The sequence below is a fragment of the Dipteris shenzhenensis genome, chromosome 14, assembly GCF_047967505.1.
Source record: "Dipteris shenzhenensis isolate YYH24624 ecotype China chromosome 14, Dip_SZ_1.0, whole genome shotgun sequence".
Taxonomy (NCBI): Eukaryota; Viridiplantae; Streptophyta; class Polypodiopsida; order Gleicheniales; family Dipteridaceae; genus Dipteris; species Dipteris shenzhenensis.
Window position 1 is genome coordinate 43535287 of NC_141609.1, and position 576716 is coordinate 44112002.

The 576716-nt window shown below is 45.6% G+C and overlaps 3 protein-coding genes across 3 annotated transcripts; 1 reads left to right on the plus strand and 2 right to left on the minus strand.

The window, feature by feature from the left end:
* The first annotated feature begins 52113 nt into the window (after positions 1 to 52113).
* Positions 52114 to 485775, plus strand: LOC147894679 (callose synthase 9-like). The gene is made up of 47 exons (XM_087384939.1): positions 52114 to 52224; positions 62999 to 63103; positions 63202 to 63291; positions 148991 to 149088; positions 149188 to 149299; positions 165356 to 165481; positions 194490 to 194566; positions 194750 to 194846; positions 202413 to 202529; positions 202654 to 202753; positions 202877 to 203000; positions 233536 to 233725; positions 233825 to 233877; positions 234191 to 234251; positions 234437 to 234518; positions 234833 to 234882; positions 235007 to 235093; positions 239946 to 240025; positions 240119 to 240143; positions 263183 to 263271; positions 264048 to 264129; positions 264237 to 264400; positions 264523 to 264643; positions 284263 to 284354; positions 312726 to 312795; positions 375166 to 375326; positions 375408 to 375517; positions 384167 to 384310; positions 384438 to 384503; positions 384616 to 384775; positions 384864 to 384972; positions 385075 to 385194; positions 398168 to 398283; positions 398398 to 398481; positions 398598 to 398710; positions 398797 to 398849; positions 429497 to 429673; positions 429779 to 429826; positions 429938 to 430096; positions 430301 to 430414; positions 430533 to 430621; positions 430780 to 430935; positions 431022 to 431124; positions 456589 to 456708; positions 479843 to 479893; positions 480012 to 480194; positions 485201 to 485775. Exons 1-47 carry the CDS (start codon positions 52114 to 52116, stop codon positions 485438 to 485440), a joined length of 5079 nt encoding a protein of 1692 aa, XP_087241065.1. The 3' UTR covers positions 485441 to 485775.
* An 83489-nt stretch (positions 485776 to 569264) lies between these two features.
* LOC147894680 (cytochrome P450 72A14-like) lies at positions 569265 to 570515 on the minus strand. The gene is made up of 3 exons (XM_087384941.1): positions 570467 to 570515; positions 569992 to 570373; positions 569265 to 569783 (listed from the first exon to the last, which is right to left on the minus strand). The coding sequence occupies exons 2-3, from the start codon at positions 570322 to 570324 to the stop codon at positions 569346 to 569348; spliced, it is 771 nt and encodes a 256-aa protein (XP_087241067.1). The 5' UTR covers positions 570325 to 570373; positions 570467 to 570515; the 3' UTR covers positions 569265 to 569345.
* LOC147894681 (cytochrome P450 72A14-like) lies at positions 570497 to 571458 on the minus strand. The gene is made up of 3 exons (XM_087385356.1): positions 571122 to 571458; positions 570808 to 571034; positions 570497 to 570673 (listed from the first exon to the last, which is right to left on the minus strand). The coding sequence occupies exons 1-3, from the start codon at positions 571456 to 571458 to the stop codon at positions 570497 to 570499; spliced, it is 741 nt and encodes a 246-aa protein (XP_087241482.1).
* Between the last annotated feature and the right edge of the window lie 5258 nt (positions 571459 to 576716).

Consider the following 576716-nt stretch of genomic DNA (forward strand, 5'->3'; position numbering starts at 1 on the left):
ACTCCATGAGAGACATGCAGGGTATCTCATCAGGTGACAAGATGCTAGACAGCTTGAGTGTGGGATCGAGGAAAGGTTTGAAAACCACCCGAATGATCGAGGAAGATGAAGCAGGGCGTGGAAGATCACAAGCTGTACTTTGTGGGGCCAAATCACCGCCACCAGTACTATGACCATTGTGCCCACTGGATGCCTTGGATGGTGTTTTGATTGTACCTGTGGGGGGCAGATAGTCAGAGCCTCCATGATCTGAATCAGAGGAACTCAAAAAAGGGGATAGCTCCTCATCTGATATGATAGTGATCCTGTTGGAGGGAGGTGAATCTACAGTTGCTCAAGGTCGTTTGGAAGTGCTCTGTGGTGTAGACCCGGCACCCATCTCATCAGTGGTGCATTTGCCAAGTGATGCCATGGAGGATGGTCCTGATCCTATTTTGTGGCCTGCCCGAGCCTGATGGAAGTCAACGAATAGAGTATCGCGGGGTAATATGGGTTTGTACTTGTGGCGAGGGGCATGGGTAGGCATGAACGATGGCGTCATATGGAGAGGAAAAGAGTGCGGAGGGGGTGTCGATGTCGAGGTCTAGAGAGGCAAGGAGGGAGGAGGAGGTGTTGATGTTGAGGTTAATAAGAGAGGAGCCCAGAATCTGCTACGAGAGAATTCCTTAGCAAAGCCACCAATGCAGGCCCATGCGTCGTATGGAGAGGAAAAGAGTGAGGAGGGGGTGTTGGTGGAGAGGTAGAGGAAGAGGACGGATGTAGAGTGATAGGGAGGGAGGGGTGACGAGGGGGGGGGAGGGGGGCAGGAACAAGGAGGGGAGAGGGGGTGACGCAGAGGGTGTAGGGAGGAGAAGGGGGGGAGAGTTGCGCAGGAGAGGGGGACGTAGGCAGGTAGAGGGAGAGAGGAGAGAGGGGGTTGCGCTGGAGAGGGGGGAGGCAGGTAGATGGAGAGGGGGGAGGGGCTGCGCAGGATAGAGGGGGAGGGGCAGGGTGGCAGGTAGAGGGAGAGGGGGGGGGGCCTGTTGCGCAAGAGAGGGGGGAGGCAGGTAGAGGGAGAGGGGGGAGGGGCAGGGTGGCAGGTAGAGGGAGAGAGGTGGGGGGGCTGTGCGCAGGAGAGGGCAAGTAGAGGGAGAGTGGGGAGGGGCTGCACAGGAGAAGGGGGGAGGGGCAGGGTGGCGGGTAGAGGGAGAGAGGGGGGGGGCTGTTGCGCAAGAGAGGGGGGGAGGCAGGTAGAGGGAGAGGGGGGAGAGGCAGGGTGGCGGGTAGAGGGAGAGAGGTGGGGGGGCTGTGCACAGGAGGGGGGGGAGGGCAGGTAGAGGGAGAGGGGGGAGGGGCAGGGTGGCGGGTAGAGGGAGAGAGGGGGGGGGGCTGTTGCGCAGGAGAGGTGGGAGGGCAGGTAGAGGGAGAGGGGGGAGGGGCTGCGCACGAGAGGGGCAGGGTGGCGGGTAGAGGGAGAGAGGGGGGGGGGGCTGTTGCCCAGGAGAGGGAGCTGTGTGGAGAGGGAGAGAGCTGGTTGCCAAGGAGGAAGGAGAGAGCTGGTTGCCAAGGAGAGGAGAGCTGGGAGGAGGATAGTTGGCTGCCAAACTAGCATGCTTTTGAGTGTGCTATGTAAGGGGTGGAGAGAACCGATGGAGGGGAGAGAGAGCCAAAAAGCAAATCCACCAAACTTAACCTTATTTACCAAAAATAGCATATCCACTAAATTTAGCATATTCGTCAAATTTACCATATTTGCCAAATTTAGCATATTCGCCACATTTAGCTAAGTGCCAAAAATAGGTTGGACGTGCATCGCCAGGATGATGGAAGATGGAAGATAAAGAGATGAGTGTGACAAAGGGTGGAGAGAGAAAGTATTGGTAGGAGAGAGGGGGGGGAGTGTCATAGGGTGGAGAGGAAGGTGTTTGTAAGAGAGAGGTAGGGAGTTGGACAAAGGGTGGAAAGAGAAGGGGTTTGTAAGAGGGAGGTGGGAGGTGGATAGAGGGTGGAAAGAGAAGGGTTTGTAAGAGAGAGGTAAGGGGTTGGACAGAGGGTGGAAAGAGAAGGGTTTTGTAAGAGGGAGGTGAGAGATGGACAGAAGGTGAAAAGAGAAGGGATTTGTAAGAGAGAGGTAGGGGGTTGGACAGAGGGTGGAAAGAGAAGGCTTTTGTAAGAGGGAGGTGGGAGGTGGACAGAAGGTGGAAAGAGAAGGGGTTTGTAAGAGAGAGATAGGGGGTTGGACAGAGGGTGGAAAGAGAAGGGATTTGTAAGAGAGAGGTAGAAGTTGGACAGAGGGTGGAAAGAGAAGGCTTTTGTAAGAGGGAGGTGGGAGGTGGACAGAAGGTGAAAAGAGAAGGGGTTTGTAAGAGAGAGGTAGGAACGGAGGGTGGAAAGAGAAGAGTTTTGTAAGAGAGAGGTAGAAGTTGGACAGAGGGTGGAAAGAGGTGTTTGTAAGAGAGAGATAGGGAGTTGGACAGAGGGTGGAAAGAGAAGGTTTTTGTAAGAGGGAGGTGGGGAGTTGGACATAGGGTGGAAAGAGAAGGTTTTTATAAGAGGGAGGTGGGGAGTTGGACAGAGGATGGAAAGAGAAGGGTTTTGTAAGAGAGAGGTAGAAGTTGGACAGAGGGTGGAAAGAGAAGGTGTTTGTAAGAGAGAGGTAGGGAGTTGGGCAGAGGGTGGAAAGAGGAGGGTTTTGTAAGAGAGAGGTAGGGAGTTGGACAGAGGGTGGAAAGAGGAGGGTTTTGTAAGAGAGAGGTGGGGAGTTGGACATAGGGTGGAAAGAGAAGGTTTTTATAAGAGGGAGGTGGGGAGTTGGACAGAGGGTGGAAAGAGAAGGTTTTTGTAAGAGGGAGGTGGGAGGTGGACAGAGGGTGGAAAGAGAAGGTGTTTGTAAGAGAGAGGTAGGGAGTTGGACAGAGGGTGGAAAGAGAAGGTTTTTGTAAGAGGGACGTGGGGAGTTGGACATAGGGTGGAAAGAGAAGGTTTTTGTAAGAGGAAGGTGGGGAGTTGGACAGAGGGTGGAAAGAGAAGGGTTTTGTAAGAGAGAGGTAGAAGTTGGACAGAGGGTGAAAAGAGAAGGTGTTTGTAAGAGAGAGGTAGGGAGTTGGACAGAGGATGGAAAGAGAAGGGTTTTGTAAGAGAGAGGTAGAAGTTGGACAGAGGGTGGAAAGAGAAGGTTTTTGTAAGAGGGAGATGGGGAGTTGGACAAAGGGTGGAAAGAGAAGGTTTTTGTAAGAGGGAGGTGGGAGATGGATAGAGGGTGGAAAGAGAAGGGGTTTGTAAGAGAGAGGTAGGGGGTTGGACAGAGGGTGGAAAGAGAAGGGTTTTGTAAGAGAGAGGTAGAAGTTGGACAGAGGATGGAAAGAGAAGGGGTTTGTAAGAGAGAGGTAGAAGGTTGGACAGAGGGTGGAAAGAGAAGGGTTTTGTAAGAGAGAGGTAGAAGTTGGACAGAGGGTGGAAAGAGAAGGGGTTTGTAAGAGAGAGGTAGAAGTTGAAGAGAAGGTAGAAAGAGAAGGAGTTTGTAAAACAGGATGAAAAGGGTAGGCCGTAGTTAGAGAGAGAAAGTGACACGGAGTGAAAAAAGGAGGTTGCATTTAAAGGGTGGTCATTTAGAGAGAGAAAGTGGCACAGGATGAAAAAAAGATCACACTTAGAGAGAGAAAGTGGCTCGGGGTGAAAAATGGAGGGCTCACTTAGAGAGAGAAGGTGACACTCGGGTGGAAAGAGAAGGATCCATGTAGAGAGAGAAAGTGGCACCAAGGGGAGAGAGGAGGAGCCATGTAGAGAGAGAAAGTGGCACCACAGGCAGAGAGGACCCTTGTAGAAAGAGAAAGTGGCCCTCAGAGGGAGAAGATGTCACCAGAAAGGAGAAGGTAAGAGTGTATATGGAAGGACTAGGAGGGTGTTTCCTCATTGATCATGGTACCTCTTGATGTGTGACCCATTCACTGGTGCAGGTAGGAGTCTGTCTTCCAAAGTGGCCAAGTAGACTCCGCCACTTGGGATAAGCTTGGCAATGAAAAATGGATCTGTCCAACCACTTACAAACTTAGGTTTGTGTTTGAGAAACTTACTGAAATACAAGAGTATTAAATCTCCAACTTTGAAATTTCTTTTTCTAAGGTTCCGGTCATGCCAAGCTTTTTGTCGTTTCTACCACACTTCTTGAGTGAAAACTACTTCACGTCGATGCTCTGCTAGTGCTTCCAAATCCCACAAGCGTTCCATTGTGCAGGCTTCAAAGTTGTCATTTTTTTCTAGAAGAATCCTGTGGGTGTCAAGATGAAATTCATAAGGCATAACGGCCTCCAGTACATAAACCAGCTCGAAGGGTGAATACCCAGTACTCGCCTTGTAAGCAGTTCGATAGGCAAATAAAGCAGCTGGAAGTATGTCGTCCCAATCGGCCAAAGAACTTAGGCAAAGTCGATGCACGATCCCGCACATTGTGCGATTTGAGCTCTCAGCTAGACCATTGGCACGTGGGTAATAGGGAGATGAAAATTTGTGAACTATTTGTAGCAGGTGAACTAGTGCAGCAATGGTGTCATTTAGGAAGTGAGACCCTCTATCACTCATCAACTCAACAGGACAACCAAACCGAGAGATGATCTGGTCATATAGAAATGTGCCTACTACCTGGGCTGTCCAGTTCTTGACTGCCTTGGCTTCGACCCATTTGGTTCCATAGTCGGTGGCAAGCAGAGCATACTTGTTCCTTCGGCGTGTTGCAGGAGAGATGGGTCCAATGAAATCCAATCCCCAGCGATAGAAGGGAGGCATCGGAGTGAATGGTTTGAGAGGGAGATACTCACGCCTTATAGGCTTGGGGTGATGCAGTCTCCCAGCCCTCACCACAATGTCGAATTCAAACTCTTGAAAAAGAAGAATCCATCTGCTTATCCGGCCATCAAGAGTAGGCTTATTCAATAAATACTTAAGAGCTTGATGATCAGTGATGATCACAAACTTGTTGCCCAAGAGGTAGTGACGATACTTGGTCATGGCATAAACCATGCCGAGGCCCTCCCTTTCTGTGGTACTGTAATTGCGTTCTGCTCCATTGAGTTGTCGACTCGCAAAGTAGATCGGCAAATCAATCTTGGTATCCTGGTTAGGTTGAGCCAGTATAACACCTATTGCCCACCCACTAGCATCCGCATGGACATGAAAAATTACATCCCAATCGGGCTGCTTGAGGATGGGGGCCTTCACGAGGTGATGCTTCAAATCATCAAAGGCTAGCTGTTGTGGGGTGGCCCAAACAAAAGATCGGTCTTGATGTAGGATTTCTGTCAGTGCAATGGCAATGTCGACATAGAAATGTATGAACCTTTGGTAATATCCTACATGCCCTAAGAAGGACTTTACCTCTTTGGGTGTACGAGGGATGGGCAATGAGATGATCACCTCTACCTTTGCGGGGTCCGTGGTCATGCCCTCAGCAGAAACAATATGACCAAGGAGAACCCCTCGGAGGGCGAGAAAGAAACATTTGTCAAAGTTCAAACACAAGCGCACTTCTCTGCACTTATCAAAGACCCATCTCAACTTATGTAGATGATCATTTTGTATGGCCGAATCAAGATGGGAGGCCGATTTACCATTAAAAACAGAGAAGTCGTCTAGAAATACCTCAAGAAACTTGCCGATATTCTCTTGGAAGAGTTTGGTTACAAGTCGTTGAAAGGTTGCCGGGGCATTACATAGTCCAAAGGGCATCATTCGGTAGGCGTATGTTCCCCATTGAGTGACAAAGGTAGTCTTGGGTTGATCCTGTTCTTTCAGTCGGATTTGGTTGTACCCGCTATATCCATCCATGAATGAGTATAAAGCATGTCCTGCCACTGTCTCCAACACTCTATCTGTGAAGGGAAGGGGGAACCTATCACGTCATGTTGCAGCATTCAAACTCCGATAGTCAACACATATTCTAAGTTTGCCGGTCTCTCTTTTGGGTACAATGACAATTCCGCTGACCCAATCGGAGTAATCCACTGGGTAGATTAATCATGCTTGCTCCATTTTCTATATATCTGTTTGGACTGCCTTGCCGTAGTTGGGATTCATGCGGTATGGACCTTTAATCACAGGGTTTGCATCCGGATATAAGTCAATGCGATGCTCCATGAAATCAGCGGGCACCCCCTTCAGATCCTTGTAGGACCAAGCAAAGTCATCCACAAATTCTTTAAAAAGGTCGGTGACTGCAGCTAGAAGATAGTTATGTTCCCAGACCCAAGTGGCTAACTTCAAATGCCTGGGTTGGTCCTCACTTCCAATGTTGAGATACCGCCAGTTCCGTGCCTCATCAACAGGGGCAATGCATTGGGATGTTGAGGTACTTGGTTCACCCATTCTTAGTCCTGTATGTGCTGGAGTATCTTCAAGGGGAAAGTCCCCCTCCACTTCTCTCAACCAAGATGGGGGGTAAGTAACTGGGGGGTTCTCAGGCATTGACTAAGATGTAGAACCAGTAGATGTTGCAGATGTTGTATGCCTTCGATGCCTCGGTGACTGTTTCAGCATGCCCCGGTAAGGTAAGCCTTCCACCTCATAAGTGGTTTCCGAAAGGTCTGGAATTGAGGGGTGGTCGGCTTCTGATAAGAAAAGGTCAAGCAAAGTGAGATCGGCCATGTCCTCACCTCTGTATATGGTATGCACCCTGGGTCCCCCCAAGACCTCAAGCTGTTGGTGGTGATTCTCCTCAAGTTCAGCAATGTCTATGTCACTTTCTTCTAAATCACTATCACTATCAGTCTCATCTTCATTAGTGTTACTGTCTTTTGTATGACCATCATTGCACTCAGCAGTACCATGGTTGTACACCGTAGTACCATGGTTGTACACCGTAATACCATGATTGTACTTTGGAGTACCATTGGTGGGTTGTGCAATACCAGACTCGTCTACAGTAGATCCTTCATTGTATCCTATAGTATTGTCAGCATCATTTTGACCAATGTCCTCCATGTCGGCCACTGGACGATCCTCAATATTTACTGCAGTACCATCATTGTCCTCAGTACGATCAGTGGTGTCCACTGTAGTACCCTAGTGACCATTCTCTTATACATGTGTGGACTATTGCAAAGTCCAAAGGGCATCCTTTCATATTCTAGTTCAGCTAGATCCTGTGGTTCTGGGTGGATTTCTGATACTGCAAGTAGGTGTTCTTCTTGTTCTTCTTGTTTGCATAGTTCCACCATGTTGACGGCTAAGGAGCCCAGGGCTCCCATCCAATCCAAAATGACAGCTTCCTCGTCTTCTTGATCAGCCCGATCCAACAAGTAGGTCAAACTTTCAAATCCTTCTAGGGTTGTCTCCTCATTGATATCTAGGTCACCACCCCTGGGCCAGTCCCCATAGGCCCAATGCTCCTCTTCGGCTCCGGCTTGTTCTTCAAAATCCTCCTCTCCTAGTTCTATTGGTATGTGCCTTGCTTGCCGTGTGACCATATCTATTTTGAGGGATGTGGATCCCAAGGGCAATCGAACTTCATCAGTTGACCAATCCTGAATGGCCTTTGAAGACCGCAACCATCGCCTACCAAGAAGTAGAGGGTAAGTTTGTTCATTTTCGGTCATATCAAGGACAACAAAATTGGAGAGAAGTTACTCCGCCAATCTTCATGTGAACACCTTTGACTGCACCCATTGGTTTTACTCTGCGTTAATCAGCCATGCGTACTTGAAAGTGAACATCACTTGTCAACTTCAACCCTAGTTTTTGGAGTGTACCTTTCGGCATAATGTTCACAGCCGCCCCACCATCAAGGAAGACGTCCTTCAACTCCACTCCATGGATCTCCACGGTGAGCTTGGGACTTTGTTCACAAGTGAGGGTAGCGTAGGCAGAGAAGTGGTCCGATGTAGACCCATGCTGAGCCGGTAATGTCTCTGGTGTTGGCTCACTTGGAGTTAATCCCTTGTGTCGACCTCCTGGGAGGCGATTAAGAAATGTAATAGTCTGATGCTTGATTTGGGGGGACAATAGACAAAGTTGTCGTAGAGTGAGGTTGGGTTTGAAACTCATAAGATCTTCAAACAGGGAGTAGTGGTGGACACTAGCATTAGCCTTCTGCAACCTCATCCTCCTAGCCTCTGATTGAGAATCGAAGCTTACACGATGATGTGGATGTAGGTCTGAACTATGAGTCATTGTCTCCATGTTGGTAAACTGAAAGGAAAGCATGGAGTGAACACAAACTCAAAATTCTTGCTTATGGAATGAAGAAAGATGAGGTCCTTAAATAGACACCTCTTACATGATTACTGACATCACTGATGACCTCTGAGCTCCACAATCATCTCCTCAATCTGCTCCTAGATTCTCTCAATCATCCTATGTGGCTTCTACCACCACCTAACAGTGCTTATGGGCACCAAAGTGTGTGCCTCTAGCACACACACATAGAAACCAAGGTGTGCCTGGGGCATACACCTTGAGATATCCCAACATACCCCCCCCTCAAGGGAATGCCTCAGGATATGTCAAGGATACAGCTAGCACAAGGTGTCACATGCCATCTCATGGTGGTCATGGATCTATCAATGGCTAGGATCTCAAGCTAGCAAGGGTTCCCATGGGTGTAAGGTAAACAAAAGGGATACAAAAGACCTTCCAATGGTTATCTCCTCTGCATGTACATGCACACAATGTCTGCAGGAGGTACCATGGAGCAAAAACACATACACATGGCCTACATCATATGGTGACCAGAGGTGTTTACAAAACACAATAGTTTATTTCATTCATTTTGGAGGACTATCCAGGCTGAGTACCTTGACTTAACATAAAAAAGAGAGATCTGGAGCATATATGGAGATGATTCAAAAAGCATAATCTTCATGGGATGCCTCATCTTGTGGAGGCACATCAACTGAAGGTAGATTGGCATTTTCTGTCTTTGAAGTTGCTTCCTTTTTTGCTCTACAAAACTTTTCATGATGATTGTTTTTGCCACAGTGTTTGCATTGATTGATCTTGAAGCAGTCTTTTGAGAGGTGATTAGTCTTCCCACAATGATTGCAAGGTGAAAACTTGCCCTTCTGGATTTTTATGGCATAGGCTGTGTCATTGCCTTTCCTGAGTTCCATGTGCCTTTCTTCTTCTTGAAGAGCAGAGATAAGACCTTCAAGATTAGGATTAGGAAGATTTTTCAAAGTGGTAACAACATGATCATAATCTTCAGGCAGACTCTTGAGCAACACTGCCATAGCATCATCTGTAGTGATAGGAGAGTTGATAGAAGCAAGTTGAGTCATGAGACTCCACATGTAATTGACATGGGCAGCCAAAGGAGTGCCACTAACCATCTTCAATTCAAAGAAAGCAATCTTAAGTGATAATTTTGAGATGTGAGAGCTAGCACCAAAAATAATGTCAAGCTTCTGCCAAGCTTCTGAAGGAGACTCTAAGTCAGAGATGTGATGAATATAGTCATCTCCTAAAGCAAGAGCAATGATGCCATATGCTTTCTCCTCTCTAGCAGGATCTCTTGCTGGGTGTGTCAAAGCTGAGGATTCTCCAGCATTGGAGGCTGTTGAAGAAGAAGTTGAAGCCGGTTTGACAAGCCCCCAGAGGTTTTCCCTCATTAGTGCAAACTTGACCTTCATCTACCATGTGTGGAAGCCCTTACCATTGAACTTGTCCATATTCAATATGGTAGCCATGAGAGGGTCTAACCCAAGAATTGGGCAGTGTCTTCTCTCTTACAAGGCTAGAAAAACAACTGAAAAGCTTCAAAGTATAAGCATTTAATGTAGCAAAGACTTGTGATCAAATTTCATACTACAAATCAATGATGCTTTCACTTGCATGCTTCACAGAGTTAGCTAAAAGAAATCTTTCCAAGCAAATCCAGGTGTAGCAACTTAAAGAAAAGCTGTAGCCACAGTTGTACTGATGCTATTTAACACTTTAAAACATTAGAAATGCTAAAGTAGCATCTAATGTAGCATCACACTCACAACCTTGTCAAAACTGTCCAAAACAGAGGCCTGAACTTGGAGGGCTTGTATCTCACTCTCCAAAGCAAAGAAAAAGAAGCTTTCTGAAGCAAAAGAAAGCTCATATACCAGAGAAGATCTAGCACAGAGGTTGGGCGAAATGGCGCGCGATATTGTTGGCTGGAGCGTCATCAAAGTCGACTGGTTTTTGCTTGATTTTTCCTTGAATATGCAGCCATTGCTGCTCAGATTTCAACACAAGATAGCCCAAGGTATGGAGAAGCTTCCCCTAAAAGGAATTAGAGAGAGATGGAGCAGACATAGAGAAATCGCAGAAGACAGGTTCGCCGATTTTCGTGGAATGGCGACTAGTAGCAACGATGATTCCTCAATTGCTTGCAGGTGGAAGTTCGCCCCTTCAAGAGGTGTCTCCAGCAGAAAGGGCTTGGAGAATGGCAGAGAAATGGAGGAGAGCAAGCTTTAGCAAGATTTGGGAAGAAGGGGAAGAAATGGTGAAGATGAAGAAGAAGAAGATGATGTGGCACAAATGGGCTCAAGGAGGATCAAAGGGCTGTGATACCATGTTGGTAAACTGAAAGGAAAGCCTGGAGTGAACACAAACTCAGAATTCTTGCTTATGGAATGAAGAAAGATGAGGTCCTTAAGTAGGCACCTCTTACATGATCACTGACATCACTGATGACCTCTGAGCTCCACAATCATCTCCTCAATCTGCTCCTAGATTCTCTCAATCATCCTATGTGGCTTCTACCACTACCTAACAGTGCTTATGGGCACCTAACTGTGCCTCTAGCACACACACATAGAAAGCAAGGTGTGCCTGGGGCATACACCTTGAGATATCCCAACACTCCAGTGGTTTCTCTTCCATCACTCCTTTCCCTTTTTCCTGGGTAGGACTAGGTCTTGTCCCCATAGCCCTTTCTCTGTTGAGTGCTGTTGGGGACAAAGTGGGAGGACCTACTCGTGCCTCATTATCCCGGTGCTGTATGAGGGTTGTCACCTCTGTTGCAAACCTCACAGTTCTGGACTTGCGGGATGGAAACTGAGGTGTGCTACCTTCATCTTCAGAACTTGTTTGAAGATCTCTCGTGACACCCTTTACCACCTCCTGATACCTCAAAGGCATAGAGTGATCACCCAAGGATGAGGCACTTCCAGAGTTAGTGGTTGACCTTAATGGCTGTGTGCTCTTCGAGTTTGTTTCTGAATCACTATTAGAAGCCAGCATGGGTGGTCTATTCCTGGGCGTACTGTGTACCTTGGAGGGGGAGAATGACCTCGGTGGGGGAACACTTGTCGAACTCATTGGTGCTGAGGTCTCTAGTGCTGACTCTAAGTCGCCCTTACATTTGTCACCTTTTGTACGTGACCGTGTCACAGCGCCCAACACTGCACCAATCAAATGGGGACTGTTGCCCTCCCCCGCCACTACTACATCAACCATATTCACTTGGGATGCGGGTTCCACTCTTCCATTGGGACAATCTTTGGTGTAGTGGTCGTTTGTGTTGCACTGTGTACAAGAGGGTCTCCCGAACAGCTATGTACAATCATCTTGGTAGTGGCCGTACTAGCCACATCTGTAACACATGATGGGTCTTCTAAAGTTTGTACCTCTGCTTGCACCTCCACGTCCACCTCGGAAACCACCCCTTCAACCGCGTTGATAAGAGGGTCCATAGCCACCTCTTGACATAGGTGGTTGGTACGGTGCATAGTATGGCTGAGGATAGAAATAAGGGGAACCAATTGAATTGGGGACAGGAGCTTGGAGCAAAGGGGGGGTCAGAAGCAATGGAGGCGGCATGATAGGAGGAGGAGGTGGCTCAGATGCTCGTACAAGAGGGGGAGCAAGAGATACTTCTGCTGGGCCATAAGTTATGGGTACCGTTCTGTTGACTGCAGCAACTAGAGGTTCCCCCGAGGTATACTCTGGAAGAAGCTTCCTTAATCCTTTGAGGTACCTACACTCAGAGGCATCATGTCCATGGATCTCACAAAATGTACAAAATGAGGTAGAAGTAGGTACCTTTCGCTTGGAGGGGCACTCCCAGTAACCATGGTTAGAACCCTTGCATTCTGTGCACCAAAGGCCACTTTGAATTTGGGCCTCAAAGGATGATTGGCCATCCACATTTATTCTATCTTTCAGGCCTTCTTTGATTTCTTCTAACTCCTTCTTGAGTTGTTGCCATGTGGATGATCCCTCCTCTCTTGGGAGTTGGGTGGTCGTAGTCGTTGATGAGGCAAAGCTTAGCTGTGACCGTTCCATCTTGACAGCTTCTTTTAGGAAGTCTTGAAGTGAGGCATGTTCATGGAGTTTCTCAACCAACCTTATAGCAATGGTAGGGGGTAATGCTTTCAAAAACCATCCCTTCATGACAGCATCATTAGGTGGCACAGACATCTTTGCCGCCAAGACCCTCATCCTTGTGTACATCTCAAAGATGCTTTCTTCAGGCTTCATGGTGTCAGTGGATAACTCTTGGACAATCATGTGTTCGAATTTTTCCAACTTGAAAGTGCGTAAGAATTCCACCCTTAGGTCTGTGCACGTCTGGAAGTGATCTGGAGGAAATTGACTGTACCATACATCCGCGGCATCCTCCAATGACGAGGGAAAGATGTGAAGGAACGCATGCTCATTCTCCACACCTTTAGCTCTACATGCTGTGAGGAACTTCCTCACATGAGCTTCCGCATCCTCATGGAGGTAGCCTTTGAACTTTCGAGTCTTCACGTGGACCTTGTTGAGTAGCTCAAGAAGTCTAGCTCCGTCTGGAGGACTGAGACGGCCATTCCCACCCAAGAGGTTGGAGAAGATACAAGAGTTGGAGGGAGTCCCGATGGGGCTGTAATGAGTGTTGGTGCTCCCAAGGAGGAGACCACCCCGACAACTTCTCCTGTGGAGGACCACAATGGGGAAGTCACTACTGATGTAGTCATAGAGGAAGTGTACCCAGATGGTAGCGCATAAGTGGGGGGTCTCGGTGTTGCAGAGGGAAAGGGTGAGAACATGAAAGATGTGGGGATGAAAGAGTATGGGAGAGCATTTGGGAAAGAGAGGGACGGAGTTGAAGTCATGGATGAGTAGGCAGAAGGGAAGGAAGGAGGTGGTGGAAAAGGCAACACCGGTGTGGATGGAAAGGGAGATGAAACCATCATGGCTGGTAAAGGCATGGCCAGAGCAAAAGTACCCCCCCCAATGGGATAGATGTAGAAGAAGGATTAGCTAGGAGCTCGGAGCTATGCATAACAGATGAGGTAGCAGCTTGTCCACAAGAGGTCGAGGTGGGAGCAGATGGAGTCACCACTCCGATAGAAGAGGTGGTTGATGAAGACATCGTTACAGGAGGAGGAGAGGGGCTGCCTTGACCTTGATGAGTCCCTAAGGAGCCCTCGTCCTTAGTACCCTCTTCTTTCACCTGTTCTCCGCTTTGCACTTCTTCTTCTCCGGAGTCTGGATCTGACCACCAGGGTTCTTGTTGATCCAAGTCAATCAGAGTGTCGATGAAGTTACTTGCTCTGGCTACTGCTCCAATGGGCTCACTTTGTGCTCAAGTTAAGGACTTCGCAAACTTACGTCGCACGTAATGCTTCTTGTACCTAGTTTGGTCTACCGGAAGTCTTTTATCCACTCTCCTCAAGTACCTCCTAGTTCTCTCACTAGCTCCTTCAAATGTTTCAAAACTACTCGGCATAAGACCTCTCTCTAGGACCCTAGATCCCCACTTCACTCGTGCTACTCAACACCAGTAGTGTCCCACCGTGATCGCCATAAACTGTTTGAGGGGAGGGGTTCCTATCCTTCCGGAGGTGTTACCGGAGATCAAAGGCCACTGGCGTGAGAAGCATGAGTGTTGCAATGCTCTAATGCAATGGATCACGCAGAGTGCACCGTGCAGTGGTGTGCGAGTGTCGTATGCTATACTGTAGTGAATGACGACGTACGAGTGCACTATGCTAAATGACAATCACCTGCGAACTCCACAACATAAGCAGAATAAGAAAATCTCGTCCTACACTGGTGAACAATCCCCATATCGGGAAGAGACAAGAGAAATGAGAAAGTGACCAAGTTGGCCAAAGTACATATCACTGGACTAGTGTCTCCAGGTCACAAGTCGCAAGTCACAAGAATACAGAGGTCTATCCATATAGTAGATAGAGGGTACACACAAGTCTCTCCACACTCTCTCCTTAGCGAGCTCGTAGCTCTAGCCTCTATCTCTCCTCACACTCTCCTTTCTTTCGCTCGAGTGCTGAATGCTGAATGCCCTCCCCTCTCCTCTCCCCTCTCCACCTTCTCCTTCATCCTCATCCCCCGCCTTGGAGGGCTACTTCTTTGCTGAGAATCCCCCCCTTTCTTCCCATTGGTCATCCTCTTATCTCCTTAGCTGTTGAGGATAGCCGATGCGCTGCTTACTCTCTTGATGGCTACAGCGACTTCTTGACTCCCTGACTCGCCAGCCTCTTGTAGTTAGGATGGTGTAAATTCTCCATGTGCAGGTGAGTTGGATCACCGCACCACTGCACCACTGTATCATTGAACCACTGTGTAAATGTAAGTACTCCTGACTGCTCCATGTGCTAAGCTCACTCTTTATGTGCGCAGCTCTTGATGAGATCACTTTGGACATGATACTCCTGGTTGACTTGTGGTTGACATGTGTCGATACATGGTTGCCTCGGATAGTACTCCTGGATGAACCCGTGTGATCGCGTGGCTGACTTGTGTTGACACATGGTCAACATGTGGTCAACAGATGTCGTCATGTGGTCAACGCCTGTCGACAGGTGGTCGTCATGTGGTAAGGTAGCACATGAGAATGTGGAGCTACTGAGGCTGTTTGGAAAGACCCCTACATGCTCCCTCAAATGTCTACAAGGTGTGTATAATATGTAGCCAAATATTGGCCAATGTGTATATAGGATGGACTTGAGAACCATCCAAGGCCTCTATGCATAATATGCCACACAAATATGCTTTGCTAGAATATCCCATGAAGTGTCCACAAAGGCATGTACTGGTCTATAAGGAAAGCTAAGGGGATGGAAGGTGTTGAGAGAAGGAGAGGGTGAGAGGGAGAGGCTGAGAAGGGGAGAGGGTAGAGTCTGAGAGAGGAGAGGCTGTGAGGAGGGACTGAGAGGGAAGGGTTGGCTGGGCCAGCACTGTTGGAGACTAGCTGCAAGTTTTGGAGCTTTTGAAGACTCAATGTTCAATCTGAAGGAGGCACAATCTTGGAGCTGAACGTTGCTGCAATTTGAAGATGAAATTGAAAATGTTGAGGGTGCAAAGGTTGGAGTAGGTTTTGTTCTTGGAGCTGAGGTTTGCAGCTTTCCTGACCTTGGAGCTTGAGGATCAAATAGACAGAACTGAAGCAGAGTACTTTTTTTTCTTTTTTTTCAAAAAGATTACTTCATTAAGTGTGAATGAAAACCGCAAGAGCAAGCTCTAATGTGGGAGTACATCATGCCATGCATGAGAAAATAACCGGCTCAAAAAGAGCTAACACAAATCCAAGGTGGAGATTGAAAATACCAACCTCAACCCTGAAGGAGACTCAGAGAAGAAAAGGATATCCTCTCCAAACTCTGAAAAAAGTATATCTCCTGGATGTAGCTACTCTGGAGGATCTCTGCATGCTTGCGCAGATGGCCATCAATGTGTGTATAGTATCAGTCCATATACTGACCATAGACTGGGAAGGGTGAACCTGGGAACCCTTTATCACCTCTGTACATCTAGCCCTCCAAATATGCCAAGCTGCCATGCTAGCCAAAATCTCCCGTGATGTGTCTATCAAGGCATGAGCAGCTTTGAAAGGAGTGAAGGGAACATCCTGGAGAGAACATGACTCCACATAGTGTAGTTGTATAATGAAGGCTGAGTCTAAGTCATGTCCCTTAAAAAACACCCGAGGGCCAGTAAGAGATAACCATGCCACTGATCCCCGAGTCATGAAGAAGGGTGCTCTATGAAATATGCTAAATATCTTAGCAACACCCTTCTAGATCGTCCTCGCCTGTCTGCACTCCCAAAGGCAATGTTGAACTGATTCAACTGCTGCGTGGCATCGAGGACAAGTAGGGTCAGTCCCGATTCTGGACCTCCACAAGTTCACCGCAATCCCTCCATGAATATAAATCCAAAAGAAGAGAGTGGGCTCTCTATTCTTGAGGAATTTCTAGAGCCTGCTCCAAAAAAAATTCTGCACCTCTGCATAAATTTGAAAACTATCCCAATGAGGAGCTCTAGAGGGCCTCCAACCTCTACTGCTAAGCTGAAATCTTCTGGCATTTCTGATTGTGGGATGCTCTTCTCTCGGTGCCCTTCGTCAATCCATTCCCACTCCCCTGGGTCCCACTGCAAGAACCTAATGGGGGAACCACCATATAACCAAAGTCTCCAAGACCCAAGTGCCAGGAGAACAGGGTCAGGATCAAGATACCACTGTGAGTCCCCTGCCCCACTCCATGTAACCTACAAAATCGTAACAGGCTGGAAGGAAATCTCCAAAAGAATATCATCTGAAGATCTGAGAAGTCTGCCTCCCAACGGAACATCAAAGACAAGGGTCTCTGTTTGAGGGGAGGGGTTCCTATCCTTCCGGAGGTGTTACCGGAGGCCAAAGGCCACTGGTGTGAGAAGCATGAGTTGTGCAATGCTCTAATGCAATGGATCGTGCAGAGCGCACCGTGCAGTAGTGTGCGAGTGTCGTATGCTATACTGCAGTGAACGACGACGTAAGAGTGCACTATGCTAAGTGACAATCACCGGTGAACTCCACAACATAAGCAAAATAAGAGAATCCTACACTGGTGAACAATCCCCATATCCGGAAGAGACAAGAGAGATGAGAAAGTGACCGAATTGGCCAATGTACATATCACTGGACGTGTCCCCAGGTCACAAGTCGCAAGTCACAAGAATACACAAGTCGCAAATCACCAGAATACACAGGTCTATCCCCATAGTAGACAAAGGGTACACACAAATCTCTCACATTCGCTCCTTGGCGAGCTCATAGCTCTAGCCTCTATCTCTCCTCACTCTCCTCCCTTTCGCTCCCGTGCCGAATGCCGAATGCTGAATGCCGCCCCTTTCTCTCTCCCTTCTCCTTCATCTTCATCCCCCGCCTTGGAGGGTCCCTTCTTCGCTGAGAATTCCCCCTCTTTCTTCCCATTGGTCATCCTCTTATCTCCTTAGCTGTTGAGGATAGCCGTTGCGCCGCTGGCTCTCTTGATGGCTTCAGCGACTTCCTGACTCCCTGACTTGCCAGCCTGATGGTATAAATTCTCCATGTGCAGGTGAGCTGGTTCACCGCACCTCTTGATGGCTTCGGCGACTTTCTGACTCCCTGACTCGCCAGCCCGATGGTGTAAATTCTCCATGTGCAGGTGAGTTGGTTCACCGCACCACTGCACCACTGTATCACTGAACCACTGTGTAATATAAATACTCCTGACTGCTCCATGTGCTAAGCTCACTCTCCGTGTGCGCAGCTCTTGATGACCTGTGGTTGACCTGTGTCGACCTGTGGTTGACAGCCTCGGACTGTACTCCTGGATGAACCCGTGTGATCGCGTGGCTAACTTGTGTTGACACATGGTCAACATGTGGTCAACAGATGTCGTCATGTGGTCAACGCCTGTCGACAGGTGGTTGTGTGATAAGGTAACAGTTTCCCCCGCCACTATCATTCACCGTCCCGGTGAATAGAAAGGTTGGACGAATCCGTCAAAGAAAAATAAAGATGAACTTTCAAACCATGGATATGGTGATGGAGTGGGAAAAGGAAAGAGTACAGACCATGTGGTTGGCCATGGGAGTAATCCAAGATTTGTATTAAGTGGAGATGTGAAAAATAAACTGCTGTATTACAAGGGACAGCATAGAAAATTGCAGAAAAAACTGAGTACAAGTTGAGGTAAAACACTGATATTTACAGTGAGGGCCAAACAGCTTGGCAAAATCTAACAGTGCAAAAAAAAAAAAACCCAAACACCAACAGCCATGTATCAACTCTTCTATGAGATTACAGAGGGTGGTAAAGCTGCAGCCTGTTCCTCTGCCTTCTCCTCGTCCGCCTTCGTATTTGCCTCTGTGGCTTTTTGCGCATCCCTTTGCTCTAGCTCAGTCATAGGTATCTGTGGATGGGGTGCTTCCTCCTCACACTCAAGCGTGTCCATCACATTTCTCAGATTGTCATACTTGTCTTTATATCACCGGTAGTAATGATCCTTTTGCTCTTGCAAGGTGGACTGGGAAGTCTGGAGGGTGGCCAACTGCATCCGAAGAGCTGTGAATTCTTCCTCCATGGATGCACGCTTCGTTTCCAATTCAGCCACTCTGGATTCTGATTTTTCTTTGGCAATCTCAAAGGAAGACAAAGACTCTTTTAACTTGATAATCTCCTGGTGAAATCTGGTCACCTCCGTGACATGCTGGCTGTGCAAAGTTGCCAGAGCTGCAGCATGTTGGCTGCGTAAAGATGTCATTGCTGCTTCCCATTCCTGCCTGTGATTATGGTGGCGATCCTCAAGGGCAGCCTTCTGAATATTCCAAGCGATGTCACGCTCATGTATTGCTGAGTCCTTCTCTTTCTGCCACCTTTCCTCCTGTTGTCGAAGTGTCACGCTAGTGGCGCGCTGCTGGGCTGCCTGAGCTCTCTCGAATTCTAACTTTAAATGTTGCTGTTGAGAGAGGAGCTTATGAGCATAACCTGTGGAATTGAAGACCGCTGTCCCAAGCTGCGTGAAGGTGTCATCCATGATACGCTGAGCAAGATGCAGGGACCTTTTCATCCACGCATACCTGTCGCTGTAATTCATCCTGTCCGCCAAATTAATGACGTCCCCCAATTCCTCAAACATGTCAGGAAGAGCTCCCTCTTCCTCGGTTGACAGGTTTCCTGTAGGTGCCAATTTGTCCAAGTGCACAAAACATGTCGGGGCCCTGGAGATCTTTTTGTTCTGTGCGAGGCAGTCCTGCAAGGGAATGGTGAAGATTTGAGTGAGATCCTCCTCTTCCCCACATACTGGTGAGCGTTTTTTGTGAAGGACAGATAGTAGTTGGCTGTAATCTTCATTCTGTTTTTCCACCAGGGAAATATTTGAAAGAGGTGGGCCCGATGAAGCAGCTATGTAAGCTGTGAACATATCATTCTCATGAAGGGGTGGGCAATCCACAGATTTGGGCAGAATCCCTCCCTCAAATACCTCCTCTGAGGCTGAAGTGGCCGATGGAGCATCTCCGCGAGAGGGGCTCCCACTCCCGTCTCTAGTCCTGTCTCTGCCTGGGGAGGCTGAAATGTGAAGTACACCCTGGGATGACATCTCCTGAGAAAGCCCATGGGAGTGGGAGTCGGGTCCCAGGCGAAGGTTCAGGTCCAATACCTGGTCCAAAACATGGTCAGAGGTCGCCTGAACTGTGGTGATGACTGCATCGGTGAAAGTGGTAGGGGGTGAAGACGAAACAGCTGCAGTCCTGCGTAACAATACACCTGTCGAGGAAGTCTCGGGTACAACAGTCGTCGTCACGGGTACAACAGGAGGTGTACCTGGTGCAATTCCTGGAGAAGCCCGGACAAGTGTGACTGATGGAGAGGCAAGTCCTGGCACGGGCACGACTGATGGAGATACAAGACATGTCACTGGTGGCAACCCTGTGGCACCGATAACAGAATATACTGAAGAAGCTCCACTAGAAGTGACAGTAAACGATGTGGAAAAGGGGGTGATAGAAGGGGAGAGAGATGATGAAGGGAGGCGACCTGTGACAATGGAAGGAGGGTTGGCCTTCCACTGATGAAGTAAGAAGGTGAGGTGGGGCCCACAAGTACAGGTATATGTGCCCCGACGCTTGCGAACTGTGTTACGAAAGGCAGAGTAGAAGAGTGAGGCAAAATCATAGGGAGTGACCGAGAGAATGGAGTCTAAGGCAGAATGGATCGCCTTGGTGATGAAGAAGTGACCTGGGGCAGAGTAGAAGTGTGTGAACAAATACCTCGCTAGAAGCGCCTCTCGGCTGTTACCCTCGAGAACTTTCTTGCACTCATGTCCTCTGCGATGAGTTTTACAGGTAGACAAGAAGGACAGGAATGTGGGTGAGCCGGTGTGAGGTGGCAAAAAGGGAAGTGTGGGAAGACGGAGATATGTGGATACGAGACTAGGAGTGAACATGTGACGGAAGTTCAAGAATCCGAATGTGTCTGTTGCAAAGTCATAAGACTGTGAATGAACGCAGTACACATTCGGACATCCACCGGGGGAAGTGTGACATCATCAAACTCCACGAGAGACATGCGGGCTATCTCATCAGGTGACAAGATGCTAGACAGCTTGAGTGTGGGATCAAGGAAAGGTTTGAAAACCACCCGAATGATCGAGGAGGATGAAGCTGGGGGTGGAAGATCACAAGCCGTACTTTGTGGGGCCAAATCACCGTCACCGTTACTGTGACCACTGTGCCCACTGGATGCCTTGGATGGTGTTTTGATTGTACCTGTGGGGGGCAGATAGTCAGAGCCTCCATGATCTGAATCAGAGGAACTCGAAAAGGGGGATAGCTCCTCATCCGATATGATAGTGATCCTGTCAGAGGGAGGTGAATCTGCAACTGCTCGAGGTCGTTTCGAAGTGCTTTGTGGTGTAGACCCGGCACCCAGGTCATCAGTGGTGCGCTTGCCAAGTGATGCCATGGAAGATGGGCCCGATCCTGTCGTGTGGCCTGCTCGAGCCCGATGGAAGTCAACGAATAAAGTATCGGGGGGTAATCTGGGTTTGAACTTGTGGCGAGAGGCACGGATAGGCATGAACGATGGCGTCCTACGAAGAGGAAATGAGTACAGAGGGGGTGTCGATGTCGAGGTCTGGAGAGGCAAGGAAGAAGGAGGAGGTGTAAAAGAGTACGGAGGGGGTGTCGATGTCGAGGTCTGGAGAGGCAAGGAGGAAGGAGGAGGTGTTGAGGTCGAGGTTAAGCCCGGAATGCTACGAGAGAATACTTTAGCAGATCCACCAGTGCAGGCCCAGGGTTCGATGGAGAGGAAAAGAGTGAGGAAGGGGTGTCGGTGGAGAGGGAGAGTAAAAGGACGGATGTAGACTAGGGGGGAGGAGGGGGGCTGGAGCTAGGAGGGGAGAAGGGGAGATGCAGAGGGTGTAGGGAGGAGAAGGGGGGAGAGCTGCGCAGGAGAGGGGGACGTAGGCTGTGCGCAGGAGAAGGGGGGAAGGGCAGGTAGAGGGAGAGGAGGGAGGTGCTGCACAGGAAGGAGGGGGAGAAGCAGGGTGGTGAGGATAGAAAGAGAGGGGGGCTGTTGCGCAGGGGGGGAGGGGGCAGGTAGAGGGAGAGGAGGGAGGTGCTGCGCAGGAAGGAGGGGGAGAAGCAGGGTGAGGAGAGGAAAAGAGGGGGGGGCTGTTTCGCAGGAGGGGAGAGGAGGGGTGGTGAGGAGAGGAAGAGAGGGGGAGCTGTTTCGCAGGAGGGGAGAGCAGGGGTGGTGAGGGGAGGAAGAGAGGGGGGGCTGTTTCGCAGGAAGGGAGAGGAGGGGTGGTGAGGAGAGGAAGAGAGGGGGAGCTGTTTTGCAGGAGGGGTGGTGAGGAGAGGAAGAGAGAGGGGGGGGGGCTGTTGCGCAGGAGGGGAGAGAAGCGGTGGTGAGGAGAGGAAGAGAGGGGGAGCTGGAGCTATTGCGCAGGAGGGGAGGGGGCAGGTAGAGGGAGAGGAGGGAGGTGCTGCGCAGGAAGGAGGGGGAGAAGCAGGGTGGTGAGGAGAGGAAGAGAGGGGGGCTGGAGCTGTTGCGCAGGAGGGGAGGGGGCAGGTAGAGGGAGAGGAGGGGGGTGCTGCGCAGGGAGGAGGGGGAGAAGCAGGGTGGTGAGGAGAGGAAGAGAGGGGGGCTGGAGCTGTTGCGCAAGGAGGGGAGGGGGCAGGTAGAGGGAGAGGAGGGGGGTGCTGCGCAGGGAGGAGGGGGAGAAGCAGGGTGGTGAGGAGAGGAAGAGAGGGGGGCTGGAGCTGTTGCGCAGGAGGGGAGGGGGCAGGTAGAGGGAGAGGAGGGAGGAGAGGGAGCTGCGTGGAGAGGGAGCGAGCTGGTTGCCAAGGAGAGGAGAGTTGGGAGGAGGATAGTTGGCCACCCAACTAGGGCGCTTGTGAATGTGGTATATAAAGGGTGGAGAAACCAATGGAGGGGAGAGAAAGCCAGAAAGCAAATCCGCCAAACTTAACCTTATCCACCAAAAATAGTATATCCACTAAGTTTAGCATATTCGTCAAATTTAGCTTATTGCCAAATTTAGCATATCTGCCACATTTAGCTAAGTGCCAAAAATAGGTTGGACGTGCATCAGGATGATGGAAGATGGAAGAAAAAGAGATGAGTGTGACAAAGGTGGAAAGAGAAGACATTTGTAAGAGGGAGGTAGGGGTTTGGTCATAGGGTGGAAAGAGAAGGTGTTTGTAAGAGGGAGATGGAGAGTTGGTCACAGGGTGGAAAGAGAAGGTGTTTGTAAGAGAGAGATAGGACTTGGACAGAGGGTGGAAAGAGAAGAGTTTTGTAAGAGAGGTAGAATTTGGACAGAGGGTAGAAAGAGAAGGGTTTTGTAAGAGAGAGGTAGGGGGTTTGACATAGGGTAGAAAGAGAAGGTTTTTGTAAGAGAGAGGTAGGAGTTGGACATAGGGTGGAAAGAGAAGGTTTTTGTAAGAGAGAGGTAGGAGCTGGACATAGGGTGGAAAGAGAAGGTTTCTGTAAGAGAGAGGTAGGAGTTGGACATAGGGTGGAAAGAGAAGGTTTTTGTAAGAGAGAGGTAGTTGGACATAGGGTGGAAAGAGAAGGTTTTTGTAAGAGAGAGGTAGGAGCTGGACATAGGGTGGAAAGAGAAGGTTTTTGTAAGAGAGAGGTAGGAGCTGGACATAGGGTGGAAAGGGAAGGTTTTTGTAAGAGAGAGGTAGGAGTTGGACATAGGGTGGAAAGAGAAGGTTTCTGTAAGAGAGAGGTAGCAGTTGGACATAGGGTGGAAAGAGAAGGTTTCTGTAAGAGAGAGGTAGGAGTTGGACATAGGGTGGAAAGAGAAGGTTTTTGTAAGAGAGAGGTAGGAGCTGGACATAAGGTGGAAAGGGAAGGTTTTTGTAAGAGAGAGGTAGGAGTTGGACAGAGGGTGGAAAGAGGTGTTTGTAAGAGAGAGGTAGAAGTTGGACATAGGGTGGAAAGAGAAGGTTTTTGTAAGAGAGAGGTAGAAGTTGGACATAGGGTGGAAAGAGAAGGTTTTTGTAAGAGAGAGGTAGAAGTTAGACAGAGGGTGGAAAGAGAAGGTTTTTGTAAGAGAGAGGTAGAAGTTGGACAGAGGGTGGAAAGAGAAGGTTTTTTGTAAGAGAGAGGTAGGGAGTTGGACAGAGGGTGGAAAGAGAAGGTGTTTGTAAGAGAGAGGTAGAAGTTGGACAGAGGGTGGAAAGAGAAGGTGTTTGTAAGAGAGAGGTAGGAGTTGGACAGAGGGTGGAAAGAGAAGGGTTTTGTAGGAGAGAGGTAGGAGTTGGAGAGAAGGTAGAAGGAGAAGGAGTTTGTAAAACAGGATGAAAAGGGGAGGCCGTAGTTAGAGAGAGAAAGTAACACAGAGTGAAAAAGGAAGGCCACATTTTAAGGGTGGTCATTTAGAGAGAGATAGTGGTACGGGATGAAGAAAGGTGGTCACACTTAGAGAGAGAAAGTGGCTCGGGGTGAAAAATGGAGGGCTCACTTAGAGAGAGAAAGTGGCTCGGGGTAAAAAATGGAGGGCTCACTTAGAGAGAGAAAGTGACTCGGGGTGAAAAATGGAGGGCTCACTTAGAGAGAGAAAGTGGCTCGGGGTGAAAAATGGAGGGCTCACTTAGAGAGAGAAAGTGACACTCGGGTGGAAAGAGAAGGACCCATTTAGAGAGAAAAATTTGGCGCCAAGGGGAGAGAGGAGGAGCCATGTAGAGAGAGAAAGTGACACTAGGGGCAGAGAAGAGGACCCTTGTAGAAAGAGAAAGTGGCCCTCACTCAGAGGGAGAAGATGTCACCAGGAAGGAGAAGGACTAGGAGGGTGTTTTCTCATTGATCATGGTACCTCTTGATGCGTGACCCATTCACCGGTGCAGGTAGGAATCTGCCTTCCAAAGTGGCCAAGTAGACTCCACCACTTGGGATAAGCTTGGCAATGAAAAATGGACCTGTCCAACCACTCACAAACTTAGGTTTGTGTTTGAGAAACTTACTGGAATACAAGAGTACTAAATCTCCGACTTTGAAATTTCTTTTTCTGAGGTTCCGGTCATGCCAAGCTTTTTGTCGCTTCTGCCAAACTTCTTGAGCGAAAACTGCTTCACGTCGATGCTCTGCCAGTGCTTCCAAATCCCACAAGCGTTCCATTGTGCAGGCTTCGAAGTTGTCATTTTTGGCTGGAGAATCCTGTGAGTGTCAAGATGAAACTCATAAGGCATAACGGCCTCCAGTCCATAGACCAGCTCGAAGGGTGAATACCCAGTACTCGCCTTGTAAGCCGTTCGATAGGCGAATAAAGCAGTTGGAAGTACGTCGTCCCAATCGGCTAGAGAGTTTAGGCAAAGTCGATGCACGATCCCGCACATTGTGCGATTTGAGCTCTCAGCTAGACCATTGGCACGTGGGTAATAAGGAGATGAAAATTTGTGAACTATTTGAAGCAGGTGAACTAGTGCAGCAATGGTGTCATTTAGGAAGTGAGACCCTCTATCACTTATCAACTCAACAGGACAACCAAACCGAGAGATGATCTGGTCATATAGAAATGTGGCTACTACCTGGGCTGTACAGTTCTTGACTGCCTTGGCTTCGACCCATTTGGTTCCATAGTCGGTGGCAAGCAGAGCATACTTGTTCCTTCGGCGTGTGGCAGGAGAGATGGGTCCAATGAAATCCAATCCCCAGCGATAGAAGGGAGGCACCGGAGTGAATGGTTTGAGAGGGAGCTACTCACGCCTCGTAGGCTTGGGGCCCGCTCGTTGACATGAATCACATCTGGTCACATGAACATGGCAGTCGCGGAAGAGCTTGGGCCACCAGAACCCTGCTCGCAGGATCTTACGAGCAGTAGCATCTGAGGCCATATGCCCTCCACCTATGCCAGCATGTGCCTCTTTAAGAATGGATTGTGTCTCGTGTGGAAGCACACACCGTCTCAAGATCTGATCCTTCCCAAGCTTGTACAATTGACCTGCAATCAACTTAAAAGGAGCAGCTTGAAGGATCCGTTTGCGTTTCTCTGTTGGAGTTAATCCTGGAGGAAAGCCACCTGTAGACAAGAGGTGTACTATGTTGGCATACCATGGTGGGAAGCAGTCCACCGCAAATAGGCATTCATCAGGTAGTGCTGTTATCCCGAACAAGCCTGCATCGGGTAAGTCATCGGTGATACTACTGGCTGGTTCCCCGGAATGTAACCTGGACAAGTGGTCTGCAGGTTGATGCAGTCTCCCAGCCCTCACCACAATGTCGAATTCAAATTCTTGAAAGAGAAGAATCCATCTGCTTATCCGGCCACCAAGAGTAGGCTTATTCAATAAATACTTAAGAGCTTGATGATCAGTGATGATCACAAACTTGTTGCCCAAGAGGTAGTGACGATACTTGGTCATGGCATAAACCATGCCGAGGCCCTCCCTTTCTGTGGTACTGTAATTGCGTTCTGCTCCATTGAGTTGTCGACTCGCGAAGTAGATGGGCAAATCAATCTTAGTATCCTGGTTAGGTTGAGCCAGTATAGCACCTACTGCCCACCCACTAGCATCCACATGGACATGAAAAATTACGTCCCAATCGGGCTGCCAGAGGATGGGGGCCTTCACGAGGCGATGCTTGAGATCATCAAAGGCTAGTTGTTGTGGGGTGGCCCAGACAAACGATCGGTCTTGATGTAGGAGTTTTGTCAGTGCAATAGCAATGTCGGCATAGAAACGTATGAACCTTCGGTAATATCCTACATGCCCTAAGAAGGACTTCACCTCTTTGGGTGTACGAGGGATGGGCAATGAGATGATCACCTCTACCTTTGCGGGATCCGTGGTCATGCCCTCAGCAGAAACAATATGACCAAGGAGAACACCTCGGAGTGCGAGAAAGAAACATTTGTCAGGGTTCAAACACAGGCGCACTTCCCTGCACTTATCAAAGACTCATCTCAACTTATGTAGATGATCATTTTGTATGGCCGGATCAAGATGGGAGGCCGATTTACCATTAAAAACAGAGAAGTCATCTAGAAATACCTCAAGAAACTTGCCGATATTCTCTTGAAAGAGTTTGGTTACAAGTCGTTGAAAGGTTGCCGGGGCATTACATAATCCAAAGGGCATCATTCGGTAGGCGTATGTTCCCCATTGAGTGACAAAGGTAGTCTTGGGCTGATCCTGTTCTTTCACTCGAACTTGGTTGTACCCGCTATATCCATCCATGAATGAGTATAAAGCATGTCCTGCCACTGTCTCCAACACTCTATCTGTGAAGGGAAGGGGGAACCTATCACGTCGTGTTGCAGCATTCAAACTCCGATAGTCAACACATATTCTAAGTTTGCCGGTCTCTCTTTTGGGTACAATGACAATTTCACTGACCCAATCGGAGTAATCCACTGGGTAGATTAATCCTGCTTGCTCCATTTTCTGTATATCTGTTTGGACTGCCTTGCCGTAGTTGGGATTCATGCGGTATGGACCTTTAATCACAGGGTCTGCATCGGGATATAAGTCGATGCTATGCTCCATGAAATCAGCGGGCACCCCCTTCAGATCCTTGTAGGACCAAGCAAAGACATCCACAAATTCTTTAAAAAGGTCGGTGACTGCAGCTAGAAGATAGTCATGTTCCCAGACCCAAGTGGCTAACTTCAAATGCCTGGGTTGGTCCTCACTTCCAATGTTGAGATACCGCCAGTTCCGTGCCTCATCAACAGGGGCAATGCATTGGGATGTTGAGGTACTTGGTTCACCCATTCCTAGTCTTGTATGTGCTGGAGTATCTTCAAGGGGAAAGTCCCCCTCCACTTCTCTCAACCAAGATGAGGGGTAAGTAACTGGGGAGTTCTCAGGCATTGACTGAGATGTAGAATCAGTAGATGTTGCAGATGTTGTGTGCCTTCGATGCCTCGGTGACTGTTTCAGCATGCCCCGGTAAGGTAAGCCTTCCACCTCATAAGTGGTTTCCGGAAGGTCTTGAATTGAGGGGTGGTCGGCTTCTGATAAGAAAAGGTCAAGCAAAGTGAGATCGACCATGTCCTCATCTCTGTATCCGGTATGCACCCTGGGTCCGCCCAAGACCTCAAGCTGTTGGTGGTGATTCTCCTCAAGTTCAGCAATGTCTATGTCACTTTCTTCTAAATCACTATCATCATCAGTCTCGTCTTCATTAGTGTTCCTGTTTTCTCTATCACCATCATTGCACTTAGCAGTACCATGGTTGTGCACCGTAATACCATGATTGTACTCTGAAGTACCATTGGTGGGTTGTGCCCTACTAGCCTCGTCCCTAGTAGATCCTTCATTGTATCCTATAGTATTGTCAGCATCATTTTGACCAATGTCCTCCATGTCGGCCACTGGACGATCCTCAATGTTTACTGCACTACCATCATTGTCCTCAGTACGATCTGTGGTGTCCACTGTAGTACCCCTAGTGACCATTCTCTTATACATGTGTGGACTATTGCAAAGTCCAAAGGGCATCCTTTCGTAAACTAGTTCAGCCAGACCCTGTCGTTCTGGGTGGATTTCTGACACTGCAAGTAGGTGTTCTTCTTGATCTTCTTGTTGGCATAGTTCCACCATGTTGACCGCTAATGAGCCCAGGGCTCCCATCCAATCCAAAATGACAGCCTCCTCGTCTTCTTGATCAGCCCGATCCAACAAGTAGGTCAAACTTTCAAATCCTTCTAGGGTTGTCTCCTCATTGATACCTTGGTCACCACCCGTGGGCCAGTCCCCACAGGCCCAATGCTCCTCTTCGACTCCGGCTTGTTCTTCAAAATCCTCCTCTCCTAGTTCTATTGGTATGTGCCTTGCCTGCCCTGTGACCATATCTATTTCGAGGGATGTCGATCCCAGGGGCAATCGAACTTCATCAGTTGACCAATCCTGAATGGCTTTTGAAGACCGCAACCATGGCCGACCAAGAAGTAGAGGGTAAGTTTGTTCATTTTCGGTCATATCAAGGACAACAAAATTGGAGAGAAAAGTTACTCCGCCAATCTTCATGTGAACACCTTTGACTGCACCCATTTACTCTGCGTTGATCAGCCATGCGTACCTGAAAGTGAACATCACTTGTCAACTTCAACCCTAGTTTTTGGAGTGTACCTTTTGGCATAATGTTCACAGCCGCCCCACCATCGAGGAAGACGTCCTTCAGCTCCACGCCATGGATCTCCACGGTGAGCTTGGGACTTTGTTCACAAGTGAGGGCAGCGTAGGCAGAGAAGTGGTCCGGTGTAGACCCATGCTGAGCCGGTAATGTCTCTGGTGGTGGCCCACTCGGAGTAGATCCCTTGTGTCGACCTCCTGGGAGGCGATTCAGAAACGTAATAGTCTGATGCTTGATTTGGGGGGACAATAGGCAAAGTTGTCGTAGAGTGAGGTTGGGTTTGAAACTCATAAGATCTTCAAACAAGGAGTAGTGGTGGACACTAGCATTAGCCTTTTGCAACTTCATCCTCCTAGCCTCTGGCCGAGGGTCGAAGCTTACACGAGGATGTGGATGTAGGTCTGAACTGTGAGTCATTGTCTCCAGTGGTTTCTCTTCCATTACTCCTTTCCCTTTTTCCTGGGCAGAACTAGATCTTGTCCCCATAGCCTCTTCTCTGTTGAGTGCTGTTGAGGACAAAGTGGGAGGACCTACTCGTGCCTCCTTATCCCGGTACTGTCCGAGGGTTGTCACTTCTGTTGCAAACCTCACAGTTCTGGACTTGCGGGATGGAAGGTGACGTGTGCTACCTTCATCTTCAGAACTTGTTTGAAGATCTCTCGTGACACCCTTTACTACCTCCTGATACCTCAAAGGCATAGAGTGATCCCCCGAGGAAGAGGCACTCCCAGAGTTAGTGGTTGACCTTAATGGTTGTGGGCCCTTCGAGTTTGTTTCTGAATCACTATCAGAAGCCAGCATGGGTGGTCTATTCCTGGGCGTACTGTGTACCTTGGAGGAGGAGAATGACCTCGGTGGGGGAACACTTGTCGAACTCATTGGTGCTGAGGTCTCCGGTGCTGACTCTGAGTCACCCTTACATTTGTCACCTTTTGTATGTGACCGTGTCACAGCGCCCAACACTGCGCCAATCAAATGGGGATTGTTGCCCTCCCCCGCCACTACTACATCAACCATATTCACTTGGGATGCGGGTTCCACTCTTCTATTGGGACAATCTCTGGTGTAGTGGTCATTTGTGTTGCACTGTGTACAAGAGGGTCCCCCGAACGGCTGTGTACAATCATCTTGGTAGTGGCCGTACTCGCCACATCTGTAACACATGATGGGTCTTCTAAAGTTTGTACCCCTGCCTGCACCTCCGCGTCCACCTCTGAAACCACCCCTTCGACCGCGTTGATAAGAGGGTCCATAGCCACCTCCTGACATAGGTGGTTGGTACGGGGCATAGTATGGTTGAGGATAGAAATAAGGGGAACCAATTGAATTGGGGGCAGGAGCTTGGAGCAAAGGGGGAGTCGGAAGCAATGGAGGTGGCATGACAGGAGGAGGAGGTGGCTCAGATGCTCGTGCAAGAGGGGGAGCAGGAGATACTTCTGCTGGTCCAGAAGTTATGGGTACCGTTCTGTTGACTGCAGCAATCAGAGGTTCCCCCGAGGTATACTCTGGAAGAAGCTTCCTTAATCCTTTAAGGTACCTACACTCAGAGGCATCATGTCCATGGATCTCACAAAATGTACAAAATGAGGTAGAAGTAGGTACCTTTCGCTTGGAGGGGCACTCCCAGTAACCATGGTTAGAACCCTTGCATTCGGTGCACCAAAGGCCACTTCGAATTTGGGCCTCAAAGGACGATTGGCCATCCACCTTTATTCTATCTTTCAGGCCTTCTTTGATTTCTTCTAACTCCTTCTTGAGTTGCTGCCATGCGGATGATCCCTCCTCTCTTGGGAGTTGGGTGGTCGTATTCGTTGATGAGGCAAAGCTTAACTGTGACCGTTCCATCTTGACAGCTTCTTTTAGGAAGTCTTGAAGTGAGGCATGTTCAGGGAGTTTATCCACCAACCTTATAGCAATGGAAGGGGGTAATGCTTTCAAAAACCATCCCTTCATAACAGCATCATTAGGTGGCACAGACATCTTTGCCGCCAAGACCCTCATCCTTGTGTACATCTCAGAGATGCTTTCTCCAGGCTTCATGGTGTCAGTGGACAACTCTTGGACAATCATGTGTTCGAATTTTTCCAACTTGAAAGTGCGTAAGAATTCCTCCCTTAGGTCTGTCCACGTCTGGAAGTGGTCCGGAGGAAACTGACTGTACCATACATCCGCTGCATCCTCCAATGACGAAGGAAAGATGTGAAGGAACGCATGCTCATTCTCCACACCTTTAGCTTTACATGCTGTGAGGAACTTCCTCACATGAGCTTCCGCATCCTCATGGAGGTGGCCTTTGAACTTTTGAGTCTTCACGTGGACCTTGTTGAGTAGCTCAAGAAGTCTAGCTCTGTCTGGGGGACTGAGAACGGCCATCCCCACCCGAGAGGTTGGAGAAGATGCAAGAGTTGGAGGGAGTCCTGATGGGGCGGTAATGAGTGTTGGTGTTCCCAAGGAGGAGACCACCCCGACAACTCCTCCTGTGGAGGACCACAATGGGGAAGTCACTACTGATGTAGTCATAGAGGGAGTGTACCCAGATGGTAGCGCGTAAGTGGGGGGTCTCGGTGTTGCAGAGGGAAAGGGTGAGAACATGGAAGATGTGGGGGTGAAAGAGGATGGGGGAGCATTTGGGAAAGAAAGGGACGGAGCTGAAGTCATGGATGAGTAGGCAGAAGGGAAGGAAGGAGGTGGTGGAAAAGGCAACACCGGTGTGGATGGAAAGGGAGATGAAACCATCGTGGCAGGTAAAGGCATGGCCGGAGCAAAAGTACCCCCCAATGGAATAGATGTAGAAGAAGGATTAGCTAGGAGCCCGGAGCTATGCATAACAGATGAGGTCGCAGCTTGTCCACAAGAGGTTGAGGCAGGAGCAGATGGAGTCACCACTCCGGTAGAAGAGGTGGTTGATGAAGACATCGTTGCAGGAAGAGAAGAGGGGCTTCCTTGACCTTGATGAGTCCCTGAGGAGCCCTCGTCCTTAGTACCCTCTTCTTTCACCTGTTCTCCGCTTTGCACTTCTTCTTCTCCGGAGTCCGGATCTGACCACCAGGGTCCCTGTTGGTCCAAGTCAATGAGAGTGTCGATGAAGTTACTTGCTCTGGCTACTGCTCCAGTGGGCTCACTTTGTGCTCGAGTTGAGGGCTTCGCAAACTTACGTCGCACGTAATGCTTCTTGTACCTAGTTTGGTCTGCCGGAAGTCTTTTCTCCACTCTCCTCAAGTACCTCCTAGTTCTTTCACTAGCTCCTTCAAAGGTTTCAGATTTACTCGGCATAAGACCTCTCTCTAGGACCCTAGATCACGACTTCTCTCGTGCTACTCAATACCAGCAGTGTCCCACCGTGATCGCCATAAACTGTTTGAGGGGAGGGGTTCCTATCCTTCCGGAGGTGTTATCGGAGGCCAAAGGCCACTGGTGTGAGAAGCATGAGTTGTGCAATGCTCTAATGCAATGGATCGTGCAGAGCGCACCGTGCAGTAGTGTGCCAGTGTCGTATGCTATACTGCAGTGAACGACGACGTAAGAGTGCACTATGCTAAGTGACAATCACCGGTGAACTCCACAACATAAGCAAAATAAGAGAATCCTACACTGGTGAACAATCCCCATATCCGGAAGAGACAAGAGAGATGAGAAAGTGACCGAATTGGCCAATGTACATATCACTGGACGTGTCCCCAGGTCACAAGTCGCAAGTCACAAGAATACACAAGTCGCAAATCACCAGAATACACAGGTCTATCCCCATAGTAGACAAAGGGTACACAAATCTCTCACATTCGCTCCTTGGCGAGCTCGTAGCTCTAGCCTCTATCTCTCCTCACTCTCCTCCCTTTCGCTCCCGTGCCGAATGCCGAATGCTGAATGCCGCCCCTTTCTCTCTCCCTTCTCCTTCATCTTCATCCCCCGCCTTGGAGGGTCCCTTCTTCGCTGAGAATTCCCCCTCTTTCTTCCCATTGGTCATCCTCTTATCTCCTTAGCTGTTGAGGATAGCCGTTGCGCCGCTGGCTCTCTTGATGGCTTCAGCGACTTCCTGACTCCCTGACTTGCCAGCCTGATGGTATAAATTCTCCATGTGCAGGTGAGCTGGTTCACCGCACCTCTTGATGGCTTCAGCGACTTTCTGACTCCCTGACTCGCCAGCCCGATGGTGTAAATTCTCCATGTGCAGGTGAGTTGGTTCACCGCACCACTGCACCACTGTATCACTGAACCACTGTGTAATATAAATACTCCTGACTGCTCCATGTGCTAAGCTCACTCTCCGTGTGCGCAGCTCTTGATGACCTGTGGTTGACCTGTGTCGACCTGTGGTTGACAGCCTCGGACAGTACTCCTGGATGAACCCGTGTGATCGCGTGGCTAACTTGTGTTGACACATGGTCAACATGTGGTCAACAGATGTCGTCATGTGGTCAACGCCTGTCGACAGGTGGTCGTGTGATAAGGTAACAGTCTCCTCATGTGCATCCCGCAAGACAATAACCTATAAAGGAATACCCATCCCATGAAAGCTCCCAACCAAGTGGACTCTGTGATCGGCATGTCATGTGCATCTATCCACTCTGCTAGTATGGCTGCGTCTATCTGTTGCATGATGACTGCAATTCCTCTGAGGTGGCCAACTGATAAGAGTCTTTGATCCTCTAGAAGCTTCCTAAAAGCCTTCCAGACACCTATTGTGGAAGTAGGTCCCCTCTCCCATCTAGACCACTACATATAATGTGACACTCCTAGTGATCTGCCATGCTCATCCAATATAGAGTCATTCCACATTACTGGCTGCCTATCTATTTCTTCACGAGAGGAGGTTGGAACTCTCTGAAGAGTGCCTCTGAAGCTGCCCCAAGCTTTTAGAATGGTGTTGGGAATTGTGTGATAAAGGGTTTGTCCTATGATCATGTGTGTGTGTGTGTAACACACTTACTGCTATGATGTGTCTAGGCTATGACGTAAGTGATGATGTAATGCAAAGGCCTCTACATGGGGAGATGCCTTTGATTTAGGAGTCCCTATGATGTAGGGAATGATTTCCTTTGATGTTGGAGAGGTGCCTATGATCTAGGCCACCCTCCCTCCCATTCTATAAAAGAGAGGACTTCCTCTCAAATCAATGGAACATTTTGCCCTTGGTTCCCACACTCTTCTCCATGATGTCCATCTTCTCTCCCACTCCCCAACATATGGTATCAGAGCCTCCTTCAGCCCCTAGCCCATTCTAGCTTCAATATGCCACCTCAATATCTTCTTCTCCACCCTCCATCTTCTTCTTCATTTCTGCTCTCTTTCTCATTAGATTTTGCTTAGCTTTGTTCTCTGCCCTCACCTAACCATTTCTAGATCCCTCTAAACTGAAGTTTCCTTAGGACACACCTCTAACTCCAAGCCTTTCCAGAGATTTTGCCTCTATCGCCCATGCCAACACTTTCCTTTTTGTTCAGAAAGATTGACCATCTGTAAGAGATTAGACACTACCTTATAAAGGTAAGACCCTCTCAATGGCCACCTTTAAGATAGATAAGTTGAATGGCCAAGGTTTTCACACTTGGCAAATAAAAATCAAATTTGTGCTTATGAAGAGAATTTGTGGGACTTGGTTAATCCAAAGAATCAATCATCTTAAGAAGAAGAATCCACCATAACCAAAGGTAAAGGAAAGGCAAGTGACTCTTCTTCAACTACACCTGCAGATGATAAAAGGCTAGAGAAGGCCTATGCACTCATGCTTCAGGATTATAAGACGATTTTTGGCATCATATTTCTGATTTGGGATCCCTCTCTGAGGCCTGGCATAATAAGTTAGATGTGTTATTTGGTGCTAGTTCTCATACTTCTAAGTTGAATTTGAAAATTAAGTTCTTTGAACGTAAGATGGATGGAGACACTATTGCAGCTCATGTTAATACTTTGAGGAGTCTTATGACACAATTGGCCTCAATTAACTCTTCAACTATTGAAGATGATGCTATGGTTATGCTCTTGAAGAGTATGCCTCAAGACTATGATTATGTTGTGACTATCTTGAAGAATCTTCCCCAATCCACACTAGAGGGCATCATCAGTGCTCTACAAGAGGAAGAGAGAAAGAAGACTTCAAGAAATGGTGAAGAGCACACACAAGCACTTGCAGTGAAGTTTACATCAAAGAGCAAGTACAAGGCATGCAAACATTGTGGAAAGACCAATTATCTTTAAAAAGATTGCTACAAGATCAAGCCTTGCACTTATTGTGGTAAGAACAATCATTCAAAGAAGTTTTGCAATGAGAAGAAGAAGAAAAGCATGTTAAATCTGGTTGAAGAGAGAACTCCATCAACAAATTAAGTCACAAACTTTGTGGTAGAAGAAAATACAAACTTGATCTTTTGAGTTTTTTAAATCATCACTTGGTTAATTTTGAGGTTCTCTGCCTGGAGTAGTACTCCAAAAAGAATGTACCTTTGGTCACCATATGATATAGGTCATGTGATATGTATTTGCCTCCATGGTACCTCTTGCAGGCATGAGAAACTAGGTCCACAAAAAGGCCTAAGATTAATCCTTGTACATGGAAGGGAGATAACCATTTAAGGGGGTCTATCCCATTTTCCTTGACCCTTGGGCACCTTTGCTAGCATGAGATCCTAGCCATAGATTCATCCTTGACCACCATGAGATGGCTTGTGAAACTATGTGCCTAGATGAATCCATGACATAGTAAGAGGCAAACCCTTAAGGGGGGTATGTTGGGAATCGTGTGATCAAGGGTTTGTCCTATGATCATGTGTGTGTGTGTGTGTAATACACTTAGTGCTATGATGTGTCTAGGCTATGACATAAGTGATGTTGTAATGCAAAGGCCCCCACATGGGGAGGTGCCTTTGATTGAGGAGTCCCTATGATGTAGGAAATTATTTCCTTTGATGTAGGAGAGGTACCTATGATCTAGGCCACCCTCTCTCCCATTCTATAAATGAGAGGACTTCCTCTCAAATCAATGGAACGTTTTGCTCTTTGGTTCGGACACTCTTCTCCATGATGTCCATCTTCTCTCCCACTTCCCAAAAAATGGTAGCCATGAGAGGGGAAGAGGAAGATCTAACATGGGTTGAAGTAAAGATCCATCACGAGCTGTCCATCCAATCTCTCCCATGAGATGGTGTACAAGACTGCTGAATGTTGTGTAAGAAAAACTCTTTCCAAGGCTCCTGTCCAGGCATCAATCCTCTCACTATAAACTTGCAGAGCAAGGCCATACAATGCAAGTTCGGATCAATAATATTGATTCCTCCTTCCCCTGTGGGGAGAATGAGGGTCTCCCAGGCCACCCTAGCTACAACATCTAAGGTGCCATCTAACCCACTCCATAGGAAGTTCCTGATAGGTCTTATGAGCTGAGAGATACAACCTCTAGATCTGCACCGACATGAGCAAACAAACCATGCAGTAGCCAATAATACCTGGTTCACAACCACTACTCTGGATGCAAGGTCAAGTCTGGCAGAGCTCAAAAAAATGAGTTTCCTCCTGATGCTCTTCAAGTCCCAAACGCCTTGCAAGGCTGAGGTAATGTGATCCCCAATCTGATCCCAAAATGAAATAAAAATGGAGAGGGTAAGTCCATCTGAGCCAGGGCACTTGCCCTTGTGAAGGACAGAGAGAGCAGTTCTGAACTCTATGTTGGTGAAGGGTGCATCAAGTGAGACTATCATATCTCCAGTCACCAACATAGGTAACTGCTGCCAAATAACAACTCCAGCATAATCTTTGGCTTGTGTGTTAGGATCTGATGTAAGAAGGGAGGCATATAAATCTATGGCTACCTGCAAGACGACATTTGGATGTGTTTGTAAAACTCCGTCTAAGTCAACAAGCTGTGAAACACTCTCTTTACTATGTCTAGGGCCAAGAATAGAGAAGAACTGCTTCTGAACCTTACCTCCCGTCTGAGTCTAAAATGACTCTCTGGCATGAAAGGCATACTCTGCTCTCTCATCTAACATTGACTGCTGGTGAGCCCTTGCTGCAGCAAGGCACTCGTGAATCCAAGTATCTATAGGCCTCTTCTGCTCTTCCCTCTGAAGAGCAGCCAACTGCTGGTGGATACCTATCTCTCGCGTGAGGATATCACCTCTCCTGATACGAGAAAATGAATGATAAAAGCCGCTAATATCTGAGAGGGCTGCAGCTAGATCTGATGGGCAAAGCTGCCCATAGTGCATGTGAGATACCCAAGTCCGCAACATTGCCTCTGTGAAGCTCTCCTCTGCATAGAAGGCACTGATACTGGCGGCTTCTCCCTTGAGGATCTGAAACCAACAAAATAACTGGAAAATCATCTGAAGTGGACACCCCAGGTGTAATGCATACTGTCCCACCTTTGTCCAGAGCCCAATCATCCAAAACAGAGTGCTTCAGCTTACCTGATTTTAAAACGTGATCAAGTAACAGAAGGAAATGAAGGAGAAAGGTGTGATGTGAGAGGTAGCTTAATGATGCATTGTCTAGGCTCTAAAACCCAGCAGGTAGGACATGATTTGGCGAAGGAAGAAGTTTGCAAGTTACAGCAGGCTGTCACTGGTTAGAGTATTGCGAGGCGAGGGAGCTAAGGGAAGGGGGGGGAGGGAGCTAAGGGAAGGGGGGGTGGGGGGGGCTGATAGGGGCTAGGGAGCAGGGCAAGAGGGAGAACGACAAGGAGCAGGTTGCCGGCCATGCAGGCAGCTCCACCTTTCTTTTGAGCCAAATGCACCATGGATTTGTTGCGCCTTCTAGTGGGAGATTAATTGGCACAAATCCAATAGATTTTGGATGAGTGATGGGGACTCTTTTGATGGGATTTAGAATTTGGTTTGTCTACTAGAGGTTTGTCTACTAGGTACTTGGGCTATTAGGTAGGTATTGGCATTGTAGAGATATATACAATGATATGCTGGTATAGGATAGACTAGGACTTAGTTTATTTTAGAGTTTTTGTGTGCTCTAGTACTTGGACTATATATATACCAAGTACTTGTACTTCATTTGGTTGAACATTTCAGTTGGAGTTCACTTGTGTTCACTTATTGTTCTCTTGTGTTCACAACTCTTCTCCATTCTTATTCCTACATGTGGTATCAGAGCTAGTCCTTCCAGCCATGTCACTTGCTTCCCCGTTCTTCCGCGTGCTATTGTTTCACTTCTATCGCGGAGAAGAAGTTACTTCTTGCTGGTTGACTTCTCTTTTGGCTGTCGTGATCTCCCACGAGCTTCGCGTGATCTCGAGCTTTAATTTTATTGCAAAATTTTTGCCAGGAAGCACTCCTCAGCTGGGTGACTTTGTTTTGCGTCACGTGCACATTTTTGAAAGGCAAGTTTGGATATTAGAAGTTGTGTAGCTGCATCGGGCAACTCAGAGGAGTTTTGACTTCATACTCATCCTTCATTATATACGACGACACTCTATGAAGTCATGCTCTCTCTAGGATGTTCCCCTCACACCTTTAAGAGCTGCTCATGCCTCGGTAGACACATCTTGGGAGATTCTGGCTGGCATTGCAGCTTGGCATAATTGGAGGGCCAGATGTACGGAGGCGATGGAGGATTCATAGGTTCATCCTTCCCAGTCTATGGCCAATACATGGACTGATACTATACACACACTAATGGCCATCTTGGTGAGCATATAGGGATCCTCCAGAGCAGCTACAGCTAGGAGAGAGGATTTTTTCAGAGTTTGCAAAGGATCTCCGTTCTTCTCTAAGTCTTCCTCAGGATTGAGGTGGCATTTTCAGCCTCCACCTTGGATTTTTATTAACTCCTTTTGAGCTGTTTTTCCCTCATGCATGACATGATGTACTCCCACAGGTCTTGCGGCTTTCATTCATACTTAATGAAGTGATCTATTTGAAAAAAAAAACATACATTGCAGAGTGCCAGAGAAGGATTGCCAATGAGAAAAAGAGCGAAAGCACAAGTAGTAATTATGTGGCACCAGCTGAAAATGCCAATGCTTCACCATCTCATGTAGACTTTGCACAAGAGGGAAAGGATTATGTGTTTACTGCATTTTAGGATAGCTTTGGTGCTAGGGGGGATTTAGTTGCACATGATGCTTCTCTTGCTTCATCTGGGGATTCTTCATTTGCTGCCATAGATACTTGGTATCTAGATAGTGATGCATCGAAGCACATGACTCACAAGAAAGAGTGGTTTGAAGAAATCAAACATGTTTGTGGGGTAGATAGGTTACTTGTGCTAATGATGCAACTCAAGACATCATAGGAGTGGGAGATGTTCCCATCCTTCTAGATTCAGGAAAGAAAAAGTGTATCCGTAATGTCTGGTATGTTCTTGGCTTGGGGAAAAATCTTGTTTTCAGTTCCATCCATGGCATGCTTGTGGAATTCGAGGATGATCAATGCAGGATCAAGGATCCAAAGAAAGGGTATGAGATAGTGGCTACAGGTTCTTATGAGGCCAGCATGGGTCTTTACAAGCATGATGCTCAGCCCTATAATCAGCATGCTATGGCTGTATCTTCTGTTGCTCAAGGTGATTTATGGCATGCCATGTATTACGCAAAAACTTGTTTACTCCTAGCTTGTTACGTCGAATCACGGGTGCAGGCACATTAAATCACCTCCCAGCCGATCTCGGTGGTCGTAAGTTCTCTTTTGATCTCAAATTGTTACGCTGAAGCTTTTTCTTACTTGATTTCCACCAAGCCCCAAGATTCCCTAGATGGATCTAGTATGCCACATGTCTTCATTTTAGGGTCCCTTCTTAATGCATCATTTACCCCTCTCTTGGGATATCATTAAAACCATTTGCCCCTTGGCACATTTCATGCATTTAGGTCCCTTAGCCTTGGATCCACCTAGTCTAGTGCCATGTCACCCTCACCAAGGACCTTGACCTTGATTCCTTTTTAATCATTTACATGAAGCCCAAACAAATATAATACAAACATTGATCCTTTAAAGGAAAATGTCGACTGACCCTTTCGAGGTCATGCTACCTCGACTTGAGTGTAACATTCCTTCCCTCTTTAGGCATCAGCGTCCTCGATGATAAAGTTTGGGAATACTCTCCATAACTGGTATACGGATTCCCAAGTAGCTTCTGATAGAGGTAGCCCATGCCATGCAACCAACACCGTGGCTATCTTCCGATTGCGTACTTGCATTGTTCCTCGGTCCAAGATTCCTGTTGGTTTGCATCTTGCATTATCCTCTATCTCCTGAAACAAAACAACACCCTCGATTAGTGAGTCACCTATATGCAAAAATTTCTTTAAACGAGAAACATGAAACACTGGGTGCACCTTACAATCCTGTGGCAATTCTAATTTATAGGCTACCTTGCCTATTCTTTTTAGAATTAACCGTGGCCCACAATATCAAGGTGATAACTTAGCACACTCTCCTGCAGTCAAAGACTTAGAGTGCAAAGGAACTCTGAGAAAAACTTTTTCTCCTTCCTTAAATTCTCTAGCGGATCGGTTTTCATCTGCATACGCCTTAGCTCTATCCATAGCTTGGCGGATGTTAGCTCTCGCAAGTGCTAGCATCTCCCACATCTGAACCACAAAGTTCACGGCACAAGGCACTTTCTGAGGTACTCCAACTATAGTTGGATTCGTTGGTCTATAACCATAGTTCAGTGCAAACGGACTGAACCCTGTAGAGGAATGTTTTCTATCATTGTAGGCAAACTCTAACAAAGGCAATCACTTGTCCCATGTATGTTGCCTCAATGACACATATGCTCTAAGCATATCCTCTAAAATTTGGTTGATTCTTTTTGTCTGACCATCCATTTTTGGATGATCCCCACTACTCATTCCCAACTCAGTCCTTAGTGTCTCAAACACCACAGTCCAAAAATGACTGGTAAATTTGACATCTCTGTCTGACACTATGGATTTGGGTAATCCATGCAAACGAAATATATGTCTAATAAAAAAATTCGCCACTTGCGGGGCACTAACAGACTCTCTAGTTGGAATGAAGTGAGCCATCTTGGTAAGACGATCAACCACCACAAGGATAGAATCATATCCACCTTGTGTCATAGGCAAACCTACAATAAAGTCCATGGAAATGCTCTCCCACCTACCTAGTGGTATCTCCAAGGGCTGTAAAAGTCCAGGTGGCTTCACCCATTCTACCTTACTTACTTGACACGAAAAACAACATGTCACATATTCATGAATATGCTTTTTCATCTTTAGCCAAAACAAATCTCGCTTCACGAGGTCATATGTCTTCTCGACTTCTGGATGTTCCGCACATGGGCTATCATGGCATTGTTAAATGACTCTCTGCTTGAGATCATTCTGATTAGGTACTACTACCTTGCCATTTCTTTTCAGCATACCATTTCTTTTCTGGATGCCAGGTCATCTTTCTTCCTGGATTTTAACACATGAGCCTTAGGCCAAAGGCTCTGGACGAACTCATCCACCTTTTGAGGGAGAAAGCTTCTTGCTTTCAAAGGCTACTGGCCTTCCCTCTTGGAGGAGAACTACTCCTACTGCAATGCCACTTGCATCGGTTTCAAGGAAAAACGGTTTCTGGGGATCAACTAATTTTAACACCAGTCCTGAGACCACAGCTTGTTTTATGGTGTTAAAACATTCCTGTTGATTATGTCCCCATATAAAAGGTACTTTATCTGAGGTCAGGTGAGTCAATGGCGATACTATTTCGGAATATCCTTTGATATGCCTTTGATAAAATTGGACAAATCCCAAGAATGATCGGAAAGCGGTCAGACTCTGAGGGATTGGCCAAGTCAATATCGTAGCCACTTTCTTTGGATCCATTTCTACCCCCTCAGGAGTAATTATGAATCCTAAATATTCAAGTCTTACCATACACAGTATAGTTTTCTTTTTATTTACATAAAGATTGGCTTTCCTCAAAGTACTGAACACTATTCTTAAGTGTTCATGATGCTCAGTAATACTTTTATTGAATACCAAAATATCGTCCATAAAGTGTACTACAAACTTTCCGATATACGGACGTAGTAAATCGTTCATAAGCATGACGAATGTAGCTGGAGCATTGGTAAGTCCAAAGGGCATTACCAAAAACTCATAATGTCCAAACCTGCTTCTAAAAGCGGTTTTATGCACATCCTCGGCTCTAATACGGATCTGATGGTAGCCACATTTAAGATCTATCTTACTGAAAATTACGGCTCCATGTAATGCATTTAGCAAATCATCGATCGAGCCATCGGATACCTATGCTTAATAGTGATATTATTCAATGCTCTATAATCTATACAGAGGCGAAAAGTATCATCTTTCTTCTTCTTTAATATCACTGGCGAAGCAAAAGGTGAGAAACTTGGTTGAATCTGTCCCAACTTGAGGTTTTCTTCCAGTTGTCTTCGCACCTCCACCTCTTCAGTAAAACTCAACCTATAGGGAGGTCTATTTACAGATTCTGCCCCTGGGATTAGTTCAATCTTATGCTGAACATTCCGCTCTGGAGGTAACCCATAAGGTAGTTGATCGCTAAAACAATCAGAGAACTCCTTTGCTATTTGATCAGCCAGCTTAGCCATCTCTCCATTTTGAGCAACATCAGTGCTAGTCAAAGAATCATCAATCGGCTCTACCGATGCTGTGCAAAGAAACAAAAACTCTTCTTGAGCTTTTCGAATTTCCATCACGGAAACCAACGGTCCGTGAGGTATATCTTTTTCACCTCGTAAGACATACAGCACATCATTCATCTTGAATTGATAAATGTGCTTTTTCCAATCTATGGCTGGATTCTTCCTAGAATGCCAAGCCTTACCCAGGGCTATGTCTGCATGAGCAAGCTTAGTCATTTCAAAATCAAGCTTCTCAGCATAGTCCTGAATTCGAAGCTCCAAGTGGGTAACCCTTTGGTCCCATAGCACAATTGAACTTCCATCTGCCATTCTAACTGTATATGCATAGTCAGATGGGCTAGTCGTTAGTTTTAGCCTCTTTACAAGCTTGGAGTTAATTACATTGTGCGTTGACGCTAAGTCAAACAACACAATGACATCATGATTAGCTACTTGCCCTTTCATCTTAATTAACTCCGTATCATTAAAGGCTATATACCCCGTTGCTACAGGCTTTGACAGGATATTATCAAGTGCACTAGTTACTAACTTAGCAACAGGCACACATAACAAAAAAGGCACTGACCTTTGAGAAGATCCCACTAGCTGAATCTGCATCTGTTCTGCTCTGGGACTTCCCTCCATTTCCACGTCGCATTCTGAGACCACCATCTCAGTCATCTGACCATCCTTGTTTCGTGGACAATCTTTCCACTTATGAGGCTGAAGGCATCCAAAACACAAGCCTTCTCTCCTCGCTTTTTCCCTTTGCTCTGGGTTCAAAGAAGACTTTGAACAAGCCTGGGCTGCCATTGGTGTTACTTTGATTTTCATTCCAATGGTGGTACTTGATTTAGGAGTCAACTGGTTTCGCCTGCTTGGCTTGACCACTAGGTTGTGAAAGATGGTACAGTTTAGAAGTATAAAGCCTATTTAGTTGCCAAGGGATATGCACAAGAAGAGGGGATATATTATGAGGAGAGTTTTGCTCCGGTGGCCAAGATGACTACCATTTGCTTTGTCATGCGTTTTATGGTTGGTCTGTGTACCAGATGAATGTCAAGACCGCCTTCTTCAATGGGGATCTTAAAGGGGAGGTCTATGTGCATCAGCCCCAAGGTTTTGTTGTTTAGGGACAAGAACACAAGGTATGCAAGCTCATGAAAACCTTGATGGAAGCAAGTGCCACGTGCATAGTATCATAAGACACATCAATTCTTGCTGTTCCAGGGCTCCAAATTTATATGTTTTGCAGCAAAAATCAGATTTGGTCATGCTTGAGCTTTATGTCGATGATATCATACTCACTCGCAGTAATTTGCAGCAAATTGCAGCAGTGCATGACCTCTTACAATACTGTTTTGACATTGAATTTTGGCAAAACCCAAGAGGGAATTTCTCTGTCTCAGACAAAATATTTTTTTGCAAAAAGAGACTTCTATTAAGTATGAAGGAAAAACCGTTAGAGCAAGCTCCATACGGGATACATCATGCAATGCACGAAAAGCTCAAGAGCCAAAAAGAAAGGATTGAGGCTGATAGTGCCATCTCAATCCGGTAGAAACCTCCGAGGAAAAGGGAGAATCTCTCCAAACTCGATGAAATATAGTCCTTCTAGAAGAGGCTGGGGCCCTGCATGCTAGCCCATATGGCTAACAAAGTGTGAACCGTGTCAGACCAAATACCCGTGAACACCTGTAATGGGTGTATCTGGGTGCCATCCAAGGCCTCAGTACATCTGGCTCTCCAAATGTGCCAAGAGGAAATGCTAAGCCAAAATCTCCCAAGAGGTGTCCACTGAAACATGAAAAGCTTTGAAGGGAGTAAGTGGTACATCCTGTAGAGAGCAGGGCTCTATCACCTGCCGGCGGACCGAGAGTGCCCAAGAAGAAGGCTCACCCTCATAAAACACCTGGGGCCCGGTAAGAGATAACCATGCGACCGAGCCCCAAGTCATGAAGAAAGGGGAAGTGTGAAAGATGATAAGTATCCGAGCAACCCCTTTCCAAACAGTCCTCGCCTGACTGCAGTCCCAAAGGCAATGTCGCACTGACTCCTCTGCAAAATGGCATCGAGGACAAGTGGGATCAGCCCCAAATCGTGATCTCCACAGGTTCACTGCAATCCCTCCATGAATAGAAAGCCAAAAGAAAAGAGTGATCTTTCTCTTTCTGAGGGATTTCCAGAGCCTCCTCCAAAAATTTCTACGCAAGTCTGCGGTGATGAAGAAGCTTTCCCAATGGGGGGCTCTGGAGGGAATCCAACTCCTACTGTTCAGCTGAAACCTCCTGGCATTACCAACCGTGAAACGAAAGAAGGGAATCCCCCTCTCTCGGTGCCCATGATCTATCCATTCCCACTCTCCTGGGTCCCACTGCAAGCACCTGATAGGTGCACCTCCATATAACCACAACCTCCAGGATCCCAAGGCCTTGAGCAAAGGGTTGGGGTCTAAGTACCACTGCAAGCCCGCTCCAAGGTCCACAAAACTAGCAATCCTGACAGGCTGAAAGGCAACCTCAAGAAGAATGCCATCCTTGGATGTAGAAAGTAAACCTCCATCCCCAACATCAAAGACCAGTGCATCTTCCCCGAGACCTCGGAGAGCGATCACCTGTAAAGGAACTGATGTCCTCGAAAAAGCCCCCATCCAAGTGGTGGAAGTAATAGGGAGCTCAACTGTCCATTCCACCGGGATGGCTGCATCTATCTGCTGAATCCTGCGTGCTACCCCTCTGAGGTGACTCACGGACTGCAGTCTTTGATCCACAGGTAGCCTGATAAAAGATTTCCAAGTGCCTACTGTGTAGGCGGGGCCTCTCTCCCATTTAGACCACTGCATGTAATGAGAAGTGCCTAGTGGTCTGGCATGCTCGTCAAGAATACTATCATTCCAAATGATTGGCTGCCTATCAATCTCTTCGACGGTAGAAGGTGGAATCCTTCGAAGAGTGTTTTTGAAGCTCCCCCAAGCCTTCAGGATGGCAGTCATAAGAGGAGAGGCAGGAGATCTGAGAGTGACTGATGTGAAAATCCATCGAGGGCTGTCCACCCAATCATCTCCCAAGGTTGGTGTGCAAGCTTGAATGCGTCCAAAAAAGAAATCCTTCCAAGGTTCCTACCCAAGCGTGAGTCCCCTCACCACCACCTTACAAAGCAATGCCCTGCACTGCAAGTCCGGGTCAACGACATTAAGGCCCCCTTCACATGTAGGGAGAATAATAGTCTCCCAGGCCACCCTTGCTGCAACATCTGCTGTGCCATCAAGTCCGCTCCATAAAAAATTCCTGACTGGTCTGATGAGCTGAGTGATGCAATCCTTAGACCGGCACTAGCAAGAACACACGAACCAGGAGGTGGCCAAGAGAACCTGGTTCACTACCACAACTCTAGATGCAAGGTCGAGTTTGGCAGAGCTCCAGAATAGGAGCTTTTTCCTTATACTTTCTAGTACTGGGGCAAACTGCTGTGTTGGAGAGATGTCCAATCCTACTTGGCATCCCAAATACTTGATACGAACACCCCTCTGAATCCAAGAAAAACCAATGTCAACTCCCCAGCCTGGAGTGTCCTCATCATTGATCCAAAAGCCAAAGGATTTATGCCAATTAATGTGTGCCCCTGCAGCTGAGCAAAAAATATCCAAGGCTGTCTGGAAAGAATCAAGTGACTGCAAGGAGGCCTGAATAAAAATGACAATGTCATCAGCCAACTCACAGTCAAAAAGCTCCTGCTCCTGTCTCAAGGTAGTCTCAGCCCAAGAAGCTCAGCCTGAGATCTAAGGAAGATACTCATAGCTTCTGCCACAAAAAGAAAGAGGAAGGGGGCTAAAGGGCATCCTTGACGAACTGATCTGGAAATTTGAAACCTGTCACCCCTTACCCCTCCAATCAAAACCTGGCTGTGGGCTGATCTGTAAAGGGAGGCCACCCCTCTGACCCAAGCATCTAAAAATCCAAACCATAGAAGAGTGCCCTCAAGAAAACCCCAATCTACTCTGTCATAGGCTTTCTCGAAGTCCAAGAGTAAAATTGCTAGCCTCTGTCCACTCTGCATTGCCCACTCTGTGGCTTCCCAAAAGGATAAGATATTATAAAAAATGCTCCTGCCATGTACAAAGCCTGTCTGAGTATCATGGATGAGATTTGGAAGAAGGGGCTGTAGTCGGATGCTGATCGCCTTGGCAAGGATTTTGTAAAGAGTGCTAGGTCTCCAATGGGATACAAAATTCCTGTTGCCACCTTTTGGGATAAGGTGAATGAGTCCCTCGGTCAGTGAGTCAGGCATCTCACCCGAGGCCCAAATGCCTTGCAGGGCTGAAATAATATGATCACCTATCATATCCCAAAAGGCTATAAAAAAAGAGGGAGTAAGACCATCAGAACCAGGGCATTTGCCCTTATGAAGGGCAAAAAGAGCAGTCTTGAATTCCGTGTTGGTAAAGCGTGCATCTAGTGAGCATAACATCTCTGGGGTGACCAACACAGGTAAACTCTGCCAAACTTCATCTCTAGCCACCTCTCTGGCCTGTGAGTTCGGATCTGCAGAAAGAAGGGAGGTATAAAAATCTGTCGCTAAATGCACGATGGTTTCCGGATGGGACTGCAAAACGCCGTCAGAGTCAATAAGCTGCCTGACACTCTCTCTTCTATGTCTGGGGCCCAAGTGTAGAGAAAAAGTGTTTATTGACTCTCCCTCCCATCTGTATCCAAAAGGACTCCCGTGCATGGAAGGCATACTCTGCTCTCTGATCAAGCAAGGTCAGCAAGTGAGCCCTTGCCGCAGCAAGGCGCTCCTGTATCCAAGCATCTGAAGGTCGTTTCTGCTCCTCCCTCTGAAGGGCTGCCAACTGCCGGCGGATACCGATCTCTCGCCTGAGTACCTCACCTCGCCGAGCACTAGCAACTGAGTCATAGAAGTCGTTGATAATGTCAAGTGCTGTGGCCACATGTGAAGGACCGGCCACCCCCCCCTACATATGAGAAACCGAGATCTCCAACACTGCCTTTGTGAGAGTCTCATCCGTGTATTAGGCGTCTGGGATCTTGACACTGTGAGACCGTCCTCTCAGATGAGGCTCTGAAATGGACAAAATTACCGGAAAATGGTCTGAAGTGGAAACACCGGATGCAATGCAAACTGTCCCCCCTCTATCAAGAGCCCAGTCACCCACATAGAATCTGTCAATCCAAGCATGGATAGGCATCTGCACCCTATGGTTTGACCATGAAAACAAAAGTGACTGAGACTGAACAAGAAATGCATCATCTGACCAAACATCTCTGCCACTGAACCTGAACAAAAAGGCATCCCAGGCTGCTCTCTCAAGGGAGTGGATACCACCTTCTCTGCCCCCTTTCTTATCAGAAGGTGCCTCAACCATGTTGAAGTCACCTCCAATAATCCATGAATCCGCAATGTCAGCCCACGAGAGCAACTCTTTCCAAAACAAAACACGGTCCCCTCTGTTGTTTGGAGCATAAAGGTTGAGGAAACCAACCTTACGTCCGCCAATCAGAAGTAAAACCCACTGGGCCCTGGAGGGGGTTATGGTACCGTATCCAATGACCAGAGGGAGAATAGAGTCTAAAACTGAAATGCATGTACCTCCTCTGGTTCCCAAGGCAGGAAGCCAAAAAGTCCGGCCTGAGAGCAGCTTACATGACTTGGAGCAATCTCTGATATTCAGTTTGTGTTCCTGAAGAAAAAGAATGTCTAGGGAACCACCTGAAACACCTGGATGGAGTTGATTTCTGATCAGCCGTCTGCGACGGCGATGAGGGATGCCGCCCAATCCCTGTATATTCCAACTGGCTATCCTCATCGGCGGGAGGAAGTGGGTTGGAATACCTTACCCGACCTGGTGGCGGAAACAGAAGCCTCTACCGAAGCAGACCTCTTGCCATACACACGAGGTCCGAGGGGATGAAAGTCCACAGGTGAGAGAGAGAAGGATCTCTCAACAGGGAAGCCGATAACTAGCTCTCCAAAAGTAGAGGGTACAAAATCATCATCTAGGAGGCTAGAGAGGTCCTCCAAAGTGGAAAAAGAGTTCCGTTGAGCCAATCCTGGGGAGGGGGTATGAAGGATTCCTACCGAAGCAGGAAGAGAATGTAAAACCCCCTTCCCTCTGTCCAAAGAGGGAGGCACCAGTACTGGATCCTGATCAAAAAGTGGTGCAGACGAGGTACCAACAACCTGCGCTGCTGAGGAAGGTACAGCCTGATCCAAGGGTGGAGTCGAACAAGGCTCCTGAATAGTAGTCTCCTCCTGAGGCTCCAAGGGGGTAGCCTCCAAAGAGGTGGAGGAGTGAACTAGAGTAGAGGGCCTAGCGGCGACCGGAGCCCACCGTGGGCCAGAGGTGGAGCGGGGTGCCGAAGTGACTCGAGTAGCCCTAGGAGAGGGGGGAGCCCATGTCTGAGGCCATGTCTGTGGAGCGATATGTCCTGCTCCAACTCTCTATCGTAAGCTAGTACGAGCTGGTTGCTTTGTGGGCCTCTTTTTCTTCTTTGGGCAATCTCTGGCGAAGTGTCCCAAGGATCTGCAAATCTTGCACTGGTCCTGCCAACCTGCAACCTCAAATCTCTGGCGGAAGAAAGACCCATCGGGTCGCTGTAGCATGATGTGGTCATCTCAAATATTGGGGTCCTGGACAATAACCCTAACCCTAGGAACCCCGTCCATCCTGACCGCCTTAGCAGCCGAAGAGGGCTCGCCAGGGAGAGGGGGGATCTCTGCCACCACACCAAACCTCTCGCCAATAACTGAAAGAAGCCGGTGATAAACTGAGGGAAGACCAGGGAACCTGATGAAAACAGAAACTCCCTGCTTGTCCTCTTCAACTAGGTCAAATTCCAGTTGGAAAGGAAACAAAAAGATCCTCCTATAGCCTAGAAGTAGAAACCCGGCCTATAGCAGGTCTCTCGTGACGTCCAGGGAATCTAGGCACACCTGAAAGAAACCCCGTCCCAACAAACGAACATCCTTGAGGTGGGGGGCGAGGTCCTGAGGAAGCGCCGACAGCATCCAATCTCTAGCTTGTGACTTGGAGGGGTGTGAGCCATGAATGCGTGCGAAGAGAATCGTGGAACACTCATGTTCGAAATCCTTTTGCAACTGCTATAGCTCGTCTTTTGAAAAAGTGACACTTCTCGCAGCCGGCGTGAGCGGAGACGGATTGACTGAATGGGAACCCATTCATCAATTGAGGTGTGTTGGCCAATTCAAACACAAAAAAAAAAAACTCCGTCCACTTTCCTGAATCCCAGGAGACCCCTATAGGAGAATAGGGGTAATCCAGAAGAAGGAGAGGGTGAAGAAGAAGGGAGGAGGGAAGAGGAGGGGAGGATAGGGGAGAGGAGGAGTGGAGGAGAGGGGGAGAAGAGGAGTAGAGGAGAGGGGAGGGAGAGGGGAGGAGAAGCAGCAGCAGGCTGCAGCGGGGGGGGGAGCAGCAGCAGGTGCGGGGGGGGAGAAGCAGGCTGCAGCGCAGGGCAGCAGCAGGCACGGGGGGGGGGGGGGAGGCTGCAGCGCAGGGGGGGGAGGCTGCAGCGCGGGGGAAGGCGTAGTGCGGGGGAGAGGGCAGGTAGGAGGGGGCAGCGAGGAGGGAAGGGAGGGGGCAGCGAGGAGGGAGCAGGAGGAGCAGCATGAGGGAAGGGAGGGGGCAGCAGGAGGGAAGGGAGGGAGCAGGAGGAGCAACAGGGAGCGGGGAGAGAGGCAGCAGGAGGGAAGGGAGAGGAGCAGCAGCAGGAGGGAAGGGAGGGGGCAGCGAGGAGGGGAGCAGGAGGAGCAGCAGGGAGCGGGGGAGCAGCAGTGAGTGGGGAGAGCAGCAGGGAGCGAGGAGAGCAGTGAGGAGGGGAGCAGGAGGAGCGGGGAGCAGCAGCAGTGGCGGAACCGTAAGCCTCTGTAGATTTTTCTCAGACAAAATATTCGAAGGGGTTGTTGCAGAAATTTAAGATGGAGAACTTAATCCTATGGCCACTCCATTGGAAAAGGGAATCAATCTAAGTAAGTCATATTTTAGTAGACATATTCATCATCCTCATCTACCTCCTGAGAGAAGGATAGATTTTGGAGATGAGCAGTGAGAGCCAAAGTTGTTGTCATAGCGTCATCTTCTTCTTCTTCACTAGTGGCAGTTGTCGCTAAGCTAGCATGCTCCTTGGATTGTTGTTTGGCAAGCTTTTGAAAACAACGGTCCTCTGTATGGCCAAGCTTCTTATAATACGTACATTTGAAAGGATTGAATGGCTTCTTATCCTTGGACTATAATGCCTGCTCCTCATGGACATCCTTGTACCTTCATTCATGACCAAGAAGCATTGCAATCATTTCATCAAAGTACATATCCCGTGCTACACGAAGCACTGGTATGATATCATGATACTGATGATTATCTTCGATGCTGAAAAGGAGGACAGCCACCTGATCATCTTTCCCAACAAGGGCCTTCAAAGCAGCAACTCGGATGATGAGGGATTCCATATGATTCAAATGAGTATTAATAGAATCTTTATGCTTCATATGGAGCTTAAATAATTTTAGTCTGAGAAATACTTTGGAATTGATAATTTTGTTGCCAAATAAGCGCTCTAGCTTGTCCCACAATTCGTGTGTAGTGTCATTAAAATCCAAGTGATGAATAACATCATCACACAATCCCAAACCAATGATAGAAATACCTTTTTTTCATTGAGAGTTTCCCACGCTAGAATTTTCTTTTCATCAGATTCAGGTTTCTTGTCTTTGCCACTAACCACCTACCACACACCTTCCTTCATAAGCAAAAGCCTCAGCTTGGTTTGCCAAGTTGTAAAGTTCTTACTAGAAAACTTTTCAATGACAATTTTTGCTTTGGAATACTCCATGTCTGCTTCAAATGTTGCAGCAATACGGGCTGAAGTGCAAGCTCGGAGCAAAGGCTAGAATAGTATGGGCTGTAGCAGCAGCTCAACTTGCAATCGGGGTAGAAAATCTCCAGGAAAAGGCATCGGACCAGATGGAATAGCATAGGCAGCAGCTCATGTTGCAGTTGGGGCAGATGTTGGGGCAGATGGCGGCATTCTTAAGGCATGAATAGGAGCAACAACAACACTCTTAAAGTAGGTCGTTTCTTCACAAAATGGCTCCAAATTGTTAGGAAATGAAGTCAAGTTGAGTCAGTTTTAGTATGTTCTAGTGAGTTCTAGTGTGAGTTCTAGTCTAGTGTGTCTATGAATGCCATGTGTCACATTGGGAGTTATCCCATATGCATTGGTATTCATATGTGTGTGTGTGTTCTATATAAGAGTCGTACTTGTTACTTGTCACATCAATCAAGTATCAAGCCTACAAGCTCTTTGTTCTGCTTGTGAGTACTTTCATTTTTATTTTTTTTTTCTCCAAGAAAAAGACTTCTATTACCTGATGATCAGACTTTTATTTATGAGGAGTGGTGGTTTGGAAGTCCACTAGGAAAGGAGAGGAGCATGTGTCTAAACTTGGTAACAAGGAGGAATGGAACTTGACCAAGAGTTTGGAGAGGAGAGCTTAATTTGAAAAGATAGCGGGAGAATCTTGTGTTTCAAGTAACGATTCTTGGATGGACAAAGGAAGCTTAGCATTAAATATCGGCTTCTTCTAGATAGGGTGAGGCTAGAAACAAAGAGTAAGACTCATTTTATAGTTCCTTGCATTCCATGACGCACTAGACTCTCTTGTGTGATCTTGGATGGAAAAAGGAAGCTTAGCGTTAAAGAGTGGCTTCTTCTAGAGAGGGTGAAGCTCAAAGAAAAGAGTAAGACTCATTGTATAGTTTCTTGCATTCCATGGTGCACTAGACTCTCTCGTGTGAATCTTGTCATGCTCATCTTCACTCTAGCCATGTTAGGAGGGATCAAGTTCTAGCCCATATGGTTAATTGCATGGGTTCAAGGCCCCACCTCTCACAAGACACAAAATCCTTTTTATTGAATTTATTCCTTTGGTTAAATAGCAACTTAATGTAAATTCTTTCTATACAAATTGTAGATCCTTGAATGTCATTAACATTCTTTTTAATCCATGATACGTCAGTGATTACTTCCAAGAGAAGAATAGTAAAACCAATAATCTACATCCATTAACATATTCCTTGATTCCTCTTGGATTATAAATTCAAGAGTAGTATGGAACCTATTTGGGACTGAATTTTTGCATGTGAAACAGATTTCTTGGGCTTTAGTGTGCTCCAAACTGCTAGTCACTCTGCCTCTTTTATGCTTTCATTGCAGTTCAAGAAGGAGATGGAGCGGGATACTACACGGTTAGAAGAATTTAAGTTTTATAACAAGGCTTACAACATTATTCCATTGAAGGAAGCTCGTATTTCTCATGTCAGTACCACATTTCCTGAGGTATGAATACAGAGTACAACTTGTGGTGCTCCATTTTCCCCTTGTCCCTCCCCGTCCCTGTCCCCCTCCCCTTCCCCGTCCCCCTCCCCCTCCCCTACCTCCCCCTTTCTCTTTCCCCTTCCCTTGAAAGTGAACCCTTTTGTTAATAATTGTATATGTATACTCAAAACTCATAAAAGTGTCTGCGAATTCTTAACTTCAGCTAGCTTAGCAGATGAGATGTGAAAGAATTGTTCTCGAGTCACTATTGTGTCATAGTGATTGTAAGTGTTTTGCAATCCTTGTTTGGTTTGAAACATCTCACATCTTTGTGAAATTCTTGCACATTCGACAAATGAAATACCTACTTCTGAAAGCCATAAAGTGCTGGGACAAAGCCCTCTATATACCCACAAATTCCTCCTCCAAGGCCTAGGAGTTACAAATTAGCTGAAAGATACACTACTATTCATTCCTCCCTACTACGAAAGATAGTTTTCCAACACATTGATTTGTAAGGTCATCATTCATTACCCCTTTAGAACTCTTGAACAGATCAATGCTATAAAATGATGATATCGTCTAGGTGGTTTTTGATTCTCTTGAGGCCACCATGAGTATAGTGCTTAGGACTAGCTCCTTGGCGCTTGGTTCCAAGGGGATTTTCCTTACACCCTTCACGTTGGGATTGACCTTGAAGAGGAGGATGTACTGCCCTCCACTGGTTCCTATTAGAGTTGGTGCTCCTGGCCTTTTACAACCTACTAATCAAGAGGGTCTTTCTCTTCCCATGACCTAGCTTTGGTAGTGGCTATTGATATCCTAGTTTGGGTAGCGAACAATGTTGCATCTGACCCAATCTAGGTCACGGTTGGTGGTGCTTCTAACCCAATCTTAGGGAAGGCCAGGGCCATGGCCTCTTGTCTAGCAGACCCCCTTTCACTTCAATTCTTCATGGCTCCTGCCTCCTCATCTCTTTTGTAGGCAGGGATCTTATAGACTCTAGCACCGTGCTTGGTGCAGAGGAGCATTTTCTCCCCTTTGGATAATTTTGCAGAGATATAATTCATGCCCTCAAACCTTTGGTGACGTGGTTATTGCTTGTCCTATTGACAGATTGCCCGTCCACAAGAGTGGGGATGCTTTCCTTTGTGGATTTTCTCCTCTCTACTACTCTAGGAGATCTTGTACACATGAGGGAGGTTGTTCCGCCACTAGCTTGGGTAAGGTTTTGTCGCCTATTTCCTTCTGCCGATGAGGATTGTTACTTGGATCCAACATTCAAGACCTTGGTGGTGTGCCTTTTCCCTACCAAAGGTAGCTGATTTGAATTGACTTCATGCAAGTGTTATTGGGGGACTTCTTGACATTATTTTTATTCAAAATCTTGATGCTAGAGATTATGCAAAGTCAAGTAAACTACTATCTAATCATGCTTTTTTGTCTCCGGCTTTGGGCACTAGGGAAGGAACTACATTTTAGTTTTAGATTCTTCTCTTTTCCTAGTGGTTGGACACGGTATCATTAGATCACAGTGGGTCCTTTTGATTGGGGGTGTAAGGTAGCTCTTCTCAACCTTTGTGGCCCCAATAATAGAGGGGATTCATGTCCTTTTTCTGGACAAAACTTCTCTGTTGGGCACCCATTGTAGACTCATGGATAATTGGAGGCGACTTCAAGATGGTGGAGTTGCCCTTAGATAAATGGGGGGAAGAGAAGGTTGGCATTCATTCACTGGAGAGAGCAGGTTGGGATGCCTTCCTTTCTTTAGTTCAATAGTAGAGATGCTGTTGGAATATGAAGCCAAAGTGAGTCTAAAATGAGTGTTCTAGGTAGTCTACGTGTGGTTTTATAGTCTAGTGAGTCCTAGACATGCCACGTGTCATATTGGGAGATATCCCATAGACATTGTGACTTTCTAGAGTCTAGTGGCACACTATATAGTGTTGTACTTGTCTATTGTCTAATATATCAGTCAACATCAAGATCTTTGGTATCATGTGAGTACTTGTCCATTGCTTTCATTTTCTTTCCATTTTATTTCCATTATGCTTGTTATTTTAGCTTTCCATTCCTAGTGTTAGCTTGCTTACCACTATGATCTTTCATGTGGTATCAAAGTCATGTTCCTAGCCCTACTCTCTCTTTCCCTTTCCCTTCCAAGAGGTTGAGGTGAGGGAGGCCAATGAAGCTATTCTACCTCCTCCTCCTTGGAAGGCTGCCCTCTTCTCTCCTTTGTTGAGCTCTCTTCTCCACGCCATGATGTGCTACCTCTCTTCTCCTTCCTTCAGCTACATCTTTCTGTGACCTGCGGACGATGTGACGCTTCTATCCGGATCTAGAAGCAGAATCATGGCTTTGTTTCTTCAGCAAAGTTGTAGAGAACCTTGAGTATTACAAATTTTGTTTTTGCATTATTGCAATCCGAGTTTTTACAGCCCTTGCAAAAAGTGATGAAATTTGTTCTTGTGCGTGAATTTTGTTTTGGAGCTCAATGATTTGACAACCCAAGCATGATGCAACCAGGTCAACGTGGAGCTGTCCATCCTCTTCATGGTTGACCTGACATTCTCTTGAAGTTGCTGCCGGCAAGATGGTGCCCGTATTCTGCGCATCATTCTCTTGAAGCTACTGTCCTTCTACTTCTATCTCCCATGAAGAAGTTCTATGCTGCCTCTGTCTTCTCTACCTGTCACTTGATGTGAGCTCTTGACATTACATTGTGGTGACTCCTTCACGTGACTACTCCAAACTTTGGTGAAGACATCCTGAGCTAAATGTGAGTTCTTCGATACTACTGCGACACACTCCACTACAGTGATCTCTTTGATTAGTGCATTACATCAAGCTTGATATAGACCACTCTACATCAACAAGTGACTTCTTCAACATTGCTTATTCGATTGGTGTCTAAAGTACTTCGCATTTATTGACTTTCCGATTGGTCATGGTACCTGAGGCTTCTACTTCTACATTGGTAACTCTCCTTCCGACATTTTCAGAGTCATCATGTGATTACTCCATGTAGCTACCCCATGGACTTCGCCGATACATATTTTGGGGCATTTCTACCTAGCGCTTCATCGACTCACAGGGATGTGCACACATGTGCCTTAGCTACTTGGAGGACATCTCTTACTTCTAAGAGATCTATTTTTATTATTACTATATGTTTGATGTTATTTTGGGGTTCTCTGCCCTGGGTAGTCTTCCTAAAATGATATGTATTAAGAATTTTTGGTTTTCATTGAGTCTAAAGGTCCTCTGCCTTGGATAATCCTCCTAAAAAGATGTATTGGTTTTGCTATTTTTAGGTGTATGGCTTGCTAACATGTCATGACATGAAGCCAAGAGGGGATGTACTGTGGGAGCCATACGTATTGGCTTTGATAGGTCTCGTTAGTAGGCGTGGCCGAGTTTCAAGATGTTGGTATATTCCTAGACCTATGAGCTGGTCATGTAGCCATACTATAACGTGAGCCTCTGAGCATGTTGAGTCTCAAGCCATGAGACTGCTTGGATCAACCTCTGAACACGCTCAGACTTTAGCCTCTGAATTACATAGGGTGCCCAATTTGATGACCGTCATTGTCATGTTTTGTTCTTGGTTCCATTCCAATAGTCCCTCACCTTAGACCGTCATTGTCATGTTCTGTTCTTGGTTCCATTCCAGTAGTCTCTCACCTTGCCTTCATGGGGGGTGTTGGAATATGAAGCCAAAGTGAGTTTAAAATGAGTGTTCTAAGTGTGGTTTTATAGTCTAGAGAGTCCTAGACATGCCACGTGTCATATTGGGAGATATCCCATAGACATTGTGACTTTCTAGAGTCTAGTGGCACACTATATAGTGTTGTACTTGTCTATTGTCTATCACATCAGCTTGCTTCTCTCCCTACCACTATGATCTTTTAGATGCTTGGAAGGATAATTCATTTTACACTTTGCCTCATCTGCTCCTATTCTTTGGTTGAATAGGAGACTATAGATGCCCATCCATGCATGGATAGAAAATTTTATGTTGATGATTGGGCATTAGATAGAGGTGGCTCGGTATGCATTGCGCCAGGGGTTTCCACCTTGGATCACTTTCCAGTGGGTTATGATAAATTTTTAGAGCCTCATTTGAGATGCCACTCTAGAAGAATGAAGATTCCAGAGGCCGCCCATGCAGAGGAGGCCCTCAGAGAGGATGTTTTGCAAATTTGGATGTCTCATTTGTAGGGTAGAGTGCCATCTCCTTCATATGTGGCAATAGCCCTCTCTACTATAAGTGATTTTATCATACCATTGCTAGTACCAGAAGACATGGAGACATGTCTTTGATGGCAATTAGCAGCTCTACAAAGAGGAGCAAAACCAAAATATAGATGCTTGGATTCAAGAACTCTTGCTATAGCAAGGACTCATCAATAGGTTTATTAGATCAAAGAGCAAAGTATGCCATTCATGCATGGGAGTCCTTTTAGATTCAAATGGGAGGAAGATTCAATAAACAGTTTGTCTCTACTCTTAGCCCAAGACATGGTAGAGAAACTCTTTCTCTTCTTATTGACTCTGATGGGATTTTATAGTTAGATATTGATGCCATCTTACACATAGCAACTAACTTTTATGACTCCCTTATGTCAGTAACTATTGACAAGCCTACCAGAGATGATGCCGGATTCAAAGCTTGGTAGGGTGGTATTCTAATTTTTTTTTTTGCAAAAAAAGTACTTATATTAAGTATGAAAGAAAACCGCAAGAGCAAGCTCAATGCGGAAGTACATCATTCCATGCATGAGAAAACCAAAAATCAAAAAGAGCTAGCAAATAACCTGGGTTGAGGCTGAAAATGCCACCTCAACCTCGAACCAAAAGCTAAGAAGAAAGGTGATCTAAAAAATATATCCCTCCTAGCATAGGCTTCTCTCAATGATCCCTGCATGCTCGCCTAAATGGCCGGCCATCAAAGTATGTATAGTATCAGTCCAATACTAGACAATGTCTAACAAGGGTGAACCAGGGATCCATCCAATGCCTTTGTACATCTGGCTCTCCAAATATGCTAAGCTGCAATACTAGCCAAAATCTCCCATGAGGTGTCTACAGAAGCATGTGCAGCTCTGAAAGGAGTGAATGAAACATCCCGTAGAGAACATGACTCTACTACGTGTCGTTGAACACAAGAAGCCCCATCTGAGTCATGTCCTCAGAAGAAGACCTGAGGCCCCATAAGAGATAGCCAAACAAGTGAGCCCTAGGTCATGGAGAAGGGTGATCTATGAAGTGCATAAAATCCCAGCAACACCCTTCCAAATGCCTTCTAGATCATCCTCGCCTATCTGCACTCCCAAAGGCAATGCTAAACTAACTCAACTACATAATGGCATTGAGAACATGTAGCATCAATCCCGAACCTGGATCTCTACAGGTTCACTGCAATCCCTCCATGAATAGAAATCCAAAAGAATCGAGTGATTTTTATATTTTTGAGGGATTTCCAGAGTCTCCTCCAAAAGTTTTTCAGCACTCTATAGAATTCTGAAAGCTGCCCCAATTAAGAGATCTAGAGGGCGTGCAATCTCTAAAACCAAGCTAAAATCTCCTAGCATTTCTAACTGTGTAACGAAAGAAGGGGATGCTCTTCTCTTGGTGCCCTTCATCAATCCAATCCCACTCCCCAAGGTCCCACTGCAAATATCTAATGGGACACCTCCATAGAGCCAAAGTCTCCATGAACCCAGGGCCAGAAGAAGCGGGTCAGGATCTAGGTACCGTTGTGAATTTGTACCATGCTCCATAGAGCCTGCAATCCTGACTGCCGGCTGGAAGGCAACCTCTAGAAGGATATCATTAGAAGATATGTGTAGACCCCTTCCGACTAAACATCAAATACAAGGGCATCCTCATGTGGATCCCGCAAAGTAATAACTTGAAAAGGAATACCTATCCTCATAAAAGCACCCAACCAAGTGGAACCCGTAATAGGCATATCATCGGTATCCATCCATTCCACTGGTATGGCTGCATCAATCTGTTGACCCTCCCTGCACTCCCTCTAAGATGACTAACTGATAAAACTCTATGCTCCTTTGGAAGCTTTTTGAAAGCTTTCCAAGACCTCACAGTCGAGGTAAGGCCCCTCTCCCATGTGGACTACTGCATATAATGCGACATGCCTAGTGGTCTGACATGCTCATCAAGTGTGCTTTCATTCCACATGACGGGCTGCCTATCAATTTCTTTGTGAGAGGAGAGGGAAAATCTCCGAAGTGTGCCTCCGAAGCTGTCCCAAGCTTTCAGAATGATTGAGCAAGAAGGATATCTAAGATGGGCTGAAGCAAAAGTCCATCTAGTGTTGTCCATGCAGCCTTCTCACGAGGTGGGTGTACAGGATTGTATGCTGCATATAAAAAAAGCCTTCCATGGCTCCTGTCCAGGCATCAATCCTCTCACCACCGTCTTGCAGAGCAAATCTTTGCACTGCAAGTTTGGGTCAATGATATTGAGACCCCTTCCCATGTGTGGAGAATCAGGGTCTCCCGAGCCACCTTGACTATGACAATTGTGGTGCCATCTAGTTGAAAGATCATAGTGGTAGGGAGAGAAGCAAGCTAACACTAGGAACGGAAAGGAAAGATAACAAGCATAATGGAAATGAAATGGAAAGGAAACGAAAGGAATGAAAAAGTCTCACATGGTACCAAAGAGCTTGATGTTGACTGATGTAAATGACTCAAGACAAGTACAACACTATATAGTGTGACACTAGACTCTAGAAAGCCATAGTGTATATGGGATAACTCCCAATATGACACGTGGCATGTCTAGGACCCACTAGACTCTAAAACACCCCCTAGACACCTAGTACACTCATTTTTGACTCACTTTGGCTTCATATTCCAACACCCCCCCATGAAGGCAAGGTGAGAGAATAGAGGAGAGAAGCCACACCCATGACAACATCCAACTATTAGCCTATGCAATCTCAGAGGCAAGTGTGCATGACTCAGAGGCTAGTGAGCATGGTACAACAGACTCAGAGGCTCATCTAGCATGGCTCAAAGGCCCAACATGCATGGATGCAAAAGACTAAGAGCATGGCTTAAAGGCTGGAGAGCATGGCATAACAGGCTCAGAGGCTCTACCAAGCATGGTGGCTCAGAGGCTCAACAATGAAGAACTCATCAATGGAAGGACTCCTTCCAATACATCCCCCCATGGCTTCATAACATGAAGTGGTAGGAAGCCACACAAATAAACAGGAAAACTAATACATCTTTTTTTTAAGAGGACTATCCAAGGCAGAGAACCTTGACTGACTCAACACATATAATTTATTGCATTCATTTTTGGGGGACTACCCAGGACAGAGTACCCTATGACTCACACATAAGGAATATAGAAAATATATATTCATTTTATGCATAGCAAGGGCAGAGAACCCGTATAAGTCCAAAGTAGCTGCTTGCTCAAGAGTGTGCACATCCCCCCGTATCGATGAAGTGTCGATGAATGGCATGAGGGGAATGCCCAAAAGATATCTCGATGTCGGCCATGGGAGCAGCTACATGGAGCAATCAGCCCATGACTCTCAAAGTGACAGAGTGAGAGTCACCAAATGTCGGAGAAGAATCTCAAGTTTGAGCAATTAGGCCCAAGAGGGGTGAAATTCCCAAATGAATGTACCAAATGGTGATGAAATTACACGAATTTGGCAAATTCCCCAAAAGATTTACATAGCAGAAGCTTCAATTATGCCAAAGGAAGGCACAAAATAGAAAAGCCCTTAATTTTACGGTTAGGGTTGCTGCAAAATTAGGGTTTGCAGAAAATTGGAACTTTCTAAAATTTCCTAGAGCATAGTAATAGAGACACCCCTCTGAATCCAAGTGAAACCAATATCAGCTCCCTAGTCCAGAGTGTCGTCTTGCTGATCCAAAAGCCATTGGATTTGTGCCAGTTTATATGCGTCCTTGTTGCTGCTGCCATGTAAAACAAATCCAAGGCTGTCCTGAAAGACGTGAGCGTCTGTGGCGTCTCATCCAAAAAAACAGCCCTATCATCTGCCATCTCACTATCCAATAGCTCATCTTCCTATCTCAATGGAATTTTTAGCCCAACAATATCAGCTTGAGATCTAATGTAGATACTCATAGTTTTAGCCACAAACAAAAAAGAAAGGGGACTAAAGGGCATCGCTAGCGGACTTATATAGAAATCCAAAACCAGTTTCGCCTAATTTCTCCAATAAGTACCTGGTTGTGGGCTGATTTATAAAGAGCGGAGATCCCTCTAATCCAAGCATCTCTAAATCCAAAATGAAGAAGGGTTCCCTCTAGAAATCCCCAATCTACCCTGTCATAGGCTTTCTCAAAGTCCAGGAGTAGAATGGCCAACCTTTGGCCACTGTGCATGGCCCACTGAGAAGCCTACCAAAATGAGAAGATGTTATCAAAGATGCTTCTACCATGTACAAAGCTCGTCTATCAATCACGAATGAGATCGGTAAGCATGGGCTACAAACGTAGGCTGGTTGCTTTTGCCAAAATCTTATACAAAGTGGCCAATAGAGTGATGGGTCTCCACTAAGACACTAAGTTCTTGCAATCCCCTGTTGGAATAAGATGAATGAGGCCAGCAGGTGATAGAGTCCTGCTCTCTTCAGGATGTATCACTTACTCCCTTCAGAGCTTCTCATGCTTCAATGAACACCTCTTGGGAGATTTTGGCTAGCATTTCCTCTTGGCACATTTGGAGATCCAGATGTACAGAGGCCTTGGATGGCACCCAGATACACCCATCACAGGTATTCACAGGTATTTGGACTAACACGGTTCACACTTTGATAGCCATATGGGCTAGCATGCAAGACCCTTCATGAGCAGCCTCTTCTAGAAGGACTATATTTCTTGGAGTTTGGAGGGGTTCTCCCTTTTCTCGGAGGTTTCTACCGGATTGAGATGGCACTATCAGCCTCAATCCTTTCTTTTTGGCTCTTGAGCTTTTCGTGCATTGCATGATGTATCCCATATGAAGCTTTCTCTAACGGTTTTCTTTAATACTTAATAGAAGTCTTTTTTTGCAAAAAAAAAAGAATAAGATGAATGAGATCCCATTGATTATGAGAATTCCTCCCAACTCTGGGTGGTATTCAAGACTATTCTCGATCCATCTCTTCATCTCTCACCCGTCCTCTCTAGAGGGGAGATTGAGGCACTCGCCCTCACGGAGTTCGATGAGATTGATTTTCCTCCAGTGGACATTTCACTGTGTACATCTTTCATCTGGAGCTATGACATGGCATCTGACACCTTCGAGTTTATGGGTTCCCGACACATTCTCACCCCAACTCTGGTGTCCACTTATTTGCGTCTCCCCACACTTGCGATTCAGCCTGCTTATGGTGAGTCACCGCACCTGATATCCTTTCTCGTGGGTTGTAAGTGGCACAGGTGGGGAGAGGATTGCCAACAAGCAGTGGAGGGACAGAAAAGAGAGGAGGTACTAGCGAGGTATTTCTTTGCACGTTTATATTCAACACCTGACCATTTCTTTATCTTGAGGAGTATTCGCCTTGCATTGAATGTGCTCTTCACTGCGACTCCTTTTGACTTCACCTCTCTCATTCACTTCACATTTCGTGCCACTGTGCGAAAACGCCGCGGAAAGATACATGCACATGTGGACCACATCTCATTTTTTGGGCTGCCTACATAAAAGCTTTCCATGAAGGTTCGATCTAAATCTTCACAAAAAATCTCATACTTGAGATTCGAGTCGGCCTTTCCACCCTTGATCATCAAAAGGACAAGAGATCCTATACCACCCCCACCAATTAGGAGAATCGTATTTTTTTTTTTGATGACTAACAAAGTCCGCCATAGTTTCTATGATGGGGCATGCTCTTCTTGTGCTGCTATCTCCTTCTTACATTTTTGTGACTATTTTGTCTTTCTCCTCGTCTTTCGTGCTTTTTCTGACATCAATTAGGGATCGGTAGCTTGTGAAGACTTTGGTTCGTCCTTCTGACATCAATTAGGGATCAGTAGCTTTCAGGTCTGTAGATCCTTCTATGAGGGAGCAAATATTGACAGGGCCATTCTCATTCTTTGGGGATTGCCTCAGCTTATCACTCTAGATGCAATGCCACTTTCCTTACACAAAAACCAGGCCCCTCCATAGACCTGGCTTCTTAGGAAATCATTGTCGTATCACTGCTTGGAAGATTTGGATATCAAAATGCACAAAGGACCTTGATGGGACCCATACCTTTGCTTCTCAGCCAATCTGAGTGATCTGACCGTATATTGTACACACCCTTATGGCCACTTAAAGTAGAGTTAGGCTCGTCATGTGCAGCCGAGGCCAGGAAAGAGTCCTCATGAAAGAGTTGGGATCATAGTTTATTTTTCACTTACACTCGTGGTACTTCCATTTTTTAAATTTAGTTACAACAGATCCACCTTTTCTCTACATATTTTATGACCACTGTGAGCCGGGGGCAAAGGGCTCACTAAGGCCCTTGTTGAGTACTAAAATGCTATACTAGTACAAAATAGCAAAAAAAGTAGCAAAAAAGGCATGAGAGTGGCATGAAGATATCAAGTGCCCAGAGCTAGAGCCCCAAGTGCATGAACCGGCTCCACGTATCCAGGCTCCATGATGGCTCTCTGATGAGATGCAAAGAGCTCATGTATTTGCATGTGTCGGATGTCAATACTGGATCCTTTTCAGTGGTCAATACTGGATCCTTTTCAGAGTCTTAAAGGATTCAATCTATCAATCCTCTTAATAATGTATTCTACTTCAGGTAGGAGCTGCTATATCGGCACTGGAGTCTCCCCCCCTGCCAATGCATACCGAGTTACAAAATCCAGATGTCTTTGATACTCTTAACTATGTATTTGGATTCCAGGTATGTAGAAATTACTCTATGTCATTACTTTTTACTATTTTCTATTGTCCTCAGCACTTTGTGGAAATTGTTTGAATGGTTCGTACCTTGCATTGCAGCACGGCAATGTAATCAACCAACGGGAGAATCTAGTTCTTTTGCTTGCAAATGCCCAATCTCAAGTGGGATCGATCAAAGAGATTGAAAAGGTACTTAAAATTGTAGACAAATGACTCCAACATAATGAAAGGATGAACACTTTTTAAACTAGCTACAATTATATATTTTAATTTGGTTAATCTGATTGCTCCCTTGCATTCCATCCGAAACATGTTTTCCTCAATTTGTGGTGGATTTTTTGTGTAAAGAAGCTAAAAGAAGACTGGTGATACAATAATTAAAAATGTAATTTAGATATGCTTCACTCCACACAAGATGTTCCTTGTCAGGGTTCCAGCTCATTGCATGTAACTTGGTAGCAAGTTTTTTCCCCCATGAAATAGACTTCTATTCAGTATGAATGAAATGGCCAAGAGTGGCAAAGCACTCAAGCCACAAATATCTCATGCAGAGCATGAGAAACAAGTGGTCAAGAGCCACTGAAAATATCCAAGCACATGAAAATCCTGAAAGAAATCAGGACTGTGGCTGAAAGTGCCACACCATGCTAGTAAGAAACTCCAAGAAGAAAGGATTGACTCTCCACTCTTTGCAAAACATTGTCCTCTTGGCTGATGCAGACCTACTAAAAAGTCCCCTGCATCCTTGAAGTTTCCTGGCATTACTGACTAAGACAAAGAATGGAAGGTTCTTGGAGTGATTACCTGCATCAATCCAATCCTGTTACCTATAATTTATGGAAACATCCCCATAAAGCCATAGCCTCCAAATAACAAGAGGAACATCCTTTGGATAAGGATCAATATACCAGCCAGTAGCATAAAAATATATTACTTTGACCAGCTAAAGATGTGCATCCAAAATAAGGTCCTCATACAAAGAGCCAACCAATCTTCCCCTGGACTGCACTGTGGAGACCATGGTGTCTCCACCTCTATCCCACGTGAGGCCTATGACGTGCAATGGAGCACCTATTCCAGAGAAAGGCTCCATCTATTTGATAAGTCTATGCTTCCACCCATCTCCAATGGCCCATTCCAAAGGAACAGCTGCATCTACCTGAGCAATTATTCTACCACTGCCTCTGATATGACTAACAATTAAGGTTCTTTGTTCTTCAAGGAGGTCTTGAAATGCGTTCCAAGATCGCATTGAAGAAGCATGACCGCTCTCCTATTTGGACCAACACATATAACCCCATCTATCATTGTCATCCAAGATAGATTGATTCCGCATGATTGGCTTTGTGTCAATCTCATCCTGCATAATGGGGAGAAAGAGCCCCTACAATTGTGCCAAGTTCTCACAGTAGCAACCATAAGTGTTGAAGAACGCATCCTGTGATTTGTAGAAGTAAAGCTCCACCTAGTGCTGTCCAACCACACATCACCTAGGTAGGAATACAAGTCCCAATGCATTGTAAGAAGAAATCCTTCCATCGCTTGATCCTAGCAAAGAGTCTCCTAATACCAAGCTAGATAACCAAACTGAGTATCAAGATTAAGGATATTAATCCCTCTCTCTTGGGTTGAAAGAATCAATTTCTCCCAAGCAACTCTAGCTCCAGCATCTATGAACAATACGAGTCCGCACCGAAGAAAGTTCATGATAGGCCTCTTGAGCTATTAAATGCAGTCCTTGAGTGATGCCAACATGAGCAAACAAACCAGGCAATGAACAACAACCCTTACTGGACGACTAACACTCTAGAGGCAAGATCCAACTTGGCTGAACTTAGGCCTGATTTACCAGGATTATCAAGCATTTTGTTGAAATTTCTCTAACTCAGTGAAATAATAAATATTCTCCTAAGGATTGGCATCTATAGAAATAAGAAACATAGTAACCAAAACAGACAATCGGCTGAACTTCCTTGATTGGATTAGACGAAGGATTTCACGAGTTGTGGGCGTAATATTCTTTTCCACGGTCATAGGATTGCTACTGCTACTTTTTTTTCCAATGAAAATACTTCGATTAAGTATGAAAGAAACCCCAAGAGAAATGCTCACAATGGAATACATTATGCAAAGCATGAGAAACAAACACCCAAAGGGCAAACAATCACTCAAAAAAAAAAGCTAGGAAAACACCAAGGTTGAGGCTGAAATTGCAACCTCAACCCTAAAAAGTGGAGCCCCTCCTCTCCCTAAGGAAAGTAGTCCTCTTGGTAGAAGCTTTCCTAGGAAGAACCCTGCATGCTCAACCAAATGGCCATCAAGGTATGTACGGTATCTATATAATGCTGGCCAAAGTGTGTGAGGAGTGGATCGTAGCAAAACCTCTTTGCTATGAAGTGCCACAATGGATACTTGATGATACAAATCTTTTACATGCTCTAAATCGATACAGAACAAACACAATTGGAATTGTTGTGTTGAAAAACATAGAGATTTGTAAATCAGTCATAGTAGAGTGACTTTTGAACGTGTGTACTAAATTTTAGTGTTTGTTTTATCCGAAGAGTATGTTAAAACATGGTTTGAAATATCAATTATAAACTATTAAGCTATGCATCAGAGCCACAACAAGGGAGCATTTAAGATGAAGTGGGAACAGTTGTAATGACGTCAACTATCCATATAGGTTTGTCTTAGATAATCCCTATTGTCTTTTGTTGATCTACCCTTTGCTCTATCAGATCATTCATAAACACATTCACATCTGGGACTAGCACAAACTTGGAGATTGAATGGACATGTGGAGAGGGGAGCATCACTCTAACACTAGGAATAGAATGGAAAGCATAATGAAAATGGAAAGAAAGTACGAGTACAAGGCAATGATAACCAAAATACTCACATGTAGATAAAGCTTGATTTTGACTGATATAAAAGACTCAAGAAAAGTACAACACTATATAGTGTGACACTAGACTCTAGAAAACACACAATGTATATGGGATAAGTCCCATAGTGATATGTGGCACTCTAGGATAGAAAGTAGAATGGTGTCTACTAAAATACACTAGAAACACCACCTAGAGACCTAGTACACTCCAAATAACTCACACTTTGACTTCATATTCTAACATCCCCCCACGAAGGAAAGGTGAGAGAATAGAGGATAGAAGCCACATCCTATGATGGTGAGAGAATAGAGGAGAGAAACCACATTTGATGACCATGATGAAGTCACTCGGTGCTGTACACCCCTAGTAGCTCAAAGGCTCATGAAGCGTGGCTACTTGACCCAATGAATTTAGTCCAGGGAATGAACCAACATCCTGAAAACTTGGCCAGGCTTGATCGAGTGTACTCACCACTATCTATGGAAGGACTCCTTCCAATATATACTACAACCAATCGAAGAACTCCGTCCAATACACGTCCCCCCTGGCTTCATGACGGTAAATCAGGTAAGAAGCCACACACAACTCAAGAAGTGAAATAACATCAATTTAGGAGGACTATCCAAGGCTGAGTACCTTTATAGACTCAATGAAATAAAAACTCAATACATATCGTTTTAGGGGGACTACCTAGGGCAGAGGACCCCAAAATACATCAAGCTATAGCATAAATAAAAATCTCTGTGGAAGAGACATCCTCCGCATAGTTGTTGCACGCAAGTGTACACATTCTTCCTGATATATGGAAAGAATGCCCCCTGAAGATGTCGATGAATCCCATGGGAACAACTCGCGGAGCGATCACCGTATGACTCTCAACGTGTCGAAGTGAGAGTCACCCAAAAATCGATGTAGAGGCCGTAAGTACCACGAGCAATCGGAAAGTTGATCAATGCGAAGTACCTTAGGCAACAATAAGCAATGTTAGGGTGGAGGCTCAAATTTGAGCACTTATGCCCAAATGGGGCAAAATTCCCAAGTGAATGGGCAAAATAGCGATAAATTTACATGAATTTGGAAATTTCCAAATGATTTACATGCTAGGGGCTTCAATAGAGCTGAAGGGATACATAAATCAAAAAAGCCCTGCAAAATTAGGGCTTAGCAAAAAATTAGGGCTTTCCAGAAATCAAAATTTCTGGAAGGAGTGTCTGCCCACAGCTCTTAGGAACCTTCAGAGCACAAAATCCTCGATTATTTTATTTTATTTTTTTCAAAAAAGAGACTTCTATTAAGTAAGAAAGAAACCCGCTAGAGCAAGCTCTATGCGGAAATACACCATGCTAAGCATGTAATAAAAAACACCTCAGAGGAATGAGGTAGAAAGAAACCAAGGCTGAGGCTGAAAATGCCATCTCAACCTTGTAGAAGTCTCAACAAAGAAGGGAGAGTCTCTCCAATCTCTGAGAAAAGTAACTCTCCTAGAGGAGGCTGCTCGAGATGATCCCTGCATGGTCGCCCAAATGGCCATCAGAGTGTGTATCGTATCTGTCCAAGTACTGGCCAAGATCTGAGAAGGGTGAACCTGAGAACCCTCCAAAGCCTCAGTGCATCTGGCTCTCCAAATGTGCCATGTTGCAATGCTAGCTAGGATCTCCCATGGAGAGTCGACCGAGGAGTGAGCAGCATTGAAAAGAGTGGCCAGAACATCCTCTAGAGAGCACGACTCCACAAGGTGTCATCGGATGTGAAGAGCCCAAGAGGAATCAAGTCTCTCAAAAAATACCTGGGGCCCTGAAAGAGTAAGCCAAGCCACTGATCCCCAGGTCATATAGAAAGGTAGGCAAACAAAAGTGCTGAAAAGTCTTGCAATCCCCTTCCATATGATTCTCACCTGTCTGCAATCCCAAAGGCAGTGCTGAATTGTCTCCAAAGCAGAAAGGCAGCGAGGGCAAGAAGGGTCAGCTCCGAACCTGGATCTCCAATGGTTTACTGCTATCCCACCAGGAATAGAAAGCCAAAAGAAGAGAGTGATTTTTTTGTTCTGGTGGGATTTCCATAATCTCTGCCAAAAAAATTTCTGCAAGTCAGCAGGAGTCTGAAAGTTCTCCCAATGATGAGCTCTGGTGGGCCTCCAACCCCTACAGCTGAGCTGGAATTTCCTGGCATTACTGACCGTGTAACGAAAGAAGGGGATGCCCTTTTCTCGGTGCCCTTCATCTATCCATTCCCATTCCCCAGGGTCCCATTGCAAAAACTTAATTGGGACACCTCCATAGAGCCACAACCTCCATGAGCCAAGGGCAAGGAGAAGCGGGTCAGGATCCAAGTACCACAGTGAAAGAGAGGGCAAAAATAGGGCAAAAGAGAACCATCCCCAATTTTAATCCCAAAATAGGGCAAAAATTAAGAAAGGCAGCTTTTAGGGTTTTCGAGCTGTTCTGCACATTTTGGGGCAGAGGAGGAAGGGGTGCATCATGAATCAGAAGCTCCTAGGGAGAAGATATCCGGCATCATTGGCAGCACTTTCGGTAGCAGAGAATACAAGTTATGGGAGAGTCAAGAGCAAGTTTTGGCGAGGATTTCGAGGGCAGCAGCAGCAACAGTAGACAGCATCAGATGGCGCAGCAATCAAGTCTATAAGCAGCTACTGTTGGGAGCGCATTTCGAGGCTGCTTGGGCAGCGGAGCAGGCTGTACGGACAGTACGGCCAAAGCGTGTGGGCAGCCTGGTACGGCAATTAGCATGCCTGTTGTACAGCGCACCAGTCCGTACGGCTGATTTCCAGCTGATGCTGAGGCTAAAGGAGCAGCCGATGGTGAGGCATAGGTCTGGGCTAAAGGGGTAGCTGATGGCGAGGCATTCTGGGCTGATGGTCGATGTAGATCACCTCCTCCAAAAGCTCCAAACAATGGTGAGGCTAAGGGAGGGGAACTCTACCTTGGAGGAGAGGGTAGCTTCCATTTGCGGGCTTCTTTCATCCTCTAGGTAGAGCAAGAAGGGGAAGGTAGGAAGGGAGGCTCTGATACCACATGAAGGGACATGTGGAGAGGGGAGCATCACTCTAACACTAGGAATGGAATGGAAAGATGGAAAGCATAATGAAAATGGAAAGAAAGTACGAGTGCAAGGCAATGATAACCAAAATACTCACATGTAGATAAAGCTTGATGTTGACCGATATAGAAGACTCAAGACAAGTACAACACTATATAGTGTGACACTAGACTCTGGAAAACACACAATGTATATGGGATAAGTCCCATAGTGACATGTGGCACTCTAGGATATAAACTAGAATGGTGTCTACTAAAATACACTAGAAACACCACCTAGAGACCTAGTACACTCCAAATAATTCTCACTTTTTTTTTTTGCAAAAAGACACTTCTATTAAGTATTAAAGAAAACCGTTAGAGCAAGCTCCATACGGGATACACCATGCAATGCATGAAAAGCTCAAGAGCCAAAAAGAAAGGATTGGGGCTGATAGTGCCATCTCAATCCGGTAGAAACCCTCGAGAAAAAAGGAGTACCTCTCCAAACTCGAAGAAATACAGTCCTTCTAGAAGAGGCTGCCCGTGAAGGGCCCTACATGCTAGCCCATATGGCTATCAAAGTGTGAACCGTGTCAATCCAAATACCCGTAAACACCTGTGATGGGTGTATCTGGGTGCCATCCAAGTACATCTAGCTCTCCAAATGTGCAAAGAGGAAATACTAGCCAAAATCTCCCAAGAGGTGTCCACTGAAACATGAGAAGCTCTGAAGGGAGTAAGCGAGCAGGGCTCTATCACTTGCCGGCGGACCGAGAGTGCCCAAGAAGAAGGCTCACCCTCATAAAACACCTGGGGCCCAGTAAGGGATAACCATGCGACCGAGCCCCAAGTCATGAAGAAAGGGAAAGTATGAAAAATGCTGAGTATCCGAGCAACCCCTTTTCAAACAGTCCTCGCCTAACTGCAGTCCCAAAGGCAATGTCACACTGACTTCTCTGCAGAATGACAGCGATGGCAAGTGGGATCAGCCCCAAATCGTGATCTCCACAAGTTCACTGTGCAATCCCTCCATGAATAGAAAGCCAAAAGAAAAGAGTGATCTTTCTATTTCTGAGGGATTTCCAGAGCCTCCTCCAGAAATTCCTGCGCAAATCTGCAGTGATGAAGAAGCTGTCCCAATGGGGGGCTCTGGAGGGAATCCAACCCCTACTGCTCAGCTGAAATCTCCTGGCATTACCAACCGTGAAACGAAAGAAGGGAATCCCCCTCTCTCGGTGCCCATGATCTATCCACTCCCACTCTCTTGGGTCCCACTGCAAGCACCTGATAGGTGCACCTCCATATAATCACAATCTCCAGGATCCCAAGGCCAAGAGCAGAGGGTTGGGATCTAAGTACCACTACAAGCCCGCTCCATGGTCCACAAAACCAGCAATCCTAACAGGCTGAAAGGCAACCTGTAGAAGAATGTCATCTGTGGATCTAGAGAGTATACCTCCATTCCCAACGTCAAAGACCAGTGCATCTTCCCCGAGACCTCGAAGAGCGATCACCTGTAGAGGAACTGAGGTCCTCAAAAAAGCTCCCATCCAAGTGGTGGAAGTAATAGGCATCTCAACTGTCCATTCCACCGGGATGGCTGCATCTATCTGCTGAATCCTACGTGCTACCCCTCTAAGGTGACTCACGGACTGTAGTCTTTGATCTTTAGGTAGCTTGATAAATGCCTTCCAAGTGCCTACTGTGTAGGCGGGGCTTCTCTTCCATCTAGACCACTGCATGTAATGGGAAGTGCCCAGTGGTCTACCATGCTCATCAAGTATACTATCGTTCCAAATGATCGGCTTCCTATCAACCTCTTCGAGGGTAGAGGGCGGAAACTTTCGAAGAGTGTTCCTGAAGCTCCCCCAAGCTTTTAGGATGGTAGTCATGAGAGGAGAGGCAGGAGATCTGAGAGGGGCGGAAGTAAAAATCCAGGGAGGGCTGTCCACCCAATCATCTCCCAAGGTAGGTGTGCAAGCCTAAATGCATCCAAAAAAGAAATCCTTCCAAGGTTCTTGCCCAGGCATGAGTCCCCTCACTACCACCTTACAAAGCAATGCCATGCATGGCAAGTCCGGATCAATGATATTAAGGCCCCCTTCACATGTAGGGAGAATAATGGTCTCCCAGGCCACCCTCACTGCGACATCTGCCATGCCATCAAGTCCACTCCATAAAAAATTTCTGATTGGTCTAATGAGCTGAGTGATGCAATCCCTAGACCGGCATCAACAAGAACACACAAACCAGGCAATGGCCAAAAGAACCTGGTTCACTACCACAACTCTAGATGCAAGGTCGAGTTTGGCTAAGCTCCAAAAAAGGAGCTTTTTTCCTTATACTCTTCAGTACTGGGGTAAACTGCTATGCTGGAGAGATGCCCAATCCTACCTGGCATTCCAAATATCTAACAGGAACACCCCCTCTTAGTCCAGGAAAAGCCAACGTCAACTCTCCAGCTTGGAGGGTCCTCATCACTGATCCAAAAGCCAAAGGATTTATGCCAGGTAATGTGTGCCCCTGCAGCTGAGCAAAAGATATCCAAGGCTGTCTGGAAAGAATCAAGTGACTGCGAAGAGGCCCCAATAAAAATAGCAATGTCATCAGCCAACTCACAGTCAAGAAGCTCCTCCTCCTGTCTCAAGGGTAATCTTAGCCCACTGCTCCTGTCTCAAGGGTAATCTTAGCCCATATAGATCAGCCTGAGATCTAAGGAAGATGCTCATAGCTTCTGCCACAAAAAGAAAGAGGAAGGGGGCTGTTTGAGGGGAGGGGTTCCTATCCTTCCGGAGGTGTTACCGGAGGCCAAAGGCCACTGGCGTGAGAAGCATGAGTTTTGCAATGCTCTAATGCAATGGATCGTGCAGAGTGCACCGTGCAGTAGTGTGCGAGTGTCGTATGCTATACTGCAGTGAACGACGACATACGAGTGCACTCATACGAGTGCACTATGCTAAATGACAATCACCGGTGAACTCCACAACATAAGCAAAATAAGAAAATCCTACACTGGTGAACAATCCCCATATCCGGAAGAGACAAGAGAGATGCGAAAGTGACCGAGTTGGCCAATGTACATATCACTGGACGTGTCCCCAAGTCACAAATCGCAAGTCACAAGAATACACAAGTCGCAAATCACCAGAATACACAGGTCTATCCCCATAGTAGACAAAAGATACACACAAGTCTCTCCACATTCTCTCCTCGTAGCTCTAGCCTCTATCTCTCCTCACTCTCCTCTCTTTCCCCCCCTGTCGAATGCCGAATGCCTCCTTTTCTCTCTCCCTTCTCCTTCCTCATCCCCCGCCTTGGAGGGTCCCTTCTTTGCTGAGACTCCCCCCCTTTCTTCCCATTGGTCATCCTCTTATCGCCTTAGCTGTTGAGGATAGCCGTTGCACTGCTGGCTCTCTTGATGGCTTCGGCGACTTCCTGACTCCCTGACTCGCCAGCCTGATGGTATAAATTCTCCATGTGCAGGTGAGCTGGTTCACCGCACCTCTTGATGGCTTCGGCGACTTTCTGACTCCCTGACTCGCCAGCCCGATGGTGTAAATTCTCCATGTGCACGTGAGCTGGTTCACCGCACCACTGCACCACTGTATCACTGAACCACTGTGTAATATAAATACTCCTGACTGCTCCATGTGCTAAGCTCACTCTCCATGTGCGCAGCTCTTGATGAGATCACTTTGGACACGGTACTCCTGGTTGACCTGTGTCGACCTGTGGTTGACCTGTGTCGACCTGTGGTTAACATGTGTCGACCTGTGGTTGACAGCCTCGGACAGTACTCCTGGATGAACCCGTGTGATCGCGTGGCTAACTTGTGTTGACACATGGTCAACATGTGGTCAACAGATGTCGTCATGTGGTCAACGCATGTCGACAGGTGGTCGTGTGATAAGGTAACAGTTTCCCCCGCCACTATCATTCACCGTCCCGGTGAATAGAAAGGGAGGACGAATCCGTCAAAGAAAAATAAAAATGAACTTACAAACCATTGATATGGTGATGGAGTGGCAAAAGGAAAGAGTACAGACCATGTGGTTGGCCGTGGGAGTAATCCAAGATTTGTATTAAGTTGAAATGTGAAAAATAAACTGCTGTATTATAAGGGACAGCATGGAAAATTGCAGAAAAAACTGAGTACATCTTGAGGTAAAACACTGATATTTACAGCTTGGCAAAATCTAACAGTGGGGGCCAAACAGCTTGGCAAAATCTAACAGTGCAAAAAAAAAAAAAAAAACCCAAACACCAACAGCCATGTATCAACACTTCTATGAGATTACGGAGGGTGGTAAAGCTGCAGCCTGTTCCTCTGCCTTCTCCTCTTCCGCCTTCGTATTTGGCTCTGTGGCTTTTTGCGCATCCCTTTGCTCTGGCTCAGTCATAGGTATCTGTGGATGGGGTGCTTCCTCCTCACACTCAAGCGTGTCCATCACATTTCTCAGATTTTCATACTTGTCTTTATATCGGTGGTATCGCCGGTAGTAATGATCCTTTTGCTCTTGCAAGGTGGACTGGGAAGTCTGGAGGGTGGCCAACTGCATCCGAAGAGCTGTGAATTCTTCCTCCATGGATGAACGCTTCTTTTCCAATTCAGCCACTCTGGATTCTGATTTTTCTTTGGCAATCTGGGAGGAAGACAAAGACTCTTTTAACTTGGTAATCGCTTGGTGAAATCTGGTCACCTCCGTGACATGCTGGCTGTGCAAAGTTGCCAGAGCTGCAGCATGTTGGCTGCATAAAGATGTCATTGCTGCTTCCCATTCCTGCCTGTGATTATGGAGATGATCCTCAAGGGCAGCCTTCTGAATATTCCAAGCGATGTCACGCTCATGTATTGCTGAGTCCTTCTCTTTCTGCCACCTTTCCTCCTGTTGTCGAAGTGTCACGCTAGTGGCGCGCTGCTGGGCTGCCTGAGCTCTCTCGAATTCTAACTTTAAATGTTGCTGTTGAGAGAGGAGCTTATGAGCATAACCTGTGGAATTGAAGACCGCTGTCCCAAGCTGCGTGAAGGTGTCATCCATGATACGCTGAGCAAGATGCAGGGACCTTTTCATCCACGCATACCTGTCGCTGTAATTCATCCTGTCCGCCAAATTAATGACGTCCCCCAATTCCTCAAACATGTCAGGGAGAGCTCCCTCTTCCTCGGTTGACAGGTTTCCTGTAGGTGCCAATTTGTCCAAGTGCACAAAACATGTCGGGGCCCTGGAGATCTTTTTGTTCTATGCGAGGCAGTCCTGCAAGGGAATGGTGAAGATTTGAGTGAGATCCTCCTCTTCCCCACGTACTGGTGAGCGTTTTTTGTGAAGGACAGATAGTAGTTGCCTGTAATCTTCAGTCTGTTTTTCCACCAGGGAAATATTTGAAAGAGGTGGGCCCGATGAAGCAGCTATGTAAGCTGTGAACATATCATTCTCATGAAGGGGTGGGCAATCAACAGATTTGGGCAGAATTTATCCTTCAAATACCTCCTCTGATGCTGAAGTGGCCGATGGAGCATCTCCGCGAGAGGGGCTCCCACTCCCATCTCTAGTCCTGTCTCTGCCTGGGGAGGCCGAAATGTGAAGTACACCCTGGGATGACATCTCCTGAGAAAGCCTGTGGGAGTGGGAGTCGGGTCCCAGGCTAAGATTCAGGTCCAACACCTGGTCCAAAACATGGTCAGAGGTCGCCTGAACTGTGGTGATGACTGCATCGGTGAAAGTGGTAGGGAGTGAAGACGAAACAGCTGCAGTCTTGCGTAACAATACACCTGTCGAGGAAGTCCCGGGTACAACAACCGTCGTCACTGGTACAACAGGAGGTGTACCTGGTGCAATCCCTCCCATGGAAAGTCTGGAGATCGCTGGAGAAGCCTGGACAAGTGTGACTGATGGAGAGGCTGTAAAGAATAAGGGAGAGAGATAGGAGACTCAAGTTCAGCTTTCTTCACAACACACAAAAGAGAGAGGACACAAGGTTGGAGGGTGAAGCCTTTCTTCACTTTTGCACACAACAACAATACAATAGAAGAGGGAAATACCCTATATGTCAAAACCTAGAATACGTGGTTCATATGTGAACCCAAACCAAAAACATACGTGGTAGTCTAACTACACCACGAGTACAACTAACATAGGCGGTGACATAAATGATAGTCATCCAGGAGATATGTCGGGGATAGGGCTTGATATCTCAACACTCCCCCTCAAGCTCAAATCCATCTCACGTACACCAAGCAAGCTCCTAAATCTGCGAAGCTTCTCGGTACCCAATGCCTTCGTAAAGATATCAGCCACCTGCTCCTCAGTGCTGACATAGACAAGATCAATCTCACCAGCTAGAACCTTCTCTCTCACAAAGTGATAATGCACCTCAATGTGCTTCGTTCTAGCATGATAAACTGGGTTATTAGCAAGCATGATGCTGCTAATGTTGTCACAATGAATGACAACTGCTGCATGAACTGACTGTCCCATATCTGCAAGTAGCTTCCGTAACCAAGCTACCTCACATGCAGCCATTGCTGCACCCCTGTACTCAGCCTCTGTGCTCGACAAGGCAACTGTTGGCTGCTTCTTGCTGCTCCAACTGATGGCACCACTCCCAAGGGAAAACATAAAACCACTAGTAGATCTCCTGTCTGAGACACTACCAGCCCAGTCAGCATCTGTGTATCCATGTACCTGTAATGCACACCCAGCTTCATAAAACAGTCCATAATGCAATGTGGACTTCACATACCGCAGTATGCGCCTAGCCGCATCCAAATGTGGCTTCCTCGGTGCCTGCATAAACTGACTCACCAGCCCCACAGCATAGCTCAAATCTGGTCTGGTTATAGTCATGTAAATCAAGCTACCTACTATGCGCCTGTACATAGTAATATCTTCAAGAAGCTCACCTGTCTCTGCATTGAGCTTCACATTCTACTCCAATGGAACAGAAATAGGCTTACAGCCTGTCATCCCATATTTGGACAGCATGTCCAAACCGTATTGCCTTTGCAACAGCCATATCCCACTCGGGGATCTAATAACCTCAATGCCCAAGAAGTAACGCAGCTCTCCCAAATCCTTCATCTCAAATTTCTGCTTCAACAGCAGCTTCACTTCATTAATGTCTGCATCACTATCACCTGTAATAATCAAGTCATCAACATAGATGACTATAAGCACAATCCCTCTGTTTGTCCTTTTCACATAAAGTGAAAAATCTGAATTGGAAATCTGAAATCCAATAGTGACAAGATATTGCCCTATCTTGTCTGACCATGCCCTCGGCGCCTGTTTTAAGCCATACAAGGCTTTGCGCAACCTGCATACAAAATCGGGATGTGAATTATCCTCATAACCTTCCGGCTGCATCATATAAACCTCTTCCTGCAAATCACCATGCAAGAAGGCATTTTTCACATCCATCTGATGCAAAGACCATCCCTTTGCAGCAGCCATAGCAATTACTGCTCTCACGGTTGCCATCCTTGCAACTGGGCTGAAAGTTTCCTCATAGTCAATTCCATATGTCTGCGCAAAACCTTTGGCAACCAATCTTGCCTTGTACCTGCTAACAGACCCATCAGCATTGTGCTTTACTTTGTAAACCCACTTGCAGCCAATAGCCTTCTTATCATGAGGCAAAGGCATCAAATCCCAAGTGTGGTTTGCATCCAAGGCAGCCATCTCTTCATCCATAGCTGCTTCCCAATTTTTATGCCCTGCTGCATCCTCAAAACATGTGGGCTCTGGCTCCTCTAGAACCTTGACCATATAAGCATAGTGATGTGCTGTATACCCATCATATCTCAGCCTGTCAACTGGATACTTAATACGAGTGGACCTCCATACAGCTGGATCAGTTGCAGGAGTCTTTAAATCATGCCTGCTTTTCCTTGCACCAGGTGTAACAACAGAAGGAATCCCAAGTTCCTCATCAAGGCTCATTTCAGAGCCACTTGACTCTCCATCAACATGAGAGCTACCAGCAGACACATCAAACACTGGAGCATGGTCCACTTTTTCTTTTCCCTTATGTGATACCTGCACAACACTATCAGGGCTGCCATGTGACGATTCACTAGATCTCAATCTCCCTGTCCATGCATTAGATCCACTAGTAGAGGATTCTCTGGGTCCACTCAAGGCTTGAGATTGCTGCTCTGCATTTATTGCAGCATTCCCATTTCCTGCATCTGCATCTCCTACCATAACAGTTGGTGCATACCAGCTGCTCATTTCATCAAAAACAACATCTCTGCTCACTTGCATTTTGCGGGTGGAAGGGTTATAACAGCGATACCCTTTCTAGTGCTGAGCATATCCAATAAAGATGCATTTTTCTGCCTTTGGATCCAGCTTTGTTCTCTTCTCATCAGGAACATGATTATAAGCTATGCAACCAAATACCTTCAAGTGAGAAATATCTGGTTTTTGGCCTGTATACATTTCTTCAGGCATCATGCCATGGACAGCTGCAATGGGGGTTCTGTTCATAATATAAACAGCAGTTGCTACTGCTTCAGCCCAAAAATAATCAGGCATGTTTTTCTCATTTAGGATCGCCCGTCCTACTTCTGCAATATGCCTGTTCTTCCTTTCTGCAACCCCATTCTGCTGAGGGGTAGACCTGCATGAGTACTTCCTTTGAATTCCCTGTTCTTTCAGATATTCACAAAATTCTTCTGAAAAGTACTCTCCCCCTCCATCAGATCTTAGCACTTTAATATGCACACCTTTCTCTTTTTCAACCATGGCCTTAAAAGCCTTGAAATGGCTGAACACTTCACTTTTGTGCTTCATAAAATAAATCCACACCTTCCTAGTGTAGTCATCAATAAACGTCACATAATAATGGCATCCACCAATAGAAGCAGTTTTAGTTGTCCAAACATCTGAATGTATCACTTCCAAAGGTCTTCTGCTCACCTTAGCATTTTTGGGAAATGCATGTCTGGCCTGCTTACCCATTTGGCATGCTTCACATACCTTTTGCATTCCCTCAACTCTGAATTTAGGCAAACCTGCAACAATGTTTTTCGTTTGCATAGATTTCAGCCTTTGTATATTCACGTGCCCAATGCGCTTGTGCCATATCTCAATATCTGCAATGACACCTCTCCCATGCGCAAACATAGCAGCTTTCACCTCAGGCATATCAACATCCAAGGTGAACATTCTGCCATTTTTGTTGCCTTTCGCAACCAAGCGGCACTTATTTTTCAAGTCCTCAACAAAGCATCCATCAGGGTTAAATCTAACCTACAGACCTTGCTCAACCATCTGGCCAACTGAAACCAGGTTCTTAGTGATTTTTGGAACATGAAGTACATCTGCCAAGTACTTCGTTTTGCCATCCTGCATAGCCAATGGCACTTTACCAACCTGCGTAATTGGGTGCGCAGTATCATCACCTGTTTCAACATAACCTGGCTTATCCAAATTTCTGACATCATGAAACCACTCACCATGACTGGTCATGTGGTTAGAGGCACCCGAATCAACATACCAAACATCATTGCAAGCTGCAGCATCTCCTGACATGGAGTTAACCATATGCTGCATCACAAAAAGGTGCTCATTTCTGTCGTCACCATGCCCACTTGATGATGCATAGTTGCTTTGCTGCAACTTCCCACTTTTGATGTCATTCTGTTTTTTATAGCATGTATTCTCCTTGTGTCCAGGCTTTCCACAATAATAGCATTCTGTGCTGCTATTTACTTGCTGGTTCCTTTGCCATGAACCACGGCCTCTTTGGCTCCCCCTGCCTCTAGAACTACCACGTCCTCCTCCATAGGACTGGTTTTCCTGTTGTTGCTGTTGGTTCTGATTTCCTGCACGGCCACCAAAACGGCCTCTTCCTCTACCCCTGCCTCTACCTGTATTCGAGTAGAAAGCAGTCTCTTGAGAAGTTGAGGTGGCTGAACCACCATTCCTTTGCTCTTCACTCAGCAAGAGAGCAATAAGTTCCTGAAAATCAGGAAATGTTTCACGGACTCCAATGGATGTCCGAAACTGTGCATAATCTTTCCCAAGACCATTCAAGGTCACGGACACTAAGTCCTCATCATCAACAGGTGCTCCAATGGAGGCAAGAGAATCTGCAAGGCCTTTCACCTTCAAGGAATACTCATTTATATTCAGATTTTTCCTTTGCACATTGTGCAACTCTTGCTTTAGCTGCATCTTTCGTGCCTTGGTATTTGTGCTATACAGCTTCACCAATGTATCCCATGCCTCCTTAGGCGTCTCCACATCCTGTATATGCACAATCATAGAATCTGAAATGCTAACAGACAGCCAATACAAGCATTTTCTGCCTTTTTCATGCCATTCTTTATAGGCCTTCAATTCAGCAAGAGTGGGAGTAGCACCCAAAACTGGTTCTGTAGTTTCACCACTGATGTAATCCCAAACTCCCTTTCCCATGAGGAAGTTTGTCATCCTAAACTTCCATGCTTGGAAGTTGTTCTTGTCAAGCTTCTCACTGACAATGGTAGACAGATTCTCAGACATTTTACAAATCACGAATTGCAACAGCAACCTGTAAACACAGCAAATGCCTCACAAGGGCAAATAGCAAAACTTCTGCAAAAAGCCTCACAGGGGCAGATCTGCAACACTGACGAAAGTGGTATTTCACCACACAGTCACTTCCTAGTGACGATTTTGCATAAACAGGCAACAGGCATGAATCTGCAACTCCCAATATCTCTGCACACAGGCATAGGATGCAATTTCTGTGGCACCTTTCCACCGACTGGCCGCGCGCAGTGGTCGCACAGCAAAAACAGGGCCTTTTTCAGAGTGCCTGCGAAGGACTTCCGCCTTCAAAACGGGCCCCGAAACGGCCTCAAATCAAAAAAATAAAGTCACCAAGGGCTTTGCCCTTACCCGCAGCATATACTGCACTCTCGCCACACCGCGAAGGGCCTCTCAATCTGAAGCAGTGCACTCCTGCACTTCTGGCTGTACTACCTGCAGAGATTTGCTCCCAAACTCGAAATAGGAAAGCAACACTGGTCCTCTTACCAAGACACCACACTTGGCTTGCTTTCTTGAGCTCCTTACCACGAACAAGGCTCTGATACCATGTAAAGAATAAGGGAGAGAGATAGGAGACTCAAGTTCAGCTTTCTTCACAACACACAAAAGAGAGAGGACACAAGGTTGGAGGGTGAAGCCTTTCTTCACTTTTTGCACACAACCAGCTACAATAGAAGAGGGAAATACCCTATATGTCAAACCCTAGAATACGTGGTTCATATGTGAACCCAAACCAAAACATACGTGGTAGTCTAACTACACCACAAGTACAACTAACATAGGCGGTGACATAAATGATAGTCATCCAGGAGATATGTCGGGGATAGAGCTTGATATCTCAACAGAGGCAAGTCCTGGCACGGGCACGACTGATGGAGATACAAGACATGTCACTGATGGTAACCCTATGGCACCGGTAACAGAATATACTGAAGAAGCTCCGGTGCAGACTTCATGAGGTGGCGCTCGCCGAGGTGTCCTCCTGAGCGAAAGAGGAGAAGAGGCAGTCCCGAGGGAAGGAACACTGGAAGTGACAGTGAACGATGTGGAAGAGGGGGTGACAGGAGGGGAGAGAGATGATGAAGGGAGGCGACCTGTGACAATGGGAGGAGGGTTGGCCTTCCACTGATGAAGTAAGAAGGTGAGGTGGGGCCCACAAGTACAGGTATATGTGCCCCAACGCTTGCGAACTGTGTTACGAAAGGCAGAGTAGAAGAGTGAGGCGAAATCATAGGGAGTGACCGAGAGAATGGAGTCTAAGGCAGAATGGATCGCCTTGGTGATGAAGAAGTGGCCTGGGGCAGAGTAGAAGTGTGTGAACAAATACCTCGCTAGAAGCGCCTCTCGGCTGTTTCCCTCGAGAACTTTCTTGCACTCATGTCCTCTGCGATGAGTTTTACAGGTAGACAAGAAGGACAGGAATGTGGGTGAGCCGGTGTGAGGTGGCAAAAAGGGAAGTGTGGGAAGACGGAGATATGTGGATACGAGACTAGGAGTGAACATGTGACGGGAATTCAAGAATCCGAATGTGTCTGTTGCAAAGTCATAAGACTGAATGAACGCAGTACACATTTGGACGTCCACCTGGGGAAGTGTGACATCATCAAACTCCACGAGAGACATGCGGGCTATCTCATCAGGTGACAAGATGCGAGACAGCTTGAGTGTGGGATCGAGGAAAGGTTTGAAAACCACCCGAATGATCGAGGAGGATGAAGCTGGGGGTGGAAGATCACAAGCCGTACTTTGTGGGGCCAAATCACCGCCACCGTTATTGTGACCACTGTGCCCACTGGATGCCTTGGATGGTGTTTTGATTGTACCTGTGGGGGGCATATAGTCAGAGCCTCCATGATCTGAATCAGAGGAACTCGAAAAGGGGGATAGCTCCTCATCCGATATGATAGTGATCCTGTCGGAGGGAGGTGAATCTGCAGCTGCTCGAGGTCGTTTCGAAGTGCTCTGTGGTGTAGACCCGGCACCCAGGTCATCAGTGGTGCGTTTGCCAAGTGATGCCATGGAAGATGGTCCCGATCCTGTCGTATGGCCTGCTCGAGCCCGATGGAAGTCAACGAGTAAAGTATCGCGGGGTAATCTGGGTTTGTACTTGTGGCGAGAGGCACGGGTAGGCATGAACGATGGCGTCGTATGGAGAGGAAAAGAGTACGGAGGGGGTGTCGATGTCAAGGTCTGGAGAGGCAAGGAGGGAGGAGGAGGTGTTGATGTCGAGGTTAAGCCCGGAATCTGCTACGAGAGAATACTTTAGCAGAGCCACCAGTGCAGGCCCATGCTTCAATGGAGAGGAAAAGAGTGAGGAAGGGGTGTCGGTGCAGAGGGAGAGTAAAAGGACGGATGTAGACTAGGGGGGAGGAGGGGGGGCTTGAGCTAGGAGGGGAGGTGATGCAAAGGGTGTAGGGAGGAGAAGGGGGGAGAGTTGCGCCAGAGAGGGGGACGTAGGCAGATAGAGGGGGCTGCGCAGGAGAGAGGGGGAGGGGCAGGGTGGTGGGTAAAGGGAGAGCGGGGAGGGGCTGTTGCGCAAGAGAGGGGGAGGGGACTGTTGCGCAGGAGAGGGGGAGAGGGGAAAGGTGGTGGGTAAAGGGGAAGAGGGGGGGAAAGCCTGTTGCGCAGGAGAGGGGGAGGGGACTGTTGCGCAGGAGAGGGGGAGAGGGGAAGGGTGGTGGGTAAAGGGGGAGAGGGGGGGGGGCCTGTTGCGCAGGAGAGGGGGAGGGGGCTGTTGCGCAGGAGAGGGGGAGGGGACTGTTGCGCAGGAGAGGGGGAGAGGGCTGTAGCGCAGGAGAGGGGGAGGGGGCTGTAGCGCAGGAGAGGGGGAGAGGGCTGTGGCATAGGAGAGGGGGAGGGGGCTGTAGCACAGGATGTTGGGATATCTCAAGGTGTATGCCTCAGGCACACCTTATGTTTCTATGTGTGAGTGCTAGAGGCACAGTTAGGTGCCCACAAGCACAGTTAGGTGGTGGAAGAGCCACATAGGATGATTGAGAGAATCTAGGAGCAGATTGAGGAGATGATTGTGGAGCTCTGAGGTCATCAGTGATGTCAGTGAGCATGTATGAGGTGCCTACTTAAGGACCTCACTCTTCTTCATTCTACAACCAAGTAATGCAAGTATTCTGAGTTTGTGTCCACTCTTTGCTTTCCTTTCAGCTTTCCAACATGGTATCAGAGCCCTTTGATCCCCCTTGAGCCCATTTCTGCCACATCATCATCTTCTTCTTCCCCATCTTCCTCCTTCTTCCCAAAATCTTAGAGAGCTTGGTTCTCCGCCTACAAACGACCATTGCCCAAACCCTCTGAGCTAGAAACTCCTCTAGTATGGGCAAACTTCCACCTGCAAGCAATTGAAGAAAAAACGTCTGTGGTGGCTGCCATTCTCCAAACAGCGAATTTCTTCTGTTGCTCAATACTCCTTGCCTGCTCCGCCATTGCCTGAGCCCTCTTAGGAGTAGATGAACGACCTCAAGACGAAGATTTTGAGCCATTTTTCAGGTCATTTGGTTCACTAACGAGGGAGAAATCGTCAAAACTCAGTTTCAGCCTGTAGCAACTCTGCCGGGCAAAAGTGCGCACCATTTCGTCCAACCTCTGTGCTGGACCCTCTCTGGTATATGAGCTTTCTTTTGCTTCAGAAAGCCCTCTTTTCCTTGCTTTGAAGAGTGAGCTACAAGCCCTCCAAGTTCAGCTTTTCAGTTTTGACAGTTTTGGACAAGTTTTTGAAGATGATGCTACATAAAATGCTACTCTAGCATTTCTGGTTTTTTGAAGCTTTCAATAACTTCAGTACAAGTGTGGCTTCAGTTTTGTTTTGAATTGCTAGACCTGGTTTTGATTGGAAAGTATTCATTTTAGCCACTTCTATGAAGCATGTAAGTGAAAGCATCATTGTTTGAAATTTGGTCACAAGACTTTGCTACATTAAATGCTTATATTTTGAAGCATTTCAGTTGTTATTCTAAGCCCTGTAAGAGAGAAGACACTACCCAATACTTGGGTTAGACCCTCTCATGGCTTGCTTATGCAAAATATGTGAAAAGCCAAAACATAAAGCAATGTCTTGTTATGCTACAAAAGATGAAAATGCCAACCTGACTTCCTTGTTGAAGATTGCCAAAACAATGGTTGCTAAAAAGGAAGCAACTACAGAGATCTACCCTCTCATGGCACTTTTATTTGACTCCAAGTACAAGAAAAAGATGAAGGTCAGATACCTAAGATATGCTTCTCTACACAACTATGGAGATGACAAGATAATTGTTCTCTTGAAGGATATGACTTTCAGATCCACTTGTTATATCATAGTACCATCTTATAAGACACTAGACACTGCCCATGTGGTAAGACCTTGCCTTGACATGGATATTTTGCCTCCACAAGATGAGGCATCCCATGAAGATTATGCATTTTAAATCATCTCTATGTATGCTCCAGATCTCTCTTTTTATGTCAAGGTACTCAGCCTGGATAGTCCTCCAAAATGAATGAAATAAACTATTGTGTTTTGTGAACACCTCTGGTCACCTTATGATGTAGGCCATGTGTATGTTTTGCTCCATGGTACCTCCTGCAGACATTGTGTGCATGTACATGCAGGGGAGATAACCATTGGAAGGTCTTTTTTGTATCCCTTTTTGTTTACCTTACACCCAAGGGAACCCTTGCTAGCATGAGAACCTAGCCATAGATTAATCCTTGACCACCATGAGATGGCATGAGAAACTATGAGACTAGATGTATCCTTGAGTTTGGAAGAAGGGGCTGCAATCGGATGTTGATCGCCTTGGCAAGGATTTTGTATAGAGTGCCCAAAAGAGTGATGGGTCTCCAATGGGATACAAAATTCTTGTTGCCACCTTTCGGGATAAGGTGTATGAGTCCCTCAGTCAGTAATTCAATCATCTCATCCAAGTCCCAAATGCCCTTCACGGCTGAAGTAATATGATCACCTATCATATCCCAAAAGGCTGTAAAAAAAGATGGAGTAAGATCCCCAAGCCATGTCGATGTCATAAGAAAAGATCTGTTGACAGGGCTTTGGTGAAGATATCCACTACATTGTCCTCAGATGGACAATAGATGAGATCAATGAAGCCATTAGAAATACAATCCCATACATAATGATAATGATTTTCAATGTGTTTCATGCGAGCATGAAAGACAGGATTGTTGGCTATGGCAATGCAACTCTGGCTGTCACAACAGATAGAGTTTGCTTCGCCATCCTGTGCATGATGCAAGTCATGCAAAAGCTACCTTAACCACATTAACTCCGTAGCAGCTGAACTTGAAGCTTTATGCTCTGCTTCACTGGAGGAAAGAGAGACTCGCTCTTGCTTCTTATTGAGCCATGAGATACAGGCTGAACCCAATGAGAAGCAATAGCCAGAAGTGGACCGTCTGTCGTCAATGTCCCCTAACCAATCTGAGTCGGTGAAACCACTCAGCTCTAGATCACAATCTGAAGCATAATGCAAGCCAAGAGAGAGAGTGCCATGGACATATATGAGAACCCTCTTTGCTGCATTCCAATGTGTGATCGTGGGAAAATGCATGAACTGGCTCAAAAGCCTTGTGGCATAGGCAATATTAGGCCGTATGGAGGATAGATATATCAAACTGCCAACCAACTGCCTGTACAAAGTGCCATCAAACTTTACAGTAGTATCATGCTTACTCAGCTTGAGTCCCTTTTCCAATGGAGTAGCCACATGCTTACAGCTCTCCATTTTAAATTTCTGCAACAACCCCTTTGAATACTTTGTCTGTGACGTAGAAATCCCATCATGGGTCTGCCAAAACTCAATGCCAAGACAATAATGCAATAGGCCCAAATCCGTCATGTCAAAGTTGTGACATAAAGCGGACTGCACTGCTGTAATTTGCTGCAAATCACTGCGAGTGAGTATGATGTCATCCACATATAGTACCAACATGACCAATTCTGATTTTTGCTGCAGAACATATAGATTTGGCTCTCTATGAGTGTTTATGAAGCCCTGGACAGCAAAAACTGATGTATCTTCTGATACCATGCACGAGGTGCTTGCTTCAGCCCATATAGAACCTTCCTGAGCTTACATACCTTGTGCTCTTGTCCCTTCACCTCAAAACCTTGGGGCTGATTTACATAGACCTCCTCTTAAGATCTCCATTGAGGAAAGGGGTCTTGACATCCATCTGGTACACTGACCAACCATAAAATGTAGCAAGAGAGATGACTGAACGAATGGTGGTCATCTTGGCCACTGGAGCAAAAGTCTCCTCATACTATCCCCTCCTCTTATGCATACCCCTTGGCAACCGAACGGGCTTTGTATTTCTCAACTGTGCCATCTGAATGGTATTTCACCTTGTAAATCCATTTCGTGCCAACCACATTTTTTCCAATGGGCGCATCAACCAAGTCCCATGTGGCATTCTTCTCAATGGATTTAATCTCAGCTTCCATAGCTTTCTGCAATGCCGGATTATGCTGAGCATCCTTGAAGCTCGCTCATTTTCAGCTTCCATCATTGAGGTCATCAAAGTAAAATTGACCTTTTTTTAAATTTTTCTTAGTGTTGGCCTTGGTTTTCCGGCTGATCCTTAGTATCTTGAATGGTCAACCTTGCCCAATGTGGAATAGATTTCTTTGTTGTACCACTCGGGGCTGCATCAACATCTGTAGTGGCCTCACGACGTTGATAATGCCTCTAAACATGAGGCTGTCTATTCTCATTAATTGGCTGCAAATCTGAAACATTTGAGGGAGAGCCATCCTCAACATGTGGTGAGCCATCTGAACTATGAGAACTAGAAGGGGAAGCATCAAGAGACTCCATCTTATCATCCTCAAATTGGATGATGTCCGAAGAGATGTCATTGTATGGTGGCAAGTCTGCACCAGCGGGCTGCACACACTCATTCTCAGCAAAGAGAACATCTCTGCTAATTATTACCTTCCTGGTAGCGGGATTATAAAGCCTAAATCCCTTGCTTTTAGTGCTATGCCCCACGAAAATGCATTTGACACTTTTGTCATCAAGCTTTGTCCGATGTGCATCTGGAACCAAAGCATATGCCATTGAGCCAAAAACTTTGAAATGACTAACCATTGGCTTAAAGCCATACAAAGCCTCAAATGGAGTCACATTAACCAACGCTTTGGTAGAGCCTCTCTTCTAAATGTAAGTGGCTGTCACAACTGCTTCTCCCCAAAAAGCCTTAGAGACTCTCTTGGATTTCAGCATGCATCTTGTCATCTCCATGAGAGTACGATTCTTCCTCTCAGGGAGTAGATTTTGCTGTGGTGTGTAAGGGCATGTCAAGTGATGTTTAATCCCATGCTGCTTCAAAAATCCCTGGAATGCATGTGACATGTACTCTCCCCCTCTATCTTAGTTGAGTGTTCCAATTCTAGAATTGGTTTGGTTCTCAGCCATAGCTTTGAACTCCTGAAACCAATAGAACACCTCATATTTTTTCTTCATGAGAGAAAGCCATGTGAACCTGAAGAAGTCATCTATAAAGGTCACAAAGTACCTTGCTCCTCTATGTGTGGGAATAGTCATGGGGCCACATACATCACTGTGCACTATCCGCAACACTCTAGTTGCCTTGGCCCAATTCTTGCCTTGTTTCTTGCCTTGTTTACAGAATGGCAAGCCATGCAATTTGCCAAGTGCACACCCCTCACACACTTCATTTGCTGGTTGCTGCAATTTTGGCATTCCCTGAGTCATATTATTGTTGTACGAGTAGGACAATGCCCTGTGATGGACATGTCCAAACCTGGCATGCCATAAATCAGCCTGGGAAGTGTTTGCTACAGCCAATACCTTTTGATCATAAGTCAACATGGCTTGGGGATATGAGACATTCAAACAATGTCAAGGGGGGTTGTAAAATGACATTGTTTTCTTTTATACTCCCATAGGTTTCTATATCCACATGTGGATGAATTTGTGCAACCATGGTACTTTAGGTATTGCAGGTGCTTCTGAGATCCTTCCAGAGTATTTCAGCAATATCATTGAGGGGGTATTTGTAGAGATATATACAATGATATGATGGTGTAGGATACACTAGGACTTAGTCTATTTTAGAGTTTTTGTGTGCTCTAGTACTTGGACTATATTTACCAAGTACTTGTACTTCATTTGGTTGAACATTTCAGTTGAAGTTCACTTGTGTTCACTTATTGTTCTCTTGTGTTCACAAATCTTCTCCATTCTTGTTGTTACATGTTCTCCTTCCGCGGGTGAGGATTGGATAGATAGAAGTGCATGGAATTTTACCTGTGTGCATCTCATGATTCATTCCTTCCTCTTATGGCTGCCATCTTTAAAGCTTGGGCAGCTTCAAGGGTAATCTTTGGAGAGTCTCCCGTCTTCTCTAAAAGAGATTGATAGGCAGCCTGTCATGTGGAATAATAGCGTACTTGATGAGCAAAGCACACCTCTTGCTATTACACGATATATGCAATGGTCGTGATGGCAGAGAGGACCCAATTCCATTGTGCACACTTGGAAGGATTTCAAAAACCTTTTGGATGATCATAAGTTTTAGTTAGTAAGTCACCTCAAAGGGAGCGAGAGGAAAATTGAACCGATTGATGTAGCTTTACCCTTGGATTGGGTGGTTACAGATGACAAGCCACACCATCATCATTTGTGGATTATGGCATTTACCAGGGTCATAGGACTCCGATAAGGCTCAAATAGGGATACCTTGGTTTTTAATGTTCACTTTGGGGGCAGGCTGTCCAAGTCTAGGAATGAGGATATCCTTATGGAGGTGGTTGCCTTTGAAGATGCAAGACATGGAATGGAAAGGAGAGTGGAAAAGCATGACTAGGCAAACATAAAGAAATGAATGAATGCTATAAAGAAATGTACAACCAAAGAAAAGTACTTACATGACCAAGGATTGAGGCTTGATTAATTTGACATGAGAAAGTACAATGCCTTTATAGGGTAGGCACACACACACTCTAAGTGTCAAATGTATATGGGATAAGTCCCACAGTGACACGTGGCACTCTAGGATATAAAGTAGTATAGTACTACTCTAGAACTCAATAGAAACACACTAAAAGTCACTCAAATTGACTCCATTTCCTAACACCCTCCCATGAGGAAAGGTGAGGGACTACACGAATGAAACCAAAGTCATGATAATGACAGTCATGAAAACTGTGCATGCCGGTCTAGAACTAGACATGGCTCCCACACAATCTCAGAGGTGTTGAGATATCAAGCCCTATCCCCGACATATCTCCTGGATGACTATCATTTATGACATATAGGGTATTTCCCTCTTCTATTGTATTGTTGTTGTGTGCAAAAGTGAAGAAAGGCTTCACCCTACAACCTTGTGTCCTCTCTCTTTTGTGTGTTGTGAAGAAAGCTGAACTTGAGTCTCCTATCTCTCTCCCTCTTTCTTTACATGGTATCAGAGCCTTGTTCGTGGTAAGGAGCTCAAGAAAGCTAGCCAAGTTTGTGGTGTCCTGGTAAGAGGACCAGTGTAGCTTTCCTATTTCGAGTTTGGGAGCAAATCTCTGCAGGTAGCACAGCCAGAAGTGCAGGAGTGCACTGCTTCAGATTGAGAGGCCCTTCGCGGTGCGGCGAGAGCGCAGTATATGCTGCGGGAGAGGGCGAACCCCTCGGCGACTTTGTTTTTCTGATTTGAGGCCGTTTCGGGGCCCGTTTTGAAGGCGGAAGTCCTTCGCAGGCACTCAGAAAAAGGCCCTATTTTTGCTGTGCGACCACCGCGCGGCTAGTCGGTGGAAAGGTGCCATAGAAATTGCATCGTATGCCTATGTGCAGAGATATTGGGAGTTGCAGATTCATGCCTGTTGCCTGTTGATGCAAAATCGTCACGAGGAAGTGACTGTGTGGTGAAATACCACTTTCGTCAGTGTTGCAGATCTGCCCCTGTGAGGCTCTTTGCAGAAGTTTTGCTATTTGCCCTTCTGAGGCATTTGCTGTGTTTACAGGTTGCTGTTGCAATTCATGATTTGTAAAATGTCTGAGAATCTGTCTACCATTGTCAGTGAGAAGCTTGACAAGAACACAACTTCCAAGCATGGAAGTTCAGGATGACAAACTTCTTTATGGGAAAGGGAGTTTGGGATTACATCAGTGGTGAAACTGCAGAACCAGTTTTGGGTGCTGCTCCCACTCCTGCTGAATTGAAGGCCTTTAAAGAATGGCATGAAAAAGCCAGAAAATGCCTGTATTGGCTGTCCGTTAGCATTTCAGATTCTATGATTGTGCATATACAGGATCTAGAGACGCCTAAGGAGGCATGGGATACATTGGTGAAGCTGTATAGCACAAATACCAAAGCACGAAAGATGCAGCTGCAGGAGTTGCACAATGTGCAAAGGAAAAATCTGAATATAAATGAGTATTCCTTGAAGGTGAAAGGCCTTGCAGATTCTCTTGCCTCCATTGGAGCACCTGTTGATGATGAGGACTTAGTGTCCGTGACCTTGAATGGTCTTGGGAAAGATTATGCACAATTTCGGACATCCATTGGAGTCCGTGAAACATTTCTTGATTTTCAGGAACTTATTGCTCTCTTGCTGAAGGAATGGTGGTTCAGCCACCTCAACTTCTCAAGAGACTGCTTTCTACTCGAATACAGGTAGAGGCAGGGGTAGAGGAAGAGGCCGTTCTGGTGGCCGTGCACGAAATCAGAACCAACAGCAACAACAAGAAAACCAGTCCTATGGAGGAGGACGTGGTAGTTCTAGAGGCAGGGGGAGCCAAAGAGGCCGTGGTTCATGGCAAAGGAACCAGCAAGTAAATAGCAGCATAGAATGCTATTATTGTGGAAAGCCTGGACACAAGGAGAATACATGCTATAAAAAGCAGAATGACATCAAAAGTGGAAAGTTGCAGCAAAGCAACTATGCATCATCAAGTGGGCATGGTGATGACAGAAATGAGCACCTTTTTGTGATGCAGCATATGATTAACTCCATGTCAGGAGATGCTGCAGCTTGCAATGATGTTTGGTATGTTGATTCAGGTGCCTCTAACCACATGACCAGTCATGGTGAGTGGTTTCATGATGTCAGAAATTTGGATAAGCCAGGTTATGTTGAAACAGGTGATGATACTGCGCACCCAATTACGCAGGTTGGTAAAGTGCCATTGGCTATGCAGGATGGCAAAACAAAGTACTTGGTAGATGTACTTCATGTTCCAAAAATCACTAAGAACCTGGTTTCAGTTGGCCAGATGGTTGAGCAAGGTCTGCAGGTTAGATTTAATCCTGATGGATGCTTTGTTGAGGACTTGAAAAATAAATGCCGCTTGGTTGCGAAAGGCAACAAAAATGGAAGAATGTTCACCTTGGATGTTGATATGCCTGAGGTGAAAGCTGCTATGTTTGCGCATGGGAGAGGTGTCATTGCAGATATTGAGATATGGCACAAGCGCATTGGGCATGTGAATATACAAAGGCTGAAATCTATGCAAACGAAAAACATTGTTGCAGGTTTGCCTAAATTCAGAGTTGAGGGAATGCAAAAGGTATGTGAAGCATGCCAAATGGGTAAGCAGGCCAGACATGCATTTCCCAAAAATGCTAAGGTGAGCAGAAGACCTTTGGAAGTGATCCATTCAGATGTTTGGACAACCAAAGCTGCTTCTATTGGTGGATGCCATTATTATGTGACGTTTATTGATGACTACACTAGGAAGGTGTGGATTTATTTTATGAAGCACAAAAGTGAAGTGTTCAGCCATTTCAAGGCTTTTAAGGCCATGGTTGAAAAAGAGAAAGGTGTGCATATTAAAGTGCTAAGATCTGATGGTGGGGGAGAGTACTTTTCAGAAGAATTTTGTGAATATCTGAAAGAACAGGGAATTCAAAGGAAGTACTCATGCAGGTCTACCCCTCAGCAGAATGGGGTTGCAGAAAGGAAGAACAGGCATATTGCAGAAGTAGGACGGGCGATCCTAAATGAGAAAAACATGCCTGATTATTTTTGGGCTGAAGCAGTAGCAACTGCTGTTTATATTATGAACAGAACCCCCACTGCAGCTGTCCATGGCATGACGCCTGAAGAAATGTATACAGGCCAAAAACCAGATATTTCTCACTTGAAGGTATTTGGTTGCATAGCTTATGTTCATGTTCCTGATGAGAAGAGAACCAAGCTGGATCCAAAGGCAGAAAAATGCATCTTTATTGGATATGCTCAGCACCAGAAAGGGTATCGCTGTTATAACCCTTCCACTCGCAAAATGCAAGTGAGCAGAGATGTTGTTTTTGATGAAATGAGCAGCTGGTATGCACCAACTGTTATGGTAGGAGATGCAGATGCAGGAAATGGGAATGCTGCAATAAATGCAGAGCAGCAATCTCAAGCCTTGAGTGGACCCAGAGAGTCCTCTACTAGTGGATCTAATGCATGGACAGGGAGATTGAGATCTAGTGAATCGTCACATGGCAGTCCTGATAGTGTTGTGCAGGTATCACATAAGGGAAAAGAAAAAGTGGACCATGCTCCAGTGTTTGATGTGTCTGCTGGTAGCTCTCATGTTGATGGAGAGTCAAGTGGCTCTGAAATGAGCCTTGATGAGGAACTTGGGATTCCTTCTGTTGTTACACCTGGTGCAAGGAAAAGCAGGCATGATTTAAAGACTCCTGCAACTGATCCAGTTGTACGGAGGTCCACTCGTATTAAGTATCCAGTTGACAGGCTGAGATATGATGGGTATACAGCACATCACTATGCTTATATGGTCAAGGTTCTAGAGGAGCCAGAGCCCACATGTTTTGAGGATGCAGCAGGGCATAAAAATTGGGAAGCAGCTATGGATGAAGAGATGGCTGCCTTGGATGCAAACCACACTTGGGATTTGATGCCTTTGCCTCATGATAAGAAGGCTATTGGCTGCAAGTGGGTTTACAAAGTAAAGCACAATGCTGATGGGTCTGTTAGCAGGTACAAGGCAAGATTGGTTGCCAAAGGTTTTGCACAGACATATGGAATTGACTATGAGGAAACTTTCAGCCCAGTTGCAAGGATGGCAACTGTGAGAGCAGTAATTGCTATGGCTGCTGCAAAGGGATGGTCTTTGCATCAGATGGATGTGAAAAATGCCTTCTTGCATGGTGATTTGCAGGAAGAGGTTTATATGATGCAGCCAGAAGGTTATGAGGATAACTCACACCCCGATTTTGTATGCAGGTTGCGCAAAGCCTTGTATGGCTTAAAACAGGCGCCGAGGGCATGGTCAGACAAGATAGGGCAATATCTTGTCACTATTGGATTTCAGATTTTCAATTCAGATTTTTCACTTTATGTGAAAAGGACAAACAGAGGGATTGTGCTTATAGTCATCTATGTTGATGACTTGATTATTACAGGTGATAGTGATGCAGACATTAATGAAGTGAAGCTGCTGTTGAAGCAGAAATTTGAGATGAAGGATTTGGGAGAGCTGCGTTACTTCTTGGGCATTGAGGTTATTAGATCCCCGAGTGGGATATGGCTGTTGCAAAGGCAATACGGTTTGGACATGCTGTCCAAATATGGGATGACAGGCTGTAAGCCTATCTCTGTTCCATTGGAGCAGAATGTGAAGCTCAATGCAGAGTCAGGTGAGCTTCTTGAAGATATTACTATGTACAGGCGCATAGTAGGTAGCTTGATTTACATGACTATAACCAGACCAGATTTGAGCTATGTTGTGGGGCTGGTGAGTCAGTTTATGCAGGCACCGAGGAAGCCACATTTGGATGCGGCTAGGCGCATACTGCGGTATGTGAAGTCCACATTGCATTATGGACTGTTTTATGAAGCTGGGTGTGCATTACAGGTACATGGATACACAGATGCTGACTGGGCTGGTAGTGTCTCAGACAGGAGATCTACTAGTGGTTTTATGTTTTCCCTTGGGAGTGGTGCCATCAGTTGGAGCAGCAAGAAGCAGCCAACAGTTGCCTTGTCGAGCACAGAGGCTGAGTACAGGGGTGCAGCAATGGCTGCATGTGAGGTAGCTTGGTTACGGAAGCTACTTGCAGATATGGGACAGTCAGTTCATGCAGCAGTTGTCATTCATTGTGACAACATTAGCAGCATCATGCTTGCTAATAACCCAGTTTATCATGCTAGAACGAAGCACATTGAGGTGCATTATCACTTTGTGAGAGAGAAGGTTCTAGCTGGTGAGATTGATCTTGTCTATGTCAGCACTGAGGAGCAGGTGGCTGATATCTTTACGAAGGCATTGGGTACCGAGAAGCTTCGCAGATTTAGGAGCTTGCTTGGTGTACGTGAGATGGATTTGAGCTTGAGGGGGAGTGTTGAGATATCAAGCCCTATCCCCGACATATCTCCTGGATGACTATCATTTATGTCACCGCCTATGTTAGTTGTACTCGTGGTGTAGTTAGACTACCACGTATGTTTTTGGTTTGGGTTCACATATGAACCACGTATTCTAGGTTTTGACATATAGGGTATTTCCCTCTTCTATTGTATTGTTATTGTGTGCAAAAGTGAAGAAAGGCTTCACCCTCCAACCTTGTGTCCTCTCTCTTTTGTGTGTTGTGAAGAAAGCTGAACTTGAGTCTCCTATCTCTCTCCCTCTTTCTTTACAAGAGGCTAGTGAGCATAACATAGAAAGCTCATCTAGCATGGCTCAGAGGCTCATCATGCATGGATGCATGATCAACTCAGAGGTATGCACCAACAAATAGACCTATCAAAGCCAAAACATATGGCTCCCACAGTACATCCCCTCCTGGCTCCAAAGACTAATGAGGAACATGGAGCCACATACCAAAATAAGAAAATAAATACATCATTTTAGGAGGACTATCCAAGGCAGAGTACCTTTATTGACTCAACACACATGATTTATTGCATTCATTTTTTGGAAACACCCCCAGGGCAGAGTACCCAAACACATCATGCTCAGAAAGCAAATGAATCATCATCTCCATCATCCTTTAGATGTTGGAGACAGACATGTCAGATTTGAGCAGTGAGAGCATGATCCTGTGTCAAATCGTCATCTTCGTCTGCATCATCACTAGTGGTGGTGGATGCCACCCAACTGGCATGATCCTTCGATTGTTGTTGGGCAAGCTTCTGGTAGAACCTGTCCTCCATATGACCAAGCATATGTGCACTTGAACGGTTTGAATGTATTTCCTCGTGTTGGTGGAGGTGATGGCCTAGGTCTCCGTTTGCTGGTGGAGGCAAGAGCTTGTGTAGTATCCGATGAGTAGGATGGAGATTCTTTGTTGCGGCGATCGTTTTCAAGAAGAAGAGACACCATATTTTTGAAGGTAGTCGATGCAATTCGAGGGCATTCTCAAAGCGAGAGATCCCTTCCATACTCATCATGAGGACAGCCATTTTGTCCTCGTCATCTGAGAGACACTTCAAGTTGAAGAGTTGTTGAACTAAAGATTGAATTTTTGCTATATGTGCACTCAAGGTATCGCACTCTTCCATTTTCAACTTATAAAATTGTATTTTCAAAAAAACCTTGCAGTTGGTGATTTTGTTACCAATATATTCTCGAGACGTGCCCAAATCTCCTTGGCCGTTGACTTGAAGTCAATGTGATGAATCAAAGAATCATCTAGGCAAGGCCTGATGATTGCGATGGCTCTCGAGTTGTGTTGCTTCCAAATCTTGCATGTTGGAGACTCCGTGGATGTAGCAATATCTTCATCATCTTCAATGGCATCCCAAACATTCTCCTTCATGAGAAGGAGTTGGACCTTCATTTGCCATGTGGGAGATCCTTCCCCCATGAACTTGTCCACTAGCAAGGAACTTGCAGATCGTGAACCCATTATGAATATACAAGCTTGTAAATGGCGGGTAGCTCTATAGGACAGCTAGAAGAGCTCGAATGTTTGCTGCTATAGTACGGGCGACGGGAAGATGACAGTAGACGGAGTTGCTGCTGGTGTAATTGTGGGCAGAGAGGGGCAGAATGGCAAGCAGATCATACGGCAGAGAATGACGGGCAGAGGAGCAGCATGGTGGGCAGAGAAGTAGCAGGATGGCGGGCAGAATAGAGGGGAATGAGGCAGGCTGAGTAGAGGCAATGGAGCAGCATGAGCTTCAGTCATCACGAACTGAACAGTCACCTTCTTTGCTTGATGAAGGCATTGTTGGTGAGGCTCGGGTGGTGAAGGAGTTGAGCTCAAAGTGGAATAGAGAAAGCAGCCCTCCAAGGGGAATGAGGGAGAGAGGCTTCAATGTCCTCAACCTCTTACCTCAACCTCTTGGAAGTTAGCCTAGCTCTGATACCATATGAAGGTGCAAGACATGGAATGGAAAGGAAAGTAGAAAAGCATGACTAGGCAAACATAAAGAAATGAATGAATGCTAAAAAGAAATGTACAACTAAAGAAAAGTACTTACATGACCAAGAAAAGATCGAGGCTACATGGATTTGACATGAGAAAGTACAATGCCTTTATAGGATAGGCACACACAAGTGTCAAATGTATATGGGATAAGTCCCATAGTGACACGTGGCATTCTAGGATATAAAATAGTATAGTACTACTCTAGAACTCAATAGAAACACACTAAAAGTCACTCAAATTGACTCCATTTCCTAACAGCCTTTGTGCCCATCATGATTTTGGGTCATGTGGAGAAGTGTTTCTTGATCTCAGTTTGGTATCCAAACCCTAACTTGGATCACTTTCCCTTGGATTCATAGAGGATTCGGCTCTATGGAGGTGTCCCTATAAAGTATTTGTAGTGGGAACCCGGGGAGTGGAAGTGGACTGATGCAAGGATCCAAGAGAAGAGCCTTCTTGTCTTTCGGTTCACAGTTAGTAATGCCAAGAGGCTTCAACTTAACCTTAAGGGATTAAAACCCACCAGAGATTCGCAATTGGGAGAATTTTCAGATTTTTTTTGACTTGCAGAAATCATTTTGGAAGAGGATCTGGAAAATCCCTCAAGAATAGAAATATCACTCTTTTATTTTGGCTTTTTATTCATGGAAGGATTGTAGTGAACCAGTGGAGGTTCTCAAAAGACTAGCAATCCCCTTCCAAATAGAACTCGCATGTTTGCAATCCCATAGGCAATGGTGAATAAACTCATCAGCAGAATTCGCCCCACATATGGATACCTTTGTTCGTTCCCGCTTCTTCATGACCTCAGTTTTGATGGCCAGTCTCTCTCTTTTAGGACCTCAGGACTTCTATGAGAGATCTCTCAATTTGATGACATTTTGTAGAGTCATGCTCTCTGTATGATGCCCTCCACGTTCCTTATAGTCCTACACATGCATCAATGGATACTTTTTGGATTTTGGAGATCATTACAGCGTGGCATATTTGGAGATCCTTACCCTTACTAGGTCTATTGCCATTATCTACATTTTCTTGAGACTTGTCCCTTCCTACATGGATCATGCATTACTTATGTCAAAAATGAATTAAAGCTTATATGTAACTCTTCTCATTTTAGTATCATTCTAGTGGAAATTAGAAAACCCTATTCATGGTGCAACATCTCACCAATCCAAGACTATGTTGGAAGGTAAAATGAAGATCTTGGTGCAATACCAAGGTTCAAGCTATTTCCAAACATAGTTGTTCTCTAAACCCGAAAGAAAGTGCATGACAAAACTAGGTTCCAAAATAAACGATTAAACTTGATTTTTGAAAATGAACTGTGATAAGATTTCACTATTAAAAAAAGAAATGTGTGTGTGTGTGTGTGTGTGTGTGTGTGTGTGTGTGTGTGAGAGAGAGTCGTGAGAGAGCTCTAGCTATGGCGATTTCAGCCTTCCATCTGCGTCATGGCCTCTACAGCTGATCCCGCACCCTGCCATCCTACCGTATAGGTCCCCGTAGGCTTGCTGTTGCCTTTGGTCATACATCCAGAGCTTCTCCCCACCTCTACCTTGCTTTATTGCATGTGTCGTGGGTTTCTTTTCGCCTAGTCTTCAGCCTCCTGCAGCTCCTCGTTTTCTATGTGTGTGTCGTGGTGCGAATCACTGTATTCATCCGTACAGATTCCGTACATCTGTACGGTCGCCGTACAGATTCCATACGTTTGATCCCGTTCGCTTTCCGTACAGCTCCGTAGGTTTTGCCGTACAGTTTTCCTTTTCCTTGTCTTCTCTGTCGTATAGTTTTTTGTACAACTGTACGGACGCAGTCGGGTTTCTCCGTACAGTCCCTTCTCTGGTTTACCGTACAGCCTGTCAATCCTTCTCGTGCCCCGTCTGCTTCTCTCCATTTGATACCTGTTCAATCCTTTAGCCTCAATGGCAGAAACAAGCAAGTATTATGTCAAGAGAGCACTCTCTCCCGAACCTAAAAGAAAATCCAGGGAAACTTCGCCCCCCATAGCTTCTTCATATGAAGATGCTTCCTATGTGTTTGACATGTTGAATGAGGATTTTCAACAAAGTAGAAGAGAATGGATTCTACCTACTCCGGATCTCACTTACAAGATGAAGTTGCCTTCTCTTATGCATCCTTTGAAGAAGCTCTCTCAAACTGCAGTTATCATATTTTTTCCAGGCAAAATACCCTCGGCTAATGATGTGGGACAATGGGTGAATTCTCTCCTAGGTGGATGCTATGTAGAAGGAGTCTATTTTGCCTCCCGAGGATTTTATGAAGTTCATCTTTTGGATGCCTTGACAAAACAAAAGATGCTAGAAATGTCCCCTTTATTTTTTGGTCGTCAAATGGTGCACATCATGCCCTGGTCCCCTAATAAGGACTATCAAAATCTCATCAAGCATCATTGCCCTGTATGGGTTGAAGTGGTTGATTTTCCAGATTACATGAGAACAGAGCTTCCAGGCTTAGCCATGACATTAGGACAAGTGATCTGTCCCCCTCGTCCCACAGGTAATAAAAATCGTTTTTGCATCTTATGGGATACTGATAGACCAACCCCCTCTGCTATTGCAGTTGAGATTGAGGGTGTTAATTTGGGAAAGAAATATTTCACTTTAAAATGGGGCATTTTTGCTGGATCTTGTTTCTCTTGTCACAAGTTTGGGCACTTGGCTTCAAAATGTCCCTCTATCCTTCATCTGCCTCCTCCAGCGGCTATTCCTCTGCCATCTAATAAAGGCGGTTAGAAGACATATGTGGAAAAGACTGAAGCTAAAGGAGTAAAGCTTTCAGTTCATACAGGGAGCCAGGCCAATTCAGCTCAAAACAAGGATAAAGGAAAAAGCAAGTTAGTGGAAAATAATTCATCTTCTCATGAGGGATGGCAGACTGCAAAGAAGACGGTGCCTCTCAAACAAAGACCTCTCCAATCTCGTAATTGGGATGCTTCTGCTCCTTCTCCGGGTCAACCTTCTACCTCTTCGAGCAACCCCATTTCAAAGGCATGGGTTAATGCAGTCAAGAAGGGTTTTTCACTTTGTGAAGAAGATGTTCTAGTAAGGGAATTGGATTCTGAGGGTCAGCAAGACCCTGTGGCAATGGCAGAGGCTTGATGCCTCCCTTTCTTTTTTAGTACTGTTCATCTCTTGTACATATTTTCATGCGTGCTTCTCTTAAATGTATTTCTTATAATATACAAGGCCTCTGCAACCAGAATAAATGGAGGCTCCTATGGCATTATATAAATAAAACTCATCCAGATGTAGTGTGTCTGCAAAAGCATAATCAGCATTCTTTTGCTGGCCAGCATGGGTTCTTTTCAGGATATGATATATTTTATGCCAGATCTGAACAATTCTCTGGGCTGTGCATTTTCGCCAGACATGATCCGCAGCCCTTGATAGCATATAATGATCTTGGTGGCCGATGGATGATTATCCAATGTATAATCAATGGAGAGATTTTTGAAATAGGCTCCTTGTATGCCTCTCAAAATTCTGCTTCTAGAGCTCAAATGTGGGACTCCATAAAGCAATATCCTTGGTCTTCAAATGCTCTACTTTATGGTGACTTCAATAATTCTCCTAACTGGAAGGACAATACCACGCATAAATCCCATATGCTGCCCTCTGAAATCCAGCAATGGAAACAGATGACTTCATCACTTCAATTTGCAGATTTATGGACAGCAACTCACCCATCAGTTATGGGATTTACATATCATCATAATGCTTTTAGAGAATATTGGGCCAGGCTTGATAGATGTTATCTTATTCATGCTCAGCAATATGATGAATATACATGTCAAATGTGGACTGATTATTCTCAGCAACTATCTGATCACACTCCACTTTGCCTCTCCCTTTCATTTGGAATGCCTCTAGATGACATGCAGCTCTCTTCAGTCAGACATTTACAGGTCAATCAATTATATCTTTCTCATGAAAAATTCCAGCAAATGATCAGACTGGCTTGTAGGCCATTGTTATCCCATGCTCACGAGGATCTGGACTTTGCTTGGAACTCTTTTGTCTATCATATACAAAATGTCATTAAGGAATATGGAAGATGGTACATGGCAGAAACCAGACAACATATCCAGTGGGCAAAATCATTCAAGCAGTATTTGGTACAGATTAGCCATCAAAGGTCTCTATCTGCTTCTGAGCAGCATTTATTGTCTTGTGCTTCTTCCATAATTGATGCCAATGATAAACGCAAGCTTTCCAAATGGCAGACCAGGGCTAGAGTTAAACCTATGCTGGATAAGGGTTGTTCCTCGAAATCTTTCTTTCGGAATTTACATGCACATAGACAAAGTCAATCTATCATGAGGGTCAAGAAACCTGATGGTCTTTGGACCCAGACTTTATCTCAGCTAGAAAAACAATGTTTGGATCATTTCTAGCTACTTTTTTCTCAGCCATCTTCTTCTACACCTCAGGTTGTATTGGCTCGGAACAAATTTATTGAGCTTGTTTCTCCTATTGTTCCTTTGCAACAAGCTTCAATGCTGGAAATATCTTTTTCAGATATTGAATTGGATGAAGCCCTCAAGCATTTCGGTAAACATAAATCCCCTGGCTGGGATGCTTTGACAGTTGAATTTTTTGTAGCCTTTTGGGCTGAATTGAAGGGTCCAATTTTGAAGTTCATTAATGTAGCCTGGCAGCATCAACATCTTCCCTCAGCTTGGAAGCATGGTTTTTTTTTCCAAGAAAAAGACATCTATTAAGTAAGAAAAAAAACCCGCGAGAGCAAGCTCAAAGCGGAATACATCATGAAATCATGAGGATAAATAAAAAACCCCCTCAGAGTGAGGTGGAAAACAACCAAGGCTGAGGCTGAAAGTGCCACCTCAACCCTGTAGTAGTTTCAGAGAAGAAAGGAGAATCCTTCCATTCCCTGAAGAAAGAAGCCCTCCTAGCTGAGAATGCACGGGAGTCCCCCTGCATACCCGTCCATACGGCCATCAAAGTATGTACGATGTCTGTCCAGATACTAGCCAATGTGTGCGAGGGATGAACCTGAGTACCCTCCAAAGCCTCTGTGCATCTGGCTCTCCAGATATGCCAGGATGCTATGCTCGCTAGAATCTCCCAAGAAGTATCCACAGAGGCATGTACAGCTGTAAAAGGAAGGTGTGGTACCACATCCAACGAACAGGACTCAATCCGATGACGTCGAACCGAAATGGCCCGAGAGGAGTCAACTCCCTCATAGAAAACCTGAGGTCCTGTAAGAGAAAGCCAAGCCACCGAGCCCCATGTCATAAAAAGTGGGGAATGGGCAAAGTGACTGAAAATCCTGGCTACCCCCATCCAAATCATCCTCGCCTGTCTGCAATCCCATAAGCAATGCTGAATAGACTCCGAAGCAGAAAGGCATTGGGGGCATGTAGGGTCGGCTCTGAACCTGGACCTCCAAAGGTTCACTGCAATCCCTCCATGGATAGAAAGCCAAAAGAAGATAGTGATCTTTCTATTCCTGTGGGATTTCCAGAGCCTCCTCCACAAGCACCTCTGCTGATCCGCAGTAATACCAAAAGTCTCCCAATGAGGAACTCTGGAGGGTCTCCAACCTCTACTACTGAGCTGATATCTCCTGGCATTACTGACCGTGTAACAAAAGAAGGGGATGCTCTTCTCTCGACGCCCTGCGTCAATCCACTCCCACTCTCCGAGGTCCCACTGCAAATACCTGATGGGAACTCCCCCATAGAGCCAGAGCCTCCAAGACCTGGTGGAGAGTAGCCGGGGGTCTGGGTCTAGGAACCACTCTGAATCTGATCCCTGCATCAAAAGACCTACACCCCTGATAGGCTGAAAAGCAGACTCAAGCAAGATGTCCTCTGTGGACCTGAGCAATCTACCACCATCCTGGACACTAAAAACCAAAGCATCCTCCTGTGCATCTCGGAAGGCCAAAACTTGAAGCGGAACCCCGCCTCTCGAAAAAGTACCTACCCAAGTGGAGGAAGTGAGTGGCATATCATCTGTGTCTACCCAAACCTCTGGAAGGGCTCCCTCAATCTGCAAGATCCTCCCTGCACTCCCTCTGAGATGTCCTGTCAACCTTGATTTGGTCTCCTCTGGAAGCCTGCGGAAAGCTTTCCAAGACCCCATAGAAGAAGCAGGTCCCCTCTCCCACCTGGACCACTGCATGTAGAGTGACGCACCCAGTGGTCTGCCATGATCATCTAATATACTGTCATTCCACATGATGGGTTGCCTATCAATCTCTTCCCGAGAGGAAGGAGGAATCCTCCGAAGAGTGCTTCTGAAACTGGCCCAAGCTTTCAGAATGGCAACCATGAGAGGGGACGAAGGTGACCTGAGGTGTGCTGTGGTGAAGATACATCTAACACTACTCATCCAGTGTCCTCCTGAAGAAGGTGTGCACCTCTGTATGCTGCTGATAAGAAAGTCCTTCCACGGTTCCTGCCCTGGCATAAGTCCCCGCACCACCATCTTGCAAAGTAAAGCTCTGCACTGTAAATCTGGATCAATAATATTGAGACCCCCTTCCTATGTAGGGAGGATGAGGGTCTCCCAAGCCACCCTGGCTAAGGCATCTGCTGTGCCATCAAGCCCACTCCAGAGAAAGTTTCTGATCGGTCTTCTAAGCTGCATGATGCAGTCCCTAGAATGGCGCCAACATGAACAAACAAACCAGGCTGTGGCCAAGAGGACCTGGTTGACCACCACAACTCTAGAGGCAAGATCTAGCTTGGCTGAGCTCCAAAAAAGAAGCTTCCTTCTGATGCTCTCCAAAACGGGAGCAAACTGCTGCGTGGTAGAAATATCCAAGCCGACCTGGCAGCCCAAATACCTGATAGGCACACCCCTCTGAACCCAAGTGAATCCTATGTCAAGCCTCCAAATTGGAGTGTCCTCATCACTGATCCAAAAGCCATTGGATTTATGCCAATTTATCTGCGCCCCTGCCGCCAAGCAAAATAAATCCAATGCTGTCCTGAAAGAAGTGAGCGTCTGTGGAGTGGCATCCAAGTAAACTGCTGTGTCATCAGCCAACTCACTGTCAAGTAGCTCCTCTTCCCTTCTGATGGGAAGTCTCAGCCCAAAGATGTCAGCTTGAAATCTAACATAGATACTCATAGCTTTGGCCACGAACAAAAAAAGGAAAGGAGCAAGGGGGCATCCCTGACGGACTGATCTCGAAATCTGAAATCTCTCACCCCTTACCCCACCAATAAGTACCTGGCTGTGGGCTGATTTGTACAAAGAGGAAACACCTCTGATCCAAGCATCAATAAAGCCAAAGCGTAGAAGGGTGCCCTCCAAAAAACCCCAATCTACTCTGTCATAAGCTTTTTCAAAATCCAAAAGTAGAATGGCAAGATTCTAGCCACTCTGCATGGCCCACTCTGAAGCTTCCCAGAAAGAAAAAATGTTATAAAAAATGCTTCTGCCATGCACAAATCCCGTCTGAGTGTCATGAATGAGATCAGGGAGAAGTGGCTGCAATCGGAGGCTGATAGCCTTGGCCAGAATCTTGTAACAGGTCCCCAGAAGTGTGATAGGCCTCCACTGGGACACTAAATTTCTGCTACCTCCTTTTGGGATAAGGTGGATGAGACCCTCTGTAAGCGACCTAGGCATCTCGCCAGAGTCCCAAATGGCCTGCAAGGCTGAAGTAATATAGTCTCCAATCATATCCCAAAATGCAATGAAAAAAGATGGGGTGAGGCCATCTGAACCTGGGCACTTGCCCTTGTGAAGGGCTGAAAGTGCAGTCCTGAACTCTGTGTTGGTGAAAGGTGCGTCGAGTAGAACATGCATACCCGGATTCACCAACACAGGGATGCTCTGCCAAATAGCCTGTCTAACATCCTCTCTATCGTGTGTCCCAGGATCAGCAGTAAGAAGGGTGGCATAGAAATCTGAAGCTATGAATAAGACATCATCAGGCTCTGTCTGTAAAACCCCATGTGAGTCAATAAGCTGGGATACACTCTCTCTACTATGTCTAGGGCCAAGAGTAGAGAAAAAGTGTTTATTGACTCTACCACCCATCTGAATCCAGAAGGACTTCCGTGCATGAAAGGCATACTCTGCTCTCTGATCAAGCAATAACTGCAGATGGGCCCTTGCTGCAGCAAGGCACTCCTGAATCCAAGCATCTGAAGGCCGTTTCTGCTCTTCCCTCTCCAAAGCTGCCAACTGCTGGCAAACACCAATCTCACGTCTGAGAATATCTCGTCTCCTAGTACAAGCAACTGAGCGGTAGAAGTCGCTAATACCAGAAAGGGCAGCGGCTACATGTGATGGATATGGCTGCCCACCCTGAGCAAACCATATCGGCAGGGCTGCCTCTGTAAGGTCCTCCTCTGTGTAAAAGGCATCTGGAATCCTGATGCTGGCAGACCGGCCTCTCAAGTGAGGCTCTGAGATAGCCAGCACAACAGGGAAGTGGTCTGAAGTGGAAACCCCAGCAGCAATGCATACCGATCCACCTCTGTCTAGTGCCCAGTCATCTACATAGAATGTGTCAATGCGTGCATGAATAGGCATCTGTTGCCTCCTGTTCGACCAAGAGAACAGGAGGGACTGTGGCTGAATAAGAAAGGCATCATCACACCAAGTATCTTTGCCACAGAAATGAAAAAGGAAGGCATCCCAAGCTGCTCTCTCCAAAGAGTGAAGACCGCCTTCTCTACCCCCTTTTTTGTTTGACGGTAACTCGACCATGTTAAAGTCACCTCCAATCACCCATGAATCCACAATGGGGGCCCAGGAGAGCAAAGTCTTCCACATAAGGACACGTTCCCCTCTAATGTTGGAGGCATATAGGTTAAGGAAACCAACCTTACGCCCTCCAATCAAAAGAATAATCCACTGAGCTCTAGAGGGAATAATGACTCCGTGCCCAACAACTAAGGGGAGAACCAACTGCAAAACTGAAATAGAAGTGCCCCCTGGTGCCCAAGGCAGGCGACCAAAAAGTATGGCCAGAAAGCAACTTGCCTGACTTGGCACAATCTCTAGAATCCAGCTTGTGCTCTTGAATAAATAATATATCAATGGAACCCCCAGTAACACCTAGATGAAGCTGATCCCGAATCAGCTGTCTACGGCAACCGGGGAGGAGGTCGAAGCTTCAACGTCTCGGATTGTGCATGGTGAGACTGGAGGGACAGCTCGAGGTGAAGCAGAGTCCACTAAAGTACCCTCGTGAACTGAAGGAGGGATCTACACACGTACCGGAACCCACTGGAGAGCATCGCGTGTTCCTGAGGTAGGTGGGGGTCGAGGAGCAGGTGAAGGACCTGTACCACCCCCCTGTCGAGGCCGCGAGGAGCAGGTGATGTACCTGTACCACCACTAATCTGAGGAGGACCGCCATGCAAAGGTCGAGGAGCAGGTGCTGGACCTGTACCACCCCTCTGTCGAGGCCAAGGAGCAAGTGCTGGACCTATACCACCCCCCTGTCGAGGCCATGGGGCGGTAGCTGTAGCAGAGGGCTTCTTGGGCCTTTTCTTCTTTCTGGGGCAATCCCTGGCAAAGTGTCCAGAGGTCCTGCAAATCCTGCACTGGTCCTGTCTGCCTGAAATCTCTACTCTCTGGCGAAAAAAGGATGTTGAGAGTTCACGCTCAACATCATGTGATCATGTGTGCATAGCACCATCACGTGATCATATGTGCATAGCACTAACCTTATAGAGTGCTATAAAGGAAAGGGTTAGATCCCCTAACCCTAACCCTAAAAGGGTTTGTATATATTCTATTTTTTCAACTAATTCTAGTGTACAGTTAGTCATTTGTGGTGTGCTCTCTAGCTGTGCCCTCTCTCCTCATCTCCACTCTTCTCCTCTCCCCTCTTCATATTTTGTCATGGTATCAGAGCTCCCTTGTCTTCCGCTGAGACATTGAGTTTCTTGAGAGTGTGAGAGAGATTGTGAGATTGAGAGTTCTCTTGAGTGATTGTGAGATCCTTCCCTTCACTTCCGTTGTGAGAAATTTCCGTCCATTTGAGAGAAAATTCCGTCCATTTTCTTTAAGAGATTTCCATTCATTTCTTGAGATTTCCTTGTGAGGATTTCAATTCATTTTGTGAGACATTCTTATTGTGAAGAGGTTTGGTTGAGAGAGATTCACTCTGAGAGATTGTGTGAAAGAGAGAGAGGTTTTGAGATATCTGTGAGAAAGAGTTCTTAGACTCCCTCAACGACTGCATACCTGAGGCGCATCAACCCCTGCGTGCTCGCCAAGTCTCCAAGGCTCCGACCTTGACTACATGCCTACAACAAATAAGGCTCTCTATGCATAGCGTTCTCAGCGAGGGCTCATCCACGACAGCCTGCTTCTCCAAGCTTTGACCCGTCGGGTTCACGGGCTCACGGGCAACGCTTCAAAACTGCCCATGCAAGCCACCTCTCCAAGTATTGACATACAAAGCTGCACCTCCTCGACGACCTCTACAACAGCGACTTTGAAACACCGAGCTTGGCCATCTTCAAGCGATGCCATCAACGACTTCATCGACATCAGCTGTGATCCCTAGCTCCTGCCGGCCTCGACCCAACAAGCAATCCACGCCTTGCCTTCAATGGCTAACAACAGCCTCTTACGGCCATGCAAGCGGCTCAAAAAGATTGCCAGTCCGCATGACAAAGCCACAACGCCACGAAGCCTGATAAGGCAACCTCATCCCAAGCCCCAACGAACTATCTTAAGCGCCATACAGCCAGAAGCAAGCACCGCAGCAGCAACTGCGCCTAGGCCTCAACGACTAACGAAGGCCTACAGTCGACCTCCATCCGCAACGCCAATATAGTAGTGGCAGCCTCCCTCCACGGTCTCCACTGCTCCATCTACAAACACAAGCTTCAACGCTCAACAGCCCACAAGCAGGGCGACCTCCAACGAAAGCCTTCAGCAAGCCAACCGACGGCTTCAACGCCTCCAGCCCATCGACGGAAATCCGCAGGGAGACGGAATCTCCAAGATTTCGTCAAAATCTTTCGTAGATTCCGGTCCTCCAGAAATCGACACGTGGCGGATAACATATAACTACGGTTAGGTTCAGATAACCATGCTAGGTTGGTCTAGTAAAGTTTACTTGGGTTGGGTTTGGTTGGCCAAATTTGTGCCACGTGGCAACCTTATCCTACCCACGTGCCACGTCACCACATTATCTTGACACGTGTCAATCCTATCTGCCACGTCATCAGCCTATCCACATTGCCACGTCATCACTGCCACGTCAGCATTGCCACGTCATCTGCCACGTCATCTGCCACGTCATCAGGCCACGTCATCAGTGCCATGTCACCCTGCTGACATCATCTGTGCCACCTCAGCAGCACTGACCCTCTGCAGGCACAGTCCCTTGCCAGGCACACTCTGCACACACTGCATGTGCACATTCCTGCCACCTCAGCACAGAGCTTCACTGGCACACCTCTTGCTAAGCACAGTGCCACATCATCACTGCATGTGACTCACAGTCACACATCATCATTGAGCACCATTTGCACTCCTTTTGCCCCTCCACCTAGATCAAGTCATATCTCTTGATCCAGGAAGAATTTGAGGGTGCTCCAAAAAGGAAAGTCGCTCGATTTTTTGTGCTCTACGCGCTCGTTACATCACGCGCACATTTCGGCGCAAGTTACACTCACATTTGAGCCTCGCCGACAAAACCACTTCCTTCACGCACATTTGCCTCTACATCGACGCATCTGACCCAGCACTTAAAAAGAACAAAGGAAAAGGAATTATTTGCTGCTCTTTCATCGATCGACGGTTGGTTTAGATCTAGATCAGAGTAGACTAGATCGCCATAGAGGGGACGCTTTGAATTCCCCAAGTTGCCAATCTAAGCCATGCCCGAAATTCCCGACTAGTACCTACTCGGAGTCAGTCCATACGCTCACATCCGATTTCACATCATTACATTACCGGAAACCTTACGTTCATCAGTTCAGTGAGCAGACTTCAGAGTTCAGAGGCATTGCAGATTGATTCAGTGGGCAGATAGCACTTGATTTCACACACACATGCCACCATTGTAAAGCCTATTTGGCTATCTCACGGCATCGTGCACATCATTTTTCAGCCTTGTAAAGCCTCTTGGCTATTCCCGGCATCATTGCCACAAGCCTTGTAACACAGGTCAGATCTTATTTACTGCAGTTCTATCTTCACTGACGGTACAGAGATTTCACTTGGCATCTTCAGTGTATTTGCAGTTGATTCATACAGAGTTTTCCAGGACATTTTTTGAGTACATTGTTTGCACCATGTCGACTAGCAACCTCAATCTGGAGGCATCTGCTAAGTTAGACAACTCCAATTACGGTACATGGAAATACCGAATGGAGACCATTCTTGTGCTTCAGGACAAATGGGAGTATGTCGATGGATCTATACCTAGACCATTGGCCGATCCAGCCACCAGTAGCTCTACTCCATCTGTTGTCACAGCACCAGCAACGAGATCTACATCGGGATCTACATCGGGATCTACATCTACACAAACAGTTTCCGCACCAGTAGCAGATCCTGCCATTGCCCGAGCTCAAGCAGAATGGGATAAGAAAGACAAATATGCCTATCACCTGATCAAGCAGAATGTGCAAGATGTCATGCTAGGACAGCTCAACACAGTCAAGACATCAAAAGAAGCATGGGATATGTTCGCAGCTCTCTACGAGTCCAAGAACACATCCAGGATTCTCACCCTGAGAAACCAGATCAACCAGAGTTTCCGCAACAGCAGTGAAACCGGTCATGCTTATGTACTCCGCATCAAAGACTACAACAATCAACTTGCAGCAGCAGGAGAGACTATGAATCCCGCAGAAATGGTTCAAGTAATCCTGAATGGACTAGGAGAAGGATATGAGAATCTAGTCCAGAGTATTGCCATCCAACGGCAAATTCCAACACTAGAAGAACTTCAGTCAGTTCTACTTGGTGAAGAACTCAGGACTCAGGCCATTAGGTAGATCATATCAAAAAAGTGGTCATCATCAACAAAGTCAAAATCAGCATCAGCATCAGCAGCATCCTCAGCAACATCAAAATCAGCAAAGAGGAAATCATTCCAACCGAGGAAGATTCCAAGGACGAGGGAATGCATCCACCAATGTGTCAAACATTCAATGCAACTATTGTCACAAGTTTGGACACTATGAAAGAGATTGCCGCAAGAAGCAGTATGACCAAGGCGGTCAATCCGAGGGAATTCCCGAGGAAGAGGAAATCATCGTGGTGGACATTCTAGTCACGGTCATTTTGCAAATGAACATGGAAATGTGTTTCTTGCAAGTGAGGAATTGCATCAGACTGATACAATGCACCTAGACACTGATTTCAATCCCAAAGAGAATTTCAGCTATCAAGTCGACCAAGAGGAACAGGATCCTTGGTACATCGACAGTGGTGCATCATCTCATATGACAAATCATCAGGAATGGTTCACAGAAATGAAGCCATTAGAAGGTCAAAAGAATGTCATCTATACAGCAGACAATACACCGAATCCGGTTCAAGGGACAGGTGTTATCCCTATGAACAATTTCACTGGTACAAAAGGATTAGTCAAAGATGTGCTCTATGTTCCGAAGCTCAGTAAGAACCTTTTGTCAGTAGGTCAAATGACGGAACACAACTACAAAGTCATCTTCGACGGTGATGAATGCACTATCAGAGACAAATCCAAAAGAGGTCAGCTAGTAGCAAAAGGTGTCAAGGAAGGATGCTTATACAGGATGCTAGCTACAGTACCAGATAAGCATGCCATGTCAGCTCAAATGCAACAGATGCCACTATCCGCAAAATGGCACAAGAGATATGGTCATGTCAACTTCAAGTACTTGTTAGATCTCAGGAATCAAAATATGGCAATTGGGATTCCGAAGCTACAATTTCTTGGAAAAGTTTGTGAAGCATGCTGCTTCGGCAAACAAAAGCGAACCAACTTTGTCAGAAGTACCTCTCGTGCACGAGGTATTCTTGATTTGATTCATACAGATGTATGGGATTATGCCCAGACCCGCAGCATCAATGGTTCACTTTATTACTTGACCTTCATCGACGACTACAGCAGATATTGTTGGGTCTACTTTCTGAAAGAGAAATCTGAAGTGTTTGCCAGATTTCAAGAATTCAAAGCCATGGTAGAAAACCAAACAGGCAGAAAGATCAAGGTCATGAGATCAGACAGAGGAGGTGAATACATGTCTTCAGCCTTCATGAACTTTTGCAAAACTCACGGCATTCGAAGACAATTCACATGTGCAGATACTCCTCAGCAAAATGCAATAGCTGAAAGGAAGAATGGGACTTTAGCAGACAGTGCTAGAGCAATGCTTAGTGAAAAGCATCTTCCGAATCAGTATTGGGCAGAAGCAATAGCTACCGCTAACTACTTGCTTAATCGGCTTCCTACCAAACCGATACAAGGTATGACTCCTTATGAAGCATTCATTGGACACAAGCCACGCATTGGGCATCTCCGCATATTTGGTTGCATAGCATATGCCCACATACATGATGATCATCGCAGGAAATTGGATGCGAAGTCACGCAAATGCATCATGGTTGGCTACAGTGAAGAAAGTAAAGCATACAAATTGTATGACCCCATCAACCGCAAAGTCATTATCTCCAGAGATGTAATCTTCGATGAGGAATCAGAATGGAAAACCTCACCTACACAGGAGATAGAAGCATCGACTTCACAGTCATCTACAGAACAGGTTGATGAAGAAGAGCAAGAATTGCCAGCAACACCCCAAGCAGTGCCACAGCAGCTCAGACGGTCTACTAGGGAAAGCAGACCACCAGCCAGATTGACATATGCTCAGAAAGGCAAAGCAATTCAGGTGGAAACCACCAACTATGCTCTTATGACTACCATCATGGCTACAGAAGAGCCAGTGTACTTCGAAGACGCAGTAGATAAGCAAAAATGGCAAACTGCTATGAATGAAGAAATGGATGCTTTGTATAAAAATAACACTTGGGAATTATGCGACCTTCCACCAGGAAAGAAGGCCATAGCCAACAAATGGGTATACAAAGTGAAGTACAATCCAGATGGCAGTATTCAGAGATACAAAGCCAGATTAGTTGCAAAAGGATTTGCACAACAATATGGCCAAGATTATGATGAGACTTATGCTCCAGTAGCAAAGATGGATTCCATACGGTTCTTGATATCACTAGCGACACTCAGTAAATGGAATGTGTATCAGCTCGATGTCAAGAATGCATTTCTCAATGGTTATCTAGACGAGGAAGTCTACATGCAACAACCAGCCGGTTATGTTGAACCAGGAAAGGAGAACAAGGTTTGCCATCTCAAGAAAAGTCTCTACGGCTTAAAGCAAGCACCCAGAAGTTGGTACAGCAGAATTGACAAATATTTTGCTGATCTGGGATACATGAAGTCCAATGCAGATCATACTCTCTACTACAAAGTTCAAGGGGAAGATATTACTATTGCACTTTTGTACGTAGATGATCTGATTGTGACAGGAAGCAAGGATAGCTTCATCAGAAAGCTAAAACAAGACTTATCTGCAGAGTTCGACATGAAAGATCTTGGACTTATGCACTATTGTCTTGGAATTGAGTTCTGGAGAGATTCAGATAGCACATTCATGAGTCAGCTCAAATATGTTGACAGTCTCCTGAAGAAGTTTCATATGGCAGATTGCAAGATTGCAGCCACTCCCATGGAACAGAGTTTGAAACTTACTAAAGATTCAGAAAAGCCTACAATCAATGACAGATACTACAAGCAACTCATTGGATCTCTTATATATCTGACAATCACACGGCCAGATATTTGTTATGCAGTAAGCTCACTAGCACAGTTTATGGCAAATCCAAAACAGTCTCACTGGAATGCAGCCAAAAGAGTCTTGAGATACATCAGAGGTACAAGACAATTTGGGATAGAATACAGAGGGAGTCATCCACGGTTGCATGGATACTGTGACAGTGACTATGCTGGAGATCATGAGACCAGGAGATCGACACAGAGATATGCATTTTTCCTTGGTCAAGGTGCTATATCATGGTTGTCAAACAAACAGCCAACTATTTCTTTGTCTTCGACTGAAGCAGAATATAGAGCACTCACTACAGGTGCATGTGAGGCTATATGGCTCAGAAGACTATTGTCAGAAACAGATTACTTTGATGAGTCAAAGCCAACAACAATATACTGTGATAATCAATCGGCTCAAGCATTGGCCAAAAATCCAGTATATCACTCCAGAACAAAGCACATTGATGTCAGAGAGCACTTCATCAGAGAAAGAGTGTTACTTGGTGACATCACACTGCAGCATTGTGATAGCAAAGAAAATGTTGCAGATATCTTTACCAAACCACTCGGTAAAGAGCTATTCGAGAAACACCGACTAGCTCTTGGTTTGATGCAGAGGAAGGACATTCCCATTAAAGGGGTGTGATGGAATGTAATGCTCAGTCCTTCTTCGATTCCCCAGAATCATCATCTTGAGGGAAGGCCTACTTCATGATGTTGATCTTGAGGGAAGGTGTTGAGAGTTCACACTCAACATCATGTGATCATGTGTGCATAGCACCATCACGTGATTATATGTGCATAGCACTAACCTTATAGAGTGCTATAAAGGAAAGGGTTAGATCCCCTAACCCTAACCCTAAAAGGGTTTGTATATATTCTATTTTTTCAACTAATTCTAGTGTACAGTTAGTCATTTGTGGTGTGCTCTCTAGCTGTGCCCTCTCTCCTCATCTCCACTCTTCTCCTCTCCCCTCTTCATATTTTGTCAAAGGAACCATCTGGGCGCTGGATCATAACGTGATCCAACTTGAGGTTAGGGTCCTTGCAAAGGACCCTAACTCTAGGAACCCCATCAGCCTTGGTTGCCTCTGCTGCAGTCAATGGCAACCCAGGGAGGGGTGGTATCTCAGCAATTGCGCCAAAATGCTCCTCAATAACAGAAAGAAGTCGATAGTAAACCTGGGGAAGCCCGGGGAATCTGATGAAGAGCGAGAAGATTTTCTTATCTGCCTCCATTGGGTCGAAACCAATATGAAAGGCTTCAAAGAAGATCTTCTTGTGTCCCAGGTGTAAAAACTCGGCCTTGAGCACAGTGCTCGCAGCCTCTGGAGTGTCAAAAACAACCTAGAAAAAACCTCGTCCCAGAAGACGGACATCTAACAATCGTGGAGTGAGGTGTGGGGGGAGAGCCGCAAGCATCCAGTCTCTGGCTTGGTATCTGGAGGGGTGAGACCCGAAGATGCGTGCTAGCAACGTGGTAGAGCATTCAATCTCTACATCCTTCTTGAGCTGCTGCAACTCGTCTTTAGAAAAGGTAATAGTTGTCGCGGCCCGTGGAGGTGGAGTAGGATTGGCTGACGGAGTATCCATCGCCAATCGAGGTGAGGAGGCCGACTCTAACAAATTAAAGGCTCCTTCCGCTCCAAAAAGAGCTGCAGGAGAAAAGGGGGGTAGAAGAAAGGGAAAGGAGGCAAGGAGGGAGCAGGGGGAAGGGGAAAGAAGGGGAGGGTTGAAGGGGAGAGGCTGAGAGGCTGAAGGGGAAAGGGGCAGGCTGAGTGGGAGGGAGGGGGCAGGCTAGGAATAGGAAAGGGAGAGGAAGGAGAAGCTGGAAGGGGGCGGGCTGGGAGGGGGAGGGCTGAGAGGGAGAGGAGAGGAAGGAGAGGGAGAGGTAGAGGAAGGAGAGGGAGAGGAAGGAGAGGGAGGGGTAGGGAGGGGGCGAGGCAGGCTGAGAGGGGGAGGAGAGGGAGCGGGGAGTGAAGGGAAGGGGGAGGAGAGGGAGAGGAGGGGGCGGGCTGAGAGGCAGAGAGGGCACGGAGAGGCAGGGAGGGGGCGGGGGAGCAAGCAGGGAGGGGGCGGGGGAGCAGGGGGCAGGCTGAGAGGCAGGGAGGGGGGCGGGGGAGAAGCAGGCAGGGAGGGGGCGGAGAGGCAGGGAGGGGGCGGGGGGGCAAGGGGGCAGGCTGAGAGGCAAGGAGAAGGCGGAGAGGCAGAGAGGGGGCAGGGGAGCAGGCAGGGAGGGGGCAAAACAGCAGGGAGGGGGCGAGGGAGCAGGCAGGGGGAGGGGGCGGAACAGCAGGGAGGGGGCGAGGGAGCAGGCAGGGGGAGGGGGTGGAACAGCAGGGAGGGGGCGAGGGAGCAGGCAGAGGGAGGGGGCGGGGGAGCAGGCTGAGAGGAGAGAGGGAGGGACGGGCTGAGGGAGAGGGTGCAGCAAGGGAGCGGGGAGGAGCAGCAGCTTCCACCTTGACTACTTACAGAAATTTTTTGGAAGCATGGTTTGGTTAAGCTTGTGCCCAAAAAACCTTTATGTGAGACAATGGATGACTGGAGGCCCATCACTTTGATGCCGGTTATATACAAACTTATTGCTAAAATGTTAGTACATTGGATAAAGGATATCCTTCATGATGGACTTCATCCCAGGCAATATGGTTTTGTTCCAAGAAGGCAAATCCATGATGGATCATCTGGTCTATGCCATTGCTTCACATCCTTTGCTTCTTTATATGGACCATCTGGTCGATAGAGGACAGTTAGTGGGGCTTCAGATTTCTGGTTCATGACCTTTCATTGCTCAGGCTTATGCAGATGATTCATTCTTCATGCCAAAGAACAGTCCTTTGGAGCTTCGCCTATTGATGGATACCCTTTCAGATTTTGGGTTGGCAGCTGGTCTCAAAATTAATTTTCAGAAATCAAAACTCTTGCCTCTCAAGCATTGTGACTGGCATGCTATCCTGTGGCCCCACCAGATTATTTATCCGGAAAACATAGTAAGACATTTGGGCTATCCCATTGGCTGGAAAATCAGAAATAAGCAACAAATATCATGGGTGTTAAATAAAATTCAGGACAAATTAGAATATTGGAAGATCTCCACTTGGCCCCTGCATGTACGGCTTCGAATTGTTCAGTCCATTGTTCTAGCTTATGTCCAGTTCTACCTTCCTCTTTTACGTTGGTCATCTCGAGATCTCACTTTTTTTATGTCTCAAGCCATGGAGATTTTCTGGAAAACTAAGCTTCATAAAAAGGCTTTAAGGTTGCTCAAAATGGACTTGCTTTGCTCACCAAGAATGCATGGTGGTTTGAATATAATAAACATCAAATTTCATGTGTTGGCAAGAAAGATCACTATGCTCAAGACTTTTTTTCAACAAGAGCAGCCTTGGTCTATCATGTTGGCAATTTTGTGTGGTCAGATGCGCACAAATGCTTATGGACATTGGCTAGTTGATCCATCGGAAGTAGTACTTGGCAAATTTCAAGGTAAAATCCATGGTTATCCATTTTCTACTTCCTTGATTCAGGATTGGAAGCAAGTTCTCTCTCACATCAAATGGTCTCCCCATTCTGCTTCTATAGCTTCCTCACTCAGAATGGAAAGCATTCATTGGAGTGCTGTGTTTTCCTCTCCCCTTGCTGTACAACAACCAATCAGAGCTTACAATCTTATGAAGTTGGGCATCCGGTTCATTGATGAGGTGGTAGATACGCAAGGACATTTTCTCTCTTTTCCGGTCGCATGTCGACAATACAATCTTGGGATGCATCACAGAACTATTTGGAAAGCCATTGTTGATCTCTTACTCCCTTTGGTTCCGATTCCAACATTGAATGTAAGAGACAGGCTTCAAGATTGGCACCTTCAGTCTTCAAGTCCAGGAATATCCTCTCAGCCTTTGCATTTATTGACTTCTATATAGGCTTATCGATTGATATTACCTCCTCCTTGGATAGCTCATCATGCTAACTCTCTATGGCATCTGAATAAGTCATCAGCCTGGTGGAAAGGAAAATTGCAATTGATATGAAGTTGAAAATGCCATTGAAGCAGAGACTCTTTCTATGGAGATGCATAGTCGGTATTCTTCCAGTGGGAGTGAAATTGGCTCAAAGAAGGATTGCCTCACCTCTTTGTCCAAGATGTCATCATACTCCTGAGAGTATTCCGCATTTATTGTGGTTTTGTTCATATTCTAGAGACCTTCTAGACAAGAGCTCCTATTTCTTATCTCTCAGATTTCCTGCACACAGGTTCTACAGGTTTTTTTGGATGTATGACAAATTATCGGTTTCTTTGTCACAATATTCTCTTTTCTTTCAATGGATCAGATACTGGGCCTTATGGACCCTCTGGCTGCAACGAAATCATGCATATCTGAATTCTCCCCTTCAGCACCCTTATGAGTTCTTCCGAGCCTCATTGCGGCAGTCTTTATATGATGCCTTACATGAGGACGATTTGGATGTTTCTTGTATTCAGCTTTTCTTTTACTGCTTCTGATGGATAAGGCATTGGCTCTTTTCTCGAGCACTGCCCTGATGTAAATGAATGTTACATGATATAATTTTCTTGGTTTCACAAAAAAAAAAAAGTGTGTGTTAACTGTCACCTTCACAATTTGGGTGGGGGTATTAAAGAAGGGAATCCCCATATGTGATTCAAAAGAAGGGGAAAATGCTATGTCTTTCATGGATCATGAAGGAATGCAGCCCATGCAGGCAGAGGCTTTGCCTCTCTGATGTCTTGTTTTATTCTGATACTTTGCTGTATTTATCTCTCTCATGCTCCAAACACTTATTGCTTTACATACAATGTACAGAGCCTCTGCAATGTCTCCAAGTGGAGGCTTTTCTGGAATTATGTACATAAAATGCAGCCAGATATTGTTTGTTTGCAAGAACATAATCAACACTCCATGGTTGGTCATCATGATTATTTTGGCAGTTATAATATATATTATGCTGGTACCACTACCTACTCAGGTGTATGCATACTGGTTAGACATGAGCTGGAACCTCAGTTAGCCTTCAATGACAGCAGTGGCAAATGGATGGTCATACAATGTAATGTCAATGGTGATATTCTTGAGTTTGCATCAGTTTATGCTTCCCAGACATCTACCATGAGGGCTTCATTATGGGATTCTCTATGCAGATATCCATGGAGATCCAATGCATTCATATGTGGAGATTTTAATAATTCCCCTCTACCAAGAGATAACACCACTTCAAGATCTCATATGCTATCATTGGAAAGGCAGAAATGGGATAGCATGCTACTTTCTGTGCAAGCTGAAGATTTATGGCTGCTTCTCCAAGGGTCAGTGCCTGGATATACTTTTAATCATAATGCACTTACTACATACTGGGCAAGGCTTGACAGATGGTATTTGTTTTACCCACAACAATTTGCAGATTCTAGCCCTCATCTCCTTATAGATTTCTCATTGAGCTTGTCTGATCATGCCCCATTGTGGATGAATTTGCAGCTTGGCATGCCTCTGGATGATTTGCCACCCCTTTCCAATAGATTATTGCATGTTAATCAGGCTTATTTCCGACATCACTATTTCCAGCAAATGATCAGACTTGCAATACATCCCTTGCCTTTGCATGCCCAGGAGGACATGAATTATGCTTGGGACAGTTTTGTCTCTTGTATGCAGAATGTCATTAGCGAGTATGGCACCTGGCATATGACTGAATGGAGGAATGAGGTTAAATGGGCAAAAAGGACAGCACAACAATTGACTGAACTTTCTCATTCAAGGCCTCTCTCTAATTCAGAAAACGATTTCCTTTCACATGCTCAGATTAAATTGACTATTAATGATCAGAGGAAATTGCACAAATGGCAGATTAGGGCAAGAATGAAGCCCCTCATGGATAAGGGCTGCTCATCAAAAGCCTTTTTTGAGGGCTTGCATGCTACTCGAAAGAAAAACTCATGTCTAAGGGTAAGGAAGCTCGATGGCTCTTGGGTGCACTCTTTCTCTGATCTCCAAGATGATTGCCAAAATTACTTACAGAAATTGTTCTTCGCTCCTGGTTCCCCATCAAATCAAATGACTGATGCTAGGACTGAATTCCTCCAATATGTTTCTAGAATAGTGGAAATGGATGATGCTCTTATCTTGGAGAGACCTTTTACTGACACAGAACTTGATAATGCATTGTTCCACCTCAGCAAATACAAGTCCCCTGGCTGGGATGGCCTTACGGTGGAATTTTATATTTCTTTTTGGGATGATTTGAAAGAAGTCCTTTTGCAAATGATCAATGTTGCCTGGCAAGAAAATCAGTTGCCGCAGTCTTGGAAGCATGGCATAGTCAAACTTGTGCCCAAAAAACATCTGTGTGACCATATGTCAGATTGGAGGCCTATACTTTGATGCCTGTAGTTTACAAACTCATTGCCAAAATGATTGTGCATAGGCTTCACAGGATACTAGATGCGGGACTTCATCCTTATCAGTATGGGTTTGTGCCGCGAAGACAAATCCATGACAATATATCCAATGCCTTGACTGCAATTGAATATGCTAAGTATTCGCATCAAGATGTGCTCATATTGTAGGTAGATATTGCTAAGGCATTTGACACTGTTCAATGGGATTTTATCTCTCAAATCATGACAAAGTTGGGCTTTGGTCCCAAGATAGCAAATGCAGTTTACTGGCTTTATTCTGGCTCTACTTCTCAGTGCATTCTTGGGGGTCATCTATCTCGGTCATGGACATTGGGTAGATCAGTTAGACAGGGCTGCCCTCTTAGTGCTCTCTTCTATGCCATTGCGACCCATCCCCTTTTAATGTATCTTGATCATCTTACAAACATAGGACAGATGACTGATCTTAAAATCCCTGGGGCTGCATCTTTTTTGGCACAAGCATATGCTGATGATTCCTTCTTTATGCCACAAAATTCTCCCTGGGAAGTTCACATGCTTATGACCACTCTTTCATTGTATGGTTTGGCAGCGGGATTGCATGTCAATTTTGACAAATCCAAATTACTTCCTCTGAAACAATGTGACTGGCATTCTATTCTTTGGCCTGGTCAGGTGGTGCATTCCAAAGATGTAGTTAGGCACTTGGGATATCCTATAGGATGGCATATCACCAGGAAGCAACAGCTAAAATGGATCTTCCAAAGACTTCAACATAAACTGGAATACTGGAAGATTTCTACTTGGCCTCTTCATGTCAGGCTCAGAATAGTACAGTCCATTGTAATGTCCTATGTCCAGTTCTATTTGCCTTTGCTGCATTGGTCCTCCAGGGATATTTCAGCCTTTATGTCTCAAGCTATGGAGATGTTATGGAGGACAAAAACTACTGTGAAAGCATTGAGACTGATGAAGATGGAAATGGTGTGCTCTCCTAGGATGCATGGTGGACTGAATGTCCTCAATATAAGATATCATGTACTTGCAAGGAAGGCGACTATGCTCCATACTTTCTTCCGCCAACAACAACCATGGACCTGTATGATAGCATCCATGTGTGTCAACATGAGGACTTGTGCTTATGGTCATTGGACTACTGACCATTGGGAGGTTGTCATTGGGAGATTTATAGGGAAGATACCTGGCTGTTCTTTCTCTACTACTATGATACTTGACTGGAAACAAGTACTTTCTAAGATCAAATGGACTCTTGATAATTGCTCGGGGACAAACTCAATCAGGAAAGAAAGTATTCATTGGAGTGCCATCTTTGACATTCCTCTCGCTTTACAGGAACCTGTTCGGGCATGCAATCTCATGAAATTGGGAATTAGATACATACATGATGTGGTAGATGATCAGGGCTATGTCTTATCTATTCCTCAGGCCACTGCTTCCTATGCATTGGGAATGCACCATAGGTCTATATGGAAGAAAATTGCTGATTTGTTACATCCTTTTCTACCTGTTCCTCCTGTGGCTGACACAGACAGGCTTATGGATTGGCAATTGCAACCCTCTGCTACATGCACTCATCCTGTTCCTCTTCCTGCCTTGACCTCCATCAAAGCCTACAGGCTTCTTCAGCCTGCTCTCAGGATTCTATCTTATCAGGAAAATCAGATTTTATGTCAAGCGAAATATTATTTGCAATGCAATGACAAAAGGAAAATACCAAAATGGGAAACACGTGCAAGATAGAGAGCCTTTTTGAATAAAGGCTACTCCTCTAAAGCCTTTTTTAGAGAGTTGCATTACAGAAGGTCTTCTCAAAATATTTACAGGGCTTTATGTTGGAAAAGTTGACTTACCTTTGCAAGAGGTTATTACAGGAAGGGGAAAATTATTACAGCATGTCACTTCAATTGTCTCTCAGGCATAGGCCTTGGATTTGGAAGCTCCTTTCACTGAACAAGAGCTAAGTGATGCGTCAAATCATGTGGTAGATGGAAATCTCCTGGCTGGGATGGTCTCATGGTGGAATTTCACTTGGCTTTTTGGGATTAGTTGAAAATCCCTTTGCTGCAAATGATCAATACTGCTTGGCAAAATCAATGTATGCTGGATGCTCGGAAGAAAGGGTTGGTTAAACTTCTTCCCAAGAAGCACATTTGTGAGTCACTAGCTGATTGGAGGCCCATTACTTTGATGCCGGTGATATACAAGATAATCTTTTTTTTTTTTGTGGGAAGAAATCTTTTATTGCTGTAGAATAATTACATTCATAGTTACTTCAAAAAAACGAAGTAACTACTACTCAACTGAAGATCTCAGTATAAGCTGTATATACATCCTGATCAATCAAACGAGTCTGAAGACAATCATAAAATGATTGTTACAGAGATCGTTTGAAAAAAAGAAAAGATGAAAATAGTGGATCACCAAAGACTCTATGATTTCTGTCCATCCATAAAGTCCATAGCGTCCAATAGCGCACCCATACAAAAAATAAAATAATCACCAAAATGGTGGTTGATATACAAGATAATCACCAAAATGGTGGTTGATCGGATCAAGGAATATTTACATGATGGCTTGCATTCAGCTCAGTATGGCTTTATTCCACAACACCATATTACAGATAACATTGCAAATGCCTATGTTGGGATTGAGTATGCCAAGTATACAGAGAAGGATGTGCTTATCCTGTAGCTAGATATTGCGAAGGCATTTGACACCATTCAATGGGATTTTATAGCTCATACTATGCAAGCTTTGGGATTTGGTCTAAAATTGCAGCATGTTATCTTTTGGCTTTATCAGGGTAGCAAAGCAGCATGCCTTTTATCTGGAGACCTATCAAAGCCCTGGATACTTAGATTTTAAGTTCGGCAAGGTTTCCCTCTCAGTGCTATTTTGTATGCTATGGCCATATCCAATGCTTCAATATATTGATCATTTGGTGGCAACAAATACATTACATGGATTGGAAATCCCTAGAAGTCGCTCATTGGTTGCTCAGGCTTATGCAGATGATTCATTCTTCATGCCAAAAAACACTCCAAGGGATCTTTCTTCGCTAATGCGGGCTCTCTCTTTGTATGGACTGGCTGATGGCCTACTTATTAATTTTCAGAAATATTGTTTGTTGCCATGCATTCTAAGGATTGGCAAAGACTGCTCTGGCCGAGGGAAATTGTTCCACCAACTCATTTGATCCGTCATCTTGGATATCCTTTTAGGTTGGAGCATTACTCGCCGTCAATAGATTGACTGGGTTCTTGCTAAATTGAAGAAAAAATTGGAATATTGGAAGTTGGCTACTTAGCCAGTGCATGTCCGCCTTTGCATTATTCAGTCTATCTTGGTGGCTTATATTCAATTTTATCTGCCATTTATTTTCTTCACTACAAAGGATTTGTCTTCATTCATGTCCACCATTATGGAAATTTTCTGGCGGTCAAAGCATGGTAAGAAAAGCTTGCGGATTCTTCCAGGACAGCGATTGTGCTCGCCCAAATTGCATGGAGGGTTGAATATTCTTAATATACATGTGCACATTTTAGCTCACAAAGGAAAAATGATGCTTCAATTTCTTCAATATGATCAGCCTTGGGTGGCTTTGATGCGCTCTTTACTGGTTCACATCACCACTCCTGCATTTGTTTTTTGGCAACCCACGCAGTGGGATTTTCTTTTGGGCTGCATTGAAGGCAAAATCAAAGGCTGTCCTATGGTCTCTCAGATGTTTTTAGATTGGAAGCACATTCTTTCACACTTGGCATGGAATGGAAGAGAGTCATTACAGCGTAACTCTTTGCGAGTTGAGAGCATCCATCAATCACGGGTTTTTCCTACTCCCTTGGCTTTGCAGGAGCCTCTTAATAAGGGATTTCCATTGTTGCAGATGTTTTCAATGATGATGGTACTCTTTTATCCTTACCTTTGCGAGCTGAGAGCATACATTGGTCACGGGTTTTTCCTACTCCCTTGGCTTTGCAGGAGCCTCGACGCTCTTATTTTCTTAATATAAAAGGGATTTCCACTGTTGCAGATGTTTTCAATGATGATGATACTCTTTTATCCTTCCCTTTGGCTGCTGCAAAATATGGTTTGGGTATGCACTATCGTCCTGTATGGCAAGTCATTACTCGAATGGTGCAGCCATTTCGGCCAATACCGCTTTTAGAGCTTCAAGACAGGCTTCAGAATTGGACCTTTCTTCCTTTATACTCATCTGTTCGTCCTTTGAAGCTGTCTCATATAACAATATCTCCTTTATATAAAGTTTTGATATCGCCATCTTGGGTGGCAGACAGAGCCAATCAAATTTGGGCATTGCATCGTCCACTAAAATGGTGGAGAATAAGATTGAAGCAGATTTGGCACTCTAAGGTTCCATTACGCCAACAGGTTTTTTTATGGCATGTTCTGCTAGGGGTTATACCATCAAGACAGCTTTTATCTTGCACACATATTGCTCCTGCTATATGTCATCAGTGTTTCTCTCCGAGGAAATCTGTATCTCATATCTTTTGGCATTGCTCTAAGACACATAATTTCTTGGGTATCCTTCGGGACAGATTGAGATTGAGATTCTCTCAGTCTATTTTTGCAAGCATTTCTGGTTGTTTGGGATATATCCTAAACGGCCAGACTTTGACTTTTTCTTTACATGGGTTCGCTACTGGGCACTCTGAACTCTCTTGAAAGCTAGGAATCACAAAGTCTTTGGTGATCTAGTTTTTTCTACTTTTGCTTTCTTCTGTCATTCTTTGCAACAATCGCTCTTCGATTGTTTGCAAACTCAGTGCATATCAGGATGTATATTTCTCCTACATGGACATTTTCGCTCAATGTACTATTTCAGCTTACTAGTTTTTTCTGGATAGCTATCTTGTAATATGAAGCACTCCAAGATTTCACTAAAATTAAAAGAGTGTGTATGTGTGTGTGTGTGATATATAATTTTTAGAGATGTAGCAATAGTTGAGTTAGTATATGCATGGGATGTGGCAAAGGTCAAAGCACAATTGCAAAATTCTATACTTCTCCTTTTGAAGCATACCTCCAAGAGGAATACTCTTACAGGGTAAAAATGCTATAGATTAGAGTGAAATAGCTAAAAAACGAGTTATATGATGTGAGAACTATAATTTATCTCATATTAAAAGCATCTATCTCTGAACATGAGATTTTTGTTCAAACACAAACTAATGTGGACAATGTGGACAAGGAAGGTGGTAGTATCTTGGATACTATAGCACACCCACTACCTTATGCATAGGTATTGTTTCATAAGGTTGAAAAAGATAATAAGTTGTTCTATTTGGTACCTAAGATAAGTAGTAATCTTCAAGACGTAAAGATGAATGATTTAGCTACTGTTGCTAAAGTATTGTTGCAACTACTAATTAGAAACTAGATGAGCCATGTACTTTACAGGAGGAGTTGTAAGAGATTACAAAGATATGGTGCTGCAGGCATAAAGTCAACCCTATGGTTGACCAATAGTACGTGGGTACTATATATACCAAGTACTTGTATTGTTTCATTTGAACATTTCTATTGGAGCTTTCTTGTGTGTGCACTCTTGCTCACTTGTGTTCACAACCTGTCTCCACTTTGTTCCTACATTTGCTATTAGAGCGCTTCTGTCTCTAGAGCCCATTCCCGTGCTTGCTTCCAAACTCCCGCAAGCTTGGTGCTCTAGTGCGCGTTCCTAGTTCTCACATTCAGCTCTCCAGCTTTCGTTTGAGGTGGCTCCAACAGTCCAGCGGCTGTTTTTTTACCTTTTGAGGTCTGATTTTGATGTTTCTTGGAGTTTCTGAGCTGCCCGCATACAAACAAACCTGTCCCACACCATTTCAGGCAAGGGAAAAAAAATTCCCTGTTTTTTGTTCGTACAGTTGTACGGACGTCCGTACATACATACGGATCTGTCAGTACAGTTACATGACAGTGCTGAGAGTCCGTGCGACTTGTCGGAAGGTGATTTCGAGTAGTTTTCGGCTGTTTTTCGGCGTTTTTGCTCAAATTTGGACCCTTTTCAGCTCTAGCCTCTCCCGAGTGTGTTCCAGCAGCTCCAGGCGTCTCCATACTTCTCCAGGCTCTTCCCTACATGTGTATTGTATTCAGAAGTACTCCTGACAGCCTCATTCAGCTCCAAGCAGCTCAATTCAGCTCCTTTGTCATCTCCAGCTGCCCCCACAGTCAGTGGAATGTTTTGTAGGTGGTTCGGGCCAAGGTGAGCTTTGTATTTTGCTTCGGGACTGTTTTTGCAGCCCATACTCTTGCACTCTCAGGTGCATTTGCAGATACTCTGCATTATTGGGTGCATTTGGAGTTACTTTACAGTTGTGGATGCCTTTGATGTTACGCTCAAGTCGAGGTAACATGACCTCGGAAGGGTCAGTCGGCATTTTCCTTTAAAGGATCAATGTTTGTATTATATTTGTTTGGGCTTCATGTAAATGATCAAAAAAGAAATCAAGGTCAAGGTCCTTGGTGAGGGTGACATGGCACTAGACTAGGTGGATCTAAGGCTAAGGCACCTAAATGCATGAAATGTGCCAAGGGGCAAATGGTTTTAATGATATCCCAAGAGAGGGGTAAATGATGCATTAAGGAGGGACCCTAAAATGAAGACATATGGCATACTAGATCCATCTAGGGAATTTTGGGGCTCGGTGGAAACTAAGTAAGTACGAGCTTCAACGGAACGATTGTGAAGAAGAGAGAGCTTACTACTACCACCGAGATCGGCTGGGAGGTGATTTTTGTGTGCCTGTGCCTGTGATTTGATGTAAAGATAGGAGTAAACAGGTTTGCATTATCACATTTGGTATCAGAGTGGTCGTGATTGGGTTGGATTGAGGACTCATCAGCGTGACGATCTGAGGGAACAATTGGCGACGCGTTGGATCTTTGATCTAATTTTTTGTCAAGCCTTAGCGTGACTCCACCAAGAAGCTAATAGAGGAGCGGGGAATTGTCTTACGGAATCTGAGGAAAAGACGAAAACTGACGCACACGCTAGTACGGATGGTTACTGTCGGAATTCCGTGACAACGCATGGAGGGACTAGCTGTGCAACATTGTGGAAGATGAAAGTAGCGTAGCTGAGAACAATTATGGCTCTGGGTTGAGGTCACGATAGTATTCCGAAAGCGAGTTGGTGGTAGTGGTGCGTTGACGATTTTTGCCTTTTTGTGGGGGTGAGGGAGCCCGTAAGCGGTTCACGTATTCTGTCTGGTGACTCAATTGAGGTATGGTTGTGTTAGTCTGTCTACAAGGTTCGTGTGTTGCAATGGACGAATGGTTGTGTTAGCCTATAGAGATACGTGTATTTGCTGTGATCGAATATGAAGAAGCTTGGTCATATTTAGCCGTATCATTTCAATTGTGACATTTCGACTGTGTTCACGAAAGCCGATATGGTCAGCAATAGCCAAATCGACGTCACATACATGAATTCAATCAAGGAGTCCCACTGAGAATGATGGAGTGGTTTTTTGGGTCAAGTTAATCTCGTCATGCAGCAGAAATATGACCAGGGAGCTCTCTATGCCTTCTAAGTTTATTTGCCTCCGTGTTTAAGTTAATTCAGATTGCAGGATTCCCTAGCATAGGGAAAAGGGGGTTTGGTTATAGTGTGATATATGTCTAGTTAGCTTTAAATTTGGAAGTTGGACTTTGGAATTGTAAATACAGTTTCAAGCGGTGTTTTATTATTTATATTTAAAAAAAAAACACCCATCGACCTAAATGGAAGTAGAAGAAGAAGCTTCTAGGGTGGATCCCGTAGAGTCGGGAGGCCGGCTGACCCCGCAGGTGTCGCGCCCAGCAGATCATACACTATCTGGCAGAATTGCAATGTTAGAGAATGCCTTGCAACAGATTTTAGCGCAGCAGTTACAAGAAAATGTAGGGCAATCTGAGCTCAGGAAAATGGTACATAGTATGTCTGCTAGACCATCCCGTGAAGAGAAAGATAAATCTCCAATGGAACCGGAGTCCAGTGTTCATACGGTCGAGCCTAGGAGGGCTAAGGTGCCTAATATTGCCAATTATAGGCTAGAAAAGTATTATGGTCGGGTCGGATGTCTGACTGTAGTTCGATATTATTGAGACCTGGTTACACAAATGGGACGAGGCCTTCGCCACTTGTGAAATGAGAAATGATATGAAGAAAATCTGCGAGGCCACCCATATGTTTAATGAGGCAGTGGATAGGTGGTGGATAAAGCAGCAGAAAGATGGAGTGGCATCCACTACTTGGGAGGGGTTTAAAAAGGAATTTAGAAAACACTTCCTACCTCCTGACGAAGCATCCCGAGCTTGGGATCAGTATCGAAACCTTCATCAGAGAAATTTATCAGTGGCAGAATACACTGATAAGTTCAGAGAAAGTGTAATGAAGATTGATGAACCCTACCTCAGTCCATCCAAGTAAAAGATTTTATTGAATGATCGAATCAAGATGAAAGTTCGAGCTAAGTATGCGAACATGCTAGATGAAGCAATTGCCATAGCCCTGAAGTATGAGGATGCAAAAGGGAATAGACCAAGTGGGTTTGTGCAGGTTGGGACTCAGTATGGGTACCTGACGAAAACTGGGTTTAAGAAGAAGTGGATTAGCAAAGGGAGTGCCTCACAGCCTAGTGGTCAAGCCAAGCAGGCGAAACCAATCGAGACTCCAAAATCAAGTACCGCCATTGGAATGAAAAGAAAAGTAACACCAATTGGTCGAAGTCTTCTTTGAACCCAGAGCAAAGGGAAAAAGCAAGGAGAGAAGGCTTGTGTTTTCACGAAACAAGGATCGTCGGATGGCTGAGATGATGGTCTCAAAATGCGACGTGGAAATGGAGGAAAGTCCCAGAGCAAGATGCAGATTCAGCTAACGGGATCTTCTCAAAGTCAGTACCTGTTTTGTTATGTGTGTCTGTTGCTAAGTTAGTAACTAGTGCATCTGATAATATCCTGTCAAAGTCCGCAACAACGGGGTATACATCCTTTAATGATACGGAGTTAATTAAGATGAAAGGAAAAGTAATAATGATGTCATTGTGTTGTTTGACTCAGCATCAACGCATAATGTAATTAACTCCAAACTTGTAAAGAGGCTGAAACTAAAGACTAGCCCATCTGACTATGCATATACAGTCAGAATGGCAGATGGAAGTTCAACTGAAGTATGGGACCAAAGGGATACCTAGTTGGAGCTTCGAATTCAGGACTATGCTGAGAAGCTTGATTTTGAAATGACTAAGCTTGCTCATGCAGACATAGCCTTGGGTAAGGCTTGGCATTCTAGGAAGAATCCAGTCATAGATTGGAAAAAGCACATTTATCAATTCAAGATGAATGATGTGCTGTATGTCTTACGAGGTGAAAAAGATATACCTCAAGCACCGTTGGTTTCCGTAATGGAAATTCGAAAAGCTCAAGAAGAGTTTTTGTTTCTTTGTACAACATCGATAGAACCGATTGATGATTCTTTGGCTAGCACTGATGTTGCTCAAAATGGAGAGATGGCCAAGCTGGCTGATCAAATAGCAGAGGAGTTCTTTGATTGTTTTAGGGATGAGCTACCTTATGGGTTACCTTCAGAGCGGAATGTTCAGCATGAGATTGAACTAATCCCGGGGGCAGAACCTGTAAATAGACCTCCCTATAGGTTGAGTTTTACTGAAGAGGCGGAGGTGCGAAGACAACTGGAAGAATACCTCAAGTTGGGGCAGATTTAACCAAGTTTCTCACCTTTTGCTTTGCCAATGATATTAAAGAATAAAGATGATACTCTTCGCCTCTTTATAGATTACAGAGCATTGAATAATATATCTATGAAGCACAGGTATCCGATGGCTCAGATCGATGATTTGCTAGATGCATAACATGGGGCCGTAATTTTCAGTAAGATAGATCTTAAATGTAGCTACCATCAGATCCGTATTAGAGAGAGACGAGGATGTGCATAAAACCTCTTTTAGAAGCAGGTTTGGACATTATGAGTTTTTGGTAATGCCCTTTGGACTTACCAATGCTCCAACTACATTCGTCATGCTTATGACGATTTACTACATCCGTATATCGGAAAGTTTGTAGTGCACTTTATTGACGATATTCTGGTATTCAGTAAAAGTATTACTAAGCATCATGAACACTTAAGAATAGTGTTCAGTACTTTGAGGAAAGCCATTCTTTATGTAAATAAAAAGAAAACTATACTATGTATGGTAAGACTTGAATATTTAGGATTCATAATTACTCCTGAGGAGTTAGAAATGGATCCAAAGAAAGTGGTTGCGATTCTAACTTGGCCAATCCCTCAGAGTTTGACCGCTTTGCGATCATTCTTGGGATTTGTCCAATTTTATCGAAGGCATATCAAAGGATATTCCAAAATAGTATCGCCATTGAGTGATATGACCTCAGATAAAGTACCTTTTATATGGGGACATAATCAACAAGAAAGTTTAACACCATAAAACAAGCTGTGGTCTCAGGACCGCGGTGTTAAAAATAGTTGATCCCCAGAAACCATTTTTCCTTGAAACGGATGCAAGTGGCATTGTGGTAGGAGCAGTTCTCCTCCAAGAGGGAAGGCCAATAGCCTTTAAAAGCAAGAAGCTTTCTCCCTCTCAACGAAATTGGCCAATTCATGAATATGTGACACATTGTTTTTCGTGTCAGGTAGGTAAGGCGGAGCGGGTGAAGCCACCCGGACTTTTAGAACCCTTGGAAATACCACTAGGTAGGTGGGAGAGCATTTCCATGGACTTTATTGTAGGTCTGCCTACGACACAAGGTGGATATGATTCTATCCTTGTGGTGGTTGATCGTCTTACCAATATGGCTCACTTCATTCCAACTAGAGAGTCTGTTAGTGCCCCGCAAGTGGCGGATTTGTTTATTAGACATATATTTCGTTTGCATGGATTACCCAAATCCATAGTGTCAGACAGAGATGTCAAATTTACCGGTCATCTTTGGATTGCGGTGTTTGAGACACTAAGGGCTGAGTTGGGAATCAGTAGTGGGGATCATCCAGAAACAGATGGTCAGACGGAAAGAATCAACCAAATTTTAGAGGATATGCTTAGAGCATATGTGTCATTGAGGCAACATACATGGGACAAGTGGTTGCCATTGTTAGAGTTTGCCTACAATGATAGAAAAAATTCCTCTACAGGATTCAGTCCTTTTGAGCTGAACTATGGTTATAGACCAGCGAATCCAACTATAGTTGGAATACCTCAGAAAGTGCCTAGTGCCGCGAACTTTGTGGTTCAGATGCGGGAGATTCTAGCACTTCCGAGAGCTAACATCCGCCAAGCTATGGATAGAGCTAAGGCGTATGCGGATGAAAACCAATCCGCTAGAGAATTTAAGGAAGGAGAAAAAGTTTTTCTCAGAGTTCCTTCGCACTCTAAGTCTTTAACTGCAGGAGAGTGTGCTAAGTTATCACCTCGATATTGTGGGCCATGGTTAATTCTAAAAAGAATAGGCAAGGTAGCCTATAAATTAGAATTGCCACAGGGTTGTAAGGTGCACTCAGTGTTTCATGTTTCTCGTTTAAAGAAATTTTTGCATACAGGCGACTCACTAATCGAGGGTGTTGTTTTGTTTCAGGAGATAGAGGATAATGCAAGACGCAAACCAACAGGAATCTGGACCGAGGAACAATGCGTACGCAATCGAAAGATACCCACGGTGTTGGTTGCATGGCATGGTTGACCTCTATCAGAAGCTACCTTGGGAATCCGTATACCAATTACGGAGAGTGTTCCCAGACTTTATCATCGAGGACGCTGATGCCTAAAGAGGGGAGGAATGTTACGCTCAAGTCGAGGTAACATGACCTTGGAAGGGTCAGTCGGCATTTTCCTTTAAAGGATCTAAGTCTAAGGGACCTAAATGCATGAAATGTGCCAAGGGGCAAATGGTTTTAATGATATCCCAAGAGAGGGGTAAATGATGCATTAAGGAGGGACCCTAAAATGAAGACATATGGCATACTAGATCCATCTAGGGAATTTTGGGACTTGGTGGAAATTAAGTAAGAGCTTCAACGGAACGATTGTGAAGAAGAGAGAGCTTACTACTACCACCGAGATCCGCTGGGAGGTGATTTTTGTGTGCCTGTGCCCATGATTCGATGTAAAGATAGGAGTAAACAGGTTTGCATTATAACATTTGAGCTCCGATGGATGCATTTGAGCACTCGTGTGTGTGCTATTTCAATTTGGGTTGTGCATTTTCAGTTTGGGATTGCACTTCAGATTGCAGTAGAGTGCAGTGATTGGTTTATGCCATTTTTGCAGTGATTGCATTGTATAGTCAGTGGCATTTCAAAGCAGCTAGTCGTACTTTGCATTTGCAGCAAGTATTTGTTTGGGATTTGCAGGCACATTGCAGCCAGTTGCACTTTTGGGACTTGCAGTTTTTTTTTCAAGTACATTTACAGCTTGTGGGTATCCCATTTTGCATGACGTCGACTCTTTCCGACAATTTTGGCAATTTGTCCGAGGGTGACAAGCTGGATGGACCAAACTATGCCTTGTGGTCATTCATGCTTAAGAACATCTTGGTTGGCAAGGGCTTGTGGGATATTATTAGTGGGGATGAGGTGAGAATGAAGATCAAGGTCTAAACCATGGGTGAGATGTCTACCCACCCATAAATGCTCAACATGGCCTTTCGTACACATCAACATACCATTGCCCCACACAAAGGAGCACTCTCATTGGTACACCTCAAATCTCTCTCTAACCCCTTGAATTTAGGAAACACTAATTGGAGGCCCTTTTGAGACTCCATTTCTCCCCTAATGTTCGAATATTTTGTCTGCGACATAGAAATGCCCCCTTGGGTTTTGCCAAAATTCAATGCCAAGACAGTAGTGTAAAAGGCCCAAATCTGTCATGTCAAAGATCTGACACAAGATGGTGGACTGCAGTTCTGCAATTTGTTGCAAATTACTGCCAGTGAGTATGATGTCTTCTGATTTTTATTGCAGGACATATAAATTTGGCTCTGTATGAGTGTTGACAAAGCCCTGGGACAGCAAGAACTAATGTATCTTATGATACCATGCACGAGGCGCTTGCTTAAGCCCATACAAGGCTTTCTTGAGCTTGCATAACTTGTGCTCTTGTCCCTAAACAACAAAACCATGGGGCTGATGCACATAGAAATGGGCTTTGTGCTTCTCAACTGTACCATCTGTATGATACTTCATTTTGTAGATCCATTTGGTGCCAACCACATTCTTGCAAATGGGCGCATCAACCAAGTCCCATGTAGCATTCTTTTGAATGGATGTAATTTCAGCTTCCATGGCTTTCTGTCATGCTGGATTGCCCTGAGCATCCTCAAAGCACTGAGGCTCAGTTTCAGCTTCCACCACTTGGGTCATGAGAGAAAAATTCACCTACTTCTTAGCGTTCTAACTGCTGGCCTTTGCTCTTCCCAATATAGGCTGATCTCTTTAGCATCTACAAGTGTCAACCTAGGCCATCTAGGAACTGAATAACATCTGGAAGTACATTTGGAATAAGATCCTTTGCACGGTGTTGATAATGCTTCCAAATATTGGGCTGTCCCTCCCCATGAGGATGCTGCAAATCTCAAACATTCAAGGGGAAAGAACCCTCAACATGTGGCACCCCTAGTGGAGTCTGAGAGGTAGAGGGAACATCAACTGGACAACCCAAATCCGAATCATCCTCAAACTGAATGATGTCCAGAGTTGTATCATCATATGGAGGCAACTCTTCATTGATAGGCTACATGCTATCATGCTCTACAAAAAAAACATATCTGCTTATGATTACTTTCCTTGTGGCTGGATCATACAGTCTAAAGTCTTGGCTTTTAGTGCTATATCCCACAAAGATGCATTTAATGCTTTTATCATCGACCTTGGTTCAATTTTCAGCTGGTACCAAATCATATGCAACAGACCCAAACACTCTGAAGTGGTTCACCTAATGCCTCAAAAGGCATCCTGTCAGCCAATGCTTATGTAGGCAACGATTCTGAATATATGTGGCTGTAATAATTGCTTCACCCCAAAATGCCTTTGACATTGTCTTAACTTTCAGCATACACTGTGTCATCTTCATGAGAGTCCTGTTCTTCCTCTCTACAAATAGACTATGCTGAGGGGTGTATGGCACTGTTTTGTGATGCTTTATCCCATGCTCTTTCAAGTATCCCTCAAAATCATATGAAGTATACTCTCCCCCATTGTCAAAATCAAATGTTCCAATTCTAGAATTGGTTTGGTTCTCAGCCAATGCTTTGAACTCCTTAAACTAGTTGAACACTTCAGATTTTCTTTTCATGAGAAAGAGCCAAGTGAACCTAGAATAATCATCAATGAATGTGACAAAATACCGATGCCCTCCATGGGTTGTGACATTCATTGGTCCACAAACATCACTATGCACAATCTGCAAGACCCTTTGATCTCTTACTGAACCTGGACCATCCTTTTGGTGCAACTTTCCAAGAGCACAAGCTTTACACACCTCTTGAGTGGGCTGCTGTAATTTTGGCAATCCTTCAACTGTATTATGATTATGAAAATAAGTCAAAGCTTTGTGATGTGCATGACCAAACCTAGCATGCCATAAATTACCTGGAGGAGAAAAAGAGACAGCCATACCATGCTGATTATAGGGCTGAGACTTCACAAGTTATTGCCTTGCGGGATGCACATGAGGAGACCCTTGTCTTTGATGCTCAGTTGGGAGGCAGAGTTCTCAGATCTTCAAATGATATTCTTTTGGAGGTTACCTTCCAGCCTGTTAGGATTGCAAGTTACGTGGAGTGAGGCACAGACTCAAAGTGGTATCTTGATCCTAACCCTGCTCTCCTGGAACTTGGGTCTTGAAGACTCTGGTTGTATGATGGCTCCCCCACTAGGTTCTTGCAGTGGGACCTAGAGGAGTGGGAATGGATTGATGAAGGGCACCGCAAGAAGAGCATCCCCTTCTTTTGTTACACAGTCAGAAATGCCCAAAGATTTCACACCTTAGTAACAGAGATTGAAGGCTCTCCAGAGCTCCTCATTGGGATAGTTTTCAGATATCTACAAAGGTGCGGAAAAACTTTTGGAGGAGGCTCTAGAAATCCCTCAGGAATAGAAAGATCACTCTCTTCTTTTGGATTTCTATGCATGGAGGGATTGCAATGAACCTGTGGAGATTCGGGTTTGGGACTGACCCTACTTGTCCCTTGATGCTACACAGCAGTTGAGTCAGTTCAACACTGCCTCTGGGAATACAGACAGGCGAGGACTATCTAGAAGGGTGTTGCTAGGATATTTAGCATATTTCATAGAGCACCCTTCTTCATGACTTAGGGATCTGTAGCATGGTTATTGCTTACTAGCCCTCAGGTGTTTTTTGAGGGACATGACTCAGAATCAGCCTTCATTATATACGATGACACTCTGTGGAGTCATGTTCTCTCTAGGATGTTCACTTCACTCCCTTCAGAGATGCTCATGCCTCGGTAGACACATCATGGGAGATTCTGACTAGTATTGCAGCTTGGCATATTTGGAGGGCAAGATGTACGGAGGCAATGGAGGGTTCCTAGGCTCACCCTTCCCAGTTGATGGCCAGTATATGAACCGATACTATACACACACTGATGGCCATCTGGGCGAGGATACAGGGATCCTCCAGAGCAGCTACAACTAGGAGAGATACATTTTTCAGAGTTTGGAGAGGCATTACCTTGTAGTGGGCAGATTATATCTGTGCTCAGTGGAAGGAAATAAAGAACTTAGTATCCAAGCATGCCATACTAGCTTCTTCTCATGCGACAAGGAATCTGGAATGTGGCAAATGGAAAGGAAAAGAAGCCAAAGCCAGACGATAAAAGATTCTTCACAGTGAGAATCAAAATGATAAGGTCTTGGCTATCATTGGACGGCTTGCTGAGAACCTAATCCACCACATGGATCTTGACAAGACAGCAAGTGAAGTTTGGACTAAGCTGGAAAATCTTTTTGGATCATTAATCCAAACTTTTTCTTAAACAAAAACTTTTTAATTTGAAGATGAAGGAAGAAGATAGACTGAGTGAACACCTGAGAAATTTAGGATCTATCCTTCGACAATTAGATGCCTTGAAAGCCATAGTTGGAGAGGATCACCAGGTGGTAGTTTTGCTCTTCAGTATTGATGGTATCTCTAAATATAGTGAGATGCTAGCAGTACTAAGGGTTGGCCTTGATATGGCATACGATGATATGGTGGCTGTCCTTATCGATGAGGATCGCCGTATTATAGAGAAAGCTAGAGATTCACTAGAACTTGAGAAGGCATTCTTCTCAAAGATAGAGTAAGAAAGAAAGGTAAGCCATTGAAATGTACATGTACTACAACAAGCTCAAACACAAGGATAGATGCTTTAAGAAGATGGCTAAAGAACAATCGAAGGAGCATGCAAACCTAGTTGCACAAAAGATTGAGAAGATGAAGATGAAGATGAAGCTAGACCCTCTAATCAACCTAAAGACAAGGCCTTTACTGCATGTGTTTTTTATCTATCTCTACACGAGGAGACAGATGGTGATTGGGCTTTCTAGATTCAAGTATGTGTGTGTCTCAGGTACTCTAGCTTGGGTGGTCCCCTAGAAATGATGTAATAATTTGAGTGGTTTTTGTGTGCCTTTTTTTAAAATAAAAGGCTCCACCTTTCCATATACCCAATTATGAGATAGGGGGGGTTCTTTTTTATGCACTTCATCTTGATGGTTTTCCTATATCAGGATTGGCCGAGTCTCAAGGTGTTGGTGCATTTCCCTAGACCTATGAGCTGGTCATGCACTCATGTTTAGACGTGAGCCTCTAATCATGTTGAATCTTAAGCCATGAGAGTGCTTAGTTCAACCTCTGATCAGACTTTAGCCTCTGAGATTGCATGGAATTTACAGTCAAGATCTCACCATCATGTTTGTCTTTTGGAGCCACTCACTCTGGCTCCAAAGGGGAGTTTGTTGGATGTTGAGTCCTAGTGTGAGTGTAAGTGTCCTACACTTGTGTGAGCGGACCAAGTCCTAGATTAGATTTGATATTAGATAGTTGTGGGTGCTGCACAACTGACTGTCACAGGCTCCCTGGCTGCTCCCACTGCCCACCCTCTCCTCCTCCCTCCTTCCTCTAGCCCTCTTCCGCCTCCTCTCCCCGCCATATTCCACCTCCTTCCCTGCCTCCTCTCCTTGCCATCTCCCGTTTCCTTCCCCTGCTACCTCTCTGCCTCCTCTCCCTACCTCCACCACCTCTCTGCCTCCATCTCTTGCCTCCTCCCACCGCCACCTCCCCACCTCCTCCCCCGTCACCTCTCCGCCTCCATTTTGCCCCCCCTTCTCTGCCTCCCCTCCGCCTCCTCTCCTGCCACCTTCCCACCTCCATCCCACCCCTTCTCAGCCACCTTCCCCACATTCCTCTCCCTCGTCTCCTCCCCACCTTCTCTCTCCTCCTCCTCCCTCCCCGCCTCCCCCTTCTTGCCCCCCTCCCACACCATTTTTTCTTCCCCGCCTTATCCTCTCCTTCCCGTCCTTTGTCCCTGTGCCTCGCCTCTTGCTTCGTGGCCTCTGGGTGGCGACTCAAAGCTGCTTGCAAAGCCCCGTGTACCGGAGCAGCAACCTTCACCTTGTGCTACTTTAGTGAGCAGCCTGTGTTGCTCAAAGACCATTTGTGGGCAGGAAACAGGTTGGGCCCTTTTTTCCTTTTTCAAGGATCTCCTTGCAGCCTTCCAACCCTCTCAAAACTCCTCCATCCACCCTGGAGCCTTGGATGTGTTCGGGTTTGGGTCGTCGGGGCTTCTTCAAGGTGCCTCTTTCTTCAAGGACTCTCCCTAGCCTTTCTTGGAGGTGAGACATCTTCCCTTACCACCATCCAGGTGGCCTTTCTTTTTCTTTCCCCCTTCCTAGCAGTGGGAGTTTTTGTGCTTATTTGGAGAAAGAAAGTCTTGGTGGTGACCCTTGGTCTGGCCAGAGGGGCTATATGGCAGCACCCTCGAATCCCACAGCCATTAAGGTCATTCTTTCTCCATCCGATAAGAAATAGGTGTAGCGTATTGTTCAGTCCCTCTAAGAAAAGGCAGTCGCGGGTAGAATTGTGGGCCTCACACGCACAAGGAGATATGTGAGAGAGTGGATCCAGACGAGCTTGGCACTAGAGAGCAACCACATTTAGGAGGTCACCATCTAGGGAAGAGGCATCTTTCTCATCCAGTTGAGCTCCCCCGCCACCGCCTTGATACTTGTGGAGCAGTTCCCCATTCTCCTTGGCCTGCATGTGGTGTACCTCTTTCCTTGTTACCATGGCTTTACAATGGAGGATATGGACACAACACACCATGTTTCCCGATTCTTGGTGACGCTCCGCTTCTTGGGGCTCCCAAAGGAATACAGAGCCATCCTCCCCTCCATTGGTAGAGCATTTGGCATGGTACTAGAGTCCCCGCCAAATTCGGCAGCATTAGTGGTAGCAGACAACGGACTACCAAGGATCATACTGGTGGTTGAGAGCCTAGAGTCCCTCCCAGAGTTGATCCTCCTTGAGAACCTTGAGGGGATACACTTCATCAAAGTTTGGAGATTTCTAGGTTACTAGGCCATTGTCTTTGTTGTTGCAGACAAATGGGTCATTTAGCCAAAGACTACCCTCGTGGCTGAGGCCTCCCTCCCCACCCCCACAGGGCAGCCAGAGTCAGTAGGCCAGGGTCAGGCCAGGGTCTAGCACCCCCTCGGGCAGGAGCAATAGGAGTCTCAAACCCCCTGGGTGACACCTTCATAGGGAGAATGGACCCAGGTAAAAAAGAAGAAGAAATCAAGCAAACTAGCTTGAAAGCGTTGCATGCAACGGGCTGGACTCAGGGAGAGAGAGAAAGTAGCTTGAGAGACACCCGCGGAGGAGCAGATGCAGGAGCCCTTGGTTGGAGACCCCCCCCCCCCCCACGGGGTAGGGGCCATTGTTCAGCCAGGAGATTCTTTCGTAGTAGTGGAGGTCCAACGACTACAGTCACCCATGTGTCAGCAACAATGAGCCTCAGGAGTTTCCGACATTGCAATGGTGGAAGCTACGGAGGTTAGTCCGGCAACGGTTGAGGAGGAGGGGATCCACAGCACTGACGAGCCTGATCAGTAGGGTGGAATTGTGATTTTCCCTATTCCTCCCCGCCCCCCTCCCCCCTGGATCCCTTTCCCTCCCCTCTCCCTCCCCCTCCTCTAGAGCTCCCCCCACCCTCTCCTCCCCCCCTCGTTTACTATGGGTCATCCTCACCACCCGTCCCCCTCCCTCCGCCCCCCCCTCCTCCTCCATAGGCAGCTTCTTCAACCTCCCCCCCTCCTAACCCCCCCTTTGGACCTACCTTGACTCCCCTGCCTTTAGGCAAGGGTAAGACAACATCCCCTTCCACTTCCTTGTCTCAGCATCCTGTTCCCTCCCTCCATTCAGGGTGGGATCCAGAGGGAAGGGGCTCATACTCCCAGTTAGCGGCTCCCAAACTCCAGCCTGGGTGCCCTCTATCGTGGGACTTTTGGAGATTGTGGCCCTGGAACTACCTAGAGATTCCAGACTCTTACCCTTTTCCTCTAGAGGTGACGCTTATGATCTTCAAGCCCCAAAAAGGGGGTTTGATAAGCATAGTAGGCTCCCATACGCACCTAGTTTGGAGATTCCAATTCGTCGCCTCCACAGTGTTAGAGAAGTGGTCCCCAGTGGTATTTGATGCTATGTTGGGGGATCAGATTTCATGCATGATCGACGAATGGATGTGGCCACAGGGACTGGACCTTTGGCACACCCATGGTGCTGAAGTGAATTTTCAGGTGAACTTCACACAAGAGAGGACGATGTATGGTTTGGTAGTAGGGGTTATCGGATTGCTGCCTGAGGCAAAGATTGATCAAGCATACTACTAGTCACTCCAAAAGTGTGCTGATTTGTTCAGAGTGGAAATCTCCCTCATGATGAAGTGGGCATGGAAGATTGGCATAAAGCGATGTCCACCCTAGTATGCCACCGACGTACGGACATGGACTATTCGCCCTCCAAATCCCCTTCAAACTCAGTTTTTTTGGAACAGGAACCCACTCACAGGAGAGCCTTGTTTTCTGCTTTCCCATACTCATGAGCTGAGCCATAGTGAGTTGAAACTTGCACGGGCCCCACGATTGTGCTCGTAGTCAGCCGCAGTACCTGATCCTTAGGCAGGAGTTGCAGAGGGCAGTGGTAGGGTGAGAAGTGGACTTCCTTTTGATACAAGAGCACATGTTCTCAGCATCAGACATTAGACGGCGACACCGGCTTCTTTCAGGAAGAGGCCCGAAGCTGTGGTCCGCTGCCCTATGACAGAGCGGAGGGGTTTGCATCTCGGTCTCACAGGCGGTGGCCCCAGAGGTCTATGCTCACCTTGTCTATGATCAAGGTGAGCGTATCCCAAGACAGGAAGTTTGGATGGGAGTCAAGATGGGAGAGTCCAAGATTGGGGTCCTGAATGTGTATGCCCTAGCTTGCAGGCAACATCGTCCGGCCTTTTGGAGGAAGCTAACAGAGTGTTTTGCAAATGTTGACTCCTAGATTGTTGAAGACTTCAACAACCTGGAATTTGGGGAGGACAAGTAGGGTGGTGCCTCCTTCTCTGAGGTGCAAGCAGCAAAGCGGAGCACATGGGAGTAGTTCATCTTCACAATCAGTGTGGCAGAGAGTGGCAAGAGCCAAAGTTTAGTAGGATACTTGGCAGCCTCCTCGTCTCATTTGTTCAAAGGAGACATGATGGATTGCTTGTTTGAGAGGTTAGATTGATTCTATGTTGGGGGCTGGGCACTCCACAGAGGCGGCTCTGTAGGGATTCTAGCAAGTAACCTAGAGCAGCCCTGTCGGGGTCTTTCCCAAGAGGGGGTCCGCCTTCCAGAGGACCTCCTATAGGATGAGGATATTCCAGAACCCCTCCAGTAGGATGAGGAGAATCAACATGTTATGGCAGAGATTTGACAGCAGCTAGAGTTAGCACCTTGGGAGGGCTGGGCTTCGTGGGTGGTTGATGCGATTTAGAGGAGCATTGAGGAGCTGCAATCTCACGCCGTTAGACGAAGGAGGGCTATTCAGGAGTGCGAACGTGCACTGCGACGAGACCTCGCCTTCATAGAGAGGCTCAATGAGCAAGACCAAAGATCCCAGTGGCTTAGTGACAAATATGAGAGCGCAAGTCTTGAACTCTAGGACACAGAGGTTTAGCGGGCTGAGTTCTACCACTCCACCCGGGCCCGTTGGGTATAGCAGGGGGATAGGATGACTAAGTGGTTCTTTCATGCCACTGGACCTTGATTAACACACACGCAATTACAGTGATTATGGGATCCGTAGGGCATTATGCACACTGAACCACTGGAGGTTCTAGAGTTGACCACGGTTTTCTACAGCCAACTTTTTCAAGTGGAGAGGGTGACTCCAGCTATTTTGGAACCACGTCCCGACGGTAGTCTCGTAGGAGTTGTGTAGGAGTCTAGAGGAGCCTTTCACGGATGAGGAGCTCTGGAAAGTTCTCAAGGCCCTCCCGACCCAGAAGTGTCATGGCAGAGATGGCTTGACTCCTGCGTTGTTCCCTTCTAGGAGATCATTTCCACCCCTTTCCGCTTAACCTGCTAGGAGATCTTCGACACGAGCTCTCTTCCTCGGTCCCTAAGCAGGGGGTGGATTCATTTGATCTCAAAAGGGGGAGATAGGTCAGGCATTAGGCGATGGAGATCAATCACCCTGCTTGACAACGCATACAAGATCCTCGCTAAGATCTTGAGTTTGTGGTTGCATCCTCATCTCATCGAAATCATCCATGACATGCAGACCAGCTTTGTGCAGGAGCACAGCATCTTGGACAACATTTTCACATTCTGGGAGGCAGTGGATTCAGCCAATGAGGAGTCACAGCCTTTGGTCATCCTTCTCTTGGATTTTGAGAAGGCTTACAATAGGGTGGAGTGGTCTTTCTTGGAGGGCACTATGTAGAGGTTGGATTTCGCAGATAGATGGATTAGAGGATTTTTTGTGCTTTATGCGGGGAGCTCTAGTTAGATTCTTCCTCAGTGGACACACGGGTAAGGCTTTTCCTCTCTCTCGCTTGGTCCATTAGGGCTGTCCCCTAGCTCCCTTTCTTTTCCTTTTTGTGGCGGAGGTGTTAGGCTACTACTTGAGATCGCAAGTGGTAGGCCTCATAGGGTCGCGGCTCCCAATCAGACAGGAGGAGGAGCTGCTAGACTCAGAGTTTGTTGATGACACAATCTTGTACATAGAGGGGACCACAACGAGCTTGGAAAGAGTCAGGGGAGCCCTGGCTATCTATTGTGAGTCCTTGGGTGCACGGATCAACTTGAAAAATTTCTTTGGTATCTTCATAGGCTTTGAGGAGATAAAAGATATTCAAGAGTGGGAGAATGCCTTTGGCTTCCATTGGATACCACGGGACCAGAGACAGCGAGATACATTGGATGTCCGGTGGGTATTGATATTACAACAGAGATATAGATAACCCTGGTCCTAGAGATTGTTCAGCACAAGCTTCTCTATTGGAGCTCGGCCCAAATCTCCCCAATGGTCCGTGCCTTAGTGGCAAACCAAGTTCTTCTTGCCATGGCCTTGTACATTACCTCCTATTGGCGTTTTCACACAAAGAGTGCATCGGACAGCTCCGACAATTGGTTCATAAGTTTCTTTTAGAAGGATCGGACAACACAAGGAATACCAGAGCTCGGGTCGCTTGGCAGATGTTGTCATGCCATAGGCATTGTGAGGATTGGGTATCATTGATCCGGAGATGCAGAGCATAGCCCTCTTGGGCAAGCTGGTTGTGCACTTCCTCACCCCTGCTCTTACAGCAAGGGCTTCTCAAGAACATCCCACACACAGGGGGTAGTGGCAGAAATCACACAGATGGATCTTCTCAGGGCCCCCTTTATGGGGAAGGGTTCCCCCATGATGAGGAGCCTATATAGGGTCTGGCAGAGATTAAAAGGTGGCCTCATCCATGCTTAGCCCCATTGTAGGGAGGAGTTAAAGCAACAACCCGTCATGTGGCACTCAAAGATCAAAGATCAAGATGGACGTATGTTGGGATAGCGGACTCACATTACGTTGGGCACAATGGAAAAGAGGCCTAGCTTTTTCTCCTTTAGCCAATGGAGTATACTACCCTTGGAGGTAGAGGCAAGGCTTGGAGCCTTAGCGCATATGCGAGGGGTAGGGCAGCGGATGAGGGAGATTGACCTCGCCATCCCTAAGTCCTAATGGGAGGGACTCTGCACGTGGATGGTCAGCAGTTAATTGGGTAAATTTTCTCGGACTAGGGTTTGGTTCAAGATGATGATCCAGCGAGGCAGCAATCAGCCTGGTTTCTTCTACATAGGACTTGGAGGCTTGCTTCAGGCACTCACGGAGAGAGACCCAGAGATGGATGGGAGTCTAGATGGGATTCATTGGGAGATGATCAGAATTGTGGGCCGGTTGGGGAAGGAGTGGCACATTGATCCCCCTCAGTATTCTAGAGCAAGATGCTCTCAGATGGCGCCTTTGGCTTTGGGAAGGCAGGCCCCTAAGGGAGGTCTAGTGGGATCTAGGAGAGTGTTTTTGGACTTCTAGGGTCGACCTCACCGAGCGGGTGGACGAGGTGCTCTTCTTTTCTTATACCACCCGGGTTGGTAGGAGGCTCCAGATGGACACTTCGACGTGGACTTCTTGGAGGGAGAGGCATTGAGTGGCCTAGAGGGTGTCCTAGGATGTCCATTCTAGGTTTTGGACTCCCCTTTGGTCCAGCTTGTGGCCAAGGAAGATCTCCTACTTCTTATGGCTGGCCGCCCACGGAGGCTTTCCCATGGTTGGAGTAGATGCTGGTGGAGGGGCAGTGTCACTCTGCTACTTTGTTGGAGTTTAGGTTACAATTCCCCACTGCCTTTGGATCTGTCACAGCGCATTGAGGATTTGGATGGGAGCCCTCAAGATTTTGTCCCACATACAGAGTCTTCAGAGGGACTACACCTAGGGATGATGGCCTGGTTGATTGAGGGAGGTCACGCGTTCCAGATTGATGAGGTCTCCCTAGTGTACTGGATGCAGGGTCAGAGCATTCAGAGGATAAAGCTCCACAAGGTGGTTCCTCCGGATAGCACGGATCCTCATTCCCCTTCGGAGGATAGCGTGTGGGAGGTAGTAGCCAGTGTCACACGTGGCTGGGGGCTTTTTCGAGTACATGTATCCCTCTGCAGGTTATAGCTTTGCGGGATGCACATGAGGATACCCTTGTCTTTCAAGCTCATGCAGGAGGCAGACTCCACAAATCTTCAAAGGACATTCATTTGGAGGCTCCCTTTCAGCCTGTCAGGATTGCAAGATACATGGAGATGGGTAGAGACTCACAGTGGTATCTTGATCCAAGCCCCGTTCTCTTGGCTATTGGATCTCGGAGGCTTTGGTTGTATGGAGGTTCCCCTATTAGATCCTTGCAGTGGGATCCAGCGGAATGGGAGTGGATAGTTGCAGGGCACCGAGAGAAGAGCATCCCCTTCTTTCATTACACGGTCAGAAATGCCAGGAGATTCTAGCTCAGTTGTAGAGGCTGGAGGCCCTCTAGCGCTCCTCATTGGGATACTTTTCAGATTTCTACAGAGATGCAGAAAATCTTTTGGAGGAGACTTTGGAAATCCCTCAGGAATAGGAAAATCACGTTATTCATCCAGCTTACTATTCATGGAGGGATTGCATGATGTACTCCCGCACTTGAGCTTGCTCTGCGGTTTTTATTCATACTTAATGAAGTAATTTTCTTGGAAAAAGAAAATATATCATTTCTCTGATCTCGGTACACTGCAATGATTGCTTCGATTCAGTGACTGCTTCGATTGGTGCGCCATCTCGTCATCTCCTACAGTACATTTTCGCTCATTTTTTTGAGCCTCTTCTTGGCATTTGGTGACTCTCTGATCGGCACATTGAGAGTCATGATGTGATCTCCCTTGATAGCAGCTCCTATGGTCTTCATCGACACATCTTCCGAGGCATCCTCGACATGAGCATCTTTGACACATCATCGACAAGCAGGATGTGCACACTTTTGTGCGGCAGCTACTTCGGAAACATGGGTTCTCTGCCCTTGCTATGCATAAAATGAATGAAATATATCTTTACTACTTTCTTGTTTGAGTCAAGGGTACTCTACCCTAGGTTGTCCCCCAAAATGAATGCAAATAAATCATGTGTGTTAGAGTCAAAGGTTCTCTGCCTTGGATAGTTCTCCTAAAAAGATGTATTTTTTGGTGTGTGGCTCCATGTCTCTCATTAGCCCCTCGAGCCAGGAGAGGATGTATTGTGGGAGCCATGTATTGGCTTTGATAGGTTTAGAGGGGGATGTATTGTGGGAGCCATGTATTGGCTTTGATAGGTCTCGTTATCAGACCTGGCCGAGTTCTAGGATGTTGGTGTATTCCTAGACCTATGAGCTGGTCATGTAGCCATGCTATAACGTGAGTCTCAAGCCATGGGAGTGCTTGGATCAACCTCTGAACACGCTCAAACTTTAGCCTCTGAGTTACATAGGGTGCACAGTTTGATGACTGTCATTGTCATGTTCTCTATTCTTCGTTTCATTCCAATAGTCCCTCACCTTAGACCGTCATTGTCATGTTTTGTTCTTGGTTCCATTCCAATAGTCTCTCACCTTGCCTTCATGGGGGGGGGGGGGTTGAAGCCAAAGTGAGTAAAAAATGAGTGTACTAGGTGTCTAGTAGGTGTTTATAGTCTAGTGAATCCTATAGATGCCACGTGTCATATTGGGAGCTATCCCATATGCATAGGTGTTCATATGTGTGTGTGTCCTCTTATATAAGAGCTGTACTTGTCTAGTGTCAAATCAATCAAGTATCAAGCTACAAGCTCTTTGGTCTACGTGTGAGTACTTCCATTTTGGTTCATTGCTATAGTCATTTCATTTCCATTTCATTATGTCTCTCTTTGAGTATCACTTCCTCTCTCCCTAGTCTACTCTCTCTCTCTCTCTCTCTCTCTCTCTCTCTCTCTCTCTCTCCACCATGTTTCTTCAAGATTTTAATTCCACTTGACATCCCAAGTATCTAGATAGACCTTTTTGAACTCCAAAAAGGAGTTTCCTCAAGATACTCTCCAATATAGAAGCAAATTGTGTTTAGGAGAAACGCCAAATGCCACCTAGGATCCCAAATATCTAGATAGATCTCTTTGAACTAAAGTGAAGCCAAACTCTGAATCCTAAATAAAAAAGTCCTCACCACTGACCTAAAAGCTGTTGGATTTATGCCAATTAATGTGAGCTGCTGCTGCAAATATAAACAAATCCAAGGTTATCTTCAAAGTGAAGGCACATGGTAGAGAAGGAGATAGAGAGAGGATAGGCTAGGGAGAGAGATAATGATACTCAAAGAAAGAAATAATGAAATGACTAAGCAATGAACCTATGAAAGTACTCACATGTAAACCAAAGAGCTTGTAGCTTGCTACTTGATTGATTTGGCACTAGACAAGTACAACTCTTATATATGAATACCAATGCATATGGGATAGCTCCCAATGTGACATGTGGCATCCATAGGACACACTAGACTAGAACACACCAAACTGACTCAACTTGGCTTCATATTCTAACACCCCCCCATGAAGGCAAGGTGAGACACTACTGAAATGGAATCAAGGACAGAACATGACAATGACGGTATCTACTACTCTATGCAATGTTTGAACTAGACATGGCTCTCATGCTAACTCAGAGGATGAAGTATGAGCATGGTTCAAAGATCAGACTGAGCACTCACATGGCTTTACGTCCCAAACATGACTGAGAGGCTTATGTCTCAGCATGGATGCATGACCAATTGAGCCGTCCAAAAAACTAATGAGAGGAAAGGTGGGAAGGGAGGCTATGATACCACATGAAGGCACATGGTGAAGGAGAGAGAGAGGATAGGCTAGGGAGAGAGATAATGATACTCAAAGAAAGACATAATGAAATGGCAATGAATAAATGAAAGTACTCACATGTAGACCAAAGAGCTTGTAGCTTGATACTTGATTGATTTGACACTAGACTGAAGGTGCATGGTGGAGAAGAAGAGAGAGAGGGTAGGCTAGGGAGAGAGATAATGATACTCAAAGAAAGACATAATGAAATGGAAATGAAATGACTAAGCAATTAACAAATGAAAGTACTCACATGTAGGCCAAAGAGCTTGTAGCTTGATACTTGATTGATTTGACACCAGACAAGTACTGCTCTTATATAAGAGTATACACACACATCTGAACACCTATGCATATGGGATAACTCCCAATGTGACACGTGGCATCCATAGGACACACTAGACTAGAACTCACACTAGAACATACTAGAACACACCAAAATTTACTCAACTTGGCTTCATATTCTAACAACTCCCCATGAAGGCAAGGTGAGAGACTACTGGAATGGAACCAAGAACATGACAATGACCGTCATCGAACTGTGCAATGACAGTCTAGAACTAGACATGGCTCCCATGCTATCTCAGAGGCAATTGAGCATGGCTCAGAGGATAGTGAGCATGGTATATAGACTCAGAGGCTCAACTAACATGGCTCAAAGGCTCATCATGCATGGATGTGTGGCCAACTCAGAGGTCTAGGAGACTAATGTACCAACATCTTGGACCTTACATGCCAGGCCTGATAAATAGACCTATCAAAGCCAATATATGGCTCCCACAGTACATCTCCCTCTTGGCTCCAGGGACTAATCAGGGACATGGAGCCAAAAACCATAAATATAAAAACAATACATCATTTTAGGAGGACTATCCAAGACAGAGAACCTTATTGACTCAATACACATCATTTATTCCATTCATTTTTAGAAACAATCCAAGGCAGAGTACCCAAAATAGAACATGCTTAGAAAATATATGGATCATCATCTCCATCGTCCTATGGAGGGAAAGATAGATGTTGGCTTTCAACAGTAACCTCATCTTCATTGTCACTCGTGGCGGCTGCAACCCAACTGGCACAATCCTTAGTTTGTTGTTTGGCAAGCTTCTGGTAGCATTTGTCCTCCGTATGACCAAGCTTGTTAGAAAAGGTACACTTGAGAGGTTTGAATGGCTTTGACTTTCCATGTGCTGGTGTAGGCTTGGGTTTCCATCCTAGTAGAGGCAAGAGCCTCTGTAGTATCTGAAGAAGAGATTGAAGAACCTTTGTTCCGGCGATCTTTTTCAAGAAGAAGAGTCACCATATCATCAGAGGTAGTCGTGGCAAGCCTAAGTATTTCAAGAGTATGCTCAAAGCGAGTGACTCCTTCCTTACTCTTCATGATGAGGATAGCCATTTTGTCCTCGTCGTTTGGGAGACACTTCAAGCTCGAGAGTTGTTGCACAAGAGATTGCATTTTTGCTAAATGTGCACTTAAGGTATCACTATCCTCCATTTTCAAATTATAAAATTGCAACTTTCAGAAAACCTCGGAGTTTGTGATTTTGTTACCGAAAAGATTCTCAAGACGCGCCCATATCTCGATGGCTGTTGATTTGAAGTCGATGTGATGAATCAAAGTATCATCGAGGCAAAGGCCGATGATAGCAATAGCTTTTGAGTTGTGTTGCTTCCATGACCTGAGTTGTCGAGGATCCATTGTGGGAGCGTCATCCTCACTAGCATCCCATGCATTTTCTTTCATGAGGAGCAACTGGACTGTAGTTTGCCAAGTAGGGAATCCTTCACCCTTGAACTTCTCCATGAGCAATGACTTTGAAGAAAGATAACTCATTGCTCGAAAAATGACAACTTCAGTCTTTAGCACCTTAGGAGATGAAACTGAGGGCTGGAACTGAAGGCAGAAGATGCACAGGATAGAGATGTCATCATGAGAGATTTGGAGCAGCAATTTTTGGGCAAAATGAGGGCAGCTCAGCTCTCTTCAAGTAGGTCGTTTCTTCAAAAACGGGCTCCAAATGAGGGCGTTTTTAGGGTGACCAGTAGTAGAAACATCTCCACAACAGTAAGCAACTATTTTCTTCACAAAAACGCCCCTTAAACAACAACGACGAACTGTTTTTTAGCAAAAACGAGCTGTCCTTTTTCTCTACAAAGACGCCCACTAATATTAGCCCACAAGAATGGTGACCGAATTGCTCCTTTGTGGGAAGAAAACCAAGCTCCATAGCTTCCAAAGGTGAGGCTAAGGTAGGAGAAGAGAACAAGATGGGGAGAAAGGAGTAGAAGGGAGCTCAATCATGGAGAAGAGGATGGTTTCCATTTGCGGGCTTCCTTCATCCTCTAGATTGAGCATGGAGAAGGGAAAGGTAGGAAAGGAGGCTTTGATACCACATGAAGGTGCATGGTGGAGAGGGAGAGAGAAAGGGTAGGCTAGGGAGAGAGATAGTAATACTGAAGGAGAGACATAATGAAATGGAAATGAAATAGCAAGAGCAATGAACAAAATGAAAGTACTCACATGTAGACCAAAGAGCTTGTAGCCTTGATACTTTATTAATTTGACACTAGACAAGTACAGCTCTTATATAAGAGCACACACAAACATATGAACACCTATGCATATGGGATGACTCCCAATGTGACACGTGGCATCCATAGGATACACTAGACTAGAACTCACACTTGAACATACTAGAGCACACCAAACTAACTCAACTTGGCTTCATATTCTAACATAGACAAGTATAGCTCTTATATAGAACACACACACACATATGAACACCAATGCATATGGGATAACTCCCAATGTGACACGTGGCATCCATAGGACACACTAGACTAGAACACACCAAACTGACTCAACTTGGCTTCATATTCTAACACAAAGTAGTAAGGGTGAGGGGTTACATCTAAAAAAAAGAGCATTTCATCAACAAGCTCACTATCCAAGATCCTAAGGGGAGTCTCAAACCAAGGATGTTAGAGAGAGAGGGAGCAGGGAGGGGAAGAGAAGAGAGGGAGAGGGGAGAGGAAGAAGAGGGAGAGGGGAGGGAGAAAAGAGAGGGAAAGGCGAGCGGAAGGGATGATTGTCAACTATAATACAAAGACCACAGTATGAGGGGCAAACGAATTGACTAGACAATTCTTGCATAAATGGGATTAAAGGACGGTCTAGGGGAATTACTAGGCCCAAGCATTCATTAAATGGTGCAAATGAAATGCTATTGAGAGGGCTTTAGTGGAGGCAAGCATTGGGCTAGAAGGGAGGAGTATAGAGCTCTAAAAAGGAGGTTTGAACATGGAAAACCTCATAAAGTATCAGCTCATGTGGAGGATCCATGTCTGGGTGGTTAGCTGCACAGCCCTCATAGTAAAGCTGGTTTAAACCTTGATCATTTCGGTAAGGTGCCTGCTTCATATGGAAGTAACAAGGGAGATAAAATGTATCAAATCCGTCCCTTGATCTGAATTAAATTCTGACCTTGATAGGCTATCTTCCCTCTTTGTGTTTTTCTTCTGTCTTGCGTTTTTGTGAAGCTCCATAACAAATCATATATATATGGAGGCTAGCATACTTTGTAGACAAGAGCATTCTAGATTGTCCTATGGTCTTTTAGAACATACAAGCATCAAGAGGAAACAGGGTTTCATGTATATAGTGGTCCAAAGTATGATTATGAATTTTCTTTGTGCTTTCTTGTGCTTGAAATACTGTTTTTGTGACATAAGCTGAATTCTTTTTAGCATACAAGTATGTAATGACTTGGGATTCAAATAGTAAATTCCTAATACATCTATGATGGAAGCTGTAGTGTACATAATATACCTAATTATTCGATGATGTCTAGTGCAGAAATTAGAAGAAAAGCCAACCAATGAGGTATGCGATAAAATTTTGGACAACTACAGTAAGTGGTGCGAGTATATCAAGAAACCTTCCATATGTCAGCGGTGGGTATTGTTTTACAACATGTGGATGTTGTTTACTTTTTTAAAACTTTGTTTCATATATTTCGTTATGGACTTCGTGACATTTGTACAAACTTGCAGGGATGAGGTCAAAAGACAAAAGATACTTTTAGTATCTCTATATTTGTTGATTTGGGGTGAAGCGGGAAATGTTCGTTTTCTACCGGAGTGTATTTGCTACATATTTCATCATGTAATGTTTTTCCATCTTTCTTTTCCGGTCCTTCCAATATTAATGGCTGATACACCATCATTTAAGGTTTTTCCCGTAGACTCGATGATTTTTAATAGATTGAAATAGTATTAATGCCCAGCCTCTTAATTTAGCAATATTTATCTGTTATGTAGTGTCCATCTTTGTCATGCGTGAGTTTGAACTTTCCCTCTGGAAATCGGACAAGGCATTAGCTACTAGTTTGTTAGAACATGAAGTCAAGTTGAGTGTGTTCTACTAGGAGTTCTAATAGTATCTTTTGTGTGAGTGACATGTGTCATATTGGGAGCTATCCCATATACATTTGTGCACTCTAGTGTGTGTGCCTATCCTATAAAGGCTTGTACTTGTCACATGTCAAATCATTCAATCTAATCAAGCCTACAAGAACTTTGGTCTACATGTGAGTAATTTCTTTTGGTTCATGCTCTTTCATTATGTCTTTCATATTTTCTAGTTGTTTCCTTTGCTTCCATCCTCCATAGCTCTCTTCCCTTCCTACCCTACCTCCTCTCCCTACTCCACTATGTTTCTTCATGTGGTATCAAAGCCATCCTTCCTCCTCTCTTTCTTTCTTCCTCCATCCTTCCCTCTCCTAGTCCTTTCCCTCTTGCTCCCACAATATTTTTTGGTATCAGAGCAAAAACCCTAATTTTACTTCTACCAGTTTAGTGTAAAGGATTAGAACTTGACACTGATCCATATCAGTGGTAAGACCTTCCTAAAGCATAATCTCTCATCTTTGATGAGCTAATCCAACTTCCGTGACTCTCCACCTGCCATTTTGAGCGTCATGAAGTAATAGCCCTTGGTAGCTACTCCCATGGTTGACATCGACATATCTTTAGGGACATTCTTGCCATGAACTTCATTGACTAAGAGATGTGCACAATTGTGCAGGAAGCTACTTGGGGATCTTTTATGGGTTCTCTGCCCTTGCTATGTATAAAATGAATGAAATATTTTCTATTTTATATATGGAGTCAGTAAAGGTTCTCGGCCTTGGATAGTCCTCCTAAAATGATGTTTTTCTATCTATGGTGTGTGACTCCATGTCACCATGTTTTGGAGCCAGGAGGGGAATGAATTGTGGGAACCATGTATTGGCTTTGATAGGGTCTCTTTATCCGGCCTGGCCAACTTTCAAGATGGTGGTGCATTCCTAGACCTATGAGTTGGTCATGTAGCCATGCTAAGACATGAGCCTCTGAGTCATGTTGTGTCTCAAGCCATGAGAGTGCTTGGATCAACCTCTGAACATGCTCATACTTTAGCCTCTGAGTTACATGGGGTGCATAGATTAGTAGTCTGTCATTGTCATGTTCTGTTCTTGGTTCCATTTTAGTAGTCCCTCACCTTCCCTTCATGGGGGGGTTTTAGAACATGAAGTCAAGTTGAGTGTATTTTATTGTGTTCTACTAGGAGTTCTAGTAGTGTCTTTTGTGTGAGTGCCACGTGTCATATTGGGAGCCATCCCATATACATTTGTGCACTCTAGTGTGTGTGCCTATCCTATAAAGGCTTGTACTTGTCATGTGTCAAATCATTCAATCTAATCAAGACTACAAGCACTTTGATCTACATGTGAGTACTTTCTTTTGGTTCATGCTCTTTCATTATGTCTTTCATACTTTCTAGTTGTTTCCTTTGCTTCCATCCTCCATAGCTATCTTCCCTTCCTACTCCACTATGTTCCTTCATGGTTTGTGCCTCAAAATTTCACTACCAATGTTATGCTCAAGTCGAGGTAACATGACCTCGGAAGGGTCGGTCGACATTTTCCTTTAAAGGATCAATGTTTGTATTATATTTGTTTGGGCTTCATGTAAATGATCAAAAAGGAAGAAAGGTCAAGGTCCTTGGTGTGGGTGACATGGCACTAGACTAGGTGGATCTAAGGCGAAGGGACCTAAATGCATGAAATGTACCTAGGGGCAAATGTTTCAAAGATATCCCAAGAGGGGTAAATAATGCATTAAGGAAGGAACCTAAATTGAAGACATGTGGCATACTAGATCCATCTAGGGAATTTTGGGGCTCGTTCGGAATAAGCAAGCGGAAGCTTTCACGTAATCGGATTTTGATTTTTCTGAGAGCTTGCTACCACCGAGGTTGGATGGGAGGATAAAACAAGTGCCTGTGCCCGTGATTCAATGTAAAGCTAGAAGTAATTAGATTTGGATGTTTCATTTTGGTATCAGAGCCGCAGGTGGATCACGAGAAGGTATTTTGGTATCCCGGAGTCCAGTGTTCGTACGGTCGAGCATAGGAGGGCTAAGGTGCCTAATATTACCAATTATAGGCTAGAAAAGTATTCTGGTCGGACGTCTGACCATAGTTCCGATATCATTGACACCTAGTTACACAAATGAGACGAGGAATTCGCCATTTGTGAAATCAGGAATGATATGAAGAAAATCCACGAGGCCACCCATGTGTTTAATGAGGCAGCGGATAGGTGGTGGATAAAACAGTATCCACTACCTGGGAGGGGTTTAAAAAGGAATTTAGAAAACACTTCCTACCTCCTGACGAAGCATCTTGAGCTTGGGATCAGTATCGAAACCTTCGTCAGAGAAATTTATCAATGGCAGAATACACTGATAAGTTTAGAGAAAGTGTAATGAAGGTTGATGAACCCCTACCTCAGTCAATCCAAGTAAAAGATTTTATCTTTGGATTGAATGATCGGATAAAGATGGAAGTTCGGGCTAAGTATGCGAACACGCTAGATGAAGCAATTGCTATAGCCCTGAACTATGAGGATGCGAAAGGGAACAGACCAAGTGGGTTTGTGCAGGTTGGGACTCAATATGGATACCCGAAGAAAACTGGATTTAAGAAGAAGTGGATTAGCAAAGGGAGTGCCTCACAACCTAGTGGTCAAGCCAAGCAAGCGAAACCAATTGAGACTCCTAAATCAAGTACCACCATTGAAATGAAAAGAAAAGTAACACCAATGGCAGCCTGGGCTTGGTCGAAGTCTTCTTTGAACCCAGAGCAAAGGGAAAAAGCGAGGAGAGAAGGCTTGTGTTTTGGTTGCCTTCAGCCTCATCGGTGGAAAGATTGTCCCATAAAACAAAGATCGTCGGATGGCTAAGATGGTGGTCTCAAAATGCGACGTGGAAATGGAGGGAAGTCCCAGAGCAGAACAGATGCAGATTCAGCTAGCGGGATCTTCTCAAAGGTTAGTACCCATTTTGTTATGTGTGTCTGTTGCTAAGTTAGTAACTAGTGCACCTGATAATATCCTGTCAAAGCCCGCAACAACGGGGTATACAGCCTTTAATGATACGGAGTTAATTAAGATGAACGGGCAAGTAGCTAATCCTGATGTCATTGTGTTGTTTGACTCAGCGTCAATGCACAATGTAATTAGCTCCAAGCTTGTAAAGATGCTGAAATTAAAGACTAGCCCATCTGACTATGCATATACAGTCAGGATGGCAGATGGAAGTTCAACTGAAGTATGGAACCAAAGGGTTACCCATTTGGAGCTTCAAATTCAGGACTATGCTGAGAAGCTTGATTTTGAAATGACTAAGCTTGCTCATGCAGACATAGCCTTGGGTAAGGCTTGGCATTTTAGGAAGAATCCAGCCATAGATTGGAAAAAGCACATTTATCAATTCAAGATGAATGATGTGCTGTATGTCTTACGAGGTGAAGGGGATATACCTCAAGAACCGTTGGTTTCCGTTTTGGAAATTCGAAAAGCTTAAAAAGAGTTTTTGTTTCTTTGTATAGCATTGGTAGAGCCGATTGATGATTCTTCGGCTAGTAGCACTGATGTTGCTCAAAATGGAAAGATGGCCAAGCTGGCTGATCAAATAGAAGAGTTCTTTGATCGTTTTAGGGATGAGTTACCTTATGGGTTACCTCCAAAGTGAAATGTCCAGCATAAGATTGAACTAATTCCGGGGGCAGAACCTGTAAATAGATCTCCCTATAGGTTGAGTTTTACCGAAGAAGCGGAGGTACGAAGACAACTAGAAGAATACCTCAAGTTGGGGCAGATTCAACCAAGTTTCTCACCTTTTGCTTCGCCAGTGATATTAAAGAAGAAGAAAGATGATACTTTTCGTCTCTGTATAAATTACAGAGCATTGAATAATATCACTATTAAGCACAGGTATCCGATGGCTCGGATCGATGATTTGCTAGATGCATTACATGGGGCCGTAATTTTCAGTAAGATAGATCTTAAGTGTGGCTACCATCAGATCCGTATTAGAGCCAAGGATGTGCATAAAACCGCTTTTAGGAGCAGGTTTGGACATTATGAGTTTTTGGTAATGCCCTTTGGACTTACCAATGCTCCAGCTATATTCGTCATGCTTATGAACGATTTACTACGTCCGTATATCGGAAAGTTTGTAGTACACTTTATTGACGATATTCTGATATTCAGTAAAAGTATTACTGAGCATCGTGAACACTGAAAAATAGTGTTAAATACTTTGAGGAAAGCCAGTCTTTATAGAGATAAAAAGAAAAATATACTGTGTATGGTAAGACTTGAATACTTAGGATTCATAATTACTCCTGAGGCGGTAGAAATGGATCCAAAGAAAGTGGCTTCGATACTGACTTGGCTAATCCCTTAGAGTTTGACCGCTTTGCGATCATTCTTGGGATTTGTCCAATTTTATCGAAGGCATATCAAAGGATATTCTGAAATAGTATCGCCGTTGACTGATCTGACCTCAGATAAAGTACCTTTTATATGGGGACAGAATCAACAGGAAAGTTTTAACGCCGTGAAACAAGCTGTGGTCTCAGGACCGGTGTTAAAAATAGTTGATTCCCAGAAACCGTTTTTTCTTGAAACCGATGCAAGTGGCATTGCGGTAGAAGCAGTTCTCCTCCAAGAGGGAAGGCCAGTAGCCTTTGAAAGCAAGAAGCTTTCTCCCTCTCAATGAAATTGGCCAACTCATGAATTAGAGTTGTATGTTGTTGTCCATGCTCTAAAAACATGGAGACATTATTTGTATGGATCAGAGTTTTATGTTGATGTTGGTCATGATACTCTGAAACATTTTTGTAAACAACCTGACTTGAGAGGCCGCCAAGCTAGGTGGGCAGAACTCATGCAGGAGTTTAATTTGACAATCCGGTACCGAAGAGGGAAGGATAATAAAGTTGCTGATGCGTTGTCACGCATTATGCATAATATGAGTTTCACGGTATTAGAGAGTGCTCTAATGACCGAGATTAGAGAAACTCAAAAGGTGGACGAATTGGTCCAAAGCCTTTGGCCTAAGACTCATGTGTTCAAACCCAGGGAAAAGGATGACCTGGCATTCAGAAAAGGCCAAACTTATGCAAGATATGCCGTAAAGGATGGTATGCTAAAAAGAAATGGAAAGGTAGTAGTACCTAATCAGAATGATCTCAGGCAGAGAGTCATTCAACAATGCCATGATAGCCCATGTCCAGGAGTCAAAAAGACATATGATCTCGCGTAAAGGATGGTATGCTGAAAAGAAATGGAAAGGTAGTAGTACCTAATCAGAATGATCTCAGGCAGAGAGTCATTCAACAATGCCATGATAGCCCATGTGCGGGACATCCTGGAGTCAAAAAGACATATGATCTCGTGAAGCGAGATTTCTTTTGGCCAAAGATGAAAAAGCATATTCATGAATATGTGACACATTGTTTTTCATGTTAGGTAAGTAAGGCAGACCGGGTGAAGCCACCCAGACTTTTATAGCCCCTGGAGATACCACTAGGTAAGTGGGAGAGCATTTCCATGGACTTTATTGTAGGTCTGCCTACGACACAAGGTGGGTATGATTCTATCCTTGTGGTGGTTGATCGTCTTACCAAGATGGCTCACTTCATTTCAACTAGAGAGTCTGTTAGTGCCCCGCAAGTGGCGGATTTGTTTATTAGACATATATTTCGTTTGCATGGATTACCTAAATCCATAGTGTCAGACAGAGATGTCAAATTTACCGGTCATTTTTGGACTATGGTATTTGAGACACTAAGGACTGAGTTGGGAATGAGTAGTGGGGATCATCCAGAAACGGATGGTCAGACGGAAAGAATCAACCAAATTTTAGAGGATATGCTTAGAGCATATGTGTCATTGAGGCAACATACATGGGACAAGTGGTTGCCATTATTATAATTTGCCTATAATGATAGAAAACATTCCTCTACAGGTTCAGTCCGTTTGACCTGAACTATGGTTATAGGCGAGCGAATCCAACTATAGTTGGAATACCTCAGAAAGTGCCTAGTGCCGCGAACTTTGTGGTTCAGATGCGGGAGATGCTAGCACTTGTGAGAGCTAACATCCGCCAAGCTATGGATAGAGCTAAGGCGTATGCAGATGAAAATCGATCCGCTAGAGAATTTAAGGAAGGAGAAAATGTTTTTCTCAGAATTCCTTCGCACGTTTTGACTATAGGAGAGTGTGCTAAGTTATCACCTCGGTATTGTGGGCCATGGTTAATTCTAAAAAGAATAGGCAAGGTAGCCTATAAATTAGAATTGCCACAGGGTTGTAAGGTGCACCCAGTGTTTCATGTTTCTCGTTTAAAGAAATTTTCGCATATAGGCGACTCACTAATCGAGGGTGTTGTTTTGTTTCAGGAGATAGAGGATAATGCAAGACGCAAACCAACAGGAATCTTGGACCGAGGAACAATGTAAGTGCACAATCGGAAGATACCCATGGTGTTGGTTGCATGGCATGGTCTACCTCTATCAGAAGCTACCTGGGAATCCGTATACCAATTACGGAGAGTGTTCCCAAACTTTATCATCGAGGACGCTGATGTTGAAGAGGGAAGGAATGTTACGCTCAAGTCGAGGTAACATGACCTCGAAAGGGTCGGTCGACATTTTCCTTTAAAGGATCAATGTTTGTATTATATTTGTTTGGGCTTCATGTAAATGATCAAAAAGGAATAAAGGTCAAGGTCCTTGGTGTGGGTGACATGGCACTAGACTAGGTGGATCTAAGGCGAAGGGACCTAAATGCATGAAATGTGCCTAGGGGCAAATGTTTCCAAGATATCCCAAGAGAGGGGTAAATAATGCATTAAGGAAGGAACCTAAATTGAAGACATGTGGCATACTAGATCCATCTAGGGAATTTTTGGGCTCGTTGGGAATAAGCAAGCGGAAGCTTTCACGTAATCGGATTTTGATTTTTCTGAGAGCTTGCTACCACCGAGGTTGGATGGGAGGATAAAACAAGTGCTTGTGCCCGTGATTCAATGTAAAGCTAGAAGTAATCAGATTTGGATGTTTCAACCAAAGTGGATATATTCATGCATGCAAATTGAAACACAAATGAAGAAAACTCATTGAAGCAAGCCATCCAGGTAGTTTCGCCAGCGAAACCCCTTTGAAGCAAGTCTCCCAAGGTAGTTTCGCCCAACGAAACTACCTTGGACAACACTTTTAAAAGTGACATAACTTTCATATCCAATGTCCAAATATAGTCATTCAGCCACTCAAATTGATCGGAACACCCCATTTGAGCACATCTACGAAGTTATATTTTGGAAAATCTTGCATATATAGTATTAAATATTACATGTATTTTATGAGAGTGATATATAAGCCCAAGTTAATACTTATTTATAGTAATTTAAACTTCTTTAGAAACATGTCCATAAATATCTTGTTATTTATGCTATGAAAACACTAAAAAGATATTGCCATATGATATAAATGTGTTAATAAGTAATTATATATACATAGTATTATTACATTGAGAGTGATTATGAGGGATGTTTCTTAAAGGAATCAACACTTTTTTAAGGTAATAACAGGGGTACAAAGGGATGTCTCTAAATAAAAAAATTATGTTGTGTAAAAATGAATGAGTGACTAGTTTGTATATTTTTATGATAAAGGGATCTAGTTCTAGTGAAAATAAAAGTGTAAAAACCATGTTTCCTAAAGAAATACATTTTTTTTAATCTCTTGAAAAACACGCTCGAATAAACCTGCTCATAGGTCTTTGCTCGTAAAATTGACACATCCCACGTGGGATACCCAAATCTGCAAGGCTGTCTCTGTGAGATCTCTTGTATATAGAAAGGCATCCGGAATCCTGAGACTAGCACAAAATCCTCTCAAATGAGGCTTTGAAATCATCAATACCATGGGAAAGTGATCTTAAGTAGGTACCCCAGTGGAAATGCACAATGAACCACTTCTATCCAAAGCCTAGTCATCAATATAAAATCTATCATCCGTGCGTGAATAGGCATCTGTGGCCTCCTACAAATGACCACAAAAATAGGAGTGACTATGGCTGAGTGTGAAAGACATCATCAAACCATGCATCTTTGCCACTTAACCATAATAGAAGGAATCTAAGGCTGATCTCCCCAAGGATTGAATGGCACCCTCTCTATCCCCTTTCTTTTCTGAAGGCAAATCCACCATGTCAAAGTCACCTCTAGTAACCCATGAATTTGTAATGGTAGCCCAAGGGAGCAACTCTTTCCACATAAGGACACAATCTCCTCTATTATTGGGGGCATAAAAGGTTAACGAATCCAACCTTATGTGCCCCAATAAAAAGAAGGATTGTTAGAAAATGGAATCAAGTTGAGTCAGTTTTGGTGTGTTCTAGTGAGTCCTAGTGTGAGTTTTATAGTACTAGGTGTCTAGGAGTGCCATGTATCATATTGGGAGTTATCCCTTATACATTTGGTACTTACTGTGTGTATGCCTATCCTATAAATGCATTGTACTTGTCAATTGTCAAATCACTCAACTCATTCAAGTACAATATATTTTGGTCTACATGTGAGTACTTGTTCATTGCTTTCATTTCCTCTCCATTTTATTTCCATTTCTATATTTGCTATCTTTCCTTTCCATTCCTAGTGTTAGATTGTTTCTCTCTGTACCACTATGTTCCTTCATGTGGTATTAGAACCAGGTTCATAGCCTTGTCTCTCCTTCCCTTTCCAAGAGGTTGAGGTGAGGGAGGCCAATGAAGCTACCCGAGCCTCTTCCTCCTTGGAAGGCCCTCTTCTCTCTTGATCTCCTCTACTTCTACTCTTTAGCCTCGCTCGTGAGGTGTTCCTTGCTGCAGCGACCAGCAGAGAGTGGTTTTCCATCCCACCATTGCCACCATTAGCCTCCTCGTCACTATTGAAGCTGGCCATGCCAAAATTGTCACAAAAAGAAGGGTTACAGCCTTCATGACATCTCTGCAGGCCAAGCGGCATCAAATTTGAAGCCGAGCAAGAAGAGTTAAATGTAGATCTCATTGAGAGCTACTTTTTTTTTTTTCCAGCTTGTCAATCCAACATCTATATGGAAGGATATGAGTATTTGAAGATCTGTCTACCCAAACTGTCCTAATTTCACATTTTCAAATTTCTTTCCAATTTTTTTAGGGGATTTCGGGATTTTTTTCCTGAGCTGCACTTGGGGTTACAACTCTGCACATTTTAACTAGTTTTTTGCCAAACCCTAATTGTTTACAGAAACCATAATTTCTACAAAAACCCTAATTTCCAGAATTTAGGGCTTTTCTGACTTTTGTAGTCCTTAGGCATAATTGAAGCCTTTGGCATGTAAATTTTTGGGGGATTTCTCAAAATTCATGTAATTTTATTACTATTTTGTACATTCATTTGGACATTTTGCCTCCTTTGGGCGTAATTGCTTAAATTTGAGGCTCTACTCCGATCTTGGTGGCTCACATTGCGGCATTTTGAGAGTCATCATGTGGTTGATCCTTGTAGCTGCTCCCATGGCCGAGATCAACATATCATTTGGGGCATTCTCGCCATGATCTTCATTTACATACTTCATCGACTAGGGATGTGCACATTAGTGTAGGCAGCCACTTGGAGATGTTTTACGGATTCTCTTCCCTTGCTATGCATAAAATTAATGACATATTTCCTGTTTTTATATGTTTGAGTCAAGGGTACTCTGGCCTAGGTAGTCCCCCAAAATGATTACAATTATGGTTCTCTTGAGTCAATAAAGGTTCTCTGCCTTGGATAGTCCTCCTAAAATGATGTATTCATTTGTTTATTTTCTTGTATGTGGCTCCATGTCCCTCATTAGTCCCTAGAGCCAAGGGGGGATGTATTGAGGGAACCTACTCTATATTGGTCTTAGATGGGTCTATCTATCAGGCCTGGCATTTGAGTTCCAGGATGTTAATGCTCCGGTTTCCTAGACCTTTGAGTTGGTCATGCATCCATGCTAAGACATGAGCCTCTAAGTCATGTTTGGGATGTAAAGCCATGAGAGTGCTCAGTCCGACCTCTGAACATGCTCAGACTTTAGCCTCTGAGATTGCATGGGAGCCATGTCTAGTTCTGGCATTGCACAGTCCAATGACCATCATAGATCTTGTTCTGAGTTCCCTTCCAGTAGTCCCTCACCTTTCCTCCATGGGGGGGTGTTAGGAGATGGAGTCAAGTTGAGTCAATTTTGGTGTGTTCTAGTGAGTCCTAGTGTGAGTTTTATAGTACTATGTAGGAGTGCCACGTGTGATATTGGGAGTTATCCCATATACATTTGGTACTTAGTGTGTGTATGCCTATTCTATAAAATTTCAGTGGAAGGATTTTATAGGATAGGCATACACACACTAAGTACCAAATGTATATGGGATAATATAATCAATCAAAAATTTCACCCAAAAAAAAAGTGTATGTCTATCCTATAAAGACATTGTACTTGTCACTTGTCAAATCACCCAACTCATTCAAGTTACAAGCTACTTTGGTCTACATGTGAGTACTTGTTCATTGCTTTCATTTCCTTCCAATTTTATTTTCATTTCATTATGTTTTCTATCTTTCCTTTCCATTCCTAGTGTTAGCTTGCTTCTCTCCCTACTACTATGTTCCTTTAGGATCTACTAAACTTTAGAGGGGATGGTGACTTTTGTGTCCAACAACCAAGGGGATAAAAAAATTTGAAACTGAAATGCATGTACCTCTCCTAGTGCCATCTGCAGGTGACCAAAAAGTGTAACCTGAAAGCATCTTACCTGACTTGGCACAATCTCTGACATCCGATTTATTCATGAACAAAGAGAATTTCTTTGGGCTTTTGGATGCTTTCTCATTTGAAGGGATCTAAAGCATTTTCAAGTTTCACCTTTGGAGCATTGTCCTGAATTTGACAGTTTTTTGGAAAGCTCATGATGCATTTATGATATATTTGTGAAGTGAATATGCCTTCATCTTGTTGTTCTTCAAATGAAGCTCATGTGAAGAAAGACAAGTCCTGTAATGGTGAATATTTCATTAAGGTAAACACCAAGAAAAAGATATGTGCCTTTTGTGGAGTACCCAATCATACTATGGAGTATTGCCATCTAAAAAGGTTTTCTCTACAGCTGCTCTCCGAGAGACAATCCCAAGAAGAGGAGAGGAATGACTCCTAAGAGAATGAAGCATTTCATGTGAAAAAGAGCTGCATCAACAACAAAGAAAATCTTGGTGAAGGAAAGACTCCATCAACAAACGAAGAATCAAACTTTGTAGGAGAAGACAAGGACTATGCCTTTTGAGCACTTTGTCTTTTGAATTTTTGTTTATCATCACTTGGTCAAATTTTTAGGTTCTCGCCTAGAGTAGTGGTCAGAATGATCTCAGGCAGAGAGTCATTCGACAATGCCATGATAGCCCGTGTGCGGGACATCCAGGAGTCGAGAAGACATATGATCTCGTGAAGCGAGATTTCTTTTGGCCAAAGATGAAAAAGCATATTCATGAATATGTGACACGGTGTTTCTCGTGTCAGGTAAGTAAGGCCGAGCGGGTGAAGCCACCCGGACTTTTACAGCCCTTGGAAATACCACTAAGCAAGTGGGAGAGCATTTCCATGGATTTTATTGTAGGACTACCTACAACACAAGGAGGGTATAATTCTATCCTTGTGGTGGTTGATCGTCTAACCAAGATGGCTCACTTCATTCCGACTAGAGAGTCTATTAGTGCCCCGCAAGTAGCGGATTTGTTTATTAGACATATATTTCGTCTGCATGGATTGCCTAGATCCATAGTGTCAGACAGAGATGTCAGGTTTACCGGTCACTTTTGGTGGACAGCGGTATTTGAGACACTAAGGACTGAGTTGGGAATGAGTAGTGGGGATCATCCTGAGACGGATGGTCAGATGGAGAGAGTCAACCAGACTTTAGAGGATATGCTGAGGGCATATGTGTCATTGAGGCAACATACATGGGACAAGTGGTTGCCATTGTTGGAGTTTGCCTACAATGATAGGAAACATTCATCTACTGGGTTCAGTCCGTTTGAACTGAACTATGGTTATAGACCAGCTAATCCAACTATAGTTGGAGTACCTCAGAAAGTGCCTAGTGCCGCGAACTTTGTAGTTCAGATGCGGGAGATGCTAGCACTTGCGAGAGCTAATATCCGTCAGATAGAGCCAAGGTGTATGGGGATGAAAATCGGTCTATAAGAGTATTTGAAGAAGGAGAAAAAGTTTTTCTCAGAATTCCTTCGCACTCGAAGTCGTTGACTTCAGGAGAGTGTGCTAAGTTATCACCTCGATACTGTGGGCCGTGGTTAATTCTAAAGAGAATAGGCAGTGTAGCCTATAAATTAGAATTGCCACAGGGGTGTAAGGTGCACCCGGTTTTTCATGTTTCACGTTTAAAGAAATTTTTACATGCTGGTGACTCACTAATCGAAGGAGTGGTTTTGTTTCAGGAGATAGAGGATATTGCAAGGCGCAAACCAACAAGAATCCTGGACCGAGGAACAATGCAAATACGAAATCGAAAGATACCCACGGTGTTGGTTGCATGGCATGGTCAGCCTCTATCCGAAGCTACCTGGGAATCCGTATATCAGTTGCGAAGAGTGTTCCCAGACTTTATCATCGAGGACGCTGATGTCTGAAGAGGGAAGGAATGTTACGCTCTAGCCGAGGTAGCATGACCTCGGAAGAATCAGTCGACATTTCCCTTATAGGATCTATCTTTGTAATATATGTGTTTGCGCTTTATGTAAATGATCGGGAGGGATTAATGTCAAGGTCCTAGGTGAGGGTTGATAGCACCAAACTAGATAGATCTGAGACCAAGGGCCTAGTGCAAAGATTGTGCCTAGGGGCAAGGAATTAAATGCATCCCAAGAGAGGGGTGAAATGTTGCATTAGGAAGGCCCTATATGGATGACATGTGGCATCTAGATCTATCTAGGGATTTGGGGTCTGTCAAGGCTAGTGAGAGAAGATAAGGATTTAGTGTTACGTGATTTCGTAGACAGCTCTATCTCTCTTGCTTGGGAGTCTTGGCAGAATTGGCTGGGAGGAAAAGAAAGGTGCTACTCCCGTGATATCTGCAGTGAGAAAATCAAGAGATAGGTGACAAATAGTTGACACACTAGAGGGAGAATAGAATCTGAACTGAAATGAGAGTTCCTCCCTAGTTCCAAAAGTGTGACCCGACATTAGTTTGCCTAAGATCTTTTAATTAATTGTTTCTTTTTCCATTCACTTGCTTGCTATATGGCTCGTAAGCATGCCAAAGGTCACTGCATTTCATAATACACATCATCAAACATGATAGCGTGCCCTTTAGTCTATTTGTGTTTTGAAGCATTTTAGGCCACATTGCACTTGTTTGGGATATCCAATTCTGCTGATGTGTATCGCCAGAGGGGGGAAAACCGGTGGTCGGAAATTTTGCTACTCCCGCGAATTTTACATTTTCATACCTTGTGCCCATCAAATCTTGGAAGATTAAGTAGCTGCAACCTGCCTCGCCTTGCAAATGCCCTACAACCCGCACGCACCTCAACATGACCTTGCGCAGACTTTGGTTTGCCATTGTCTTCTTTCGGGTAAGTTGTCTTCTATTCTTTGCTTGCCTCACCAGCTAGGTTCTCTGAGTCTATTCCAGCTGCCTAAGTCGGCGATAAGGAGCACCGCTAATTTTGAGAGTTATGGTGCCATGAGCACAAGAATAGAGGAAAAATATAAGTAAAGGTATGAAAGCAAGAGCATACTACCTACCACATGGCAAGGAGGCATTATCCCACATGTGAAAAAGCAATGCAAGTATATATCGAGTCCTATAAAAGGGAGATCACCTTCATGCAATGCAAGCTCTCAAGCCTCTCTATGAGTATAAGTCTCAATCTTGTAATCTAATTGATGTTGAGACTATGCTTAATTAGTCTAGCTTCATTATTATTTTTGCATGTAGGATCCACCCACCTTAGATTGGTTTAGGCACTCCATAGATCCTGACGTACTCATTCCTTAACATGGTGTCAAATCGTCCCCTATCCTTATGAGCCTCTCATGTTGTAAGCTTAGTTTTAATTCATTTTTTGTTCATCAGATACAGTTGTCTTTCTGGCCTCTACACAGCTTGTTACACTCCACATAGCTTGTAGGATGCTTAGGTCCAGATCTTGGCTTTCATCCATAACTTCTCTATGATCATTTCATTGTGACTTTATTGTTGTAGACTTGAGCTAACTCTGTCAACTTCTCCTCATACACCTATTAGTGTGATTTAAATGAGGTCTTGTGTATTTTTTTTATTTTGGCAAGAAAAATACTTCTATTAAGTATGAGAGACTCTCCTTGGAAAACTCAAGGGAGAAAAGCATCATGTAGTCCTTAAATACATCTTGGAAGGCTATACCCTTGGGATTGGGTACTCCAAATTGATAGATACCATTCTCCTGCTACTTGCCTAGGAGCCTTCACAAGATTAGGAATCCCACTTCAAGTCACAGGATATTCACGTTTAAATAGGGATGCCTTGGTCTTTGATGTTCAATCTAGGGGGAGGTTGTTAAGATCCTCAAAGAATATACTTATGCGTTTTCCATTTCAGCCTATTGAGGTTGGAGGTCATGTGGAGAAAAGTTTCTTGTATACCCGATGGTATCTAGACTCTAATTCAAATCTCTTAGAGACTTTGGATTTCAGGAGGGGTCCCAATTTAGTCTTTGTAGTGGGATTGTGGGGAATGGGAATGGATTTTCGCAAGGCATTGAAAGAAGGGCCTCCCCTTCTTTTGGTACACGGTGAGTAATGCCAGGACATTTTACCTCAGTCTAATATGTTGAAGGCCCACCAGAGTACCTCAGTGGGAGAACTTTTATATTTTTGTTGACTTGCAAAAATACTTTTGGAAGCGACGCTGGAAATCCCTCAGGAATAGAAAGATCACTCTTTTCTTTTGGCTTTCTATACATGGAGGAATTGCAATGAACCAATGGAGTCCATCCAGCATTGCCTATGGAACTGTAGATAGGCACATATTATTTGGAAATGGATTGCTAAGCTAGTGAGAAACTTTACACACTTTCTTTCTATATGACTTGGGGATCGGTAGCTTGGCTTTCCCTTTATGGGCCTTAGGTGCTATGTGAGAGACATGACCTCTCTTGGTCTCTATTGATCTAATGACATGGAATTGAGCCATGTTCCTTGGATGATGTTCCGGTACTTCCACACACATCTACACATGCATTAGTCAATAAGTTATGGGAGATTCTTGAGAGCATATCATCTAGGCACATTTGGAGGTCTAGATGCACAAAGATCTTGGACGGCTCCCAGGTTCATCCCGCCCATACTTTGGCTAGCATCTGGACAGACACAGTACATACCTTGATGGCTATATAGGTGAGCATGCAGGGGTCTTTGCAGGCTGCCTCTACCAGGTCTGTATTTCTCAGGGAATGAAGTGGCTCCCCTTTCTTTTCTGAATCACCTACAAGGTTGAGATGGAATTTTCAGCCTCAACCTTGGTTGTTTCATCGCTCCATTTAGAAGTTTATTTTTTTCTCGTATGATTCTTGTGATACTTGCTTATGTATTCAGCAACAAGGCCCATAGGCATGAGCTTATGCTTATGATGAAATAATGAGTTTTTTGAAGTGAACCTGGCATACTATTCAGATTTTAGTACTATCAAGTTTCTAATCAGCTCCATATCTTTTAGTTTTTTATGAAGATCTTGTGCTTGTTTTGTTGAGATTTCTTAGTAATTCTTAATGATTTTGAATGTGTTTTACCGTGCAGATGGCAGAAGAATTCTGCAATATGGTGAGAGAAGGCTTAATACAACAAGCAAAAAGCTGTAAAGATGGAGATGGAGTATCCTTCTTGAAGATGATCATACAACCAGTGTACAATGCCATGGAAGTGGTAACTCATGATTCATTAAAATGGCTAATGATTGATATTTGTTGAATAGATCAATAAAGGTGCAAACATGAAAAGGTTTTGTGATTTCATCCCTAAAAATGCCCCCTACTATGATTTAACACATGCATATATCTTACTTTTCTGTAAACTATCCTTCTCTTACGCATGAAGTACAACGTTGGTTGCACAAAGATGTTAGAAAAGGAGCACATGAACCTAAGTCAACAAAACCAAAGAAAAAATCTTATGGTTTCACAAATATTATCTATGAGTATCAATAATGTTAGGAATCAATGCTTATATTGGAGAATTAATATATTGCATGGTAAGTTACATATGCCCTATGATTCTTGTTCGTTTAAACCTTGTGAAAAATGTATGTAATTGTTAGTACATCATGTATATATCCCTTGCTCTGGCATTTTAATGCACGCTTGTTTCATTGCATTGCCATCGGTCTCTATCACAATGTATCTAGGCCCACTAAAATTTTGTGGCTTAACATCTTTCTAGAGCTTGGCATGTGAAGATAACTTGCTTTTTGCTTTTTCCATAAAAATTATTTCTATTAAGTATCGAAAGTAGGATTATTTATTCAAGTGCCGCGTGCACTTTGTGCTCAAGATGCAAGCAATAATGAAGGAGGGAGCGAGCCATGAACAAAACCAAAAGCTGTATATTCATTCAATTCAACAAAACTCTACACCACACCCTTCAGGCTGCAAATTCTCATACATCCAAACCCCTACCACCTCCAATTCTCTAGACATTTCTCACGTACCTCTCCGTTTTAAGTAAATCCCTCTATCACATATAACCCCTCACCCTCCACGTGTTTTCCAAACAGCTACACCTTTGACCAAGTCTCAACTTACCTTTCACCCCTTACCTTAATGCCTACCGCTCTCACATCTACCATCCGCTCTAAATGTCCCATCTTGGATGACCAAACCACTCTCTAGGATCCCCTTGAACCTCTCTCAATGGCCTGCCCTCCCACAACTATAAGTACCATTGATAATACTCCTCTCTATACAAAAAGGTGTGGGATCTCTGGTCCACATCCCGAATGATGAGGGATTAATGGCATCTAGGACCCTAATAAGCCCTTGCCGCCATATCTCCATAATGGCTGCACTAAGCTCTACCATCCTAATTCTAGTCCCTTCCAAGTACGCTAGTGCTCTTATCCACTCCTAGGTTTGCTGGGGGAGCTAGCTGCAGTCCCCATAGATCTAGCAGGTCCACTATCCCACTATGCCTAGCTGATGTGTGTGGGCTGCCCCAACATACGACCCTTGTAATGTCACACTCTCATCAAGATCCTTATTAGTGGAAACACCTTTCCTATAAGAAGGTCCTTTGAAAAAAGCCACCAATGAGGCTATGGCCAAGGCCCCCTTGTGTGACTTGTATTTCTCAAAGCACCTTCTGGCAACAAGAGTTTCCAATGCTTAGAGCCTAAGGCAATATCCCTAACAATGGACTTATGTAGGAACAAAGTAGGGATGGATTGTGAACACAACCTGCCCTCTCCCTTCAGCCCCTCCCCCTCAGCCCTCCCCTCCCTCTCTCAGCCCCCCCCTCCTTCTCTCAGCCCTCCCCTCAGCCACTTCTCCGCCTCCCCCTTTGTGGGGGTTAAAGGTCACTGTGCCTTTACCCCGGTTATGTACAATACTCAAATGCATATATAAATGAATGAAAAAGAAGATTAGGGTGTTTTGCACCCGCCAAAACTTGTGTGGCTCTCTGTTTCTCTCTCTCCCTCTTCCATTCTTGCTTCCGTTGAGAGCACTGCCAACTGGTATCAGAGCCCGGGTGATCCAGTTGAGCGTGCGTGAATGCCTAGAAGCTCAGCAGCTCTGTGGGAGAAAGGAGAAGCTCTGTGGGAAGCTTTGTGGGTGACTTTACTTGCATCTAAGTGTGCAGAGACCTTGGAGGAATCTTTGGAAAGTCACTTTGGTTTTGCGAAGTGGTTTTGAGAGCCTGTTAAGTATTTTCAAAGAAAAAGTCGTTTTTTAAGCTTTTCCCTGTTCCGTTCGACGATAGAGACTCCGTATTGACTTGTAAAGGCAACTATTGCTTGCTTTTGGTGTCCACTTCACTTTAAGAGCTTGGAAACACCTTCATTCTTGAATCTGGGATCCTTTCATTGGATTTCTGACTCACTGTGTCAGTTCCTACGTTTTTCTGCGTGGGTGTTAGAACTCAAGTTTGGAGCAACCATTTGCAGATCTGTCAGTTCCGATGGACTCAAGAGGTCCTAAAACTTCTATGTTGCTCATCATTCGCACTCTGGTGGAGTTTACAAACAGTTTTGTTTCCAAAAACTTTTTTCAGTCCGTGTGTTGGACCCAGTGATTGAGACCACGGTTTTCAAAACCATTTGTCCCATTGCGTTCCGAACGCCCAAAAATCCTTACGTGTCAGTTCTTGCACGATTCGGTGGAGTATTTTCAGAGTTATAGATCTCTTTTGTATTCGATTTCGTCTCTCTGTTATGCATTTTTCATTCCAAGGTTTTGAAACCTTAGATTTATGCCACATGGCAGTGGATAAGTGTTGACTCCGTGGATTTTGGAGTTCCGGAAGAAAAGAGATATTTGCATATTTTCTTGTTGAGTCCGATTATGCAATGGTGCCCATGTTTTAAGGCATCTCAGGTTCTATTTTCAGTAGTGGTCTTTTCCGTGGGACCATGATTTCTTGAGCATACCTTATGCAGATCACTCTGGTTGCAGTTTGAGCCCATGTGCACTCATTTGTGGTGTGCATTGGGTTGCAGTGGATGATTTATAGGCCATTTGGATGCATTGCGATCCTTATTAGATGCGCTGATAGGCCCAGATTGCCTTGTGGGATGCTATTTTTATGGACGCTTTGCACATGGATGCTATTTTATGCTGAGGGACAGCTTTGACACATTGCAAGTGATGCACTGATAGTGTTATGCTCTCTTGGATGAGATGTTGGTAATGCATATGCCCATGGACGGTGTTTATGCTTGAGCCATTTGGCATTTATTGGCATTTTGGATTGCCATTGTAGTTGGCATTTTCTTTTGGGCGAGATTTGCTCATATGGATGCATAGTATATGCACATGAGCCAGATGCATCTTTTCATGCTTTGAGCTTTGAGTTTTGGTGATATTTTACTCTATTGTGGCATACACATTTGGGTACACCTAGTATTTTGTGTGATTCTCTCTTGCAGGCACTAGCATTTGGGATTTTGCTTTATTTGCATCATGGCATCCTCTTCCATGTCTGAAAAGGAGTTTTTAAACATTAAAAAGTTTGATGGGACAAACTTTTCTTTGTGGAAAGAACAGATAAGGGATGTGCTTATTCAAAAGAAGCAGATTAAACCCTTGGTAGGGATTGAAGCGAAGCCTGCAAATATGTTTGAGGATGATTGGAATGAGTTGGATGCATTAGCAAAGTCTATTGTTAGACTTCATCTTGCAGAGTCAGTTTATTTCACAGTAGTAAATAAGTAGACTACGGAAGATTTGTGAAAGAAACTGTGTACCACATATGAGAAGGAAACTGCCTCTAATAAAGTTTACCTCATGAAGAGGCTGTCTGAGCTGTAGATGAAGGAAGGGGTCTCCATTGCTTCTCACTTGAATGAATTCAATATTATTTGCAGCCAGCTTCAGACTCAAAAGATGAATTTTGATGCGGAGACTAAGGCAATATTTCTCTTATGTTCATTGCCTTCCTCATGGGATACCTTCCGTACAGCTGTCAGTAACTCTGCACCTGGTGGAGTACTGAAATTTGATGATGTTATGGGTAGCTTGTTGGCCGAGGAGATTAGACAGAAGTCTATGGACGGCAACAAGCAGGATGCAACCTTAAATGTGCAAAGGGGCAGATCACAATTCAGGGGGAAGTCCCAAGAAAGAGGGAAGTCTCGTAGCAAATCCAGGGCACAGAACATTGAGTATTACCACTGTGGCAAGAAGGGCCATATAAAAAAGGATTGCTACAAGCTGAAAAGAGAGCAAAATGATAAGAAAAAGAATGCAAATTGGGATGCAAATCAAAAGGAAGAGAGTTCAAGGGAGGACAAAGGAAAAGTGAAGATCGAGGAGATCAATGTAGTCACACATGATAGTGACAATGACGTTCTCTTCATGTCTAGTTTATCTGCAGAGTTGCTTACCACTTCAGATGATGCATATTCCCAGGATTGGATTTTGGATTCTGGTGCTTCATTCCATGTTACTCCCCATAGGGAATGGTTCCCCACTTATGACGGTGGAAAGACAGGTTGTGTGCATCTTGGAAATGACTATGCATGTGACATAGTGGGAGTGGGTGACATAAAGTTTTCTTTTGCAAATGGGTCTGCATTTATTTTGAAACATGTGAGACATGTGCCTAAGTTGACCAAGAGTCTTATTTCAGTGGGTCAGCTAGATGATGCTGGTTTTCACACCACTTTTGGCTTTCAGAGTTGAAAATTTCAGAACGGCTTTATGCTTTTGGCCAGGGGTGCCAAGTGTGGGACTTTGTATCCCTTACATGTATCAAGGGTGTTTGATCATGTTGTTGTAATAACCGAGCAGCCAAGCACTTCTTTGTGGCATTGCAGGTTGGGGCACATGAGCTAGAATGGAATGAAACTCTTATGCTGTTTGGGTTATGTACCGCATTTGAGTTTCTCTGATTTTGAATTTTGTGAGTACTGTCTCTATGGGAAGCAGACTAAATCAGCCCATAAAAGAAGGGGAAAGAAAGAGTTTGAAAAGCTTGATTTGGTGCATTCAGACGTATGTAGTCCCATGCCTACACGGTCATTAGGCCGGGCTGAATACTATGTGACATTCATTGATGATGCAACTAGGAAAGTGTGGGCTTATGCTATAGCTCGGAAGAGTAATGTGTTCCAGGTATTTTAGAAATGGCTGGCCTTGGTTGAGAATCAGTCAGGTAGAACGCTTAAATGCCTATGGACTGACAACGGTGGAGAGTATCTCTCTCATGACTTTCAGCATTTCTGTGATACACGTGGGATTAAGAGGGAGCTCACATCCCCTCGTACTCCAGAGCAAAATCCAGTTGCAGAAAAGATGAGTCATACCATTCAAGAAAGATTGCAATGCATGCTTTCCAATGCAATTCTTTATGGTAGTTTTTGGGCTGAGGCAATGAAGACTGTAGTGCATGCGACCAATACATCACCTAGTAAGAGTTTGGATGGTGGTATTCCTGAAGAGGCATGGAGTGGCAAGAAGTCCTCTTACTCTCATTTGCGTATATTTGGGTGTGAGGCATATGCACATGTTCCAAAAGAGCTTCGAAAGAAGCTAGATCCTAAGTCTAGGAAATGCATCTTTCTGGGTTATGGTGAAAGTGGAGAGATGGGCTATCGTCTCTTGGATCCAGAAGCAAACAAGATCATACGCAGCATGATGTAGTCTTCAATGAGAAGAAGATGCATAAGACACCCATGAGGGATGTTGAAATGAGGAGAATCACTTTCCAGGATGTGAATCCACTTGCATATGTTGATAGACAGCAAGCTGTCCATGCACCAAATGTGCAAGAAATGGTACCACCAAGTACTCCCACAGGTATACAATGAAGGGTAGATAATGGATCATCTATTGGTGGAAATGATGAGCCAAATGTGGCTGATATGCAGGTGGGACAGCAAGCTGAAATACCCTTGAGAAGATCATCTAGAGTGTCTAGACCGCCTGATAGGTTTGTTCCAGGGGTAGACTATGTGGTGCTTACTGATTGCAAGGAGCCTTCTTGCTACAGAGAGGCTATGATGCGCGAGGATCAACGCAAGTGGGAGTATGCTATGCAATCAGAGATGAGTTCATTTATGAAGAATAAGACTTGGGACTTCGTTTCTTTACCACATGGAAAGAAAGCATTGCCATGTAAATGGGTGTACAAGATGAAGGTCACAGGTGATGATGTGCCTAGGTACAAGGCCCGTTTGATCGCTAAAGGGTTCAAGTAAGAGAAGGGTGTGGACTTTGATGAGATATTCTCTCCGGTTGTGAAGATGACTACACTTAGATGCATGCTTAGACTAGTGGCATCAGAGGATATGGAGCTTATGCATATGGATGTCAAGACAGCTTTCTTGCATGTGGATTTACATGAGGAAATTTACATGGTGCAGCCGGAAGGCTTTGAAGAAAAGGAAAAAGAGCATTTAGTTTGCAAGCTGAAGAAGAGTCTCTATGGTCTTAAGCAAGCGCCTAGAGAATGGTATCAAAAGTTTGATGCTTTCATTCGGTCCCAGGGTTTTAGAAGGAGTGAAATTGATCACTGCCTCTACACTAAAAGGGCTAAGGATAATAGCCTGATAGTCCTGGCACTATATGTGGATGATATGCTATTGGCTAGCAAGAATACTTATGAGCTAGATGCATTAAAGGCCAAGTTGCATGAGGCCTTTGATATGAAGGATTTGGGACTTGCAGGTCATATTCTTGGTATGCGCATCACGCCTGATCGGAGTAGGAAACTCCTTTGGCTTTCACAGAAGGAGTATGTTACAAAAGTATTGCAACGTTTCAATATGGAGGGGGGGAAGGCAGTGAGTACTCCATCGCCTCCATATGTGAAACTGAGTCATACAGATAGTCCCAAATCAGATGAGGAAAGGGCCATGATGGCCAAGGTTCATTATGCATCAGCAGTTGAGAGTCTTATGTATGCTATGATAGCTACTAGACCAAACATTGCATTTGTAGTGGGAGTTGTTAGCCGGTATATGGCTAATCCAGGAAAGAGGCATTGGGAGGCAGTTAAGTGCATCATGAGGTACATGAAGGGTACCAAGGAGATGTGCATCTACTTTAGTAAAGGAGACATGCGTGTACTTGGATACACAGATTCAAACTATGCAGGGCATGTGGATAGTAGGAGATCCACTTCTGGTTATGTGTTCACCTTTGTAGGTGGTGCAGTCTCGTGGATGTCTCGCGCACAAAAGTGTGTTTCTTTGTCTACCACAGAGGTTGAGTATGTTGCAGCCACAAAGGGTTGCAAGGAGGCTATATGGCTTGATCGACTAGTGGGAGATTTGGGGATTCATACAAGTGTACCGACATTGCATAGTGATTCCATGAGTGCTATTCAGCTAGCACGGAATCTGGTCTTTCATGCAAAGACCAAACACATTGAGGTCAGGTACCATTTCATCAGGGAGGTACTTGAGGACAAGCACATAGAGCTTGTCAAGGTTCATATAGATGATAACCCTGCAGATATGCTGACGAAGAGTCTACCTAGTCAGCGGTTTGAGTATTGTCGTGTATTGATGGGCATTGGATAGTATGCTCACTGGTTGTTCTCCCTTAAAGGCACATTGTCCTTTAAGTGGGAGGTTGTGGGGGTTAAAGGTCACTGTGCCTTTACCCCGGTTATGTACAATACTCAAATGCATATATAAATGAATGAAAAAGAAGATTAGGGTGTTCTGCACTCACCAAAACTTGTGTGGCTCTCTGTTTCTCTCTCTCCCTCTTCCATTCTTGCTTCCGTTGAGAGCACTCTCACCCTTCCTCCCTTCCCCGCCTCCCCCTCCTGGCCTCTCCCTCCCCGCCTCCCCCTTCCCTGCCTCCACCTCTCCCTCCTCGCCTCCTCTCCCTCCTCGCCTCCTCCCTCCCCCCTACCCCCTCCCCGACTCCCCCTCCCGGCCTCTTCCTCCCCTCCTCCTCTCCCCCCTCTACCCACCTTTCTCCTCTCCCCTCCCCACCTCCTCGCCCCTCCCCCTCCCTCTTCTCACCTCCTCTCCCCCTACCCCCTCTCCTTCTCCTCTCTCCACCTACCCCCTCTCCACCTCCTCCCTCCCTGCCTCCTCTCCCTCTCGCCTCCCTCCTCTCTGTCTAATCCTTCCGGCTGTCTTCTCCTCCCCGGCAGCCCCTCAGCCTCCTTGTCCCTCCCTCCTCTCCGTCTTCTCCTCCCCGGCAGCCCCTCACCCTCCTTCTCCCTCCCTTCTCTCCGTCTCCTCCTCCCGGCGACCTTCTCCTTCCTGGCAGCCCTCCCTCTCTCCTCCTCCTCCTTCCTTCCCGGGCAGCTTAGTGTGGAAGGATCTAAAGGAGCATGGTGGAAAGAGGAAGAGAGAGAGGGTAGGCTAGGGAGAGAGGAAGTGATACTCAAAAGGAGACATAATGAAATGGAAATGAAATGACTAGAGCAATGAACGAAAATGAGAGTACTCGCATGTAGACCAAAGAGCTTGTAGCTTGATACTTGACTTTGACACTAGACAAGTACAACTCTTATATAAGATCACACACACACATATGAACACCTATGCATATGGGATAACTCCCAATATGACATGTGGTATCCATAGGACTCACAAGACTATAAAACACCCCCTAGACACCTACTACACTCTTTTTTTTTTGTGCAAAAAAGAGACTTCTATTAAGTAAGAAAGAAACTCGCTAGAGCAAGCTCTGTGCGGAAATACAATATGCTAAGCATGTAATAAAAAACACCTCAAAGGAATGAGGTAGAAAGAAACGAAGGCTTGCCAACTCAACCCTGTAGAAGTCTTAGCAAAGAAGAGAGATTCTCTCCGATCTCTGAGAAAAGTAACCGTCCTGGAGGAGGCTGCTCAAGATGATCCCTAGTACACTCATTTTTGACTCACTTTGGCTTCATATTCCAACACCCCCCCATGAAGGCAAGGTCAGAGACTACTAGAATGGAACCAAGAACAGAACATGATAGTGACGGTCATCAAAACTGTGCATGCCGGTCTAGAACTAGACATGGTTCTTACACAATCTCAGAGGCAAGTGAGCATGGCTCAGAGGCTAGTGAGCATAATAGAAAGCTCATCTAGCATGGCTCAGAGGCTCATCATGCATGGATGCATGACCAACTCAGAGGTCTAGGAGACCAATGCACCAATATCCTGGAACTCTCAAGCCAGGCCTGATAAACAAATAGACCTATCAAAGCCAATACATGGCTCCCACAGTACATCCCCCTCTTAACTCTAGGGACTAACTAGAAATAGGAGTCGCACACCATAAAAGAAATACATCATTTTCGGAGGACAATCCAAGGCAGAGGACCTTTATTAACTCTTCAAACATTCATTTTAGAGGGACTACTCAAGGCAGAGAACCTTTAACTCAAACATATAAAATGTATAAAAAATTTCATTCATTTTATGCATAGCAAGGGCAGAGAACCCATGAGCTCGAAGTAGCTACTGCACAAGATTGTGCACACCCTGATGCAAAGAGGTATGTCGGTGAAGAACCAGGCAAGAATGCCCTCGAATGATGTATCGATGAAGGTCATAGGAGCAGCTACTAAGGCAGGATTCTCAATGTGCCGATCGGAGAGTCACCAAATGTGCAGAAGAGGCTCAAAAAAATGAGCAAAAGTGTTCAAGCGAGCTGCCCAGTTGAAGATGCAAATCGTGGGCAGCTCAAATCAGATTCGTGAGCACTAACAAATCGGGAGCACCCACAAATCAGGAGCAAATTGAGGGCAGCTCAGCTCAGTGGCTCATGCATATTTGGAGAGGTAATGAGTAGCAGAGATGGCGCACCAATCGAAGCAATCACCGAAGTGTACCGAGATCAAAGTTTTTGACTCCCACGAGTCCACAGCCCTTGTTCTCAAAGCTAATCCCCTGGCTTTGGGTTCGAGGAGGATCTTTCTTTTGCCCTACACCTTGGGCTTTCATCCGGTTGAGGAGGACAGGCAGGTCACATCAATGTTCATTAGGTTTCCTGGTCTTCCTCAGGTCTACCATCGACTACTTGCCACATTCGGAGTGGTCACGGAGATCCCCTCCCTTCCTGGCATGCCTTCTTCCTCGGCAGAGGTAGTCAGTGCAGACGGGGTGCCTCGTGTTAGGGTCATTGTCTCTTACCCTAACATCTCAGATGACCACATTATGCTTCACCATCCAGACGGCTCTCTCTTTTGACAGAGAGTCGAGATTTCAAGTAGACAGGACCAGCGCAGGATTTGCAGGACCCTTGGGCACTTTGCTAGAGACTACCCAAGGAAGAGAAAAAGACCCAAGAAGTCTTCTGGTGCGGCTCCTTCACGTACTACCACGACTGCACCTCCCCAGCACCCTGTACCACGCACTCCCGGAACACCAAGAGCAACAAGGCGCCCTGCTTCGCGCACCCCAAGACCACTAGGGGCAATAAGGTGCCCAATGCCCGCAGCACACCCAGTACCACGATGGAGACCTATCAAAGCGGCTCCCCTACCTCAGGAGGAGACTTTTGATCCTGTTCAGACAGACGCCTTCCAGACTCCAGAGATGGATGTTGCTGCAGCCCCAGATACTACAGTTCCACATCATGAGGGGCCTTTAGATCCACCTGCCCCAGTCACTTTGGTCTCTGACCATGAGGGGACTACAAGTACTTCTTCCTCGCAGACTATTCCTGCTAGAGTCAGGACAACCGAGAAAGTGCAGGCGCAGATGAGGGCTCCTGATTCCTCTTCACCCCAGCCACAGGCCTCCTCAACCCCGAGCTCCAGTTCTGCTGATAGAGGCCTGGCAGGTTGTTCTCCTCCATCTTCCAGGAGTGCAGGTCTTCTTCGCACTCCTCGACCACACTTGCTTATTAGGAATTCTTTTTCGGCACTGGCAGATTTGGCGACTTTCATGAATGATGAGGAGATTGTGCCCTCCACCTTAGGGGTCCCGGTCATTGGGATTCCTTCTGACAGGGCCTCCCTTTCAGCAGGTGTGGGGATCCTTTCACTTGTTGAGTTTCCTGCCCTCAGCAGGAGTGCCTAGGGAAAGTTGGTCTCCTCTACTAGATCGGATAAGCCTTTCCATCCAGCATCCTCCTGTCGATGAGGATAGTCGGCTGGAACATACAAGGCCTAGGCGGAGTTCCACACCGTCGCCGTAGGCAGCTGATCCAGAACCAACTTCATCCAGGCGTCACTGGAGGTGCTATTGATATTCTTTTTATCCAGGAACACAAGCTGGATGCCAGTGATTGCTCTAAGTCTGGCAAAGTGCTTTCAGGACATACCTTATGGTCGCTTGCTATGGGCACAAGGGGAGGTACTTGCATTTTGGTCTCTCTTTCGATTCTCCCCTTGGTTGCTGGTCATGGTATTATCTCCCCTTCTAGAGCTCAATGGATCAATATTTTGATTGGAGGGCGTAAGATTGGTCTTCTCAATCTTTATGCTCCCAACAACAAAGGGGATCGGATCTCCTTTTGGAAGGAGTTATTCTCTTGGGCCCCCATTGCAGATTCTTGGATCATTGGTGGCGAGTTCAACATGGTTGAGTTGCCTTCAAACAAAAAGGGAGGCAGACAGGGTGGAATTCATTCTTTGGAGAGGGCAGCCTGGGATGCCTTCCTCTTTTAGTTCAGTGGCAGAGACACTTGGTTGGATGATGCCTTTCATATTATGCCACAGTCACTCCTCTACTCTTGGTCGAACAGAAGAATACACATGCCCATTCATGCACAGATTGACAGATTTTATGTAGACGATTGGGCACTTGATAGAGGAGGATCTGTATGCATTTCTACTGGGGTTTCCACCTCAGATCATTTTCCAGTGGTGTTGCAAATTCTTGAGCCTCATCGGAGGGGACGCTCTGCCAGTGTCAGGATTCCGGATGCTTTTTATGCAGAGGAGAGTCTCACGGAGGATATTTTACAAATTTGGGTTTCTCACATACAGGGTGGAGCTGTCCATCCATCTCAGGTAGCTGCAGCCTTATCCGGAAATAGTGACTATTATCATACAATCGCTGATTCTAGGAGACGTGAGATTGGTATACGCCAACAGTTAGCATCCCTTTAGAGGGAAGAGCAGAAGAGGCCCACAGATGCTTGGATTCAAGAGCACCTTGCTGTAGCAAGGGCTCATTTGCAGACATTGTTGGATTAGAGAGCAGTGTATGCCTTTCATGCACATGAATCCTTTTGGATTCAGATGGGTGGCAGGGTCAACAAACACTTTTTCTCTACTCATGGGCCCAGACATAGTAGAGATAGTGTTTCGCAACTTGTTGACTCAGACGGGGTGTTACAGTCAGAGATCCTGATGCTGTCATGCGTGTAGCTTCAGATTTTTTTGCATCCCTTCTTACTGCAGATCCAAGCACACAGGCCATTGATGATGCCAGAGAGGTTATTTGGTAGTGTATCCCTGTATTGGTGAAGGATGAGATGTATGTTTCTCTGGATGCACCTTTCACCAATGCAGAATTGAAGACTGCATTACTTGCCCTTCACAAGGGCAAGTGCCCAGGTTCAGATGGACTTAACCCCTCCTTTTTTATTACTTTTGGGAGCAGATTGGTGATCACATTACATCAGCCCTGTAGGGCGTGTGGGACTCTGGTGAGATGCCGGACTCACTTACAGATGGTCTCATTCATCTCATCCCAAAGGGGAGTAATAGGAATCTTGTGTCTCAATGGAGACCCATCACTCTTTTGGGCACTTTTTACAAGATTCTGGCGAAAGCCATCAATCTGCGGCTATAGGTTTTTCTTCTAGATTTGATTCATGACATGCAGATAGGGTTTGTGCATGGCAGAAGTATTTTTGATAATATTTTCTCATTTTGGGAGGCCTCAGAATGGGCCATGCAGAGCCGCCAAAGATTGGCCATTCTACTCTTGGACTTTGAGAAAACTTACGACAGAGTAGACTGGGATTTCTTAGAGGGTACTCTATCTCGCTTTGGTTTTTCAGATGCATGGATTAGAGGAGTATCCTCTCTCTACAAATCAGCCCATAGCCAGTTGCTCATTGGGGGGGTAAGAGGGGACAGGTTTCAGATTTCCAGATCCGTCCGCCAGGGATGTCCTCTTGCCCCGTTTCTTTTTCTGTTTGTGGCGGAAGCTATGAGTATCTACATTGGATCTCAAGCTGATATTTATGGGCTGAGGCTTCCTATCCGCCGGGAAGAAGAGCTCCTGGATAGTGAGTTGGCAGATGACACGGCTGTTTTTTTGGATGCCTCCCCCAGGACACTCACTTCCTTCTGGACAGCCTTGGATTTGTTTTGCACGGCTGCAGGTGCACACATTAATTGGCATAAATCCAGTGGTTTTTGGATTTGCAAGGATGACACCCCGGATTGGGGTAATGATATTGGCTTCACTTGGGTACAGAGGGGCTTCTCCGTCAGATATTTGGGCTGCCAGGTTGGGGTGGGCATCTCTCCCTCACAACAGTTTGCTCCGGTGTTGGAAAGCATCCGAAGAAAGCTCCTTTTCTGGAGCTCAGCCAAACTTGACTTGGCCTCTAGGTTGGTGGTGGTTAACCAGGCTCTTCTAGCCACAGCATGGTTTGTATGCTCTTGTTGGTGCCACTCTAGGGATTGTATCACTAAGCTTAAGAGGACTGTACAAAACTTTTTATGGAGTGGTCTAGATGGCACAACTGATGTTACAGCCAGGCTGGCTTGGGAGACCTTGATTCTTCCTACAAGAGAAGGGGGTTTGAATATCATCGATGCAGATCTATAGTGTAGAGCTTTACTCTGCAAGTTCGTTGTGAGAGGGCTTATGCCAGGACTAAGCAATAGTTTCCCTCAGAATCTTCATGTAAGACTTGCCGTAATTTCTTATCACAACTTGCATTTTGGAAACAAAAGAATCCCAGTCATCAATATGAACATGGCTGCGAGAAGACAGAGAGTGAGATGCTTCAGTTACCATGGCATTGAACACAGCATGTTGCAAGTAGCTATTGTTCACGATCAGATGGCGCCTTTGTGGCAATCTATCATCTGGCATATCATGAAAGGATAACCGCAACCATAGAGGTGCATGATCTGAATGCACAAAGACATAGTCAATCCACATTTTGCATGTGAAATCCCCATTTTGTTGCAGAGCTACACTATACCATCGATCCAGACGTGCTTGATAAGAAGAAAGAGCATTATGTTGGAATGTGTATCCAGGTGACAAAGGCTGCAATTCCTTCCAAAGGTCCACCAAATCCAGATGCATCAGTAATTGAGACCATGCATGCCTTTCAGATATTTCGGACCTGCATTGATTTAAGTCATTGTACATTAACATGACCAATGCGTTTATGCCAGATATCAATATCTGCAACTACACCGGTCCCATGTACAAACATTGTTGCACTCAATTCAGGCATGTCCGTTATTTTTCATATCCTTTTGCTATCGAGCGACCGTTATTTTTCATATCCTCAACAAAGCATCCATGAGGATTAAATCTGACCTGCAAGCCCTGCTCAACCATTTGACCAACAGAAACTAGGTTCTTGGTGATATTCGGGACATGAAATACATCAGACAAGCATTTCTTCTTCCCATCCTGCATAGACAAAGGAATTTTACCAATCTACACAATAGGATGTGCAGTATCATCACCAGTATCCACAAATCCTGGTCTTTCTATTTTCCTTGCATCCTGCATCCATTCTGCATGACCTGTCATGTGGTTTGACGCACCTGAGTCAACATACCACACATCATTGCTTTCTTCTACACTTGTCACAGAATTGGTTATGTGCTGCATCATAAACAGATGCTCATTTTTGTCATCACCCTGTCTACTAGAAGATGCATAATTCCCTTGCTGTGATCTTCCATTCATGATGTCATTCTGCTTTTTATAGCAGTCTTTAGCCATATGACCCATTTTACCACAGTAGTAGCATTCAACATTGCTGTTTGCATTTTGGCCTCTCTGCCATCCACCACGACCTCTTTGGCTCCCCCTGCCTCTAGAGTTACCACGTCCTCCTCCATAGGACTGGTTTTCTTGAGTTTGTTGCATATTCTGATTTATACCACGGCCTCCAGATCGGCCTGCTCTACGTCTGTCTCTACCTCTTCCAGCATTTGAGTAGAAGATAGTTTCTTTTGAAGTTCCTCCTGAAGAGGATGCACCACCATTTCTCTCTTCAGAAATTAGAAGAGCAAACAACTCCTCAAAATCAGAAAATTTTTCATGGACGGCAATGGATGTCCGGAACTGTGCATGATCCTTTCCTAGACCATTTAAGGTCACAGAAATTAAATCATCATCTTCCACTGGCGACCCAATGGAAGCAAGTGCATCTGCAATTTTCTTCACCTTCATGTGGTAGTCATTGATGCTCATATTTTCTCTCTGCACATTGTGTAACTCCTGCTTGAGCGGCATTTTCCTGGCTTGCGTATTTGTGCTCTACATTTTTGCCAAAGTATCCCATGCCTCCTTTGGCGTACTTGCATCCCGAATATACACAATCATAGAAACTGAAATACTGATAGACAGCCAGTACATAACTTTTATAGCTCTCTCATACCATCCTTTAAATGCATGCATTTCTTGTTGATTGGGAACATTAGGAATAACTGGTTCTTGTTCATTTCCTGTAATGAACTCCCAATAGCCTTTTCCCATAAGGAAATTCGTCATTCTAAACTTTCATGCTTGGAAGTTATTCTTGTCAAGCTTTTCAGTGACAATTTGTGAAAGAGAATCAGACGCCATTACAGAACACTGCAGAATATTATGTCACTGTAAAAAATAGAGCTTCTGCCTCACAAGGGTAAATTTGCAAAACTGACGAAAGTGGTATTTGACCACACAGTCACTTCCTAGTGACGATTTTGCATGAACAGGCAATAAGGATGATTTTGCAACTCCCAATATCTTTGCACACAGGCATACGATGCAATTTCTGCGGTAACTTTTCACCGATCTGCAGAGCAATGGTCGCACAGCAAAAACAGGGCCCTTTTTTTTTTTTTCAAGAAAGAGACTTCTATTAAGTAAGAGAAAAAACCCGCGAGAGCAAGCTCAAAGCGGAATACATCACGAAATCATGAGGATAAATAAAAAACCCCCTCAGAGTGAGGTGGAAAACAACTAAGGCTGAGGCTGAAAGTGCCACCTCAACCCTGTAGTAGTCTCAGAGAAGAAAGGAGAATCCTTCCATTCCCTAAAGAAAGAAGCCCTCCTAGCTGAGGCTGCACGGGAGTCTCCCTACATACCCGTCCATACGGCCATCAAAGTATGTACGGTGTCTATCCAGATAGTCTGTCCAGATACTAGCCAATGTGTGCGAGGGATGAACCTGAGTACCCTCCAAAGCCTCTGTGCATCTGGCTCTCTAGATATGCCAGGATGCTATGCTTGCTAGAATCTCCCAAGAAGTATCCACAGAGGCATGTACAGCTGTAAAAGGAAGGTATGGTACTATATCCCCAACGAACAGGACTCAGTCTGATGACGTCGAACTGAAATGGCCCGAGAGGAGTCAAATCTCTCATACAATACCTGAGGCCCTGTAAAAGAAAGCCAAGCCACTGAGCCCCATGTCATAAAGAATGGGGAGTGGGCAAAGTGACTGAAAATCCGTGCTACCCCCATCCAAATCATCCTTGCCTGTCTGCAATCCCATAAGCAATGCTGAATAGTCTCCAGAGCAGAGAGGCAGCGAATGCAAGTAGTGTCGGCTCCGAACCTGGACCTCCAAAGGTTCACTACAATCCCACCATGGATGGAGAGCCAAAAGAAGATAGTGATCTTTCTATTCCTGTGGGATTTCCAGAGTCTCCTCCAGAAGCACGTCTACAGATCCACAGTGATATCAAATGTCTCCCAATGAGGAACACTGAAAGGTCTCCAACTTCTACTACTGAGCTGAAATCTCCTGGCATTACTGACCGTGTAACGAAAGAAGGGGATGCTCTTCTCTCGATGCCTTGCGTCAATCCACTCCCCCTCTCCGGGGTCCCACTTCAAATACCTGATGGGAACTCCCCCATAGAGCCAGGCCTCCAAGACCCGGTGGAGAGTAGCAGGGGATTTGGGTCTAGGAACCACTCTGAATCTGATCCCTGCACCAAAAGACCTACAACCCTGATAGGCTGAAAAGCAGACTCAAGCAAGATGTCCTCTGTGGACCTGAGCAATTTGCCTCCATCTTGGACACTAAAAACTAAAGCATCCTCCTGTGCATCTCGAAAGGCCAAAACCTGAAGCGGAACACCGCCTCTCGTAAAAGTACCTGCCCAAGTGGAGGAAGTGAGTGGCATATCATCTGTGTCTACCCAAACCTCTGGAAGGGTTGCCTCAATCTGCAAGATCCTCCCTGCACTCCCTCTGAGATGTCCTGTCAACCTTGATTTGGTCTCCTCTGGAAGCCTGCGGAAAGCTTTCCAAGACCCCATAGATGATGCCGGTCCCCTCTCCGACCTGGACCACTGCATGTAGAGTGAGGCACCCAGTGGTCTGCCATGATCATCTAAAATATTGTCATTCCACATGATGGGTTGCCTATCAATCTCTTCACGAGAGGGAGGAGGAATCCTCTGAAGAGTGCTTCTAAAACTGGCCCAAGCTTTCAGAATGGCAACCATGAGAGCGGACGAAGGGAATCTGAGGTGTGCTGTGGTGAAGATCCACCTCACACTGCTCATCCAGTCTCCTCCTGAAGAAGGTGTGCACCTCTGTATGCTGCTAATAAAAGAAAGTCCTTCCATGGTTCCTGCCCTGGCATAAGTCCCCGCACCACCATCTTGCAAAGTAAAGCTCTGCACTGTAAATCTGGATCAATAATATTGAGACCCCCTTCCTGTGTAGGGAGGATGAGGGTCTCCCAAGCCACCTTGGCTAAGGCATCTGCTGTGCCATCAAGCTCACTCCAAAGAAAATTTCTGATCGGTCTTCTGAGCTGAATGATGCAGTCCCTAGAATGGCACCAGCATGAACAAACAAACCGGGCCGTGGCCAAGAGGACCTGGTTGACCACCACAACTCTAGAGGCAAGATCCAACTTGGTTGAGCTCCAAAAAAGAAGCTTCCTCCTGATGCTCTCCAAAACGGGAGCAAACTGCTGTGTGGAAGAAATATCCAAGCCGACCTGGCAGCCCAAATACCTGATAGGCACACCCCTCTGAACCCAAGTGAATCCTATGTCAAGCCCCCAAATTGGAGTGTCCTCATCACTGATCCAAAAGCCATTGGATTTATGCCAATTTGTCTGCGCCCCTGCCGCCAAGCAAAATAAATCCAATGCTGTCCTGAAAGAAGTGAGCGTCTGTGGAGTGGCATCCAAGTAAACTGTTGTGTCATCTGCCAACTCACTGTCAAGTCGCTCCTCTTCCCTTTTGATGGGAAGTCTCAGCCCAAAGATGTCAGCTTGAGATCTAACATAGATACTCATAGCTTCGGCCACGAACAAAAAAAGGAAAGGAGCAAGGGGGCATCCCTGACGGACTGATCTCGAAATCTGAAATCTCTCACCCCTTACCCCACCAATAAGTACCTCACTGTGGGCTGATCTGTACAAAGAGGAAACATCTCTGATCCAAGCATCAATAAACCCAAAGCGTAGAAGGGTGCCCTCCAAAAAACCCCAATCTATTCTGTCATAAACTTTCTCAAAATCCAAAAGTAGAATGGCTAGATTCTGGCCACTCTGCATGGCCCACTCTGAAGCTTCCCAAAAAGAGAAAATGTTATAAAAAATGCTTCTGCCATGCACAAATCCCGTCTGAGTGTCATGAATAAGATCAAGGAGAAGGGGCTGCAATCAGAGGCTGATTGCCTTGGCCAGAATCTTGTAACAAGTCCCCAGAAGTGTGGTAGGCCTCCATTGGGACACTAAATTTCTGCAACCTCCTTTCGGGATAAAGCGACCCAAGCATCTTGTCAGAGTCCCAAATGGCCTGCAAGGCTGAAGTAATGTAGTCTCTAGTCATATCCCAAAATGCAATGAAAAAAGACGGGGTGAGGCCATCCGAACCTGGGCACTTGCCCTTGTGAAGGGCTGAAAGTGCAGTCCTGAACTCTGTGTTGGTGAAAGGTGCATCGAGCAAAACATGCACACCTAGATTCACCAACACAGGGATGCTGTGCCAAATAGCCTGTCTAGCATCCTCTCTATCATGTGTCTCAGGATCAGCAGTAACAAGGGTGGCATAGAAATTTGAAGCTATGCGTAAGACATCATCAGGCTCTGTCTGTAAAACCCCATGTGAGTCAATAAGCTGGGATACACTCTCTCTACTATGTCTAGGGCCAAGAGTAGAGAAAAAGTGTTTATTGACTCTACCACCCATCTGAATCCAAAAGGACTCCCGTGCATGAAAGGCATACTCTGCTCTCTGATCAAGCAATATCTGCTGATGAGCCCTTGCTGCAGCAAGGCGCTCCTGAATCCAAGCATCTGAAGGCCGTTTCTGCTCTTTCCTCTGCAAAGCTGCCAACTGCTGGCGAAAGGCGCTCCTGAATCCAAGCATCTGAAGGCCGTTTCTGCTCTTTCCTCTGCAAAGCTGCCAACTGCTGGCAAACACCAATCTCACGTCTGAGAATATCTCGTCTCCTGGTACAAGCAACTGAGCGGTAGAAGTCGCTAATACCAGAAAGGGCAGCAGCTACATGTGATGGATATGGCTGCCTACCCTGGACATGAGAAACCTGTAAGGTCCTCCTCTGTGTAAAAGGCATCTGGAATTATGATGCTGGTAGACCGGCCTCTCAAGTGAGGCTCTGAGATAGCCAGCACAACAGGAAAGTGGTCAGAAGTGGAAACCCCAGCAGCAATGCATACCGATCCACCTCTGTCTAGTGCCCAATCATCTACATAGAATCTGTCAATGCGTGCATGAATAGGCATCTGCTGCCTCCTGTTCGACCAAGAGAACAGGAGGGACTGTGACTGAATAAGAAAGGCATCGTCCAACCAAGTATCTCTGCCACAGAAGTGAAAAAGAAAGGCATCCCAAGCTGCTCTCTCCAAAGAGGAAGTCCGCCTTCTCTACCCCCTTTTTTGTCTGACGGTAACTCAACCATGTTAAAGTCACCTCCAATCACCCATGAATCCGTAATGGGGGCCCAGGAGAGCAAATACTTCCACATAAGGACATGTTCCCCTCTAATGTTGGAGGCATACAAGTTAAGGAAACCAACCTTACGCCCTCCAATCAAAAGAATAATCCACTGAGCTCTAGAGGGAATAATGACTCCATGTCCAACAACTAAGGGGAGAACCGACTGCGAAATTGAAATAGAAGTGCCCCCCCCGGTGCCCAAGGCAGGCGACCAAAAAGTATGGCCAGAAAGCAACTTGCCTGACTTGGCACAATCTCTAGAATCCAGTTTGTGCTCTTGAATAAATAAGATATCAATGGAACCCCCAGTAACACTTGGATGAAGCTGACTGTCTATGGCGGCGATGTGGGACGCCACCTAGGCCCTATATGTTCCAACTAGTAATCCTCATCGACGGGAGGATGTAGAGTGGAACACCTTACCCGACCTAGTGGAGGAAAGAAACCCCTCAACAGGGGAAAACCTCCTGCTCGAGGAGGGAGAAATGGAACCAAGTGGTGGAAAATCAACAGGGGAAAGAACCCTGCCACCTGAAGAAGAAGCCCTGTCAACAGGAAACCCAATAACTGGCTCCCCAAAAGTAGCAGGCACAAACTCCTCCTCTGGAAAATCTGAACCATCTGCCAGGGCTGAAAATGAGTTCCTGTGAAGCAAGCCAGACATCGGAGTGCGAAGGATCCCTTCTAAGGGAAGAGGATCAATAGTGTAAACCATTCTCTTCCCCCTATCCAAGAAAGGAAGTGAAGACTGCTCTCTATCCTGTGTCTGCCCAGCCGCGGAGACCTCTACTGCCTCAAGAAGAGCGTTTGGCACCGCTGGTTCTAGGGAAGAAGCTGCAACCGGGGAGGACGTCGACGAAGCTTAAGTGTCTCGGACTATGCGAGGTGAGACTGGAGGGACAGCTCGAGGTGAAGCAGAGTCCACAAATGTACCCTTGTGAACTGAAGGAGGGATCTGCACACATGCTAGAACCCACTGGAGAGCGTCGCGTGCCCCTGAGGTATGTGGGGATCGAGGAGCAGGTGATGGATCTGTACCACCCCCCTGTCGAGGCTGAGGAGCAGGTGCTGTACCACCACCATCCTGAGGAGGACTGCCATGCAAAGGCCGAGGAGCAGTTGCTGAACCTGTACCACCCCTCTGTCGAGGCCGAGGAGTAAGTGCTGGACCTGTACCACCCCCCTGTCGAGGCCATGGGACGGTAGCTATACCAGAGGGCTTCTTGGGCCTTTTCTTCTTCCTGGGGCAATCCCTGGCAAAGTGTCCAATGGTCCTGCATATCTTGCACTAGTCCTGTCTGCCTGAAATCTCTCCTCTCTGGCGAAAAAAGGAACCATCCGAGCACTGGATCATAACATGGTCCATCTTGAGGTTAGGATCCTTGCAGAGGATCCTAACTCTAGGTACCCCATCAGCCTTGGTTGCCTCTGTTGCAGTCAATGGCAACCCAGGGAGGGATGGGATCTCAGCAACCACGCCAAAATGCTCCCCAATAACAGAAAGACGTCGATGGTAAACCTGGGGAAGCCCGGGAAATTTGATGAAGAGCAAAAAGATTTCCTTATCTGCCTCCACTGGGTCGAAACCAATATGAAAGGCTTCAAAGAAGATCTTCCTGTGTCCCAGGTGTAAAAACTCAGCTTTGAGCACAGTGCTCGCAGCCTTTGGAGTGTCAAAAACAACCTGAAAAAAACCTCGTCCCAGAAGACGAACATCTAACAATCGTGGAGTGAGGTCTGAGGGGAGAGCCGCAAGCATCTAGTCTTTGGCTTGGGATCTGGAGGGGTGAGACCCGAAGATGCGTGCTAGCAGCATGGTAGAGCATTCAGTCTCTACATCCTTCTTGAGCTGTTGCAACTCGTCTTTAGAAAAGGTAATAGTTTTCATGGCCGGTGGAGGTGGAGTAGGATTGGCTGACAGAGTATCCATCGCCAATCGAGGTGAGGAGGCCGACTCTGACAATTTGGAGGCTTCTTCCGCTCCAAAAAATGCTGTGGGAGATAGGGGGGAAGAAAACAACGAAAGGAGGTGAGGAGGGAGCGGGGGAAGGGGCGAGGAGGGGAGGGGTAGAGGGGAGAGGCTGAGAGGCTGAAGGGGAGGGGATAGGCTGAGAAAGAAAGAAAGAAAGAAAGTGTATTATTGTCCACTAGAGGCCAAAATGGGCCCATGGGACATCAAGAACTCTGCATACAAGATAGCACAAAATCAACGTGCCCCAAAGAAGAGGCATCGTCGAATATCATCTAAGTGCTACGCAATATAATGCAAGTGAAAGTACATAATGTCAAATCTGAGCCTAAATACAGAGTAAACTAGATGCAAGGAAACCGCCCCCGGGTAGCAAAATGGGGGGGATGAGCACAATATGCCAATGCAAAGATACAAGTCCAGGTGTCACGGAGTCTGAGAACCAAAATAATACTGGAAATCCTGTCCATCGACTCTGCCTCCTGCTATGAGAGTACAAATTTGGGCAAAGGAGAGGGAGGGAGGGGGCAGGCTAGGGAGAGGAAGGAGAGGCAGGAAGGGGGCGGGCTGAGGAGCAGGGAGGGGGCAGGCTGAGAGGAGAGGGAGAGGAGGGAGAGGAAAGGGAGGAAGGGGGCGGGAGCAGGCTGAGAGGGAGAGGAGAGGGAGAGGAAGGAAAGGGAGGGGTAGGGAGGGGCGAGCTGAGAGGAAGGGAGGGGTCGGCGCAGGCTGAGAGGAAGAGGAGAGGGAGAGGCGGAGAGGCAGGGAGGGGATGGCGCAGGCTGAGAGGGAGAGGAGAGGGAGAGGAAGGGGTGGGTTGAGAGGCAGGGAGGGGGCAGAGGCGCAGGCTGAGAGGGGGAGGAGAGGGAGTGGGCTGAGGGGAAGGGGGCGGGCTGAAGGGGGAGGAGGAGAAGGGAGGGAGGGGCTGAGGGAGGGGGAGGGGCTGAGGGCAAGGGAGAGAGGGAGGGACGGGCTGATGGAGAGGGTGCAACAAGGGAGCGGGGAGGAGCAGTAGCTAAGTTGCACCAAACAGGGCCTTTTTCTCAGTGCTTGCGGAGAACTTCCGCCTCCAAAACGGGCCCCGAAATGACCTGATCCCGCAGCATATATTGCCCTCTCGCCACATCGCGAAGGGCGTCTCAATCCGAGACAATGCACTCTTGCACTTTCTGACTGTGCTACCTGCAGAGATTTACTCCGAAACTCGAAAAAGGAAAGCAACACTGGTCCTCTTACCAGGACACCATGAACTTGGTTTGCTTTCTTGAGCTCCTTACCACGAACCAGGCTCTAATACCATGTGAAGATAGTGGGAGAGAAGGAAGGAGTCTCACTTGCACCTTTCTCACATACACAATGGGGAAATACACACAAAGGTGGAGGCTGAAAACAATTTTCCTATTCTTAGTTGTGAAAGCCAAAAGAACTCTAGTACAAAGAAATAGAAGAACCCTATATGTGGGTCTCAAACCAAACTCAGCTAACTAAGGTGGCATACTAATTGAGCCACGAACTAAAGTAGATAAGGATAGCTGTCATCCAGCTATTATTCATGAGCGGTGTACCAACCACATCTGCAGCTAACAAGTCGGTGATATAAATGCACAACGGTCACCCTGGCATATCACGAGTGGAGCTCGATATCTCAACATCCCTCATCCTCTAGATCGAGCATGGAGAAGGGAAAGGTAGGAAAGAAGGCTCTAATACCACATGCACATGGTGGAGAGGGAGAGTGATAATGATACTCAATTAAAGACATAATGGAATGGAAATGAAATAGCAAGAACAATGAACCAAAAGTACTAACGTGACCAAGAGGCTTGATACTTGGTTTATTTGACACTAGACAAGTACAACTCTTATATAGAGCACACACACACATATGAACACTAATGCATATGGGATAACTCCCGATGTGACACGTGGCCTCTATAGAACACACTAGACTAGAACTCACACTAGAACTCACTAGAACACACCAAAATGACTCATCTTGACTCCATTTCCTAATAGGGCCTAGGAAGACTTCCAAATGGCAGGAGTACCTTTGCAAGGCATTTCTTGTAGGCACCTTCTAAATTTTTATAAATTAAGGAAAATGCCGGTTGAATAGCCCTAGCCTTGGCTGTTGGCACTACTTCTTATATACCCTAGGTAGTAAGTAGTGAGTTGGGATCCTGAGAGGCAAGCTACATTACAGCAGCGAGCACCTTCTTGTTCCTCATAGATACTTGACCTATATTGTTTTTTCTCAAAGTTTCTATTAGAAGGTCTGTTTCTATGGAAAAAAACAAAGGATGCTATTCTACATACGATTATTACAACTGGCTTTAGCAATGCTCACTGTACATGAATTCTCTCACTTCTCTAGTTAGGGATAATCCATGGAACATTTGGCTATATGGTGGCTGTCCATTTCAACATCTACCATGGGCAATCAGAGTGGTGATGCATTGATGCTAGACAAGCATAGATTCAAAGCCTGCAATGGATACCTACTTAAGGAGAACATTAAGAGAGATTTGGTATCATTCCTAATGAAGACTTATGACTCTAGAGATGCTACTATAAGAGATAAATTTCCATGCTCTTTTGGCTCTTCCAAAATGGTGGACTCCTAGTCAACATTGAAGAGAGACCTTTGGTGTAGATCTTGAAGCTCAATAGCAGTTGAGTTTCTTCAGCATTGCATTTGCGGTTGTAGACATTACCTGGGGTTTTATCACCCGTCCCACATTGTCATGACAAGAGAAATGATTATTTAGTTAATTAATAGTCATTAGAACCTTATTATTGTTAGGCGCGCCAATTTGATGGTGCGGTTATATATTTGTATTTATGATCGATCAAGCGGTGTAAATAGTACCGCCAAAACTATGTAACATTGGCTAATGATTAGTAATAAAGATGTGCACACACGTGTCTAGGTCCTAGGGCCAATAGGAAAGGGAAAGGGTGCATTAGAGTGCATTGAATGGTAGGTGCATGGATCATAGGATAAGGGTAGTGTTATGGATAAATTTGACCAAAGTAAAAGGCATAAATATATGTGTGTGCTTGTATGTGTGGCAATAGTATAATAACATATGGTATGCATAAGGCCCAGGGTTGAGGTGGCAGGGCATGACCATGTGCCACCCTTCCACGTAAAAGGACCATAAGGTGTGTTGTACATAATCCATGGTAATAATAATATAAAATGATAAGGTGGCATGGGTCCTCCATGTACCGCCCCTCCACCTAGGTGGTCCCACGCCTGCATTTAGTGAGATATGGCCCAAGAACCATGGGAGAAGTAATATAAAATAGGTGGAGATGGATATTATATTAGATTATTCCCTCCATGCAAGATAGGTCCATGTCGGGGGGGGGTTGTAGAAAGTCCAAGATTGCAAGTTAAATAATGGGAAAGTAGGATGAGGTGGTAAGATTCCTTGTGTCAACCCTCCGCTTGTCCTCCTAAATGTTTGAATGTATTATAAAATTGGGAAGAGACCAAGGGAGTATCTTAGACTTGGGATATGGGAGTTAATTTAGGTTTAAAAATGAGGCAAAGAATTGTCGCACATAATTGAGAGTACGTAACCGCCTAACCCACATGGGAAACTCTTCCACACACACCATGCTTGTGGGAGGATGCATTTATCGGGAGAGACCCCCTCTCTTGGCTATAAAAGGAGGGGGCTATTCCTTGATGGGACAGGCTCATTCTTGTAAAGCCACCTAGCTAGTACTTTGATTTCTTCCCCCCATCCTTCCTTTCAAAGCGAGTGGAAGCACCGCCCCAACAAAGCCGCAAGCCACGAATGAGGGTGATCATTTGTAAGGAATACAAAGGTTATGGTCATCATGAAACTAAGTGTTGGGCATATTTGATACGAGTTTGCTTTTTCGGAAGATTATCAGAAAGGTCCTTAAGGACATTGCACAAAAGAAGGATTCCAAACCGCACACCCCTTGAAGAAATAGCATGGCGACTACAAGAACTAAAAGAAGTTGAAGGTGATGTGCAAGCTCTCCAACTGTTGACATTTGTCATGGGATTCTTGTTTGCCTTGATGAACAACCTCATGCAGCGCCGTGTCTCTAACCCTCGCTTGTAAAGATGGATGCAATATCATGAGGCTTGGTCCTTTTAAGATTATCTATGAGCTATTCTATGCTGAAGATTCTTCCCGTATAATATTTCACAATACACTAGTCACACCCTACCCTACCTATCTATGCTTTGTAGATGTATCTTCATCTGAGTTTCAGTTCAAGTTATCTCTTTCCATTGTTTGCTAATAGATAAGCCTCATTTCATCTCTCTCTTTTCCATCTTCTAAGCATGGCTGACATTCCCATGTTCTGTGGTCGGGTGGAAGAAAATCCAAATGAGTATCTTGTGGCCTTCAAGCGTCGTCGTGTTTCTCTTAACTTTCTTACTGAAGATAGATGGCTGTTGGTTCTTCCCACATTTCTAGAGGGTTTGGCTCAAGTGTGGTACGAGAAGCAGACCGAAGACGTTCGCCAAAGTTGACCGAGGTTGACAGCAGCTATGATCGAGTATTTCGGCAAAGAAGAGGAGCCGGAGAATGTATACCTACAGGTGGCAAACTTGAAGCAGTCAGAAGGTGAGACGGCGCGCCGATATGTGGATCGAGCAGCCATGCTCTTGGACCGTTTAATTGCCACGCATGAGGACAGTGCCGGATTTCGAGCTTGAATGACTCAACATGTACTGGGCTATCTCGTAGCAGGAGCAAGTGATGAATTCCGCCTTAAGCTTAAATGGGAGAATCCAGAAACCATGGTGCTAGCACATGAGATTACTCAAAAGTTTGATAAAGTTTAATTTGACCCCACTTCAAAGAAGACGATTGTCCCTCCGCAACCCCCTCAATTCTTGCAACAACAACCTGGAGGGTCCAACTCAAGGGCGTACCCCCACCCCCCATCAAGGATGTATCCACCGCCTCCACCTCAAATGTATGGTCCTCCCTTAGATGCTTACCCTCAACAAGGAGTATATTCTCAACCTCCACCTGGAAGATTTTCCCAGCCTCGCCCACGAGTCTCCCTCCTTCCTACTCCCTCGGCCCCTCCTACTAAAGAACCCGGAGTCAATGACCTAGCCAAGGCCCTGAATGATCTTTGGCTTGAGATGGTGGGCATCAGAAATCAAGCCAATCGCCCTCCAAGAGAACGTGCCAATGTTGTGTGCTACGAGTGCCACCAAAAGGGTCATTATCGCACGGAATGTCCCAATATTCCAAGGGTGAATCTTCTAAGTGAATCAGGCACCGAGGATTCTGACGTAGAGATCCTTGACCTCGAGAAAAGAAGTCGTACCATCTCGGATCCCTCTCCAAACCGTGAACCGAGCCGCCCCAGGAAGAAGGTGTCCTTCTCAGAGCCCTCAGATGCTGAGATGGTAGACCCACTAACAGAGAAGACTAAAAGATCTTGCAGGAGTAAGTGGTTGCTCTCGGATTTTTTCATTGGCTCGGAACAAGAGGACTATTCGGTCGTTCAGGACCTTTCTCATCGGTCTTTGAGCATCACGCGTAACCGCCTGCCCACATGAGAGACTCTTCCACACACACCATGCATGTGGGAGGATGCATTTATTGGGAGAGACCCCCTCTCTTGGATATAAAAGGAGGGGGCTATTCCTTGATGGAACACACTCATTCTTGTAAAGCCACCTAGCTAGTACTTTGATTTCTTCCCCCCATCCTTCCTTTCAAATAAAGCATGACCCTCTTTCCTTAATATCTCCATCTCTACATTCCTCGTCCCATCATGTACATGCTCCTCTTTTCCCTCTTCCTCTTCCCTTGTGCCATAGTCTCCCTCTTCATTCCCACCCCTCTTGATCCCTTTTCCCCACCCATGTTAATGCTTCTAGCCTCACGTTCTCTTTTTCTACATGGCCCTCAAGCGTCACCATGCCTAGCGTCTAGCCTCTTGTCTCGAATTCTTTTCTAGTTAATAGTAGGTGTAAATGGGAAGATGAAACTTGAGTGATCTCAAGGGACATTAATGAAAGGGTATCACCCGTTCATTGTGAATCTCACGTAGCATTCTCTCTACCACATTGCATTCATCTGCCATCTCTCTCCGACCTTGCATGTAGGTCGAAATAGAAACAAGTACTCTCACGAGGGCGCTCTTTCCCATTGGAGGGCCAATTGGCATTCAAATTCTGCATGCATTGCACACATTTGCATTCTCGAAAAGTCTGGTTTTTCACACACATAGTCAAGACCTAGGGTTGTGAGGGATCATATCTGAACAAGGCTATCTTGATCTAGAGAGGGATCACACTAGATACGATACCACTCTCTATGTCTAGGCCTTATTCTTATTTGTATATTTGGCCTGGGAGATTACTCATAGATGTACAGAGGTTATTGATGGGACTTGGACTTCCATTCAATCACTTTCTCACATACTGGTATGTCCAAGACAGAATCTTTCCTGAGAGAGTGGGACCTTGTTTTTGTTTCAAAACATAGACTGCCGCAAGGCCTTCTTCCACAAGGCCTTCTTGGCATTTCCACTCATAAGAGTTTATCTTGGAGTTTTGCATTTAGAAGTTTTCAGCCCAAAAAGGGAAGTGGAATTGTTCTGATGATTCTTGAATCACAAGTCGCAGTTTAAATAATAGACTTGAAATAGAATTTCCTTCTTTGGTCATAGCTCAAGTATTGTGTGATGACTATTGTGTATAGTTGAATCATATACAAATCTCTAAATTCAACATTAAAGAAGAATGAGTATATTAAAGACGCCCATGCATATCTTTGGATTCTTGCTGAATAACATGTATCAGGGTAAAATGACAGAATGCTCTATAAGCATGCAATAGCATGATTTGTGTGGTGACATATCCCAAGGAGGCAAGAACATCGTGGGTTTGTAAAACAGGCTAAGGACCATAGTGTTCCCTATTGTCACAAATGAAATATTCATCAATTAAGTCTCCAACATAATTCATCCTCTCACTTTCCATATGTTCAGATGTCCATGATTGAGAAGTGTAGCCCTCTATTGCAGTCTTGCTCTATCATGTAATAATGATTCTCCTTTAATGGATGTCCCATGAACTGGCATCTTTTCCTTTGATTGCATGTTTTCTGCCCGACTTTTCTATTCATGGCCGAGAGTTTTCCTAAGTTTACACATTAGTTATCCTGATTCCACTCGTTGTTTATTTTACACCAGGAGGCAAAGAAGAATAATGGGGGCAATGAGAGTCATTCAAAATGGAGAAACTATGATGACTTCAACGAGTTCTTCTGGTACTATCAAAAGTAGTGAATGAATATCTGCAGCATTGCACGCTTGAAGACTGAATATATATATATTATAATGCACAAGTCTATGGGAAGTTGATGGGTTTTATATTTGGAATTTATTGCATGCTTGAAGACTATTATAATGCACAATTGTATGGGAAGTTGATGGTTTATTGATTGATGTAGGTCGCCATCTTGTTTCAAGCTCCAATGGCCATGGAATTTGGAAGCAACTTTCTTTTCAAAATCAAACCATTCTGATGGGGCAAGAATTACTTTCATTGTATCCTCCTGTGTTCTTTGGTTTGTGTGACCTTAATAATTTTTTTTGAGTCAATAATTTCCTTGATTTTAGGCATTCAATTGTACATCTAGCATCCCTCTCAGGAAAATATACTTGCATCTCTGAAAATCAGGCATTCCGTGCCTACCTTGGTCAGGAGTGAGTGAAATTTGAGAGTCAAACTATTAAGGTTCCAAGTTTACCTATGACATGTCAAATTGAAAAATGCATGGGCAATAGAAGGACCAGATATTAGGCTTAGTTGTGAATTTCCAACAGACGAGAAATCATGTTAGTCTTTGTTATTGCTAGCCTTTATCATGATTGGTTTGGGACAGCATTATAGGCATTTATTGCAACAAATTATTTACGATTTCCAGCCTTTACCTCATCTTGAGATATGGCTCGTCTCAAAGACTGGGTACTCCACTCAAATGACTGTACTTGTCGATCATTGCCTTTGGCATATGTTACAGTTGCCTCTCTTTATAAGGTTTTGCAGCCTCCTTCATGTGTGTCAACCCATGCAAATTGGATTTAGTCTATGACACGTTCTCCTCATTGGTGGAGGAAACGGTTGAGGAAAATTTGGGATTGCAAACTTCTACTTCGTCAACAAGTTTTCCTTTGGAGAGTTCTCCTTTGGGTTCCTGTTGACTCTGTGCCAACATGAACTTATGAAGAAAGAGAAGGTGTTACAACTTTGTGATACAACTTTGTGTTACAACTTTGTGATACGACTTTGTGTTACATGCAGAGAGAGAAGCTCTCCAACTTGTATAAATACCCCATAATGGAATGAAGCCCACACTCTTTGGGGCATTGTGTTGAGTCTACTTTGGTATTCCAAGCATTTGTCTCAAGTGTCCATGCTTCCTTGCACTGCACGTCCAAAAGCATGTCCTAACCTTGCAACTCCTCCTCCCCTCTCCTCCAACCTTGCAACCCATCCTCTCCCTCTCCTCCTCCCTCCTCCTCCTCCTCCTCTCTCCTCCTCCTCCCTCCTCCTCCTTCCACCTCTCTCTTCTTTCCCCCATGCTCTTACACCTTCTTCCTCTCCCACTCCTATGCTCCCCTAAACCCTTTGTTCCTCAACCCTTAATCTCCATGATCTACGAGGGAGACGAGTTCTCCACCATGTACTCTACTCCGAACCTTGGATCCTCCTTCTAACCCTGGACTCCTTCTAAACCTTGGAACCTCCTTCTAAACCCTGGAACTCTTTTTGAACCCTGGAACCTCCTTCTAAACCCTGGAACTCTTTCTAAACCCTGGAACTCCTTCTAAACCTTGGAACCTCCTTCTAAACCTTGGAACTCTTTCCAAACCCTGGAACCTCCTTCTAAACCCTGGAACTCTTTCTAAACCCTGGAACTCTTTCTGAACCCTGAAACCTCCTTCTAACCCTTAAAACTCCTTCTAAACCCTACAACCCCCAATGAAGATGAGAGCCTTCATTACTTCAACAAAGATGGTTTACGTGCCTTTTACACATGCTTGCACTTTGTTTACTTACCACACTTAAGTCTACGTCTCTCACTGGAACACGACTCGAGGTCCTAAGCTACACATATACTACAACCGACAATCCCAATATATTTGTAGGTGACAAAAAGCCTCGGAACCCTGCAAACATAGAATACCCTGCTCTTCCTACGAAAGCAGTAGGAAAGAGCCAACATTTGGCGCTGTTGCCAGGGAGACTAGCGTCTCAAGTAAGAGCAAACATACGTAGGTATGTGTAAAACAAGACACTACTTCGAACTTTCACGGACATAACACTCAAGGGCAAGGAGAGTAAAATTTTTTTTCCCATTTCTAGCCAAACATATTAACCCCAAGCATCAACCTTGGGTTACTACTTTAAGAAATTTTCTTAATTTCTTAAATAGAAGCCACATGATATACAATCAGGCTAGGTAGTGGACACGGATGCGTAGAGCTTGCAATTTCGATCATTTTACCTTTTTGCAGAAAAGCAAACTGAGCTCTCCATAAAGAGTTATGGCTCGGGAAGAGTTTAGGGTTAAACCCTAAACTTAAAATCAAATCCTATAAAAACCTACTCCGCCACCTCATCCTTCATCTTTCACTTTTTGCCTCCATTCTCTTCTTCATTCCGAGCCCCACGCAAGACACTCCTCCCCTCTCCATCGACCACCCCCTTACTCCTATTCTCGCATTGTAAGTGACTTCGAGCCCTTCTCGAAGCGATAACCTAGCCTTCCACCCACCGTCCATTGTTCCACAACAATCCCATTACATCGAGAAAGACTTGGAGAGCGTTCAGGTGACCACTTCTCCCTCCTTTTCGATTTTCGTCCGTCAAGTTTTTGTGCTTTTTTTTTTCCCTTCCATCTCCACCACCACCTTCCCCTTCCATCTCCACCACCACCTTCCCCCTCCCCCACCACCACCACCTTCCCCCTCCCCCTCCACCACCACCTTCCCCCTTCCATCTCCACCACCACCTCCCCCCTCCATCTCCACCTCTCCCTCTCCCCCTCCATTTCCACCTCCACCTCCCCCTTCCCCCCCCCCCCCTTCATCTCCCCCTCCCCCTCCCCCTCCCCCTCCCCCCTCCATCTCCACCTCCCCCTCCCCCTCCCCCCTCCATCTCCACCTCCCCCTCCCCCTCGACCTCCCCCTCCCCCCTCCCCCTCCCCCTTCATCTCCACCTCCCCCCTCTCCCCTCCCCCTCCATTTGCACCTTCCCCTCCCCCCTCCCTCTCCATCTCCATCTCCACCACCTCCCCCTCCCCCTTTCCCCTCCCCGTCCCACCTCCACCATCCCCACCACCTCCCTTTCACTCTCTCTCTTTCTTTCTCTCTCTATCCCTCCCCCTTTCTCTCTCTTTCTCTCTCTCTCCCTCCCCCTTTCTCTCTCTATCTCTCTCTTTTCCTCCCCCTCCCTTTCTCTCTCTCATTTTCTCCCCATCCCCCTCTCTCTCTTTTCTCTCTCCTCTCTCCCCCTTTCCCCCCTCTCTCTCCTTTCTCTCTCCTCTCCCCCTTTTCCCCTCTCTCTCTCTTCTCTCTCTCCTCTTTTTTCCCCCCCTCTCTCTCTCCTCTCTCCCCCTCCCCCCCCCTCTTTCTCTCACTCTCTCCTCTCTCCCCCTCGTTCTCTCCCCCACCCCCTCTCTCTCTCACTCTCTCCTCTCTCCCCTCATTCTCTCCCCCCTTACCCCTGTCAACCCGACCCGCCCACCCCGCTCCCCTTCTCTCCTCTCTCCCCCCTTACCCCCTCCCCCTTACCCCCCCTCTCTGTAAACCCCCCCTCTGCAACCCACCCACCCCCCTCCCGCGGCGGCGCTCCGTAGAGCCGCCGCGCCCGCCCCGCGCACCCCCCAACCCCCCGCCCCCGCGCACCCCCCAATCCCCCGCCCCGCCAGCGGCGGCGCTCGCGCATCCAACCCCATCCCCCGACCGTCCCCGTCGCCCCGCCTCGCGGCCATCCCTCGACCGCCCCCGTCGCCCCACCCCGCCAGCCACCCCGCCCTACCAGCGGCCGAGCCCGCGCGCCCAACCCCATCCCCCCGGCCGTCCTCACCGCCTTGCCTCGCTGCCATCCCCCGCCGCCCCGCCCCGCCAGCCACCCCCCGCCCCCCGGTCGCCCCCTCTCCGCAGCGCCCCACCCCCTCCACACACCTCCGCACGCCCCCCCACCCCCTCCGCTCACCCGCTCCCCACCCCCTCTCCGCAGCGCCCCACCCCCTCAGCTCACCCGCCCCCCTCCCCCGTCCCCGCCCCGACCGCCCCCTCGCTCTTCGCCCCTCACCGCCGCCCCGCCCCGCTCGCCCCTGCCCCCTCCCCCTGTGCGCAAAACCCCCCCTGTGCAACCCCCCCTTGTGCGAAAAACCACGCCCCCCCCCCGGGCGCCGCCGTCGCGAAGTCCCCCACAGGAACCCAAAAAAAAAAAAACTAACCTAAAATTAATACTAGGGTTAGATTTAACCTTACTTAGGTTAGCATTAACTACAGTTAGGTTAGGTTAGTTAGGTTAGGCTAACTCGGTTAGTTAGTTAACCTCGGTTAGATTAGTCCACGTAGTAACTGACGTTAGGTTAGTTTAGTTAAACCCTCAGTTAGTTAGACTAGGTTCGATTAGGATTACCCTCAGTTAGGTTAGACTAACTCTTCAGTTAGTAACTAACTACAATTAGTTAAACCTCCCAGTTACAGTAACTGGGTGGATGGGTTAGTTTCAAACCCCTCAGTTGGACCTAAAGTCCATTCACACCACCATTAGGACCCCCCAAACGCAAATTTACCCCTACTTAACCCTTCGAAACTCATCCGTTTGGGACCCAAACTGAACCGTTTGAACCCAGATTTCACACACAGAAACACCACGTTACGGGGTATTTTTCCAGCCCATTGCACACCATTTCGGCATCCCTAGCACACGTTCATTCGCGCCCCCGTGTGGGCCTCATTTTGCATTAATTCACTCGTATTTTCACGCCGTGACCTCCGATTAACGATCCGTCTGCACCGGCACATTTCCCTACACACGTAGGACAATCTTAGGCACATTATTAACATGAGGGTCCCTACAGCAACTAACACCACTCTAACTCTCCTAACAACACCACATCCACACCCGCACTTGGGGTAGCGACACCCTTGGCAAATCACGCACAATCTGCATGCAGTTACGTTCCGGCCAACGACTTCGACTCCAACGCTCGCCCCATCCACATCTAACTCCACTACAACAACCGCCCCCGCCAATCCTCTACCCCGAATCCCCCCCTGAGATTCAACAACTCCCTTTAACTCCTCCACGCCCCAACATGCTGGACGCCGTCATGACCATGATGGGGATATCGAGCTCGATGCAGAGGGTGACAACTTCTTCAATCGACGAAAATCACAACAATCAAGGCCGACGCCCCTTGGGAAAACTGGAACTTCCCAAATATAATGGTAGGGGAGACCCAGCTCACTTCCTCCAGCATTTTAATGCCGCATGTCGAGCAGGTGGTGATCAATCCCATGAAACCAAGGTGGCTTGGTTTCCAATGGCCTTAACTGATGAGGCGTCAGAATGGTACCTCGACCTTCTTGTGGAAGAACGTGCCACATGGGACCTACGTCAAACTGAATTCAAACGTCGTTTTCAAACGGAGAGGCTACAAGATGATCCCGCTCTCCAACTCAGCAAGATCGAACAAGGCCGGAGGGAAGATGTACGCACATACCTGGGAAAGATGAAGAGATTGATCGCCAAATGTGACCCACGCCTAGATGCAAAGTACCTCACGGCATGGTTCATAGCAGGTCTAAGAAAGAAAATCCGCAAGGATATGAAAAAGATAAGTAGCTATGAAACATTCAGTGCTGCTCATGCGGCAGCCATTGACATCGAAGATGGCATGACAGATTCAGACACTAGCAGTGATGACGCCAGATCAAATACACGAGATAAGCGCTCGAAAAAAAGGTAAATCAGAGGACACTGCCGAAACATCCAATGAAGATCGCCTAGAGGCCATGACCTTGAAGCTGAAAGAAGATATGATGCAGGCCATGGATCAAAAACTCCACTTGTCTCAGCCGCCAACTCAAACATATCCACGGCGAGAAAATGTCTGGTGCCCACACTGCTTGGTAAATCATACAGCAAATGAATGCCCAGTCCTAAGAGCAAGGATCACTGCACAAGCAAATCCACCGCCACGGTTGTGGTGCCATATCTGTGTCGTCGGCGGCCATGATGAGAACAGTTGCATCTTCAACATGCGCAACAATCCGCCTCGACCACCACAATACCAAGCGGCACCCATGCCAGTATACAGGCAACCGGCACTTGCACAAGCACCCCCAGCTCCGAGGCTAAATCCTGTTCCCGTTCGGACACAAGTCCCACAACTACTCAGGAATCCGAATCCACGACCGTATCCAAGAGTGCCAAATCTAGCTCCTCAGGCAGTTCCCATACATCAATTACAAGCCGAGGAAGTAGACTCGCTATTTGAGTATGAAGCAGAGTACCCAGTGTACTATGTAGAAGGTGCGGAGGGTCTAATACCAGTCTATGCAAATCAAGTACGACCCAACACATATCGAGCACCAATCAAGTGTTACGGTTGTGGAGAAAATCATCGGATCGCAGAGTGCCCTCATCGTGGTAGCCCCGCTACTTTCCAACCACTCTGCAGAGATTGTGGCATAGGACATGCCTGTATGGATTGTCCCATGAAAAATAAGGTCCCAGAACAAACAGAGGTTAAGCCTGACGTCCCCATCGGCATCATTGGGGTGGACCATCAAAGTCTGGGTCCGGCAAGTCTAAGGTCACAACCTATCAATGTAATTACACGCCAACAGAAAGAGGCCATGAAGGATCCTATCATTCCAATCCAACCGAACCGACTTCTTCATGCCATGCTTTTAGCCTCTTCTGCCTTTCTTCTTGAGCAAAGATTGCCTCCCAACAATGATCCTCCAAGGATTCTAGATCCCGTAATCGCAAGTGTGCACGCCTCCAAGTCATCAATCATTTGTGAAATCACTTGAGTGGTATCCATGTGAAACTCATAGGGCATGACCGCTTCAAGGCCATACACCAACTTAAACAGGGAACACCTTGTACTAGCCTTGTAGGCAGTCCGATAAGCGAATAAAGCAGCTGGGAGTTCCTCATCCCAATATTTCAAACAATTAAGGCAAAGTTTAGTCACGGCTCCACCAAAAGTTTGGTTGCTGCTTTTTTTCAAGCCATTGCCACGTGGATAATAGGGAGTGGATGTCTTGTGAACCATTTGCATTTGGTAGTTTGTTCAGCTGGCGTCTTCCAAGTAACTTAGTAATGACATCATTGATGAAATGGAAACCTATTCCACTCATCAATTCCACTGAAAACACGAACCTAGATATAATCTGATCATATAAGAACTGGGCCACCATTTGGGTTGTGCAAGTGGAGGTTGCCTTGGCCTCCACCCAGTTTGTACCTACTCCGTGGCAGCTAAAACATACTTTTATTTCTAGTTCTTGTGGCCAGATTGATGGGCCCAACAAAATACAAACCCCAAAGATAGAAGGGGGTACTGGATGAAATGGATTAAGGGGAAGATACTCACGACTGGTGGGTTTAGGTGCTGCTCTTTGACACAAGTCACACCTTCGCACATGGGCATGCCAATCTTGGAACAACTTTGGCCACCATAACCTTGCACGCATGATTTCCCAAGCAGTGGCTTTAGGGACCATATAACCACCCCCCATGCCAACATGAACCTCTTCAAGGAGGGATGGAGTTTCGTGAAGAAGCATGCACCGCCTCAAAATATGGTATAGCTGCCCAGTAATCAATTTGAATGATTTGGTTAATAAATGGGAAGGGGACCTTCCAAGTTACAAAGAGAAGGGGAGCAATAGTTCTCATCAACAGAGCTCTACTTATATATTCCTGCTGTTAAGTCTTTTGTGCAATCTGCATCTTTGAACTATGTTGGTGCACACAAGCTTTGCATATGAGCGCTCGTCTAATATTCAAGTTTCTATCACTTTATGCATTTGTAAGTTAGAACTCTACTCATAGAATTGTGTGTAAATTCTCAGGTTTTGCAAGCAAGGAAACATTCGTTGGGGAAATCATCTTTTGTTGAACATCGCACTTTTCTCCACTTGTACCACAGCTTTCACCGACTATGGATTCTATTGGTAATGATGTTCCAGGTCTGGGAATGATCCTACAGCTATCTGAAAGTCAAATTATCCTACGGGCACTTTTATTTTGTCTATGTAGAATTGTAGATAGATCTCCTGTACTGATATTTATAAGAAATGGTTGAGCTTACAGGGCTTGACAATCATAGCGTTTTCAAGTAAACTAGATTTCCAGACACTAAAGATAATACTCAGCCTGGGTCCCACATACTTTGTCATGAAATTCATTGAATGTAAGTAATTGATGATATTAGTTGATAGCAGATCGCCTGTTATGAATATGTTCCATAATATTTCAGTTTTGGATTCAGTGTACTTCATATGGCAACAAACTTACCTTTTGTGGCAATACACAGCTGCCCTTGACACCATTCTGATGTTTGGAGCTTATAGGAGCTCTCGCAGTGCAGCAACTGCACGAATATTCGTGCACTTTTTCTTTTTTGGAGGATGTGCAGGAGCAATTACATACTTGTATTGGTAGGTTGCACAATCCTTTATATTGGGTTTGAACTACCTCATTTGCTGTTGTAATAGGAGGCTTTGAAAAGAAACAATATGATTATCACTTTTATCATGGGAAGGGAAATACACCAGGTAGGTTTGACATAGTGAACAGACTAATAAGACTTAAAGCATATCATTTTAGTTCCCTAGCAACCTAAAAGGTCTGTGGTCAAGAAGAGTTGATAGTTAGTAGAACAGTTTCAATTTATCTCAAGAGTGTGGATTTCATATTTTGGCATCTTGGTGGATAGTTATGCACCAGCATGTTGCCAGCAATTGGGCCACTTTTGGTAGTGACTCGTGAGCTTATTGTTTGAGGTGGGCTCTTGGATTGTTGGAGAAATCTTCAATGGAGGACAAGATTTGGAGTGACTTCCTTCCCTGATATTTCCTATCAGCGAGGGGCAGTTGGGAGTAGTTTTTCTTTCTTAGATGAGGCATGATCCCTTGCGCTCATAGGAATCTCCTCTACTCCTTCAACCAATATAGTCACAATTGTTGGCAGCCATGGAGGCTGCCACGTGTCCAAAGGTGATGCCGGGTGCGGGGGGGTCCCACTCCCCTCCCTGTCCCATAGCCGTGTCTAGCCCCTATCTCTCTCTCTCTCTACCAAAAAGCCCCGTCCCATAGCCACGTCTAGCCTCTCTCTCTCTCTATGTGGTCAAGTTGAAGTCTTGGTCCTATGCTTCTCTACCATCAATTGATACAAGGCTAAACCCCTCTGATCCATGCATATGAAAACCCAAAATGATGAAGGGTTCCCTCCAAAGAGTCCCAATCTACCCTGTCATATGCTTTTTCAAAGTCCAAGAGTAGAATGGCTATCTTTTTTCCACTCTGAAGCTTCCCAAAAAGAAAATATATTATTGAAAATGCTTATGCTATGAACAAATCCTGTTTGCGTCTCATGAATAAGATCTGGAAGTACGGGATGCAAACACAAGCTGATTTCTTTTGCTAGGATTTTATACCAAGTGCCCAATAAAGTTATAGGTCTCCACTATGACACTAAATTTCTGCACCCTCCTTTTGGGATTAAATGTATGAGACCCTCTGTAAGTGATTCAGGCATCTCACCCGAGTCCCAAACACCCTGCAACGGTGAGGTAATGTGATCCCCAATCATATCCCAAAAGGTCAGGAAGAAGAAGCTGTGGGTCCGTTTGAACCTGGGCACTTCCCCTTGTGAAGGGTAAGAAGCATAGACTTAAACTCTATATTGGTGAAAGGTGCATCAAGAGAAAGCCTCATATCCGGTTTCACCAACATAGGAATACACTGCCATGATGACTTGTTTGGCATCATCAATGGACTCGCTACCAAGATCTACTGAGAGAAGGAAGACATTAAAATCTGTAGCTATGCACATGACGGCATCTGGATCTGATAGTAAAACTCCATCTGAGTCAATGAGATGAGAAACACTCTCTCTACTATGTATGGGGCCATAGAAATGCATATTGACTCTACCTCCCATCTGGATCCATAAGGACTCTCATGCATGAAAGGTATACTCTGCTCTCTGATCTATCAAAATTTGCTGGTGAACCTTTTGCTGCAGCAAGGCGCTCCTGAATCCAAGCATCGTGTGGCCTCTTATGCTCTCTCCCTGCAAGGCTGCCAACTGTTGGCGAACACCAATCTCTCGTCTAAGAATCTCTTATCTCATGGTACTCGTCCATCTGAGGAAGGAGATACCATGTCAATAGGAACCCCAACCACTGTGTCACCAAAGGTGGAAGGCATAAAATCCTCCTCGAGAAAGTCCGTGACATCTGCAAGGGCTGCGAAAGAGTTCCTGTGAACCAAACCTATCATAGGGGTGCGAAGAATCCCTTTAGAGGGAAGCGGTTAGCAGTGTACACAACCCCTTTCCCTCTATCCAAGAGGGGAGATGAGGGAAGGAGTTGCTAAAAAATGGTATGGTGTTCTGGATGACAACCTCTTGATCTGGAGGGTGTGAAGGCCGCACACGAATCAGAATCCATCTAGGGACAGCAGGTGGAGGTACAAGGGAGCATTTTGCCGACGAAGAGCAGTCTGACGTGAAGGGGCTATAGCAACACCCTATCGAGGTCCAAGAGGTGGTGTTGGAATTGTACCAACACCCTGTCGAAGTCGAGGAGGGGGTGTTGAGACCGTACCACCCCCTGTCGAGGTCTAGGGGGAGTTGTTGTATTAGAAGGCTTTTTGGGCCTCTTCTTCTTTTTGGGACTTTCCCTGGCAAAATGCAATCTCCACTCTTTGTTAAAAGGAAGAACCATCCGGGCGCTAAGCATGACATTTTCATCAGATAAATTAGGGTCCAACAAAAGGACCCTAACTGTAGGAACCCCGTCAGAATTTCCCTCATTGTCGATAAGTTCAAGGGCGAAGGGTTCCCTACATGGCAAGCTAAGATGCAGCTGCTCCTCATGAAAGAAAATGTATGGGATGTGATTGAGGATGATTGCACCTACGCCACAATAACAGATCTTCAACAAATCAAGATATGGAAGCAACAAAACTCAAAGACCATTGCTCTTGTTGGTATTTTCCTCGACGACTCTTTGATTAATCATATCAACTTCAAATCAACGGCCAAGGAGATTTGGGCGCGTCTCGAGAATTGGTAATAAAATCACAAACTCCAAGGTTGTATTGAAGCTACAATTTTATAAGTTAAAATGGAGGATAATGATGCATTAAGTGCCCACTTGGCAAAAATGCAATCTCTTGTTTAACAACATTCCAGCCTGAAGTGTTCACCTGACGACGAGGAAAAAATGGCTGTTCTCATGAAGATGATGGAAGGAGTCTCTCATTTTGAGAACACTCTTGAAGTACTTGGACTTGCCTCGAAAACCTTTGATGAAATGGTGACCCTTCTTCTCGAAAAAGATCACCGGAACAAAGAATCTCCACTCTTTACATTAGGCACTGAAGAGGCTCTTGCTTCACAAGGGCCATATTGAAGCACATTGGGACGCAATAAAAGCAAAATAACAAGACCAGCATCATGTCAACTTGGTTGAAGGAGAGGACACCCAGAGGAGATTCCAGTCATCGACCAAGAACTATCTGCCCATGTCACCCTCATTGAGGATGACAACCCATATGTATTCTGATTTCTCTTATGCGATTCAATAAAGGTCCTTTGCCTTGAGTAGTCTCTCTAAAATGATGTATGCTTTTGTGGCTTTGAAGTAAATAAGGTTACTTTGCCCTGAGTAGTCCCCCAAAAATGATTGTATTGGGTATTTACTCTTATGGCTATGCGAGACTCCTACCTTGTTCAGAGTAAGGGGGGGATGACAAGGGTATCTTCATGTGCATCCTGACTAAACATCAAAGACAAGGTTATCCTCATGTGCATCCTGCAATGCAATAATCCATAATGGAATGCCCATCCCTGAAAACGCTCCCCACCAAGTAGACTCTGTGAGCGGCATGTCATCTGTGTCAATCCACTCTGGCGGAATGGCTTCCTGTATTGCTGTATCCTGAGTGCACTCCCTCTAAGGTGGCCAACTACTAGAAGTTTAATCCTTTGGAAGTCTCATAAAGGCCTGCCAAGCGCCTATAGTAGAAGCAGGTCCCCTCTCCCATCTAGACCACTGCATATAATGTGACACTCCAAGTGGCCTGCCATGGTCATCCAGAATCGAGTCATTCCACATGACTAGCTGCCTATGAATTTCTTCACGAGAGGTGGGTGGAACTCTGCGAAGTGTGTTTCTTAAGCAACCCCAAGCTTTTAGAATAGCAGCCATGAGAGGGGAAGGGGGGGATTTTGAGATGGGCTGAAGTAAAGATCCATCTATTGCTGTCCAACCAATCTCCTCCATGAGAAGGGGTACAAGACTGAATGCTGCGTGAGAAAAAATCCTTCCAGGGCTCCTGTCCAGGCATCAATCCACGTACTACAAACTTGCAGAGCAAGGCCATATATTGCAAGTTCGGGTAAATAATATTGAGACGTCATTCTCCTGTGGGGAGAATGAGGGTCTCCCAAGCCACCCTGGCTACAACATCTGAGGTGCCATCTAAACCGCTCCATAGGAAGTTCCTGATAGGTCTCATGAGCTGAGCGATACAACCTCTAGATCTGCACCAACACGAGCAAACAAACCAAGAAGTGGCCAATAATACCTGGTTCACAATCACAACTTTGGATGCAAGGTCAAGTCTTGCAAAACTCCAAAAGATGAGTTTCCTCTTGATACTCTCCAACATGGGAGCGAACTGCTGTGCCGGAGAGATGCCCACCCCAACCTGGCATCCCAGATACCTGATGGAGGCTCCCCTCTGAATCCAAGTGAACCCTATGTCCATTCCCCATACGGGAGTGTCCTCATCACTGATCCAAAAACCATTGGATTTGTTCCAATTAATGTGTACATTTGCCACAATACAAAACAAAATCCAATGCCATCCTGAATGAATTCAGTGTCTCTGGAGTGGCATTCAAAAAAACAGCCGTATCATCTGCCAACTCACTGTCTAAGAGCTCATCCTCCTGCCTCAGAGGAAGCTTGAGCCCTGCAATCCCAGCTTGAGGCAAGAGGAAAGAAGAATTGCTTGTTGACCCTACCTCTCGTATGAGTCCAAAATGATTATCTGGCATGAAAGGCATACTATGCTCTCTAATCTAAAAGGGACTGATTCTGGGCCCTTGCTGCAGCAAGGTGCTCCTGAATCCAAGCATCTGTAGGCCTCTTCTGCTCCTCCCTCTAGAGGACAGCCAACTACTGATGGTTACCTTTCTCACGCCTGAGGATCTCACCCCTCCTGATACAACCGGAACTAACGAAACAGCTATGGCCTCATAAAAGAAACAGACAGAATTCTACTCTCAGAAGCTCTCCCTCTCTCTCTCTCTCTGGAGATGCACTAGGGCCCAGGACAAATTGTCGGGCTGGGACCCCCCGAAGGTCTTTATTCATTTCAGAAAATCTATTACAGAAATTCAGCTTCAGCTTAGAGCTGTCTCGTAAGTCTCTCTCCCTTTCCAACGTGAAAAGAATTCTTCTTTTACAAGAGCTTCAAGCCCCATTCAAATTGGCAACATGCCACTTGTCTAAAATCTAGACTAAATTCTTTTACAAGCCTCTAAGGGCCATTCTGGAGTCTTCAAAGCTCTCGGTCACACGAACCGCTTCCTAGGTGCTTGTCAGGCTCCCATTTCGCTTAGGAAAAATAATCCTTCCTAGTACCTGCAACAATTAATTAAAGCGCACCACCATGGTACCCATTAATTGTTAGCGCTTTGCATGCAAATAACACACTGTGGACTAATCCTAGTCACGGTGGGCGTCCCCACTGAACACATGTGCACATCTAAACAAATATATATATATAAAAATAAATATATATATTTTCTCTGGTTGACCGGAGTCAACACTCTTGATTATAATTAAAGAGCTTCGACCCAAGGTCAAGGCGCCTTAATTATAGCCAAGTCTCTCCAACCGAGGTTGGCACATCTTGGTTAACCAGGGTTAACCCCTATTGGCGCATGCCAAGTCTTGTTGACCGAAGTCAACACTCTCTGACCGTAGTCAGGTTTACTTGACTAGAGTCAAGTATCTTTGACCGTAGTCAATCCTTTGACCATTAAAATAACTCTTTGACCGTAATTAACACATATAAAACTCTTTAATTATGATCAAATAAATGGTCAACTGTACTTTGACTTAGGATATTTACATTGTGGTGACATCCCCTCGGCTTCTATTCAGTTGACCTCAACTGAAAAGCTTCCTTGTAAACATCCAAAAGCTGTGGATGATCGGATAACATGTCTTCGTCCATCCACTTGGCATCTAATGCCGTATAATTCTTGAATTTTACAAGATACCTGTAAAATTCCTTACCCCGAGGGCCTTTACGTACAGTATGGTACACAATTTGCTCTGGCTGAAGGACTTCCTCCAGCTCATCCACTTCTGGTGGATCTTCAGATACTGGTTCTGTAGGCTCTGGTCCCTGGAATTTCTTTAGAAGACTCACATGGAATGCATTGTGAATCCTCCAATGCTCTGGCAATGCTAATCTGTATGCAACCTCATTTATTCTCTCTGTAACCCTGAAAGGGCCATGGTATCTGGGAGATAACTTTGCATACACTTTCTGTTTGCCTTTAAACTTGCGGAGCCTAGCTTTTTCAAACCTTAAAAGTATCCAGTCCCCTTCCTTGAGATCTAGCTGTCTCCTATGTTTATCTGCAGCCCTTTTATGTTTCTCTTGAGACCTTTCAATTGCTGTCCGGACTTGGCTGTAAGCTGTCTGGAGGTCTCTTACAAACTGATCAGCTGCAAATATTTCATCTTTAGTCCTCAATATAGGTGGCAAAATCACCTTCCCATATATGACTTCAAAAGGGGCTTTCCTTGTAGAGCTATGTACTGTATTATTGTAAGCAAACTCTACTAAGGGTAGGTACTTTTCCCAGTCTGAACTTTGGTCACCCACGTAGCATTTCAGCATATCCAAAATGGTAGAATTTGCTACTTCACTTTGACCATCTATTTGGGGATGGAAAGAAGAAGAAAAATTCAGATTCGTCCCCATGTTATCAAATAAAGCTCTCCAAAATAGACTGGTCATTCTGGGATCTCGATCACTAACAATGGACTTAGGCATACCATGATGTTTAAAAATTTGTGCCATGAACAGCTTAGCCATATGATCTGCCTTTATGGTTTTGCGAACCGGAATGAAATGAGCTTGCTTGCTGAATCTATCTATGATAGTCCAAATCCCATCATTCCCTGACTTTGATCTCGGCAAATCAAAAATAAAGTCCATTGTAATATTTTCCCATGGTGCCTGAGGCACGGGAAGAGGCATAAGTAGGCCAGGTGCCTTCTGTCTATCATATTTCATTTTCTGACACGTAAGGCATTCAGTAACAAACTGATGTATATCTTTCCGCATTCCTGGCCAAAAGAAATACCTCTCTAGTGCTAGAGTTGTTGCTGTAATTCCTCTGTGTCCAGCATAGGGAGGTGCATGGCATTCTTCCAAAATCTTTTTCCTCATCTCCTGGGTGATGCATAGGCAATCATCTTTCATTAAATACCCATCTTTCAGGGAATAGTGACTGGTAGATTGCCCTTCTTGCATTTGCTGTAAAATTTCACCAAAATCAGAATCATGAGCATATTGTTCCCTCATACCTTCCAGGTCCTGATGGTAAGCAATAGTCACATTATTGACCTGGGGTCTTCGGGACAAGGCATCTGCCACTCTGTTCCGAATTCCTGGGGTATGGACAATCTGAAAATGGTACATTGACAGCATGTTTGCCCATTTCATATGCTTCTCTGAAAGCTTGGTCTGAGTCAAAAAGTATTTCAGACTTTGGTGATCTGTTTTGACAGTAAAATCTGCACCCAAAAGATAATGTTTCCATGTATGGATGGCATGAATTACAGCCAATAACTCTTTCTCATAGATTCCTAAATAACTTTCCGCATCCCGAAGTCGTCTGCTTTCATAGGCTACTACATGACCATTCTGATGCAATGCAGCGCCAACACATTCTCCACAAGCATCACAATCCACATCAAAAGACTGATACAGATCCGGAACTACCAGAATAGGCTCTGTAGTCAACTTTTCCTTGAGTGTATTGAATGCTTTCTTCTGTGATAATCCCCATGTGAAAGCTGCATTTTTCTTAGTGAGGTCATGTAATGGAGCTGCGATATCAGCAAAATGTCTGATAAATCTTCTGTAGTAAGAACACAAGCCTAAAAAGCTTCGAACTTCATGCACAGTTTTCAGCTCTGGCCATTCCTGAATGGCACGGATCTTTGCTGGATCCATTTGTATCCCATTCTTGGATATTATATGCCCCAGATAGTGGATTTCTTCCAGGAAGAATTCACTTTTCTTGCTGTTGGCATAGAGCTGATGATTTCTCAGCTCTTGAAACACTATAGCAAGATGTTCTCTGTGGTCTTCCTCTGTCTTAGAAAAAACTAAGATATCATCAAAGAAAGTACCCGTAAAATGCCTGTACTCCCGGAAGATACGATCCATCATTCTATTGAATGTGGCTGGAGCATTTGTCAACCCAAAAGGCATCACTAAGTATTCATACAACCCGAATGTAGTGCGGAATGCTGTCTTGTGCACATCCTGAGGCTGTATCCTCACTTGGTGGTAGCCACTCTTTAAGTCTATCCTGCTGAAAACTGAAGCTCCATTTAACTGATCCAGGACATCATCAATGCGTGGAATAGGGAATCTATTCTTGATGGTCATTTTGTTCAGTGCGCGATAATCGACGCACATACGGAATGAACCATCTTTCTTCTGTACTAACAGTACAGGGGAACAAAAAGGAGACGAGCTGGGCTGAATCAAGCCTTTGGACAGCAAGTCCTGTACCTGAGCCATAATCTCTTCTCTCTGAGTCGCACTGACTCTATAAGGGGGTCTGTTTGGTGGCTCACTACCAGGCATTAACTCTATCTGATGATCTTCTGGTCTCTCTGGGGGTAACTCCCCTGGCAAAACATCAGAAAAGCACTCTTTAAAGTTTACAAGAAACTGAAACTTATCTTTGTCTGCATCATTCATTTCAGCATGCATATCATTCTCTTTTTCTTTTACAAAAACCATGTACGCAGAAATTGCAGACTTTATTGCTTTACCGCATGAAACATCAGATACAATGGGGATAGTGTCCCCTTTATTCCTGGCAATTACACGCTGATTTTTCCCCCTATGCACAAATTCCAGCAAGGAAGAGTCAACTTCACTGCCTTGCGGTGAAACCAAGGCATCCCCAAAACTACATCATAATGTTTCAGTGGAGAAATGAAGAAGTCTTCCTGATCCACATAACTCCGAATATGAAGACGGAGCTTCCCTATCAAGGGAGTAACTGGCACAGGATTCCCACAAAACATTTGATCGGCATCCAAAGCCCTGCCTAGCTCTTCCGTCTTTATTCCCAGCCTCAGGGCTAGATCTTCTGATATGAAATTATCAGTAGCCCCTGGATCAAATAAAATTAGCGCTTGCTGGTCTCTAACTTTGCCCCATGATAGCAGCAATTCTCGTTCTTCTGGGTTCAAAACATGACCCAGTATGTCAGGAATACCCCCCGCCATTGGCTTTTGCGGTCCTCGTGGCTTCTCTGCCTCTTTTCCCTTCGATGTTGAAGGCTTTTCTGGGCACTGGGCAGCCACATGCCCCTCTTTACCGCACCTGAAGCATTTCCCATCTCTACGGAATTCCGCTATCTGTTCAGGGGTGAATAAAGATTTGCCCTTATAGGTCTTTGAGAACTGAGTACCCCTCGGCTTCTGAGGCTGAAACCCTTTCTTTTCAGCCTTAGGGGACTCTTTCTTTTCTGATTTTGTAAAATCAGATTTCTTTTTATCAGCACGTCCTGCATGCAAGGATGGCACTGTAGATGGATCTTGTAGCGGCACAAGACTCGCTACTGAGGCTGAATGCATAAGATCTTGAATATTCTTTGCCCCCAAAGCATTCACTACTGCCTGAATTCTTGGAGTGAGACCTGCTCTGTACTTTCTCATCTGGGTACCTTTGGAGATCTTTTTGAACGGTGCAACCTGCAAATAAGCATCCCAGAACTTTTGGTTGTACCCATCCACAGTATCTCCTGCATCCATGTGCAAGCTGTCCCAGTCTTGAAGAACATGGTCTCTAAACTGTTTAGGCATGAACTGCTGGTAGAAGGCTTTCTTGAAGCCCTTCCACTTTCTTGGGGCTGACCCATCTGTGGTCAGTGCACTCCACCATGCACTAGCCGTTGCTGTTAAGTGTAGGCTGACCATTCTTAACTTGGAGGATTCTGAAAATTTCTCTGTACCGAATGCAGCATCAAATTGTCTGATAAACTGCAATGCTTTGTCTGTATGACCATACTGTCCATAAACTTGACAGATTTTCCTCCCTCTTTAAATTCCCTGGTCGCTTTGGAAGACTTTCTCTTCCCAGACTTCTCGTGTTTCCTTCTTTTCCTGGATGGTTTATCTGATAAGGAAGAAGAAGACACAGAAGTCGAACTCGAGGTAGACGGTGATGGACTAGGAGATCGGTGATGACGCCTCGATCTCTTTTTACTATGGGACCGTCTCCTATGAGATCTATGAGATCTCTCTCTCTCAGACTGTACACGAGAGTGTGCCTCTGGCATTGGCACGTCATATACTGGATTAGGCATAGCTTCTGCTGGAAACAAATGCTGAGCCCTGGGATCCCTTTTAAGATTTTCCAGCTCTTGTATACGAGTGCGTACCATTTGTTCAAATTCTTGTTGAGATTGTGGCACATTCCTCTGTCTTGGATGCACATCCCTATCTTGAGAATCCCACTGGTGGATAGGTGATTGATCCATATTCTGAGATCTGCAGATTTTTCTCACACTGTGCAAGTAACTAATGCACACTACCTTTGCTTTTCCAACAGAAAAGGTACCTCAACAAGAGGTGTTTTGCATTCACAATCTATGCCAGTACTGGCTGTCAGTTCAAGGCATATACCCACACAGTTGCCAAAGCATCAACAACTATATTGCCCTTTCCTGGCTGCTGCAGATGGCTTCAAAAGGCATCTGTTTTTCCCTCTTTTTACTGCTCAAAGGCATGCATACTCTTTTTTCTGCAAATCTCTATTTTCTCTGGTTTTCTGCTACTTTTCTGACAGTAAAAGTCTGACAGGCAGGGAAAAATTTATAGCCAAAACTGTCTCTGCAACTGTCTTTTTTTTTTTTTTTGAAAGAACAGTAACCAGATGGAGTAACTGCTAGTTAGTCTAACCAGACTAACTGGTTCTGGTCTGGTTAGTCTGTGACTGGATAGTTACTGTCTGGTCAAACTGACCAGACTGGTTCTGCTCTGGTCTGGTTTGGTTAGGCCAACTAACTGGACATCTGATCAAAGTCCAGCTAACCAGACTTACACTAACCACAGTTTTACCACCTGTCTGCCACGTGTCAGTGCTATGTCAGCTCTGGCTGCCTTGCCTGCCACATCACCCTTGCCAGGTCATCTGCCATGTCAGCTTACACTCTGTCACTTGCCTAGCATTTCCTCTTAGGCCGCGCTTGCGTGAAAGCCTCGATGATCTCTGTTGGCGTCTCTGTCAGACAATGAGCCTGCGCCTCCGTGAAAAAGTCGCTACCCATGAAGGTGTCTTCCTCTGCGTTAAAATCACCAACTCTATCCTCCGTCAGACGCACGATTCTCTCAGGGACTTAGCACATAGGTTGCTGCACAGAGTATTGAGGTCGGTGGGTGGTCTCCGGTCGCTGAGATCACGAAAACTGGTTGCTGAGGTTAAACACTAGGTGGGATCGTAGAAGATAAGGGAACTGCGCTTCAACGCAACTTTCCAATGCCCCCTCGTTTCTACACCTTGGGGTCAATGAAGCCTCGGCGCCTATGCAACTGGCTCAACTCCTGGTTAACGCTACTTTGACAATAGAGAAATCAAAGGCGTCCATTAACCGGTCTATTCTCACGTCGCCAATTTTGTGCACAAACTATTTCCACGTCAATTGCTTGCGATCGCACGAAAATAGGAAGCGCTCCTTCCAGTGCACCGGTCCTTAGCATAATTCGTAACTCCTATACTCACAGCGTCAAGTGACGCGTCATCTGGAAATCTCTATCAGAGGCGTCACGTAGGCATTTTCTTCGTCGTTAGCACGGCCTTCGTGCAAGCTTTTGGAACGGCAATTCATTGCTGTTGCTTCCTCGGATTGTCACTGCCATGAAAGACAGCGAGCCAAGGCTCTGATACCAATACAACCGGAACTAACGAAACAGCTATGGCCTCATAAAAGAAACAGACAGAATTCTACTCTCAGAAGCTCTCCCTCTCTCTCTCTCTTTGGAGATGCACTAGGGCCCAGGACAAATTGTTGGGCTGGACCCCCCCGAAGGTCTTTATTCATTTCAGAAAATCTATTACAGAAATTCAGCTTCAGCTTAGAGCTGTCTCGTAAGTCTCTCTCCCTTTCCAACGTGAAAAGAATTCTTCTTTTACAAGAGCTTCAAGCCCCATTCAAATTGGCAACATGCCACTTGTCTAAAATCTAGACTAAATTCTTTTACAAGCCTCTAAGGGCCATTCTGGAGTCTTCAAAGCTCTCGGTCACACGAACCGCTTCCTAGGTGCTTGTCAGGCTCCCATTTCGCTTAGGAAAAATAATCCTTCCTAGTACCTGCAACAATTAATTAAAGCGCACCACCATGGTACCCATTAATTGTTAGCGCTTTGCATGCAAATAACACACTGTGGACTAATCCTAGTCACGGTGGGCGTCCCCACTGAACACATGTGCACATCTAAACAAATATATATATATAAAAATAAATATATATATTTTCTCTGGTTGACCGGAGTCAACACTCTTGATTATAATTAAAGAGCTTCGACCCAAGGTCAAGGCGCCTTAATTATAGCCAAGTCTCTCCAACCGAGGTTGGCACATCTTGGTTAACCAGGGTTAACCCCTATTGGCGCATGCCAAGTCTTGTTGACCGAAGTCAACACTCTCTGACCGTAGTCAGGTTTACTTGACTAGAGTCAAGTATCTTTGACCATTAAAATAACTCTTTGACCGTAATTAACACATATAAAACTCTTTAATTATGATCAAATAAATGGTCAACTGTACTTTGACTTAGGATATTTACATTGTGGTGACACCTGATACGAGCAACTGAGAGATAAAAGTCGCTAATACCAGAGAGGGCTGCAGCTAAGTGTGACGGAGAAAGCTGCCCCTACTGCATATGATATACCCAAGTCCTCAACACTGTCTCTATAAGGCCCTCCTCTGCATAATAGGCATATGGAATCCTAACACTGGTCGAGCAGCCCCTCCCATGAGGATCTGAAACCATCAGAATCACTGGAAAATGATCCGAAGTGGACACTGCAGCCGCAATGCTAACAATACCACCTTTGCCAAGAGCCCAATCGTCCACATAAAATCTGTCAATCCGTGAATGGATAGGCATCCGCAATCTCCAGTTCAACCAAGAAAATAGGAGAGAATGTGGCTGAGTGTGAAAAGCATCATCATGCCAAGCATCCCTGCCACTGTACTAAAAAATAAAGGCATCCCAAGCTGCTCTCTCTAGGGAGTGGATACCACCTTCCCTACCACCCCTTTTGTCTGAGGGCATTCCAACCATTTTAAAATTCACTCCCTATAATCCAATCCTTTGCAATATTTTATCAAGAGAGCAGTTCCTTCAAAAGAAGGACACGATCCCCTCTAGAATTGGGTGCATAAAGGTTCAAAAGACCAACCTTATGCCCACCAATCAAAAGTATAATCCAGTGAGCTCTGGAAGGGACTACGATCCCGTGTCCAACCACCAAGGGGAGTATAGAAGAAGAAACAGAAATGCCATTTCTCGAGAGTACACGTAGACTGTTTTCAGTTTTGTCCTCTCCCCCAATCCCTTATGCTTTTGAGCTTTATCTTCTTCCTCGTAAACTGCTTGTTGTAGATGCGTTATCATCTCTTCTAGGCTCTGGCTGTAGCAATATTGATACACTCACCTTGCCTTCAATTCTTGTCATGAAGTGCCTATTCTCTCTGCTTGAGCAACAGGAAAGATGTGTCCAGAATCCTTGGATGGTTCCACTCACGCCATTTGTGCACTCTGGTACTATGGGAACTCACGCTAGGGACAGCTTATGGCTAGGATTGCAGAAAACCCACGGGTTGGCTCTTAAACGTCAATGCTCATTGGACAACCACATTCTTGCCTAAGCTGGATTCCTTCAGCAAATGTTTTTTGGTTACTCTGCTCTTTTTTTGGGCAAGGCAATTTCAGGTCGATTGCTTCTCTGGCCATCTGTGGCCAAGTATATGCAAACGCAGCGCTAGTCCACTCGTAGGGGCATGACACACCTCGCATCAACCAACAACATCCTCTATAAATTTGGTGCTCGTGCTGATTCCATTCAATTTCATTTTGCCGCTCTAGAGAGACTGACAGATACGAGCTTCAAGTGCGCTTACTCCATTTCAAGGAGCTCAACGCCTATGCAACATCAACTCCATTACTAGTGCATTTTTCATGCTGATCCACAGAAGTTAGCAAAGGCTACTCTTCTTCTACAAAGGACTGCTTTAAGGTCTCCATCTCTGCTTAGCTATTGCTATTACGACAGAGGCTGTTGATTATGACAAATTGAAATCATTGAAAGAAGATTTATACTTTTTAACATTATAAAAAACAATATTACTTCTTTTCAAAGTTCACAGAGATCAACCTCACATTCTTCTTAGTGTAGATCACATGCCCTAGGAGTCGGCCGCTGCGGATTACGAATGAACATTTCATTGGTTGGATTCAAACTGAAGGAGACTTCCTTGCATTGTTGGAAACATTTCTGTAAGTTCTCCAAGTGCTCATCGAATGTGCTGAACAGACTAAGGTCATCCAAGAAAATCCTTATGAAGTCTGTCAATAAATAGGACCCGAAGATCTCTTGCATTGCTCGCTAAAACATTGAGGGAGCATTCCGCAATCCGAACCACATGATTGTACTGCGCGACTGAAGTTTTAGGTGGAGTAAGAGAGCTCTTGCTTCCGTCAAACTCAACATAGAGTAGTCTGCTAGCACACGATGTTGTGTACAACATCCTAAGAAGGAGAGTAGAGACCAGCGAGCTGCTCGGTGAGCTCCCCCCTTCGCCCAAGGCGGCCTATTGCCCTGCTGCTTGCTGCTCCTCCTCACCTCCCATCTCCTCCACGCCCGCTTTGCTCCACCACCTTGCCTTCTCCCCCGCCGTCGCGCTTTCCCGTCCCCTTGTTGCTCCTCCGCCCCTGCTCCGCCCCTTCTCCTCCCCGCCTTTTCGCCTCCTTGCCTTCTATCCCGTGCGCCTCGCACCTCCCCCCAACCTCCTGCCTCTCCTACCAGCCTGCCATTCCGCCTCCCCCCTCCCCCACCTTTCTCCTCTGCTTCCCCTGCCTCTCCCGCACTCTTCTCCGTCCCTCTTTCTCCACCCGGAGGCGTTTCTCCCCTACCTTCCTTCCGCTCAGTCCCTCCTCTCCTTCTTCTCTCCTTCCTCTCTCCTTCCCCTTCTCCCTTCTACTTTCCCTCTCGCCCTATCTATATCTCTCTTCCGTCTCTTTGGCTCGCCTCGCCTCGCCTCGCCTCACCTCCACCTCCCCCTCAGACACCTCTCTTCCTCTCCCTCCTTTTTTCTCATCTTCCTCCCTACAGCAGGAGCATTTGTGCTTGTTAAGGTGAAAGAAAATCTTGGTGGTGACTCTTGTTCTAGCCAAAGGGGCTCTATGGCAGCACCCTCGACTCCCACAACCGTTAAGGTTCTTCTTTTCCCAGTTGACAAGCAACAGGTACAGCAAGCAGTTCAGTCCCTCCAGGACAGGACGCTTATGGTGGGCAAAATTGTGGGCCTCATGCCTACATGGAGACAGATGCAAGAGTGGATCTAGGCAAGCTTGACATTAGAGGGTGGACACATACAGGAGGTCACCATCTATGGAAGAGGCGTGTTCCTCATCCAGCTGAGCTCCCTCGACACTCGTGGAGCTGTGTCCCATTCTCCTTGGCTTGCATCTAGTTTACCTCTTTCCTTGGTATCTTGGGTTTACAGTGGAGGACATGGACACGACACACCATGTTCCCCGTTTTTCAGTTACGCTCCACTTCCCATGGTTCCCTCAGGAGTATCAAGCCATCCTCCCCTACATTGGTCGGGCATTTGGCACTTTGCTCGAGTCCCCGCCAGAGTCGTCCGCCTCAGTTGTAGCAGATGATGGAGTCCCCAGAATCAGACTGGTGGTTGAGAGCCCAGAGTCCTCCCAGAGTTGATCCTCCTTGAGATCCTCGAAGGGGGCACACTTTGCCAACGTGTGGAGATTTCAGGGCTACCAGGCCAGTGTCTTTGGTGCAAAAAGATGGGTCACCTCACCTGGGATTGCCCCTGTGGTGACCCTCGAGCGCCTCCCCTCCCTCCCCCACAAAGCAGGCAGAGCCAGCAGACCAGAGTCCCGCGCCCCCTTAGATAGGAGCAGTAGAAGTCTCAGATCCCCTGGGTGACCCCTTCAGAAGGGGACTGGACCCAGGTCAAAATGAAAAAGAAACCAAGCAGAGGGAGCTTGTGATTGCCCCCCCCTCCCTCTCCCCTCCCCCCCCCCCGGGTTCCCTCCTCCCCCCCCTCAGCCCCCCTGCTGTGATCACTCTCACCACCCGTCCCCTTCCCTCCACCCCCTCACCTCTCCCCCCCCCCCCTTCCACATTCGCAACAGATTCCTCAGCCTCCCCTCCCTCGCAAGCTTCGACACCCATGTTAGCAAGCAAGGGTAAGATGACGTCCCCTTCTACTCCCTCACCGCAGCATCAAGCCCATCTAGGGAGGGAGCCAGAGGGACGGGGCTCTTTCTCTAGGTCAGCCGTCCCCCACCTCCAGCCTGGGCGCCATTGCCGCGGGACTTCTAGAGATTGGGACCCTGGAACTACCTGGAGATCCCGGACTCCTATCCTTTATCGCTGGAGGTAACGCTTATGATCCTGCAGCCACGGAAGGGGGGTTTGATCGGTGCAATGGGCTCTCAGACACACCTCGTTTGGAGTTTCCAGTTTGCCTCCATAGGGTTGGAGAAGTGGACCCTAGAGGTGTTTGATGCTATTATGAGAGCACGCATGATGGATGAGTGGATGGGAGCATGGGGGCTGGATCTTTGGTACGCCCATGGGGCGAAGGTGAATTTCCAGCTGAGCTTAACGCAAGAGGAGCCGATGTGTGGTTTGGCGGTGTGTGGATAAAAATGAAAAAATGTTTTTCACTTGTTGCATGTTGTTGGCTGAGTGCATAGCTATGTACATAGCTAGTTGGTAGGGGAAATGAGCTGTGGACACCCTCATGATGAACTCCACACTGATGATATATTGTCTTGAGATTGAAGATGCTTCTACAGGGACTTCTGGGAAATGATGAAATGCAATGTGGGTACTTCACGTGCTCCACAGCATTTGGTGTGGGAGGACATGTCTTTGATTGTTGTCCAGAGCTATGTTTATCTTACCATGATTGCTCGTGATTTGTAAGTCATATCAGCAATTATATCAGGGATTGTGAGCTTCATGGATACGCGGTTATATGTGGCAATCAAGTACTAAAATTTGCTTGAAGGGCATGTGTTGGTGGTGCCTAAGGTTGGAGTATAGGCACTAATTGCCTTGGTATAGTTTGAAGGAAGGATTGAGAGAGTGGTAAAAAGGCAAAGGTAAGGTGGCTAATGAAAGGTGACGTGGCTATAATAAAAAAGCAGGAGGCCATGCAACGTGCTACGTAAAACAGGAGGTTCTAGATCGTGAGAGCTAGCATGAATGTGGAGAGGGCAGCTGGCCGGAAGGGCATGGGCTTGGAGGAAGAGTCGACTTCACGTGGAGCTGGGGAGTCGCAACAAGGATGGGAGCGGAGAAAAAGGATCGCGCTGCTGCAGGGGGCTCCTCTGGAGAGCCTGGAGAGCTAGAGAGTCGTCGCCAGAGGAAGGGAAGCTGTGTAGTGATGGGCTGCAAGTGAAGAGAGGAAGGGATATCGGGGTCGTGGGAGAGGAGCCAGAGTCCGAGAGCTTCAAGACTAGGAGGAGGTGGCTCGACTGACGACTGTGTGTGGGAGCTGGAGTAGGAGAAGCCGCGAGAGGCTACCATAGCGTGACGAGGTGAGGGACAACAGTGGTGGTGGCAAATATACTTTGCAGTTCTGGAGGAGGAGCGCGTAGGACACTGCTGGTTATCTTGTTGAGGGAGCTTCGTGAGCTCTGTGGGCGAAGGGAGGACCACACATGAGGAGGACCGTAAGCTTGGAGTTGAGCTTGTGAAGGATCGCAATACGCTAATGGGAAGAAGAGATGAGTGAGAGAGATATAGCTTGAGGGATGGGCTGTGCTCTGGTCGGGAGCTTTAGGACAGAGCTGTGTGCTTCATGAGCAAGAGAGTAGTTGAAACAGTGATATTCCCATGAAGGTTTGGGGTGACGAGTTTTTGGAGGCGACACTACCACGCCAGAGAACCTTGGCAACGAGTGCGTGTGCGCTAAGATTTATGAGGAGGAGCTGCGTAATGGCAGCTATCTTTGCATATAGTAGAAGGCGATGGGTACAGCTGTGGGGATCTCGATAGTTGAAGAGCTCCACTTATGGCGAGCTGTGTTTCTCTTGGAAGGACGTCCATTGCATGGCTGGGGGCTTTTTGGATTGAAGGAGCTTGACGACTACACAGGTCTAGAGGTTCATGGAGGATAGCGGAGGTCATGTATGAGTAGGAGGACTTTGCGAGCAAGAGGAGAACCATGGAGTGAGGGGATTTGGGATAGGGGCAGTGTTCTCTACTAGGAGGTTGGAGGATCATGGGCAATGCGGGTACTCTGTGAGAGGAAAAGAAACCGTGTGAGTTGGGTATTATCATGTGAGGAATAATGGCAACCCGGGGATCTTGCTGGAGAGGTTGACAGTAGCTTTGGAGGGAGCTTCTTGATTTGGGTGGCTGTCTACAGTGTAAAGGGAGATCCTGTTGTAGCAAGTTGAAGTGTTTGGCTGGCTCTTGGTAACAAAGCATGATCGTTGTAGCTGCTTTTGAAGGAACAATATATGTCTCGCTGTGGGTGGTGGATTGGAAGCATGAAGCTGAATGCTTTCTAAGTTGTTGAGGGAAGAAGTCTACTTGTGTTGTGCTGTGTAATCCACAGAGTTGTTTAGGTTGTCTAGCTTCCGGAGAAAATGTGGCCAAAGTGTGAGTTGTATTAGAAGGTCTGTAAAGAGACAAGGATGTTGAATGGGTGCCTTTTTCCTTGTGATTGTGTTGTTCGGGTGTTAAACGTGGATGAGGGTGGCTGTGAAGGCGGGTTAGGCTGTACTATTTTTGTCCATCCACATTTTGGTGCCTCCACGGAGGAAGTTCACTTCAGTTTACAAGATTGTAGGAGCAGTTGTTCTGAGACGTGTTGCAAGCAATGGGGAGAAATCCACACATGAGAGTGATACAGTGTGAGTGGTGTGGATAATGTGATCACAAGAAGGACAGATGTATTGAAGTCCAGCTACGTGTGATCCGACTCCAAGCTAGAGTGCAGAGAGCTTTGAAAGTGCTTGTCCGCAGGAAAAAGAATGCTCTTCGGATGCAGAGTGAGCTTCTTCAGTAGTGTGTTTGTTTTGTTGCCTTCCAGCTTTGTTGTGGTTGAGAAAGCCAGGGTGTGTGACAATTGAAAGATTGTCAGGATGGCAGAGGACTTTCCAGAGTTTTGGGGGATGCCATATGAGAATGCAGTGAGATTCTTGGAAAAGATGGAATTTATAGCACTTATGAAGGATAGGGCAACCCCTGAGATTTTGTTTCAGATCTTGAATTATTGTTTGCAGGGAGATGCAAAAGCATAGTTACAGACTCAAGTGGCTACCTTCAGGATTGCTCATCCTCAGCAGCAAAATCCGGAGTATACAGTGGTGAGAGCAGCTTTTCTTGCACGGTTTACACAATCCAGGAACCCTAATGAAGTTTGGAAAGAGTTATGCTCAGTGAGACAGGAGGAAGAACAAGATGTGGATCAGTATTTGATGGAGTTTGGTAGACTGTGGAGTCTATGGTGTGAGGCTTTGATTCCTGAAGTACCCTCGCAGATGATAAAGAGAGACTGGTTTGTGGCTGGTCTAGAGCCTACCCTCCGTCTGAAGGTGGAGATGAAGAATATTGATAGTTTTGAGGATACAGTCAGAGTGGCCAGAGAGAAAGAATGGAAGGTCAAGAGACTGAGGCAGCTTGGCATGCAAGAGGAGCCTAAAACCCTGATTAGAAGCCCAGAAATGATCAAGGCATATGTAGAGAGAGAGCCAGTGTCTATTCCTGTGCAAGATGATTCCTTGAGAAAGGATTTGCATGAAGCTGTGGAGCTAATGAAAACACTTAGCCTAAATTGGGTGGAGACTGCAGGAAGAAGCAGAGGTCAAAATAACAGCAGAGAGGCTATGGATGGAGGAGGAGGAAGTTCACTTGGTGCAAGGAGAGTACCGAGTTATGTGATGAGCTGTAAGCTGGAATTGGAAGAGGAACTTGAGGAGACAGTCACAGATGAAGAGATAGATTTTTTCAGTAAGACAGAGGAAGAGAGCATCTCATCAAAGGAAGAGAGTCAGTTGTCTTCACTGTTGAAGGAACCTGATGATGTAGGGGAGCTGGAAATCATTACACTTATGAAAGGAGGCTTATCAGTTGCTATGGAGGAGGGTGTTGCTCAGCCAGATCTGTGTGAGGTGGTAGAGGAGAGCCCGAGAGAAGGGGTTGCTACCATAGATGGCAAAAATGTTGAGAGCCCATTAATGGCAGCTAAGGATAAGTCTGTGTGTGTAGATGATGATCATGCTCCAGTGTTGAGTGGTGATGATATGCCTATGATGGCTGAATGCAATCAGTTTGTGGTTGACACTATGATTGTGCATACTGAAGAGGCTGAGGCTTCAGATTCAACAAATGAGGAAGAGAGGTGTGAAACTAGTAGTGAAGATGAGAGCTCAATCATGTCTGATAGTGATGAAGCTGATGAGGCTATTATTGATAAAGTAAAAGACTTGCAGTTAAAACACTTAGTTTGGGTGGGACCAGCAAGTGTTGATTGTGTGCATGCAAACTTTGATGTGGATAATGAGGTTAAGATTCAGTGTTTACAAGATGATGGTGATTCAGAGGATGAGCTGGATTGTGTTCTTGATGATGCACTGGATGATATGTTAGCATTGATCTCTTCAAAAGAGAATGAAAACACCAGTATGCATGTTGAGCAAGATGGTAGTGATAGTGTGGTTGATGATCAGCTAGATGCTTTGCTTGATGATACCCTTGTGTATGTTGCATGTGTGGTTGGCAATGACAAGAAAGAGTATGCTGATATGTTTGAGCATTCTTCAGGTGGGAAGGATGTTTGTTTGCCCCTGGGTGATCTTGATAATTCATGTGATGGGTTGAGTTTTGCAGCTTCGAAGGTTGAGGCAATAGGGTATGCTGAGAAGTCCCTAATCACATATTATGAGCTGGTTGTGCCCGTGAGATCTATGTGTGAGGTAGTGACCTCAAAAGATGTGACTCATGAGAAGAGGAGCAAGACTCATGATATAAGTATGGTGGCTAATAGCAAGTGGAGTGGTGTAATGTCTTGGCAGGATAAGTTATGGGATCCTAGAGGCTTAGTGAGGATGTGGGTACATGAAAAGAGCTGGTGGCTACATCAAATTGGTGTGTTGTTGATTCCATTTGATCCAAGGGGATGGTGGATTATGCATATCTGGCAGTGGAGGGTTCAAAGTTGTCCTTTTGATTCAGGAGGAGAACAGCAGAGGCATACAGGACAAGCTTGCTTTGTTTTTGATCCAGGTGGTTTGCTGATGTTTTTCTTTAGTTGCTGGACATGAATGTCATAGCAGAAGAGAAGGGGTTGCTAGAGATGTGTGGATAAAATGAAAAAATGTTTTTCACTTGTTGCATGTTGTTGGGTGAGTGCATAGCTATGTACATAGCTAGTTGGTAGGGGAAATGAGCTGTGGACACCCTCATGATGAACTCCACACTGATGATATATTGTCTTGAGATGGAAGACGCTTCTACAGGGACTTCTGGGAAATGATGAAATGCAATGTGGGTACTTCAGGTACTCCACAGCATTTGGTGTGGGAGGACATGTCTTTGATTGTTGTCCAGAGCTATGTTTGTCTTACCATGATTTCTTGTGATTTGTAAGTCATATGAGCAATTATATCAGGGATTGTGAGCTTCATGGACACACGGTTATATGTGGCAATCAAGTAATAAAATTTGCTTGAAGGGCATGTGTTGGTGGTGCCTAAGGTTGGAGTATAGGCACTAATTGCCTCGGTATAGTTTGAAGGAAGTATAGTTTGAAGGAAGGATTGAGAGAGTGGTAAAAAGGCAACGGTAAGGTGGCTAATGAAAGGTGACGTGGCTATAATAAAAAAGTAGGAGGCCATGCAACGTGCTACGTAAAAGAGGAGGTTCTAGATCGTGAGAGCTAGCATGAACGTGGAGATGGCAGTTGGCTGGAGGGCGTGGGCTTGGAGGAAGAGTCGACTTCACGTGGAGTTGGGGAGTCGCAACAGGGATGGGGGCGGAGAGCTTCTGAAAAAGGATCGCGCTGCTGCAGGGGGCTCCTCTAGAGAGCCTGGAGAGCTAGAGAGTCGTCGCCAGAGGAAGGGAAGCTGTGTAGTGATGGGCTGCAAGTGAAGAGAGGAAGGGATATCGGGGTCCTGGGAGAGGAGCCAGAGTCCGAGAGCTTCGAGACTAGGAGGAGGTGGCTCGACCAATGACTGTGTGTGGGAGCTGGAGTAGGAGAAGCCGCGAGGGGCTACCATAGCGTGACGAGGTGAGGGACAACAATGGTGGTGGCAAATATACTCTGCAGTTCTGGAGGAGGAGCACGTAGGACGCTGCTGGTTATCTTGTTGAGGGAGCTTCGTGAGCTCTGTGGGTGAAGGGAGGACCACACATGAGGAGGACCGTAAGCTTGGAGTTGAGCTTGTGAAGGATCGCAATACGCTAATGGGAAGAAGAGATGAGTGAGAGAGATCTAGCTTGAGGGATGGGCTGTGCTCTGGTCGGGAGCTTTAGGACAGAGCTGTGTGCTTCGTGAGCAAGAGAGTAGTTGAAACAGTGATATTCCATTGAAGGTTTGGGGTGAAGACTTTTTGGAGGCGACACTACCACGCTAGAGAACCTTGGCAACGAGTGCGTGTGCGCTAAGATTTATGAGGAGGAGCTGCGTAATGGCAGCTATCTTTGCATATAGTAGAAGGCGATGGGTATAGCTGTGGGGATCTCGATAGTTGAAGAGCTCCACTTATGGCGAGCTATGTTTCGCTTGGAAGGACGTCCATCGCATGGCTGGGGGCTTTTTGGATTGAAGGAGCTTGACGACTACACAGGTCTAGAGGTTCATGGAGGATGGCGGAGGTCATGTATGAGTAGGAGGACTTTGCGAGCAAGAGGAGAACTGTGGAGTGAGGGGATTTGGGACAGGGGCAGTGTTCTCTACTAGGAGGTTGGAGGATCATGGGCAATGCGGGTACTCTGTGAGAGGAAAAGAAACCGTGTGAGTTGGGTATTATCATGTGCGGAATAATGGCAACCCGGGGATCTTGCTGGAGAGGTTGAAAGTAGCTTTGGAGGGAGCTTCTTGATTTGGGTGGCTGTCTACAGTGTAAAGGGAGATCCTGTTGTAGCAAGCTGAAGTGTTTGGCTGGCTCTTGGTAACAAAGCATGATCATTGTAGCTGCTTTTGAAGGAACAATATATGTCTCGCTGTGGGTTGTGGATTGGAAGCATGAAGCTGAATGCTTTCTAAGTTGTTGAGCGAAGAAGTCTACTTGTGTTGAGCTGTGTAATCCACAGGGTTGTTTAGGTTGTCTGGCTTCCGGAGAAAATGTGGCCAGAGTGTGAGTTGTATTAGAAGGTTTGTAAAGAGACAAGGATGTTGAATGGATGCCTTTTGCCTTGTGATTGTGTTGTTCGGGTGTTAAACGTGGATGAGGGTGGCTGTGAAGCGGGTTAGGCTCTACTATTTTTGTCCATCCAGCGGCAGGAGTTATCAGATTGCCACTTGAGGCCACGGTGGATCATGTATACTACTGGTCCCTCCAGAAGTGTGCAGAGCGGTTTGGGGTGGAAGTCACCTTCATGATGAATTGGGCACGGAAGATCGGCATTCAGCCGATATCCACCCTAGTACGTCGTCACATAGACACGGACTATTCGCCCTCAAAACCCCCAGCAAAGTCAGTTAAGGCAATCTTTTTGGAAAAGTCACCCACTCACAGGAGAGCCTTGTTCTCTGCACGCTCATTCTCATGAGTTGGACCATAGTGAGTTGGAACGTGCACGGGCTCCACGACCGTGCTCGTAGTCAGCCGTAGTACCTGATACTCTGAAAGAAGTTGTAAAGGGCCGTGGTAGGGCAGACAATGGACATCCTTTTGGTTCAAGAGCATATGTTCTCAGCAGCAAACATCAGACAGCATCACCACCTCCTCCCAAGGAAAGGTCCAGAGGAGTGGCCCCTGGCAGTAGGATGGAGCGGAGGGGTTTGCATCTTGGTTTCACAGACTTTGGCTACAGAGGTCTACAATCAAGGCGATCGGGAAGTTTGGATGGGAGTCAGGATGGGAGAGTCTAGGATTGGGATCCTGAATGTGTATGCCCCAGCGTGCAGACAACACCGCCCGACCTTTTGAGGAGGCTAACAGAGAGTCTTCCAGATGTAGACTCTTGGATTGTTGGAGGAGACTTCAATAACCTGGAGTTTGGGGAAGACAAGCAGGGCGGCGCCTCATTCTCTGAGATGCCAGCACTTGGGAGCAGTTCATTTTCATGATTAGTGGCAGGGATCCATGGCGAGAGCTAGATTTCAGCAGGATACCTGGCAGCCTCGTATTCTCTTTCGGACAAAGGAGACATGATGGGCTGCTTGAGAGACTAGACCGTTTCTACGTTAGGGATTTGACACTACACAATGGCGGCTCTACCGGGATTTTGGCAGGTACCACGATGTCAGACCACTCTCCCGTAGTACTTCACCTAGAGCAGCCCCGTCGAGGTCACACTCCCGGAAGGGGGTCCGCATCCCAAAGGACCTCCTGTAGGACGAGGAGATCCAACAGGTCATGGCGGGGATTTGGTAGCAGTTAGAGATGACACTGGGCGAGCGCTGGGCTTCGTGGATGGCCGATGCGATCCACAGGAGCATTGAGGAGCTACAGGATCACGCCCTTAGGCGAAGGAGGATGCTTCATGATTGTGAGCGGGCTTTGAGGAGAGACCTCGCCTCCATAGAGCGGCTCAGGGAGCAGGACCTAGGTTCTCAGTGCCTTAGAGACAGCGCTCACCTTGAGCTTTAGGACACGGAGATTCGGCGGGCTGAGTTCTCTTACCACTCTTCCAGGGCCCAGTGGGTACAGCAAGGGGATAGGATAACGAAGCAGTTCTTCCAAACCACTAGGCCCCGATCAACAAGCACACAGCTGCAGTGTCTCCGAGATTCATAGGGCATCATGCACACTGACCCGCAAGAGATACTAGACCTGACCATAGGATTTTATCGCCAGCTTTTACAGATGGAGAGGATGACTCCAACTGGCATTGTGGCCCGAGAGGTAGTTTGGGATCACGTTCCGGCAGTAGTCTCATAGGATTTATGCAGCAGGCTAGAGGAGCCTTTCATGGAGGAGGACCTCTGGGAAGCCCTCAAGGCTCTCCTGACCCAGAAGTGTGCTGGCGAAGATGTCTTGACTCCAGCCTTCTTCTGAAACTTCTAGGAGATTATCTCCACCCCTTTCCGTCTAGCATGCCAGGAGATTTTCGACACGAGCTCCCTCCATTAGTCCTTGAGCAGGGGGTGGATTTGTTTGATCCCGAAAGGAGGAGATAGGGTAGACATTCGACAGTGGAGACCGATTACTCCACTTGATACCACTTACAAGATCCTTGCCAAGGTTTGAGCTTGCGGTTACATCCCCATCTTACCGACATCATCCACAACACACAGACGGGGTTTGTCCAGGAGCGCAACATCTTGGACAACATCTTCACTTTTTGGGAGGCAGTGGATTGGTCCAGAGCCGCTGGCTGTCCTTCTCGTGGATTTTGAGGCGGCCTATGACAGGGTGAAGTGGTCCTTCTTAGAGGGCACTATGAAGAGATTGGGTTTCTTAGACAGATGGGTCAGAGGAGTCTCAGCACTCTATGTAGGGAGCTCTAGCCAGATGCTTATCGGAGGACACACGGGCGAGGCCTTTCCTCTCTCGCGCTCGGTCCGCTTGGGCTGCCCACTTGCTCCCTTCCTATTCTTGTTCGTGGTGGAGGCCTTGGGCCACTACTTGAGATCACAGGTGGCGGGCCTCACAGGGTTGAGGCTCCCAATCCGATAGGAGGAGAAACTGCTTCACTCTGAGTTTGCAGATGACACAACCTTGTATGTTGAGGGCATCACAGCAAGTTTGGAGAGAGTCAGGGGAGCCCTGGCTATCTACTACGAGGCCTCGGGTGCGTGGATCAATAGGAGAAAGTTTATAGGTTTCTTCACGGTCCATGAGGAGACACAAGAGATCCGTGAGTGGGGGAGTGATTTTGGCTTCATATGGATACCGCGGGGCCAGACAGCGAGATACCTCGGTTACTAGGTTGATATTGATATTATAGTAGAGCAGCAGATTTGTCCCGGTCCTCGAGAGTGTTTGGCGCATGCTTCTCTATTGGAGCTCGGCTCTCCCTAACCAGGTCCTTCTCGCCACGGCTTGGTATATCGCCTCTTGCTTGTGCTTTCACAGAGGATGTATTGGGCAGCTCTGATGGTTACTTCGGAACTTCCAGCGGAATACTAGAGTCCGAGTCGCTTGGCATACGGTGATCATGCCACAGGCACTGGGAGGCTTCGGTATCATAGATCTAGAGATGTAGAGCAGAGCCCTCTTGGGCAAGTTGGTTGTTCATGGCCTCACTCCAGGTGTAGAGCCTTGGAAGCTCCTCTTATAGAGAGGGCTTCTCAGGAACACCCCATGCACCGGAGGACAGTCCACTGGGTCGAAACCAATATGAAAGGCTTCAAAGAAGATCTTCCTCAGTCCCAGGTGTAAAAACTCAGCTTTGAGCATAGTGCTCGCAGCCTCTGGAGTGTCAAAAACAACCTAGAAAAAACCTCGTCCTTAAAGACGAACATCTAACAATCGTGGAGTGAGGTCTGGGGGGAGAGCCGCAAGCATCCAATCTCTGGCTTGGGATCTGGAGGGGTGAGACCCGAAGATGCGTGCTAGCAACGTGGTAGAGCATTCAATCTCTACATCCTTCTTGAGCTGCTGCAACTCGTCTTTAGAAAAGGTAATAGTTTTCGCGGCCGGTGGAGGTGGAGTAGGATTGGCTGATGGAGTATCCATCGCCAATCGAGGTGAGGAGGCCGACTCTGACAATTTGGAGGGTCCTTCCGCTCCAAAAAATGCTGCGAGAGATAGGGGGGTAGAAAATAGGGAAAGGAGGTGAGGAGGGAGCGGGGGAAGGGGCGAGGAGGGGAGGGGTAGAGGGGAGAGGCTGAGAGGCTGAAGGGGAGGGGGCAGGCTGAGAGGGAGGGAGGGGGCAAGCTAGGGAGAGGAGAGGGAGAGGAAGGAGAGGCAGGAAGGGGGCGGGCTGAGGGGCAGGGAGGGGACGGGCTGAGAGGAGAGGAGAGGGAGGAAGGGGGTGGCGGCAAGCTGAGAGGGAGAGGAGAGGGAGAGGAAGGAGAGGGAGGGGCGGGCTGAGAGGAAGGGAGGGGGCGGCGCAGGCTGAGAGGAAGAGGAGAGGGAGAGGCGGAGAGGCAGGGAGGGGGCGGCGCAGGCTGAGAGGGAGAGGAGAGGGAGAGGAAGGGGCAGGCTGAGAGGTAGGGAGGGGGTGGAGGCGCAGGCTGAGAGGGGGAGGGGAGGGGCTGAGGGCAAGGGAGAGAGGGAGGGACGGGGGCTGAGGGAGAGGGTGCAGCAAGGGAGTGGGGAGGAGCAGCAGCTCAGGGATGTGCAGTAGTCCTGAATCAAGTCATAGTATTGTGTACACTCATTTTTGACTCACCTTGGCTTCATATTCCAACACCCCCCCATGAAGGCCAAGTGAGAGACTACTAGAATGGAACCAAGAATAGAACATGACAATGACGGTCATTAGAACTGTGCATGCCGGTCTAGAACTAGACATGGTTCCCACACAATCTTAGAGGAAAGTGAGCATGGCTCAGAGGCTAGTGAGCATAACATAGAAATCTCATCTAGCATGGCTCAGAGACTCATCATGCATGGATGCATGACCAACTCAGAGGTCTAGGAGACCAATGCACCAACATCCTAGAACTCTCAAGCCAGGCCTGATAAAGAAATAGACCTATCAAAGCCAATACATATGGCTCCCACAGTACATCCCCCCTTGGCTTCATAACAGGACATGTTAGGAAGCCACACACTAAAAAAATAGAAAAACCAATACATCTTTTTAGGAGGACTATCCAAGGCAGAGGACCTTTAGACTCAATGAAAACCAAACACTCAATCATTTTAGGGGGACTACCCAGGGCAGAGAACCCCAAAATACATCAAGCGTATAGTAATAAATAAAAATATCTCTTTGTGAAAGAGATGTCCTCCAAGTAGCTAATGCACATGTGTGCACATCCCTGCAAGTCAATGACGATGTCAATGAAGCGCTAGGCAGGAATGCCCCAAAATATGTGTTGGTGAAGTCCATGGGTAGCTGCATGGAGCAATTACATGATGACTCTCAAAATGCAGGAAGGAGAGTCACCAATGTCGAAGTAGAAGCCTCAGGTACCCCGACCAATTGGAAAGTCAATCAATGCAAAGTACCTCAGGCACCGATCGAATAAGCAATGTTGAAGAAGTCACTTATTGATGTAGAGTGGTCTACATGAAGCTTGATGTAATACACTAATAAGAGAGATCACTATAGTGAAGTGTGTCGGAGTAGTATCGGAAAACTCACATTTAGCTCGGGAAGTCTTCACCAAAGTTTGGAGTAGTCACATGAAGGAGTCATCGCAATGTAATGTCAAGAGCTCGCATCAAGTGACAGGCAGAGAAGATAGAGGCAGCGTGAACAGCAGCTCCAAGAGAATGACGGGCAGAGTGCGTGCACGAACTCGCGGGGGCAGCAGCTCCAAGAGAATGTCGGGCAGAAGGAGAAAATGGTGGGCTGGAGTAGAGGTCAATGATGAAGAGGATGGAAAGCTCCACATTGAGCTGGTTGCATCATGCTTGGGCTGTCAAATCATTGAGCTCCAGAACAAAATTCACGCGCAGAAACAAATTTTATCGCTTCTTGCAAGGGCTGTAACTTTTCACAGAAAACTCGGATTGCAATGATGTAGAAACAAAATTTGTAGTACTCAAGGTCCTTTACAAATTTGCTGAAGACACAAAGCGGTGATTCTGCTTCTAGCTCCGGATAGAAGCGTCACATCGTCCGCAAGTCACAGAAAGATGTAGCTGAAGGAAGGAGAAGGATAGAAGCGTCACATTGTCTGCAGGTCACAGAAAGATGTAGCTGAAGGAAGCAGAAGAGAGGTGGCAGATCATGGCATGGAGAAGAGAGCTCAAGGAAGGAGAGAAGAGGGCAGCCTTCCAAAGAGGAGGAGTTAGAGTAGCTTCATTGGCCTCCCTCACCTCAACCTCTTGGAAAGGAAAGGGAAAGAGAGAGCAGGGCTAGGAACATGGCTCTGATACCATATGAAGAGATCTAGTAGCTAGCTAGGAATGGAATGGAAATGTGGAAAGCATAATGAAAAGCAAAATGGAAAGAAAAATGAAAGAACAAGTGCTAGGCAATGATAACCAAAATACTCACATGTAGATAGCTTGATGTTGACTGATATCAAAAGATTCAAGACAAGTACAACACTATATAGTGTGACACTAGACTCTTGAAAGCCATAGTGTATATGGGATAACTCCCAGTATGACACGTGGCATGTCTAGGACTCACTAGACTATAAAACACCCCCTAGACACCTAGTACACTCATTTTTGACTCACTTTGGCTTCATATTCCAATAGTTCTTGTACTTCATTTTCATTGAGCATTCTATTGGAGTACCTGTGTGACCACTTATTGTCCACTTGTGTTCACGACTTTTCTCCATTTGTTCCTTCAGACCAGGTAGATTAAGGGGGGTCAATGTCTCCATGGTAGCAACACCAGGAAAGATGGCTCACATTTTCGGGTCGAAGACGGCTAGCTCCTATTGCACTCAGACTACTAGCGCTACACAGTCCCACTACACCCAGCATGCTTCAGATGCTTCTATGGCCTATGCACTCTCAATATTTGTAAGCCAGACACTGTCGAGCAGCGCCCCTCTAGGAGAGACCCTCGTCTTTGATCGAAGTTCTCTTCGAAGGAAATAGTAGCCGTCCTTGTAGTCGGCCCATGGATGGCTGGTTGGGCCCCTATTGAAGGGGCCCTTTGCCCCCTCATTTCAGCATACAGTCCCAGCCTTACTCAGCTCCTCTCCAGCCTTCTTGTGCAGCCCCTGTGCGCCCTAATAACCCCTGTACAGCAGCAGCAAATCAGCCATACAGATCAACCTCTCTAGGAGTGTGTAGACTCAACACTACGGCAGGGTTTGGACCAGAAAACGGAGGGAGGTTTGGTGTTGTTTCAGCAGCTTTTCTTTTCAGTTTTCCAGCTCCGTATTAGCTTTGTAAATTGAGCTTATGAAAAACAGTCTGTGAGACTTAATTTATTGAACGAGATCAGGAAAACATGTACAACTTTATTTAGCTAGACTTTCAATACACATGACTTAGTGTGTTTTGGGAATCCTTCAGTTTTAGAAATTTGGATAGATATTTTCATTTCTTTTATCCCTTATTTTGTTGATTTATGTGCCTTCTACCATTGTAGCAAATTAGTTAATCCCTTTCTTCCAGTCCAAATTTTATACTGCTTCCTTCTTAAAATCTTGCAGGAGAATGATGGAAGAGAGCAATACAGACATTTTTGGTTCTCCATTCTTTAAAATCTATACATGGGTATTGGGATTGTATGTGGTCTTAGAGCTCCTGCTCAGCCTTTCCCTGCACATTCCTTCGTGGCGTTTACAGGCAGAGAAGTGTGAACAGTTTGGGATGTTAAACTTGATTGGGTGGATGTACCAAGTAGGTCAATGCTGACTTTTGCACGAGACGATTTGTGCATAAATTTATTTGGAAATACCATCTGTTTCCAGTTATTTAGAACAAACATAAACACTGTAGGAACGGTATTACATTGGACGTGGGTTGTTTGAGAGGTTCCGGGACTATTCCAGGTATCTTTCATCCTCCATCCTATGCATTTTGTAGCTTAAAAAATATTGGCAGGTGTGCCCTTTTGTAGAAGTTGTACTACCAGTTGTGGACTAACAGCTTGAACATTTGACATGATATATGTGGATCCTAAACTAAAATTGAAATATAGCATTCTTGTACTGGCTTTGATACTTACAGTGCATGCTATTTGTTCTGGGAATGGCTTTGCTTTTTGTTTTGATCTATGCATAAATCACGAAGTTTTCAATGCTGTGTAACCAAGAAATGATTTTCTCTGAATATATGATTCATTTTTTGTATGGAGAATTGCAGGTATGCCTTGTTTTGGGTTATTATTCTGAGCTGTAAATTTACTTTCAGCTACTTTCTGCAGGTACTTATTGGGTATATGTCTTAGACTGTTCTTGTGACGAAAAAGTTGTTTTTCCACAAGTCTCTCCAAAAGCCAGATTGGAATTTACAAAATTAGATATTGTACTACTGCACCCAGATTGAATGTATGGCATTGTGCACCTTTCATTAAGTATAAAGCTTTTCTTTTCGGGTTGGGTGTCACAGATCAAGCCACTCGTGGCTGCAACAGGAGATATTGTGATCGCCACAACTGTCAAGTACAAGTGGCATGATTTTGTCTCAGAACGTATACCCTGGCCCTTTCAATTAGACTATCATGTATTCGTGTGTGATACTGATAAGTGATGAAATCCTAATGTTTTTGAAATTGGTGTAGATGTCATTTGTTTAAGTTGCCACAAACACTGTGTAACACTGATTCCTGAGGAAATACAATTGTTTTTGAAATTGTAGATGTTATTTGTTGAAGCTGCCACAAACACAGTACACAATTTAGTTTGTGTATTGGACATGCACTCTCCTGATGCATCTTGTGAATGGAAAGTATAGTCCTATCTCTTACCGTTATTCCTCTGACGTCTTTGAGTTTTCTTTATACAGATAATCACAATGCTCTGGCTATTGCTTTCTTTTGGGCTCCTGTTATCATGGTACGGTTAATACATGAGGCATATTTCAGAACTCTTTTTCCTGTTATTGATGCTAAATATTCTGAGAAAGTTGTGCTCTCTGCAAGGCTATGCTATAATCAATCGTATGTGTTAAAAACGGCAGATCTATCTTTTGGACATTTCTATCTGGTATGCTGTGTTCTCAGCCATTTTGGGTGGCCTAATTGGCGCAAGGGATCGGTTGGGAGAGGTGATCAACTCTTATGATTATCTGCTATCAAATTCTATCTGTACTTAGTTTTATGCATTAATTAAGTATATCCTATCTAGAATTTCAAATTTTGATTATGGTGCAGATATATCCCTTCTAATTCAAAAGAATTACAAACATGGTAAAATAAGACAAAAGCTACCATTTCTAAGTTCATGAAACCAGAGAAGTATTTATAATACTTTAGTTGATCTGACATCCATTATGTTATCAAAGTCAGCAGAGTTGGACTGTAAGCAGAAAATTAACCACAGGATTTGACAATGGAGTTATGGTTTGCAAATCTGCTTCAAAGTCAGATGTATGTTCAATATCATCTTCTCATCTGGCTTGGATGCATAGACTTCAGTCATGGCTCTACTCGCCCCTCTCTATGGGATGGCCAGTTCAACGGTGCATAGTATGATCATCTTCAGTAAAGACACCATTCGGGTTACTCAAGAAAAAAGCCCGATCTCAAACAAATGTTTATACACAGAAGCTCTGCTATCCTTTGTATTTAAATCTGCCCAGATCAACACCTTCTAGGCAACATTCCGTATAATGGCCGGTTTGATAAGGAGTTCAGATAGGCACACGTTTATTGATTTTGGCATTGAACTAGGATAATAGTGGGACCCCGACATAGGTGACCTTATATAAGGGTTCTTGTTGCAAGAAGAAAAGGAACTTCCTGCAATAAGACTAAATATATTAAATGTCTCTTTTCTTTTTGTTTTGTACGAGAGACCCTCCCTGAGAAAACTCGAGGGAGAAAAAACATCATGCCGTACATGAAATACACTCTAAAATGGTCAATACTAGACTCCTAATCTGAGCAATGAAACAAGCATGGTCGAGGCTGGAAATGCCATGTCAACCCAATAGGTGACTCTAAGAAGAAAGGGGAGCCACTCCATTCCTTTAGAAATGCCACCCTCCTAAAGGAGGCTGCCAGCAGACCCCTGCATCCTCACCCATATGGCCATCAAATTATGTAATGTGTCTGTCTAGATAGTGGCTAAGGTGTGAAAGGTATGAACCTAGGAGCCGCGTCCAAGGTCTACATACATCTAGACTCCAAATATGCCAAGATGATATGCTCGCCAGAACCTTGGAAGGCGTATCAACTGCCGTATGTGCAGGTCTGTGTGGAAGTATCGGAACGATATCCAAGGAACGTGTCTGAACTATATGTTGTCAAATCTTTAGGTCCCAAGAGAGGTCATGCTCGGACAGAGAACCAGAGCCTGAGACAGGATCTGTAGGAACTGCATGAATAGACCTCATCCAAGGCTCATCAATGGCCACTACGTGATTGTGCTCATGGACATCATTAGTCACGGGATATTAGTAGACCTCATCGGTGCAAAGTCTGAGAAAAGAGAAGTGCCCTCCTGATGTAGGTGAGGTAGGGACAGCAACTCTAACTGCCACCATTGAGAGGCAGCTGGTGCAGAGTGAGCAGCTGAAGCGGCATGTGGTGGTTGTGTAGCTGGTGTTGGGCATGTATGTGGTGCCAAAGGAGCTCTCTATCAAGGATAGGGAGTGGCTACACCAAAATATTTCTTGGGTCTCTTCTTCTTCTTTGTGCAATCTCTAGCAAGAATGTCCAAAGGTCTTGCAAATCTGACATTGATCATGTTTGCAAGCTATCTCAACTCTGTCAGAATAAAGAACCGTACAAGAAATAAAGCATAATAAGGTCATTTGAAATGTTAGGTCAGAAACAATGATCCTAACTATGGGCACCCCATCAGATCTTATCGCCTTTGCTTCGAAAGAGTGTAAACTAGGGAGAGGAGGGATCTCTGTGACCAGCCCAAATGATGCACTGATCATGAGAAGAAGACAAGGATAAACTTGAGAAGAATGGGGAATATGATGAAGAACGATTAATCCATTTGTTGTCCTCTACCGGTTCATCTTTATGAGTAAAGAGAGTTTTCCCTTCCTCTCATGAAGAGATAGATAGGCAGCCTATCATGTGGAACGAGATGATCACAGTAGACCACTTGGTGCTTCTCACTACATGGAGTGATCCAAATGGGAGAGGGCCCTTGCATCCATTGTGGGATCTTGGAAAGCCTTCAAAAACCTTCCAGAGGACCGTAAAGCATTGTTAGTTAGCCATCTCAAAGGGAGTGCATGTAGAATTCAACATATTGATGCAACCAAACCAATGGATTGGATTAACATAGATGATATGCCTATTTCATGTTCGATATGGATGGGAGCTTTTACTAAAGCAAGCATTCCTCTCAGGTTATTTCTTTCTATGGTGTAGATGAGGATGCCCTTTTTTTTAATGTCCTTGCGGGAGGTAGGCTAATCTAGATCGCCTAAAGATTTTTTACTAGACATTCCATTTTAGCTTGTCAAGATTGTCAGTTTTGTGGAACGTGGCTCAGACTCACAATGGTACATAGACACTCACCCACATCTTGTTACCCTGGGTGCTTTTTGCAATGGGATTCCGAGGAGTGGGAGTGGATTGATGAAGGGCACCGAGAGAAGAGCCTCCCCTTCTTTTGTTATACTATATGTAATGCCATAAGATTTCAGCTGAGTTGTAGAGGTTGGAGGCCTTTCAGAGCACCCCATTGGGAGGGATTTGATATTTCAGCTGATCTATAGACGAATCTCTAGAGGAGACTCTAGAAATCCCTTAGGAATAGAAAAATCACTATATGCTTTAGGCTTTCTAACTTTTGGAGATCTAGGTTTGGGACTGCCCCACTTCACCTCATTGCCTCTGTTGAGGAGTCAATTTAGCATGGAAGGGGATAGCCACTATCTTTAGTACTTTTATGTGCCGCCCCTTCTTCATGACGTACGGTTCAATTGCTTGGCTATCTCATTCAAGGCTTTAGGTCTTCTACAAGAGACATGACTCCTCTTGGGCTTTATCAATTCGACGCCATTTAGTCGAGCCATGCTCTGTGGATGATGTGCATGCTTCACCCTTTAGGGATGTGCATACCTCTATGGAGTCTTCTTGGGAGATATTGGCAAGTATTACAATGTGGCATATTTGAAAAGCCAGATGCACAGAGGCATTGGATTGATCCTAGGTCCACCCTTCTCACACTTTGGCCTCTTTATGGACATATGCTATACATGCTCTGATGGCCATCTGAGCGAGCATGTAGGGGTCTTCTCGGTCAGCTTCTGCTAGGAGGGCTATATTCTTTACATAATAGAGGGCCTCCTCTTCTTCTCCGATATTGCTACAAGGTTGAGATGGCATTCTCATCCTCAACCTTGGTTGTTTTGTTCCTCTTTTTGAGGAGTGAATTTTCTCATGGATTGCATGATGTATTTCTGCTTTGAGCTTGCTCTGTGGGTTTTGTTCATACTTAATATAAGTCTCTTTTTTGAAAAATAAAATGAAAAATATAAATGGAGTGAGAAAGATCCTCCTGGAGCTAAGTGCCAAAGGACTTGATTGTAGCACTATACTCGTGGCATTTCAAGAATCAAAAACTATACTCGTCCCAATAAACAAACATCTGAAAAGGTAGGGGGTGAGGTATTGAGGAAGAGCAGCAAGCATCTAGTCCCTAGTCTGTGACCTGGAAGGGTGGGACACATAGACAAGTGCAAAGAGAGTGGTGGAGATTTTGACCTCCACATTCTTTTTGAGTTACGACATCTTGTCTTTTGAGAAGATAATGATATATCATCATGGCTGGTGGAAGCAGTCGAGGATTGCCTGAATACATTTGACAATCAAAAAATGTGAGTCCAAATCAAAGACAATATAAAACCATCCGTTGCTAGAGGCTAGAAAGGAAGGGGAGAGAAGGGGAAATGCTGAAGGTATTTAGAGGTGGAATCCTAAAAAGAAACTAAGGTAAGGGAAGGGACTAGGAAGGGAGGGGAGAGGAGGCTGAGGGGGATAACTGGGGAGATGGATGGGCTGAGACCTGGCACTGATTTGAATCTGAATTAGAGACTTCTTGGAGATGACCCTTTCTACTCTTGAAATCAAAATATAGAGCTGTCGATGAAGCTGTTAAAATCTTCGTATGCATCAGTTTCAAAAGCAGCAAATGAACCCGATTTGGGATTGCTATTCCCTGGCAAAAGTACAGCAAGGCTGTGCAGCTGAAATGCAACCTCCCTGGCCAAAAGTTAACAGCAATTTGCAGCAGAATCAAGGCAGGAAGTTCTGCGGAGAGTCGCAAAGCAGGTTTGAAGTTACTTGAGCAGCTTGAGGCTGGACAATCTATCATGAATTTTCTGTAGCATATAACTGGAAGAGCAAACATGATTTGCAGCTGCTTCTTCGGCAGGTCCCAGAGTGGGTAAGGGATAGGAGGAGGAGAGGAGGCATAGAGGTTGAGGGGGGGGCTGCGAGGGGCGGCAAAGAGGCTAGGAAGGGACAGGAAGAAGGAGCAAGACGGTGAGCAGGGTGCAGCCCCTAGTTCAGATGAAGAAGAACACCCAAGATGCATCTTGATTTGGATTTAAACTCCTTGATGAGAGCTATACACTCACAGTATACCCATTTCACATCCTTCCTAGCAGCCTTGACCTTGGCTAGTTCCATTGCCTTGTGAGTAAAAATAATGGGTGTTCTTCAACTTGCTCATCAATTTTCAGTATCATTGTGGTATTGCATGTTTCCTCTGCTGTCAATCATAATAAATGAAATTTTCAACATTATTTGGGAGTTCAAATTGGGATGTTTGGGCCTTCTCTTTTTGGTTTGTGGAATGTTTTTTCCAAAAAAATTATTTGAAAATACAGAATTGGTTATACTTTGATTTTTTGAAATTTGTTTGTAGAGAAGTTATTCTATTGTTCAACAAGCCCCTTACCATGCTATGTTCTAACATCCTTTCAGATACGCTCTGTGGAAATGCTGAGGACCCGTTTTCAAACATTTCCTCATCAGTTTACAAAACAATTGCAAAATGAAGGAAGGTATGGAATTCATGAGCGCATTCTAGTTCAAGTTGATTCTTATGATATATTTTGCTACAATGCTCATGGCATCAAAATTTTACTTTAATGCAGGAGAACCGGCACATCCCATCCTGAGGTAGGCAGATATGTTTATGATAAGCCTTATGTTTGTTTAAAATCCAACATCTGCTTTCAATGTGTTCTATCAGTAGTCGAGTCTGAATTCCTAATTTGGCTAGGCTCCATGGTGGTATTCAGTTTTAAGGAAATGATTTACATTATTATGGTAATGACAATCAATATTGTCAAGCGTATCATGATGAACAATTTTGTAATCTTAGTGTAGGTCAACAATAGACTGAACACAAGTGTTCCTTGGATTATAAATGAATGTCACAGCTGCAATCTCTCTTGTAATAGAGCTAATTTAGCTCAAGAAAATATGATTTCATTATATTAGGTTCTAGGGCATCAAGCACTAGTTTTGTGAGTCCTTTAAAAAGGTTGTTTTTTTTTTTGCAAGAAAATTACTTCATTAAGTATGAATGAAAACCACGAGAGCAAGCTCAAATGCGGGAGTACATCATGCAATGCATGAGGAATAAAAACAGCTCAAAATGAGCTAATAAAAAACCAAGGCGGAGGCTGAAAATGCCATCTCAACCCTGAGGGAGACTCAAAGAAGAAAGGAGATCCTCTCGAAACTCTGAAAAAAGTAACTCTTCTGGCAGTGGCCGCTCTGGAGTATCCATGCATGCTCGCCCATATGGCCATCATAGTGTGTACTGTGAATACTGGCCATAGCCTGGGAAGGGTGAACCTGGATAATTCAAGTGTAGGGAAAGAGGTCAAGGAAACATAGAAACTCTAGTACCTAAGGTCTAAGGATTAATCAACACAGGGTAAAACCAATGGGCGCAATCAAAGGTGTTCACATGAAGATTGGTGGAGTAACTTTTCTCTCCAATTTGTTGTCCTGGATATGACCAAAATTGAACAAACTTGCCCTCTACTTCTTGGTAGTCCATGGTTGCGGTCCGCAAAGGCTATGAAGTACAGTTGCCCCTGGGATCCACATCCCTTGAAATAGATATGGTCACAAGACAGGCAAGGCACATACCAATAGAACTCGAAGAGGAGGATTTTGAAGAACAAGCAGGAGCTGAAGAGGAGCATTGGGCTTGTGGGGACTGGCCCATGGGTGGTGACCACGATAACAACGAGGAGACAATCCTAGAAGGATTTGAAAGTTTGACCTACTTGTTGGATCGGGCTGATCAAGAAGATGAGAAAGCTGTCATTTTGGATTGGATGGGACCCCTGGGCTCCTTAGCCGTCAACATGGTGGAACTTTGCGAACAAGAAGATCCCAAAGAACACCTACTTGTAGTATTAGAAGTCCACCAAGAACCATATGCACAGGGTCTAGCTGAACTAGTGTACAAAAGGATACCCTTTGGTCTTTGTAATAGTCCACGCATGTGTAAGAGAATGGTCACTAGGGGTACTACAATGGACACCACTGATCGTACCGACGACAATGATGAACTGCAGTGAACACTGGCGGTAGTGCAACGGCTGACATGGAGGACATTGGTCAAAATGATGCTGATGGTACTATAGCATACAATGATGGATCTATTGTATACGATGCCGGTATTGCACAACCCACCAATGGTACTCCGGTGTACAATGATGGTACTACGGAGTACAACCATGGTACTGCTGAGTACAATGATGGTCATACAGAAGACAGTAATACAAGTGGAAAAGAAACTGATGATGATGGTGATTTAGGAGGAGAAACTGATGGTGGTGATGATTTAGAAGAAAGTGACACTGACATTGCTAAACTTGAGGAGAATCAGCACCAAGAGCTTGAGGTCTTGGGGAGACCCAGGGTGCATACCGGTGGATACGGAGATGAGGACATGGCCGACCACCCCTCAGTTTGAAGACCTTTCGGAAACCACTTATAAGGTGGAAGGCTTACCCTACTGGCATGTTGAAACATGCACCGAGGCGTCGAAGTCATACAACATCTACTGACTCTACATCTTAGCCCGTGCACGTGCCCGAGAACCCACCAGTTACTTACCCCCCATCTTGGTTGAGAGATGAGGCACGGAACTAGTGGTACGTCAACATTAGGACTGAGGAACAACCTCGGCATTTGAAGTTAGCCACTTGGGTCTGGGAACATGACTATCTTCTAGCTACAGTGATAGATCTTTTTAAAGAATTTATGGATGTCTTTGCCTGGTCCTACAAGGATCTGAAGGGGGTGCCCGTTGATTTCATGGAGCATCGCATCGACTTATATCCGGATGCAGACCTTGTGATTAAAGGTCCATACCGCATGAATCCCAACTATGGCAAGGCAGTCCAAACAGATATACAAAAAATGGAGCAAGCAGGATTAATCTACCCAATGGATTACTCGGATTGGGTCAGCGGAATTGTCATTGTACCCAAAAGAGAGACTAGCAAACTCAGAATATGTGTTGACTATCAGAGTTTGAATGCTGCAACACGACGTGATAGGTTCCCCCTTCCCTTCCTAGATAGTGTTGGAGACAGTGGCAGGACATGCTTTATAATCATTCATGGATGGATATAGCGGGTACAACCATGTCTGCGTGAAAGAACATGATCAGCCCAAGACTACCTTTGTCACTCAATGGGGAACATACGCCTACCTAATGATGCCCTTTGAATTATGTAATGCCCCCGCAACATTTCAATAACTTGTAACCAAACTCTTTCAGGAGAATATCGGCAAGTTTCTTGAGGTATTTCGAGATGACTTCTCTGTTTTTAATGGTAAAACCGCCTCCCATTTTGATCCGGCCATACAAAGTGATCATCTACATAAGTTGATATGGGTCTTTGATAAGTACAGAGAAGTGCGCTTGTGTTTGAACCCTGACAAATGCTTCTTTCTCGCACTCCGAGGTGTTCTCCTTGGTCATATTGTTTCTGCGGAGAGCATGACTATTGACCCCGCCAAGGTAGAGGTGATCATCTCATTGCCTATCCCTAGTACACCCAAAGAGGTGAAATCTTTCTTAGGGCATGTAGGCTATTACTGCAAGTTCATACGTTTCTATGCCGACATTGTTGTTGCACTGACAGAACTCCTACATCAAGACCGATCTTTTGTTTGGGCCACCCCACAACAACTAGCTTTTGATGATCTAAAGCATCGCCTCGTGAAGGCCCCCATCCTTAGGCAGCCAGATTGGGATGTCATTTTTCATGTCCATGTGGATGCCAACAGGTGGGCGGTAGGTGCTATACTCACTCAACCTAACCAGGATACCAAAATTGATTTGCCCATCTACTTTGCCAACCGACAACTCAATGGAGCAGAACACAATTACAGTATCATAGAAAGGGAGGTACTGGGCATGGTTTATGGCATGACCAAGTATCGTCACTACCTCTTGGGCAACAAGTTTGTGATTATCATTGATCATCAAGCTCTTAAGTATTTATTGAATAAGTCTACTCTTGGTGACTGGTTAAGCAGATGGATTCTTCTTTTTCAAGAATTTCAATTCGACATTGTGGTGAGGGCTGGCAGACTGCATCAACCTACAGACCACTTGTCCAGGTTACATTCCAGGGAACCAGCCACTGGTATCATAGATGAATTACCCGATGCAAGCCTTTTCGGGGTGACGGTACTGCCTGATGAATGCTTGTTTGCGGTGGACTGCTTCCCACCATGGTATGCCAACATAGTACACCTCTTGTCTACAGGTGTCTTTCCTCCAGGTCTGACTCCAATAGAGAAACGCAAGAGGATCCTTCAAGCTACTCCTTTTAAGTAGATTGCAAGTCAATTGTACAAACTCAGGAAGGATCAGATCTTGAGACGGTGTGTGCTTTCCCACGAGACACAATCCATTCTTGAAGAGGCACACATTGGCATAGGTGGAGGGCATATGGCCTCAGATGCTACTGCTCAGAAGATCATGCGTGCGGGGTTATGGTAGCCCAAGCTCTTCCGCAACTGCCATGCTCATGTGACCCAATGTGATTCATGTCAACGGAGCAGGCCCCAAGCCTACAAGGCGCAAGTACCTTCCTCTCAAACCATTCACTCCGTTGGCCCCCTTCTATCTTTGGGGATTGGATTTCATTGGGCCCATCTCTCTTGCCACACGCCAAGGGAACAAGTATGCTCTACTTGTCACCGACTATAGAACCAAATGGGTCGAAGCCAAGGCAGCCAAAAATTGTACCATGTGGTAGTCACATTTCTATATGACCAGATCATCTCTTGGTTTGGTTGTCCTGTTGAGTTGATGAGTGATAGAGGATCTCACTTCCTCAATGACACCATTGCTGCCCTGGTTCACATGTTACAAATAGTTCACAAATTTTTATTTCCCTATTACCCACGTGCCAATGGTCTAGCTAAGAGATCAAATCAAACAATGTGCAGGATCATGCATCATCTTTGCCTCAGTTGTTTAGCATATTGGGATGACATACTTCCAACTGTTTTATTCGCCTACCGAATGGCTTACAAGGCGAGTACTGGGTATTCACCCTTCGAGCTGGTCTATGGGCTGGACAAAAATGACAACTTTGAAGCCTGCACAATGAAACACTTGTGGGATTTGGAGGCCCTAGCAGAGCATCGACGTGAAGCAATCTTCGCCCAAGAAGTGTGGCAGAAGTGACAGAAAGCATGGCATGATCGGAACCTCCGGAAGAGGGATTTCAAAGTTGGTGATTTAGTATTGTTGTATTCTAGTAAGTTTCTCAAACACAAACCTAAGTTTGTAAGTGGTTGGACATGCCCATTTTTCATTGCCAAGCTTATCCCAAGTGGAGAAGTCTACTTGGCCACTTTGAAAGCAGACTCCTATCTACACTAGTGAATGGGTCACAGGTCAAGAGATACCATGTTCAATGAGAAAACACCCTCCTAGTCCTTGTATATACACTCTTGCCCTCTCCCTCCCCAGTGACACCTTCTCTTTTTACCCAGTGCCACTTTCTCTCTCTACATGGGTCCTCTTTTCATCCGGTGCCACTTTCTCTCTCTACATGGGTCCTCCTCTTTCCACCAGGTGCCACTTTCTTTCTCTACATGGGTCCTCTTTTCATCCCGTGTCACTTTCTCTCTCTAAGTAAGGCCTCCCCTTTTCATCCCGTGCCACTTTCTCTCTCTAAGTAAGGTTCTCCTTTTCATCCCGTGCCACTTTCTCTCTCTAAGTGAGGTCTTCCCTTTTCATCCCGTATCACTTTCTCTCTCTAAGTGAGGCCTCCCCTTTTCATCCCGTGTCACTTTATCTCTCTAAGTGCGGCCTCCCCTTTTCATCCCATGCCACTTTATCTCTCTAAGTGCGGCCTTCCCTTTTCATCCCGTGTCACTTTCTCTCTCTAAGTGAGGCCTCTCCTTTTCATCCTATGTCACTTTCTCTCTCTAAGTGAGGCCTCCCCTTTTCATCCCGTGTCACTTTCTCTCTCTAAGTGAGACCTCCCCTTTCCACTCCCGTGTCGAATCTCTCTCTTGAGTGCGGACTCCCTTTTCACCCCACCTCGTGTCACCTTCTCTCTCTAACTAGCAACTCCCCTTTCCACCTTGGTGTCACTTTCTCTCTATAACAAAGTACTCACTTTCCACACAGGCATCACCTTCTCTTTCTAGAGGAATATCTCTTGCCTGTAAGGGAGGGTCCATGGCGCCATTAGTAGCCTCCTGAGGTAGAACTAGCTCAACAACCTTGACTGGCACCCAGTGGGCGACGATTGAAATAGGACGTGCTGAAGGTCCCGTTCGCACTGTAAACGAAGGTCTAGGATGAGAGGCTGTAGCCGATAGTCCTGGGCAAGAGGTGGAAGGTCCAGTAGCTCGAGAAGTGGTAGGATGTGCGGTAGATCGTGAAGTAGGTCTAGTCGAGGTGGTGTTATGAGGTGCTACACCTGACCATCCCAAAAACGGCTCCAATGGAAGATAAGAGTCGATGGTACACATGAGGGAGGCCAGGGAATTTGAGGAAGAGTGAAAACATTGATAGGCTAAAATCTGCAAAAAGTTTTTTGTTACTATTTATATTGGAGGGTGGGCACATAGTTGTGCACATAGCTAGTGGGTGTTAGTTTTGAGTCTATGAACACTCTCATCAAGAGATCTATACTCATGTAAATATTTTTTTGAGATTGTAAATATTTTTTACAGGGACTTATGGGATATGATGATAATGCAGTGTGGTTGTTGCAGCAGGGTAATCCAGAGCATGACATCCAATGTGCGACGGTGTTTTGTTACGGGATGACATGTGCTTCTTGTGATTGTCCCAAGCCATATGTGTATGGGCATTTTTTTGTTGAGGGCGTCTTGTCTGGTGGTAGTATAGTTCAAGTAGGCTGCTTTAGGAGTTCAGTTCACCAAACCATTGAGTTGAATAGGAGGTCCTACATTATTGAGTCTATGAACACTCTCATCAAGAGATCTATACTCATGTAAATATTTTTTTGAGATTGTAAATATTTTTTACAGGGACTTATGGGATATGATGATAATGCAGTGTGGTTGTTGCAGCAGGGTAATCCAGAGCATGACATCCAATGTGCGACGGTGTTTTGTTACGGGATGACATGTGCTTCTTGTGATTGTCCCGAGCCATATGTGTATGGCCATTTTTTTGTTGAGGGCGTCTTGTCTGGTGGTAGTATAGTTCAAGTAGGCTTTAGGAGTTCAGTTCACCAAACCATTGAGTTGAATAGGAGGTCCTACATTATTTAAGTGATGAGTCCAAGTAGAACGAACTAACTGTGTCACTCTCTATTTTTCTCAGTTGTTGCCAATCAATTCTTGTTGCTTTGATGGAGGTCCTTGTGGAGGTTTAGATGAGGAGGATCTTCCCGAATGTATCTTGCATCTAGAGTTTTTTGAGGAGGAGGACTTCATGTGAATGGGCATTGAATCACTTGGAAAAGATTTGATAGTCTTTTGAGCTTCTGTCACCCTTGTTTTCCACTCTCTCTATCTTCTTTTTTTGCTTGTATCAACGTTTGACCATCCTCCTCCATAGTGATGGAGGAGAACAAGCCTAAGCAAAAACTGTGGAAAGAGAAATCTTTTAGGCCTTTTCTTTCTTCTCTTCCTTGGGAAATCTCTGGCAAAGTGCCCAGGGGTCCTACAAATCCTACATTGATCCTACCAATCTCGACTCTCTGCCTGAAGAATGAGCCATCTGGATGCTTGAGGATGACGTGGTCATCCATGATGTTAGGGTCAGAGACAATGTCTCTAACACGTGGTAACCCGTCCGACCTGACTACCTCTGCTGTTGAGGAAGGCATCCCAGGGAGGGGGGGATCTCGACTCTCTCCTAGCGATCTCGACTCTCTGCCTGAAGAATGAGCCATCTGGACGCTTGAGCATGACGTGGTCATCCATGATGTTAGGGTCAGAGACAATGTCCCTAAAACGTGGTAACCCATCCGATCTGACTGCCTCTGCTGCCGAGGAAGACATCCCAGGGAGGGGGGGATCTTCTAACTTATGTGTGGTCAATAAGGGTTCTGTGTTGGTTAGTGTGACCAGGTTTGGTGGTAGAAGGTTTTATTAGGTATGAATGAGAGATTCATGGGCTTGATTGAGAGATCAGTGGAGTGATTTGTGGATCTGGAGGTGCCCTCCTTTGGGGCACATGCATTGTATCAGTTGCCCTTATAAGGGCCTCTCCACTCTTGAATAAACTACTCTATTTGCTCCATTTGCTGATTCCTTCTTGCTGTTCCATCACACAGGGTCAAAATCCAACAAGAAGGGTGTCAAGAAAATCCTCTTGGAGCTCAGTGCCAAAGGACTGGCTTGAAGCACTATACCTGCTGCATCCGGGGAATAAAAAACAACCTGAAAGAAACCTTGACCAAGCAGATGAACATCTGTGAGGTGCCCTATGATGTCTCGAGGTATAGTGGTGATGAAAGAAAAGTGGTAGGAAACCTAGTGAAGAGCCTATGCAACTGAAGACACAGGACAAGTATGAAGCAACTCTTTTTCATTCCATGGTAATGTTTACCGGTTCAGCATGCATGGTCATGCCTCAGCCAGGAGTAATGTTCATGAAAGCAAAAGGAGAGAAAAAAAACAACCAGCAATCACCATAATTCAATTAGCTCTGCAGATGAGGTTGGGACTCCCTATGGGATCGGACTAGCAATATGGGCTCCAATAGAAATAGAGCGGATGCACAACGCCTAGAGCATGTACCCGGACCACAGTGACTTGAGATGATACCCTCAACAAGCCACAAACAAGCACAAAGACACGAGGAAGACTCTCAATTGAGATGGCACGAACGACACGATAAACAAGACACAGTCAGACGGGAACAATGCACATCTATGGTACCACAAGCGATAGGAATGAGCCACAACTCTTGCAGATCATCCAAGATCTTTCAGACCTCACTTGCCTTTGAGATTGTGTGGGAACCATGTCTAGTTCTAGATCATCAGTGCACAATTTGATGTTTGTCATTGTCATGTTCTGTTCTTAGTTCCATTCCAGTAGTCTCTCACCTTGTCTTCATGGGGGGGTGTTGGAATATGAAGCCAAAGTGAGTCAAAAATGACTGTATTACTATCCCCCTGCTCCTCCTACCCCCGCTCCCCCTACCCTGCCTCCCTTCCCCTCCCCCGCCCCTACCTTCTACCCCTCCCTTTCTCCCTCTGCCCCTTCTCAGCCTCTGCCTCACCACCTCTATCATCCCCTCCCCCTCCCCTCCTTCCCTCCCCCTCTCCTTCTTCCCTACCCTAGCCCCCCTTGCCTGGCCCCCCCCCCCCGCCACCCTCCCCCCCCCCCTCTTCAACCCCTCTAGGAACAAGAGAGAGATTTTCTCTCTCTGGCAGCAGGTTGTCGGATGGGACAGAGCATCTTCATATTCGTGTCGGCCATTCCACCTTGATTGATGAATGGGTTCCCATTCAGCCAATTCTCGACCGCTTCCACCGGCCACAAAAACAGTTACCTTTTTCCAAAGACGAGCTTCAGCAGCTCAAGGTAGATTCAAAGCATGAGTATGCCATCTCACTCTTTGCTCGCATCCACGGTTCCCACCCTTCCAAGCTACAGGCTAGGGATTGGATGCTTCCGGCTTTACCTGGAGATGAGGGCAACGGTGGGAAAGTTGAGTTTTTTCTTCCAAACAAATGTAGAAAAACATTCTCCAAGGAAGGGATGAGAGAGAGAGAGAGAAAGAAAGAAAGAAAGAAAGAAATTTTATTAAAGGTCCACGGAAGGCCATACATGGCCTATGGGACACAAAATCATCTGAAAGGGAAATACATCATCAACGATGCGCCAACTAGGTGGCCTCATCGTAATACAGCTAAGATGCCAAAAATGGCTACAAAAATCCTAGATACAAAATGAAATGAAATAGAGTACCAAAAATGCCTAGATACAAAATGTAAAATATGAAATATGAGGAACATCGTCTTCCCTAAGGGGTCTGTGATCCAAAGAAATGATGGAAGTCATGGCCATCGACCATGCCTCCTGCCATGAGTGTGAAGATCTGGGCAAGTGTCAAGTGGGCTGCTGGCGGTGCCAAGTCTCCATGGAGCAATCTCCTCCGAAAATCTGCCATCATCCTCCATCGTCTAGAAATAAAGCGACGGGTACGGCCTCTGTGTAAGATCATCCTGCGGTGCTGCCGGATCATGTCATATGTACATCCTCGGGGTGGAACCATCGGTGCTCTCTGGCAAGATGGGCTATCTCTGTGCTCATGGTCCTGCGCCTCGTCCTGCTCCTCATGAATAACCAGGTCTCTGATAGGGATGCGACGGTGCTCTCTGAGGAATCTCTCTCTGTATCTGGTGATCTCCCTGATGAACAACGCTAAGCAATACTGATCCTCATACTCCATAATCCGAGAGAGAGGTCCAAATCCGTGCCCAAATAAACAGTGAAATCTGCCACGGATCTCATAATATAAAGGGCATCTGCAAACAAAGTGCTCCTCAGTCTCCACCTCCCCCATAGTGCAACAAGGGCATATCCTAGTCTCTCGCCTGGGTCTATGTCCGGTAGCTGTACGACGCATCCTGCCGGCCTCAACGTCTAATATGTGGGAAGATACCCTGAGCTGGCCCAAGGCAATCCTGAGTGAGTGCGACATATGAACGCCGATATATCCTGGGGATATGATGAAGCCATCCTCTGAAATCCTGAGAAAATGGTCACGATATGTGGCCATCTTCGTAGGAAGCTCCATGGGATGAACCCAAGTGCGAAACGTGTATAGCTGCAACAAATCTGCCCTGATAACCTGACTGAGCTCATGTCGAGTGAGAGGGAGGCGAGGGGCATCTATGCTATATCAAAATGGTTGCAGCCTATCCATATCCAAGCCCAACGAGGTGAGCCATGTGAAGAGTGTGTGGTACCAACAAAAAGTATGACCTCTCTCCGCAAACATCTGCGAGGATGTCAGTGCTAGCCACGGTAATCGTGCTCTGCCTGCTGCTGAGTCTCCGAGCGCCCTGATCCTATGCAAGTATGTAACTGACTGAAATGCTGCATCTAGCGCTAGGGGTGTAGCTCCGAACTCTGCGAGCATAATCTGATGTGGTACCGTGGGCTTCGCTCTGATCAATCTAGAGCACATGATGATCTGTAACCTCTCTACTCGTCTCCAATCTGCAACACTGAGATCTCCTGCCCAAAAGGGGCTAGCATACATGGCTGCAGGTCTCACCAACGTATCGAAAAGTAAGGACTTCGTGTCGGGATGCTGAAAATGTGACTATGCACACTGCCTTTCGAGAAGAGCCAAGGCGGCATACCCTCTACTGATCCTATCTCGTGCTGCATGCGTCATGGTGAAGACTGGAACTCTAAATGTGGCGCCCAAATATGTATACTCCCTGACTAGCTCCACCTCCTGCCCATCAAATGTGAAAGAGAACTCGCCTCTCCTATAAACCTGGTATGACGTGTTGAAGACCATGACTTTGGTCTTCCCAAGGTTTACAGACAACCCTCTGTCTTGACAAAAGCTGTGGAGTGCATGGAGATGTGCCTGTAAACCCTGCTGGGAGGAAGAAATAAGAACCATGTCATCTGCATAGAGGAGAATCGGTATCGTGGATCCTGCCAGTAAAGAACCTATACCACCCATCGTCTGTATGTACATCTCTAACTCATCGATATAGAGACCAAAGAGTGTCGGAGACAAAGGACACCCCTGCTTCACCCCTATCGTACTGCGTACTTCCCCCGACAGCCCCGCCCGTGTCCTGACTCTACCTGTGACTCTCTCATACAAGGCCATGATCGCCCATTGAATCTCTCCACTGAATCCCAAGTCACGAAGTTGCTGGAAGAGTCTGAAACGCGGCACAGTGTCAAATGCCTTTCTGAAGTCCACGAAGCAACAATAGAGCCGTTGCTTACGTGACTTCGCCTCCTCAATCAAAGCCATGAGTGTGAAGATATGATCTAGAGTCGAGTACTCTGCACGAAATCCTGCCTGCCCTCTAGCTCTCATGCCTGTCGCCTCGGCATGGTCATTTATATGTCCTTCTAGAATGGTCGCATAAATCTTGGCCATGACATGGCCAATCATAATGGTCCTGTAGTTCGACGCCTCCAAAGGATCCCCCGACTTGTGTATGGGTACTATAGTATTTTCTAGCCAACTAGGTGGAAGACCTGTACAAATGGACTCGTTAAAAAGACGGGAGAGGACTGTAGCTAAGGCATCAGTCCCATGGATTACATACTCCGCTTGCAATCCATCATGGTCCTTAGCTCTCCCAGTCTTCAAACGATGAACTGCTGCTCGGACACTACTGGATGAGAATAAGGCAGAGGAGGTGGGTCTAGGCACATGGGATAAGTCGATCTGTGGCTGGTCTGGAATATCATATAAAGTGGAAGTATAGGCAAGCCAAACCTGCGGGTCTGTAAGAGGAGTTTGAGATTTCAAGCGAAGGAATTTCTTCCAGAATTCCTTGGAATCACAGCTGAAAAGTAAACTTCTCAGCTCCTCATTCCGGGCTAGAAATTGGCACTTTTTGCGTCGCACCAAACGCTTGTAACTCTCCTTGGTCTCAATGAGGAGGGGAGACTTCTCCTGTGTCTCAAGGCGAAGCTTCCTGCGGAGTTCTTTACACTCCTCATCATACCATCCATTACAAGGCACAAGACCGACTGGTGGAGGACCGGCGGATGTGTGGCAAGTGACGGGGAAGGACTTGTGGGCTGCCGAGATGATGGAGGTATGTACAAGGTCCCACCGATCCTGTGTGGAGGGTAGGGCATCGAGAAGGTGCGGACGGAGAAGACTACTCAGGTGCTGGCTATAAATATCATCGAACTGGTGGTCAAAATGAACCTCATAGTATGGCTGACGCTCATGATGTCTAGAAGGGGGGGCATGAGGAATCTGGGTAAGAATAAAGTGCATACATGCATGATCGGCTGAAGGCATAAGAGGGTCGACTGTGAGGTTATGTACAAAAGGGATTAAAGTCGGGGGACCCAAGACGTAATCAATGACGCTCGTACCACCACCCACGAAGGGAAAACATGTGGCTGTGGATGAATGCGGCCACTGTCAAAGTCCATTATACATGACCATGCCATGCGATGAGAGAAGCTCCAATAGGCGATGTCCCTGATCTGTCACCTCTACCCCTCTATCTGAAGATAAGCGTGGAAAACCCTCATCTGGGGCAGCTGGAACTAAGACTGGATCCTCAGCAAAGTCCAAAATCTCTTCCTGTCTGTCTGATGTCCTCACGTTGAAATCTCCTGAAAGGATGACCTCTCCGCGGCGTGAGTACTCCAATACATCGGCTGACAAATCCTCAAAAGGTGACTGTCCTGGTCCATCTGAGGCATAACGAGACTGTCTCGGGGGAAAGTAGCATACTGCAATAAACAAGTCTCAGGGGGGGTCTCCTGATCCGTACCCAAAGATATCTGGCCCGATGGTCTCTCCTCATGACTGTGAATATCGATCTGAGATGCTCTCTATAAAGAACTGCCACACCGCCAGATCCTCTAACTCCTCCTGATCGTCCAGTCTGCTGTCGAAAGATAGACTCCCAGGCATACCCTGTCACCTGCGGCAAGCCTCTCTCTGGGCTTTCATGGGTCTCTGTAAAGAAGATGATGTCCTGATCAAAAAAGGCCTCTCGTAAGTTGCCAGGTTGAGCTGTGAGGGAACCATTACAGTTCTAAACTGCGAAACTCAAGCTATCTGGCAGGCTACATGTCCCATAGGCCTCGTGTCGTCAACTGTGGGCTCCAGCCGGTCTAGATCGAGAGAGAGAGAGAGAGAGAGAGAGAAAGAAAGAAAGAAAGAAAGAAATTTTATTAAAGGTCCACGGAAGGCCATACATGGCCTATGGGACACAAAATCATCCGAAAGGAAAATACATCATCAACGATGCGCCAACTAGGTGGCCTCATCGTAATACCGCTAAGATGCCAAAAATGGCTACAAAAATCCTAGATACAAAATGAAATGAAATAGAGTACCAAAATTGCCTAGATACAAAATGTAAAATATGGAATATGAGGAACATCGTCTTCCCTAAGGGGTCTGTGATCCAAAGAAATGATGGAAGTCATGGCCATCGACCATGCCTCCTGCCATGAGTGTGAAGATCTGGGCAAGTGTCAAATGGGCTGCTGGCGGTGCCAAGTCTCCATGGAGCAATCTCCTCCGAAAATCTGCCATCATCCTCCGTCGTCTAGAAATAAAGCGACGGGTACGGCCTCTGTGTAAGATCATCCTGCGGTGCTGCCGGATCATGTCATATGTACATCCTCGGGGTGGAACCATCGGTGCTCTCTGGCAAGATGGGCTATCTCTGTGCTCATGGTCCTGCGCCTCGTCCTGCTCCTCATGAATAACCAGGTCTCTGACAGGGATGCGACGGTGCTCTCTGAGGAATCTCTCTCTGTATCTGGTGATCTCCCTGATGAACAACGCTAAGCAATACTGATCCTCATACTCCATAATCCGAGAGAGAGGTCCAAATCCGTGCCCAAATAAACAGTGAAATCTGCCACGGATCTCATAATATAAAGGGCATCTGCAAACAAAGTGCTCCTCAGTCTCCACCTCCCCCATAGTGCAACAAGGGCATATCCTAGTCTCTCGCCTGGGTCTATGTCCGGTAGCTGTACGACGCATCCTGCCGGCCTCAACGTCTAATCTGTGGGAAGATACCCTGAGCTGGCCCAAGGCAATCCTGAGTGAGTGCGACATATGAACGCCGATATATCCTGGGGATATGATGAAGCCATCCTCTGAAATCCTGAGAAAATGGTCACGATATGTGGCCATCTTCGTAGGAAGCTCCGTGGGATGAACCCAAGTGCGAAACGTGTATAGCTGCAACAAATCTGCCCTGATAACCTGACTGAGCTCATGTCGAGTGAGAGGGAGGCGAGGGGCATCTATGCTGTATCGAAATGGTGGCAGCCTATCCATATCCAAGCCCAGCGAGGTGAGCCATGTGGAGAGTGTGTGGTACCAACAAAAAGTATGACCTCTCTCCGCTAACATCTGCGAGGATGTCAGTGCTAGCCACGGTAATCGTGCTCTGCCTGCTGCTGAGTCTCCGAGCGCCCTGATCCTATGCAAGTACGTAACTGACTGAAATGCTGCATCTAGCGCTAGGGGTGTAGCTCCGAACTCTGCGAACGTAATCTGATGCGGTACCGTGGGCTTCGCTCTGATCAATCTGGAGAACATGATGATCTGTAACCTCTCTACTCGTCTCCAATCTGCAACCCTGAGATCTCCTGCCCAAAAGGGGCTAGCATACATGACTGCAGGTCTCACCAGCGTATCGAAAAGTAAGGACTTCGTGTCGGGATGCTGAAAATGTGACTGTGCACACTGCCTCTCGAGAAGAGCCAAGGCGGCATACCCTCTACTGATCCTATCTCGTGCTGCATGCGTCATGGTGAAGACTGGACCTCTAAATGTGGCACCCAAATATGTATACTCCCTGACTAGCTCCACCTCCTGCCCATCAAATGTGAAAGAGAACTCGCCTCTCCTATAAACCTGGTATGACGTGTTGAAGACCATGACTTTGGTCTTCCCAAGGTTTACAGACAACCCTCTGTCCTGACAAAAGCTGTGGAGTGCATGGAGATGTGCCTGTAAACCCTGCTGGGAGGAAGAAATAAGAACCACGTCATCTGCATAGAGGAGAATCGGTATCGTGGATCCTGCCAGTAAAGAACCTGTACCACCCATCGTCTGTATGTACATCTCTAACTCATCGATATAGAGACCAAAGAGTGTCGGAGACAAAGGACACCCCTGCTTCACCCCTATCGTACTGCGTACTTCCCCCGACAGCCCCGCCCGTGTCCTGACTCTACCTGTGACTCTCTCATACAAGGCCATGATCGCCCATTGAATCTCCCCATTGAATCCCAAGTCACGGAGTCGCTGGAAGAGTCTGAAACGCGGCACAGTGTCAAATGCCTTTCTGAAGTCCACGAAGCAACAATAGAGCCGTTGCTTACGTGACTTCGCCTCCTCAATCAAAGCCCTGAGTGTGAAGATATGATCTAGAGTCGAGTACTCTGCACGAAATCCTGCCTGCCCTCTAGCTCTCATGCCTGTCGCCTCGGCATGGTCATTTATATGTCCTTCTAGAATGGTCGCATAAATCTTGGCCATGACATGGCCAATCATAATGGTCCTGTAGTTCGACGCCTCCAAAGGATCCCCCGACTTGTGTATGGGTACTATGGTATTTTCTAGCCAACTAGGTGGAAGACCTGTACAAATGGACTCGTTAAAAAGACGGGAGAGGACTGTAGCTAAGGCATCAATCCCATGGATTACATACTCCGCTTGCAATCCATCATGGTCCTTAGCTCTCCCAGTCTTCAAACGATGAGCTGCTGCTCGGACACTATTGGATGAGAATAAGGCAGAGGAGGTGGGTCTAGGCACATGGGATAAGTCGATGTGTGGCTGGTCTGGAATATCATATAAAGTGGAAGTATAGGCAAGCCAAACCTGCGGGTCTGTAAGAGGAGTTTGAGATTTCAAGCGAAGGAATTTCTTCCAGAATTCCTTGGAATCACAGCTGAAAAGTAAACTTCTCAGCTCCTCCTCATTCCGGGCTAGAAATTGGCACTTTTTGCGTCGCACCAAACGCTTGTAACTCTTCTTGGTCTCAATGAGGAGGGGAGACTTCTCCTGTGTCTCAAGGCGAAGCTTCCTGCGGAGTTCTTTACACTCCTCATCATACCATCCATTACAAGGCACAAGACCGACTGGTGGAGGACTGGATGTGTGGCAAGTGACGGGGAAGGACTTGTGGGCTGCTGAGATGATGGAGGTATGTACAAGGTCCCACCGATCCTGTGTGGAGGGTAGGGCATCGAGAAGGTGCGGACGGAGAAGACCACTCAGGTGCTGGCTATAAATATCATCAAACTGGTGGTCAAAATGAACCTCATAGTATGGCTGACGCTCATGATGTCTAGAAGGGGGGGCATGAGGAATCTGGGTAAGAATAAAGTGCAGACGTGCATGATCGGCTGAAGGCATAAAAGGGTCGACTGTGAGGTTATGTACAAAAGGGATTAAAGTCGGGGGACCCAAGACGTAATCAATGACGCTCGTGCCACCACCCGCGAAAGGAAAACATGTGGCTGTGGATGAATGCGGCCACTGTCGAAGTCCATTATAAATGACCATGCCGTGCGATGAGAGAAGCTCCAATAGGCGATGTCCCTGATCTGTCACCTCTACCCCTCTATCTGAAGATAAGCGTGGAAAACTCTCATCTGGGGCAGTTGGAACTAAGACTGGATCCTCAGCAAAGTCCAAAATCTCTGCCTGTCTGTCTGATGTCCTCGCGTTGAAGTCTCCTAAAAGGATGACCTCTCCGCGGCGTGAGTACTCCAATACATCGGCTGACAAATCCTCAAAAGGTGACTGTCCTGGTCCATCTGAGGCATAACGAGACTGTCTCGGGGGAAAGTAGCATACTGCAATAAACAAGTCTCTCAGGGGGGGTCTCCTGATCCGTACCCAAAGATATCTGGCCCAATGGTCTCTGCTCATGACTGTGAGTATCGATCTGAGATGCTCTCTATAAAGAACTGCCACACCGCCAGATCCTCTGACTCCTCCTGATCGTCTAGTCTGCTGTCGAAAGACAGACTCCCAGGCATACCCTGTCACCTGCGGCAAGCCTCTCTCTGGGCTCTCATGGGTCTCTGTAAAGAAGACGATGTCCTGATCAAAAAAGGCCTCTCGTAAGTTGCCAGGCTGAGCTGTGAGGGAACCATTACAGTTCCAAACTGCGAAACTCAAGCTATCTGGCAGACTACGTGTCCCATAGGCCTCGTGTCGTCAACTGTGGGCTCCAGCCGGTCTAGATCGCATAGCTCCTATCAAAAGTCTGCCCTCTCTGATCACGGCCCACTTGCCCTCACGACGGGCAACATCCCTCTGTGCAATGAGAGAGAGAGAGAGAGAGAGAGAAAGAAAGAAAGAAAGAAATTTTATTAAAGGTCCACGGAAGGCCATACATGGCCTATGGGACACAAAATCATCCGAAAGGAAAATACATCATCAACGATGCGCCAACTAGGTAGCCTCATCATAATACCGCTAAGATGCCAAAAATGGCTACAAAAATCCTAGATACAAAATGAAATGAAATAGAGTACCAAAAATGAAAGAGAGAGAGAGAGAGCTGTGTTTAGGATAGTGGTGCAGAGGCCTATCACATTTTGATTGTGTTGACAAAGGATGAAGATAAACTACATTTGAGAGAGATCCTCTAGTAGACAGGGTGATGACTGAAATGAGCATCTGTTTATGATGCAGCACATGATCACTTTTGTGACAAGTGCAGAAGAAAGCAATGATGTGTGGTATGTTGACTCAGGTGCGTCAAACCACATGACAGGTCATGCAGAATGGATGCAAGATGCAAGGAAAACGGAAAGACCAGGATTTGTGGAGACTGGTGATGATACTATACATCCTATTATGCAGATTGGTAAAATTCCTTTGTCTATGTAGGATGGAAAAAAGAAATACATGTATGATGTATTTCATGTCTCGAATATCACTAAGAACCTGGTTTCTGTTGGTCAACTGGTTGAGCAGGGCTTGCAGGTCAGATATAATCCTCATGGATGCTTTGTTGAGGATATGAAAAATAAAGGTCGCTTGATAGAAAAAGGGAAGAAGAAGGGCAGGATGTTTACGCTAGATGCGGACAAGCTGAATTGAGTGCAAGAATGTTTGCACATGGGATCAGTGTAGTTGCAGATATTGATATTTGGCATAAATGCATTGGTTATGTTAATGTATAGTAAATAAATGCAGGCCCAAAATATTGTTGCAGGATTGCATAAGTTCAAGGTTGCAGAAATGCATAAGGTATGTAAAGCGTGTCAATTTGGAAAACAGGCAAGGAAACCATTTCGTAGACATATTCAAGAGAGTAAGAGGCCATTGGAATTAATCTACTCTGATGTGTGGACTACTAAAGCTGCATCTATTGGAGGCTGTCATTATTTTATCACTTTTATTGATGACTACAGCAGAAAAGTTTGGGTGTATTTTATGAAAAAGACAAGTGAAGTGTTTAAGCATTTCAAAGCTTTTAAAGCTATGGTTAAAAAAAGAAACAAGCTTGCAAATAAAATGCCTAAGATCAGATGAAGGGGGAGAGTACCTCTCAAATGAGTTTGCAAGTTTCTTGCAAGAGCATGGCATAAAGCAGCAATATTCATGCAGTCATATCCCACAGCAAAATGGACTTGCAGAAAGGAAAAAACAGGCATATTGGAGAGGTATCTCGTGCCATGCTCAATGAAAAAGACTTGTCATATTATTATTGGACTGAAGCAGTGTCTACAGCAGTCTACATAATGAACATGACTCCCACTACAGCAATACATGGCATGCCGCCAGAGGAGAGGTATACTGATAGGAAACTAGATATTTCTCATTTGAAAGTTTTTTGTTGCATTGTCTATGTTCATGAGCCAGATGAGTTGAGATCCAAGTTGGATCCAAAAGATGAGAAGTGCATCTTTATTGATTATTCTCTGCAGCAGAAAGGATATAGATGCTATAACCCTTCTACTCGTAAGTTTACAGTGAGCAGAAATGTTAATTTTGATGAGATGAGCAACTGGTATAAACCAGTAAATGTGATTGATGATGTAGATGCACAAAATGGTAATGCTGCACAGAATTCACAGCAGCCATCACAAAATATTAGTGGACATGTAGTATCCTTTAGCTGTGGTTCACATACTTCTCCATGGACAGGCAGATTGAGATCAGGAGGATCTCCTCAAAGCAATGCAGATAGTGGTATGCAAGTATCACGAAAAGAAAAAGAGAAAGTAGATCAGCCCATGGTTGATGTGAATGCAGGTTACTCTTATGTGGATGGTGAATCTAGTGGCTCAGAACAGAGCCTTGATGATAAGTTGGGTATTCCTTCTATTGTTACACCTGGAGTAAGGAAAACAATGAATATTTTGAGAGCACCTGGTAGTGAGTCTATTTTGCGCAGGTCTACTAGAGCTAGGTATCCTGTGGATAGGCTGAAATATGATGGATTTACATGGAGTAAGGAAGACAAGGGATGTTTTGAGAGCACCTGGTAGTGAGCCTATTTTGCGTAGGTCTACCAGAGCTAGGTATCCTATGGATAGGTTGAAATATGATGGATTTACAGCCATTCACTATGTCTATATGGTCAAAGTGATACATGAACCAGAACCCACTTCTTTTGAGCAAGCCATGGGAAAAGAAAAATGGGAGAAAGCCATGGATGAAGAAATGGATGCCTTGGAAGCAAATGCTACATGGGAATTGGTGCCTTTGCCTAAAGACAAGAATGCAATTAGCTGCAAGTGGAGTTATAAGATGAAGCACAATGCAGATGGTTCTATGAACAGATACAAGGCAAGATTAGTTGTCAAGGAGTATGCATAGACATATGGCATTAATTATGAAGAAACATTCAGTCCGGTTGCAAGGATGGAAATCGAAAGAGCAGTCATTGCTATGGCTGCATCAAAGGGATGGTCTTTACATCAGATGGATGTAAAGAATGCTTTCTTGCATGGTGATTTGCAAGAAGAGGTCTATATGGAGCAGCCACCAGGTTATGTTCATGCTGTTCATCCTGAGTTTGTTTGTAGGTTGAAGAAAGCCTTGTATGACTTGAAGCAAGCACCCAAAGCATGGTCTGACAAGATAGGACAATATCTTGTCACTATTGGCTTTCAGATTTTCAAGGCAGATTTCTCACTTTATGTGAGAAAAATAGAAAAAGGCATTATGCTGCTTGTCATTTATGTTGATGATTTGATCATCACAGGTGATAGTAATGAAGATATTCTTCATGTGAAAATGCTATTGAAGCAGAAGTTTTAGATGAAGGATTTGGGAGAGCGATTTGGGAGAGCTGCGTTACTTCTTGGGCATTGAGGTGATTAGATCCACAAGTGAGATATGGCTCTTGCAGAGGCAGTATGGATTGGACATGTTGTCCAAATATGGGATGACATGCTTTAAGCCTATTTCAGTTCCTTTGGAGCAGAATGTGAAGTTGAGCACAGATGCAGGTGAGCTTCTGGAAGACCCTACTATGTACAGACGCATAGTAGGAAGTTTGATTTATATGAGTATATTACCAGGTCAGATTTGAGCTGCTATGCTGTTGGGTTGGTAAGTCAGTTTATGCAGGCTCCAAGGAAACCACATTTGGATGCGACTAGATGCATACTGAAGTATGTAAAGTCCACATTGCAGTATGAACTATTTTATGAGACTAGGGTTCAGATACAGTTGCATGGATACACTGATGCTGATTGGGTTGGTAGTATTTTTTATAGACGATCTACAAGTGGATATATGTTCTCTTTTGGGAGTGCTGCAGTCACATGGAGCAGCAAGAAACAACCTACAGTTGCCTTGTCGAGCACAGAGGCTGAGTACAGAGGTGCAGCAATGGCTGCGTGTGAGGTAGCTTGGTTGCATAAGCTACTTTATGATATGCATCAGTCTACAGATGGGCCAGTTGTCATTTATTGTGACAACATGAGCAGTATACACTTGGCAAATAACCCAGTCTACCATGTTAGAACAAAGCACATTGAGGTGCATTATCACTATGTGCGGGAGAAGGTTCTAGTAGGTTTTATTGATCTAGTTTATGTCAGCACAGAGGATCAAGTAGCTGACATATTCACGAAGGCATTGGATGTAGAGAAGCTGCGTAAGTTCAGAGACCTACTTGGTGTGTAGGAATTGGGATTGGGCTCAAGGGGGAGTGTTGAGATATCGAGCTCCACTCGTGATATGCCAGGGTGACAATTGTGCATTTATGTCACCGACTTGTTAGCTGCACATGCAATTGTTACACCGTTCATAAATAATAGCTGGATGACAGCTATCTTTATGTACTCTAGTTAGTGGCTCAGTTAGTATGCCACCTTAGTTAGCTGAGTTTGGTTTGAGACCCACATATAGGATTCACCTATTCTTTTGTACTTAGAGTTCTTTTAGCTTTCACAACTAAGAAGAGGAAAACTGTTTTCAGCCTCCACCTTTGTGTATATTCCCCCATTGTGTATGTGAGAAAGCTGCAAGTGAGACTCCTTCCTTCTCTCCTACTCTCTTCACAAGGAGTGCATTTAGGCGAGGACGATTTGGAAGGGTGTTGCTAGAATACTTTACATTTTTCATAGAGCACCCTTCTTCATGACCTGGGGATCAGTTGCTTGGTTGTCACTCACTGGTCCACAGGCTTTCTTCGAGGGACATGACACGGATACAACTTTTTCTGTTCGACGACACCTTGTGGAGTCATGCTCCCTCCAGAATGTTCCGTTTACTCCATTCAGAGCTCCCCACGCTTTTGTAGACACATCTTGGGAGATTCTGTCTAGTATTACAGCATGGCATATTTGGAGAGCTAGATATACTGAGGCTTTGGAGGACTCCCAGGTTCACCCTTCTCAAAGTATGGCCAGTATCTGGGCAAATACTATACACATTTTGATGGCCATTTGGGCGAACATACAGGGAACCTTCAGGACTGCTACTGCTAGGAGGGTTGTTTTTCTCAAAGTTTGGAAGGATTGTCCTTTCTTCTCTGACTCTCCTTTTCAGGGATGAGGTGGCATTTTCAGTCGCCACCTGAGATTTTTGTTTGCTCATTCTGAGCTGTTTTTTCTCATGCTTGACATGATGTACTCCCACACTTAAGCTTGCTCTGCGGCTTTTATTCATACTTAATGAAGTACTTTTCTTGAAAAAAAAAAAAAAAAAAGAGTGTACTAGGTGTCTAGGGGGTGTTTTATAGTCTAGTGAGTCCTAGACATTCCACGTGTCATATTGGGAGATATCCCATAGACATTGTGATTTTCTAGAGTCTAGTGGCACACTATATAGTGTTGTACTTGTCTTGAGTCTTTTCACATCAGTCAACATCAAGCTTTATATCATGTGAGTATTTTGGTTATCATTGCCTAGCACTTGTTCTTTCCATTATGCTTTCCATATTTCCATTCCGTTCCTAGTTCCTAGTTAGCTTGGCATTCTCCTACTGCCATGTCTCTTCAATTACATTATCCTTTTTACGATACTATAAACTGGTTGATTTTTATTTAAAGTGCTATGAATGGAGGATCTATATTTAAGATAGGATGTTTCTCCATTGGATCATTGGGGAGTGATTGACTTGGGACCATGTTCCAAAAAGAATTGAAACGTGTTTGGGGAAAGAACTGCATCGTGTTGTTTCAAAAAGGGGGACACAAAGAGGGGCAGGGACACAAAGAGAGGCTGTGTCCAAATGTTCAGGAAGCTCTTATAAAATTTAAAGAGGAATAAGAACACAACAAAAAAATCCATATGCCATCATATGGAAATCAAATAATAAAACTAACATTACTGCCTTGTCACTGGAGCTTTTGATTTAGGTAGCAAATACATAACTGATTGCAAATCTACATAGAAAGGCAACAGGCAATGCTGGAATAAACTGCATGTAAACTGCTCTTATGCAAAGGATTTTATTTGCATAAAATCTCTATCAATATTTATAAGACTTATTTCATTATGATGACTTAACAGATGTTTAAAATGTCTATAGGAGGAAACAAAGATCGATGCAACAAGATTTTCCCCATATTGGAATGAGATTATCAATTGTCTTCGACTGGAGGACTACATCACAAATCGGTATCTTCTTATTACTTGGTGGAATTTTGGCTTTATGTCGTAAGACCTCAAAAATCTCTCCTGCAAACAGTTTTATGAACCTTGGACACCTTGGAAGGATAGATTGATACTTTGAATCTTACTATAACGTCTTATTCACAAATTTTAAGCTTTCATATTGAAGCCTGCCTTTCTGAAACCTTATACTGATGAATTTAAAGGAATGCAAACAATGAAGAGAGAAGGTGCAGTATGGACATGTGTAAGAGAGTACAAGGTAAGGCCCGGAATTGAATTTATCCAACAGGCCACCAAAAGTAAATTTATGTTCTTCATGGTGACAAGAAGAACAATACATATGAAAAATCCCCTACCATCTAGGCCTGATAATCCTAGCATTGAAGCAACGTTCAAACCATTATAAAAGGTTCGGAAGGCATTTGGACGAGTGTAAAATGATATCAGTACAATCTTGAAAGATGATAGCCAATATAAGGGATCTGAACCATCCTGAAAATTTTATATTCCAACAATTTTTATTTTGATATTTGAACAACTTGACATTTGGCTGCTAATGTAAAAAGAAGTGTCTGGTGATAGTCAGGAAAAAACTCTACTAAGGTCTACAAATGGAGCATTTAAATGGCTCTTGATAATAGTATTCATCTGTGTAGCAGTGAATGAACTGAATTTTTGAAAGGTACAAATTTTGAAATACAGGGATCCGCTTTAATCTTACAGGTAAGATAAGACTAACTTTTCCAACTGCATGGTTTGACTCTATGTCTATCTTGCAGAGAAAAAGATTTGCTTATGATGCCTTCAAACAAAGGAGATTTACCAATTGTTCAATGGCCACTTTTTCTACTAATCAGTAAGGTAAGTAAGGTTATTTCCTGAAAGTAATTCACAGCAACTTATCATGGCAAGAATGGAGAGCTGGGTGAATTTCACCTCCTCTTATTTTTGAATTTCATGACCTACAGGTATTTCTTGCAATAGAATTGGCCATTGAGCATGAGGGTTCCCAAAAAGATTTATGGGAGACACTGAAAAAAGACCAGTACATGACGTCTGCTGTTGACGAGATGTTTAAGAGTCTGCAGAAATTGTTACTTCTTGTTGTAGCTGATGAGCCAGGGAAACAAAAGTGAGTGTAGAAAAATGCTATCTTTGTAATAAAAGGATAAATCAAGATTTATCTAACAAAGTGTTGATCCTTTTGATTTCACTTGGTCTGATGAGCTGGTAACCCCATTGATATGGCTGTAGGGTTCAAAAACTCATTGCTGCTGTAAAATACACAATAGAAATTGGAGCATTTAACAAAGGACCTCGAGTATATAAGCTCGAGTCTTTTGTTAACAAAATTATAAAATTGACGTCATTTCTTGTAAGTTTAAATTTTCAGCCTTCAAACTATCGCTTGTATGTCTTTTATTTTGGTGCTTGTCAACTGCATCAAAGTAGTGGAAACTCAACAATTATAATAAGTAATTAGCAAGAAAACAGCTCTTTTCAAATCTAGTTTGCCATCATGGGGAAGTTAAAACTCAATCTGCCCATGAAATGACGGCATGTGGAGGTGCATGGAGTGGTGGGTCGCAATCCTAATCAATATCAAGAAACAATCAATAAGGAGGAGGATCAATATCACCTCATTCCATACTTTGTGAATAAAAAACAATGATGCAGTTTCATACCCTGAGGATTTCTTGGATCTGTCTTGGGCTTCTTGAGAATGTCTAGTACATCTGTTCCCTCTCCTTGCAATATGGGTAATCTCTTGCCAAATTTGTGCATAGATGCTGTGTCCTCGATATTTTAATGCTAAAGAATCTTTCAGATATTTTACAAATTTGTAGATGCTAGATTGGTTCTTCAATGGGGAAGAGCACCCACTATACATATTTTTTTCTTCACGAATCATGAGTAAGCAGAATGAGAGCAATAGTGTAGTGCAGCAAGGGAGACAGATCAAAGCTTTTGCGAATGGCTCATCCATTCGGTTGGCACTCCTTACGAAAGAGGTGGCCATCAATGGATCGTGTGAGTATGGTTTTGGTGCTTATCATTGACACCGCTGCCACTTAATACTCGTTTGTGCTGTGCCTGCACCATCACAGGTACCATAGTCACTTGCACCACTGTGCGATCAATTGCACTAACATTTCATGAGGATTAGTTGGTTGTGATGCGCAGTCCATGCATCCCACACTAGAGGCCTTAGGCCGCTGGTAACACCTTCAATAGTGATCAGGCCTCCCCCAGATAGGTATCTAGGGCCAACCTCAAATAGGTATCCAGGACCAACCTGAAAGAGGTAAGATTCTATGGTGATGCATCCAAATAAACTGAAGTGCTATCAGCGACGATGAGCTCACTATCTGTTGGCTCCTCATCCTGGCTAATGGGAATTTTCAAGGAAAAATAGCTTAGATTTGAGCAAAAGGCTTATTGCCTCTAACACTAAGTAAAGAAGAGGAGAAAGAGAGCATCCCTATTGAGCTAATCTAGAAATCTTTAATGTGTCTCCTCCCTGCACCTCTAATGAGAACATAGGTGTGGGTTAATTTGTGTGATGAAGCTCCCACGAATCCAAGAAATTGGAATCCAAGATGGAAAAGGGTACCCTTCAAGAAACTTCAATCTACTTTGTTATAGGTTTCTCAGAGGACAACAATACATTGACAAGTATCTTGGAGCACTCGAAGGCCTCCCAAAAGAGAAGATATTATGAAAGACACTCCATCCATGGAAAACCCATGTCTATATGTTATGAATCAACATTCAAAGGAAGGGCTGAATTGAGACCTGGTTGTCTTGAACGAACTGTGATCAATAGTGTAATCAGCCGCCTCCTATGAAGGAGTTGTGACCAATAGTGTCATCAGCCGCCTCCTACTGACAAAAAGGGCTATCTGCCCATTCTCTCTGAAAGAAGCTCCTCCTGTTCCTTACAAATCTAGATTTCCCTTTCATACTAGACTAGATGCCCTCAAAGTATGCACAATGTTTGATTATATAATGTCAAGGTATCCCCTTTATCTTTCTCTTCTTCCCTCTTCATGTCAAAATATTCCCCATGGCTGCATGCCCCGGTCCTCCATAGGCTCCAAAGTCCCCATTGGTGCAAGAGTATCAATGTTGAGGTAATGCACACAAATTCCTTGCCAAGGCCTCCTGCAAGGATATAGTGAAGATTTGATCCAAGTCCTCCCTCTCTAACACACAGGGGACCTTTTCTTTTTAAGAGCAGAAAGGAGTTTCCTATAATCTTCATTTTACATGGTGTTTGTGTAACATTGGAGAATGATTGCCTTGATTATGAGGCGTGATATTGTGTGAGCATTTCATTCTCGTCGATTGGGGGACAATCAGCTGGAAGGGGCAATGATCCACATTGAAAAATAACACATCCAGGCCATGTGTCCTTTGGGTCAGCTATTGCATCTATCACACCAGTAGAATCACGATGTCTCCCAGAGGGAGGCATCCTATGAGAAGTGGAGAGTGGGGGATTCGTCAGAGAAAGAGAAGTTTGTTGCATATCTCTAATGTGGAAACCGTGAGAGAGACCTATAGCAACAACATCGAAGATAGAACACATACCCAAAGTAAGATTCAAATCAAACCGGCTAGCCTTACGAGTCACATGCTTTGATATGGGCTGCAAGGAAAAAAGGCACATCTCGGCACTTCGAGCAAATATCCATGGATGATTCATGAGGCCTGCAGAGGCAGGAGGTTGCCCAACAAAGCCAGCAAATAGTGAGGTCTCACCCAAAGCTGTATGGAGGGAAGATGACACTAGAGAGTCAAGTGGCAGAAGTGGGTTGCCTACAAATCTCTTTGGGATGGGATGATATGAATGCATTTGTGATAGTATCCGTGATAGGGAAGACTATTAAGGCTACCACATGAGGAGAAACTGGCACAGCTGGCACATGTACGGAGATAAGAGGGAAGATGACCGACCACAATTGATGGGAGATCTTCTCACCACCACTGCTATAGGAAATGAGTGAGGTGTGGTCCACATGTGCAATTATCGCTCCCTTCATTTGGGGACAATGGTGCAAAAAGTAGAGTCAGCAAGAGACATGAACTCTTGAGGTCTAGCCGTGAAACTTGAATTTAAAGCCAAACATATATCCTCAGAGAGAAATAGTGACCAGGGGCAGAGTAAAGGCGAGCAAGAAAATATCTAGCAAGAACCTCTTCTATGTGCTTCCCCTCTATGATCTTGCAACAATTATGGCCCCTTCTACGGCCTTTGCACTGAGAGAGGGATGACATTAGCAACTGGGATTCACCATAAGCGGTGAGGTACACCCCCGAGGCCTTGAACGTTCCAACTGACAATCCTCATCTGCAAGAGGAGGAGGCCGTATTGCAGATTGCCACCGATTTCTATGCCTCCCTTCTTACAGGAGATCCTGACACTCAGGCCACAGATGATGCTAGAGTGGTTATTTAGCGACACTTACCTGGGTTGGTGACGGGGGATATAACTGTCTCACTTGATGCACCCTTCACCAACGTAGAGTTCATGACTGCTCTCTTTGACCATCACAAGGGAAAGTGTCTTGGTTCAGATGGACTCAACCCCTTATTTTTTATTACTTTTTGGGATCAGATCGGGGATCACATTACTTTATCCCTACAAGGTATATGGGACTGGGGTGAGATGCCAAAATCACTTACGGAGGATCTCATTCATTTGATTCCAAAAGGGGGTTGCAGGAATTTAGTGTCTCAGTGGAGACCAATTACCTTATTGGGTACCTTGTATAAAATCCTAGCTAAAGCTATCAGCCTTACTCTGCAATCCTTTCTCCTAGATCTTATCCATGATACGCAGATGGGCTTTGTGCATGGCAGGAGCATCTTTGACAACATCTTCTCATTTTGGGAGGCTTCAGATTGGGCCATGCATAATGGCCACAGGTTGGCTATTCTACTCTTGGACTTTGAGAAAGCTTATGAAAGGCTAGACTAGGGCTTTCTGGAGAGCACACTCACTCACTCTGGTTTCTCGGATGCATGGATCAGAGGGGTGTCAGCCCTCTTCTTATTGGTGGAGTCAGGGGGGACAGGTTGGAGATTACCAAATCAGTCCGTCAGGGTTGCCCCTTAGCCCCCTTTCTGTTCCTATTTGTGGGCTGAAGCTATGAGCTATTACATTAGAGCTCAAGCTGGTATTGTAGGGCTCAGGCTTCCTTTGAGGCACGAGGATGAGCTCTTAGACAGTGAGTTGGCAGATGATATGGCTGTTGTTTTGGATGCCACTCCACAGACACTGACTTCATTCAGGACGGAATTAGATTTGTTTTGCATTGTGGCAAGTGCACACATTAATTGGAACAAATCCAATGGCTTTTGGATTAGTGAGACGAGGACACTCTAGATTGGGGGAATGACATAGGGTTCACTTGGATTCAGAGGGGAGTCTCCGTCAGATATCTGGGATGCTCCCCCTCCCTCCGCCCTCCCTCTCCCCCGCCAGCCCCCCCGCCCCCTTCTCCTCCCCCGCCCCCCTCCCTCCCCCATGCTCTCCCCCCCCGGCTGCTCTCCCCCTAAGGTGACCCCCTCGAGAAAAAAAAAAAAAGAGTTAAAAAAAAAAAAAAAAAAAACCTCCTCCCTCTTCCTCCCTGCCCCCTTCCTTCCTAACTCAGCTCCCCACGCCTCCCCCTCAGCCTACCTCCGTCTCCCCTCTCTCCTCCCCTCTCTTTCTCCTTCTTCCTGTCCCTCTCTTTCCCTTCCCTTCCCCTTTCTCCTACCCTCTCTTTCTCCTTCTTCCTGTGCCCGCGTTCAGGGTGTCCTAGGCAGTAGTTTCACGGACGGAGCTTTTTCAATGTTGGAATTGGCCTTTTCACATCGATTGGTGAATGGATCCCCATTCAGCCAATCTCCGCCGTCCACCTCCATCGGCCGCGAGAACCGTCATTTTTTTAGAAGACGAGCTCCAGCAACTCAAGAAAGATGTGGAATTAGAGGACTCCACATCACTTTTTGCCCGCTAGAGACTGGATGCTGGCGGCATTACCAGGAGACCTCGCCCCTCGACTTTTGGGACGTGGATTCTTCCAAGTGGTTTTTGACTCCCACGAGTCCACAGCCCTTGTTCTCAAAGCTAATCCCCTGGCTTTGGGTTCGAGGAGGATCTTTCTTTTGCCCTACACCTTGGGCTTTGATCCGGTCGAGGGGGACAGGCAGGTCACATCACTATTCATTAGGTTTCCTGGTCTTCCTCAGGTCTACCATTGACTGCTTGCCACTATCGAAGCCGCATTCGGAGTGGTCACAGAGATCCCCTCCCTTCTTGGCATGCCTTCTTCCTCGGCAAAGGCAGTCAGTGTAGACGGGGTGCCTCGTGTTAGGGTCATTGTCTCTAACCCTAACATCTCAGATGACCACATTATGCTTCAACATCCAGACAGCTCTCTCTTTTGAGCTCCCTTACCTCAGGAGGACACTTTTGATCCTATTCAAACAAACGCCTTTCACACTCCAGAGGTGGATGTTGCTGCAGCCCCAGACACTACAGTTCCACATCAGGAGGGGCCTTTAGATCCACCAGCCCCAGTCACTTTGGTCTCTGACCCCTTGGTTTCTGGCCACGAGGGGACTATAGGTACTTCTTCCCCGCAAACTGTTCCTGCTAGAGTCCGGGCAACCGAGAAAGTGCAGGCGCAGATGAGGGCTCCTAATTCCTCTTCACCCTAGCCACAGGCCTCCTCAACCCCTAGCTCTAGTTCTGCTGATAGAGGCCTGGCAGGTCCTTCTCCTCCATCTTCCACAAGTGCACGTCTTCTTCGCACTCCTTGGCTAGACTTGCTTATCAGGAATTCTTTTTCGGCACTGGCAGATTCGGCAACTTTCATGGATGATGAGGAGTTTGTGCCCTCCACCTTAGGGGTCCTGGTCATTGGGATTCCTTCTGACAGGGCCTCCCTTTCAGCAGGTGTGGGGATCCTTTCACCTGTTGAGTTTCCTGGCCTCAGCAGGTGTGGGGATCCTTTCACCTGTTGAGTTTCCTGGCCTCAGCAGGAGTGTTTCGGCCCAGGGGAAGCCGGTCTCCTCTACTAGGTTGGGTAAGCCTTTCCATCCAGCATCCTCCTGTCAATGAGGATAGTCAGCTAGAACATACAGGGCCTAGGCGAAGTTCCACACCATTGCCATAGGCAGTTGATCCGGAACCAGCTTCATCTAGGCGTCACTGGAGGTGCTATTGATATCCTTTTTATCCAGGAACACAAGATGGATGCCAGTGATTGCTGTAAGTCTAGCAAACTGCTTTCAGGACATACCTTCTGGTTGCCTGCTATGGGCACAAGGGGAGGTACTTGCATTTCGGTCTCTCTTTCTATTCTCCCCTTGGTTGCTGATCATGGTATTATCTCCCCTTCTAGAGCTCAATGGATCATTATTTTGATTGGAGGGCGTAAGATTGGTCTTCTCAATCTTTATGCTCCCAACAACAGAGGGGAGTGGATCTCCTTTTGGAAGGAGTTACTCTCTTGGGCCCCCATTGCAAATTATTGGATCATTGGATGGTTGAGTTGCCTTCAGACAAAAAGTGAGGCAGACAGGGTGGAATTCATTCTTTGGAGAGGGCAGCCTGGGATGCCTTTCTCTTTCAGTTCAGTGGCAGAGACACTTGGTTGGATGATGCCTTTCATATTATGCCACAGTCACTGCTCTACTCTTGGTCGAACAGGAGAATACACATGCCCATTCATGCACGGATCGACAAATTTTATGTAGACGATTGGGCACTTGACAGAGGAGGATCTGTATGCATTTCTACTGGGGTTTCCACCTCAGATCATTTTCCAGTGGTGTTGCAGATTCTTGAGCCTCATCGGAGAGGACGCTCTGCTAGTGTCAAGATTCCGGATGCTTTTTATGCAGAGGAGAGCCTCACGGAGGATATTTTACAGATTTGGGTTTCTCACATACAGGGTGGAGCTGTCCATCCATCTCAAGTAGCTGCAGCCTTATCCAGAATGAGTGACTATTATCATACAGTCGCTGATTCTAGGAGACGTGAGATTCTCATATGTGAGATTGGTATACGCCAGTAGTTAGCGTCCCTTCAGAGGGAAGAGCAGAAGAGGCCCACAGATGCTTGGATTCAGGAGTGCCTTGCTACAGCAAGGGCTCATTTGCTAGACATTGTTGGATTAGAGAGCAGAGTATGCCTTTCATGCACGAGAATCCTTTTGGATTCAAATGGGTGGCAGGGTTACAAACACTTTTTCTCTACTCATGGGCCCAGACATAGTAGAGATAGTGTTTTGCAGCTTGTTGACTCAGACGGGGTGTTACAGTCAGATCGTGATGCTGTCATACGTGTAGCTTCAGATTTTTTTGCATCCCTTCTTACTGCAGATCCAGGAACACAGGCCATTGATGATGCTAGAGAGGTTATTTGGTAGTGTATCCCTGTATTGGTGAAGGATGAGATGTATGTTTCTCTGGATGCACCTTTTACCAATGCAGAATTCAAGACTGCATTACTTGCCCTTCACAAGGGCAAGTGCCCAGGTTCAGATGGACTTACCCCCTTCTTTTTTATTACTTTTTGGGAGCAGATTGGTGATCACATTACATCAGCCCTGCAGGGTGTGTGGGACTCTGGTGAGATGCCGGACTCACTTACAGATGGTCTCATTCATCTCATCCCAAAGGGGGGTAATAGGAATCTTGTGTCTCAATGGAGACCCATCACTCTTTTGGGCACTTTTTACAAGATTCTGGCGAAAGCCATCAGTCTGCGGCTATAGGTTTTTCTTCCAGATTTGATTCATGACACGCAGACAAGGTTTGTGCATGGCAGAAGTATTTTTGATAATATTTTCTCATTTTGGGAGGCCTCAGAATGGGCCATGCAAAGGCGCCAGAGATTGGCCATTCTACTCTTGGACTTTGAGAAAGCTTACGACAGAGTAGACTGGGATTTTTTAGAGGGTACTCTATCTCACTTTGGTTTTTCAGATGCATGGATTAGAGGAGTATCCTCTCTCTACAGATCAGCCCATAGCCAGTTGCTCATTGGGGGGGTAAGAGGGAACAGGTTTCAGATTTCCAGATCCGTCCGCCAGGGATGTCTTCTTGCCCTTTTCTTTTTCTATTTGTGGCGGAAGCTATGAGTATCTACATTAGATCTCAAGCTGATATTTATGGGCTGAGGCTTCCTATCCGCCGTGAAGAAGAGCTCCTGGATAGTGAGTTGGCAGAAATAATGACTCCGTGCCCAACAACTAAGGGGAGAACCGACTGCGAAACTGAAATAGAAGTGCCTCCCCTAGTGCCCAAGGCAGGCGACCAAAAAGTATGGCCAGAAAGCAACTTGCCTGACTTGGCACAATCTCTATAATCCAGCTTGTGCTCTTGAATAAATAATATATCAATAGAACCCCCAGTAACACCTGGATGAAGCTGATCCCGGATCAGCTGTCTACGGCGGCGATGTGGGATGCCACCTAGGCCCTGTATGTTCCAACTGATAATCCTCATCGACGGGAGGATGTAGAGTGGAACACCTTACCCGACCTAGTGGCGGAAACAAACCCCTCAACAGGGGAAGACCTCCTGCTCGAGGAGGGAGGGAAGGAACCCAGTGGTGGAAAATCAATAGGGGAAAGAATCCTGGCACCTGAAGAAGAAGCCCTGTCAATAGGAAACCCAACCACTGGCTCCCCAAAAGTAGCGGGCACAAACTCCTCCTCTGGGAAATTTGAACTCTCTGCCAAGGCTGAAAACGAGTTCCTGTGGAGCAATCCAGACACCGGAGTACGAAGGATCCCTTGTGAGGGAAGAGGATCAACAGTGTAAGCTATCCCCTTCCCCCTATCCAAGGGAGGGAGTGAGGAATGCTCTCTATCCTGTGTCTGCCCAGCCGCGGAGATCTCTCCGTCCTCAAGAGGAACATCTGGCATTGCTGGATCTAAGGAAGAAGCTGCAACTGGGGAGGAGGTCGAAGCTTCAGCGTCTCGGACTGTGCAAGGTGAGACAGGAGGGACAGCTCGAGGTGAAGCAGAGTCTACTAATGTACCCTCGTGAACTGAAGGAGGGACCTGCACACGTACTGGAACCCACTATAAAGCGTCGCGTGTGCCTGAGGGAGGTGGGGGTCGAGGAGCAGGTGAAGGACCTGTACCACCCCCTTGTCGAGGCCGAGGAATAGGTACTGGACCTGTACCACCACCTGACTGAGCAGGACCGCCACGTGAAGAACGAGGAGCAGGAGCTGGACCTGTACCACCCCTCTGTCGAGGTCGAGGGGCAAGTGCCGGGTCTAATCCCCCCCTGTCCCCCCTGTCGATGCCCTGAGGCGGTAGCTGTACCAGAGGGCTTCTTAGGCCTTTTCTTCTTCCTGGGGCAATCCCTGGCAAAGTGTCCCGAGGTCCTGCAAATCCTGCACTGGTCCTGCCTACCTGAAATCTCCACTCTCTGGCGAAAAAAGGAACCATCCGGGCGCTGGATCATGACGTGGTCCATCTTGAGGTTAGGATCCTTGCAAAGGACCCTAACTCTAGGAACCCCATCAGCCTTGGTTGCCTCTGTTGCAGTCAATGGCAACCCAGGGAGGGGTGGGATCTCAGCAACTGCGCCAAAATGCTTCCCAATAACAGAAAGAAGTCGATGGTAAACCTGGGGAAGCCCGGGGAACCTGATGAAGAGCGAGAAGATTTTCTTATCTGCCTCTACTGGGTCGAAACCAATGTGAAAGGCTTCAAAGAAGATCTTCCTGTGTCCCAGGTGTAAAAACTCGGCCTTGAGCACAGTGCTCGCAGCCTCTGGAGTGTCAAAAACAACCTAGAAAAAACCTCGTCCCAGAAGGCGAACATCTAACAATCGAGGAGTGAGGTCTGGGGGGAGAGCCGCAAGCATCCAGTCTCTGGCTTGGGATCTGGAGGGGTGAGACCAGAAGATGCGTGCTAGCAATGTGGTAGAGCATTCAATCTCTACATCCTTCTTGAGCTGCTGCAACTCGTCTTTAGAGAAAGTGATAGTTTTCGCGGCCGGTGGAGGTGGAGTAGGATTGGCTGACGGGGTATCCATCGCCAATCAAGGTGAGGAGGCCGACTCTAACAAAATAAAGGCTCCTTCCGTTCCAAAAGAGCTGTGGGAGAAAAGGGGGCAGACGGGGGGGAAAGGAGGCAAGGAGGAAGCAGGGGGGAAGGGGAGGGAAGGAGGAGAGGGGCTGGGGCTGAGAGGGGAGAGGGGCAAGCTGAGAGGGAGGGAGGGGGCGTTGGAGGGGAGGGCTAAGAGGGAAAGGAGAGGAGAAGAAGGAGAGGGGAAGGAGAGAAGGGAAGGGCAGGAGAGGGGGGGGGGGGGGGGGAGGGGGCGGAGAAGCAGGGAGGAGGCGGGGGGAGCAGGCTGAGAGGTAGGGAGAGGACTGAGAGGAAGAGAGGGGGCCGGGGAGAGCAGGCAGGGAGGGGGCGGGACAGCAGGGGGGAGGCGAAGGGCAAGCAAGGGAGGGGGCGGGACAGGGGGAAGGGGCGGAACAGCAGGGGGGAGGGGGCGGAGGCAGGGAGAGGGGGCGGAACAGCAGGGGGGAGGGGGCGGAGGCAGGGAGAGGGGGCGGAATAGCAGGGGGGAGGGGGTGGAAGCAGGGAGAGGGGGCGGAAGGGCAGGGGGAGGGAACGAGGGACAGGCAGGGGGAGGGGGCGGAGCAGTAGGGGGGGAGGGGGGGGAGCAGCAGGGAGGGGGCGAGGGACAGGCTGAGGGGAGAGAGAGAGGGACGGGCTGAGGGAGGGGGAGCAGCAGGGGAACGGGGAGGAGCAGCAGCTCGCCTGACTTGGCAGTTTGGTGAACCGCTCCAGCCAAGTTTTCTCATACTTTTCAGATTTCTGCAGAGATGCAAAAAAACTCTTGGAGGAGACTTTGGAAATCCCTCAGGAATAGGAAAATCATATTATTCATCTAGCTTACTATTCATGAAGGGATTGCAGTGAACCTATGGAGATCCAAGTTAGGGGCTGACCCTACATGTCGTCAATGCCACTCAGCAGTTGAGTCAGTGCAGCACTGCCTTTGGGAGTGCGCTCAGGCAAGGACAGTTTGGAAGGGTGTTGCTAGGATACTTTGCACTTTTCATAGAGCACCCTTCTTCATGACCTGGGGATCAGTTGCTTGGTTGTCACTTACTAGTCCACAGGCTTTCTTCGAGGGACATGACACGGACATAGCTTTCTTTGTTCGACGACATCTTGTGGAGTCATGCTCCCTCCGAGATGTTTCGTTTACTCCATTCAGAGCTCCCCATGCTTCTGTAGACACATCTTGGGAGATTCTGGCTAGTATCACAACATGGCATATTTGGAGAGCCAGATGTACAAAGGCTTTGGAGGACTCCCAGGTTCTTCTCGGACTATGGCCAGTATTTGGGCAGATACTATACACACTTTGATGGCCATTTGGGCGAACATACAGGGAACCTCCAGGACTGCTAGTGCTAGGATTGTTCTTTCTTCTCTGACTCTCCTTCAGAGATGAGGTGGCATTTTCAGCAGCTACCCGGGATTTTCAGATGAGATGGGCCGCCAACTTGCCCAAAGAGTCTTCCAAAATGTACGAAGAAAAACTAGAGATATCCCTTGGGCATACCAACTATGTGCCTGGGTGGGTAGCCTGCACTGGAGAGCCCCAAGAGCACGCCTACCGGTACGCGTACTATATGAGAAGAAGGGGGTAGGGTTCTCTGAGGTCTCCAGTGGTGGCCAGCACCACTCTCCTGGGTCCCACTCCAACACCTCTGTCAAGGGGCGACCCTCCCAAATCCAGAGTCTCCAGTCTTGGTCCTGAATAACCAGGGGGTCTATATGCCACGCTTTCCCTTGCAGCCCTATGATGCGAAGGCGCTGCCAAGGAAGCTGGGGGTCGATCACGACCTCTCTGCTCTGGAGATGGCTACCATCGGCGACGGAGAAGAAGTGGATCGAGGAGTCCAAGAAAAGGCCTACAACCACCAAAGGAATGCCGCGGGGTGTGAACTGCCCTAGCCACCTCTCATCTCCTGGGAAGAGCTGTCTGGTGATCACTGGAATCCTCCAATCTGCAGGAATGGCAGCATCGATCTCCGCTCGCCGAGCCTGGATCCCACGTGCCGTACCTACTGCTGCTGCTAGCTCGCCTGGGCCCAACTGGCTATAGACGTCCTCCAAACCTGGAGTGAGCGCGCAAGCCCATCCGCCCAAAGCGCCCATGGGATATGGGATCTCTCTCCAAGCTGGCGACCTGTATCATCTGTCACCTGGCTGCTCCAGATCAGGGGCTGTCTGTCTACCTCCTCTCGGTAGCTGGGGGGAACCTGAGAGAGGCTGTGTTGCAACTTCCTCCAGACCGAGACGAGGCCACGGAGGAAGGGGGAACGGGGCTGAGTCAGCGGGGCTGAAGTGAAAATTCACCGGATAGACGGCTGCCAATCGCCCCCTCTCTGGGGGATGCACACGCTGAGACCATGCTGAAGCAAGAGCTTCCACGTCTGCCCTCCTGGGGTCAAACCGCGGATGACTACCTTTCCAAGTAATGCCTGACTCTGCAGTCCTGGATCTATGATGGCAAGACCGCCCTCTGTCTGGGGGAGAATGATCGTCTGCCAGGCGACCCGGGCTCTGGTGGTGCCGGAACCATCTAAGCCAGACCACAGAAAGTTCCGCACCAGTCTCCTCAGCTGGGCTGCCTGCCAGAGATAGCCGAGCTGTGCTCCAAAAGGCTAGCTTCCGTCGTATGGAAACTAGGACTTGTAGGAACTGCTGAGTCGGCGTGATATCCAGCCCTACCTGGAATCCCAGGTAACGTGTCGTCTGTCCTCTAGGGATCTAGCGAAACCCCATGAAAATACCCCACTGTGAACTGGATCCCGGATTCGTAAGAAAACCGACTTATGCCAGTTGATTTTCGCCCCAGTGGCTAGGCAAAAAACCTCTAAAGACAGTCTCACTCGCTCCAGTGACTCGATATCATCCTGCACATACAGGGCCGTGTCGTCTACATACTCGGAATCCAGAAGTTCTGCATCATCCCGAATAGGGAGGCGCATCCCTCGAAGACCAATGGTACGGGCTCGTAGGAAGTTAGTCATGGCCTCCACAAAAAATAGGAAGAGGTAGGGCGCAAGCAGGCAGCCCTGACGTATCGAGTGCTCGAGGGTGAATCTCTCCCCCATCTTGCCACTAATGATAACCCGGCTGGAGGCCGATCTGTAGAGGCTAGCAATACCTTTGATCCACTCGTTTGGGAAACCGAACCAAGAAAGTGTGCCCTCCAAGAAGGACCAGTCTACCCTATCGTACACCTTCTCAAAGTCAAGAAGGAGTATGGCAAGGTGCTGGCCACTATGCTGGGCCCACTCCGTCGCCTCTAAGAATGTGAAGATGTTGTCCAAAATGCTGCGATCTTGGACAAAACCGGTCTGGGTGTCATGGATCAAGTCATGTAGCAAGGGTCGGATGCAGCTACCGATCATCTTGGCGAGGATTTTATAGGTAGTCAGGAGGAGGGTGATAGGGCACCATTGTCTGATCTCCTGACGGTCCCCCCCTTTGGGGATGAGGCAAATCAAGCCTATTGCAAGGCTCTCTGGCATCTGTCCGCTGGAGAAGATATGCTGGAAGGCTGCGAGCAAGGGCTGGTGGATCTGCTCCCAGAAGGTGGTGAAGAAAGTTCTAGAGAGCCCATCCTCACCTGGGCATTTCTGCCCATCAATATCGCTCATAGCATCCTGCATCTCTGCCACAGTGAATGGGGCGAGAAGGGTTTCACTCATGCTAGGCTGCGCGAGCGACGTTGTATACCTCCACACCTCCTCCCTGCATCGGCGGGCACGAGGGTCTGAGGGCTCCTGCTGGAAAAGGGATCTGTAGAAATTTGTCGCCAAGTCCCTAACCTGGATCTGTCCTGACACTACCATCCTGTGCTCTAAGAGATCGGAGTTGTTCCCTTGCTGACCTCTGGCCATGAGTTTTGAAGAACTCTTTGCACATCCTGTCGCCTTTCCTAGCCCAAAAGGACTTGGAAGCATGAAACGAGAACTCTAAGCATCGCTGGGTGATCTCCTCTAACATGGCTCGGGCTCTAACCTCCTGTCGTTTGAGCTCCTCAGAGCCTGGAGAAGACTGTTGCATCCGCTGTATCGAGGCAAGGTCTCGTCTGAGACCCCTCTCCTTCGCCCACCACTGCTGTCTGACCAGAGTTGCCTCCTGCTGACATATGAGACTAGACTCGGCAAGAACCTGAGCTACCTAAGCTGCCATATCACCCATGGGGTCCCAATCCTGCTCCCATAGGTCCACTATCCTGCTGCGAACCGCTGCTCTGGAGTAGATGGAGTCTGGGATCCGGCACGAGCAGGGAGGTAAGGAATGAGAGGCTGAGTCCAGGACTAGGATGATTGGGGCATGGTCAGAGAGGGTCATCCCTGGAACCACCCCTGACTCTCCACCTTTGCCTATCGCCCAATCACTAACATAGAAACGGTCCAACCGCTCCAAAAGTCTGCCTCCCTCCCTCCTGTAACCCCAAGAGAAGTCCAGGCTCCCTGTCCATCTGCAGAAGGAAGGCTCCCTCCAACTGTCCTGTCCTCCCACAGCGAACAAGGAGGAGTCCCATTCCGCCTGCTCCGCCTGAGCTATACCGAGGAACTCTGGGCCCCGTCCCTGTTGATCCTCTAAAGTCTCAAGGTTATTGAAATCCCCTCCTACAATCCAAGAATCCATCTCTGGCAACAAGTCTGTCAAAGAGCTCCAGAAAGTGGCTCTCCGTCTAAGGTCGGTCGGGGCATAGATATTGAGAATGCCTATGCGGGATCCCTCAATATTCAAGCCCACCCAAAGCGCTCGTCCTGGGATCAAGGTGCCAAAACCACACACATGTTGAACTAAAGAAGCGTCGATGGAGGTACAGACACCCCCGCTCCTCCCCTGCTCGCCAATCGAAGGTTCCCAGTAGGTGTGGGAGCATCCTATGAGGACCTTCCCACACTTACTGGTCTGAGTACCCGAAAGCTTGTGTTCCTGTAATAGGAGCACATCTACCCTTCCCACCAAAGCTGGTTGGAGCTCTTGTCTGAGCACCATCTTCCTGGGGTCGCGGGTTCCTGATGATTGGAACCCGTTGACGTTCCAAGAGATAATGTGTATACTCATGAAGAGGAGAGATGAGCCACAAACAGCTGTCTGCTTGCGGTCGATGTCAAGGTGGTCGGAGGATGTCCAGTGTGCAGACGAAGGCGCTTCTGTGAAGGTTTCGAAGGAGAGGCCGGATCATCGGACCCATCCTCTAAAACCTTCAGCAGAGGGGAAAGGCCCTTCGTCCCATGGTGGTAAGCTCTCTCTAACCAACTCGAAACCTCCACCAGGGAAATACTGTAGAAGCCCGCTACCTCTGAGGTCCTCCAAGGGCGGAGCCCTTCCCTGTAGATCCACTCCAGAGGCGGTCGAATGATGACCAAAAGGCGGAAGCGTTTGGCGCTGTGGCGCCATCCTAGACGAACATCACCCTCCTTCCACTGCTGCTGAAGAAGCTCCGTTGCTCTGCTACCCAATCCAGTCCTGCACCTGCTCCTGGGACTCATCACGAATCGTCTCCCAAACATTTTCATTCGTCCATTGCTCATTCCGGTCATTGGTGATAGTGAAGGAATAGCTAGGGCCATCATGAGGGGCAAGGACGGACACCTTACCCTCCGCTCCCTTTCGGAGGAAGAAGATGCTGATGTCTAGGCATGCAGTCTAGGCATGCAGGGAAGGAGCCAATACCAGCTGCATCCAAGTAATCCCAAGGTCCTGCTCGGTAAAACTCCAAAGGTAGAGCTCTAGGAGCTGCCCTTGGGTGGGGGGACAAAGATGAGGAGTCAGAACCAGAAAGAGGGGTGTTGGTTGTCGAAGGAGTTGGAGTGGTGCTAGCTGTCTGCGGGGAAGGGCCTCTCCCCTCCATCGGGCCAGGGGGGATAGGCGCAGAGGAGGTCTGTGCTGGCTTTGGGGCCGCAAGTGGCACAGGCAGATGGGGGGGTTCCCACAGGAACATGCTCGAGGGAGAGGGGGGGGCTGAAACCAAAGGTGCCGGGGGGGGGTCCCAGAGGGGGGGAGATAGAGGAACCGAGGAGGAGGGGGGAGGAGGGGGGGGGCGGGGTGAAGGATGAGAGGGAGGCTGGCTAACCTTCTCCTTCCCTTTCTCCTTCCCCTTACCGGGCTGCTGCTGATTGGTGACCACAGGGGTCTCTTGCTGGAGAGGGGGGGGCTTTTTTGTTACTGTTTTGTTTCCTTTCCGTTTCCTTTTGACCTCAGTCCAGCCTTCCCCTTCGGGAGGGGGTGTCGATGCCTGGCGGGGAGGATCCTGAGTTGCCTGGATGGGGGCCATCTGAGGTTCTGTCCTCGTGAAGTGAGGGCAAGAGTGCGCCTGGTGCCCGAAGCCATGGCATCTCAGACACTGACCTGGGCGACCAGTGACCATAATGCGCTGCGTCACCACACCTGTGTAACTCCGAGGGGATACTCTGCGGATCTAGGATTGCCACTTTGACACGTGGCACCCCTTGGGCTGCCGCCGCATCAACGAAGGTGTTATGCATGAGCCAGCCAAAGTGCGCCCCCAAGTCCTTGATGATCGGGCGAAGCTCTGTTGCGAGGCCTGGGAAGATGAGGGTAACTGGATGGCAGGGAATGCGAAAGCGGGCATCATAGTCTGCTACACTGAAACCCCTATACCATGGGACCATAAGGATGATCTTCCCACCCATAGAGGTAGGGGACCGTCTGACCATATCGCTCGCAGCCTATGTTGAGGAGAGCTTGAGCCAGAAGATACCACGTCCCATGAGTGCGACCTCCTCAATGTGGCTATCCTCAAGATAAAGGGTGGACTGCAACCAGTCCGTGATGTCTGCACGTGAAGGGGCATAGCCAATGACTCTCCCATAAACGGACGTCTGGGAAAAGTCAGTGGCGGCCTGCTTCACCAAGGAGACCTAATGCTCTGTCAGTGTTATGTGGTAGGCTGAAGGAGGGGGGGGTCCGTCTGGGCCACCAGTTCCGGACTTACGGCCGCCATACCGCACCGACAAACTGAGAAAGCTCCAAAAGGCAGGGGAAAGGAAGTGGCAGAGGCGAGGGAGGGAGGAATGGGGTGGAGGCGGGGGAGGAAAGAGGGAGGGGTGGAGATGTATGAGGAAGCGGGGGGAGGAGAGGTGGTAGAGTGGGGAGAGAATGGCGAGGGAGGGGAGGAGAGGAGGAGGAAGGGGGGGGGTGACAGCGCGGCGCAAGACAGGGAAGGGGAGGGAGGAGGGCAAGGGTGTGGTAGCGTGACGCGAGGGGGGGCGGGGAAGCAAGGAGGAGAGGAGGGAGGGGAAGGGGGGGGGTGGTAGCGTGGCGCAAGGGTGGGGAAGGGGGAGGAAAGGGGCGGGGGGGGGGGGTGGTAGTGCAACGCGAGGGGGGGGAGGCGAGGAAGGGTGGAGGGGCGGAGAAGGAAGGAGAGGGGGGGGGGGGGCGGATGGCGAGCGGAGGAGGAGGAGAGGGGGACGGGGGGAGGCGCGGCTACTGCGAGCGGAGAAGCGGCGGAGAGGGAGGAGGGGAAGGGGGGAGGGGGCTGCACAGCGCGAGGGAGGTAGACGGGAGCGGGGAGGGGTGGGAGCATTCGCAGGAGCTTCTTCTACTACAAATTTCATTTTTACATCATTATGGTTCTCTCTCTTGCATGTACAAGGATTAATCATAGGCCTTTGTGTGGACCTAGTTTCTCATGTCTGCAAGAGGTACCATGGGAGCAAGCACACATCACATGGCCTACATCATATGGTGACTAGAGGTGATTTACAAAAGACAAAACACACAACATTCTTTTTGGAGTACTATTCCAAGTAGAGAACCTCAAAAATTGACCAAGTGATGATAAATAAAATTCAAAAGACAAAGTCCTCAAAAGGCATAGTCTTTATCTTCTACCACAAAGTTTGATTCTTCATTTGTTGATGGAGTCTTTCCTTCAGCAAGATTTTCTCTGTTGTTGATGCAACTCCTCTTCACATGAAATGCTTCATTTTCTTGGGAGTCATTCCTCTCGTCTTTGGGCTTGTCTCTTGGAGATTAGGTGGCAATACTCCATAGTATGATTGGGTACTCCATAGAAAGCACATATCTTTTTCTTGGTATTCACCTTGATGAAATATTCACCATTACATGGCTTCACTCTCATTCTAGGCTTCTTTTGGAATGCTTTCCTCTGAGATACATAATCAATGTTAGAGGAACAATATCATGAAGGCATATCGGGAAGGTCTTACCACTAATGTGGCAGTGTCTAGTCCCTTACAAAGAAGTCTCCTTCTCCACAAGTATAATTGGTTGGAGAGATAGTTAGATACCCCAAACTCTTAGCATAAAGGAAACACAGTGTCTATTGCTTCACAAAATAGCATTCAAGCATATTCAAATCATAAATGCATTATGAGCATTTACCAAAACTATCAAATTGTAGGACAGTGCTCCAAAGATAAGACTGAAAAATGCCTCAGATCACATCCAATGGTCAAACATCCACAAGACCAAAGATAAATGAGATAATAATGAAACTTTCTAGCACTTAACCATATTCAATGGTTCATCTTAGAAGCAGATATCACTGTTACCCCCAACTTGAGCAGTCTGAAAATGGAGGGTGCAATTGTAAGCTGAAGAGTAAAGATTTGGGAGGGCTTTCAAAGGAAAATGGAATCTCTTCTCCGACTGGTCTTTTGGTTGTTTCTCCTTGTTCCAGCAAGCATTTAAGCTCAAATTTCATGAGCAGCAAGCTCATAGTGTCACCCACCCATGGCTACAAGGAATTGGCGAAATATTGCGTTAGTAAGCAGAATTTCTTGAAAGTTCGGCGAGCAGAGATCGTGTCGCATGGGGCGTAGAGGGCATCTCTCCCTAATTGCTTGGTGTCAAAGGTGCACCCAAAGTAGAGGAAACTTTCGCTCAGAGGGATTTGGTAGTGGTCCCTTAATGGAGGAGAACGGAGCTAAGCAAAATCTAAAGAGAAAGAGTGCAGAAATGAAGAAGAGGATGGAGAGTGGAGAAGAAGATGATGAGGTGGCATATTGAAGCTACAATGGGCTAGGGACTCAATCTGGATCTGATACCAAATGTCGGAACTTGGGGAGAGAGGAGAGCTTCATCACGGAGGTGAGTGAGAACACATGAGATATTCAAATGGGTGTTCTATTCATTGTGAGAGGGAAGTCCCTCTTTTATAGGAATGGAGAGAGGGTGTCCTAAATCAATGGCACCTCTCCTACATCAATGGAGGTAGCTCCTAAATCATAGGAAAAAGATAGTGCATTTTGCCCATCATACTGTAATGTGCCCAAGCTGTAATGTGTCCACTGATACAATTAAGTGTGTGTCCATTTAACAAAATCTTTGAATGGATGATCAAAAATAGCCCTAAAGGCTTTACAAGGCTTCCCTGGCCAAAAGAAATACCTCTCTAGTGCTAGAGTTGTTGCTGTAATTCCTCTATGTCCAGCATAGGGAGGTGCATGGCATTCCTCCAAAATCTTTTTCCTCATCTCCTGGGTGATGCATAGGCAATCATTTTTAATTAGATACCCATCTTTCAGGGAATAGTGACTGGTGGACTGGGTCCCTAGACAGGCTAAATGGACACCCCAGCCATGGCACATCAGATGAGAGGAGGCATGGGGGGGGAACAGGCAGGAAGAGTGAAGATGGGCTCCACTGATGGGACTGTTTCGGGCAGGATTGCAGCAGGGAGTTGAAGGAAGAGGGAGTGGAAAGGGTGGAGAAGAGGGATGTGGGATAGAAGGCAGGTAGAGAGTAATAGGGAAAGGTGGGGGGAGGGGGCTAGCAGCAGCTCAGAAGCAGTAAAAGTTCTTCAGATTTCGTTTCTCTAATGTTACTATGCAATGAATTGAAATAGAAGCTAGGACAGGATCCATGTAGGGTTTTAATGTTAATGGATTTTGTTATATCAACTCCCTACTTGCATTTAACTGGACAGCTAAACAAATGGAGCCAACTTCAAGAAAAGGAAGTTCGTAAAGCTTTGCAAGAACTTTACAATGCCGTCGCTGAGTTATTCCCTGCACAAAGGTTCGCACAAGTCTCTTCTACAATATATATCATCATGTGGATAAATTTTGTGGCACTTTCTGACTTCCCCTTCTTTAATGTAAGTGTGATTGTTCATTGGTTTCACTTCACCTTTTAAGTGAAAAAGGGATCGTTGTACTCTTCATGTAATGGTAAATATCCCAAATATCTGTATCTGTCAAATAATTATTTGGTTGAGCAGTAGAATGTTAAGATCCACTCAGAGTTACTTCTATAATTCAGAAGATCCTCCTTGTGACATATAATAACACACGATACATTGTCTGAGAATAAACATGCCAGGTCTAGAGTCTAATTTTTCTTTTAAGATCTTCCGCACTGACACCGCCCCCCCCCCCCCTTCCGGCCAAGAGATTCCATAACCTCCTACCAAAATGGCTCTGAAAGCCTAGAACCTCTTCCAATCTACTGTTCTAGAGGGTCTCTAGCTTCTAGCACGAATCTGAAATTTCCTGGCATTGTTGATTATAAAGTTGAAGAAGGTGTAGGTCTTTTTGTGTGTGTCAAATAGACTTTATAAAGTATGAAAGAAACAAGCAATAGCAAAGCACATCTGGGAAAAAATACATCATGTAGACAGATACAAGTATTAAAGTACCATTCAAAGTATCCATGCAATTCTGAGGCACTGAAATGAAAAAAGTGGTAGCTATCCTGCAGCCCACCTCTCAGAGTCTCAGCTCGTGACCAGAGTACCCCGGCAGCAGGCACCAACAGCCAGGGGGGAGGGGTATACAACCAACGAATACCTCAATCCGTGAGAATATAGAAGATACATGCAGGCCAAGCCTTACAAAAACTCTCATAGACTTTGAAATGTTGCCTTTGGTCGCCATAGCCAAGCTCATAAAGGGTGTATCACTATCCTTCATTTTCAAGTTATAAAATTGCAACTTCAAGAAAACCTTGGAGTTTGTGATTTTGTTACCAAAAATATTCTTGAGACGGGCCCATATTGCCTGGGGTGGATTTGAAGTCGAAGTGATGAATCAAAGTATCATCGAGGCGAAGTCCGATGATAGCAATAGCTTTTGAGTTGTGTTGCTTCCATGTCTTGAGTTGTTGAGGATCCGTTGTGGGAGCATCATCCTTAATAGCATCCCATATATTTTCTTTCATGAGGAGCAACTGAACCTTAGTTTGCCAAGTAAGGAACCCTTCCCCTTGAACTTCTCCACGAGCAATGAGTTTGAGAGAACTCATTGTATACCTCGGGAAATGGCAACTTCAGTCTTCAGCACTTTAGGAGCGAGAAAAGAGATGAAACGAGGACTGGAACTGAAGGCAAAAGAGGTGGAGGATAGAGATGTTATCATGCAGGAGATGGAGCAGCAATTTGTGGGCAAAATGAGGATAGCTCAGCTCATGTGGAGGAGAAGAGGCAATGAGCTGCAATGGCACACATAATGACACCAATGGTTGATGTAGCAGCAGCTCTCTTCAAGTAGGTCGTTTCTTTAAAAACGAGCTCCAAATGAGATCGTTTTTAGGACGAGCAATAGTAGAAACATCTTTACAACAGTAAGCAACTATTTCCTTCACAAAAATGCCCCCAAAACGGCAAAAACGAGCTGTTTTTTAGCAAAAAACGGGCTATCTTTTTCCTCTACAAAGACGCCCACAAATGCCTACAAAAATGGTGACCGAGCTACTCCTTTTCATGTGGGCAACAAACCAAACTCCATAGCTTACGAAGGTGAGACTAAGGTAAGAAGAGAACAAGATGGGGAGAAAGGAGTGGAAGGAGCTCAATCATGGAGGAGACGATGGCTTCCATTTGCGGGGTTCCCTCATTCTCTAGATTGAGCATGGAGAAGGGAAAGGTAGGAAAGGATGCTCTAATACCACATGAAGGTGCATGGTGGAGAGAGAGAGAGAGGGTAGGCTAGGGAGAGAGATAATAATACTCAAATAGAGACATAATGAAATGGAAATGAAATAAGAAGAGCAATGTGTTGGAATATGAAGCCAAAATGAGTCAAAAATGAGTGTACTAGGTGTCTAGGGGGTGTTTTAGAGTCTAGTGAGTCCTAGACATGCCACGTGTGATATTGGGAGTTATCCCATATACACTATGGCTTTCTAGAGTCTGGTGTCACACTATATAGTGTTGTACTTGTCTTGAGTCTTTTCATAACAGTCAACATCAAGCTATCTATTCATGTGAGTACTTTGGTTATCATTGCTTTGCACTTGTCTCTTCATTTCCAGCCATTTCATTTCCTTTCCATTTCGTTCCTGTGCCTTTATGTGGTATCAGAGCTAGCTTTCCTCAAGGAATGAGGGGGCCTTGAAGCTCACTTCAGACCTATGGAGAGACTAGCTCCTCCACTCCCTCTCCTTGTGAGCTCCTCTCGTAGCTACTCCTGATTTTCTCTTCTCCTTAGCCTCTCCTAGAGGTGATGATCTTCATCAACGTGGAGCTGCACACCTACCTTCCATAGCTGCGTATGAAGGGGAGCGAAAGCAAAGGGGATGCACTCATCATGGAGGAAGCATCCTGCCCATCCATCGTTGCACACTTGCACCATAAACAGATAGTTGAGGTAGGGAAAGAAGGACGTGAGCAGACCACCAAGGTATATGCGGAGGGGTTCGGAAGGCAAAACGGGCCTGGCGAGAGCCTCATACGAGCATGCAAGAAACCAGAATTGCCATAGCTGCTCTCTCCACTTACACCACACACCCCACACACACACTACACACACACTTTTTTTAGTGAAAGTTTTATTGATTTATATTACAAGAATGCTTCCCAGAAAGGGAAAGTTGGACAATACATCAACATAAAATCTCAATGTAGGAAAAATATACATCAAAATCTATGTAGTGAGTTTGCAGACAATCAGAGAGAGATTGCTGCAAAGATCTGCGGAAAAACAAGAACAAAATATATGCAGCAGGATGTTTTGCTATTGCAAGTTGATATTGCCAAAGCCTTTGATAGTGTTAAGTAGGACTTTATTTCATCAACTATGCAGGCATTGGGATTTGGCACAAAAATGCAGCAGGTTATCAATTGGCTATATCAAGATAGTAAAGTTGCCTGCATACTTTCAGGTGATATTTCTACAACCTGGACTCTTGGTTGTTCTGTTTGGCAAGGATGTCCCCTCAGTGCTTTACTTTTTGCCATAGTCACTCATCCAATGCTTCAATATATGGACCACCTTTTGGACACTGGCATGTTGCACAGATTGGAAATTCCTGGTAGCCGTAGCATGATCGCTCAAGCATATGCTGATGATTCTTTCTTTACTCCAAAAAATACTCGGAGCGCATCTCTCCATGATTATGCAGGCTCTTTCTACATATGGTTTGGCTGTTGGTCTTCATGTCAATTTTCAGAAATCAAAATTATTGCCGTTGCATGCTAAAGACTGGCATAGTCTTTTGTGGCCTGGGAAAATTGTTCCAACTTCTCAATTGATTTGACATCTTGGCTATCCTCTAGGTTGGGGGCTCACTCATTCTCAACAAACTGATTGGGTGCTCACAAAGTTGAGGGCAAGACTTGAATATTGGAAGCTTGCAACTTGGCCATTACATGTTCGTTTGCGAATAACGCAATCCATTCTGATAGCATACATACAATTCTATCTGCCTCTCATCATGTTCACTAAGGCAGATCTGGTTTCCTTTATGTCTGCTATCATGGAAATTTTTTGGTGTTCAAAAAATGGCAAGAAAAGTCTCAGATTACTCTCTATGCACTGTCTCTGCTCTCCAAAGATGCATGGGGGACTGAACATACTCAATATTCAAATGCATAAGTAGCAACCTCAAAATAAGATGCTACACACACACAATTTTTTTTTTTGTGAGAAGAAATCTTTTATTTCTATAGAATAATTACATTCATAGCTGCTTCAAAAGCGAAATAGCTACTACTCAAGAAAAGATCTCAGTAGAGGCTGTATACACATCCTGATCAATCAAACGAGTCTGAAAACAATCGTAGAATGATTGTTGCAGAGATCATTTGAAAAAAAGAAAGGATGAAAATAGTGGATCACCAAAGACTCTATGATTTCTATCCATCCATAAAGTCCATAGGGTCCAATATCGCACCCATACGAAAAATAAATCAAAACCCTGTCTCTGGGGATGAAATCCAAACAACCAGAAAAATCTGCCAAAAGTAACAGTAGGAAATCGCTGTCAAAGCGTCTGTCTGATGAGAGCAATGAGATCAGAAGTATTTGGACAGGACTAAAAGATGTGGAGCACTGATTCAGTAGAGTGCGAGCATCTGTGACAAACAGCTGAAGCAATATGTCTGTGTGCGAGTAAGTGTCCAGATGGAAAAATGCCAAGGAGAACTCGCCATAGGAAAAGCTGTTGTCGAAGAGGGACTTTGTAATGCCAAAGGAGACGCAGCCTTTTTCTCCACCACTTCATTGGACGATCCATATGCCAAACAGTATTTGATCTGTTGGAAATCCAAGGTGGAGGTAATAACACTCTATACAATGATGACACTGTGATATGTGAAAGCTTCAAAGGACGGACATATGAGGAAGGAGAGCGTAAAATCCAATCCTCAAGCCGATGCTGAATTTCTAAATGAGGTACCGGCAAGTACGGTTGGAGCATTGCTGAAATTTTATGCCATAAAGGACGATAATGAGCTCCCAAGCCATATTTGCGAGCAGCCAAAGAAAAAGATAGAATTGTACCATCATCTTGAAGTACATCCGCCATAGATGAAATGCCTTTGAAGGAGAGAAAATAAGAACGTCGGGGTTCTTGTATGGCCAAAGGTGGGTGGAATACTTGAGACCAAAAGAGATTCTCTTCCCTCAAAGAGTTGCCCGAGAGAGAGTCCTTGCCTTTCCATTCCAAGTGGGATAAAATGTGTTTCCAATCAAGAAGCAGAGAAGAGACAAAAGGGCATCCTCTGATCTTGCCTTGGATAGAGCCAAATAAAAATTCCCACTGAGTAGGCTGCCAATTCCCAAAAGCAGATGTATGAAGATGTAATAAGAGAGAGCGAATCATAAAAGCCCAAGGCTGATCTCCTTGTAGAAACTGCATTATCATTTTCCCCCTGTGAGCAAGTAAATGCATTTGAATATTGAGAATGTTCAGACCCCCGTGCATCTTTGGAGAACAGAGACGATGCATGGAGAGTAATCTGAGACTTTTCTTGCCATGTTTTGAAAGCCAGAAAATTTCCATGATAGCTGACATAAATGAAACCAAATCTACCTTAGTGAACATAGTGAGAGGCAGATAAAATTGTATGTATGCTATCAAAATGGATTGTGTAATTCGCAGACGAACATATAATGGCCAAGTTGCAAGCTTCCAATATTCAAGTTTTGCCCTCAACTTTACTAGCACCCAATCAGTTTGTTGTGAACGGGTGAGTCCCCAGCCTAAAGGATAACCAAGATGTCGAATGAATTGAGAAGCAGGGACAATTTCCCTAGGCCACAAAAGGTTGTGCCAGTCCTGTGCATGTAAAGGCAACAATTTTGATTTTGGAAAATTTAACCGAAGGCCAGCAGCCAATCCATATGTAGAAAGAGCATGCATAATCATGGACAGATCAGCCCGAGTATTTTTTGGAGTAAAGAATGAATCATCAGCATATGCTTGAGCAATCATGCTGCGACTGCCAAGGATCTCCAAACCGTGCAGCTGGTCAGTGTCCAAGAGGTGATCCAGATATTGAAGCAGTGGATGAGTGGCTATGGCAAAAAGTAAAGCACTCAGTGGACATCCTTGTCTGACAGAGCAAGCAAGAGTCCAGGATGGAGAAATATCTCCTGAAAGTATGCAAGCAACTTCACTATCTTGATATAGCCAATTGATGAGTTGCTGCATTTTTGTGCCAAAACCCAAAGCCTGCATAGTCGATGAAATGAAATCCCACTGAACTGTATCAAAAGCTTTGGCAATATCAACTTGCAATAACAAAACATCCTGATGTGTGTATTTGGCATATTCAATTCCAATGTAGGCATTAGCAATGTTATCGGTGATATGCCTACGCGGGACAAAGCCATATTGCGCAGGATGCAACCCATCATGTAAAAACCCCTTTAGCCGAGCAACAATCATTTTGGTAGTGACTTTGTAAATTACGGGCATAAGAGTGATAGGTCTCCAGTCTGCCAAAGACTCACAAATTTGTTTTTTAGGAAGGAGTTTAACAAGACCTCTCTTCCATGTGTCTGGCATTTTTTGATGTTGCCATGCAGCATTCACCATAGATAGTAATGGATGCTTCAAAATAGGCCAGTATGCTAGAAAAAAACTCGACTGTCAAGCCATCCCATCCAGGGGATTTCCATCTGCCACATGATTTGATGGCATCTGACAGTTCCCTCTCAGTAAAGGGTTCCTCCAATTCCAAAGCTTGAGTAGGGAAAATGATTGGAGAAACATTTTGCAACAGTAAATTTCGTGCAAGCAAAACCTGTTGCGAGGGAGGAGCTGCGGAGCCAAATTGCTGAGAGAAGTGATGCACACAAACAGAGGCAAGCTGTGACCGTGAAGTAGTCCATGATCCATCAGGCATAAGAATCTGCAAATTTCTGTTTTGATTCTCCTCTGATGCAAACTCTGCTACACACACACACACACACACACACACATATTTTTTAATAGTAAAATCTTATATTTCTATGTGGGAAACCTCAAAAGAGGTAAAAACCCACCAATAAGTACAAGGAAAAAATTTACAAGTAAATAACCTTTTAGCCGATCAACAATCATTTTGGTAGTAACTTTTTAAATGACTGGCATAAGCATGATAGGTCTCCAATCAGCCAAAGATTCACAAATTTGCTTTTTTTGAAGGAGTTTAACAAGACCTCTCTTCCATGTATCTGGCATTTTTTGATTTTGCCAAGCAGAGTTCACCATATGCAGCAATATATGCTTCAAAAGAGGCGAATATTTTAGAAAAAACTCAACTGTAAGACCATCCCATCCTAGAGATTTCCATCTTCGCTCGTCACACACACACCTACACACACTTTTTTTTTTGGGGGTGAAACTAAGAAAATTATATTATGAAACATCCATTTTACATCAGGGTAGTGCTCGAGAAAAGAGCCAAGGCCCTATCCATCAGAAACAGTAAAAGAAAAGCTGAATGCAAGAAACATCCAAATCCTCCTCGTGCAAGGCATCATATAAGGACTGCCACAATGAGGCTCGGAAGAACTCATAAGGGTGCTGAAGGGGTGAATTCAAATATGCATGATTTTGTTGTAGCCAGAGGTCCATAAGGCCCAGTATATGATCCAATGGAAGAAAAGAGAATACTGTGACAAAGAAGGTGATAATTTGCCAAACATCCAAGAAAACCTCGAGAACTTGTGTGCAGGAAATCAGAGAGAGAAAAAATAGGAGATCTTGTCCAGAAGGTCTCTGGAATATGAACAAAACCACAATAAATGTGAAATACTCTCAGGAGTATGATGACATCTTGGACAAAGAGTAGAGGCAATCCTTCTTTGAGCCAATTTCACTCCCACTGGAAAAATACTAACAATAGAAAGAGTCTCTGATTCAATGGCATTTTCAATTCCATATCAATTTCAATTTTTCTTTCCACCAAGTTAAAGACTTATTCAGATGCCAAAGAGAATTTGCATGATTAGCAATCCATGGAGGAGGTGATATCAATCGATAAGCCTGAATGGAAGTCAATAGATGCAAAGGTTGAGAGGATAGTCCTAGACTTGAAGACTGAAGATGCCAATCTTGAAGCCTGTCTCTTACTTCCAATGTTGGAATTGGAACCAAAGGGAGTAAGAGATCTGCAATAGCTTGCCATATAGGTCTACGGTAGTGTTGGCATGCTGCCGGAAAAGAGAGAATATGCCCCTGAGTATCTACCACATCGTCAATGAACCGGATGCCCAACATCATAAAATTGTAAGCTCTGATTGGTTGTTGTACAGCAAGAGGAGAGTAAAAAACAGCACTCCAATGAAGGATTTTCATTCGAAGCGAGGAATCTACAGAAGCAAGATGGGGAGACCATTTGATGCAAGAGAGCACTTTCTTCCAATCCTGAATCAAGGCAGTAGAAAATGGACAACCAGGGATTTTACCTTGAAACTTGCCAAGTACTACTTCCGATGGATCAACTAGCCAATGTCCATAAGCATTTGTGCGCATCTGACCACACAAAAATGCCAACATGATAGACCAAGGCTGCTCTTGCTGAAAAAAGGTCTTGAGCATAGTGATCTTTTTTGCCAACACATGAAATTTGATGTTTATAATATTCAAACCACCATGCATTCTTGGTGAGCAAAGCAGGTCCATTTTGAGCAACCTTAAAGCTTTTTTATGAAGCTTAGTTTTCCAAAAAATCTCCATGGCTTGAGACATAAAAGAAGAGAGATCTCGAGATGACCAATGTAATAGAGGAAGGTAAAATTGGACATAAGCTAGAACAATGAACATGGACGAACATGCAATGGCCAAGTGGAGATCATCTAATATTCTAATTTGTCCTGAATTTTGTTTAATACCCAAGATATTTGTTGCTTATTTCTGATTTTCCAGCCAATGGGATAACCCAAATGTCTTACTATGTTTTCCAGGCCAAAGGATAGCATGCCAGTCACAATGCTTTAGAGGCAAGAGTTTTGATTTCTGAAAATTAATTTTTAGACCAGCTGCCAACCCAAAATCAAAAAGGGTATCCATCAATAGGCGAAGCTCCAAAGGACTATTCTTTGGCATGAAGAATGAATCATCTGCATAAGCCTGTGCAATGTAAGGCCGTGAACTTGGAATCTAAAGCCCCACTAACTGTCCAGTATCAACCAGATGATCCATATAAAGAAGCAAAGGATGTGAAGCAATAGCATAGAGCAAAGCACCGAGAGGGCATTCCTCTCGAACTGATTGTTCCAGAGTCCAAGACTAAGACAAATGATTCCCTATAAAGCATTGAGCAGTGGAATCTAAGTAAAGCCAATATATGACATTAATTAGCTTTGGCCCATTTAGACATGATTTGAGAGACATAATCCTACTGTACTGTATCAAATGCCTTTGCCACATCCACCTGCATGACCAAAACATCTTGAGCTGAATATTTCGCATATTCCATTGCGATGAGAGTATTGGAGGTATTATCATGTATATTCCTTCTTGGAACAAAATCATATTGCTTGGGATGAAGTCCATCATGAAGGATATCCTTTATCTGATGAACCAACATTTTAGCAATAAGTTTATATATAACAGGCATCAAAGTGATGGGCCTCCAGTCATCCATAGTCTCACATAGGGGTTTTTTGGGCACAAGCTTAACCAGACCATGCTTCCAAGCTGAGGGAAGATGTTGATGCTGCCAGGCTACATTAATGAGCTTCAAGATTGGACCCTTCAATTCAGCCCAGAAGGCTACAAAAAATTCAACTGTCAAACCATCCCAGCCAGGGGATTTATGTTTACCCAAATGCTTGAGGGCTTCATCCAATTCAATATCTGAAAAAGACATTTCCAGCATTGAAGCTTTTTGCAAAGAAACAATAGGAGAAACAAGTGTGAAGATAGTGGGAGAGAGGGAAGGAGTCTCACTTGCGGCTTTCTCACATACACAATGGGGGAATACACACACAGGTGGAGGCTGAAAACAGTTTTCCTCTTCTTAGTTGTGAAAGCCAAAAGAACTCAAGTACAAAGAAATAGAAGAACTCTATATGTGGGTCTCAAACCAAACTCAACTAACTAAGGTGGCATCTGCAGCTAACAAGTCGGTGACATAAATGCACAACGGTCACCCTGGCATATCACGAGTGGAGCTCGATATCTCAACACTCCCCCTCGAGCTCAATCCCAATTCTTACACACCAAGCAAGTCTCTGAACTTGCGCAGCTTCTCTGCGCCCAATGCCTTTGTGAATATGTCAGCTACCTGATCCTCTGTGCTGACATAAACTAGATCAATAAGACCTAGTAAAACCTTCTCCCGCACATAGTGATAATGCACCTCAATGTGCTTTGTTCTAGCATGATAGACTGGGTTATTTGCCAAGTGTATACTGCTCATGTTGTCACAATAAATGACAACTGGCCCATCTGTAGACTGATGCATATCATAAAGTAGCTTATGCAACCAAGCTACCTCACATGCAGCCATTGCTGCACCCCTGTACTCAGCCTCTATGCTCGACAAGGCAACTGTAGGCTGTTTCTTGCTGCTCCAGGTGACTGCAGCACTCCCAAAAAAAAACACATATCCACTGGTAGATCGTCTATCAGAAATACTACCAGCCCAATCAGCATCAGTGTATCCATGCAACTGTATCTGAACCCCAGCCTCATAAAATAGTCCATACTGCAATGTGGACTTCACATACCTGAGTATGCATCTAGCCGCATCCAAATGCGGTTTCCTTGGAGCCTGCATAAACTGACTTACCAATCCAACAGCATAGCTTAAATCTGGCCTGGTAATAGTCATATAAATCAAACTTCCTACTATGCGTCTGTACATAGTAGGGTCTTCCAGAAGCTCACCTGCATCTGTGCTCAACTTCACATTCTGCTCCAAAGGAACTGAAATAGGCTTACAGCCTGTCATCCCATATTTGGACATCATGTCCAATCCATACTGCCTCTACAAGAGCTGTATCTCACTTGGTGATCTAATCACCTCAATGCCCAAGAAATAACGCAGCTCTCCCAAATCCTTCATCTCAAACTTCTGCTTCAATAGCATTTTCACATGAAGGATATCTTCATCACTATCACCTGTGATGATCAAATCATCAACATAAATGACAAGCAGCATAATCCCTTTCTCTGTTTTTCTCACATAGGGTGAGAAATCTGCCTTGGAAATCTGAAAGCCATAGTGACAAGATATTGTCCTATCTTGTCAGACCATGCTCTAGGTGCTTGCTTCAAGCCATACAAGTCTTTCTTCAACCTGCAAACAAACTCAGGATGAATAGCATGAACATAACCTGGTGGCTGCTCCATAAAGACCTCTTCTTGCAAATCACCATGCAAGAAGGCATTCTTTACATCCATCTGATGTAAAGACCATCCCTTTGATGCATCCATAGGAATGACTGCTCTTGCAGTTGCCATCCTTGCAACCGGACTAAATGTTTCTTCATAATCAATGCCATATGTCTGTGCATACCCCTTGACAACTAATCGTGCCTTGTATCTATTCACAGAACCATCTGCATTGTGCTTGATCTTATAAACCCACTTACAGCCAATCGCATTCTTGTTTTTAGGCAAAGGCACCAATTCCCATGTAGCATTTTCTTCCAAGGCATCCATTTCTTCATCCATGGCTTTCTCCCATTTTTCTTTTCCCATGGCTTGCTCAAAAGAAGTGGGTTCTGGTTTCTGTATCACTTTGACCATATAGGCATAGTGAATGGCTATAAATCCATCATATTTCAGCCTATCCACAGGATACCTAGCTCTGGTAGACCTGCGCAAAATAGGCTTCCTTATAGGTGCTCTCAAAACATCCCTGGTCTTCCTTACTCCAGGTGTAACAACAGAAGGAATACCCAACTCATCATCAATGCTCTGTTCTGAGCCACTCGATTCACCATCCACATAAGAGTGACCTGCATTCACATCAAACATGGGCTGATCTACCTTCTCTTTTCCTTTTCCTGATACCTGCGTACCACTATCTGCATTGCTTTGAGAAGATTCTCCTGATCTCAATCTACCTGTCCATGGCGAAGTATGTGATCCACTGCTAGAGGACACTGTAGGTCCACTAATATTTTGTGATTGCTGCTGTGAATTCTATGCAGCATTACCATTTTGTGCATCTACATCAATCATCACATTTACTGGTTTATACCAGCTGCTCATCTCATCAAAAACAACATCTCTGCTCACTGTAAACTTACGAGTAGAAGGGTTATAGCATCTATATCCTTTCTGCTGCAGAGAATAAACAATAAAGACGCACTTCTCAGCTTTTGGATCCAACTTGGACCTCAACTCATCTGGCACATGAACATAGGCAATGCAACCAAAGATTTTCAAATGAGAAATGTCTGGATTCCTACCAGTATACATCTCCTCTGGCGTCATGCCATGTATCGCTGCAGTGGGAGTCCTGTTCATTATGTAAACTGCTGTAGCAACTGCTTCAGTCTAATAATAATCAGGTAGATCTTTTTCATTTAGCATGGCCCGAGATACCTCTCCAATATGCCTGTTTTTCCTTTCTGCAAGTCCATTTTGCTATGGGGTATGACTGCATGAATATTGCTGCTTTATGCCATGCTCCTGCAGGAACCTTGCAAACTCATTTGAGAGGTACTCTCCCCCTCCATCTGACCTTAGGAATTTTATTTGTTGGCCTGTTTCTTTTTCAACCATAGCTTTAAAAGCTTTGCAGTGCCCAAACACTTCACTTTTCTTTTTCATAAAATACACCCAAACTTTTCTGCTGAAGTCATCAATAAAAGTGACAAAATAGTGACAGCCTCCAATAGATGCAGCTCTAGTAGTCCACACATCAGAGTGGATTAATTCCAATGGCTTTTTACTCTCTTGAACATGCCTAGGAAATGGTTTCCTTGCCTGTTTTCCAAATTGACAGGCTTCACAAACCTTATGCATTTCTGCAACCTTGAATTTAGGCAATCCTGCAACAATATTTTGGGCTTGCATTGATTTTTTTTTTTTTCCATGAAAAAGACTTCTATTAAGTAAGAACAAAAACCCGCGAGAGCAAGCTCAAAGCGGAATACATCATGAAATCATGAGGATAATAAAAAACCCCCTCAGAGTGAGGTGGAAAGAAACCAAGGCTGAGGCTGAAAGTGCCATCTCAACCCTGTAGTAGATTCAGAGAAGAAAGGAGAATCCTTCCATTCCCTGAAGAAAGAAGCCCTCCTAGCTGAGGCTGCACGGGAGTCCCCCTGCATACCCGTCCATACGGCCATCAGAGTGTGTACGATGTCTGTCCAGATACTAGCCAATGTGTGCGAGGGATGAACCTGAGTACCCTCCATAGCCTCTGTGCATCTGGATCTCCAGATATGCCAGGCTGCTATGCTCGCTATAATCTCCCAAGAAGTATCCACAGAGGCATGTACAGCTGTAAAAGGACGGTGTGTAACCACATCCAACGAGCAGAGCTCAACCCGATGATGTCGAACTGAAATGGCCCGGGAGGAGTCAAGTCCCTCATAGAAAACCTGAGGTCCTGTAAGAGAAAGCCAAGCCACCGAGCCCCAAGTCATAAAGAGTGGGGAATGGGCAAAGTGACTGAAGATCCTGGCTATCCCCATCCAAATCAATCTCGCCTGTCTGCAATCCCATAAGCAATGCTGAATAGACTCCGAAGCAGAAAGGCAACGAGGGCAAGTAGGGTCGGCTCCGAATCTGGACCTCCAAAGGTTCACTGCAATCCCTCCATGAATAGAAAGCCAAAAGAAGATAGTGATCTTTCTATTCCTGTGGGATTTCCAGAGCCTCCTCCAGAAGTACCTCTGCTGATCCGCAGTAATACCAAAAGTCTCCCAATGAGGAACTCTGGAGGGTCTCCAACCTCTACTACTGAGCTGAAATCTCCTGGCATTACTGACCGTGTAACGAAAGAAGGGGATGGTCTTCTCTCGATGCCCCGCATCAATCCACTCCCACTCTCCGGGGTCCCACTGTAAATACCTGATGGGAACTCCTCCATAGAGCCAAAGTCTCCAAGACCCGGTGGAGAGTAACTGGGGGTCAGGGTCTAAGAACCACTCTGAATCTGATCCCTGCATCAAAAGGCCTACGACCCTGATAGGCTGAAAAGCAGACTCAAGCAATATATCATCTGTAGATCTGAGCAATCTGCCACCATCCTGGACACTGAAAACCAAAGCATCCTCCTGTGCACCTCGGAAGGCTAAGACCTGAAGTGGAACCCCGCCTCTCGAGAAAGTACCTGCCCAAGTGGAGGTAGTGAGAGGCATATCATCTGTGTCTATCCAAGCCTCTGGAAGGGCTGACTCAATCTGCAAGATCCTCCCTGCACTCCCTCTGAGATGTCCTATCAACCCTGACTTGGTTTCCTCTGGAAGCCTACGGAAGGCTTTCCAAGATCCCAAAGAAGAAGCAGGTCCCCTCTCCCACCTGGCCCACTGCATGTAGAGTGAGGCACCCAGTGGTCTGCCACGATCATCTAAAATACTGTCGTTCCACATGATGGGCTGCCTATCAATCTCTTCCCGGGAGGAAGGAGGAATCCTCCGAAGAGAGCTTCTGAAACTAGCCCAAGCTTTCAGAATGGCAACCATGAGAGGGGATGAAGGTGATCTGAGGTGTGCTGAGGTGAAAATCCATCTAACACTGCTCATCCAGTCTCCTCCTGAGGAAGGTGTGCACCTCTGTATGCTGCTGATAAGAAAGTCCTTCCACGGTTCCTGTCCTGGCATAAGTCCTCGCACCACTATCTTGCAAAGTAAGGCTCTGCACTGTAAATCTGGATCAATAATATTGAGACCCCCATCCTGTGTAGGGAGGATGAGGGTCTCCCAAGCCACCCTGGCTAAGGCATCTGCTGTGCCATCAAGCCCACTCCAGAGAAAGTTCCTGATCGGTCTTCTGAGCTGAATGATGCAGTCCCTAGAACGGCACCAACATGAACAAATAAACCAGGCCGTGGCCAAAAGGACCTGGTTGACCACCACAACTCTAGAGGCAAGATCCAGCTTGGCTGAGCTCCAAAAGAGAAGCTTCCTTCTGATGCTCTCCAACACGGGAGCAAACTGCTGCGTGGTAGAAATACCCAAGCCGACCTGGCAGCCCAAATACCTGATAGGCACACCCCTCTGAACCCAAGTGAACCCTATGTCAAGTCCCCAAACTGGAGTGTCCTCATCACTGATCCAAAAGCCATTGGATTTATGCCAATTTATCTGCGCCCCTGCCGCCAAGCAAAATAAATCCAATGCTGTCCTGAAAGAAGTCAATGTCTGTGGAGAGGCATCCAAATAAATCGCTGTGTCATCAGCCAACTCACTGTCAAGCAGCTCCTCTTCTCTTCTGATAGGAAGTCTCAGCCCAAAGATGTCAGCTTGAGATCTAACATAGATGCTCATAGCTTCGGCCACGAATAAAAAAAGGAAAGGAGCAAGGGGGCATCCCTGACGGACTGATCTCGAAATCTGAAATCTCTCACCCCTTACCCCACCAATAAGTACCTGGCTATGGGCTGATCTGTACAAAGAGGAAACACCTCTGATCCAAACATCAGTGAATCCAAAGCGTAGTAGGGTGCCCTCCAAAAAACTCCAATCTACTCTGTCATAAGCTTTTTCAAAATCCAACAGTAGAATGGCAAGATTCTGGCCACTCTGCACGGCCCACTCTGAAGCTTCCCAGAAAGAAAAAATGTTATCAAAAATACTTCTGCCATGCACAAATCCCGTCTGAGTGTCGTGGATAAGATCAGGGAGAAGTGGCTGCAATCGGAGGCTGATAGCCTTGGCCAGAATCTTGTAACAAGTCCCCAGAAGTGTGATAGGCCTCCACTGGGACAATAAATTTCTGCTACCTCCTTTTGGGATAAGGTGGATGAGGCCCTCTGTAAGCGATTCAGGCATCTCGCCAGAGTCCCAAATGGCCTGCATGGCTGAAGTAATATAGTCTCCAATCATATCCCAAAATGCAATGAAAAAAGACGGAGTGAGGCCATCTAAACCTGGGCACTTGCCCTTGTGAAGGGCTGAAAGTGCAGTCCTGAACTCTGTGTTGGTGAAAGGTGCGTCAAGTAGAACATGCAAATCCGGATTCACCAACACTGGGATACTCTGCCAAATAGCCTGTCTAGCATCCTCTATATCGTGTGTCTCAGGATCAGCAGTAAGGAGGGTGGCATAGAAATCTGAAGCTATGCGTAAGACGTCATCTGGCTCTGTCTGTAAAACCCCATGTGAGTCAATAAGCTGAGATACACTCTCTCTACTATGTCTAGGGCCAAGAGTAGAGAAGAAGTGTTTATTGACTCTACCACCCATCTGAATCCAGAAGGACTCCCGTGCATGAAAGGCATACTCTGCTCTCTGATCAAGCAATAACTGCAAGTGAGCCCTCGCTGCAGCAAGGCGCTCCTGAATCCAAGCATCTGAAGGCCGTTTCTGCTCTTCCCTCTGCAAAGCTGCTAACTGCTGGCGAACACCAATCTCACGTCTGAGAATATCTCGTCTCCTGGTAGAAGCAACTGAGCAGTAAAAGTCACTAATACCAGAGAGGGCAGCGGCTAAATGTGAAGGATGTGGCTGCCCTCCCTGGACATGAGCAAACCATACCCGTAGGGCTGCCTCTGTAAGGTCCTCCTCTGTGTAAAAGGCATCTGGGATCCTGATGCTGGCTGATCGGCCTCTCAAGTGAGGCTCTGAGATAGCCAAAACAACAGGGAAATGGTCTGAGGTGGAAACCCCTGCAGCAAGGCTTGCATTGATTTAAGTCGCTGTATATTAACATGACCAATGCGTTTATGCCAGATATCCATATCTGCAACTACACCGGTCCCATGTGCAAACATTGCTGCACTCAATTCAGGCATGTCTGCATCCAACGTAAACATCCTGCCCTTCTTCTTTCCTTTTGCTATCAAGCGACCGTTATTTTTCATATCCTCAACAAAGCATCCATGAGGATTAAATCTGACCTGCAAGCCCTGCTCAACCATTTGACCAACAAAAACCAGGTTCTTGGTGATGTTCGGGACATGAAATACATCAGATAGGTATTTCTTTTTCCCATCCTGCATAGACAAAGGAATTTTACCAATCTGCACAATAGGATGTGCAGTATCATCACCAGTCTCCACAAATCCTGGTTTTTTCATTTTCCTTGCATCCTGCATCCATTCTGCATGACCTGTCATGTGGTTTGACGCACCTGAGTCAACATACCACACATCATTTCGTTCTTCTGCACTTGTCACAAAATTGCTCATATGCTGCACCATAAATAGATGCTCATTTCTGTCATCACCCTGTCTACTAGAAGATGCATAATTGCCTTGCTGCAATTTTCCATTCATAATGTCATTCTGCTTTTTGTAGCAATCCTTAGCCATATGACCCATTTTACCACAGTAGTAGCATTCAACATTGTTGTTTGCATTTTGGCCTCTCTGCCATCCACCACAGCCTCTTTGGCTCCCCTTGCCTCTAGAGTTACCACGTCCTCCTCCATAGGACTGGTTTTCTTGAGTTTGCTGCATATTCTGATTTCTACCACGGCCTGCAGATCGGCCTCCTCTACCTCTGTCTCTACCTCTTCCAGCATTTGAGTAGAAGACAGTTTCTTTTGAAGTTCCTCCTGAAGAAGATGCACCCCCATTTCTCTGCTCTTCAGAAATTAGAATAGCAAACAACTCTTTAAAATCAGGAAATTTTTCACGGACGGCAATGGATGTCCGAAACTGTGCATAATCCTTTCCTAGACCATTCAAGGTCACAGAAACTAGATCATCATCTTCCACTGGGGCGACCCAATGGAAGCAAGTGCATCTGCAATTTTCTTCACCTTCATGTGGTAGTCATTTATGCTCAAATTTTCTCTCTGCACATTGTGCAACTCCTGTTTGAGCTGCATTTTCCTGGCTTGCGTATTTGTGCTGTACATTTTTGCCAAAGTATCCCATGCCTCCTTTGGCGTACTTGCATCCTGAATATGCACAATCATAGAATCCGAAATACCGATTGACAGCCAGTACATAACTTTTCTGGCTCTCTCATGCCATCCTTTAAATGCCTGCATTTCCTGTTGATTGGGAACATTAGGAAGAACTGGTTCTTCTTCATTTCTTGTAATGAACTCCCAATAGCCTTTTCCCATAAGGAAATTCGTCATTCTAAACTTCCATGCCTGGAAGTTGTTCTTGTCAAGCTTTTCAGTGACAATTTGTGAAAGAGAGTCAGACGCCATTACAGAACACTGCAAGATATTTTGTCACTGCAAAAAAACACAGCTTTTGCCTCACACGGGCAGATCTGCAAAACTGACGAAAGTGGTATTTGACCACACATTCACTTCCTAGTGACGATTTTGCATCAACAGGCAACATGCATGAATTTGCACTTTCCAATATCTCTGCACACAGGCATACGATGCAATTTCTGCGGCAACTTTTCACTGACCAGCAGAGCAGTGGTCGAACAGCAAAAACAGGGCCTTTTTCTGAGTACCTGCGAAGAACTTCCGCCTTCAAAAAGGGCCCTTCAAAAAGGGCCTCAAAATGGCCTCGAATCAGCATATACTGCGCTCTCGCCACACCGCGAAGGGCGTCTCAATCTGAGACAGTGCACTCCTGTACTTCTGGCTGTGCTACCTGCAGAGATTTGCTCCCAAACTCGAAATAGGAAAGCAACACTGGTCCTCTTACCAAGACACTGCGAACTTGGTTTGCTTTCTTGAGCTTCTTACCACGAACAAGGCTCTGATACCATGTAAAGATAGTGGGAGAGAGGGAAGGAGTCTCACTTGCGGCTTTCTCACATACACAATGGGGGAATACACACACAGGTGGAGGCTGAAAACAGTTTTCCTCTTCTTAGTTGTGAAAGCCAAAAGAACTCAAGTACAAAGAAATAGAAGAACTCTATATGTGGGTCTCAAACCAAACTCAACTAACTAAGGTGGCATACTAACTGAGCCACAAACTAGAGTAGATAAGGATAGCTATCATCCAGCTATTATTCGTGGGCATTGTACTAACCGCATCTGCAGCTAACAAGTCGGTGACATAAATGCACAACGATCACCCTGGCATATCACGAGTGGAGCTCGATATCTCAACAACAAGCTCAATAAATATGCTCCGAGCCAATTCAATCTGAGGAGTAGAAGAAGATGGTTGAGAAAAAAGAAGCTGAAAATGATCCATACATTGTTTCTCTAGGTGAGATAAAGTCTGGGTCCAAAGACCATCGGGTTTCGTGACTCTCATGATAGATTGACTTTGTCTATATGCATGTAAATTCCGAAAGAAAGATTTCAAGGAACAACCCTTATCTAGCATAGGCTTAACTCTAGCCCTTGTCTGCCATTTGGAAAGCTTGCATCTATCATTAGCATCAATTATAGAAGAAGCACAAGACAATGAATTCTGCTCAAAAGCAGAAAGAGGCCTTTTGATGGCTAATCTGTACCAAGGACTGCTTGTATTATTTTGCCCACTGGATATGCTGTCTGGTTTTCGCCATGTACCATCTTCCATATTCCTTGATGACATTTTGAATACGATATACAAAAGAGTTCCAAGCAAAGTCCAGATTTTCTTGAGCATGGGATAACAATGGCCTACAAGCCAATCTAATCATTTGTTGGAATTTTTCATGAGAAAGATATAATTGATTGACCTATAAGTGTCTGACTGAAGAGAGCTGCATGTCATCTAGAGGCATACCAAATGAAAGGTTAAGCCAAAGTGGAGTGTGATTAGATAGTTATTGAGAATAGTTAGTCCACATTTGACATGTATAATCATCATATTGCTGAGCATGAATAAGATACCATCTATCAAGCCTGGCCCAATACTCTGTAAAAGCATTATGATGATATGTAAATCCCAAAACTGAAGGGCGAGTTGCTGTCCATAAATCTGCAGTATGAAGTGATGAAGTCATATGTTCCCATTGCTAGATTTTAGAGGGCAGCATATGGGATTTATTTGTGGTATTGTCCTTCCAGTGAGGAGAATTATTGAAGTCACCACAAAGTAGAGCATTTGAGGACCAAGGATATTGCTTTATGGAGTCCCGCATTTGAGCTCTGGAAGCTGAAATTTGAGAGGCATACAAGGAGCCTATTTCAAAAATCTCTCCATTGATCATACATTGGATAATCATCCATCGGCCACAAAGATCATTATATGCTACCCAGGGCTGCAGATCATGTCTGGCTAAAATGCACAGCCCAGAGAATTGTTCAGATCCTGCATAAAATGTATCATATCCTGAAAAGAACCCATGCTGGCCAGCAAAGGAATGCTGATTATGCTCTTGCAGACACACAACATCTGGATGAGTTTTATTTATATAGTGCCAAAGGAGCCTCCATTTATTCGGGTTACAGAGGCCCTGTATATTATAAGAAATACATTTAAGAGAAGCACGCATGAAAATATATACAAGAAATGAGCAGTTCTCAAAAAGAAAGGGAGGCATCAGGCCTCTGCCATTGCCTCAGGGTCTTGCTGACCCCCAGAATCCAATTCCCTGACTAGATCATCTTCTTCACAAAGTGGAATACCCTTCTTGACTGCATTAACCCATGCCTTTGAGATGGGGCTGTTTGAAGAGGTAGAAGGTTGACTAGGAGATGGAGCAAAAGCATGCCAATTACAAGATTGGAGAGGTCTTTGTTTGAGAGGCACTGTCTTCTTTGCAATCTGCCAACCCTCGTGAGAAGATGAATTATTTTCCACTAGCTTGCTTTTTCCTTTATCCTTGTTTTGAGCTGAATTGGCTTGGCTCCGTGTATGAACTGAAGGCTTTGCTCCTTTGGCTTTAGTCTTTTCCACATATGTCTTCTGACCTCCTTTATTAGATGGCGGAGGAATGGCAACTGGAGGAGGTGGATGAAGGATAGAGGGACACTCAGAAGCTAGGTGCCTAAACTTGTGAGAAGAGAAACAAACTCCAGCAAAAATGCCCCATTTCAAAGTGAAATATTTCTTTCCCAAATTAACACCCTCAATCTCAACTGCAATAGCAGGAGGGGTTGGTCTATCAATATCCCATAAGATGCAAAAACGATTTTTGTTACATGTGGGGCAAGGGGGACAGATCACTTGTCCCAATGTCATCGCTAAGCCAGGAAGCTCTGTTCTCATGTAATCTGGAAAATCAACCACTTCAACCCATACAGGGCAATGATGCTTGATGAGATTATGATAGTCCTTATTAGGAGACCAAGGCATGATGTGCACCATTTGACGACCAAAAAATAAAAGGGACATTTCCAGCATCTTTTGTTTTGTCAAGGCATCCAAGAGATGAACTTCATAAAATCCTCCGGAGGCAAAATAGACTCCTTCTACATAGCATCCACCTAGAAGAGAATTCACCCATTGTCCCACATCATTAGCCGAGGGTATTTTGCCTGGGAAAAAGATGATGACTGCAGTTGAGAGAGCTTCTTCAGAGGATGCACAAGAGAAGGCAACTTCATCTTGTAAGTGAGTTCCGGAGCAGGTAGCATCCATTCTCTTCTACTTTGTTGAAAATCCTCATTCAACATGTCAAACACATAAGAAGCATCTTCAGATGAAGGAGCTATGGGGGGCAGAGTTTCCCTTGATTGTCTTTTAGGTTCAGGAAAGAGTGCTCTCTTGACATAATACTTGCTTGTTCCTGCCATTGAGGCTAGTCGATTCAGCAAGAAGAGTCAAATCAGAGGCTAGTCGATTCAGCAGGAAGAGTCAGATCAGAAAAAAGGGGGCAACGCTATATCAGCAAGGCATGGAATTTTGATAGAAAGGCACGAAATTTGTTGCAACAGAAGGCTTGCTGGAATACTGCCTTACACACAAGAGGACACAGGAACTTGTAGCGAGGCGCTTGGTGGCTTGAGAGGGTAGACAGGATGGCGAAACAGTGACGAGTTTTCAGCGAGCAGAGGTAAGGGCTGCGAATAGGCTGGAAACGTGGAGCAGATCGTCGTGTTCACAGACACAAAAACAGAGAGCTGGATGGAGCGCACACACACAAGCGGAGAGCTGCAAAAGGCTGGAACGAAGTGGGAAAGAGACCAGATGGAGCTCTAGAAAGGTGGCTGTTCAGTGAGCAAGCGCAGGAGGAAGAATGGACTGTAGGCAGCAGTAGGGACAGGTCGGGATCACCAGAAGGGCCAGCTGAGGGCTGGAATCGCCATAGCTAGAGCTCCACCACACACACACTTTTTTATTTGTGAGAAGAAAGCTTTTATTTCTATATAATAATTACATTCATAGCTGCTTCAAAAAACGAAGTAGCTACTACTCAAGAAAAATCTCAGTATAGGTTGTATACACATCCTGTTCAATCAAACGAGTCTGAAAACAATCGTAGAATGATTGTTGCAGAGATCGTTTGAAAAAAAGAAAGGATGAAAATAGTGGATTACCAAAGACTCTATGATTTCTATCCATCCATAAAGTCCATAGGGTCCAATATCGCACCCATATAAAAAATAAATCAAAACCCTGTCTCTGGGGATGAAAACCAAACAACCAGAAAAATCTGCCAAAAGTAACAGTAGGAAATCGCTGTCGAAGCCTCTGTCTGATGAGAGCAATGAGATCAGAAGTATTTGGACAGGGCCAAAAGATGTGGAGCACTAATTCAGTAGAGTGCGAGCATCTGTGACAAACAGCTGAAGCAATATGTCTATGTGCGAGTAACTGTCCAGATGGAAAAATTCCAAGGAGAACTCGCCATAAGAAAAGCTGTTGTTGAAGAGGGACTTTGTAATGCCAAAGGAGACGCAGCCTTTTTCTCCACCACTTCATTGAACGATCCATATGCCAAATAGTATTTGCTCTGTTGGAAATCCAAGGTGGAGGTAATAAAACTCTATACAATGATGACACTGTGATATGTGAAAGCTTCAAAGGACGGACATATGAGGAAGGAGAGCGTAAAATCCAATCCTCAAGCCGATGCTGTATTTCTAAATGAGGTATCGGCAAGTACGGTTGGAGCATTGCTGAAATTTTATGCCATAAAGGACGATAATGAGCTCCCAAGCCATATTTGCGAGCAGCCAAAGAAAAAGATAGAATTGTGCCATCATCATGAAGTACATCTGCCACAGATGAAATGCCTTTGAAGGAGAGAAAATAAGAACGTCGGGGTTCTTGTAAGGCCAAAGGTGGGTGGAATACTTTAGACCAAAAGAGATTCTCTACCCTCAAAGAGTTGCCCGAGAGAGAGTCCCTGCCTTTCCATTCCAAGTGGGATAGAATGTGTTTCCAATCAAGAAGCAGAGAAGAAACAAAAGGGCATCCTCTGATCTTGCCTTGGATAGAGCCAAATAAAAATTCCCACTGAGTAGGCTGCCAATTCCCAAAAGCAGATGTATGGAGATGTAATAAGAGAGAGCGAATCATAAAAGCCGAAGGCTGATCTCCTTGTAGAAACTGCATCATCATTTTCCCCCTGTGAGCAAGTAAATGCATTTGAATATTGAGAATGTTCAGACCCCCGTGCATCTTTGGAGAACAGAGACGATGCATGGAGAGTAATCTGAGACTTTTCTTGCCATGTTTTGAACGCCAGAAAATTTCCATGATAGCTGACATAAATGAAACCAAATCTGCCTTAGTGAACATAGTGAGAGGCTGATAAAATTGTATGTATGCTATCAAAATGGATTGTGTAATTCGCAGACGAACATGTAATGGCCAAGTTGCAAGCTTCCAATATTCAAGTTTTGCCCTCAACTTTACTAGCACCCAATCAGTTTGTTGTGAACGGGTGAGTCCCCATCCTAAAGGATAACCAAGATGTCGAATGAATTGAGAAGCAGGGATAATTTCCCCGGGCCACAAAAGGTTGTGCCAGTCCTGTGGATGTAAAGGCAACAATTTTGATTTTTAAAAATTTACCCGAAGGCCAGCAGCCAATCCATATGTAGAAAGAGCATGCATAATCATGGACAGATCAGCCCGAGTATTTTTTGGAGTAAAGAATGAATCATCGGCATATGCTTGAGCAATCATGCTACGACTGCCAAGGATCTCCAAACCGTGCAGCTGGTCAGTGTTTAAGAGGTGATCCAGATATTGAAGCAGTGGATGAGTGGCTATGGCAAAAAGTAAAGCACTCAGTGGACATCCTTGTCTGACAGAGCAAGCAAGAGTCCAGGATGGAGAAATATCTCCTGAAAGTATGCATGCAGCTTCACTATCTTGATATAGCCAATTGATGAGTTGCTGCATTTTTGTGCCAAAACCCAAAGCCTGCATGGTCGATGAAATGAAATCCCACTGAACTGTATCAAAAGCTTTGGCAATATCAACTTGCAATAACAGAACATCCTGCTGTGTGTATTTGGCATATTCAATTCCAATGTAGGCATTAGCAATGTTATCGGTGATATGCCTACGCGGGACAAAGCCATATTGCGCAGGATGCAACCCATCATGTAAAAACCCCTTTAGCCGAGCAACGATCATTTTGGTAGTGATTTTGTAAATTACAGGCATAAGAGTGATGGGTATCTAGTGTGCCAAAGACTCACAAATTTGTTTTTTAGGAAGGAGTTTAACAAGACCTCTCTTCCATGTGTCTGGCATTTTCTGATGTTGCCATGCAGCATTCACCATAGATAATAATGGATGCTTCAAAATAGGCCAGTATGCTAGAAAAAACTCGACTGTCAAACCATCCCATCCAAGGGATTTCCATCTGCCACATGATTTGATGGCATCTGATAGTTCCCTCTCAGTAAAGGGTTCCTCCAATTCCAAAGCTTGAGTAGGGGAAATGATTGGAGAAACATTTTGCAACAGTAAATTTCGTGCAAGTAAAACCTGTTGCGAGGGAGGAGCTGCAGAGCCAAATTGCTGAGAGAAGTGATGCACACAAACAGAGGCGAGCTGTGACCGTGAAGTAGTTCATGATCCATCAGGCATAAGCACTCTGCAAATTTCTGTTTTGATTCTCCTCTGATGTAAACTCTTGAAAAATTCTTTGGAAGAGCAACCTTTATCTGTGAAGGCTCTTTGTCTTGCTCTAGTCTCCCATTTTGCCAGTTTCCTGTGATCATTTAGTTTAAGACAATGTCTGGCCTGACATAATGTGGTTTGCTCATGCATGGACAGCGAACGATGATGACTGAGTTCAGTGAGGTCTTGACAAGTAGACTTGGCCTGAGCAATGGTTTCCCTCAGAGTCTTCATGTAAGACTTGCCATAAACTCTAATCACCCTTTGCATTTTAGAAATAAAAGAAGCCCAGGCATCATCATGAAGATGGCTGCTAGATAAAAGACAATGAGCTGCTTCAGTAACCATTGCCTTAAATTCAGCATGTTGCAAATAACTGTTGTTGATGATTAGATGTCGCCTTTGTGGCAATCTATCATCTGGCATCTTATGAAAAGATAACCGCAGCCATAGTGGTGCATGGTCTGAATGGACAAAGGCATAGTCAATCCACATTTTGCATGCGAAATCCCCATTTTGTTGGGGGGAAACACTATACCAACGATCCAGTCATGCCTTATAAGCGGAAAGAGCATTATGTTGAAAAGTGTAGCCCGGTGACAAAGGCTGCAGTTCCTTCCAAAGGTCAACTAGATCCAAATGCAAGAGTAGTTGAGACCAGGCATGCCTTTCAGGAGATAACATATGATCGTGGCTGGAAGTGTTGTCTCCCTGTTGTGGAGCATTATTGAAATCCCCACATATGTAGGCATGAGATCTCCACGGGTATTGTTGCATAGCATGCCAAATTACAGTTCTGTCTCGAGATGACTAAGGTGCATAAACTGAAGCAAATTCAAACACCTCTCCTCTAATGATGCATTGGAGAACAAGCCATCTGCCTTTGTTGTCATTTAATGCAATGACTGGTTGAAGCTCATGTTTGATCAGAAGGACAACTGAGAAAGAGTGCTCCCCAGCATAGAAAATGTCATACCCACAGTAGTGTCCTGTCTTGCCTGCATAAATATGTTGGTTGTGCTCTTGTAATGCCACTATGTCAGGCTGAAATCTGTTGATGTACAGCCACACAGATTTCCATTTCCTACTGTCACACCTGCCCTGGACATTAAGTGTAAAACAGGTGATGTGAGCAGTCATATATACAGATATTTATAGTAATGTAACAACTATGTACAGCAGCAAAATGTATGAAGTCAGCCTTGCATTTCTATCTCAGGGTCGAGGCCTCGCCCCTGAGAAGAAGTAGTCGCTTGAGAAGTAGACAGCAAAGCAGCAACCTCTTCTTCAGGGAAGAGTGTTCTGCTGGCTGTTACTGCAGCCCATGTAATCCCAATTCCTGTATTGATCTCTAGGGTGTTTCCGCTAGAAGAGGCACCATTCCAAGTGCGAGGGGGTGGAATTCTTCGAGCAGAAATAACCTTTCTTGGGCTCTGCCAGCCATCAGTTGAAGGCTGCTTTCCTTTGGGCAAGGATTGAGTAGCAGGAGGTGAATGTGAAGTGAGATTTGCATTGGTAGCTACCGAATCTTTGCCTTTATCCTGACTCCCAGAATGCTGTCTACTGCTTTTGTTTTTGTTGGCAACTGGAGTAGGAGCATCTTTAGTGGGCATGTGGACTGGCAAGGTGACATGAGGCATTTTATGTGGATTCAGTGGACACTGTGAAGCCATGTGTCCAAACTTTTTGCATTCAAAACAGGCCCCTGCAAATAAACCCCATTTGAGTTTGTAAAATGCACTCCCCATGTTGACATTATTCACCGTGACTGAGTAAGAGTCCGGTGTGGGATTATCAGTATCCCAGAGAATGCAAAATCTGTTTGAATTACCATTTGGTCGTGGTGGGCAGACCACTTTACCTAAAGAAGCTGCAATTTTAGGCAAAAGTGAGGCCATGCATTGGGGAAAATCAACCACTTCTACCCAGACTGGGCATCTGTGTCGGATTAAAGCCTGAAAGTCCCTTGTGCGAGACCATGGCAAGACATGCACCATTTGCTGCCCAAAAAAAAGAGGTGAATGTTCCAAAAGCATTTGTCTGTGGATCTCATCCACCATGATAACTTCAAAAAAGCCCCTGGCTGCATAGTGTACTTTACGAACAAAAGAGCCAGCCAATGTGCGTGTCAGCCAGTTGCCTATCTCTGCAGCTGGTGGCATCCGGCCTGGAAAGAATAATATGACTGCATTCTTGGCATATTCTCTGACGGGATCCACAATTTCATCGACCTCAACCATAAGGCCAACCGAAGGAACCGAATTTCTCCACTCTTTTCGCGTATCTGCAAATCCTTCATGCATTACATCATATACCAGTTGAGCCTCAAGAGTATCATGCATCGGGTCATGCTGACCCTCAACCTGCTTTTGCTTCTTGCAGGGAGCCAAGCGCTCTTTTTGAAACGTTTTTTCATATGAATATTCTGCCATGACTTTGTAAAAAAGGAAGCTTGAGAATAAAATATCTGTAAAAAGATAGGAAAAGCCAAAAAACCAGTCCCCCAAAAAAAAAAAAAAAAAGGTAAAAGGGAAGAGAAGGAGAGTATAACTGGTAAGGAGAGAGCAGAGGGATAGGTGAGATTTGGGCAGAAAGACACAGGACTGCTAGGGAAAGACACCAAAGCAGAAAAACCCCCCAAAAAACTGTACGATGAGGGATGACGAAAACAACACACAGTTACGATGAGGGATGATGAAAACAGCACACAGTTACGATAAGGGATGACGAAGACAGCAAAGAAAAGGCGATGGAGTAGCTACACAACACCCGAGACAGGTCCGTACAACAGTACGGGATTGTACGGCAATTAGTACAAAACAAACGAAAAACAACCAGCTGTGTGGAAAAGAAAGCGATAGACTAACAGCACAAAACCTGAGACAGGTCCGTACATCCGTACGGGACTGTACGGCTGAAATTCGTACAGTTTGAACCTAAAACGGGCAGCTAAGGCAAAGAAAAAAGGAAGTGAGGATGCGAGCAGACCGCCAGGGTAAACGTCAGCAGTACGGAAGGCAAAAACGGGCCTGACGGCAGCCTCAGATGGACGTGCACGAAAACAGAAACGCCATAGCTCTCAGATCGCTCTCCCACACACACACTCCTCCACCACACACACACACCAAGAAAGACACACCATACAACTACACACACACACACACACACACATGAGGTCTGAAACTCTTGATCTTACTCAGCCTGCAACTCACCTATGCATCTATCTCTCTTACTCCTAGCAGTGTGAGATGTCCAACTGAGCCTTTGCTAGAATATATGTAGTGTCTTAAGCGGGGTCGCCAATAACATCATGTAAACATAACTCAGCTGGGAGTGATGCTCGTTTGTAGAGGCAATTTGGACCTTAAGGAGATATGTCTTGTATTTAAATCATTGTATTGGAGTCCAAAAAATGTTTAGCAGTGGATGTATTTTGCTATGCCTTTAATGACATAGAAATAGTTTTGTTGCTTTTTCATGGGATACGAGACAAAATTGGAGCTCCTATACTTGACTTTTAACTGACAAACCCCGTTAAATTGAGATATTAGCCCGTTCAAAACTAGTTCATACCTTGAACCCTGCTTTTATTCTCAAGTGTACTATATTCGTCTCTATTGAAATTATTGTTCAGAGCATAAACATCGGTAAACCTTTGAAGGAATTACTTCTTTTTTTTCTTTTTTGGGTGGACAACAGTTTCTCTTGCCTTTGTTTGCCAGGGGGATGTCTGTTGAACCCGTAGGGGAAACTTGGCCCGAGAGATTGAAATGGCCATCTACATTTGAAGAGGTATGCAGTGTATGGAGTTTCCAACCTTTTGCACAATTGAGTGAGTGGAGGCTAGTGCACATGCACATATGCATTGGAACTTCAGAGGATGAAATAAAATGATCATGGCAAGATGATATGTCTAGAGATATGGATCTTGATGGTTCAAGAATTAATAATAGCAAATAAGTATTGTACACTGTGATGTATATGGATTGTAACAGATGCCATTGGAATCTGTGATGCGCATGATACATGGCTTTTTTAAATTATTTATACTAAACGAGATGAACTACCATGTGAAAATAAGCTCACAAAAGTTCATTTCGAATCTTGGCAAAGAATTTAAAAACTTGAAGCTTGTGCCAAGCCTTCTCAAATGGGGATTTTCTTAGCTAGTTTTTGATAGAATAAAATTTTCAAGGGATGAATATATATATATATATATATATATATATATAAAGAACTATGTTTCAAATGGGGAATGGGTGCTGAGTGTGTAGTTTCATAACTTGTAAAACTGTATATGCTACCGCATGCTGTGTGATGCTGCTTTTCTTGTAAACATGTATTCTGCATGGTGAACTGTATGGACTAGAGATCATGTTTGAGCTAAAACACAAATATTGTGTGAGGCGGTACTATTTTCTGTTTAGTTAACCTCCATTCTCAAAAAGTTGAAGAGTCGATGGAGCTTGTTGGTCAGGTTGAAAGAAAGAAAGAAAGAAAGTGTATTATTGTCCACTAAAGGCCAAAATGGGCCCATGGGACATCAAGAACTCTGCGTACAAGATAGCACAAAATCAACGTGCCACAAAGAAGAGGCATCGTCGAATATCATCTAAGTGATACGCAATACAATGCAAGTGAAAGTACATAATGTCAAATCCGAGCCTAAATACAAAGTAAGCTAGATGCAAGGAAACCGCCCCTGGGTGCAAAATGGGGGAATGAGTACAATATGTCAATGCAAAGATACAAGTCCATGTATCACGGAGTCTGAGAACCAAAATAATACTGGAAATCCTGTCCATCGACTCTGCCTCCTGCTATGAGAGTACAAATCTGAGCAAAAGTGAGGTGAGCGGCTGGTAGGGCGAGATCTCCATGAGTAAGTCTCCTCCGAAAAGCTGCCATCATCCTGGATCGTCTGGAGATGAAGCGGCGAGTACGTCCCCTATGTAACAAGATCCTGCGGCGTCTACAAACCATCTCATATGTACATCCACAGGGTGGAGGCATGTGTCCTGTGTGAGCTCTGACCTCCTCGTGCTCCTCCTGATACCTGTCATCTGGTATAGCGTGTGTCTGAGCTCTATCGGGCTGGGCTCTATCACGCTCCGGTCTGTGCTGATGGTCTCTGAGGTAGTGTCGTCGAAGCATAGTGGCCTCCCTGACATAAAGAGCTAGGCAATGCTGATCCTCATAATCCATCACTCGTGAGAGAGGTCCAAAGCCATCCGTGAAGAGACAGTGGAATCTCCCTCTGATCTCATAATATAGCGGGCATCTGCAAATGAAGTGCTCCTCTGACTCCACCTCTCCCATGGTGCAACAAGGGCAGATCCTGGTCTCTCGGCCTGGACGCCGTCCATCCTCCATGTGTCGCATCCTACCAGCCTCTATCTCGAGCTGATGCGAAGAGACTCTAAGCTGGCCAAGGGCAATCCTCAGTGAGTGGGACATGTGGATACCTGTGTAGCCTGGTGGAATGACAAATCCATCCTCTGAGATCCGAAGGAAGTGGTCACGATATGTGGCCATCTTCGTCGGAAGCTGCGTGGGATAAATCCAAGTGCGGTACGTATGAAGCTGCAGCAAGTCTGCTCTCGTGACCTGACTAAGCTCGTGGCGAGTCAACTCGAGATGAGGGGCATCTATGCTGTATCGGAAGGGAGGCAGTCTATCCATGTCTAGTCCAAGAGATGTGAGCCACCTAGTGAGTCTGAAGTACCAGCAGTATCGGGCCCCAGATCGTGCCAACTCCATAGAAGATGCAAGTGCTAACCATGGCAACCGAGCTCTGCCTGCTGCTGAGTCTCCAAACTCCCTAACCCTGTGCAAATACACGACCGACTGAAACGCTGCATCCAATGCAAGGGGAGTAGCTCCAAACTCTGCTAGCATGATCTCGTGCGGAACTGTAGCCTTGGCCCTAATGAGCCGAGAGAACATGATGATCTGTAACCTCTCTACTCGTCTCCAATCTGCAGCGCCAAGGTCTCCTGCCCAGAAAGGAGCTGCATACATCGCAGCTGGTCTCACCAATGTGTCAAATAGCAGGGATTTCGTATCGGGATGCTGAAAGTGGGACTGAAAACACTGACGCTCAAGATGAGCCAACGAAGCATACCCTTTACTAATCCTATCTCGTGCTGCATATGTCATGGTAAAGATCGGTCCCCTGAAAACTGCCCCCAAATAAGTGTACTCTCTAACAAGCTCAATGGGCTGTCTGTCATAAGTGAAGCAAAACTCATCCGTGCTGTAGATACGATCAGAGGTGTTGAAAACCATAACCTTGGTCTTGCCAAGGTTTACGGTCAATCCCCTGTCCTGGCAAAACCTGTGGAGTGCCTCAATATGTGCCTGGAGGCCCTGAGCAGTAGAGGAAATGAGAACCACATCGTCCGCATACAGGAGGATAGGAATGGAGGATCCTGAGAGAGTAGAGCCCACACCGCCAGTCATCTGTACGAACATCTCTAGCTCATCAATATATAGTCCAAAGAGAGTAGGAGAGAGCGGGCAACCCTGCTTTACCCCAATCGTGCTGCATACCTCCTCTGAGAGCCCCTCACGTGTCCGAACCCGACCAGTGACCCTCTCATGCAAAGCCATGATAGCCCACTGTGTTTCTCCATTGAAGCCCATCTCGCGAATCCTCTGAAACAATCTGAATCGCGAAACTGTATCAAATGCCTTCCTGAAGTCCACGAAGCAACAATAAAGCCGTTGCCTTCGTGACTTCGCCTCCTCTACTAGTGCCCTGAGTGTGAGAATGTGGTCAAGCGTCGAATGATCCCTGCGAAATCCAGCCTGTCCTCTGGCTCTGAGTCCTGTCGTCTCGGCATGGTCATTTATACGGCTTTCCAAAACTGATGCATAGATCTTGGCCATAACGTGGCCAATCATGATGGTCCTGTAATTCGACGGCTCCATAGGGTCCCCCGACTTGTGGATAGGTACTATGGTATTGCCTAACCAGGACTGTGGTAGGCCTGTACAAACAGACTCATTGAAGAGACGGGAGAGAACAAAAGCTAAGGTATCAATCCCATGGATTACATACTCCGCTTGCAATCCATCATGATCCTTAGCTCTCCCGTTCTTCAATCGGTGGACTGCTGCGCGGACACTCTCCGGTGTGAAGAGACTAGATGAAGCTGGCCTAGGGGAGTGGGATAAATCGATATCTGGCTGATCTGGAACATCGTATAGAGCTGAAGTATATGCAGACCAGACACGTGGATCTGTGAGGGGGCTCTGAGACTTCGAGCGGAGGAATTTTCTCCAGAATTCCTTGGAGTCACAGCTGAAAAGCAAGCTTCTCAGTTCCTCCTCATTCCGGGCTAGAAATTGGCGTTTCTTGCGCCTAACCAACCACTTGTAGTCTCTCTTGGTTTCGGCAAGGAGGGGAGACTTCTCCTTGGTCTCAAGGTTAAGTTTCCTGCGGAGTTCCTTACACTCCTCGTCATACCAACCGTTGCAAGGAACAAGACCAACCGGTGGGGGACTAGACGAATGACATGTGGCAGGGAACGACATGTGAGCGGCAGAAACGAGTGAAGTATGTACAAGTTCCCACCGGTCCCGCGTGGATGGTAGAGCATCTAATAGATGAGGACGGAGTAGGCGGCTGAGGTTCTGGCTATATACATCATCGAACTGGTGGTCGAAATGAACCTCGTAGTAGGGTTGGCGGTCGTGATAACGAGGGGGAGGTGGGTCATGGGAGACATGAGTCAAAGTAAAGTGGATGAGTGCATGGTCGGCAGAGGGCATGAAGGGGCTAACAGTAAGGCTATGGATGGAAGGGACTAGAGTCGGGGGACCTATGATGTAGTCGATCACGCTAGTACCACGCCCAGAAGCAGAAGAGAATGTAGGCATGGAAGACTGTGGCCACCTGGACAAGCCGTTATAAATGACCATACTGTGCGAGGTGAGGAGCTCCAGTAGCTGACGTCCCTGATCTGTGGGCTGTACTGTGCAGTCTGATGAAGTCCGACAGAGGCTATCATCGTGAAATGCTGGGAGTATGACCGGATCCTCCATGAAGTCATAAGTGAAGGCCTGTCTGTCTGAGGTCCTCGCGTTGAAGTCTCCTAAAAGGATGACTTCTCCGCGACGTGAAAAATCTGCAATGTCCGCTGAGAGATCCTCAAATATGGACTGGCCTGGTCCAGTGGAAGAATAGATCGACTGCGCCGGGGGGAAGTAGTGTTGGGATATCTCAAGGTGTATGCCTCAGGCACACCTTATGTTTCTATGTGTGAGTGCTAGAGGCACAATTAGGTGCCCACAAGCACAGTTAGGTGGTGGAAAAGCCACATAGGATGATTGAGTGAATCTAGGAGCAGATTGAGGAGATGATTGTGGAGCTTTGAGGTCATCAGTGATGTCAGTGACCTTGTATGAGGTGCCTACTTAAGGACCTCTTTCTTCTTCATTCTATAAGCAAGTATTCTGATTTTGTGTCAACTCTACTCTTTCCTTTCAGTGTTCCAACATGGTATCAGAGCCATTTGATCCCCCTTGAGCCCATTTTTGCCACATCATCATCATCTTCTTCTTCTTCTTCTTCACCATCTCTCCCTCTTCTTCCAAAAACTTGCTTAAGCTTGTTCTCCTCCAATTCTCACTCATTTCCCACGCCCTTCCAGCTGAAGATCCACCTAGTTGGGGCGCACTCCTGGCTGAAAGGAATCGACGAATCATTGCGTCTGCTCGTCGCCATTGCAGGAAAATCGTCGAAGTTCTCTGCTGCAAGTTCTCTGCGCCTACTCTGTCTTTGTCTAATTCCTTCCAGGGAAAGCTTCTCCATACCTAGAGCTACCTTGTGCTGAAATCTGAGCAGCATTGGCTGCATATTGAAGGAGAAAACAGAGAAAAACCAGTCGACTTTGTTCAAGAAGGTGAAGGCGACCTGACGCATATTTTTGCCTCTTCTTCCCAGAGGATCTACTGTGGTATACCAGCTTTCTTTTGCCTCAGAAAGCCCCCTTTCTTTTGCTTTGAAGAGTGTGATATGAGCCCTCCAAGTTCAGCTCTCTAGTTTTGACAGTTTTGACATACTTTTGAAAATGATGCTACATAAAATGCTACTCTAGCATTTCTGGTCTTTTGAAGTTTTCAATAACTTCACTACAAGTGTTGCTTCAGTTTTGTTTTCACTTGCTAGACCTGGTTGTGATTGGAAAGTGTTTATTTCATCCACTCCTATGAAGCATGCAAAAGTAGCATCATTGTTTGAAAACTAGTCACTACTATTTGCTACATCAAGTGCCTATACTTTGGAAGTATTTCAGTTCTTTTTGCCTTGTAAGAGAGATAGACACTGCCCAATATCTGGGTTAGACCCTCTCATGGCTACCTTATATAATCTTGAGAAGTTCAATGGAAAGGGCTTCCATACATGGCAAATGAAGGTAAAATTTGCATTGATGCGGGAGAACTTATGGGGACTTGTCAAACCTACTCCTACCGCTTCTTCTACGGCCTCAAATGCTGGAGAATCTTCAGCTCCGACACGACCGGCAAGGGATCCAGCAAGAGAAGAAAAAGCATATGGTATAATTGCTTTAGCTTTGGGTGATGATTACATACATCATATATCTGACTTGGAGTCTCCATCGGAAGCATGGCAGAAGCTCTTATGACTCAGTTAGCTTCTATCAACTCTCCTATCACCCCTGATGATGCTATGGCAGTACTACTTAAGAGTATGCCTGAAAGTTTTGATCACATTGTTAGCACTTTGAAGAATCTTCCCAATCCAAACCTTGAAGGCATTATCTCAGCTCTCCAAGAAGAAGAAAGACACATGGAGCTAAGGAAAGGCAATGACAAAGCTTATGTTATGAAATTCCAGAAGGGCAAGTATTCTCCTTGCAATCATTGTGGAAAGACAAATCACCTTTCAAAGGACTGCTTCAAAGTTAATCCATGCAAGCACTGTGGCAAAAACAACCATAGTGAGAAGTTTTGCAGAGACAAAGCAAAGACAGAAAATGCAAATCTACTTACAGTGAATTTGCCTCCACAAGATGAGGCATCCCATGAAGATTATGCATTTTAAATCATCTCTATGTATGCTCCAGATCTCTCTTTTTATGTCAAGGTACTCAGCCTGGATAGTTCTCCAAAATGAATGCAAATAAACTATTGTGTTTTGTGTGTTTTGTAAACACCTCTGGTCACCTTACGATGTAGGCCATGTGTATGTTTTGTTCCATGGTACCTCCTACAGACATTGTGTGCATGTACATGTAGGGGAGATAACCATTGGAAGGTCTGTTTGTATCCCTTTCTGTTTACCTTACACCCAAGGGAACCCTTGCTAGCATGAGAACCTAGCCATAGATTAATCCTTGACCACCATGAGATGGCATGAGAAACTATGAGACTAGATGTATCCATGACATAGCCTGAGGCATTTCCTTGAGGGGGGGTTTGTTGGGATATCTCAAGGTGTATGCCTCAGGCACACCTTATGTTTCTATGTGTGAGTGCTAGAGGCACAGTTAGGTGCCCACAAGCACAGTTAGGTGGTGGAAAAGCCACATAGGATGATTGAGTGAATCTAGGAGCAAATTGAGGAGATGATTGTGGAGCTTTGAGGTCATCAGTGATGTCAGTGACTTTGTATGAGGTGCCTACTTAAGGACCTCTTTCTTCTTCATTCTATAAGCAAGTATTCTGATTTTGTGTCAACTCTACTCTTTCCTTTCAGTGTTCCAACAAGTAGCAAACTGCAATAAAAAGATCTCACTGAGGGGCCCTGCGGCAGATACGTACCCACAAGAATCGGGCATGTGAATCTGCTCTCTCCACTGTGATGATCCGATCGAGATGCTCTCTGTACAAAATGGCCACTCCTCCAGATCCTCTCACTCCAAATGTCCAGGCGTGCTGCCTGAAGGCAGATCTCCATGTATACCCTGTCACTCGTGGCAAAGGTCTCTCTGGACTCTCGTGTGTCTGCGTGAAAAAGATGATATCTCTCCCAAAGAATGCCCCCCGTAGATTTCCTGGTTGTGCTGTAAAAGAACCATTGCAGTTCCATACAGCGATGCGTAGACTATCTGACGGGTGGTGTGTCCCATGGGCCCTGTCCTGTCAAGCGGACGGGGCAGGAGGTGGAGGTGGAGGTGGAGGTGGGGCTGTATCTGCTGGTCTGCCATCTCTAAGCACTGTGGGAGCACGCCTCAAGGTGCCTGTGATGAGTCTGCCATCCCTAATCACTGCCCACTTGCCCTGAGCTCGGGCTGCATCTCTCTGAGGCATGAGCGCCTTGCGCTCCTCAACCTGTATCTGAGTCAGATCCTCGTCCATGGAAATCTGTGGGTGGTCTCTGAGTGTCCCTCTCCTCCTGAGGGTAGCTAGACGTGCCTGGGCATCTCTGAATCTGATAATGAGGGGCTGCTCTCTAGTAGGATCCCTCCCGACTCTATATGCTCCTACTATGCCATGATCCTGTACTCCCAATGTCTGAGAGACAAAGGTCACAGCCTGTGTCATCGTGGACTCTGTCGCCGAGGGCAAGATACCACGAATGCGAATGTTGAGGGCCTTTGTGGCCCTCTGCTGTGACTCGACCAATGTAGCTGATACAGTAGATCTCTGAGGCTGTGATGGCTGACGGCGGACGACATCCACCCACTCTGTGGCTCTCTGGACCTCTGTCTGAAGGGAGGTCAAACGCTCCTCAACTGCTGCTACTGCTGTACTGGGAGATGTATCCATGTGCTGAACGCGAGTCTCGATCTGCTGCACTCGCTCTGTGTGTCCATGAATCTCTCCAGCAAGAGTCCTATGGGTCGCCTGTAAGACCTGAAGATCTGTCCTAATAGATAAGACTCCCGATCCTGCTGTGTCACTCGATCAGCAAGAGATGCAACCTGAGCTGTAAGTAGAGAAATGGTCTCGTCCTTTCTGTGAAGCATCTGAAGTGCAGCTCGGAGATGGGTCTCAAAGTGCTGAAGCTCTGGCAGGATGTGGCGGCAAGGACAAACAGTGCAAGGCATGGAAGGAGAAAGAGAGGGAGACAGGGGGGAAATCGGTAAGGTGGGTAGCGGGGATGAAGGAGAAGGCTGGAAAGGGGGAGAGAAAACGGGTACCGGGGAAGGAGAGGAGGGGATGGGTAAAGTCTGTAGAGAGGATGAGGAGGAGGTAACCTCTGGCAAAGTAGGTAAAATAGGCAACAAAGGGGAAGAGGTGACAGAGGGCTGTGAGAGGGAGAGAAAAAAGGGTGGAGAAGGGGTAGGAGAAGAAGGAACCTGAGAGGGGAGGGGTGAAAAAAACTGCGGGTACAAAGTAGCTATGGGCGAAAGATGAGATAATGGAGCTGAAACTGGTGAACCTGCGACTGGGAGTGCGGGCACTGCGCTGGGCGGAAGATGGGACAATGGAGCTGAAACCAGTGTACCTGCGACTGGGAGTGCGGCAAGTGTGGGCAGTGCGCTGTCCTTTGTAGAAGATGCGAGTCCTCTTCTACTATAGTGCAGCATCTCGGTCGTGGCGGCCATTGATGTTGCTGCTGTTGCTGCTTCTGTAACATGCTTGACGGTGTCGGCCATTTTTAATTACGGGAAGCCGGCAACATTGAGAGAGAAATAATCAGGGGCCTGAATTGAAGCCAATGTCTCTCAATACCCCCTCCTCATGTTCCTCTTCCTATATCTCCTGAGCCTCTTGCACCTCCACAGCCTGTGCAACCCAAAGCAGCAGCTATTAATGAGCCTTTGCGGCCACCATAGGTTGATACAGTCACACTTTAGGGAGAGCATCAATTCTGGAGACGAAGATGGAGATGGAGACTGAAATAGATACAGAGATGGTGGGGATGTATGCCTATTATAGAGACGTGGTCTCTTACAATATTAGAGTTGGCCAATACTCAACAAGATAGAAGATCACATCTCTTGTTGCAGACCTAGGAGCCCCAATCAAGACATCAACCCACAGGATTCTTCGTAGATTCATAGTGGTGGCCTCATTTCTTCATTGTGAGAGCTAGAGATGGGAGGTGATCCTTTCATGTGGCAGTCTGTAGAGGTCCCAGTTGTAGCTTTACTGTCCCAGTTGTAGCTTTACTGTAGGACGAGATTCTCTCCCCAATATTAGGTTATTCAGATTAGATGACCCCAATCCCAGCCTTAGTGTGAGGGATACTCAAGGGAGTAGCTAAGGCTCTCATCTCTTGTCGCATTCTAAACAGCCTCGTCACTCTATTATGACTTTTGTACCTATGAGGAACGTCTTGCAGGTCTCACCCGTGAGTTTGTCGGTTTGCTCAAGCCTCAGATTTTCTTTGTTGGTTAGAGGTCTTATGCACACATGGTCTCACAACTTGCACACGTGGTCTCACAGTGTCTTGACCTAGGTTGAATTCTTGGGAGTCCTTTGCAATATAGCAGGCATGGAGGGAGATATGTATAGCCCACAATCACAAACAAAAGAAAAGAGGGTGCCTGGCTCCATCTCAGGACTTGTTAACATCCCAGTCTCCATCTCTATTTCAGTCTCCATCTCCACCTTCCATTGTTAACATCCCAGGGCTTTCCCTACAGACTCACTGCACTTATACCAAGAAAGGGATTGAGGTTTCCACACAGTCTCTCTCTTTAGGTTTGTTTCTAGTTTGGGGGGATGCATTGCCGTAGAAGATTAGTGTTTCCACCCAGGTAGCAAGTTGGAAAATGGAGATCTCCCCTCTACCTTCTAGTCTCACTTGTTACCAGGTGTTGCAGAGGAGACTATCAAAGACTTGAGCTGATCCCAGTTTTTTATAGACAGTTGAGCAAGTTGGAGGAGTATCTAGGCTCCATATTTTCTAGCAGGGAGGGTCACATATTGCACTCCTCTTCAGGTGATTTCATATCATGTGGGAGTGATTATGGACGTCAAAACTGATTGATAGTGATATTGCCAGACAAACGATGCACAGGACACACCTTCCTATTGTCCATAGTTGGTTGGATCTCAGGTTCACTCGTGTCTACTATGGATACCTCGGTTGGGCTTTGGAGGATGAGCTTTGCTTTTTCTATTCTTCACAGTCCATGGTGACATTCTCCTAGACTGATGGGCACACTTTTTTTTTTTCTTTTTTCAAGAAAAGGACTTCTATTAACTATGAGAGACCCTCCCTAAGAGAACTAAAGGGAGAAAAGCATCATGCATTACTACATGAAATATGCCCTGGGAAGGCCAAAGATAAACTCCTAAATGGAGCAATGAAACAACCAAGGTTGAGGCAGAAAATGCCATGTTAACCTTGTAGGTGATGCCAACAAGGGGAGCAAATCCATTTTGTACAGTCCTCCTGGTAGAGGCTGCCAATGAAGACCTTGCATGCTTACCCATATGGCCATCAAGGTATGTATTTTTCATGTCCAAATGCCAACCAAAATGTGAGAAGGATGAAGCTGGGAGCCCGTCTTAGGTCTCTATACATCTATACTTCCAAATGTACCAAGCTGATATGGTGGCCAGAATCTCCTAAGATGTATCCCATGATGCATGTGTAGGTTTTGTGGAAGTACAAGAACATCATGCAAGGAACATACTCAATTACATGTCATTGGATCAATAGAGCTCAAGAGAGGTCATGTCTCTTGTATAGCACCTGACGCCCACAAAAGAGAAGTAAGGCTTCAAATTCCCAAGTCATACAGAAGAGAGAGTGTGTAAAGGTGCTCGATAGCTTAGCAATCCCATTCCAAATAATCTACACATGTCTGCAATTCCGGATGGATTCCTCAGTAGAGAGGCATCAAAGACAAGTAGAATCTATGCGCCAAAGCTCAACCTCCATTGATTCACTGTAATTCCTCTGTGTATAGGAAGGAAAAAGAAAAGAGTGATCTTTCTATTCTTGATGGATTTACAGTTTTGCTTCCAAAAGTTTTTTTGCAAGTCAACAGAAGTGTGAAAGTTCTCCCAATGAGGCGCTCTAGTGGGCCTCCAGCTTCTCAGGCTGAGCTGAAATTTCATGGCATTATTCACCGTGTATCGAAAGAAGGAGAGCCTCTTCTTTCGATGCCCTGCATCAATCCATTCCCATTCCCTGGGATCCCACCACAAATACTTGAATGGGACCCATCCATAAATCAAAAGTCATCTTAGGGTACTGGTGTATGGGATTCCTTAGGATGTTGGCTCAAAACTTTCTCTGGGAAAAGTGCTCCTGCGGAAGCTGCTGCTCCTCCCCGTGAAGCTCTGCTGCCCCCTCCGTCAGCGCCTCCCTCACCCTCCTCATCACTAGCCCCCCCCCTCTCCCTCCCCCCCCTCACTGCCCTCTCCCTCCCCCCCCTCGCTGCCCTCTCCCCTCCCTCGCAGCCCTCCCTTGCTGCCCCTCCCCCTCCCGCCTGCTGCCCCTCCTCCCACCCGCATCCCCTTGCTCCTCCCTCCCCCACGCGTGCTACCCGCTCCCCTCTCCCCCCCCCCGCCTGCTGCCCCTGCCTTCCCCGCCCCCTCCCTCCCTCTCCCCCGCCCCCTCCTTCACCCCCGCCTATCTCCCCCCGCTTGCTGCCCCTGCCCTCCCCGCCCCTCTCCTCCCCCCCGCCCCCTCCCTCCCTCTTCCCCGCCCCCTCCTTTTCCCCTACCCACTCCCCTCTCCCCCCCCGCCTGTTGCCCCTGCTCTCCCCGCCCCCCTCCTCCCCCCCCGCCCTTCCTAACCAGTCCCCTCCCTTCCTCTCCCCTACCCACCCTCTCCCTCCCCGCCAGCCCCCTCCCTCCCTTCCTAACCCGCCCCCTCCTTTCCTCTCCCCCGCCCTCCCTCTCCCTCCCCGCCCCCTCCCTTCCTAACCTACCAACTCCCCTCCCCCTCCCCCCGCAGCCTACCTCCTTCTACCCCCCACAGCCTACCTCCTTCTCCCCCCCCGCAGCCCCCCCCCGACTCCTTTCCTCCTCTTCCACTCTCTCCTTCCCTCTCTTGTTCTCCTTCCTACACCCGTGTTCCAGGGCGTCCTGGGCAGCAGTTTCATGGACAGAGCTTTTTCAGTGTTTGAATCGGCCCTTTCACATCGATTGGCGAATGGATCCCCACTCGGCCACTTCCACCGGCCGCGAGAACCGTCATTTTTTCAGAAGACGAGTTGCAGCAGAAAGATGTGGAACTAGAAGGCTCCACATCACTTTTTTCCTGCATCTTTGGGTCACACCCTTCCAGATCACAAGCTAGAGACTGGATGCTAGCGGCATTACCAGGAGATCTCGCCCCACACCTTAGGGATATTTGACTTTTGGGATGTGGATTCTTCCAAGTGGTTTGGAGCATCTTTCTTTTACCTACACCTTGGGCTTCCATCCGGTCGAGAAGGACAGTCAGGTCACATCACTGTTCATTAGATTTCTTGGTCTTCCTCAAGTCTACCATCGACTTCTTGCCACTATTGGAGCCATATTCGGAGTGGTCACTGAGATCCCCCCCCTTCCAAGCATGCCTTCTTCCTCGACAGAGGCAGTCAGAGCGGACAGGGTGCCTCGAGTTAGGGTCATTGTCTGTAACCCTAACATCTCAGATGACCACATCATGCTTTAGCGTCCAGATGGCTCTCTCTTTCGATAGAGAGTCGAGATTGCAGGTAGACAGGACCAGTGTAGGATTTGCAGGACCCTTGGGCACTTTGCTAGAGACTGCCCAAGGAAGAGAAAAAGACCCAAGAGGTCTTCTGGTGCGGTTCCTTTACATACTACCCCGACTGCACCTCCCCAGCGCCCTGTACCATGCATTCTACGACCACTAGGAGCAGCAGGGTGCCCTGCTCCGTGCACCCTAGGACCACCAGGGGTAGCAAGGTGCCCAAAGCCTGCAGCACACCTAGTACCACAATGGAGAGCGATTAGAGCGGCTCCCTTACCTCAGGAGGAGACTTTTGATCCGGTTCAGACAGACGCCATCCAAACTCCAGAGGTGGATGTTGCTGCAGCCCCAGACACTACAGTTCCACATCAGGAGAGGCCTTTAGATGCACCAACCCCTGTCACTTTGGTTTCTGATCATGAGGGGGCTACTGATACTTCTTCCCCACAGACTGTTCCTGACATAGTCAGAACGACCGAGGGAGTGTATGGACATACCTGTTGTGGGGATCCTCCATCCTTTCACCTGTGTAGATCTTCTTCGCACTTCTCGGCCAGACCTGCTTCTCAGGAACTCTTTTTCGGCACTGGCAGATTCAACGACTTTCATGGATGATGAGTTGTTTTTGCCCTCCACCTTAGGGGTCCCGGTCATTGGGATTCCTTTTGATAGGGCCTCCCCCTCAATAGGTGTGCCAGAGGTGGGCCATGCAGAGCTGCCATTCTACTTTTGGACTTTGAGAAAGCTTACGACAGAGTAGACTGGGATTTTTTAGAGGGTCCTCTATCTCGCTTTGGTTTTTCAGATGCATGGATTAGAGGAGTATCCTTTCTCTATAGATCAGCCCATAGCCAGGTGCTTATTGGGGGGGGTAAGAGGGGCCAGATTTCAGATCTCTAGATCAGTCCGCCAGGGTTGTCCCCTTGCCTCTTTTCTTTTTCCGTTTGTGGCGGAAGCTATGAATATCTACCTTAGATCTCAAGCTGATATTTATGGGCTGAGGCTTCCTCTTCGCTGGGAAGAAGAGCTCTGGGATAGTGAGTTGGCAGATGACATGACTTTTTTTTTGGATGCCTCCCCCAGGACACTCACTTCCTTCCGGACAACCTTGGATTTATTTTGCACGGCTGCAGGCGCGCACATCAATTGGCATAAATCCAATGGTTTTTGGATTTGCGATGATGACACCCCGGATGGGGGTAATGATATTGGTTTCAATCGGGTACTGAGGGGTGTCTCCGTCAGATATTTGGGCTGCCAGGTTGGGGTGGGCATCTCTCCTTCACAACAGTTTGCTCTGGTGTTGGAGAGCATCAGAAGAAAGCTCCTTTTCTGGAGCTCAGCCAAACTTAACTTGGCATCTAGAGTGGTGGTGGTTAACCAAGTTCTGCTAGCCACAGCATGGTTTGTATGCTCTTGGTGGTGCCACTCTAGGGATTGTATTACTCAGCTGAAGAGGCATGTACGAAACTTTTTATGGAGTGGTCTGGATGGCACAACTGATGTTACAGCCAGGGTGGATTGGGAGACCTTGATTCTTCCTACAAGAGAAGGGGGTTTGAATATCATCGACCCGGATCTACAGTGCAGAGCCTTACTCTGCAAGTTCGTTGTGAGAGGACTTATGCCAGGGCAAGAGCCTTGGAAGGATTTCTTTATCAGATGCATACAGTCTCGCATCCCACTTTAGGAGAGGATTGGACACACAGTACCAGATGGGTTTTCATCACAGCCCACCTTAGATCTCCTTCTTCCCCTCTTATGGTTGCTATCCTGAAAGCATGGGCCACAGCTTCAGGAGTACTCTTTGCAGGATTCCCCCGTCCACCCATGAAGAGATTGAAAGGCAACCTATCATGTGGAACGGTAGTATTTTGGATGAGCATGGCAGACCACTTGGAGCTTCTCTTTACATGCAGTGGCCTAGATGGGAGAGGGGCCCTGCATCTACTGTGGGAGCATGGAAAGCCTTCAGGATGCTTCCTGCAGACCGACATGCCTAGGTGGTTAATAATCTCAGAGGGAGTGCAGGGAGAGTCCAACAGATTGATGCAGCCTTGCCCTTGGATTGGGTGAATACAGATGACATGCCTATTACTTGTTCCACTTGGATGGGGGCATTTTCCAAATTGGGCATTCCTTTGCAGGTGATTGCTTTACATAACACACATGAGGATGCCCTAGTCTTTGATGTTTGTTGTTGGGGGGGCAGGCTGTCCAGATCCACAGACGGTATTTTGTTGGAGGTATTGTTTCAGCTAGTCAGGATAGTGGGCTTCATGGAGCATGGCTCTCTTTCACAGTGGTACTTGGATCCGGACCCACTACTCATTGCCCTGGGCTCATGGAGGATGTGGCTCTATGGAGGTGTCCCAATTAAGTTTTTGCAGTGGGACCCTGGGGAATGGGAGTGGATAGATGAAGGGCACTGAGAGAAGGGCATCCCCTTCTTTCGTTGCACGGTCAGGAATGCCAGGAAATCCCAGCTGAGCTATAGGGGTTGGAGACCCACCAGAGCTCCTCATTGGGAGAATTTTCAGATTTCTGCAGACTTGCAGAAAACTTTTTGGCAGAGGCTATGGAAATCCCACCGAAATAGAAAAATCACTCCCTTCTTTGGGCTTTCTATTCATGGTGGGATAGCAGTAAACCAATGGAGATCCAGGTTCGGGGCTGACCCTACTTGCCCTCGTTGCCTGTCTGCTTCGGAGACAATACAACACTGCCTTTGGGATTGTAGACAGGCGAGAATCATATGGAAGGGGATTGCAAGAATTTTTAGCACTTTTGTTCGCCTCCCCTTCTATATGACATGGGGATCAGTGGCTTGGCTCACTCTTTCAGGGCCCCAGGTTTTGTTTGAGAGAGACATGACTCCTCTTGGGCTCTTCACATCTGACGTCACTGCATGGAGTCCTGCTCTCTAGAGGATGTTCCAGCCACTCTCTTCAAGGCTGCTCATTCCTCGGTTGACTCTCCATGGGAGGTTTTAGGTAGCATTGCAGCATGGCACATTTGGAGAGCCAGATGCATTGAGGCTATGGAGGGTTCTTAGGTTCACCCTTCTCAGACCTTGGCCAGTACTTGGACAGATACGGTACACACTCTGATGGCCATATGGGCGACCATGCAGGAATCATGGCAGTCTCCTCCAGGAGAGTAACTTTTCTCAAGGATTGGAGAGACTCTCCCTTCTTTGCTGAGACTTCTACAGGGTTGAGTTGGCATTTTCAGCCTCAGCCTTGGTTTCTTTCTACCTCATTCTTCTGAGGTGTTTTTTATTACATGCCTAGCATGTTGTATTTCCGCACAGAGCTTGCTCTAGTGAGCTTCTTTCCTACTTAATAGAAGTCTCTTTTTTGCCAAAAAAAAAAAGTCATCTTAGTCCATTGGTTGCTCCTTCCCCTGTAGCTGCCCTCTCCCCTCAGCCCCTCCCCTTCCTCTCTCAGCCCCTCCCTCAGCCCTTTCCCTCAGCCCCTCCCTCCCCCCCTCTCAGCCCTCCCTTCCCCCACTTCCCTTCCCTGCCTCCCACTCCCGGCCTCTCCATCCCCGCCTCCCTCCTCCCCCTCTCCTCCTCCCCCCTCCCATCTCCCTCCTCTATGCCTCCCCCCCCTCCGCATCCTCCCCTCTCTTTGCCTACCCCTCTCCACCTCCTCCCTTCCCACCTTCTCTTCCCCTTCCGCGTCCCTCCTCTCCGCCTCCTCCTCCTGGGCTACCTTCTCCTCCCCGGCAGAACCTCCCCTCCTCCTGCCTCCCCGCCTCCTCCTCTTGGTAGCCTCCTCCCTCCCGGAAACCTCCCCCGCCTCCTCCTCCTGGCTGCCTCCTCCTTCCCAACAGCACTCTCTCTCATCCTCCTCATCCTCCCTCTTTTCCTTCTTCTCCTCCTCCTCTCCTCAGCCCCCTCCTCTTTCTCCTCCTTGAAAGATCATAGTGGTAGGGAGAGAAGCAAGCTAACACTAGGAATGAAAAGGAAAGATAGCAAGCATAATGGAAATGAAATGGAAAGGAAATGAAAACAATGGACAAGTACTCACATGATACCAAAGAGCTTAATGTTGACTGATGTCTATGACTCAAGACAAGTATAACACTATATAGTGTGACACTAGAATCTAGAAAGCCATAGTGTATATGGGATAACTCCCAATATGACATGTGGCATATCTAGGACTCACTAGACTTTAAAAAACCCCCTAGACACCTAGTATACTCATTTTTGACTTACTTTGGCTTCATATTCCAACACCCCTCCATGAAGGCAAGGTGAGAGAATAGAGGAGAGAAGCCACACCCATGACAACATCCAACTATTAGCCTATGCAATCTGAGAGGCAAGTGTGCATGGATCAGAGGCTAGTGAGCATGGTACAACAGACTCAGAGGCTCATCTAGCATGGCTCAGAGGCCCACATGGATGCAAAAGACTAAGAGCATGGATCAGAGGCTGAAGAGCATGGCACAATAGGCTCAGAGGCTCTACCAAGCATGGCTCAGAGGCTGAACAATGGAGAACTCATCAATGGAAGTACTCCTTATGCATGATGCAAAAGACTAAGAGCATGGCTCATAGGCTAGAGAGCATGGCACAACAGGCTCAGAGGCTCTACCAAGCATGGCTCGGAGGCTCAACAATGGAGATCTCATCAATGGAAGGACTCCTTCCAATGCATCCCCCCATGGCTTCATAACATGAAGTGGTAGGAAGCCACACACAAACAAACAGGAAAATTAATACATCTTTTTAGGAGGACTATCCAAGGCAAAGAACCTTTATTGACCAACACACACCACAATTTATTTCATTCTTTTTATGCATAATGCAAGGGCAGAGCACCCACACACATCAGAAACAATAATCGTTGTCATCCTCATTGAGGGTGACAGGGGCAGTAAGTGCATAAATATCTTTTTGGGGTTCTTTAGGGTCTTTGTCTGCAACTACGTTGGCATGATGTTTTTCTTGTTCTGTCACCTTCTTCTTGAAGCAATTTGCTTCAATATGACCCTTCCATTTGCAATATCTTCATATGATATTCTTATTGGCTCACCATTTGCTTGTAGAAATAAGGGCCTCTTCAGTGCCGAGTATAGGAGTAGATTCCTTTTCTTTGTTCCGGCGGTCTTTCTCAATAAGAAGAGCAACCAAATCATCAAATGTGGTAGCTGCAAGTCATAGGACCTCAATGGTTTGCTCAAAGTGAGAAATACCTTGCATGCTTTTGATTAGGACAGCCATTTTGTCCTCATCATCTGGAGGGCACTTCAAACTTGACATCTCTATCCTCCACGTTTACAAGATGGGAGTAGCCATCAATGTAGCACAGCATCCGAGTAGCGCACATTAGTTGAGGAGACGAGTTGATCAGTGCCATGGCATGTAGATATAGTCGCAAAGTAGGTGTGCAGGTCGCTCAGCTCTTCAGAGAATAGTCAGGCCGTTGCAGTTGGCAGATAGAGCTGCATGGGTAGCAGCAGTAGGAGCTGCGTGGGCAGAGAGCTTAGACAATGGCGGCTGTTTGCAGAAAATGACGAACAAAAATGCAGATAAATGGTGGGTTGCGAGAGGTAGAGAAAGAATAGCTGGCTGAAGTGTTGCAGCCCGTTGAGGAAGATCGCGGGCACCCAATGTTGGTGAAGTCCTTTCTTCAAGATCTTTATCGGTCAGGCTTGGGTGGAGGAGAAGAGCTCAAGGAACTCACAAGGAGAGAGAGTGGAAGTAGAGTGGAAGGAGCTAGCCACTCCATAGGTCTGAGATGGGCTTCAAGGCCTTTTCATTCCTTGAGAAAAGCTAGCTTTGATACCATATGAAAGATCTTAGTGGTAGGGAGAGAAGCAAGCTAACACTAGGAATGGAAAGGAAAGATAACAATCATAATGGAAAGGAAATGAAAGCAATGGACAAGTACTCACATGATACCAAAGAGCTTGATGTTGACTGATGTGTATGACTCAAGACAAGTACAACACTATATAGTGTGACACTAGACTCTAGAAAGCCATAGTGTATATGGGATAGCTCCCAATATGACACGTGGCATGTCTAGGACTCACTAGACTCTAAAACACCCCCTAGACACCTAGTACACTCATTTTTGACTCACTTTGGCTTCATATTCCAACACTCCTCAGCCCCCCCTCACTCCTCCTCCTCCTCTTCGGTCCACCCTCCTCCTCCTTCCTTCCTCGGCAGCTTAGTACGAAAGGAAGTTCTCCGTGTTCAAGTTGGCCTCACCCACCTTAATCGGAAATGGCTCTGCCTTCAGCCAATCTCCGTCCACTCCCACCGCCCACGAAAACAATAATTTTTTCAAAATACAAGTTGCAGCAGCTTAAAAAAGACGTAGAGAAAGAAAGTTTGACATCACTCTTTGCTCGCATCCATGGATCTCACCCTTCTAGATTACAGCTCTCCACTCTACCTGGAGACCTGCAGGGCACCTCACAGATGTTCGTCTACTTGGGTGAGGATTCTTCCGGGTTGTTTCTGACTCCTCGGAGGTAGCAAGTACAGTGCTTCAGGCTAGTCCGTTAGCACTGAGCTCCAGGAGGATTTTTTGGACTCCTTTCTTATTGGGGTTTGATCCTATTCGAGGAGGATAGCCGGACATTGTTACTCTTCATCAGATTTCTTGGCCTTCCTCAGGTGTACCATCGACTTATGCATTCCATTGGAGCCGCATTTGGGATGGTTAACGAGATCCCCTCCTCTCCTTGGGATGCCTTCCTCAGCAATGGAGGCAGTCAGATTAGATGGGGTACTGCGTGTTAGGGTCATTGTCTCCGACCTTAACATCTCAGATGACCACATTATGCTTCAGCGTCTAGATGGCTCCTTCTTCAGACAGAGAGTCGAGATTGCAAGGAGACAGGATCAGTGAAGGATTTGCAAGACCCTTGGGCACTTTGCCGAAGACTACCTAAGAAAAAGAAAGAAGAAAAGACCAAAAAGGTCCACGGATGCGCCTCTTAGCTCCACCCGACCTGGACCTTACTTATGACCAACTCCTTATCCTACCTTTTCCTGTGCTTCTGGACCTTCAACTTCACAGCCAGGACTACTCATCCTGGTGCTTCTTCAGCGTAGCCACGACCATCAGCCTTTCGTCTTGGTACTTATTCAACGCAGACAGGACAGTCAGCACGTCCTATTTCTGTCGTCCCCCGTTGGGTGCATGTCAGAGTTGGTGAGCTAGTTCCACCTCGGGCTATCATTGATGGCGCCATGGACCCGTGTCTTTAGGAACGAGACATTCCTGTCTTGGTTCCATGTGCAGATGAGACTGCTCCTACCCCTTCAGGTGTTCATGTGCCAGAGCTCGCACCTAGGGAGTCCTTATCGCAAAGGCATGTGCCTTACTTGAGTATGAGTATAATACCAAAGTCGTGGCTGAGGTCATTCAGCAGCTCCCTCCTTCTCTTGCACTTCTGTCTACACATGATAGAGGTAAGGGGGTTATTGGTTCCACTCCTCCATCCGCAGGGCTCCTTTGCACTGCTGCATCAAAGGTACCTCACAGGAATTCATTTTCAGCCCTGGCAAACTTGGCTAAGTTTGAGGCAGAGGAGCGAGTTTTTACCCTCTACGCTCATCGAGGAGCACATCTTTCAGACATCCGTGGACGGAGTTTCCCCTTCAACAGGTGTGGGTGTGCTATCCCCAGTTGACTTCCCTCCTCTTGATAGGACGAAGTTTTCTCAAGAGATGGCTTTCTCCGCTATGAGGTCGGGTAGGATATTCCATGCGGCCTCTTTCTCTTGCAGATGAAGATTGTCAGTTGGAACGTTCAGGGCCTCGGGGGTGTATCTAATTGCCGCCGTAGGCAGCTGATTCGTAACCAACTTCATCCAAGTGTTACGGGGAGACCCATTGATATTCTTATGATTTAGGAACACAAATTGGATGTCAAGGATTGTGCCAAGTCGAGTAAGCTTCTTTCAAGCCATACTTTTTGGTCATCCACCTTGGGCATCTGGGGAGGTACTTGCATCTATGTTTCTTCTTCTATACTCCCCTTGGTGATTGGACACAGGATCATAGTCCCTTCTAGAGCTCAGTGTATTATACTTTTTATTGGTGGGCATAAGGTTGGTCTTTTAAACCTTTATGCACCTAATTCTAGAGGGGATCGTATCCTTCTATGGAAGGAACTACTCTCTTGGTCACATATTGCAGAGGCTTGGATTATAGGGGACGATTTCAACATGGTTGAAATGTCCACAGACACAAGGGGTGGTAGGGAAGGTGGTATCCACTTCCCAGAGAGAGCAGCTTGGGATGCCTTTCTTTTTTAGTACAGTGGCAGGGATGCTTGGCAGGATGATACTTTTCACATTCAGCCACATTCTCTCCTATTTTCTTAGTCAAATAGGAGATTGCAGATGCCATCCATGCACGGATTGACAAATTTTGTGGATGATTGGGCTCTTGATAGAGGTGCAGGTCTAGAGGTTGTATTGCTCAGCTCATGAGACGTATCAGGAACTTTCTATGGAGCGGTCTAGATGGCATCTCAGATGTTGTAGCCAGGGTTGCTTGGGAGACCCTCATTCTCCCCACAGGAGAAGGAGGTCTCAATATTATTGACCCAAACTTGCAGTGTTGTATGGCCTTGCTCTGCAAGTTTGTAGTACGTGGATTGATGCCTAGACAAGAGCCCTAGAAAGATTTCTCCTAACGCAACATTCAATTTTTATTTATTTTTAGAGTTTGGCGAGGATCTCCTTTCTTCTCTGAGTCTCCCTCAGGGTTGAGGTGGCATTTTCAGGCTCCGCCTTGGTTTTTTATTAGCTCCTTTTGAGCTGTTTTTTTCCTCATGCATTGCATGATGTACTCCCGCATTTGAGCTTGCTCTCGCAGGTTTTCATTCATACTTAATAAAGTATTTTTCTTGAAAAAACAAAATCTTGTACTCCATCTCATGGGGGATTTGCTATGGATTGCATCATAGGGATCTTTACTTCATCCCACGACAATTTCCCTCTTCCCCTCTCATGGCTGCTATTTTGAAAGCTTGGAGAAGCTTTCAGAAACACTCTTCGCAAAGTTCCACCCACCTCTCATGAAGAAATTCACAAGCATCCAGTGATATGGAATGACTTGATATTGGATGACCATGGCGGGCCACTTAGAGTGTCACACTATATGCAATGGTCTAGATGGGAGAGGGGACCTGCTTCTACAATAGGTGCCTGGAAGGCCTTTAGGAGACATCAGAGATACTTAGCAGTTGGCCACCTCAGAGGGATTGCAGTTAGGATATAGCAGATAGAGGCATCCATTCCAGCAAGGTGGATAGACATTGATGACATGACGATCACAAAGTCCACTTGGTGGGGAGAGTTCTTAGTAGGGACGGGCATTCCTTTACAGGTTATTGCCTTGTGGGATGCACATGAGGATACCCTAGTCTTTGATGTTCAGTCGAGAGGCAAACTTACCATATCTTCTGATGATATTCTTTTGGAGGTTGCCTTTCAGCCTGTCAGGATTGCAGGTTTCATGGAGTGGGGCACAAACCCACAGTGGTATGTTGACCCCGATCCTCTTCTCCTTGCACTAGGGTCTTGGTGACTCTGGTTAAATGGTAGTTCCCCTATTAGGTTCTTGCAGTGGGACCCAGGGGAGTGGGAATGGATTGATGAGGGGTACCGAGAGAAGAGCATCCCCTTCTTTCGTTATACAGTTAGAACTGCCCTAAGATTTTGACTCAGTAGTAGAGGTTGGAGGCCGTGCAGAGCCCCTCATTGGGATAGTTTTCAGATTTTTGCAGTTGTGCAGAAAAACATTTGACAAGCTCTGGAATTCCCTCAGGAATAGAAAGATCACTCTTTTCTTTTGGCTTTTATTCATGGAGGGATTGCAGTGAACCTTGGAGATCCAGGTTCGCGGGTGACCCTACTTGTCCTTGTTGCCACATAGCAGTTGAGTCAGTACAGCATTGCCTTTGGGAGTGCAGACAGGTGAGGACGATCTGGAAAGGTGTTGCTAGGATTTTCAGCATCTTTCATACAACACCTTTCTATATGACCTGGGGTTCAGTAGCATGGTTATCTCTTTTTGGCCCTCATGTGTTCTTCGAGGGACATGATCCAGAGCCAACTTTCATGGTACAGTGACACTCAGTGGAGTCTTGTTCCCTCCAAGATGTTCCCTTCACTCCTTTTAGAGCTGCTCATGCCTCAATAGACACATCATGGAAGATTTTGGCTAGTATTGCAGCCTAGCATATTTGGAGAGCCAGATGTATAGAAGCGATGGAGGGTACCTAGGTTCACCCCTCTCAGGCTTTGGACAGTATTTGGACCAACACAGTACACACTCTAATGGCCCCCTAGCGTAAGGAGAATAGGATCGAGGTCAAGATACCACTATGATTCCTTGCCCCACTTGATGAAACCTGCAATCCTAACAGGCTGAAATGCAACCTCCAAAAGAATATCATCAGGATACCTGATAATTCTTCCTCCCGACTAAACATCAAAGACAAGGGTATCCTCATGTAATCTGTAACGGAATGCCCGTCCCTAAAAATGCTCCCCACCAAGTGGACTTTGTGAGCGGCCTATCATCTGTGTCAATCGACTCTGGCAGAATGGCTGCCTGTATCTGCTATATCCTGAGTGCACTCCCTTTGAGGTGGCCACTGCATGTAATGTGACACTCCAAGTGGCACGCCATGGTCATCCAAAATCGAGTCATTCCACATGACTGACTGCCTGTGAATGTCTTCACAAGAGGGGGATGGAACTCTGCGAAGTGTAATCTGAAGCATCCCCAAGATTTCAGAATAGCAGCCATGAGAGGGAAAGGGGGAGATTTGAGATGGGATGAAGTAAAGAGAGTGTCAAGATCTGTTGTAAGAAGGGAGGCATAGAAAATCGGTGGCAACCTGCAAGACAGCATCTGGATGTGTCTGAAGAACTCCGCGTGAATCAACAAGCTGTGAGGTGCTCTCCTTACTATGTCTGGGGCCAAGAGTAGAGAAGAACTGCTTGTTGACCCTACCTCCCGTCTGAGTCCAAAATGACTCTTCGGCACGAAAGGCATACTCTGCTGTCTAATCTAAAAGTGACTGCCGATGAGCCCTTGCTGCAGCAAGGCGCTCCTAAATCCAAGCATCTGTAGGCCTCTTCTGCTCCTCCCTCTGGAGGGCAGCCAACTACTAATGGATATAGATCTCACGCATGAGGATCTCACCCCTCCTGATATGAGCAACTGAAAGATAAAAGTCGCTAATACCAGAGAGTTGCAGCTAAGTCTGAGGGAGAAAGCTGCCCATCATGCATATGAGATACCCAAGTCCTCAACACTGTCTCTGAAAGGCCCTCCTCTGTATAAAAGGCATCTGGAATCCTAACATTGGCAGAGCGTCCCCTCACATGAGAAACTGAAACCATCAGAATCAATGGAAAATCATCCGAAGTGGACACCCCAGCTACAATGCTAACTGTACCACCTCTGTCAAGAGCCCAATCATCCACATAAAATTTGTCAATCCGTGCATGGATGGCATCTGCAATCTCTTGTTCGACCAAGAAAACAGGAGAGAATGTGGCTGAATCTGAAAAGTATCATCGTGCCAAGCATCCCTGCCACTGTACTGAAAAAGGAAGGCATCCCAAGCTGCTTTCTCTAAGGAGTGGATACTACCTTCCCTACCACCCCTTGTGTTTGTGGACATTTCAACCATGTTGAAATTGTCCCCTATAATCCAAGCCTATGCAATATGTGACCAAGAGAGTAGGTCCTTCCATAGAAGGACACGATCCCCTCTAGAATTAGGTGCATAAAGGTTTAAAAGACCAACCTTATGCCTACCAATCAAAAGTATAATCCACTAAGCTCTAGAAGGGACTATGATCTCGCGTCCAATCACCAACGGGAGTATAGAAGAAGAAATTGAAATGCAAGTACCTCCCCTGGTGCCCAAGGCAGGTGACCAAAAAGTATGGCTTGAAAGAAGCTTACCCGACTTGGCAATCCCTAAAAACCAATTTGTGTTCTTGAATCATCAGAATGTCTATGGAACCCCCAGTAACACCTCGATGAAGTTGGTTATGAAACAGCTGCCTGCGGCGGTGGTGAGGTACACCCTCGAGGCCCTGAATGTCCAACTGACAATCCTCATCTGTGAGAGGAGGCGGCTGGATGGAAGATCCTGCCCAACCTTGTAGTGGAGAAAGTCCTCTCCTGCAAAAAGTTCCTCATATCAAGAGGAGGGAGGTCAATCAGGGAAAGCACACCCACACCTGCTGAGGGGGAAACTCTGTCCACAAATGTTTGAAGGATGTGCTCTCCGAGTGTAGAGGGTACAAACTTCTCCTTTGCCTCAAACTTAGCCAAGTTTGCTAGAACTGAAAATGAATTCTTGCAAAGTACCTCTGGCACAAGAGTGTGACGGAGCCCTACAAAAGGAGGAGTGGAACCAATAACCCCCTTACCTCTGTCAGGTGTAGACAGACGTGCAAAAGAAGAAGGGGGGTGCTGCTGCATGACCTCAGCCACGACTTTGGAATTTTTCTCAAGTAAGGCACGGGTCTCTAGAGAAAGGTTCTCCCTGGGTGAGCACTCCTGCACATGAACACGTGAAGGGACAGGAGCAGTCTTATATGCACATGGAACCAGGACAAGAATGCCTTGAGCCTCAAGAGACGGGTCCGCGGCCCCATCAATCGTAGCCTGAGGTGGAACTGGCTCCCCAATGTTCAGTTCTTTTTGCCTTTGCTACATTGGTCCTCCAGAGATATCTCAGCTTTTATGTCTCAAGCTATGGAGCTGTTATGGAAGACAAAAACTGCAGTGGAAGCATTGAGACTGCTGAAGATGGAAATGGTATGTTCCCCTAGGATGCATGGAGGACTTAATGTACTAAATATCAGATATCATGTACTTGCAAGGAAGGCGACTATGCTCCATACCTTTTTCTGTCAAAAGCAGCCATGGACTTGTATGATAGCATCCATGTGTGTCAACATGAGGACAACTGCTTATGGCCATTGGACTACTGATCATTGGGAGGTTGTCATTGGGAGATTTGTAGGGAAGTTTCCTGGATGCCCTTTCTCTACTGCTCTGATATTGGACTGGAAACAAGTGCTTTCTAAAGTCAAATGGGCTCCTAATAATCATTTGGGGACAAACTCAATGAGGAAAGAAAGTATTCATTGGAGTGCCATCTTTGACATTCCACTTGCTTTACAGGAACCGGTTCGGGCATATAATCTCATGAAATTGGGAATTAGATACATCAATGATGTGGTAGATGATCACGGCCATGTCTTATCTTTTCCTCAGGCCACTGCCTCTTATGCTTTGGGAATGCATCACAGATTGATATGGAAGAAAATTGCTGATCTCTTGCATCCATTTCTACCTATTCCCCCTGTGGCTGACACAGACAGGCTTATGGATTGGCAATTGTATCCCTCTGCTACATGCTCTTGTCCTATACCTCTGCCTGTTTTGACCTCCATCAAAGTCTATAAGCTTCTTCAACCTGCCCCTTGGATTCATCAATATGCTAATACTCTATGGCATATCAGGCAGCCCCAGCTTGCAGTTAGTCTTGGCGGTATGGCGGCTCCCTGCCCGGATCCGGAGGCCCAGTCGGACCCTCCCTCTCCAGATGCCTACCGCGTTATCCTGACAGAGCACAATCATCTCGTGTTCAGGAGGTTGCCATTGACTTTGCCCGTACCTCTGTTTACGGTAGAGTCATTGGACACTCTCCCTCCAGATCAGCCATCAGGGACTGCCACTCTCCTGCTAGAGGATGGCCATATTGAGGAGGTGGCCCTTATGGGAAGGGGCATCTTCTGGCTCAAACTCTCCAATGAGAAAGCTGCGAGCAACCTGATTGCCGGTTCCCCCACATCGGTGGATGGAAAGATTATCATGATAGTCCCGTGGTACCGTGGATTCAGCGCAGCGGATTTTGATGTTCGGTTCCGTATACCTCGCCACCCAGTGACACTAGTTTTTCCAGGTCTTGCTGCTGAGCTGCGGCCGATTGTCAGGGACTTGGGCTCCCACTTTGGCTGGGTTATGCACGACACTTTCGCCGACGCGGTGACTACGGCAGGAGCCCCTCGAGTCCGTGTGGCTGTGGCAGATCCTGCGACTCTCCCTGCAGTGATCGAGATCGTGACAGATGCCGGCAGCATCACCCAGAGCATGATAGTCACCGGACAGCCAGGTCAGTGCCTGAGGTGCCACGGCTTTGGGCACTTGGCGGCTGCTTGTCCACATTTCGCCAGCTCGTCTCGACCCCCCCCGCCCCCGCCCCCGCCCCCCTCCCGGACAGCCACGTCAGGAGGAGCCGAGGCAGTCGGAGTCCGGTCCAGAGTTAGTGGGCGGTTGGACCGAGGTTAGAAGGAAAAGAGGAAAGAACAAGAAGATTTCGGATAAAGGCAAGGAGGCAGAGGTTACCCTTCCTGCAGCAGCACCCGCACCCCAGAGACCTGACAGGCAGCCGCCCCAGGGACCTGGGAGAGCTTCTTCTTCGACGGCAGCCCGCCCTTCACAGCCTCAGATCCCCCTCTCTCCCGCTCCCCCGCCCCTTTCCACTCAGTCCCAGCCCCTTCCCCAGTTTCCCCCCCTTCGCCTGACCCGCAGCTTCAGCCCCCGCCTCTTCTTCCTCAGTCTCCTCCTCCCTCTCAGCCCCAGTTCCAGATGCATCCCCATCCCCCCCCCCCGGGTCCCCCTCGACTCTCCCTCAGAGTTAGCTGCACCGTCGGCTTCCCAGCCAAGGGCAGCCCCCGCTCCTCCTCCTCCACCTCCTCCGCTAGTCGCCTCCGTGGAGTCCGAGTCGCCTACCCCTCAGCCTCCTCCCCCTCCCCCCCCGCTGGCAGGACACTCGGAGTCTACACCACCACTAGAGCAGGCTTCCCTGTCCGCTAGTCCCTCAGTGGCAGACTCTGATGGGTCTCAGCTTCAGGAGAGAGAGCTTCCTCGAGACTTTTACAGATCTGGCCCCTGGGACTACTTGGATGTGGCCGACCTTGGGACCTTCCCGACTTGTCTCGACATCAGTATCTTCCTGCTCCGCAAAGGGGCGGATGGGAAGATGTCGCCTTGGCCCCTAGGGATGGCCCTAGCTTCGCTTTCACGTTCCTCAGCGATGGCACCGAGACCTGGATAGACGACTCGGTTTGGGAGGCTCTTAGAGAGCAGACACACGCTCAGGTTTGCTCCTGGATAGGCCCGTCCGGTGGGCAGCTTCTCGAGACTCAGTGGTCCGAGGGCGATGTGCGCCTGCGGTGGCGTTGCGCCGCCAAACGCTTCCAACTAATTGTGATCCTCAGACCTCCCCTGTCATGGCCCCTCCCCCAGGATGTCAGAGCTTGGTCCCATCAGAAACTCCAAACCTTCTATGGGATGACCACTTCAGAGATCTCGAGCTGGCTCGAGAAAGCATTTGCTCATGGCACCAAAGGCCTCTCGCCTTTGCTGAAGGTGTTGAAGAACGGGCAGGACGACCCCGTCTCCCCCTCCAAACCTTCTCATAAGCGGCAGCGCCTCCATTCCGATATGTCTGCTTCTTCATCGACTTCGACTGCGAGCAGACAGTTGTACGCAGCCTCCCATCCCTCTCCATGAGCCTACACCTCGTATCCTGGAATGTGAACGGGTTTCACTCCTCTGGCACCCGTGGTCCCAAGAAGCTCATTTTGCGACAGGAACTTCAGCCTGCAGTGATTGGTCGTTTGGATGTACTTCTGCTCCAGGAGCACAAGCTTTCTGCGGCTCATTCCCGTAGCTACGGGAAGGTTCTCCCTAGACGTTCCTACACTTATTGGGAGCCCTCGATCGGCGCACAGGGGAGGAGTGGGGGTGTCTGTACCTCCGTGTGCGAGCAGTTAGCCCAAGGAGTTTTCAGTCATGGCACGTTGATCCCAGGCCGGGCCCTTTGGGTAGGCCTGGATTTGGAGGGATCCAAAATAGGAATCCTCAACATTTATGCTCCCACAGACATCCGATGCAGAGCCACTTTCTGGAGGACACTTACAGGGATTCTTCCAGACATGGATTCCTGGATTGTTGGAGGTGACTTCAACAATCTGGAGACCTTGGAGGACCAGCAGGGCAGAGGTCCGGAGTTCATAGGTATGGCTCAGGCAGAGCAGTCAGCTTGGGACTCTTTCATCTTCGCGACAGGAGGGAGGGACAGTTGGAGAGACCCGTCCTTCCGACGTTGGCACGGAAGCCTGGACTTCTCATGGGGCTTCCGCAGGGAAGGAGGCAGACTCCTGGAGAGGCTTGATAGATTTTATGTCAGTGATTGGGCCATCAGCAGAGGCGGTCAGGCGGGTATAGTTCCAGGGACGACACTTTCCGACCATGCGCCTGTGCTCCTATCATTAGATTCGGCAGCCCAGACCCTTCCCCCCCGGTCATGCAGGATTCCCGACTCCATTTTCTCGAGGGAGGACGTGCGCAGCAGTATTTGCAGTCTTTGGGACAGAGACTGGGGTGAGTGCGTGGCTCTGGTTGACTCGGTTGCGCAGGCTTTGCAGGAGTCCAGCCAGATCTGTCAGCTCGCAGCCCTACAGGTTCGACAGGATTGGTGGGGCAGAGAGAGAGCTCTTCGGAGGGACCTCGCCTCCATTCAGCGACTCCAGCAGGCTTCCCCGGGCTCGGAGGAGCTTCGGATCCAGGCCCTTCGAGCCAGAGCCCTTCTGGAGGAGACACTCCAGCGTCGCTCAGAGTTTTCCTATCACGCCTCTCTCTCCTTCTGGGCCCGGAAGGGTGACCGGATGTGCAGGGAGTTCTTCAGGACGCATGGCCAGAGAGCTGCAGGTGATCAGCTTCGGAGTCTCAGGACAGCGGATGGTCACATCGTTACGGATCCAAGGGAGGTCTTGGGGTTGGCCACTGACTTCTACAGGACCCTCTTCCAGCAGGAGCCGCTTGCCCCTCGTGCTAGTCGTGCCCGTGAGGAGGTGTGGAGGCACATTCCATCCCTGGTCCAGCCTAGCATGCAGGCGACGTTGTTGGCACCGTTCACCATGGATGAGATGTTGGAGGCCTTGATGGCCATCGGTGGACAGAAATGCCCAGGTGAGGATGGGCTATCCCGGGCATTCTTCACCTCCTTCTGGGACCACATCCATCAGCCCCTCCTTGCAGCTCTGCAGGGGATTTTCAGCAGCGGTCAGATGCCAGAGAGCCTTTCCTCGGGACTGATTTGCCTTATCCCGAAGGGAGGAGATAGGCAGGAGATCCGCCAGTGGCGTCCGATCACTCTCCTTACCACTGCCTACAAAATCCTCGCCAAGATGATCAGTGCCAGAGTTCGGCCTCTACTCCCAGACCTCATCCATGACACTCAGACAGGCTTTGTCTAGGATCGCAGTATCCTGGATAATGTCTTCACCTTTTCAGAGGCGGCGGAGTGGGCTCAGCACAGCGGATCACACCTTGCCATTCTACTTCTCGACTTCGAGAAGGCCTACGATCGCGTGGACTGGTCCTTTTTGGAGGGGACTCTGGAGCGGCTAGGTTTCCCGGCAGGTTGGATTCAGGGTATCTCAGCTTTGTACAGGACACCGTCTAGCAGGGTCATCATTGGAGGCAGGATGGGTGAGCGCTTTAGCTTGGAGAGATCAGTGCGTCAGGGCTGCCCCCTTGCTCCTTACCTGTTTCTCTTCTTCGCCGAGGCCATGACTTACTACCTTCGGGCGAGGTCCACAGGGATCAGGGGTGTTTGCCTTCCACTCCGGGAGGACACGGAGCTTTTGGACTCGGAGTACGCAGATGATACACCCCTTTATGTCCAGGACGACGAGAGGATGCTAGAGAGGGTGCGGATGGCCCTGGAGGTCTTCTGCTCGGCCGCTGGTGCGAAAATCAATTGGAACAAATCAGTTGGTTTTCTCACAGACCCTGGGGCGTGTTCTCAGTGGGGGCGATTTCTGGGTTTCAGATGGATTCCACGGGGACAGACAGCTAGATACCTTGGCTTTCAGGTTGGCCTAGACATCACGCCAGCTTAGCAGTTTCTCCCGGTGCTAGACTCCATCCGACGAAAGCTGGCTTTCTGGAGCACTGCTAAGCTCTCTCTTGCAGGTCGTGCCCTGGTAGTTAACCAGGTCCTCCTAGCCACGGCTTGGTATGTGGCTTCCTGCTGGTGCTTCTCGAGCTCCAGCGTGGCACAGCTCAGGAGGTTGGTTCGGAACTTCCTTTGGTCCGGGGAGGATGGTCTTAGAGATACCAGAGCCAGGGTTGCTTGGCAGACAGTCATTCTTCCGCAGGCTGAGGGTGGCCTGGGGGTCATCGATCCAGAGCTTCAGAGTCAGGCCCTGTTAGGCAAGCTTGTCATCCGCGGTTTGACCCCGGGGGGGCAGACGTGGAAGATGTTACTTCAGCAGGGAGTCGGTTCTTGTGTCCCACGCCGAGGTGGAGAGTGGCTACCGTCCCTCAGGTGGATCTTCACTTCCGCCCCGCTCACTCAGTCCCGTTCCCCACTCGTTCGTAGCCTCCTCATGGTTTGGAGGCGGCTCCGCCTCAGTCTCATTCAGTCCCCTCCCAGCTGTCAGGAGGAGATCGATTGCTAGCCGCTTATCTGGTATGGTCAAGTCAGAGATGCCGAGGGCATTCAGTTGGGGGAGAGATCACATATCAGGTGGGACAGCTGGATGAGGGGGTCAGCCCGGTCCCTTCGAGTTTGGAGGGATACGTACAGACATCTGGAGGTGGCTGATCTTGCAGACGCAGCTGGAGGTGCACGTGGAGCCCAGGCGAGACACACGGAGATCGACGGTGCGATCCCAGCTGTTTGGTTGGCTCCACCTGAGCCTCAAGTCCTCATGCCTGGTGACACCCGCTGGCTGGGACAGTTCACCCCCCGTGGCATCCCACTGGTGATCGCAGGACGTATGGATGACTCCTCTATCTCCTTCTTTGCGGTTTCTAGGGATGGACGACTCAGGAGAGAGGATGCGCTCATCGACCCCCTACTCCCATGGCAGAGGGTTCGGGTCGTAGGCCTTACGGGGAAGGTCTAGCGTACCGACCCTAGCATCGAGCAGGACCAGATGCAGCTTTGGCGTCTTTGGCTCTGGGAGGGGCGGGCCTTGTCAGAGCTTGATTGGGACCCAGGAGAGTGGTGGTGGCCAGAGATTGTGACAGGACAGGGGCCGACTTCCTTCTTCGCCTACAGCACGACTCTGGGCAGGCGAGTTCTTGGGAGGATGCAGCGCCGCCCCCCCCACCCAGCGACCCAGCTGGTACGCACAGGGTATTTCCAGGTTCTTTTTGCAGGCATTCTGGAAGGCCTTGTGGGAGAGCTGGCGGCCGCGGAAGATCTCATACTTCCTGTGGCTTCTTGCCCACAAGGTCTTCCAGTGGGGAGCTGGTTGAGGCAGATAGGCCAGGACGGATGCTGCCAGATTTGCCAGGCGGATGAGGAGTCACCAAAACACTGCCTGTGGAGCTGCACTCGCGCCCAGGAAGTGTGGAGGTGGACTTTCGGGATTCTTACTCGCGCAGCGCCAGAGCTAGGATTGATCACTTGGGGCGCGTTCTGTTGGTGCAGCACCGCACCTGGTCTTCATCACTTATTCGAGGCATGCCAACAGGACCCCACTTTCCTTATCACAGAGGGGACGTGGGGGCCGCTCGAGGGTATCCCGCAGCACCTAGCAAAGGCTGATACAGGAGTTCGGGAGAGGCAGCCAGTCTGGGAGATTATTAGCAGCATTACAGGGTGGCACATCTGGACCTCGCGCTGCGCGCAGATCCTCGGTGGCACCTCCTTATCGACTGCCCAGATCATGGCGGAGATTTGGAGTGAGATTATTCATACCCTCAGAGGCCAGTGGGACTAGATTCAGGGAGACGCTTCCTCCGGGCTTGGGACACACAGGGCCTCTTCTTCGAGCAGACTACGCAGGGCCTTCGGTGGCACTACTCACCACCCCGATGGCTGTTCACTCACACTCGTCTTATCCCTCCGTGAGAGTAGGATTTATTCTGCTACCTTTTAGGGCTGTGTCCGATTTGTGAACGCAGCCCGTCAGCTATAAGCTGACCTCTTGTATCTTGTTTTCGAAGTAATATAATTAGCACTGTTTTTTCGGCAAAAAAAAAAAATATCAGGCAGCCCCTGTCATGGTGGCGGAAGAATCTCCGACTATTATGGAGGTGTAAAATGCTTTTGAAACAAAGACTCTTTCTTTGGAGATGCATGACCGGCACATTGTCAGTGGGAATCACACTTGCCAAACGGCACATTGCACCACCCACCTGTTTACGGTGTCACGCTCCTTCAGAGACTCTGTCCCTCATTTGCTTTGGCATTGCTCGTCTACTCGGAATCTCCTTGGGAAAATTTCAGATCTTCTTCGCCTCGGTTTCCCGAGTCACATATTTGGGAAACATTTTTTGCTATTTGGCAGATTTAGGAGGCCTTTATCTCAATACTCACTCTTTCTCTCATGGGTGAGATATTGGGCTCTTTGGACAATCTAGGAAGAGCACAATTTGGCATACTTGGGCCGCCAGTTTCAAAAGTCATATGAATCTTTTAGAGCCTCATTGTGGCAATCTTTATATGATGCCTGCCATGAGGGTGATATGCATGCATCTTGCATTGAGCTTTTCTTTTTGTGCTTCTGATCTGTGGGATACTCTCCTTTTTTGGAGACTTTCCCTCTTGTAAAGTTATGACAATATAAATACAGTACACTGGATTTTACCAAAAAAAAAAGTATGTGAGAAAGCCGCAAGTGAGACTCCTTCCCTCTCTCCCACTATCTTCACATGGTATCAGAGCCTTGTTCGTGGTAAGGAGCTCAAGAAAGCAAAGCAAGTTCGCGGTGTCCTGGTAAGAGGACCAGTGTTGCTTTCCTTTTTCGAGTTTGGGAGCAAATCTCTGCAGGTAGCACAGCCAGAAGTGCAAGAGTGCACTGTCTCAGATTGAGACGCCCTTCGTGGTGTGGCGAGAGGGCAGTATATGCTGCGGGAAAGGGCAAAGCCTCAGGTGACCTTATTTTTCAGATTCAAGGCCATTTCAGGGCCCGTTTTGACGGCGGAAGTTCTTCGCAGGCACTCAAAAAAAGGCCCGGTTTTTGTTGTGCGACCACTGCTCTGCTGGTCGATGAAAAGTTGCCGCAAAAATTGCTTTGTATGCCTGTGTGCAGAGATATTGGGAGTTGCAGAATCATGCTTGTTGCCTGTTGATGCAAAATCGTCACTAGGAAGTGACTGTGTGGTCAAATACCGCTTTCGTCAGTTTTGCAGATTTGCCCGTGTGAGGCAAAAGCTGTGTTTTTTTGCAGTGACAGAATATTTTGCAGTGTTCGGTAATGGCGTTTGATTCTCTTTCACAGATTGTCACTGAAAAGCTTGACAAGAACAACTTCCAGGCATGGAAGTTTAGAATGACGAATTTCCTTATGGTAAAAGGCTATCGGGAGTTCATTACAGGAAATGAAGAAGAACCAGTTCTTCCTAATGTTCCCAATCAACAAGAAATGCAAGCATTTAAAGGATGGCATGAGAGAGCTAGAAAAGTTATGTACTGGCTGTCTATCAGTATTTCGGATTCTATGATTGTGCATATTCAGGATGCAAGTACGCCAAAGGAGGCATGGGATACTTTGGCAAAAATGTACAGCACAAATACGCAAGCCAAGAAAATGCAGCTCAAACAGGAGTTGCACAATGTGCAGAGAGAAAATTTGAGCATCAATGACTACCACATGAAGGTGAAGAAAATTGCAGATGCACTTGCTTCCATTGGGTCGCCAGTGGAAGATGATGATCTAGTTTTTGTGACCTTGAATGGTCTAGGAAAGGATTATGCACAGTTCCGGACATCCATTGCCGTCCGTGAAAAATTTCCTGATTTTGAAGAGTTGTTTGCTCTTCTAATTTCTGAAGAGCAGAGAAATGGGGGTGCATCTTCTTCAGGAGGAACTTGAAAAGAAACTGTCTTCTACTCAAATGCTAGAAGAGGTAGAGGCAGAGGTAGAGGAGGCCGATCTGCAGGCCATGGTAGAAATCAGAATATGCAACAAACTCAAGAAAACCAGTCTTATGGAGGAGGACGTGGTAACTCTAGAGGCAGGGGGAGCCAAAGAGGCCGTCGTGGATGGCAGAGAGGCCAAAATGCAAACAACAATATTGAATGCTACTACTGTGGTAAAATGGGTCATATGGCTAAGGACTGCTATAAAAAGCAGAATGACATTATGAATGGAAAATTGCAGCAAGGCAATTATGCATCTTCTAGTAGATAGGGTGATGACAGAAATGAGCATCTATTTATGGTGCAATACATGACCAATTCAGTGACAAGTGCAAAAGATCGAAATGATGTGTGGTATGTTGACTCAGGTGCGTCAAACCACATGACAGGTCAAGCAGAATGGATGCAGGATGCAAGGAAAATGAAAAAACCAGGATTTGTGGAGACTGGTGATGATACTGCACATCCTATTGTGCAGATTGGTAAAATTCCTTTGTCTATGCAGGATGGGAAAAAGAAATACCTATCTGATGTATTTAATGTCCCAAACATCACCAAGAACCTGGTTTCTGTTGGTCAAATGGTTGAGCAGGGCTTGCAGGTCAAATTTAATCCTCATGGATGCTTTGTTGAGGATATGAAAAATAACGGTCGCTTGATAGCAAAAGGAAAGAAGAAGGGCAGGATGTTTAAGTTGGATGCAGACATGCCTGAATTGAGTGCAGCAATGTTTGCACATGGGACTGGTGTAGTTGCAGATATTGATATCTGGCATAAACGCATTGGTCATGTTAATATACAGCGACTTAAATCAATGCAAGCCCAAAATATTGTTGCAGGATTGCCTAAATTCAAGGTTGCAAAAATGCATAAGGTTTGTGAAGCGTGTTAATTTGAAAAACAGGCAAGGAAACCATTTCCTAGGCATGTTCAAGAGAGTAAAAGGCCATTGGAATTAATCCACTCTGATGTGTGGACTACTAAAGCTGCATCTATTGGAGGCTGTCACTATTTTGTTACTTTTATTGATGACTTCAGCAGAAAAGTTTGGGTGTATTTTATGAAAAAGAAAATTGAAGTGTTTGGGCACTTCAAAGCTTTTAAAGCTATGGTTGAAAAAGAAACAGGCCTGCAAATAAAATGCCTAAAGTCAGATGGAGGAAAGAAAGAAAGAAATTTTATTAAAGGTCCACGGAAGGCCATACATGGCCTATGGGACACAAAATCATCCGAAAGGAAAATACATCATCAACGATGCGCCAACTAGGTGGCCTCATCGTAATACCGCTAAGATGCCAAAAATGGCTACAAAAATCCTAGATACAAAATGAAATGAAATAGAGTACCAAAATTGCCTAGATACAAAATGTAAAATATGAAATATGAGGAATATCGTCTTCCCTAAGGGGTCTGTGATCCAAAGAAATGATGGAAGTCATGGCCATCGACCATGCCTCCTGCTATGAGTGTGAAGATCTGGGCAAGTGTCAAATGGGCTGCTGGCGGTGCCAAGTCTCCATGGAGCAATCTCCTCCGAAAATCTGCCATCATCCTCCGTCGTCTAGAAATAAAGCGACGGGTACGGCCTCTGTGTAAGATCATCCTACGGTGCTGCCGGATCATGTCATATGTACATCCTCGGGGTGGAACCATCGGTGCTCTCTGGCAAGATGGGCTATCTTTGTGCTCATGATCCTGCGCCTCGTCCTGCTCCTCATGAATAACTAGGTCTCTGGCAGGGATGCGACGGTGCTCTCTGTGGAATCTCTCTCTGTATCTGGTGATCTCCCTGATGAACAACGCTAAGCAATACTGATCCTCATACTCCATAATCCGAGAGAGAGGTCCAAATCCGTGCCCAAATAAACAGTGAAATCTGCCACGGATCTCATAATATAAAGGGCATCTGCAAACAAAGTGCTCCTCAGTCTCCACCTCCCCCATAGTGCAACAAGGGCATATCCTAGTCTCTCGCCTGGGTCTATGTCCGGTAGCTGTACGACGCATCCTGCCGGCCTCAACGTCTAATCTGTGGGAAGATACCCTGAGCTGGCCCAAGGCAATCCTGAGTGAGTGCGACATATGAACGCCGATATATCCTGGGGATATGATGAAGCCATCCTCTGAAATCCTGAGAAAATGGTCACGATATGTGGCCATCTTCGTAGGAAGCTCCGTGGGATGAACCCAAGTGCGAAACGTGTGTAGCTGCAACAAATCTGCCCTGATAACCTGGCTGAGCTCATGTCGAGTGAGAGGGAGGCGAGGGGCATCTATGCTGTATCGAAATGGTGGCAGCCTATCCATATCCAAGCCCAGCGAGGTGAGCCATGTGGAGAGTGTGTGGTACCAACAAAAAGTATGACCTCTCTCCGCTAACATCTGTGAGGATGTCAGTGCTAGCCACGGTAATCGTGCTCTGCCTGCTGCTGAGTCTCCGAGCGCCCTGATCCTATGCAAGTACGTAACTGACTGAAATGCTGCATCTAGCGCTAGGGGTGTAGCTCCGAACTCTGCGAACGTAATCTGATGCGGTACCGTGGGCTTCGCTCTGATCAATCTGGAGAACATGATGATCTGTAACCTCTCTACTCGTCTCCAATCTGCAACCCTGAGATCTCCTGCCCAAAAGGGGCTAGCATACATGACTGCAGGTCTCACCAGCGTATCGAAAAGTAAGGACTTCGTGTCGGGATGCTGAAAATGTGACTGTGCACACTGCCTCTCGAGAAGAGCCAAGGCGGCATACCCTCTACTGATCCTATCTCGTGCTGCATGCGTCATGGTGAAGACTGGACCTCTAAATGTGGCACCCAAATATGTATACTCCCTAACTAGCTCCACCTCCTGCCCATCAAATGTGAAAGAGAACTCGCCTCTCCTATAAACCTGGTATGACGTGTTGAAGACCATGACTTTGGTCTTCCCAAGGTTTACAGACAACCCTCTGTCCTGACAAAAGCTGTGGAGTGCATGGAGATGTGCCTGTAAACCCTGCTGGGAGGAAGAAATAAGAACCACGTCATCTGCATAGAGGAGAATCGGTATCGTGGATCCTGCCAGTAAAGAACCTGTACCACCCATCGTCTGTATGTACATCTCTAACTCATCGATATAGAGACCAAAGAGTGTCGGAGACAAAGGACACCCCTGCTTCACCCCTATCGTACTGCGTACTTCCGCCGACAGCCCCGCCCGTGTCCTGACTCTACCTGTGACTCTCTCATACAAGGCCATGATCGCCCATTGAATCTCCCCATTGAATCCCAAGTCACGAAGTCGCTGGAAGAGTCTGAAACGCGGCACAGTGTCAAATGCCTTTCTGAAGTCCACGAAGCAACAATAGAGCCGTTGCTTACGTGACTTCGCCTCCTCAATCAAAGCCCTGAGTGTGAAGATATGATCTAGAGTCGAGTGCTCTGCACGAAATCCTGCCTGCCCTCTAGCTCTCATGCATGTCGCCTCGGCATGGTCATTTATATGTCCTTCTAGAATGGTCGCATAAATCTTGGCCATGACATGGCCAATCATAATGGTCCTGTAGTTCGACGCCTCCAAAGGATCCCCCGACTTGTGTATGGGTACTATGGTATTTTCTAGCCAACTAGGTGGAAGACCTGTACAAATGGACTCGTTAAAAAGACGGGAGAGGACTGTAGCTAAGGCATCAATCCCATGGATTACATACTCCGCTTGCAATCCATCATGGTCCTTAGCTCTCCCAGTCTTCAAACGATGAGCTGCTGCTCGGACACTATTGGATGAGAATAAGGCAGAGGAGGTGGGTCTAGGCACATGGGATAAGTCGATCTGTGGCTGGTCTGGAATATCATATAAAGTGGAAGTATAGGCAAGCCAAACCTGCGGGTCTGTAAGAGGAGTTTGAGATTTCAAGCGAAGGAATTTCTTCCAGAATTCCTTGGAATCACAGCTGAAAAGTAAACTTCTCAGCTCCTCCTCATTCCGGGCTAGAAATTGGCACTTTTTGCGTCGCACCAAACGCTTGTAACTCTTCTTGGTCTCAATGAGGAGGGGAGACTTCTCCTGTGTCTCAAGGCGAAGCTTCCTGCGGAGTTCTTTACACTCCTCATCATACCATCCATTACAAGGCACAAGACCGACTGGTGGAGGACTGGATGTGTGGCAAGTGACGGGGAAGGACTTGTGGGCTGCTGAGATGATGGAGGTATGTACAAGGTCCCACCGATCCTGTGTGGAGGGTAGGGCATCGAGAAGGTGCGGACGGAGAAGACCACTCAGGTGCTGGCTATAAATATCATCAAACTGGTGGTCAAAATGAACCTCATAGTATGGCTGACGCTCATGATGTCTAGAAGGGGGGGCATGAGGAATCTGGGTAAGAATAAAGTGCAGACGTGCATGATCGGCTGAAGGCATAAAAGGGTCGACTGTGAGGTTATGTACAAAAGGGATTAAAGTCGGGGGACCCAAGACGTAATCAATGACGCTCGTACCACCACCCGCGAAGGGAAAACATGTGGCTGTGGATGAATGCGGCCACTGTCGAAGTCCATTATAAATGACCATGCCGTGCGATGAGAGAAGCTCCAATAGGCGATGTCCCTGATCTGTCACCTCTACCCCTCTATCTGAAGATAAGCGTGGAAAACTCCCATCTGGGGCAGCTGGAACTAAGACTGGATCCTCAACAAAGTCCAAAATCTCTGCCTGTCTGTCTGATGTCCTCGCGTTGAAGTCTCCTAAAAGGATGACCTCTCCGCGGCGTGAGTACTCCAATACATCGGCTGACAAATCCTCAAAAGGTGACTGTCCTGGTCCATCTGAGGCATAACGAGACTGTCTCGGGGGAAAGTAGCATACTGCAATAAACAAGTCTCTCAGGGGGGGTCTCCTGATCCGTACCCAAAGATATCTGGCCCGATGGTCTCTGCTCATGACTGTGAGTATCGATCTGAGATGCTCTCTATAAAGAACTGCCACACCGCCAGATCCTCTGACTCCTCCTGATCGTCTAGTCTGCTGTCGAAAGACAGACTCCCAGGCATACCCTGTCACCTGCGGCAAGCCTCTCTCTGGGCTCTCATGGGTCTCTGTAAAGAAGACGATGTCCTGATCAAAAAAGGCCTCTCGTAAGTTGCCAGGCTGAGCTGTGAGGGAACCATTACAGTTCCAAACTGCGAAACTCAAGCTATCTGGCAGACTACGTGTCCCATAGGCCTCGTGTCGTCAACTGTGGGCTCCAGCCGGTCTAGATCGCATAGCTCCTATCAAAAGTCTGCCCTCTCTGATCACGGCCCACTTGCCCTCACGACGGGCAACATCCCTCTGTGCAATGAGACGTCTATGCTCCTCCCACTGAAGAGCTGTAAGGTCCTCATCCATGTGAATCTGTGGATGGTCCCTCAATCTGGATCTCCTTCGTAATACTGCGAGACGGGCCTCAGCATCTCTGAATCTGATGATAAGTGGCTGGTGCCGTGCTGGATCCCGGCCCACTCGATATGCAGCTACTATGCCATGATCCTGAACTCCGAGTGTCCCAGATATGAAATTTGTCGCCTGATCCATGGCTGATCTCGTATCTGATCGCTCAACTCCGCGGATGCGGATGTTGAGGGCCTTCTGAGCTCGCCGCTGACTCTCGGCAATAGTCTCAGAGACTGTGGTCTGCTGGGCCTGTGGGGCTCTACGCACAACGTCCACCCACTCTGAGGTCTTCTGTACCTCTGTCTGCAGTGTGGCCAACCTCTCCTCAACTGCTGCACTAGCTGGGGGAGCTACATGCAGCTGCTGGAGGCGATCATCGCATGCCACAACATGCTCCTGAATGCGTATCTCCAGCTGCACTATGCGCTCAGCATGTGTCCGTAACTGGATATCCCGATCAATATCTCTGGTATGAAGCTGGCGAATATGGGAGTCCTGATCAGATCTATGACTCTCAACTGTCGATAGCTGATCAGTCAGTGTGTGTATCTGTGCTGTGAGAGACTGAATCGCAGCGCCCTGAAGTCTGCAAGTCTCCATGCACTGCATAACTAAATCTCTCAATCGCAGATTATCTGCCAGGACTGCTTCCGCTGTGGAGGGTGAAGGGGAGAGGGGATACAAGGATGAGGGGGTAAGAGGGTAAGAAGGTGAGTAAAGGAGGGGTGCAGAAAATGGAGGTCCTGAAGAGAGAGATCCGGTAGAAGGAAGTAGGGAGTCAAGGACCGAAGAAGAGCCTACACTAGGGGAGGAAGGGGCTGAAAGGGAGGGTCGGTGGGGAGAGGTGGGAAGAAGCTGGGTAGGGACTAGGGGAGGGGAAGAAGAGGAGGGAGGAGGCTGGGTAGGGAATAGGGAAGGGGGGGAAGAGGAAGGAAGAGGATGGGTAGGGACTAGGGGAGGGGAGGAAGAGGAAGGAAGAGGATAGGTAGGGACTAGGAGAGGGGAGGAATAAGCAAGGGAAAGGGCTAGGGAGGAATGAACGGGAGCAAGAGGAGGAGGTGAGACTGAAGGAGGGAGAGGAGGAGGATTGAGTAGAGGAGGTGGGTAGGAAAGGGTTGGGATTGAGGCAAGGGAGGTAACCGGAAGTGATGGGGGAGATGGAAGTAAAGGAGATGGGGTCGAAGCCACAGGAGGATTGAGTAAAGTAGATGGGTAGGAAAGGGTTGGGGTGGAGGCAAGGGAGGTCGTTGGAGGTGGTGGGGAAGGAGATGTTAAGGGTAAAGAAGAACTTGCCTCTTCGGCTCTTGTACTGCTGCCTATGCTTTTATCTTTCTCTACTTTTGCTCCTTGGAGGGCCATGGTGGAGCTCCTTGTTTGTGGCATCTCCTTACTCCTGGAAGTGCTGAATTCTCTGCTCAAAACTGCCTCTGAGGGCCATGGTGGAGCTGCTGAATTCTCTGCTGTCAAAACTGCCTCCTTTTGCCCTCAAAACTGCCCCTTTTTAGCTCTGTTTCTGTTTTTCCTGCACTTTAAGGACACTTGTTGTAAGTCTATTCACACGGGGGGGGGGGGGGGGGAGGGGGGGGGGGGGAGAGAAGTTTAAGACTTTCCTTAAACCCCCTTCCCTTCCAACAGAGAACCCCCTTCCCTTCCGACAGAGGTTTGCGCAGGGAGCTGTTGGCTTGCGAGGGAGCTGCGGGTTTGCGGGGCTGAGCAGAAGCGGGTGTTGCGAGGGAGCTGTTGCGCAGGAGAGAGTGTTGCGAGGCAGGAGGCGAGAGAGACTGAGGCGGAGGGGAAGGGACTGAGCGGGTGACTCAGGCTGAGCGGGTCAGCGAAGGAGGGGCGGGCTGGGAGGGGGCGGGCTGAGGCTGAGCGGGATATAGAGAGAGAGAGAGAGAGAGAGAGAGAGAGACTATGCTATCCACGCCTTGGGCAAGCCGCTCCAAACAACCTCCTATTACCTATGCCTCAAAGTCGCCTTGTACCTCTCAAATGAGTTTGCAAGGTTCCTGTAGGAGAGAGTACCTCTCAAATGAGTTTGCAAGGTTCCTGTAGGAGAGAGAGAGGGAGAGAGTACCTCTCAAATGAGTTTGCAAGGTTCCTGTAGGAGCATGGCATAAAGCAGCAATATTCATGCAGTCATGCCCCACAGCAAAATGGACTTGCAGAAAGAAAAAACAGGCATATTGGAGAGGTATTTCGGGCCATGCTAAATGAAAAAGATCTACCAGATTATTCTTGGACTGAAGCAGTTGCTACAGCAGTTTACATAATGAACAGGACTCCCACTCGAGCAATACATGGCATGATGCCAGAGGAGATCTATACTGGTAGGAAACCAGACATTTCTCATTTGAAAATCTTCGGTTGCATTGCCTATGTTCATGTGCCAGATGAGTTGAGGTCCAAGTTGGATCCAAAAGCTGAGAAGTGCGTCTTTATTGGTTATTCTCTGCAACAGAAAGGGTATAGATGCTATAACCCTTCTACTCGTAAGTTTACAGTGAGCAGAGATGTTGTTTTTTATGAGATGAGCAGCTGGTATAAACCAGTAAATGTGATGATTGATGTAGATGCACAAAATGGTAATGCTGCACAGAATTCACAGCAGCAATCACAAAATATCAGTGGACCTGCAGTATCCTCTAGCAGTGGTTCACATACTTCGCCATGGACAGGCAGATTGAGATCAAGAGAATCTCCTCAAAGCAATGCAGATAGTGGTACGCAAGTATCACAAAAAGGAAAAGAGAAGGTACAAAAGTCCATGTTTGATGTGAATGCAGGTGACTCTTATGTGGATGGTGAATCCAGTGGCTCAGAACAGAGCATTGATGATGAGTTGGGTATTCCTTCTGTTGTTACACCTGGAGTAAGGAAGACCAGGGATGTTTTGAGAGCACCTGGAAGGGAGCCTATTTTGCACAGGTCTACCACAGCTAGGTATCCTGTGGATAGGCTGAAATATGATGGATTTACAGCCATTCACTATGCCTATATGGTCAAAGTGATACAGGAACCAGAACCCACTTCTTTTGAACAAGCCATGGGAAATGAAAAATGGGAGAAAGCCATGGATGAAGAAATGGATGCCTTGGAAGCAAATGCTACATGGGAATTGGTGCCTTTGCCTAAAGACAAGAATGCAATTGGTTGTAAGTGGGTTTATAAGATCAAGCACGATGCAGATGGTTCTGTGAACAGATACAAGGCAAGATTAGTTGTCAATGGGTATGCACAGACATACGGAATTGATTATGAAGAAACATTCAGTCCGGTTGCAAGGATGGCAACTGTAAGAGCAGTCATTGCTGTGGCTGCATCAAAGGGATGGTCTTTACATCAGATGGATGTAAAGAATGCCTTCTTGCATGGTGATTTGCAAGAAGAGGTCTTTATGGAGCAGCCACCAAGTTATGTTCATGCTATTCATCCTGAGTTTGTTTGCAGGTTGAAGAAAGCCTTGTATGGCTTGAAGCAAGCACCTAGAGCATGGTCTGACAAGATAGGACAGTATCTTGTCACTATTGGCTTTCAGATTTTCAAGATAGATTTCTCACTCTATGTGAGAAAAACAGAGAAAGGTATTATGCTGCTTGTCATTTATGTTGATGATTTGATCATCACAGGTGATAGTGATGAAGATATCCTTCATGTGAAAATGCTATTGAAGTAGAAGTTTGAGATGAAGGATTTGGGAGAGCTGCGTTATTTCTTAGGCATTGAGGTGATTAGATCACCAAGTGGGATGCAGCTCTTGCAGAGGCAGTATGGATTGGACATGCTGTCCAAATATGGAATGACAGGCTGTAAGCCTATTTCAGTTCCTTTGGAGCAGAATGTGAAGCTGAGCACAGATGCAGATGAGCTTCTGGAAGACCCTACTATGTACAGACGCATAGTAGGAAGTTTGATTTATATGACAAGCTATGCTGTTGGATTGGTAAGTCAGTTTATGCAGGCTCCAAGGAAACCGCATTTGGATGCGGCTAGACGCATACTCAGGTATGTAAAGTCCACATTGCAGTATGGACTATTTTATGAGGATGGGGTTCAGATATTTATATGACAAGCTATGCTATTGGATTGGTAAGTCAGTTTATGCAGGCTCCAAGGAAACCGCATTTGGATGCGGCTAGATGCATACTCAGGTATGTAAAGTCCACATTGCAGTATGGACTATTTTATGAGGCTGGGGTTCAGATACAGTTGCATGGATACACTGATGCTGATTGGGTTGGTAGTACTTCTGATAGACGATCTACCAGTGGATATGTGTTCTCTTTTGGGAGTGTTGCAGTCACCTGGAGCAGCAAGAAACAGCCTACAGTTGCCTTGTCGAGCACAGAGGCTGAGTACAGGGGTGCAGCAATGGCTGCATGTGAGGTAGCTTGGTTGCATAAGCTACTTTATGATATGCATCAGTCTACAGATGGGCCAGTTGTCATTTATTGTGACAACATGAGCAGTATACACTTGGCAAATAACCCAGTCTATCATGCTAGGACAAAGCACATTGAGGTTCATTATCACTATGTGCGGGAGAAGGTTTTACTAGGTCTTATTGATCTAGTTTATGTCAGCACAGAGGATCAGGTCGCTGACATATTCACGAAGGCATTGGGCGCAGAGAAGCTGCGCAAGTTCAGAGACCTGCTTGGTGTGCAAGAATTGGGATTGAGCTCGAGGGGGAGTGTTGAGATATCGAGCTCCACTCGTGATATGCCAGGGTGACCGTTGTGTATTTATGTCACCGACTTGTTAGCTGCAGATGCGGTTGGTACACCACCCACGAATAATAGCTGGATGATAGCTATCCTTATCTACTCTAGTTCGTGGCTCAGTTAGTATGCCACCTTAGTTAGTTGAGTTTGGTTTTGAGACCCACATATAGGATTCTTTTATTTCTTTGTACTAGAGTTCTTTTGGCTTACACAACTAAGAAGAGGAAAACTATTTTCGGCCTCCACCTGTGTGTGTATTCTCCCATTGTGTATGTGAGAAAGCCGCAAGTGAGACTCCTTCCCTCTCTCCCACTATCTTCACAAAAGGTGGCTCCAATGGAATGTAGCAATCGATGGTACACCTGAGGAAGGCTTGGAAATCTGATGAAGAGTGACATCGTCCGGCTGTCCTCCTCGACAGGTTGAAACCCCAATTAAAAAGGGGTAAAAAAAATCCTCTTGGAGCTCAATGCTAACGGGCTAGCCTGAAGCTGTGTACATGCTCCCTCCGAGGAGAAAAAAAAATCTGGAAGAAACCTCACCCAAGCAGACGAACATCTGTGAAGTGTCCTACGAGGTCTTCAGGTAGAGCGGCGAGCATCCAGTCCCTGGCATGTAACCTAGAAGGGTGGAACCCATGGATGTGAGCAAAGAGCGATGTCGAGCTCTCCTACTCAATATCTTTTATGAGCTGCTGTAACTCGTCTTTTGAGAAAGTGATGGTTTTCGTGGCCGATGGAAGCAGGCAAGGATTGGCTGAAAGCTGGGCCATCGTCAATCAAGGTGTGAAGGCCGACTCGAACACGAAAATCTGTGTCCGATCAAAAATGCTGCTAGAAATGGCTAGGAAGAGGAGGAAGGAGGATAGAAAGAAGAAGGAAGAGTAGGGGGGGGAGTTGAGGGAGGGGAGAGTGAGGGGTAAGGAAGAAGGGGGCAGTAGGGAGGGAGAGCATGAGGGCTAAGGGGAGAAGAGGGCAGCGGAGAGGGAGAGGGTGAGGGTGAGGGCTAAGGGGAGAAGGGGGGCAGCAGGGAGGGAGAGGGAGAGGGTGTTAGGAGTGTTGGAATATGAAGCCAAAGTGAGTCTTAAATGAGTGTTCTAGGTGGTCTAGGTGTGGTTTTATAGTCTAGTGAGTCCTAGACTTGCCACGTGTCATATTGAGAGATATCCCATAGACATTGTGACTTTCTAGAGTCTAGTGGCACACTATATAGTGTTGTACTTGTCTATTGTCTATCACATCAGTCAACATCAAGCTCTTTGGTATCATGTGAGTACTTGTCTATTGCTTTCATTTTCTTTCCATTTCATTTTCATTATGCTTGTTATTATTCCTTTCCATTCCTAATGTTAGCTTGCTTCTCTCCCTACCACTATGATCTTTCATGTGGTATCAAAGCCATATTCCTAGCCCTGCTTTCTCTTTCCATTTTCCTTCCAAAATGTTGAGATGAGGGAGGCCAACGAAGCTACTCTATCTCATCCTCCTTGGAAGGCTGCCCTCTTCTCTCCTTCCTTCAGCTCTCTTCTCCACGCCATTATCTGCCACCTCTCTTCTCCTTCCTTCGGCTACATCTTTCTGTGACCTGCGGACGATGTGACGCTTCTATCCGGAGCTAGAAGTAGAATCACGACTTTGCATCTTCAGTAAAGTTGTAGAGGACCTTGAGTACTACAAATTTTGTTTTTACATCATTCCAATACAAGTTCTCTATGAAAAGTTATAGCCCTTGTAAGAAGTCACGAAATTTGTTTCTGCGCGTGGATTTTGTTTTGGAGCTCAATGATTTGACAGCCCAAGCATGATGCAGCTAGCTCAACGTGGAGTTGTCCATCCTCTTCATCGTTGACCTCTAATCAAGCCCAACATTTGCTCCTTCTGCCTGACATTCTCTTGGTGTTGTTGCCCACAAGTTGGTGCCCGTATTCTGTCTGTCATTCTCTTGGCCCATGAAGAACTTATCAAGGTGATCTTTCCATAGTTACACTTACATTTCTACTCTTTTCCAGCCATGGAGTCTTCCAAATCAACCACCATTTCATTCGAGAAGTTTAATGGTAAGAATTTCCCTACATGGCAAACAAAGATGCGTCTTGTACTTATGAAAGATTGAGTGTGGAATGTGCGTGGCAAGGAGAAAAAGCCACAATCAGATGAAAAGAAAATTGCACACTGGGAGAATCTCAATGACAAAGCTCTTTCTCTCATTGGTTTGGGGTTGGGTGATGACGTTATTCATCATTTTGATTTTGATTCCACTACTCAGGACTTATGGGATAAGTTTGAAGAATTGTTTGGCAACAAAATCATCAATTCGAAGGTATTCATGAGACAAGAATTCTTCAAGCTGCAAATGAAGCATGAAGACTCTCTTCTTGCTCACTTGAATCATATGGAATCCCTTGTCACTCAACTTGTTAGTCTGATGGCCCTTGTAGGAGAAGATGATCAAGTTGCTGTGCTCCTCTCGAGCATTGAGGTAAATTCTAAGTATCGGGAGATTATACCAGCATTGCGTGTGACACAAATGGGTTATCAAAGGAAATGGAAAGAAAATGAAAATGAAAAGAAAATGAAAGCAATGGACAAGTACTCACATGATACCAAAGAGCTTGATGTTGACTGATATGATAGACACTAGACTAGTACAACACTATATAGTGTGACACGAGACTCTAGAAAGCCATAGTGTATATGGGATAACTCCCAATATGACACATGGCATTTCTAGGACTCACTAGACTATAAAACACATCTAGAACACTAATTTTAGACTCACTTTGGCTTCATATTCCAACACCCCCCTATGAAGGCAAGGTGAGAGACTACTGCAATGGTACCAAGAACAGAACATGACAATGACAGTCATCAAACTGTGCACCCTATGTAACTCAGAGGCTAAAGTCTGAGCGTGTTCAGAGGTTGATCCAAGCACTCTCATGGCTTGAGACTCAACATGCTCAGAGGCTCACGTTATAGCATGGCTACATGACCAGCTCATAGGTCTAGGAATACATCAACATCCTAGAACTCGGCTAGGCCTGATAACGAGACCTATCAAATCCAATACATATGGCTCCCACAGTACATCCCCCCTTGGCTTCACAATAGGACATGTTAGGAAGCCACACACCAAAATAGGAAAACTAATACAACCATCCAAGGTAGAGGACCTTTAGACTCAATGAAAACCAAACACTCAATACATATCATTTTAGGGGGACTACCCAGGGCAGAAGACCCCAAAATACATCAAGTTGTAGGAATAATAGATCAGAAACAAAAGTCCTGATAATCAGGTACATAGACCTCTGAATAGAGAGAGAGAGATCTCTGATGTCGGCAATGTAAGAGATTACAAAGATATGGTGTTGTAGGCATAAAGTCAACCTTATGGTTGACCAATAGTACTTGGGTACTATATATACCAAGTACTTGTATTGTTTCATTCGAGCATTTCTATTGGAGCTTTCTTGTGTGTGCACTCTTGCTCACTTGTGTTCACAACCCTTCAAGGATGCTCAGCATAATCCGGTATGGCAGAAAGCTATGGAAGCTAAGATTAAATGCATTGAGGAGAATGCCACATGGGACTTGGTTGATGCGCCTATTGGGAAAAATGTGGTTGGCATGAAATTGATTTACAAGGTGAAATACCATTCAGATGGCACAGTTGAGAAATACAAAGCTCGTTTGGAAGCCAAGGGGTATGCACAAGAGGAGGGGATAGATTATGAGGAGACTTCTCCTCCAGTGGCCAAGATGACCACCATTCTGTCTGTCATCTCTCTTGCTGCGTTTTATGGTTGGTCAGTGTACCAGATGGATGTGAAGACTGCTTTCCTCAATGGAGATCTTAAAGAGAAGGTCTATGTACATCAACCCCAAGGTTTTGAGATGAAGGGACAAGAGCACAAGGTATGCAAGCTCAGGAAGGCTCTACTGAGTTATATATTATTGTACGTGAAAAAAGAATAACCTAATTAAACTAATCATAGCTACTAGAAAATAAAACAATTTCTACCACCGGGCTAGTTTAGGACAGTCACATAACTATTGTCTAACCTGAACACATGGCTCGGTGATCTATAACAATTAGGCAATAGCAATATATTATTGTTCATTTCTATATTTCTGTTCAACCACAATGTCAATCATGTAACTGCTGTTTGACCTGACCTAGCTCTATGATGTTCCGACAACCCATCTAGTTTAGAACAATCACAATTAAGTCTGAGCGAGCTTGATTTAGAAATTAATTGGGTATATGACTTGAACCAATGGAAAATTAACTAAATTTAACTACTACTAGGAAACACAACAATTTGAACCACTAGGTTGGTCATCAATTAGACAACATAAGTTACATCAGTTTTTGCTATCCCAGGGCTTCGTAAACACTCATATAGAGCCAAATCTGTATGTTCTGCAGAAAAAATCAGAATTGGTCATGTTGATACTATATGTGGATGACATCATACTCACTGGCAGTGATTTGCAGCAAATTACAGTAGTGCAGTCCGCTTTATGTCACAACTTTGACATGACAGATTTGGGCCTATTGCATTATTGTCTTGGCATTGAATTTTGGCAGACCCATGATAGGATTTCTATGTCATAGACAAAGTATTCGAAGGGGTTGTTGCAGACATTTAAAATGGAGAACTGTAAGCCGTGGCTACTCCATTGGAAAAGGGACTCGAGCTGAGTAAGCATGATGCTGCTGAAAAGTTTGATGGCACTTTGTACAGGCAGTTGGTTGGCAGTTTGATATATCTATGCTCCACATAGCCTAATATTGCCTACGCCATAGGGCTTTTGAGCCAGTTCATGCATTGTCCCATGATCACACATTGGAATGCAGCAGAGAGGGTTCTCAGATATGTCCATGGCACTCTCTCTCTTGGCTTGCATGATGCTTCAGATTGTGATCTAAAGCTAAGTGGTTTCACCGACTTGGATTGGTCAAGGGACATTTTGACGACAGATGGTCCACTACTGGCTGTTGCTTCTCATTGGGTGCAGCCTGTATCTCATGGCTCAATAAGAAGTAAGAGCGAGTCCATCTTTCCTCCAGTGAAGTAGAGTACAAAGCTGCAAATTCAGCCACTACGGAGTTAATGTGGTTAAGGAAGGTTTTGCATGACTTGCATCATGCACAGGATGGCAAAGCAAACTCTATCTTTTGTGACAGCCAGAGTTGCATTGCCATAGCCAACAAACCTGTCTTTCATGCTCGCATGAAACACATTGAAAATCATTATCATTATGTACGGGATTGTATTTCTGATGGTTTCATTGATCTCATCTATTGTCCATCTGAGGAAAATGTGGCAGATATCTTCACCAAAGCCCTGTCAATAGATCTTTTCTTACAACATCGACATGGCTTAGGGATCAGAGACATTCTCACAATGTCAAGGGGGGTTGTGAAGTGATTCACAATGACATTGTTTTCATGTACTCCCATAGGTTGCATATCCATCTGGATGAATTTGTGCAACCATGGTACTTTAGATACTACAGGGTACACCTAAGATGTTTCCAGGGTACTTTCAGCCATATCTTTGAGGGGGGATTTGTAAGAGATTACAAAGATATGGTGTTGTAGGCATAAAGTCTACCCTATGGTTGACCAATAGTACTTGGGTACTATATATACCAACAAGTACTTGTATTGTTTCATTTGAACATTTCTATTGGAGCTTTCTTATGAGAAACTCTTGCTCACTTGCGTTCACAACCTATCTCCACTTTGTTCCTACAGGCAATAAGAGCATGAGTCGGTGTCAAAGCATCACCTTCTTCTTCGTCTTCACTTGTTGTAGTCCCAACCAAGTTGACATGATCCTTGTGTTGTTGCTTGGCAAGCTTTTGGAAGCAACGATCCTGGGTGTGACCAAGCTTCCCACAGTGATTGCATTTGAAAGGCTTGAATTTGCCTTTGGATTTGCCCTTGGAGTAGAGTACAGTGCATCCGGAGTGTCTGCATACCGTCTGTCATGATCAATAAGCATAGCAACCATATCATGATAATCCATTTGTGTCACATGCAATGCTGGTATGATTTCCCGGTACTTAGAATTTTCCTCAATGCGTGAGAGGAGCACAGCAACTTGATCATCTTCCCCTACAGGGGCCGCCAGACTAGCAAGTTGAGTGATAAGGGATTCCATATGATTCAAGTGAGCAAGAAGAGAGTCTTCATGCTTCATTTGTATCTTGAAGAATTCATGTCTGAGGAATACCTTTGAATTGATGATTTTGTTGCCAAAACAAAATTTGTAGTACTCAAGATGCTCTACAACTTTGCTGAAGACACAAAGCTGTGATTCCGCTTCTAGCTCGGGATAGAAGCGTCACATCGTCCGCAGGTCACAGAAAGATATAGCCAAAGGAAGGAGAAGAAAGGTGGCAGATCATGGCGTGGAGAAGAGAGCTCAAGGAAGGAGAGAAGAGGGAAGCCTTCCAAGGAGGAGGAGGTAGAGTAGCTTCATTGGCCCCCCTCACCTCAACCTCTTGGAAGGGAAAGGGAAAGGAAAAGAGAGAGAAGAGCTAGGAACATGGCTCTGATACCACATGAAAGATCATAGTGGTAGGGAGAGAGGTGGGAATGGAAAGGAAAGATAACAAGCATAATGGAAATGAAATGGAAAGAAAATGAAAGCAATGGACAAGTACTCACATGATACCACAGAGCTTGATGTTGATTGATATGATAGACGATAGACAAGTACAACACTATATAGTGTGACACTAGACTCTAGAAAGCCATAATGTATATGGGATAGCTCCCAATATGACACGTGGCATGTCTAGGACTCATTAGACTATAAAACACACCTAGAACACTCATTTTAGACTCACTTTGGCTTCATATTCCGACAAATCCGAGTATATCCAAGGGGATCAATAAAACCTTTGTTAGAGATGCGTAGGCAATGGTCTCTGTAGAAGCCAAGCTTCACCGAGAGTTTACTCAGCTCAACCAAGTCTCAAATGTGTGTAACTGCAAGAGATCCTCGTGATACATAAGTGGCAATGCTCTCTTCCTCGTGGGAGCACTTCTTTTGCTGTAATTCTCATTTCCAGCCCTCCTTTGCTCGCATTTAAAGCCTTTCATTACTGTCCTTTTGGGCTACATCATTAGCCGTTGTTGCATTGGCTTTTTCCAATTTCTGCTTCATTTGCATCTTGGAAAGGCCTCGTGTTGCTTTGAAAGGCCTCGTGTTGCCTTTGGGGATTTTTCTTGCAACAAGTACACCTTGGGACAACAAAGTCTTTTGCAAAAATAAGCTTTGAAGCTTGGGCAGTTTTTTGGAACTTGATTCTGAGAGGTTGCCTTTCTCTCATTTGCGTCGCCTGTTGGTGCATTTCCCTTGTATTTCAGCACGATGTCTGGTGGCAAAGATGATTTGTTTGGGCTGATTGGGGCCGATGACAAGCTTGATGGCACCAATTACCCCATGTGGTCATACATGATGGGACATGTTTTGGTTGCCAAGAATCTATGGCATATTGTTTCATGTTCTGAGGCCAAGCCTACATGCACTGTTACTGTCTCTACACCTGCAGCCTCTGCCTTTTCAGGTGATGGGTCTTTAGGTGATGGTTCTACTGCTACAGCCAGGACTCCTGCACCTCCTACTCCAAGTGCTTTGCCTCCTTCATTATCCAAGTCTCCTATCTCATTGAAATTTTTGCAAATTTGCTCAAAGCATTTCAAGAGCAAATTCAGTGGGATAGTCATGATGCCAAAGCACATGCCTTGATTGCTCTTTCAGTGAAACGGGTTATTATCCCTCATAGTTGGTCTTGCAAGACAGCTAAGCAAACATGGGATTAGCTTGCATCCTTGTATCAGGTGCGGAATGAGTCGAGGGTTGCCTATCTCCACAGGCAGTTGAAAGATTTAAAGCTTGATAAGGGTGGTAACATGGATGCCTATCTCACTAATGTGAAGGATTTGAAAGAGCAATTGGCCAACATTGATGAGATTATGCCTGATCAGCTGGTTTCTAATACCCTTGATGGATTGCTTGATCCATATCAAGGCTTTGCTACTACATTGAGATTGGTTGCAGGGGGTGATGCCAATCATTTCTCATTTAACCAGATTGTTGCTCTTCTTCTTCAGGAGGAGCAAAGTCGTGTGAATCACAATGCTACTATGGCTAGTGATCAAGCATTTGTTGGCCATCATAAACACAAAGGTAAAGGCAAGGTTTCAGCTGGAAAGCCCTCTCATTCCCATGCTGATAATTCACATGGTGCCTCTTCTTCAAGGGATAACAAAAAAAAGAAGAGATGTAACTATTGCAGGAAAACTGGGCATGATATTTCTGAATGTAGGAAGCGCATCGCATTTGAAAAGAAAAAGAAAGAGTGTGGTCTTGCAGTATTTGGTTCTTCTAGTGCAGAAGATTGACATGAGTCCGCTAATTTTGCAAGAGTGTGGTCTTGCAGTATTTGGTTCTTCTAGTGCAGAAGATTGACATGAGTCCGCTAATTTTGCACAAGACCACCATTCGGAAAGATATTGGGGGCAAGTTGCTCTTACTTCTGCCTCTGGTGGTATTGTCACTCTAAAGCATGTGCTTTATGTTCCAGGCATTCGTAAGAACCTCATTTCTATTTCAGCCATTACTACATGTGGCTTTCAGGTTATTTTTTATGGTGTGAGGTGTGCAGTGTATGATGTTACGCATGCCTCTACCCTAGTTTTGACTGGCACATTGTCTAGCAGTCTATATAGACTCGATGCTTATGACAGATGTTCAGATGATGATGCTACATGATGCTACACTTGCCGATGCACATGCCTTTGCTATTAATTTCTACCATGACAGATACTCATTTGTGGCATGAGAGGTTTTGACACCTCATTTTAGAGCCCTGGTGAAGTTATATAAGGAAGATACGGTTGTGGATCTTTCCAAAATGCATATGCCTACCAAACATGTTTGTGAACCATGCTTACTTGGTAAGATGCACCGTGCTACGTTTCCCAAGGATGGGAGAGTTGGTGCTTCACGTAAGCTTTATCTGGTTCATAGTGATGTTTGTGGACTCATGAGGGTTGTAGCTCTTAGGGGATTCTACTATTTTGTTACTTTTATCAATGATTTCACTAGGTATACTTGGATTTTCGCATTGAAATCCAAGTCTGATGTTTCTTTCAAGCACTTTATTGCCTTGGTTGAGAATGAGAGTGGGCTGCACATTGCTCACATTAATACAGAGAGGGGGGGTGAATACATGTCGAAGGAGTTTGCTGTTTTTTTGGCTTCCCGTGGCATTAACCATCAATGCACGGTGCCTTATACTCCTCAACAGAATCCCGTGGCTGAGCGGAAGAATAGATCAACGATGACAATGGCCAGATGCATGTTGAAAGGCAAACATTTGCCTAAATAAGTTGTGGTTGGATGCGGTCATGTGTACAAATTACATCTTGAATAGATGTCCTACAAAGTCATTGTAGACTCTCACACCTTATGAGGCTTGGACGGGTCGTAAGCCTCGCATTTCCCACATGAGAACTTTTGGATGCTTAGCTTATGCTCATGTGCCTTCACAGAGACGCACTAAGTTGGATGATAAAGCTGTTAAATGCATATTTCTTGGGTATAGTTCAGAGAGCAGGGGCTATAAGCTATATCAGCCCCGCATGGGCAAGTGTTTTGTCAGTTGGGATGTTGTGTTTGATGAATCTTCCACTATGCCTTTGCTGGACTGTCAAAAGTAGCCCGTTGTTGATGCCCCAAACATATTTGACAGCTTGATGCCTTTGTTTCCATCCGATGCTCAGGATGATGTGTCATCTGAGGTTGTCCCTCTTCCATCTGTTGGTCATTTACAGCCACATGTGCATGCAGAAATTCAGCTTGATATGCCTATCATTGATCAGGATCATTTGCACCGGGCTCTTGACTAGGAAAGAGCAGAAATGTAGGAGCCTAAAAAGGTACCCCATTGGCTCCTTGACACATTAAAAGACAGCAAACAAGACACTCCTTTGCCAGCCCGTACGAGAGCAGGTGTCCGGAAAGAGCATGCTAGTTTTGTTGCTTATGCTTTGGTTACTACAGCATGCAATGAAAAGCCATTATGTCATCAAGATGCCTTTCAAAATGATTGTTGGATGAAGGTCATGCAAGCTTAATTGGATTCTATCCATCAGAATGACACTTGGGAGTTGTGTGATTTGCCTTATGGTAAGAATGCCATTGGAACTAAGTGGGTTTACAAGATCAAACGGAAAGCTGATGGTTTAGTGGACCATTACAAAGCCCGTCTTGTTGCTAAGGGCTATGCTCAACAGCATGGCATTGACTTTGAGGAGACTTTTGCTCCCACTTCCAGGATCACTACCATTCGCATTGTTATTGCCTTTGCTGCCCACTTTCATTCGCAGATACATCAGCTTGATATTAAGACAGCTTTCCTTCATGGGCATTTGCAGGAAGAGGTCTATGTTTCCCAACCTCCTAGCTTTGAGATTGAAGGTTCTGAAAGCAAGGTATGCCGCTTGAAAAAGGCCCTCTATGGATTGAAGCAAGCACCTTAGGCTTGGTATTCAAGAATTCATTTTCATTTTCTCACACTTGGCTTTCAGAATAGCCCTACAGAGGCTACCCTTTACATCTACAAGTGTAGGACAGATTTGCTGATTTTAGTCCTTTATGTAGATGACATGCTTGTAATTGGGACACATGCTCAGCAAATTGCAGATTTTAAAGTTGATTTGCAGTATGCATTTGCTATGTCTGATCTTGGTCTTCTGCACCACTATCTGGGCATTCAATTTGCTAGCAGTGAGGGGGGCATTTTAATGTCACAATTCAAGTACATTGGACAGATTTTGCAGCGTTTTCAGTTTGAGGATTGCAAGCCAGTATCCACACCATTAGAGACTGGTTTTCACTTCTCTTCTGAGGATGGCAGCGGTACATGTGATGTCACTCTTTATCAGCAGGCAGTTGGTTGTTTGATTTACCTATGCCATACGAGACCTGATCTATAGTATGTTGTCTCACAGTTGAGCAGGTATATGCACAGCCCATCTATGCACCATTGACATGCCCTGAAGCGTGTTTTCAGATATCTTAAAGGCACTCAGCATTTAGGCCTTCTTTATGGGGCTGATACTTCACTTGTCATGCATGGGTTCACTGATAGTGATTGGGCTGGTTGTTCTGACACTCGTATGTCACATAGTGGCAACTGTTTTATGCTTGGTACTTCATGTGTTTCTTGGTTCAGCAAGAAGCAAAGTATAGTTGCTACTTCTAGATGTGAAGCTGGAGCGGCTTTTACTGCTACAGTGGAGTGTGTTTGGCTTCGGAAGCTACTTACAGATCTTTGTGCATGTCAGACTGCTCCTACCATCATCTTCACTGATAGTCAAAGTGCTTTGGATGTCGCACGAAATCCAGTTTTCCATGCTCGCACAAACCACATTGAGGTTCGCTTTCACTATGTCAGAGAGCGATTATCAGCAGGTGATATTGAGTTGTCTTATGTTTTCACTGAAGACAACTTGGCATATCCTTTTACGAAGGTTCTACCTGGACCTAAGTTTGAGGCTTTTCGGGAAGCTTTAAACTTAGTACCTTTTGTAACTTGATCTGTTGTACTATGTATAGTCATAGGTTGCTATATCCTATCGGACAAACATGTGCAACCATGACACTAGATATTTAGGCATCCTGAGCCATGTCCAAGATACTTCAGCCCATACCATGGAGGGGGGTTTGTAGGCTATCTCATGGGCTATCCATAGATGCCACTTATACCTTGGTATGAGCCTTGTAGGCCTAGTTATAGTCAGTTAGGACTATTAGTATAGTTAGTTTATGTACCATCTAGATCAATTAGGACACTTAGTCCAGTTAGGGCAGTTAGCCCTAGGGTTTTGTTATGTCGGCTCTCCCTTGAGCCTCCACGCTTCAGTTTTGCAGGAATCTATTACAGCATCTCGTTTTTCTCCTTCTTGCTTCCATTGCTTCCTACACCCAACACATCTCTCTCTCTCTCTCTCTCTCTCTCTCTCTTTGTGGCCAGGTTCTGATGCAACCATGGGGCAGGTTGAGAGGGTAGAGGTTAAGATGGGAATGAAAGGCTCGGATGGAGAGGAAGGGGAGGAGGATAAGGTCAACCACCATACAATAAAGGGAAAACAAAGAGGATAAGATAGAGATGCTCGAGGAGAATTGGGAAGGGGGAGTTAGAACTCAACCCCTCCCCAACAAGATCTCCAAAATGTTATACGCCCATTGGCTAAGGCAACCTAAAATTATCAATGACTAAAAGGAAAGAACGCCAACTATGAAACAAGATAAGGCTCAAATGAAGGTCATATTCCCCAACGCAAACATCCCCTTCAAATACAAGTATGGCCATTTTCCAAAGCCTTCTCTACATCCTAGGATATGTGGGATAACTCCTCCTTTGCCACACGGAACTCTTCTACTTCATCCCCATGTAGGCCTCTCCTACTCCATTCTCCACAAGGCCTATATTAGTACCACAGGCTCCTTGTGACGATTGGAGCTTACTTTGAATTGGTCACTAGATCCTCTCCCTCCCTAGTTTGCCTTCTTTGGCCATTGAGGCAATTAGATTGGCTGGGCTTTCTATTAGGGTCGTTGTCTCTGACCCTAATATTTTCAATGACCGCATCACGCCTAGTGCCTGGATGGCTCTCTTTTTTGGCAGAGATTTGACAGGTAGGATCAATGTCCAATTTGCAGGATCTTTGGGCACTGTTTTGCTAGAGATTGCCCAAAGAAGAAGAAAATACATAAGAAGGCTTCCGGTGCGGCCCCTTCTCGTGCTCGACAGTGTCTACTTTTCAATGCCGCCTTCTCATCCAACACCAGCTACATGCCCCATTCTTCTACCCCGTAGTGGGTCCGAGTTAGAGGGGCTCCTCCACCACTTGCAGATCAAAAGAGGCCCTCACTCAAAGATCTGGGGAGGTCTTCACCCTCCCCGGACCACATTCGGCCTTCCAGATTTGGTCGTGACTATTGATGCTCTTGACACCTCTCAGGTTGCAGCTAGTGTTGCACCAGTTTGAGCCTTTGATAAAGAGGGACTCTCCAGAGGGTACTCCTGAAGCTAGCCCAAGATTTCAAGATAGCAGCCAGCATCCCAAATTATAACAATATCATTAGCCAACTCACTATCCAAGAGCTCCTCATCTTGTTTGAGTGGAAGTATTAGCCCAACAATTTCAGCCTGTGATTTCAAAAATCTGCTCATTGCTTCAGCAACAAATAAATACAAGAAGAAGGCAATAGGCTATCCCTGGCAAAGTGATCTAGAAATCTGAAATTTGATTTGTATAAGGAGTAGACCCCTCTAATCCATGCATTTGAGAATCCAAGGCATGCAAGGGTACCTTCCAAAAAACTCCAATCTACTTTGTCATATGCCTTTTCAAAATTCAACAGTAGAATGGCAAGGCGTCGGCCACTTTGCATAGCCCAAGTTGAAGCTTCCCAAAAAGAAAAAATATTATTAAAAATGCTTCTACCATGCACAAAGCCTGTTTGTGTATTGTGAATAAGATCCAAAAGAATGGGCAAAAAACACTGACTTATTTTATTGGCCAAAATCTTATGGAATGTTCCAAACAATAGTATGATAAAAATGACTTACACTTGCAAACTGGTTTAGCAATAATATGATAATAATAAATTTCACCAAACAGGGCTGCAAAATCTCATGTCTTCTGGTGTTAGCAATAGTATGATAAAAATCACTTACAAAATCTCATACTATTGCTAACATATATCCTTTTCTATCATGCTATTGCTAACACAGGAGACATGAGACTTATCGCCTCTCGATTTTAGCAATAGAATTGATAAAAATGACACCAAACATGGCTTCTGTAACTCGTGAAAGAATGACACTCCACCCTACAAATGAGAAGCCCATATCTATGAAACCTCCTCTGTGAGACCCTCCTTTGCATACAATGCATAAAGAATCCCGATACTAGTAGACCGACACCTCTCATGAGGCTAAGAAACTATAAGAACCACATGAAATGATCAGAGGTGGTAACCCTTGGTGAAATACATATTGATCCTCCTCTGTTGTGCCCAATCATCAAGATAGAATCTTTCTATCCTTGCATGGATGGTTGACCTGGGGAGCTAGAGTAAATGTGGCAAAATGTGAAAGGCATCACCTGTGCAAGCATCTCTTCCACTGTACTGAAAGAGAAAGACATTCTAAGCTGCTCTATCTAGACAATGAATGCCACCTTTCTCCCTCCGTTTTTGTCTGAAGGCAACTCCACCATCTTGAAGTCACCTCCAATAATACATGACTCTGTAATAGGGGCCCAAGAGAGAAGTCCATTTTAGAAAAAGATAGTTCCCTCTATTGTTGGGGACATAGAGGTTGAGAAGACCAACCTTATGTCCTCCAATGAACAAAATGATCCATTGTGCTCTAGAGGGAATAATGGTATTGCATCTGACCACAAGGGGAAGCAGATACTGAAATGCATGTTCCCCTCTTGGTGCCCAAAGTAGGAGACCAGAAAGTGACCAAATAGTAATTTACCTGACTTTGGGTAATCTGTGCTAAAGAAAAGGTATATCAATGGACCACCGGTAACACCTCAATGGAGCGGATTGCGAATCAACTGTCTACGATGGCGATGAGCCATATCACCGAGGCCCTGAATGTTTGTCTGTTGGGGGGTTCCAGTGAGCTCGTAGCTCAAGCCTCTATCTCTCCTCACACTCTCCTCTCGGGCAAGCTATATATATATAATCAACCTTAAAACCGAAACTCCTGGGAACTATGGGATGGGAGTGATACATGTGATGTCACTCTCTCTCACTTTCTCAGGAATGCCGAATGAATCCCCCCCACTCCTCCCCTCCTCCTTCATCCTCATACATGGTGCCTTGGTGGGTCCCTCCCCTTGCTAAGAATCTCCTTCCTTCCTCTATATTGGTTGTCCTTCTATCTCCGTTAGATGTTGTGCGGCTCAGTCTCTTAATGGCTTCGGCGACTTCCTGACTCGCCAACCTCTTCTAGTCAGTTCTGTGTAAGTACTCCATGTGCATCTGACTGCTCCATGTGTATCTGTCACAGTGGTCTTGTGTAGTCAATCGGACTACCTAATGGCGTCCTTTGCCACGAGCACCTGTTAATGCCCCTAATTGCTTCATGTGCGCCGTCTGACATGAGATCGCCTTTTGGTATGGTACTCCTTGGGTGAACATGTGGTCGACATATGGGTGACATGTGGTTGACATGTGGTCAATGCATGAGGACATATGGTCGACATGTGGTCAACACCATGTGGCTGGTTGAGAGTTTCTCTGCAACAATAATCTAGCTAACAATCCTCATCAGTGGAACAAAAAGTAGGCAGAACCCCTTTTCCAACCTAGTGGCAAAAACAAACCCCTTTGGTGTGGAAGGCCTTTCGGCTTATGTGCGAGCAAGAGAAGGGAAGTTCACAGGGGAGAGAGCCTAAGGAGACTCCTTATCGTCCACAAGAAATCCAATAACTACGTTTGCAAAGGTGGAGGGCACGAGAGGGAGCTAGAAGAGGAAGGGGCTAGAGGGAGGGAGGGAGAAAGCTAGGAGAGCACGACAGGGAGCTGCTCATGAGTGACTAAAATGACGCAGTTGATTGAAGGAACGGGAAGGATGTGGAAAGGCGGCAAGGGAGATAGAAGAAAGGAAGCATAACTTGAAATAGAAATGAAAGGAAATGGAAATGGAAAGGAATGCAAGAACCAAAGGAAATCACTTACATGACCAAAAAGATCCACTTGAGTTGATTTATGTGACAAGTGAAAGTACAACACTCATATAGAGTGGACACACACACTCCAAGTACCATATGTATATGGGATAACTCCCAAGCTGCCTCATGGTACTCTCTCACACAAAGACTCATGAACTAGTTCCTAGTACACACTAGAACACACACTTTGACTATGATTTCTCCAACATCTCCCCTCACTCTTGGTCTACATGTGAGTACTGTCATTTTTGTTTTGCTCTAGTCATTTCATTTCCATTTCATTATGTCTCCTTCTGAGTATCACTTCCTCTCTCCCTAGCCTACCCTCTCTCTCTCCCTCTCTCCACCATGTGCCTTCACCTATGCAGCTGCTTGAGAGAGATTTATAGTGTTGGAGAACCTGGGATACTTCATTTATTTTTCATGCTACTCCACTTGGGATGATGTGTCATTATAGACCACCCTCATGGTTGTTTATTCATATTGTAGAGGCCAGGGATAGATTTCTCACTGTCCCACCTCTGGTTTAATTAGTTTTGAATGGAATATATTACTTCTTACTGCAAACAGATGTTTGTGAAGGTTTTTTTCTGGTCCTATCACAAAGAATAAATGTAGGCTACCTATATTCCATCCATACACCAGAGTACAACCCTGGAAACACAGGAAGAAATGCTGATGGTCTGATACAACTCTTTCGGCATGACTTCTAATCTACAAACTACTGGACAATAATTAATATTACAATGTTCTGAGGTCGTGGATTGTAAAGTATAGCACTAGGCATGTCTGTTTGCTTTCTGATAGCTAGATTATAATCCTGAACTTATATGAGTCCTTCAGTAACAAACCCTTGTGTGCGACCATGGATGTAATTGCTGCATATAAGATGCTACCTTGACTTCCCTTTTAGCAATACTTTTAATGAGTTCTACTTCCCTTCACATATTGTACAAAATGCAAGGGGTATTTCCTGCTCTCTCTGGTACAAATTTTTTGACAGGTTGAGTCACGTTAAATCCCCAACATGAAATCGACGAGGCATGGCTGTTCTCTTTCTGATAGCTAGAGTATAATCATCAAGTTATATTGGTCCTTTTTTACACTGCTCTTTCTTGAACAAGAATGTGTTAGTCTACAACTCGATAATGATATTTATCACTACAGATCATGGCATGTAATTGCTGCACATAAGGTGCAACCTTGACTGCCCTTATTTGCAATATCTTTATGAACTCTACTTCCCTTCAGATATTTGTTCAAAAATGCAAGGGGTGTTTCCTGCTCTCTGCTGTACAAATCAGTCTACATCTCGAAAATGATAAATATCACCATGGATCATGGCATGTAATTGCTGCATATAAGATGCAACCTTGACTGCCCCTTTTAGCAATATTTTTATGATCTCTGCTTCCCTTCATATATTTTTTCAAAATTAAAGGGGTGTCTCCTGCTCTCTCTGGTACAGATCTTTTGACGGGTTGAGTCAGAGTCACATTAAAATCCCACATGAAAACTTTTATAGGAATTTGACTGCTAAATTCCCCTCTTGTCATCCTTTACTTTTAAAGAGTTTGTATTTCACATTTTTTTTGGCAAGTTTTTTTTGTGATTGAATCAGGGTAAAAGGTGTATATTGGAATTTTTAGTCATTTCACAAATGGAGTGTTTTTGGTTCTCAAAACAGACAGAGTCAGTCAGACGATTGTATTTTCTTCTCACGAGTAAGGAATCTGCTGCAAGTATTCCAAAGAATCTGGAGGCTCAAAGACGGTTAGAATTTTTTACAAATTCCCTGTTTATGAAGATGCCCAAGCCACCCACTGTCAGAGCAATGAAATCATTCAGGTACTTGTTTGTTGCTGTGCAAATGCTTTTGGCTGGTCCCTGTAAATCCATATAGTCTGAATATTATTGTCGGCCTTACAGTGTATACACTCCATACTTTAAAGAGACTGTACTATACAGCGAAGAGGATTTGAAGGAAGAGAATGAAGATGGAATTACGATGCTCTTTTATCTGCAGAAGATATACCCAGGTGCGAGCTGTATGGAAAAAAACTTATAAGATATGTTTCTTTGATGTAAGAAAAAGCAGAGCGATAATCCTATCCTCCACTCCCCAAAAAAAGGGGAAATAAGGAGGTAATTATACACTTCACCTATTGAAAGGAACAAGATACACTAGAGTTAGCACTGAACCTGAGGAAGACTATTTAACTTTGAGCTTTTGAAAATCATCCCAGAAATCCTTAAAAGTACAACTATTAAGCTACTCTTCAATAAAAACTATGTTGCAATACATCTGAAAATCCCCTCGAAGGTGTGAATATACTTGAAAGATTTTGGAATCTTGGTATTGCACCAAGCTCTTCTATTTACTTTCCAGCATAGTCTTGGATTGATGAGAAGTTTGCATCTTGGGACTCGATGAGTGACTTGCATCTTGTACTTCTGCTTTGAGATTGCTCTTGTGGGTTTTTTGTACTTAATAGATGTATTTTCTTAGAAAAATAAAATAAAATGAGTGACTTAAGCCAAGGGAAGCAGCACAAACTGCCCACACACAAAAGTAGTCTGAGGAGGACCAAGGAAGGGTTAAAACATAAAGTTAAAAGCTCTATTATTTGGAGGATGTAGTACTTCAATTTGATTCATCAAGAAATTAATGCCATAAAGAAGCCATCTCCACTTGAAGTATGAGAACAGATGAAAGCCTACAATACCAAAAGAAATGGAAGCAGCCTCCCACATGTAGTCAGCAATGAAGAGCTCAATAAACAGTGTTATGAAAGAAAAGAGGGGAGAATACCTGTTCATTCCATCATAACATGACGCATTTACACAAAATGTAAGGATTGTACCTCTCGACCACATTGTATGTAGGATAATATACGTGAATTTGACATTTCCATGGGAAATGAGGCTAATGTTGGATGGACAAAGGCAGTAGAGCCTAATCCGCCTTCACAGCCACCCTCATCCACATTTAAAACAACCGAAGACCACCACCAGAAGGTAAAAGGCATTCATTCAACATCATTGTCCCTACACCCCTCTATATTCAGCACACACACTGGCCACATTCCCCCGGAAGCCAGACAACCTCAAAAAAAACCCAGCGGACCACACAGCCCAACACAAGCTCCTACTGACTGAGCTCAAGCTCACAAAGCACTCAAATTCATAATGCATCCAATCCCACAATTCACATGATGTCTTACTTCATAACTTTTCAAGACATCAACCCACAATCAAGATCCCACAGCCAAGACTCGTAAGTCTTCATCAAGAACAGCAGCTCATAACTCTTTACATGATCACAACTACTCCACAGCATCTCCTTAAACACTGAGCTCTAGCATTCCATAAATCTCCCCAAAACTGCAGTCAGTGACCAAAGAGTGAGAGGGACTGGCTAGCTGATCGCCTCGATCATCTCTGCTCTTACACAACTATCATCTGTATCACTATCGATGAGCCATCTCAACAACCTTTTGCTAAGTCCCATCACTCGTACCTCTGCTGCACTAAATATTTCTTCCCCACCCTCAGTTTGATGCAAGCCAATCTTCAATATATATCCTTATATGCTCGTGAAGGTCACCCTCAAGCAAGAAAAGTCCCTTAAACAACTTCAAACATTGTTGCAACCATCCATGAAACTCTTTATCCCACACAATTTCATGAACTACAAATGTCTTTCCGTGTGCTCCCCTCAGCTATAGGTCTCTCTGCCATCTAAAGTCCTCCAGAGCTGCACAATAGAGTCGCCATCTCTGTCCAGATGCTTTTGACCAGCTTTCACAGTTTCACCACCCTTGTCACTCCTCTCTGTCTGCATGCAGTGAACACAACCTCACAGCTTTACTCTTCTGCTCACACTAGAGCACCCCCATCTTGTCTCAGCTCCGCGGCCTCGTGTAATGGCAACGCCTTCCCATCACATATGTAGCCTCCCTTTTTCAAGCTTCCATCGACCTTTACGAGCTCACGCACAGCCTTTCTTGCTCATGGAGCTTCCGTTATCTTCCTCAAGAGCCCTCCCTTTTCTGTTCATCGACCCATCTATTAGCCTGAGTCCATGACTGCTCCTTCCAAAAGCAATAGCCCACGGTCTTTTGTCGCCCAAGTTACTCCCCCGACTCACGATCTCTTCTCCAGCTGCAGTCCCAATCCCCAACTCAGTCTGGATCCTTCCCTTCAGTCAAAAGCCTCCCTCAGCCGGATTCCAGAGCCCCCTGTCGCTCAAGATACTCCCTGACCTCACGTACTTCCTGCGCCATCCTTCCCAGGCCATGTTCAAGCTCTCGACATTCGATCCAGGGGGATGGTGGATCATGCATAGCTGGCAATGGAGGGTTCAAAGTTTTTCTTTTGATCCAGGAAAAGGAAAGTAGATGCATAAAGTACAAACTCATTTTGTTTTTGATTCAGGTGGTTTGCTGATGTTTTTCTTTAGCTGCTGGACATGAATGTCACAGGAGAAGAGTGGGGTTGCTAAAGATGTGTGAAGATTTTTGAACACCCCAAACACAACTTGTACATGTGTACATGAGTCATGTTCCGTATTGTGGTGAAGTCATGGGAGCACTCATTGACTCAGTGTGGGCGTTATGGATGTGTGGTTATATGTGGCAATCAAGCTTTAGGCTTTGATGGAAGTGTATGTGCAAGGGAAATGATGAGCCCAAGGTGTAGGTGTACCAGACAATCCGGAGCATGGTATCAGAGTGTGATGGTGTTTTGTTGAGGAATGACATGTGTTCTTCATGGATGTGTGATAGTCTGTGGGGAACTGAGCATTAAATGCTTGTAAGGAGGTTATGTGCATTGGTATGCATAAGGTTGGAATATAGGCACTAATAGCCATGGTATAAAGTTCGGTGGAGAGTGGGAGAGTGGTGAAAAAGCAAAAGATGACGTGGCACATATAAAAAAAGTATCCATGCAAAGGTCGCTACGTGAAGACGAGGCGAGGAGCTTCTGGATGGCGAGGTGGCGAGATTGCAGAGGAGAGAGGAGCTGGTAGGAGTGAGCTTCTAGTGCAGAAGGGAAGGGTAGCAGATACGAAGCGGGAGAGACTCTTTTGTCTTGGGGAAAGTCATCGCTACTACTGCGCATTGGAGGACCTTGGAAGAGGCAAGAGCTCTATGAGCAACAAGAAGGAGAGCTCTAAAGGGGAGAGCTTCTGAAGTTGATTATGTCTGTACACATGCAGTACAATATGAGCTGTAGGCTAGAATTGGAAGAAGAACCTGAGGAGATAGTGATAGACGAAGAGACAGAGAGTGAGACAGAGGAAGAGAGCATCTCATCAGAGGAAGAGAGTCAGTTGTCTTCACTGTTGAAGGAACCGGGAGGCCAAGTCAAGTTTGGTTGAGCTCCAGAAAAGGAGCTTTCTTCTGGTGCTTTCCAACACGGGAGCAAACTCTTGTGAAGGAGAGATGCCCACTCCAAGCTAGCAGCCCAAATATCGGACGGAGACCCCCCTCTATACCCAAGCGAAGCCAATATCATTACCCCAATCCAGGGTGCCATCCTCGCAAATCCAAAAACCACTGGATTTATGCCAATTAATGTGTGCACCTGTAGCCGTGCAAAACAAATCCAAGGCTGTCCGGAAGGAAGTGAGTGTCCTGGGGGAGGCATCCAAAAAAACAGCCGTGTCATTTGCCAACTCACTATCCGGGAGCTCTTCTTCCCGATGGATAGGAAGCCTCATCCCATAAATATTAGTTTGAGATCTAATGTAGATACTCCTAGCTTCCGCCACAAACAGAAAAAGAAACGGGGCAAGAGGACATCCTTGGCAGACGGATTTGGAAATCTGAAACCTAACCCCTCTTACCTCCCCAATGAGCAACTGGCTATGGGCTGATTTTTAGAGAGAGGATACTCCTCTAATCCATGCATAGCTACCTCGTTTTGAGGTTGCTACTCTTGTAATATAATCAATCAATAGTTTTCACTAAAAAAAAGTGTGTGTGAATACACTCCGTTTATAGAAAGTATTCATTGGAGCTGTGTCTTTGATTCGCCGTTGGTCCATCTTCTACCTAGAAAGGCTTATTTTCTACAACAATCGGGTATTTCCACGGTGGATGATGTGGTGGATGAAAGGGGAGGGGTCTTACTCTTTCTTGTCCATAGACCAAGACACAATTTTGCTTTGACATGCATCACAGGTCTATATGGGGTACTCTCACTACCATGCTACTTCCTTTTCATCCTATTTCCTATTTATTTATTGACCATCCTCTTATGGATTGGAGATTTGATCGAGGCATTGTAGGTTATTCTGTAGGAACAAAGTGGAGACAGGTTGTGAACACAAGTGAGCAAGAGTGCACACACAAAAAGCTCCAATAGAAATGTTCAAATGAAACAATACAAGTACTTGGTATATATAGTCCCAAGTACTACTGGTCAACCATAGGGTTGACTTTATGCCTACAATACCATATCTTTGTAATCTCTTACAAATCCCCTCTCAAAGATATGGCTAAAAGTACCCTGGAAACATCTCAGGTGTACCCTGCAATACCTAAAGTACCATGGTTGCACAAATTCATCCAGATGGATATGCAACCTATGGGAGTACATGAAAACAATGTCATTGTGAATCACTTCACAACCCCCCTTGACATTGTGAGAATGTCTCTGATCCCCAATCCATGTCGATGTCGTAAGAAAAGATCTGTTGACAGGGCTTTGGTGAAGATATCTGCCACATTGTCCTCAAATGGACAATAGATGAGATTAATGAAGCCATCAGAAATACAATCCCGTACATAGTGATAATGATTTTCAATGTGTTTCATGCGAGCATGAAAGACAGGATTGTTGGCTATGGCAATACAACTCTGGCTGTCACAAAAGATAGAGTTTGCTTCGCCATCCTATGCATGATGCAAGTCATGCAAAAGCTTCCTTAACCACATTAACTCCGTAGTGGCTGAATTTGCAGCTTTGTACTCTACTTCACTGGAGGAAAGGGAGACTCGCTCTTGCTTCATACTAAGCCATGAGATACATGCTGAACCCAATGAGAAGCAATAGCCAGTAGTGTACCGTCTGTCGTCAATGTCCCCTAACCAATCTAAGTCGGTGAAACCACTCAGCTTTAGATCACAATCTGAAGCATAATGCAAGCCAAGAGAGAGAGTGCCATGGACATATTTGAGAACCCTCTTTGCTGCATTCCAATGTGTGATCCTAGGACAATGCATGAATTGGCTCAAAGGCCCTGTAGCGCAGGCAATATCAGGCCGTGTGGAGCATAGATATATCAAATTGCCAACCAACTGCCCGTACAAACTACCATCAAACTTTTCAGCAATATCATGCTTACTCACAGCTTGAGTCCCTTTTCCAATGGAGTAGCCACATGCTTACAGTTCTCCATTTTAAATTGCTACAACATTCCCTTCGAATACTTTGTCTGTGACATAGAAATCCCATCATGGGTCTACCAAAACTCAATGCCAAGACAATAATGCAATAGGCCCAAATCTGTCATGTCAAAGTTGTGACATAAAGCGGACTGCACTATTGTAATTTGCTGCAAATCACTGCCAGTGAGTATGATGTCATCCACATATAGTACCAACATGAACAATTCTGATTTTTTTTGCAGAACATACATATTTGGCATTGTATGAGTGTTTACGAAGCCCTGGCATAGCAAAAACTGATGTATCTTCTGATACCACGCACAAGGTGCTTGCTTCAGCCCATATAGAGCCTTCTTGAGCTTGCAGACCTTGTGCTCTTGTCCCTTCACCTCAAAACCTTGGGGCTGATGTACATAGACCTCCTCTTTAAGATCTCCATTGAGGAAAGCGGTCTTGACATCCATCTGGTACACTGACCAACCATAAAACGCAGCAAGAGAGATGACAGAATGAATGGTGGTCATCTTGGCCACTGGAGCAAAAGTCTCCTCATGATCTATCCCCTCCTCTTGTGCATACCCCTTGGCAACCAAACGGGCTTTGTATTTCTCAACTGTGCCATCTGAATGGTGTATCACCTTATAAATCCATTCCGTGCCAATCACATTTTTCCCAATGGGGGCATTAACCAAGTCCCATGTGGCATTCTTCTCAATGGATTTAATCTCAGTCCATAGCTTTCTGCCATGCCGGATTATGCTGAGCATCCTTGAAGCTGTGAGGCTCATTTTCAGCTTCCATCATTGAGGTCATCAAAGCAAAATTGACCTTTTTCGGATTTTTCTGAGTGCTGATCCTGGTTTTCCCCAAAGTAGGCTGATCCTTAGCATCTTGAATGGTCAACCTTGCCCAACGTGGAATAGATTTCTCTGTTGTAGCACTCGGGGCTACATCAACATCTTTAGTGGCCTCATGATGTTGATAATGCCTCCAAACATGAGGCTGTCTATTCTCATTAATTGGCTGCAAATCTAAAATATTTGAGGGAGAGCCATCCTCAACATGTGGCAAGCCATCGGAACTATGAGAAGTAGAAGGGGAAGCATTAAGAGACTCCATCTCATCATCCTCAAACTGGATGATGTTCAAAGGGGTGTCATCGTATGGTGGCAAGTCTGCATTAGCGGGCTACATGCACTCATTCTCAGCAAAGAGAACATCTTTGCTGATTATTACCTTCCTGGTAGTGGGATTATAAAGCCTAAATCCCCTGCTTTCAGTGCTATACCCTACGAAAATGCATTTGACACTCTTGTCATCAAGCTTTGTCCGGATGTGCATCTGGAACCAATGCATATGCCATTGAGCCAAAAACTCTAAAATGACTAACCTTTGGCTTAAAGCCATGGAAAGCCTCAAATGGAGTCACATTAACCAAAGCTTTGGTAGGGCATGTGTTTGGAATATAAGTGGCTGTCACAACTACTTCTCCCCAAAAAGCCTTTGAGACTCTCTTGAATTTCAGCATGCATATCGTCATTTCCATGAGAGTATGATTCTTCCTCTCAGGGAGTGGATTCTATTGTGGTGTATAAGGGCATGCCAAGTGATGTTTAATCCCATGTTGCTTCAAAAATCCCTGGAATGCATGTGACATGTACTCTCCCCCTCTATCTGAGTTGGGTGTTTCAATTCTAGAATTGGTTTGGTTCTCAGCCATAGCTTTGAACTCCTAAAACCAATAGAACACCTCATATTTTTCTTTCATGAGAAAAATCCATGTGAACGTGGAGAAGTCGTCTATAAAGGTCACAAAGTACCTTACTCCTCTATGCGTGGGAATAGTCATGGGGCCATAGTGATGCCACATACATCACTATGCACTATCTGCAACACTCTGGTTGCCTTGACCCAATTCTTGCCTTGTTTACTGAATGGCAAGCGATGCAATTTGTCAACTGCACACCCCTCACACACTTCATTTGCTGATTGCTGCACTTTTGGCATTCCATGAGTCATATTATTGTTGTACAAGTAGGACAATGCTCTGTGATGGACATGTCCAAACCTGGCATGCCATAAATCATCCTGGGAAGTGTTTGCTACAGTCAATACCTTCTGATCATAAGGCTGATCATCAAGCTTGTATAAGCCTCTATCATATGTGCTTGTTGCTACAACCTGATACCCTTTCTTTGGATCCTTGATCCTGCATTGGTTATCCTAAAATTCGACCAACATATGTTGATGATGGGCAATGTTTGAAACTGAAATCAGATTTTTACTCAAATCTGGAACATACCAAACATATGGGATATACTTAACTTTCCCATTATCAAGCTGAATAGGAATGTGCCCAACTCCGATGATATCTTGAGAAGCATCATTGGCACACGTAACCTATTTGCCATGAATAGGTGTGATGCTCTCATACCACTCCTAGCGAGGAGCCATGTGCTTAGTAGCACCACTGCCGATATACCATGTATCACTTGCAACAAGGTAAGCATCCCCTGATTGATTTTCAGCATTCAAATCCCCCCTGGCATCCAGCTTCTCATTAAATGCAGCAAACACAAAATCTCTATCACCCACCTTGGGCAACATGAACTTCACCATGTGCATCTGAAGCACGAGTTTCAATGGGGGCAACAAAATTACTGCTAGAGCTGTCCCTTTGCCTCTTCTTTTCATTGGCAGTCCTTTACTGACACTCTGCGATGTAATGCCCTGGCTTCTTGCAATAATTGCATTTGCCCTTTTTCTGATTTTTTCTTGAACTGCTTGCATTCCCTTCCTTGGGATGAGTTGTATGGCTGTGTTTTGGCTCAAACTTTTTCTGAAATTTGCCCTTTCTACCCATGGTAAGCGCTTGCTCACCCTGACGAGAGGCTTTGGCAAAATTTGAGCATCTCTCCTCTTCCTGCAACAAAAGCCCAACTAACTCATCGAACGAGAGTGGGACCTGAAAAAATGGGATGTTATTTTGCTGCCTAAAGCAAACCAAGCTCAATAGCTATTGGAAGATCTAGATAGTTATTATTTTCTCAAGTACATGTGTATATGTTCCTTTAGGCAATGTTATTTTGAAAGATGCTAGTGTAGATTTCATAGTGTGGAACCTTTTTAGAAATCATTTCTTGTCATGAAAACTTGCACTTAAATTTTGGGAATGTTATGCCATATATGTCACACAGTTTCATAGTATGACATCATTGATTTATACACACACCTAATTGGGGGTGAATATAAGAATTGTCTTGGTATATAGTGAAGGTTTGTGGTCCACAGATGAATGGCGCAATTTTTTGGAGAGGATTGGTCAAATTGAAAGTAAATTTGAAGAGAAACTTTCTAAAGGTGAGCTTGCAACACAAGATCTTTTGGAGCTTCGGTTGTGGGCTTCATATCGGGGCCAGACACTGGCAAGGACAGGTGTGCCATTTCCCTGTTGTGGAATAAATTAACATTTTTCCTTCTCTTTTCTCTTTTGTTAATGTAAGGTCACAAGTCTTTTTTCCTCCCATATTCTCCATCTAACATGAAATTTGATCTACATTAGTTCGTGGAATGATGTACTATAGAAGGGCTCTTATGCTTCAAAGCTTCATTGAGAATGGTTCTGAAGGTATGTAAGTGTTTTTTATTAGTATATGTCCTAAGATGCGTCTAGGTGCGAAATGAGATTTGGTGGAAATCCAATTAGCGCTGAAAGATCATGTAACGGATTGGGACTGCAGATCCTGAGAAGGGGTTACGAGCTTTCTCGTCTGAAGATTTGTGGCGTGAAAGGGCTCAGGCAGACATGAAATTCACCTATGTCGTAACATGCCAGATATATGGGCAATTAAAGAAGGATGGTGATCGTAGAGCTGCAGATATTATGTACTTGATGGAGAGGTAAAATAGTGCACTTGCAGAAGTCTAGGAGAGATGCTGTTACAAGACCATATGTTTCTTATCTAATCATGCTTTTCTCAAAATGTAGGAATGAGAGCTTACGAATTGCTTTTATTGAAAGTATTGAGAGTGGAGATGGCAGTCAACAAGAGTACTATTCCAAGCTTGTCAAAAAGGGCATTGGTGGGAATGATGAAGTATGATCTCAAACAGAGTTACTCTGCTCCTGAATGTCTACATTCTTTGAAATTTTCTCTTTATTCAGAGTTTGCTAATTATTGCCTGTTTATTTTGAGCAGGAGATTTACTCAATCAAGCTTCCTGGAAATCCGATACTCGGTGAAGGCAAACCAGAAAATCAAAACCATGCTATTATCTTCACACGTGGTGATGCAATTCAGACAATTGACATGAACCAGGTGTGATAATAAAACCTCATGCATTGTATAGCTTCAGCATTCACTGTAAATCGTCTTACATGAAAAGGGGGGGAAGGAAAGAAGTACCGATGAATCAGGTTAGCAAGCTTGGTTGTCTTTGTAGCCTAGTTATCACCCTACCATCATTTGCGGGCTGAGTCTACTTTAAAAATCATACCATATAAAATAAAATGCACATATACGTGTATGTATGTGCACACCTGTGTGCTGCATGCATGTGTATGCCTATGCACATGCCTGCATGTGTGTTTTGGTGCAGTGTGAGATGTCGTTTTGGGGAGATTGTGGGTATAGCTGTGCAAAATTGTATGCATGTGCATGAGTCTCTATGTTGGTGCACATGCATTAAGCGCATGTGTACACATGCAAATGGCTGCATCAGCATGGCTACTGTAGATTCAACAAGGGCATTGATCTCAGGGGGCTTCAAGATTGGTAGTGTTTCATGCTGAGATGGGTCAATTTGGAAACGCATAAATGTCATTATTATTCGTAGCAATTGAGATTCACGTGATCGTTTGTTGGAAGAGCTTGCCTCCATTGCTCTGGTGAATCATTTCGGACTTGAAGATTGCAGACTTGCATGAGTACTCATAACAGTTTTGGCTAGAGGAATGCTAGCAAGCAAGAGCAACTCATTGTCCAGTCATTGTGTTGTCTATAACTATAGACAACGTGTTTTCTATGACTTTAGACAACCAATACATGAGTTTCTTGTCCTTTTCATTCCATTCAGTCCATGCCCTGCAGTAGGGCTATTCTCATCTACTTCCGGCTCTTTCGTGTCACCGGTCACAAGCTCCCATAAGAAAATTTGTGACCCAAAACTTCCATGATGGCTAATTATTCTTGTCCATCTTCTCAATAACCCGACACGGTGTTGAGTAATGTTCATTGGATGGCACTCATGGTTATCCGTATAGAACACCACATGGCTCTATAGACATTTCTTGAGAGATTTTGATGAGCATAGCAGCATGCATATTTTTAGATCCATATGCATAGAGGATTTAGATGGCCACCAAGTCTATCTGGCACACATATTGCCAGTATTTGGACAAATACAATACACATTTAATGTCCATTTGAGGGAGTGTATAGGGATCCTCCCAGGAAGCCTATACTAGGAGGACTGTCTTCTTTAGAGAACAGAGCGGCTCCCCATTCTCCTCTGAAACCCCCACACGATTGACAGTATCAAAAATGGATTTTGTATTCCCCTCTTACGGGAGTTTGATTTTTTTCTATTTGGGTTATGCTTTTTCATGTTTACATGATGTATTTTTCCCTAGAGCTTTGCTCAGGGAGTTTCTTTCATACTTAATAGAAGTATTTCTTTAATAATAATAACAACAACAACAAGCAGAGGGGGGTCTTTCTACCACTAGGTCTGGTAAGGTTTTTGAGCCTTTGTTTTGATGAGCATTGTTAGTTGGAACATTCAGGGCCTTTGTGTGGTGTGGCCTCATCACCGCCGTAGGAAGCTGGTTTGTAGCTTCATGTAGATATTACTTGGGGACCTATTGATATTCTCTTTATTTAGAAATACAAACTAGATGCTAAAAGTCAGGTAAATTTCTTAAAGGTCATACCTTTTGGTCTTTTGCTTTGGCCACTAGGGGAGGAACCTTTATATTATTTTCTTCCCTTTGTGGTTGGACATGGTATCCTTTCATCCTCTATATCACAGTGGATTATCTTGCTGGTTGGGGGAAATAAGGTTGGCCTTATCAACATGTATGCCCCAAATAATAGAGGAGATCATGTCATTTTTGGGAAGGAACTTCTCTCTTGGGCCCTGATAGTAGACTCATGGATTATTGGAGGTGACTACAACATGGTGAAGTTGCCCTCAAACAAAAAGGGTGCCATTCATGCTCTTGATAGCGCAGCTTGGGATGCCTTCCCTTTCCAGTTCAGTGGCAAAGTCTCTTGGATAGATGATGCCTTTTACACTTTGCTTCATTTGCCCCTATTATAATGTTCAAGCAGGAAAATTCAGATGCCCATCCATGAACGGAATGACAAATTTATGTTGATGATTGGGCACTAGACAGAGGCAGTTTGGTATGTGTTGCACCAGAGCTTTCCATGTTGGATCAGTTTCTGTAGTTATAATGATTAGTAAGCCTTATATAAGATGATGCTCTACAATATTAGGTTTCCTTGCTCCTCCTCAACTACCTTGCTGCCCCCCTCTCAGCCTCCCCGGCCCTCTCTCCTCCCTCCTCTCAGTCCACTCCCCACCTCTCCTCTCCCTCCCCGCCCCTTCCTTGCTGCTCATCCCCCTCTTCCCCGTCCTCTATCCCCGCCCCCTACCCCCGCCTTCCATCCCCTCTCCCCTGACCTCTACCCCTGCCCCCTACCCCCGCCTTTCAGCCCCTCTCTCCCACCCCCGCCCCCGCCCCCCCCGCTTCTCAGCCCCTCTCCCCTGCCCTCTAGCCCCGCTGATTGCAAAAAAGATAGAGCACTATACTGCCTTTATAACTACTGCAATCTCTTCCATATACTCACCGCTTCCCCAAACACTAGACACCATATACTCCGTCAACCCTGGAAGTCTTAATCCGGACAAGTTCAAAGCAAAACACATCATCCAAAAGAGGTCCTACTGATGGCAATGGCAGATTAATCCACTCATAGTATAAAATTCAATACTCTGTACAAGATCAAGTACATGAATATACAATTTCCTATTTTTTCTTTAGTATTTATATCCACTCATCAAACTCAACATTTGTACAAAGACTCATCCAGAGAATTTCTTATGCGAGGTCTTCCATTGCTGGTAACACAACACCCTGCCACTCTTCATCATTTACGTACAACAGTAGGTGCCACACACCTTGTGCTTCAAAATTGAGGATTTCTTCAAATTGAAAGTTCCAGCTGAAGCACACTGTATCATACTGTGATTCTACCTCTAAACAAAAATACATTTTTTCTTTTTTTCCATTTCCTCCAGTAACATCCTCTACTGGTATCACTCTATCTTCTTCCATAAAAATATCTATAGAATCAAACACTCAAATCACTTTGATATAATATCTGCACTCTAGTCTTAGAAAAAATCATATTCTGATATCATATCTATCTCATAAAAGAGATCTCTCGGCCATTGGCTCTTGGGAAACTCCAATCCTGCAACTACCTCATATGTTATCTATAGGATAAGAACCCATCGCTCCTCTGTAACCTCATTGAATATTACTTCATACTGCAGATGTTGCGGTACAATAATAGCCTCCACCCTGTGGTTCATCTCAAACACTAAAAACATTTTCTAATTACAGAAATGTTATCAATCTTTGAGCTTTTCCTTGGCTTGGAAGACTCTCTGGTTGGAAAATGACTGCAATCACTAGTTCTTGCTACACCTGGTTTCCCTGGGTGCAAGCTGAGCTCCCCTAGCTTTGGTGGAAACTGAGCTCCGCTAGCTCCAGTTTCACCGTCTAGCTCCACAGCAATGGCCTCTCCTTCAAGAAGCCCATGGTAAAATCTCCCAACTCAAGATCAATCATGAATAGTCCTAGACCTCTTTGTCATCATGTGAACCAACTGCCTCATATGCTCAAAGTTGCCATCCTGTTTGCTATTTCTCCATTGTGAATCAACCACCCTCGACCTGACGTGGATAGCTCCTCCTAATACGCCTTGCTAATTGGTATGCTCCTGGTGTAGGCCTTCACATGGTCACCTCTTCTTTCTTTATGCGATCAACCCACTAGTATGCTGCATCTTTACTTTGCTTAGTTACAACAACAGCCCGTGGATGCACGTATGGACCTTCTTGCAGCCTCAGCTCAGCTTGTGGTCACACATATGGACCCATCCCAATAGCTTGTAGGAATCAAACAACTTGTAATCAAGAGAACTAGCCTGCTGTATGCATCCATGCTCTCAAACACCAACCTCGTCTAGCTCTTCATCGCCAACACGCACACCACCGTGACCTTCCTTCAACCTTAGGTGATCAACCCATGCACTACCTACAGCTTCAGTGCTATGCAGCTCTATACACAAGCCCTTTTCGAGTCAATTCGCAAGCAATGAGAAGGGCCTTAATCACCCACTGGGGATCGCGACCTCCATCAACTCCTCTGCTCTTGCTCACAGAGCCTACTGAGCTCTTATCGTTGAATTATGGCCTTCATACTAAGATAGCTTCCTGATCCTGGAACACGCACATCGCCCATCATCTCTGTCACCCTACACACCTCTTCTCCATCCTTCGCATGAAGCTAGCCAACACTGCAGCTTCACTTGTCATCACAGAGCACCTGCCTCCCAGCTCATGCAATCAACTCGTCCTTTAAACTGGATCACAACTCGCCATCAATGTTGTTATCTCCATCGCCATCTCCTGCTCACAGAGCACACCTAACATCCAAGTATTTCCAATCTGCACAGTAGAGACCACAGCCAAGTCCTAAGTGCTTCTCACAAGCAACCATCAACCTCTTCAGCAGGATCTAAACTCCCCTCCCGTCGTCTGAGATCCTTCCCAGTCACACAGAAGTGATTCTTCTCTGAGTCCAACCACCGTGTATTTTTACTGCGCGATCTTGGACCTCCTCTGCAACCCCCCACATTGTGCCTCTCCTACCAAGCTTTTAACTCATGTATACCTCCAGCTCGTCGACCAAAAGCTTCAAGACTAGATTCACGTAGCCACCTTCATGCTATCCAGAAACACCAATATCCTAATCATGTAACACCTCGCCATCTAGAAAGCTTGAGAAGGGATTCACGTAATCACGTTCACATGCACACCCTCCTTTCCAAATCAATTTGGCCACCTTAGCAATGACATTTTACCACTCTCAAAGATTTTCCCCCAAATTCATACACCAACCATTAAATGCTCATTTTTCAAACCTTAGACGTTGATGCACACATGGTTCTAGCTAGTCAGGCATTCAATCACTTGCATGCTACTTCTAATCTTCTTAAATCAAACCAACTCGACTCATGGGAAGTTCACATGACTCAAGACAAAAGGAAAAACACTCATGACATTATAAACATGTGACACAGGACAGCATTTCGGAGCACATGGTATCACGTCACCACATAGACAATGTTGGAAACCATGCTCTGGATTATTCTGGTGCTCCCACATTGCATTTCATCATATCTCAAGAGTCCCCGCAGAAGTATCTACCATCTCAAGAAAATATATACATTAGTGTAGAGTCTTTCATGAGAGTGTCCATAGCTCAAAGCCACCACCAACTAGCTATGTACATAGCTATGCACCTACCCATCAGCATGCAACAAGTGAAAAACATATTTACATTTTTATCCACACATCTCTAGCAACCTCTTTGTTCTGCTGTGACATTCATGTCCAACAGTGAACCGAAAAGAGATGAAAGATCCAAATTCTCCTCTTCTTCACTTTGCACTGACTTCCACCGGTTTTGCCACAGCTCATTATCTTCATGATCCTCCTCTTTCAGTGCTACCATCAACCGTGCAAAGTATTCTTCAACCGGACACCATTGACTCTCTTCTTATGTTTCTTACCATCTAAATCGGTCAATTGATAAGTTCCATTTTCAAATTTCTTCTCCACTCTGTATGGACCTTCCCATTTGGTTTGAAAAGAAGTATGAAATGTACTATCCAGTTTGCTATTATATCTGAGAACTAAGTCTCCATTTTCAATTTCCTTCTTAAAATTTTTGCATTTTCCAACTCTTGCCTCTGCATTTGCACTCTGGCATAATGCTCAAAAGCCAAATCCCTATCTAATTGCATGACCTACACTGCCAGTAATCTCTCCCTGTAACTGTTTACAGGCTCATATCCTTCTTCAACCAAAAATTTCAAAGCTGGTATTTCCACATCCAATGGCAATATTGCTTCTTTCCCATACACCAAATGAAAAGGAGAAAATTAGTGCTGTGCTTCACCGCTACCCTGTATGCCCACAAAACTGGATTCATCTCCAAATCCCAGTTTTTTGTGTGGTTTCCAGTCATTTTAGTCATCATCAATTTGAAATCTCCATTAAAATTCTCATTCAACCCATTACACTGAGGGTAATATGGGGTGATGTACTTATGATTTATATTCAGCTTACTGCACAAGTAATATGTCACTTCTCCTCTGAATCCCGGACCATTATCTGAAAGTAACTCCAGGGGAATTCCAAATCTGCAGCATATGTGTTCATATATAAAATCAGCAACCCCTTTGCTATCCACTCTTTTTACTGCCTTCACCTCTGCCCATTTTGATAAATACTCCACTGCAGTCAACATATAACATTTCCCTCTGGAAGTTCTGGGTAGAGGACCAACTGCATCTATTCCCCATCTTTCAAAAATATAATAAGCTAGCATAATATTTATTGGCTCCATTTTAAGAATTCTTTTTCCCATTCTCTGACATTCATGGCAGGATCTACACCAATGCTGCACATTTTCTGCAGTGTAATCTTAAAAGCATAGTGTCCTCCACAAGCTCCTTCATGACTGGATGACAGTATATAATATATTTCTTCTCTCGAGGGCACTCTCCTCAAAATCTGATCAGCCCCTCTCATGTAAAGCTCATCATCAATCATCATATACTGTTTACTCTTCCGTATGAAGTGATATTTCTGACTCTTTATAAGCTCTTGAGGTAGATGTCCAATAAGTAAGAAATCCACTATCTGAGCCAGGAATTCTCTCCCTCTGTACAGTGGATCTTCAAGCCTTGCTATCACTGGATCTTGATCTCATCTCCTGAGCTAATTCATGTGCCATTTGATTATCCTCCCTTCGGCAAATTGCTGGATATTCCATGCTGTAAATTGTCTTACTTTGGCTAGATACCCTTTCAACCTTGGGTTTCTTGCTTGCCAACTTCCCAGGACCTGCTTAACAACAAGTAGAGAATCTCCCTTGATCATTATCTTCTGAATTTTCAGCTTAAGTGCAACCAGTAACCCCTCATATAATGCTGCATACTCCTCATTATTGCTTCCGGCGGCTTCCAGATGAACTCCCTCTTTCTGAATCAGTAATCACATAGCCTCCTTTAGCTTGATGTAAACTCTTCCTGTACGAGCCATCACAATGCAAGATAGGTCTAGCATCCTCTCTATGCAGTGTGTCAAGATCTGCAGTAAGTAACAGGCGAGCTGCTGCTCCTCCCCATGAGCTACTGCCCCCTCCTTTCCTTCTCTCAGCCAGCCCCCTCTCCCTCTCCCTCGCTGCCCCCCCTCTCCCCCCTTCGAGCTCCTCCTCTCCCTCCCCTCTCGCCAGCCCCCTCTCCCTCCTCCCTCCTCCCTCCTCTCCCCTTCCTCCTCCCCGCCCTCCCTCTCCTCCCCCCCACTGCCCCCTACCTCTCCCTCCTTGCTGCCCCTACCTCTCCCTCCCCGCCCTTCCTCTCCCCCACCCGTCAGCCCCCCCGCCCCCCTTCTCCTCCCCCGCCCCCTCCCCCGTCATCCCTCTCCCCCCCCCGCTGCCCCCCTCCCCAATGCCCCCTTCTCCTCCGCAGTCCCTCTCCCCCACTAGCCCCCCCGCCCCCTTCTCCTCCCCCGCCCCCCTCCCTCGCCCTCCCTCTCCCCCCCCCCGGCTGCTCTCCCCCTCCCCCATCCTTTCCTCTCCCCCGCCCTCCCTTTCCCTCCCTCCTAACCCGCCCTCCTTTCCACTCCCCCTCCCCCTCCTTCCTCTCCCCCGCCAGCCCCCCTGCCCCCTTCTCCTCCCGCGCCCCCCTCCCTCGCCTTCCCTCTCCCCCCCCCCCGCTGCTCTCCCCCTCCCCCATCCTTTCCTCTCCCCCGCCCTCCCTTTCCCTCCCTCCTAACCCACCCTCCTTTCCTCTCCCCCTCCCCCTCCTTCCTCTCCCCTGCCCTCCCTTTCCCTCCCTCCTATCCCGCCCCCAAGAAGACCCCCCCAAAAAAAAAAGAGAGTTAAAAAAAAAAAAAAAACCCTCCTCCCTCTCCCTCCCCGCCCCCTTCCTTCCTAACTCAACTCCCCACGCCTCCCCCTCAGCCTACCTCCGTCTCCCTCTTCAGTCTATCCTCTCCTTCCCTTCCCCTCTCTCGTACCCTCTCTTTCTCCTTCTTCCTGCGCCCGCGTTTAAGGCGTCCTGGGCAGTAGTTTCACGGACGGAGCTTTTTCGGTGTTGGAATCGGCCTTTTCACATCGATTGGAGAATGGAAGCCAATCTCCGTCCACTTCCACCGGCCGCGAGAACCGTCATTTTTTCAGAAGACGAGTTGTAGTAGCTCAAGAAAGATGTGGAATTAGAGGGCTCCACATCACTTTTCGCCCGTATCTTTGGGTCACACCCTTCTAGATCACAGGCTAGAGACTGGATGCTGGCAGCGTTACCAGGAGACCTCGCCCCACACCTCATAGATATTTGACTTTTGGGATGTGGATTCTTCCAAGTGGTTTTCGACTCCCACGAGTCCACAGCCCTTGTTCTCAAAGCTAATCCCCTGGCTTGGGGTTTGAGGAGGATCTCTCTTTTACCCTATACCTTGGGCTTCGATCCGGTCGAGGAGGACAGGCATGTCACATCACTGTTCATTAGATTTCCTGGTCTTCCTCAGGTCTACCATCGATTGCTTGCCACTATCGAAGCCACATTCAAAGTGGTCACTGAGATCCCCTCCCTTCCTGGCATGCCTTCTTCCTCGGCAGAGGTAGTCGGTGCAGGCGTGGTGCCTCGTGTTAGGGTCATTGTCTCTGACCCTAACATCTTAGATGACCACATTATGCTTCAGCATCCAGATGGCTCTCTCTTTCGACAGAGAGTTGAGATTTCAAGTAGACAGGACCAGTGCAAGATTTGTAGGACCCTTGGGCACTTTGCTAGAGACTCCCCAAGGAAGAGAAAAAGACCCAAGATGTCTTCTGGTGCGGCTCCTTCACATACTACCACGACTGCACCTCCCCAGCACCCTATACCACGCACTCCAGGAACACCAAGAGCAACAGGGCGCCCTGCTTCGCGCACCCCTAGACCACCAGGGGCAGCAGGGCGCCCAATGTCCGCAGCGCACCCAGTACCATGATGGAGAGCTATCAGAGCGGCTCCCTTACCTTAGGAGGAGACTTTTGATCCTGTTCAGACAGATGCCTTCCAGACTCGAGAGGTGGATGTTGCTGCAGCCCCAAACACTACAGTTCCACATCAGGAGGAGCCTTTAGATCCACCAGCCCCAGTCACTTTGGTTTCTGACCCCTTGGTTTCTGACCACAAGGGGGCTATAGGTACTTCTTCCCCGCAGACTGTTCCTGTCACAGTCAGGACAACCGAGAAAGTGCAGGCGCAGATGAGGGCTCTTTATTCCTCTTCACCCCAGCCACAGGCCTCCTCAACCCCCAGCTCTAGTTCTGCTGATAGAGGCATGGCAGGTCCTTCTCCTTCATCTTCCATGAGTGCAGGTCTTCTTCGCACTCCTCGGCCTTATCAAGAATTCTTTTTTGGCAATGGCAGATTCGGCGACTTTCATGGATGATGATGACTTTGTGCCTTCTACCTTAGGGGTCCTGGTCATTGGGATTCCTTCTAACAGGGCCTCCCTTTCAGCACGTGTGGGGATCCTTTCACCTATTGAGTTTCATGTCCTTAGCAAGAGTGTTTCGGCCCAGGGGAAGCTGGTCTCCTCTACTAGGTCGGGTAATCCTTTCCATCCGGCATCCTCCTGTCGAAGAGGATAGTCAATTGGAACATACAAGGCCTAGGCGGAGTTCCACACCATCGTCGTAGGCAATTGATTCGGAACCAGCTTCATCCAGGTGTCACTCGAGGTCTATTGATATCCTTTTTATCTAGGAACACAAGCTGGATGCCAGTGATTGCTCTAAGTCTGGCAAACTGCTTTCAGGACATACCTTCTGGTCGCCTACTATGGGCACAAGGGGAGGTACTTGCATTTCGGTCTCTCTTTCTATTCTCCCCTTGGTTGCTGGTCATGGTATTATCTCCCCTTCTAGAGCTCAATGGATCATTATTTTGATTGGAGGGCATAAAATTGGTCTTCTCAATCTTTATGCTCCCAACAACAGAGGGGAGCGGATTTCCTTTTGGAAGGAGTTACTCTCTTGGGCCCCCATTGCAGATTCTTGGATCATTGGTGGTGACTTCAACATGGTCGAGTTGCCTTCAGACAAAAAGGGAGGCAGACAGGGTGGAATTCATTATTTGGAGAGGGCAGCCTGGGATGCCTTCCTCTTTCAGTTCAGTGGCAGGGACACTTGGTTGGATGATGCCTTTCATATTATGCCACAGTCACTCTTGTACTCTTGGTCGAACAGGAGAATACACATGCCCATTCATGCACGCATTGACAGATTTTATGTAGACGATTGGGCACTTGACAGAGGAGGATTTGTATGCATTTCTACTGGGGTTTCCACCTCAGATCATTTTCCAGTGGTGTTGCAGATTCTTGAGCCTCATCGGAGAGGACACTCTACCAGTGTCAGGATTCCGGATGCTTTTTATGCAGAGGAGAGCCTCACGGAGGATATTTTACAGACTTGGGTTTCTCACATACAAGGTGGAGCTGTCCACCCATCTCAGGTAGCAGCAGCCTTATCCGGAATTAGTGACTATTATCATACAGTCGCTGATTCTAGGAGATGTGAGATTCTCAGATGTGAGATTGGTATACGCCAGCAGTTAGCGTCCCTTCAGAGGGAAGAGTAGAAGAGGCCCACAGATGCTTGGATTCAGGAACGCCTTGCTGCAGCAAGGGCTCATTTGCAGACATTGTTGGATCAGAGAGTAGAATATGCCTTTCATGCACGGGAATCCTTTTGGATTCAGATGGGTGGCAGGGTCAACAAACACTTTTTCTCTACTCATGGGCCTAGACATAGTAGAGATAGTGTTTCGCAGCTTGTTGACTCAAACGGGGTGTTACAGTCACATCCTGATGCTGTCATGTGTGTAGCTTCAGAATTTTTTGCATCCCTTCTTACTGCAGATCCAGGCACACAGGCCATTGGTGATGCCAAAGAGGTAATTTGGTAGTGTATCCCTGTATTGGTGAAGGATGAGATGTATGTTTCTCTTGATGCACCTTTCACCAATGCAGAATTCAAGACTGCATTACTTGCCCTTAGAAGGGCATGTGCCCAGGTTCAGATGGACTTACCCCCTCCTTTTGAATTACTTTTTGGGAGCAGATTGGTGATCACATTGCATCAGCCCTGCAGCGCATGTGGGACTCTGGTGAGATGCTGGACTCACTTACAGATGGTCTCATTCATCTCATCCCAAAGGGAGGTAATAGGAATCTTGTGTCTCAATGGAGACCCATCACTCTATTGGGCACTTTTTACAAGATTCTGGCGAAAGCCATCAGTCTGCGGCTACAGGTTTTTCTTCCAGATTTGATTCATGACACGCAAACAGGGTTTATGCATGGCAGAAGTATTTTTGATAATATTTTTTCATTTTGGGAGGCCTCAGAATGGGCCATGCAGAGCCGCCAGAGATTGGCCATTCTACTCTTGGACTTTGAGAAAGCTTACAACAGAGTAGACTGGGATTTTTTAGAGGGTACTCTATCTCTCTTTGGTTTTTCAGATGCATGGATTAGAGGAGTATCCTCTCTCTACAGATCAGCCCATAGCCAGTTGCTCATTGGGGGGGTAAGAGGGGACAGGTTTCAGATTTCCAGATCCGTTCGCCAGGGATGTCCTCTTGCCCCGTTTCTTTTTCTGTTTGTGGCGGAAGCTATGAGTATCTACATTAGATCTCAAGCTGATATTTATGGGCTGAGGCTTCCTATCCGCCGGGAAGAAGAGCTCTTGGATAGTGAGTTGGCAGATGACATGGCTGTTTTTTTGGATGCCTCCCTCAGGACACGCACTTCCTTCCGGACAGCCTTGGATTTGTTTTGCACAGCTGCAGGTGCATACATTTTTTGGCATAAATTCAGTGGTTTTTGGATTTGCGAGGATAACACCCCGGATTGGGGTAATGATATTGGCTTCACTTGACTTGGGTACAGAGGGGCGTCTCCGTCATATATTTGGGCTGCCAGGTTGGGGTGGTCATTTCTCCTTCACAACAGTTTGCTCCGGTGTTGGAAAGCATCAGAAGAAAGCTCCCTTTCTGGAGCTCAGCCAAACTTGACTTGGCCAAAAAGTAGGGGGAAGGAGGGAGGGGCTGAGGGAGAGGGAGGGGAGGGCTGAGGGAGCTGAGGGAGAGGCAAGGAGAGACAGGAAGCTGAGGGAATTAGCGATGGGGAGCTGGAAAAAAACCAATGCATTGGGATGTGTGCCAAAGTATCAAGTGTCCAAAATGCATGAAAATCAGTCTCAAATGTTGAATCCCAGCAATATATGTGTTCCACACTAAGCCAACAACAACCTCAAAATACACGAGAGATTTGGGTTATACAGGAAACCCATAAAAATTCAAACCTATAGTTGAGTAACGTACATTACCATACCATTGTAATAATATTCCTACAAGATCAAGGAAAGGAGAGAGAGGGAGGAGAAAAAGTGTGATCAACTCAAAGAGGGGAGCAACACTAAGACCAAGCCTCCCCTAGGCATAACATTGTGACTAGTGGGCAAGCATAGGTGCTTCCAACAAACTACCTATCACAGAGAGCATGAGCTTTTTCATAACCGAAAATGAGAGAATAAGGCTGAAAATATGGCTCATACTGATCAGTATTTCACAAGAGGAGCAAATATCCTCTGCCCTTCTAAAATCATTAACTATTCCATCTACTCCACTTGTCACTCAGCTCTGATATCTCCAAAATAGTCTAATCATACCAAAATCTGATTCAATACCTTAGTCATAGTTTGTGTACTTTCTCTCCTTGGGATTTGTATGTTTACCCTGAGCTCAGTTACTGAAGTACAGCATCAGCCTGTATGTTCATGGAATAGCTCTTTATGTCAAAGATTAATGTGTCTCTCTTGCATTTGCCCTAGCTGATGAGGACTCTGTAATTTATATTGTGTTTTGTTAGGATAATTACTTTGAGGAGGCTCTTAAGATGCGTAATCTCCTTGAGGAGTTCAAAGGAGCTCATGGAAGACTCCCTCCAACCATTCTTGGAGTGCGTGAGAATGTATTCACAGGAAGGTATGTGTTTGATTTTTTTTGCAAGGGTGTGTTCCTGTACTGATGGCAAACACATGTCATGGATGATTCTACTGTAAGATTAGACTTATACTCAGTATCTGGCTTTATTTGCAGTGTTTCGTCCTTGGCTGCATTTATGTCTAACCAGGAGACAAGCTTTGTTACATTGGGGCAGCGTGTTATGGCTAGTCCATTGAAGTGAGCTTTATTCACGTGTTCTATAGGTTAAACTTGAGATAATTTCTCGCAATATGTTTTTAGTCACTTCAATATGTGTTATTCTCATTAAAGCAACAATAATATTTTTAACGCAGGGTTAGAATGCACTATGGGCATCCAGACGTGTTTGATAGGATTTTCCACCTAACGAGGGGGGGCATAAGCAAAGCTTCAAAAACAATAAACATCAGTGAGGATGTCTATGCAGGTTGGAAGTATTCAAAGGATTCAATTCTGCAATTACGTTTTTTCTTTTGTATGTGGGTAAATTTCATGACAGCTTACTTATTGCAGGTTTCAATTCCATTTTGAGACGAGGGAACATTACACATCATGAGTATATCCAGGTCTTTTTCCTTCTCCTCTTTAGGAATTTGTGAATATCAGAGCCTATATGATAGATTATTCACAAAATCCGTACATATCTAATAGGTAGGTGGCGGCTGCTAGACTGCCCTTTTTCCAACACATGGAAGATAGCTTGGAGGATGCAGAAAAAGGTCAAGCCCTTATAGGCACCAAGATTTATTCAATCTTAGAAAGTGACCATAGCTTTTCAACATGCCATGGTGATATCTACAACGTTTCTAGCCCTTGCAGGTTTTATAAGAAGTGAGAAATGGGTCCAAAATGTGGTTGCCTTTGGAGCATGATCATGTTGGGAATGGTGGCAGCAGGGTACTCTTCCAAATCAACACAACTCTTTTTTCAAGAAAAGGACTTCTATTAAATATGAACAAAAGCTGTGAGAGAAATCTCAATGAGGAAATCCATTATGCAAGAAGGGGCCAATAAAAAGATCCTCACAGGTAACAAGAAATAAACCAAGGCTGTGGCAGAAAGTGCCATCTCAACCTTGCAGTGGACTGTGAGAAAACACGGGGAGCCCCTCCATTCTCTAAGTATGTAGACCTTTTGGCAAAAGCTACTCGTGAGGCCCCTTCATGAACGTCCAAATGGCCATCAACGTATGAATAGTATCTGTCCAAATGATGATTAGAGTATGAGAAGGGTGGACCTAGTGTCCATCCAGGCTGTCCATCCAGGCTCTGTGCATCTGGCTCTCTATCTATGCCATGCTGAAATACTTGCCAATATCTCCCTAGAAGAATCCACGAATGCATGCCTGGGCCTGAAGTGTGAGAAAGGGACATCATCCAGAAAGCACGACTCAACTAACGTCGTCGTACCGAAAGAGGCCAAGAAGACTCATGCCTCTCATAAAAGACCTGAGGTCTAGCCAAGCTATTGAGCCCCAAGTCATAAAGAAAGGAAATGGAGGAAACATACTGAAAATCTTGGCAATCCCCTTCCAAATGATCCTCACCTGTCTGCAATCCCATAGACAATGCTGAATGGACTCCACAACAGAATGGCATCGAGGACAAGTAGAGTATGTCCCAAACCTGGTCTTCCACAGGTTTATTGCAATCCCTCCATGAATAGAAAGCCAAAAGAAAAGAGTGATTTTTCTATTCCTGAGGGATTTTGAAAGTCTCCTCCCAAAAATCTCATGCAAATTAGCAGAAATTGAAAATTCTCCCAATGAAGAGATCTAGAGGGCCTCCAACCTCTACAATTGAGCTAAAATCTCCTATCATTATTGACTATGTAATGAAAGAAGAGAATGCTCTTCTCTTGGTACCCTGCATCAATCCACTGCCAATATCTAGGATCCCAGTGTAAAAGCCTTATGGGGGCTCCTCCATATAGCCGAATCCTCCATGAGATCAAAGAGAGAAGAAGTGAGTCTGGGTCTAAGTATCATTGTGAATTTTTTTTTTTTTCAAAAAAGAGACTTCTATTAAGTAAGAAAGAAACCCACGAGAGCAAGCTCTGTGCGGAAATACACAATGCTAAGCATGTAATAACAAACACCTCAGAGGAATGAGGTAGAAAGAAACCAAGGCTGAGGCTCAAAATGCCATCTCAACCCTGTAGAAGTCTCAGCAAAGAAGGGAGAGTCTCTTTAATCTCTGAGAAAAGTAACTCTCCTGGAGGAGGTTGCTCCTGATGATCCCTGCATGGTTGCCCAAATGGCCATCAGAGTGTGTATCGTATCTGTTCAAGTACTGGCCAAGATATGAGAAGGGTGAACCTGAGAACCCTCCAAAGCCTCAGTGCATCTGGCTCTCCAAATATGCCATGCTCCAATGCTAGCTAGGATCATCCATGGAGAGTCGACCAAGGAGTGAGCAGCCCTGAAAAGAGTGGCCGGAACATCCTCTAGAGAGCACGACTCCACAAGGTGTCGTCGGATGTGAAGAGCCCAAGAGGAATCAAGTCTCTCAAAAAATACCTCGGGCCGTGAAAGAGTAAGTCAAGCCACTGATCCCCAGGTCATATAGAAAGGTAGGCGAACAAAAGTGCTGAAAAGTCTTGCAATCCCCTTCCATATGATTCTCGCCTGTCTGCAATCCCAAAGGCAGTGCTGTATTGTCTCCAAAGCAAAAAGGCAGCGAGGGCAAGAAGGGTCAGCTCGAACTTGGACCTCCAATGGTTTACTGCTATCCCACCATGAATAGAAAGCCAAAAGAAGAGAGTGATTTTTCTATTCTGATGGGATTTCAAGAGTCTCTGCCAAATAAATTTTCGCAAGTCAGCACGAATCTGAAAGTTCTCCCAATGATGAGCTCTGGTGGGCCTCCAACCCCTACAGCTGAGCTGGAATTTCCTGGCATTACTGACTGTGTAACGAAAGAAGGGGATGCCCTTCTCTCGGTGCCCTTCATCTATCCATTCCCATTCCCCAAGGTCCCACTGCAAAAACTTAATTGGGACACCTCCATAGAGCCACAGCCTCCATGAGCCAAGGGCGAGGAGAAGCGGGTGAGGATCCAAGTACCATTGTGAAAGAGAGCCATGCTCCATGAAGCCCACTATCCTGACTGGCTGAAACGGTACCTCCAACAAGATATCGTCTGTGGATCTGGACAACTTGCCCCCAAAGAAACATCAAATACTAAGGCATCCTCATGTGGGTCAAGAAAAGCAATCACCTGTAAAGGAACTCCCAATCTGGAAAATACTCCCATCCAGGTGGAGCAAGTAATATGCATGTCATCTGTGTCCACCCAATGCAAGGGCAAGGTTGCATCAATCTGTTGGATTCTCCTTGCACTCCCTCTGAGATTAAGAACCATCTGGGCCTGTCTGTCTGCAGGAAGCTTCCTGAAGGCTTTCCATGCTCCCACTGTAGATGCAGGGCTCCTCTCCCATCTTGGCCAGTGCATGTAAAGAGAATCTCCAAGTGGTTTGCCAAGCTCATCCAAAATCCTGTCATTCCACATGATAGGTTGCCTTTCAATCTCTTCACGGGTGGATGGGGGAATCTTGCGAAGAGTGCTCTTGAAGCTGGCCCATTCTTTCAAGATAGCAACCATAAGAGGGGAAGAGGGAGACCTGAGGTGGGTTGTGGTGAAAAGTCATCTAGTACGGTGTGTCCAATCCTCTCCTGAAGTGGGCGTGCGAGACTGTATGCATCTGATAAAAAAATCCTTCCAAGGCTCTTGCCCTGGCATAAGCCCTCTCACAACGAACTTGTAGAGTAAAGCTCTGCACTGTAGATCTGGGTCGATGATATTCAAACCCCCTTCTCTTGTAGGAAGAATCAAGGTCTCCCAAGCCACCCTGGCTGTAACATCAGTTGTGCCATCTAGACCACTCCACAAAAACTTTTGTACAGGCCTCTTAAGCTGAGTGATACAATCCTTGGAGTGGCACCAACAAGAGCGTACAAACCATGCTATGGCTAGAAGAACCTGGTTAACCACCACCACCCTGGAGGCCAAGTAAAGTTTGGCTGAGCTCCAGAAAAAGAGCTTTCTTCTGATGCTTTCCAACACCGGAGCAAACTGTTGTGAAGGAGAGATGCCCACCCCAACGTGTATCATTGTGAATTTGAGTTGTGCTCCATATAACCTAATATCCTGACAGCATGAGGAAATCAGGACAGCCTACCCCTGGTCTCAACATCAAAGATCAAGGCATTCTCATGTAACGGCAGTCGTAGTGCTATGACCACCTAATCACTGGGTATGGCTACATTGATTTATGGAATTCTCCTTGCACTTCCTTTAAGGTGACTTACCAATTATACTTTACAATCCTCTAGACGTTTCGAGAAAGCTTTGAAACACCCCACTTGTATGGAAGGTTACATTGATGATCTCAATTACTCTAGTGGAAAGAGAGAACTTGGTTGTAGTAGGGTTTGTCTTTGATACAAAGAATGACTTGGAAATTAAACATACAAACTATCTCATGGATGATGTGAAATTAGTGTTAGTGGCTTTAAAGTTATATGCATATTTAGCCTTCTAGCACTGAGGAAGCATATTGACTTTTGAATAAGTTATTATTTTTTGCTATTGAAATGGGGAATTTATAAATAATCGCTCGCTTGTTTTGGCTCGCTTGCTTTTTGTTGCTCGCTTTTTGGTAATGGAGGCAGTCAATAGAGCGAGCGAGAAAAAGCGAGCAAGCCCAAACAAGCGAGCGACAAGTAGTTGAAGTGGTTGAAAAATCAAGCAAGCAAAGAAAGAATTTAAAATAATTGCTTGAAGCAGAAAGTATTCAAAAGGGTGGTTATGTGTCACATTTCTTGAAATTGAGTAATCTAAAGTTAAGGACTATTGTAACATGACCCCATTTGGGTTTAGCAACAATTACCCTGGGGGTGACTCATAAACATGTAACATAGCAGTTTAGTTCATTGAGGGGTATTATTTAATGGGGGAACTTACATGCTGTTGATGTGCATGAGGGGATTTATAAAATAGCAACCTAATGTAATTTATATATGTAGATTTATGAAGGAGTGTCACAATTTTAAGATTGAAAATGTAAACACGTATAGGGGTTCAGCAAATTTTTTTTTTTGCAAAAAAGAGACTTCTATTAAGTATTAAAGAAAACCGTTAGAGCAAGCTTCATACGGGAATACGGGATACACCATGCAATGCATGAAAAGCTCAAGAGCCAAAAAGAAAGGATTGGGGCTGATAGTGCCATCTGAATCCGGTAGCAACCTCCGAGAAAAAGAGAGAACCCCTCCAAACTCGAAGAAATACAGTCCTCCTAGAAGAGGCTGCCTGTGAAGGGCCCTGCATGCTAGCCCATATGGCTATCAAAGTGTGAACCGTGTCACTCCAAATATCTGTGAACACCTGTGATGGGTGTATCTGGGTGCATCCAAGGCCTCTGTGCATCTGGCTCTCCAAATGTGCCAAGAGGTGTCCACTGAAACATGTGAAGCTCTGAAAGGAATATGTGGTACATCTTGAAGAGAGCATGGCTCTATCTCCTGTCGGTGGATCAAGAGTGCCCAAGAAGAAGGATCACCCTCATAAAACACCTGGGGCCCAGTAAGGGATAACCATGCGACCGAGCCCCAAGTCATGAAGAAAGGGGAAGTATGAAAAATGTTGAGTATCCGAGCAACTACTTTCCAAAAAATTCTCGCTTGATTGTAGTCCCAAAGGCAATGTCGCACTGACTCCTCTGCAGAATGACAACGAGGGCAAGTGGGATCAGCCCCAAATCGTGATCTCCACTGGTTCACTGCAATCCCTCCATGAATAAGCCAAAAGAAAAGAGTGATCTTTCTATTTCTGAGGGATTTCCAGAGCCTCCTCTAGAAATTCCTGCATAAATTTGTGGTGATGAAGAAGCTATCCCAATGGGGGGCTCTAGAGGGAATCCAACCTCTACTGCTCAGCTGAAATCTCCTGGCATTACCAGCCGTGAAACGAAAGAAGGGAATCCCCCTCTCTCGGTGCCCATGATCTATCCACTCCCACTCTCCTAGGTCCCACTGCAAGCACCTGACAGGTGCACCTCCATATAACCACAACCTCCAGGATCCCAGGGCCAAGAGTAGAGGGTCGGGGTCTAAGTACCACTGCAAGCCCGCTCCATGGTCCACAAAACCAGCAATCTTGACAAGCTGAAAGGCAACCTCTACAGAATATCATCCGTGGATCTAGAGAGTATACCTCCATCCCCAACGTCAAAGACCAGTGCATCTTCCCTGAAACCTCGAAGAGCGATCACCTATAGAGGAACCGTTGTGCTCGAAAAAGCTCCCATCCAAGTGGTAAAAGTAATAGGCACCTCAACTGTCCATTCCACCGGGATGGCTGCATCTATCTGTTGAATCCTGCGTGCTACCCCTCTGAGGTGACTCACGGACTGTAGTCTCTGATCCTCAGGTAGCCTAATAAAAGCCTTCCAAGTGCCTATTGTGTAGGCATGGCCTCTCTCCCATCCAGACCACTGCATATAATGGGAAGTGCCCAGAGGTCTGCCATGCTTATCAAGTATACTATCGTTCCAAATGATCGGCTGCCTATCAATCTCTTCAAGGGTAGAGGGCAGAACCCTTCGAAGAGTGTTTCTGAAGCTCCCCCAAGCTTTGAGGATGGCAGTCATGAGAGGAGAGGCAGGAGACCTGAGAGAGGCGGAAGAAAAAATCCAGCGAGGACTGTCCACCCAATCATCTCCTAAGGTAGGTGTGCAAGCCTGAATGCATCCAAAAAAGAAATCCTTCCAAGGTTCCTGCCCAAGCATCAGTCCCCTCACCACCACCTGACAAAGCAATGCCCTGCACTGCAAGTCCGGGTCAATGATATTAAGTCCTTCTTCCCATGTAGGGAGAATAATGGTCTCCCAGGCCACCCTCGCTGCAACATCTACCATGCCATCAAGTCCACTCCATAGAAAATTCCTGACTAGTCTAATGAGCTGAGTGATGCAATCCCTAGACCGGCACCAGCAAGAACACACAAACCAGGCAGTGGTCAAGAGAACCTGGTTAACTGTAGGATCCCGTAGGATAGAATAAATGCATCTTGCAAGAGGTGTGAGAGCACAATGAAATCTCTATTATGATCGTGAGATAGAAGACTCTCTCTTATAGAAAAGGGGGAGAAGGTAATACCTTCCCTACATAGTGGCAATCAGTTCCTACATCAGTGGGAATCAATCCCTACATCAATGGGATTCCCTTTGTCTTACATCATCACTTAGGTCACACACTAGACACATCATAGCACTTGATGTGCCTTTACAACATACACAAACACACATGTGACTCCCCTAGATGCACATATGCACCATAGAGCAAGGCCTTGATCATACTTACCCCAACAAACCCCCCTCAAGGGATTGCCTCTTGCAGTGTCAAGGATACATCTAGTCTCATAGTTTCTCATGCCATCTCATAGTGGTCAAGGATAAATCTATGGCTAGGATCTCATGCTAGCAAGGGTTCCCAAGGGTGTGAGGTTCACAGAAATGGGATAGTCAAAACACATATCACATGGCCTACATCATATGGTGTTGGTAAGCTGAAAGGAAAGCAAAGAGTGGACACAAACTCAGAATACTTGCATTATAGAATGAAGAAGAGTGAGGTCCTTAAGTAGGCACCTCATACATGCTCACTGACATCACTGATGACTTCAGAGCTCCACAATCATCTCCTCAATCTGCTCCTAGATTCTCTCAATCATCCTATGTGGCTCTCCACCACCTAACTGTGCTTGTGGGCACCTAACTGTGCCTCTAGCACTCACACATAGAAACCAAGGTGTGCCTGAGGCATACACCTTGAGATATCCCATCAAACCCCCCCTCAAGGGAATGCCTCAGGCTATGTCAAGGATACATCTAGTCTCATAGTTTCTCATGCCATCTCATGGTGGTCAAGGATAAATCTATGGCTAGGTTCTCATGCTAGCAAGGGTTTCCATGGGTGTAAGGTAAAACAAAAGGGATACAAAAAGACCTTCCAATGGTTATCTCCCCTGCATGTACATGCACACAATGTCTGCAGGAGGTACCATGGAGCAAAACATACACATGGCCTACATCATAAGGTGACCAGAGGTGTTTACAAAACACACAAAACACAATAGTTTATTTTCATTCATTTTGGAGGACTATCCAAGCTGAGTACCTTGACATAAAAAGAGAGATCTGGAGCATACATAGAGATGATTTAAAATGCATAATCTTCAAAGGATGCCTCATCTTGTGGAGGCTCATCAACTGAAAGTAGATTTGCATTTTCTGTCTTTGCTTTGGCTCTGCAAAACTTCTCATTATGGTTGTTCTTGCCACAGTGCTTGCATGGATTAATTTTGAAGCAGTCCTTTGAAAGGTGATTTGTCTTTCCACAGTGATTGCAAGGGTCCCTTGCCCTTTTGGACTTTTACAGCATAAACAGTGTCATTGCCTTTTCTGAGCTCCATATGCCTTTCTTCTTCTTGGAGAGCAAAGATAATACCTTCAAGATTAGGATTAGGAAGATTTTTCAAAGTGGTAACTATGTGATCATAATCTTCAGGCATACTCTTAAGTAACACTGCAATAGCATCATCTGGAGTAATAGGAGAGTTGATAGAAGCTAATTGAGTCATAAGACTCCGCATATAGTTGACATGAGCTGCCAAAGTAGTACCACTAACCATCTTCAATTCAAAGAAAGAGATTTTAAGTGATAATTTAGAGATGTGAGAGCTAGCACCAAAAATCATGTCAAGCTTCTGCCAAGCTTCTGAAGGAGACTCTAAGTCAGAGATGTGGTGAATATAATCATCTCCTAAAGCAAGAGCAATGATACCATATGCTTTTTCCTCTCTAGCGGGATCCCTTGCCAGTCGTGTCGGAGTTGAGGATTCTCCAGCATTGGAGGTTGTAGAAGAAGCGGTTGGAGTCGGTTTGACAAGTCCCCAGAGGTTCTCCCTCATCAATGCAAATTTCACCTTAATTTGCCATGTGTGGAAGCCCTTTCCATTGAACTTCTCTAGATTTAATAGGGTAGCCATGAGAGGGTCAAACCCAGATATTGGGCAGTGTCTTTCTCTCTTACAAGGCAAAAAATAACTGAAAGGTTTTCAAAATATAAGCACTTGATGTAGCAAAGACTAGTGACCAATATTCAATCAATGATGTTTCTTCTTACATGCTTCAAAGAGGTGGCTAAAACGAATACTTTCCAATCAAAACCAGGTCTAGCAATTCAAAGCAAAACTGAAGCCACACTTGTACTGATGTTATTGAAAGTTTCAAAAAACCAGAAATGCTAGAATAGCATCTTACGTAGCATCATCTTCAAAAAGCTTGTCAAAACTGTCAAAATTAAAAGGCTGAACTTGGAGGGCTTGTAGCTTACTCTTCAGAGCAAAGGAAAAGGGGGTTTTTAAGGCAAAAGAGAGCTGTTATACCACAGAAGGTCCTCTGGGAGGAAGAGGCGAAAAAACGCATCAGAACTCCATAGATTGCCCCTTCAAAGTCGACTGGTTTTTCACGGATTTCTCCTTGAATATGCAGCCATTGCTGCTCAGATTTCAGCACAGGATAGCCCAAGGCATGGAGAATCTACCCCTGAAAGGAATTAGAGGAAGATGAAGTGTGCTGAGAGAAAACGCGGAAGAAAAAGTTGACGGAATTCGTGTAATGGCGACAAAACGAGCGCGGTTTTCTTCAATTCCTCTCAGCCAGGGGTTCGCCCCTTTAAGGTGGATCTCCAGCAGGAAGGGCGTGGGAAATGGTTGAGAACCGGAGGAGAACAAGCTTAAGCAAACTTTGGGGAGAAAAGGAAGAGATGGTGAAGAAGAAGATGAAGAAGAAGAAGATGATGTGGCAGAAATGGGCTCAAGGGGGATCAAAGGGCTCTGATACCATGTTGGTAAGCTGAAAGGAAAGCAAAGAGTGGACACAAACTCAGAATACTTGCATTATAGAATGAAGAAGAGTGAGGTCCTTAAGTAGGCACCTCATACATGCTTACTGACATCACTGATGACTTCAGAGCTCCGCAATCATCTCCTCAATCTGCTCCTAGATTCTCTCAATCATCATATGTGGCTCTCCACCACCTAACTGTGCTTGTGGGCACCTAACTGTGCCTCTAGCACTCACACATAGAAACCAAGGTGTGCCTGAGGCATACACCTTGAGATATCCCATCATATGGTGACTAGAGGTGATTTACATATTCTTTTTGGAGTACTACTCCAGGCAGAGAACCTCAATATTTGACCAAGTGATGATAAACAAAGTGCCTAAAAAGCATAGTCTTCATCATGTGGAGACTCATCAAATGAAAGTAGATTGGCAGTTTCTGACTTTGTAGCTTCTTCCTTTTTGGCCCTATAATACTTTTCATGGTAATTGTTTTTGCCACAATGTTTGCATGGATTGATCTTGAAGCAATCTTTTGAGAGGTGATTAGTCTTCCGACAATGTTTGCAAGGTGAAAACTTGCCCTTTTGAAATTTTATGGCATAGGCTGTGTCATTTCCTCTCTGGTATGCTGTGTCATTGCCTCTCTGGAGTTCCCATACTTTTGAGCAACACTGCCATTGCATCATCTGTAGTGATTGGAGAGTTGATAGAAGCAAGTTGAGTCATGAGACTCCGCATATGATTGACATGGGCAGCCAAAGGAGTGCCACTAACCATCTTCAATTCAAAGAAAAAAAATTTAAGTGACAATATTGAGATGTGAGAGCTAGCACCAAAAATAATGTCAAGCTTCTGCCAAGCTTCTGAAGGAGACTCTAAGTCAGAGATGTGATGAATATAGTCATCTCCTAAGGCAAGAGCAATGATGCCATAGGATTTCTCCTCTCTAGCAGGATCTCTTGCCGGGCATGGTCGGAGCTGAGGATTCTCCAGCATTAGAGGCTGTTGAAGAAGAAGTTGAAGCCTGTTTGACAAGCCCCCAGAGGTTTTCCCTCATCAATGCAAACTTAACCTTCATCTACCATGTGTGAAAGCCTTTACCATTGAACTTATCCATATTCAAGATGGTAGCCATGAGAGGGTCTAACCCAGAATGGGCAGTGTCTACTCTCTTACAAGGCTAGAAAAAATTGAAGAGCTTCAAAATACAAGCATTTAGAGTAGCAAACGCTCGCAACCAAATTCCATACTACAAAACATAATGGAAATGATGTTTTCACTTGCATGCTTCCTTCATGCCTATCCACAAGCCCACAATTCCCTAGATGGTTCCCTCTGCCACATGTCATCATTTTAGACCTTTAGCTTGGTACACCATTTACCCCTCTCTTGGGGCACAATTAAAAAATTTGCCCCTTGGCATTATTACACATTTAGGTGCACCTAGGCCTGAGCACTCAGAACCACCTAGTCGATGCCAATACACCCTCACCTAGGACCTTGGCAGTTACTTCCCTTGACCATTTTATTTACGCACATAAAATATTACAAAGGTCGGTCATCTAAGGGAAAATGCCCACCGATCTTTTCGAGGTCATGCTATCTCGGCTAGAGCATAACATTCCTTCCCTCTTCAAGCATCCGCGTCCTCGATGATGAAATCTAAGAACGGATAACATTTCTTCCCTCTTCAAGCATCCGCGTCCTCGATGATGAAATCTCCGTAGTTGGTATACGGATTCCCAAGTAGCTTCCGATAGAGGTAGACCATGACATGTAACCAACACCGTGGGTATCTTCCGATTGTGCACTTGCATTGTTCCTCGATTCTTGTTGGTTTGCGTGTTGCATTATCCTCTATCTCCTGAAACAAAACCACACCTTCGATTAGTGAGTCACCAATATGCAAAATTTTCTTTAAACGAGAAACATGAAACACTGGGTGCACCTTATACCCCTGTGGTAATTCTAATTATAGGCTACCTTGCCTATTCTTTTTAGAATTAACCATGGCCCACAATATCGAGGTGATAACGTAGCACACTCTTCTTCAGTCAAAGACTTAGAGTGCGAAGGAACTATGAGAAAAACTTTTTCTCCTTCCTTAAATTCTCTAGCGGATCGGTTTTCATCCGCATACGCCTTAGCTCTATCCATAGCTTCGCGGATGTTAGCTCTCGCAAGTGCTAGCATCTCCCGCATCTGAACCACAAAGTTCGTGGCACTAGGCTCTTTCTAAGGTACTCCAATTATAGTTGGATTCGCTGGCCTAAAACCATAGCTTAGTTCAAACGGACTAAACCCTGTAGAGGAATGTTTCCTATCATTGTAGGCAAACTCTAACAATGGCAACCACTTGTCCCATGTATGTTGCCTCAATGACACATATGCTCTAAGCATATCCTCTAAAATTTGGTTGATTCTTTCTGTCTGACCATCCGTTTCTGGATGATCCCCACTACTCATTCCCAACTCAGTCCTTAGTATCTCAAATACCGCGGTCCAAAAATGACCAGTAAATTTGACATCTCTGTCTGACACATGGATCTGGGTAATCCATGTAGACGAAATATATGTCTAATAAATAAATCTGTCACTTGTGGGACACTAACAGATTCTCTAGTTGGAATGATGTGAGCCATCTTGGTAGGACGATCAACCACCACAAGGATAGAATCATAAGCACCTTGTGTCGTAGGCAACCCTACAATAAAGTCCATGGAAATGCTCTCCCACTTACTCAGTGGTATCTCCAAGGGTTGTAAAAGTCCGGGTGGCTTCACTTGTTCTGCCTTACTTACCTGACACGAAAAACAGCATGTCACATATTCATGAATATGCTTTTTCATCTTTGGCCAAAAGAAATCTCACTTCACGAGATCATATGTCTTCTCGACTCCTGGATGTCCCGCACATGGGCTATCATGGCATTGTCGAATGACTCTCTAGCTGAGATCATTCTGATAAGGTACTACTACCTTGCCATTTCTTTTCGGCATACCATCCCTTATGACATATCTTGCATAAGTTTGGCCTTTTCTGGATGCCAGGTTATCCTTTTCCCCGTGTTTTAACACATGAGCCTTAGGCCATAGACTCTGGAAAAACTCGTCCACCTTTTGAGTTTCTCTAATCTCGGCCATTAGAGCACTCTCTAACACCATACAGGTACTAACCTCTGAGAAAGTCCCGCCAATTGCATCTGCATATGTTCCGCATTGGGACTCTCCTGCATTTGCGCGTCGCATTCAGATATTATCATATTGGCCGTGCGACGGTCTTTGTTTAGTAGACAATCTTTCCACTAATGTCGCTGAAGGCAGCCGAAGCACAATCCTTCTTTTCTAGCTTTTTCTTTTTGCTCAGGGGTCAAGGAGGACTTTGACCAAGCCCGGGCTGCCATTGGAGTTACTTTTCTTTTCACTCCAACGGTGGTACTTGTCTTTGCTGGTCCCTCAACCGGCTTCACCTGCTTGGTTTGGCCACTTGGCTGCGAGACACTTGTCTTTTTTTTTTTCCATGAAAAAGACTTCTATTAAGTAAGAACAAAAACCCGCGAGAGCAAGCTCAAAGCGGAATACATCATGAAATCATGAGGATAAATTAAAAAAACCCCTCAGAGTGAGGTGGAAAGAAGCCAAGGCCGAGGCTGAAAGTGCCATCTCAACCCTGTAGTAGATTCAGAGAAGAAAGGAGAATCCTTCCATTCCCTGAAGAAAGAAGCCCTCCTAGCTGAGGCTGCACGGGAGTCCCCCTGCATACCCATCCATACGGCCATCAGAGTGTGTACGATGTCTGTCCAGATACTAGCCAATGTGTGCGAGGGATGAACCTGAGTACCCTCCATAGCCTCTGTGCCTCTGTGGATCTGGCTCTCCAGATATGCCAGGCTGCTATGCTTGCTAGAATCTCCCAAGAAGTATCCACAGAGGCATGTACAGCTGTAAAAGGACGGTGTGGTACCACATCCAACGAACAGAACTCAACCCGATGAGGTCGAACCGAAATGGCCCGAGAGGAGTCAACTCCCTCATAGAAAACCTGAGGTCCTGTAAGAGAAAGCCAAGCCACCGAGCCCCAAGTCATAAAAAGTGGGGAATGGGCAAAGTGACTGAAGATCCTGGCTATCCCCATCCAAATCAATCTCGCCTGTCTGCAATCCCATAAGCAATGTTGAATAGACTCCGAAGCAGAAAGGCAACGAGGGCAAGTAGGGTCGGCTCCGAATCTGGACCTCCAAAGGTTCACTGCAATCCCTCCATGGATAGAAAGCCAAAAGAAGATAGTGATATTTTGACCATGGTGAGTCGAGGTTGAGGTTTGGCACTCTTCAGTCATGTATTGCTTCCGTCATATCCAAGTCATGTCCAGGTCAAGTCATGTCCAAGTCTGTTCCATGTCATGTCCAAGTCATGTCCATGTCAAGTCATGTCCAAGTCATGTCCAAGTCTGTTCCATGTCACGTCCAAGTCATGTCCATGTCAAGTCATGTCCATGTCAAGTCATGTTACGTCCAAGTCATGTCCATGTCAAGTCATGTCACCAAGATGTGAACATATGTGAACACGCTGCGACTAGGTATGACCAAGGTCTAACAACTTGGCATGTTGCTGAGGTGACCATGACGTGACCTAGGTGTGACTCTTGGTGGGTCTCCATAAACTTTGAGTACAACAGATCCCCTGCCACTATCATTCACCGTCCCCGTGAATGACTGAGGATCTGTGTGAGAGAAAGTTAAGTGTAAATTACAAATAAGAAAGTGACCTTGTGGTTGACATCCCAAAACTGAAAAGAAAGGGCTCATGGCCTTACAACTATAAAACTGAAAAAAAAAAAAAAAAAAAAAACTAGCTCATGGCCATACAACTCCAAAATTCCTTATTTACATGAGAATCCAAATGTACAGAGCTCGCAAAAAGAAATGCCGAACTAAAAGATCTAGGAGCTACTGCTTGCTGGATGGAGGTCAGGGAGGCGGAGGGGGTGGGTGTGGTGGGTGTGCTGATGTTCCAGGGCTTGTTCCAGGGCTGGTCCTTGCCTCTTCCTCGACTGTGTCCATGAGGTTGCGGATGTCCTCGTATTTGGATTTATATCTGTGGTAGCTAGACCTGTAATGATCACATCGAGATTTGAGAGCAGCATTTTCAGCTTGCAGCCCATGGAAGTTGTCCTGCAACTTGGAATGTGAAACTTGGAGATGGTCCTCCTCCTCGAGAATCTGCTTCATCTGACTCCGCACCACCTCCATCTGTTGATCCACAGTATGCTTATCCTCAGCCAGTGAGGTGTATCTGTCCTGTAGGGCTGCAAGCTCCCGCTGGATCTGAGCCTGTTGGGCTGAATGATTGTCCTCCAAAACTTTCTTGGTGGCTGTCCACTCTACCTCCTTTGCTGCAAGACATTGCTGAAACTTGTCCTGCTGAGTTTTCCACGCAGCCTCCCTTGCCTGTAGAATTGCTCCCCACTCCGCTTCTTTCACCTGCAATGTTGTATCCCATTCTTTATGCATGCTGGCTACATGCTTCTCATGTTCCAAGCGGAGGTGTTGCTTCTGTGACAGAAGCTTGCAAACTTGACCCGTAGTATTAAAGAGGGAGGCACCCATCTGAATGAAGCTGTCATCTATAATGCGCTGAGCCATATGAAGGGATCTTTTAACCCATGCATACCTGTCCCGATAGGTCATTCGGTCAGCCATGTCAATAAGTTCGCCATATTACTCGAAGGCTGCTTTCATCCCCTCTTGCTCTGGGTCCTCGAGAGCTGCCACTGGAGCCAGTGTGTCGATGTCTAGGTAACAGCTTGGAGCTTGGAATACTTTCTTGTTGGAAGCGATTGTCTCTTGCGAGGGAAGTGTGAAAATTTGGTCCAGGTCTTCCTCCTCCATGCAAACAGGAGACCGCTTCCGCTTTAATGCATACAGCAGCCGTTTGTGTTCCTGGCTCTGTTCCTCTATCTGGGCCTCATGGGTGAATAGATCTCCTGAGGAGGTTGCGAAGTAGGTATCCAACATATCATTTTGAGGAAGTGGAGGACAATCCGCTTGAAAAGGTATCTTACCCCCAGCAAAAATAACCTTGCCAGGTCGAGTTTCCAGTAAGTCCTGTTCAGCAGCCTCCATACTTGGTTCAGGGGTCAGTCGTCGAGACACTCGGGGTGGTGTCTTCACATCACCAGTGGCTCCCAAAGTAAGATTCAAGTTCAATAACCTGTGTCGCTCTGATGCCTCTCCATCAAGAGATTCCAAGGCAGAGGTGCCTGCTGCCGTAACTTCTGTCGAGGGATCCCTCTGAGTTGGGGGGCCAATGTGCATATCTTTGCACCCTACTGACCCTGATGAGATGATCGGAGGGGGAATGGTCATGACTGCGGGGGAGGTAAGTGGTAATGTCATGCCATGGTGGGTGAGACCTGAGGAGGGCAGGGGAGTGACCGGAAGAACATCATCAGGGAAATCAAAATCTGCCTCGAAGGGGATGGATGGAGAGGCGACTCCTGCATGAGCAACGGATGGCAAAGCTCCAGAGGCTGGCCCAAGAGGGGATGGCTCAGAAACCTGTGCTACAGATGTGGGTGGAGCAAGAGTGGGTATGGATACTGGAGAGGAAGAGAGGACAGAGACTGATGCAGCAGAGGCCGAGGATGCTGGGGCCGCACTAAGGGCCAGTGGAGCTGATCTCAAGTGGGGGATCATAGGAGCGGAGGGTGGGCGGTGAGGAGAAGATGAAGTATGTGAAGGTGGAGGAAAAAGTGCAGGCATTGCAGCCCGCCACTGGTGCAAGAGGTAGGTGAGGTGAGGTCCACAAGTACAGGTGTGTGTGCTTCTGCGTGTGCGATTTCGAACAGTGGCCCGGAATGTTGAATAAAAGAGGGATGCAAAATCATACTGAGTGATGGTGAAGAGAGCATTGAGAGCAGGACGGATACCTTTCGTGATGTAGTAATGCCCGGGTGCTGAATAGAAGCGAGTGAAGAAGTAGCGTGTGATCACTGCTTCTCTGCTTCCACCTTCCAAAACCTTTTTGCAATCATATCCCCTCCTGTTGGGTTTGCACTGTGAAAGGAATGAAAGGAGATGTGGTGAATCGTCGGAAGGAGGCTGAATAGGGAGAGCAGGGAGCCCCATATACTGTGAGACCAAATTGGGTGTGAGAAGCTGCTTGGAGCCCATGAACTCAAAAGTGTCTGTGACAGAGTCATAAGATCTAATGAATCCTGTACACAGTTCCACATCCACAGGAGGGAAGATGACCTTGTCGAACTCAGTTAGACCCAGGGTCTGGATTTCGGAAGATGTCAATACCGAGGATAGTTTGAGGTTTGGATCAAGAAGTGGTTTAAACATAACCCGAATGTGGGAGAGAGGAGGGGTGGTTATCGAAGGGCTCTGTATCTCTGTTGGCCCACCCGACCCGTCTGAATGTGGTTTTCATGTAGAGGGGGTGTAATCTGAGCCCCCATGGTCGGAAGAAGAGGCACTGGAGCTTTGAGAGTGGAAAAGAAACCCCCGCTACTGTCTTGATTGTGGTGGCTCTCCATCCGAGATGATAGTGATGTCCGGACCAAGATGGGGATGCATCATTGATGAAGACGGTCCTGCTGATGAAGTCGGCCCTACCGATGAAATAGGCCCTACCGATGAAATTGGCCTTGCTGATGAAGTTAGCTCTGCTGGATGAAGTCGGCCTTGCTGTTGGAGTCAACCCAGCTATAGAGGCTGTAGGCATGGGTGAGATCATGTGCACTGCAGAGGCTGCCTGAGACGTCATGGCGGTATAGAAAGGGATGAAGAGCTTATCTCTGGGCAACCGTGGCTTATACTTGGACTTCTTCTCGAGCATGAAGAAGAAACAAGAGGTGAAGTAGAAGCTAATGACGAAGCAGGAAGGGGAGCTGATGACGAAGCAGGAAGGTGAGTGATGACGAGGCAAGAAAGGAAGCAGGAGGGAAGGGAAGCTGATGACGAGGCAAGAAGGAAAGCAGGAAAGGAAGGGGAGCTGATGTTGAAGCAGGAAGGTGAGTGATGACGAGGCAAGAAAGGAAGCAGGAAGGGAAGGGGAGCTGATGACGAGGCAAGAAGGAAAGCAGGAAAGGAAGGGGAGCTGATGTTGAAGCAGGGGGTGAGCTGATGACAGGAAGGTCAAGAAAGGGAGGGAAACTAATGACGAAGTAGGAAGTGAGATGATAACAAGAAGGGGAGCTGAAGCAGGAAGGTGAGCAGATGACGAGGCTAGAAAGGAAGCAGGAAAAGGAGGGAAGCTGATGTTGAAGCAATGGGTGAGCTGATGACAGGAAGGTCAAGAACGAAAAGGGAACTGAGGACGAAGTAGGAAGTGAGATGATAACAAGAAGGGGAGCTGAGGCAAGAAGGTGAGCTGATGACGAGGCTAGAAAGAAGTTGGCCAGGTGATAACGAGGAGGGGAGTCGATGACGAGGTCCAGAGAGGAAAGCTGGCGAGGTGATAGTGAGGAGGGGAGCTGATGACGAGGTCTGCTGAGAAGGGGATTAGCAACCAGAGTGACTACAAGGTGATGGAGTCAAGGAGAACGCAAGAGGAGAGAGATGGAGCTGGAAAAGATAAGACACAATGGAGAGGTGGCGCAAAGTGGAAGGAGAAAGGTGGCGTAGTGGGTTGGAGTTGGCCAGGGTGGCGCAGAGTGGAGATGACGGAGGATGTGGAGGTGGGCAGGGAGTAGGAAGCTGGCAGAAGAGAGGGAGTGGGGCGTGGCCCAGCCCAGCAGAGTAGGGGAGATGGCGTAGGATGTGGAGGTGGGCAAGGAGCAGGAAGCTGGCACAATTTACTAGAAGAGGGGCTGCCAGGAGGTGGAGATGCGATCCAAGGTAAGATGGTGAAGCAGGGAGAGCTGCGTGCAGCAAGAGGAGATGGAGGGAAGGAAGCTACGTATGGTTTCGTTGGAGGGGGGGGACAGCCATAAATACACAAGCAGAGAGAGCCAAATTTAGGAAAGTAAGCCAAAAATAGCATGAGTGGGCTGTAAGATGCGATGGATGAGCTGATCCCAAGGATCCACACTGAGTTTAGCCAAATGCTAAATATAGCACTGGTTGGAATTGGGAGGTGAGATGAAGGACCGACGCTAAATTTGGTGGCTAAATATAGCCTTGGTGGGAGGTGGTAGGTGAGAGAAAAAGCGGTGTGGGCAAGAGGAAATATTTGAATGAAAACGGTGGGAAAATCGGAATTTGAATTTTATTTTCTCCTGTATAGGCCATTGGATGAGTGTGTCATAGGGGTGAATGAGGCTGAATGAGGCTGAAGGAGGGATGAACCAAGGGTGAACCAAGGATGAACAAGGGATGACATTGGTGTGCCCATGGGTGACTGAGGGGTGAACAAGGAGTGGCAAGGAGTGACCTAGGGTGAACAGGGGGGGAACAAGGGGTGACATAGGGAGGAGCATAGGTGACAAAGAGTGAGCTTGGGGGGTGACATAGGAATGAACAAGGGTGAACTAGGAGTGAACAGGGGTGACCTAGGAGTGAACATGGGTGACAGAGAGGTGAACATGGGGAGTTGACATAGGAGTGAACAGGGGTGACCTGGAGGTGAACATAGGTGACAGAGAGGTGAACATGGGGGGTTGACATAGGAGTGAACAGGGGTGACCTAGGAGTGAACAGGGGTGACCTAGGAGTGAACATGGGTGACAGAGAGGTGAACATGGGGGGTTGACATAGGAGTGAACAGGGGTGACCTAGGAGTGAACAGGGGTGACCTAGGAGTGAACATAAGTGACAGAGAGGTGAACATGGGGAGTTGACATAGGAGTGAACAGGGGTGACCTAGGAGTGAACAGGGGTGACCTAGGAGTGAACAGGGGTGACAGAGAGGTGAACATGGGAAGTTGACATAGGAGTGAACAGGGGTGACCTAGGAGTGAACAGGGGTGACCTAGGAGTGAACATGGGTGACAGAGAGGTGAACATGGGGAGTTGACATAGGAGTGAACAGGGGTGACCTAGGAGTGAACAGGGGTGAACAGAGGTTCAACCTGAGTGACAGGGGTGAAGAGGGATTAAGGAGAAGTGTGTGTCAGAGAAGGCAAGGGCTGTTTCCGTCTTGCCAGAGAAGGAGAAACTCAGTTTTTATTGGTCTCCCACCAAAGAGTGCAACTGGGTAGAGAGTAGAAGCTTGACAGGGTTAGGAAAAGGAATACATTGTTGTTGTTTTTTTTTTTTTGAATAAATAGAAATTCAACTAATAGGAATGGAAATCCTTATCCAAAGAGAGAGAGTCAATGTGGATGATACTTCTTTACCCGTGAGCCATTTACAGGTGCTGGTAACTTCTTGCCCTCCAAGGTGGCCAAATAAACCCCTCCACTGGGAATAATCCTTGTGATAAAGAAGGGCCCTGTCCAGCCACTGACAAATTTGGGTTTATGCTTCAGGAACTTACTGGAATATAACAAGACCAAGCTGCCAACTTGGAATTCCCTCTTCCTGAGATTTCTGTCATGCCATGCCTTCTGCCTTCTTTGCCAGACTTCCTGAGCAAGGATCGCTTCAGGACGATGTTCATCCAAGGCTTCAAGATCCCATAATCTCTCAAGTGTGCATGCCTCCAAGTTATCATCCATCTCTGCCATGACCCTAGTGGCCTTCATGTGGAACTCATAGGGCATAACCGCCTCCAAGCCGTAAACTAGTTGGAAGGGTGAATATCCAGTGCTAGCCTTGTATGCTGTTCTGTAAGCAAAAAGAGCAGCTGGTAGTAGAATATCCCAATCTGCCAAGGAATGAAGGCATAACCGAGCCACAATATGAGACATGGTCCGATTGGAGCTCTCGGCCAAACCATTGGCTCGAGGGTAGTATGAACTAGAGGTCTTGTGAACAATTTGCAGTTGGGTGATGAGGTCAGTGATGACATCATTGAGAAAGTGGGTACCTCTGTCACTCATCAATTCCACAGGACATCCAAACCTAGAAATGATTTGATCATACAAGAATGAGGCCACAACTTGAGCAGTGCAGGTCTTCGCTGCCTTAGCCTCCACCCATTTAGTGCCATAATCAGTAGCAATCAGAGCATACTTGTTCCCTCTTCGAGTTGCAGGAGAGATGGGTCCAACAAAATCCAATCCCCATCTATAGAAGGGTGGTACAGGGCTGGATGGCTGAAGGGGAAGGTACTCCCGTCGGGTAGGCTTCGGCCCCCCTCTTTGACATGAGTCACAGCGGCACACATAAGCATAGCAGTCTTGGAATAGCTTGGGCCACCACAACCCAGAGTGCATTATCTTTCTAGCAGTGGCCTCTGGTGCCATATGACCTCCCCCCATTCCTGAGTGAGACTCCTGAAGGATGGCTTGTGTTTCATGAGGGAGCACACACCTCCTTAAAATGTGGTCCTTCCCCAACTTGTAAAGCTGACCCGCGATCAGTTTGAAAGGAGCAGCCTGAACAATCTGCCTCCGCTTTTGTGCTGGAGTTAACCCTTTGGAGAACTCCCCTGTAGACAACAAGTGTACAATGTTTGCATACCATGGGGGAAAGCAGTCCACAGCAAACAGGCAGTCATCTTTTGGTACTGTGGCATCGACACGGAAGAGGCCCGCATCTGGAAGGTCATCATCAACTCCTATGGCTGCTTCACCTGAAGAGATCCTCGACAAGTGGTCTGCTGGTTGATGCAATCAGCCTGCTCTCACTAGGATGTCAAAGTCAAACTCTTGAAATAGAAGAATTCACCTGCTCACTCTCCCCCCAAGCGTTGGTTTGTTCAGTAAGTACTTGAGAGCTTGATGATCAGTAATGATGATAAACTTACTGCCCAAGAGATAGTGCCGATACTTTGTCATGGCATAGACCATGCCCAAGCCCTCGCGTTCAGTGGTGCTATAGTTTCTTTCTGCTCCATTGAGTTGTCTGCTTGCGAAGTACACAGGTAGGTCGAGTTTGTGCTCTTCATCTGGTTGGGCCAATATCGCCCCAATCGCCAGCCCACTTGCATCTACATGCACATGAAAAATGGCATCCCATTGAGGTTGCCGCAAGATGGGTGCCTTTACTAGACGATCCTTGAGGTTGTCAAATGCCAGTTGTTGAGGTGCCGACCAGTTGAAGGACTGCTCGTGCCGAAGGAGTTCCGTCAACGCCACCGCTATGTCGGCATAGGACCTGATGAATCTTCTATAATAACCCACATGTCCCAAAAAAGACTTGACTTCTTTGGGTGTGCGAGGAATGGCAAGGTCAATATCACTTCCACCTTTGCTGGCGTGGTCATTCCCTCAGCCGAGACGATGTGGCCAAGGAGAACCCCTCGCAAGGCGAGGAAGAAGCATTTGTCCGGATTCAAGCACAACCTAGCTTCTCTGCACTTATCAAAAACCCACCTCAACTTACTCATGTGATCAGTCTGAATAGCAGGTTCAAGGTGAGAAGCATTCTTACCATTGAACACAGAGAAGTCATCCAAGAATACCTCAAGGAACTTTTCGATGTTCTCTTGGAAGAGTTTGGTGACAAGACGTTGAAACGTGGCCGGTGCATTGCATAGACCAAAAGGCATCATCCGGTAAGCATAAGTTCCCCATTGGGTGACGAAGGTAGTCTTTAACTGATCTTGCTCTCGCACCCGAACGTGGTTATACCCACTGTATCCATCCATGAAGGAGTAGAGAGCATGACCAGCTACAGTTTCTAGCACCCTGTCAGTGAAGGGGAGAGGAAACCTATCCCGACGTGTGGCAGTATTCAAACTCCTATAGTCGACACAAACTCGGAGTTTTCCAGTCTCTCTTTTGGGCACCACCACGATGCCACTAAGCCATTCGGAGTAGTCAACAGGGTAGATCAACCCTGCTTGCTCCATCTTTTGAATATCAGCATGGACAGCCTTGCCATAGTTGGGATTTATGCGATATGGTCCCCTGATCACCGGCTCTGCTTCCGGATATAGATCGACGCGATGTTCCATGAACTCAGTGGGTACTCCCTTTAAATCCTTATATGACCAGGCAAAGACATCAACATACTCTTGAAAAAAATCAAACAATGCAGCAAGGAGATAGTCATGTTCCCAGACCCAACTGGCTACCTTAAGATGTCGTGGTTGGTCTTCTGTCCCTATGTTCAGATACCTCCAATCCCTGGCATGGTCAACCTGAGGTATGCTTCCTGATGTGGAGTTGTTCGGTTCTTCTACTCCCACTGCTGGGTGCACAGGAGAATCATCCAGAGAAAAATTCCCCACTACTTCTTCCATACAAGAGCTCGAATAGGACGGTTGGGTGTGTTCTGGAAATGGTTGAAATGTAGAGGCAGCACTTGGGCCCATTCTCTTCTTTCCTTTTTGTGCTTGCTTGAGCATTCCTTTGTATGGTAGTCCAGCCACCTCGTATGTAGTTTCATGAACCTCCTGTGTCGTTGGGGGGTCAGCTTCTGACATATATAAGTCGAGTAGAACAAGGTCCGCGACATCTTCTTCTCCCTGTATGCTGTGGGCTTGCCTTGAAGGTATGAAGTTCCAGACTCCAGTGTGAATGTGGACGGCTCCTTCAAATTGTCCGGTCTCTTGACCCCTCCTAGGTTGGTTAGGTTGCATAATGGATTCAATAAGCCTTCCAAGAGTCATTTCCGGCACCTCCTGCCTTTGAATGACATCAGTAAGTAGGTGGTCATCCTCTTCTTCTGCAAATCCATGAGTGTCTTCTCCAATACCATCATTGTGCTCAGCCAGCCCATGATCTATGTGGTCATCTTCTTCTTCCATAGATTCATGAGTGTTCTCTTCAGTGCCATCATTATGCTCCGCCCGCTCATCATCTTCTTGCATAGTATCCTCTTTCTCCTCTATTGTGACCCCATGGTCATTTTCTTGGTGTGAGGCATCCATGTCGTGTGCCTCCATTGCTTCCATTGCTGCTTCATGGTCTTGTCTTTGAGTCACCCTGGTGGCTTCCCCACCACTTGGTCTGGTACTTGCGGACATCATTCGCTGATACATGTGGAGATTATTAAGAAGACCAAAAGGCATCCGTTCATACATGAGATCAGCCAAACCAGGTGGGGAAGAGGCTTCCTGGCGCACCTCTTGTGCATTCCGTGAAGTACCAAGATGGGCTTCAGGATCCTCTTCTGGACACAAGTCCACCATGTTGATGGCTAAGGATCCCAGGGCCCCCATCCAATCCAAGATAACAGCTTCTTCCTCATCTGGTCTAGCATGTTCCAACAAGTACGTCAAGCTCTCACCATCATCCCGTGCTGCTGTTGCATAGGTTTCACCCTAGAAGGGTGAGTCCTCCACATAGGCCAACTCTTCTTCCTGTAGGGGCCAATCCCCAAGTGCCCATCGCTCCTCTTCCACCCCTTCTTCTTCAAAATCCTCTTCCCCAAGTTCCACAGGTCGGTGACGGGCCCTTCCAGTAACCATGTCTATTTCTAAGGATGTGGATCCCAAAGGTAGTCGAACTTCATCACTTGACCAATCTTGAATGGCCTTTGCTGAGCGTAACCATGGTCTACCAAGAAGTAGAGGATAAGTCTGCTCACCCTCCGTCATATTAAGTACAACAAAATTGGATAGGAATGTAACTCCCCCAATCTTCATGTGAACACCTTTGACAGCCCCCATAGGCTTCACCTTGCGTTGATCCGCCATGCGTACTTGAAAATGTACGTCAGTTGTCAATTTCAAACCCAGTTGTTGAAGAGTACCTCTCGGCATGATGTTTACTGCTACCCCACCATCCAAGAAAACATCTTTCAGCTCCACTCCATTGATCTCCACTGCGAGCTTGGGACTTTGTTCACATGTGAGGGCAGCATAGGCTGAGCAATTGTCTAGTGTTACTCCATCTTGAACTGTTACTGTCGCTGGTGTGGGTCCGCCCTGAACAGATCCCCTTTGGCGCCCTCCTGGCATGCGATTAAAAAATGCAATAGTCTGATGCTTGATATGTGGAGACAATTGACAGAGTTGTCGTAAGGTGATATTGGGCCTAAAATCCATCAAGTCATCCAGAATAGGGCTGGACAGTAGTAGCAGCCTTTTGTGCCTTCATCCGCTGAGCTTCTGGCCGAGGGTCGAAGCTCACACGAGGGAGAGGAGGTGTCTCTGGATTCTCAGTCAATATTTCCTGTGGTGACTCTCCCATCACCCATTTCCCCTTTTCTTGGGCACTACTAGGCTTCACCCCTTTTTCCTTCTCTTGCTTCATTGTGCTTCCTGAGTGGAAGGTGGATGGTCCTGCCTGCGACTCCTCACGTTTTTGCCCTAAAGTTGTCACCTTTGTTGCAAACCTCACTATTCTGGACTTGCGGGAAGGAAACTGAGGTGTGACGCCTTCCTCTTCAGAACTAGATTGAAGATCTTTGGTGACACTCCTGACCACCTCCTAATACCTTAAAGGCATAGATTGCTCACTTGGAGCTGAGGTAGTTTGAGAGCTATTGATAGGTCTTGATGGCTGTGGGGCCCTTCGGGTCCTTTCTAATCCAGTTATAGGAGAGGACAAGGGTGATGCAGACCTGTGCCCACTGTCCACCTTGGAGGAAGGAGGTGGGGATGCTCCTCTAGTGACTGAGCTGGTATTAGTTAGTGATGAGGCCTCCGATATTGATGTTGAGTCATCCTTACTACTGTCACCCTTCATTTGTGACCTAGTCACAGCTCCCAACACTGCACCAATCAAATGGGGTTTGTCACCCTCCCCCGCCACTACTACATCAACCAATGTTGACTTGTGATGTTGATTCCCTTCTGCCATTGGGACAATCTCTGGTGTAGTGGTCATTTGTGTTGCACTGTGTACAAGAGGGTCCTGCGAAAGGTTGTGTACAATCATCTTGGTAATGGCCGTACAGTCATGTATTGCTTCCGTCATACCCAAGTCATGTCCAGGTCAAGTCATGTCCAAGTCTGTTCCATGTCATGTCCAAGTCATGTCCATGTCAAGTCATGTCCAAGTCATGTCCAAGTCTGTTCCATGTCACGTCCAAGTCATGTCCATGTCAAGTCATGTCACGTCCAAGTCATGTCCATGTCAAGTCATGTCACCAAGATGTGAACATATGTGAACACGTTGCGACTAGGTATGACCAAGGTCTAACAACTTGGCATGTTGCTGAGGTGACCATGACGTGACCCAGGTGTGACTCTTGGTGGGTCTCCATAAACTTTAAGTACAACAGCATAGGACTCCAAAAAGAGCATAGAGCCCTGTTTTTGGAGGTAGAAGGCCAATATCAATTATAGAAGGAGCCAGATCATCAGTTGTGGGAGCTGATAGAGCTTGCCAGGTGCTGCTAGAGCCAAATTGTCATGTGCAAGGAGCTTCCAAAGCTTGCCACGGAAAATGGCCATCAGCCAGGGCCAGTTCCAATGCATCCAGGGCCTGCCAGAGAAAATTGCACCTGATTTAGGAGCCTGTTGTAGATTGCAATTTCAGCCAGGGTGTCTCTTCTAGATTGCGATTTCATCTACAGGTCTTCTGCGCTGTGCTAGGTGACTGCGTCCTATTCTAGGGTTGTCCATGCTGCTATAGAAGATTGCGATTTGCTTCCAGGCTGTGGAAGCTTTGCAGGGAAACTTGCAATTTAATTTTTGGGGCTTTTTGGGTGTTGCTACTGATTTTGATAACTTTCCAGGCGTCGATGTTCTCTTCTAAGCTGCTTTTGGGGCTGTACCAGAGCAGAATCAGCTTTTTCTCTATAGGATCTAGGGTTTTCCAGCCTGGTGACCTATCTTCTGTGGATACTAGGTAGAAGAAGGCTTGCTTTTGCCTGCTTTTGTCCCGTTCCCTGATTGGTTGCTCGCTAGTTATTGCGTTTGGTTTTCTTTTCTTGCAAAGAAAGGTTGGTTTATGCTGTTGGGTAGTGGCCAAAGAGGCTACAGATTGAGGCAATATGTTTGGGAGTGCTTTGTCGATTGATTGCACCAGAGTTTGGCTGTTGAGAGCTTTGTCTTACAGTTGTTCAGCCGTGTCTGGATGGTTGGGAACTTGGTTGTGCAATTGCAGGTGTGGCACAGACAGTGAATGCTTTTGGGGTCTCTATTGCATGCTTTGGTTGGCTGAGGATAGAGGGTTGTCTAGTAATTGGATGCCATTTCAGCGTCTGGAGTTAAGCAAGGAATTACAGGGTGGACTGGACGGGGAGCCTGCGGGCGTTGGTTTGCTTGTGGTGTAGCTTCCCATAGATCTTTCTAATCAGCCGCTTGGCTTCAAATGAATGTTAAATAAATACTGCAAGGGGTGCCAACGTTTGGGGCCAATCGGTATCCTTGTTTCTGAGTAGGAGCGCTCTAGCTCCGGTGTGATTTGATCTGTGGTGCATAATTATTTGTCAATTTACTATGTATGCTGTATTTAAGTGGATCCTACCACCCTTTAAGTTATTGAGGCTGGTTTCATAAGCACCTCATGAATCCTCTCCATGAGAGTCGTGTTCTTCCTCTCTACAATTGAATTGTGTTCAGGCGTGTATGGCACTGTCTTGTGATTCCTTATCCCATTCTCTTTTAAGTACCCCGAAGGCATTTGAAGTGTACTCTCCCCCATTGTCGGAATTGAGTGTTCCAATTCTAGAATTGGTTTGATTCTCGGCCAATGCCTTGAACTCCTTGAACCAATTGAACACTTCAGTTTTTCATTTCATGAGAAAAAGCCATGTGAACCCACTCTTGTGATGTTCTGAGATGCATCATTAGCACAAGTAACCTGCCTGCCATAAATAGGTTTGATTTCTTCAAACCACTCTTTCCTATGAGTCATGTGCTTCGATGCACCATTATCTAGATACCAAGTATATATGGCAGCAAATGAAGAATCACCAGATGAAGCATGAGAAGCATCATATGCAACTGAATCCCCCCTGGCAACAAATCTGTCATGAAATGCAGTAAACACAAAATCATTTCCCTCTTGTGCAAACCTTGCATGAGATGGTGAAGCATTTGCATTCTCAGCTGGTGGAACATAATTACTACTTGTGCATTGCCTCTTTTTCTCATCGGCAATCTATTTCTGGCACTCTGCAATGTAACGTTTAGGCTTCTTGCAATAATTGCATCTGTCTTTCTTCACCTTTGCACCTTCATCTGCATTCCCTGCATTTGTGTTTGCATTTTTCTCCTTCTTGGGCTGATGGACATGGCTGGTATTTTTCTGAAAATGACCTCCTATAGGCTGAAATCCACCCTGTCCACCATCAGTGGCGAGTGCTTGTTCACCCTGACTAGAAGAACTGGCAGCATTGGAAGTCCTTGTTTCTTCCTGTAAGAGCAAGCCAACTAACTCATCAAACGAGAGAGGAGCATCCTTGAGCATGATGGTCAAGGAGGTAGAAAATGTGCCATATGAGGGTGCCATGCTGTTGAAGGTAATGGAGACCAATTTCTTGTCTTCTATGTCCTCATCAATAGCTGCGAGCTCATCTCAAATGTTAGTAATCTTAGCAATGTGCTCTAAAATAGTTTGACCTTCAAGCATGGACAACTCATTGAGCTTATTGTTCAAAGAAATGCTTCTTGCTTCATTCTTGACATTCCACATACTTTTCAGCTTGTCCCAAGCATTCTTTGCATGCTTGCACGACTTAATGGTTGACTTAATGTGTGTCTTCACTAATAATGCAATCAAAGACAACGTTGGGGAGTCTCTATGATCAAACCTCTTTTGATCCTCCATGGGAGCCACTTTGGTAGTGGTAGAAGAAGCTTGAGTGGTAGTGGAAGATGCACTCATGCTAGATCCAGCAAGTCTAGTCTCATCACCATTCGTGATGTCCCATAAGCCTTTGCCAACCAAAATATTCTTGAGCAATCATGGTACCAAAATTCTCATAGCTCAAGAATGAGGGCAAATGTATATGTAAATCAAATGCAATTGAAAGGCAACTAACTGCTATGCAATCACTGCAATGGCATACACTGACAACAGTGGATGTTATGAAATAGCAGAAAATCTGCCCAAAACACAATCTTCCGGGATACAAAATGCAATAAAGCAATGTATTTCTGCTCCAAAAATAGTCCTCAATCACAACCAAACACTGGCTCACAATGCAATGAACTTCTGCCCCAAAATGGATCTGAATCTCAGCCAAACACTAGCTCACAATTTGATAGCAGTTGCTCGCTCAATAGCCATCCAAAAGTGCATACACCTTCAGCCAACACTTGGCTTCGAAATGCACAACACCTGAGCAATAATTTGACCTGAATATGCAGTCCCAAAACTGTCCCACGCTCAACAAACTCTCCAAATGTGCATGTACTCCTACTACTTCGAGGAGACCTGTGCAAGGAAACTGAAGGCATGGGCTGCAAGTACAACCTGAAGCTGAAAGTACAACCTGGAAGAGGCTCAAAATAAGTGGAGGCAAGGAGTAAGGCCAGAACATGAGCTTCAGTAGCAGCAAGCGAACTGTACGGCAGAAGTGTACGGCTATCGAGCTGCAAGTCCGGGAGGCTGATGGCGAGCTGATGTGTGTTGAGTCAATAAAGGTACTCTGCCTTGGACAGTCCTCCTAAAATGATGTATTTCTTTTCTATTTTTGGTGTGTGGCTCCATGTTCCTCATTAGTCTTTGGAGCCAGGAGGGGATGTACTGTGGGAGCCATGTGTTTTTGGTCTATTTGTTGGTGCATTGGTCTCCTAGACCTCTAAGTTGATCATGCATCCATGCATGATGAGCCTCTAAGCCATGCTAGATGAGATTTCTATGTTATGCTCACTAGCCTCTGAGCCATGCTCACTTGCCTCTGAGATTTTCTGAAATAGCAGAAAATCTGCCCAAAACACAATCTTCCGGGATACAAAAAGCAATAAAGCAATGTATTTCTGCTCCAAAAATAGTCCTCAATCACAACCAAACACTGGCTCACAATGCAATGAACTTCTGCCCCAAAATGGATCTGAATCTCAGCCAAACACTAGCTCACAATTTGATAGCAGTTGCTCGCTCAATAGCCATCCAAAAGTGCATACACCTTCAGCCAACACTTGGCTTTGAAATGCACAACACCTGAGCAATAATTTGACCTGAATATGCAGTCCCAAAACTGTCCCACGCTCAAACTCTCCAAATGTGCGTGTACTCCTAGTACTTCGAGGAGACCTGCGCAAGGAAACTGAAGGCATGGGCTGCAAGTACAACCTGAAGCTGAAAGTACAACCTGGAAGAGGCTCAAAATAAGTGGAGGCAAGGACTAAGGCCAGAACAGGAGCTTCAGTAGCAGCAAGCGAACTGTACAGCAGAAGTGTACGGCTATCGAGCTGCAAGTCCGGGAGGCTGATGGCGAGCTGATGTGTGTTGAGTCAATAAAGGTACTCTGCCTTGGACAGTCCTCCTAAAATGATGTATTTCTTTTCTATTTTTGGTGTGTGGCTCCATGTTCCTCATTAGTCTTTGGAGCCAGGAGGGGATGTACTGTGGGAGCCATGTGTTTTTGGTCTATTTGTTGGTGCATTGGTCTCCTAGACCTCTAAGTTGATCATGCATCCATGCATGATGAGCCTCTGAGCCCTGCTAGATGAGATTTCTATGTTATGCTCACTAGCCTCTGAGCCATGCTCACTTGCCTCTGAGATTGTGTGGGAGCCATGTCTAGTTCTAAACCGGCATGCATAGTTTTTGATGACCGCCATGTTCTGTTCTTGGTTCCATTCCAACAATCCCTCACCTTTCCTCTATGGGGGGGTGTTAGTAAATGGAGTCAATTTGAGTGACTTTTAGTGTGTTTCTATTGAGTTCTAGAGTAGTACTATACTACTTTATATCCTAGAGTGCCACGTGTCACTATGGGACTTATCCCATATACATTTGACACTTAGAGTGTTAAAGGCATTGTACTTTCTCATGTCAAATCACTCAAGCCTCAAGCCTTGCTTGGTGATGTAAGTACTTTACTTCAGTTGTACATTTCTTTCTTTCTTTCATTTCCATTATGGTTGTTTAGTCTTGCTTTCATTTCCATTCCATTCCATGTCTTGCTTCTTCATTTTCCATACTTGATAGAAGTATTTTCATTTTATATAAAAAAAAGGTAAGGCAAACCATAGAGGTCAATCTTACATGCTAGGAAGGCTAGTGATATCTATAGTCATCATTCACATCATTACAATATCTACCTAGTTTTTGACTGACTGACATATAATGACTATATGCATTCCTGTACAGCTGTGTGATAGTGTATTACTAAGTTAAATAGCACCAAATAGAAAACTGCAGATGTGTATCATATACGAGTGGCCACTGTATCTCCCATTGTAAGCATGCTAATGAATAGACTTCTGCCATCAGTAACTAGGGATGGGAATTTCAGGTTGGGAAAGGGCGAGATGTTGGATTGAATGAGATAGCTATGTTTGAGGCAAAGGTGTCAAGTGGCAATGGAGAGCAATCCTTGAGTCGTGATGTGTACCGGTTGGGACAATTGTTTGACCTCTTCAGGATGCTGTCTTTTTACGTCACGTCAGTCGGCTATTATGTTTGCACTATGGTATGGTTCGCTATGTTACCCTTTCAGCTTAATATATTTTATTTTGGGGTATGTATTCAACATTCAACTTGGTACTGCTATTGACAATCATAGGACCGTTTGCAGATGACCGCTATTGTTGTTTACATTTTTCTCTACGGGAAGGCATACTTGGTAAGCCAGAAACGCTGATTCTTGAATAGGTGTACTTTTTATCCTCGGGAGCTTTAATTTTTATGTTCTGTTGTTGAAATAAATTGGGATTCTTTTCTTTCTATTGTGTAGGCACTATCAGGAGTTGGAGATTCTTTGGAAACGTTCGCAGTGATTACAAATAACCAAGCTCTCCAAAGTGTGCTCGACACACAATTTTTGTTTCAGATTGGTGTCTTTACTGCAGTGCCTATGCTTATGGTTTTTATACTGGAAAAAGGTGTTTTGAAGGTAACATGGATGAGGAATTTTAGTTTGCCACCCCTCCCCCCCCCCCCCCCCCCCCCCCTCCCTCTCTCTTTCTATTCTCTGTCACACACACATCATTCTCATCATCATCATCATCTCTCAAGAGTGGATACATCTATATAGATTTTGAAAATGGGGACGTAATGTTCTGACTATTACTTGATATCATGTATATGTGATTGTCAGGCAATCATAAGTTTCATAACAATGCAATTGCAACTATGCTCAGTGTTTTTCACATTTTCACTGGGTACAAGATCACATTACTTTGGTCGAACTATTCTGCATGGTGGTGCAAAGGTATTGATTCTTTTGAATGCACAGATGTTTTATTGTCATATAGTCCATAGAAAACATATCTGCATATCATCCGGTCCACACATGCTGGGTGCTGACGTGTCACTTATATATTCTATAGTATCGGGCTACAGGCAGAGGTTTTGTGGTACAACATATCAAATTTGCAGACAACTATCGCTTATATTCTCGAAGCCATTTCGTGAAAGCGTATGTATCCATCCTTACACTAAGAGGAAACCCTGTTTACTGGCTACCATTAATATGATTATTGAGATGATTTACACAAAATCCATAAATGCTTCAGCATGTATGGCCACTCTTGGATTGTTTCTTATATTCTGTTATGGATGTGGCCTGGTCTGCAGACTGGAGATTATAATGCTCTTATTGGTGTATCTTGAATATGGTTCTGCCAAGTCGAGTGTAAACTACATCATTCTCAGTTTCAGTTGCTGGTCTCTTGCAATATCGTGGCTTTTTGCCCCTTACATTTTCAATCCTTCAGGTTTTGAATGGCAGAAGTGAGTCCATTTTCTTATTTACATCTCAAGTGGTGTTTTTGTTTTTAATGTTCTTTTGCATTGATTATGAATTGTTTACGTTGCAGGACTGTAAATGACTTTGATGATTGGACAAACTGGCTATTATATAGAGGTGGAGTTGGTGTAAAGGGGGAGGATAGTTGGGAAGCATGGTGGGATGAGGAACAGGTCAGTATTTCTATTTGGTGGGAATATATTAATTGTTCAGTGTAAAGAGGGAGGATAGTTGGGAAGCATGGTGGGATGAGGAACAGGTCATTATGTCTATTTTGTTGGGAATATATTAATTGTTCAGAGTGAGTATCCAGAATCTTACCTATTATGTTTTCTGGTTATACAAGTCCAGTTCAGTATCTGTGCATGACTAATTAGCTTTGGTGGCTTCAGTCACATGCTTCGCATGAATAAATAACTTCTGAAAGTCCTATGACCTTTTTAAAAAAGGCAGCAACTCCATTGACTTATGCTCTTTCCATGTTCCCCCATCCCTGTCCTTTCCTTCTCCTCTCTCCATGTTTTTCCTATGCCTGTCCCTCCCACCTTCTCTCGCAACATCTTGTTCTGCATCCTTGTTGGCTCTTCCATCAGACATCTCTATTGCCGGTCTACCCTATGTGATCCCAACACTGTTATCCCCTACATCTGCACCTATGAGCGCATCAAAGCCTGCCTTGTCTCCTCCCGCTCATCCAACACTACTTCTACCCAATCCTTCTCTACTCCAAGATCCCTAGATCCCCTATTACAAGGAATCCCTACCCTTAGCCATACCCTTTCAAGGAAGTGAGGAGAATAGGGAGAGGCCCCAACCTTCAAAAAACAGTTTGTGCTAGAAATATTGGGAGTACACCTTGGTAATATGTCTTTGCATATGGAGAGGGTATCCTGGCAACTGAGAAGTAGAGAGGTCTGCTGTTGCTGGTAGGAATAGTTTGTTTTGGGGTGGAGGCAGAGGGGGATTGGGAGGAGAGGATAGGCCACTCCATCTTGGCCATGTCTACTTGTACCCCTTGGCTGAAGCTAACCCCCAGGCTGGGCTGGGGGTTCAAACCCAGCTCGAGGTGAGGGGAATGAAGAAAGGTGCTGCTGCTGCTGTCGATGAAATCAAGAGATGGAGGTTGCCAGCTGCTACTGGTAGTGGTTATTGCTAGTGGCGGCTGCTGTTGGTGGGGCTAGTGGCAGCTGCTGTTGGCTGCTACTACTGACCCTGTCGACAACTCTCTTAAAAAAAAACCAAAGGTACCAAAACATGCGATGTACTCAGGCTTTATTCATCCATAAAACGTAGGAAACACTGGTCACAACAGAGCTAAACTCTTCCAGCAGAAAAAGTTTTGGCTAAAAACATCAATCATTTTCAGAGAAGACATAGCTTACACTCCTCTGTCCACATTGACTGTAACCAGTGTTTGCTTGCTGGAGTGTGCAATGACCTCCCCTTTATATAGGACAGGAGGCAAGGAAGATCCCTTCAAAAACTGGCCGACCAAGTCTGCGACAAGGGTTTGCAGGTACAGACAAGGTCTGCTCCATATGACAGTAAAACAGCCCCAACTGATGTTGTTCCCCACTGACCTGCTGCTACTCCAGTTCTTTACTGCCAGTACTATAAATAGGACCTGGCAATGCATCCCATCTGCTGTCTTGCAGCACTACTGCCACACAGACATGCTGCCAGGCTACAGCCCTGAGGCTGCTGGAACCCTCCAAACATGTCAGATTGCTGCGTGACTTCCTCATCCAGGTAACCCTAGCTTCCGAAGTTTCCTGACCCCTTGTCATATGGGGCTCAGAGGTGGGTCAATGAGTTTTCTAATACCCCCTCTCAAATTCTCAACATCAAGCTGGGTCTCTTGGAAGAGACTTTGTGCACAAATCTGAAATGCTGTCAGAGGTTGGAAAATACATCAACTCCATGATCTCTCAGTGATGAGCTCCTAGACAAAATGGTAATGGACCTTGATGTGCCTTGTTCGTGCATGAAACATGGATTTATCGGCCATGGCTATGCAACCCTGATTGTCATACAAGCAGCCTTCCATGGAAGAAAGGGCAACCATTGGTTGTTTCTTGCTTAGCCATGAGATGGCACCCGATCCAAGCATGAACTATCCTATATAAGTAGTTGAGAAGTCCCAGATCCGCCGTCATCTTGAACTCTTTCATCAAGAGCTCCTTGGCAAGCAAGATCTTCTCCTTGTTATCACCTATAAGAATAGTCTGTAAGAGATTACAAAGATATGGTGTTGTAGGCAAAAAGTCAACCCTATGGTTGACCAGTAGTACTCGGGTACTATATATACCAAGTACTTGTATTGTTTCATTTGAACATTTCTATTGGAGCTTTCTTGTGTGTGTACTCTTGCTTACTTGTGTTCACAACCTGTCTCCACTTTGTTCTTACATTTGGTATCAGAGCGCTTCCGTCTCTAGAGCCCATTCCTGCGCTTGCTTCTAGGCACCCGCAAGCTTGGTGATCCAATGCGCGTTCTTGGTTTTCACATTCAGCTCTCCAGCTTTCGTTTGAGGTAGATCCAATAGTCCAGCGGCTGTTTTTTGACCTTTTGAAATCCGATTTCGATGTTTTTTCAAAATTTCTAAGCTGCCCGCATACAAAGTTTCTGAGCTGCCCGCATTTCGATGTTTTTCAAAATTTCTGAGCTACCCGCATACAAACAAGCCTTTCCAGAATTGGAACACTCAAATCAGATAGAGGAGAAGGTATCGAGCTGCTCCTCTCCCCGTGAGCTGCTGCCCCCCCCCCCCCCCCTCTCCCTCTCTCAGCCAGCCCCCTCTCCCTCTCTCTCCCTCCCCCTCACCCTTGCTGTCCGCCCTCTCCCTCCCCTTGCTTCTCCTCCTCTCCCTCCCCTTTGCCAGCCCCCTCTCCGTCCCTTCCTCCTCCCCGCTCTCCCTCTACCCCCTGCCAGCCCTCCTGCCACCTCCCTCTCCCTCCTTGCCCTCCCTCTGCCCCCCCGCCCTGTTATGCTCTAGCCGAGATAGCATGACCTCGGAAAGGTCGGTGGGCATTTTCCCTTAGATGACCGACTTCTGTAATATTTTATGTGCGTAAATTAAATGGTCAAGGGAAGTAACTGCCAAGGTCCTAGGTGAGGGTGTATTGGCATCGACTAGGTGGTTCTGAGTGCTCAGGCCCAGGTGCACCTAAATGTGTAAGAATGCCAAGGGCAAATGTTTTAATTGTGCCCCAAGAGAGGGGTAAATGGTGTACCAAGCTAAAGGTCTAAAATGATGACATGTGGCAGGAGGGAACCATCTAGGGAATTGTGGGCTTGTGGATAGGCATGAAGGAAAGGAATTACGTATCTTGTGTGCATGCAATCTACAAGAGAGACTGGGAGGATATTCGGGATGCCATCGCCTGTAATTGTGCCTGTGAATCGACGCTAAGAAATCAGAGATTAGAAGTTGAGCCTATCATTTGGTATCAGAGCGTTCACGCTGGACGAGGGGATTGCGTATGAAGGGAGCGCAGAGCGTGTGACGACGAATGACGTGGGCTGAGGCTGATTCTGAAATAGAGAGCGAATTGAGGCATGGCGATGGACGACGCACGGGCAGCGTCATGGCTATGTGGGTGGCTCGACGGTGATGCGTGGTTGACGGGTCATCTAGCAGCACCTCAAGGCAGTAAATCAGAGTAGCGCAGGGTTCACGTTAGCAGGTGACGGAAAGTTTCAGACAACCGTTGGTTACGATTAGATTAGGGCCAGGGAACAGTGGCTTGTGATACGGGGAGGCCCTTCGACGCAATAAGCAAAGATGGGATGTGGTCACGCAAATAGCCCGTGAGCGAGGTGTTCGTCGGAGCGTGGGTACGGTTACGTGCACAGGTTAATTACGGGATTACCTTGAAAAAAAAATTCCGTCAACTACATGGGTTCAAATAACCTCTACGAAGTCTGAAAGACGGGGGAGTGGCACAGAATTTCGAGGCCTTGCTTAGCTTCACATCTCATCCCAACCAGCTCACAGCACCTGAGGCCTTTCTTGGATGACTCCTTCAGACTCTCACGTATCTGCAATTATTGGACTGGTTAAAGGGGAGTATCCTCTCAAGACTACGTGGAGCTTCCAGGGGCATTTTTTTCCCTTCTTCTATACAAATTTTTCGTTTTTAGTTCGCAGTCTGTTTACTCTTGTACAGCAAAGGGGAAATTTGAAGTGTGATACTTTTGGAGTTTTGGCGTGCAGAAAGAAGAAGAAGAAGAATATATATATATATATATATATATATATCCCTTTTGAAAGAATGGAGGCAGAGGGACAAGATTCCAGGGTAAATCTTGGTGAATCTAGAGCGCAGTCTACGCAACAAGTGTCCCATCACACAACACCTACTCTGGTGGGTAGGATTTATGTATTAGAAGATGTCGTACAATAGATCATGAACCAACAACTTCAAGTGAACGCTAGTCAAAATGAAATTAGAGAGATGGTGCAAGCCTTGTCGGCTGGAAAATCTAGAAATGAAAAGGGCAAAGCTCCAGCAGAGCTAGAGCCCAGTATACACTCGTCGGAACGTGCGAAGGTCAAGGTACCTAATATTGCTAATTATAGACCGGAAATGTACGCTGGTTATGAACACCTATGCATATGGGATAGCTCCCAATATGACACGTGGCATCCATAGGACACACTACATTAGAACTCACACTAGAACACACATTTTTGACTCACTTTGGCTTCATATTCCAACAGTAAACTAGGGAGAGCCCTCTACGTTAGGAAGCTTTACACTAGGCACATTCGGTTCACATATCCACTCACCTTGATGGCCCTTTGGGGGAGTATGTAGGGGCCTTCATGGGCAGCCTCTACTAAGAGGACTATGCTCTTCAGAGAATGGAGCGGCGAGCCGTTCTTCTCAAAATCCCCCACAAGGTTGAGGTGGCATTGTCAGCCTCAACCATGGATTCTCTTTAGATCTCTTATGGGAGTTTGATGATCCCCTATTTGGGTTATGTTTTCTTTTTTTTTTTTTGGCAAAAAAGAGACTTCTATTAAGTAAGAAAGAAACTTGCTAGAGCAAGCTCTATGCGGAAATACAACATGCTAAGCATGTAATAAAAAACACCTCAGAAGAATGAGGTAGAAAGAAACCAAGGCTGAGGCTGAAAATTCCAACTCAACCCTGTAGAAGTCTCAGCAAGGAAGGGAGAGTCTCTCCAATCCCTGAGGAAAGTAACTCTCCTGGAGGAGGCTGCTCGAGAGGATCCCTGCATGGTCGCCCATATGGCCATCAGAGTGTGTGCCGTATTTGTCCAAGTACTGGCCAAGATCTGAGAAGGGTGAACCTAAGAATCCTCCATAGCCTCAGTGCATCTAGCTCTCCAAATGTGCCATGCTGCAATGCTAGCTAAAACCTCCCATGGAGAGTCAACCGAGGAATGAGCAGCCCTGAAGAGAGTGACCGGAACATCCTCTAAATAGCACGACTCCACAAGGTGTCGTCGGATGTGAAGAGCTGTCTGAGGGGGGGGGGGGGGGTTCCTAACACTTCCGGAAGTATTACCGGAGGCCTAGGGCCACTGGTGCGAGAAGCGAGTAAGACGTGCCATAAGTGTCACTGATGGTACGTAGGCGAGTGCTTGTCGATGGTGTCAACTATGTGCAAGCGGTAGATGGTGTCAACTATGTGCAAGCGGTACAAGTGCTGAAGTGATGTGAGCAAGAAGAAGACCAAAGCGGAACAACATCATGAAAGCCATCCCTCGACATGAACAGCAAGGAACTTCAACCACATGACACAGGTCCGTTGTACCAGGTGAAGGGAGAGGAGGGGAGGAAAACACAAGGAAAAGAGATTTTAGAGTAGCGAGCAGAGATGGGAAGTAGCATAACTCATTAGAAAGCAAGATGACTGATACACTCCCCGAAGATACACACGAGGCGAGCTCTTGACTCTAGCCTCTCACTCCTTCACTCCCACCTCTCGTCCCTGCCAGAATGTCCCTCCCCTTTTTCCTTTCCCCCTCTTCACCTTCTCTTCCTCTGCTCCACCCCCGCGCTACCAATCTCCACACCTTCTTCCTATTGGTTGCCTTCTTGCACCCTTAGCCATCCTTAGCCATTCCACCGTTTGTGGGCCGCTCTGTCCTTGATGGCTTCCGCAACACTCCAGCCTGTCCTGGGTCAGTGAATCCCGTGCTCCATGTGTTCTCCTGCGCTCCTGACACTAGTTGGTTGAGAGGGTTGGTGCACCACCTATGCCTCTTAACTGATGGACTGCTTCCCATGTGCACCAACAGGTGTATCCCGCGTACCATTGCGCCAATACTTCCCTATGATTGACTTTGACCATGGTGAGTCGAGGTTGAGGTTTGGCACCCTTCAGTCATGTATTGCTTCCGTCATGTCCATGTCAAGTCCATGTCATGTCCAAGTCATGTCCATGTCAAGTCATGTCATGTCCAAGTCATGTCCATGTCAAGTCCAAGATGTGAACACATGTGAACACGCTGCGACTAGGTATGACCAAGGTCTGACCAAGGTCTAACAACTTGGCATGTTGCTGAGGTGACCATGACGTGACCCAAGTGTGACTCTTGGTGGGTCGCCATAAACTTTGAGTACAACAGGTCCCCCGCCACTATCATTCACCGTCCCGGTGAATGACCCAGGATCTTGTGAGAGAAAGTTAAGTGTTAAGTACAAATAAGAAAGTGACCTTGGGGTTGACATCCCAAAACTGAAAAGAAAGGGCTCATGGCCATACAACTGTAAAACTGAAAAAGAAACTGGCTCATGGCCATACAACTGTAAAACTGAAAAAAGAAACTGGCTCATGGCCATACAACTCCAAACTCCTTATTTACATGAGAATCCAAATGTACAAAGTTCCAAAAAGATATGCCGAACTAAAAGATCCAGGAGCTACTGCTTGCTGGATGAAAGTCAGGGAGGGGGAGGGGGTGGGTGTGGTGGGTGTTTTGAGGTTCCGGGGCTGGTCCGTGCCTCTTCCTCGACTGTGTCCATGAGGTTGCGGATGTCCTCGTATTTGGATTTATACCTGTGGTAGCCAGACCTGTACTGTTCACATCGAGATTTGAGAGCAGCATTTTCATCTTGCAGCCCATGGAAGTTGTCCTGCAACTTGGAATGTGAAACTTGGAGATGGTCTTCCGCCTCGCGAATCTGCTTCATTTGACTCCGCACCTCCTCCATTTGTTGATCCACAGTAAGCTTATCCGCAGCCAGTGAGGTGTATCTGTCCTGTAGGGCGGCAAGCTCCCGCTGGCTTTGAGCCTGTTGGGCTGAATGGTGGTCCTCCAAAACTTTCGTGGTGGCTGTCCACTCTGCCTCCTTTGCTACAAGACTTTGCTGAAACTCGTCTTGCTGAGTTTTCCAGCCAGCTTCCCTTGCCTGTAGAATTGCTCCCCACTCCGCTGTTTTCATTTGCAATGTTGTATCCCATTCTTTATGCATGCTGGCTACCTGCTTCTCATGTTCCAAGCGGAGGTGTTGCTTCTGTGACAGAAGCTTGCAAACCTGACCCGTAGTATTAAAGAGGGAGGCACCCATCTGAATGAAGCTGTCATCTATAATGCGTTGAGCCATATGAAGGGACCTTTTAACCCATGCATACCTGTCCCGATAGGTCATTCGGTCAGCCATGTCAATAAGTTCGCCATATTCCTCGAAGGCCGCTTTCATCCCCTCTTGCTCTAGGTCCTCTAGAGCTGCCACTGGAGCCAGTGTGTCGATGTCTAGGTAATAGCTTGGAGCTTGGGATACCTTCTTGTTGGAAGCGATTGTCTCTTGCAAGGGAAGTGTGAAAATTTGGTCCAAGTCCTCCTCCTCCATGCAAACAGGAGACCGCTTCCGCTTTAATGCATACAGCAGCCGTTTGTGTTCCTGGCTCTGTTCCTCTATCTGGGCCTCATGGGTGAATAGATCTCCCGAGGAGGTTGCGAAGTAGGTATCCAACATATCATTTTGAGGAAGTGGAGGACAATCCGCTGGAAAAGGTATCTTACCCCCAGCAAAAATAACCTCGCCAGGTCGAGTTTCCAGTAAGTCCTGTTCAGCAGCCTCCATACTTGGTTCAGGGGTCAGTCGTCGAGACACCCGGGGTGGGGTCTTCGCATCACCAGTGGCTCCCAAAGTAAGATTCAGGTTCAATAACCTGTGTCGTTCTGATGCCTCTCCATCAAGAGATTCCAGGGCAGAGGTGCCAGCTGCCGTAACGGTGCCTGCTGCCGTACCTTCTGTGGAGGTATCCCCCTGAGTTGGGGGATTAATGTGCATATCTTTGCACCCTACTGACCCTGATGAGATGATTGAAGGGGAAATGGTCATGACTGCGGGTGAGGTAAGTGGTAATGTTCTGCCATGGTGGGTGAGACCTGAGGAGGGCAGGGGAGTGACCGGAAGAACATCATCAGGGAAATCACAATCTGCCTCGAAGGGGATGGATGGAGAGGCGACTCCTGCATGAGCAACTGATGGCAAAGCTCCAGAGGCTGGCCCAAGAGGGAATGGCTTAGAAACCTGTGCTACAGATGTGGGTGGAGCAAGAGTGGGAATGGAGATTGGAGATGCAGATGTGGAGGGAGCAAGAGTGGGAATGGGGACTGGAGATGCAGATGTGGGGGGAGCAAGAGTGGGAACAGGGACTGGAGAGGAAGAGAGGACAGAGACTGGTGCAGCAGAGGCCGAGGATGCTGGGGCCGCACGAAGGGCCAGTGGAGATGATCTCAAGTGGGGGATCATAGGAGCGGAGGGTGGGCGGTGAGGAGAGGATGAAGTATGTGAAGGTGGAGGAAAAAGTGCAGGCGTTGCAGCCCGCCACTGGTGCAAGAGGTAGGTGAGGTGAGGCCCACAAGTACATGTGTGTGTGCTTCGGCGTGTGCGATTTCGAACAGTGGCCCGGAATGTTGAATAAAAGAGAGATGCAAAATCATACTGAGTGATGGTAAAGAGAGCATTAAGAGCAGGACGGATACCTTTCGTGATGTAGTAATGCCCGGGTGCTGAATAGAAGCGAGTGAAGAAGTAGCGTGTGATCACTGCTTCTTTGCTTCCACCTTCCAAAACCTTTTTGCAATCATATCCCCTCCTGTTGGGTTTGCACTGTGAAAGGAATGACAGGAGATGTGGTGAATCGTCGGAAGGAGGCTGAATAGGGAGAGCAGGGAGCCCCATGTACTGTGAGACCAAATTGGGTGTGAGAAGCTGCCTGGAGCCCATGAACTCAAAAGTGTCTGTGACATAGTCGTAAGATCTGATGAATCCTGTACACAGTTCCACATCCACCGGAGGGAAGATGACCTTGTCGAACTCAGTTAGACTGAGGGTCTGGATCTCGGAAGATGACAATACGGAGGATAGTTTGAGGTTCGGATCCAGAAGAGGTTTAAACATAACCCGAACGTGGGAGAGGGGAGGGGTGGTTACCGAAGGGCTCTGTATCTCCGTTGGCCCACCCGACCCTTCTGAATGTGGTCTCCGTGCAGAGGGGGTGTAATCTGAGCCCCCATGGTCAGAAGAGGAGGCACTGGAGCTCTGGGAGTGGAAAAGAACCCCCCGCTGCTGTCTTGATTGCGGTGGCTCACCATCCGAGATGATAGTGATCTCCGGACCAAGATGGGAATGTATCGCTGATGAAGTCGGTCCTGCTAATGAAGTCGGCCCTACCGATGAAGTTGGCCTTGCTGATGAAAGTGGCTCTGCTGATGAAGTCGGCCTAGCTGATGTAGTCAGCCCTGCAGAGGCTGTAGGCAGGGGTGAGGTCAAGTGCACTGCAGAGGCTGCCTGAGACGTCATGGGGGTATAGAAAGGAATGAAGAGCTTATCTCTGGGCAACCTCGGCTTATACTTAGACTTCTTCTCGAGCATGAAGAAGAACAAGAGGTAAAGTGTAAGCTAATGACGAAGCAGGAGACGAAGCTGATGACGAAGCAGGAAGGTGAGTGATGACAAGGCAAGAAAGGAAGCCGGAAGGGAAGGGGAGCTGGTGGCGAGGTAGGGGAGCTGCTGTCGAGGGCTTGAAGCAGGAAGGGAAGGGGAGCTGGTGACGAGGTAGGGGAGCTGCTGTCGAGGGCTTGAAGCAGGAAGGGAAGGGGAGCTGGTGACGAGGTAGGGGAGCTGCTGTCGAGGGCTTTGGCAAGCCCACAGAGATAGAACAAGAGAGTGGGGTAGGTGGTGACAAGAAGGGGAGCTGATGGTGATAAGAAGGGAAGCTGATGGAGAAGCACGAAAGTTAGAAAGGAAGCAGGAAAGGAAGGGGCGTGAATGACGAGGCAAGAAGGAAGCTGGCCAGTTGATAATCCAGAAGGGGAGTCGATGAGGAGGTCTAGAGAGGAAGCTTGCGAGGTGCTAATGAGAGGGGAGCTGGCCAGGTGATAACAAGAAGGGGGAAGGAGAATTGCGATGAAGGTAGGGCTGCAGAGAAGGTGTTGGAGGGAAGGCTGCAGGGTTTTGCAAGATGGCGAGGGAGGGAGAGCTGTAAGGTGGCGATGGAGGGAGAGTTGTAGGGTGGCGATGGAGGAAGAGTTGTAGGGTGGCGATGGAGGGAGAACCTGCAGGAGAAGGAGGGGTGCAGGAGAAGGTGATGGAGGGGAGGCTGCAGGAGACTGCGCTGAAGGGAGAAGGAGGGAGGATGATAGTCTGCAGGAAATATGCGAGGGAGGGAGAAGGAGGGAGGCTGCAGGAGACTGCAGGAAATATGCGATGGAGGGAGAAGGAGGGAGGCTGCAGGAGAAAGCGTTGGAGGGAGGCTTGTAGGAGAAGGAGGGAGGCTGCAGCAGGAGGGACGATGCGTAGGAGATATGCGATGGAGGGGGAAGGAGGGAGGCTGCAGGAGAAGCGTTGGAGGGAGGCTGCAGAGAAGGAGGAGCTGCAGCAGAGGGTGGCTGCAGAGAAGGAGGAGCTGCAGCAGAGGGTCGATGCTGTAGGAGATGTGCGATGGAGGGGGAAGGAGGGGGGCTGCAGGAGAAGCGTTGGAGGGAGGCTGCAGAGAAGGAGGAGCTGCAGCAGAGGGTGGCTGTAGGAGATGTGCGATGGAGGGGGAAGGAGGGGGCTGCAGGAGAAGCGTTGGAGGGAGGCTGCAGAGAAGGAGGAGCTGCAGCAGAGGGTGGCTGTAGGAGATGTGCGATGGAGGGGGAAGGAGGGGGCTGCAGGAGAAGCGTTGGAGGGAGGCTGCAGAGAAGGAGGAGCTGCAGCAGAGGGTGGCTGTAGGAGATCTGCGATGGAGGGGGAAGGAGGGGGCTGCAGGAGAAGCGTTGGAGGGAGGCTGCAGAGACTGCGCTGGAGGGAGAAGGAGGGAGGCTGCAGGAGAAGGAGGGAGGCGGCAGGAGAAGGAGGGAGAGGAGGGTGCGTATGATTTCGTAGGCTGCAGGAGGAGGAGGGAGGGGAGGCTGCGTATGATTTCGTTGTCTGGAGGGGGGAGAAACAGCCATAAATATATAACGAAGAGATCCATCTTTAGAAAAGTAAGCTAAAATTAGCATGTGTGGGCTGCAAGATGCGGTGGAGGAGGTGGATGAGCTGATCCCAAGGATCCACGCTGAGTTTAGCCTGATGCTAAATATAGCAGTGGTTGGAATTAGGAGAGTTTTAGCCAGATGCTAAATATAGCAGTGGTTGGAATTAGGAGAGTTTAGCCAGATGCTAAATTTAGCACTGGTTGGAATTGGGAGATAAAGGACAGACGCTGAATTTGGTGGCTAAATATAGCCTTGGTGGGAGGGGGTAGGTGAGAGAAAAAGCGGTGTGGGCAAGAGGAAATATTTGAATAAACGTGGGAAAATTGGAGTTTGAATTTTACTCTCTCTCTTGTATAGGATATTGGATCAGGGTGTTATAGAGGTGAATGAGGCTGAATGAAGCTGAAGGAGGGATGAACCAAGGGTGAACCAAGGATGAACAAGGGGTGACCTAGAGGTGAACAGGGGTGACCTAGAGGTGAACATGGGTGACAGAGAGGTGAACATGGGGAATTGACATAGGAGTGAACAGGGGTGACCTGGAGGTGAACAGGGGTGACCTAGGAGTGAACATGGGTGACAGAGAGGTGAACATGGGGAATTGACATAGGAGTGAACAGGGGTGACCTGGAGGTGAACAGGGGTGACCTAGGAGTGAACATGGGTGACAGAGAGGTGAACATGGGGAATTGACATAGGAGTGAACAGGGGTGACCTGGAGGTGAACAGGGGTGACCTAGGAGTGAACATGGGTGACAGAGAGGTGAACATGAGGAATTGACATAGGAGTGAACAGGGGTGACCTGTAGGTGAACAGGGGTGACCTAGAGGTGAACATGGGTGACAGAGAGGTGAACATGGGGAATTGACATAGGAGTGAACAGGGGTGACCTAGAGGTGAACATGGGTGACAGAGAGGTGAACATGGGGAATTGACATAGGAGTGAACAGGGGTGACCTAGAGGTGAACAGGGGTGACCTAGGGGTGAACATGGGTGACAGAGAGGTGAACATGGGGAATTGACATAGGAGTAAACAGGGGTAACCTAGAGGTGAACAGGGGTGACCTAGAGGTGAACATGGGTGACAGAGAGGTGAACATGGGGAATTGACATAGGAGTGAACAGGGGTGACCTGGAGGTGAACAGGGGTGACCTAGGAGTGAACAGGGGTGACAGAGAGGTGAACATGGGGAATTGACATAGAAGTGAACAGGGGTGACCTAGAGGTGAACAGGGGTGACCTAGAGGTGAACATGGGTGACAGAGAGGTGAACATGGGGAATTGACATAGGAGTGAACAGGGGTGACCTGGAGGTGAACAGGGGTGACCTAGGAGTGAACATGGGTGACAGAGAGGTGAACATGGGGAATTGACATAGGAGTGAACAGGGGTGACCTAGAGGTGAACAGGGGTGACCTAGGAGTGAACATGGGTGACAGAGAGGTGAACATGGGGAATTGACATAGGAGTGAACAGGGGTGACCTGGAGGTGAACAGGGGTGACCTAGGAGTGAACATGGGTGACGGAGAGGTGAACATGGGGAATTGACATAGGAGTGAACAGGGGTGACCTAGAGGTGAACAGGGGTGACCTAGAGGTGAACATGGGTGACAGAGAGGTGAACATGGGGAATTGACATAGGAGTGAACAGGGGTGACCTGGAGGTGAACAGGGGTGACCTAGGAGTGAACATGGGTGACAGAGAGGTGAACATGGGGGGTTGACATAGGAGTGAACAGGGGTGACCTAGAGGTGAACAGGGGTGACCTAGGAGTGAACATGGGTGACAGAGAGGTGAACATGGGGAATTGACATAGGAGTGAACAGGGGTGACCTAGAGGTGAACAGGGGTGACCTAAGAGTGAACATGGGTGACAGAGAGGTGAACATGGGGAATTGACATAGGAGTGAACAGGGGTGACCTAGAGGTGAACAGGGGTGACCTAGGGGTGAACATGGGTGACAGAGAGGTGAACATGGGGAATTGACATAGGAGTAAACAGGGGTAACCTAGAGGTGAACAGGGGTGACCTAGAGGTGAACATGGGTGACAGAGAGGTGAACATGGGGAATTGACATAGGAGTGAACAGGGGTGACCTGGAGGTGAACAGGGGTGACCTAGGAGTGAACATGGGTGACAGAGAGGTGAACATGGGGAATTGACATAGGAGTGAACAGGGGTGACCTAGAGGTGAACAGGGGTGACCTAGAGGTGAACATGGGTGACAGAGAGGTGAACATGGGGAATTGGCATAGGAGTGAACAGGGGTGACCTAGGAGTGAACATGGGTGACAGAGAGGTGAACATGGGGAGTTGACATAGGAGTGAACAGGGGTGACCTAGAGGTGAACAGGGGTGACCTAGAGGTGAACAGGGGTGACCTGGAAGTGAACATGGGTGACAGAGAAGTGAACCTGAGTGACAGAGAGGTGAAGAAGGATTAAGGAGGAGGGTGTGTCAGAGAAGGCAAGGGCTATCTCCGTTTTGCTAGAGAAGGAAAACTCAGTTTTTTTATTGGTCTCTCACCAAAGAGTGCAACGGGGTAGAGAGTAGAAGCTTGACAGGGTTAGGAAAGGGAATACATTGTTGTGGTTTGAATAAATAGAAATTCAACTAATAGGAATGGAAATCCTTATCCAAAGAGAGAGTCAATGTGGATGATACTTCTTTACCCGTGAGCCATTTACAGGTGCTGGTAACTTCTTGCCCTCCAAGGTGGCCAAATAAACCCCTCCACTGGGAATAATCCTTGTGATGAAGAAGGGCCCTGTCCAACCGCTGACAAATTTGGGTTTATGCTTCAGGAACTTACTGGAATATAACAAGACTAAGCTGCCAACTTGGAATTCCCTCTTCCTGAGATTTCTGTCATGCCATGCCTTCTGCCTTCTTTGCCAGACTTCCTGAGCCAGGATCGCTTCACGACGATGTTCATCCAAGGCTTCAAGATCCCATAATCTCTCAAGTGTGCATGCCTCCAAGTCATCATCCATCTCTGCCATGACCCTAGTGGTCTTCATGTGGAACTCATAGGGCATAACCGCCTCCAAGCCGTAAACTAGCTGGAAAGGTGAATATCCAGTGCTAGCCTTGTATGCGGTTCTGTAAGCAAAAAGAGCAGCTGGTAGTAGAATATCCCAATCTGCCAAGGAATGAAGGCATAACCGAGCCACAATATGAGACATGGTCCGATTGGAGCTCTCGGCCAAACCATTGGCTCGAGGGTAGTATGAACTAGAGGTCTTGTGAACAATTTGCAGTTGGGTGATGAGGTCAGCGATGACATCATTGAGAAAGTGGGTACCTCTGTCACTCATCAATTCCACAGGACATCCAAACCTAGAAATGATTTGATCATACAAGAATGAGGCCACAACTTGAGCAGTGCAGGTCTTCGCGGCCCTAGCCTCCACCCATTTAGTGCCATAATCAGTAGCAATCAGAGCATACTTGTTCCCTCTTCGAGTTGCAGGAGAGATGGGTCCAACAAAATCCAATCCCCATCTATAGAAGGGGGGTACAGGGCTGGATGGCTGAAGGGGAAGGTACTCCCGTCGGGTAGGCTTCGGCCCCCCTCTTTGACATGAGTCACAGCGGCGCACATAAGCATAGCAGTCTTGGAATAGCTTTGGCCACCACAACCCAGAGCGCATTATCTTTCTAGCAGTGGCCTCTGGTGCCATATGACCTCCCCCCATGCCTGAGTGAGCCTCCTGAAGGATGTCTTGTGTTTCATGAGGAAGCACACACCTCCTCAATATGTGGTCCTTCCCCAACTTGTACAGCTGACCCGCGATCAGTTTGAAAGGAGCAGCCTGAAGAATCTGCCTCCGCTTTTGTGCTGGAGTTAACCCTTTGGAGAACTCCCCTGTAGACAACAATTGTACAATGTTTGCATACCATGGGGGACAGCTATCCACCGCAAACAGGCAGTCATCTTTTGGTACTGTGGCATCGACACGGAAGAGGCCCGCATCTGGAAGGTCATCATCAACTCCTATGGCTGCTTCACCTGAAGAGATCCTTGACAAGTGGTCTGCTGGTTGATGTAATCGGCCTGCTCTCACTAGGATGTCAAAGTCAAACTCTTGAAATAGAAGAATCCACCTACTCACTCTCCCCCCAAGCGTTGGTTTGTTCAGTAAATACTTGAGAGCTTGATGATCAGTAATGATGATAAACTTACTGCCCAAGAGATAGTGCCTATACTTTGTCATGGCATAGACCATGCCCAAGCCTTCGCGTTCAGTGGTGCTATAGTTTCTTTCTGCTCCATTGAGTTGTCTGCTTGCAAAGTACACAGGCAGGTCGAGTTTGTGCTCTTCATCTGGTTGGGCCAATATCGCCCCAATGGCCAGCCCACTTGCATCTACATGCACATGAAAAATGATATCCCATTGAGGTTGCCGCAAGATGGGTGCCTTTACTAGACGATCCTTGAGGTTGTCAAACGCCAGTTGTTGAGGTGCCGACCAGTTGAAGGACTGCTCCTGCCGAAGGAGTTCCGTCAACGCCACCGCTATGTCGGCATAGGACCTGATGAATCTTCTATAATAACCCACATGTCCCAAAAAAGACTTGACTTCTCTGGGTGTGCGAGGAATAGGCAAGGTCAATATCACTTCCACCTTTGCTGGGTCCGTGGTCATTCCCTTAGCTGAGACGATGTGGCCAAGGAGGACCCCTCGCAAGGCGAGGAAGAAGCATTTGTCCGGATTCAAGCACAACCTAGCTTCTCTGCACTTATCAAAAACCCACCTCAACTTACTCATATGATCAGTCTGAATAGCAGGTTCGAGGTGAGAAGCATTCTTACCATTGAACACAGAGAAGTCATCCAAGAATACCTCAAGGAACTTTCCGATGTTCTCTTGGAAAAGTTTGGTGACAAGACGTTGAAACGTGGCCGGTGCATTGCATAGACCAAAAGGCATCATCCGGTAAGCATAAGTTCCCCATTGGGTGACGAAGGTAGTCTTTAACTGATCTTGCTCTCGCACCCGAACCTGGTTATACCCACTGTATCCATCCATGAAGGAGTAGAGAGCATGACCAGCTACGGTTTCAAGCACCCTGTCAGTGAAGGGGAGAGGAAACCTATCCCGACGTGTGGCGGTATTCAAACTCCTATAGTCGACACAAACTCGGAGTTTTCCAGTCTCTCTTTTGGGTACCACTACGATGCCACTAAGCCATTCGGAGTAGTCAACAGGGTAGATCAACCCTGCTTGCTCCATCTTTTGAATATCAGCATGGACAGCCTTGCCATAGTTAGGATTCATGCGATATGGTCCCCTGATCACCGGCTCTGCTTCCGGATATAGATCGATGCGATGTTCCATGAACTCAGTGGGTACTCCCTTTAAATCCTTATATGACCAGGCAAAGACATCAACATACTCTTGAAAAAAATCAGACAATGCAGCAAGGAGATAGTCATGTTCCCAGACCCAACTGGCTACCTTAAGATGTCGCGGTTGGTCTTCTGTCCCTATGTTCAGATACCTCCAATCCCTGGCATGGTCAACCTGAGGTATGCTTCCTGATGCGGAGTTGTTCGGTTCTTCTACTCCCACTGCTGGGTGCGCAGGAGAATCATCTAGAGAAAAATTCCCCACTACTTCTTCCATCCAAGAGCTCGGATAGGACGGTTGGGTGTGTTCTGGAAATGGTTGAAATGTAGAGGCAACAGTTGGGCCCATTCTCTTCTTTCCTTTTTGTGCTTGCTTGAGCATTCCTCTATATGGTAATCCAACCACCTCGTATGTAGTGTCATGAACCTCCTGTGTTGTTGGTTGGGGAGTCAGCTTCTGACATATATAAGTCGAGTAGAACAAGGTCCGCGACATCTTCTTCTCCCTGTATGCTGTGGGCTTGCCTTGAAGGTCTGAAGTTCCAGACTCCAGTGTGAATGTGGACGGCTCCTTCAAATTGACTGGCCTCTTGACCCCTCCTAGGTTGGTCAGATTGCATAATGGATTCAATAACCCTTCCAAGAGTCATTTCCGGTACCTCCTGCCTTTGAGTGACATCAGTAAGTAGGGGATCATCCTCTTCTTCTGCAGATCCATGAGTGTATTCTCCAATACCATCATTGTGCTCAGCCAGCCTATGATCTATGTGGTCATCTTCTTCTTCCATAGATTCATAAGTGTTCTCTTCAGGTCCATCATTATGCTGCGCTCGCTCATCATCTTCTTGCATAGGATCCTCTTCCTCCTCTGTTGTGACCCCATGGTCATTTTCTTGGTGTGAGGCATCCATGTCGTGTGCATCCATTGCTTCCATTGCTGCTTCATGGTCTTGTCTTTGAGTCACCCTGGTGGCCTCCCCACCACTTGGTCTGGTACTTGCGGACATCATTCGCTGATACATGTGGGGATTATTAAGAAGGCCAAAAGGCATCCGTTCATACATGAGATCAGCCAACCCAGGTGGGGAAGAGGCTTCCTGGCTCACCTCTTGCGCATTCCGTGAAGTACCAAAATGGGCTTCAGGATCCTCTTCTGGACACAACTCCACCATGTTGATGGCTAAGGATCCCAGGGCCCCCATCCAATCCAAGATGACAGCTTCTTCCTCATCTGGTCTAGCATGTTCCAACAAGTACGTCAAGCTCTCACCAACGTCTCGTGCCGCTGTTACATCGGTTTCACCTTTGAAGGGTGAGTCCTCCACATAGCCCAACTCTTCTTCCTGTAGGGGCCAATCCCCAAGTGCCCATCGCTCCTCTTCCACCCCTTCTTCTTCTTCAAAATCCTCTTCCCCAAGTTCCACAGGTCGGTGGCGAGCCCTTCCAGTAACCATGTCTATTTCTAAGGATGTGGATCCCAAAGGTAGTCGAACTTCATCACTTGACCAATCTTGAATGGCCTTTGCTGAGCGTAACCATGGTCTACCAAGAAGTAGAGGATAAGTCTGCTCACCCTCTGTCATATTAAGTACAACAAAATTGGACAGGAATGTAACTCCCCCAATCTTCATGTGAACACCTTTTACAGCCCCCATAGGCTTCACCTTGCGTTGATCCGCCATGCGTACTTGGAAATGTACGTCAGTTGTCAATTTCAAACCCAGTTGTTGAAGAGTACCTCTCGGCATGATGTTTACTGCTGCCCCACCATCCAAGAAAACATCTTTCAGCTCCACCCCATTGATCTCCACTGCGAGCTTGGGACTTTGTTCACATGTGAGGGCAGCATAGGCTGAGCAATTGTCTAGTGTTACTCCATCTTGAACTGTTACTGTCTCTGGCGTGGGTCCGCCCTGAACAGATCCCCTTTGGCGCCCTCCTGGCATGCGATTCACAAATGCAATAGTCTGATGCTTGATATGTGGAGACAATTGACAGAGTTGTCGTAAGGTGATATTGGGCCTAAAATCCATCAAGTCATCCATCAAAGAATAGGGCTGGACAGTAGCAGCAATCTTTTGTGCCTTCATCCGCCGAGCTTCTGGCCGAGGGTCGAAGCTTACGCGAGGGAGAGGAGGTGCCTTTGGATTCTCAGTCAATATTTCCTGTGGTGACTCTCCCATCACCCATTTCCCCTTTTCTTTGGCACTACTAGGCTTCACCCCTTTTTCCTTCTCTTGCTTCATTGTGCTTCCTGAGTGGAAGGTGGATGGGCCTGCCTGCGACTCTTCACGTTTTTGCCCTGAAGTTGTCACTTCTGTTGCAAACCTCACTATTTTGGACTTGCGGGAAGGAAACTGAGGTGTGACTCCTTCATCTTCAGAACTAGATTGAAGATCTTTGGTGACACTCCTGATCATCTCCTGATACCTTGAAGGCATAGATTGCTCACTTGGAGCTGAGGTAGTTTTAGAGCTATTGATAGGTCTTGATGGCTGTGGGGCCCCTCGGGTCCTTTCTAATCCAGTTACAGGAGAGGACAAGGGCGATGTAGTCTTGTGCCCACTGTCCACCTTGGGGGAAGGAGGTGGGGATGCTCTTCTAGTGACTGAGCTGGTGTTAGTTGGTGATGAGGCCTCCGATATTGATGTTGAATCATCCTTACTACTGTCACCCTTCATTTGTGACCTAGTCACAGCTCCCAACACTGCACCAATCAAATGGGGTTTGTCACCCTCCCCCGCCACTACTACATCAACCATGTTGACTTGCGATGTTAATTCCCTTCTGCCATTGGGACAATCTCTGGTGTAGTGGTCATTTGTGTTGCACTGTGTACAAGAGGGTCCCCCAAATGGTTGTGTACAATCATCTTGGTAGTGGCCATACTCGCCACATCTATAGCACATGATGGGCCTGCGAAAGTTGGTACCTCTGCCTCCACGTCCACCTCGGAACCCACCCCGTCGACCGCGAACATAAGGGGGTCCATATCCACCCCCTGACATAGGTGGTTGATACTGTGCATAGTAGGGCGGAGGGTAGAAGTATGGAGCCCCAAATTCACTAGGAGTAGGAGCTTGGAGCAAAGGAGGATTAGGAGGATTAGGAAGTAGTGGAGGTGGAATGATAGGGTGGGTGGGTGGTTCAGGTGCCTTCACAGGGGCTGAAGCTAGGGGTACTGGCCCTGAAGTGGTCGGTGCAGCTTTGTTGATTGTAGCCACCAGTGGCTCCCCAATTGGATACTCCGACAGAAGCTTCCTCAACCCCTTAAGATACCTACACTCAGAGGCATCATGTCCATGAATTTCACAAAATGTGCAAAAGGAGGTTGGGGTGGGTACCTTACGCTTCGATGGACATTCCCAGTAGCCATGGCCAGAACCCTTGCAGTCCGTGCACCAGAGACCACTTCTTATCTGAGCTTCAAAGGGTGACGGTCCATCCACTTTTGTTCTGTCTTTCAGACCTTCTTTGATTTCTTCTAATTCCTTCTTGAGTTGCTGCCATGCCTGTGAGCCCTCTTCTCTCGGAAGTTGGGCGGTCTGAGCGGGTGTTGAGGCGAAACTTAACTGGGACCGTTCCATCTTCACCGCTTCCCTCAGAAATTCTTGTAGCGAGGCATGTTCAGGAAGTTTGTCAACCAGCCTTATAGCAATGGTGGAGGGTAAAGCCTTCAAAAACCACCCCTTCATGACGGCGTCATTGGGTGGCACCGACATCTTTGCCGCCAAGACCCTCATCCTTGTGTACATCTCAGAGATGCTCTCTCCAGGCTTCATGGTGTCAGTGGATAACTCTTGGACAATCATGTGTTCGAATTTTTTCCAACTTGAAAGTGCGTAAGAATTCCTCCCTTAGGTCTGTCCACGTCTGGAAGTGGTCCGGAGGAAATTGACTGTACCATACATCCGCAGCATCCTCTAATGACGAGGGAAAGATGTGAAGGAACGCATGCTCATTCTCCACACCTTTAGCTCTACATGCTGTGAGGAACTTCCTCACATGAGCTTCCGCATCTTCATGGAGGTGGCCTTTGAACTTTTGAGTCTTCACGTGGACCTTGTTGAGTAGCTCGAGAAGTCTCGCTCTGTCTGGAGGACTGAGAACGGCCGTCCCCACCCGAGAGGTTGGAGAGGGGGCCATCCCCACCCGAGAGGTTGGAGAGGATGCAAGAGTTGGAGGGAGTCCCGATGGGGCTGTAATGAGTGTTGGTGCTCCCGAAGAGGAGACCACCCCGACAACCCCTCCTGTGGAGGACCACAATGGAGAAGTCACTACTGATGTAGTCATAGAGGAAGTGTACCCAGATGGTAGGGCGTAAGTGGGGGGTCTCGGTGTTGCAGAGGGAAAGGGTGAGAACATGGAAGATGTGGGGGTGAAAGAGGATGGGAGAGCATTTGGGAAAGAGAGGGACGGACTTGAAGTCATGGATGAGTAAGCAGAAGGGAAGGAAGAAGGTGGTGGAAAAGGCAACACCGGTGTGGATGGAAAGGGAGATGAAACCATCATGGCAGGTAAAGGCATGGCCGGAGCAAAAGTACCCCCCAATGGAATAGATATAGAAGAGGGATTAGCTAGGAGCCCGGAGCTATGCGTAACAGATGAGGTAGCAGCTTGTCCACAAGAGGTTGAGGCGGGAGCAGATGGAGTCACCACTCCGGTAGAAGAGGTGGTTGATGAAGACATCGTTGCAGGAGGAGGAGAGGGGCTGCCTTGACCTTGATGAGTCCCTGAGGAGTCCTCGTCCTTAGTACCCTCTTCTTTCACCTGTTCTCCGCTTTGCACTTCTTCTTCTCCGGAGTCCGGATCTGACCACCAGGGTTCTTGTTGGTCCAAGTCAATGAGAGTGTCGATGAAGTTACTTGCTCTGGCTACTGCTCCAATGGGCTCACTTTGTGCTCGAGTTGAGGACTTCGCAAACTTTCGTCGCACGTAATGCTTCTTGTACCTAGTTTGGTCTGCCGGAAGTCTTTTCTCCACTCTCCTCAAGTACCTCCTAGTTCTCTCACTAGCTCCTTCAAATGTTTCAGAACTACTCGGCATAAGACCTCTCTCTAGGACCCTAGATCACCACTTCACTCGTGCTACTCAACACCAGCAGTGTCCCACCGTGATCGCCATAAACTGTCTGAGGGGGGGGGGGGGGTTCCTAACACTTCCGGAAGTATTACCGGAGGCCTAGGGCCACTGGTGCGAGAAGCGAGTAAGACGTGCCATAAGTGTCACTGATGGTACGTAGGCGAGTGCTTGTCGATGGTGTCAACTATGTGCAAGCGGTAGATGGTGTCAACTATGTGCAAGCGGTACAAGTGCTGAAGTGATGTGAGCAAGAAGAAGACCAAAGCGGAACAACATCATGAAAGCCATCCCTCGACATGAACAGCAAGGAACTTCAACCACATGACACAGGTCCGTTGTACCAGGTGAAGGGAGAGGAGGGGAGGAAAACACAAGGAAAAGAGATTTTAGAGTAGCGAGCAGAGATGGGAAGTAGCATAACTCATTAGAAAGCAAGATGACTGATACACTCCCCGAAGATACACACGAGGCGAGCTCTTGACTCTAGCCTCTCACTCCTTCACTCCCACCTCTCGTCCCTGCCAGAATGTCCCTCCCCTTTTTCCTTTCCCCCTCTTCACCTTCTCTTCCTCTGCTCCACCCCCGCGCTACCAATCTCCACACCTTCTTCCTATTGGTTGCCTTCTTGCACCCTTAGCCATCCTTAGCCATTCCACCGTTTGTGGGCCGCTCTGTCCTTGATGGCTTCCGCAACACTCCAGCCTGTCCTGGGTCAGTGAATCCCGTGCTCCATGTGTTCTCCTGCGCTCCTGACACTAGTTGGTTGAGAGGGTTGGTGCACCACCTATGCCTCTTAACTGATGGACTGCTTCCCATGTGCACCAACAGGTGTATCCCGCGTACCATTGCGCCAATACTTCCCTATGATTGACTTTGACCATGGTGAGTCGAGGTTGAGGTTTGGCACCCTTCAGTCATGTATTGCTTCCGTCATGTCCATGTCAAGTCCATGTCATGTCCAAGTCATGTCCATGTCAAGTCATGTCATGTCCAAGTCATGTCCATGTCAAGTCCAAGATGTGAACACATGTGAACACGCTGCGACTAGGTATGACCAAGGTCTGACCAAGGTCTAACAACTTGGCATGTTGCTGAGGTGACCATGACGTGACCCAAGTGTGACTCTTGGTGGGTCGCCATAAACTTTGAGTACAACAAGAGCCTAAGAGGAGTCATGTCTCTCGAAGAAAACATAGGGCCCTGAAAGAGTGAGCCAAGCCACTGATCCGTAGGTCATATAGAAGGGGAGGCGAACAAAAGTGTTGAAAAGTCTTGCAATCCCCTTCTATATGATTCTTGCCTGTGTGCAATCCTAAAGGTAGTGTTGTACTGTCTCCGAAGCAGAAAGGCAACGAGGGTAAGTAGGGTCAGTCCCAAATCTGCATCTCCAATGATTCACTACTATTCCACCATGAATAGAAAGCCAAAAGAAGAGAGTGATTTTTCTATTCCGGTGGGATTTCCAGAGCCTCTGCCAAAAAATTTTCTGCAGTCTGCAGAAATCTGATAATTCTCCCAATGAGGAGCTCTGGTAAGCCTCCAACCCCTACAGCTGAGTTGGAATTTCGTGGCATTACTGACCGTGTAACGAAAGAAGGAGATGCCCTTCTCTCGGTGCCCTTCATCTATCCACTCCCATTCCCCAGGGTCCCACTGCAAAAACTTAATTGGGACACCTCCATAGAGCCACAGCCTCCATGAGCCCAGGGCAATGAGTAGCGGGTCAGGATCCAAGTACCACTGTGAAAGAGAGCCATGCTCCATGAAGCCCACTATCCTGATTGGATGAAACGGTACCTCCAATAATATATCATCTGTGGACTTGGACAGCTTACCCCCTGAAGAAACATCAAAGACTAGGGCATCCTCATGTGTGTTACATAAAGCAATCACTTGCAAAGGAATGCCCATCTGGAAAATGCCCCCATCCAGGTGGGACAAGTAATAGGCATGTCATTTGTGTCCACCCAATCCAAGGGCAAGGTTGCATCAATCTGTTGAACTCTCCCTGCACTCCCTCTGAGATTATGAACCACCTAGGCTTGTCGGTCTATAGGAAGCCTCCTGAAGGCTTTCCATGCTCCCACAGTAGATGCAGGGCCTCTCTCCCATCTAGGCCACTGCATGTAAAGAGAAGCTCCAAGTGGTCTGCCATGCTCATCCAAAATACTGTCATTTCACATGATAGGCTGCCTTTCAATCTCTTCATGGGTGGACGGGGGAAGAAGGAGATCTGAGGTGGGCTGTGGTGAAAATCCATCTGGTGCTATGTATCCAATCATCTCCTGAAGTGGGTGTGCAAGACTATATGCATCTAATAAAAAAGTCCTTTCAAGGCTCTTGCCCTGACATAAGTCCTCTCACAACGACCTTGCAGAGTAAGGCTCTGCACTGTAGATCCGGGTCAATGATATTCAAACCCCCTTCTCTTGTAGAAAGAATCAAGGTCTCCCAAGCCACCCTGGCTGTAACATCAGTTGTGCCATCTAGACCACTCCATAAAAAGTTTCGTATGGGCCTCTTGAGCTGAGTGATACAATCCCTAGAGTGGCACCAACAAGAGCATACAAACCATGCTGTGGCTAGAAGAACCTGGTTAACCACCACCACTCTAGATGCCAAGTCAAGTTTGGCTGAGCTCCAGAAAAGGAGCTTTCTTCTGATGCTCTCCAACACCGGAGCAAACTGTTGTGAAGGAGAGATGCCCACCCCAACTTGGCAGCCCAAATATTTTACGGAGACACCCCTCTGTACCCAAGTGAAACCAATAACATTACCCCAAGCCGGGGTGTCATCATCGCAAATCCAAAAACCATTGGATTTATGCCAATTAATGTGTGCACCTGCAGCCGTGCAAAATAAATCCAAGGCTGTCTGGAAGGAAGTGAGTGTTCTGGGGGAGGCATCCAAAAAAACAGCTGTGTCATCTGCCAACTCACTATCCAGGAGCTCTTCTTCCCTACAGAGAGGAAGCCTCAGCCCATATATATCAGCTTGAGATCTAAGGTAGATACTCATAGCTTCCGCCACAAACAGAAAAAGAGAAGGGGCAAGAGGACATCTCTGGCGGACTGATCTACCGATCTGAAATCTGTCCCCTCTTACCCCCCCAGTAAGCACCTGGCTATGGGCTGATTTGTAGAGAGAGGACACTCCTCTAATCCATGCATCTGAAAAACCAAAGCGAGATAGAGTACCCTCTAAAAATTCCCAGTCTACTCTGTCGTAAACTTTCTCAAAGTCCAAGAGTAGAATTTCCAACCTCTGGCGGCTCTGCATGTGGCCCATTCTGAGGTATGTTTTCTTATGATTGCATGATGAAAATTTCCCTTGAGCTTTGTTATGGTGTTTCTTTCATTCTTAATACAAGTCATTTCTTTGAAAAAAAAGAAGCAACTAAAATCAGCCTAGAAGATAACAACAATGTGGCCCAGTATAGAGTCAAGCCAATCTCCTAGGGTGGAATCATCAATGTTTTCCTAAAATCATCTAGATATAAACAATATTGTTTTTTCAACACACTGTGCAATGCACAAGTCCCAATATAGAAAGCTGCATAGTATGGTTCTAAGACAAAAGTATAGTGCAGTGTGGGTGCACATAACAGTTTTGGAATAGTTGATTTTGGTTGTTAAATCTTATGATTTCCGTTACTGCTCATCAATCTTTGTATTTTAAAGTGCCAGAAAATCATTGAAAGTGGCAATCCTCAAGGCATCTAATTGGATTCTCTGGTAATTGTAGGAGCACATTCGCTCTTTGAGGGGAAGAATTCTGGAAACCATTTTAAGCTTGCGATTTTTTATCTTCCAATATGGAGTTGTTTATCAGCTTAAAGTAGCAGAGGGGCGCACGAGTTTGGCAGTGAGTGATTCAAGCAGAAACTCTTTCCATAAATATTATGTGATATAGAATGTGCCTAAGACCATGGTTGTTTGGTCATATTGTCATAAATGCTGAATTTGTATCATCATAAAATCCCCGTCCATGGATGACTTTTAAACTTCTTCAGGAGTAAATTCTGTGTTGCTAATTTTAAGTGATATTTGATATGGTACAGAGTTAGCATTGACAATTATTTTGCCAGCTTTATGTTCTTATTGATCCAGACAAAAATAATACTTTGTAGAAGAAAACTTGAAAGTAAAAGTATAGCTGTGTGGATCATTAAGTTTGTAAATTGTTGGCTAAAAGCTTGACTTGCGTATGCACACACACACATACACACATGCTTTTTTACTGTGAAATTATCAGCTAAAAGTTAAAGTAAAGTTAAAGTTAAAAAATGTGAGTCTCAATGGAAGACACACACAACTTAGAAATAGTAATAGAACACCTCCAACTTGACTGTGAAGGAGCTCTCCAAGACATGACAATCTTGGAGAGACAAAGAAGGGATCTCCAAAGCAATATCGAAGGGATATCCTGAGGTAAATGAAGCAACTGAAACCATAAGCGTGAAAAAAAAGCTAATTACGGGCTGTATAGATGGTCTAGAGGGCCTAGAATCTCATCCAAGTAAGAAAGGGTGTATAATCTGGTAGTGGACCGTGGAAACAGGCAGAAGGCTTGAGCAAATGTTTGATGTGGAAATCTGATGCATAAACTTGTCAAAAGACTGAGAAGAAGATGACGAGTATGGGTGCAAAATTGTAGCATGTGGGGAACTGTTTCTTGCACTTGAGAGCATCTTCTACAATCCGGTGATGCAATATGCCTATGGGTAGGAAAACCCCAAGTGGTAATGCATCTCTATTGAAATAACTTTTGCTTAAGAGGATTAATACTTTTCCTAAAGGAACAAATGGAGAAAGATTGTGAGCACAAGTGAGCAAGAAGTGGTCACACAGAAACTCCAATAGAATGCTCAATGAAGATGAAGTACCAGTACTTGCTATATATAGTACCCAAGTACTACACTTTTTTTTGTGAGAAGAAATCTTTTATTTCTATGGAATAATTACATTCATAGCTGCTTCAAAAAACGAAGTAGCTACTACTCAACAAAAGATCTCAGTATAAGCTGTATACACATCCTGATCAATCAAACGAGTCTGAAAACAATCGTAGAATGATTGTTGCAGAGATCGTTTGAAGAAAAGAAAGGATGAAAATAGTGGATCACCAAAGACTCTATGATTTCTATCCATCCATAAAGTCCATAGGGTCCAATATCGCACCCATACAAAAAATAAATCAAAACCCTGTCTCTGGGGATGAAATCCAAACAACTAGAAAAATCTGCCAAAAGTAACAGTAGGAAATCGCTGTCGAAGCCTCTGTCTGATGAGAGCAATGAGATCAGAAGTGTTTGGACAGGACCAAAAGATATGAAGCACTGATTCAGTAGAGTGCGAGCATCTGTGACAAACAGCTGAAGCAATATGTCTGTGTGCGAGTAACTGTCCAGATGGAAAAATGCCAAGGAGAACTCGCCATAGGAAAAGCTGTTGTCGAAGAGGGACTTTGTAATGCCAAAGGAGACGCAGCCTTTTTCTCCACCACTTCATTGGACGATCCATATGCCAAACAGTATTTGCTCTGTTGGAAATCCAAGGTGGAGGTAATAACACTTTATATAGTGATGACACTGTAATATGTGAAAGCTTCAAAGGACGGACATATGAGGAAGGAGAGCGTAAAATCCAATCCTCAAGCCGATGCTGAATTTCTAAATGAGGTACCGGCAAGTACGGTTGGAGCATTGCTGAAATTTTATGCCATAAAGGACGATAATGAGCTCCCAAGCCATATTTGCGAGCAGCCAAAGAAAAAGATAGAATTGTGCCATCATCCTGAAGTACATCCGCCACAGATGAAATGCCTTTGAAGGAGAGAAAATAAGAACGTCGGGGTTCTTGTATGGCCAAAGGTGGATGGAATACTTTAGACCAAAAGAGATTCTCTACCCTCAAAGAGTTGCCTGAGAGAGAGTCCCTGCCTTTCCATTCCAAGTGGGATAGAATATGTTTCCAATCAAGAAGCAGAGAAGAGACAAAAGGGCATCCTCTGATCTTGCCTTGGATAGAGCCAAATAAAAATTCCCACTGAGTAGGCTGCCAATTCCCAAAAGCAGATGTATGAAGATGTAATAAGAGAGAGCGGATCATAAAAGCCCAAGGCTGATCTCCTTGTAGAAACTGCATCATCATTTTCCCCCTGTGAGCAAGCAAGTGCATTTGAATATTGAGAATGTTCAGACCCCCGTGCATCTTTGGAGAACAGAGACGATGCATGGAGAGTAATCTGAGACTTTTCTTGCCATGTTTTGAACGCCAGAAAATTTCCATGATAGCTGACATAAATGATACCAAATCTGCCTTAGTGAACATAGTGAGAGGCAGATAAATTGTATGTATGCTATCAAAATGGATTGTGTGTAATTCGTAGACGAACATGTAATGGCCAAGTTGCAAGCTTCCAATATTCAAGTTTTGCCCTTAACTTTACTAGCACCCAATCAGTTTGTTGTGAACGGGTGAGTCCCCAGCCTAGAGGATAACCAAGATGTCGAATGAATTGAGAAGCAGGGACAATTTCCCCAAGCCACAAAAGATTGTGCCAGTCCTGTGTATGTAAAGGCAGCAATTTTGATTTTTGAAAATTTACCTGAAGGCCAGCAGCCAATCCATATGTAGAAAGAGCATGCATAATCATGGACAGATCAGCCCGAGTATTTTTTGGAGTAAAGAAAGAATCATCAGCATATGCTTGAGCAATCATGCTGCGACTGCCTAGAATCTCCAAACCGTGCAGCTGGTCAGTGTCCAAGAGGTGATCCAGATATTGAAGCAGTGGATGGGTGGCTATGGCAAAAAGTAAAGCACTCAGTGGACATCCTTGTCTGACAGAGCAAGCAAGAGTCCAGGATGGAGAAATATCTCCTGAAAGCATGCAGGCAGCTTCACTATCTTGATATAGCCAATTGATGAGTTGCTGCATTTTTGTGCCAAAACCCAAAGCCTGCATAGTCGATGAAATGAAATCCCACTGAACTGTATCAAAAGCTTTGGCAATATCAACTTGCAATAACAAAACATCCTGCTGTGTGTATTTGGCATATTCAATTCCAATGTAAGCATTAGCAATGTTATCGGTGATATGCCTACGCGGGACAAAGCCATATTGTGCAGGATGCAACCCATCATGTAAAAACCCCTTTAGCCGAGCAACAATCATTTTGGTAGTGACTTTGTAAATTACGGGCATAAGAGTGATAGGTCTCCAGTTTGCCAAAGACTCACAAATTTGTTTTTTGGGAAGGAGTTTAATAAGACCTCTCTTCCATGTGTCTGGCATTTTCTGATGTTGCCATGTAGCATTCACCATATATAGTAATGGATGCTTCCCCAATTGCCTATAAAGTGTGCCAAAAAACTTTTTAGCCTGATCATGCTTAGTAAGTTTGAGTCCTTTTTGCAACAATGGAGTAGCCACAAGTTTGCTTTCTTCCATCTTAAATTTCTGCAAGAGACCTTTAGCATACTTTGTATGTGACATGCATATTCTCTCTTGGGTCTGCCAAAACTCAATGCTAAAACAATAGTGCAATAAACCCAAATCTATCATGTCAAATGTCTGACACAAAACGGACTGCATTGCTGCAATTTGCTGTGTATTATTGCCAGTGAGCAATATGTCATCCACATAAAGCACTAGAATGATTAAATCTGAGTTTTCTTGCAGAACATAAAGATTAGGCTAAGTATTCTTATTGACAAATCCTTGGGACATCATAAAATTGTTTATCTTGTGATACCATGCACAAGGTGCTTGTTTGAGCCCATATAAAGCTTTCCTAAGCTTGCACACCTTGTGCTCTTGTCCCTTTATCACAAATCCTTGGGGTTGCACATAGACCTCTTCTTTGAGATATCCATTCAAAAAGGTAATCTTAACATCTATCTGATAGACTGACCAACCATAATTTATAGAACGAGAAAGGACACAACGAATGGTAGTCATTTTGGCTACCGGAGCAAAAGTCTCCTCATAGTCAATTCGCTCTTCTTGAGCATACCCCTTGGCAACAAGACGGGCCTTGTATTTTTCCACATTGCCATCGGAATAATACTTAACCTTATAGATCCATTTGGTACCCACAATATTTTTACCAATGGTTGCATCAACCAAATCCCTAATGGACCTAATTTCAGATTCCATGGCCTTCTGCCATGTCCCAGAGCATCTGCAAACCTTTGAGGCTCAATTTCAACTTCCATAACGGAGGTCATCAATGCAAAATTGACATGTCCATGAGTACATTTTGTGCTGGCCCTAGTTCTCCCCAAAGCAGGCTGATCCTTAGCATCCTGAATGGTCAACCTTGCCCATTTTGGAATGGATTTCTCAGCTGTATCGATGGCTCTACCACTTGCTGTACCACTTGGAGTGGCATCCTTTGGTTGACCAACTCCACGACAGTGGTAGTGTTTCCAAACATCGGGCTATCCTTCCTCATCACTAGCTGGCTGCTCATCTAGAACATTTGAGGAAGAAACACCCTCAACATGTCGCAAACTAGCTGAAGTATGAGAGGAAGAAGGAGCATCCTTTGGAGAACCCATCATCATCCTCAAACTAAATTAATCCAAAGGATATCATCAGAAGGTGGCAAATCCACACTAGTTGGCTGCATGCATTCATTTTCAGCAAATGCAACATCTCTGCTGATTATTATCGTTGTGGTTGTTCGATCATAGAGCCTGAAGCCTTTACTATTTGTACTATATAAAAAAAAAACGCATTTGATGCTTTTGTCATCAAGCTTTGATCTATGCTGAGATGGAATCAAAGCATAAGCAACTGAGCAAAATACTATGAAATGATGAACATTTGAGGAAGAAACACTCTCAACATGTCGCAAACTAGCTGAAGTATGAGAGGAAGGAGGAGTATCCTCTGGAGAACCCATATCATCATCCTCAAACTAAATTATATCCAAAGGATATCATCAGAAAGTGGCAAATCCACACTAGTGGGCTGCATGCATTCATTTTCAGCAAATGCAACATCTCTGCTGATTATTATCGTCTTGGTTGTTGGATCATAGAGCCTGAAGCCTTTACTATTTGTACTGCATTTGATGCTTTTGTCATCAAGCTTTGATCTATGTTGAGATGGAATCAAAGCATAAGCAACTGAGCCAAATATTGGGAAATGATGAACTTTGGCTTTGAGCCATAAAACCTCTCACAAGGTGTCACATCGACCAATGCTTTTGTAGGGCATCTATTCTATATGTATGTGGCTGTAGTAATGGCCTCTCCCCAAAATGCCTTTGACACTTTCTTGCATTTTAGCATGCATCTTGTCATTTCCACAAGTGTCCTATCTGTTCTCTCTGAAATAGGATCGTGCTACGGTATGTATGGTATGGTCTTGTGACGCTTGATCCCATTTTCCTTCAAATACCCTTCAAAGGCATTTGATGTGATGTTTGGGATTTGGTATCTATTGGCCATGATAATGTCAGGAGCTGCTGGTTCTCCCCGACCTTGTTACTGCTCCCCCTCTCCTCAGGCTTACGACTGTATGGCTTGCTCTCCCTCTCCCCTCTGTGCTCTCCTCTAACTCCCGTAGCTCCTCTCAGCGCGTTGCCCTCTCCTCACCTTGCTCTCCCTCTCCCCTCTGTGCTCTCCTGGAGGTACTTGCATTTCTGTTTCTTCTTCTATACTCTCCTCGGTGATTCGACACGGGATCATAGTCCCTTCCAAAGCTGAGTGGATTCTACTTTTTATTGGTGGGCATAAGGCTCAGCTTAACCCATAGTGGCCGGGCGTAGGTTTGGCAGTAGGTGTGATTCGCCTGCCACCTTAGATAGTGCTCACACAGCCACACTACTAGATGCTTTAGCAGTGCTCTGAGCTGTTTGGGATAGATATCTCCTCCATGCTGTAGTGGGCACGAAAGGTTGGTATCAAGCCAGTTTTGCAACTTTGGTACACAGGAGCACAGACAAAGACTACTCTCCCTCCAAACCCCTTTCAAAGTCACAGAGGTTGGTCTCTCAGGAGCAGGCTCCCATCAACGCCTTTCTCTAGCATCCCCTCCCCATGAGCTAGACCGTGGTGACTTGGAATGTGCATGGGCTTCACGATCGTGCACGTAGTCAGCCACAATATCTAATACTATGATAGGAGTTGCTAAGAGTAGTGCTTGGTATATAAGGCAACATAGACACATCCAAAGAAGGTTTTACAAGCTTTGATCTGATGCATTTTTCACTGCTTAGCATGTGCGATTTCAAAAGCTTCATCAAACCGACGAGGATTCTTCAATTCCACCTTCAACCTGAGATCCGGCATGAGCCCAACAACAATACTCTCGATCTTTAGTACTTCGGCAGGGCTTCAGGATGCAAAGAGTCCTTTCATTCATGTCACATCTCAGCAAAGTGATTTAGGTAGTGGCCCACTTCCTTATTGGGTGCTCGCTGGTAGTTACAAAAATCTTTTCAAATCTGATTGGGATTCCTTGCACACGCATATTGGAACCAAAAACTAGCTCTTACATCCTGGTATTCAACATCCCGATTTTGTGTTTGCAACACATCTTGAAAAAAACTTAGAAACCATATCCGCACTTCACCTTGCAGACAATGGCATAGGATTTGCAACAGAACTCCTGTCTGTCTTTCACGTTCAGTAGCAATGTGAACTCTATGTCTGCAATGAATTGAGAAACATCTTCATTAGGCAGCCCAAGAAACTTAGGGAAACCTTGGGCTATCTCGTTCTTGCAACAAAAGCTACATATGTGGTGTGAGTACTTCTCCTTAGTCACCATGAATTCTTGGGGAAACTCCTTGCCGGGGCTCGAAAACAGTGACAAGAGAAACAGAGGGACTATAAGTGATCACTATAACAGCGCTTCAACTCACAAACACAATAAGAGTATCACTGATGAACCCATAACCTATATATTTCATCAAACTTTCAATCGCTTGCAACATTCCCCGCTCTCTAGACTACGCTATTCTTTTTTTTTTCAAGAAAATTACTTCATTAAGTATGAACGAAAACCATGAGAGTAAGCTCAAATGCGGGAATACATAATGCTATGCATGGGAGGGGGGGGGGGCGGAAACAGCTCAAAAGGAGCTAATAAACCAAGGAAGAGGCTGAAAATGCCACCTCAACCCTGAGGGAGACTAGGAGAAGAAAGGAGATCCTCTCCAAACTTTGAAAAAAGTAACTCTCCCGGCAGTGGGTGGCTGCTCTAGAGGATCCCTGCATGCTCGCCCAGATGGCCATCAGAGTGTGTACTGTGTCGGTCCAAATACTGGCCATAGCCTGGGAAGGGTGAACCTGGGTACCCTCCATCGCCTTTGTACACCTGGCTCTCCAAATATGCCAAGCTGCAATGCTAGCCAGAATCTCCCATGATGTGTCTACTAAGGCATGAGCATCTCTGAAAGGAGAAGGGAACATCTTGGAGGGAATAAGACTCCACTGAGTGTCGCCGTACAATGAGCACTAGATCTGGATCATGTCCCCCGAAGAACACCTGAGGGCCAGTAAGAGATAACCATGCTACTGAACTATAGGTCATATAGAAAGGTGATGTATGAAAGATACTGAAAAACCCCAGCGCAAGGACAAGGGGATCGGGGTCAAGATACCATTGTGAGTCTATGCCCCACTCCATGAAACCTGCAATCCTGATAGGCTGAAAGGCAACCTCTAAAAGCATATCATTCGAGCCCATACGACTTGTTAGAAGGCAATTCGAGCAGTTTTTAACTACTTTTGGGCGTTTCTGCTCAGATCTGGACCTTTTCCAGCTCTAGTCTCTCCCGGATGTGTTTCAACAGCTCCAGGCGTCTCCATACTTCTCCAAGCTCTTCTCTACATGAGTATTGTGTTCAGAAGTACTCCCGACAGCTTCATTCAACTCCAAACAGCTCACTTTAGCTCCTTTGTCATCTCCAGCTTGCCCACACAATGAGTGGACTGTTTTGCAGGTGTTTCGGGCCAAGGTGCACTTTCAATAAGTGTTTTGAGCTGTGTATTTCGCTTCAGGACTGTTTTTGCAGCCTATACTCTTGCACTCTCAGGTGCATTGCAGATACTCTGCATTGTTGGGCGCATTTGCAGTTACTTTATAGTTGTGGATGCTTTTGAGCTCCGTTGGATGCATTTGAGCACTCGTGGGTGCACTCTTTCAGATTTGGGTTGTGCATTTTCAGTTTGGGATTGCACTTTAGATTGCAGCAGAATGCAGTGATTGGTTGATGCTTGGGATTTGCAGGCACATTTGTAGCCAGTTGCACTTTTGGGACTTACAGTTCTTTTTGTAGGTACATTTGTAGCTTGTGGGTATCCCATTTTGCATCATGTCGACTCTTTCAAACAGTTTTGGCAATTTGTCCGGGGTTGACAAGCTGGATGGACCAAACTATGCCTTGTGGTCATTCATGCTTAAGAACATCTTGGTTGGTAAGGGCTTGTGGGATATTGTTAGTGGGGATGAGGTGAGGCCAGCAGGTTCATCTACATCCAGCACAGCTTCTTCGAGTCAGACTACAAGCAGACTGCTGCAGTCCCTCCTGCTAGTCCCATAGCATCGACGGAGGAGCAGAAGAAGTTTGACTGCCGTAGTACCCAAGCGATATTTTTGATTGCCACAAATGCGAGAGGTACATTATGACGACCATCAAGCCGTGCAAGGATGCAAAGGCAGCATGGGAAAGATTGGCAAACATGTATCATGTTAAGAATGAGGCAAGGGCCATTGCCTTGACAAATCAGCTCAAGGATCTCGAGATATATTGCCAAGATCACTGATCTATGTGATTAGCTCACAAGTATTGATGAAGAAATAGAAGACAAGAAGCTCGTCTCTATTGCTCTCAATAGCTTAGCGCCCTCATATGGCACATTCGTCACTTCATTGACCATTGTTCTCAGGGCAGCCCCACTCTTGTTCGATGAGTTAGTTGGGCTTTTGTTGCAGGAAGAGGAGAGATGCAACCAATGCAGGATCAAGGATCCAAAGAAAGGGTATGAGGTTGTAGCAACAGGCACATATGACAGAGGCTTATACAAGCTTGATGCTCAGCCTTTTGATCAAAAGGTATTGGCTGTAGCAAACACTTCCCAGGCTGATTTATGGTATGCCAGGTTTGGACATGTCCATCACAGGGCATTGTCCTACTTGTACAACAATAATATGACTCAGGGAGTGCCAAAATTACAGCAACCAGCAAATGAAGTGTGTGAGGGGTGTGCACTTGGCAAATTGCATCGCTTGACATTTAGTAAACAAGGCAAGAATTGGGTCAAGGCAACCAGAGTGTTGCAGATAGTGCACAGTGATGTATGTGGCCCCACGACTATTCCCACGCATAGAGGAGCAAGGTACTTTGTGACCTTTATAGATGACTTCTTCAAGTTCACATGGCTTTTTCTCATGAAGGAAAAATCTGAGGTGTTCTATTGGTTTCAAGAGTTCAAAGCTATGGCTGAGAACCAAACTAATTCTAGAATTGGAACACTCAACTCAGATAGAGGGGGAGAGTACATTTCACATGCATTCCAGGGATTTTAGAAGCAGCATGGGATTAAACATCACTTGACATGCCCTTACTTACCACAACAGAATCCACTCCATGAGAGGAAGAATCGTACTGTCATGGAGATGACGAGATGCATGCTGAAATTCAAAAGAGTCTCAAAGGCTTTTTGGGGAGAAGCAGTTGTGACAGCCACTTACATTCAGAACAGATGCCCTACCAAAGCTTTGGTTAATGTGAATCCATTTGAGGCTTTGTATGGCTTTAAGCCAAAGGTTAGTCATTTCAGATTTTTTGGCTCAGTGGCATATGCTTTGGTTCCTGATGCACATCGGACAAAGCTTGATGACGAGAGTAAATGCATTTTCGTGGGGTATAGCATTGAAAGCAGGGGATTTAGGCTGTATAATCCCGCTACTAGGAAGGTAATAGCAGAGATGTTCTCTTTGCTGAGAATGAGTGCATGTAGCCCGCTAGTGCAAACTTGCCACCATATGATGACACCTCTTTGGACATCATCTAGTTTGAGGATGATGAGACGGAGTCTCCTGATGCTTCCCCTTCTACTTCTCATAGTTCAGATGGCTTGCCACATGTTGAGGATGGCTCTCCCTCAAATGTTTCAGATTTGCAGCCAACTAATGAGAATAGACAGCCTCATGTTTGGAGGCATTATCAACGTTGTGAGGCCACTAAAGATGTTGATGCAGGTCCGAGTGGTACAACAGAGAAATCTATTCCACGTTGGGCAAGGTTGACCATTCAAGATGCTAAGGATCAGCCTACTTTGGGGAAAACCAGGGCCAGCACTCAGAAAAATCAGCAAAAGGTCAATTTTGCTTTGATGACCTCAATGATGGAAGCTGAAAATGAGCCTTAGAGCTTCAAGGTCAGCATAATCCGACATGGCAGAAAGCTATGGAAGCTGAAAGTAAATCCATTGAGAAGAATGCCACATGGGACTTGGTTGATGCGCCCATTGGGAAAAATGTGGTTGGCACGAAATGGATTTATAAGATGAAATACCATTCAGATGGCACACTTGAGAAATACAAAGCCCGTTTGGTTGCCACGGGGTATGCACAAGAGGAGGGAATAGATTATGAGGAGACATTTGCTCCACTGGCCAAGATGACCACCATTCGTTCAGTCATCTCTCTTGTTGCGTTTTATGGTTGGTCAGTGTACCAGATGGATGTCAAGACCGCTTTCCTCAATGGAAATCTTAAAGGGGAGGTCTATGTACATCAGCCCCAAGGTTTTGATGTGAAGGGACAAGAGCATAAGGTATGCAAGCTCAGGAAGGCTCTATATGGGTTGAAGCAAGCACCTCGTGCGTGGTATCAGAAGATACATCAGTTTTTGCTGTCCCAAGGCTTCGTAAACACTCATACAGAGCCATATTTGTATGTTGTGCAGCAAAAATCAAAATTGGTCATGTTGGTACTATATGTGGATGACATCATACTCACTGGCAGTGATTTGCAGCAAATTACAGCAGTGCAGTTTGCTTTATGTCACAACTTTCACATGACAGATTTGGGCCTATTGCACTATTGTCTTGGCATTGAGTTTTGGCAGACCCATGATGGGATTTCCATGTCACAGACAAAGTATTCGAAGGGGTTGTTGCAGAAATTTAAAATGGAGAGCTGTAAGCTTGTGGCTACTCCATTGGAAAAGGGACTCAAGCTGAGTAAGCATGATACTGCTGAAAAGTTTGATGGCACTTTGTACAGGCAATTGGTTGGCAGTTTGATATATCTATCCTCCAGACGGCCTGATATTGCCTACGCCATAGGGCTTTTGAGCCAGTTCATGTATTGTCCCACGATCACACATTGGAATGCAGCAAAGAGGGTTCTCAGATATGTCCATGGCACTCTCTCTCTTTTTTTTCCATGAAAAAGACTTCTATTAAGTAAGAACAAATACCCGCGAGAGCAAGCTCAAAGCGGAATACATCATGAAATCATGAGGATAATAAAAAACCCCCTCAGAGTGAGGTGGAAAGAAACCAAGGCTGAGGCTGAAAGTGCCATCTCAACCCTGTAGTAGATTCAGAGAAGAAAGGAGAATCCTTCCATTCCCTGAAGAAAGAAACCCTCCTAGCTGAGGCTGCACGGGAGTCCCCCTGCATACCCGTCCATACGGCCATCAAAGTGTGTACGATGTCTGTCCAGATACTAGCCAATGTGTGCGAGGGATGAACTTGAGTACCCTCCATAGCCTCTGTGCATCTGGATCTCCAGATATGCCAGGCTGCTATGCTCGCTATAATCTCCCACGAAGTATCCACAGAGGCATGTACAGCTGTAAAAGGACGGTGTGGAACCACATCCAACGAGCAGAGCTCAACCCGATGACGTCGAACCGAAATGGCCCGGGAGGAGTCAAGTCCCTCATAGAAAACCTGAGGTCCTGTAAGAGAAAGCCAAGCCACCGAGCCCCAAGTCATAAAGAGTGGGGAATGGGCAAAGTGACTGAAGATCCTGGCTATCCCCATCCAAATCAATCTCGCCTGTCTGCAATCCCATAAGCAATGCTGAATAGACTCCGAAGCAGAAAGGCAACGAGGGCAAGTAGGGTCGGCTCCGAATCTGGACCTCCAAAGGTTCACTGCAATCCCTCCATGAATAGAAAGCCAAAAGAAGATAGTGATCTTTCTATTCCTGTGGGATTTCTAGAGCCTCCTCCAGAAGTACCTCTGCTGATCCGCAGTAATACCAAAAGTCTCCCAATGAGGAACTCTGGAGGGTCTCCAGTCTCTACTACTGAGCTGAAATCTCCTGGCATTACTGACCGTGTAACGAAAGAAGGGGATGGTCTTCTCTCGATGCCCCGCGTCAATCCACTCCCACTCTCCGGGGTCCCACTGTAAATACCTGATGGGAACTCCTCCATAGAGCCAAAGTCTCCAAGACCCGGTGGAGAGTAACTGGGGGTCAGGGTCTAAGAACCACTCTGAATCTGATCCCTGCATCAAAAGGCCTACGACCCTAATAGGCTGAAAAGCAGACTCAAGCAATATATTATCTGTAGATCTGAGCAATCTGCCACCATCCTGGACACTGAAAACTAAAGCATCCTCCTGTGCATCTCGGAAGGCTAAGACCTGAAGTGGAACCCCGCCTCTCGAGAAAGTACCTGCCCAAGTGGAGGTAGTGAGAGGCATATCATCTGTGTCTATCCAAGCCTCTGGAAGGGCTGTCTCAATCTGCAAGATCCTCCTTGCACTCCCTCTGAGATGTCCTGTCAACCTTGACTTGGTTTCCTCTGGAAGCCTACGGAAGGCTTTCCAAGATCCTAAAGAAGAAGCAGGTCCCCTCTCCCACCTGGCCCACTGCATGTAGGGTGAGGCACCCAGTGGTCTGCCACGATCATCTAAAAAACTGTCGTTCCACATGATGGGCTGCCTATCAATCTCTTCCCGGGAGGAAGGAGGAATCCTCCGAAGAGAGCTTCTGAAACTAGCCCAAGCTTTTAGAATGGCAACCATGAGAGGGGATGAAGGTGATCTGAGGTGTGCTGAGGTGAAGATCCATCTAACACTGCTCATCCAGTCTCCTCCTGAGGAAGGTGTGCACCTCTGTATGCTGCTGATAAGGAAGTCCTTCCACGGTTCCTGTCCTGGCATAAGTCCTCGCACCACTATCTTGCAAAGTAAGGCTCTGCACTGTAAATCTGGATCAATAATATTGAGACCCCCATCCTGTGTAGGGAGGATGAGGGTCTCCCAAGCCACTCTGGCTAAGGCATCTGCTGTGCCATCAAGCCCACTCCAGAGAAAGTTCCTGATCGGTCTTCTGAGCTGAATGATGCAGTCCCTGGAACGGCACCAACATGAACAAATAAACCAGGCCGTGGCCAAGAGGACCTGGTGGACCACCACAACTCTAGAGGCAAGATCCAGCTTGGCTGAGCTCCAAAAGAGAAGCTTCCTTCTGATGCTCTCCAACACGGGAGCAAACTGCTGCGTGGTAGAAATACCCAAGTCGACCTGGCAGCCCAAATACCTGATAGGCACACCCCTCTGAACCCAAGTGAACCCTATGTCAAGTCCCCAAACTGGAGTGTCCTCATCACTGATCCAAAAGCCATTGGATTTATGCCAATTTATCTGCGCCCCTGCCGCCAAGCAAAATAAATCCAATGCTGTCCTGAAAGAAGTCAATGTCTGTGGAGAGGCATCCAAATAAATTGCTGTGTCATCAGCCAACTCACTGTCAAGCAGCTCCTCTTCTCTTATGATAGGAAGTCTCAGCCCAAAGATGTCAGCTTGAGATCTAACATAGATGCTCATAGCTTCGGCCACGAATAAAAAAAGGAAAGGAGCAAGGGGGCATCCCTGACGGACTGATCTCGAAATCTGAAATCTCTCACCCCTTACCCCACCAATAAGTACCTGGCTATGGGCTGATCTGTACAAAGAGGAAACACCTCTGATCCAAACATCAGTGAATCCAAAGCGTAGAAGGGTGCCCTCCAAAAAACTCCAATCTACTCTGTCATAAGCTTTTTCAAAATCCAACAGTAGAATGGCAAGATTCTGGCCACTCTGCATGGCCCACTCTGAAGCTTTCCAGAAAGAAAAAATGTTATCAAAAATACTTCTGCCATGCACAAATCCCGTCTGAGTGTCGTGGATAAGATCAGGGAGAAGTGGCTGCAATCGGAGGCTGATAGCCTTGGTCAGAATCTTGTAACAAGTCCCCAGAAGTGTGATAGGCCTCCACTGGGACAATAAATTTATGCTACCTCCTTTTGGGATAAGGTGGATGAGGCCCTCTGTAAGCGATTCAGGCATCTCGCCAGAGTCCCAAATGGCCTGCATGGCTGAAGTAATATAGTCTCCAATCATATCCCAAAATGCAATGAAAAAGGACGGGGTGAGGCCATCTAAACCTGGGCACTTGCCCTTGTGAAGGGCTGAAAGTGCAGTCCTGAACTCTGTGTTGGTGAAAGGTGCGTCAAGTAGAACCTGCATATCCGGATTCACCAACACTGGGATACTCTGCCAAATAGCCTGTCTAGCATCCTCTATATCGTGTGTCTCAGGATCAGCAGTAAGGAGGGTGGCATAGAAATCTGAAGCTATGCGTAAGACGTCATCTGGCTCTGTCTGTAAAACCCCATGTGAGTCAATAAGCTGAGATACACTCTCTCTACTATGTCTAGGGCCAAGAGTAGAGAAAAAGTGTTTATTGACTCTACCACCCATCTGAATCCAGAAGGACTCCCGTGCATGAAAGGCATACTCTGCTCTCTGATCAAGCAATAACTGCAGATGAGCCCTCGCTGCAGCAAGGCGCTCCTGAATCCAAGCATCTGAAGGCCGTTTCTGCTCTTCCCTCTGCAAAGCTGCTAACTGCTGGCGAACACCAATCTCACGTCTGAGAATATCTCGTCTTCTGGTAGAAGCAACTGAGCAGTAAAAGTCGCTAATACCAGAGAGGGCAGCGGCTAAATGTGAAGGATGTGGCTGCCCTCCCTGGACATGAGCAAACCATATCCGTAGGGCTGCCTCTGTAAGGTCCTCCTCTGTGTAAAAGGCATCTGGAATCCTGATGCTGGCAGATTGGCCTCTCAAGTGAGGCTCTGAGATAGCCAGAACAACAGGGAAATGGTCTGAGGTGGAAACCCCCGCAGCAATGCATACCGATCCACCTTTGTCTAGTGCCCAGTCATCTACATAAAATCTGTCAATGCGTGCATGAATAGGCATCTGCTGCCTCCTGTTCGACCAAGAGAACAGGAGGGACTGTGGCTGAATAAGAAAGGCATCATCACACCAAGTATCTCTGCCACAGAAATGGAAAAGGAAGGCATCCCAAGTTGCTCTCTCCAAAGAGTGAAGTCCGCCTTCTCTACCCCCTTTTTTGTCTGAAGGTAACTCGACCATGTTAAAGTCACCTCCAATCACCCAAGAATCCACAATGGGGGCCCAGGAGAGCAAAGTCTTCCACATAAGGACACGTTCCCCTCTAATGTTGGAGGCATATAGGTTGAGGAAGCCAACCTTACGCCCTCCAATCAAAAGAATAATCCACTGAGCTCTAGAGGGGATAATGACTCCGTGCCCAACAACTAAGGGGAGAACCGAATGCGAAACTGAAATAGAAGTGCCACCCCTAGTGCCCAAAGCAGGCGACCAAAAAGTATGTCCTGAAAGCAACTTGCCTGACTTGGCACAATCTCTATAATCCAGCTTGTGCTCTTGAATAAATAATATATCAATGGGACCCCCAGTAACACCTGGATGAAGCTGATCCCGGATCAGCTGTCTACGGCGGCGATGTGGGACGCCACCTAGGCCCTGTATGTTCCAACTGATAATCCTCATCGACGGGAGGATGTAGAGTGGAACACCTTACCCGACCTAGTGGCGGAAACAAACCCCTCAACAGGGGAAGACCTCCTGCTCGAGGAAGGAGGGAAGGAACCCAGTGGAGGAAAGTCAATAGGGGAAAGAATCCTGGCACCTGAAGAAGAAGCCCTGTCAACAGGAAATCCAACCACTGGCTCCCCAAAAGTAGCGGGCACAAACTCCTCCTCTGGGAAATCTGAACTCTCTGCCAAGGCTGAAAACGAGTTCCTGTGGAGCAATCCAGACACCGGAGTACGAAGGATCCCTTGTGAGGGAAGAGGATCAACAGTGTAAGCTATCCCCTTCCCCATGTCCAAGGGAGGGAGTGAGGAAGGCTCTCTAACCGGTGTCTGCCCAGTCGCGGAAATCTCTCCGTCCTCAAGAGGAACATCTGCTGGCAGTGCTGGATCTAAGGAAGAAGCTGCAACTGGGGAGGAGGTCGAAGCTTCAGCGTCTCGGACTGTGCAAGGTGGGACAGGAAGGACAGCTCGAGGTGAAGCAGAGTCTACTAAGGTACCCTCGTGAACTGAAGGAGGGACCTGCACACGTACTGGAACCCACTGTAAAGCGTCGCGTGTGCCTGAGGGAGGTGGGGGTCGAGGAGCAGGTGAAGGACCTGTACCACCCCCCTGCCGGGGCCGAGGAATAGGTACTGGACCTGTACCACCACCTGACTGAGCAGGACCGCCACGTGAAGAACGAGGAGCAGGAGCTGGACCTGTATCACCCCTCTGTCGAGGTCGAGGGGCAAGTGCCGGGTCTAATCCCCCCCCTGTCCCCCCTGTCGATGCCCTGAGGCGGTAGCTGTACCAGAGGGCTTCTTAGGCCTTTTCTTCTTCCTGGGACAATCCCTGGCAAAGTGTCCCGAGGTCCTGCAAATCCTGCACTGGTCCTGCTTGCCTGAAATCTCCACTCTCTGGCGAAAAAAGGAACCATCCGGGCGCTGTATCATGACGTGGTCCATCTCGAGGTTAGGATCCTTGCAAAGGACCCTAACTCTAGGAACCCCATCAGCCTTGGTTGCCTCTGCTGCAGTCAATGGCAACCCAGGGAGGGGTGGGATCTCAGCAACTGCGCCAAAATGCTCCCCAATAACAGAAAGAAGTCGATGGTAAACCTGGGGAAGCCCGGGGAACCTGATGAAGAGCGAGAAGAACTTCTTATCTGCCTCTACTGGGTCGAAACCAAGGTGAAAGGCTTCAAAGAAGATCTTCTTGTGTCCCAGGTGTAAAAACTCGGCCTTGAGCACAGTGCTCGCAGCCTCTGGAGTGTCAAAAACAACCTGGAAAAAACCTCGTCCCAGAAGGCGAACATCTACCAATCGAGGAGCGAGGTCTGGGGGGAGAGCCGCAAGCATCCAGTCTCTGGCTTGGGATCTGGAAGGGTGAGACCCGAAGATGCGTGCTAGCAAAGTGGTAGAGCACTCAATCTCTACATCCTTCTTGAGCTGCTGCAACTCGTCTTTAGAGAAAGTGATAGTTTTCGCGGCCGGTGGAGATGGAGTAGGATTGGCTGACGGAGAATCCATCGCCAATCAAGGTGAGGAGGCCGACTCGAACAGAAAAAAAAAGCTCCTTCCGTTCCAAAAAAGCTGCGAGGGGCAAGGGAGGGGAAAGGAGGCTAAGAGGAAGCAGGGGGGAAGGGGAAGGAAGGAGGAGAGGGGCTGGGGCTGAGAGGGGAGAGGGGCAAGCTGAGAGGGAGGGAGGGGCTGAGAGGGGAAAGGAGAGGAGAAGAAAGGGAGGAGTGAGAGGAAGAGAGGGGGCGGGAGAGCAAGCAGGGAGGGGGCGGGACAGCAGGGGAGGGGGCAGGATAGCAAGGGGGAGGGGGCGGAGGCAGGGAGAGGGAGCGGAGCAGCAGGGGGGAAGGGGCGGAGGCAGGGGGGAGAGGGGGAGCAGCAGGGGGGAGGGGGCGGAGGCAGGGAGAGGGGGCGGAGCAGCAGGGGGGAGGGGGCGGAGGCAGGGAGAGGGGGCGGGACAGCAGGGGACAGGGGGGAGCAGCAGGGGGGAGGGGGCGGAGGCAGGGAGAGGGGGCGGAGCAGCAGGGGGGAGGGGACGGAGGCAGGGAGAGGGGGCGGGACAGCAGGGAGAGGGGGCGGGACAGCAGAGGGAGGGAGCGAGGGATAGGCAGGGGGAGGGGGCGGAGTAGCAGGGGGGGAGGGGGGGGAGCAGCAGGGAAGGGCTAGGGACAGGCTGAGGGGGGAGAGAGACGGGCTGAGGGAGGTGGAGCAGCAGGGGAACGGGGAGGAGCAGCAGCCTTGCACTCTCTCTCTTGGCTTGCATTATGCTTCAGATTGTGATCTAAAGCTGAGTGGTTTAGCTGACTCAGATTGGTCAGGGGACATTGACGACAGACGGTCCACTACTGGCTATTGCTTCTCATTGGGTTCAGCCTATATCTCATGGCTCAGTAAGAAGCAAGAGCGAGTCTCTCTTTCCTCCAGTGAAGCAGAGTAAAAAGCTGCAAATTCAGCCACTACGAAGTTAATGTGGTTAAGGAAGCTTTTGCATGACTTACATCATGCACAGGATGGCGAAGCAAACTCTATCTTCTGTGACAGCCAGAGTTGCATTGCCATAGCCAACAATCTTGTCTTTCATGCTCGCATGAAACACATTGAAAATCATTATCATTATGTATGGGATTGTATTTCTGATGGCTTCATTGATCTCATCTATTGTCCATCTGAGGACAATGTGGCGGATATGTTCACCAAAGCCCTATCAACAGATCTTTTCTTACGACATCGACATGGCTTGGGGATCAGAGACATTCTCACAATGTCAAGGGGGGGTGTGAAGTGATTCACGATGACATTGTTTCCATATACTCCCATAGGTTGCATATCCATCTGCAGGGTACATCTGAGATGGTTCCAGGGTACTTTGAGCCATATCTTTGAGGAGGGATTTGTAAGAGATTACAAAGATATGGTGTTGTAGGCATAAAGTCAACCCTATGGTTGACCAGTAGTACTTGGGTACTATATATACCAAGTACTTGTATTGTTTCATTTGAACATTTCTATTGGAGCTTTCTTGTGTGTGCACTCTTGCTCACTTGTATTCACAACCTGTCTCCACTTTGTTCCTACATTGTTTTCATGTACTCCCATAGGTTGCATATCCATCTGGATGAATTTGTGCAACCATGGTACTTTAGGTACTGCAGGGTACATCTGAGATGTTTCTAGGGTACTTTCAGCCATATCTTTGAGGGGAAATCTGTAAGAGATTACAAAGATATGGTGTTGTAGGCATAAAGTCAACCCTATGGTTGACCAGTAGTACTTGGGTACTATATATACCAAGTACTGACCTTGTTCCTACACTTTCATACTTAATAGAAATCTCTTCCCCCCCTCCCTCGAAAAAACATATGTGACTACTTCATGGAAGATTCTTGCGAGCATATCAGCATGGCATACTTGGAGATCCAGATGCACAAAGGTCTTAGATGGTACTCAAATCCACCCTGCACACATGTTGGCCAATATTTGGACAGATATGTACACATCTTGGTTGCCATTTGGGGGAGCATGCAAGGGTCTTACCAAGAAGCCTCTACTAGGAAACTTGTCTTCCTTAGAGAGTCTAGTGGCTTCCCATTATTCTCAGAGTCCTCTGCTAGATTGAGGTGGCACTTTCAGCCTCAAGCTTGATTTTTTTAAAGCTCTTATAGGAGCTTGATTCTGCCCTATCAGGGAGTTTGTTTCTCATGTTTTGCATGATGTACTTCTCCCTTGAGATTTTCTCTTGGAGTTTCTTTCATAATTAATAGAAGTCTTTTCTTGGAAATCTTTGTTGTCACATTTATGGGACTAAGAGACCTGTTGTCAAATTTGGTGACTAAAACCTTTATATTCACCTTCTTTTGACAAGAGCATTTCTTGTCACTTCTTTGTAACCAAAACCTCTATTGTTACTTTTAGCTTATCAAAACACTAGGTATCACATTTTGTGATTGAAAGCTGCCATATTTAGTTTAATGTCAAAGTATTTTTTGAGCTACTATTGTCTTGTGGATATTTCCTGCAATCTTTTTCATTCTTGTTGTGAGGAGAGAGAGAGAGAGAGAGAGAGAGAGAGAGAGAGAGAGTTAAGAGCTTGTGTTATTTGTCTATATAAAACTCATATTTATTGTATCCATCACTTTAAAATATCAATATATGGTTTCTCCCTCGGTGTGAAGTATGTGCAATAAAGAAATGCTAAAATAAGTCCTTGCTCCCTCTATGGAACTCCTTCACATGGAATGGAAGGTTGCACAATCAAGAATCTTACAGCCATGGAGTGCTGACAAAGTAGAAATTCCAATTAATGCAAATATAGGAGATATCAAGGAATCAAACGATTAGATTTTTTCTTTGCTGCTGTTGCAAAAAACAGACATCCATTAAGTATGAATGAATCCAGCAAGAGCAATCTCTTTGCGGAGATACATCATGTTGTGCATGAAAAACAAACCCTCAAAATGAGGTAGAAAATAACCAAGTTTGCTTTTGAAATGCCATCTCAACCCTATGGAAGTCTCAGAGAAGAAGGGGAAGCCCCTCCATTCCCTGAGGAAAATAACCCTCCTGTCAGGCTACTCGAGAGGATCCCTACATACTCGTCCAGGTAGCCATCAGTGTATGTATAGTGTCTGTCCATATACTAGCTAGAGTGCGAGCAGGGTGAACTTTAGTCCCATCCAAAGCCTCTGTGCATCTAGCTCTCCAAATATACCACGCTGAAATGCTCGCCAGGAGGTGTCCACGGAAGCACGCACAGCCCTAAAGATATGGTTGAAATGTCAACCAGAGAACATGGCTCAATCAAGTGTCGTCTAATCGCCTAGGCCCATGATGAGTCATGTCTCTCAAGAAAGACTTGAGGTCCCGAAAGATAAAGCCAAGCAACTGAGCCCCAAGTCATGAAGAAAGGGGAAGAGGAAAAGAACTGAAAATCCCGGCAATTCCCTTCCAGATAACCCTCGCATGTCTGCAATCTCATAAACAATGTTAAATAGTCTCCACAACAGAATGGCAATGAGGGCAAGTAGGGTCCGCCCCAAACCTGGATCTCCACAAATTCACTACAATCCCACCATGAATAGAAAGCCTAAAGAAAAGAGTGATTTTTCTATTTCCAGAGTCTCCTCTAAAAGGATTTTTGCAGATTAGCAGAGATATGAAAGTTGTCCCAGTGAGCAGCTTTGGAAGACCTCCAGCCTCTACATCTAAGCCGGTATCTCCTGGCATTACTGACCGTGTAACAAAAGAAGGGGAGGCTCTTCTCTTGATGCCATTCATCAATCCATTCCCATTCTCTTGGGTCCCAATGCAAGAACTTTATGGGAGTACCTCCATAAAGCCATAACCTCGATGATCCCAAGGAAATGAGAAGAGAGTCAGGATCTAGATACCAGTGGGAATTTGAACGAAACTCACAATCCTAATTGGCTGAAAAGATCTTTCTAGCAAAATGTCATTTGTGGACCTAGATAGTTTGCCCATGGAGTGCACATTAAAAACCAAGGCATCCTCATGTGCATCTCGAAGTGCAATAACCTGACGTGGAATGCCAGTAATCGAGAATGCACCACATCCAATAGGCATGTCGTCTATCTCCACCCAATCCATTGGCAAGGTTGCATCAATCTGTTGTATCCTCCCTATGAAGCGCCAATTGGTCGGCCATCTTCATACAAAATATAATCATTCCACATGACGGGTTGCATCTCTTCATGAGAGTAAGGGGGAATTCTCTGAAGTGTACTCCTGAAGCTAGCCCATGGTTTCAAGATGGCATCCATGAGAGGGAAAAAAGGCGATTTGAGATGGGCTGAAGTGAAGATCCATCTGATACTATCCACCCAATCTTGTCCCGACAAAGGTGTGTAAGACTGTATACTGCGAATAAAGAAATCCTTCCAAGGCTTGTGACCAGGCATACGTCCCCTCACAACTATCTTACAGAGCAAGGCCCTGCACTATAAATTAGGGTCTATAATATTAAGACTCCCTTCCGCAATGGGGAGGATCAAAGTCTCCCACGCCACCTTGGTTGTAACATCCTGTATGCTGTCAATCCACTCCATAAAAAGTTCCTGATTGGTCTCCTCAGCTGAGTGATACAATCCCTAGAATGGCACCAACAAGAGCCAACAAACCAAGCAATGGCTAATAGGGCCCGATTAACCATCACTACTCTGGAGGCAAGGTCAAGGTTGGCAGAGCCCTAGAAGTGAATCTTTCTCCTTTTATGCTCTCCAACACCGGAGCAAATTGCTGTGATGGACATAATAGTATATAAATTTATTTTTCCAAAAATAAAAGAAAGATTTTTCCAAAGCTTTCTCCCTATGCTCTCCAACACTCGAGCAAATTGTTGGGATGGAGAAAAATTGTTGTTATGGAGAGAATAGTATATAAATTTCTTTTCCCAAATAAAAAAACTTTTATTAATAAACTCTTTAGTGACAAGACACCTAGCAAAATACATCTCCCCAATGAAGGCTACCATGTTTTTTTAAAAAGACAATGTATCCCCTTGGCTAGCCGTTCTATGGGGCATTACCTCATACAAAGGGCTGAAAAAATAGCCACTCTAGTGGTTTATAATGCCATATTATGCCACCATCTGTGAAATAAAGAAAAGGGCCTGGCTCCCATATACTGATAAAAGACACCATCTGCGAAATTAAGAAAAGGATCAACCAAGTAGTAGATCTGGACCCACCATGAGAAGAAGAGAAGGCGACCTATGAACCACCTAAGAAGAAGACGACGCTTGTAGGCACTCTCCCTTATTATCATGGGAAGACAAAAAAATTTGCAAGGTCTAATGAGATAGGATGATCTCACCACCCAATTTAAATCGCTCCTATCAATTAATGTTGAAGTCGAGATGATTTTCTTGACAGCCAACCAGTGAGCCATGCTAATAGCTAGTATATAACCAAATGACATGCATTTTTATTATATATTACAAACACACAAATTTTATTTGAAGACAATTCTTTCTGTGAGCAGAAAGACAGAGAAGTTTATTTTAGATCTTTAAATTGTGGATGTTATCACCATCTATCTGTTCGTGAAAGAAGTAATTTGACTGGAATTAGCTGGTTTTGTGCAGGTTTATGGTGTTTCATGGATTGTTCTTGTAGGAATTGTTCTCATTTTTAAGGTATGCAGAAAAGTCCACTGGCTGCAAGTTCTTTTTGTGTACATGTTGTTTCCATGTGCTCTATTTGTTTTTTAATAAATAAAAAACAGTTGCATTTCTGTGTTGTCTTCTTGTGCAGGTCTTTTCATTCAGTCCAAAGCGTTCAGTGAATTTTCAGATGATTCTGCGGCTTGTCCAAGGCATGGTTTCCATTTTAATTATTGCAGGCCTTGTAGTTACTGTTATATTCACACCAGTAACTGTGGGGGATGTGTTTGCAAGTTTATTGGCTCTGATCCCAACAGGCTGGGGCATTTTATCTGTGAGTCTCTCTCTCTCTCTCTCTCTCTCTCTCTCTCTCTCTCTCTAACTATCTATCTATCTTTCTGCCCACACGTCAAGCCTCTCTCTTTCTGCCCAACTCAAGCAGACCAATTAGAGCAGAGCACACCACTAGCAGTTTTTTGACATTCTTCAAAGGCATTGTGACTCTCAATGGGAGCTGAGTTGTTCCCACAAAACATTCATTTCATTATGGCTGGCACACAACTAGGCATTTTGCATATTGAGGCACACTCGGTGTGCCATTCTTCAGTTTTTGAACTAGTTTTTAGGCCTGTTGACACACCTCTACTTCCCCCTGAAGAAGTTATTGATCAGACAATTTATTTGCCTTTGGGTCTCTTATTTATTTGGTCTTTTGCAAATGTTAATCAACCCTTGTGTGTGTGTGTGTGATCTCATGCCGCCAGGGATGCCCTCTCAGTGCTTTACTATATGCCATTGCTACTCATTCTATGCTGCAATATATTGATCATCTTGTGGCTACAGGATCACTTAATGGCTTGGAATTGGATGCTAATTGCAGCATGGTTGCTCAAGCTTATGCTGATGATTCTTTCTTTACCCAAAGAATACGCCCCATCATCTTGGTGCCTTGATGCAAGCCCTCTCTGTTTATGGTTTGGCAGCTGGTCTTCATGTTAATTTTCAGAAGTCTAAGCTGCTCCCTTTACATTCCAAAGATTGGCATAGTCTCTTATGGCCGGCGGATATCATTCCACCCACTCAGTTTGTTCATCATCTTGGTTACTCTTTGGGGTGGGAACTCACTCGCCAACAATAAACTGATTGGGTTTTGGCTAAGCTTTGGAAAAAGATCGAGTATTGGAAACTGGCAACCTGGCCTTTGCAAGTTTATCTTCGAATAGTGCAGTCCATCCTTGTGGCATATATTTAGTTTTTCTTGCCATTGATCATGTTCACTAAGGCAAATCTTACATCTTTCATGTTTGTCTTTATGGAAATCTTCTGGCAATCCAAACATGGCAGGAAAAGTCTCAGGCTGCTTTTGATGCATCACATTTGTTCTCCCAAGATGCATGGATTGAACATCACGGATATTCAGGTGCATATCCTTGCCTAAAGGGAAAAAATGTTGCTGCAATTTTTGCAAGGTGATCAGTCTTGGGCTCTTATGATTAGATCTCTGGTCACTCATATCAGTATTTCTACGTTTGGTCATTGGCAACTCGATCAATGGATTTTCCTTTTTGGCTGCACTGATGGCACTTTGCTTGGCTGCCCTTTTGTCTCCCGCTTGCTTCTTGACTGGAAGCATGTTCTTTCTCATCTGGAATGGAATGGTTGGCAGTCTTTGCTTGGGAATTCTTTGAGAGCTGAAAGCATTCACTGGTCGAAAGTCTTTCAGCCTCCCTTGGCTTTACAGAAACCTCGACATTCCTACTTTGTCTCGTTTAAAGGCATCACCTCGATTGCTGATGTTATTGATGATGCTGGTACTATGCTCCCTTTTTCTCTGACAGCGCACCATATATGGATTGGGCTCTCATTATCATCCTTTGTGGCAACAAATTACTTCTATGCTTTCGCCTTTTGTTTCGATTCCTCCTTTGAAACTCCAGGACCGGCTGGAAGATTGGACTTTGACTTCTCTAGGGTCCTCTTCTCGTCCTTTGAGGCTATCTCAGATTACTGTGCCTGCATTCCTTTTGCCTCAACCTTGGGTTTCAGAGAGAGGTGATTCTGTCTGGTGAATGCATCGCCCAGCCAAGTGGTGGAGGAAAAGATTAAGCAACTTTGGGCCTATAAAGTACTGCCTCGGCAACAGGTTTTCTTTGGCGAGTTCTTTCGTTTCCATCTAGACAGCTATTGGCTTATCGACGCATTGCTCCTCCACTTTGCCACAGATGTTCTGCTTCTTTGGAGACTATGCCTCACTTGTTTTGGCAGTGTTTGTGCTCTCGTGAGTTTTTTGATCTCCTTCAACAGCGCCTGCAAGCAAGATTCCCAGCTATTCTGTTTGGGAAGTTCTTCTGGCTATTTGGGTTTCATTCATCCAGACTAGAGTTTCATCTTTTCTTCGTTTGGGTTCGCTACTGGGCACTATGGATTTTATGGACATATAGGAATTGTAAAGTCTTTGGTGATCCTACTTTCTCTCTGTTTGGCTTTTTCAGGCGTTCTCTGCAACAATCTTTGTTTGATTTCTTGCAGACCCACTGCATAGATCATGAGATCTTTTTGGCATATACTGAAATTTTCAGTTAATGTAATTGTAGCACCTTGTTTTGAGGTTGCTACTCATGTAATATAATCAATCAAAGATTTCACCCAAAAAAAAAGTGTGTGTAATCTCATGCATGTCATCTACAAGTTGGTTGCCAAGATGATAGTCAACCATATCAAGGATTCTTTGCATTTAGGGCTCCATCCTGCTCAATATGGGTTTATCCCTCGTCGACACATTTTAGACAATATTGCCAATGCATATGTCGGCATAGAATATGCCAAATACACGAGATAGAATGTCATTCTTTTACAGGTGGATATTACTAAAGCCTTTGATATGGTACAATGGGACTTCATCTCGCAAACCATGTAATCTTTTGGATTTGGTCCAAAAATGCAAAACATACCATAGTGCAAACATAATAGCCGAATCATGTGACGTAAAAAGAAAGCATCTTGAAGAGGTCAAGCAATTGCCCTCACTAAGAAATTGGAATACTGGAAACTAGCCTCTTGGCCTCTGCATGTATGGCTTCACATAGTCTAGTCCATCTTGGTCGCGCATATATAGTTTTATCTACCTTTGATGATGTTTACTCACCGTGACATTTTCTCCTTCATGTCTGCCATTATGGAGCTCTTTTGGAAAACTCATCATCACCACAAATCTCTCAGGCTCTTATCTATGGATCACCTTTGTACCCGAAGATGCATGGCAGTCTCAATCTTTTAAACATTCACTTGCATATTCTAGCTCACAAGGGGAAAACGATGCCTCAGTTTGTACAGAGTGATCAGCCATGGGTTGCCATGATGAGATGCTTTCCCATCTTACCTATGATGTCTTTGGCCATTGGAGGCTGAAACAATGGAACTTCCTATTTGGGCATGCTAATGGTCAAATGAAGGATGTCCTTTTGTGAGTCGAATGCTTGCAGATGGAAACAAATCTTTTCACATCTCAAATGGGTAGCACGGCCCCTGGGTAGAAACTCCTTCCAAGCTGAAAGTATACATTGGTCAAAGGTGTTTGATAATCCACTAGCTTCACATGAGCCCAGGCACTCTTATTTCATTTGGTCTAAACGGATTCATTCTATTGGTGAGTTTCTGGATGACACAAGATGTGTGATGCCTTTTCCTATCGCAGCTTGTCATTTTTATTTGGGATCTCATTATCATCCCTATTGGCATCTCCTCTCTCAGCTCCTTCAGGATTTTCAGCCAATTCCGCCTCTGGAGCTTTAGGACCGTCTCCAAGATTGGGCTCTAGTTCTTGTTTCTCAGAGAGGTTGTCCCTATCACTAGCTTCCGTCACTGTAGCTGCTTTATACATGGCTCTTTTACCCCTTATGGGTTTTCATCTTGTGCGAATCATATCCATTCCTTGCATTGCACTCCCGGGTGGTGGAGGAACAAATTGAGGCTCGTTTGGAATTAAAAACTCCCTCTTCGGCAGCAGGTTTTCTTTTGAAAAGTAATTGGAGGAGTATTTTCTACTAGACAGGTATTGCCTCGCAAATATGCTGGCTCTTATCACCGTCACATATTTCCCACTCCACTGGAATCTATGAGCCACATCTTCTGGCGTTGTCCTCATTCCGGCTATTTCTTATTCTTTTTATAGTGCATGTTATTGGCTCATTTTCCTAGTGCTGCTTTTGGTAGGCCTTTTTGGATTTTCGGATGGCACCATATCAAACTGGGTTATGAGATTTTCTTTTATTGAGCTCGCTATTGGTCTCTCTAGACTATATGGAAGGACTGCAATCATAGAGTTTTTGGAGACCCTCTCTTTCATAGTTTCTTTTTCTTCAGGGCATCATTAAAGAAATCTTTCTTTGATTGCTTGCGAGCCCATTAGGTTGACAGTACTACGTATCTATAATGACCTTTTTTAATATTGTAATTGCTTCTCCCTTCTTTTAGGGGGCTCAAATTGTAATATAAATACAACTGGAATTCACCCCAAAAAAAAAGTGTGTTGGTGGGGAGGGGGGGAGAGGATGGGAGATTTTAACCACTTTGTTGAAAATTTTCACCATTAAAGTGTGAAATGCAGCATCAGTTTGTATTAACAATGTATTTATCAAACAATCATATACGCATAGCCACTTCTAAGAAGCTAAATCGTTGAATCAATGCAATCACAAAGACATAGGAGTGGTGCATCTCTAGATTCCCCTCAGCGCATGATCACGGATTTCTTCTTGCTAGATGATAGGGATACTCCCCCTACTGGCTCTAGGTGTGACCAGGATTCCGAGCCAGTGACAAGACAGCTCAGGCAGAGGGGAGATGCTTAGATTACACTTGGGGACAACCCATCCATGTTCGGGGTGGGTACACGACTGACCCATCCATAGAATGCTTAAATTGATTAGGGCCCGGAGACAGCACAAAGCCACAGCCACAGGGGGACAGCAGCATTCTATGTCAGATTTCATGACATCGCTCCCTCACCCTTGACAGGGGAGTTGAGAGACCACAATGATATTGAGGCTATACATGATTGTTTTTCTTTGTATCTGGTCATGTAGTGATATGCATTTCTTGCTTTATATGGGAGTGGATGCTCGATTAGTAGCGCCACTCTACCAGATGATTGTTGTATCAGGTTTTTAATACTCTCATAGACCCATCGGTCTTCCAAAGATTTTAATAAACTCTCTCTCTCTCTCTCTCTCTCTCTCTCTCTCTCTCTTTGCTCTGCACTTGTATTCATGTATGCCATAATTTATGCATTCAAACTAAACACGAATATTTATTCTTAAAACTCTGATTGATTTTTTGCAGATTGGAATTGCTTGGAAAGGGGTTGTAAAAAGTCTACAGTTATGGAGCTCTTTTCGTACAATTGCACGGTTTTATGATGCGGCAATGGGCACTGTTATTTTTTTCCCTATTGCCATTCTTTCATGGTTTCCCTTTGTATCTACTTTCCAAACGAGGCTTCTTTTCAATCAAGCTTTTAGTAGGGGTTTAGAAATTTCCCTCATTCTTGCTGGGAACCGTCGGACCAATTTACCAGCATAGAAACAAACTTTTCAAGTAACTGAGCAATTGGAGGGAATGAATTTCATCAAAATATTATTGAGGGAACATTCATAGGTTGACAATGTCCATGATGAAAATATATTTTGATACATTCCTTATGTGTATATGACATACTAGATATACAACATCAACAGAAGCTGGAAATGCGAGTGAAAAGGTTATAAATTACAAATAAGATGAAGGACATTTCCTGATGTTAAGTTTCAAGTTATATGGCCTAGGTAATCATATTATCAACATGCTTTCTGCACTTCATACAAAAACTAAATTGTGATTGTGTAAGTTTACTTCATGTATTCAGATTGTGTCTTCTCTTCTTGGTCCTTGACAAAGATTGGGATAGAACCATCCTAAAGATGTGGACAGGCAGTGTTCTTTTGCTTGCCTTGTAATTAACCTAAAATTAACAGTGATATGCTGCCACCAACTTTTCAAGTTTGATGAGGCCAAGTAGAGGACATGTTCTTTTGGCAGTATAAATGACTAAACTTTATGGCTTATGATTTTCTGTTGCTTTGCTTGTCATTTGATTCAATTCTTTGCACGTGACTTTGAATGAGATAAAAAGTGATCAGGCTCAACATTATGCCAGTGGTCTTTTTATAACTGTGAAGCCACCCAATAACCACCTTCTTTTCATAATTTCGTTAGGTTCTTCGCAGTGAATTAAGTGAAAATGTGTCTCAGTGCAACTGAATTGAAAGGACCATATTCCTTTTCTGCAGTATCAGTCCTAGATTTTATCACAACTAGTCTCCCCATCGCTTTGTTATTGTTTTTGAAGCTTAATATATCTTAAATATTTGTTTAGTAAACTTAACATGGTGTTTTGTTTACGAATGTTATGTACATTAATGTATGCATTGCCTTTGTACGTTTGAGATGCCCCTCCTTTTCCGTATTGAGAACGTAAGTAGAGTTTTCATGGCATTCCGTTAACCCTACCCATGGCTATGTTCATGTTTGGAAGCTTGTGAATGCATTTTCAGTTCAGGATGATGACTATTTTTTCTTGTGACATCATGAATCGATCGGTCCACTAGTGACTTCCTAATCAGACTAAGTGGGGGAAATCACCTCAATTTGGAAAGCACTGGATTTACCCAAGAAATTCCACGAGCGAACCTAGGTAGTGGATTATGCTTAGGTACTGATGAGAACATTAGCTTACTAAGCTATTTTTACTATTCTTTTTCCTTTTCACTCATTAGGTCACTTCAGCTAGCTATGTCTGCTTGCCCCCGTCTTTGGCTTGAGAAAAGGTTACTACTTACTATATATAAGGGTTCAAGAGAATTTCACACCATCTTTAAGAAGAGTCCTGCAGTTTAGGGGATCTAGCATTGTTCAGTCAAGATCATCTCCTCATGTTTACACTTGTTCACTTGAGGATGACATTGTGGCTTACAAGGGCTAGCCTTTCAAATTGATATATATACCTATACTAGACTATATCCAATATTATAAACTATTATTTTTATAAACCAAGCGAAAGAACAAAGGAAAGAAGGGAGTTTGGAAGTGACTTTAACTGAACATATTGATGTCAAAGAGCTGAAAGAGTGCTACTTAGTAACATCACACTATAACATTATGCATCTTTACCAAACCACTCAAAAATATATTTTGAAAAGCACTGATGCTTGACTTAAAGGACATTCCCATCTAAGGGGAGTGATGGAATGTAATGCTTAGTCCTCCAAAAAAATTATCATGTTGAGAATAGCACATTTCATGATGTTGATCTCGAGGGAAGGTGTTGAGGATCTCAACATCATGTGCAAATGTAAATACAGACCAACATTTATAAAGTGCTAGTTTATTTTAGAAGTGCATGTACATGAAAATAATTCATGGCCTCTCTAAAAAATTTTGTCAATCGATTCATCTAAGCACATGTACATTCCAACTGGAATATATAGTCGGCATCCCACACATCTCTCAAGCCATCCTCCCTACATTGAGGCTCTATTCGCATTGAGGTACCTTACATTGGCTAGCATCAAGGAGGGAGAGACAAGAGAATTGTCCAACCATCTTACTTCAAACCTTGCGACAACTCAACGTATGTCTACAGGAGTGATGGCTATAATAGTTGCTTCTAGTACTTCTCTATGCAAGAAAGTACAACAATGTGAGGTGTCAAAGTCCGAGCTAAGAGTAGCACAATGGTTTAAAAAAGAAGAGAAACAAATATACAAGTGGAAGAAGCAGCGTTGAAGTTTTCTAGATTGCATCCAAAGAGAATGTCGTGCTGTACTTCGACCACAAATATATACACGAGCGTTTTAGAACTTGCCTACAATCCTAACTCCTAAGTCTTGTCCATTCCTTTCCCCTTTACAAAATATTGAAATAAGGTTGGCTCATTGTTTGAATCTGTCAGAGCCTTACAAAGTTAAAACTGTGGATACAATGAAAGTAGGGAATTACAAACATTTTTCATAGATTTTCAAGAGCTTACATGTCATGTTCATGAAAGCAATGACCATGTTAACATTCATGAAATCTTTTTCCTTCCAAAGCCAATACCTGTTATAGACATTGTTCCTTAGGCTCTTCTAGGGACAACATTGTTTCAATGGCAATTCTCAAATTAAGCACCATAGACTCCATTAAAACAATTGCCCCCAACCCAAAGACTAAGGAAACTGGTGTTTGCCTTGTGCCAATGTTATTTGACATGTGAAAATGTAGAATCTAATTTATATTACTAATCATTTCACCATCTTCTTTGAATCCAAGGTACAATGTTATTAGTAGATTGTGCTTGTTGGCCATCCACTTGTGGGAAATAGGTCCACCCAACTTGGAAAAAAATATGTATTAATTAGTGTAAAGGGTCTATGGAGGAGGAAATAGAATTGGAGGATGCCATTGAGTGTGGTGGTTCACACCAGCCAATGGTCGTCAGGCTACTAATTTATGTCATGTGATTGGTGTAATGGTTGGAGGAGATGGTATGGGTCAATCATGTAGCAATTAAAGGAGTTGGCCATAGAGTGGGCGACCTTTTGTAGAGATATCCAATGATATGGTGGTGTAGGATAAACTAGGACTTAGTCTATTTTGTGTGTTAGTTTTTGGACTTTATATACCAAGTACTTGCACTACTTCATTTGGTTGAACATTTCAGTTGGAGTTCACTTCTTGTTCTCTTGTGTTCACAATCCATCTCCATTCTTGTTCCTACATGTGGTATTAGGGCTAGTCAATCTAGCCTACTTTCTTCCCGCTCTCCCACGTGTTCCCGTCGCACTTCTGTCGATCGTAGAAAAGAAAGTTCCCTTGCTAGCTAGCTACTCCTCTACTCACCCATAGTTTGTGAGAGCTTGAGAGCTCATCTCCCTAGCTCACTACAGCTCGTGTGCTGTTCTCCCGCATCAACTCAAGCTCCCATACCTACTACAGGCGTTGTACATCCAGCCCGTACAGTCCGTACAATTGTATGGAATCAGAAGCCTGCTATTAGCTTGTCATATAGCTGCCATCAGTATCCACACGTAGCTGTACTAACCCGCACAAGTGTATGAACTATTTTTGTATAGTCAGTATACGTGCAGCTTCCCATCCAATCAGTCGTAAGGTGGTTGCCCATACAATGAGCTCACTATTAGTCCCTACAAGTGTACGGACCAGCCGTACACTTCTGTCGTACAACTCGCGTGTTAAAGCTCCTAGTTTGGCCATCGGCCGCAGGGAGCTTCTCCCACCCCTCCCCTGGCCTAACGCACAGCCATGTTGCCGTGCGTAGGTAGGGATGGGGAGGGGAGCTCCTCGCCACCTCTCCCCTCCCTCTCTCAACTGTTGCATGGTAGCCGAGAGAGGGAGGGAACACCCTCCCTCAGGCCTATTGCATAGATGCGGTCGCATGATAGGCATGCCCATGAGAGGGAGGGGAGGGAGCTCCCCTCCGCACGCAGGCCAAGACGGGGAGGGGAGCTCCTTCCCCTCTCTTCCATCCCTCTCTTGGCCTCCGCACAGCTGTAACATTCGAGAGGGGGGAGAAGAGCTTCTCCCACCCCTTCCCCAACCTACCATGTGCTGGTAGGGAGGGGGAGGGGAGCTCCTTCCCCTCTCTTCATGCACTATAGCCAAGAGAGGGATGGGAGAGAGGGGGAGGAGCTCCCCTCCCTTGTGAGGCAATTGGCAGAGGGGAGGGGAGTCCTTGCCAAGTGGCAAGAGAGGACTCCTCATGGGAGTCTCGTGGGGGAGGCTATGGGAGGGAGGCAAGAGGGGAAGAGAAGGATCTCCATGGGAAGAGGGGAGGGAGAGAGGGGACTCACTTCAGTGGATTGGAGTGAGTTCTCTCTTCATGATGTGATATCTCTTTCTCTCTTCCTCTTCTCTTTTAGTTGGAATGAGTGAGAATGTGAGAGAGGAAGTCCTTTATATATGATCTAGGTTTAGGACTTTTCATCCATTTTTGGACTTTCCCCTCCCACTCAACTCTCACAATGCTTTTCTTTCTTCCCAACTCTTTTTGAATTTTCCCTCCTCAACTCTCCCTAAACTCTTTTCTTTCTTCCCAAGTCTTTCATTTCTTCGTGTTATCCCATGAATTAGTAAATCCATTCCATGAATTAGTTAATCAATCCTCATGGTCCCATGAATTATTTCTCTTATATTACATCAATCCTCCCTCTTAGTCCCATTAAATATAAATCGCCATTTCCATCCTTCTCAAATCTCCCTCAACTCTTTTCTTTCTTCCAAACTCTTTCATATCTTCCCACTATCCTATGAATTAGTTAATCCATTCCAGGAATTAGTTAATCAAGCCTCCACAGTTGCATTAATTATTTCTCTTATGTTAAATCAGTTCTCCCTCTTAGTGCTCCCATCAAAATATTAATCATCATCTTTTTTTAAAAGATTAATTTAATCTATTTTTTTCAAAACAAATAGAATAACTTAAGCCTTATTGCTCCCATCAAATATTAATCACCATCTTTTTTTTAAGAGACTAATATAATAATATATAAAATTGCTTTTAACTTTTATCATAATTATATGCCTCTTTTGTTCATTCTTTTTACAACTATAATTAATTCAAAATTTATCATAATTATAGTTTTTTAAAACCAAATCTAAAAAAACATTATACTTGAAGCAAAGCATGATCCAAATTTGTTATTTTGAAAAGAGGATTTATGGCAACTTTGACCATCCAAATCATATCTAATGGGCACTTTGCTTTGCATGTGCCTCAGTGTAGGTGGGATTGACATGCGTGAAAAGTTTCATGCCCATCGACTATGTTCTCATTTAAATAACATCACTGCAAAGCGTATTTTTTGATGGGTGTGAATAACACTTGGTCCAAAATAGAGTTTGTGGCCACTTCAACCATTCAAAGAACATCCAATGGACACGATACTTTTCGTGTGCCTTAGTATAGGTGGGATTGATGTGTGTGCAAGGTATCATGCCCATCAGGTATGTGCATGTTTGAATACCATACCTCAAAGAGTGTTTTTTGATGGGTATGCATAACACTTCATGAAAAACACGGTTTGTGGCAACTTCGACCATCCAAAGCATATCTGATGGCAAGGATACTTTGTGCAAACCTAAACCTAGGTGGTATTGATGTGCATGTTAAGTATCATGCCCATTGGGTATGAGTGCATTCGAATAACACACCTCACGATGCATTTTTTGACGGTTGTGCATAACACTTGGTGAAAAATGGGGTTTGTGGTAACTTCGACCATCGAAAGCATATCCAATGGGCATGATACTTTGCATGCACCTTAAATTATTATGGATTGATATGTGTGAAAAGTATTGTATCCATCGGTATGTGTGTGTTTGAATAACACACCTCATAGCATATTTTTTAACACTTGTGCATAGCACTTGGGGAAAAACGGGGTTTATGGCAACTTTGGCCATCCAAAGCATATCTGATGGGAATGATACTTTGAATGCATCACAACATAGGTGGGATTAATGTGCGTGCAAAGTATCATGCCCATCGGGTATGAGCGCATTTGAATAACACACCTCAAAGAGTATTTTTTGACAATTGTGCATAACACGTGGTGAAAATGTGGTTTATGGTGACTTAGACCATCCAAAGCATATCCGGTGTGTAAGGTACTTTGTACTTGCCTAAAAACAGGTGGGATTGATGTGGGTGCAAGGTATCATTCCCATCAGGTATGTGTGCATATGAATAACGCACCTCAAATCGTATTTTTAACGATGTCCATAGCGCACCTCAAATGGTATTTTTAACAATGTCCATAACACTTGGTGAAAATCAGGGTTTATGGCGATTTAGACCATGTAAAGCATATCCGACGGGCACTATACTTTGTGTGCACTTCAAAATAGTTGGGATTGACATGTATATTTAGTATCGTGTTCACTCGGTATGAGAACATTCGAATAACACACCTCAGAGCGAAATTTTTGATGCTTGTGTAGAACACTTGGTGAAAAATGGGGTTTGTGGTGACTTCGACCAGCCAAAGCATATTTGATGGGCATGATACTTTGAGCATGCATAAAAAAAGGTGGCATTAATGCTTGTGCAAAGTAACATGTACATTGGGAATGAGCCCATTCGAGTAACAGACCTCAAAGCGTATTTTTTACAGTTGTACATAACACTTGGCAAAAAACGGGGTTTGTGGTGACTTTGACCATACAAAGCATATCAAATGGGCACAATACTTTGTACACGTCGCAATATAGGTGGGATTTTGGGGCACACAAAGGATCATGCCCATCGGGGATGAGTGCATTTGAATAATACACCTCAAAGTGTTTTTTTGGATGGTTGTGCATAACACTCGGTCAAAAACGAGGTTTGTGGTGGCCTCAACCATCCAACGTGTATTTGATGGGAATAGTAATTTAAATGAACCTTAGAATAGGTGATTTTTATGCTCATGCAAAGTATTGTGCCCATTGGGTATGAGCGTATTTAAATAACACACCTCAGAGCGTATTTCTTGACGGTTGTGCATAACACTTGGTGAAAAAGGGGATTTATGGCGACTTTGACCATCGAAATCATATTCGATGCGCATGATATTTTGCATCTTCCTTAAGATAGGCAGGATTGATTTTCATGAAGGATATCATTACCATCCAAGATGGGCACATATGAACAACACACCTCAGATCGTATTTTTGACGGTGTCTAACACTTGGTTGAAAATGGGGTTTATGGTGATTGCGACCATCCAAAGCATATACGATGGGAACTATACTTTGCGTGCACCTCACAATATGTGGTTTTGATGTGCATGTTAAGTATCATGCCCGTCGGGTATGATCGCATTTGAATAACATACCTCAGAGCATATTTTTTGACATTGTGCAAAGTATGTCTCCCATCAAGTGTGTATGCGCTTGAATAACACACCTCAAAGCATGTATTTTAATGGTGTGCATAACACTTGGTTAAAAACGGGGTTTGTGGTGGCTTCGACCATCCAACACATATCCCATGCGCACCATAATTTGCATGCAACTCAACATACATTGTATTGGTGTGCATGTAAAGAATCATTCCTATCAGGTATGAGTGGGTTCGAATAACACATTTGAGAGCGTATTTTTTAATGCTTGTGCATGGCACTTGGTGAAAAATAGGGTTTGTGGTGACTTCGACCATACAAAGCATATCCGATGGGCATGATACTTTGAACACAACTCAGCATAGGTGGGATTGATGCATGTGCATGGTATCATTCCCATTAGGTATAAGCACATTCGAATAACAGACCTTAGAGCATGTTTTTTGATGGTCGTGCATAACACTTCGTAAAAAATGGGGTTAATGGTGAATTCGACCATCCAAAGCATTTTCGATGGGCACGATACTTTGTATGAATCTCAAAATAGGTGGTATTAACATGCATGCAAAGCATCATGCCCATGGGGTAGTGCACATTTGAATAACATGCCTCATATATACTATTTTTTGATGGTTGTGCATAACACTTGGTGAAAAACGAGGTTTATGGTGACTTCTACCATCCAAAGCATATTCAATGCACATGATAATTTGTACGCACCTCAACATAGGTGGTATTGATGCATGTGTAAGGTATAATTCCCATCAGGTATGTGCACATATTAATAATACACCTCAGATCACATTTTTTGAATGTGCATAAAACCTGGCAAAAAATGGGATTTGTAGCGACTTAGACCATCCAAATGGTATCCGATGGGAACGATAATTTGTAGAGACTGAACTTAGGTGGTTTTATGCACATGGTAAGTATCATGCCCATTGGGTATGAGCGTGTTCGAATAATACACCTCAAAGCATATTTTTTGACGATTGTGCATAACACTTGGTAAAAAATGGGGTTTGTGGCGACTTTGACCATCTAAAGAATATACAATGGGCACAATAATTTCATGTTCCTCAACATAGGTGGAATTTTATGTGCATGCATCATGTCCATCAGGGATGAGCGTGTTCGAATAACACACCTTAAAGCGTGTTTTTTGATGATTGTGCATGACACTTGGTCAAAGACGTGATTTGTGGTGGCTTCGACCATCCAATGCATATCCGATGGGCATGATACTTTGCACACACCTCAGAGTAGTTGGATCTTATGTGCATGAAAACTATCGTGCCCATCGGGTGGTATAAGTGCATTTGAATAACACACCTGAAAGTGTATTTTTTGGTGGTTGTGCATAAGACTTTGTGTAAAACGGGGTTTATGGTGACCTCGACCATCTTAACCATATTTGATGTGCATGATACTATTCATGCACCTCAAAAATGATGGTATCTATGCACATGTAATTTATAATTAACATCGGGTATGTGCACATACAAATAACACACCTCAGATCATACTTTTTGATGGTGTGTATAACACCTGGTGAAAAATGGGATTTATGTCGACTTAGACCATTCAAAGCATATCCGATGGGCACAATAATTTATGTGCACCTCAAAATAGGTGATATTGATGCACATGTGAGTATCATGCCCATTGGATATGAGCGTGTTCAAATAACACACCTCAAAGCATGCTTTTTGACATTTATACATAGCATTTGTTGAAGAACGGGGTTTGTGGTGTCTTCGACTAACCAACACATATCCGATGGGTAGAAGGATACTTTGCACACACCTCAATGTTGGTTGGTTTGATGCACATGCAAAGTATCATGCCCATCAGGTATGAGCGTGTTTGAATAACACACCTCAGAGTGTATTTTTTTATGTTTGTGCATAACACAGTGAAATACGGCATTTATGGCAACCTCGACCACACTCCTTACAATGACTGAAGTTCACACCTGAGGACAGCACTCCGAGACTCAGAGATAGTGGCCAGCATCACCGCCTAGAACATCTAGGTTGTGTGGTGCAGCCTAGTGGTGGGGGACAGTAGGTTCAGCCTGCCACCACCCTCATCAAGGTCTAGCTTGATATTACCTGTAACCTGAGTGCCACCTAGGAACATGGTACAACAGGTTCTAGGAAGACCATCGAGAGGCGTGAATGCTTCTACAAGGCTTGGCCTAGAAATATTTTTGACATATTCACGGATTGAGAAGTCCATTGGTTGTGTTATCCCCCACATATTGCAGGACAGCTGTTTTTTTCCATTGCCTCATGGATAGCTGACTTTTTCTATATTGTGTATTTTCACAATAATGGGTGTTTCTTTCGCCGGCTAGATGAGTCCATTGCCCTGCAGCTAGAGAGAGGAGGTCCATGAAAATACTACATCTGTATAAAGCTCTTAGGCGCCCACTCACACCGTACGCTTGTAGGAGACAAAAGAAACCTTCATGGTTTGTCGCTGCTCACTAGTGGGATGCTTACCATCATTTGAGCAACAGAAGGCTGGTCAACATACGACTGCAAAGCCTGTAAATACCTAAAAGCAAAGAAGTAAATGCCCCAGCTTGAGGTTAAATCATACACCACTATCATCAAATTGCATGTGCATCATGAGTAAGCTTGCTCATCCACAGGCAGTCCTTGCTCAAAATCTCTACTATGAAGAGATGCGATGACACGTTCTTGCTGCTCTCATTAGTGTTATGAGTATGATGCATTATTTAAACTCTCTTGGGCTCCTTGCTTTGTGGCTTTTATCTTTCAACATACTCCTTCTTGCAATCGTTATAATAGTGCACCATCTTCCTAGAGTGAGGGCATGTTTCCTTTCTGTAGGTAAAATTGAATCTATTATTTGACCCCTGGGCAATTAAAACTGGCATTGTCATTGCCACCACCAGCTCTATATGCATTAGATGTACTTGCATTTGGGGCAGTTTTCAAACTTGCGCTTGCCTTTACCATGGATTGATCATTTCCTCCATGTTTTGTATGATGTACTCTTCCTAGTAAAGCATAGTACTAAATCATCTCCAGGATTGTAGGCACTCTGAAACTGGCTGTCATGTTGAAGCTAGAAGGGGTGCCAATGAGTACTAATCCTCTGATTTTACAACAAATTGCTTAGCAATGTCCCTGAGATGAGTGGAAGAGTGAATCCTCTTCTCTCATCCTCATAGAATGAAAGCTGGCCCTTGAGCTGCAATGCTTTTCTTGTGTTGCTTACCTCAAAATTATTTTCCAAGCATGGGTGGAGTCCTTGGCGCTTATTATGTGAGTTATGAGAGACAGCAGGAGCGACTTTTGCCGATTGTTCTGTTGTTACAGCAGTTGGCTCACACAGTGGGCTGTAATAATGGAATTCCTGCACAACGCACCTTTTATGAGGGACTGATTGTACATTGGCATGTTTGGTGCTGTTTTGGGTTGAAATGTATAATTGTACAACTACTACACAACCTTCATGAGCTGACAATACAGCCACTGAGGGCTGCGTGCAGCTGCTGCTTAGGGCTATGTGAAACTATGTGGATTAAATTAAATGGACCTCGGGGGAAATTGACATCAGTCTCATAGAAGAATCAAGCAAATGAGGTGACGCCGCGCCGCCCCTGGCTGCCCCGCTGCCTCCACCCCATCCACCCCCTCTGCACTCCGCCCCTTCTGCTCCCGCCCCTTCCACTCCTGCAACCCCTCTTGCGCCCGCTGCTGGGCCCCCATCCACCTCTACTCCTCCCGCCTCTGCTGCCTCCCCACCCGCTTGCTGCGCCACCCTCCGCTTGCTGCGCCTCCCGCCACCCCGCTTCCCTTCACCTCCACCATCTCCGCCTCCTCCTCCTCCACCTTCGCCCCCCGCCACCTCCACCTCTTCCGCCTCCCGTGCCCTTCTCCTCTCCCCCGTCAGCTCCCCTCTCCACCCTCTTGCCTCTCCTCCCCTCCTTCTCTCCCCCCTCGCCTTCTCGCCCTCCTTCCTCTTCCACCCCCCGCCCTCCTTGCCCTCCTTCTTCCTCTTCTGTCCTTGCCCCCTCTTTCGCCCCGCCTCCCCCTCTGACGCTCTTTTTCCCCTTTTTTTCTATTCCCTCCCTACAACAGGAGTACTTGTGCTTGTGAAGGTGAAAGAAAAACCTTGGTGGCAACCCTTGGTCTGGCCAGAGGGGCTCTATGGCAGCACCCTTGAATCCCACAGCCGTTAAGGTTCTTCTTTCCCCAGCTGACAAGCAACAGGTACAGCAGGCAGTTCAGTCCCTCCAGGACAAGGCGCTTGTGGGCAGAATTGTGGGCCTCACGCCTACACGGAGACAGGTACGAGAGTGGATCCAGGCGAGCTTGGCATTAGAGGGAGACCACATCCAGGCGAGAGTGGATCCAAGCAAGCTTGGCATTAGAGGGAGACCACATCCAGGAGGTCACCATCTATGGACGAGGCGTTTTCCTCATCCAGCTGAGCTCCCCCAACACCGCCTCGACACTTGTGGAGCAGAGCCCCATACTCCTTGGCCCGCACCTTGTCTACCTCTTTCCTTGGTATCATGGGTTCACAGTGGAGGACATGGATATGACACACCATGTTCCATGGTTTCCGGCTACACTCCGCTTCCCAGGGCTCCCCAAGGATATTGAGCCATCCTCCCTTCCATTGGTCAGGCATTTGGCACAACGCTTGAGTCCTCGCTAGAGACGGCCGCCTCCGTTCTAGCAGATGATGGAGTCCCCAGGATCAGACTGGTGGTTGAGAGCCCGGAGTCCCTCCCGGAGTTGATCCTTCTCGAGACCCTGGAAGGGAGCACACTTTGCTAGAGGGTGGAGATCGGAGGGTTACCAGGCCAGTGTCTTCGGTGCAGACAGATGGGTCACCTCCCCACAGATTGCCCCCATGGCCTCCCTCGTGCACCTCCCCCCACTCCGCAGAGTAGGCAGAGTCAGCAGGCCCGAGTTCAACGCCCTCTCATGCAGAAGCAACAGGAGTCTCAGACCCCATGGGTTAAAAACAATTGGATTGATGTGTGTGCAAGGTATTGTTACCATCGGGTATGTGCTCATACGAATAACACACCTCAGATCATATTTTTTGATGGAGTGCATAACATTTGGTGAAAAACGAGAGTTATGGCGACTTAGACCATCCGAAGCAAATCCTATGGGTACCATAATTTGTACAAATCTCACAAACATGTTAAGTATCATGCAAATCAAGTATGAATGTGTTCAAATAACACACCTTAGAGCATATTTTTTTACGCTTGTGCATAACACTTAGTGAAATGGTGACCTTGACGTATAAAGCATTTTTCATGAGCACGATACTCTACACACACCTCAACATAAGTTGGAATGATGTGAATGCAAAGAATCGTGTCCATCAGGTATGTACACATTTAAATAACACACCTCAAAGCATGTTTTTTGACAGTGTGCATAACACTTGGTAAAAATTTGTAGCAACTTTGACCATCCAATGCATATCCGATGGGCACGATACTTTGCATGTGCCTCAACATAGGTGGGATTGATGTGCATGTTAAGTATTGTTTCCATCGGATATGAGCACATTCAAATAACACACCTTAGAGTGTATTTTTTACGCATAACACTTGGTGAAAAATGGGGTTTGCAAGATGATGACTTCAACCATCCAAAGCATATATGATGGGAATGATGCTTTGCATGAACCTCAGCATAGGAGGGATTGATGTGCATGCAAGGTGTCATTCCCATCAAGTTTATGCACATTCGAATAACACACCTCAGAGTGTTTTTGGATGGTTGTGCATAACACTTGGTAAAAAACAAGGTTTGTGGTGACTTCGACAATCCAAACCATATTTGATAGGCACTCTGCTTTGTACACATCTCAAAATATATGGTATTCATGTGCATGCAAAGTATCATTCCCGACGTGTATGTGCACATTCAAATAACACACCTCACATACTAATTTTTGATGGTTATGTAGAACACTTGTAGAAAAACGAGGTTTCTGGCGACTTCAACCATCCAAAGAATATCCAATGGACATGATACTTTGCAAGTAAATTAAAAATGGGTGTATTGAGGTTCTCACATGGTATCATTTCTATCGGGTATGTGCACATACAAATAACACACCTCAGATCATATTTTTTAACAGTATGCATAACACACTTAGTGAAAAATGGGGTTTATGGTGACTTAGACCATCAAAAGAATATCCAATGGGCACCATATTTTGTGCATGACTCAATCTAGGTGATATTTATGTGTAATTTCCATCAGGTATGACACAAATAACACACTCACAGCATATTTTTTGACGCTTGTGCATAACACTTGGTGAAAAATGGGGTTTGTGGTGACTTTGACCATCCAAACCATAGTTGATGGCAACAATACTTTGCACACACCTCAAAATATGTTGGATTGACATGCATGAAAATTTTGGTGCCCATTAGGTATGTACACATTCGAATAAAACACCTCAAAGTGTGTTTTTTGATGGCATACATAACACTTGGTCAAAAAAGGAGTTTGTGGCGGCGATTGCGACCATCCAATGCATATTCAATGGGCATGATACTTTGCATGCACCTCAAATTAGGTGGGTTTAGTGTGTGTGAAAAGTATCATGTCCATTGGGTATGAGCGTGTTTGTTTGAATAACACACCTCAGAGCAAATTTTTTTACGATTGTGCATAACACTTGGTGAAAAATAGGGTTTATGGCAACTTCGACCATCCAAAGCATATACGGGAAAGAAACTTTACATGCACCTCAATACCAATGGAATTGATGCACGTACATGGTATCCTTCCCATCGAATATGTGCACATATAACTCACACACCTCAAATCGTATTTTTTGACAGTGTGTATAACACTTGGTGAAAAATGAGGTCGATGGCAACTTAGACCATCCAAAGCATATCCCATGGGCATGAATATTTGTGCGCATCTAAACATTTGTGGGATTTAAATGCAATTAAAGTGTTGTTCCCATCGAGTATGAGCACGTTTGAATAACACACCTCAGAGCATATGTTTTTATGCTTGTGCATAACACTTGGTGAAAAATGGGGTTTGTGGTGACTTTGACTGTCCAATGGGAATGAAACTTTTCACTCACCTCAACATTGGTTGGATTAATAAGCGTGCAAAGTATGGTGTCCATTGGGTATGTACCACATTCGAATAACACACCTCAAAGCGTGTTTTTTGATAGTGTGCATAACACTTGATCAAAAACAGGGTTTGTGGTGGCTTTGACATCCAGTTCATATACGATGGGGATGATATTTTTGATAGTATTGTGCCCATTGGATATAAGTGCATTGGAATAACACACCTCAAAGCATACTCTTTTATGGTTGTGCATAACACTTGGTCATAAATAAAGTTTGTGGCGACTTCAACCATCCAAAGCATATTTGATGCGCACGATAGTTTGAACACACCTCAAAATAGGTGGAATTAACACATAGGAAAGTATCATGCCCATTAGGTATGTGCGCATTCAAATAACACACGTCAGATACTATTTTTTGACACTTTTGCATAACAGTGGGTGAAAAACGGGGTTTATGGCAACTTCAACCATTAAAAGCATATCCAATGGGTAGTATACTTTGCACACACCTCAACATATATGGGATTGATGTGTGTTCCAGGTATCATTACCATCAGGTATGTGTGCATATGAATAACACACCTTAGATGATATTTTTTGACGGTGTGCATAACATGGTGAAAAACAGGGTTTATGGCAACTTAGACCATCCAAAGAATATCCAATGGACACTATAATTTGTGTGGGTGTTAAAATGGGTGGTATTGAAATTCATGTTAAGTATCATGCCCATCAAGTATGAGATTTTCATCTCAATTCGATTGTGCGAGCTGAAAGCGCAGATGCATCAACTAATGCCATGCTAGCGTCCAGTTGCAGCTCTATCGTGTGGGAGCTCTTAATGCAAAATTCCATCAACTTATCAACTGATGCTTTTGTTTGTATGTTGTTGTTGCAGATGCAGATGATTCTGAACGAGTCGCTGCGCCTTTATCCACCAGTCGCACAGCATGGGCACCATTTGTCGGTTCCAAACCAAGGAAGCTTCAAGCTGGGGGAGAGAACGATACCGTCAGGGACGGCGTTCACGATTCCATGTCTATATATACACAGGAGCAAAGAACTCTGGGGAGAGGATGCATGCGGACGAATTCAAGCCGGAGAGGTTCAGCAACGGGGCTGCGAAGGCATGCAAGAATCCACATGCGTTTATGCCGTTCGGAATTGGGCCGCGAATGTGCATCGGGCAGACGTTGGCGATCATGGAAGCGAAGGTGATGATGGCGACGATCCTTCAACGCTTCAAGTTCGACATCTCTCCAAACTACAAGCACGCCCCCGTCGCCTCCATCACCATGTCTCCCAAGCACGGCGTTCATGTTATCCTTCATTTGCTGGAAGCTTGTGGTCTTATGCAAACATAGCTTACTTACCTATAATTTGTCTTTCTTTGAACGGATTTTGGATCTTGCACACCTTTTAATTTGGATTTTCGGCCATAGTCTAGCGTATCTTCTAGAATTGGTTATGTAACTTGTCATGCTATTTAATTAGCTTAAATTTTATTTTCTCATATATGCGTTTCATATATAGTCAGTTTCTTTTTCTTTTTAATTTTTTTTAAAAATTAAAGCACAAATCCGAGTTTTAATATTAGGGTTCAAACCCTAGAAAAAAAGACCAATACAAAAAGATGCCAAAAAATGGGCATAAAACCCAAGGCCTACACTCATAAGGAGAAAGGGGTTACCTTGTAAAGGGGATGGAGCTATATCATGCATTTCATATATAACCCACGAGTTATACTTTCATTCGTAACTATTGAATGAAGCTTTCTCCGTGAGTTGAGCGCTCTTCAGGAATACAATGTCTTATCCCGCTTTTCACTTCCACAACAACACAATGCATCCATAGATGCGTCTGGTAGACGCACAAAATAGCGGGCGCATCAATAAGCACTGATAAACTTAATGAAAATATGAATGCGTCTATTAGCGTAATTATTGATGCGTCTATCAACGTAGTTATACATGTGTTTAATAGCACATCTACACTATATAATAGATGCGCCTTTAAATGTGCATTAGAGTTTGAAACTATATTGTAGGCTGATAACTGTGCATCACAGACATTGCCCATGATTACCAAAGCACCTATTTCAATAAAAATATCAATGCTATACACGTGTCACACACGATAATATGCTTTTTTCTAAATGCACATATACAAAAATTAAGTGAGGTAAGGAGAATGAGACAATATATAAAATAGTTTTGCCAATATGAAAGAAATTTGGATGATACAATGATGGGCTACGGTTCGATCTCATCCTCAATGAGATCAACTGTTGCCAAACTATCTACTTCAATATCCAAACCAATGTGGGGATCTACAAATACATTCAGCCCACTACTACTAGTGCAACTGTGCTCATCGAAATAAGCATCACCAATGGTAGGCTCATCCTCATGGGTAATGGCCTGAATATGTGTATCTCCTATCTCATGACTCTCTCATATCACGATCATCATCACCTCCATGTCCATGATCATCCTCCATATGCTCCATATTAGTAAATGTACTATATACATCACTTTGGAACGTGGCGTAATAGGTGTGACTTGCCACCGCCTATTATTATCCACCATTGGTTGATAGACAACCTATTCAAACACGAATACAAACATGTTATTTTCTTGCGTTGAAGGTATCAAATATAAGAAAGTGAGTATTTTTATATATGTGTACCGTACCTATTCACATTGTCGTGGTAGTACTAGTGTGCCCTTCTTGCTTTTCCAAAACTTTGTGAAGTCAATAGTTACAAAGCCAATTGCATGGCATTTGATTGTTGCATTAGGGCCTTTTTCCACGACGTCCTTAAACCACTTGACATCCAAAACATACACAAAGAAGCGTCGAAATTCAAGCTTAACTATATCTTGGATTATGCCACATCAATCATCCATGGCTCCATTGGCTCCCTCAAAGCTAGCAATGACACCGCAATTTTGTCTATTTCTCTTATGATTAATTCGCTGTGTCCAAAAAAGCTTGCCCTCACGCCATATAGCATTGAGCATACCCATCTTTTCATCACATCACTATTAAGCATGCAATAGAGGTTTAGATTATTAAGAAATTCCCTCTCCATTACTTTGCTCTGTCCTTTTCCTTGAGGCATAATAGAGGTCATCCTTAGTTCTTCTTCATCTCTCCATATTCATGAGAGAGAGTTATCCACATCAACAAGAAACTCAGAAATACATACAAGTGACTCTTGTACTAACCAATCCTTGGCCATACTACCTTTAGGCCTTGCATTTTTCCTCACGAAAGCCTTCAAGGTTTTTATGAAGTGCTCAAGAAAGAACAACCATTGTGCATGTACAGTGTCGCATATAGCAATCTCATCCACCAAATGTACTATGAGATGTACTTGGATTGTGAGAATAGAATGTGGAAAGGTCTCCTCCACTAAACAAACCACCTCTATTAACATAACTCGAGAATCCTCAAGCGTGGTGGGATCTATTTTCTTTGAGCTCACATGACTAGAAAGAAAATGTGCACCATATTAGCAATGTGTACACATTGATATGCTTCACATTTTGTATAGTGTGAAGTACCTCACAAGCTCATCCATCTTGTAAATACAATCCTTTAGGTCGTTCGATGCACTATGAGAAATGCTAATAGGTAGTATGAACTAAACACATGAGCGATGGTTAATTAGTTACTTCTACACTCACAAATTTGAAAGGAAAAAGAGATTATGCCAAGTCACACTTGGAGCATCTTGTGTGAATCATGAGATTTCAAGACGTATGTTGTCTCTGTGCTAACATGGACTTAGGTTGTACAGTAGCGGCAAAGCTTCGCTTGTACTTGCATAAGGCTAGGAATAATCTGTCTTAGGAATCCTCGACATGCAAGTTCTACTTGCAACTCCTACATGCAAGTCCTACGTGCGATTCCTACATGCATACACGTTCTACTTGCAACTTCTACTTGCAACTCCTACATAAATGTCTTACAATCCCTACATGTAGAGAGAGAAGCTCTCCAACTTTTATAAATACCCCATAATGGAATGAAGCCCACACTCTTTGGGGCATTGTGTTGAGTTCTACTTTGCTATTCCAAGCAATTGTCTTGAGTGTCCATGCTTCCTTGCACTCCACGTCCAAAAGCATGTCCTAACCTTGCAACTCCTCCTCCCCTCTCCTCCACCCTTGTAATCCATCCTCTCCCTCTCCTCCTCCCCCCCCTCCTCCTCCTCCTCCTCCTCCTCCCCCTCCTCCTCCCTCCTCTTTATCTCCTCCCCCCCCATGCTCTTACATCTTCTTTCTCTCCCACTCGTATGCTCCCTCTAAACCCTTAGTTCCTCAACCCTTAACCTCCATGAACTACGAGGGAGATAAGTTCTCCACATATACTCTACCTTGAACCTTGGATGCTGCTTCTAACCCTTGAACCTCTTCTAAACTCTGGAACCTCCTTCTAAACCTTGGAACCTCCTTCTAAACCCTGAACCTCCCTCTAACCCTTAAACTCCTCCTAAACTCTGCAACCCCCAATGAAGGCAAAAGCCTTCATTACCTTAACCATGATGATGCACATTCCTTTCACACATGCATGCACTATGTTTGGTTACCACACTTAAGCCTACGTCTCTCACCGAAATATAACTCGAGGTCCTAAGCTACACATATACTACAAATGACAATCTCGATATATCTGTAGGTGACAAAAAGCCTCGCAACCCTGCATATTGAGAATACTCTGCTCTTCCTACGGAAGCCGTGGGAAAGAGACAACATTTAGCACCGCTACTGGGGAGACTAGCATCTCAAGTAACAAGTAAACATACGTAGGTATGTATAAAAAACAAACTACTACAAACTTTCACGAACATAACACTCAAGGGCAAGGAGTATAAAATTTTTTCCAACTCTAGCGAAACATATCAACCCCAAGCATCAACCTTGGATTACTACCTTAAGAAATTTTCATTATTTCCTTAAAAAAGTCCACTTGATAAAAAAATTAGGCTAGGTAGTGGAGATGAATGAGTAGAGCTTGTAATTTTGATCATTTCACCTTTTTATAGAAGAGCAATTTGAGCTAATCATCAAAAGTTATGACTCAAGAAGAGTTTAGGGTTTAACCCTAAACCTACATCCATTTCCTATGAAAACCCACTCCATCCCCTCATTCTTCTTCTTTCACATCTAGCCTCCATCCTCTTCCCCATTCCGAGCCCTACGTAAGACACTCCTCCCTGTCCATCAACCACCAACCTACTCCCATCCTTACACGGTGAGTTTATTTGGAGCCCTTGTCGCTGTGATAACCTAGCCATCCACCCACCATCCATTCGCCCTCAACAATCTCGCTACATCGAGAAAGACTCGGAGAGTGTTCACATGACTATCTCTTCCTCCTTTTGGATTCCTGTCAAAGTTTTCCATCCGTCAAGTTTTCCCCTCCCCCTCCCCCTCCCCCTCCCCCCCCACCCCCAGCCCCCCTCCATCTCCACCTCCACCTCCACCTCCACCTCCACCCCCTCCACCTCCCCCCCCCCCCCCCCCCCCCCCCACCACCCCCCTTCACCACCACCCCCTCCATTCCCCCCTCCCCCTCTACCACCACCCTCCACCCCTCCTCCATCCCCCCCTACTTTTTCCCCCATTTCCCTCCCCTCCACCCTCCCTCCATTTTCCCACCCGCCCTCCATTTCCCACCCACCACACCGTCCACCCCCCCCTCCAAGCCCCCTCCACACCCACACCCACCCCCCTCCCTCTCCAACCCCACCCCCTCACCCTTGAACCCCACCCCCTCCCTCCGTCTCCCCTGCACACTTACCCCCCTCCCCTTCCACCCCCACCTCCCCACCCCTCCATCTGCTTTCCCCCCCCTTCCATCTTCTCCATCCACCCCCTTTCCAGTGGCGGTGCCTGCCTCACTAGACTTGCAATGCCTGTCCGCCTCTGTTGCCTCATCTCGCGACCTCAACTCGCCTCAACATCCAACTGCATCTCCTCCACTCCTCCATAGTCTCCACACCTTCCCCCCCTCAAACATCTCCACCCCTCCCCCCCCCTCTCTCTCTGTTCGCGAAAAGAATTCCCCTCCTCTTCTCCAAATCCCCCTCCCCCCCTCAATTGAAAAAAAAAAGTCAATTACTTTATTCAAAAAATAAAAAATAAAAATAAAATTTTGGAACTAACCCTCGATATACTAACCATATAATTAACCTAGGTTAGGTTAGTACCTTGGGTTAGGTTAGTGTTGCTTGTGGTTAGGTTTGCATTAACTCTAATCAGGTTAGTATACTAAATACTGTTAGTTAGACACAGATATAAGCTAGGTTAAGTCTAGCGTAACCAGTGTCAAATAGATTAACTATTGTTAGGATAGGTTAGCTGTTGTTAAGTTAGTTAGTTCAACTAGCTGTAGTTGCTTAGATCCATAGCTAGTTTAGGTTAAATTAGGTTACACTAACTAGTAAACGTCTAGTTAAAGTAATTGTATAGTTGGGCTAATTGGCTAGTCAGACTTACTGGAATTGACCTGGTTCAAACCCCTCAGTTAGACTTAAAGTCCATTTGCACTAACCTTAAGACCAAGGACCCCCCCCAAAAAAAGACCCCATTTTACCTTCGACTCCAACGCTTGCCAAATCTGCATACAACTCCGCTGCAACCACCGCCTTCGACAATCCTCTATCTCGATTCCCCCCCTAAAATTCAAGATATCCCTTTAACTCCTCCATGCCACAACATGGCTGGGCGTCATCGCGATGATGATGGGGATATTGACCTTGATGCAGAGGGTAACAATTTCTTTAATTGCAGAAATAATAACAATCAAGGCAGGCACCCCCTTGGGAAAACTGGAACTTCCCAAATATGATGGTAGGGGAGATCCAGCTTGATTCCTCCAACATTTTGATGCCACATGCTGAGCAGTTGGGGATCAATCCAATGAAACCAAGGTGGCCTGGTTTCCCATGGCCTTAGCCGATGAAGCATCAGAATGGTGTGAAGAGAGTGGGAGAGAGGTAAGGAGTCTCACTTGCAGCTTTGTCACATACACAATGGGGGAATAGACACAAAGGTGGAGGCTGAAAATAGTTTTCCTCTTCTTAGTTGTGAAAGCCAAAAAACTCTCTCTTTTACAAAAAGGAATAGATGTGAACCCTATATGTGAGTCTCAAGCCAAACTCAACTAACCTAGGTGGCATACTAACTAAGCCACTAACTAGAGTACATCAAGATAGCTGTCATCTAGCTATTATTCATGGGCGGTGTACCAACCGCATTTGCAGCTAATAAAACGGTGACATAAATGCACAACGGTCACCCTAGCATATCACGAGTGGAGCTCGATATCTCAACACTCCCCCTCGACAATTCCTACACACCAAGCAGGTCTTTGAACTTGTGCAGCTTCTCTGTGTCCAATGCCTTCGTGAATATGTCAGCTACCTGATCCTCTGTGCTGACATAAACTAGATCAATAAAACCTACTAGAACCTTCTCACACACATAGTGGTAATGCACCTCAATGTGCTTTGTTCTAGCATGATAGACTGGGCTATTTGCCAAGTGTATACTGCTCATGTTGTCACAATACTAGCCCATCTATAGATGGATGCATATCATAAAGTAGCTTATGCAACCAAGCTGCCTCACATGCAGCCATTGCTGCACCCCTGTATTCAGCCTTTGTGCTCGACAAGGCAACTATAGGCTTTTTCTTGCTACTCCAAGTGACTGCAGCATTCCCAAAAGAAAACACATATCCACTAGTAGATTGTCTATCAGAAATACTACCAACCCAAAAAACATTAGTGTATCCATGCAACTGTATATGAACCCTAGTCTCATAAAATAGTCCATACTACAATGTGGACTTCACATACCTCAGTATGCGTCTAGCCGCATCCAAATGGGTTTCCTTGGAGCCTACATAAACTGACTTACCAACCCAGTAGCATAGCTCAAATCTGGCCTGGTAATAGTCATATAAATCAAACTTCCTACTATGCATCTGTACATAGTAGGATCTTCCATAAGCTCACCTGATCTGCACTTAGCTTCACATTCTGCTCCAAAGGAATTGAAATAGGCTTACAGCCTATCATCCCATATTTGGACATCATGTCCAATCCATACTGCCTCTGCAAGAGCCATATCCCACTTGTGGATCTAATCACCTCAATGCCGAAGAAGTAACACAACTCTCCCTAATCCTTCATCTCAAACTTCTGCTTCAATAGCATTTTCAGATGAAGGATATCTTCATCACTATCATCCGTGATGATTAAATCATCAACATAAATGACAAGCAACATAATACCTTTCTCTGTTTTTCTCACATAAAGTGAGAAATTTGCTGTGAAAATCTGAAAGCCAATAGTGGCAAGAATACTATCCTATCTCATCAGACCATGCTCTGGGTGCTTGCTTCAAGCCATACAAGGCTTTCTTCAACCTGTAAACAAACTCAGGATGAACAACATGCACATAACTTGGTGGCTGCTCCATATAGACCTCTTCTTGCAAATCACCATTCTTTACATCCATCTGATGTAAAGACCATCCCTTCGATGCAGCCATAGCAATGACTGCTCTTACAGTTACCATCCTTGCAACCGGACTGAATGTTTCTTCATAATCAATGCCATATGTCTGTGCATATCCCTTGACAACTAATCTTGCCTTGTATTTTCTCACAAAATCATTTGCATTGTGCTTCACCTTATAGACCCACTTGCAGCCAATTGCATTCTTGTCTTTAGGCAAAGGCACCAATTCGCATGTAGCATTTGCTTCCAAGGCATCCATTTCTTCATCCATGGCTTTCTCCCATTTTTCTTTTCCCATGGCTTGCTCAAAAGAAGTGGGTTCTAGTTCTTATATCACTTTAACCATATAGGCATAGTGAATGGTTGTAAATCCATCATATTTCAGACTATCCACAGGATACTTGACTCTGGTAGACCTATGCAAAATAGGCTCACTACTAGGTGCTCTCAAAACATCCCTAGTCTTCCTTACTCCAAGTGTAACAATAGAAGGAATACCCAACTCATCATCAATGCTATGTTCTGAGCCACTGGATTCACCATCCACATAAGAGTGACCTGCATTCACATCAACCATGGACTGATCTACTTTCTCTTTTCCTTTTCGTGATACCTGCATACAACTATTTGCATTGCTTTGAGGAGATTCTCCTGATCTCAATCTGCCTGTCCATGGCGAAGTATGTGAACCACTGCTAGAGGACACTATAGGTCCACTAATATTTTGTGATTGCTGCTATGAATTTTGTGTAGCATTACCATTTTGTGCACCTACATCATCAACCACATTTACTGGTTTATACCAGCTGCTCATCTCATCAAAAACAACATCTCTACTTACTATAAACTTACGAGTTGATGGTTATAGCATCTATACCCTTTCTACTGCAAAGAATGACCAATAAAGATGCACTTCTCAGCTTTTGGATCCAACTTGAATCTCAACTCATCTGGCACATGAACATAGGCAATGCAACCAAAAACTTTCAAATGAGAAATATCCGGTTTCCTACCAGTATACCTCTCCTCTGGTGTCATGCCATGTATTGCTACAGTGGGAGTCCTGTTCATTATGTAGACTGCTGTAGCAACTGCTTCCGCCCAATAAAAATATGGCAAATCTTTTTCGTTGAGAATGGCATGAGATACCTCTCCAATATGCATGTTTTTCCTTTTTTGCAAGTCCATTTTGCTGTGGGGTATGACTGTATGAATATTGCTGCTTTATGCTATGCTCTTGTAGAAACTTTGCAAACACATTTGAGAGGTACTCTCCCCCTCTATCTGACCTTAGGCATTTTATTTGCAAGCTTGTTTCTTTTTCAACCATAGCTTTAAAAGCTTTGAAATGTCCAAGCAGTTCACTTTTCTTTTTCATAAAATACACCCAAACTTTTCTGCTGTAGTCATTAATAAAAGTGACAATAATATGATAGCCTCCAATAGATGCAGCTTTAGTAGTCCACACATTAGAGTGGATTAATTCCAATGGCCTCTTACTCTCTTGAACATGTCTAGGAAATGGTTTCCTTTCATGTTTTCCAAACTGACAGGCATCACATATCTTATGTCTTTCTGCAACCTTGAACTTGGGCAATCCTCCAACAATATTTTGGGCCTAAATTAATTTAAGTCGCTATACATTAACATGACCAATGCGTTTATGCCAGATATCAATATTTGCAACTACACTAGTCCCATGTGCAAACATTGGTGCACTCAATTCAAGCATGTCCGCATCCAACGTAAACATCTTGTCCTTCTTCTTCCCTTTTGCTATCAAGTGACCTTTATTTTTCATATCCTCAACAAAGCATCCATGAGGATTAAATCTGATGTACAAGCCTTGCTCAACCATTTGACCAATAGAAACTAGGTTCTTGGTGATGTTTGGGACATGAAATACATCAGACAGGTATTTCTTTTTCCCATCCTGCATAGACAAATGAATTTGACCTGTGCAGTATCATCACCAGTCTCCACAAATCTTGGTTTTTCCATTTTCCTTGCATCCTGCATCCATTCTGCATGACCTATCATGTGGTTTGACGCACCTGAGTCAACATACCACACATCATTGCTTTCTTCTACACTTGTCACAGAATTGGTCATGTGCTACACCATAAACAAATGCTCATTTCTGTCATCACCCTGTCTACTAGAGGATGCATAATTGCCTTACTGCAATTTTCCATTCATAATGTCATTCTGCTTTTTGCAGCAGTCTTTAGCCATATGACCCATTTTACCACAATAGTAGCATTCAACATTGCTGTTTGCATTTTGGCCTCTCTACCATCCACCACGACCTCTTTGGCTCCCCTTGCCTCTAAGACGTCCTTCTCCATAGGACTGGTTTTCTTGAATTCGCTGCATATTCTGATTTCTGCCACGGCCTCCAGATTGTCCTGCTCTACCTCTGCCTTTACTTCTTCCAGCATTTGAGTAGAAGACAGTTTCTTTTGAAGTTCCTCCTGAAGAAGATGCACCACCATTTCTCTGCTCTTCAGAAATTAGGAGAGCAATCAACTCCTCAAAATTAGGAATTTTTCACGGACAACAATGGATGTCCGGAATTGTGCATAATCCTTTCCTAGACCATTCAAGGTCATAGAAACTAAATCATCATCTTCCACTAGCGACCCAATGGAAGCAAGTGCATCTGCAATCTTCTTCAGCTTCATGTGGTAGTCATTGATGCTCATATTTTCTCTCTGCACATTGTGCAACTCTTGCTTGGAGCTGCATTTTCCTTGCTTGCATATTTGTGCATTACATTTTTGCCAAAGTATCCCATGCCTCCTTTAGTGTGCTTACATCTTGAATATGCACAATCATAGAATTTGAAATACTGATAGATAGCCAATACATAACTTTTCTGGCTCTCTCATGCCAACCTTTAAATGTCTGCATTTTCTGTTGATTGGGAGCATTAGGAAGAACTGGTTCTTCCTGTCATGAACTCCCAATAGCCTTTTCCCATAAGGAAATTCGTCATTCTAAACTTCCATTCTTGGAAGTTGTTCTTGTCAAGCTTTTCAGTGACAATTTGTGAAAGAGAGTTAGATGCCATCACAGAACACTGCAAAATAATTTGTCACTGCAAAAAACACAACTTTTGCCTCACAAAGCAAATCTGCAAAACTGACAAAAGTGGTATTTGACCACATAGTCACTTTGTAGTGATGATTTTGCATCAATAGTACTATTACTCCCAATATCTCTGCACATAGGCATACGATGCAATTTCTGTGGCAACTTCTCACTGACCTATAGAATAATGATCGCACAGCCAAAACAGGTCACTTTTCTGAGTGCCTGTGAAAAAACTTCCACCACCAAAACGAGCCCCGAAATGGCCTTAAATTAGAAAAATAAGGTCACCGAGGGCCAACTCCTCAAGCAGTTCCAATACAACAAGTGCAGGCCGAGGAAGTAGACTTGCCATTCGAGTAGGAAGCAGAGTACCCAGTGTACTATGTAGAAGGCACAGAGGGTCTAATACCAGTCTATGCAAATCAAGTATGTCCCAAGACATATCGAGCGCCAATCAAGTGCTATGATTGTGGAGAAAATCACTGGATCATAGAGTGCCCTCATTGTGGTAGCCTCGCTACTTTCCAACCACTCTGCAGAGATTGTGGCATACGACATGCATGTATGGATTGTCCCATGAAAAATAAGATCCCACAACAAATAGAGGTTAAGCCTGATGTCCCAATTGGCATTATTGGGGTGGACCATCAAAGTTTAGGGCGGCAAGCATAATATCACATCCTATGAATGTAATTACACACCAACAGAAAGAGGCCACCAAGGACCCTAACATTCCAATACAACCTCCATGACTTCTTAAAAAGAAAGCACAAGTGCCTCCATCTCCGCCAAGCAATGAGCATCGAGCTCACCTACATCAACTTTTGAGCCTCAAATAAAAGAAGCGCCATACCCAAATGCAGAGATGGAGAAAGCTCATTTTTAGGCACTTTAATAATGGGTACATAAGAAACAAGCTTAGTTTGAGGTTGAGAAACAACAATGGGTCACAAAAGTCCTCTTTTCCCTTCAATTCAGAAGCTTGGATCTCCCCAAAAAATCCTATGAAATCTTACTGGGACGTCCTTGGTTATGGGAAGCATCAGTCCTCCATGACTGGGAAACTGATAGATTGACAATCCGAAATCACCCCACCGCAATTAGGGTGAATGTGCGGATAGGAGCTATAAAAGCAATTGTACCTAGAGCGTTGGATGACACATCTTTCACGATGATCTCAAGCAAATCAGCTCCCGTACAATAGCATGCCATAGCGAGCAATTCATAAAGCAGTCAATAACTGGATACAATCATTAGCAACCATCAACAACTACCATTCATTAGACCCCATCTTCTCGTAGATAGATGCTTAGGTGATATAGGTAGATCCTCAACTCACACATGAAGAACCAATCGATCTAGAGGTGCCATTCTTTATGGCTGACCTCGAGTGGGATAATGAACCTGAAGAAGGTACCCATACCAATGATGACTCTGATTTCCCTTGGGACCTTGAAACTGAGGCTGAGAATGTTGAAATCGAAGATCAAGTCTTTGATAATGAATTAGCCATTCTGTATGCCCTAATGGCAACCAAGCTCCCAAAAGTTGAACCTCCAAAGTTGAATGATAGCAGAAGATCCCGCAAGAAAGTTGGAGGAAATCGCAAAAATTCCAAGGCCGAACATTTCAATGAATTCAAATGACCCCAAACAAGGATCGTCAAATTGAATCTTGCAAAGCCACCTCCCTCAAAATTAGAACCACCACCTCTCGAATGGTCCCCTGAGGGATTGAAAGGAGTATGCACAGTAAATGAACCCTTACTTGGGAACACCTTACCAGTGGAAAAGTTACCCCATAGCTCCCTACGTAAGAAGTTTCGGAAGTATAAACCACATGTGCAAAGGAAGCTCGATCAAGAGACTTCATAAAAAGAAAGTAAAAAAGAGCCTAACAAATTGGTTAATGAAACTATGCCACCTAGTACACATGGCACATGTTAGGCTAGTTCCACACCATCAGTGGCTAATCTTCGAGAAGTGCTAGAGTACTTCAAGAATTACACAAGTGGTAGTGTCGCCATAGCAATTCCAAGACCAGTAAGAGAATCTAAAGTTAAAAAAACCAATAGCATTAGAGAAACTCCAATCTATGAGGGACCAGCAAAATCTTGCACAGTAAACCTCGCCCTTGAAGGGGAGGAAGAAAAACTAGTTTTCATTGGGAAACAACTTTGACAAGAAGATGAAACCAAACTCAAAGCACTCCTAATGGAATATTGTGACTACCTAGCATGGTTATACAAAGAGATGAAAGGAACTTCATCAGATGTGGTAGTACACATGATACCTATAAGGGAAGGTGCCCAGCCTAAGGTGTGTGGACCTTATCGAACAAATCCTAAGTATGGCAGCATGGTTTATGATGAGCTCGAAAAACTCCTAGATGTCAGGTTCATCTATGATATTGAGCACACTGATTGGGTTTCACCCATCATCATCATGCCTAAACACAACAAGCTCAGAATATGTGTAAACTTAAAGAATGTGAATGCTGCCATAATTAAGGACCACTATCCCCTACCCTTAACAGAAACAATGTTGGAAAAGGTGGCAGGTTTCGAAATATATAGTTTCTTGGATGGATTCAGTGGCTATAACCAAGTGCAAATTGCTCCTTAAGACGAATCAAAAACAACATTTGCTACAGAATGGGGTATTTTTTGCATATAGAGTCATGCCATTTGGCCTTTGTAATGCCCCATCCACATTCCAATGAGTCATGTTCACAGCTTTCATTTCTGAATAAGTTTTTAAAGGTGTTCTTGGATGATTTAAGCATCCAATCGAACGTTAAATGCCACATTATTTTAGATTGATGTTGTTCCAAATTGGTGTGGAGATATCATAGGGTTCTTAATGGCAGGAAGGCCACACCCCTAGAAATGAAAGCAGTGGATGCCAAAAAACTAATTTTAAAAGTTGCACCCTATCAACTCATTGCGAGACAACTATACAAGATGGGCAAGGACCAGGTATTAAGAAGATGTGTGATGCCTCATGAGATCATGCCAATTCTGAGTGAAGTCGATGAAGGCATTGCAGGAGGACACTTCCAAGGGGAAGCCACAGTAAGAAAAGTCCTCGTAGTAGGCTACTAGTGGCCAACACTTTGGGTAGATGCCTATGAATATGTCAAAGGTTGTGATGTATGCCAATAGACCACTAAACCACAACACAAGGCCTTCAATCCCCCTAACAATAGTTGTTGCACAAAAACCATTTGAAAAATGGGGGATTGACTATGTGGGTCCCATCCATCCAGTAGCAAAGGGAAGATAGGCACGCTACATCATTGTGGCCATTGATCACTTTACAAAATGGGTTGAAGTAAAGTAGTCAAAAGGCAGATGCTAGAAGCACATCAAGATTCTTATATGAGAATGTGATCACCTGATTCAGATGCCCTATTGAAATTGTGTCAGATAGAGGCACACATTTTGTCAATGATGTAATCCAAGAATTCTTGTATGGCTTTATGGTAATCCATAGAAAAAGCACACCCTACTAACCCCAAGGGAATGGGTAGACCAAATCCACCAACAAAATATTATGCATTATCCTCACCAAGGTAGTAGAACCACAGCGTTCTGATTGGGCAGAAAAACTAAATGTAGCCTTATGGGCATACCAAACCACACTCAAGGTCTAGTATAGGGAACAAACCTCTTCAATTGGTGTATGGCCTTGAAGCTATGGTCCCACTAGAATTTGTAATACTAAGCCTATGCATAGTGTACAGGAATGCATGGGAAATCATGCATCCTTGAAAGAAAGACTCTATCAATAATAGAAGCCCACAGAGACAAGACTAGTCACCTACCATGCCATGACAATAGAAAAACGTAGAAGAAAGGCATGGTTTGACATAAATATTAAAGCTAAAGGAATCAAGGAAGGTGATTTGGTCTTGTTATACAATGCCACAGTACACAAGGGCAAACTCAAGTATCTAGGTCAAGGACCCTATCAAGTCAGAAAGATGAATCCCATCAGAGTTGTGCTACTAGAAACATTGGATGGAGTGCAATTCAACACAACCATCAATGGGAGTTGACTGAAGCACTACTACTTCAACAAGCAAGCCATCCCCAACATAAATGAATATTTGGGAGACCCAAGTCTTCTTTAGTTAGGATTAGATTGTATCATGAGCACTCACTTGCATATGTACATCTTCGCACATATAGGTAGCATCAATTGATTTCAACCTAGGGCTCAGAAGTGATGGCTGAGTTCTAGCTACCCTATGAAATCCCAACAACAACAAAAAGCATATAGTTAGTCCCCACCTAGCTACTAGGTCACGTGCACTCATGCACTTTCATTTAGACACATAGTCGATTGCATGAATAATTGTCCCACGCACTTTCATTCCACACTCTCAAAGCATGTATAAAAATAAGATCTCTCACAAACATACACAAATGTGATACCTGCATGCCAACTAATCTAATGATCAATGGTACACCATATGCACATGGATGTAGGCTCAGCAACAATGCACCACTAAAGCAGATGCATAGAAAGAGCCCACCACCTCAACCATGAGATCCCCTCCAGAGTTTGAAGCCATCTACCTCCTCTAAACCATGAAAAGTGGCATTAGTTGCTATTGAGCTGACATGGCATGCAAGTTAGGTACTAAAGCTACTTTGAAACCCTCAAACTAGCCCTAGCCACCACATTGGTATTGAGAGCACCCGAATAGAATCTAATATTCCATGTCCATGTCGATGCCTCCAACTTTGCTATCGAGTGTGTGTTAGCCCAACCAGGGGAGCATAACTTGGACTACCCAATGTACTTTGCGAGCCACCAACTAAATGAGGATGAGGTTAACTACACAAAAACCGAGAGGGAGGGTCCTGTCCATGGTCTTTGTAGTCAAGAAGTTCATGCACTACTTGCTAGCTATAACAAGTTCTCTTCTTCATGGACCACCAAGCATTGTTATACTTGGTCAACAAGACATGCATGACTAGACGCATCTCTAGGTGGATGCTAATCCTCTTAGAGTTCAACTTCATAGTCATTGTACGTAAAGGGAAAATCCATGTCCTAGCTAACCGCCTGTCGAGAATCCCAAAAGGTGATGCCCCAATGGGAGTCGAAGATGACCTCCCTAATGCTTTTCTCTTTTTCCTCGACATCGTACTTGAATGGGCCGCCAAGGTCGATCACTACCTGGCCAATGGCCTACCCCTTGGCCAAGCTCTTAAGAAAGATAGAGCCCACAAAGACATTAAGGATGCAATGCCATATCAGCTAATTGTAGGCCAACTATATAGCATGGGCAAGGATGGCATCTTGCAAAGATGTGCGTGCAAGCACGAATACATAGATGTGCTTGAGGAAGCCCACTTGAGAATTGCAAGAGGTCATTTTGTTGCTGATGTTATAGCATGTAAGGTGCTCCAAGCTGGCCTTTGGTGGTCAATTCTCTTTAGAGATGCATTTGAATTCATCAAATGGTGTGACCCCTACCAGTGTCTCCAAATCCCACACAAGGTGAACATGATGCCCCTAATCAGAATCTTAACCAATTAGCCCTTCGAGAAATGGGGAATTGATTTTATTGACCCATAAGTCCAATAGCTAAAGGAACCGGGGCCAAATACATCATCTTGGCCACAAATTACTTCACCAAGTGGGTAGAAGGGAGAGCCACCATGAAGGCAGATATGATATCCACCGCCAAATTCTTATATGAACAAGTTATCATGTGGTTCATATGTCCCTTAGAGTTAGTGAGTGACCGAGGAACTCATTTCCTCAACGAAATGATAGTGATCCCGATTAGTGAATTTATGATCATACATAGGAAGTGAACACCATACTACCCTAGGGAAAATGGCTTGGCTAAGAGCTCTAATAAAACTTGCTATAAGATCATAACTTGTATAGTAGAGGCCAGTCGTACTGACTGGGAGCATAAGCTCATAGCAATGTTATGGGCCTACATAACATCCTACAAGGTGGCCACGCATTGTACCCCCTTCAACCTAGCCTTCGGGGGGTGGAGGTAGTGATGCCAATGAAGTATGTAGTTCCTAGCTTCCATCTTACCATTAAGCAAAGGCTTACAAAGAATGAATTGGTAGAATGGCTAGTTGACCTTGAAAGGTTAGAAGAGACAAGGTTGCATGCAGCCTATGCTCTCTGGGTGGAGAAGGCCTGATGCAAAAAGTGGTTTGACCGCAACCTCAAAAACAAAGACCTGGCAGAGGGAGATTTGGCACTCCTCTACAACATTCGCAATACCAAGCGCAAGCTCAAGTACCGAGGTATGGGTCCCTACCACATGGTTGAGATCACTCCACAAGGGGCATGCCGAATAGCCATCCTTGATGGGACAGAAATGGATGGCTACCTTAATGGGAGAAAATTAAAAAGATACTATGGAGACCACTCACTCTGTCTACCCTTCAAGCCATCCATAGAGAAAAAGAACTCAAGGCCAAGGCAACCAAGATAAAATGCTAGGCCATCAAAGATGCCAGAGCTTGTAATGCTAAGCTTAGATAGCGTAAGCAAATGACACTACTTAAGGCAATGACTGAACAAGTGAAACTAATGCATGAGCTAATAGTAGAACTAGCTAGGTTGCTTGTTCAACTATAGGTGCCACACATCCACATTAGATCACTCATAGATTCGAGAGTGAGAGCCACAACTTCATCTCTAGAGAGGTATGGAAAAGCTACAAGTACCTCTAACCCTCCCCGTCACTTTGATAAGGGCTATCAACGGCCAATTCATACATGCCTTGGGTTTCGTGAATTTAAACGGTTGTTTGCTAGGTAGTATAAATATGCCTTTATGTTCTCCCCATAGAAGCAACTAACAAACATATCATATTGGGAAGGACCTGGTGTTACGCCATGAACTGTCAAATCAACTGGCGCTCCCGGATCTCGCTCTTGGACTGCTTTTCCCACAAATGGTGGTAGAACACTGCTGGTAGTCCTACTGTGTGGACCAAGTCCTACTCCTTCAATTTCACCCTCACCGGCCCACAACAACGAAGTTCTATGGGAGGGAAGATCAGAAGCCCTATCCACCTCCAACCATGAAGGGAGTAGAAGACCAACTGTAGTGGCAACCCAATGCCATTGCCCATTTTGCTGCCATTGCTATCCACTCAGGAAAGTCGTGAACAGAAAGTACAAGAGGCTATCCTCTGTGCTCAACGATCAACCAGAACTAACGACTAGAGGAGGTCCAAGCAGCACAGGATTCCCTAATCGCTTCAGAGATGTCTCTTCCATAAGCATCCGTGCCAAGAAGGAGGACATGCCTCCGTCCTGTGCTTCAAACTCCGAGCACCAATCCACCTCCTCAACCACAACATCCCCCCAATTGTTGGGTTCCCACCAAGAACTTGGAAGACCGAGGCAAGCAAGTCACCTGGATGTTGAAATTTAATGTACAAATAGTGAGGGTTCCAAAGGTAGCAACACAAGAACTTGTGTCGAACTGAGTGTCGAACTGAGATGTAGAACCACAAGAACCTACCGACAAACCAAATGCAACAAACCAGCCACAGAATCGTCAATGCACTCTATTACCATGAGCATTTAACTCAACACAAAGGTTGCCAAAGGTAGCAAAGGAGCAACACAAGGACTGACCCCTACAATGTGGGGTGTTACACAAGAACCTCCCTCCAAATTCAAAGGCAATCGTACCATCTCTGATGGTACCATCCTACTCATGAGATCAAAATTCTATGTCGAAGGCAGTCACACAAGAACCAGCTACTTCCCCCATGACCAAGGACCGTTCTGCGACAACTAGTCATAATGCCAATGTGCCTCTAGCATCCAAGGTAAGACACAAGTTGGCCCACTTGCTCTACATGTCTTTGAACCTGCTATGTAGCAGCACGACGTCCATCTACACTGCATTCTTCATAATCGTCAAGTCTAGGTCTAGGTGAGTCAGTATAGTAGGCATATCACCCGATGCATCCGTAGCCCACAAGTCACTACCGAGTACACACACACACATCCACGATCAACACTATGTGATTAGGGTCAATACGTCCCTTTTATGTTTTTTTGCCATCTTGCACGCTGGCCTCACAATCCATCCCACACCGCATCGGTGCACCCCACCCATTCCTATCTCCCACCCACCGTCCCACTCCTTCACACTTTTCCCCTCTTTCCCTTTCCCTACTCTACTCAGATAGTATCCCGTTGGTCATTGCTATAACATTATCCCACTGACCATCGCCATTGAAGAATCCCACCAGTTGTCGCCATTACCTCATCATGCCGACCGCCGACATCGAAGAATCTCACCGACCATCGCCATCAAAGAATCCCATCGACCGTCGTCATCTCCATATCCTGCCGATAGTAGCAAGATGATGCTATTTGACTCATGTGTATGCCACAATAGAGTGAAATATCACCAAAATTCAAAGCTCAAAGCATCAAAAGATGCATCTGACTCATGTGCATATACTATGCATCCATATGAGCAAATCTGGCCCAAAAGAAAATGCCAAGAAGTGCCAAATGACTCAAGCATAAACACTGTCCACTGGCATATGCATCAATAATATCTCATCCAAGAGAGCATAGCACTATCAGTGCATCACCTGCAATGTGTCAAAGCTGTCCCTCAGCATAAAATAGCATCCATGTGCAAAGCATCCATAAAAAATAGCATCCCACAAGGCAATTTGAGCCTATCAGCGCATCTAATAAGGACCGCAATGCATCCAAACGGCCTATAAATCATCCACTACAACCAAATGCACACCACGAATGAGCACACACTGCTCAAACTGCAACCAGAGTGATCTGCATAAGGTATGCTCAGGAAATCATGGTCCCACGGTAATGACCGCTACTAAAAAATAGAACCTGAGATGCCTCAAAACATGGGTGCCATTGCATAATCGGAATCAGCAAGAAAATCTGCAAATATCTCTCTTCTGCCAGAACTCCAAAATCCCAACCGATGAGTGAGAAATGGGAGTCAACACTTATCCATTGCCATGTGGCATAAATCTAAGTTTTCAAAACCTTAGAATGAAAAATGCATAACAGAGAGACGAAATCGAATACACAGAGATTTATAACTCTGAAAATCCTCCACCGAATCATGCAAGAACTGATAGGTAGGGGTTTTTGGGCATCCGAAACGCAATGGGACAGACGGTTTTGGAAACCGTGGTCTCAATCACTGGGTCCAACACACGGGCTGAAAAATGTTTTTTGAAACAGATCTGTATGTAAACTCCACCGGAGTGCGAATGATGAGCAACATAGAAATCCAATGATGAGCACTACACAAACAAAACAGCAAGCAAGAAGACTAGAGGCTCGAGGGGGTCAGTAAGAAATATGTAAGATAGCACATGCAATCAATGGAAGGGGATTTATAAAATTTTGGAGTTATAAAAAATATACATACATCAAAAGTGAGAATTTTCATACATTAGGGATACTTTAATCATCTTAAAATTTACAAAAGGGGTGTATATAGGTTATAAAAATACATAGGTAGGGGGTTTTTTTAATATCCCTTGATCGCACATGCTATATGGAGTTTTCACATAGTGGCCCCCTTGGGACTAGAGATTGGAGGCTCCACAAAGGAAACAATAAGCAAGACTAGAGATCAGAGGCTTGAAACAAAGTTGCAACGATTGGAAGTGACTTGGCTGGAGATTTGGCAAAGAAGCAATTGGGAGCTCTAGGTTTGTTTTGCAAAGTTTTTTAAAGTTGTTTTCTTCTACAATGCTCTCTCTCCATTTGTCATTGCTACTTCTTTGTTGATGCCACCTAGCTTCAATATCCTAAGTAGACATCCCTCTCCTACCCATTGATGACCAAAATAACATCAAGCTATTAAAGGTAGAGATTCTCAAGATTTGTGCATGGAGGGTAGACATCCCCCTTCCTGAGCCCAAAATGTTGTCAATGCCCACCTCCTTCAAATGATGGGGTCGTGCTCGGTTTGCCACTATAGCATCCTCCAGTGCATCATCTTTAACCTACAGTCATAGCCACTTCCTATTTAGTCTCTCCATTTGGAAAATTTCATTGATATCAAAGCCTCAGTTTGCTGTCGTTTCAAGTAGTGATGATTGGGGAAGCTCTCCGATTAAAATGTATTAATCTACACTCAAAATACTACAGAGGCATTAGCGAGCATCACTCATGCCATCACAATCTAGTTATGTCAATTGGAAAGGATCGGTTTCAAAGCCGAGCATCAGAGAGGAGTTGCCGAGTTCAAAAAGAGAAGTTTGTAGTCGGGTAATGGGGGGACATGCGACGACTTCGGTGGCTACCCTAGTGGCCACTGGCAGGATATCATTTTCATGTTGCATGCTACTAGGGAACATGGCACTCTAGGTTTGAAAGGGACTTCCAAAAGGAAAGACCACTTTTGCAAGGATTTTCTACACTCTTTCCACATGGGATAATTCCTTTAGATGTATAGAAAACTTCTGTGGCTATTAGCCCCTATTCCATAGGCAACCTAGGTAGTGAGCCGGTGCCCTAGGAACGGTAGTTTTTCTTCTAACTGTTGAGATATCGAGCTCCACTCGTGATATGCCAGGGTGACCATTGTGCATTTATGTCACTGACTTGTTAGCTACAGATGCGGTTGGTACACCGCCCATGAATAATAGCTGGATGACAGCTATCCTTATGTACTCTAGTTCATGGCTCAGTTAGTATGCCACCTTAGTTAGCTAAGTTTGGTTTGAGACCCACATATAGGGTTCTTCTATTTCTTTGTACTAGAGTTCTTTTGGCTTATACAACTAAGAAGAGGAAAACTGTTTTCAGCCTCCACCTTTGTGTGTATTTCCCCATTGTGTATGTGAGAAAGCCGCAAGTGAGACTCCTTCCCTCTCTCCCACTATCTTCACATGGTATCAGAGCTTGGTTCATGGTAAGGAGCTCAAGAAAGCAAACCAATTTTGCGGTGTCCCAGTAAGAGGACCAGTGTTGCTTTCTTTTTCAAGTTTGGGAGCAAATCTCTACATGTAGCACAGTCGGAAAGTGCAAGAGTGCATTGTCTCAGATTGAGACACCCTTCGTGGTATGGCGAGAGGGCAATATATGTTGCGGGAGTAGGCAAAGCCCTTGGTGACTTTATTTTTCTGATTTGAGGCCATTTTGAGGCCCGTTTTGGTGGCAGAAGATTTCCGCAGGCACTGAGAAAAAGGCCTTGTTTTTGCTATGCGACCACTGCTGTGCAGGTCGGTGAAAAGTTGCCACAGAAATTGCATTGTATGCTTGTGCGCAGAGATACTAGGAGTTACAGAATCATCCTTATTGCCTGTTGATGCAAAATCGTTACTAGGAAGTGATTGTGTGGTCAAATACCACTTTCGTCAGTTTTGCAGATTTGCTCGTGTGAGGTAGAAGATGTGTTTTTGCAGTGATAGAATATTTTGCAGTGTTCTGTAATGGCGTCTGACTCTCTTTCATAGATTGTCACTGAAAAGCTTGACAAGAATAACTTCCAAGCATGGAAGATTAGAATGACGAATTTCCTTATGGGAAAAGGCTATTGGGAGTTCATTACAGGAAATGAAGAAGAACCAGTTCTTCCTAATGTTCCCAATCAACAGGAAATGCAGGCATTCAAAGGATGGCATGAGAGAGCCAGAAAATTTATGTACTGGTTGTCTATCAGTATTTCAGATTCTATGATTGTGCATATTCAGGATGCAAGTATGCCAAAGAAGACATGGGATACTTTGGCAAAAATGTATAGCACAAATACACAAGCCAAGAAAATGCAGCTCAAGCAGGAGTTACACAATGTGCAGAGAGAAAATATGAGCATCAATGACTACCACATAAATGTGAAGAAAATTGCAGATGCACTTGCTTCCATTGGGTCACCAGTGGAAGATGATGATCTAGTTTCTGTGACCTTGAATGGTCTAGGAAAGGATTATGCACAGTTCCGGACATCCATTGCCATCCGTGAAAAATTTCCTGATTTTGAGGAGTTGTTTTCTCTTCTAATTTTTGAAGAGCAGAGAAATGGTGGTGCATCTTCTTCAGAAGGAACTTAAAAAGAAATTGTCTTCTACTCAAATGCTAGAAGAGGTAGAGGCAAAGGTAGAGGAGGCCGATCTGGAGGCCGTGGTAGAAATCAAAATATGCAACAAACTCAAGAAAACCAGTCCTTTAGAGGAGGACGTGGTAACTCTAGAGGTAGGGGGAGTCAAAGAGGTCATGGTTATGGCAGAGAGGCCAAAATGCAAACAATAATGTTGAATGCTACTATTGTGGTAAAATGGGTCATATGGCTAAAGACTGCTACAAAAAGCAAAATGAGATTATGAATGGAAAATTGCAGCAAGGCAATTATGCATCCTCTAGTAGATAGGGTGATGACAGAAATGAGCATTTGTTTATGGTGCAGCACATGACCAATTCTGTGACAAGTGCAGAAGAAAGCAATGATGTGTGGTATGTTGACTCAGGTGCATTACATGACAGGTCATGCAGAATGGATGCAGGATGCAAGGAAAATGGAAAGACCAGGATTTGTAGAGACTGGTGATGATACTGCACATCCTATTGTGCAGATTGGTAAAATTCCTTTGTCTATGCAGGATGGGAAAAAGAAATACCTGTCTGATGTATTTCATGTCCCGAATATCCCAAGAACCTGGTTTCTATTGGTCAAATGGTTAAGTAGGGCTTGTAGGTCAGATTTAATCTCATGGATGCTTTGTTGAGGATATGAAAAATAACAGTCGCTTGATAGCAAAAGGAAAGAAGAAGGGCAGGATGTTTACGTTGGATGCGGACATGCCTTAATTGAGTGCAGCAATGTTTGCACATGTGACTGGTGTAGTTGCAGATATTGATATCTGGCATAAACGCATTGGTCATGTTAATGTACAGTGACTTAAATCAATGCAGGCCCAAAATATTGTTGCAGGATTGCCTAAATTCAAGGTTGCAGAAATGCATAAGGTATGTGAAGCCTGTCAATTTGGAATATAGGCAAGGAAACCATTTCCTAGACATGTTGAAGAGAGTAAGAAGCCAGTGGAATTAATCCACTATAATGTGTGGACTACTAAAGCTACATCTATTGGAGGCTGTCATTACTTTATCACTTTTATTGATGACTACAATAGAAAAGTTTGGGTGCATTTTATGAAAAAGAAAAGTGAAGTGTTTGGGCATTTCAAAGCTTTTAAAGCTATGGTTGAAAAAGAAACAGGCCTACAAATAAAATGCCTAAGGTCAGATGGAGGGGGAGAGTACCTCTCAAATGAGTTTGCGAGGTTCCTGCAGGAGCATGGCATAGAGCAACAATATTCATGCAGTCATACCCCACAGCAAAATGGACTTGCAGAAAGGAAAAACAGGAATATTGGAGAGGTATCTCAGGCCATGCTAAATGAAAAAGACCTACTAGACTATTATTGGGCTAAAGCAGTTGCTACAGCAGTTTACATAATGAACAGGACTCCCACTGCAACAATACATGGCATGACACCAGAGGAGATGTATACTGGTAGGAAACCAGATATTTCTCATTCGAAAATTTTTGGTTGCATTGCCTATGTTCATGTGCCAGATGAGTTGAGGTCCAAGTTGGATCCAAAAGCTGAGAAGTGCATCTTTATTGGTTAGTATCTACAGCAGAAAGGGTATAGATGCTATAACCCTTCTACTCATAAAGTTACAACAAGAAGAGATGTTTTTGATGAGATGAGCAGCTGGTATAAACCAGTAAATGTGATTGATGATATAGATGCACAAAATGGTAATGCTGCACAGAATTCACAGCAGCAATCACAAAATATTAGTGGACCTGCAGTGTCCTCTAGCAGTGGTTCACATACTTTGCCATGGACAGGTAGATTAAGATCAGGAGAATCTCCTCAAAGCAATGCGGATAGTGGTATGCACGTATCATGAAAAGGAAAAGAGAAGATAGATCAGCCCATGTTTGATGTGAATACAAGTCACTCTTATGTGGATGGTGAATCCAGTGGCTTAGAACAGAGCATTAATGATGAGTTGGGTATTCCTTCTGTTGTTACACATGGAGTTAGGAAGACCGGGGATGTTTTGAGAGCACCTAGAAGTGAGCCTAGTTTGCACAGGAGGTCTACCAGAGCTAGGTATCCTGTGGATAGGCTGAAATATGATGGATTTACAGCCACTCACTATGCCTATTTGGTCAAAGTGATATAAGAACCAGAACCCACTTCTTTTGAGCAAGCCATGGGAAAAGAAAAATGGGATAAAGCCATGGATGAAGAAAATTTGGCTGCCTTGGAAGCAAATGCTACATGGGAATTGGTGCCTTTGCCTAAAGACAAGAATGCAATTAGCTGTAAGTGGGTTTATAAGGTGAAGCACAATGCAGATGGTTCTGTGAATAGATACAAGGCAAGATTAGTTATCAAGGGGTATGCACAGACATATGGCATTGATTATGAAGAAACATTCAGTCTGGTTGTAAGGATGGCAACCGTAAGAGTAGTCATTGCTATGGCTGCATCAAAGGGATGGTCTTTACATTAGATGGATGTAAAGAATGCCTTCTTGCATGGTGATTTGCAAGAAGAGGTCTTTATGGAGCAGCCACCAGGTTATGTTCATGCTGTTCATCCTGAGTTTGTTTGCAGGTTGAAGAAAGCCTTGTATGGATTGAAGCAAGCACCTAGAGCATGGTCTGACAAGATAGGATAGTATCTTGTCACTATTGGCTTTCAGATTTCCAAGGAAGATTTCTTACTTTATGTGAGAAAAATAGAGAAAGGTATTATGCTGCTCGTCATTTATGTTGATGATTTGATCATCACAGGTGATAGTGATGAAGATATCCTTCATGTGAAAATGCTATTGAAGTAGAAGTTTGAGATGAAGGATTTGGGAGAGCTGCATTATTTCTTGGGCATTGAGGTGATTAGATCACCAAGTGGGATACAGCTCTTGCAGAGGCAGTATGGATTGGACATGCTGTCCAACCAAATATGGGATGACAGGCTGTAAGCCTATTTCAGTTCCTTTGGAGCAAAATGTGAAGCTGAGCATAGATGCAGGTGAGCTTCTGGAAGACCCTACTATGTACAGATGCATAGTAGGAAGTTTGATTTATATGACTATTACAAGGCCAGATTTGAGCTATGCTGTTGGATTGTAAGTCACTTTATGCAGGCTCCAAGGAAACTGCATTTGGATGCAGCTAGATGCATACTCAGGTATGTGTAGTCTACATTGCAGTATGGACTATTTTATGAGGCTGTGGTTCAGATATAGTTGCATGGATACACTGATGCTGATTGGGCTAGTAGTATTTTTGATAGATGATCTACCAATGGATATGTGTTCTCTTTTGGGAGTGGTGCAGTCACTTGGAGCAGCAAGAAACAGCCTATAGTTGCCTTGTCGAGCACAAAGGCTGAGTACAGGGGTGCAGCAATGGCTGCATGTGAGGTAGCTTGGTTGCATAAGCTACTTTATGATATACATCAATCTACTGATGGGCCAATTGTCATTTATTGTGACAACATGAGTAGTATACACTTGGCAAATAACCTAGTCTATCATGCTAGAACAAAGCACATTGAGGTGCATTATCACTATGTGCAGGAGAAGGTTTTACTAGGTCTTATTGATCTAGTTTATGTCAGCATAGAGGATCAGGTAGATGACATATTCACGAAGGCATTGGACCCAGAGAAGCTGCGCAAGTTCAAAGACCTGCTTGGTGTGCAGGAATTGGGATTGAGCTCGAGGGGGAGTGTTGAGATATCGAGCTCCACTCGTGATATGCTAGGGTGAATGTTGTGCATTTATGTCACCGACTTGTTAGCTGCACATGCGGTTGGTACGCTGCCCATGAATAATAGCTGGATGATAGCTATCCTTATGTACTCTAGTTCGTGGCTCAGTTAGTTTGCCCCTTAGTTAGCTGAGTTTGGTTTGAGACCCACATATAGGGTTCTTCTATTTCTTTGTACTAGAGTTCTTTTGACTTACATGACTGAGAAGAAGAAAATAGTTTTCAGCCTCCACCTTTGTGTGTATTCCCCCATTGTGTATGTGAGAAAGCTGCAAGTGAGACTCCTTCCTTCTCTCCCACTATCTTCACACTAACATCCTCTCCATTGGAAATTACTCTTTTTTCAGCTCTTTATGGAGGCTAGAAGCACTGTAGTTTTTATTTTTAAGCTTTAATAGAAGTTTCTTTTCTAAGGGAAAAAAACAAGCAGTAGAATGAATGTGGAAATGGCAAAGTGATACCATTTTATTCCTAGGACAATAAATATTTAAATTGGGGAGGTGGATGTGGATCCACTCACAAAGTGTGTGCAACAACGATGTAGTAGCCACCGACACAATGAGCATATTTTCATTGTCTCAAGGTCACTTGTAGAAGAATGATGGAAGATGACCCATCGTTGAGAGTTACACTGGAGCGTGCGGTTCAAGAACTAAAAATGTTTGGTTGTAAGCTGGGTATGTGACCTATTGAAGAAATTAATCTTGCTCTGTGTGTTGCAGATTAACTAATACTTAATAGAACACAACATCTTCTTAGATATTTGTTTAAATTAATGTAACAAAAGCACACTTTTTAGTTCCATTTTTAAGTCCTTCATCAAAAATAGGGATAAAGAATTTATTAAAATTTTAGCTTCTAAAGATAAATTCCAAAATAGCTTGCTTGAGAATTTATGATGGAGTTAAATATGTAATATATTTTGGATTATTCAGTAATTATAATATTATGTTCATATTTCTTAATGGGACTTTGCATTTATGAGTTTATTCAATAGGTATAACATTAACATCTTCCTTTAAAATGGGACTTTGCAGGACATCAAGCAAGCATTCATCATGATGTTTTTTACCTTTTACTTGGTCTTTTGGATTAATACGTAGATAACAAACTTGGTTTACTTTGTTCACGATGGTGAAAGTTGCATCTCAATACTTACTAACTTCATTTATATGCACATTATGGTAACAAATGGTCATATTATTTATGTACACAACCCGCTATCTTCACGGTCTCTCTTAACCATAATTCACTATGGTTAGTATACATTTGAACCAAGGGGATTCACTCTTCATTAAAGGGGGACGTCACCTGCGTGCATGAACTTCAAGAAAACCCCCTATTTAAGATCCACATAGGATGATAAAACACCCCTATTTAAGCTTATAAGATACCACCAAAATTCGATTATATCCCCCCCTTTCCTTAAATCTACATTCTTTCTCAAGCATTTAGATTACACAATAAGCAAATTTAGGTTACTTTCCCTATGACTATTTAAAACCATACACAAAATCAAACTTGTTTGGACTAGTTACCCAAGGTAACCTATATTATGTCCCCCCTTCTTAAATATGACATGGTCCCCCTAGCTTAAATTCAATATTGGGGGAAAAAAAAGGGCCCCCACCCCTAATGTATAAGCTTATGCCTCATTTCAAAAAAACCCCCTATTGTACACTCACGTGATATCATAAGTTTCCCCTTGCGAATCCCCCGGGCATTTGAATGTCCAAGCTCAAGGCCTATCTCACCGAAGAATTTTCTAAGAGAGGATGGCTTGAGCTCCCTGGCTACCCCACCCCTCGTCCGCCCCCTTCTGTAGACCTTCACCTTCCCCGCCGCGCACTCCGCCCCTGCTACCTCCCCCCCGCTGGTTGTGCCCCTACCAGCTCTGCCCCCGTCACCTCCGCCTCCCCAGACTTTTTTGCCTCTCGCTCCCTCACCTCCTCTCTACTCCTTTGTCTTCTCCTTCCCCCCTTTTCTCCTCCCCCCTTCTTTCCTCCACTCCTTGCTTCTCTTCTACTGCCCCGCCACTTCTTCCACCTCCTCGCCTTCTTGTCCCCTCTCCTCTTCCATGTTCTGCTATCCCCCCCTCGCCTTTCTTGCCCCCCTCCTTCTTCCACCTCCGTCCTTGCCCTCTCCCTCCTTCACCCTGCCTCGTCTCTGCCTCCCCCTCTGACATTCTTCCTCACCCCCCCCTTTTTTCTTCTTCCTCCCTGTAGCAAGAGCATTTCTCCTTGTTAAGGCAAAAGAAAACCTTGGTGGGGTGACCCTTGGTCTATCTAGAGGGGCTCTATGGCAGCACCCTCAAATATCATAGTTGTTAAGGTTCTTCTTTCCCCATCTGACAAGCAGCAAGTACAACAAGTAGTTCAATCCCTCCAGGACAAGCCAATCATGGGCAAAATTGTGGGCCTCATGCCTACAAGGAGACAAGTGCCAGAGTGGATCCACACAAGCTTGGCATTAGAGGGTGACCACATCTAGGAGGTCACCATCTATGGAAGAGGCATATTCCTCATTCAGCTGAGCTCCCCCGACACTACCTCAACACTCGAGGAGCAAAGCCCCATCCTCCTTGTCCCACATCTAGTGTACCTCTTTCCTTGATACCATGGATTTACAGTAAAGGACATGGACACAACACATCATGTTCTCTATTTTTCGATTACGCTCCACTTCTTAGGGCTCCCAAAGGAGTATCAAGCCATCCTCCCCTCCATGGGTTGGGCATTTAGCATCGTGCTCGAGCCCCCACCAGAGTTAGTAGTCGCCTAGTGGTAGTGGATGACGAGGTTCCCAGGATTAGACTGGTGGTTGAGAGCCTAGAGTTGATCCTCTTAGAGACCCTTGAAGGGGGCACACTTCACCAGTGAGTGGAGATTTTTGGGTCACCGGTCTAGTGTCTTCGGTGCAAATAGATGGGTCACCTAGCTAGAGATTGCCCCCGTGGCCATGGCTAAGTGCCTCTCCCCCTGCCCTGATAGAGTAGGCAGAGCCAGCTGACCAAAGTCCCACACGCCCTCAGACAGGAGCAGCAGGAGTCTCAAACCACCTGGGTCACCCCCTCAGAAGGGGACTGGACCCAGGTTAACTTAAGAAAAATAAACCAAGCAAATAGGTTCGCAAGCACCGTAGACAAAGGGCCACATGTAGAGAGAGAGACAGGGTTGTCCATGAGGCACTTGAGGAGGAGCAGCAACAGGAGGAGCCCTTGCATGGAAATCCACCCCCCCAGTGAAAGGGGCCACCGCCTGCCCTCCCCCCTTGCCCTCCCTCCCACCCCCCTGGGTTCCCCCCACCCCCTCCCTCCCCCCCACCCCTCCCCTGCTTCAATGTCCCTGCTAGCAGGCAAGGGTAAGGCAATGTCTCCTGCTCCCTCATCGTAGCATCAAGTCCATTCGGGGAGGGAGCCAGAGGGATGAGGCTCTTGTCCTCCCGGTTAGCAACTCCCCACCTCCAACCTGGGCATCCCTTACAGTGGGACTTCTGGAGGTTGGGACCCTAGAATTACTTGGAGATCCCAGGCTCTTATCCTTTATCGCTAAAGGTAATGCTTATGGTCCTGTAGCCATGGAAGGGGGGTTTGATTAGTGCAGTGGTCTCTCAGACACACCCAGAGTTTCTAGTTTGCCTTTGCACAGGCTCCTGCGAATGCTCCCACCCCCCCCGCTCCCGTCTACCTCCCTCGCGCTGCGCGGCTCACGCTGTGCGGCTGGAGAAGTGGGAAACCATAGGTATTTGATGCTATTATGGAAAATCTGATTTCACACATGATGGATGAGTGGATGGGAGCATAGGGACTAGACCTTTGGCATGCACATGGTGCAAAGGTGAATTTTGAGCTGAGTTTCACACGAGAGAGGAGCTGACATGTGATTTAGTAGTAGGAGTTATCAGATTGCCACTTAAGGCAAAGGTGGATCAAGCATACTACTAGCCACTCCAAAAGTGTGCGGAGTTGTTCGGGGTGGAGGTCTCCTTCATTGATGTAGTGGGAATGGCAGATCGACATTAAGCTGGTATCCAACCTAGTACATCATCACACGGACACGGACTATTTGCCCTCCAAGCCCTCAGCAAAGTCACATAAGGCAGTCTTTCTAATCCTTATGAGCTGGGCCATAGTGAGTTGCACACGGGCTCCACGATTGTGCTCATAGTCAACTGTAGTACCTGATACTTTGGCAAGAGTTGTAGAGGGCAGTGGTAGGGCGGACAGTGGATATCCCTTTGATTCAGGAGCATATGTTCTTAGTAGTAGCAACAATAGACATCAGATGGTGAAACCACCTTCTCCTAGGGAGAGGTCTGGAGGTCCCCTATAGTAGGATGAAGAGGAGGGGTTTGCATCTTGGTCTCACAGACTTTGTCTCCAGACGTCTATGATCAGGGTGAGCCAAGACAAGTACTTTGGATGGGAGAGTCCAGGATTGGGATCTTGAATGTGTATGCCCCAACATGCGAACAGCACCACTAGGCCTTTTGGAGGAGGCTATCAAAGTGTCTTCCAGATGTAGACTCCTGGATTGTTGGAGGGGACTTCAACAACCAGGAGTTTTGGGAAGACAAGAGGGTGGTGCCTCCTTCTCTAAGGTGCTAGCAGAAGAGTGCAACACCTAGGAGTAGTTCATTTTCATGATCAGTGGCAGAGACCCATGGTGAGAGCCAAATTTCAGTAGGATACCTAGTAGTCTCCTCTTCTATTTTGGCTAGAGGAGACACGATGGACTTGAGAGACTAGACCATTTCTACATTGGGGACTCGGCACTACATAGAGGCGGATCTATAGGGATTCTGGTAGGTACCACGATGTCATACCACTCTCTGGTACTACTTCACTTAGATCAGCCTTGCCAAGCTCTTCCCCAGAAAGGGGTCCACATTCCAAAAGACCTCCTACAAGACAAGGAGATCTAGTAGGTCATGGCAGAGATTTGGGAGCAGTCTGAGATGACATTATGTGAGGGTTGGGATTTGTGGGTGGCTGATACGATCCAAAGGAGTAGTGAGCAGTTACAGGCTCATGCCCTTAGGCGAAGGAAGACTATTTAGAAGCATGAGTGGGCTTTGATGAGAGACCTTGCCTCCATAGAGCAGCTCAGGAAGCATGATCCAGGTTCTCAGTGGCTTAGCAATAGGTTCGAGAGTGCTCGCCATTTGAAATCACCTCTTGAATTCAGTTTGCAACAGGCCCCATGTGGCTCTCTCTTCCACTAGGAGATCTAGGTATCATTCTAAAGCTTCATCGGTTAGGGCCATGGCGAATCAGGTGACCTTTATTTCATTGGATTGATTTCCACCTGCTCGACATGCAGCATCAAAATGCTAGAGGAATTAGGATGGATCACCCCTACAATTATATTTGGGGTCCCAAGGGGCACCTGCCTTGATTGTTATTATTGTTGCCAAAATTTTTGCGATTAAAGAACTCCGCATCGAGGTCATTATCCGCATCATCGTGACAGCGTCCAACCATGTTGTGGGGTGGAGGAGTTAAAGAAATTTCCTTAATTTCAAGGGGGGAATCAAGGTAGAGGATTGTTGGAGGCATCGGCCATAGTGGAGGTGTATACAATTTGGCGAGCATTGGTGTCGAAGGCATTGGCTAGAGCATAGCTGCATGTAGGTGTAACGGGTGTCTTTGCCGCGCAACTGCGAGTGTTGATGTAGTTTTGTTAGAAGGGTTAGAAATGTGTTAGTGTTGTAGGGACCCTCATGTTAATGATGTGCCTAGGATTATCCCATGTGTTTAGGGAAATGTGCCAGTGCAGACGGATCATCAATTGGAGGTCATGGTGTAAATATATGAGCGAATTAGTGTGGAACAAGGCCCACACAAGGGGGCAAATTAATGAGTTCTATGGATGCCTAAATGGTGTGCAATGGGCTGTAAAAGTTTTCCATAGAGTGTTGTTTTTGTGTGTGATATTGTGGTTCAAACGGGGTTGAGTTTGGGTCCCAAATGGGCGAGATATGAAGTGTTGAAGTCGGGGTAAAATGTGGTTGTTTTGGTGGTGGGGGGGTGTCCCTTGGTCAAAAGTTTGGTGTGAATGGGCTTTAAGTCTAGTTGAGGGGGAGTAACTGAGGTACTTGCAGTTAGTCTAACTAGCCTATTACCCTAACTGTCCAATTATTCTAGTTGTGAGTTACTCTAACCTAGCTTAATCTAACCTAACCCAATTGTGGATCAAACTAACTACAGTTAGCTAAACTAACCACAATTAGTTGAACTAACTATACTATAGTCAGGCTAACCTAACCGAACCAATCTAGTCACTAACCTAAACTAACCTAAGGTAAGTCAAACCTAACCTAGGTCAGTACTAACTTAACTATGGTTAGGTTAGGTTTAAGTTAGGTTTTTTTTTTAAAAAACGACGGGGGCAGCCGCCGTCGGGAGGGGGGTCCGTCAAGAGAGTGGAGGTGGGAGTCGATGGGGTGGGGGGGCTGGGAGGTGTGGTAGAGGGAGGAGTAGGGAGGGTGGAGGGGAGGTAGTGCACAGGAGGTGTAGGGAGGAGGCCGCGAGCGAGAGGAGGCAGTGAGGCGGACATGGCAGGGCAAGGCGGGTGCCTCTTGTGTGGCAGGCGACACCATCTGCTTGCAGAAAAAGGGTGGGAACGTTGCCCAAATGGGCACGTGTTGCCCGTTAGGCGGGCGCTACATGCACTGCTAGCCTAGCGCTGCTCAAGCAGGCAGCCTTGCAATAAGCAAGGGCTTAGGACCTTACTAAGGGCTAAAGCCCTTAGCTATTAGGTAGGGACTAAAGCCCCTTAGGAGTAGATTTAGGGAGAGTAGTCGGCTAGGGAGAGAGAGGGGGGAGAGGGGGGGGAAGAGAAGTGAGAGAGAGAGAGAGAGAGAGAAAAAGAGAGAGAGAGAGAGAGAGAGAGAGAGAGAGAAGATAGAGGGGGGGAGAAAGCGAGAGAGAGAGAGAGAGAGAGAGAGAGAGAGAGAGAGAGAGAGAGAAGAGAGAGGGGGGGAAGATATATATATATATATATATATATATATATAGAGAGAGAGAGAGAGAGAGAGAGAGAGAGAGAGAGAGAGAGAGAGAGAGAGAGAGGGGAGGGGGGGTAGGGCTTGGAGGGGATGGTGGAGGGGGGGGGGGGAGGGGGGGCGATGGAGGCAATGTAGGGGGGGGAGGAAGGGGGGAGGGGGGGAAAGAAGGGGGAGAAGAAAGGGGGGGTGGAGGGGGAGGGGTGGTATGGAGGGGATGGAGGGGGGGGAGGTGGGGAAATGGAGGGTGGTGGTGGTGGAAGGTGACAAGGGGGTGGTATGGAGGGGATGGAGGGGGGAGAATGGAGGGGGTGGAGGGCATGGTGGAGTGAGGGCTAAGGGGGGTGAAGGGGGTGGAGGGGGGGTTGGTGATGGAGGGGGGTTGGAGTGGGGGAAAACTTTTGACAGACAGAAAACTTGGATGGAAATCCAAAGGGAGGAAGAGATGTTCATCTTAACGCTCTCCAAGTATTTCTCGATGGCAAATATGGCAAATGGACAGTGGGTGGATGGCTAGGTTATCATTGCGAGAAGGGCTCAAAATAATTCATCATGTGAGAATGGGAGCAGGTGTAAGAAAATAATACGTTTGTGCTCAACAAATAACAAGATCTCATACGTAAGAGAGAAAACAAGATAGTATGGAGAATAAAAAATTTGATTACTGTAAAACTGATACAATAGATGGTGTTGCCTCCCAACCATGCGCTCCTGTGAAAGAAGCTTCGATGGCGTGCTGGAAACAGTAGAAGACGGAGGCTGGATGCTAAGGAATCGGGGTTGCTATAGCCAATGATGAAATGGGCTTCATGGGCTTTCTCTTATATAGCCACCAGTCATAGTCAGTTAGGCTCAATTGGGTGACCGAACCAATCCGCCCAAAATAGTCGACTATGGGTTGGTACCGAAATAGGCCACCGACCATATGATAGAACCGATGCGCAAAATAGAGCAACTAACCTACCGTATCTGTTTGGCCCAGAGCCATCCGAGATCATCTAAGGCTCCAAACAGGCCCCACAACCAGAGAGTGGGTTGCCCCGAGAAATGCTCCGTCTACCCTCAGTGCGATTAGTCAAGGGATGCCTTCCCACACTTGCATGTAGCCTAGTTGGCAGTGTGCCAACTCTATCTGAACCTTGGTGTCTTATTTGCCGCTTCAGACTCAAACAACTTATTGTTCGCGAGTTGGGTCTCCAAATTGAATCCGCGTCTCATTCATGGTCTTGTACTGATTTTTCAAGACCGTCCATGCCTCCTCCACGGTGGTGACATGTTGAATTAATGCCATGATGGAATCATTAACACTATAGATAATAGAACACAACGCATCTACATTTCTTGTCCACACGAGAATCTCATCCGCAATTGGTACTATTTGTTGTCCTGCATTGGCTGGATCCGGTCTCACAACCGGCCTCACGTCCACCCAGTAGTAAAGTCCCAAAGCTTGTATGCGCTTAGGATGGTCTTCATCTTGAACTTCCAGAGTGGATAGTTAGAGCCATCCAACTTTCTGCTTTCACTGAATGGTGGGATTCACAGTCTTGCGGGCTGATGGGCCATCTCTCACAATCTGCTCGTAAACAGAAAACACACTACCAAATCTTCTTACTAGAGTCCATGCTCTGATACCATGTAAGAAAATAATACATCTATGCTCAATAGATAACAGGATCTCATACGCAAGAGAGAAAACAAGATAGTATGGAGAATCAAAAATTTGATTACTGTAGAACTGATACAATAGATGGCGCTGCCTCCCAACCGTACGCTCCTGTGAAAGAAGCTTCGATGGCATGCTGGAAATAGTAGAAGATGGAGGCTGGATGCTAAGGAATCAGGGTTGCTATAGCTAGTGATGAAATGGGCTTCACGGCTTGCTCTTATATAGCCACCAGTCGTAGTCGGTTAGGCTCAATTGGGTGACCGACCCAGTCCACCCAAAATGGTCGACTGGGGGTTGGTCCCGAAATAGGCCACTGACCATACGATAGAATCAGTGTGCAAAACAGAGCAACTAACCTATGGTATCCGTTCGGCCTAGAGCCATCCCAAAGCCATCCGGGATCATTTAAGGCTCCAAACGGGCCCCACAACCTGAGAGTGGGCTATCCCGGGAAATGCTCCGTCTACCCTCAGTGCAGTCAATCAAGGGATGCCTTCCCGCACTTGCATGTAGCCTAGTTGGCGGTGTGCCAACTCTATCTGAAGTCGTCTAGCAATTAGACCACACATGGCCCCCATCTGGTGTCCAAACCAGGACCTATCGGATAACTGAGCTACTCAAATGCCTTCTCCTCATATGGGGGGCTTACACGTAGAGTTAGCTAGTTCCTGCATAGTTACACCAGAGTGGAGCATTGATATCTAATAGTAGGGTGGTGGTCGATGGAGAGAGAGGAGTGTCTTGCATAGGGCTTGGAATGTGAAGATAGTGGGAGAGAAGGAAGGAGTCTCACTTGTGGCTTTCTCACATACACAATGGGGGAATACACACAAAGGTGGAGGCTGAAAACTATTTTCCTCTTCTTAGTTGTGAAAGCAAAAAGAACTCTAGTACAAAGAAATAGAAGAACCCCATATGTGGGTCTCAAACCAAACTCAGCTAACTAAGGTGGCATACTAACTGAGCCATGAACTGGAGTAGATAAGGATAGCTATCATCCAACTATTATTCATGGGCGGTGTACCAACCGCATCTGTAGCTAACAAGTCGGTGACATAAATATCTCGATATCTCAACACTCCCCCTCGAGCTCAATCCCAATTCCTGCACACCAAGCAGGTCTCTGAACTTGCGTAGCTTCTTTGTGCCCAATGCCTTCATGAATATGTCAGCTACTTGATCCTTTGTGGTGACATAAACTAGATCAATAAGACCTAGTAAAACCTTCTCCCACACATAGTGATAATGCACCTCAATGTGCTTTGTTCTAGCATGATAGATTGGGTTATTTGCTAAGTGTATACTGCTCATGTTGTCACAATAAATGACAATTGGCCCATCTGTAGCCTGATGCATATCACAAAGTAGCTTATGCAACCAAGCTACCTCACATGCAGCCATTGCTGCACCCCTATACTCAGCCTCTGTGCTGGACAAGGCAACTGTAGGCTATTTCTTGCTACTCCAAGTGATTGCAGCACTCCCAAAAGAGAACACATATCCACTGGTAGATCGTCTATCAGAAATACCACCAGCCCAATTAGCATCAGTGTATCCATGCAATTGTATCTAAACCCCAGCGTCATAAAATAGTCCATAATGCAATGTGGATTTCACATACCTCAGTATGCATCTAGCTGCATCCAAATGCGCTTTCCTTAGAGCTTGCATAAACTTACTTACCAATCCAACAGTATAGCTCAAATCTGGCCTGGTAATGGTCATATAAATCAAACTTCCTACTATGCGTCTGTACATAGTAGGGTCTTCTAGAAGCTCACTTACATCTGTGCTCAGCTTTACATTCTGCTCCAAAGGAACTAAAATAGGCTTACAGCCTGTCATCCCATATTTGGAGAGCATGTCCAATCCATACAACCTCTGCAAGAGCTGTATCCCACTTGCTGATCTAATCACCTCAATGCCTAAGAAATAACGCAGCTCTCCCAAATCCTTCATCTCAAACTTCTGCTTCAATAGCATTTTCACATGAAGGATATCTTCATCACTATCACCTGTGATGATCAAATCATCAACATAGGTGACAAGCAACATAATACCTTTCTCTATTTTTCTCACATAAAGTGAGAAATCTGCCTTGGAAATCTGAAAGCCAATAGTGACAAGATACTATCCTATCTTGTTAGACCATGCTCTAGGTGTTTGCTTCAAGCCATACAAGGCTTTCTTCAACCTGCAAACAAACTCAGGATGAACAACATGAACATAACTTGGTGGCTGCTCCATAAAGACCTCTTCTTGCAAATCACCATGCAAGAAGGCATTCTTTACATCCATCCAATGTAAAGATCATCCCTTTATATAGCCATAGCAATGACTGCTCTTATGGTTGCCATCCTTGCAACCGGACTGAATGTTTTTTCATAATCAATCCCATATGTTTGTGCATACCCCTTGACAACTAATATTGCCTTGTATATGTTCACAGAACCATCTGCATTGTGCTTCACCTTATAAACCCACTTCCAGCCAATTGCATTCTTGTATTTAGGCAAAGGCACCGATTCCCATGTAGCATTTGCTTCTAAGGCATCCATTTCTTCATCCATGGCTTTCTCCCATTTTTCTTTTCCCATGGCTTGCTCAAGAGAAGTGGGTTTTGGTTCTTGTATCACTTTGACCATATAGGCATAGTGAATGGCTGTAAATCCATCATATTTTAGCCTATCCACAGGATACCTAGCTCTGGTAGACCTGCACAAAATAGGCTCACTTCCAAGTGCTCTCAAAACATCCCTGGTCTTCCTTACTCCAGGTGTAACAATAGAAGGAATACCCAACTCATCATCAATGCTCTGTTCTGAGCCACTGGATTCACCATCGACATAAGAGTGACCTGCATTCACATCAAACATGGGCTGATCTACCTTCTCTTTTCCTTTTCGTGATACCTGCATACCACTATCTGCATTGCTTTGAGGAGATTTTCCTGATCTCAATCTGCCTATCCATGGTGAAGTATGTGAACCACTGCTAGAGGACATTGCAGGTCCACTAATATTTTGTGATTGCTACTGTGAATTCTGTACAACATTACCATTTTGTGCATCTATATTATCAATCACATTTGCTGGTTTATACCAGCTGCTCATCTCATAAAAAACAACATCTCTCCTCACTGTAAACTTACGAGTAGAAGGGTTATAGCATCTATACCCTTTCTATTGCAGAGAATAACCAATAAAGATGCACTTCTCAGCTTTTGGATCAAACTTGGACCTCAACTCATCTAGGACATGAACATAGGCAATGCAACAAAAAATTTTTAAATGAGAAATATCTGGTTTCCTACCAGTATACATCTCCTTTGGCGTCATGCCATGTATTGCTGCAATGGGAGTCCTGTTCATTATGTAAAGTGCTGTAGCAACTGCTTCAGCCCAATATTAATCTGCTAATTATTTTTCATTTAGCATGGCCTGAGATACCTCTCCAATATGCCTGTTTTTCCTTTCTACAAGTCCATTTTGCTGTGGGGTATGACTGCATGAATATTGCTGCTTTATGCCATGGTCCTGCAGGAACCTTGCAAACTCATTTGAGAGGTACTCTCCCCCTCCATCTGACCTTAGGAATTTTATTTGCAGGCCTGTTTCTTTTTCAACCATAGTTTTAAAAGCTTTGAAATGCCCAAACACTTCACTTTTCTTTTTCATAAAATGCCTTCTCTACCTCTGCCTCTACCTCTTCCAGCATTTGAGTAGAAGACAGTTTCTTTTGAAGTTCCTCTTGAAGAAGATGCACCACAATTTCTCTGCTCTTCAGAAATTAGAAGAGCAAACAATTCCTCAAAATCAGGAAATTTTTCACGGATGGAAATGGATGTCCGAAACTATGCATAATCCTTTCCTGACCATTCAAGGTCACGAAAACCAAATCATCATCTTCCACTGGCGACCCAATGGAAGCAAGTGCATCTGGAATTTTCTTCACCTTCATGTGGTAGTCATTGATGCTCATATTTTCTCTTTGCACATTGTGTAACTCCTGCTTGAGCTACATTTTCTTGGCTTGTGTATTTGTGCTGTACATTTTTGCCAAAGTATCCCATGTCTCCTTTGGCGTACTTGCATCCTGAATATGCACAATCATAGAATCTGAAATACTGATAGACAGCCAGTACAAAACTTTTTTGGCTCTCTCATGCCATCCTTTAAATGCTTGCATTTCCTGTTGATTGGGAACATTAGGAAGAACTGGTTCTTCTTCATTTCCTGTAATGAACTCCCAATAGCCTTTTCCCATAAGGAAATTCGTCATTCTAAACTTCCATGCTTGGAAGTTGTTCTTGTCAGGATTTTGAGTGACAATTTGTGAAAGAGAATCAGACGCTATTACAGAACACTACAAAAAAGTCTGTCACTGCAAAAAAACATAGCTTTTGCCTCACACAGGCAAATCTGCAAAACTGACGAAAGTGGTGTTTGACCACACAGTCACTTCCTAGTGATGATTTTGCATGAACAGGTAATAAGGATGATTTTGTAACTCTCAATATCTCTGCGCATAGGCATACGATGCAATTTCTGCGGCAACTTTTCACCGACCTGTAGAGTAGTGGTTGCATAGCAAAAACAGGGCCTTTTTCTGAGTGCCTGTGAAGAACTTCCACCTTCAAAACGGGCCCCGAAATGGCCTTGAATCAGAGAAATAAAGTCACCCTCTCATATACCGCCCTCTTGCCACACCACGAAGGGCGTCTCAATCTAAGACAGTGCACTCTTGCACTTCCGGCTGTGCTACCTGCAGAGATTTTCTCCCAAACTCAAAAAAAGGAAAGCACCACTGGTCCTCTTACCAGGACACTACGAACTTGGTTTGCTTTCTTGAGCTCCTTACCATGAACCAGGCTCTGATACCATGTGAAGATAGTGGGAGAGAAGGAAGGAGTCTTACTTGCGGCTTTCTCACATACACAATGGGGGAATACACATAAAGGTGGAGGCGGAAAACTGTTTTCCTCTTCTTAGTTATGAAAGCCAAAAGAACTCTAGTACAAAGAAATAGAAGAACCCTATATGTGGGTCTCAAACCAAACTCAGCTAACTAAGGTGGCATACTAACTGAGCCACGAACTAGAGTAGATAAGGATAGCTGTCATCCAGCTATTATTCTTGGGCGGTATACCAACTGCATCTGCAGCTAATAAGTCGGTGACATAAATGCACAACGGTCACCCTGGCATATCATGAGTGGAGCTTGATATCTCAACATGGAATGGGGAAGAGGATGGAGAATAAATGTGAAAGAAGAAGAATGAGGGGGTGGAGTGGGTTTTTATAGGAATGGGTGTAGGGTTAAGCTCAAACACTAAACTGTTCCTGAGCCATAACTTTTCATGGTTAGCTCAGATCGCTCTTCTATAAAAAGGTGAAATTATCAAAATTCCAAGATCTACGCATTTGTGTCCACTACCTAGCCTAATTTTTTTATCATGGCTTCTTTTTAATAAATATAGAAAATTTCTTAGTAACCCAAGGTTGATGCTTGGGGTTGATATGTTTGGCTAGAGTTGGAAAAAAAAAATCCTCCTGCTTGGGGTAGAGAGAGGGGGGGGGGTGGTAACCCTTGTCTTTGCCCATTTTTTAGTGAACTCAACACGTTCTGGATTGGGATACCTCCTACATATAGTCTTGATGGTATCATTAACCAAAATTGTTTTCTACTCTTTGAATGGAATAAAGCAATCTCTGTAGTTATTATGAACTACAGAGCGCATGAAGGGCATGATGTCCTTCCTCCATGCATCCTGCAAGATGCCACCCATCTCAATGATAGCATATTAGTTTATACCATCACCCTCTGTCATGTCTGCATTTGAATCATCCCCGCCCCTAGTGCTACCCAAAAAGAACTATGTCATGCAGCCTATGCCAAAGCTCTCCTTGCTACCATGCTTGTTACCATGTCATGATGAGCTACTATGATGGGCACTCACATCTAAAGAAGGGGCTCCTGACTACATGGGAGTAGGTTGGTGGCTCTGCGATCTAGAAGGGACTCCTGATGATAGGGGAGAAGGGACACCTAACCACAAGGGAGAAGGCTAGCAGTTCTTCTACCAACTGGGCTATCTCAACTCCATAGGAGTAATCTCAGGTGGTGTGGGTGTGAGGTGGTTTGGATTCTATACTCTCAACTCATGAGGGGTGTTTTGAGTACTCGTTGTGTATGTATATAACTCTTATTATGGAGTGGGAGGGTGCCCCAAAATGCTATATAACTACTATAAGAATGCATCTCGAGGGTCAGGCGAGGCTCTTGAAGAGCTTCCTGGCAAATGATGAACTGCAAAAAAGAAGAGAAGAAGATTAGAAGAGAAGAGAAGAAGGGTTGAAGATAAGAAGAGTAGAGAAGAGAAGAGAAGAAAGAAAGAAGAGTAGAGAAGAGAAGAGAAGAAAGAAAGAAAGAAGAGAAGAGCAGAGAAGAAAAAAAAATAGAAAAGATGAAAGAGAACACAATAAGAGTAATAAGAGAAAGAAGAGCAAAGAAGAAAAGAGAAAATGGAAATCCCTCATGCAATCCTTTATTTTCCTCTTTCCCTATTGTACCCTCATGCTTTATCCGAATTTCCCTCATGCAATCCCTTATTTCCATCATGCATGCCCTCTTTCCATATGCATATATAAAATAGTTATGCATGTGCATATGTGCATAAAGAAGTTATGATGTATGAAACATATGCATCAAATCTGTATTCATTTTAATTTATCCTATGCTTATCATTATGCAATCCCTTATTTCCATCATGCATCCCTCTTTCCCTATCAATGCCTTCATGCTTTGTCCTAATTTCCTTAATGCAATCCCATGATTTCCATCATGTATGCCATGTTTCCCTATCTCACCCTCATGCTGCATTTCCAATTTTCCTCATGCAATCCCTTATTTCCATCATGCATGCAATCCCTTATTTCCTCATGAATGCTTAAGGCATTGAAAATTCAACTTAAACATGCCTGCAAGGGAAAGGAGAAGGAAAGGATCGAGAAGGAGAAGAGAAAGAGAAGGAGAAGAAGAAGGAATGAGTATGGGAAAAAGGAAAGGAGAAGGAGAAGAAGGGAAGGAGAAGGAGAAGAAGAAGGGAAATGGGAAAAAGGGGAATGTAAAATGGAATGGGAAGAAGAAGGGAGAATAGAAGGAGATGGCGAAGAAGGGAGAATGGAAGGAGAAGGAGAAGGAGAAGGAGATGGGAGATAGGAAGGACAAGGAGAAGGAGATGGGAGATGGGAAGGGGAAGTACAAGGAGAAGGAGAAGGGTTGTAGAATGAGAGAACTATCATAGCACGTCTATACACATGACTAACAGTGCATCTATAGGCATAGGTGCACAATGCGGAATACAGTTTGATGCATTGTTAGACATGATCTGACAAAGAAACTCAACAAAAACTAACAACCACAGAACGACTGACCCCCACATAGAACAAAAGTACCCAAAAACATTCTTTCTTGCATGTGACAAAGGACGAATCCGAAGAAAACAACTTTTCACAACTACAAGAAGCATCATAGATTGAGAGAAAAGAGCAAGTGACAAGAGACTTACCTTGGATAGAGGTATGAAAAGCTTCTTCTCCTTCTTCTCTTGTGGCTTCCTTCTTCACCCTCTTCTCTTGTATGCTTGGAGATGAATGTGTATGCTTTGGAGATGAGGTGTAAGCTGCTTGGAGATGAGTTCCTCTTGGAGATGGGTATACAAGTTGAAAGGAATGCAAGCATGGCAGAGCGAGGAAATGTAGGTTTAAAAACCAGTTAGCGTGTCTAAAAATGCATTTATTGGTGCTTTTATACTATATATTACATGCACCTATAGACGCATTTCACAGTACAAATGTGCTAATAGATGCGTTACACAATTTTGGGGTAAAAATTGCAAGCACTAACATTTTAGACTTTCATTTTGAGTTGTATTATTTGTAGGATGTCTTCATCTTCAATAAGCACCTCCAATGAGGATGAATCCCTCTGTATCCACCATCGAGAAATGTGGTTGGAGGAAAAAATAAAAGTTATGTGTGATCGATGTTAAGGGAACATTTATCATGCAGGTAGAATTACAATCAGTCACATCTCAAAGTACGGAGAATGGGATGCGACCATATCCATGGTAAGTGTTGAAGCATTGCGGTTGATTGAGATAACTATGGGTGTTCAAGTATTTGATATATGATCCTTTTCTAATTTGATACAAGATGTAGTGCCACACCCACATATGTTGCCCTATGCTCATCATGAGGAGGCAAAGCATCGACAGTATGAGTTGGGATCTTCAGATGGGACCGTTATGGATGCATGGAGTGATGGTGATAGTAGCCCTCTCATGAGGGCATGGAGGAGGAGGTGTTCGATGATATGGTGTAAGATTTATTTGCCCATCAGTCCTCCGGTAGGGATGATAGCATGGAGTAGGATGATCTCTTTACTATAGCATCGACACCAGTATTTGAGGGGTGCACATTGTCTGTTCTACATCCCTCCCTTGAGTTACTAAACTTGCAGATCATTTATGGATGGAACAATGCAAGTTTGACTGCATTACTCAAGTAAGCTTTTTGTTTTGCAAACATGGTGAATTATGCTAATGGATCAATTAGTGGAATACTTTTTCTCATTTATGGTCTTCATGTGTAGGCTATTGTCTAAAATGCTTCCAAGGGAGAATAAATTACCGACCTCAAGAGATATGGTGAGGTAGCATGTGACATCTCTTGGACGGTTGGATTACAAGTGCATCCATGCATGTGTCAATGATTGCATTCTATTTCGTAGAGCACAGAAAGAGGCTCGAGAGTTTTGTACTTGTGGCAAGGCAAGATATAGAGAAAATATCAAAACTTTGGATGTGCCTCAAAAGGTTCTGTGACATTTTTCCATAATCCCTTGCATCCAGTATATGTCCAAAAGAAAATCCATTGTAGAGCTCATTTCATGGCATTCCTCCGATTGATCAACTGATGGCAAGTGGAGATCTCCTACCGTAGACACTCCTGCGTGGAAGCATATTGAAGACACGTGGCCAAGCTTCAAGCAAGTACCTAGGAACTTGAGACTTGGATTGGGTATGGACTATGTGAACCCATTCGGTCTCAAAAGCACCTCTTACAGTGTATGGCTGAGGTATGGCCAGTGATATTGGTTCAAATTATAATTTTCCACCCTCTATGGTGATTAAGAAAGGGCATGTTATGTTATCCCTTCTAATTCTAGGGAAACATAAAGTTAAGAAAGTGGATGTTTATCTGGAGCCTTTCATTGATGAGCTAGAGATACTTTAGAGAGGTATCAAGGTGCATGACATGAGCAGGCCTCCCTCGTTAAGAGACTTCACATGGAACACACTGTTGATATGGATGATGCATGACTTACTAGGCTATGGCGATTGTCCAAGTAAGCATTGAACTTTTAATTATGAGTAGGCAATCGATGTGGCATTGGGAACCCACCTTGCTTACACAATTGTGTATATTGTTTAGGTCTCACTACATCGGGTTACCATGCATGTCCTGTTTGTGGTCCTTCGCTACTTGCTTCATGGCCAGAGGACTTGAATAAGGTCATCTATGAGAATCACCACAATTTCTCCCACCTGATCATCCTAGATATGCCTTTGCTTGGAATGAAGTCCTCCCACAGTCACTCACTGTAGGAGATTGGAAGCAAATTTGGGACCTTTCCATGACTCCTCCTCCATGTGGCATGAGCCGATAAGGGATCGTATCTATTATGTGCTATATTGAATGGAAATAAAGATTGCACGCTAACACCATCTTTTGTTTAAGTACTCCATCTTTTATCGGCTACCATATTGGTCCTGTTGAGAGATCACGCTCAACATCCTGTGATCATATGTGCATAGAACTAACACATATAGAGTGCTATAAAGGAAAGGGTTAGATGCCCTAACCCTAACCCTACATGGGTTTGTATATATTCTACATTTTCAACTAAATCTAGGGTACAGTTAGTCATTTGTGGTGTGCTCTCTAGCTGTGCCCTCTCTACTCATCTCCACTCTTATCCTCTCCCCTCTTCATATTTTGTCATGGTATCAGAGCATGGCATTGAGTGATAGAGAAAATCGTCCATTTTAGAGAAATTTCTATCCATTTTCCTTAAGAGATTTCCGTTTATCTCTTTGTGAGAGAGAGATTTGTTTTTCTCTTAAGGAGACTTGTTTTTCTCTTAAGGAGAGAGAGTTCATTCCTTTGAGAGTTCTTTACTCTGGTCATTGAGAGATTCATTTGACTCTTTATTTCATTCTTTATCTATAGGCCTGCAAGTCCATAGCACAGCCAAGACAATGCTTCAATGACCCCCTAGTTGACAAGGAGCCACCCTTGTAATGTATTGTGGTGGCACTGTAGTGTCCACGAGCCAAGGCGACTCCTAATAAACAACCTCTCTAACATTGTAGCCCCATATCTGTAGCTTCCTTAGCCTGAGCACCCATGAACGGCAGCAAGCTCCTTCAACAACCTACACTATGAGCTCTCATTGACAAATGCTCCAGCTACGTCACGCACTAGCTAGCACCAAGCTCCTTTGCCATTAGCTCTATCAAGCCACTCCACTACCGACCTGCATGTAATGTGTGCCATCCACAAACTTGCAAGCTGACAAACTATGCAATAGCTCAAAAAGCATCAGAACCTATGCTAGCAATGACTCCTCCTATAGCACCTACTCTAGTAGTGAGCACCTCTAGCAAGAGTGGCTACACAGCTCCAACTACAACCGTGCATGCTCAAACGACTCCATCGACATCAATGATCACCTTCATGAGTCTCACACCTACAACGGGTGACCCAAACCAAAGACCCTCTACTAGAAGACCAACGATGGAATCAGCATCGACAAAATCTTTGAAAGATTTTGACTGCTCCAAAAATGACACATGGCTCTCCATAGAGCCTTATCTCCAAGTCACACACACAAAAAAAAAAAAAAAGGACATGTGGTAGATAACTTTGCCATGTCAACAAACTTATTCTCGAGGCAACCATCCCAATAGAGGTTAATACTGTGACACATTGTAGCTACCTGCTACATTAGCCCCATCTACCACATTATTGCCTAGGTGGCACCTTATCATGCCTCATTAGCATTTGGCACCTCGCATGCCACATCATCATTGACTAGTGACTAGCCATGTCACCATGCCACATTAGCAATCCACCTAGTATCCACATCATCATGCCATGTCAGCATGAGTCAACACCCATGTCAACAATTGACTAGTCAAAGCTGACTCATTCGTGCCCAGTCAGCATTACCACTTCATCACACATAGTGCCTCCACTAGTTCATGTGACACACATCACCACTGTGCTTCAGTGGCACACCTCAAGCTAAGCATAGTACCACATCATCACTGCATGTCACTCATAGTGCCACATCATCACTTTGCATTTTCACTCTCTTTTGCCCCTCCACCTAGATCAAGCCGTATCTCTTGATTCAGGAGCAATTTGAGGGTGCTACAAAAAGGTGAAACGATAAATTTTTTGTGCTCTACGTGCTCGCCACATCAGTGCATATTTTGACACAAGTATCACTCACTTTTGAGACTCGCTAAAAATCCACTTCCTACATGCACATCAGCCTCTAATTGATGCATCTGACCCAGCACATATAAAGAACCAAAGAAAAGAAATTATTTGATGTTCTTTCATCGATCGACAGTTGGTAAAGATCTAGATCAAAATAGACTAGATCGCCATAGAGGGGACGCTTTGAAATTTCCCAAGTTACCAGTCTAAGACATGCCCAAATTTCTCGACTAGTTCCTATTTGGAGTCAGTCCCTACCCTCACATACGGTTTCACATCATCACATTACCTGAAACCTAACGTTCATCAATTCAGTGAGTAGACTTCAGAATGTTTAGAGACATTGTTGATTGATCAATGGGCAGATAGCACATGATTCACACACACATGTCATCATTGTAAACCCTATTTGGCTATTTCACGGCATTGTCAAAACCTTGTAAAACCTCTTGGCTATTCTTAGCATCATTTGCCACAAGCCTTATAATTTAGATCAGATTATATATTACAATTCTACCTTCACCGAACAGTTCATATTTCACTTGCTACAGTTAGTGTTTTATAGTTGATTTAAACAGTGACTTTCACCACACTTTAAGTACATTTCTTGCACCATGTCTATGCCTAGCAGCCTCAATCTGGAGGCATCTGTGCTAAGCTAGACAACTCCAATTATGGCACATGGAAATACCAAATGGAGACCATTTTTGTACTTTAGGACAAATGGGAGTATGGTGATGGATCTACACCTAGAGCATTGGATGATCCAGCCAACAGTAGAGCTCTACTCCACTTGTAGTAGGATCTCTAGCTACACTAGCAATTTTTGCACCTGTAGCAGATCTTGCCATTGCCCAAGATAAGTATGCATCTCATCTGATCAAGCAGAATGTGCAATGCCATGCTAGGACATCTCAACACCATTAAGACATTGAAAGAATCATGGGATACGTTTCCATCTCTCTACGAATCAAAGAACACTTCTAGGATTCTCACATTGAGAAACCAAATCAACTAGAGTTTTTGCAACAGTAGTGAAACCGGTCATGCTTATGTACTCAGGATCAAAGACTACAACAATCAACTCGCAACAGCAAGAGAGACCATGAATCCAACACAAATGGTTCAAGTCATCCTAAATGGACCAGGAGAGGGACACGAGAATCTAGTCCAAAGTATTGCCATTCACCAGTCAGTCTTACTTGGTGAAGAACTCAGGACTCAAGACATTTATGCATGCAAAGGTCATTCTAATGATCAAGCATTCACAGCTTCAGACAAAAGTAGAGGCAGAGGTAGATCATTCTAGAAAAGTGGTCATCATTAGCAACAGAGTCATCAACAAAGTCAACATCAGCATCAACATCATCCTCCATAACATCAAAATTAGCAAAGAGGAAATCATTCCAACCAAGGAAGATTCCAAGGACGATGGAATGCTTACACCAATGTGTCAAACATCTAGTGCAACTACTGTCATAAGTTTGGACACTATGAAAGAGATTGCCACAAGAAGTAGTACCACTAGGGCGGTCAATCCAATAGCAATTGAGGGAATTTCCATGAAAGAGAAAATCATCGTGGTGGACATTCTAGTCACAGTCATTTTGCAAATGAACATGGAATATGTTTCTTGCCAATGAGGAAATGCAAAAGACTGATACAGTGTACCTAGACATTGATTGCAATCCAAAAGAGTATTTCAGCTATCAAGTCGACCAAGTAGATCAAGTTCCTTGGTGCATCAATAGCAGTGCATCATCTCACATGAAAATCATCAGGAATGGTTCACAGAGTTGAAATCATTAGAAGGTCAAAAGAATGTCATCTACACAGCAGATAATACACCAAATCAAGTTCAAGGGATAGGCATTATCCCTATGAACAGTCTCACTAGTACAAAAGTATTGGTGAAAGATGTACTCAATGCTCTGAAGCTCGACAAGGACCTCTTGTAAGTAGGTCAAATGACGAAACATAACTACTAGTCATCTTTGACAGAGATGAATGCACTATCATAGACAAATCCAGAAGATTTCAGCTAGTAGGAAAAGGCAAACAAAAGCGAATGAACTTTGGCTGAAGCATCTCTCGAGCATGAGGTATTCTTGATTTGATACATATAGATGTATGGGGTTATGCCCAAACCCACAGCATCAATGGTTCACTTTACTACTTGACTTTCATCAACGACTACATTAGATATTTTTGGGTCTACTTTTTGAAAGAGAAATTTGAAGTCTTTTCCAGATTTCAAGAATTCAAAGCCATGGTAGAAAACCAGACAGGTAGATAGATCAAAGTCATGAGATCAGATAGAGGAGGTGAATACATATCTTCAGCATTCATAAACTTTTGCAAAAGTCACGACATTTGAAGACAATTCATTTGTGCAAATACTCCTCAGCAAAATGAAAGACCTGAAAGGAGGAATGGTATATTAGTAGATAGTGCTAGCGCAATGCTTAATGAGAAGCATCTTTCGAATCAATATTGGGCAGAAGCAATGGCCACTACAAACTATTTGCTTAATTGGATTCCTACTAAACTGATATAGGGTATGACACCTTATGAAGCATTCACTAGATGCAAGCCACATATTGGGCATCTTTGCATATTTGGTTGCATAGCATATGCCGACATACATGATGATCATTGCAAGAAATTGGATGCGAAGTCAAGCGAATGCATCATGGTTGGCTATAGTGAAGAAAGCAAAGCATACAAGTTGTATGATCCAATCAATCGCAAGGTCATTATCTCCAGAGATGTAATCTTTGATGAGGAATAAGAATGGAAAACCTCAAACACACAGGAGATAGACTCCCCAATTACACAGTCATCTACAGAAAAGGCTGATGAAGAAGAGCAAGAATTGCCAAAAACACCCACACAGAGCCACAACAGCTCATACAGTCTACTAGGGAGAGTAGACCACCAACTAGATTGACATATGCTCAGAAAGGCAATGCAATTAAAGTTGAAACCACCAACTATGCTGTTATGACTACCATCATGGCTACAGAAGAGCCAATGTATTTCCAAGATGCAGTAGACAAGCCAAAATGGCAAAGTGCTATGAATAAAGAAATGGATGCTTTGTATAAGAATAATACTTGCGAATTATGCGACCTTCCACCAGGGAAGAAGGCCATAGCAAACAAATAGGTATACAAAGTGAAGTACAATCCAGATGGAAGTATTCAAATATACAAAGTCAGACTAGTTGCAAAAAGATTTGCACAGCAATATGGTCAAGATTATGATGAGACTTATGCTCCAGTAGCAAAGATGGAGCTTTTCAAGAAACGCCGACTAGCTCTTGGTTTGACGCAGAGGAAGGGCATTCCCATTAAAGGGGTGTGATGGAATGTAATGTTCAACCCTTCTTTGATTCCCCAAAATCATCATCTTAAGGGAAGGCCTACTTCATGATGTTGATCTTGAGGGAAGGTGTCGAGAGATCATGCTGAACATCCTGTGATCATATGTGCATAGCATTAACACATAAAGAGTGCTATAAAGGAAAGGGTTAGATGCCCTAACCCTAACCCTAAATGGGTTTGAATATATTCTACATTTTTAACTAAATCTAGTGTATAACTATGGCATGCTCTCTAGTTGTGCCCTCTCTCCTCATCTCCACTCTTCTCCTCTCCGTTCTTCATATTTTGTTAGGTCCCACCTCAAGATCAATCACCCACTTGATCCCATGCATATCTTCAAGAATGTGGCGTCTACCATTTGGAAATATTTGAATGGGACACAAGATTCCTTGAACATAAGGGAGGATCTATGCACCACAGGGAGGATGCATGAAGTTTGGCCACAACAGAGGCCCAATGGGCATGTCTTTTTACCGCTTGCACCATGAACATTATCAAAGAAAGAGATGGCGGTGATGAAGCAAGCTATCACTACAATTCGTACTCCCACTAGATGCATGAGGTGTTTGAAGGGGACCTTCACAAAGAGTAAGAAAAGAGGTGTAGAGCAATTATACGGAGTTGGCTCCTTCCCACAGCTTCTGCAAGATGAGTAGGGTATTCTCAATATGTAGGGTTCCGAGGCTTTTTGTCACATATAGATATATTGAGGTTGTCATTTGTAGTATACATGTATCTTAGGACCTCGAGTCATATTTCGATGAGAGACATAGGTTCAAGTGTGGTAAGCAAACATAGTGCATGCATGTATGAAACAAATGTGCATAATCATGGTTGAGGTAATGAAGGCTTTTGCCTTCATTGGTGGGGGTTGCAAGGTTTAGAAGGATTTTAAGGGTTAGAGGGAGGTTCAAGGTTTAGATGGAGGTTCCAAGGTTTAGAAGGAGGCTCTAGAGTTTAGAAGAGGTTCCAGAGTTTAGAATGAAGGGGCAAATTGATGTGTGTGGGTGTGTGTGCCCATGGGCTTGGAGTCTTATGCAATAATTGTGTGAGCATAGGTGTGCTAGAAGGTTCTAGTTAGGTGTGTCAGGTTGGTGTGACGAGTGAGTGATCATAGGAGGTGATTGATTGAGATTATTAGGGAGATGATTGTGCATCTAGGATCTACCTACATGGAGGTAGTTGCCTATATATGTAACCACTCTTATAATAAATATTAAAACATTTGTGCCTCATTGCTTCCTCTATGGATTCACATGTGGTATCAGAGCTTGGTTAGGATCTGACTACCTAGAATGAGATTCCAAGTAGATTCTCAAAAGGTTTCATCTTCTTTCCAAATGCTTCCTTCTTCTACCTTGAACTTGGGAAGCTTAGTTCTCTCCAGAGATCCATGCAATGGTTTGAGAAACAATTTCAACAAGACCTTCCTCTCATATGGGCGACCTATTTGACTAGAGGGATTGATGAATCTCATCGCCATATTTGCGCATTGCTTCTCTGTCTATTCTGTGCCACTTTTGCAATGTTGCTCAATACAGCCACTTACCTCACAATTCCTCTGAGCCAAGCCTTCTCCACTACTAGAGCTACCTATTGTAGATAGAGTGACTTGGTCTAGAGATGAGGTAGTATTTAGCAAAAAATAGTCGACTCTGAGAAGACAGAGATTCCTCAAGTGAAGAAGAAGCTGCAGCCTCGGGAGTTATAATGCACCATTTTAGCTATGGTTTGTTCTGAGCCTTCCTTGCATATGGATCTATGATTGCATAGCAAAAGTCCCTATCTTGGTGATGCTTGGAGTAAGGTATCAAGCCTCCAAAGTTTCCATGTACTGTACAAGCGTTTCTAGAGTATTTTTTGGAGTTTTTTATGCTACACTAAATGCTTGAGGATAAAACATTCAGTTCAGAGATTGTTCTTCCAAGTTTCAATTTAAAGTGTGCCTTTTCAGTTCAGATAATGTACTTCTGAGTTTAGTTGGTGTTAATCTCTTGATAACATACCAACTTCAAGTTCTCAAAGCTCTTCAAGTGCCAAGAAGCCTACAAAGACAAAGTATAAGGTAAAGAAGACTCCAATTAAGAGGTTGTGGGAAAAGCCAATTGGTTATGAATATGCCAAACAATTAGGATTTTAGAATTTTTATCTTGCAATTTGCATCTATATGGTGGAGGTGATTTTTTGTTTAGCAAGATTGACCTTTTGTAAAGGGATTAGACACTCCCATTAATTTGGTAAGACCTTCCCAAATGGCTTGCAAATTGAAAATAGATAAGTTTGAAGGAGAGGGCTTCCACACTTGGCAAACCAAATTGAAGTTTATTCTCATGAAAAAGGGAATATGGAAGGTAGCAAATGGAAAAGAAACTAAACCTACAACTAGAGAAGGAGAAGCTTCATGGCTTCCAAAAGATGAAAAAACACTGGCTATAATTGCTCTTCATTTAAGTGATTCCTTTATTCATCACATTGATGGATGTGAGACCGCTCATGCTGCATGGACTCATCTTGAGCATGTGTTTGGCACACAGGGAACATGCTCTAAGTTTAGCTTGCTTATCGAGTTCGTTGACTTAAAATTGGATAGAGGGGAGCCCATCTCTTCACATCTAAATTCAATGAAGAGCATTTTGACACAGTTATCTGGCATCAAGTTTAATCTTTATGAAGATATTGTAATTGCCATCTTACTTAGAAGTCTCACTAAAGAATATGGCACTATTGTAACCACACTCACCAATATTCCAAAGATAAGTCTGGTAGAAATTAAAGCATCACTCTTGGAAGAGGAGAGAAAGATCAAACAAAGAAGTGATTACAAAGAAGGGGCATATTTGGCCAGAAGCAACTTAAGCAACTTCAAGGGAAAGAGTAAAATGAAATGTAACTTTTGTGGCAAACCTGGACACTTTGAAAAGGAATGTTATGCCAAGAAGAGATGTTCAGCCAATCTTGTTAAGGAAGCAGAAATTGAAGAAGAAGAAGAACCAAAGAATGTCAAAGCTCTCACTGCTTACAACACCCAAGTCAAATCTGACAAGGGTAAGGATCCATATGTTTTCTAAGTTATTTGTGTGTGAGGTTAATGTTGAGATATCAAGCTCTATCCCCGACATATCTCCTGGATGACTATCATTTATGTCACCGCCTATGTTAGTTGTACTCGTGGTGTAGTTATACTACCACGTATGTTTTTGGTTTGGGTTCACATATGAACCACGTATTCTAGGTTTTGACATATAGGGTATTTCCCTCTTCTATTGTATTGTTGTTGTGTGCAAAAGTGAAGAAAGGCTTCACCCTCCAACCTTGTGTCCTCTCTCTTTTGTGTGTTGTGAAGAAAGCTGAACTTGAGTCTCCTATCTCTCTCCCTTATTCTTTACATGGTATCAGAGCCTTGTTCGTGGTAAGGAGCTCAAGAAAGCTAGCCAAGTTTGTGGTGTCCTGGTAAGAGGACCAGTGTAGCTTTCCTATTTCGAGTTTGGGAGCAAATCTCTGCAGGTAGCACAGCCAGAAGTGCAGGAGTGCACTGCTTCAGATTGAGAGGCCCTTCGCGGTGCGGCGAGAGCGCAGTATATGCTGCGGGATAGGGCAAAGCCCTTGGTGACTTTATTTTTTTGATTTGAGGCCGTTTCAGGGCCCGTTTTAAAGGCGGAAGTTCTTCGCAGGCACTCAGAAAAAGGCCCTGTTTTTGCTGTGCGACCACCGCGCGGCTAGTCGGTGGAAAGGTGCCATAGAAATTGCATCGTATGCCTATGTGCAGAGATATTGGGAGTTGCAGATTCATGCCTGTTGCCTGTTGATGCAAAATCGTCACGAGGAAGTGACTGTGTGGTGAAATACCACTTTCATCAGTGTTGCAGATCTGCCCCTGTGAGGCTCTTTGCAGAAGTTTTGCTATTTGCCCTTCTGAGGCATTTGCTGTGTTTACAGGTTGCTGTTGCAATTCGTGATTTGTAAAATGTCTGAGAATCTATCTACCATTGTCAGTGAGAAGCTTGACAAGAACAACTTCCAAGCATGGAAGTTCAGGATGACAAACTTCTTTATGGGAAAGGGAGTTTGGGATTACATCAGTGGTGAAACTGCAGAACCAGTTTTGGGTGCTGCTCCCACTCCTGCTGAATTGAAGGCCTTTAAAGAATGGCATGAAAAAGCCAGAAAATGCCTGTATTGGCTGTCCGTTAGCATTTCAGATTCTATGATTGTGCATATACAGGATCTAGAGACGCCTAAGGAGGCATGGGATACATTGGTGAAGTTGTATAGCACAAATACCAAAGCACGAAAGATGCAGCTAAAGCAGGAGTTGCACAATGTGCAAAGGAAAAATCTGAATATAAATGAGTATTCCTTGAAGGTGAAAGGCCTTGCAGATTCTCTTGCCTCCATTGGAGCACCTGTTGATGATGAGGACTTAGTGTCCGTGACCTTGAATGGTCTTGGGAAAGATTATGCACAATTTTGGACATCCATTGGAGTCCGTGAAACATTTCCTGATTTTCAGGAACTTATTGCTCTCTTGCTGAGTGAAGAGCAAAGGAATGGTGGTTCAGCCACCTCAACTTCTCAAGAGACTGCTTTCTACTCGAATACAGGTAGAGGCAGGGGTAGAGGAAGAGGCCGTTCTGGTGGTCGTGCAGGAAATCAGAACCAACAGCAACAACAGGAAAACCAGTCCTATGGAGGAGGACGTGGTAGTTCTAGAGGTAGGGGGAGCCAAAGAGGCCGTGGCTCATGGCAAAGGAACCAGCAAGTAAATAGCAGCATAGAATGCTATTATTGTGGAAAGCCTGGACACAAGGAGAATACATGCTATAAAAAGCAGAATGACATCAAAAGTGGAAAGTTGCAGCAAAGCAACTATGCATCATCAAGTGGGCATGGTGACGACAGAAATGAGCACCTTTTTGTGATGCAGCATATGGTTAACTCCATGTCAGGAGATGCTGCAGCTTGCAATGATGTTTGGTATGTTGATTCAGGTGCCTCTAACCACATGACCAGTCATGGTGAGTGGTTTCATGATGTCAAAAATTTGGATAAGCCAGGTTATGTTGAAACAGGTGATGATACTACGCACCCAATTACGCAGGTTGGTAAAGTGCCATTGGCTATGCAGGATGGCAAAACAAAGTACTTGGCAGATGTACTTCATGTTCCAAAAATCACTAAGAACCTGGTTTCAGTTGGCCAGATGGTTGAGCAAGGTCTGCAGGTTAGATTTAATCCTGATGGATGCTTTGTTGAGGACTTGAAAAATAAATGCCGCTTGGTTGCGAAAGGCAACAAAAATGGAAGAATGTTCACCTTGGATGTTGATATGCTTGAGGTGAAAGCTGCTATGTTTGCGCATGGGAGAGGTGTCATTGCAGATATTGAGATATGGCACAAGCGCATTGGGCACGTGAATATACAAAGGCTGAAATCTATGCAAACGAAAAAAATTGTTGCAGGTTTGCCTAAATTCAGAGTTGAGGGAATGCAAAAGGTATGTGAAGCATGCCAAATGGGTAAGCAGGCCAGACATGCATTTCCCAAAAATGCTAAGGTGAGCAGAAGACCTTTGGAAGTGATCCATTCAGATGTTTGGACAACCAAAGCTGCTTCTATTGGTGGATGCCATTATTATGTCACGTTTATTGATGACTACACTAGGAAGGTGTGGATTTATTTTATGAAGCACAAAAGTGAAGTGTTCAGCCATTTCAAGGCTTTTAAGGCCATGGTTGAGAAAGAGAAAGGTGTGCATATTAAAGTGCTAAGATCTGATGGAGGGGGAGAGTACTTTTCAGAAGAATTTTGTGAATATCTGAAAGAACAGGGAATTCAAAGGAAGTACTCATGCAGGTCTACCCCTCAGCAGAATGGGGTTGCAGAAAGGAAGAACAGGCATATTGCAGAAGTAGGACGGGCGATCCTAAATGAGAAAAACATGCCTGATTATTTTTGGGCTGAAGCAGTAGCAACTGCTGTTTATATTATGAACAGAACCCCCACTGCAGCTGTCCATGGCATGACGCCTGAAGAAATGTATACAGGCCAAAAACTAGATATTTCTCACTTGAAGGTATTTGGTTGCATAGCTTATGTTCATGTTCCTGATGAGAAGAGAACAAAGCTGGATCCAAAGGCAGAAAAATGCATCTTTATTGGATATGCTCAGCACCAGAAAGGGTATCGCTGTTATAACCCTTCCACCCGCAAAATGCAAGTGAGCAGAGATGTTGTTTTTGATGAAATGAGCAGCTGGTATGCACCAACTGTTATGGTAGGAGATGCAGATGCAGGAAATGGGAATGCTGCAATAAATGCAGAGCAGCAATCTCAAGCCTTGAGTGGACCCAGAGAGTCCTCTACTAGTGGATCTAATGCATGGACAGGGAGATTGAGATCTAGTGAATCGTCACATGGCAGTCCTGATAGTGTTGTGCAGGTATCACATAAGAAAAAAGAAAAAGTGGACCATGCTCCAGTATTTGATGTGTCTGCTGGTAGCTCTCATGTTGATGGAGAGTCAAGCGGCTCTGAAATGAGCCTTGATGAGGAACTTGGGATTCCTTCTGTTGTTACACCCGGTGCAAGGAAAAGCAGGCATGATTTAAAGACGCCTGCAACTGATCCAGTTGTACGGAGGTCCACTCGTATTAAGTATCCAGTTGACAGGCTGAGATATGATGGGTATACAGCACATCACTATGCTTATATGGTCAAGGTTCTAGAGGAGCCAGAGCCCACATGTTTTGAGGATGTAGCAGGGCATAAAAATTGGGAAGCAACTATGGATGAAGAGATGGCTGCCTTGGATGCAAACCACACTTGGGATTTGATGCCTTTGCCTCATGATAAGAAGGCTATTGGCTGCAAGTGGGTTTACAAAGTAAAGCACAATGCTGATGGGTCTGTTAGCAGGTACAAGGCAAGATTGGTTGCCAAAGGTTTTGCACAGACATATGGAATTGACTATGAGGAAACTTTCAGCCCAGTTGCAAGGATGGCAACCGTGAGAGCTGTAATTGCTATGGCTGCTGCAAAGGGATGGTCTTTGCATCAGATGGATGTGAAAAATGCCTTCTTGCATGGTGACTTGCAGGAAGAGGTTTATATGATGCAGCCAGAAGGTTATGAGGATAAAGCACACCCCGATTTTGTATGCAGGTTGCGCAAAGCCTTGTATGGCTTAAAACAGGCGCCGAGGGCATGGTCAGACAAGATAGGGCAATATCTTGTCACTATTGGATTTCAGATTTCCAATTCAGATTTTTCACTTTATGTGAAAAGGACAAACAGAGGGATTGTGCTTATAGTCATCTATGTTGATGACTTGATTATTACAGGTGATAGTGATGCAGACATTAATGAAGTGAAGCTACTGTTGAAGCAAAAATTTGAGATGAAGGATTTGGGAGAGCTGCGTTACTTCTTGGGCATTGAGGTTATTAGATCCCCGAGTGGGATATGGCTGTTGCAAAGGCAATACGGTTTGGACATGCTGTCCAAATATGGGATGACAGGCTGTAAGCCTATCTCTATTCCATTGGAGCAGAATGTGAAGCTCAATGCAGAGTCAGGTGAGGTTCTTGAAGATATTACTATGTACAGGTGCATAGTAGGTAGCTTGATTTACATGACTATAACCAGACCAGATTTGAGCTATGCGGTGGGGCTGGTGAGTCAGTTTATGCAGGCACCAAGGAAGCCACATTTGGATGCGGCTAGGCGCATACTGTGGTATGTGAAGTCCACATTGCATTATGGACTGTTTTATGAAGCTGGGTGTGCATTACAGGTACATGGATACACAGATGCTGACTGGGCTGGTAGTGTCTCAGACAGGAGATCTACTAGTGGTTTTATGTTTTCCCTTGGGAGTGGTGCCATCAGTTGGAGCAGCAAGAAGCAGCCAACAGTTGCCTTGTCGAGCACAGAGGCTGAGTACAGGGGTGCAGCAATGGCTGCATGTGAGGTAGCTTGGTTACGGAAGCTACTTGCAGATATGGGACAGTCAGTTCATGCAGCAGTTGTCATTCATTGTGACAACATTAGCAGCATCATGCTTGCTAATAACCCAGTTTATCATGCTAGAACGAAGCACATTGAGGTGCATTATCACTTTGTGAGAGAGAAGGTTCTAGCTGGTGAGATTGATCTTGTCTATGTCAGCACTGAGGAGCAGGTGGTTGATATCTTTACGAAGGCATTGGGTACCGAGAAGCTTCGCAGGTTTAGGAGCTTGCTTGGTGTACGTGAGATGGATTTGAGCTTGAGGGGGAGTGTTGAGATATCAAGCTCTATCCCCGACATATCTCCTGGATGACTATCATTTATGTCACCGCCTATGTTAGTTGTACTCGTGGTGTAGTTAGACTACCACGTATGTTTTTGGTTTGGGTTCACATATGAACCACGTATTCTAGGTTTTGACATATAGGGTATTTCCCTCTTCTATTGTATTGTTGTTGTGTGCAAAAGTGAAGAAAGGCTTCACCCTCCAACCTTGTGTCCTCTCTCTTTTGTGTGTTGTGAAGAAAGCTGAACTTGAGTCTCCTATCTCTCTCCCTTATTCTTTACAGTTAATAATGGTTCTCTTCCATGGATAGTCCATCCTTAAATGATTGTTAGTCTTTTGAGATTTTTCCTTATTGGACTCATTGGGCTTTGCATACATAGTGCATACATAGTCAATGTCCATCTCCTAGTTGTAAACCAAGAATCCTAAAGAGTGAGTCAGAGGTTGGGGCCATGAGCATTGCCACGTGATGGTGGGCAAGCCATGGAGCATGCCATGTACTACTATTGAGGGATGAAGTCATCAATTTGTGGGGGGGAATGAAGGGGCAAATTGATGTGTGTGTGTGTGTGTGTGCTTATGGGCTATGCAAGAAGTGTGTGAGTGTAGGTGTGCTAGAAGGTTCTAGTTAGGTGTGTGAGGTTGGTGAGTGAGTGATCAGAGGGGGTGATTGATTGAGATAATTAGGGAGATGATTATGGATCTAGGATCTAGCTACATGGAGGAAGTTGCCTATATATGTAACCACTCTTGGAATAAAGATTAAAACATTTGTGCCTCATTTCTTCCTCTAGGGATTCACATAGAAGAGGTTTAAGGGTTAGAAAGAGGATCCAAGGTTCATGGTTGAGTACATGTGGAGAACTCGTCTTCCTCATAGTTCATGGAGATTAAGGGTTAAGGAACTAAGGGTTTAGAGGGATCATAGGAGTGGGAGAGGAAGAAGATGTAAGAGCATGGGAGGGAAGGAGATAAAGAGGAGGGAGGAGGAGGAGGGGGGAAAGCATGGACACTTGAGATAATTTCTTAGAATACCAAAGTAGAACTCAACACAATGCCCCAAAGAGTGTGGGCTTCATTCCATTATGGGGTATTTATACAAGTTGGAGAGCTTCTCTCTCTACATGTAGGAATTGTAAGACATTCTCTCTCTACATTTAGAACTTGCATATAGAAGTTGCATGTTGCAAGTTGTATGTAGAAGTTGCACGTAGAAGTTGCAAGTAGAACATGCATGTAGGAATTGCATGTAGGACTTGCATGTAGGAGTTGCAAGTAGAACTTGCATGTTGAGGATTCCTAAGAGCGATTATTCGTAGCCTTATGCAAGTATAAGTGGAGCTTTGCCGCAGATGGGCCTTTTTTGTATGACTGGTATCCTTTTGTATCAGATGACATATGCTATGTAAATCACATATAAGATCACTCCCATGTAGGAGGCAGTAGCACTAATAGGCGCACATGTAAATAATAGGGATAGGATAGAAGATAGTAGCTAGAGAATATCATGACATTGGCCCTCTCTATTTTTTTGGGATGATTTTTGTATTGAACATATATTTTGAAAATAACTATGCGCTCGTATGAAGAACCTTGATTGAAGGAGATGATGACAAGAACTTTGCGACCAAATTGATGATTGGATGACCCATGGAGTTTCGATGTGGACCTTGGATTTTACATTGGCACATGGAATGGATGATGGAGAGAATGGTTATGAAGGCACTGAAGGAGGACTAGTGCTTTCCTAAAAGACTGCAGATAAGGAGTGCTTTGCACAACCACAAATGGAAAGAGTGGGCCACAAGGAAAGAAAATTAAAGGGATGGTTCTCAATAGTGGAGGTAAAAGGAGCCAATTGATGGCCAAAGTTTTGCATGCCATACTTAGGATTTGTTCAATAAGGTATACATACCTTAGGGTGGTCACATTCCCTTATAGGTATCGTGTGTACTACCACGTCTGGTGAAATTCCTTTCATCTCTTTGTATGACCATGCTAGGTAGTCACAATATTCCATTAGGAGTGCTTTGAGTTCGGTTTCATCTTCTTGTCAAAGTTGTTTCCCAATGAAAACTAGTTTTTCTTCCTCCCCTTCAAGGGCGAGATTTATTGTGCGAGTTTTTGCTAGTCCCTCATAGATTGGAGTTTCTCCAATGCTATCGGTTTTTTGAACTTCAGATTCTCTTAGTGGTCTTGGAATTGCTATGGCAACACTACCACTTGTGTAATTCTTGAAGTACTCTGGCACTTCTTGAAGATTAGCCTCTGATGGTGTGAAACTAGCCTAACATGTGCCATGTGTACTAGGTGGCATAGTTTCATAAACTGATTTGTTAGGCTCTTTTTGACTTTCTTTTTATGAAGTCTCTTGATCGAGCTTCATTCACACATGTGGTTTATACTTCTGAAACTTCTTACATAGGGAGCTATGGGGTGACTTTTCCACTGGTAAGGTGTTCCCAAGTAAGGGTTCATTTGCTGCGCATACTCCTTTCAATCCCTCAGGGGACCATTCAAGAGGCGGTGGTTCTAATTTTGAGGGAATTGGCTTTGCAAGATACAATTTGACGATCCTTGTTTGGGATCGTTTGAATTCATTATGTTTGGCCTTGGATTTCCTGCGATTTCCTCCTTCGGCTTTCTTGCGGGATCTTCTGCTATTATTCAACTTTGGAGGTTCAACTTTTGGGAGCTCAACTGCCATTAGGGCATGTAGAATGGCTAATTCATTATCAAAGACTGGATCTTCAATTTCAGCATTCTCAGCCTCAGTTTCAAGGCTCCAAGGGAAATCGGATTCATCATTGGTATGGGTATCTTCTTCAAGTTCATTATCCCACTCGAGGTCAGCCATAAAGAATGGCACCTCTAGATCGAATCGTTCTTCATGTGTGAATTGAGGATCTACCTGTATCACCTCAGCATCTATCTGCGAGAAGATGGGATCTAATGAATGGTAGTAGTTGATGGTTGCCAATGATTGTATCTAGTTATTGACATTGCTTTATGAATCGGCCGCTATGGCATGCTTTTCCAGGGGAGTTGATTTGCTTGAGATCGTCGTTAAAGATGTGTCATCCAATGCTCGAGGTATACTTGGTTTTATAGCTCCTGTCCCCACATTCACCCTAACTGTGGTGTGGGGATTTTGCATTGTCAATCTATCAATTTCCCAGTCATGGAGGATTGATGCTTTCTGTAACCAAGGACGTCCCAGTAAGATTTCATAGGATTTTTTGGGGAGATCCAAGATTTTGAATGGAAGGGAAAAGCGAATTCATGTGACCTTTGTTCACATGCCATTCACTATTCCCAATGGTTTAGCCTGTGAATCATCAGCACGGCGTATGTTAAAATTAGCCTTTTGCATTGGTGGGAGACTCCATTCATTGTAGAGCTCCGACATTTACACCTAGTCCACCATCCACTATGGCTTGGACTTCATTATATGCCTTGTGGATCAAAGGCATAGTAATGTTGCATATGTCATCTCTCTCACCCATCCGCATAGGGATATCTTCAATGTCATCCATAGGTGGAGAGGGATTTGTGAGTTCAATCTAGCCTCTGAAACTCTCTCAGGGATTGGGATAATTCCATAGGAGCATTCTAATGGCAATTGACACAAGGCAACTCAGGATGCTAGAGAGCGCGGCTCCTTCAAGTTGACGTGGTGGTACATTATGTTGTGGAGTCTAATGTTGGAATAGAGGCTTGAGTACAATATCAATACTTTGTGGAGCCAAGTCATGGATTAAATCTTGAGCTTGTTTCTCAACCTCCAATTGAGCTTGTTCCTTTTGTACCCATTGTTGAGGTGCCTAAAATCGAGCCTTCTCCACCTCTGCATTTAGGTATGGCACTTCTTTTATTTGAGGCTCCGGAGTTGATGTGGATGAGCTCGGATGCTCATTCCTTGGCAGAGGTGGAGGCACTTATGCTTTCTTTTTAAGAAGTCATCTAGGATGGATTGGAATGTTAGGGTCCTTGGTGGCCTCTTTCTACTAGTGTGTAATTACATTCATAGGTTGTGATATTATGCTTGCCGGTCCCAGACTTTGATAGTCCACCCCAATAATGCCAATTGGGACGTCAAGCTTAACCTCTGTTTGTTGTGGTATCTTATTTTTCATGGGACAATCCATACAAGCATGTCGTATGCCACAATCTGTGTAGAGTGGTTGGAAAGTAGTGGGGCTACCACAATGAGGGACCTCTGTGATGCGGTGATTTTCTCCACAATTGTAGCACTTGATTAGCGCTCGATATGTATTGGGATGTACTTGATTTACATAGACTGGTATTAGACCGTCTGTGCATAGTACACTGGGTACTCTACTTCATACTCGAATGGCAAGTCTACTTCCTCGGCTTGCACTTGTTGTATTGGAATTGCTTGAGGAGCTAGATTTGGTGCTCTTGGATATGGTTGTGGGTTTGGATTCTTGAGTAATTGTGGGACTTGTTTCTCAACGAGAATAGGATTTAGCCTTGGAGGTTAGGGTGCTTGTGCAAGTGCCGGTTGCTTGTACAATGGGATGGGTGCTAGTTGGTATTGTTGAGGTCAAGGCGGGTTGTTGCGCATGTTGAAGATAAAACTATTTTCATCATGGTGGCCACCGATGACACAGATATGGCACCACAACCTTGGTGGTGGATTTCCTTGTGCAGTGATCTTGGCTCTTAGGACCGAGCACTCATTTGCTATATGATTGGCCATGCAGTGTGGGCACTAGACATTTTATTGCCATGGATAAATCCTCGATAAATCTGACGTGGTGGTTGAGACAACTGAAGCTTTTGTTCCATGGCTTGTAGCATTTTGTCTTTTAGCTTCATGGTAATGGCCTCTAGGTGATCCTCATTTGACGTTTTAGCAGTGGACTTGGATATGCCCTTTTTAGAGTGCTTATCCCGTGTATTGGATCTTCCATCATCACTGTTGGTGTCAGATTCGGTCATGCCATCCTCGATGTTAATAGCTGCCCCATGAGTAGCACTGAACGTTTCATAACTGCTAATCATTTTCATGTCCTTGCAGATTTTCTTCCTTAGTCCTGCAATGAACCATGCCATGAGTTACTATGCATCAAGGTGTGGGTTACATTTGGCAATTAATCTTTTCATCTTGCCTAGATATGTGCGTACATCTTCTCGACAGCCTTGTTTGATCTTGCTGAGTTGGAGGGCAGGATCATCTTGTAGTCTCTCCATTTGAAAGCGCCTCTTGAATTCTATTTGAAGCAGGTCCCATGTGGCTCTCTCTTCCACTAGGAGGTCTAGGTACCATTCTGATGCTTCATATTTGGGAAGTTCCAATTTTCCCAAGGGGGCGCCTGCCTTGATTGTTATTATTTTTACAATTAAAGATATTGTTACCCTCCGCATCGAGGTCAATATCCCCATCATTTTCACAACGATGCCCAGCCATGTTGTGGCATGGAGGAGTTAAAGGGATATCTTGAATTTCAAGGGGGGAATTGGAATACAGGATTGTCAGAGGTGGTGGTTGCAACGGAGTTTATGCAGATTTGGTGAGCATTGGAGTTGGAGGCATTGGCTGAGCGTAACTGGATGTAGATTGGGCGAGAGTTGCAAAGGGTGTCCCTACCACAAGTGTGGGTGTTGATGTAGTTATGTTAGGAGGGTTAGCAATGTGTTAGTGTTGTAGGGACCTTTGTGTTAATAATGTGCCTAGGATTGTCCCACGTGTGTAGGGAAATGTGTCGGTGTAGACGGATCGTCAATCGGAGGTCACAGCATAAAGATATGACTCAGCCAATTAGTACAAAACGAGGCCCACACAGGGGCATGAATGAGTGAGTGCTAGGGATGCTGAAATATTGTGCAATGGGCTAGTAAAATTCCCCATAGCATGGTGTTTCTGTGTGTGAAATCGTGGTTCAAATGGGAACCAGTTTGGGTCCCAAATAGGTGAGATATGAACGGTTGAAGTAGGGGTAAAATGGGGTCTTTTTTTTGGGGGGAGGGGGGGCCTTGGTCTTAAGGTTAGTGTGAATGAACTTTAAGTCCAATTGAGGGGTTTGAACTAGGTTAATTCCAGTTAGTCTGACTAGCCAATTAGCCCAACTATACAGTTACTTTAACTAGACATTTACTAGTTAGTGTAACCTAATTTAACCTAAACTAACTGTGGATCTAAGTAACTACACCTAGTTGAACTAACTAACTTAACAACAACTAACCTATCCTAACAATAGTTAATCTATTTGACACTCGTTAGGCTAGACTTAATCTAACCTATATCTGTGTCTAACTAATAGTATTTAGTATACTAACCTAATTAGAGTTAATGCAAACCTAACCACAAGCAACACTAACCTAACGTAAGATACTAACCTAACCTAGGTTAATTCCATGGTTAGTATATTGAGGGTTAGTTCAAAAATTTTATTTTTAAATAAATAAATTAAACTTTTTAAAAAATTTTTGAGGGGGGGGGGGGGCATTGCACGGTGGGTGGTGGATTTGGAGAAGAGGAGGGGGCTTCTTTTTGCGGAGAGAGAGAGAGGGGGGGGGGGGGGGTGTGGAGATGCTTGAGGGGGGGAAGGTGTGGAGACTATAGAGGAGTGGAGGAGATGGAGTTGGAGTTGAGGCAGGTTGAGGTCACGGGATGAGGCGACAGAGGCGGAGGGGCATTGCGTGCGGGTGCCTTGGCCGCTTACACAACAAGGGCTTATAAGCCCTTGCTATTAGGTAAGGGCTAAATCCCTTTAGGTAGATGTAGGGAGAGGAGCGGACGGCGAGAGGAGGGGGGGGGAAGGGGAGAGAGAGAGCAGAGAAGAGAGAGAGAGAGAAAAGGGAGGGGGGAGAGAAGAGAGAGGAGCGAGGGGGAAAGAGGAGAGAAGAGAGAGAGAGAGAGAGAGAGAGAGAGAGAGAGAGAGAAGAGGGAGGGGGGGAGAGAAGAGAGACGAGGGGGTGGGGGGAGGGGGGGGGAGAGAGAGAGAGAGAGAGAGAGAGAGAGAAGAGGGAGGGGGGAGAGAAGAGAGAGAAGAAAAGGAGGAGGGGAGGAGAGGAGAGAGAGAGAGAGAGAGAGAGAGAGAGAGAGAGAGAGGAAGAAGGGGGGGAAAGAGAGAGAGAGAGCGAGAGGAGGAGGGGGAGGGGGTGGGTGTGGGGGGTGGAATGGAGGGCATGGGGGGGGGGAAATGGAAGGGGGATCGAGGGGGAGTGGAGGAGGGGGGGGGTTAGGGGGGGGGGTGGAGGGGATGGAGGAGGGGAGGGGGGGCGGAGGGAGGAAAGGGGGTGGATGGAGAAGATGGAAGGGGGGGGAAAGCAGACGGAGGGGTGGGGGTAGAAGGGGAGGGGGGTAAGTGTGGAGGGGGGACGGAGGGAGGGGGTGGGGTTTGAGCATGAGGGGGGTGGGGTTGGAGGGGGAGGGGGGTGGTTGTGGAGGGGGGGCAGGTGGACGGGGTGGTGGGGGGGAAATGGAGGGCGGGTGGGAAAATGGAGGGAGGGTGGAGGGGGGGGAAATGGGGGAAAAAGTAGGGGGGGGGATGCAAGGGGGATGGAGGGTGGTGGTGGAGGCAGAGGGGGGAATGGAGGGGGGGGTGGTGAAGGGGGGGGGGGGGAGGTGGAGGGGGTGGAGTTGGAGGTGGAGGTGGAGGGGGGGTCGGGGTGGGGGGGGAGGGGGAGGGGAAAACTTTGACGGGAATCCAAAAGGAGGAAGAGATGGTCACGTGAACGCTCTCCAAGTCTTTCTTGATGTAACAAGATTGTTGAGGGCGAATGGATGGTGGGTGGATGGCTAGGTTATCGCAGTGAGAAGGGCTCCAAATAAACTCACCGTGTAAGGATGGGAATAGGTTGGTGGTCGATGGAGAGGTGGGAAGAGGATGGAGGCTAGATGTGAAAGAAGAAGAATGAGGGGATGGAATGGATTTTTATAGGAAATGGATAAAGACTTAAAGTTAAACCCTAAACTCTTCCCGAGTCATAACTTTTGATGGTTAGCTCGGATCGCTCTTCTGTAAAAAGGTGAAATGATCAAAATTACAAGCTCTACTCATTGAGACCTTTCCACATTCTATTCTCATAAACCAACTACATCTCATAGTACATTTGGTGGATGAGATTGCTATATGCGACACTGTACATGCACAATGGTTGTTCTTTCTCAAGCGCTTCATAAAAACCTTGAAGGGCTTTGTGAGGAAAAATGCAAGGCCTGAAGGTAACATGGCCAAGGATTGGTTAGTACAAGAGTCACTTGTATATATTTCTAAGTTTCTTGTTGATGTGGATAGCTCTCTCCGATGACTATGGAGAGATGAAGATGAACTAAGGATGACCTCTATTATGCCTCAAGGAAAAGGAGAGCAAAGTAATGGACAGGGAGTTTCTTAATAATCTAAACCTCTATTGCATGCTTAATAGTGATGTGATGAAAAGATGGGTATGCTCAATGCTATATGGTGTGAGGGCAAGTTTTTTTGGACACGGCAAATTAATGATAAGAGAAACAGGCAAAATTGCTGTGTCATTGCTAGCTTTGAGGGACCCAATGGAGCCATGGATGATTGATGTGGCATAATCCAAGATATTATTAAGCTTGAATTTCGACGCTTATTTGTGTATGTTTTGGATGTCAAGTGGTTTAAGGACGTGGTGGAAAGAGGCCCTAATGCAACAATCAAACGCCATGCAATTAGCTTTGTATCTATTAACTCCAGAAAGTTTTGGCAAAGCAAGAAGGGCACACTAGTACTACTGGAACAATGTGAACATGTACTATACACATTTATAAAAATACTCACTTTCTTATATTTGATATCTTTAACGCAAGGAAAATAACATGTATGTATTCGTGTTTGGATAGGTTGTCTATCAACCAATGGTGGATAATAATAGGTGGTGGCAAGTCATACCTATTACGCCACGTTCCAAAGTGATGTATAGTACATTTACTAATATGGAGCATATGGAGGATGATCATGGACATGGAGGTGATGATGATCATGATATGAGAGTCTCATGAGATAGGAGATATAGATATTCAAGCCATTACCCATGAAGACGAGCTTGCCAGTGGTGATGCTTATTTCAATGAGCACAGTAGCACTAGTTGTAGTAGGTTGAATGTATTTGTAGATCTCCACATTGGTTTGGATATTGAAGTAGATAGTTTGGCAAGGGTTGATCTCCTTGAGGATGAGATCGAACCGTAGCCCATCATTGTATCATCCAAATTTCTTACATATTGGCAAAACTATTTTATATATTGCCTGATTCTCCTCACCTCACTTAATTTTTGTATATGTGCATTTAGAAAAAAGCATATTATCGTGTGTGACATGTGTATAGCATTGCTATTTTTATTAAATTAGTGCTTTGGTAATCATGGGCAATGTTTGTGATGCATAGTTATCAGCCTACAATACAATTTCAAACTTTGATGCACATCTAAATGCGCGTCTATTATACAATGTAGATGCGCTATTGAACACATGTATAACCATGTTGATAGACGCGTTAATAATCACTCTAATAGACACATCTGTATTTTCATTAAGTTTATCAGTGCTTATAGATGCGCCCGCTATTTTGTGCATCTACCAGACGCATCTATGGATGCATTGTGTTGTTGTGGAAGTGAAAGCAAGACAACAGAGTGTACTCTAGAGGAGCACTCAACTCACGGAGAAAGCTTCATTCAATAGTTACGAATGAAAGTATAACTCATGGGTTATATATGAAACGCATGATAAAGCTCCATCCCCATTACAGGGTGACCCCTTTCTCCTTATGAGTGCAGGCCTTGGGTTTTATGCGCATTTTTTGGCATCTTTTCTGGGGTCTGAACCCTAGTATTAAAACTCGGATTTGTGCTTTAATAAAAAAAAATTTTAAAAAGAAAAAGAAACTACAACTCTTGGACTATACATGAAACGCATATATGAGAAAATAAAATTTAAGCTACTTAAATAGCATGATAAGTTACATAAACAATTCTAGAAAATACGCTAGACTATGGCCAAGAATCCAAATTAAAAGGTGTGCAAAACCCAAATTCCGTTCAAAGAAGGACGACTTATAGGTAGGCTATAAGCTCACAGCAAATGAAGGACGACATGAACGCCGTGCTTGGGAGACATGGTGATCGAGGCGACGGGGGCGTGCTTGTAGTTTGGAGAGATGTCGAACTTGAAGCGTTGAAGGATCGTCGCCATCATCACCTTCGCTTCCATGATCGCCAACGTCTGCCCGATGCACATTCGCGGCCCAATTCCGAACGGCATAAACGCATGTGGATTCTTGCATGCCTTCGCAGCCCCGTTGATGAACCTCTCCGGCTTGAATTCGTCCGCATCCTCTCCCCAGAGTTCTTTGCTCCTGTGTATATATAGACATGGAATCGTGAACGCCGTGCCTGACAGTAGCGTTCTCTCCCCGAGTTTGAAGCTTCCTTGGTTTGGAACCGACAAACGGTGCCCATGCTGTGCGACTGGTGGATAAAGGCGCAGCGACTCGTTCAGAATCATCTGCATCTGCAACAACAACATGTCAACAAAAGCATCAGTTGATCTGTTGATGGAATTTTGCATTAAGAGTTCCCACACGATAGAGCTGCAACTGGACGCTAGCATGGCATTAGTTGATGCATCTGCGTTTTCAGCTCGCACAATCGAATTGAGATGAAAAATGAAGATGGTGTTACTAACGCAGGTACAAAACAGGGGAAGTTTTCGGGTTTACGATCTTCATTTTGTTCAGCTGGTCTGCCTTTGGCTCTCCTTTCTTGCCACAGATTTCCAACACTTCCTCCCGTGCTCGCTCTTGCCACTCCTGGCTCTGCGCTAGAAGGACCATTGTCCATGCGAGTAGGTTGGCCGTTGTTTCGTGCCCAGCAAAAAAGAAGGTCTTGCATTCATCTATCACCTCCTCAGTGGTAAGGCGTACCCTCTTGCCGTTGCGGTCGGGTTCTGAGTTCTCTGCGGCCAACATTAAACCCAGCAGATCGGACCCGTACGAACCAGCAGCTCCAGACTTACGTCTTGCTTCCACTATCTCACGAAGATCTTTGTTCATGATCTTCTCTAGTTTCACGCACTTACGATTTGCGGCAGTGGGAAGAAACCTGTCACATTTGCGCACATCACTCGTTTCGTAACCAGAATGAGCTAGTTGGTAAACGATTTCCAAGGATAAATCGAGAAGTAGAGGGACTTACCGATAACCTGGAATTAAAGTGTTTTTACTGTTAAGCTTTGTGAGGAGATGATAAGCCAAACGATGTGCGAGCAAGAATATCGGCCGTGGTGTTTTTAATATCAAGAGCAACTTCAATCTCGGCCGAATGCCCTCCTTGTTCGGTGATGACGTCCTCCCACGATCGAACCATTTCCAATGCACAGGTCGAAATGTCCGTAACCATTTCCTGTTGTGAGCACACCAGTTGGTCTCTTAGACTTTCAGACAAGGATCAGCATAAGGTGTCAAAACATTATGGATGATGCTAAACTAGTACTTGAGAAACTAGCTTAGGGACGAGAAAAAGCGCTCCTCGCAAACCTTGAGCTTGTCCGCAAAGAAAGCAGGACGAAGGATGTTGCGCTGGTTGTGCCAAGCGTCGCCATTGGCCAAGAGAAGGCCTTGGCCAAACAAGGGGTGGAAGGCTTTGATGGTAACATCGGCTTTCATGAACCGTTTAACGTCCACAGATTGGAGAATTTTGGCATCCTCTGGGTTACCGACGACGAGGGTGGGCTCAGTACCCCACCAGAAGACGAAGTTATCAGCTGCAGGAAAAGCAGCAGATATGGTAAGTGAACTGAGATCAGAGCTGTGAAAACGGAAGCACACGTCGAATGACAGGAACTACACACCGCGGAGCTGGTTGAAGCAGTTGAGGTAGAAGGGGAAGATGCGCGGGAGGATGTTGTGGTCGGAGGGGGAGGGCAAGTCGGAGAGCTGGGCAAGGGCTTCGAGGCGTTTGAGCTGACGGTAGTCGCCAACGAGGGGACGGTAAGGGAGGACGGCGAAGCCTTGCTGAAGGAGGGAGCGACGAAGGGAGGAAGGGCGATACCAGTAGAAGTACCAAAGAGAGAGGAAGCACCAAGAGAGGACCACCGCGACCAAGCCCAGCAGCAGTCCGCCATAGCCATGGAGCTGCAAGCTCTGGCTATGGCGAGCCAACTCGAAAAGACTCATGAATGACTTCATCGTCTTCATGCACATTGTCCCTCGCTCTTTAATTTGTATATATGGATTTCTAGGAAGATCTTTTTTTCTCATAAAATAAATAAAATACTTTCAAACATTATTTAATAGATCTCCTTTTTGCGAATCTCCACTATTTATTATTTTTTAATTAAATAAGGTTGCTTAAATGAAAGGTTATGTCAAGCTGAACCTCTATATAAGACTAGGAGGTGCTCTCTATGAAAAAACAAAGTTCCACTCTTTTCATGAAACACACCACATTGTTTTGAGACACTTTTGGCAAAACAAATCTCAGCTCTAACATAAGCACTATGGGTGTCCCATCTAGTTGCATACCTGTTCCATCATAAGCACTTGGGTGTCCCATACCATTTCAACACTTTACCCCCATCTAGTTGCATCATAAGCACTATGGGTCTCCCATACCATTTCAACACTTTACCCCCATCTATGGGTCTCCCATACCATTTCAACACTTTACCCCCATCTATGGGTCTCCCATACCATTTCAACACTTTACCCCCATCAAGTTGCATCATAAAGCACTATGGGTCTCCCATACCATTTCAAGATCACACTTAATCCATAAAGGCCCTAATGGGTCTTCATCCTCATGCATTGCAAGGGGTATCTCCTCTCTCCTACTCACCTTAATGTCCAACTTCCTACATCCCCTCATTGGATCTACCATGCATCCACTTCCCTCATTAGTCATAGAGTCCATAGTGGCCTTTATGAGGCAGCCACAGAGTCCCACCCTCCCACCATTAGTACAAACACCTTAGCATGAAGTCTTCCATGAGGCTAGTGCTTGCATCATTAGCCACCTTCTCCTCACCCAAGCATATCCAACATGGCTTAGCACCAACACCTTCCCCTCATTGTCGAGGGTCTAACGTTGGGTTAGATGGTGAAACTTCCTTGATATCCCAATTTCTAGATCCTCGACCTAGTTTCTAATCCGAGCACCCTATGAACATTGAGTGAATATTGCAATTCCAAGATCCTGTCGGCTAAACAATATTTACTTGGTGTGGAGATCACACACTCAATATAGTGTGTGTGTGTGTGTGCGGTGCATGCACTTGCACATACGCACCTACTTTTTTTTTTGTAGAAAACACACACAAACACGTATGAGAGAGAGAGAGAGGGGGGGGGGGGGCATGTAGAACGTAGCCTTCAAGTTTTATCTAGTTTAATCAAGTGAGAAGGAGAACGATAAGTTGGGAGTATTTTTTATTTAAAATAAGAAGTGTGGGGTTGAAATGATTTTGGAACTATCATAGAGTTGGAATTAGTTTTTAATGGCTTTAATGGAAATCACTTTGATTTATATGCCATGCCTACTCTTGCTTTTAAAGTATAGCCAAACTTTCACAACATATTAAAAGTCTAAAGTGGACATGGCATCATGCATTTTGGAAATTTATGCAAAAGAAGTGACAAATGATAGAGACCCCCTCTATATCAATGCGAGCTTATGACATACATGCTGTCACTGCATTCGTCAAGGGCAACATTGATGTGAACCAAGTATATAAAATTTAAAAAAGAACATTTCGATTCCAATTTGAATATGTTGTGTGATATTGTGTGAAGATTGCTTGGAAATAAACTTCCTTAAAATAAGTACTAATTTAGCAATAAAATGTCAAACAATAGGGAAAAGAAAAAAATGTCAAACAATGAGCAAACTATAGGAAAAAAGCACTTAACATAATGGTGAGGTATTTAGCAACTTGTCCTTACATATGAGTGAGAATTTGAATTATGAAATGAGACATGAGAGAGTATTGTTTAGATTCTTCAAGTTTGAGATCACTCAAAAAATATCTTTCTTGTGATCCTATATAGCAGAAAGGTTTCTCTGGTCCACCATGATAGATATTCCAAGGTACTCCCAAAACAAGTCCTAATATTTATCAGAGAGACGACAAGAATGAGAGCATCGGATGCAATGCTATTTGAACATTGCTTCTAGAAGCTATACTTCTGGTTTACAACACAGTATAAAAGAGATGCCTCTCTCTCTCTCTCTCTCTCTCTCTTTCTATATATATATATATATATATATAGATATAGATATACACACACACTCTGCATATTAAGGAGAGGATCCATGTGGCATTCAAATAGATATGCCACATGGCACCCTCTCCACTCCCCAACCTCCCATGCACACTATGTTATATGCTTCCGTTTTGATTACAAGACTCGCAAGAACACTCTAATATCCCTTAATCACACATGCTAAATGGAGTTTTTACATAGTGGCCCCCTCGGGACTAAAGATTGGAGGCTCCATGAAGGAAACAACAAGCAAGACTAGAGATCAGAGGCTTGAAACAAAGCTGCAATGATTGGAAGTGACTTGGTCGGAGATTTTGCAGAGAAGCAATTAGGAGCTCTAGGTTTGTTTTGCAAAGTTTTTTGAAGTTGTTTTCTTCTACAATGCTCTCTCCATTCATCATTGGTGCTTCTTTGTTGATGCTGCCTAGCTTCAATATCCAAAGTAGACATCCCTCTCTTGTCCATCGATGACCAAAATAACATCAAACTATTAAAGGTAGAGATTCTCCAAAGTTTTGCATGGAGGGTAGAGATCCCCCTTCCTTAGTCCAACATGCTGTCAACACCCCTCCTTCAAACGGTGGGGTCATGCTTGGTTCACCACTATAGCATCCTCCAGTGGCATCATCTTTAACCTACAGCCATAGCCACTTCCTCTTTAGTCTCTCCGTTTGGAAAATCTCATTGGTATCAAAGCCTTGGTTTGCTGCTGTTTCAAGTAGTGATGATTGGGGAAGCTCTCCGATTAAATGTATTAATCTACACTCAAAATACTACAGAGGCATTGGCGAGCATCACTCATGCCATCACAATCTAGCTATGTCAATTGGAAAGGATAGGTTTCAAAGCCGAGCATCGAAGAGGAGTTGTCGAGTTCAAAAAGAGAAGTTTGTAGTCGGGTAATGGGGGGACATGCAAGGACTTCAGCGGCTACCTAGTGGCCATCTGGCAAGATATCATTGTCATGTTGCATGCTACTAGGGAACGTGGCACTCTAGGTTTGAGAGGGACTTTGAAAAGGAAGGACCCCTTCTACAAGGATTTTCTACACTCTTTCCACATGGGATAATTCCTTTGGATGTATAGAAAACTTTTGTGGCTATAAGCCCCTGTTCTAGAGGCAACCTAGGTAGTGAGCCGATGCCCTAGGAACGAGTTGGTTTTTCTTCTAACATCCTCTCCATTGGAAATTACTCTTTTTTCAGCTCTTTATGGAGGCTAGAAGCACTGTATTTTTTATTTTCAAGCATTAATAGAAGTTTCTTTTCTAAGGAAAAAAACAAGCAGCTGGATGAAGGTGGAAAAGGCAAAGTGATACCATTTTATTCCTAGGACAATAAATATTTAAATTGGGGAGGCGGATGTGGATCCACTCACAAAGTGTGTTCATTTTAATTGTCTCAAGGTGTCACTTGCAAAAGAATGATGGAAGATGACCCATCGCTGAGAATTACACCTGAGCGTGTAGTTCAAGAACTAAAAATGTTTGCAGATTAACTAATAGTTGATAGAACACAACATCTTTTTAGACATTTTTTTAAATTAATGTAACAAAAGCACATTTTTTAGTTCCATTTTTAAGTCCATCAAAAATAGGGATAGAGAATTTATTAAAATTTTAGCTTCTAAAGATAAATTCCGAAATAGCTTGCTTGAGAATTTATGATGGAGTTAAATATATTGTATTATTCAGTAATTATAATATTAAGATCATCTTCTTTAATGGGACTTTGCATTGCATCAGGCAATAATTAAATATGCAATATATTATGAGTTTATTCAATAGATATAACATTAACATCTTCCTTTAAAATGGGACTTTGCAGGACATCAAGCAAGCATTCATCATGATGTTTTTTACCTTTTACTTAGTCTTTTGCATTAATACGTAGATAACAAACTTGGTTTACTTTGTTCAGGATGGTGAAAGTTGCATCTCAATACTTACTAACTTCATTTATATGCACATTATGGTAACAAATGGTCACATTATTTATGTACACAACCCGCTATATAAGCTCTTTTAACCATAATTCACTATGATTAGTATATGTTTGAATGTCCAAGCTCAAGGCTATCTCACCCAAGAATTTTCTAAGAGAGGATGGCTTGACTCCCTGGTTGCTCTACTTTGTCTGCCCCCTTCTGTAGCCCTTCGCCTTCCCCACCGCACTCCACCCCTACTGCCTCCCCCCCTGCTCGCTGTGCCCCCGCCAACTCCACCCCCATCACCTCAACCTCCCCAGCCTCTTCCGCATCCTGCTCCCTCCTCCTCTCCCTCGCCTCCTCTCTGCTCCTTCGCCTTCTCCTTCCATCCTCCTTTCCTCCCCCCTTATTTCCTCCACTCCCTCCTCCTCTTCTCCCCGCCCCGCCACTTCTTCCACCTTCTTGCCTTCTCGTCCCCTCTCCTCTTCTGCCTTCCACTATCCCCCATTCGCCTTCCTTGCCCCCCTCCTTCTTCCACCTCCACCCTTGCCCTCTCCCTCCTTCACAACACTACCTCATCTCCACCTCCCCCTCTAACGTTGTTCCTCACCCCCCCCCCCCCCCCCACCCCCTTTTTTCTTCTTCCCCCTTGCAGTGGGAGCATTTGTGCTTGTTAAGGCAGAAGAAAACCTTGGTGGGGTGACCCTTGGTCTAGCTAGAGGGGCTCTATGGCAACACCCTCAAATCTCATAGTTGTTAAGGTTCTTCTTTCCCCAGCTGACAAGCAGCAAGTATAGCAGGTAGTTCAATCCCTCCAGGTTAAGGAAATCATGGGCAAAATTGTGGGCCTCACGCCTACAAGGGGACAGGTGTGAGAGTGGATCCACGTGAGCTTAGCATTAGAGGGTGACCACATCCAGGAGGTCACCATCTATGGAAGAGGTGTATTCCTCATTCAACTGAGCTCCCCCGACACTACCTCGACACTCATGGAGTAGAGCCCCATCCTCCTTGTCCCACGTCTAGTGTACCTCTTTCCTTGGTACCATGGCTTTATAGTGAAGGACATGGACACGACACACCATGTTCTCCAGTTTTTGGTTATGCTCCACTTCCCAGGGCTCCCAAAGGACTATTGAGCCATCCTCCCCTCCATTGGTCGAGCATTTGGCACCGTGCTTGAGTCCCCACCAAAGTCAGCCGCCTAGTGGTAGCAGATGACAGGGTCCCCACGATTAGATTGGTGGTTGAGAGCCTAG

Bases quoted from the DNA above. Each gene is read 5' to 3' on its own strand.
- LOC147894681 (XM_087385356.1), bottom strand. From the start codon at position 571,458: ATGAAGTCATTCATGAGTCTTTTCGAGTTGGCTCGCCATAGCCAGAGC. The intron at 571,035-571,121 runs GTGTGTAGTTCC...CTTTTCCTGCAG, and splicing joins CTGCTTCAACCAGCTCCGCG to CTGATAACTTCGTCTTCTGG. The intron at 570,674-570,807 runs GTTTGCGAGGAG...TGCTCACAACAG, and splicing joins TCTTTGCGGACAAGCTCAAG to GAAATGGTTACGGACATTTC.
- LOC147894679 (XM_087384939.1), top strand. From the start codon at position 52,114: ATGGAGCGGGATACTACACGGTTAGAAGAATTTAAGTTTTATAACAAG. The intron at 234,883-235,006 runs GTACGGTTAATA...TAAAAACGGCAG, and splicing joins TTTGGGCTCCTGTTATCATG to ATCTATCTTTTGGACATTTC. The intron at 264,401-264,522 runs GTGAGTGTAGAA...ATATGGCTGTAG, and splicing joins GATGAGCCAGGGAAACAAAA to GGTTCAAAAACTCATTGCTG.
- LOC147894680 (XM_087384941.1), bottom strand. From the start codon at position 570,324: ATGAACAAAGATCTTCGTGAGATAGTGGAAGCAAGACGTAAGTCTGGA. The intron at 569,784-569,991 runs GTAAACCCGAAA...TTGTTGTTGCAG, and splicing joins AGCTGAACAAAATGAAGATC to ATGCAGATGATTCTGAACGA.